Below are 442,238 nucleotides of genomic sequence, written 5' to 3'. Positions count from 1 at the left end.
TATGTTGAATAGCAGTGGTGATAATGGACATCCCTGCCGTGTTCCTGACCTTAGCAGAAAAGCTTTCAGTTTTTCTCCATTGAGAATGATATTTGCGGTGGGTTTTTCATAGATGGCTTTGATGATATTGAGGTATGTGCCCTCTATCCCTACACTTTGAAGAGTTTTGATCAGGAAGGGATGCTGTACTTTGTCAAATGCTTTTTCAGCATCTATTGAGAGTATCATATGGTTCTTGTTCTTTCTTTTATTGATGTGTTGTATCACATTGACTGATTTGCGGATGTTGAACCAACCTTGCAGCCCTGGAATAAATCCCACTTGGTCGTGGTGAATAATCTTTTTAATGTACTGTTGAATCCTATTGGCTAGTATTTTGTTGAGTATTTTCGCATCTGTGTTCATCAAGGATATCGGTCTATAGCTCCTTTTTTGGTGGGATCCTTGTCTGGTTTTGGGATCAAGGTGATGCTGGTCTCATAAAATGAGTTTGGAAGTTTTCCTTCCATTTCTATTTTTTGGAACAGTTTCAGGAGAATAGGAATGAGTTCTTCTTTAAATGTTTGGTAGAATTCCCCCGGGAAGCCGTCTGTCCCTGGGCTTTTGTTTGTTTGGAGATTTTTAATGACTGTTTCAATCTCCTTACTGGTTATGGGTCTGTTCAGGCTTTCTATTTCTTCCTGGTTCAGTTGTGGTAGTTTGTATGTTTCTAGGAATGCATCCATTTCTTCCAGATTGTCAAATTTATTGGCATAGAGTTGCTCATAGTATGTTCTTATAATAGTTTGTATTTCTTTGGTGTTAGTTGTGATCTCTCCTCTTTCATTCATGATTTTATTTATTTGGGTCCTTTCTCTTTTCTTTTTGATAAGTCGGGCCAGGGGTTTATCAATTTTATTAATTCTTTCAAAGAACCAGCTCCTAGTTTCGTTGATTTGTTCTATTGTTTTTTTGGTTTCTATTTCATTGATTTCTGCTCTGATCTTTATGATTTCTCTTCTCCTGCTGGGCTTAGGGTTTCTTTCTTGTTCTTTCTCCAGCTCCTTTAGGTGTAGGGTTAGGTTGTGTACCTGAGACCTTTCTTGTTTCTTGAGAAAGGCTTGTACCGCTATATATTTTCCTCTCAGGACTGCCTTTGTTGTGTCCCACAGATTTTGAACCGTTGTATTTTCATTATCATTTGTTTCCATGATTTTTTTCAATTCTTCTTTAATTTCCCGGTTGACCCATTCATTCTTTAGAAGGATGCTGTTTAGTCTCCATGTATTTGGGTTCTTTCCAAACTTCCTTTTGTGGTTGAGTTCTAGCTTTAGAGCATTGTGGTCTGAAAATATGCAGGGAATGATCCCAATCTTTTGATACCAGTTGAGTCCTGATTTAGGACTGAGGATGTGATCTATTCTGGAGAATGTTCCATGTGCACTAGAGAAGAATGTGTATTCTGTTGCTTTGGGATGAAATATTCTGAATATATCTGTGATGTCCATCTGGTCCAGTGTGTCATTTAAGGCCTTTATTTCCTTGCTGATCTTTTGCTTGGATGATCTGTCCATTTCAGTGAGGGGAGTGTTAAAGTCCCCTACTATTATTGTATTATTGTTGATGTGTTTCTTTGATTTTGTTATTAATTGGTTTATATAGTTGGCTGCTCCCACATTAGCGGCATAGGTATTTAAAATTGTTAGATCTTCTTGTTGGACAGACCCTTTGAGTATGATATAGTGTCCTTCCTCATCTCTTATTATAGTCTTTGGCTTAAAATCTAATTGATCTGATATAAGGATTGCCACTCCTGCTTTCTTCTGATGTCCATTAGCATGGTAAATTCTTTTCCACCCCCTCACTTTAAATCTGGAGGTGTCTTCTTCCCAGTGTTTTCTATTTTGATAAATCCAGTACCTCGTACTTCTCATCTTTATTTATCTTTAACAACATTTGTCTCAATTGATCATTCCTTCTTTGAAATGCATTCATCTTTGGCTTTAAGAAACCCCATACTACCGGTTTTTTTTTCCCAATTTATTTGTAACTTTTCAAATCTCCTTAACTCATTCCTTATCATCATTTTTACGTCATATCACTGAAAAGTCACAGGTCTTTGTATTTATATTTCTCTGTCCACATTCACTCCTGTGGTATGTCATCCATTCTCATATCATCCATGTGCTCTCACGTCTCAAATCTATATTTCTAATTATCAAAGTATAATTCTCAAAAATATAAAAATATAATTCTATAAATTGTGAACATACATCAGAATGTCATTTAATCTATTACTGATTAAATCAGCAGAGTTATGAAGTGGATTTTATATTGTTACAGATGTTACAAAGAAGAAAACATTTATACAATGTTAGAAATAATTTTGCCCAATAATACAGTGGGTTGCCTTCTGAAAAAATGAGATGCCTCATACCAGAAGTGTTTAAGCAAAGTACTGGAAGACAGTTTACCAAGAGTTTTTCCAAGAATTTTTATTTTATTTATTTCTTTATTTATTTAGTAAGAGGTAGGTTTAGATAATGAGAGCTGGTTGAGTTTCCTGGAAAGCAGAATCTGAGATGGAATTTTAGAGTGCAGCATATATCTTAACAAGTGAGTTTGGGACTAATAATTGTACAAGGAGGTAACAGAGTAAGATTGAACATAAGGGAGAAGTCAAACTGTGATACAGGTCCAATGACAGTCTTGACAGGCACATGCCAAGAGGGATTCTGGCTCTTGAATGACACTTTAGTGCTATCCGAAGTTGGCCCTGAGTAGCCACAGTTTATACTGCACATCAATCATCATTAGATATGGACATCTTGGAAAGGAATATCTTGGGCAAGATAGATCTCCATGGCTGAGGCAGTCTGTGAATGGAGCTGATGGCTAAAAGCTCTCTACTGACAGCATTTCCAGTAACTGGGTAATAAGCCCTTTATTGGAAAAAAATTTGGGTGCCTCATCATAGTGTTCACTACAGTAAACTATGAAGTCTAACCCAGTGCCAAGATTCTTTTTATATGCAACTATTTTAATAAAACATTGTATGTTCTAATTCAAGTTGAATTATGATGACTTCCAAACTTCCAAGCATGCAATATCATACATAGTTTAAGTGGACTCAATCCATGATGAAAGAAAGAAACTATGCTTTAGTAAATGTGTCAATCATTTATTTATAGAAGCAAATTTTTATAATATATGTCACAAATCTACATGATAATCCCAAGTGCCAGATTTTACTTTTGACTAGCTGAGCAAGCTAAAATATTCATAAATTCACATGGAGCCAGATGGCTTCCCACTGAATATGCATTTGAATGATTCCTGTGCATTATTTATTCCAAGAAGTACACAAAATACACCATCATCATAGTAAGGACTTCTAATGTTTGTTTCAGAAAGGAATCAAGAAATAACAGGTGTCTAATGCTAACCATATTTTGGGTTGAGCTTTGAGTCCATGTGTATTTGAAAATTACCAAGATAAAATAAATATAGTTACTTCCCAATAGTCTCTGAAATATTAGAAATCTGAAATAAGGAGTTTTAAACAGGAATAGCTAGTAGAGCGCTTGAGTGGCTCAGTTGTTAAGCATCTGCCTTTAGCTCAGGTCATGATCCCAGGGTCCTGGGATAGAGCCCCACATCAGGCTCCCTGTTCCATGGGAAGCCTGCTTCTACCTCTCTCACTCCCCCTGCTTGTGTTCCTTCTCTGGCTATCTGCCTCTCTGTCAAATAAAATCTTAAAAAAAAAAAAAAAAAGAAAGAAAGAAAAAGAAACAAAAAACAAAACAATAATAGCTGGCATTGGTAAAGAAGAGAGCTAAACTTTATGAATTGTTTTTTAAAAACTAATTTGCTAGGTCTCTAAAACTTCAAATGTATAACACAATAAAACTGTTGCCATTTTTATTAAGTTGATCCGTATTTTTTGAGGGTGCATATATTTTGTTTTTCTTTTCAGGTTGAAATTCCATATGTGAATTAGACATAAAAACATAATTTAATCATTGTTTCTTAAAAATATTTTGGGAAAGATGAAATGAGAATTTTCTTATTTTTTTTTCTTATTTTTCAATTCAGAGTATTTTTTTCATTGAAATCTTCTTTTCTCTTTTTAGAGCTTCCTGTTCTGTAGAGATACATTTTTCATTGTTATTTCTCTCTCATTCTTGCTCTTTTTCCTTTTAAATATGGTAAACAAGCACAGTTGTTTTATAAACTGTATTTGATAGTTCTCCTATCAGAAATCAGTGAGGATCTGCTTCTGAACCTGATTTTTCAGCTCATGTTGCCATGCTTTCTTGTATGTCTGATTAACTTTGATTATTTGCTGCTCATTGTCCTTGGTAAAGTATCTGCACGAGTTCTCTATGGCCTAAAATGAAAGGACCTTCCTCAAACATTGGCATTTGCTTCTGTCAGGAGACTGGAGAGGCATTACCAGTTGAGAACAGTTTTATAGAAATTCACCTTAGGTTTGTAGCCTACCAGGCTTTGCATATCCAGAGGGCAAACCTGTAGTGAGTGTATTTATGGCCATAATTTCTCAGGGATCTTGTTTTACTTACTTTTTAATTTCTCCTGCTTTGCTTAATACCAAAGGAACCTATTATACCATTCCTTTAGTCTGGAGTAAAGAATGACAGATTTACTTCTAGTTGATCCATAATCTGAAGAATAAAGAAGTTTTGGGGGAAGTTCTGCTTAATATGTCCAAGATCCCATCTAAGAATCTCCAATCCATGGGTGCCTTGGGAGACCTTCTGATTCTTTGGAACCTAAGAGCAAATGTGTGTTTTTCCAACTTACACAAGACAAAAATTTATTCCACATTCCAGTTATATTTTTGGGTTCAAGATTTTCCCTAAAATGACTATGTTTGCTCTTATATTATTTTACTTCATCAATATTTTTAATATTTAGCATCTAAATATCAGTCTTCTATTATCATTTATATGATGCATAAATTTTGTCTTTATTCTGTTGACATATTATTAAATTTTTTGCTAGCAATGTTGTATTTTTATCAGTGGCATACCAGGGCATGGTATGTTAGCAGAGGGGAGGGTACCAGTAGATGGTATATCTTATAATGAATGTTATGGTCATTCATGGAATGTAATGAACAAGGAAATGCTAAATTTGGGGAGAGAAAAAAAAATCAGGATAAGGTAAACATCTAGAGCCTAATCCCTTTAAAGTCCACATTAAAGAAGCCATATAACAAGGTAGACAACCCAACACCTAGCATAATGCCTGCTATAGAGATAAACCACTTTAAATCTGTTACAGAGGAAGCCAAAATATGCATAAGAGGAGAAGTGAGTTGGGGAAATTGGAGGGGGAGACGAACCATGAGAGACTGTGGACTCTGAGAAACTGAGAAACTGAGGGTTTTGGAGGGGAGGGGGGGTTGGAGGTTGGGTGAGCCTGGTATTATGGAGGGCACGTATTGCATGGAGCACTGGGTGTGGTGCATAAACAATGAATCCTGGAACACTGAAAAGAAATTAAAAAAACAAAAATTTAGAAAAAAAGAATTATTTACCTACACACAGCCCCATTTTCTATTCATTTGCTCTGTTTTATTTTATTTGTAACCATGATTACTGCTTGGATTTATTTATCTGTTAATTTGTTTTGCTCTTTTTCCTTCACTGGAATTGAACACAGCCACCAGCAGGCACCTTTTCTGTCTGGTTCACCACTTCAACACCTCATATAAGGCTCATCATATAGAATTTCAATAAATATTTGTTGAAGAGATTAAAAAATATGCATAAGCAGACAAAAGGTTTTGTTCAGTGTATGTGCCTTGAAATAGGAAATGGGTATATATTTCTTCAGGGATAAGATTATTGTTTATAACAAATAATATAGACCACTTCTCTAACTTCAAATTATCAAATATATATTGAATGCTAATTATGTGTCAGGGCCTTTTCTAGATAGTAGGGCATTTTTCATTGCTCTCAGGGTTTTTTAGTCTAGCAAATGACAAGGCAGGGGAAAAAAAAGTAATGGTAGTAACTTGTAACTAGAGCTATAATAAACAAACTGCCAGGTGTCCTGAAGGGCAGTCAGCATAAGGGACTAACAAAAGGTACATGATCAGGACAGGCCTCTCAAGAAAGTAAAATTTATACCAGGATCTGAAGGAATAATAAAAATTGACATGCTTATGGGGTTTTTTGTTTGTTTTTGAGGTGGACAGAAGGAGAAAGAGTAAACAGTGGAAATAGCATTAGTGAAGATTGATAGGAGAGGCTCTAAAAGAAGCCCGGTCTGAAGTGTAGTGTGTGTAAGAAGGAGCTGCTTGGGGAAACACCCAAAGTTTAGGTTAATTTATAGTCCTTCATAAAAATTTTCATGTACCTTTCATAAATTAAGGAGAGTCAATTATCCCAGAGAGTAGAGAAGGTAGTATAGTTATGTGTGTATGTGTGTGTGTGTATGTGTGTGTGCGTGTGTGTGTGAGAGAGAGAGAGAGAGAGAGAGAAGTGGGGGTAATTGTTCCAGTATTTGGCTACCAAATGACAAAGTTGACTTTTTGACAGTAAGGAGTAAGAAAGCAAACAAATTTTTTTTAAATAAAAAAATAAAAATCCAATGTCTTCCCACAGATCACTTCTTAGTAAAACACTATAAATTAAGGGAGGGTGGTGGTCCATGTGATAACTTTGCCTAACCGTAAGTAGTGCACAAAGAACAACACTGTAGAACTGAAATGAGAGAACTGGAAAAGAGGAAGCTCACAAGCATATTAACATAATATGGATATTTCACAGAAGTTTATTTACTCTGAACTTCAAAAAATAGATTTCAAAACTTTAGTGTTTAATCCTATATTTTATATTCTCTTTAAACACATATTTCTGGGAAATGTTTTTGTTTAGACATGAATAGCTACCTTTTGTCTTTACAAGACTTTATCATCATCTGTGCTGAACTAAAAATTCAGTATGCAGGTGGCTTTTTTATTGATATAGAAATGACACCACATACAACATTATTATATCAATCTGATTTAAAGAGCAAAAAGAATGTGTTTATGTAGTTAGCTACACTGCATAAACCTTTTCTTTCATGGCTCTTGGTAGAAAAAATAACAGTAACAACAAAAATACTTACATAAATGCATATTTTATAGCCCATAATCAGACATTAGCTAAAGCAATGAAATCATCTTCAAAGTTTTCCAGTGAATAAAAACAGAACATAATTTTCTAGTTAAGCATAAAGCTCAACACAGGGCAAAGTATAAAAATTGGACAGTGTTTTAGTTTGGTTCCTAGCTCTACTGTTAACTCATTGTGATCTGCATTAAGCCAAAAGTCAAGATATACAAACACTAGGGGCCACTGGTCCGTGTGAGTCTGGAATGGATTGATAAAATTTTACTAGAAAGCCTTTTTCTTTTTTCTTTTTTTTTTTAAAGATTTTTATTTATTTATTTGACAGAGAGAGAAAGGGTGCACAAGCAGGGGGAGAGCAGGCAGAGGGAGAGAAAGAAGCAGACTCCCCACTAAGCAAAGAACCCTGACATGACTCCATGGCAGGGCTCAATCCCAGGACCCTGGGATCATGACACAAGCCAAAGGACTGAGCCTCCCAGGGACCCCTGGAAAGCCTTTGTCAAATTAAAACAAAAGCAAACAAATAAAACACCTTCTAAATGGATGATAATATGCTGCCTATTTAATTATAATATCTAGGAAAATTTAATGGATTAAAGGAGCACTTAGAAAATATGTTCAGTCATTCCCTTTAGCTAGGATAAATATATTTCATAACCCCTTACTGCATATCCGAGAAAAACTTTTTTTCTATGATCTTTCTTCTATAATAATGAGGTAGGTGTCCTGCATTGAACACTGCATTTCAAATGTAATTTCAGTAGACTTACGTTAAAAACTTTTATGATCCTCTTTGTAACATGATGCTTCTGTCTAAACCACTCACTTTCCTTAGTATGTTTCTTGACATAATATACCATGAGTTCATATATAATTTGCATAGTCCTCTCACTGATAGAATACTACTACTTCCCCAAGTGCTTCTCTCCTCTGATAATTACGGGGTTTTTTTAGTTTTTCCAAGCAATGTTGGTTTGCTTTTTTATTCCTTTTGAAACTCTTGCTATTTTTACTCCTTCTGTTTCCTCCTGTTGCCGCCACTTTATGTGATTTGTTTGCCATTTGCTATTTATGACTTTTCCTAACTTAATCTCATCAATTATTTGTCTCAAAAAAAAAAAGAATCCAAGTTGAAGTTTAAGTTACTTTGATCTCATCAGTTTTGTTTAATTTGTTTTATTGTATAAGCAATAATAGATATTTTAATGAACACTATCTTAATAATTTCTCTGAATCCTCTAAAGTGATATGATTTAAATTGTGTTCAAGTTCTCATTTTATCATATGTTCAAACTTAAAATAGTCATTTCTGTTCCAAGATTTTTAAAGCTTCTCAAGCAGCAAGACCTATTTCAAGTCATGCCATGCCCAAAAAACTTCTACAGCCAGCCCAGTGTAACCCTTTCCTTTTCTGAAGTTGTATAGTATGTGGTTTTCTGCACCATCCATTTGACAGCATCAGAATCTACTTTGTAGAGTCAGTTTGTTTTATTTTCCTGCTGTTATTGGACCAGATAGATAGGTAGATATGTATATATGTGTGATAGATATAATATATATACATATATAGTGTACCTATGTATGTAATGTATGCATACTTATGTATATATACTATTTACACACATATGGAATTGTACATACTGGCCAAATAAAAAGGTACTTGGTCATCAGAAAGGAACAGGTATAACAGCTGCCTCTAATAACTTTAAAAGATGCAGCCCCAATATATTATCTTTAGATGTTTTTGCAGATTAATGCAGGTCCAGACTCAGTAGAAGAAATGAGAATTATGGAATAGTTCAAAGAGAGATAGTGTGGTCTTTAGAGGATCTATAGATAACTATTGTGATTAGCTAACAAGTTAACTACTATGTACCTAAATAAGTTGGTTTTCAGCATCATGGGAAATGAAAGTTTCAGAGAGATGATGATAGAATTAATTTGTTAAACCTCAATTGATGGCATGCATTTATCTCTTATTCCGATATGCCTAAAACCCTCACAAATTCCAAATGCCTTGTGACCCTTCCCCACAGACTCCATCACTTCTCTGGCTGCATATATGAATAGTAAAAAAGGGAACAAGTTTAGGTTACTATTTGTTTAATCAGATCCAGACCTCAACTTGGGCAACTCTGGGCAGCAGTTAGGAAATGGTAATTATATAGTAAGCCAACTTTAGCAATTAGACTCGAGATTTGGAATTTAACTCCAGTATATTCTGCCATGACTTAATAAACCTAGGCATCAGAGACACCCAAGTTAGAAGTGTCTGCATCAATTATTTTAGCTCTCAAAAGGTGTTGATCTTAAATGGTAGGGTTTGTACTGTGGGGAAATTGGGGAATCCTTGGGGAGGAAGGAGGTGCTTCTAACAGCTTCTACCACGTTGTAATTCCAAACATGAATCTCTTCTATTGAGGACAGTTTTTAAAGGAGGACAGTTTTTAAAGGTTTTTAAACTTAGCTAAGTCTAGTTCACATTTTTTCACATTGGCATAGACCTCAGGTGACCATAATTATGGAGTCAAGAGGCAAATCAGAGAACTAGATAGAGTGAGAACATCAAGGAAAAGGTGGTCTAAATAGTTTATGGAATTATAAAGGCTCCTCAGAGGTGCTAATATCTCAGTTGAATTCTTAATATGATTTTTCATGAGTGGTATGGGCAAAAACAGTAGAGGCAGTCACTCTCCATATTACCAGACTAGGGAAACTACAATACACACTTACTTTAAATGCAGTTAAATGCAATGTTAACTTCTGAAAATGACTCTCCATGAAAACAAATTATCTTGAAATTCGCAACAATTATGGTCTACTCTTGATAATCCATTTTAAGAAAAGGAGTAAAATTGTAAAGAAATCATGTAATTTGTTCATAAATTCTAATTGAAATCATTAATTTTTATATATTTTAAGTGTGTGTGTGTGTGTGTATATATATATATATATACACACTTAGATTATTAAATTTGAATATCAAGTGGGAAGGGTATATTATTTGGATACCAGTAAAATAAGACACAAACTTATTATGACATATATTGACTATATAAAATTGGAAACTTGTGTTTATTATCAAAAGTGTGCTGACATTAGGATGTACTCCAATATTACTTTGCTATAACAAGTCCCCTAATAATTATCTTCAGGGAGAATAACGTCTACAACAAGAAATCAAAGCTGTGTGGCCCTATAAACTGTGCTTTCCATTGATTCACCCCACCAAATGGATTAATCCATTAACAGAACTGTGAGTAAAAATTAACTTTTTATTTTATTTTTTATAGATTTTATGTATTTATTTGAGAGAGAGAGCAGAATGAGAAACAGAATATGAGTGAGAATTAGGGGCAGAAGCAGAAGGAGAAGCAGACTCCCTGCTGAGCAGGGAGCCCTTAGTAGGGTTCCAGGGATCATGACCTGAGCTGAAGGCAGACCCTTAACTGACTGAGAAGCCCAAGTGCCCCCAAATTGACTCTTTTGTATCCCCAACAGTTTCACACTAATTTAACCATAGCAATCCTTTTTAATTTTTCTTCAGGACATTCAAGATTATATGTACATGAAATTTCAGCTGTGAAGTGACCCAGTCTAGTTCCACAACTAGGGTATAAAATGGATAGAAAATGTTAAGTTGAGTCAGTGTAAGTTCTAATTGGTGGGATGCTGAGCTGGGCTATGTGAACAGAAGGGGGATCATGAACTTCTGAGTACATGCCAAAGACTGATGCCATTTTTGGCACTGTATGATTTAGGACTGCAGGAGGATGGCATGAAAGTGTATAGCATGATAACTCTTATCACCATTCTTCCACTAAGAAGATACAGGACAAGATATAATAAGAAATAATGATTAACTGTGCTTGGACAGACTACTTACTGAGATTGTTTCTGCTTAGAGAGACTAAGCAAAGAACTGGTCATATGGAATCACTCTGCTGGCTTTCTAACAACCACATGTTTTTTAAATCCACTTTTTGAACCTGCAAGTAATTTGCTCAACCTACATTAAATTAGCTTTCTGTTCATTTTTTAGGAATAGCCCCAAGTGGATAATTCGTAAGTAACAAGAAAACTCAATGTAAGTAGAACTGTATTTGTTTCCCTCTTCCACTTTTTATTCTTTGTTTATTTGTTTGATTTTCAGAAGAGATCAGGTGCATTCAGAGTGGTATGGCCAGAGATTATTTGTTTGACTTTTAAATGACAAATCTCAGGCATGGAAGTGTTATGCCTAAAGACAATGATTTATTAATGGAACTATTAATTATAACATAGTGTTATTTTCTTATCAGGCCAGTTGACTCAGGAAGGGAGAAAGAAGGATAAAAGGAAAGTAGAAATGGCTTGTGTCATGAAGTTTATATTATTCTGATGGTTTTAATTATATTTTTTTTCTAAGTGGAATCTAGGCTTTATTATATGTACCTTCTCATTACCAATCATTTATATATCTATCATAGGACAAATGTTTTATTGAAATTGCCTGTTTATGTGTCTCTCCCTGGCCCCCATTATACCATGTACTTTGGACTACATGGTATAATACATGCTTACTGAGCAAATAGATGAATCAATCCACCAATAAAGAGTAGAATGGACAATTGAAAGAAGCCCCATCAATTTGGAAAAAAAAGTTTTAGCCAGTGACAGAGATGTGACTCATTTCTGTTTATTTAGATTCTTTAATAAACTTTACTTCATGTTTACCCCAACAAAGGAAGGCAAAGGAAAAATTAAGATTTTTGCATTTATAGTCATAGTATATAGGAAACAAAAATAGCAATATACTTTTTTTCTTTCTTTAATATACCCTCACATCTTGGGATACTGAGAACACCTGTTTAAATTACTGCAAATTTGATTTTTTACCTTTACTTTCATTCTTATATATTGTCAAGTCCTATTCATTTTAAAGAATTAATTGAAATATTACCTCAGTAATGTTCAGATTCATAATGGTAATTTATAGCTCCATCCAACATACTTCAGGTATTCTAGTGGAAAAGAAAGGAAACTTGTTTAATAAGAATCTTATAAATTATACTTCTTTAAATGTGGAAATTTATGCTTAAAAGGAAATTGATCAAATAATTTTTAATTGAATAATTTTATCTTAGACAATACACAAATTTCCTTTAGAAGTTTGTGTTTAGGGTGCCTGAGTGGCTCAGTTGGTTAAATGACTCGTTTCAGCTCAGGTCATGGTCTGGGGTCCAGGGATCAAGCCTCACAGCGGGCTCCTCCTGCTCTGCAGGGAACCTGCTTCTCCCTTTCCCTCTGCCTACCATTCCCCCTGCTTTCTCTCTTTCTGTCAAATAAATGAATAAAATATTTTTAAATAATTTGTTTTAATAGGAGGAATTTTATGTTTATTAAACACAAGGAAAAAGCCTAGATATATGCCAATTAGTAATTCTATGTTTAAAGCAATAATTCTCTTAATTGCTTACCAACCAGATATAATACATCAACAATCTAAGCTTCCCTAAACTTTGGGAACATATTAATAAGAACTCATATACAGTGAGAGAACAATTTAGGTTTTAAGTGTAAATGAACTCATATTCCTAAATTTGTTAAGAATTCTTCCAAGGGCATCAGTTTGATTTCATGGGATCCATGTCCCTTTATAATTTATCTGTTGGAATCATAAAGGTAGAAGTGTCAAGGTCAGTTTTTATATTTTTCATCTTGAGATCATCCTTTTAAATATTTATAAAGAGACTTGTATGAAATATAAATAGCAGATGCACAAGTGTAGATAGGATAAATAAATAATATGAACCCAAAATAAAGGAATTCAGAAAGAATGTAAATAGGCTTATTGAAAGAGTATTAGAACATATCTATGTATGTGCTGAAGTGGTATGATAAATCATTTGAAAAGATGGAGACATTAACATTATATTTAGGCAATTCAGTAGAACATGGAGATTGGTCAAAAAGGAATAGTTGAAGAACTAAGGTATTTACTAAATCTCCCCTGACATTTTGAATGAAAAAAAAGTATGAAAGAAAAATTTCTTACTATGAGTCATATATTCCTTTGAGAAGGCTTTTCCTTATAAGTTATAAATATTCCTTGACAAGCTCAAATGGTCTTGTTAAGAAATTACTATTTTAGGTCTTATTTATTTTATATTTTTCCTTAATTTTTAAAAATTGTTAGACTTTTCTACTAAAAGTTTTACATTTACAGAAAAATTGAACAGAAAGTACGGAAAGTTCACATATACTCTTTATTACCACCCTCCTCAGTCTCCTCTATTATTGGCATCTTAAATTATTGTGGTACTTTGGTTACCATTGATGAACCAATAATGATATGTTATTATTAACTAAAGTCCGTAGTTAACATTTGTGATTTATAGTTCTATGGGTTTTTCTAAATGCATAATGCCAAGTATTTACCATTACATTATCATACAGAATAATTTCACTACCTTAAAGAATTCTTGTTCTCCACCTATTGATTCCTCTCCCTTCCCTGTTCCTCCAACAACCACTGATCTTTTCAATGTCTTCATAGTTTTGCCTTTTCCAGAATGCCATATAGCCAAATCATCTATTGCCCTAGTGATTTCCATCTTCTTTTTTTTTCTTTACTACAGTGTTTTATTCTCTCTTCTCTTACATTCAATTCAAAGACACAAAAACCTTCAGATAAGTACGCAGTTCATTTTAAGCAACCTTAAAATGGTGCTCCTCAAAGTATGCCTCGGATAGCATTTACCTGAGTGATTAGAATCACTAAGCATTCATGTTGAAATTCAGATTCCTTGGCCCTAGTACTGATCTTACTGAATAAGAATTTCTAGGGATGTAACCCTATCTCTCTCTCTCTCTTTTTTTTTTTTTTTTTTTTTTTGCATAGCTCCTTAGGTGGCATCTACACCCACTAAAGTTTGAGAAGTTTACCATTTTTGTAATTAGGTTGTGTTTTTGATAATATATGAAATAGCATGCTTTTTGAACTTTTGGCAGTCCAGAACGGTGAAGAGTAGGATTCACTCTAGAGCATTTGGCCAACTCAACATAGAAAGAAGTAATTTTTACAGAAATATATTCAGTAGTGAGGAGAATATTTCCTGATTCCATGTGGATTCCCTCCTACATCCCTTAGGAAAGAAAAGTAAAAGATATTATCCTGGGTCATTTGCTTATTCCAGCCTTTTCTTCACCTTCCAGAAGGCATGCAGGAGGATTACTCCACTGCCCTTAACCCATGACCTAAACTCATATTCTTAGAAGTGGCTTGTAGATTTTGTTCCTTTGAAAGTAGAGAATTGTTATAGTTTAATAACATTAAATATTTTATGTATTGGGGTTACCATTTCCCAAATTTTTATGCTGTTATCCTACCTTTTTAGGGGGGAGGGGACAAAATTTATTGCTTCAGAGTATAACAAGATTCAGTTGAGTTGCTGATTGGATTTGTAAACTAATAGCACAAATTGTAGCTTTTGAAAATCAAAGCTTTCATTTGTAAGAACCAGCCTTTCTGAAAGAATAAAACTATTTTTGAAAATCAAAAGGAAAAGTCCTAAAAATTAATGCATCAAATTTGTATTATAAATAGGAAATTGAAAAATAATACAAAATAATCTAATAACTAGGTTTTCCTTCAATTGGTATAGGCAGTAAACATATACACATGCACACACATACTGGTGTAAGACTTGAGATAGAGAAAGAAAAAAAAGATCAGAAAAAATAGATTAGGTCTTCTTAAGGTCTGCAGTTCTGCTTCCCATATCTGACCCTCTGGATTCACAATATGGAAACCATGGATTGTTTTAGGGAAATCTGAAAGAAGGGCGAGCTTGTGCATTATTTCCCAAGGCTACACCACAAGTTTCTTAAAGAAGACTACCCAGTATGACGTTCAGGACTATACTAAATACTTGGTCTTCAATACCAAGCATTGAGGAAGTCAGGTGCCTAGGCCAATGAGCCTAAAGGCTGTCTGTCTGGGGACAGCAAAGACTATCTGACATGAGGAGATATGTGTCTCATAAGTGCTAAGGGAAAGCAGGTGCAACTGGCCTTCAAACAAGGAAAATGCAGAATGCATAGAACAAGTAACCAGAAGCCCCCACAGAATAACAAACAGCAAAAGCCTTGATTGCATATACTGATGAAGAGAGATAAGGAAAATTTTATCTGTGGGTGGATAGAGATGTCCTTGAAGTCAGATTATCTACTTCTCTAGCTATATCTGATAGGTATGGAAGCCCACTCTCCGGAGCATAGATTACCTTTGCTGAGAAAAAGGTGTGGGGAATCCTAAATTTACCTTAACATTTACTTCAAAAAGACAAACGATTTGAATATTAAACTATAATAAATGTGACATTCATACCTGTTACACTAAAACTATATCCTCTGGAGGTGAATTGCAAGATCAAAATCTATATCCTCTAGGTATAATTATATTATACAAAAGAAATACATAGTTAAAAATCAGATAACTTTTCTATGTTTTCCATTTTTCCTACATCATGCCCTGAGTTCATCTATATCAGTGGAAATACGCAGGCCAAGAGAAATGAACCCAATGAAGTAAATGGAAGGTGAATGAAAGAAGAATTATGGGAGACTTTAACAATAATAATATCTACCTTGAACTTCAGAAATATATAGACCCAGAATTGATTCCAGACTCGTCTGCCTATTAGCAAATCTGGATTTTCTCATCCATAATATAGGAATGATATATATACCCTGCAGAATCTTGCAACATATAAGGTATAAATGACAAAATGTATTTAAAGCACTCAGACTAGTATCTATCACACAAGAAGCGTTCAATTTTATTATTCACAATATTGTTCTCGTCATTGTTATTTTATGAATTGCCGTTTGTAGAATCAGTGTCTTAGATTTTATCTATGATTCTTATGGTGTTCAACATAATCAACACAGGTAAAATTTAATCATGGTCTATGTTGAGAATTTCTTCTTATAATTTTATACTTCTAATATAGGCAATACTTACACTTATTTCTATTAGTAGCATGTCAGAGGTATGGGTTCCCAGTATTTATATATAGAGAGGGGAATTCCATCACCAGTCACTCTTTTCCAACTGGCATTACTTTAACTCAGGGGAAACTGATTGGGAAGGAGCTCTATATAGTTTTAATAGCTGTTTGTGAACCTCAGATGTAACTGAACGACTTTCTAGATTTACCTATTAATTGTCTCATGAAGCTCTGCATGGATAGATAATCAGTTGATGGAGGTAAATAATCCTATTGAAACATTTGCTATTTATTTTTGATACAGCTGTTTTAAATAGACTGATTAGTTCCCTTTATGATTTCACCCTTGAAAGTACAAACTGTTTTGTTCTTTGTCATTGTTGCATGACATTCCATTTGGCAGTCAGCTTATTTTTAGTCAGACTATCAAAGTATTTTTCAACTGGACTGTCACTGCACTTGAACTTGGAATCTTGTAACCTGAGGAACTGCACTGGGAAAAAGAAGAAACTTCTAACAAATGGGAAATTATAAATCTAGACCAACCCAAACTTGCACTGGTAATTATTTTTATATCCTTAAATATAACATGGTTCAAATAGTAGTTATAGATAATTAACACATCATTGGAGTATCTGTTAATTTTTACATGGAGGAAATGACAATGTATTATATGAAACTGTTGAGAAGATTGTCTGAACTCAAATTATTTTTCTCTGCAAGATTTTTAAAGAAAACAGAAAATTTCTTACAAAAATATATTAGTTTTTAGGTAAAATGTTCCTAGGAATACTGCTGAATATAGAGATTTTAGAATTATATCTTAAATACCAAGTATTTGAAACCTAAAAACTTTTGTCTAGGAACTAGAGATTGATATAATTAAAATGCAATAAAATCAAATGAAATAAGGCAAATATATTCTTTTATGTAAATATATTATCCAGTATCAAATGGGTTCTTAATTACTACAATATGATTGCATTTTAGATATAAACATCTGTATTTTAAGCTCACAATCAGTAATTTAAATTAAGTATTGTAGAATTTAGAATAAAAAACTGAGTTTTAATTACTTGTATGTTATGATCTGTGTCTGCATTTTGCAAAGCACAGCTATGAATCAGTCCCATTTGTTTTTCTTTACTAGATGAATGGAAGAAGAAAGTCAGTGAATCTTATGTTATTATAATAGAAAGATTAGAAGATGACCTGCGGATCAAAGAAAAAGAACTTGCAGAACTAAGGCACATATTTAGGTAAAGTTCTCAGAGTTAATTTTTCTTGGTATAAGTATATTTATTAATTACCTTGTTTTAGATACATGTATATTTAAAAACACAACCCACAGAATCTCAGATGTTACCGGGCATGTTAGGCCTTAAAATATAAGGTTGGCCCTTCTTGACCATTCATATAGCCCTAAAATGCAAATATCTCCCTAAAAAATTGACTTACATGCTTCCATTGCTAAAGTTTAAAAAGAGAGGCATATAAGGGCTGACTTTTGAATACAAGCTGTTGCTGATCTGAATAATCTTTCCTGGAATTAGGTCTTTCTTGTAAGCCATGCCAGCAACAAAAAGCAAGATTTCTCTTCCCAAATAATAGTAGAATATTGGCCATGCTGTTCTTTTTGAACTACTAGGATAAGTCCAATTTTAACAAACCTTCTGTTCTCTTGACATTCAGAGGCTGTCCCTTAATGGAACTGAATATGATTCTTCCCCTGAACAATCATATAACACTGTGTAATACTGGCTTCAAGCTTTCAGTGGGTTTTGTTCATGATAACAAGAGAAAAATAATCTGGCATAGTGTCACAACCTTGGAAGACACAAAATGTTCAAAAAGAGGGGCAGGACCCTTCTATACACAAGCAACCTTCTGGAGAAATTGAATCTGGCATTGAAAAACTAGATGCATTTTGGAGGGTCAGTGTAAGTTAGCTGCCTGACTGAGGAAACTTCCATGCAGGCCAATCAGCCATGTTGACTTTTACCTGCGTTACTTATCTAATGTACTTGTGACAAAGAACTCCCTCTATTTTACTTGGAAAACAAGTGTGAAGCACTGACCAAATGACATATTTTTCACCTAAATTTCAGCTATAGTAAATATACAAAGTTCACGTAACTGGCAATTAAAGTTATCCATGTATAATATCGTTTATATGAAATTGTCTGTGGATTAATAAGGCTTTTTCAGGTAATTAATTTATAATTTAGGAAATAGTTGATCCTCTGTGTTAATTTGGCCCAAAATGATAAATCAGTATTGATACTCATGATGAGATATCCTGGGCTGACTTTTGCAAGTACTTGAACATGATCAGTTATGGGAAAACTTTTCAAATTCCTGTAGAGATTTGACTGACACTGGTATAATAGATTTATACATACATATTTATTTTGTTGGAGAAGAGATGCAAATGTAGAATTTAATCATAAATCCTATAGTTCTTATTGACTCAGATAAATATGCTGAATGAAATGTGGTTAAACTAAAGAGATTTTCCTCAACTTCAAGAACTCAAAAACTCATTTATTAATTTATTTTTTTAATTTAAGAAGTACTGTGCAGGTATGTCAAGGCTAATTTAAATAGACATCCTTTTAAGGATTAAGTTTAACAATAGGCTTGAGATATAGGTTTCTCTCATACTCCCTCAACAACAGACCATTGTTTTTAACAGCTTCTGCTATAGCTGATTTTTCCTACATTTCCACTACATGATTAATGTTACCTCCCTTTTACTAATTAGTATTAGGGTGAGAAGCAAGAAACAGTGTCAGGAAGAATATAGTTCAGAATTAATTGTGCTAACTATATTCAAGTTTTTATTCCAGACCCACCAAATACAAGACATTTGGTAATTCTCACCATGACTCTGTGTGATAAATATGAATTCTGATGGATGATAAACTAAGGACTAGAGACATAATATCTTATCAAGATCGTATGACTAGTAAGTGCTGGAACTCTAATTTGGTCAGCTGACTACTGAGAGAGGTCTTCCTACTAGTCAGATGACTACTGAGAGAGGTCTTCCTACTAGTACCATGGAAAGTCTAGAGGAGTCAAGAAGAAAAAATGTCTTGACCATTTTGTCTAAATTGAGTAGGAAAATTATGTCACTCAGTGTAATGGTTTTACAGTGATGCAAACATAGTTTTAAACCCAGTTTCTTTTATTTACAAACTATGTAACCTTGGATATGTTCGTTAATTTTGTTGAGCCTCCTTTGCATCTGTAAATGAGGTTAATAATAAGCTCACAGGTATTTGCAAAATAGTACTGAGGTGAGGGCCTAACACACAGTAGGCATGGAATAACTGGAAGTTTCTATTATCATGATTGGATAAATAGGGGTAGATAGAAAGACTGAAAACTTTATTATCTAGTAGAAGAAACAAATAGTTTTTTAAAAGTTAGAAAGTAAGAAAGTTAGGATTAAATGTTTTAATATGAAAATATTAAATGTTTTAATATGTTTTCAAAAGTAAAAATGTGAAATGTTAGAATAATTCAATATGATGCTAAAATTTGAAATCTAACTTTTAAAGATTGTGATCAAAAGGGATTTGGCGACAGTACTAGAAGGCTCGTCAAAATAGATATCAATTTTCCTAAGAATAATAGTAGGGCATTTTATGGAAAAGAGGACTGGCAGTCTGGTGCTGAAGCCATTGAGGAAGTGACAGAAATGTCCCATTAACCAAAAGTGATAATAATGAAGCTAAGGAGAAGATTATCCCCAGCTTAGAATCATGTTTCTCCAAGGGCTAAGAGCTGCCTACAGTAGAGTAACCAACAGTGCTTGATAAAATTTTAGATTCCATGGTTCCATTCCATATCAAATGAATCAGAATCTCTGGGGATGATTTCCAGAAACCTGAATTTTTAACAAACTCCTCAGATAATATTTTTGCATGCTAAAAATGATACTTCTAAAGTTTAAAAACTACTTCTAGAAAAATATTCAAGTTGCTGTGAAAACTCTGCCTGAAGTGATATTGGTGAAGGGTTAAGGAACATGAGAAGAGAAAGCAGGCAACTAGTATGGTCTACAGAGATTCAAGGGTGCAACAAACAAACAAACATAAACAGAGCACTCTGTCTGATTCCATTAAGACAGATAGCATCACTGGGAAAGAAAGTCAGTCATGCCGAGGGCAAAGTTCTGAGGATTTTTCTTTTCTCTAAAATAAAATGATGGGTGACAAGGAAAGAAAAGAATGGAGTGCTGAGAATATAAATTGTCTAACTCATTGATTCCCACACCAAAATTTTAAAGCATTTAGGAAGATGAAGCATAGCATTGTATGAGATTACATTTGAGAATCTAGGACATTTGGGGTATTACATAAATGTAGAGCCTTTTTCTTTCTCATCTTTATCCATGCCTTACATAATGTAAGGATTGTTTCTGTGATGAACAACTGTGTTATGCCTCATGACATCAGGCTTTCTCTAAACATATAAATAAGAGGAGAATGGTAAAGATGTCCAAAAAGAGGCATTTAACACCAGAGTCACAAGTGGAGGATCACTGGTATAAACACAGATTTGGGAGGTTTGGGGAGTTTTTATTGTTTTTGTTTGCTAACAAGTTCTTTATGGCATTCCAGTTAGATAATACATTCATTCATTAAAAGAGATTTTCCACATCATTGTCCACCAAGGCTTCTGTTAGCTCACATACGTGATCTCCTGGTATAGCTTTCATATACAATACAGTGTACAGGAACATAGTACTAAATTTTAAAAAGATAAAAAGAACTAAACCATTATGTTTCTTATGCCAATCTATAGCAGCTTTGGGATGAGAGTTTGCTAGGGTAAAGAAGGGGAAAGGAAATGGAATGTTCTCTCATCGTCCACAATAAAGTTGCATTCACTCATAAGTTTGGACATTTGTTGAGATAATAGATGAAAGATAGGAGGAGATGAAGAAAAAGAGAAGACAGAAGAAGGAAAGACAGAAGTGGTACATTGGAATACCATTGTCTGTATTTCCTCTTCTGTGCTTTCTCTAATCTTTTTGTTTATCAATGTAAATAGCATTTACTACATGGTGTTGTCTTTATCCATTTCCAAGTCTGTCTAACCACTAGTATATGTGTTCTCTAGTGGCAGCTTCTTTGTCTTATTTAGCTTTATTTATATTTGTGTTTATTTGTAATACCTATTTGTATAGCACTTGGAAAAAAAAACAACTTAGTGCTTGCCTTGTTCTAGGCATGCTACTAGATATTTTATTTTTTTTAAGATTTATTTATTTATTTATTTATTTATTTATTTATTTGATAGAGAGATCACAAGCTACTAAGTATTTTAATATGCATTAGCTCATATCGTCCTTACTGTATATATGTAAAGTGCTTTAGCACAATGACTGGCACATGGTAAATGCTCAAAAATTTTTGTTAAAAACAGATAATCATTGTTTTTGTTAGCAACCTTTGAGGTAGGCATTCATTGCACTTGCCATTTTATACCTAAAGAAAATGAAGTTAATCAAATTAAATTGGCTAGAACTAGGATAAACAACATGTATGATTATACTGGGATTGTATCGACTAGTATTTAATTTCAAAATGTGTAATCTCTGTGATCTTTGTTCTCAACCTGGGAGGGGGGGTAACAAATTATGGATTAAAATTATCCATGAAATATTTTCATTTTCTCTATACCATTCCACAATTTTGCTTTATCCTGTGTATTAGAACTATGCCTAGGGGTGGGAGTAGAAGACTATATTTTAGTTCCCCACCCCTACTCCTGGTGACACATGTACCCCACACTCAATGTTTGAAAAACACTCCATGGTGGCCCTCCACATGTAACTTTAAAAGCTTTTCAATTAAATTATTTTGTTTCAATATGTTTTTAAGTCATTAGAAATTTTAGAACTGTGCTCTTCTAATTTAATTGTCAGAGCTACTCTTCATCTGCTTAATCTGTAATATGAAATTTGAGGTCACTGAGGAGGTTGCAGAGAAGTTATATTGTTCCGATACCATAGTATTTCAGCAATAATCAAAATAATCCTATTTTTTCTCATTTTAAATATTATTTTCACATTGCATCATTATACCTTGGTTGATAATGGTAATATCCCACTTTGAAATTTATTAGGCTTGATAAATAAATAAAAATAGTCAGAAGAATGCTCTGTTCCACGAGCAAGCATTTGTAATATTTGCATGCTAAAAGTGTTCAGAGGAGGAGAGAAGAGAGAAGAAATATGCATGCCCTTCATGCTCATTTTCTCCCTGAAAAGTTCCTCTGGGCCCAGCTACAGTCCACCATACCTAGCCTCCAAATGAAATATCTTCCGAAATTCTACTTTTTCAAAGCTATAACCAATTATAAAATTTAGCTAATGTCAAATGAATAGCTCCAGAAATATGGCAGGCTGACCTTATCTAAAATAGTGAAATTCTGCATCAAGTTGAGAAGTAGAATATTAAGAGGGAACATGTCATCTTATAATATTAAAATAGTGTGAAAGTATTATTTGGCATGTTTGGTTAGTACATCATGCTAATTAGCAATGAAACAAAGCAAACCACCACAGCAACAGAAAGACAATTCACATTGTCCCAAGACTACCTACCTCTGTATTTCTTTTCTTGCTTGTCTAGGTAAAACTAGTTATGAATAAGAATTGTACAGTAATAGCTTATAAAATCCTTATGAAGCAGCTTGATCTCAATCTCTTTTTTTTCTTTCAGTCTCTCTCTCCCTCTAGCTTTGCTACCTCACTAGCTCTCACTATCTTTCCTCCTTTTATCCTTACTCTATATTCTTCCCTCTCATCCCATACTGCCTCTGTCTTCCCTTTCAACTTCTGATCTCCCTTCTCAAATGCAAGGCAAAACAATAAAATTGTTAAAATAATCAATATAATATTCAATATTAGTGCTTTATTAAGAATATTATAGTAGCTAATGTTTATAAAAAGTCTTGCAAGATCTAAGCCTCACAACAAATTATTATTGTCTCAATTTTATTATCCTTAGCTATTCTTGCTCTACCTGCAAACATTTCAGTAATTATTTATTGTATGATGAATGAATAAATATATTTCATGTTGTTAGTTTGCTGATTGGATCTCTGTGATGTTGGGCAAATATGTTTCTGGGTGTTTCCTGGATATATACCTTGCAAACAAATCTTATCGATGATTTTTTTGTTTCTGTTGTTTGGTGGGACAAGAATCAGAAACCACCACAAAGAACTACATAAGAATTTACGTGGGGAATGAGTTGAGAAGTACTGGAGATGACGGAGAAGTAGGGGCATGAGGAGCTTTCCTCCTCTCTTGAGGTCAGATCATTTGGAACACCCAGGAACTCAATCTGAGGATTAGAAGCAGAATTTCTATGGTTGGAGGAAGACAACATTGCAGGTGCAAGATGTATGGAAGTGAACTGCTGGAGAGGAAAGCTGCCAGGCTGCAAAGGGGAGGGAATACTTCTCACAGGAGAGAAAAGGGAGAGAGGAAGAGAGGGGTTGAGAGAGTGTGGTGTTGGGTTTGCACAAGAAGAAAACCTCTCAGACCACAGCCTGGTGAGTTGGGGGAACTGGGTGGTGCAAGTTTTTTACAAACATTGAATATAGCTCAGACTCTGAGCTTTTGGAAAGTTTGTGACTTTTGCGGGAGAGTTGCAGTAGCATGTGCTCCTGGAGAGTAGAACTTCTCTGGCCCAGGAGCTTGAACAAAGTGCAGTAGGGATCTCAGAGGTCTCACTGGGAGAAACTGTTCCCCTTCCTGGAGTACATTTTGAAGAAAGTTTATATCCTCTCCAAAGACAAAAGACACTGCAGGCACCAGCAAATGGCCTTTCATTGGCAGCAAACAAGTGTGCACAGAGGCCGGATAACCTGGTTGCTGCTTTTCATGTTGCCAAAGCATAGAATCAGCACACTGCACAGGTGAAAAAATCTTTTTTCTGGGACAAAGAGCACTAGTCAGAGAGCGGCAAGTCTTTAACCCAGAGGTTGAAGCTGACCGGAGTGGTGCCATTACTTTAAGATTTGGAGTTTTGAATCCCAAGGGCACCAGAGACAAATGCAAGACAGATGGGCCCCGGGCATGCTGTGACCCTCCCCTTTGCATGAGGGCTTCGGGAACAGCGGGGGTGTGAGAGCCCCCAGCTGGAGGACAGAGTGGTATGTTGCCATTTTACTCCCACTACCAATACAGCCAGGCAGCAGGGAACAACACAGCGGCCCCTAGGGGAGGTGGGAGCCGCTTTCGTCAAACACCACACCCCCTGTGCTTGGCAAATGCTTTTTTTTCTTTACTGGGTGGGTCAGGACTAACTGTGCCAACATAGCAGGCCTCTCCCAGAGAAGAACAACCCAGGCAGCATACCACAAACACCAAGTGTACTGATTATACAGTGCCTCACAGTGTCCCCTTCAGTTCTGATGGAAATAAGACCAGGATGTATTTTTTGTTTCTCTTGTTCTTTTTCTCTTTTCTTTTTTCCTTTTTTTTTATCCCCCCCCCCTTTGGAATCAGACTTACAGTTCTTTGCTTGTGAGTTTGTTTTTTCATTTCCTTTCTCTTTCTCTTGTGTTTTTTGTTTTATTTTGTTCTGTCTTGTTTTTTGGATTAGGATTCTTTTCTTTTGTTTTTCTTTACTTCCCCCCCTCTTTTTTTTCTTTGGAATCAGGCTTATAGTTTTTTTGATTGTCTGTTTGTTTTTTTCTTTTTCTTTTTTTTTTTTATTTTCTCTTATTTTAGGATGAGGCTCTTTTTTTCCCTCTTTCTTTCCAGGCTTCTTTCAACAAACAAATCAAAACACACCGACATGAAGGTCAAATAGTCCCCACTGCAAGCAAAGAAGATTTCTGCAAAGGACAGCTAGTGGGAAAAGACTAGCAGCAGCACTGTCTACAGAGACCTGGCAGGCCAGAAAGGATTGGCATGATATAGTCAAACTCTAAAGTGGGAAAAATATACAGCCAAAAATAATTAATCCAGCGGCTGTCATCCAGAATAGAAAGAGAGATAAAAAGGTTCTAAGACACAAACTGAAGGAGTTTGTGAACACTATACCAACCCTTAAGAAATATTAAAGGGGACTTTGAGCAGAGAGAGAGAGAGAGAGACCAAAAGTAACAAAGACTAGAAAGGAACAGAGACAATCTATTGGAACAGCAATGTTACAGGTAATACAAAGGCACTAAATTCATATCTTTCCATAATTACCCTGAATATAAATGGACTAACTGCTCTAACAAAGACAGGGTATCTGAATGAATAAAAAAGCAAGACCCATCAGTATGCTGTTTACAAAAAACTTATTTTAGACCCAAAGACACCTCCCGATAGAGAGGGGATGGAATACCATCTCTTATGCTAATAGACCTCAAAGGAAAGTTGGAGTAGCCATCCTTGTATCAGACTAGATTTTAAACCAAAGACTGTAATAAGAGATAAAGAAGGACACCTATATCATAATAAAAGGGTCTATCCAACAAAAAGATCTAACAACTGTAAATACTTTTGCCCCTAACTTGGGAGCACCAAATATATGCAAATCAATAAAAAACCTAAAGAAATGCATTGATAACAATTCAATAGTAGTAGGGGCCTTTAACCCCCTGTTCATAGCAATGGACAGATCATCTAAGCAGAAGATTAACAAGGAAAAAAGGACTTTGGATGGCACACTACACGAGATGGACTTAATAGATGTATTCAAAACATTTAAGCAGCAGAACATACATTCTTTTTGAGTGAACATGGAACATTCTCCAGTAGAGATCATGTACTGGGTCACAAATAAGGACTCAACCAGGTATAAAAAGACTGAGGTATATCTAGGTATAAAAAGATTCAGACCATAGTGCTATGAAATAAAGTCAACCACAAGAAAATATTTGGAAAGGCCACAAATACATGGAGGTTAAAGAATACCCTACTAAAGAATGAATGGTAGATGCCTGGGTGTCTCGGGTGGTTAAGTGTCTGCCTTCAGCTCAGGTCGTGACCAGGTACCTGGAATGGAGCCCTGAAATGGGGCTCCCTGCTCAGTGAGAATCATGCCTCTCCCTCTCTATCTGCCATTCCCCCTGCTTGTGCTCTCTTGCTCTCTCTCCAGTGCTCTTTTTCTCAAATAAATAAATAAAATCTTAAAAAAAAAATGAGTGGGCCATCCAAGAAATTAAAGAAGAAATTTAAAAAGATACATGGAAACAAAGAAAAATGAAAACACAACAGTTCAAAATCTTTGGGATACAGAAAAGGTGGTGTTAAGAGGGATGTATGTAGCAATATAGGCAATCTTCAAGAAGCAAGAAAAGTCTCAAATATGCAACCTAACCTTACACCTAAGGGAGCTAGAAAAAAACAGCAAATGAAGCCTATATTCAGCAGGAGAGGGGAAACAATAAAGATTAGAGCAGAAATCAATGATATAGAAATCAAATGAACAATAAAACAGATCAACAAAACTAGGAGCCAGTTCATTAAAGAATTAATAAGATTGATAAACCCCTAGCCAGACCTATCAAAAAGAAAAGAGAAAGGAACCAAATAAATAAAATCATGAATGAAAGAGGAGAGATCACAACAAATACCAAAGAAATACAATTATAATATTATAAGCAATTATATGCAAACAAATTAGGCACTCCAGAAAAATGGATAAATTCCTAAAAATGAATAAACTACCAAAATAAAAACAGGAAGAAATAGAAAATCTGAACATAAACAGCAAAGAAATTGAATCAAAGATCTCCCAACAAACAAGAGTCCAGGGCCAAGTGACTTCCCAGGGGAATTCTACTAGACATTTAAAGAATTACTACCTACTCTTCTGAAATGTCCAAAAAATAGAAATGGACGTAAAACTTCCAAACTCATTTTATGAGGCCAGAATTATCTTGATTCCAAAACTAGGCAAAGATCCCACTAATAAGGAGAATAACAGATCAATATCCCTGGTGAACACAGATGCAAAAATTCTCAAAAACATACTAGCTAATCAGATCCAACACTACATTAAAAGGATTATTCACCAGGAACAAGTAGGATTTATTCCTGGGCTTCAAGGGTGGTTCAACATCCACAAATCACTCAATGTGATATACCACATTAATAAAGGATAAGAACCATATGATCCTTTCGATAGATGCAGAAAAAGCATTTGACAAAATATAACATCTTTGTTTATAAAAACCCTCAACAAAGTAGGGATAGAGGGAACATACTTTAACATCCTAAAGACCATACATAAAGGCCCATAGCCAATATTATTCCCAAAGGAGAAAAATTGAGAGCTTTTCGCCTGAAGTCAGGAAAACAACAAGGATATCCATTCTCACCACTGCTGTTCAACATAGTACTGGAAGTCCTCACCTCAGCAATCAGACAGCAAAAAAGAAATAAAATGCATCCATATCAGCAAAGTAGAAGTCAGTCTTTCACTCTTCACAAATGGCAGGTTACTCTGGAAAACGCAAATAAACTAAAAAAAAAAATTGCTAGAACTGATACAGAAATTCAGCAAAGTTGCAGGATATAAAATCAACACACAGAAGTCCTTTGCATTTCTATACACCAACAATGAAGCAACAGAAAGAGAAATCAATGACTTGATCCCATTTACTATTGCACTAAAAACCACAAGACACCTAGGAATAAACCTAACTAAAGAGGTAAAAGATCTGTGCACTGAAAACGATAGAACTGTTATGAAATTAAGGAAGACCCAAATAAATGGGAAAACACTTCCTTCTCATGGATTTGAAGAATAAACATTCTTAAAATGTCTATAATGCCCAAAGCAATCTACACATTAAGTGCAATCTCTATCAAAATAACACCAACATTTTTCATAGAGCTAGAACAAGGAATTCTAAAATTTATATGGAATGAAAAAAGACCCCAAATAACCTAAGTAACATTGAGGAATAAAACCAAAGCTTGTGGCATCACAATTCTGGACTTCAAGCTGTATTACAAAGCTGTAATCATCAAGACAGTACGATACAGACACATTGATCAATGGAACAGAATAGAAAGCCCAGAAATTGACTCTCAATTCTGGTCAGTTGATCTTCAACAAAGCAGGAAAGAATATCCAGTGAGAGAAAGACAGTATCTTCAACAAATGGTGTTGGGAAAACTGGACAGCCATAGGCAGAACATTGAAACTGGATGACTTTCTTACACCATACACAAAAATAAATTCAAAATGGATGAAAGATTTATATGTAAGGCAGGAATCCATCAAAGGCTTAAGGAGAACACAGCGGCAACCTCTTTGATCTTGACTGCAGCAACTTCTTACTAGACACATCTCAGGAGGCAAGGGAAACAAAAACAAAAATAAATGATTGGGACTTCATAAAGAGGAAAAGCTTTTACACAATAAGAGAAATGGTCAAAAGGAAAAAAGAAAAAAAAAAGGCAGCAAACAGAATGAGAGAAGATATTTAGAAATGGCATATCAAATGAAGGACTAGTATCCAAAATCTATAAAGAATTTATCAAACTGAATATCCCAAAATAAAAAATCCAGTCAAGAAAAGGGCAGAAGACATGAACAGACATTCTCCAAAGAATACATATAAATGGCTAACAGATGCATGAAAAAAATGCTCGACAACACATAATCAGGAAATGCAAATCAACACCACTATGGGATACCACCTCACACCAGTCAGAATGGCTAAAATTAGCAATTTAGGAAACAACAGATGTGGGTAAGGATGTGGAGAAAGGAAACCCTCCTGCACTGTTGGTGGGAATGCAACTTGTGCAGCCACTCTGGGAAACAATATGGAGGTTCCTCAAGAAGTTAAAAATAGAGCTACCCTACAACCCAGCAATTTCACTACTAGGCATTTATCCAAAGAATACAAAAATAGTGATTCAAAGGGGCAGGTGCACCCCAATGTTTATAGCAATACTATCCATAGTAGCCAAAATATGGAAAGAGCGCAGGTGTCCATCGACTGATGAATAGCTATGTTACTCAGGCAGAAAAAAGAAATCTTGCCATTTGCAATTATGTGGATGGAATTAGAATGTATTATGCTCAGTGAAATGTCAGAGAGAGACAAATACCAAATGATTTCACTCGTGGAATTTAAGAAACAAAACAGATGAACATTGGAGAAGGGAAGGAAAATAAAATAAGATAAAAACAGAGAGGGAGACAATAAGAGACTTAACTACAGAGAACAAACTGACGATTTCTGGAGGAGAGGCGGGTGGGGGAAGGGGTAATTGGGTGGTGGGCTTTAAGGAGGGCATGTGATGTAATGGGACTTGAGGTAATGTAACTGAGGAATCACAAAATTCTACTCCTGAAATTAATTAATAATACACTGTATGTTAACTAACTTGAAGTTAAATAAAACAAAAAAAAATTACAATCAGCCATTTGAAACCTAAATTATCAATTTGGGAAACTAGATGATCTAAAACAAATCCTTTTCTTCTTTCCCTAAATTTCAGCAAATTAATTAATTTTAGAAAATGCATCTACCTATCAGAATATTTTGGATTGTGTATGTTATTTTTGGCCAACTGTTCAAATGTTACATTTTAATTAGTTTCCAATTGTGGTCATGTCAGATATTTTCTTGAAACGATGAGGTCATGAGAAAGAAGTATAATTGGATCATGAAACTGCATACTTTTCTGTATAAAAGGTAAAGGCTAAGAAAAGAGTTCATTATGCTACAAGAAAGAAAGTAACCTTTGGATACAAAACTACCATTTTTAATGATTAAGGACAGAATTTACTGTTAGAAATATATTCATAATAGTGACTTCATTTTAATTAGGAACTTCATCCATACCTCAGCAAGCACTACGAACTCATTAGGATATGTTAAGTTACAGTATGACATGGCAGGTGATGAAAAATGTAAGGGAAAATTAAAAAATAAATTGAGCTTAGGGTATTAGAATACGTAAGTGATGTTCAATTGACAGTGAATTTGACACACAGTTCCTTTAGAAGAGGCAAAAGAAGAGAATTTGAAATATCTCTCCTAGGAATGATTGCATTAAAACCTTGAATATTTTAATTACATGTTTCAAAACAGAAACATTTGACTAGAAGTTAATGGGAAGTGAGAATTAGGATTCAAATATAGCCCCAAAATAACTCATTAAAAAAATTACATTCCAGTTATTAAAGTTAAGATAAAAATTGTACTATTAAAATTGCACTTGACTGTCAAATATTGTGGGAGCCTATTCTCTGTTGATTCATTTTGTTGGCATTAATAGAAGTTGCATGAGTTCAAGGAGGATATAATTCAAGAGAAGAGCAAAATAACAGACAGTAGTTTTGAGCAAGGAGCTCTTTAAGACTATATACCAAGTCACATATGAATGGTCAAGTCTACTTTAAGATTCAGTGAGTTAAGAATTGAAGGTTGAACAAGAAGTCACTAATATAATTCATGCTTTCAATTTTACTTATGTAAACAATATTTATTCATTTAGGATTATTCTTATTTTAAATAAGGGAATAAACTTTAGTATCTTGTATTTTTTGTTTATTCAATGTTTACTTTCTTTGCAAAGCTGATCGGGGCATTAGAAATCAGGACTAATGCTGGAGTCAATTGTAGAATTCTATCTAGCATGCATTTATCTAGGACTAATGCACTTAAAGGATCCAGGACATATGAGTAGTTTTAAATCAAGTAGACTGTTGAGAACATGGTAAGGTGATTATTAAGAACAGAGGTGGGGCAACCAGTTGGTGTTCAGTAGGTGTTGTGCCAGACTGATCAAACGCATCATTTGATGATAATTGATAGATCATGGAATAAGAAAGCAATTAAATCTATCTTCTCATAAAACCTTTTAGTGCAACTTTTTTTTTTCCCCTTGGATTTTTAAGCTCTCCCCTTTTTTCCATTTTAGTTATTTTAATATCTCCAGTGTTGAAAATAACCTTCCCGTGATGCCCCTGGACTGACATTACAAAATTATGATTCTAGTAGTTGCTCTGAGTCACTGACAGATGCTAGGTGTCACAACGTCCAATTTGGTAGTCTTTTTAAAAGCACGTGAAAGCATGTGAAAACATTTTCTAGGAGCCTAGAAGAGAGTCACCATGAGCATAAAATACTTAACATCTATAGAACTGTCAAAATCAGGAAATTTTGCAGGTTATCAGATGTGAGAGATTGAAGAAGATCAAACTTGGTGGGAAAGTTGTGCTAAAATTCTCCCCTAAACTATGCAGGGGAAGTTTTATGCTCAGTGACCTTGTTAACAATAGTAATAATAATAAAATAACCATTTATTGAAAACATATGTGCTAGGTATTACAGTAAGCCCTAACCTCATGTATTCTTCACAATAATACAATCTCTATGCATTATTTTAATCATTTCATAACTGAAGAAATTACAGATTGAAGAGGTTTAATGACTTGTCCAAATTGGAGGGGAGGAAAAATAAAAAAACTACTTAAAAGGCAGAAGCAGGATAGGACTGCAATACAAGGACCTTGCTTTAAGGATTCCCTACACTGCTAAAATGATTTCCACTTTTAAAACATCAAAACATGGCAGGTATTGCTGTATAATATTAGAAATATGTTGAAAAACAAATTTTCTCAAGGGTTTATTACTTCAGAGGTGCTCCCAAGCCTTTTCTTTCAGCTTTTGCCATTAAGTTCATTATAGTTAACTCAAAAGCTACTTCCTTCCCTGTTCTTCTTTTAGGCTAAAGGTTATATATTTCTTTACATTTAACAGAAGCCTTCCCTTTCCTTCCCCACCCAATACTTTGTTTTCTGTCTTTTGATCTTATTGTGTGTTTTCATTGCTGGATAATGGAAGGACCAGTAAAGAAAAACCAATGCAGCTCAGGGTTTCTAAATCATTGTCAATCAACATCTTCAATGGCTAGTCACAGTTTCCTTTCCCTTTTTATTTATGGACACTGATTTACTGCAGACTTTAAGAGAAAAATCCCATCCACCTAGATTTAAAAGCAGAGTTCAGCTCTTCAGAAAACCTATGCTATTTGAAATCATAATCACCGAGAAGAACTCTGTGAATGCACTTGTAAGTGGGCTTCTGAGTGCACTTTGTTTAGTACTACCTATTAAGTTTAATATCTGCAAGACATCTGTAATACAATTGGGTTTAAGAGTTTAGAAGCCTGACTCAGGCAAAGGCTGCATATTTCCAAGAACCATGTTATTTTGTGCAGTTACTGCACATACCATAAAATAGGTATACCATTTACAATTAGGTTCATTTTAGATAGACATTTAAAACAGTAGTATTTTCATCAGAAATATTTTTTTAGCATCATTCATTGAACTGAGGGGGAAGTGCAGATAGGAGTGAGTTAAACTATTTTCCCCTAAATTCTTGTCTCCTTGATCTTTTATATTATTAACATTTGTAAGGATGACTCTGAGTTTATTGTACTTCTACATATAGCATTCCAAAGCAAGTTGAGGTATGTTTCTCAATATGAATAAGCGTGTCTGTGGACTTTGCAACTGGGAAGTTGAACATGCAAACCAAGAAGTTTATGAGTATGAGGATGTTCTAGAATATTCTATGAAAACAAACCACTGGAATTGCCATTGCTAATTAAAGTTTTCACCAAGACAGATCCTTCAATGTCTCTAGATTTAGAGGTTCTCTCTTTTTAGCAGCACCCTGGAAATAGCATCTCTTCTTTTCTATTTTAAATATTCCAATAGCTTTTGAAGTGCTTAACTGGGTGCCTTGAAGATAATGTCCTGAATTTATAGTACCTTCCAAGTGTAAGTACTTTACAAATGATGTGGAAGTCTCACTCACCAAAGACAATGCTATCTCACTCAAGCTGCTGGAGATTTAAATAGGCAGGAAGCCACTGGAAATTGACCTGGGAGGCCAAGGATGTGATCTTATTTCTACTGAAAAATGCCCTGGGAGTACCATCGAGGTCAAGAGGTCAAGCATTTTAGCTTTATATTCCTTTTCCAAGAGTACCTTTGGCTCTCTAGGGCCCTCCTGGGGCAAGGGTCTTTGTTCACACAAAGGCAAGGATTTTACTAATTGAATCACTAACACTACTCCTCTCCAGGGATTTTATCATAGTACCTGATCAGAGTTTAGACCTCTTTTATCTATGAAATCTGACCCCATCAAAGTACAAGGAAACTTTGCTTCAGGCAGAATTTGTAAAACAGCAGGGATTATATACCTTTCTCCAATCTCTTATCAAATGACACTTTTTTTTCTTTTTCAAGGGAATTTCTTGACTTTCTCCATAAATATGATGTGAACTTTTGAATGTGAATGAGTTTACTTTCAAATGTCTGTTTTCTATTTCTATTATACATAAATTTTATTTATTTTTTTAATTATACATAAATTTTAATTCATAAAATTCCTTGAAAAGTTCAAATTATACATAGAACACAAAACTACATAACGGTCCTTAATTTAAACTTGTCTCTCAAACTTTCATATTATGTTCTCTCTACTTTAAGTATTCTTTATATGGATGCATATTCAAAATTATTTTTCTAGGTACAACAAAATCCTAGAAAAGATATACTTCTGAATTTATAGTAACAGGTTTCCTTTCAAAATTTTTCAACTGAAAAATAATAAACTAAAAGGTAAAATCTTTGGTCATATGAAAAACTTTTTTTTTTCAGCTCTGATGATGCCTTCAATAAAGTCAACTTAAATTACCGCACAGAGAATGGGCTGTCTCTACTACATCTATGCTGCGTTTGTGGAGGTGAGTGCTTAAAACTCAGTGTTTTACAAACTAGTTATATGTAGCTATGGTCAATGATTTGAGCTGCTTAATAGTCTACAAGAGAATTCTATTCATGCTTAATTTTCTCTTTTGCTTTGTCCCTAAAACTCTGATAAACTTCAGTTGAAGCAGTAACTACCAGGCAGATATTCCAATGGATTTAGCTCTGAATTTAAGTTTCATTTTGTTTCTACCCTGAATCAAGTCACTTAATTTGCTTGAAAACTAAAAAAAAAAAAAAAAAAAAAAAAAAAACGGAATTCAGTATTGGGTGTGCCAGTGGGGGATTAGGTTAAATTCAGAAGCACTTAAAGCATTCCCTAAAATACAATCATGCAATCGCTTTACAATCTGCAGTAAAATATGTGTAAGGTAAGATAAATGCCAAAGATAAAATCTCAAAGTGCAGATTGATCAACGTGAAGATTTAGAGTTTAATTGGACTTGTATTTTGTTGGTTTTGTTCATTGATGTATCCCAAGCACTGGCATATAGTAGATACTTAATAAATTTATTAATGAATGATTAATATTTACTTTGTTAATACAAACTAGTATTCACTAAACTCGGGTTTTAAATAAAAAACACCAATGCAGAAACATCAACTCTAATCATATTTTTTAAGCATTCCTCCAAGAACTAAACAGACTCTATTTAACAGATCTTCCTCCCAAATTTAAACATGCATTTCCAACCTCGATTCCTTCTTCCAGATTTCTCTGATCTAAAGAAACTCTACTGCTAATAATGTTCTGAGGAATCCAGTGCAACTAGATTTTTATCTAAGATTTTTCACTGTTTATTGAAATGAATTTTCATGTTTTTATGTTTTAAAACCAACCAATAATGAGAGTACTACAGAAAAAGTGTAACAGAATGATTTAAATAAACACCACTGATACAAGGTTCTATGCATGTAATAGAAGTGTACAGTACTAAGGATGGCTGTCAATTAATAGAAAACTTTACAGATGGCCTTCAGAACAGCAGTCTGACATTTTTTAAAAGATTTCTTTTATTTATTTATTTATTTAAGAGAGAGAGAGAGAGAGAGAGAGAGAGAGAGAAAGAGCAAGAGCCCCAGCGTGTTTGTCCAGGGGGGAGGGAAATAAACAGACTCTGTGCTAAGCATGGAGCCCAAGGCATGACGATCCCAAGATCCTGAGATTATGACCTGAGCCAAAACCAAGAGTTAGACACTCACCACTCAACTGCCTGAGCCACCTGAGCCACCCAGGTGCCACAAGTCTGACATTTTCATACCTCGGTGTGAATTTATCATTAAGTCAAAGAGAGATTTGAAAGTCAATTTCTCTACTCCCACAACAATTTAACCTTTTTTCACTTTTCTCTTTAAGGCAACAAGTCACATATTAGAACCCTTATGTTAAAAGGGCTTCGCCCATCTCGACTAACAAGAAATGGATTTACAGCCTTGCACTTGGCAGTTTACAAGGTACAGTATTTTTGTTCCCATAATACTGTATTACAACTTAAGATGATGTGTATCTTCAGACTGCTGCTGCCCTTCCTCCCCTTCACCCTCCTCCTCTTTTTCTTCTCCTCCTCCTCTTCCTCCCTCTTCCTCCTATTCTTCTTTTTCCTCTTCTCCTTCTTGTTCTTCTTCTCTTCTTCCTCCTACTCCTACTCCTGCTTCTTCTTCTTCTTCTTCTTCTTCTTCTTCTTCTTCTTCTTCTTCTTCTTCCTGTGTGTGATGGGGAGTTGGCAAATTGGTAATCATGAAAAACATTCAGAGTGACTAGAGCATTATATTACTAGGGGAAGCTCTTTCTCTATATTGACCTGATATCATCTATATACCAGGTGCATACTCTGTAATATTTTCCATGTTTAACTCATTTAAGTCTCACAAGAAACTATAAGTGAATACCATTATTATCTCCAAGATTACATGGTTAGTTAATAGGTTAGCCAGGATTTGGGACCTGGCCTTCTGGTCCCTTTGCCAGAGCTTCTCACCAAGAGACCAAGTTGCCTCTGTGCAATAGAGGATAAGGTTGTCTTTGAGAATGAAAGAAGCACATTGAAGCTACATTTATTTTTCTGCACATTTACCTTAATTAAAAATATCTCTAGAGGCACGTGGGTGGCTCATTTAGTTAAGCATCTAACTCTTGATTTTGGCTCAGGTCACAATCTCAGGATCTTGAGATCGAGCCCTACATGGGGCTCTGCACTGGGTGTGGGGTCTGCTTAAGATTCTCTCTCTCCTTCTCCCTCTGCCCTCCCTCCACCACTCCTCACATGCGCACTCATGCAACACTCTGTCTCTCAAATAAGTATATAAAATCTTTTTTAAAAATACCTCTAGAGTTCCCTTTACTTTCCTTCTTTTATTTTTCCTACTTTTTCTTCAGTTTATTTCCTTGCATCAGTCCCTGTTCCACAGCTAATCTCAGTACTTGATCAGAAGGTAAATATAAAAGTGGATTGGAAAAACTGGGATATTCAGTATTGGGATAGATCCTGGAAATTGTCATAAATATAAATGTATAGGATATATAAAATAAATATAAACTGTTTCTTCTCTAATCATAATACTTTAATATATAATTTTACTTACTCTATACTTATGAGTTAAGTATTATACTAGGTTTTATATACATTATTTCTTTAACTATTAATATAACTTAGTAATACGCATAATAGCATTTTTTTAAAGAAAAGGAAACTGAAGGTTAAAGTTACATATCTAGTAAAGGTCAGAATAGTGATTGGGATCAAGTGCAGTTGGCTCATACTCTCAGACTCTCGTTATATTGCATATTTTGTTCTTTCTTAATTTTATATGAATCTGTGACAGGATTTTATTTTTATTTCAGTTTTGTTTATGCAGGAGTTGGGAGGGGGGGCAGCTGTTGCTCATATCAGGATCACTTCTCACTAGGTTCCCTCCCCAATCCTTTAGAGTTTATCATGGTGAGGGGAAAGAAGCCATATTCTCCCATGATTCAGATTCACATATTCCTGTGATTCATAGTGCAGATGCTCTAATAGTCATCCTTTTTTGAGCCCACCCAATGCCTAGTCATTTTTTTCCTGTGAGAAAGTGTCAGTTATGTGCTAACTTGTTTTTAATACCTCCTAATCATCCTGTGAAACTTGAATTGAGGCTGAGTTCAGGATATGGTAAGCAGAGTCTGATCTGGTTTTTCTGCTGACTAGCAGGAGATGAAAGTAGAAAAGCTCCAAAGAATAAGAAGCAACTTAAGGCAGTATATGAAGCCATGAATTCTGAATCTGACTGGGGGGTTCCCTTCTATATTAGTTTGTTTTCCTAATAATATGACACAACCATAGAAATGCATTTTGAATAATTTAGTGCTACAATCTTTACAGAATTTCTTCTACTTCTGTTTATCAAAACTAAATTTCCATATTTAGAATTGCATTTGCTCTATTTCTTCTCTTTTCATATATTTTATGGAAGGATATATGGACTAGATATTTTTTAGCAAGTTTAAACAAATTTAGAGTCTTAGGACATAAGGTAGGCAAAGATTTTGAAAAGGCTATAATAGAGTGCATGATTATTCTACTTATTCCTTAATAAAGGCAAAAACAAATTAATTTTACAATTTCCTTTAAAACACATTCATACTACCATTCATTTTACCATTCATTCTACCATTCATACTACCACTGCATTAAATCTAGTTCTAATTATCCATTCCCTAACCTGCCTAAGAAAAAGAAAATCCACTTACATCATCACAATACAATGATCAAAATCAGAAAATTTAATATTGATGCAATACTATAATCTATAGTCCAGATTCAAATTTGATTAGTTATCTTATTAGTGTCATTTATAAAAAGTTGTTTATATTTTTCTTGTTTAGAATTGATTCCAGAATCATTCATTTTTAGTTTTCTTGTCTCAGAATCTCTTTTATCTGAAAGAAATTTCCTTGCCTTTATTTCCTTTCCTTTCCTTTCCTACCTTGATTTTAATATTTTAGTTCACACAGAACAGTTAGTTACTTATGTATATTTATTTGGATTTTTATAAATATTTCAAGTGAACTTTATTTTTTCTTACCACTCACAAAATGCATAATCTGATTTTCACATCTTTTTATTGATCACATCAGCAGCTCATTTAATCATATACCCTGGCATGCTGGATCCAACTAAGAGCTGGGTAATTTTTACCAGTAGGGCAACTCTGCTTTCATTAATAATAATGGAACAGGTGTTCTGTTTTTTAATTCCATGTAGCTGGTTAACACTCATCTTATTTGTTTTGTTTGTTTTTTATTTGTTTTTGTTTAGTTTTTTTTTAAATAAGGGCTAGATTTATTGAGGTATAACTTATGTACAATAAAATTCACAATTTTAAGTGGGCAATTTGATGACTTTTAAAAATGTATATAGTCATGTACTGTCATCACAGTCATGATATAGGACTTTTTATCATATAAAAAATTTCCTTCATACCCTCTCTGTAGTTGATTTCTTCCTTTATCCCCCTGACCTCTGGAAAACATACATGTTTTCAATCAGTATAATTTTTCGCTTTCTAGAATTTACCTAAATGCAGTTCATTCAGTATGTTTTCTTTTATATATGGTTTCTGTCACTTAGCATAATAGTATTGTTGTATGTTCAGTAATTCATTTATTTTATGGTGGATCTATATTCCTTTCAATGTATATAGTACCATTTGTTCAACAATTTACTTGTTATGGACAGATGACTTTTTTCCATATTTTGACTGTTATAAAGCTGCTATTAATATTCATGTGCAGATCTTTTTTGAGTGTTTGTCTTTATTTCTCTTGGGAAATATGTAGGAATGTAATTGGTGGATCACATCATAAGTGCATGTTTATTTTATAAGAAATGCCAAGCCCTTTACCAAGTCGGTTCTATCATCTTCCATTTCCATTAGCAATGTGTTTGTTTCTAATGATTATGTTATACAGTCATGCCAACACTTGTCAATATTTTTTATTTTAACATTTCTATTGGATATATATTAATATATGGCTTAATTTGCATTTCTGTGGTGGCTACTGAAGTTGAATAGATTTTTATTTGCTTATTTATCACTTTTTTTTTTTGCTGTAGTGTCTTTTCAAATCTTTATCCCATTTTTAAATTTGGTTTATTGGGGACGCCTGGGTGGCTCAGTGGGTTAAGCCACTGTCTTCGGCTCAGGTCATGATCCCAGGGTCCTGGGATCGAGCCCCAAATCAGGCTCTCTGCTCAGCAGGGAGCCTGCTTCCTCCTCTCTCTCTGCCTGCCTCTCTGCCTGCTTGTCATCTTTCTCTGTCAAATAAATAAATAAAATCTTTAAAAAAAAATTTGGTTTATTGTTTTCCTGAATTATAAGAAAAGATGTGTTTTATGTATTTGGATATGGGTCCTTTGTTGGATATACATTTTGCAAAATTTTCCCATCTGTGGCTTGCCTTTTCATTTTCTTATGGCAAAACTTAATCGCTTTATTTCTTAACTGATTAGTGATTACATTATAGATCTTCAATAAACACATGCACTATTAATATCAGACTATTTCACTTTAAACATAACCATCCATAGTATGATTCCACCTTATCTTCACTCTTTATACTATTGTTGTCTTATACATTATATTTATATATGTTATAAATTCCAATATATTGTTAGAATTTTTGTGATAAATACTTCATATCCTTTAGAGAAAATATATTTAATTTTTAGCACATTGGTTATAATAAATCTATGTATGATTTTCTCTGTACAGTGCTTTTTAGAGTCCATTGAGCTTCATAAATCTGTAAGTTTATGCTTTCATCAATTTCAGAAATTTTTATCATTATTTTTTCAAACATGTATGTTAGAATGTTTGGTAATCTTCCACACTCTGTTTGTTTTCTTCTATATTTTTTCTCTCTGTTTTTAAATTTTGATTATTTCTAATTACTTGAATTCAAGTTCAAAAATGATTCCTCTGCGATCTCCCCTCTGATGATAATCTATTGAGAGTTATTCATTTCAGATACCATATTTTTCAGGTTTAGGATTTACCTTGATGTTAAAATATAATTTCAATTTCTTTTCTATGTTTACCCATCTGTTCCTTTGCTTTTCCATATTTTCCTTTAAATTCTTGAATCTGTCATTAATGACTGTTTTAAATTCCTTATCTGTTGTCTCTAATATCTGGATTACCCCATTGTTTATTTCTATTGAATGTTTTTTCTCTTGACTGTATATTACATTTTCCAGTTTTTTCATATTTTTAAATTTTTTATTGGATGTTAGACTTTATGTGTTATTTGTTACAATAAATCATCATGTTATCTTCCTTTAAAGATGTTGAGTTTTGTTTTGTTTTGTTTTTGGAAGGCAGTTACATTTCACCTAGTCAATTTTGATTTGATTTTTTGTGAGGTTGGGTCTATTTGAGTTTCAGACTTAGCCTAAAAGCATACCTCCTACTTTAGGATGTGGTCCTTACTCCTGAATATGGTTCTTACTCCAAAGGTGTGGATTTTTTATCTTACCTGATTGCCCAAGTCACTTAGTAAAGTCTCCATTAGGTTTCTGGAACTCCAAAATTTCCCATTACTCCATGATCTCTTCCATAATTACCATATACTTTCCAGCCATAAATCAGTGATCTTATCTACTAAAGAGTGTCTCTGTTTCTGCACAGTTCAACTCAAAAATCCATAGTGAATCTCTGTGCAGATGTCTATAGTCCTCTCTTTGTGTAGCTGCTTCTTCTGCTATAATTACCCTGTTAACAAATTGCAGTCATTTTATAATCCCAGAAACTTAATCTCGATTGTTAACTCATTATGATTGCCCTTTCACTTTCTCTTCTGTGACAGAGAAATATCTCAGGCAGAAAGTGAGAGCACTCATGGAATATTGTGGAGGCTTACCTTATGTCTTTCCCTTCTTCCAAAGATCACAGTCTTTTGTTCATATTCTTCAGTGACTTAAAACAGTTGTGTCATGTATTTTGTTCCATCTTATGTATTTTACTTGTCAGTGGGGGAAATCTGTACATGTTATTTAGTCTTGCCCCCATCTATTTTTAGATTACTTCCAAAATGATCTGCATAAGGCACAAATCTGTAATGTCAATGTTCTGTTTAAAAATTACTGTTGTTATTCCTTACCTGCATAATAAAATTCAGGCTCCTAAATAAAATATTCAAAATCCCTTAATTCACAACTTTGCTGGAATCACTTTTCAGGCTTTCTTATGGTCACTGCTCTTTCAACTCTAATGGTTTTCAAATTTAATATGCATAAGAATTATATGGTAACTACATGTTTAAAATGGATATTTCTCTCCACATCTCACTTCAATCAAATTTTGTACATACAGAATATGCTGGGAACCTAAAATTTTAACAAACAACCTAGGCAATTTTGATGTAAGCAGTTTTTTGATGTAAACTAAATGATAAGGATCATTGTTCAAGTCTTGCAACTCAAATTGTGGTAAGAAGACCAGAATCTCCTGCCTCAAATGAGAGATTTTTAGAAATGCAGAACCTCATTCCCTATCCTACCTCTAACCAAGAATGAGTTTTTGTTTTTTGTTCTTAATCCCAGCTGACAGTTTTACATACTAAAGTTTGTAAAGCACTGTTCTAGATTACTTCATTCTTTAGGACAAGCATTTTGCATACCCCAGTGTTTTTATTCTTATTATTTCTTCTGCTTAAATATATTTTGATTTCTTTACTTCTTAAGAGATTATTACATATTTGAAACCAAGATAAATTGAGCTCCCTCAAGGCTTCTTGAACTCCCAAGCAGATTTTATTGTACTCTCTTTGGGGTTTCAATTACAAATTCACATTGTTTTATATTACAGCACTTACAGTTATTTATTTGGGTACTTCATATGTTTTGTGAACTTGTAACATTGGGAGTAAGTCTTTTTCTTTAATTACTTAGTGTATAAGGACCTATAAAAGATCCTTGATAAATAGTCTTGAGAAATTAATGAGTATCCAAGCATTAGCACAAATAATACTTGATATTGATTGATATAATATAAAGACTGTCAGCTTAGAAGCTAGACTATTTATTTCCATATCTCAGTACTGAGACTTACTAACTATGCATCTTTAAACAAATTGCTCTCTCCCTCAGTCTCTGAAATGGAGGAAATAGAATAGCATATTTTATTGAGTGGTTTATAGTTTTAAAAAGGACAAACCATGCACAGTACTTAGTGAAATACCTAGCATGTAGCATGTATTTGGTTAAAAGTTAATTATCATTGTTGAACTTTCATTTCAAACAAATATTTATTGAAGAATTAATGTTCAGCCATTTAAAAAAAAGATCTTATTTACTTATTTATTAATTGGTTGATTTGAGAGAGAGAGAGAGAGAGAGCACACACATGCCAGCCCATGAGCATGGGGGCACAAGGGGAAGGAGAGGAAGAGACAGAATCCCAAGCAGATTCCATGCTGAGCACATAGCCCAACACAGCGCTTATCTTACAACCTGAGATCATAACCTGATCCAAAACCGAGTCAGAAGCTTAACGGACTGAACACTCAGGTTCCCCTAATGTTCAGCCATTTTATACCAAAAACAAACAAAAAGGATCACATCTTCTGGATTATAACATTCTAAAGAGATGAGAATATGTAATCCTAAAAACATCAAAGTAGTGAAGTCTACACTTAGATCAATGGATTCCAAGATTTTTATTATATGCTACATAAAATTATCTCCCTAAATGCATATATTTGTTCAAAATCATAATTATTAAAAAAATTATCAACAAATATTTCTAAGCAAAAATACACTCTCTGGCAGAGAGTGTTAAAATTTGTTGTTATAAATCAATATTTCATATATCCTCTTTGATAATATTAAAATATTTTTACAAACTTATTTTCAAATATGATTAACTATTCATTAATTTTATCTGGAAATTTGGCTTATAAAAATCTCAAATTACTAGAAAGAAAATGCCAGCTCTGCTATTTTCCTTCCCTTCTTCTTATATTAATGATATACATTTCTTCTGTGATTTTTCCTACAGGAATCTTTTAAAAATAATCTGACAATTTTTTAGAAATAAATTCAGTTAAAATTAGATATTAAAATCTATAAAGCCACTAAATTTAGCACACATGAGCAATAATGCATCTGTAGTTACTAAATGCTAAAGAAAAAAGTGAGAAGTAACTCTCAACTTCTCTCCATTTGGAATTATAAGTATTTATTTACCATACTTTGGGTATCATATATGACACATAACTAACTGATCCATTAACTGAGACCACCAGTACAAATTTTTGTGTGAAATATTAGTAAAATTTAATTTTTTTATAAATAAAGACAAATAGAATTTCTGATATTTTCTTTTTGTATTATTGAACACCAGGAAATGGAAGAAGGGTCAACAGAGATGATGAGATAAAAAAGTTCAAAAGCAAAGTTAGAGGTCTTACTTTGAGTACAGATACTCAGTCTAAGAGTGTTCTCTTTTTTCTTTCCTGTTTTCCAAATTTCAACAAAGTCAAGTATTCCTGTCACACCAACCTTTAATAAGTGATATCTTTTGCAGAGGTAAATTCAGAATTGTTTCAACAAGAGGAATGTAGGTGTGAACTTTCATGAGCAGTTATTTTTATACTGATTAATGGATCCTTTCATTGGAGATGTCTGTGATGCATGAGGCAGCTCTAGTCCATTAAACTTTAATGCCTGGAACTAAATATGTTTTATACTGAAGCTCTGTATACTCTCTTGCCCTAAAAGAAACCTTAATACTCTTTGAAGACTACAAAACTGCTTTTTTACCTTTTTACTTACTTGCACAAATAAGCTATAATAATTACTGGGCTGGGTAACTTGCATTGTAAAGATACTTAAGTAAGCACATTATTAAAATACATTCTTACATGTGCCTTTTTCCAGCCCGAGAAACCCAATCGTCATTCCAAACCAAGGTCTGGTCTTCCTTACAGCTTGAAGTGACATTTCAGGGACTATTAGACTCTTTGAGCTAGATAGGGTATTATAGAAAATAATTTAGCCCAGGTATGACATCTTGCAGGTGAAGGTAATGAGGTATTTCATGATTAAACATATTTGGAGATAAAATGGACTAAGATGTAAGATGAATGTTCTCACAGGTCAATCTTGGGAATGGCATTAATATTAATATATGAAATTATACTTGTAAGAATCTTGAGTTTACAAACATTATACATACATTATACAATTTGATCCTGTTGCAACCCTATAAATGGATACATCAGATATTAGATTCCCTTTTTACAGGTGAAGAACACATGGTCAGGGCTTACACATGAAAGACAAAAAATTGAGAGTAGAATATTAGGGGTGAAGGGTGACATTTTGTATTGAGAAAAGCATATGACTTAAAATCAGAAAGTCTAAGTTCAAATCCCAGTTTAGCTTTTATTTAAAAACATATTTGATGATGTGTTATGCCAGTTGAGTTCTCAAAAAGCAGGGTCTGAAAGGGATTTTGGAGTACAGGAGATTTATTTTTAAGTGACACCTGTGAAAGGGAAGGAAGGCAGTAGAATAGTCTGGGTAAGATGTCAGACCACAGTGCAGACTTACTAAAATCTTTACCAGCCCAATAGGAACTCCAGAGCAAAAATTGTCTATTATAGGACTAATGCTTGAGTGGCAATGGCTGGTTCTTTTACCAGTGATGGTTCTTTTACCATCAGCTTTCCCAGTCAAGGACTGGGGACCATGTTGGAAAGATCTCACCTCTACTGCTCCAGTGGATCCTTGAAAGAGCTAGCTAAGGGATGCTGCCAGCTAACCACATTCCCAGCACACTCTTCTTGAAGGGAAGTCTGAATAGCATATCTCTACATCTGCCAAACAATTGGAAATTCTCAGTATTTTATACCAAATGAAAAAGGGAAATTATTTTTCTCTATATGTAGTATAGCTCAATTGTGTAGATAATAATTAATAACAAAAATTATGTCAAGCATTATGCAAAATGCATTACATTATTTGATTTAATCCTCACAACAACTCTGAGATTAGTACTGTTATGATCTCCATTATAGGAAAAAAAAAAATGGCTTAAGAAGTTAGGGAACATGTCTCAAATGTAGGAAGTGGCCATTATATGCAAACACAAGTTTACTTTGCTGTGCTAGTCTGTGCTCTATCTAGTTTCATGAAGGTCCATACCTGAGAAAAAGAATGGAAGGAAATGTGCATAAATGATAATAGTGATTATATGGTGGTACTACAGGTTATAAATTGCTATTTATTCTTTTACTCTATTTTCTACATTTTCTGCCATGACATATTCTAGTTGTCTGTTGAAGCATAACAAATCACCCCAAACTTAGTCCTCTAATACAACAGTTATTTTATTATTCTTATGAATTCTCAGTTCAAGAATTCTGACAAGACACAGCAGGGATGGCTTGATTCTGCTCAATGGTATTTAGGGCCTCAGCTGAGAAGACATAAATGACTGGGATACTTCATAAACCAGGGAACTGGAATCCCCTGAAGGCTTCACATATCTGGTACTTGGGCTGGAATGACTGTAAGCCTGGCTGTAGCTGGGTCATTTAACTGGAAAGTTTGTAAATGATATGCAGCTTTTCTGTGAAACCTGGGACTCGTTATAGCCTGGCTGCCTCAAGGTAGTTAGACTTCTTACATGGTAGCTAATAGCTTCAAGAGTAAGTTTTCCAGAAAATAGAAGGAATATATGTTGCTTTTTATGACCTAGCCTTAGAGGAAACATAGTTTACTTCTACCACATTCTTTTGGTCAGAACACATCTATTTGAGAAGATTATAAATGAATTAGTGCCATGTTTTATAACCTCCAGAGGACATGTTTCCATAATCAGAAGAATGTAAATTTTAGACATTAAAAATTCCCAGTTTATTTTTTACTCTGAAATAAATTTAGCAAAACATACAAACAAACAAATAACCTGAGCAAGTGTTTGTTTGTGTGTGTGTATGTGTATTTAACTTATGAGATTTGGTGGTAGAGAATCTAAGCTCTCTGACAGTAATGGGTACTCATCTTGGCTTTATCTGTAGTAACAATCACAGAGCTAACAACAGGTAGGATATTAGATGCTGTGTTACAGTTTTATGCATAGAAGAAAATCGGACTTGCTAACATTACAAAAAGATTTTACCCATTTACATAAATCTTTAATGGTCTATTGTATCACAAATCCACTTTATCAAGGATTTGCTGGACAGATTTGTCCAAGCCTTACTCAACCACACATGGATTTTCTTTTGTTTAAAAATAAATAGCATACAAGAATTCCTGGGTGGCACAGTTGGTTAAACATTGGACTCTTGGACTCTTGGTTGGACACTTGGTTTTGTCTGAGGTCATGCTCTCAAGGTCATAAAATCAAGCCCCACCTCTGGCTCTGCACAAGTCAGAGTCTGCTTAAGACTCTCTCCCTCTCCGTCTGCCCTTTGCTCCACAACTCATCTCTCATAAATATATAAATCTTTAAAACTGTTCAACAAGAAGATCTAAAAATTTTAAATATCTATGCCCCTAACATGGGAGCAGCCAACTGTATAAACAAATTAATAGCAAAATCAAAAAACCACAACGACCATAATACAATAATAGTAGGTGATTTTAACACCCCCTGACTGAAATGGACAGATCATCTAAGCAAAAGATCCACAAGGAAATAAAGTTCTTAAATGACACACTGGACCAGATGGATATCACAGATATATTCAGAACATTCCATCCCAAAACAACAGAATGCACATTCTTCTCTAGTGCACATGGAACTTTCTCCAGAATAGATCACACTCTGGGTCACAGATCAGGTCTCAACAAGTTCCAAAAGACTGAGATCATTCCCTGCATATTTTCAGACCACAATGCTCTGAAGCTAGAACTCAATCACAAGAGGAAATTAAAGAAGAATTGAAAAAAAAATTCATGGAAACAAATGAAATGAAAACACAACTGTTCAAAATCTGTGGGACACAGCAAAGGCAGTCCTAAGAGGAAAAAATATAGCCATACAAGACTTTCTCAAGAAACAAGAAAGGTCTCAAGTACACAACCTAACCCTACACCAAATGGAGCTAGAAAAAGAACAGCAAAGAAAGCCTGACCCCAGCAGGAGAAGAGAAATAATAAAGATCAGAGCAGAAATCAATGAAATAGAAACCAAGAGAAGAGTAGAACAAATCAACAAAACTAGGAGCTGGTTCTTTGAAAGAATTAATAAGATTGATAAACCCCTGTGGCCAGACTTACCAAAAAGAAAAAAGAAAGGACGCAAGTAAATAATATCATGAATGAAAGAGGAGAGATCACAACCAACACCAAAGAAATACTAACAATTATTAAAACATACTATGAGCAACTCTACACCACCAAATTTGACAATCCGGAAGAAATGGATGCATTCCTAGAGACATATAAACTACCACAACTGAACCAGGAAGAAATAGAAAACCTGAACAGACCCATAACCAGTAAGGAGATTGAAACAGTCATCAAAAATCTCCAAACAAACAAAAGCCCAGGGCCAGACAGCTTTCCAGGGAAATTCTACTAAACACTTAAAGAAGAATTAATTCCTATTCTCCTGAAACTACTCCAAAAAATAGAAATGGAAGGAAAATTTCCAAACTCATTTTATGAGGCCAGCATCACCTTGATCCCAAAACCAGACAAAGACCCCATCAAAAAAGAGAATTGCAGACCAATATCCTTGATGAACACAAATGCGAAAATTCTCACCAAAATACTAGCCAATAGGATCCAACAGTACATAAAATGGATTACTCACCATGACCAAGTGGGATTTATTCCAGGTCTGCGAGGTTGGTTCAACATCTGCAAATCAATCAATGTGATAAAATACATTAATAAAAGAAAGAACAAGAACCATATGATACTCTAAATAGATGCTGAAAAAGCATTTGACAAAGTACAGCACCCCTTCCTCCTCAAAACTCTTCAAAGTGTAGGGATAGAGGGCACATACCTCAATATTATCAAAGCCATCAATGAAAAACCCACCGCAAATATCATTCTCAATGTAGAAAAACTGAGAGCTTTTCTGCTAAGGTCAGGAACACAGCAGGGATGTCCATCATCACCACTGCTATTCAACACAGTACTAGAAGTCCTAGTCTCAGCAATCAGACAACAAAAAGAAATTAAAGACATCCAAATCAGCAAAGAAGAACACAAAATACTCCACTCCAAATCTAATAGAACTTGTACAGGAATTCAGTAGGGTGTCAGCATATAAAATCAATGCACAGAAATCAGTTGCATTTCTCTACACCAACAACAAGACAGAAGAAAGAGAAATTAAGGGGTCAATCCCATTTACAATTGCACCCAAAACTCTAAGATACCTAGGAATAAACCTAACCAAAGAGGCTAAGAATCTATACTCAGAAAACTATAAAGTACCCATGAAAGAATTTGAGGAAGACACAAAGAAATGGAAAAATGTTCCATGCTCATGGATTGGAAGAACAAATATTGTGAAAATGTATATGCTACCTAAAGAAATCTACACCTTTAATGTAATCCCTATCAAAATCCCAACCATTTTTTTTCAAAGAAATGGAACAAATAATCCTAAAATTTATATGGAACCAGAAAAGACCTCGAATATCCAAAGGAATATTGAAAAAGAAAGCTAAAGTTGGAGACATCACAGTTCCGGACTTCAAGCTCTATTACAAAGCTGTCATCATCAAGACAGTATGATACTGGCACAAAAACAGACACACAGATCAATGGAACAGAATAGAGAGCCCAGAAATGGACCCTCAACTCTATGGTCAACTAATCTTCGACAAAGCAGGAAAGAATGTCCAATGGGAAAAAAACAGCCTCTTCAATAAATGGTGTTGGGAAAATTGGACAGCAACATGCAGAAAAATGAAATTGGACCATTTCCTTACACCACACACGAAAATAGACTCGAAAATGAATGAAGGACCTCAATGTGAGACAGGAATCTATCAAAATCCTTGAGGAGAATACAGGCAGCAACCTCTTCAACCTCAGCTGCAGCAACTTCTTCCCAGAAACATCACCAAAGGCAAGGGAAGCAAGGGCAAAAATGAACTATTGGGACTTCACCAAGATCAAAAGCTTTTGCACGGCATAGGAAACAGTCAACAAAACCAAAAGACACCTGACAGAATGGGAGAAGATATTGGCAAACGCCATATCAGATAAGGGAATAGTTTCCAAAAGCTCTAAATAACTTATCAAACTCAACACCCAAAGCACAAATAATCCAATCAAGAAATGGGTAGAGGACATGAGAAGATATTCTGCAAAGAAGACATCCAGATGGCCAACAGACACATGAAAAATGCTCCACATCACTCAGAATCAGGGAAATACAAATCAAAACCTCAATGAGATACCACTTCACATCAGTCAGAATGGCTCAAATTAACAAGTCAGGAAATAACAGATGCTGGCGAGGATGCAGAGAAAGGGGAACCCTCCTACACTGTTGGTGGGAATGCAAGCTAGAGCACCCACTCTGGAAAACAGCATGGAAGTTCCTCAAAAAGTTGAAATAGAGCTACCTTATGATCCAGCAAGTGCACTACTGGGTATTTACCCTAAAGATACAAACATAGTGATCCAAAGGGGCACGTGCCCCCAAATGTTTATAGCAGCAATGTCCACAATAGCCAAAGTATGGAAAGAACCTAGATGTCCATCAACAGATGAATATATATATAATGCAGCCACCAAAAGAAATGAAATCTTGCCATTTGCAATGACGCATATGCAACTAGAGGGTATTATGCTGAGTGAAATCAGTCAATCAGAGAATGACAATTATCATATGGTCTCCCTGATATGAGAAATTTGAGAGGCAGAGTGGGGGTTTTGGGGGGTAGGGAAGGCAAAAAATAAAACAAGATGGGACTGGAAGGGAGACAAACCATAAGAGACTCAATCTCACAAAACAAACTGAGGGTTGCTGGGGGGGCTATGGAGAAGGTCGTTGCATCATGGACATTGAGGAGGGTATGTGCTATGGTGAGTGCTGTGAAGTGCTGATGATTCATAGACCTGTACCCCTGGGGCAAATAATACATTATATTTTAATTAAAATAATTAATTTATACAAGAGAAAATCTCTTCTGAAAAATAAAACATTTTACTTCTTCCTTTCCAATTTAGATGTTTTTATTTCTTTATCTTGCCTATTCCAGCTAGAACTTCCAGTACTACATTGAATAAGAGTGGTGAAGGTGGCATCCTTCTCTTATTGCTGGTATTATAGGAAAATTTTTCAAAATTTCAAAATTGAGGTTGATGTTAGCTATAAATTTGTTATGCATGGACTTTATATGTTTAAATGTATTTCTTCTATATCCAAATTGTTAAGTTTTTATAATAAAATGATGTTGAATTTGTAAAAAATATCTTTAAAAGTAACTAATTAATTAATATTATACACATTAATGCATAACAGAGGCTTATTCATCCCACACTTTAGAAGGCTGCTGTGTGTTCCATTGAATACTTATGGTGTAAATTTGGCTAGATACTGCATAAGGGAAAACCTGTCAGTTCTCCAGAAGGCTATTCCCTATCCAATTCTTCAGGGTTGTTCTTTTAAAAAATTTGCCCTTAAATACTTGTTATATATTATAGAGTCCAAACAATTAGGAAGTTCAGCTTTGTCATATTTAAAATTTATCTATGTTATTTTATATGAATGTCTGCACCATATTGCTGACTTTTAAAATTATTCCATTAGAACTCAATACTTCAGTGGAGCAAGGGAAAAATATTTGGGGCTCATCATTTAAATGCAACAAAATACTGCAAAAGTACATCCTCTCTTTGATATTGGAACTAAGGAAAGATCAACTAAAGCACAATGGATCTTCCAATGTGAAGCATGATCTTTGGAGGTGAACAGACCAGAATTTATGTCTAGCTCCAACACTTCCAATCTCCTTAAGTTTCTACAAGTACTTTAAAATCTTTGAGTCTGACTACTATCAGCCATGGTAAGGGTAATAGTATTTTTCTTAGAGGTAAGTTGTGAATCTGGAATAGATGATGTCAGTAAAACATTTTATATGGCATTTAGTCCATAGTAAACAATTTTTAAGAAGCAATGCTTGTTTTGTTACGTTCTCTTTAGCATAGCTTGGGAAGGTAAAAGTTCTATCTTTATACTACCTAGTAAAAAATAATTTTAGGTCAATCGAAGGTCAATTTTAGAAATCTAAACAAGATATGAAAGAATAGTACTTCAGACTGACCTCACCATTTGACTATTCTGAAGAAATCATGACATACTTCCTCTTACATTCCACAAATTTTGGCCAAGTAAGAAAAAATATAGATAGTTGAGAAAAGGATGGATGTGCATTACTAGAATCTGTCTGATAAGTATTTCATATATTCCATTGTTTTATGTGTAATTATTTTAACATAGCCTAGTACAGAACTCATCATAAGGTAGACATTCATTAATAGATATTTGTCAATAGAGTATCCATCTCTCTGTGGATTTTACAAGTTCTTCATATATTAAATATACAAACCACTTGTAAGTGTTATATATTGTCAATAGTTCTCCAATTTGTCATTTATCTTATTGTACTTTTAATACTTTTATTTGATTAAGTTTATCATGTTTTTCTTCTATTTTAAAAAGCGATTTTGTGCTTACAAAGACTTTCTCCATTTCCCTGAATTTAAATGCCTACCCATCTGCAGGAGAAAATGTTTTAAGGTGATATCTTTTTATTTACCTCAGAGGCTTTAGCCCTTAACTGTCTTTAGTCCTCACCATTTAAAAATAATAGTTATTCATGATGTTAGAGTTAATTCCTGTGAATTACTTTTTTTTTTTTTCCTGGATGAAGCAGTACTGATAGACATTTCCTATTTCCAGTAATGCTTCAGAGTTTTCCTATGTTTTAATACTTTGACTAATTCAGGGAGTAACTAATGAAGCTGAGGACATGAAGTTGTAGGGAGAAGGTAAAGGCAAAGGAAAAACAGGAGTTAGATGATGGAGTCAACTCACTTTCTTATTTGGAAGTTTTCACTAAGGACCGAACTGAACCCCAGTCTTCTTTGTCCAATGACAATGAGTTTATTGAGCATTACTTTGCCAGGTACCTTCCAAGTATTCTGAATGTATTTCAAGTACTTTGAATGTATTATCACATCAGTTGTGAATGCATAGTTTGTATGTGTATCACATCAGGACATACAGTTACTTTCCCCTTTATTTATAACCAAGGAACTTAGTATAAAGGAGTTATGCAACTTGCTCCAGTTGACATAGTCATTAGCAGAGCTGGGGTTCTAACTTAGGGAGGTAATTCTAGTACCCACAGTCTTAACCCTAAGGATCTCATGTAAGGATCTCAAACTTCACATGTGAAAAATAAAATATTTTATTTCTACCTCAAAAACCACATCTTCCTGATTCTTCCCTAACTCATTATCATGTCATTCTCCTGCCAGCTATAGTACTTGGGAAAAATTCAAACACCAAATACCCTGACCTACAAGACCCTATAAGATCAGATGTCTTAGACCTCCTCTTGAACACTACTTTTCCTTTCTTTATTTTTAACTTTCTACAACACACTGGCTTTCAAACATACCAAGTTTATTTCCATCTTAGGAAATTATGTGTTTCACACTTAGCTGCTCCTTAATCTTCAGTGGCTATCCTTGAAATTGTGGCTTGGATTTCTTTTTTTTTTGCTATTTACCATTTATCTCAAAGTGTACCTTCTCAGAGAAGTAAAGCTTTCCCTGACTGCTTAATTTAAAGTAGCCATGTTATTATTTGCTAGTTTTCCTTCACAGTCATTGGTACTTTATAATACTGTATATAATATTTTTATATGCTTATTTATTTATTTTTATTTATTTTGGAGAGAAAGCATGTGCCTGGAGGGGGGGAGGGACAGAGGAACAGGGACAGGAGAGAGAGGGGAGAGAGAGAATCCCAAGCAGACTCCCCACTGAATGTGGAGCCTGATGAGGAGCTCAGTCCCAGGACCCTGAGATCATAATCTGAGCCAAAATGAAGACTTGGATGCTCAACTGACTGAGCTACCCACACACTGTCTTGTTTATTTTTTATTTTTTCTCTTTCCTCTGACATATACACAGTAAAAATATAAGTTCCATGAAGGCAGAAATTTAACTGTCTTATTCAGTGCCATGTTCTCCTGCTCAGAACAGTTTCACATGTCATATATGTTCAAGAAGTGTTTGTTAAGTGTATGAAAGGTTTATTGAAAAAGAGAATAATGTCATCAAAACTGTGTATAAAATAATTATTTAGTAGCAGAATGGAGGCTGGACTGCAGTAGGAAAAGGCTTAATCACAGAGACTAGTGAGAAGACTATAAAATGGAGGGTGATGTCAGAAATAAGAAAGTATAGGAAATACTAGTGAATTAGAACCAACAGAATTCTGAAACTGATTGAGTCAAAGGACTCAGTGATATTTAGAGTAAGAAAATGTCATTAATGTGTATAAGAACTAGGAGATGACAAATAACACTGGGAAAATTATGAATGGTATTTACAAGAGCAATTTTTAATTTTTAATTTGAGATGTTATCGATAGGCAGGCTGTATGGAATTTGGGATTTGGACTTAGAGGAATTTGGACTTAAAGTGAAGTTATCTGATTGTGTACAAATTGCCAAAGGTGGCTTTTGGAATGAGAAAGTGTCTTGAGGCTAAGTTCACTTTTTGAAGGCAGACAAAGAGAGGAGGCAAGAAGAAAGAGATCATCGGAATATAGAGAGAAGAAGGACTGACATTGGATTTGGTAAACAAGGTTGCCTTCTGAAACTGAATAGGTGATTTTAGGACAGTGGTGAGTCCTTCTGTCTTAGGTAGAAGATACTAGCATGGCAATTTCTCTCAATAATATAAGGCAAGCACAAAGGGAGAAGAGATGGTATGAGAAAGAGCAAACTTCAATGTGCAAGGAGCATAGTGAACTCAGTTGGGATTTATGTAAGATTTGGGTATACATAGTTAGAGATTACTAAAGAAATGAATCACAGCTGTCAGGAGTTATTATCAGTAACTTTTTATGGAGGCTGAGAAAATGAAGGCAAGGACAGAGATAAAATTAGCTTAGCTTTAGTGGGAAAAAAAAAAGAATGGAGAAAATGCAAGTCTATATCTGAACAGAAGGGGCCAATGGAATGCAGAGTATACAGAGGTAAAATTTAAATACAGAGGTAAATTTAAAATACAGGTATGCAAAGTAGAAAATTTGGAAACTATAACATTAATTTTGCTATTTAGAATTCTTTACCAAAGTTTTTTCACTTTTTTATAACTTCTTTTTTCAGTTACATGTAACAGGTTTAAGAAATCAACTTTTTTTTTTTTTTAATGAGTGGATTTTCTTAACCAACAGTATTTGAAATAATATGTTTATGGATAAGTACAATGGCCTATCTCATGAGGACTTGACTTTCTTGCCACAGAGTGTGTTTGAGACCTATTCAAGTATTAAAGAAGTTGTTGTTTGAATTCTTACTTTACTTAGAGAAAGGGTTAAACATGTAGATCTTTTTTTGTATTCCCTTCCAATTTTGGGCTTTTATGAATATGACCATCCATATCACTCTGACTTATAAAATAAAGTATATAATAGTAATTTTTTGTAGGCTAACTTAGAGAAATATTTACTTTTTATTTTGTTTTTTATTAACCATTTTGAAGGCCCTACCATGTACCAAGTTTAACTAAGTTAATGCATATGAAAGGTTAATTACATAATAAAAATTCAGTGAATGTAAATTGCGATTAATATTGTGAAAAGTTCCCTATCTCTCCAAAGACAGAAATACAATGCAAACAATAGTATGAGGAAAGTAAGCATCTCTTTGACGATTGCATAAATTATTCTAACTCAAAGGCCTAAATTCTACCTCAAACATCTTCGCTGTCAAAATGAGTCAAGTTAGGAAAGACACTACTGATTAATTATGTATAGGTTTATGACACTATGTGTCATTAATTATGTATAGGAGCCATGACACATATGTAGAGAAGAAGCAATTACTGAATTACCAGGAAATAGTCCACTGTAGTCAGTCCAATCATGCAGCTGCAAGAGAAAGCACATTTATTGGAGTGACCTACACATACGATTGAGTTGAGTTTGCAAGAGCCTCACCATAGGTAATGTCCTTTCTATCTTTCATGGTCAAGTGGTAGAGGATTGATTGAAACTGAATAGCCTTGTCATTTGTTCATACATTTCAACCATTTGAGAGCTGCTCTTTGCTGTCTCATGCGTTCTTATGCCAGAAATCACACTTAGGTTTTCTTTGAGCACCTAAACTGGCTGACAGTCAGCGAATCGATATATCCTGTTGCAGAGTGTCCAAACCTGCTATTAGTAGAAAAGTAACACTAAAGATGTGTTTCTTTACAGGGCAGTGCAGAATTGATCACTTCTCTACTTCACAGTGGAGCTGACATACAGCAGGTTGGGTATGGTGGCCTCACTGCCCTTCATATTGCTACAATAGCGGGTCATCTGGAGGTAAGTCTCACCTTGGTCACCTGTGAAAACAGACCTGACTCTTTTGATTCTTGATCTTAACTATTTTCAAAAGGTGCTTTTCAGATTCTAGAAGTTGATTTATTTTTTAGCTACTGAACACATACATTTATTTTGAGGACCAAGTTAAGCTATATAAATGTTCTTTTCATAGTCAGTTCAGGCTGTTTTGTAACAATTTAATCAAACATCAATTAATATAAAGATAGCTGTATACACACAGGCTTTATAGAAGTGATTAAAAGCATAGATTTTGGAGTCAGGCAATCACTTTTTGTGTTTACTTCAAACAAGTTACTGTCATTGCTTTTTTTCGTTTATGAAATATAAATTATAATAGGCTTATTTAATGATTAAATTAGAGAATCTATATAAAACACTTTTCAGATTGTCTCGTGGTTTAATAATGAAATATCATTCATTCACTTATGTATTATTTGATTTATCAAGCATCTGTTGTGCCACAATGTGTTGTTCTAGTTTTGAGGTGAGAGTAGTAAAAAATTAGACAAAACTCCATTTTCTTGGAATTTAGCTGTGGAGAATGAGATAGACAATAAAGAAAAGAAAACATATAATATCAGTTAGTAATATGTACTAGAAAAATAAAACAAGGTAAAATAAAGAGTGAAGAAGTGGACACCATTTAAAATAAACTACATAGTGAAACTATATATAAAATATATGTGATAACACATGCAAAGACCCTGTGACAGAAAAGAATTAGTTGTGTTTCAGGGACACAAGAAGCCAAAGTTATTAGTGTGGTATGAGCTAGAGATAAAGTGGTGAAGATGAGGTCAGGTGGATGTTTACAAACAAGATCACAAAGTGTTTTTAAAGACCATGGGAAAGACTCTGGATCTTATCTTAGATTTAATTACTAAAATATGAATTTCGTACATACAAAGCACTTTGTATTATTTATTTAATCTACTCACAAATCCTCATGAAATAGCTTTTAATGTCACTGCCATTTTGTAGATATAAAATCATGGCTCTTCTATAGCCATTGTCTTTACATATTGTAAAGCCATTGAGGAAAAGAGCCATGTCTGGAATCCTGGTCAGTTTACTCAAAATCCCATGATTTTCACACTGTATGTCATTTGTGATAACAGCAATATCTTTATTATTAAATAGTTATCTATTTCTCCCTTTTAGTCACGTTATAAGTTAAATTGTACTTTCTTCCCTAACACACACACATATATATATATATATATATGCCAACTGTGAGCAAGCAGAGCTACATATAAAATCATACATAAAACCTATAAAATGGGTGTGATCCACCTTCCTTAACAGCATCACTGTAAAGCACTCTTACATTCAATAAATATTAACATATCTCATTGAGAGCAAAATAATTTCCTTCATGCTGACATTTCCACATCTTACTAGGTCTTATTTCTCCCCCTAAATAGACCTTTTTGGTGCGATTCACTGTAAATATAAGTGAATCTGTGTTACATATAAAAGGGGAAATTTCTTTAGAATCACCTAAATACCAGTGTTTTTCAAAAAAGAGAACAACTGAGGCCAGTGATAAAGTAATGGAAGGTAACCATTAAAAAGTGTGGGTGGAAGAATTGTTGAGGTAGGCATTAAGTTCCAGTGAGATATATTCAATCTCTTAATGCTGGCGCGGTTGAGGAAGTGGGGGTGGTATGGCAGAATCCTTTTGTCTACTGCTGAGTTGATTACATTTGTGAGGGATAGAATTACAAGTTTCAAAAGCAAGGTGGTTAAGAGCTTGGTCTCTTCATCTCCTATTCAAATAGCTATTTTCTTGCTTTGTAAATCATGGTGTAGAAGGAAATATAATTCTACCACCCTTAGGGCAAACTTTACCAAAATTATTCCAGATAGGCTGCTACTCTTGTCTTGCCTTTCTTCGTGGATTCTCCAACTTCCTTTTTAGCTGTTGTTAACATTTAGTGACTTTTATTGTCAATCACTGCTGCTGCATAAAGCAGGTGTATATACATTAACCTTTATTCCCTTCTTATCTAATGAACTAATTAAGGTACAAATCAGATAATAAAAGAAAATGATACTCAAAAAACCTACAAGCATCATATTCAAATGCAGAATTTTTATCTTTGATTTATTTTTCCAAAGCTATTAATTGCAATACATATTCACTTTTAATATATTTTCTTTCCCCAATATTCATTTATTCATTTAATAAATATTTTTGAACCTCTACTTTTTCTATTAGCATAATGCTAGAATATAGGAATGATATAAGAAAATATGACATACTTTTTCCTTCTAAGGCATTATAGTGTAGCTGGACACACAAAATTAATACACAGGAAAAATCATAAACAATTCAAAAGTAAAATAGGAAGGACAGAAGGGGAAAGAGTCAAAGATCAGAGTGAGTATGGCAATTAGGAACAATTAGAAATGTGATAATTAAATAGCAAGAAATGGCAACACAAAATGAAAAGTGTTAAGAATTCACTGGGAATAGAGATCAACATGGACTGAAAGAGCTGGGGAAGGATTTATGAGAGAGGTTTTGAAGTTGGGCTGAACTTTAAAGAGTAGTGAGAACTAGACAGAGAAAAGAGGACTCATGTCCAGAAATGGTCAGGAGAATGAGTTGAACACATTTAGAGGAGAGTAAAAATAACGTTAGGTGAACAGATTGTGAAGAGTCCCTACACGTAAATTTGGTTATTAGGAATGGACCAGACAAAGGAAACTAAATAGAAGTCCAAGGAGTTTAATTTAATTCAATAAACAATTATTGTGTATGTTTTATAACACACATGCCTAATGGTGTGGTAGATAAAGAGATAAATAGAAGACAGAAATTCCTCCTCTTTAAAGACACTTACAGCCAATAGGATTTTTTTTCCAACAGGAAATGACAAGCCATTGAGACTTTTTGAACAAGATAATGACTGGAGATTTGATAAATAACATATTGAAGAGGATTTCTTTGAACAAAGTGTGTAGTACGGATTGCAGAGTGATGATATAATGATTAAACAGACAGAGATAGAAGATTGGGTAAAGGAATCAATTTGGAGGAGAAATCAATTTGCTCCAACATGTTGATCTACTGACAACATCCAAATTTTCAAGTGGAAATATTCATTAATCATTTATGATTAATACACAACATAACAACACACAATTAATACACAACTAGCATTCAACAGAGAAATTGAGATTTAGTATACGTTTTTGAAAATTATATGTGAAGAGGTGGTATTTGAAACCAGGATAGCTGAAAGTTATAAATTGGGTCTAATAGATAGCGAAGCACTGAGCCCCTATCCATAGAGACTTGCAGAATTACTGAACAGCCACTGAAGGACAAAGAAGCATTGGTTATAGTGGTGTGGGGAAAACAAGGAGATTTTGCTATCACAGTAATTAGGAGTGGAGAGAATTTCAGTAGATAAAGGATCCTGGATATCAAATGGTATAGAAAGGACAATGAGTACAATGGTATAAAATACATACAGTTTTTATTTAGATGCTTATTTCACTCCTATTTTTCACTCTTCATTAGCAGAGATGGTGGCAGTGCATCAGTGGGAGTTCCCTTTCATTAGTAGTCACTTTCTTTTATCGCCAACCTGTCTCTGTGCAACAATAACTGATGCTAAGTCTGACAGCCCTCTTTGTCTACACATATAAAATTCAGAACCTCCATTAGTGTCTCAAGTGTGTTTGTCTTCCCATAATTGTGAATTCTATTAAATAATTTTATAATAAAATTTACATTGACTAGGCAGCTGCCTCCTTCAATAATAGAAGAAAACATGTGCTGTGGATTCCTAGACACGGTGATTGCAATTTGAGACTCAGACTTAGGCTTACTGTCTTTGAAAAGGAAGCAAATGGTGCTTGTCCTGGGTCTTACTACTTCTCCCTGATTTATCCATCAAAAAAATACATGTGCATATGCTGCTTTATACAAGTCCCAAGATCCTGTTAGCAAACTACAAAAATGCATTAAACCCTTTTCTCCCCTTTGCATCCAGGAGACACATACGTCATATGCTCCCTCAACCATGAAAATGAAAAATATTAGCTAACATTTGGTAGTGCTTGATTATTCATGTGCATTTGTTATTTGGCTCTACTGTTAGATGGCTACCATTACACTTAGTTTATCAATGAAGAAACTAAGGATTAAAGAAATTAAATGACTCCCACAGGACCATTCAGACAATAAATAAATGAGATGAGTAGGACTCAAACCTACTCAAATCTGTAGTCTTGTAAATAAAAGAACAATTATTCCCTCTTGACTCTTGTATGTGTTGCTAAAACGGGCTTACAGCCATATGACACAGAAAATATATTCAGAAAACAAAGCATAAGCTGAGTATCTTACTATCTAAAGCCCAGACATTGTTACATATACAATTTAAGCAACATTAATTAATTCAAGAATAACTTTATATCGTTCTTAGTATATGGGCACCAGTACCCATGGGTGTATAATGCATGTATGTGGGCCATCACACACACACGTACACACACACACACACACACCCATAGTGTAAAACACTTTATGCTTAGTCAAATAACTTGTAAAAGCTGCTACACTTTGGTGTTTCATGCAGTAGTTTCTAAAGTTATCAGGAGACAATCAATTATCTGCAGCTGTAGACAACTGTTTGAATAGCAAGCAGAAAAGCATGTCTGGGATGACACAATATATAATGTATAGGGGCTGTGGAGTGTTTTATTTCTCACAGAAAGTCACAGTTTCATATACACTTTGTGCAGGTGAGAGTATTATTTTTATAGCTGAATTTATTCTATCCTACCTTATCCTTTTTTCAGATTGTAAACACTTATCCAAACACTGCTTCAGAAATGCTTCCCAGTTATTTTGGAATTTATTTCTGATTTCAAGGAAATGCAATTGATGTTGTTCCAGTTCATTCTTAACTAAATCATCTGAATGTTTTGGGAGAGAGTTTTGTTTACCATGAAGCTTCTGACTCTCCCTAAGTTATTTCTTTTAAAATGGCTTTAGTTTTCTCCCCAAAGGCACAAACAAGTGAATGCTCAGAATTATAAAATGTGGTCTGTCTGTCTCTCTCTCTCTCTTAAAGAGATAATGTGCTCAGGAATTTTAAAACTAAAAAGTATTGGATCTGCCTCCAGTCTAATGAACAGATAAGTCCCTTATGAACTCCATTCTGAATGAACCCTGAGTCATTTCACAGTGTGCAACACCATTGCCTTAACTCTGATGTTTCCCAAAATTTTGCAGGCAGAGAAACAAATCCTGTATGAACATCACAGGCCACTACAATTCAGGCACAGAAAGCACAGCAAGGGCCAAATATACCAGTTAATGCACATTATTATAAATAATTGTTTAAATATCACTCTAGTGAATGCCATGAATGATTGATAGGCATTCTAATTACCTTCCTTTTTTAAAGATCTTATTTAATGATTTCAGACAGAGAGAAAGAGAGAGTGAGAGAGAGAGCTTGAGTGGGGCGGGGGTGGGTGGGTTTAGGCAGAAGGAGAAGCAGAATCCCCGCTGAGCAGGGAGCTGACATGAGGCCAGATCCCAGGACCTGGGATCATGACCTGAGCTGAAGGCAGATGCTTAACAGACTGAGCCACCCAGGCATCCCTCTAATTAACATTCTTTGGCATGAACACTAAACTTGGTCTGAATAGTCATTTGCAGACTGTGATGCCAAAGTTTAATATACCTTCATATCAAATGGTTAAATCTGAAACTAAACCTTTATTATACACATAGTCTTGGAGAACTGAGACCTGATTTAGAAACACCACATCTCCTGTGGCATTCAAGAGTCATTTTCTCAGACGTCAAAACTAAGAAGCTGTATGTCCTAATTACTGAACGTGCTCAGTATTACAGAATACTGTTTATTAAAGGCAAGGATACAATCTCTTACTGCCTAGGCTTTTGGTCTAGAGACTAAGATCATAGATTATATATCATAATCAGTAATTTTATGGTTTCAGAAGCAGTACCTTAAGTGTGTATCAATTGTAAGATTGATAACAAGAGGACATTACCTTGAGTGTCACTTTTTTTGTACTCAAATCTTTGCCATGGGTTCAATTAACTATTATTAAACATTAAGTACTGCTTTTGGGGTGAGGTAAAAGAGCATAAGCAGGAAAAGCTTTATAGGCTAATAAAAATGTAAATGAAGTATTCATCAGCTTGCTACCATGGCAAATGATGAAAGAAACATTACCTGAGAAATTAGATTCAAAGATTATTGCTAATCAAATCAACCTGAAAGAGAATTATCTTTGTAAACATTCAGCATTTTGTGTGAATTTGCCTCTCTATGGCAACCCTTCTGTGCACTGATTTTGATTCCAATATCCAAGGTACTCCCTACATTCTTTTAAAAAAAGGATAGATAGATAAAGATAAGATAGATATTTATATATAAATCATGCTATGCAATGTATCAGCTAGGCAGAAATAATCTCTGTGCTAGGTATCTGTGACAGTTGATAAGAAACAGCTATAGATTTCAATGCATGTGCACTTAACCTTTTTTAATGCCATATTCCCTACCAGGAATTTGATGGCTGAGTTATGAGTCAAGCTTTCTAGAGCTTGCTTAAGTCATATCCCCAGAGTTTCAGAAACTCTAAGCCTCTACGACCCAGGATGGCAGGAAATTGCTACTCTTGTTCCCTCAATTAGGAATACATGGGAAAACCAATACTTTCTACCTGTTCTTTAATATAGTAATAAAGTAGAGGTGAGTACCAACTACTTTCTCTCAGGTATGATCCATTCTGAGACAGCATTTAGGGAGTAGAGCTCTTTAAGTATTTTATCTTTTCTAAACATTGTGTAAGCTATTCTCCCGAATGGCTGCTTTTGATGGATCTCCAAAGAACCTTTAGAAAATTTCTGAGGTATGAGTAGTGGGAGTGAGAGGCTAGAGTCCCCACGAGTGGCTCTCAACAGCTGCCCTCTGTCACAGCATCTCTCTTCTGAGGTATTCCTCAAAGGTAATTGACACCTCTGCCTCTTTTCACTTGTTCTTTCACAACTGAGTATCAGACTAATATAGCCATTATAAAGCATGGAACTATTAAGGAAGTCACACAAAGTTTTCTGGAGTTGCTTTAAGATGCAATTCAAGTGTAACTACTTAAAGTTATCTTTAATCTTTCTGCCTTTTACTTTTTTCTGTGCCCTGAAGCAGGCTACTAGCTCCCTCAGTTCTGGGGTGAGCTGTCTCATAATTACTGCAGATTTCCACATCTGAGAAAGATCCTGCCAAGAGTTAAAGAATCATTTTCATAATTCTCTCCTGAAAACCATACATTAAGCTATCCAGGAAATTGGGACGGGGGGAGGGATCCAAACTAAATAAGACAAAGGGCAATGGATGCAAATCTTTTGTCCAGAGCAATCAAAGATATTACTGGTAGTGGTCAATATGTCCCTTCATTCTGTGATTCATACTGTCATTATCTTACTCTATATTCATACCATCATTATCCTGCCGGACTTCCTGCAATAGCATTCTGACTTATAAGGCCTGTCTTCCAATCTTTTACAGTCTACTTTATCCTAAATTCTCTGAGATTTTGCCAGATTCTCTAACACATGGCTTTGGTCACTCCCCTGACCAAGAAACTTGCTGACTCCGAAACACACCCAGCAGGAGGTTAAGTGGTGATCCAGTTCTCCTACCTTTTCAGCCATGGGTGTTCATGCTTTTCATTTACAACACACACTCTAAATTAAAGGAACTATTATGCATTTATATTCCCTATGCTTTTTATCACACTACAGTCTCTTTATAGTTTGCCTCTCCCACCCATCCTCAAAGTTCAGCTGAAATGCCGCCTTCATGAAATTGCTAGATTCCTCTAGCTCGATGTGTTTTCACGTTTCTAATCACCAATAGTACTTTATCTATACCTTTCTCATAGCATTTGACACTGTTTGTTTTATAAGCATGGTTATTTTATTATGCCATTATATATTTTTCTTGAGCGTAAGAACTGCGTGTGAAAATCTTTATGTCTCTCACAGATTCCAGTGTTGTGCTTTTGCATATAGTAGGTTTCTAATAAATGTTTGTTGAATGACTAAATTAATGATTATTCAAGTGTTCTTTTACAAATCACACAGAATGAGGAAAATGATTTCTCCTCTCAGTAAATGCACAAGAGATTATAAAGATACCTTTAATAAAAGGAAAGTAGCTTAAAAAATCACAAGCAATTTTCATGAATAGCTTCATACAAATTTCTCTTATAAAATCTATAAAATGAAGTACACAGCCTATGTAAAAAATAAATGATTGTTTTGTTTTTAAATTATCTCTCTGCCCATTCAATACATCTTTTTAAGTTTTCATTTATTTATTTATTTTTATATGTTAATATTATCTTTATTATTTTAAGTTAAAACAAAATTTTTAAATAGTCGAATAGAGCTTGAACTTTCATTTTAAGCTAGAACTTTCATTTTCTTCTCCCAGCATCTGCCAAGTATTTGTGGATTTTTTCTAAGTTTTTTATTTTTTAAGTTTTTATTTATATTGCAGTTCATCAACATACAGTATAATAGTAGTTTCAAGTGTACAACTCAGTGATTCAGCACTTCCATACATCACCCTGTGCTCATCACAATAAGGGCCCTCCCATTTAAAATATAAAGGAGGAATTTCAACTCGATCTAATAAGGTTTGACCCCATCAAAAGAGAGTAACAGAGTTTAAATTTATTCTACTCCACAAAAAAGAAGTCCAACATACCCATAAGGGAGAATCATTAGTCTTTTAGATCTGCATGTCTCTCTCTATGACTGAGCTGAATTTTCCTAATCTCCATTCTAATCAGTAGTGTTGTCTCCAATCTCACATGTGAATTGTGCTCTCTGGCATAAAATCAGTTACTGACTCACAGTCCTGTGCTATTACGCAGCCTCAGCACTGATAGCTTGTGAGCCATTTATGAACTGTCAAGATAAATAAAGATCTTCAGATTATTTATATCTGCTATTTTCCCCAGTAAACTTATACTTAGAGAATTACTATATGTCTAATCCCTCTCCAACTTGATTTTATATCTTTTAGCCTAATTGGTTGCCAAACTGAATATACAACTTTCACATTGCTGATGCAAGAAGAGTGGAAATGTGTTGTTCCAATAATGAACGTGACCTGGTTTAGACGTTGGTACTCCCATTAGCAATTGTGATAATATAAATCATTGAAAATAAGTTGTGGAATTATAATATATTATAGTAAAAGCCTTAGATTTATTTTAGTGATGTCTTATTGTTTCTATTAAGTAGTTGCTTCTAGCTTTTCTGGGTATCCCCAGGAAAGTGAGAATCTCCTGTGAATCAGGCAAATTTAGTAATTTTCAGCTAATTAAACACTCTTTAGGCACTCCCTCATATTAAGATACTAGTATGGAGTTACAGAGATGTATGGGATGCATTCTTTGCTTGAGATACTTTGCCATTCCTCCCTACCGAGCAAGGAGCCCTATTTGGGACTTGATCCCAGGACCCTGGGATCATGGGTCACCAAATCTTTTAAATGAGAGTTTATTTGTTTTTCTAACATGAACATCTTTATTGTTTTATTTTAATTTAAATTCAAATGAGAGTTTAGATAAAATTTGTAATTGAACAAACCCAGTACCAGTACCAATATGTAAATAATAAATTTACCTTTGATAGGGTGCCTGGGTGGCTCAGTTGGTTGAACAACTAGCTCTTGATCTCAGCTTAGGTCATGGTTTCAGGGTCATGGGATCAGCACCATGATGGGCCCCATGCTCTGTGGGGAGTCTGTCCCTCTCCTTTGCTCCTTCCCCACTGCACATGTGCACATACTCACTCTCTCTAAAATAAGTAAATAAGTAAATAAATAAGTTTACCTTTGACGTACTGCTGTCAAAATAATGACGAAAACTTTGTGTTTTAGGCATTAAAATTTTTCATAGGTTATGACCTAGCAAACCACCTTCTAGAAATTTATGTTATAGAAATAATAGGAAATTGGATTGCAAGAATGCTCATGTAAAATAAATGAGAAAAAAATCTAAATGCCTGGAAATAAATATTGATTAAATCAAGCTGATCCATGGATATAATGGGATACTAAATAGTCATTAAACATGACATTGCACAAGTTTATACAGTTACAGAAAAGAAGCTCATGCAGACTTACAAAACAATGATGTTATTTAAGCTTCATTTTACATTTAAGATTTTTTTTTAGCTTAAATTATTAGTAGGCTGAATAAAAATATAACTTTACAAAATTGGCTACACAATTAATGACTAACACTTTAATCTCATTGCTACCCAAAGGTAAAGTAACTACTGTTCACATTTTGATGGATATTCTTTGAGACTTTCTCATGTGTATTTTTTTTCTTCAAAAATATAATCACACTAAATGCTTCTGAAGCCTTTTTCTTATTTAAAACATACTTGGGACAGCTTTCCAATTGTGCAACACATTCTTTTGTGAAACTATTTTTATTGAGAAAAGTATCATGCATATAAAAGGATATATATATATATATATGCACTATAAATATAGTATACTTACTTCATTTTATATATATATATATATATATATATATATATATATATATATAGGCTTCCTCATAAGAGCTTCTTGTGACTTTTTGTGACTCTCTCTCTAGATTTATGGTAACTATTCTCTTGCTTTCCTTGGTATATATATCTTTTTAATATCATGAATTATATTGTTTTGTTATTAACATTTTTATGTTCTTAAATATTATATATGGAAATACACATTTGTTGTGACTTTTTTTATTCGACATTAAATATGTAAGATCCATGTTAATTTGTGTAGCTGTGATTCACTCATTCTTCCACAATTTATTTATCCAGTTTATTCTTAATTAACATTTGAGTGATTTTAAATATTTTGATACTATAGACAATGTTGTATAATAATTTTGTATGTATTTCCTAGCATATTATCACAAGATATTCTCTAGGATATATATCTAAGATTAGAATAGCTAGGTTGTAGAGTATATGAATGTTGAAGGGGTTGATCTAGTTGACAGTCCCACCCAGTGTATAATTGGCTGTATGATTGTTTTCTTGCTTCATATCCTCACCAACATTATTATACTAAATGTGTTTTTTTCCCTCAAGCTGGTAGATATAGAATAGTATCATATTTTGGTTTTGATTTGTATTTATCAGCTTACTTACAATACGGAACATTTCTCAGATGTATGCGGCTCTCAGTTACCTTTTTTCGTGAGGTGCCTTTGTGTATTTTTCAATTGAATGGTTAGTCTGTTTTAATTGATTCACAGAAATTATTTTCAATGTATTATGAATACTAATTTTTTTTAGAAAGAGGGAAGGAGAGAGAGAGGGAGAGAGAGAGAGAGAAGTAGAGAGGGGCAAAGGGAGAAGAAGAGAGAGAATCTCATATGCAGTGCAGAGTTTGAGTTTGAATTTGCAGAACACTGAGATCATGCCCTGAGCTGAAATCAAGAGTTGGACACATAACCATCTGAGCCATCCAGGTGGCCCATGAACAGTAATTTTAAAATAATAATTATACACTTATAAAAAGCATATCATGAGCCAGGTAACGTTCTGAGCATATTGCATAAATTTTCTTGTTTCAGCTAAGGGATAAATATCATTATTAATTTTGTTTTATAAATTAGGAGATTGAGATACAGCAAGGTTAAATAACTTGACAAGGGTTATTTGTAGATCACAAAGCTAGTAAGTGAGTAAGTGATATTCTATCTTAGGTGGTATGACTATAGTCATCATCTTAATCACTCTTACTAAATTATTTCTCCTTTCTCCTTTATTATTATATATTCTTTTTTTAAAGATTTTATTTATTTATTTGACAGACAGAGATCACAAATAGGTAGAAAAGCAGGCAGAGAGAGAGGGAAGTAGGCTCCCTGCTGAGCAGAGAGCCCGATGTGGGGCTTGATCCCAGGACCCTGGGATCAGGGCCTGAGCCGAAGGGAGAGGCTTTAACCCACTGAGCCACCCAGGCACCCCTATTATTATGTATTCTACAAATATCTTCTAATTTATAGTTCTTGCTTTCACATATTGCTTAAGAATCTCTGGGGTTTTGTGAAAATATTTTCTTATATTATCTTTTTTAAAGTTTGGTTGTTCGTCTTTAATATTAAGTATTTTAACCATCTAAAATTGATTCCAGATTATGGTGTGAGGTATGGATCCTACTTAATTTTTTTCTATATTCAATTGTTTTGGCAACTGTTGTTGAAAAGCTTATTTTTTCCTTACTGGTCTATAATACCAACCCTTTCATATATCAAATATCTATTTAATTGTGAATCTGCTTCTAAGTCTTTATTCAGTTGATCTATTCAGTTGAATATTTAAGGAAAATTATCACAGAATTATCTTAATTACTGGCTATAGGAAAAGTCTTAGACAGTCTAAGTATTCACTTAACACACAAAGTTGCTCACAATATCCTTTTAATATTTTAAATTTTCCATTGCATCAATATTGCTATGTTCTTTTTCATTCCTGATACTGCTTATTTTGGTCTCATTTTACTTGTTACTGTTATCAGAAGTTTAGTAATTTTATAAGACTTTCCAAAGAACCAACCTTTAATTTTGTTGATTTTTTGTTTGTTTTATTTTTCATTGATTTTTGCTCTTACCTTTTCAATTTATTTTTTGTTTTTATTGACACATAATTGACACACAATATCCTATTGGTATGATACTGATACAAAAACAGACATATAGATCACAGGAATAAGAATGTATAAAGAACTTACAATTATACATTTTGGATATTAACCCCTTATTGGATGTATGATTTGCTTACATCTCCCATTCAATAATTTGCTTTTTCATTTTCATTTCATTTCATTCTGCCTTTTCATTTTGTTGATGACTTCCTGTACTGTGCTTTAATAAGTTTTTAGTTTGATGTAATTCCATTGTTTATTTTAGCTTTTATTTCACCTCCCTGAGAAGACTGGTCCAAAGAAATATTGCTAAGACCAATGGCACAGAACGTATTGCGTATGTTTTCTTTTAGGAGTCTTATGGTTTTACATCTTACATTTAAGTCTAATCCATTTTGAATTTGTTTTTATATATGGTATAAGATAGTGGTCCTGTTTTATTCTTTTGCATGTAGCTGTCCAGCTTTTCCAATACCATTTGTTGGAGAGATTAATTGACCATATATTTGTAGGCTTTTTTCTGGGTTCTCTGTCTTATTCCAGAGATCTATATGTCTGTTTTTGTGCCACTATCATATTGTTTTGGTTACTCCAACTTTGTAGTATGTTTTGCAGTCAGAGAGTATGATATCTTCAGCTTTGTTCTACTTTCAAGATTGCTTTGCTGTTTGGGGTGTTTTATGGTTCCATACAAATTTTAGAGTTCTTTGTTTTAGTTCTGTGAAAAATGTTGTTGGTATTTTGATAACTATTTCATTAAATCCATAGATCATTTTGGGTAGTATGGACATTTTAGTAATGTTAATTCTTATCTGTGAACATGGAATATCTTTTTGTTTATTCGTATTGTGTTCAGTTTCTTTCATCAGTGTCTTATAATTTTCAGAATACAAGTCCTTTACCTCCTCAGTTAAATTTATTCCCAAGTATTTAATTCTTTTTGATCCAGTTGTAAATGGGATGGTTTTATTTTCTTAAGATTTTATTTATTTATTTGAGAGAGAGACAGTGAGAGGGAGCACAAACTGGGTGGAGAGGGAGAAGCAGGCTCCCATTGAGCAAGGAACCCAACATTGGGCTCAATCCCAGGACCTGGGATCATGACCTGAGCCAAGGAGATGCTTAACCGACTAGACCACCAGACACCCAGAATTATTTTCTTAATTTCTTTCTTTCTTTTTAAAGAATTAATTAATTGAGAGAGAGAGAAAAAAACATGCATGTGCAGGGTTGGGGAAGAAGGAGAAAGAGAGAATCTTAAGCAGGCTTCAAACCCGTGAAGAGCTCAGTGGGGGAACTCGATCTCATAGCCCTGAAATCATTACCTGAGTCAAAATCAGGATTTGGACACATAACTGACTGACCCACCCGGTACTCCCAATTTCTTTTTCTGGTAGGTTGTTACTAGTGTATAGGAAAGCAGCTAATTTCTCCATGTTAATTTTGTGTCTTCTGACTTTACTAAATTTGTTTTTAAGTTTTAACAGTTTTTTGATGGAGTCCTTACTGGTTTCTAAATATAGTATCATGTTATCTGCAAATAGTGAGTTTTATTTCTTCCTTTCCAGTTTGGATGCCTTTTATATCTTTTTCTTGCCTGATTGCTCTGGGTAGGATGTCTAATACTATTTTGGAAAAAAGTGGCAAAAGTAGACATTCCTGTCTTGTTTCTGGTCTCAGAGGAAAAGTTCGCAGCTTTTCACCATAGAGTGTGATGTTAGGTGTGGGTTTGTCATATATGCTCTATATTACATTGATGTATGGTTTCTCTATTCTGACTTTCTTGAGGGTTTTTATCATCAATAGATGTAGAATTTTTTAGATGATTTTTCTGCATCTGTTGAAATGAGCATATGATTTTTATCCTTCTTTTTGTTAATGTGATATATCACATTGATTGATTTTCAGATGTTGAACCATTTTTGCATCCTGGAATAAATCCTGCTTAAATATGGTATTTGACCCCCTTTTTTTTTTTTTTGAAGATTTTATTTATTTATTTGACAGAGAGAGATCACAAGTAGGCAGAGAGGCAGGCAGAGAGAGAGGAGGAAGCAGGCTCCCTGCTGAGCAGAGAGCCTGATGCGGGACTCGATCTCAGGACTCTGAGATCATGACCTGAGCCGAAGGCAGCGGCTTAACCCACTGAGCCACCCAGGCGCCCCGGTATTTGACCCCTTTAATGGATTGTTGAATTTGCTTTTTGTTGAGGATTTTTGTACCTATGTTCATCAGGGAGATTGGTCCATAATTTTGTGGTGTCTTTGTCTTGTTTTTTTACCAGGGCATGGCTGACCTCATAAAGCATTCCTCCCTCTTTAACTGGAATAAGAGGGATAGGTTCTAACTGCTCTTACCTATCTTTTCTTATCCTCAAATTTGAGTTACTTTTTTTTTTTTTTTCCTAGTTTCTTAAGGTGGATACATGGCTTAATTATGCTTAGTGAAATAAGTCAATCAGAGAAAGACAACTATCATATCACATCATATCATATCAACGCCTGGGCTAATAATAAAAAATTTTAAAATTAAATAAATAAACAAATAAATAAATAACTTGTGGGTCAATAAAGGATTCAGAGTAGAAATAAGAAAGTAGTTTGAACTGAATATTAACGAAACATTACATATAGAAGCTTGAACAATATAGCCAAAATAGAACTTTGAAATATATACACATAATTAGGAAATTAATGCAAATAGCAATTCAAAGCTATCATCATCAGTTTGCAATTGATTAGGAAAAAAAGGCTAAAAATTAATGAGCTAAGCCATGTATCCACCTTTTTTAAAATTATCTTTTTTTCTTAACATATAATGTATTATTAGCTCCAGGGGTACAGTTCTGTGAATCACCAGGTTTACACACTTCACAGCACTCACCATAGCACATACCCTCCCCAATGTCCATAACCCCACCACCCTCTCCCTACACCCCCCCGCTCCCCTCAGTTTGTTTTGTGACATTAAGAATCTCTTATGGTTTGTTTCCTTCCCGATCCCATCTTGTTCCATTTATTCTTTTCCTACCCCTCAAACCCCCCACGTTGCATCTCCACTTCCTCATATCAGGGAGATCATATGATAGCTGTCTTTGTACAAATGACTTATTTCACTAAACATAATACCCTCTCGTTCCATCCATGTCATTGCAAATGGCAAGATTTCATTTCTTTTGATGGCTGCATAGTATTCCATTATATATATATATATCACTTCTTCTTTATCCATTCATCTGTTGATGGACATCTAGGTTCTCTCCATAGTGTGGCTATTGTGGACATTGCTGCTATAAATATTTGGGTGCATGTGCCCTTTCAGATCACTACGTTTGTATCTTTAGGGTAAATACCCAGTAGTGCACTTGCTAGGTCATAAGGTAGCTCTATTTTCAACTTTTTGAGGAACCTCCATGCTGTTTTCCAGAGTGGTTGCACCAGCTTGCATTCCCACCAGCAGTGTAGGAGGGTTCCCCTTTCTCTGCATCCTCGCCAGCATCTGTTATTTCCTGACTTGTTAATTTGAGCCATTCTGACTGGAGTGAGATGGTATCTCATTGTGGTTTTGATTTGTATTTCCCTGATGCTGAGTGATGTGGAGCATTTTTTTCATGTGTCTGTTGGCCATCTGGATGTCTTCTTTGCAGAATATCTGTTCATGTCCTCTACCCATTTCTTGATTGGATTATTTGTGCTTTGGGTGTTGAGTTCGATAAGTTATTTATAGATTTTGAATACTAGGCCTTTCTTTATCTGATATGGCATTTGCAAATATCTTCTCCCATTCTGTCAGTTCTCTTTCGGTTGTGTTGACTTTCCTATGCCATGCAAAAGCTTTTGATCTTGGTGAAGTTCCAATATTTCATTTTTTCCCTCACTTCCTTTGCCTTTGGTGATGTTTCTGGGAAGAAGTTGCTGAAGCTGAGGTTGAAGAGGTTGCTGCCTGTATTCTCCTCAAGGATTTTGAGGGATTCCTGTCTAACATTGAGGTCTTTCATCCATTTTGCGTCTATTTTCCTATGTGGTGTAAGAAAATGGTCCAGTTTTATTTTTCTGCATGTGGCTGTCCAATTTTCCCAATACCATTTGTTGAAGAGGCTGTCTTTTTCCCATTGGACATTCTTTCTTGCTTTGTCGAAGATTAGTTGACCATAGAGTTGAGGGTCTATTTGCAGGCTCTCTATTCTGTTCCATTGATTTATGTGTCTGTTTTTGTGCCAGTACCATACTGTCTTGATGATGACAGCTTTGTAATAGAGCTTGAAGTCCGGAATTGTGATACCACCAACTTTGGCATTCTTTTTCAATATTCCTTTGGCTATTCGAGGTCTTTTCTGGTTCCATATAAATTTTAGGATTATTTGTTCCATTTCTTTGAAAAAATGGTTGGGATTTTGATAGGGATTACATTAAAGGTGTAGATTGCTTTGGGTAGCATATACATTTTCACAATATTTGTTCTTCCAATCCATGAGCATGGAACAATTTCCATTTCTTTGTATCTTCCTCAAATTCTTTCACGAGTACTTTATAGTTTTCTGAGTATAGATTCTTTGCCTCTTTGGTTAGGTTTCTTCCTAGGTATCTTATAGTTTTAGGTGCAATTGTAAATGGGATTGACTCCTTAATTTCTCTTTCTTCTGTCTTGTTGGTGTAGAGAAATGCAACTGATTTCTGTGCATTGATTTTATATCCTGACACTTTACTGAATTCCTGTACATGTTCTAGTAGATTTGGAGTGGAGTCTTTTGGATTTTCCACATATAGCATCATATCATCTGCAAAGAGTGAGAGTTTGACTTCTTCTTTGCTGATTTGGATGTCTTTAATTTCTTTTTGCTGTCTTATTGCTAAGGCTAGGACTTCTAGTACTGTGTTGAATAGCAGTGGTGATGACGGATATTCCTGCTGTGTTCCTGACCTTAGAGGAAAAGCTCTCAGTTTTCCCCCATTGAGAATGATATTTTCAGTGGGTTTTTGATAGACGGCTTTGATAATATTGAGGTATGTGCCTTCTATCCCTACACTTTGAAGAGTTTTGATCAGGAAGGGATTCTGTACTTTGTCAAATGCTTTTTCAGCATCTATTGAGAATATCATATGGTTCTTGTTCTTTCTTTTAGTAATGTGTTGTATCACATTGATTGATTTGCAGATGTTGAACCAACCTTGCAGCCCTAGAATAAATCCCACTTGGTCATGGTGAATAATCCTTTTAATGTACTGTTGGATCCTATTGGCTAGTATTTTGGTGAGAATTTTCACATCTGTGTTCATCAAGGATACTGGTCTGTAGTTCTCTTTTTTGATGGGATCCTTGCCTGATTTGGGGATCAAGGTGATGCTGGCCTCATCAAATGAGTTTGGAAATTTTCCTTCCATTTCTATTTTTTGGAACAGTTTCAGAAGAATAGGAATTAATTCTTCTTTAAGTGTTCGGTAGAATTTCCCTGGGAAGCCATCTGGCCCAGGGCTTTTGTTTGTTTGGAGATTTTTGATGACTGTTTCAATCTCCTTACTGGTTATGGGTCTGTTCAGGTTTTCTATTTCTTCCTGGTTCAGTTGTGGTAGTTTATATGTCTCTAGGAATGCATCCATTTCTTCCGGATTGTCAAATTTGGTGGCGTAGAGTTGCTCATAGTATGTTCTTATAATTGTTAGTATTTCTTTGGTGTTGGTTGTGATCTCTCCTCTTTCATTCATGATTTTATTTACTTGGGTCCATTCTTTTTTCTTTTTGGTAAGTCTGGCCAGGGGTTTATCAATCTTATTAATTCTTTCAAAGAACCAGCTCCTAGTTTTGTTGATTTGTTCTACTCTTCTCTTGGTTTCTATTTCATTGATTTCTGCTCTGATCTTTATTATTTCTCTTCGCCTGCTGGGATTAGGCTTTCTTTTGCTGTTCTTTTTCTAGCTCCATTTGGTGTAGGGTTAGGTTGTGTACTTGAGACCTTTCTTGTTTCTTGAGAAAGGCTTATATGGCTATGTACTTTCCTCTCAGGACTGCCTTTGCTGTGTCCCACAGACTTTGAACTGTTGTGTTTTCTTTCATTGGTTTCCATGAATTTTTTCAATTCTTCTTTAATTTCCTGGTTGACACATTCATTCTTTAGTAGGATGCTCTTTAACCTCCATATATTTGACTTCTTAACAACTTTCCACTCATGATTGAATTATAGCTTCAGAGCATTGTGCTCTGAAAATATGCAGGGAATGATCCCAATCTTTAGATACCAGTTGAGACCTGATTTGTGACCCAGAATGTTATCTATTCTGGAGAAAGTTCCATGTGCACTAGAGAAAAATGTGTATTATGTTGCTTTGGGATGGAATGTTCTGAATTTATCTGTGATGTCTATCTGGTCCAGTGTGTCATTTAAGACCTTTATTTCTTTGTTGATCTTTTGTTTGGATGATCTGTCCTTTTCAGTGTGGGGAGTGTTAAAGTCACCTACTATTACTGTATTATTGTCAATGTGTTTCTTTGATTTTTCTATTAATTGGTTTATATACTTGGCTGCTCCCATGTTATGGACATAGATATTTAAAATTGTTATATCCTCTTGTTGGACAGACCCTTTGAGTATGATATAGTGTCCTTCTTCATCTCTTATTATAGTCTTTGGCTTAAAATCTTATTGATCTGATATAAGTTTTGCCACCCCAGCTTTCTTCTGATGTCCATTAGCATGGTAAATTGTTTTCCACCCCCTAACTTTAAATCTGGAGGTGTCTCAGGTCTAAAATGAGTTTCTTGTAGGCAGCATATTGATGGGTTTTGTTTTTTTATCCATTCTGATACCCTGTGTCTTTTGACAGGGGCATTCAGCCATTTACATTCAGGGTAACTCTTGAGAGATATGAATTTAGTGCCATTGTATTGCCTGTAAGGTGACTGTTACTGTATATGTCTCTGTTCCTTTCTGATCTACTACTTTTAGACTCTCTTTGCTTAGAGGACCCCTTTCAATATTTCCTGTAGAGCTGGTTTGGTGTTTGCAAATTCTTTCAGTTTTTGTTTGTCCTGGAAGCTTTTAATCTCTTCTTCTATTTTCAGTGATAGCCTAGCTGGATACCGTATTCTTGGCTGCATGTTTTTCTTATTTAATGCTCTGAATATATCATGCCAGTTTTTTCTGGCCTGCCAGGTCTCTGTGGATAAGTCAGCTGCCAATCTAATATTTTTACCATTGTATGTTACAGACTTCTTGCCCCAGGCTGCTTTCAGGATTTTTCTCTTTGTCACTAAGACTTGTAAATTTTACTATTAGATGATGGGGTGTGGACCTATTCTTATTGATTTTGAGGGGCGTTCTCTGCACCTCCTGGATTTTGATGCTTTTTCCCTTTGCCATATTAGGGAAATTCTCTCCAATATACCTTCTGCTCCCCTCTCTCTTTCTTCTTCTTCTGGAATCACAATTATTCTAATGTTGTTTTGTCTTATGGTATAACTTATCTCTCAAATTCTCCCCTTGTGGTCCAGTAGTTGTCTCTCTTTTGCTCAGCTTCTTTATTCTCTGTCATTTGGTCTTCTATATCACCAATTCTTTCTTCTGCCTCATTTATCCTAGCAGTAACAGCCTCTATTTTTTAATTGCACCTCATTAATAGCTTTTTTGATTTCAACTTGGTTAGATTTTAGTTCTTTTATTTCTCCAGAAAGGGCTTTTATTTCTTTGGACAGGGTTTCCTCTAATATCTTACAGCTCGACTAGAACCTTGAGAATCGTTATTCTGAACTCTAGATCTGACATATTACCAATATTCGTATTGATTCAGTCCCTAGCCTTCGGTATTGCCTCTTGTTCTTTTTTTTGTGGTGAGTTTTTCTGCCTTGTCATTTTGTCCAGATTAGAATATATGAAGGAGCAAATAAAATACTAAAAGGGTGGCAAAGAGCCCAGTAAAATGTGCTTTAACCAAATCAGAAGAGACCCCAAATCATGGGGGGGGGGGGTAAAAAGAAGTTCAGGAAAAAAAATTAATAAAATAAAACAAATAAAGAAAAGATTAAACAAGGAGATATATATATATATACATATATATATTAGACAGGTGACTAGAACAGGGTCACCCACTTAATTTTGGGAGTGTTTGATCTCTTAGAAAAAACTACCTCCCAAATTTTTAAAGAATTAAAAACATATATAAGGGTAAACACAATGAAGGGATGGGATATGAGTATAAAGATGAAAAAAAATTTTTTTTTAATTTCTAAAAAAGAAGTTGATAAAGTAAGTTGGTTGGGAGAATAAAGATAGAGATAGCGGAGAGAATTTGCATGGGCTGGAGACTAGAACGAGCCCAGTGCTAGATTTAGAGTGTATTTTGATCTATTAGAAAAAGTTGTACTCCAAATTTTTTAGAAGAAAAAACCCTATGTGTATACAAAAAATAAAGTTAGATACAATGAAGAATAAAATGTGACTATAACAATGCAGTTTCAAAAAAGATTTTTTTTTTAATGAAAGGTATTGTTAAGATAAACTAGTTAAAAAAACATTAAAAGAGGAAAGGGTAAAAGTTAAAAAACAATTTAGCAGAAGAGAAAAAAATACAATTAAAAAAATTAATTAACTTTGCAAGACTAAAGACATGGGGCAAAGCCATGAATTCCATGCTTTGCTTTCTCCTCTGGAATTCCACTGTTCTTCTTGGTAAGGGAACTTGGTCTTGGCTGGATTTCTTGTTGATCTTCTTGGGGAGTGGCCTGTTGTAGTGATTCTCAAGTGTCTTTGCCCCAGGCAGAATTGCACCACACTTACTGGGGCCAGGCTAAGTAATCCGCTGGGTTTCGCTTTCAGGAGCTTTTGTTCCCTTAACGCTTTCTGTCGAGTTCTGGAGCACAGGAATGAAAATGGCAGCCTCCCAATCTCTGGCCTGAAGGAGCCAAGGGCTCGGGGCCCCACTTCTCAGTGCACCCTTAGAGAAAAGCACTCAATCAGTCCCATCCCCCTGGCCTCCAGCTGCACTCCGAGCTCACCCAACCTGTGACCAAGCATCTCTGTCTCTGGCACACAGCTCTGCCTGGAGTCTCTGAACCCTGCAAATCCCTGAGCTCTTCTGGGGGGGGGGTGTCTCTCCGGTCTTGTGGGGACCCCATTCACAGAGCAGTGGCCTGTGTCACTGATTACAGTTCAAGGTAATCCGGAGTTGAGAGCTCACTCCTTGGCTCTGTCTCTGTAGCCAGCTTTCCCGCTTTGATACCTGCGAGCTCTGTGACACTCAGATACCCCTATCCTTCTGTGACCCTGCAGAACCTGGGGCCACGTTGTCCCCGCGTGGGCTTCACCCCAGTTTAGCCCAGTTTAGACCAATGTCCCTCATGGTGCAGACTTTTAAAAGTCCTGATTTTGTGCTCCATTGCTCCACCGCTTGCCAGGAGCTGGGCCCTACCCCTATGGTCTATCTTTCTGGAGCTTTGGATTCACTTCGCCGCTGGTCCTACCTTTCAGAAAGTGGTCAATTTTCTGTTTCTAGAATTGTTGCTCTTCTTCTCTTGGATCTCCTGTTGGATTTGTATGTGTTCGGAATGGTTTGATAAGCTATCTAGCTGATCTTCTGCTACCTGATGTTGTTTCAGCCTGCTACTTCTCTGCCATCTTGACTGCTCCCCCACAAGTTATTTAGAAGTAGGCTTCCAATTTTATAAATTTAGTATTTTTTATTTACCCTTTCTTATTGATTTTAAAGTTAATTCACAATGTGCTCAGAAAATGTTGTCATTGTTTCCCAGTATTTGAAATGTACGGAGTGTTGTTATATGGGCCAGTATATGATCAATTTTGTGAAAGTTCTATGTGTTCTTGAAGTGAATATGCATTCAGCTATTGTTTGTTAATGTATGGTGTATGTGCCAATTAGATCAAGTGTTTGGTCCTTCATCTCTTTTATATACCTCTGTGGGGGTTCTTTTGGCTTATGTTATCAACTAGGTGTTGAAAATCTACCATGACTATAGATCTGTTTCTTGTTTTAATTCTGTACATTTTTCCTAATATATTTTGATACTAAATATGCACAAGTATAACATGATTATAGTTTCCAGGGGAAATCAATCCTTTAATTACAGCAAATTAACCTTCTTTATCCCCAGCAATGCTTTACTTTACCCATCAAGTCAATTTTTCTCATAAAAATATATCAGTATCAATCTTTTTTGCTTAGAATTTATTGGGTATATCTTTTTCTATCCTTTTACTATAAGCCTTTATAAATGTTTTACTTTAGAGATGTCTCTTATAAATAGCATATAATTAAATTTTATTTTATCCTACCCAGAAATTCATCATTTTAAAGATTAATCCATTTGTATTGTATATTTAGATTTAAATCTACCAACATATTTTGAACTTTTGTTTATTCTGTCTTGTTTCATGCCAAAAATTAAGGGCCTGAATGTGGAAGTTCTATTCCTAGACACTTTATTCTATCCTGCTGTTCTGTTTGTTTGTTGTATATGAAAAGCACTCTGCTTTCATTGCTGAAACTTTATAATAAATTTTGATATTCAGGGGTATAAATGTGCTAATTTTTTTTGAAAGTACTATTTAAGTTTTCATTGACATTTTTGGCCTTTTACATCCTTTAAAAATTTTTAAATCAGACTGTCCATTTCTGCGGTATTACAACTATGGGTCTTTTTTTGTTCATTTATTTACTTCAATGCCATATTCAAAATAAGCCACATTCTATTCCTACATCAATCTCCAACTCCAGGATCTCATCAAATAAATCAGTTCAAGTGTAGATGAGAATTCTTGAGTTTGGTGCTTCTACTGTGATTTATCTCAGTTGGATTCATGTAAAATAAAGGAACAAATTGGGCTGACTGGGTGGCTCAGTGGGTTAAGCCTCTGCCTTCAGCTCAAGTCATGATCTCAGGGACCTGCGATCGAGTCCCGTATTGGGCTCTCTGCTAGGCAGGGAGCCTGCTTCCTCCTCCCTCTCTGTCTCTCTTTCTCTCTCTCTCTCTCTCTCTGCTTGCCTCTCTGCCTACTTGTGATCTCTCTCTGTCAAATAAATAAAATCTTCACAAAAAAATAATAAATAAAGGAAAAAGTTGTTTGCCTCCCACACACCCAGCATGCAGTGGTGAAGTAGGCATAGATAATCACAATAGATGTACCTATTCAAATAGTAGAAAAGGGACACACACACACACACAAAAAAAAAACAGATAATTTCATATTGGTGTCACAAAGACTCAGACACCACAATATGGTGAGGTAATACAAATAGTAATGAATGATTGTAGTGAGTTATGAAAGCTCTTGGACATTTATAAAATTTTGAAGGTAAACATTTTCAGGTAATAAATGGTCATGTGTGTGTATGTTGCATTTAAATATAAATGCACAATGGCAATTTGATTATTATAATATTTATCATGCTATATATTCTAATTTATCACTCCATTTTTTAAAATCATCTAAATTTTTAGAGGTGCCATATATCTAGAATAAATCAAGCCCTAGGTATTTGGATAAAGCAACCTCTACTGTAGCTTTCTCTCCTTTTAAGTTCTCAAATCATATTGTAGTTTTATATTTACCAAGTTTGGGCCATGAAAACTGGGGCTCTTCTCCCTTATACTGTACTGACCTTATATAGGGGACACATGAAAGAATAATACTAAGATCAGCAAAATAGTAGACATCTCATGGCCAGTAAAATTCTATGAAATATTTTAGGTGTTTTAATTTTAATTCTGAAGGGATCTGTCCATCTTGGCTTATAAGAGAATATCAGTGTCTCTTCTAAAAGTGCCATAAATAAGACAGCAAGTGGCAGATTTATTGTCGATCTATGTTTAATTTAAACTTGTTTTTGGAATATAGGAAAAGTGGTGAAAGGAAACTGACAGCTTTGAAAAGATATATGGTCTAAAACTGTACTACATCACTCATTTTAAATTAAGACAGTATTATTCTTTCTCAAAGATATCAGATGTGGAAAGAGACAGAGTGTGGCCCTGTTCTTTAGAGAGGCAAAACAGAAATAAAGAACCTCTTAAATTATTGATTTTGTGAAATATGTCAAATTATTTGTCACCATAAATGTAGCAGCCTCTAACCTGAGATGTGCTGACTTGTGTTGACCTTATGTATTTGGATGCTTGCTGGCTTTTGTACCTCATCACAGAACATTGAGGTGCATTTTATGTTTAGATAATTTATCAGTGTATATGTGTGTAATCCTATTTATCTTGCTATTTTACCATGTTCTTTGTGTGAGCCCAATGTTTTACAGTGATATATCAAATAAGTAGACTTCAGCAATTTCAAAAGAGTTTTTTTTGATACAGTAGATTTCTGTACCAGCAGTATGTCATCGGCTGAACTATTGGAAGTAAAATATAACACAGATTAAGGCCCTTATTCATGAAAACAACTTTTATTAAGTGTTTTCAATATGTCAGTCATTTTCTAAGCACTTTACATAGATTATCTCTTTATAGTCTCAGAATAACCCCGTAAGATAGATGGCATTATTATCCTCATGTAATAGATGAGTAGATTAAGTCACTCTGTTGTATATGGGAATATTCAGTGTAGGAGAAAGAGTATAACAAACACAATGGGACCTGGGAGGGAGACAAACCACAAGAGACTCTTAATCTCAGGAAATAAACTGAGGATGGCTGGGGGGTGGAGGGAGGGATGGGGTGGCTGGGTTATGGACACTGGGCAGGGTATGTGCAATGGTGAGTGCTGGGAATTGTGTAAGACTGATGATTCACAGACCTGTACCCCCAAAGCAAACAATACATTATATGTTAATTTAAAAAAAGAAAGAAAGAAAGAAAGAAATGTCATGGTATATGTGGGGAAATACAAGCTCTGCCTAAACTCTGAAGCTTAAAATAAAGGGATTTGGAAAGATGCTGGAGAGGGAAGCTATGACATTTTTATGGTGAGACTTGTATGTCATCTATGGAGTAGAAAGCCAATATTTTTCATATTGTATTAAATTGAATTATTTGCTGATATTGACATATAAATATACTAAGTTGAAGATGTACCAAATGACATAAAGAAAAATCTGGGACACCTGAGTGGCTCAGTCAGTTAGGCGTCTGCCTTTGTCTCAGGTCATGATCTCAGGTTCCTGATATGGAGCCAGTGTTGGGCTTTGTGCTCAGTGGGGAATCTGTTTCTCTCTCTCCCTCTACTGGTACCCCAGGCTCATGCACTCTTGTGCACACTCTCTCATTCTCTCTCAAATAAATAAATTCCTTTAAAAAATCTAATTCTTTTTCTTCACACCCTAAAAGTTTTCTGAATTTCTAACTAATTTTATAACTTGCAATTCTGTTTCCATTTTGAATTCACTCTTACCTATAGAACTATCTTCTTTGCCTTATCAAATCTTTGGACAGGATTAAATGGAATCTGTCACAATGTACCAGAAACAGAAACCTAAGCAACCCATTGGACATCTAGGGACATGGTAAGAAAGAGAAACATTTCTGAAAAGACTTGGCTAGAGATGAATTAAATCTAGAATGTGGGCCAAAAGATTTGATTTTTTTGTGTGAAAAATTGACTTTAAAAAGACCTAACACACTCACAAAATCATATTTCATAGTGTATTTAAATATCTATCACATATCAGCTTTTTAAGGGTTTTCTTTAACTATAACTCAGACCGACCCTCTGCCAGTGTTTGTTGCTGTTCTTGGTAGAAACTCCTTGAGTGGAATTATAGAATTATCATTTCAGTGTTAGAGGTGAAGACTGAAGCACATAAATTTGCCAGAGGGTGACTGAAGCACATAAATTTGCCAGAGGGCAAAGTCAAAGCTGCAAGAGCTCTTAGAGAAGAACATAGAGCACTGAAATCTTAAACTCAAAGCTTTGGTGTTCTAGGTTTAGTAAATACCATACTTCTACTAAGAGGCTGGAGTCAAATTGAGAATGATTATTCGTAACTCCTATTCTATTTTCTAGCAGACACCAGTCATGAGGCAGTATACCTATTGATTAAAAGTGTACATATGCTCTGGAGGCAAGAAAATTTAGGTTTGAATCTCAATTTTAATGTTTATTACTTAGTTGGCCTTGCATGGGGTGGGGCGATTATTTCTAACCCTAAATCTCTAACATCATGATAATTGGATTTACTTTTTATGTTGTTGTGAGAAATAAATGTAGCTGACGAGACTAGTATCATGACTGGTATTGATATATGCAGGTTCTGTGTCCTTTATTCATCATAAATATGCTGATAATGTGTGATTATACATTTCTTTGTAAATGTATACAGGAATTCTGGTAAAGATATGACTACCTATAAAATTCATACACATTCGCATTGTTTTGTCTTGTGTTTGGTAAGAATCTTTAACATGAGATCTATCCTCTTAAAATTTTTTGAAGCATAAAATACTGTATTGTTAACTATAGGCAATATGTTGTACAGCAGGTTTCCAGAATTTATAGCGTAACTGAAACTTTATACCCTTTAAACAACTCCCTACTTTCCCCATGAACAGCCCCCAGCAACTACTATTATCTTCTCTGCTTATAAAAGTTTGACTATTTTAGATATATGGGTGGAATCATGCAGTTATTTGTCCTTCTGTAATGCTTATATCACTTAGCATGATGTCCTCCATGTTCATGAATGTTGTTCCAAATGGCAAAATATTTTTAAGGCTAAATAATATTCTACTGTATTCATTACCACATTTTATCTATTCATTTCTTAATGGACACAGGTTGCTTTTATATTGACTATTGTAAATAATGCTGCAATGAACATGGGAGTGCTAATACCTGTTTGAGATAAGTCATATAGAGAAAGTCAATTATTTTATGGTTTCACTTATTTGTGGAATATAAGGAATAGCATGAAGGATGTTAGGAAAAGGAAGGGAAAAATGAAGGAGGAGTAATTGAAGTGGAAGGCTATGGACTCTAGGAAAAAAAACTGAGAGTTTTAGAAGGGAGGGAGGTGGGTGGATAGGTAGACCTGGTGATGGGGTATTAAGGAGGATTGCATGGAGAACTGGGTGTTATACACAAACAATGAGTCATGGAACACTACATCAAAAACTAATGATGTACTGTATGGTGACTAACAACACAGTAAAAATAATTAAATAAAGTGCACTCACGACAATTTAAAAAAAAGAGAGAGAGAGAGGAGAGAGAACCTGATTTCAGTTATTTTGAAACATCCAGAAGTGGTATTCCAGGATCATTTGGTATTTCCATTCTTAATGTCTTGAGGAATGTCCATAGTGTTTTGCGTAACTGCTGTACCATTTTATATTTCTGCCAACACTGTTTAGGGGTTCTAATTTTTTCACAACCTCACCAACACTTTTTTAACACTAGCTATTCTAGCAGGTGTGAGGTAACATCTCATTATGATTTTAATTTTCATTTCCCTAATAATTAATGATATTGTGCATATTTTCAGATTCATATTGACTATATGTATAGCCAGTACATATGTTGGAGAAATGTCTGTTCAAGTCCTTTGCCCATTTTTTTAATGGATTACTTGTTTTCTTTGCTATTAAGTTATAGGAGTTCTTTATATATTTTTGGAAATTATGGGGCACCTGGGTGGCTCAGCCATTAAGCATCTGCCTTTGGCTCAGTTCATGATTCCAGGGTCCTGGGATTGAGCCTCATCCTGGTCTCCCTACTCAACCTGGAGCCTGCTTCTCTCTCCTTCTCCCACTCCCCCTGCTTGTGTTCCTTCTCCAGCTATCTCTCTCTCTGTTAAATAAATAAATAAAATCTTTAAAAAAAAAAAAGGGAAATTAATCCCTGATCATATATATTGTTTGCAAATATTTTCTCCCATTCTGTAGGTTGCCTTTTCATTCTGTTGATTGTATCCTTTGCCATGCAAAAGCTTTTTAGTTTGTTACAGTCTCACTGTCTCTTTTTGCTTGTGTTGCCTGTGCTTTTGGTGTCATATTCAGGAAAGTCTGAGAAGTGCTGGATATGTCTATTACCTTGATTGTGGTGATGATACCATGTATTTACATATGCCTAAATTCATCAAGTTGTAAACTTTAAATATGTGCACTTCTTTGTATTTAAATTATTAGAACATAAAAATCAATAGCATCAGTCACATTTAATGCTCATATACAGAGAAGGTCTAATATAAGGGGATTCAAATTCATAGATCAGTTACAAGTCCTTGAAAAAGACTTGAGTGCAGGAAATTGACACATTTGTGTCCTAGGAGATGAAGCTTTTGGATGACCCTAGCATGGAAGAGATACTCACCAAAATCTATATTCTGTTCTCCTCCCTGGATGTTCAGGAAGACTGAATTTCCCAGTTTTGCTTGCAGTTTCATTTGGATTCAGAACTGAATACTCATTGGAAGTGGAGCACAGAATTTTCAAGTATGGTCTCCAAAAACCTCCATAGCTCCTCCTCCACACACTTTTCTTCTTTCTTGTTGACTGGAATGGAGCCAGCTCTTCAATAAAACATTAGGTGAAAATACCAGAAACTTCTAAACAACTGTGTGGAAGAAGGTTCCATGCCATCCTGTTTACCTAGTGATTATTAGTAAATGAACAAGTAAAGAACTTCTACTGGGTTTGAAACATAAATTTGTGCATCCATTTATTGCAGCAGTGACTATTAACATAATATATAGTTATTATTTATAATGATATGGTATATTATATGAGATATAATAAAATTATACTGAAATAGGATATCAAATATCCATTTGTGTGGGTCTTCATAGGAGAAGAAGGCATGGAAAGAGGATTGGGAAGTGGAAAAGAGAAAGCAGGGACTGTATCTCTGCATTGTTGTTAAGTCAGTTCTTCAACTTTGACATTGACTCTTAGGCTGATTGCAAATTAAAGGGAAAGCACTGTAGAAGCCTATTGCAGGACTCATAGGAAGCCTACTCACATTGACATTAGTCATCAGGATGTTCATTGGAGTATGCTTTCAGAATCAACACCAATAAAGAAGGGGAGGAAGCAAGACTGAGCTAGGCCAAAATCAGACAGTGTTGCAGTCTAAATAAAAGCTCACTCAGCCCCACAGAGAGCTCTGAAACTGGGATGACCTTTGAGAGTTTTCCAAGTTGGAATGAGAAGGTTGAGCTTTTATACTGGCAAAATAATCAGTCTTTAGATTCTAGTGGCAGGGCAGCTCTCATTCACCAAGGAAAATTCTAGAGAGGCAGATAGTTGAGGGCTATGTTGTTAGCCCAGCAGTATTCCTGGCAGCTCAGGTAATGCATTGTGCAGACCTTAGAAAGTCCTCGTATCTTAAGTGATCAGGACCCAAATTTAATTAGTTAATTTAAAAAAAATTAGTAAAAGAGAACTAATGTTAAAAATACACACTATAGGGCACCTGGGTGGCTCAGTGGGTTAGCCTGCTTCCTCCCCTTCTCTTTCTATTCCTGCCTCTCTGCCTACTTGTGATCTCTTGTCTGTCAAATAAATAAATAAATAAAGTATTTTTTAAAAATACATACCATAGGTGTATATAAAATAAAACATTTTATTTTAATTTGACATATAAATACACACTTATTCATCACACTTTAAATACGAGGCCAAAGCTTTTCTTTAAATGCAAGTCTCCAGGTTGATCTTCAGAAATGTCCTTCTTCCTTGTAATGGGTCAGACACAACTTATTATTGTAGTTTCTTTTGAATAAAGTAAGAATTTATAGCATATGCAAAGTATTCTGAATATAGACTACTGATAAATTGTTTACTACTTTTTTCTACTTATATTTCATTAATTTATATAGATATATAAATCATATACATAAAATAATAAGACAACTAAACTTATCAGTTTAGGGATGAAAAATGATTTTTGGAATGCATGGGGTTTAAATCAGAAGTGAAGTTCTGAAAAGATACCTACTAGCTTCAGATGTTTGAGCAATATATCACCAAGTCTCTGTTTTGCTACATTATAAGCAGTCAATTTCGGAGAGGCTAAATGAGCTCCCAGTGCAGGTCCTGCTGTGCAGATTTTTTTCAGCTTTCTTAAGGTATTATTGACAAATAAAAATGGTATATATTTAAGTAGCACAACATGATGTTTTGAATATACATTGTTAAATGATTACCATAGCCAAGCTAATTAACATATTCATCTCCTCTAATAGTTTCTTTCTTTGTGGGGAAAACACTTGAGATCTACTCTTTTAGCAAATTTCTAGTGTATAATACATTATTATTAACTATAGTCATCATGTTGTAACATTAGGTCTCCAAAACTTATTCATCCTCTAGCCAAGAGTTTTTAATCCTCTGAATGACATCTTCCTGTTTCTTCCAACCCCTCAACCCCTGTAACCACCACTCCACTCCCTGTTACATTGAGTTTGATTTTTTTTTAAGTCCATGTAAAAGTGAGATCATGCAGTATTTGTATTCCTGTGTCTGACTTAATTCACCTAACGTAGTGTCTTCTAAGTCCATCTATGTTGTCACAAACAGCAGGATTTCCTTTTCTTAAAAGGCTGGATAATGTTTCATTACATATGTAGATCACATTTCATATATCTGTTGAGCACTTAAGTTGCTTGGTTACTGTGAATAATGCTGCAGTGAACTGGGAGTGCAGATACCAGTTTGAGAGAGCAACTCTATTTCCTTTAGCTGTATACCCATCTGTGAGATTGCTGGATCCTATGATAGTTACATTTTTAATTTTATGAGGAAACTCCATACTGTTTTCTGTAATTGCTGTTCCAGTTTATATTTCCCACGAACAGCATACAAGGGTTCTCTTTTCTCTATATCCTTCCCAACACTTACTTTTTTGATTTTTGCTAATAACCATACTAACAGGCATGAAGTAATATCTCACTGTAATTTTGATCTGAGTTTTTTTCTTATTATTAGTGATGTTGAGCATCTTTTATACATATGTTGGCTATTTGTGTGTCTTTAAATTTTTTAAATATTTTGTTTATTTATTTGACAGAGAGAGAGATCACAAGTAGGCAGAGTGGCTGGCAGAGAGAGAGGTGGAAGCAGGCTCCCTATTGATCAAGCTGATGCAGGGCTTGATCCCAGGACCCTGAGATCATGACCTGGGCTAAAGACAGAGGCTTAACCCACTGAGCCACACAGGCACCCCTAGTTGTGTGTCTTCTTTTTTAAAATGTCTATTCAGGTCCTTTGTCTATGTTTATATTAACAAATTTAGATATTTTGCTATTTAGTTGTATGAGTTCTTTATGTATTTTAGATATTAATCCCTTAGTTTCATACAATCCCCTTCATTTATTTTTGTTTTGTTTTCTGTGCTTTTGGTATCACATCCAAAGAAAAAAGGGAAAAAATCATTACCAAGAGCATTGTCAAGGTGGTTTTCCCCTATGTTTTCATTTAGGAATTTTATGGTTTTCAGGTCTTACATTTAAGTCTTGAATACATTTTCAGTTGACTTTTGTGTGAGGTATAAAATAAGCATCCAGTTTCTTTCTTTGCATGTGGATATCAAGTTTTTTATTGAATTGTTAGTTTTAACATCATTTATTGAAGAGACTAGCCTTTCCACATTGTATATTTTTTTTTATATTTTATTTTATTTTTTTTTTTTTTTATTTCCAGCATAACAGTATTCATTATTTTTGCCTCCATCAGAAAGGTTCCACATTGTATATTTTTGACAACGTTGTCAAAGATTAGTTGAATACATATGCATGGGTTTATTTCTGGGCTCTTTATTCTGTTCCAGTGTTCTAAATATCTGTTTTTAAATTAGTACCATATGGTTTGATTTTTATCACTTTGTAATATAATTTGAAATCAGTAAGTGTGATGGCTCCAACTTTGTTCTTGCTGAAGATTGCTTTAGCTTCTGGATTTTTTTTTTTTTAATTCCAGTATAGTTAACATATAGTGTTGTATTAGTCTCAGGTGTACAATATAGTGATTCAGTAATTAAAAATCTGAATGGCTTCACAAATTTGTACATCATTCACAGCAGCATACTAATCTTTTTTTTATTACTATGTTCAGTTAGTCAATATTATAGTACATCATTAGTTTTTGATGTAGTGTTCAGTGATTCATTAGTTTCAAATAACACCCAGTGCTCATCACAGCATGTGCCCTCCTTGATACCCAACACCATGTTACTCCCCCTCCAACCCCCCCCAAAACCCTCAGTTTGTTTCCCAGGGTCCATAGCCTCTCATGGTTTGTCTCCCTCTCTGATTTCTACCCCTTTGGATTTCCCTCTCTTCCCCATGGTCCTCCGTGTTATTGCTTATGTTCTACATATGAATGAAACCAAATGTTACTTATCTTTCTCTGCTTGACTTACTTCACTCAGCATAATTCCCTCCTGTTCCATCCATGCCCATGCAGATGATAGCTATTCATCATTTCTGATGGCTGAATAATATTCCTTTGTATATATATACCACATCTTCTTTATCCATTCATCCATTGAAGGGCATCTCAGCTACTTCCACAGTTTGGCTGTTGTGGACATTGCTGCTAAGAACATTGGGGTGCATGTGCCCCTTCTTTTCACTACATCTGTATCTTTGGGGTAAATACCTAGTAGTGCAATTGCTGGGTCATAAGGTAGCTCTACTCTTACTTAACATCTTGAGGAATCTCTCCATGCTGTTTTCTAGAGCGGCTGTACCAGCTTGCATTCCCACCAACAGTGTAAGAGGAGACCCCTATCTCCACATCCTCATGAATATTTGTTGTTTCTTGTTTTGTTAATTTTTGCCATTCTTACTGGAGTAAGGTGTTATCTCATTGTGATTTTGATTTGCATTGATGGCTAGTGATGTTGAGCATTTTCTCATGTATGTTAGCCATTTGTATGTCTTCTTTAGAGAAGTGTCTGTTCGTGTCTTCTACCCATTGTATGACTAGGTTATTTGTTTTTTGAGTGTTGAGTTTGAGAAGTTCTTTATAGATCTTGGACATCGGCTCTTCAGCTGTAATGTCATTTGCAAATATCTTTTCCCATGCTGTGGTCTGAGAGGCAAGCTAATCTTCTCTGTATCATTCCAATTTTAGTTTATGTGCTGCGAAAGTGAGTACTATCTGGACTGTTTTGTGGTTTCCATATAAGGTTTTTTTTTTCTTTTTTATTTCTGTTCCTATTGGAATTTTGATAGGAATTACATTGAATATATATACTTAATTGAATAATATAAACATTGTAAGAATTTTAATTCTTCCAATCCATGATTAGGGGCTATATTTGCCTTTATTTGTATCTTCAGATTTTTAATTTTTTTTTAAAGATTTTATTTATTTATTTGTCAGAGAGAGAGAGAGCACAAGCAGGGAGAGGGAGAAGCAGACTCCCCATGGAGCAGGGAGCCTGATGGAGAACCCAATCTCAGGACCCTGGGATCATGACCTGAGCTGAAGGCAGACACTTACCCGACTGAGCCACCCAGGTGTCCCTGTATCTTCAGACTTTTATACAACCAAATTATGTATGTTGATTTTGTATTGAGCATCTCTATTAAATTTTTTTTCCTAACAGATTTTGATGGAATTTTAGGGTTTTCTAGATAAGATCATGTAATCTACAAGTAGAGACAAATTTTACTTTTCTCTCTGATTTGGAAGCCTTTTATTTTCTTGTTGAATTTCTCTGGCGGGACTTCTACTATTATCTTGAATAGAAGTGGTCATAGTAGGCATCATTGTCTTGTTCCTGATCATACAGAAAAAATTTTTTGCTTTTCACCATTGAGTATGATGTTAGGTGTAAACTTGTCATATATAGCCTTCATTATGTTGAGGTATATTCCCTCACTATCTAAATATTGAGAGATTTTATAAGGAAGGGACACTGATTTTATCAAATGCTTTTTTGGCATATGATCATATGGTTTGTCCTTTATTTTGTTAAAGTGGTGTATTGAATTCATGGATTTGTGTATGTTGAACATTCTTGCATCTATGTCATAAATCCCACTTGAGGGAGGTGGAGTCAAGAAGGCGGAGAAGTAGCAGGCTGAGACTACTTCAGGTAGCAGGAGGTCAGCTAGATAGCTTATCTAAAGATTGCAAACACCTACAAATCCAACGGGAGATCAAAGAGAAGAACAGCAATTCTAGAAACAGAAAATCAACCACTTTCTGAAAGGTAGGACTGGCGGAGAAGTGAATCCAAGGTGACAGGAAGCTAGACTGTGGGGGGAGGGGCAGGCTCCCAGCAAGCGGCGGAGCAACAGAGCACAAAATCAGGACTTTTAAAAGTCTGTTCCACTGAGGGACATTGCTCCAGAGGCTAGCCCGGGGTGAAGTCCATGAGGGTCAGCGTGGCCTCAGGTCCCACAGGGTCATAGAAGAATCAAGGGTGTCTGAGTGTCACAGAGCTTGCAGGTATTAGAACGGGGAAGCCGGCTACAGAGACAGAGCTGAAGAGTGAGCTCTCAGCTCAGGGTTACCTTAAACCCATCGCAGGCTCGGTGAGCTTGGAGCATGGCCGGAGGCCAGGGAGATGGGAGTAATTGGGTGCTATTTTCTGAGGATGTACTGAGGAGTGCAGCCCTGAGCTCTCAGCTCCTCTGGGCCAGAATTCAGTAAAGTGTCAGGATATAAAATCAATGCACAGAAATCAGTTGCATTTCTCTACACCAACAACAAGACAGAAGAAAGAGAAATTAAGGAGTCAATCCCATTTACAATTGCACCTAAAACTATAAGATACCTAGTAATAAACCTAACCAAAGAGGCCAAGAATCTATACTCAGAAAACTATAAAGTACTCATGAAAGAAATTGAGGAAGATACAAAGAAATGGAAAAATTTTCCATGCTCATGGATTGGAAGAACAAATATTGTGAAAATGTATATGATACCTAAAGCAATCTACACATTTAATGCAATCCCTATCAAAATCCCTACCATTTTTTTCAAAGAAATGGAACAAATAATCCTAAAATTTATATGGAACCAGAAAAGACCTCGAATAGCCAAAGGAATATTGAAAAAGAAAGCCGAAGTTGGTGGCATCACAATTCTGGACTTCAAGCTCTATTACAAAGCTGTCATCATCAAGACAGCATGGTACTGGCACAAAAACAGATACATAGATCAATGGAACAGAATAGAGAGCCCAGAAATGGACCCTCAACTCTATGGTCAACTAATCTTCAACAAAGCAGGAAAGAATGTCCAATGGAAAAAGGACAGCCTCTTCAATAAATGGTGTTGGGAAAATTGGACAGCCACATGCAGAAAAATGAAATTGGACCACTTCCTTACACCACACACAAAAATAGACTCAAAATGGATGAAGGACCTCAATGTGATAAAGGAATCCATCAAAATCCTTGAGGAGAACACAGGCAGCGATCTCTTCAACCTCAGTCGCAGCAACTTCTTCCTAGGAACATCACCAAAGGCAAGGGAAGCAAGGGAAAAAATGAACTATTGAGATTTTATCAAGATCAAAAGCTTTTGCACAGCAAAGGAAACAGTCAACAAAACCAAAAGACAACTGACAGAATGGGAGAAGATATTTGCAAATGACAAATCAGATAAAGGGCTAGTGTCCAAAATCTATAAAGAACTTAGCAAACTCAATACCCAAAGAACAAATAATCCAATCAAGAAATAGGCAGAGGACATGAACAGACATTTCTGCAAAGAAGACATCCAGATAGCCAACAGACACATGAAAAAGTGCTCCACATCACTCGGCATCAGAGAAATACAAATCAAAACCACAATGAGATACCACCTCACACCAGTCAGAATAGCTAAAATTAAGAAGTCAGGAAATGACAGATGCTGGCGAGGATGAGGAGAAAGGGGAACCCTCCTACACTGCTGGTGGGAATCCAAGCTGGTGCAACCACTCTGGAAAACAGCATGGAGGTTCCTCAAAATGTTGAAAATAGAACTACCCTATGACCCAACAATAGCACTACTGGGTATTTACCCTAAAGATACAAACGTGGTGATCTGAAGGGGCACATGCACCCGAATGTTTATAGCAGCAATGTCCACAATAGCCAAACTATGGAAAGAACCTAGATGTCCATCAACAGATGACTGGATAAAGAAGAGGTGGTATATATACACAATGGAATACTATGCGGCCATCCAAAGAAATGAAATCTTGCCATTTACGACGACATGGATGGAACTAGAGGGTATCTCTAGCTAAGCGAAATAAGTCAATTGGAGAAAGACAACTATCATATGATCTCCCTGATATGAGGAAGTGGAGTGCAACATGGGGAGGTTAAGGGGAAAGGAGAAGAATAAATGAAACAAGATGGGATAGGGAGGGAGACAAACCATAAGTGGCTCTTAATCTCACAAAACAAACTGAGGGTTGTTGGGGGGAGGGGGGTTGGGAGAAGAGGGGTGGGGTTATGGACATTAGGGAGGACATTAGGGAGGGTGAGTGCTGTCAAGTGTATAAACCTGGCAATTCACAGACCTGTACCCCTGGGGATAAAAATATATGTTTATAAAAAATAAAAAAATAAAAAATATATATATAAAAATAAAATTTAAAAAATCCCACTTGATCATGGTATATGATTATGTTAACATGCTATTGAATTAGGTTTGCTAGTGATTTTCTGAGGACTTTTGCATGTATATTCATCAGGGATATTGGGCTCTAATTTTCTTTTCTGTTAATGTTCTTATCTGGTTTGGGTATAATGGTAATTCTGGCCTCATAAAATTAGTTTGGCAGTCTTCCCTCTTTTGTTTTTTGGAAGGGTTTGAGGAGGATTGGTATTAATTCTTTGAATGTTCAGTAGAACTTACTAGTGAAGGTACCCAATCCTGGACTTTCATTTATTGGGAGGCTTTAATTACTGATTACATTTGCATTTCCTTTCCCATTATTGGTCTGTTCTGGTTTCTTTTTCTTCAATGTTCAGTCTTAGTTGGTTGCTTGTTCTTATGAATTTATCTATCTATCTAATTTATCTATCTAATTTATCTATTTATTTATCTATCCATTTTGTTGGTATGTAATTGTTCTCCTAATACTTTGTATTTCTATGGCATCAGTTATAATGTTTCCTCTTTCACTGCTGACTTTATTTATTTGTATCCTCAACCTTTTTTTTTTCAGAATTAGCCCAGCTAAAGATTTGCCAGCTTTATATATTTTTTAAAATGTATCTTTTTTTTTCAGTGTTCTAAGATTCATTGTTTATGCACCACACCCAGTGTTCCATGCAGTATGTGCTTTCCTTAATACCCACCACCAGTATCACCTATCCCCCAACCCACCTCCCCTCCAAAACCCTCATTTTGTTTCTCAGAGTCCACAGTCGTTTATACTTTGTCTCCCCCTCCCCTGATTTCCCCGAATTCACTTTTCCTTTCCTTCTCCTAATGTCCTCCATGCTATTCCTTATGCTCTACAAGTAAGTGAAACCATATGATAATTGACTCTCTCTGCTTGACTTATTTCACTCAGCATAATCTCTTCCAGTCCCATCCATGTTGATACAAAAGTTGGGTATTCATTCTTTCTGATGGAAGTGTAATGTTACATTGTATGTATGGACCATATCTTCTTTATCCATTCATCTGTTGAAGGACATCTCGGCTCTTTCCACAGTTTGGTGATTGTGGCCATTGCTGCTATAAACATTGGGTTACAGGTGGTCCTTCTTCTCACTATGTCTGTGTCTTTGGGGTAAATACCCAGTAGTGTAAATCTAGGGTCATAGTACAACTCTATTTTTAATTTTTTAAGGAAACTCCACACTGTTTTCCAAAGTGGCTACACCAACTTGCATTCCCACCAACAGTGTGGTTCCTCTTTCTCCACATCCTGTCCAATACTTGTTGTTTCCTGTCTTGTTAATTTTGGCCAGTCTAACTAGTGTAAGGTAGTATCTCAATGTGGTTTTGATTTGAATCTCCCTGTTGGCTAATGATGATGAACATTTTTTCATGTGTCTGTTAGCCATTTGTATGTCTTCTTTGGAGAAGTGTCTGTTCATGATCTCTGCTTATTTTTTGACGTGATTTTCTGTTGTTGGTTTTTTTAAAATTAATTTATTTATTTTCAGCATAACAGTATGATTTTCTGTTTTTTGAGTGTTGAGTTTGAGGAGTTTGAGGAGTTCTTTATAGATCTTGGATATCAGCCCTTTGTCTACAGTGCCATTTGTGAATATCTTCTCCCATTCTGTGGGTAATCTCTTTGTTTTGTTGACTGTTTCTTTTGCTGTGCAGAAGCTTTTCATCTTAATGAAGTCCCAAAAGTTCATTTTCACTTTTGTTTCCTTTGCCTTTGGAGACTTGTCTTGAAAGAAGTTGCTGTGGCCGATGTTGAAGAGGTTGCTGCCTATGTTCTTCTCTAGGATTTTGATAGATTCCTGCCTCACATTGAGGTCTTTTATCCATTTTGAGCTTATCTTGCATATGGTGTAAGAGAATGGCCAAGTTTTATTCTTTTACACATAGCTGTCCAATTTTCCCAGCACCATTTTTTGAAGAGACTGTCTTTTAAGAAACCACCCTTAGTCTCATAAATGTTCTCTGTTGTTTTTCTAGTCTCTATTTCATTTATTTCTATTCTGACATGTCTTATTGTCTACCTTTTGCCAACTGTGGGCTTTATTTATTGTTCTCTTTCTAGTTTCTTGAGGTATAAACTTAAGATTTTACTTAAGATCTTTCTTTTTTAATAGGCATCTTGTAATAACTGTCCACTTACGACTGCTTTGCTGCATTCCATAAGTTGCGGTATGATATAATTCCATTTTCATTGTTTTCGAGATGTTTCCCTTTTGATTTCTTCTTTGACTCTTTAATTGTTCAGAAATATGTTGTTTTATTTCCATATTTTTTTAGTTTTAGGAATTTTGGGGGGTTTTAATTCTGTTACTATTTTCTATTTTCTTACCATGTGGGCAGAACAGATATATGATTTCAGTCTTCTTAAAATTGTTAAGATTTATATTGTGACTTAACATATGAATTTTTTGGGAAAATGTTCCATGTGTGCTTGAGAAGAATATATTGTGCTGCTGTTGGGTGGAGTGTTCTGTGAATGTCAGGCCCATTTGGTCTAAAATGTATTTCAAGTACAATATTTCCTTATTGATTTTTGGTCTGGATGATCCACACATTGTTAAAAGTGGCATATTAAAGTCCTTCATTATTATTAAATATCTGTCTATTTCTCCCCTAAGAGCTGTTAACTTTTGTTTCATATATTTAGATGCTCCAATATTGGGTTCATATGCATTTATAATTATTTTATCCTCTCAGTGAATTAATACCTTTATCATTATATAATGATCTCCTTTTATTTTCTTGTTACAGGTTTGACATGAAATCTATTTTGTCTAATATAAGTATTGCTACTCTTCTTGCCTTTGATTTCTATTTGCATGGAATGCCTTTCTCCATCTCTTCACTTTCAGCCTATGTGTAAATCATAAACTCGGGTCTTGCTGTATTTTTTTTTTTTTTACTTAAGTGTTAATTTGTTTAGAGCACTTTTAGTTTTACAACAAAGTTGAGAGAAAGGTACAGAGACTTCCTATACACCCTCTGTCCCTAAAGATGCATATCCTCCCACATTTTCAGCATAACTAAACAGATTGGTACACTTTTTACAAAGGATGCACCTCCATTGACACATGATAATCATCCAAAGTCTGTAGTTTACCGTCAGAATTGCTTGTGGTATTAAAAATTCTATGGGTTTGGACAAATGTTTAATGAAATATATCCATCTTTACATCACATAAAGTATCTTCACTGACTTAAAAATCTTCTGTGGTCTGCATATTTATCTCTTTCCTACTTCCCACCCCTGAAAATCTTCAATCTTTTGTTTTCTGTATAGCTTTGCCTTTCCAAAATGTCATATATGTGGAATTATACAGTATATATTTTTCAGGATGGCTTCTTTCACTTAGCAATATGAGTTTAAGGTTCCTCCTTGTCTTCATAGCTTGATAGATCATTTTTATAACAGTGAATGATATGCCATTTTCTGTATGTAACATAGTTTATTATTTATCTACTGAAGGACATCTTGGTGGCTTCTAAGTTTGAGCAATTATAAATAAAGCTACTATAAACATCTGTGTGCCAGTTTTCACGTGAACATAAGTTTTCACTTCTTTGGATAAATAAGTGAGAAGTATGATTGCTGGATCATATAGCAAGAGTATGTTTAGTTAAAAAAAAAAAGAGTATTTTAGTTTTATAAGAAACTATCAAACTCTCTTCCAATATGGCTGTGCCATTTTGTATTCCCACCAACAATGCATAAGAGATCCTGTTGTTCCACATTCTTACTGGCATTTAGTGGGGGATTTTGGCCATTCTAATAGATGTATATTTATATCTCATTGTTGTTTTAATTTGCATTTTCTTGATATATGATTTGAAGCATTTTTTCTTTTTTTTTTTTTACATCTCTATATCTTCTTTGGTGAGTTGTTTATTATGGTCTTTAGCCCATTTTTTAATTTTTTAATTAAAAAAATTTGCTTAATTTATACTCAATTAACCAGCATATAGTACATCATTAGTTTCAGATGTAGAGTTCAATTATTCATCAGTGGTATATAACACCCAGTGCTCATGACACCACATGCCCTTCTAAATGATCATCACCTAGTTATTCCGTCCCCCCAATCATCTCCCCTCCAGCAGCCCTCAGTTTCTTTCCTATTGTTAAGAGTCTCTAATAACCCATTTTTAAATCAGTTGTTCATTTTCTTATTGTTGGGTTTTAAGAGTTTTTCTGTATTTTGGATAAAAGTCCTTTATCAGATCTGTCTTTTGCAGATACTTTCTCCTAGTCTCTAGATTGTTCTCTAATTCTCTTGATATTGCTTTCAATAGAACAGAAGTTTTTCATTTTAATGAAGTTCAGCTCATCAGTTATCTCTTTCATAAATCATGTATTTGGTGTTGTACCTAAAAAGGAACCACTATATTCAAGTTCATCTAGGTTTGTTCCTTGGTTTTCTTCTGAGAGTTTTATAGTTTTCTCATTACTTTTAGGTCATAGGTCCATTCTGAGTTAATTTTGTGAAGGATGTAAGGTTTATATCTAGATTTTCATTTGCATGTGGATGTCCATTTGTTCCAGCACCATGTGTTGAAGACATTTTTCTCCATACTATTGCCTTTGCCCCTTTGTCAAATATCAGTTGACTTTATTTATGTCTGTCTATTTCTGGTCTCCCGTTTATGTCCTGTTGATCTTTTTTTTGTTGTTAACATACTATCTTGATTACTGTAGCTTTATAGAAAGTCTTGAAGTTTAGTAGCATCAATATTACAACTTTGTTCTTCTTCAATATTGTGTTGGCTCTTCTGGATCTTTTGTCTCTTTATATAAACTTTAAAATCAGTCTGTCAATATCCAAAAAATAATTTGCTGGGATTTTTATGGGGATTGCATTAAATCTGTATAAAAAGTAAGGAAAAATGATATCTTGATTTTTAATCTGAACATGAAATATTTCTCCATTTACTTAGTTCTTCGATTTTGTCTTTGGATTTAATTTGCTCTTGTTTTTCTAGTTTCCTGACACAGAGTCTTGTTTCTTTTAATCATTCAGCCACTCAATGTTTTTTGAGTACAGAATTTAATCCATTTACATTAAACATAATTATTGACACATAGGGACTTATTATTGCCATTTTATTCATTGTTTTCTGGCTACTTTATAGTTCCTTGCTTTTTTTCTTCCTCTATTGTTGTATTCCTTTGATATTTAATTATTTTCTATAGTGGTATGCTTTAATTCCTTTCTCTTTATCTTATGTGTATCCACTACTACAGGAAACATCTTACAGTTTTTACTGTCTATTTAAAGTATTAACAGCTCTGGTTGCACACAAAAACTACTGTTTTACTCTCCTTCCCCTCACATTTTGTTTCTGGGATGGCACAATTTACTTTTTTTTATATTGAGTATCCATTAACAAATATTTGTAATTATAGTTATTTTTAATACTTTTATTTTTTAATCTTTATACTAAAGTTGAAATTGAATAACACACCACCATTGCAGTAATAGAGTGTTCTGAATTTGTGTATATACTTACTGTTACTAGTGAGGTTTTTTCTTTCATATGTTTTCATATTGCTAATTATTGTCCTTTTATTTCCACTTGAAGAACTCCTTTCAGCAATTACTTTCCTGCAAGTCTTGATGATGAGCTCCTTCAGCTTTTGTTTCTCAGGAAAAGCAGGAAAAATATCTCTCTTTCATTTCTGAAGGACAGGCATGCTGGGTAAATTATTCTTGGTTGACAGTTTTTGTTTTTGTTGTTTTGTTTTATTTTGTTTTACTTTGCTTTGCTTTGCTTTGCTTTCAGCACTTTGAATATATCCTCCCATTTTCTCCTAGTCTGTGGTTTCTGCTGAAAAATTCACTGATAGTCTGATGGGGGTTCTCTTGTATGAGATGAGATGAGTTTCTTTTCTCTTGCTGCTTTGTGTTTGAGTTTTGACAGTTTTATTGTAGTGTCTTTTTGTAAAGTCCTCTTTGTGTTGCAACTGTTTGAGGGCCACTGAACTTCCCATACCTAGATATCAGTATCTCTCCCCAGATTTGGGAAGTTTTCAGCATTACTTCCTTTAAATAACCTTTCTGTCCTCTCTCTCTCTTTCTCTTTCTCTCTCTCTTCCTTCTGGGATTCCCATAGTATGTGCATTTTTCTCTGATGATGTTTCATAAATCTTATAGTCTTTCTTCAGTCTGTTTCATTTATTCATCTTTTTGTTCCTCTAATTTGGTCTTTTCAAATAATCTCTCTCTTTTTTTTTTTTTTTAATGTTCACAGATTTTTCTCCTTGGTAAAATCTGCTGTGGATGCTATTTATTGCATTTTTCATTTCATTCATGGTGTTCTCTAGCTCCACAATGTCTGTTTGGTTCTTCTGTATAAATTCTCTCTTTTTTTGAAAGTTCTCATTTTGTTCATGTATAGTTTTCCCGATTTTGTTGAATTCTCTTGTAACTTGCTGAGGTCTTTAAAACAGTTCTTTTAATTCTTTATCAATTCATAGATCTCTATATCTTTGTAGTCAGTTACTGGAAAATCACTGTATTCCTTTGACATTGTCAAGTTTCCTTGATTTTGTTTTGTTTTGTTTTTCTTATAGCCTTGTATTGATGTGTGCATACTTAATGGGACAGTCACTTCTAGAATTTATTAACTGCTTTAAGTGGAAAAAGACCTTCATCCACAGGTGAGCATGAGGGTGCCAGCTGAGTGTCGTGTGCCAGTTCTAGCTCTGAGGAGTGCTTATCTGGACATTCTCCTCGTAGCTCTGTCAACTGTGGTCAGCACTGGTGAAGATTGTAGGAGTTTTAGCAGCCAAGTTTGTGGGTATCCATAGTGGCTATTGGATTCTTTGGTGAAAAGACTGCTGGGATTTTCTTGATCTCTTTTTCTCTGGGAGAATTTGTGGGCAAGGGCTCCTTTTTGATATCAGGTCTGGCTCATCACTGTACTAATAGTTGCAGTTGCACCCGTATCTGATGCATAGATACCTGAAAGACAGCCACAGAGCTAGGGTCTAGAACCTGGAGTCCATGGAGTGGTGGTAAAACTGAAGTCAAGGGTTCAGGCACACTTGGAACTCCAGGATCTGTGTCATGGACCTTCTCGGTGGCTCTGCCATCCTAGATGAGGGTGCTTGCAGAGTGCCTACAGGACTTGAGCTTAGAGAACGGGCATATGCCAAGCAACTGTGGCCCTGAGGTTTGAGGTACAGACATGCTCACTGTGGCTCTGGCTCTGGAGGTTGAGGTTCAGATGCTTATGGTGCTGCCACAGGTCTAGATTGCAGGCATGTGTAGGGCAGCTGTTGCTGTAGAGTCCCAGGCATGTCCACAGTTGGGGGAAGGGACAGCCCTAGTGCCAAGGTGGTACAACAGCAGTTCCTTCTGGGGTGGGAGTGGTGCATAGCAACATTTCCTTCTCCAGGTGTTTTCAGTGGCAGTGCTTGTTGGTTACCTTGGTGGCCAAAATTGCTAGTGTCCTTTGTGCAGCCCACCACTGAAGTCCACACCAGCAAGCATTATGTGTTCTCCACTGTGAAAGCCATGAGAGTCTGGGGCTGCCCTCAGCTTCTGTGACTTTTGAGATAATCAAAGCAAAGGTTACTGGGGTCCTCTGTGGTGCAGAACACTGGAGACCATGGTGTCATTCTCTGTATGGCTGATACTATTAGCTTTTGACTTTCTTTTCTCCTAACCATCTCTAGACATCTCAGCTATGCCAGTCTCCCCCAGCAATCCTATGTATGTGATTATTCTCCATTTTTTGTTTCATTATGTTGCTACAGTTTCTTAATTGAACTTTTGGATCCTCCTGGGGCTACTTTCCTTCATGGATAGCTCCTTAGATTTTGTGAGGTTTGTGTTTGTTTTTTGTTTGTTTTTTGTGTTTCTTTGAGGGGGAGTAGGGAGGCAGGAGGACAAGGTCTGTATCTCCTACTGAGTAGCTTCTAAAGAGATAGCTGACTACATGTGGCATCGTGAAAAATCAACTCTCCTTTCTAGCCCACACATATCTGCCATGCCTCCTATTTGAATTTTGTGACATGATCCTTCTTATTCACTTAGCTTCAATAATGGAGCACCTCCTTCTGGCTGAGAGGATAAAAGGTAGTCAAGTGGATGGAGAGTCGCTACCACCTTACTGTAATTTCTATTGTTACTTACAAAATAGGGCTAAACTTTAGATGAGTCTAAATCACTTGGTCCCCTGCTAAACATTGTATCCTTTGTGGATAGAGATTTCAAGTTGTAGAATAGCTTATTATTGGATAAATTCCTTTCTTTTCCCCATAATGAATAAGGTGCAAGATTCATGGTCTTTGAACTATGTTATACAGTAAACTTAGAGCTGTTTGATATTTGGAAACATAACTTTTAATCATTGTTCTTCTTTCACAAATGTGGAGCAATTTAAGAGTTAAACTGAATTATTCTAAGAAGTTTTCAGTTCTCATAACCAGATAAATTAATTCAGAAGTTGTAGGCTTCTAGCTATCAGGGAAAAAAATCTATCACAGACAGTGAAGACTTCTTTCTTTTTTTTTTTCTTTTTTTAAATTATTACTTAATTAGTTTCCCTCATAGTAAAAAAAAAAAAAAAAAAAAAGAAAGAAAGAAAGAAAGAAAAAAGAAGAAAAAAAGTCATTAGTCCATTATAAGTCCCCTTGGTTCCAGTGAACTCTAGGATTAGATATGTTACACCCCCTAGTTTTTCTATGAAAATAGTTAAAATATATTAACCCAGAAGAAAGTAATACCTAACACATGACAAAAGTAGATGCAAGCGCTTCCTTTCCATAATAAACTCCCAGGGTACATTTTATGAAGGTATCAAGGACAATAAATTCTTTTTAATGTAATTAGGAAATTTCTGTTATCTGGACCAAATTTGAGGTTTCTTTGTTCTTAGGATATTTTATCATGTAAATGGAAGTGAGTCTTGCCGTGGATCTGAAAATGAAATTTTGGTCTCTTTGTTCAAGTGTCTCCTCTGAATACTGAAATTTTGTGCACAGAAAATTCCCTGCTTCTTACATAAAGTCTTTGCTAAGTGACAAATACAATATATTTTGTGTAGGTATGTGTTGTGAAGTTTACAAGCTTTACCACATTCTGGCCTACTCATGAGTAATTGAAAGATAAACTATGAATCTTTGCCTTTCTAACTTTATAAAATTTAACAACCTTTGATAACCTCTGTGATTTCCATTTCATACTGTATGTGTTGAGATTGTATGAACTGTCTGTTTCTTAGCTCTTTTAAAAGAGGAACAGATTTTCTGAAGATACATGATTATTATATGTCTTGTATTGAAATTTACATATTTTTATTCATTCATTTATTATTTTTTTTAATTTATGAAGCATATGGCCATAAAAAGAAAGTCAGGAAGGAGATGTAAATACAGAAAACTTGTAGAAACTCTCTTTTATAGATTATTAAAAATAGGATAAATCACCATCAATTTCACTTATTGTAAATAGTCACCTGCCTAAGAGATCAGAAGTCAGAGTATTTCCACTTATATCCTTTAGTATTTCCACTTCTACATTTGGCTTTGTTCTTAAGGTTATGCCCAAGATTCCTCATCAAGCTTCTCAGGGATCCTCTATCCTAAGATATACATGTCCTACAGCATATGGCATTTTTTGGTTTGGGTTGAGGGAGACACATTTATGTAATATATAAAGCTATCACAGAATTTGTTGATGGACTTGCAATAGAGACAAGTCAAGGACAAATAAAACATCAGGAAAAAAGAACAAGATGTCTCCTACTGAGGTCATTTATGACTGGTCTTCCTATGATTGCAGGTTTATGGAAAGATGGTGATGAGGTCATACATTTTCAATCCAAATAAACGTAAGGAATTTAAATTATGTAAAGAGGACAGATTAGAATAAGAGATTGATTTCTGATTATTCCAGATTGTTTTCTAATTGGCAATATGTCCAAGCTAAGCCTTACCAATGGTATTATGGGGCAATTAGGGGGGAAAAAGGGGGTTTTCTCATTGGCTCATGCCGTTAAGTGTCTGCCTTCAGCTCAAGTCATGATACTGGGGTCCTGGGATGGAGCCCCACATTGGGCTCCCTGCTCAGCAGGGTGCTTCTACCTCTCCCTGCCCCCAGCTCGTGCTCTCTCTCTCTCTCTCTCTCTCTCTCTCTCTCAAATAAATAAAATTTTTAAAAAGAAAGGAAAAGAAACTATGTTATCTAGCCATTTTATTAGTCACTGATTTAAAATTTCAGATAGGAGAAATGGGAATCTTAAAGAAAATTAGAGTTGGGGATTATTTGTATATTTCCCAGCTTTGTTACTATCTCCTCTATTATTGTGCCTATTCTCCTTGTTTCAGTTTCTTGGCCTTTGCCTTCCTAGCTCATCCCATTGGACCACTCCAGAGAAGACTCAGTTCTGCTGCTTTAGGACTAACTAATCTGAATCTAAGCAGATAGTATTCAAACAGCCTCAGGCACATTTCACCTGGCCTCTTCCTATGAAACTGAGAATCTTTCTCCTCCTAGACCCTAGAACCTAGTATTTCTATAGCCTTTATATGATTAGAACTTCATTTGCCTTTCTCCTAGATAGATCTTATACAGCCTTCTAAGCAATATTCAATATAGGCATTATCTCTTTGGAAAAGTCACTCCCCCAATTCAGTGCCTCATCTTTGCCACATAACACTGGGTTTATCTCTAGCATACTTCTCTATGTTGATGTCACACTTATTTGTCTCTTACCTTAGTCAATAAATTCATTAAATCCAGGACAAGGCAACTGTGTTTATCTCCTAAGACAGAGTAGACATTAGGTACTTGTAAAGGAATGACTGGCTGACTCAATCTGAAATTGCCCTGGAGTTACAATTTCCTTACACCAGTTTTCAGGTCAGGTCTAGCTCTCAGTTTAGGCCCCTCCTTTCCTATCTCCACCTTGTCAAACTTCTTTCTGAGCCTCAGCCCTGGCTTCTAAAGCCTCATTGAGGTTAACTGATTGCCCAAGGGATAATAATCAGCCTGCTGGACTGTATTAGTGCACCAAGAACTACCAACTACTGAACTTTCTCACAAATTCAGCCCCAATGAATGAGTTGCTCATTGGAGCTAGACTTGCAAATGTAACACCAGGCATGATTTGGATCCCCTGCATCTCACTGCCTGTTCTATCTGGTAGAAGCTGCTCTCTTTACCCTGTTGACAGAGTTGATGCTCTAACCTAAGAGCCAAGGAAATGAATATTTATGGAGGATTTACTTTAGTCAGGTCTTTTACTTATTTTATTATTATGCCATTTAATTTAATCATCACATAGCTTTATTGAAGAAACTGGGGCTCAAAGTGATGAGCTAATTTGCACCAAATCACACAGCTATTAAGTATCAGAGTCTAAATTCTTACCCAAACTGGCTGACTTCAAAAACTGAGCTCTTAATCAATTTTCTGTATAGCTAAAGAGAAAGGACCTATGGAAAACTTCCTCAGAGAAGCTAACAGGAGAAACTCCATCGTTTGTATATTCTTTAGTATTTCCATTTATATCCTTTAGTATTTCCACTTCTACATTTGGCTTTGTTCTTAAGGTTATGCCCAAGATTCCTCATCAATGAGATAATTTTTTGGAAATTACACTTTCCATTATCTGTTTTTCATCTGTCCTTGGTGAAAGGCTATAGTGCTAAGGATGTATTTCAGAAGAACTATAAAAGCAAGAAAAATTTGTTTTTCAAAACTTTTTAATATAAATGTTTTTTGATCAATTCTGATTAGAGCTTAGTTTCTATAGCACTGAAAACACTTTTTTTTTTACTCAGTAACAAGAAAATTTTGTTAAAAATATTTACCAAAATGAAAATGTCACCTTTTTTTTTTTCCTTAGTCACCTGTTTCTATCTTATTTGTTGCTGTATCGTTTGCTTCAGCTACTATCTTTGGACCTAAAGATTCTTGTTTCCACCTATTGCTTGCTTCTTTGTTCAGAAATTTTTATATTATCAGTTTGCTTAAAGTTTTAATTTACTTGTATTAGCCATCTTAACTGATTATACAATTTTCAGGTCTCAACAACAAAATATGGAGGCTCTTGTTAAAGAAAAGTAAGGGATAACTTCAAGATAGCAACAGCAGACCCTTAAAACAAGCATGGCGCCAGTCTAAGTATGGAATCCTCTTTGACTGCATAGGTTGCAAATCATTGTTTGCCCTAGTTCTCATACAATTTCAGAACTATTACTGAAAATATTCTTCACAGGAAATTATCAAATTCACAACTAAATGAAGAACTGAGAGGGAAAAATTATATATATATATGTATATATATATATATATATATATATACACATACATACATATATGAAATATTTTCTGTTTTCCCTAATTTGATTAGAATTGAGGGTGGGGAGGAAAGTATTTAATTAAATAATAATAATAATGACACTCCACAGCCTCTGAAACTATAGGTTATATGTTGCTAGAGCTTTGGAAAATTATTTGTATTGTTCATAGTTTATACTTGAGAAATAGTTAAAGGAAATGAAAATTTGAAATTTGTGCTTTAGGTCTCTACCTCATTGCTTGTCGAATCTTGAAAGAATTATAAAATGCCTTCTACTAAACCTGCACTAATTGTGACCAAAACACAAGCATATTGAAGGATATTTCTGGAAAGAGGCAAAGTCATTGGAATTTCTCTGTTGTATGAATGCTGCATATACCCCATGATTTGCATACAAATTGTTCATGGAAAGAAATTAGGTTCTGTTTTGACTTAGTAATGGGAATTTGACACATAGAGAAAGAGAGCTCATAACAGCAATTTTGCAAGTAAAGGTTTCTTTAGAGAAGAAAAAGTAATCAAGAGATAGTGAAGACTCCATTATTGGCCTTGTTTAAATACTATTTCTGAGCGTCGTATTTTAAAACATTATATACTTTCAGCCCAGCAGAGAACCACTAGAGAATGAATAATGTATTTATTGTGTATTTAAAACTTATCAAGTATTGCCAAGCACAAAAAAATGTATTATTATTGCATATTTCAGTCCACCAATTAATGCCCACATTTATATAGTACAGTGTTAGTAAACTGGACTGAGACTTGAGGTAAATACTGTAGCTTTGGTTCTCTCAGTGTATTTTTGACAAATATGACCGAGTTTTAGTTTAGTTTTTTTTTCTTATTTTAAATTGGATTTATAAGGAAACAAGATAACTTGCCCCATTATTATTGCTTTCCTAGAGGCAATTTTGCAACTATGATTATAAATAAACTTCTATTATCAAGTCTTATTTCCCAAAAGACAAGGAAAAAAAATCCATCATTGGTTTTCCCTTGTGTGAGTTTCATAGTTTCTGGCAATATGCAGACCTTAAGAGTTCATGTTCCTTGTTTAGACTTTTTAAAGTTTATCTTGACTTTTGGAAGTTTTCTTTTGTTAGTCTACAAGTTTTTCTTCAAGAACATTTATAGCGTAGAAGACATAAAAGTTGACTCGGGAAAAGCAAATCAAGTTGGTAAATATTTATTGACCATTTATAGGCTAGTTGTGATAGAAATTGAAAAAAGTATAAAATATAGCTTTACATATCACCTGGGAGCTTGCAATCTGTTAAAGAAATAAAAATTGGAACATAATAATTTACATTCATTCTTTCACTCAACTATTCAACAAATATTTATTGAGGAACTAATAGAATTCAAGATCTGTGTTTGACACTGGTAATTTAATTGTGAGCAGAATTATATACAGTTCCTAGCCTCACAGAATTTACATCTAGTGAAAAGACAGGAAATCAAATAATCAGACAAACACACATAAAATTGCCACTGTGATAAGAGCTAGGAGGATACCAATGCTGTCATTTCTAAAACAGGATAATTTGGTCTCCCTTCTACTGTTTTCCCCTCAACCTGTTCTGACAAGGCAGCCCGAGTGAATCTTTTAAAATGTGTATCAGATTATGATACACCCAATCAGATCTGATCTACCCAGTCATATCTGATCTACCCACTCTGATCTACCCAAAAGGCCTCCTATGTAATTCAGAGGAAAAAATACTCATTTTCTACCTAACCATAATCCCCACTCTATTCTTATTCATTCTTTATCAACCTTGAATGCCTTGAACATAACAGGAATTCTCCTGTTTGGGGAGCTTTACACTGCTCTTCTGACTGTCTACATTGCTCTTAGTAACTATCTTATTTTCTTATCCTAAGATCCTGGTTCAAATGTAATTTTATCTGTAAGTTCTTCCCAGATCATCCTATTGTGAACTGAAACCTCAAATCTCCGATATTCTAATCTCTTCCCTCCTTTATTTTTTTCCAGCACTTATCATTATATAACAGCCTATTGTTTATTTACTTCACTGTACTGTTTTCTGTACTAAAACACCAGCTCAAAAAAGATGGATTTTTTGTTTTCTCTCCATTATCCTCAGTTCCTAGTACAGGGCCTACCTGGAACAAGGTAGACCCACAATTAATATTTGTTGAATGGATATCTCCATAGTCATGGAAGTTGGGAGAGAATCTCTGAGGAACTGATAATTTGGCTTAGAAGTCAAGGACCTAAGTAGATGTTAATAAGGTGAAGAGAGGAGAGCTAGGACGGCTGAGTAAGAGGACTGTAGGTTGGTCTTGTCCAAGGAACACAAGGAGATAACTATTAAATCATCCTAAATACCCCAGAAATCAGTCTGCAGACTAACAGAACAAACTCCACAACTGAAGGGGTAGAAGAAACCTCATCAAAGCGGCTAAGAAGGGCAAACACATGGTTTGGGGGAGAAAGGGATCAGAACTGCTGTGGAGGAGAGGGAGCTGCAGTCAGAGAAGCAAGAGAGAGCGAGAGACAGAGGACCACACGGGGGAACCCACAGGAAAACATTTCCCCAAAACTATTTGCTGGGGAAAAGAGAGGGGGCTGAGTTTTGTGAGTTCTTTTAGCCAGTGGGGCTTCAAGCCTGGAGTTGAAAATGTTGGTGCCTTTAGCTGGCCTGGAGCCCTGAGGGCTCTGCCCTGCTCCGGCAGAAAAGGCAGGCAAACACCCCAGTGACAGACAGCGTGGAAATAGCCATCTGAAGACTGCCTGTTGCACACTGCAGGGACATGATCTGCCCTTCTTGGAGGAGTTCCAGAGGCAATATTCCTGGAGACACCTCTCTGGGCACACAGGAGCCCACCTGCACCATTTCTCTCTCCGCCTCTCAGCAGAAACCAGCAGGAGGCAGTACTGCGCCAGCAGAGGTTGCCTCACTTGCTTCCACTGAATCCAGCTTCCCTGCATTCTGGTGAGACTGTCTTTCTGGGTCAAGCTCACCTCAGTCCCAGCACAGTGAGACCCTGGTCTTTTGGGTGAAGACCAGCACAGGCCCCTGTCCACATCACACCCCTAAAGCCTGGAGTTTAAAAAGTTGACATGTTTGGCTGGCATAGAAGCCACAGGACACCACGCCACTCCTGGTGAGGAGGCAGGCCCACAAACCAGGGCCGGATGGCCTGGAAACAGCAATCAGGAAAAGGTCTGGGACATACCTGGAGGAGATGATTTGTTCTTCTCAGAGAGCTTTCCTGAAAGGCAGCAGGCTCAGAGACTGCTCTCTGGTGACAAAGGAAGTAGCTGGTGCCATTTTCCTCCCTGTCAGCATCAATGCAGGGCCACCTGAGGCAGGCGATAAGAACACAGGGAGGGCACAGGTTCCCTAACCTGCCCAGGCCAAGCCCCACATCCTTGTGATTTGGTGGTTCTACCCTTCTCAGTCAAGCTTGCCTCAGTCCCAGTGTGGCAGGCCCCTTGCCCAGAAGAGCAGCAAGATCCCAGCACATACCTCAGCCACTGACTAGAGAGTTCTGTAGGGCTACAGTTCTAGTGCAAGTAGCATCAGGTCCCATTTCACAAGCAGAGCAGAGTACACCTAGTCAAAACTGGCCCCATTCCAGCCATGCACCAAACACTGACCACAGCAGGCCAGGGGAGCCTCTGCAGATGACCGACCTGAAGACTAGAGCAGCCGGACCACAGCAGCAGAGTGCGTGCAGCACATACCAAAATCACCCGTTCGAGTGCCAGACACGGGGCAGTAAATACCCTCTTCTTCATAAAGCCATTTCTCTCCAAAGTGGGAAGGAAACAGTCTTTTCTTGCACCCAGAAGAAGGCAGAGACTTAGACAAAATGCCGAGACGGAAGAATTCATCCCAAATGAAAGAACAAGATCAAGTCATGACCAGATACCTAAGTGAGACAAATAGAAGTAACATGCCTGATGGAGAATTGAAAGCAACAATCCTAAGGCTACTCACTGGGATTAAGAAAATAATAGAGGACTTGAGGAAGGCCCTTACCACAAAAATGAAAGAGTTAAAAAAAATTAATCATAAATAAAAATACAATAACTTAGATGAGAAACAGGCTTGATGCAATGAACACGAAGATGGAAGGAACAGATCTCTCCAATGACACTGGCAAGCCAGAAGGGAGTGTAATGATCTATTCAATATGCTGAATGGGAAGAAAACTCTGATTACAAGTGGTTAAGATTTTTTTTTTTGATGGTTGAGTAATATTCTTTTGTCTGTATATATCACATCTGCTTTGTAAATTCATTTGTCTATGGACATCTGGGCTCTCTCCAGGGTTTGTCTATCGTGGATGTTGCTTCTGTAGACACTGGGGTGCAGGTGCCCCTTTTGATATGTTTTATATGTTTGTATCAAACATATCTGTTTGATATGTTTGTATACTTTTGATACATATCCCTTTGATATGTTTGTATCCTTTGGGTAAATGCCTCGTGGTGCAGTTACTGGCTCATCAGGTTAGCTCAATTTTTCACTTTTTGAGGAACCTCCATATTGTTCTCCAGACAAATGTGGAAATTAAGAAACAAAACAGAGATCATAGGGGAAGGAAAGGAAAAATAAAATCAGATGAAAACAGGAAGACAAACCAGAAGAGACTCTTAACTATAGGAAACCAACTGAGGGTTGGGGGAGAGGTGTGGGGGATGAGATGGAGTAACTGGGTGATGGGCATTAAGTGGGGTACTTGATGGAATGAGCACTGGGTGCCATATGCAACTCAATGAATCACTAAACTCTACCTCTGAAACTAGTAATACACTATATGTTAATTAATTGAATTTAAATTAAAGAAAAATAAATGCAGCCAAGAAAAAAACCTGCAGCCAAGAAGGCTCTATCCAGAAAGGGCACCATTCAGAACCAAAGAAGAGATCAAGAATTTCCCAGACCAAAAAGCACTAAAGGAGTTAGTGACTACTAAACCAGATCTTATTAATTATTATTGTCAAATTGTGTTCTTCTGAGATATCACTTCCCATTCTATTCCTTTTTGGATGGTAATTATTTTCTGTTTTATAGAATGCATTTATTTTTCTGTTACCTAATAAAATTTTTCTCTATATTAAAAAAAGTAAAGAGAGGAAGAAGTATTAATAGTAGCAGTGATAGTAATAACAATGACTTTTAGTGCTATGAACTAGTTTACATACTAACTATGAATCCTTAAAATAACCCTCCAAAATATGTAAAATCACTATCTCTAGTTCACAAATGAGGGGTTGAGACGGAATTTTCAGGAGAGGAAATTGTATGTGTAAAAGCTTTCTGACTGTATAAAATATGGGGAGGAGACAGTAAAAAAGTGTGTGCCTGGAACTAAGAGAGATCTAGAGGATGTGGTGGGAAAAGAAAAGGTTAGGGGCCAGGTAACAATGGGAGTTATTTGCAGTGTGACAACATATTCCTGATGCCTCAGGAAAGTCCTGGTCTATGCCTTTGGCTTGATGTAATTAAGTATAATTAATTTTTATTCAAAATTTCCTAGGTTGGATGATAAACTGAGTTAAGGAGTTCTGTCTTCTAAGAGTAATGACAAGCTCTTAAGAAGTGGTAATGTGATCAGATTTTCATTCTGAGAAAATAACTTTGGTTGAAAAGTTAAACATAAACTAAATGAGAAGAATTTATGCAGGGAGATGTATTATGAGGCAATAATCTATAATGATTTCCTGGCTCTGAGTGGTATTAGTAAGTATGGAAACAAGAAGAGTTTCAAAATATTTAGAGAGTAAACTCAAATTATTTGGATAATGGGCTACATATGAGGGGGATTTACAAGAAGATGGTATGAACAAAAACTTACAGGTTTTCTGTGTAGCTCTCTTATCTTAGGTACTCTTTCTTATGAATTCTAGCTGCCTTGGCTTCTCCAGACTAGTATCTGTTACTGTATATTGGATGCAAGATGAAATCTTAAAGTAGCTTCTTTTAAAATGCATGTTTCTAGTATCAGTAATCTGGGGAAGATTATCTGTAATGAATTCTTTTTATGAGCCGCAATATGACTCTAAAGTTATCAGGATATTTAATCACATGTCTTGATAATTAGTTCAATGAGCCTAGAGGTATAAAGAGATTTCATGAAGCAAGTAAATTTTGATATAGATTTTAATAGTAGAATTTGGCAACTACATGTTCTATCCTAGGTACTGTTGAATGATCAAATATGTTTGCGAAATAAATGAATGAATTGATTGATCTTTTTATTCTTTAGCAAATTCCTACTTCAAGTCCCAAGTCTACATTTCTCCTCTATAACTTTCTCTTTCTTCCCCTGAGTCTGTAACTTGTACCTTCTTTCTTTTGTTGTGATACCCATGCTTTATCTCGATTAAATCCATAATTACCCTATATCATAACTACTTCATTTTGTTTCTTCCACAAACTTGTATATTGCTTTTGAGCAATTAATTTATCTTTGAGCCCCAGAACCCAGCAGAGTGCTTAGAATACCTAGATGTTTAAAAATATTTATTGATATGAACTGTCACTCCTCTTTTAATATTTACAAGTAGACAGTAATGTAGAAGTTAGTTCTGACCAGGATGTTTTCAGTGATGAACTGAGAGGCACAATAATATATTAGCTAACTATTGCTATGCAAAAAACTATCCCAAAACATTGTGGCTTAAAACAACAAACATTTATTATTTTGCAGTTTCTGTAGTTCAGGAATTTTAGGGCACCTTAGCTGGATTGCCTGATTTAGGGTCTTTCACAAGGTGTCAGGTGGGGCTCTAATTATCTAAAGGATCAAAAGGGAGCTAATCCACTTCCATACTCATTCACATAGATGTTGGCCAACTTAGATCCTTTCTGGCTGTTAGCCAGAGACATCAGTTCCTTCCCATGTGATCCTACGCATAGGAAAGCTCACAGTAAGACATCTGGCTCCCATTAGAGAAAGTGATGGAGAAATCTAGAGTAGGCAAATAAGATAAAATCAGTCTTTTTGTAATGTAATCTTGGAAGTGACATTCCATAAGCTTTGCTATATTCTTTTCGTGAGAAGTGAGCCACTAGGTCAAGCCCAAACTCAAGGGAACTACTTAACCTCATGTATAGCCAATACTACTTAAATTTTCTCCAAGACAGTAACAAAGAAACATAGAAATGGATTCATAGAGGGTTATATATTCTGTATAAAAGATATGGACTCTGTTAACCCAGGAAATTTGGCCAAACTCATGTTCTTTGGCCCAATTTTCTCCCAGGAGCAGAAGATCTAACAAGTAGATTTGTGGACAATTTTATTTTCCAGCATCTAGCAGCTCTTGTTTGTGGAACAATAATTTCCAGTATACATTCTCTGGATGTCTAAGGTTCCAGAGGTACCTCAGAGGTCACATAGGGAGAGAGGGAGAAGTGTTAGGGCCAAGCCCCTACTACACAGGGTGCCACCCAACCCAATTCTATCATGTTACTTATGCTGAATTCTGAGTTCATAAATACAAATATTTATAAATACTGTCTGAAATATCTGAAAAATGGGGACCCTAGAGTAATGGTTTCTGATCATGGCAGTATAGTGTAGTGTAGTATAGTGTGGTTAGGCCTGCAGGCTCTGAAACCATCTTTGTGTGCAGGTTCTGCCATTAGCTAGCCATGTGATGGGATTTAGAAAAGTCTGGGCTTGAGTTCCATCCACGGTTATCTCTTGGCCCTGTCTTTTACTGAAGCCAAAACTATTAGGGCAGACTGGATACGCTGCCTCTTTTATTTCCACGGTAGCCTTCTATTTTTAACCTCCCTGTATATATGTTAGTTTAATATAACCAGTGGAATGGTTTATGCATTTACCATCATTATGCCTACTGTTTTTGTCCTGATAATAGGTCTTTGACTAGATGATGTGTATTCTTTGTTTTCATAAACTCCTTCTCCAGAAAGAAATTTGTCTATAATTGATTTCTATACCTGTCAACGCTTAGTGTTTCATGATCAGTTAAACCATTTTTACAACTATGTGTTTACCAATTTCATTGTGTCATTTATTCTAAGTTATTGCAAACCAGCATTTTCAACTATATTGTTAAATAAAGGGCCTGTAGGTTGCAATTTATTATCCACATCTGCTGTTCTAATATGAATTAAGGTAGTATCTTACAGTTCATCTAATAGTGAGTTTTCTGGATTAATTAATGAGGAAGCTCACAAAGGGAAGCACTAAATATTTCATATATTGTGCCTGTAATAGGACTAACCCTTTAGCCTGAGACTTAATTGTTGATGTTGTCCTCTTTGTTTTTAAACTCCAGCTGTGGGAAATTAATCATTGATACATAATTTTTTAGGAGGATTCTTATTATTTATCCTTATCTAAGAGCCAAATCTTTATGTGTTCCTTCTTATGTTCTATCAGTTCTATCTATCTTCAAAGTATAATTTAGAACTTGATTTTTAAGAGGCACCTTGGTGGCACAATTGGTTAAACATCAGAAATTTTGGTTTCAGCTCAAGTCATAATCTCAGGGCTGTGATCTCAAGGTTATGATCTCAAGGTCCTGAGGTTGAGCCCTACCACTGGCTCTGCATGGAATCTGCTTCGTTTCTGTCTCCCTCTCTCTCTCTCTGCCTCTCCCCCCATCCCTCTCTCTCTCTTTCTCTGTCTCTATCTCGTATAAATAAATCTTTTTTTTTTAAGTTTATTTTTCAACTAGAGGCAAATCATTTGTTTTCAAAATGCTTTGGCAGAGCAGCCAAAGATGGAGGTACAGGTGACTTGGGCTGGAGAACAAAAGTTATGAGAAAACTGGTTGTCAGGTGCTACTTACCCTTCGTGGTCCTAACGTCCAGGGTGTCTGCAGTGTGGAGAGGAACGTCAGTGAGAGGAAGCCTAACTAGTACTACAATGTTCAAGTCTCCACAATCAGAAAATAGTGAAAAATGTTGGGCCTTTGGCAAGCTCTATAAGTAAATCTCATAAGAAAAAAAAGTTATGGGGGCGCCTGGGTGGCTCAGTTGGTTAAACAACTGCCTTCGGCTCAGGTCATGATCCTGGAGTGCCGGGATCGAGTCCCACATCAGGCTCCCAGCTCCACAAGGAGTCTGCTTCTCCCTCGGACCTTCTCTCCTCTCATCCTCTGTTTCACTGTTTCCTTCTCAAATAAATAAATAAATAAATAAAATCTTTTTAGAAAAGATTAAAAAAAGTAATTATGGGTTTTGAAATGTAAAGAACATGATATATTCATAACATAGTAAATGTTGAAAGCCTGTTTTCTCAGCCAGGGATTTTAAAATAAGACCATCACATAAAGATATGCTGATATATATATATATATATATATATATATATATATATATATATACACACACACACATATATATACACACATACACACACATATATATATATAAAAAAGAAAATAGCACAGCAAGATGATTATTAGATGGAAGGGTTAGAAAATGTCCCTCTTTTCTTAAAACTATCTCTTCCAGGGACTTCCTTAATAAGCATTCCTTTGTTATCTTTTTCTTTTTTAAATGACTTTTTCCTTTGCTGGCTCCTTTTCTTATCCCTTTTTAGCAGTAAATATCCCATAAATATCTCCTCTTACCTTACGGAAGTGATGTTATCTCCTGGCTTCAATTATTACTTTCATAAAATGATACACACCACTTGTATCTCCAGCCTTGACCTCACTGCTTCTCATTACTCTTCTTCATTCAACAGCTTTTCTACTTATGTTCTCATAATTTCCTGAGAAGTGATACATTTATATAATTGATGAATTCTTTTTTTATATATATGTATATAAGTTAATATATCCTTCAGCTCTATTTCTACAACTTAAGAATATGGAGCGTCCCTTTAATTTCTTTGATAATATTATCTTGTGGAATCATTTTCTAAGTAATTTTCAGACCAAATTTAATTTTAACCTGAGATAATAAGAGAAAGATCACATAAGAGAACCTCATTTCTGTGACAGCCTGAAGAAACTATTTTCCAATAAGTTTTTGTACTCAAATATTTAATTAGAGGTATGTCAGGTAAAGTCATTACAAAAATATTCAGTGAATGTTGTAAGTGAAAAACTCTGTGACTACATGGTAGAGAGTTCTCACCTAACATTTGTAGTGGATGTCAAGGATATATTTAAAAGTAGAAAATTTTACAGAGAATAGAGCATAAAGTCAAAAGAAGTTCTTATTCAATCTAAAGCAAATGCTACTATCTGAAATGTTTTCTAAGTAATACAAGCTTCAATACAAATGGGCAAGCACTTATTGGCATCTTTAATTAACATAGTTTTTGGTAGTTGTTTGAAAATTTGAGAATTATGTTCACATCTTGATTCAAGGATTGGCCTCAATCAAAACAGCTTGTGGTGTTGGATAAGAACAAAGTGAACTGCAAAGAAGAATTGGAAGAAACTGGCTATTACAAGTGATTAATCTGGGAGGCAGAACTGTAGGTAATGTTCCCACTTCCTAAATTCATGAAGTAGACAAAAGTTTTATCTTCATGCTCATCTCCCCTAAGAGGTTTCCTCTTTTAAAGTCATCACTTGTTAACAATTTCTCATCATCTCTCACCAGTCCTCTTATATGCCGTCATATGATTCTACCATCTTAATTATCTCTGAAAACCATTCTTCATTTCCAAGCCACTACTACTACCTCAGCTCATGTGATCCTTAGCTCTTTCTTTTTAACTTACTGTGGGCCCTTGCTAACTGATCACCCTGCTTCCAGTCTTGCTCCCTCTTCAATCCATTTGCTATACTATTACTAGAAGAGTCATTTTAAGATCCAAATCAGAATATACTTTACTACGACTTAAAATCTCTTGGTGAGTTCCTAAAAGGAAAAATTTTAAGAAAAATTCCAAACTTCCTTCTGTAGTACATAAGACTCTTTAAGATCCCTAATAAACAACTCCTACTTAAAATAAATGGGGAGGGTATGTGCTTTGGTGAGTGCTGTGAAGTGTGTAAACCTGGTGATTCACAGACCTGTACCCCTGGGGATAAAAACATATGTTTATAAAAAATAAAAAATTAAAAAAAAAATTTTGCTTCATTTGTTTTTCAGTCAACTGCAAACAGTTACATAGCCAGGATAATTCTTTTTTTTTTTTCATTTTGGAAAAATCTTTCTTTTTTAAATTGACACATAATGTACTATTGTTTTCAGAGGTATAGGTCTGTGATTCATCAGTCATATAATACCCCATGCTCATTACATCACATGCTGTTATTAATGTCCATCACCTAGTTACTGCAACCCTCTTCCCCTCCAGCAACCCTCAGTTTGTTTCCTATGATTAAGAGTCTCCTATGGTTTGTCTCCTGCTCTGGTTTCATCTTGTTTTATTTTTTCCTCTCTTCCCCTATGACCTCTGTTTTATTTCTTAAATTTCACATATCCGTGAGATCATATGATAATTGTCTTTCTCTGATAGACTTATTTTGCTTAACATAATACCCTCTAGTTCCATCCACGTCATTGCAAATGGCAGGATTTCAATTTTTGATGGCTAAGTGGTATTCAATTATATATACATGTATACATATATATGTATATATATGGAATATACACATATATATGTATATCTCACATCTTTATTTTTCAGATTTCATTTTTAATGGCTAAGTAGTATTCCATTACACACACACACACACACACACACACACACACGTATATATCTCACATCTTCTTTATCCATTCATCTGGGTTCTTTCCATAGTTTAGCTGTTGTGTACACTGCTATATAGGCAGGATTGTTCTTACTGATATACTGGCTATACGAACATCTCTGAAAATCTTTGAAGAGTAACATCTACAAAGAACTATATCTTCTGCAGGACTGATAAGATGGCAAGGAATTGCTAACTGGCCATAAATAATAACACACATAAGAAGTAAAACAGCATGGAATGGTATGGTGCTTTGGACCTCCATAGATCTGAATTTAAACTTTGGTGAATTTAAACTTTCCTTAAAAGCTGTATAATTCTGAGTTCCATTATTATTATTTTTAAGGTGGGGATATTGATAAAATTCCATGAGATTGCTATAAGCATTACCTGAAAGAGATATTCTATTTTGCCGATAGATATCCTCAAAGTACACATTGAAGAAATATTAGTTCCCTTTGCCTTCTAATGCTTCATTCACATTAATAACAATCAAACTATAAGTGACAGATCGATGTAGAGGACTCTATCACCTCAGGGAAAAAAGCAATGGGAAATAGAGTAGAAATATGTAACAGGATGAACAGTTGCCAAAGAAGGTAGATTTTCTGTTAGAGGAAGTCTGGAAAAAGCACATGCAACTGGAGACAGGTGAATGTGTGTGTGTGTGTGTGTGTGTGTGTGTGTGTAGTAGTAGTAGTAGCAGCAGCAGCAACAGTCATAGTAGATGGAATCAACCAGAGAATGTATACAGTAAAATAACTAATAGCTGCCACTTATTGAATACTTTTCATTACATACCAAGTATTGTGCTAATTGTTTTGCATGTATTAACTTAATACAAAAGAATTATAGCAGAAAAAGGAGATCGAAAAGAAGCACAAGGAAACACTTGTCAGTGAGGAAAAAGCAACACTTAAGAAACTCTTAAGAGTTGAACAGAGAGAGTCACCTCTGAGGAGGAATAATAATAAGTTGGCAGAAAGGTAGGGAGCAAACTCAAAGACTGCAATGTCAATCAACCTAAGGAAGAATAGGATGTTAAGGAACAGATAAATAACAAAATAAATATTAAAATAAGGAAAAAAACTAAAAAGTATCTGTTGGAATGGGCAATTAGGAGGCCTTTCATGTCATTTTCCACGGAAATTATGCTAAGGCGGTGAGGTCTGAAGCCAGGTTGTAGTGGGTTGAGGAATGAATAGGAGGTGAGGAAATGTGAACAAAAGGTAAACTGCTTTTAAGAGTATTGTCTATAAAGTTTAGGAGAGAGGGAATGGTTCAAGGGGACACAATTGAGAACCAGTTTTTGAAAGTTAGAAATGGAAATAATTGGAAAATATCAAATCTAAGTCAATTTGCATATTAATGTCTTTGGGATCATTTTGAATTCATGGGGCATAAACTTTAGAAAACATTTTCCTCTATTGTAAAGAATGCTGCTATAAACATAAGGGTGCATGTATCCTTTTGAATTAGTGTTTTTTTATTTTGGGGGTAAATATCCAGTAGAGCAATTACTGGATCATAGGGTATTTCTATTTTTAACTTTTTGTGGAAACTTAATACTGTTTTCCACAGTGACCGCACCAGTTTGCATTCCGGTAAACTGCGCAGTTTGTCGGAAAGCAAACTGGTGCAAGACATGGATGGAACTAGAGAGTATAATCCTAAACAAAATAACCAGTCAGAGAAAGACAAATATCATATGATTTCTCTCATACATGGAATTTAATAAACAAAACAAATGAACCAAGGGAAAGATTGAGAGACGGAGAGACAGAGAAACCAAGAAACAGACTCTTAACTAAAGAGAACAAACTAATGATTACCAAAGGAAAGGTGGGTGGGTGAATGGGTTAAATAGGTGATGGGGATTATAGGAAATAGGAGTGTACTTTTGATGTGTACTGAGTAATGTATAGGATTGTGCAATCACTATACAGTACACCTGAAACCAATATAGCACTGTACGTTAACTGAGAATTAACATAATTCTAAAATTTAAATTTAAAAAAATTCAAAATTTAAAAATTTTAAAAAATCATTTTTGTCTAAAGTTTTACTACTACAGATTTTCCCAAAAAAAGGCAATGTGTATTATCCTAGTGTAGTCTCATGGTTTTGCTCTCTGTAAATCTTAGTAGTAAGAGTTAAATAAATGTATACAGAAGAGAAAATTCTGGCTTTAAATAAACTATAAATCCTGAGGAAAACAGTAGTATATGCATACATTTGAAGAAGACAACAAGAAAGTCATTAAAATGATACATCACTTAAAGGAATGAAAATCTTAATTTAAAAGTATAGGTATTTATTGAACATCTACTAGGTAGAAGACACTATACCTAATGTTGGCAATTTCAACTGATATCGATTGACATTTTATCCCTCAAAATTTATTTTATTCTACTTCTCTCCCATGGGACATTTGGTTCCTCTTGATATGGCCTTTATTTTCTTCAGTGCTATTGATGACTTTCATAATATAAAGAATAGAGAGGGTGCTAAATGGTACCAAGTCATATAAGTTAAAGTCATATTATAGAAGTATTCAGCAAGCAAGAACAATAAGGGCCTTTGCTCTTATAGACATTACTTGTAGAATCTCTGGAATTTTAAATAATAAGATTTAACCATTTTTTAAAAATTTTTTATTTTTTATAAACATATATTTTTATCCCCAAAGATTTGACCATTTTAATTATGATTAAATTCCAGTGAAAAATTATTTTTGCTGAAGTCCCAAACTTACTACACTTCACTGGCACAAGTTTAGAACATGAAAAAAAAAGTTAAGAATTTTATATAATAGTGGTTTACCCACAGTGACTATTAAAAGGAAGATTAAGTTGTGAGGACAAATAGTATAAGCATCCAGAAATGTTCAATATGGGGAAGTATTTGTAGGAACTTCTCATGAAGAACATAAGCTTGACCTTGAGACTGGTTATGGCATGCAGAGAAAGAGAAAGGAGGCTTTCTAGGAAGAAAGAGCAGAATATATAAATATATGTTTAAATACACCTGAAAATTGGAGATACCCCAGTTGGATCTTTTGAAGAGTCAACTGGTAAATAAAAAATATCTGTAAAGTGTAATATATATAGTAATTCCTACTATCAAAATAAGGAACTCTGACTCATTTTCTATGCTTATGAAACAACTACTTAATGGGAAGCACTTTTGGGTGCTTATCTTTTGGTCAGTAAAAGGTACCTAGTTACCAGACTATATTTGAACACTGTTCCTTTGATCATAATAATAATAATAGTGACATATATGTCAGTTATACAAATCTAAATATAATACAGTTTATTTCCCTAAAGAATCTAAAGATTGGGACGCCTGGGTTGCTCAGTGGGTTAAAGCCTCTGCCTTCGGCTCAGGTCATAATCCCAGGGCCCTGGGATAGAGCCCCATATTGGGCTCTCTGCTCAGCAGGGAGCCTGCTTCTCTCTCTCTCTCTCTCTGCCTGCCTCTCTGCCTACTTGTGATCTCTGTCAAATAAATAAATAAAATCTTAAAAAAAAAAGAGTCTAGAGATTATAAAGATATCCTTTCTGTGATAACTTTTTTTCTACTCTACAATTTCACTAGTAGTTTTGTTAATATTTTCAAGGGAAAAAGGTCAAAACTATGTATTCTATCAAAAAATCTTAAGACAACAGATTTTGTGACTTACAAAAATCTTAATGAGATAATGTGTACATGTATAACTCTAATCACAGTTCCTGGCATGGAGCAGGCACTGCGGTTTGCAAAAGGTTAATTTAGTATGCTCAACCAATGGATAGTTGAACACTACATCTTAAACTAATGATGTACTATTTGTTGGCTAATTGAATTTTAAAAATAAATAAATGATCAATAAATGTTTGTTGAATTGAATTATTTAAAATTTCTATCATATAATTGTGTCCTGATTGTTAGTTTAATTCCCTTATAACTAATGGTGTGTGTGTGTGTGTATAATTTTTGTTAGAAATACAGTCCAATTCAACAATTATTTGGATGCCTATCATATACTTTGCAAAGTGGCAAATAATTCAGACCGTGACTTTATGAAGCTTCATATAGTAGAAAGAATGCGAGATTGCTTTACCGACTTTTTTAAGTTTTGGAGAAGGGAAGCATGGATTAAATGATAGATGTATGTTCCAGCTTACATGTTAATACAAGTGTATTTGTCTTAGCTACATGACAGTCATATTTGTACATCACAATACATTATATTCCCATAGATTGCTTAGATATACTCTCTCCATGATGACTCCAAAAGAAATAAAGATCAATAAATGCATTCTACTCATATAAGTAACATATGACATTATTCAAATAATTCCAATGTACATTGCTCTCAATGGTTAAATATTTCCTTGAGTTTTAAAACAAACTAAATAAAGCCTACTGTTCAATAATGACTCTGTGGTTTCATTAAGACTTACATATTTGACAGTTTCTAAGAAGGCCAGCACTTCATAATTAATGCTCAGCCAAAAGATTGACCTTCTGAGTGATTGGGTAAGTGCAGATTTAGGAGGAAAAAAGTTTGCTTTGGACCATTTATTGAAGCCTAAGAGCTGTTATCTTTTAGAATCAAAGTAAGTTCTGGAATCAAGCCTGAGAAATTGGCACTATATGTTAACATTTCAGAGTCCCTATTACAATAAAAATGCATGCTGTCTACTTTACTCTATGCTATATTTAAAATAAGGGAAATTGTAAAAAGCTTCATTTACTTGATCATTTGTGACCTTCTATAAAAGTTCCTAAGATTGAACTCCCAGGCATGTAAAGTCTAAGATACCAAATGTTTTATATAAATGGCTCTGATATTCATTCCAAGCTGGATCCATAGAGCTTCTACTGAAAGTTTCCTCTTAGTTAGTTCATTTACTTAAAGATTAGTGTTAATGAGATCAAGGTCACACAAAGGGCCTGATGGAAAATGTTTGAAGTCAAAGGGACCTAGATTTGAATTCCAGTTCTGCCTTTACTAGCTATAGGAACTCAAATAATTTATCTAGCCTCCTTGAGGCTCAGTTTCTTCACTTTTAAAATGGAAAAGTAAGTACTTATCTTTCTCTGTTTTGGGGTGAAACAGGACATTCCAGTTACCATTTATGCACTGAGTGCAGGGTGTGACACTCAATATGCCCTCAATAAATGTTAATGGTGTTTTTAATTTTTTTAAAATTTTTTATTAGAAAATCAACTCACATTATGTATTCTATGGATCACTTGTTAGCAATACTCAAAAACAGCAAAAATACTGTTCTGGGTGTATACAGAAGCCTATACATCTGTATACATAGATATAGAGACAGAGAGATAGTGCTAGAGATGATATAAATATATAGAGATATAGATGATATAGATATAAATATAGATTTTTTTAAGATTTATTTATTTTAGAGAAAGGGAGAAAGAAACCATGCATGTGTGCACACAAAGGGGCAGTGGCAGAGGGAGAAGAGAGAGAATCGCAAACAGTCTCCCTACTGAGTACAGAGCCCAACCTGGGGCTTGATTTCACAATCCTGAGATCATGACATGAGCTGAAATCAAGAGCCGACATAACCGACTGAGCCACTGAGGTTCCCCAAACCTGTTTATATTTTTGAAACCACCAGAACTTTCAGATGTCCTAACAAGAATTCCTTATCTTTTTAAATCGCTAGATTCTACTACTGAAATTAATATTATACTATATGTTAACCAACTTGAATTTAAAGAAGATCTCGGAGAAAAGAATTTTAAAAAACAATTTAAAATAATTTAAAAAAAATGTGTATCTTTCACTGAAAGAACGTTTCCAGCTGCTTTTGATCAATCTAATGAAAATTCATGATCCTTCGATCTTGTAAATGACCTTCTTGGGTAGCTAGACAATATAAATGAACAAAGGAGTAGCTACGTCTAAACTAGTTGAAAAGCCTGTAACATTAAACTCAGTCATTCTATTACCTCTAACGCATTGTCACTGATTGTATTTTATCTTCTGATTTTTGTTCACTATTAATCATCAAATCCATCAAAAACATAAGTTTGATTATTTTTCCTATTGTATGTGGAGTTTCTTTTGTAAGAATTTCAAATATCTTGCAACTGTAGATCTTGCTTTGTTAGTAGAAGTTTTTTCTCAAAGCCTTCAACTCAGTTTTATTGTGGCTCCAATATCAAGTGTGTTGAGCTTTAAATCACAACTTTATTCACAAGCTCTAAAAAGTCCCCTATTTTACTGCTGATCATGAATGGTATAAATATTTATTTAGAACAGTGATTTCATTTGAAAGACAGTTAGGAATAAAAATATGGGTGAAATCACTCTCCAAAATATTAAAATTTGGTATTTCTTATTAATTTTTGTTTCAAAATGGAAGATATTTTCCTGGTAATACAAGTCATGGTAAAAGTTATGAAATAAAAAAAGTGAAGTTCCTTTATAATCTCACCTTATATAGCTATTTACTATTAATGTTTTAGTATGTTTCCTTCCATTATTTAAAATTATTAATGTATATACGTAAGTATTATATATGTGTGTGTGTGTATATATATATATATATGAATGCATGTGCTTATTTAACTTAAAGGTATTTCATAGACCCCTTTCCAGGTTAATAAAAAAGTGATAGTTTTGAGAACATAATATTATTTCCACAAAGAACATTACATTTTTCTTTACTATTATAATGTTTCAATAAACTTCTTTGTACTTTAAAAAAAAAAAGAATTCCTTAACTTTGTATGACAATCAGTTGTAATGTTGATTGAATAACTTCTGAGAATAAGAATGCAAAACAACAGTTTTAGCTCATACATGCTCAATAAATTGTGTGTTGATACATGAATAAACGGATGATTGAATGAATAAACTATTTAAAACCATAGAGCACTCAGAAACAAAGCTTGAGGCAAGAGACTAAAGATTCTGTGCTGACACTGACTTGCTCCATGACCTTGAGAAATGTCCTACTTCCTCTCATTTTCAATTTCTTCCTTTTTCTCACTTCTGTTTCTTCATCTTTAAAAAAATAGGGGTTTGAAATGTAATGTCTGCCCATGGTCCCTCTCCAGTTCTGAAGGGCTATGATTCAAACAGGATAGGAAACTTTACTGAGGCAATTTGTTTATTTTAATAGAAGAGATGTTGGAACATAAGTCCTTGAGCTTTTAGATCCTATCTTCCTGTGTTGTCTCCTAAGCTTAACAGACTTTTGAAAATTTTCCCAAATGAATTATTTGACTACATGAAGAATAGATAATGCATTAAAATCCACAATAAAAAGGAGCACGTCTGAAGGAAATGATTCCAACCAATTTTCCAGAAAGTGAGACTTAGAAATAGGTCTTTGGGAGGAGAAGAAATTTGAAGGGTTAGCCAATTTGTTACAATGTATAATTTTCAAAGAAGATAATTGACCAATAGCTCCTTGTGTTTTTCAGTTGCTCATTTATTCATTATTTCATTCACTCATACATTCATTCATTCATTCACTCATCCACTCATTCATTCAACAAATGCTTATTGAATGATTGCTATTTGCATAGCAACAGGCCAGGTCAGGATTATAAAGATGAACCTGATGTACTTGTCCTTAAAGGATTTGTACTTTAGTATGGATGAGAAGGAATGCATATAATTATTCAGTTGTTATATATCGCATGAAAGAAAGTTACATGAAATTTATGTAGAAGAAAGATAATTTCAGCAAGTCCACTGACAGGGAAGGGAGGAAAATCAAAGAAATCTTGGAGAAGAAGGTATTTAGCTTGGGTTTAAATATCTGTAGTTCGGGCAAAAGATAATACCTGGCTGAGGAAATGATGTAAACAAAGACTCAAAGGAGCAGGAAATGTAATTGAGTAATTGAGTATATGAAAGAGAGTAATGTGAAATTCATTTTAAAAGTATACTGTCAGATTGAGAAGGCATTTGAAACCCACACTAAGGGGTCCAGTCTTCATTTTCTAGACAAAAACAAGTCTTCAGAGGTTTCAGAGAAGGGAGATGAAAGAAAACTGCTTCAGGATGGTGACTTCTGAACAAGCATTGTGCATGATGGTTGTAAAATGAATTTTGATAGGCAGATGCCCCAAATCAAGGTCTCAAATCAAGGTTTCAAATGCCTTCTCAATCTGACAGTATTCTTTTAAAATGAATTTCCCATTACTCTCTTTCATATACTCAATTACTCAATTACATTTCCTGCTCCTTTGAGTCTTTGTTTACATCATTTCCTCAGCCAGGTATTAACCCAGAGCTCTCTTTCTTATCCAGGCTGCTGATGTCCTGCTGCAACAGGGAGCTAATGTCAATGTTCAAGATGCAGTTTTTTTCACTCCATTGCACATTGCAGCATACTATGGACATGAACAGGTAAGTCTGACAGTAGTATTCCCAAAGGCTATGGGACCTTCCAGGCTTTTGTTGAGCTATCTGTTCTAGCCTCAAAGAAAGAATATTTAAGATATCTTTTGAATTATTTTTGCCATATTCTCATCACCTCCACCCTTAAGGAACTTATAGATCCTTAGAAATACTGCATCTTCCAAGTTACTCATTTTTACTGACTGTCTTAGTACCCAAGGGAGGCAGTGATGTAAGTATACAATCCCAGGAATCAGTCAGCCTGAATTCGAAAAATTCCTAGCTTTGTGACCATGTGTATGTTATGTCATTTCCCTGATCATCAGTTTCTTCATCTGCATAATAGAGAAAATATTAATAGTATCTAGCTCATAGGATTGCTGATATGATGAGATATTAATTTAAAGTGTTTGGCAAATGCTCAATAACTGTTACTATGATGATGCTAGTGACAGTAACAATAAAACAAATCATGAACACTGTCCCAGCAGGTTAAAAAAAAAAAAGTGTGTTTTAGAAACTGAGTTTCTTCTTTTCTACTGTCTTGGGATGTGGTATACTGCAAATATGTTCAGGTTTTCATTTTCAGAACTTATGTATATCCTAAAAGGGACTTTGCAGGTGTGATCAAATTAAGAATCTTGAGTTGGAGAGATTATCCTGGAATCATCTGGGTGGACCTGATATAATCACAAGGATCCTTTTACTAGGGAGCAGGAAACAGATGTGACAATAGAAGTGAGAAGTTAAAGTGATACAAGAAGGGGTCACGAGCTAAAGAATGTAAGCAACTAAAATCCCTTTTATGAAGATGGTTTCTAAAGCTAAGAAGGAAGCCCCTGCCCCTCCCAAAGCCAAAGCCAAAGCAAAGGCTTTGAAGGCCAAAAGAGTGGTGCTGAAAGGTGTCCACAATCACAAAAAAAGATCTACACGTCACCTACATTCTTTTTTTTTTTCATTTATTTATTTTCAGCATAACAGTATCATTATTTTTTCACTACACCCAGTGCTCTATGCAATCCGTGCCCTCTATAATGCCCACCACCTGGTACCCTGACCTCCCACCACCCCCGCCACTTCAAACCCCTCAGATTGTTTTTCAGAGTCCATAGTCTCTCATGATTCACCTCCCCTTCCAATTTACCCCAACCCCCTTCTCTCTAACTCCCCATGTCCTCCATGCTTTTGGTTATGCTCCACAAATAAGTGAAAACATGTGATAACTGACTCTCTCTGCTTGACTTATTTCACTCAGCATAATCTCTTCCAGTCCCGTCCATGTTGATACCAAAGTTGGGTATTCATCCTTTCTGATGGAGGCATAATACTCCATAGTGTATATGGACCACATCTTCCTTATCCATTCATCCTTTGAAGGGCATCTTGGTTCTTTCCACAGTTTGGTGACCATGGCCATTGCAGCTATAAACATTGGGGTACAGATGGCCCTTCTTTTCACTACATCTGTATCTTTGGGGTAAATACCCAGGAGTGCAATGGCAGGGTCATAGGAAAGTTCTATTTTTAATTTCTTGAGGAATCTCCACACTGTTCTCCAAAGAGGCTGCACCAACTTGCATTCCCACCAACATTCTGACAACCCAAGACTCTGCATCTCGGAAGGAAGCCCAAATACCCTCAGAAAAGCACCCCCAGGAGAAAGGAGCCTGATCACTATGCCATCATCAAGTTCCCCCTGACTACTGAGTCAGCCATGAAGAAAATAGGAGACAACAACATGCTTGTGTTCATTGTGGATATCAAGGCCAACAAGCACCAGATCAAACAGGCTGTGATGAAGCTCTATGACATTGACATGGCCAAGGTCAACACCTTGATCAGACCTGGTGGAAAGAAGAAGTCATATGTTCAACTGGCCCTTGATTATGATGCTTTTGGTGTTGCCAACAAAATTGGGATCATCTAAACTGAGTTCAGCTGGCTAAATCTAAACAGTTGTTTTCATCATAAAAAAAGAAAAAAAAAAGGATGTATGCAACCTATAGAAGCTGAAAAAGTAAGGAAATGAAAGCCTCCAAAGAGACTGCAGCCTGCCAATACCTTGATTTTAGATTTCTAACCTCCAGAGCTTTAAGAGAATAACCTGTGCTACTTGAATCCAATAATTTTGTGGCAGTTTACAACAATGAGAAACTAATACATGGACTAACCTAGACAATTATTTTTATAAATCACCATATGGCTTTAAATATAATTTGATTTAAATACATAATTATTTATAAAATAATTAATTATCCAATATCAAGCATGTTGTAATAAAGTAATACTATATAGAGAGAATGTTTTAACTGGAAAGTGTGTCTTCATTCAATGAGTAGTTTTACTTGACCTTCACGACATCCTGATGAACTTAATAAGTTACAGTATGAGTAATCTTATACCCTGGGATAAGCCTTTTATGTGGATTATTCTTTTTGGTAATTTTTCCAAAATCCTAAAATTAGTTGTTATTTGCATCTTCCTGTCGATGAGATACATGAACTCACTTAGGTCAGGTGGCATGCCAGAGTCACACAGCTGGTTAGAAGAGCTTAAATATATATTCATGCCTGTCTGATCCCAAAGTCCAAAGTTATTTGTTGTACTTAAGAGCTGCTGCTGCTGCTTCTTCCATCAGTGAAACAAATAAAAAAGTCCAGGAAATTTGCTTAAATTCAAAGCCAGGTGCTCTAACTCCAAAGTCCATTGATTTTGTAAATTTGTAACAACTTTATTGAGATATACTTCATCAATTTAAATTGTACAACTCAGTGATTTTTAGTATATTCAAAATGTACAACCATCACGACAATTAATTGAACAAAGTTATTACCCACAGAAGCAACGTTGTGCACATTAGCTCTTCCAACTTCTTCCCCACCTCTCTCTTCTGCCTGAAGAAAATACTAATATACTTTCCATTTCTATAGATTTACCTGTTCTGGAGACCTCCTATACATGGAGTCATGCAACATATGGTCCTTTGTGACTGACTTCTTTCACTTAGCATAGTGTTTTTAAGTCTCATTAACTTTATAACATGTATCAGTACCTCCTTGCTTTTTAGTGTAGAGTACTACTTTGTTGTATGAATATGCCACATTTATTTATTCATTCATCAATTGATGGATGTGGATTTTTTTTCCCACTTTTTGGCTATTTTGAATAATGCTGCCTTGAACATTCAGGTTTGTTTGTTTGTTTGTTTGTTTGTTTTAATTCAAGTATAATTAACATATACTGTTATGTTCCTTTCAGGTGTATGATATAATGATTCAACAATTCTATACATTTCTCAATGCTTATCAAAATAAGTGTACTCTTAATCCCCTTTATCTATTTCACCCATTCCTTCCCTACCTCATGTACAAGTTTTGATACACACATCTGTTTGCATTTCTCTTGGGTACTTCTAGGGGTGGAATTGATGTCTTATATGGTAACACCATGTTTAACATCTTATGGAATGGCCAAACTTTTTCAAAGAGGTAGATGCCTAATGATTTAAAAACCACATTATGTTCAGGAAAAAAAAAGCTTACATAACATAGGCCCAGGACAAAGTAAGTCCATTGATTTTTAACCTTAACATATTGAAAGACAAAATTTTTGTGTGCGACTTTCAAACATCGCCATTTATCTAGCCTTAAGAAACCAAATAGAACTAAATAAAACAGAAATGAACATGTAATTTGATAATTAAAACTTAACTGTTCTTTTGAAATCCTTTTTTCACTCTTCCTCACTTTATATCTCTAGATCTCTAGTCTTACTCAAGTATGGAGTAAAATTATACCTTTTTGCCTTTTAGAGGTCATGCCATTGTACTGCCTGAGGATTCCAAGTTAAAAAATCAAACTTACTTGTGTCGCTGTGCTCTTCTAGTCATTGTGCCTTTATTTCTTTGCTAGCTAGCATATGCTTGGACACTCTCAGATCCGTGAAGCGTGACCTATAGCTAGGAAAGATTTCTCATTTCATTTGATGTGCTGCTCAGAGTGCACTGGAGTGTACTGGAGAGCTGGGCACTGAAAATGCTTCAGAAAGTACAGGGTCGAAAAGCTCAGATGATGAAAAAATTCCATACTTTTCTGACTTTAGGCACAGACTGGATGTACACAATGCATGTTATTTGTAGAGTCATCCTCTTTGGTGATTAACCTCCTCACCCACTGAAACATAAAGAGCTTCTGTGCATGTTGGGTGGAGAGCTAAATTTGTTTACTTTCCCTGAATATATAGTCACAGTCTTATAAAATTATGCTAAAATGTGGATGGCCTTTTTATGATAAGGGACTCACTTTCTGTGTGTGAAGACAGCACATAAGTAATTTATGGATGCTATTGTCATTTGCTAAAATATGCTGACAGGAGAATGGTACATTCAATATATAAATGTGCCTAATGTTCCATGTTCCTTGCCATTTGTTTATTTACTTGTTTTTAAGTGGAAGAGTAGATGTTTTGTACCAAGAGCAATATTTCCTAGCTATATAATAATAGTGCTTAATAGACAATCGATTTCAAAGATAGTTTAAAGCTGTCCATTATAAAGTCACATAACCAGAATTTATGGAGTCTTTGTAAGTGGAAATATCTGCTTAGGAATGCACAGCTCTTGAGACTAACTTTTACTGTTCCAATTTTTTCTGAATTAAGTATTGGCCTGCCCATTAGCTAACAAATAAATGGATAAAATATGCATGTTCCACATTGGTGCTACCACTTCTGCTAACATTTTATTGAGTGCCAGACACTTTTCTAAGTGTTTTACATGTGATAACTTATTTAATCCTTGTAACAACCCTATGAAGTGGAGCTATTGTGATTCCCATCTTAGTAATGAAGAAACTGAAGTTTTGAAAGGTCAAATAATTTTTAAAGGTGATAAAGTCTAACTTCAGTACCCTTGTTCTCTACCTACCATACTCAAGATGAAGTTTCCCACATCCCACACAGCTAATTTTTGCCTAGAATTTCCACCAAATATGTACCATATAGTTGAGATGTTTATTTGCTACCACATAGAAATTCAAAATAGTTTTAGAGTTTGAATTCGCTTTTATGCTAACACCTCAGTGGTCATGAGGTCAGTTGAGGGTTCCTCCCATAAGAGTTATTTTGATGGCACAAATTCATTCTTACTTACCTCTCAGTATCGTCGTATTGACTTTTGAAATAGCCAGAGGAGACAATGTCAAATTTAGAGAAGTTATCTGGAAGGTTATAAGTGAATAGGTAAATAATTTAAAGAAATCTTGTAAATTATCTGAAACAATCCCTGGAAGACTCCTAAGTTGTTTAATACTTCATCTTTCTGTCCCTTTGAATGTGGATCTCAGCTAATTGAGGAAGATGCTGCAAGCAAGTGCATCTATCTCCCCTTTACTCACAAATCCAGAAAAGAACCCAGAACTCTAGTAGCAAGATAACCATCTGTAACCCATTATGCATGGAGTTGCTGTGAAAATCAAGAAGCAAGTAAACACTGCTGTCTCTGGCCAGAAAAAGACTTTGGAAAAGATGGTTCAGGGAAGATTATGGGTGACTCTAGGGAAAATTATTTATGCACAATGAAGAACTAACCCTGAAATTGCTCTGATTTTAGACTTCTTTTTTTTTTTTTTAAAGATTTTATTTATTTATTTGACAGAGAGAGAGATCACAAATAGGCAGAGAGACAGACAGAGAGAGAGATGAGGAGAAGCAGGCTCCCTGCTGAGCAGAGAGCCCCATGCGGGACTCGATCCCAGGCCCCTGGGATCATGACCTGAGCCGAAGTCAGAGGCTTAACCCACTGAGCCACCCAGGCGCCCCAGATTTTAGACTTCTTGTTACGTGATGGAATAATAAATTATTTGTTGCTTAGGCCAATTGAGTTAGGATTTTCTGTTATTTTCTGGTAAAAATAATCTAAGACAAAGCTTTAATGATATGTCTTCTTTCATATTTTTTGAAAGCTTTGCATTATCGTTTGACTTTGGTACTAATTTTAAATGAATGGATTCTTTAGGTAACTCGCCTTCTTTTGAAATTTGGTGCTGATGTAAATGTAAGTGGTGAAGTTGGAGACAGGCCCCTCCACCTAGCATCTGCAAAAGGATTCTTTAATATAACAAAACTCTTGATGGAAGAAGGCAGCAAAGCAGATGGTAAGATTATATGTTTAGAAGACATTTGCTTTTTTTTTTTTACTTTATGTGTATTTTTTATTTGCACTTTCCTTATTTATTAGAGAATACTCTTGAAGCTGATTAATTGCATATACTAATTTATTCCATAAATTATAACTTATTATTTTAATGTAATAACTAAATCTATATGTCAATCATTTTATATACATTTTAGTTCAACTCTTAACATATTAGATGCTTCAATAAAAGTAAGTGGTTCCATTAGATAAATCATTCTCATTTTGCTATTTTTCACTAATCCTGTTTTTAATTGAGGTAAAATTTCGTATAGCAAAATTCTCAAATCTTAAGTAAATGTTGACTTAAGTGAATATTTACTATCCATGGAAAACCACCCAGATCAAGATATTGAATATTTTCATTTGGAAAATTGAACTCTGGAACATTCATTTGTGCCCTCTTCTCAGTAAATATCTTTAACCACAAAAGTTAATCAATATTCTGGCTTCTATTGCCATAGGTTAGTTTTTTTTCTGTTCTTGGAGTTCAATACAATTTAGTATTGCCTTCTTTTGACTGATAGTATTATTGTAGCTTTTATCCATGTTTTTGCACGAATCATAATTTGTCTTTTTTATTGCTAAAGTTGTATGAATATTCCTCAATTTGATTATCCATCATCCTCCCAATGAATGCTTGAATGTTTCTAGTGTTTGGCTTTTATGAATGTGTAGATGCCAGAAACATTCAATTCCTTTATGTGAACATGTATACTAATCTCCCTTGGGGTGAATATATATATGTATGTGTGTGTGTGTGTGTGTGTGTGTGTGTGTCTGTGTGTGTGTATATATATATATATATATATACACATATATATTTGCTATATGCATATGTTTTACTTTATAGGAAATTAGAAACAGTTTTCTTAAGTGTTTGTACTATTTTTACTCCCGCAGCAATGTATGAGAGTTCCAGTTGCTCCCTGTATCCTCCCCAATATTTGATATTACAATTATTTTTAGTGAAACAGCATTACAGTGTGATCAGGCTGAGAGAAAAAAAAAAAAAGCTTTAGGACATACAGAAAGATTTTAGGATATGGTTAATAGAATAGAATTTCCCACAACTTTTAATTTTCTTAATTATAAGATGAATTTTGGAAAATCAATTAAAAGTAGAATGTTGAAAAAAGTTATTTCTTCCTCTTTCTTTTTCTCTTCCTTACAAACTTTATTTTCTGACACGAATTCACTCAGAGTTACATCTTGTCATTAAATTCTCTCAGGCACATCCAACATTCTTCCATTGACCCCCAAGAGACCTAATTAAAAACCCAGCTGTAAGAGCTGCTAGCCTTTGCAGCAGAAACTATGCACATTTACAAAAGGACAAGGTTGTCAAAGCTCTCAAATGCCAGTGCCTTGGTCCAAAATTGAGATCAATATTCAGTTAATAAAACTAATCAATGTTTTCACCTACACATAAGGAAAAGGTAAAGCCTTCCAGAGATACATATGGGAAGAGGCTTAGGCAGTTTCCATGTCGGAAAAAGGGCCATTTTACTTTCTGAAGTTTGAGAGACATAGTTGGTGTCATTTTCTATGAGCCAGTATGCAGTAACTGAGGTATTTTTGTCTATAGCATTATCATAAATAAACTGTGTTGACAGGATACAAGAAATACTGTTCCTTAGATTTTGTTTAAGCAGTCTCTTTGATTTTGTTGGTTTACAATAGGCAAAGGTACACCTGTATGAACCACTGAGCACATAATTGTGTTTTTGAAACTGCCTCGCTCTTCCAGAGGGCCAGAAAGAGCTCACTTTTTTTTCCTTTTATTATCGATGCCAACCTCAGCTTTTTATTCCTCTGTGCAACTCCAAAGCTCAGTGGTGTCAAAATGAGTATCATTGATCAGCATGTCTTCAGGATCAAAGTTCTCTTCTACAAAAGGCATTGAAATGTATACTGCACCTGTCTTCCCCCTACATGCCAGCATCATATGATGTAATTTTCAACCCTTTCTTTCTGATTCACATAAGCTCTACATGCTTTCTACTCAATCATTTAAAATATCAAGAGACAGCATGACTCAGAATTTTATGTATTTTTATTTCCTTCTAATACACACTTGATATTTAAGTTCCTTTTGTACTTCAACCAATTGCAAAGAATAAACCAGATCTGTTGTGCTACTGGACACCATACTAGATTTATTATCAGCTAGTTCATTTATTCCAAAGTGTAGCTAAGCCTCCAGATGATTTATTTTAGATCTGACCCTTGCCTGTGGTAAATGGACATAGGAGGAAGAGTGAATTAATGACCCCAAAAGGGACACAATTCAAAATCTGGTATTTACAGTATGTCTCCATGGTAACAGAATGTCACAAATGAAAATAAATTTAGCCTATAAAATTAGCCAAAATGTAATTCTGAAAGCAACCTCTTCAGTTAAGCATGTTTGGGAGGCTGACCTATTCAGTCACATATGTTTCAAGTCTCTAGTCTTCTTTGTACCACATAGAAAAATGAAAAAGGAGAAATGTAATGCTTATTGGATGAGATTGAAAAGGTAAATATTGCTGGACCCCATAAGAAGAAAGTAGTGATCGAGCCTTCATAACTTATCATTTTAATAAAGTTAAAAATGGAAAATTTTAAATTCAGGATTTATTAATTTTTTGTCATCTGACTAGTAAGAACTACAGTTCCTTTTACATAGAACTGGATATTATATAAAGTCACAAAAATTTCTAAGACTTAGCCAGGAAGAGAAAGTATTTTATTTCTAAAACTCTATCTTGTCAGAGCGACTACAAAGATTTGTTATTGAAAATGTATTTAAGACACACTTGGAAGTTGTTTTAGAAAGCTAATGGGAAGTACATAACATTGCTGGGTTACTGTGGGAATTTTTACTTAATCATTTTTTTTTTAAAGATTTTATTTATTTATTTGAGAGTGAGAGAAAGCAAAGAAGGGGGAGGATCAGAGACAGACGCAGACTCCCCGCTGAGCAGGGGCCCTATGCGGGACTCTATCCCAGGACTCCAGGATCATGATGTGAGCTGAAGGCAGTTGCTTAACCAACTGGACCACCCAGGCGTCCTACTTTATCTTTAAGATCAATAAGCAGAGATAAGCAAGTAGTATCCATCCACTCACCCATTCGCTTAATCTTTCTTTCAAAAGACATTACTGAACACAAACGCTTTTCAAAGCAGAGGACTAGGCACTAAATACTCTCCTAAGAATGACTTACATCTATTTCTTTGATTGAAATTCTTCTTTATTTAACTCTCAGTAAAATGCGAAATTAGAGCAAATAGAATACCATTCATATATTCAGTTTCCCTCAGAGAAGATATAATAATATATACATTTTTTTGGTCACTACACATTAATCCAAGACAAATCTAAGTAGAATACAATGGCTGAAGCAGAAATAGAGATGTGTATATATAACTTTATGTCTGATCCAGATCTCACCTGGCTTGTCCCTTCAGTTGGTATTTATATCTTCTTTGATGAGAAGAATGTCTAGGCCACTGCAGGTAATTCACCAAATAGATAATCTACTTTGAAGTTTATTGACTGGAGCAGAAAAAAATAATGTTGGGTGGGGCCAGGGAGAGCCAAAGGCAAGCTATGAATTAATGGAAGATTGTGCTGCATTCTGCTTTACAATGTTCCCTCTGGACCTCAAGAACTCTTACGTGACCTCCAGTTGCCCTGGACTCCCTACTGTTCTAAAGCATTCACTCATAGTATTGACTTTCCCTAGCTTCCAACAGAATGTGAACAAAGGAGAAGTATCATAAAAAGAAAGATAATCAAAATAACCAGGAACATTCTTCTGAAGGAAGGATGTCCTTCTTAGCCACTCATTAATAAAAAAGATTCAAAGATTTATTTTTCAATAACAGCCTTGGGAGGAAAAGTTCAATGACTTTGTTAAAGATTTCCCTTTGGCTTAGATCTTGCAGAACAATAAAATAAAAATCATTGTCTACAAATATAGCAGTGACAAGGCCTGTGTTCATTAAATGTTAAGTGATGGTTGTAACAACAGTAATAATAAACTACTTGTGCATTTTTCAAAATTAACTATTACCTTCCCTTTTTTTCCTTTCCTACATATCTCTTATTTATTTTTCTTCAATTCTTTTGATTCTATGAAAAATTCTTATTATAGATACATATAAGAATGAGAATAAGTGGGTTTGTTAAAGACTGCTATTTTCTATTTAGAAATTAACAAACCAATCAAATACAATAAATAACTATAGAGCAGATATTTCAATTATTTTAGTTTTAAAAATTAAGCACTAAAGCAGATCCAGAATTTAGCATCTTGGTGTTCAGTTATTACTTCTGGCCTAAAATTATTGAATATTCAATGAGATTGCAGGTTATTTGAGGGTATAGATTCTATATATTTATAGCATATTTTCCTTAACATTTAGCAGGTTTCTAGGAGGGAAATTAGGAGAAAAGAAGAATAGACACTTTCATTAAATGTCTAATATGTGGCAGGCACCATGCTAGGTACTTTCTGGTCACGATCTCGTTTGATCTTTTCAGCATCCCTGCAACAGTACTGTTATTATATCCATTGTAATTAATAATTAATCAGTATCTCCAACACTTAGCCAAGTGCTTGGCATACAATGATCATTTTATACTTGTTGAGGAATGAGTATGTATCAATCAGGTGTTCTTAATCTTTAAGCATTGGAAACTAACTCTTGCTAATTTAAGCAGAAAAGGAATATATTAAAGGATATCAGTCAGAGCACAGAGTCTTCCCCAGGACAGGATGGAAAGCCAGGTTTGGAATTCGCACAGTGAGGATCAATGTCCATAATCACAGCCCAAAAGGAGTCCTTTGAAAACACATTGCTACTGCTAGGCTCACATGCCTACACTTGTTCTTCTGGCACCAACCATGTAGGGCACTGAGTCTGTGAGTGGAATCACTACCACTGGAAGCTGGATGGAGCTACATTGCCAAGATAGATTAGGTTCTGCTTTTTTGTGTCTCGTCAGCTCTGATGTCAGAGTCTAACATAATGTGTTGATTGGAGATAAGTGTCCAAACCAGGGTGCTGTTGAAAGTGAAGGAGCCACTATGAAAAACTATGCTAGGATAAAGCCTAAACAGGGAGATGTGGCCACTCTCTGCCAGTCCTGTACTCTCACTGCAAAGGAAGCTTGGAGTGCATATTTTCAGCTCCTATGATTAAACATGGTCTTGGCCTCTAGTCAGTAGTCTTGGTATAGGGAATTCCCCAAATGTCCAAAGGGGTCATGAGGCTGGCTGAGCCAAGGAGAGGACAGATACCCACTACTGAGGGAACAACTGGATGTTAAATAACTGTCTAAGGAAATATAATTAATGAGGTCTGCCTCACTCTAGAGCTTGTATTTTCATTATGCCATGCTGTTTATCCTGTAGTATGATAATTCTCAGTCAAGGGTGCACTCCTAAATAATGTTGTAAACATACACGGTGCTAGACCCCGCCCTGACCTGTTGAACCAAAATATCTGGGAATGGTGCTTTAGCCAGGAACTGTAATTTTTTACATCTTACAGGAGAAGAAAAAAAATCAATTTAGAAGGAGATCTTTGTGGAAATAAGGCCATGAGGATCTTTTGGATGCTTATTAGTTTCCTGAACTATTCCACTGTGCAAGGTAGATTTGATTAGATGCATTCCATAGAATTTATGGAAGCTAGAAGAAAGCCTGTTTAATGTGGCAATGGGCAATAGAACAGAATTATAACTTTTTAAATTGGATGCACTTAATTTCCTTTATTATTATCATTAATTGGCAATTTCCAGGAGTCTCTCAGGCACTAAGAAAAGTTCTTGACACAACACATGAGAAACCTGAGACACCGAGGACTCCAGATAACATCCTTTTCTTTTCTTGTTGATGACAGTGAATGCCCAGGACAATGAAGACCATGTCCCACTCCATTTCTGTTCTCGCTTTGGACACCATGATATAGTGAAGTTCCTGCTCCAGAGTGATAGCGAAGTTCAGCCACATGTTGTTAATATCTATGGAGATACCCCTTTGCACCTGTGAGTAATATAAACCGTTCCATGTGTCCTTCAGCGGGACCACATGTACCTTCTTACTATTATCAAGATATTTTATTTTACTCTAGGGCATGCTACAATGGCAAATTTGACGTTGCCAAGGAAATCATTCAAATATCAGGAACTGAAAGCCTGACTAAAGAAAACATCTTCAGTGAAACAGCTTTCCACAGGTAAAAGAATGTTTGAGTTCAATAGCCACTACGGGTAGCTGGTACCCTTAGGCACCTGAAGTTGTGTACAAAAAGGGAGAATGGATAGTGACAGATGTTGCAATCAGAGAGCAAGAGCAGAGGGTGGGCAGAGGACAAGAAGTCCAGGCTAGATGCACGGAAGAAAAGGTAGAGGCAGATGCTGCAGTCAGTACAACAGATGGGGGCTGGAACCAGATGCTGCATTCCTGGCAGCAGCCACAAAGACAGGGTCTGATGTTGTCAAGGCAACAGGCATATCAACATCTGTAAGCATATTGCTTCTATTCCACTTCACTCTGTAGAAAGCTGCCAAAAGGGGCAGTGCCCATAATCCTCCTCCGACAAGAATCTCATTACCAGAATTCATCAGCATCAAATGTGACACATTTTTCCTTACCACTTATACCTTATGTGCAAATGTATCTACCTATCTAAGACATCCATCTGTCAGCCTGTAAAAGCCTAGTCAGGGTGGCCACTGAGATACCTAAGAAGGCATTAACTCCTTTCTAGGAATGCATGAGAGTCCTTTAAAGTGTGCTATAGAGAAGGAAGAAAAAGTCTGCTAAAAATTCAGAACCATAGCTCCCTAAAATATCCAAAAGTAAGGCAGATGTCTTATAAAATTTGAAACCTTCATTTTTAACAATGAGTTACTATTTTGCTATAAAAATAAAAACATAGTACTTTGAATTTAATAAATCCTGACTATAAGATCATTTACCTACACATTATAAATTTCTTGGCTTGTTTGCAACTTCTAAAAAATGTATTTGAGACTAATATGTTATTTACATAGTGTTTGTATTATACTGGTGACTAATAGAAATGAGGAGACTTTTTTTTCATACTGAAGTAGTATTAAGCTTATGTTTCCTGATAAGGCATCAGTCTGCCCAATATGGCTTAGATGCTCGGATTTTTATCAGGAAAAAAAAAACGTAAAAAAACAAAACAAAACAAACAAACAAACAAAAAACCAGCCAAAAGGGAGTTGAAGAAAACTACCATTTATGCAGTAGTGAATATATGCCAGATGATTTGCACCCATTATCTCCTTTAGTCCTTATAACCATTTAATGAAGTAGGATTTATTATTCCTCTTTTGAAGATGAGAAACTGGGGCACAGAGAAGCTAAGTAACTTGCCAAAGAGTCTAGGACTAAGAAATCACGTATTAAATACCCACCTGATTCCAAATTCTGTGCTTTTTATATATCTTCATGTTCTAGTACCAAAATATTTTGTCTGTGTTCTACATGCTCTGTAATAGAACAGATGCAAGAACTTTTTAGATCATGCTTTCAGTCAAAATGGGTCAGTGGAATTTCGCCCCAAGGGGATAATTGGCAGAACTGATATAAATGGTTACGGGTGTCCTTTTTCCCCATCAGGTCATGCTTGTTAAGGCTGACACCTCAGGCTAGTTTTCAAATCATTTTGCTACTCTGTGCACATAAATTGGAACCAACTATAATCAAAGGATGATTGTCACCTCCAGAACAGTCTATATGACTAGTTTAGTGAAGTGAGTTGAAAGTATATATCCAGTCGTTTTATTTTGTATAAGCCTGTGGCTACTAGGAATAACATATTAATATTTTATTCTATTCACTTAAGCACATATTTATAAAAGAAACTCCTTTTACATTAGGAGTTCACTCTGGTTCTGAAATTTTTATGTAAAAGTTACAATGCCTTGCACTCAATAGAAAGCACTGAATACATTTCTGTTATCATTTTCATATGTATATATTCATGTACACATATATATGTGCACACACATATATGTGTGTGCATAAATATGTATATATATACATATATATATTCAGAACTCATTAATTCCTGTAAATGGTTGCTTTGAAAAGAATCAATGAGGCAGTTCCGACAATGGAACATTAAGAGTGTTCCCTCCTTAAAGCAACTCTGTTGTAAGGTATCAAGGTAATCAGAGACGTAGCCATTATCATAACACAATATGATAAGTGCCATAAGTCTAAAATGACAAAGAAAGAGTAGAGATGGCAATGAACTCAGCCTTTGGTTCATGAGACTTCATAGATGAAACAACAGTTTAGCTAGATGAATAATATATTTCTTTAAGGAAAATAATGACATTTTATTAAAGAAAAAAGATTGCCAAGGTCACCCCAAGAAGTGGAAATATTAAGACCCAATGAACTACCTATTCTAAAACCAAGTTTGGAAGGAAAAACACACTGTTTATCTGTATTGTTCTACAAAATTCAGTACTTCACTTCCAAAATACATGACACTGGTCATGTGTGAGTTTTTCCCACACCAAAAAACTCTCCAATTTTCTGTAAGTATGTGTCTCCAATTTTCCGTAAGCATGTGTCCTACAATTCAATTCAATTCTGATACCATCTACCAGGAGTTAGTATTAGACCCCACAGGCTAATGGCTCAGTCCCACAAACTGCCCCCTGCCATTTCAGATGCCAATCACAAGTCCAGGTGTCACCTAAGTCTCTCAGGACCCTTCTGAGTTCCCCCATTCCATTGTCCTGCAGAATGCCTAGGTCTTTTTTTTTTTTTTTTTAAAGCATCTTTTTTTTTTTTTTAAGATTTTATTTATTTATTTGACAGAGAGAGAACACAAGTAGGCAGAGAGGCAGGCAGAGAGAGAGGAGGAAGCAGGCTCCCTGCTGAGCAGAGAGCCCGATGTGGGACTCGATCCCAGGACCCTGAGATCATGACCTGAGCCGAAGGCAGCGGCTTAACCCAGTGAGCCACCCAGGCACCCGAATGCCTAGGTCTTGTAGCTAAAAATGCATGAAAGTCCTGCAATACTTTTCCTCCTTTTATGAAAAAGAATATCATGGAAAATATTTAATAATCAGATACTCGAAATTTTATACAACTTCTTATCTTGAAAGACCAGATTTGGGAATCTCAGGATTATATTGCTATATGTGCTTATATTTTATCACTTCCTCTCCTCTCTCATTTCCTCCTTCTCCCTACTCTGTCTTTCTAGCACTCTTATAAACACACTAGGATCTGGAATTGCCTGGGTGAATCAGAGCTGTATCCATTTTTTAGGGTTGCTATAACAAAATACAACAGATTGGATGGCTTGAACCCCAGAAATTGATTTTCTCACAGTTCTGGAGACTAGAAGTCCAAGATCTTGATGTCAGCAGATTTGGTTTCTTCTGAGGCCTCTCTCCTAGGCTAATAAATAGCCACATTTTTGTTTTGTCTTCACATGATTGTCCCTTTGTGTCATCTGTGTACTAATCTTCCCTTTTTATAAGGACAATAGTCATGTTGGAATAGGGCCCATCCCAATGATTTCATTTTAATTGAAATACTTCTTTAAATCATACTCCTTTAAATACAATCACATTGTGAAATTGTAAGAGGGCTTGAACACATTAATTTGTGGGGCACACAATTCAACTCATAACAGAAGTCTTTTCCTTTTGCTTTATTTTTGCAGTGCTTGTACCTATGGCAAGAGCATTGACCTGGTTAAATTTCTACTTGATCAAAATGTCATAAGCATCAACCACCAAGGAAGGGACGGGCACACAGGTCAGACTTTGGTGAAACATCACTAGTTTTCAATACATATAAATGCTCAAGAATAGTGGGGAATAGAAGAATAGATGACATTGTCAACCCTAATGAGGAAGAACGTTTGATTATTTTATCACTGACATCTTTTAGAATTGATGGTGCATGGTGACAATAAAAAGCAGACTGACTTTTGATCAGTTTCTTTATTGCAGTAAATTATCTACAGTTGATGCATCTATTATGCCCCATACCAGGAACAAACTGACCACACTGCCTGTTTTTCTTGCTGCTCAAGAAAAACACTGGCTTTGGGTCTTAGTTCTTATACAGAGATGCCAACATTTGTTCTTGGTAATTTCAGTGCATGTAGAAATACTAAAAATTGAGCTAAACATAAGGCAACCTCTCTAGATCAACTAGAATAGGATACTTCTTTTGCTTAAAGTATGTTGTGTTTGCTCAATATAGAATTAATTCTTTATCAAAGACATCTATCTTTGCTTCGTATCTCTGGCAACAATGCTATGATATGGTAATAGTTGTCTTTTGAAAATTTGGGTTCAGTTTTCCTCTTTTCTCCTTTCATACTTTCATTCTATTGTAGGATTGCACTCTGCTTGCTACCATGGTCACATTCGCCTGGTTCAGTTCTTACTGGATAATGGAGCTGATATGAATCTGGTAGCTTGTGATCCCAGCAGGTCTAGTGGTGAAAAAGATGAACAGACATGTTTGATGTGGGCTTATGAAAAAGGTATATTTTTCATCATTGCCTCTCCATAATGATGCATTGAACTGTATGCATAGATTCTGTCAATGCATTAATAATTATTATACACTCCCATTTCCTCTTCAGATTATATTTGAGTCTTTGGGAACTTGATCAAAGAGTCAATAAACCACTTCTAGGGAAGGTAACTCTAGGGCTGCAGATGAGCTGAAGGCATTCTTGATACCAGCACTTTGAAAATAGAATGAGCTACAACAATCCTAGGTAATAGAAAAACAAAATTGTGGTATGTAATAATAGTTACTTTCTTAGTATACATAGAGCTAGACTCTGTCTCTTACACGGGGGAATTTTCATGTGGATTCAAATTAAATAAATATGAAGAAAGGGAATATTTGTTACATCTGACCTTGCTAACAATGCCTAAACTAGAAAAAGTCAGGGAACCAATGATTAGTGCCTATGTGTAAACTTACGTGAGCTCAAAGTAATGAAACTTTGGACTTTGATATGAGAACACCTGGGTTTAAATCAAGCTGTGTTCTTTGATCTTGGGCAAGTCATCTATCCTTGCTGAATTTCAGTTTCTTCTGAAAGAATGAGAATAATAGCGTCTCCTACTTACAAGATTATAAAGATTAAATGAGATAATATATGCACATTGATTACAGCACTGGCTGGCACATGGTAAGTACTAATAATTGGTACTTAAGTACTGGTAACAGTGGTCATGGTAGTAGTTCAGAAATAGAGATGATCAATAATGAGGTCTACATTTTAAGGAGAGGAAACTGGAAATAATCAAAGGGGAAATAGCACTTCATCATTGTTTTAAGATATAGTATACCTCATCATCAAGCTTTACATATATGCATAAGCTCCTATGGAGTTTAAATTTTCAAGTGAAATGGAAAAGTATACATTGTCATTGAAATCAGAGGGTTACAAGTAAATACTGTAAAATATATCAAACTTTGCTGCCTGTCTGTTGCTGTCTTATTAGGATGTTTAAACTATCTAAAGAAGTGTTCTGTTTTTATTTTTTTTTTTTTTCATTTTTTTTTAATTTATTTCCAGCATAACAGTATTCATTATTTTTGCACCACACCCCGTGCTCCATGCAATCCGTGCCCTCTATAATACCCACCACCTGGTACCCCAACCTCCCACCCCCCGTCCCTTCAAAACCCTCAGATTGTTTTTCAGAGTCCATAGTCTCTCATGGTTCACCTCCCCTTCCAATTTCCCCCAACTCCCTTCTCCACTCTAAGTCCCCATGTCCTCCATGCTATTTGTTATGCTCCACAAATAAGTGAAACCATATGATAATTGACTCTCTCTGCTTGACTTATTTCATTCAGCATAATCTCTTCCAGTCCTGTCCATGTTGCTACAAAAGTTGGGTATTCATCCTTTCTGATGGAGGCATAATACTCTATCCCCAGGGGTACAGGTCTGTGAATCACCAGGTTTACACACTTCACAGCACTCACCAAAGCACATACCCTCCCCAATGTCCATAATCCCACCCCCTTCTCCCAAACCCCCTCCCCCCAGCAACCCTCAGTTTGTTTTGTGAGATTAAAAGGCACTAGTGTTCTGTTTTTAAATGCTAGAGTCTTAGATGTCCATACTAAAAAAATGTGGAAGATTTCTTAGGCTACCTATTTGATCTAAAAGATTTTCTGCCTGAAGTGAGACATGAAATTTTTTTTGTTTTATTTTAATGGCTTTTAATTTTATTAAAAGTGTGTCATGGTGCAAACAGTTTTGAGGCTTTTTTAAAGCTCAATATTACATTGTTGTGTATAGTTGCAGGTTTTTTAACTTTAATCAAATTTTTTTTTATAAATTAATTTATTTTCAGAAAAACAGTATTCATTATTTTTTCACCACACCCAGTGCTCCATGCAATCCGTGCCCTCTCTAATACCCACAACCCGGTACCCCAACCTTCCACCCTCCCGCCACTTCAAACCCCTCAGATTGTTTTTTGGAGTCCATAGCCTCTCATGGTTCATCTCCCCTTCCAATTTCTCCCAACTCCCTTCTCCTCTCTAAGACCCCTTGTCCTCCGTGATATTTGTTATGCTCCACAAATAAGTGAAACCATATGATAGTTGACTCTCTCTGCTTGACTTATTTCACTCAGCATAATCTCTTCCAGTCCCGTCCATGTTGCTACAAAAGTTGGGTATTCGTCCTTTCTGATGGAGGCATAATACTCCATAGTGAGACACGAAATTTTATCAATTAAAAGAGAGATGGAGTTCGATAGCTAAAAAAGGCAAGTTGTAAGCACATAGAGAGAAAGAATAATATAGATCTGAAGACTGCTAGTGAGAAAATGATTATAGGACTTACTTTAATAGAGACATGTGAACAGACATGGTAAAGTAAGGAATGAGTTGGATGTAGCCCTATTATGTTATATGTTCTTTTTTGAATATTGTGTAAATACATATGTGCATGCACACACATTTGCATATTACATTGCTCGATGATTTGTCACAAACTGAACTCACATCCAACATCTAGCATCCAGATGAAGAAACTGAATATGGCCAGCACCCAAAAACTACACTTACATTCTCTTCCAGTCATTCCCCAGAGAGGGTCCCACTGCCTTCTTGGAGTACAGATTAGCTTTGCCTCTCTCTGTACTTTGTACAAGTGCAATGTCATGGTATATACATTTTTGAGTCTGGCTTCTTTTGGCCAACAATTTGTGAGATTCACTCATATTATTTTAGGTAGTTGTATATTGTTCATTCCCATTGTATAGCATACTATTTTGTTATTGTATCACTATTCATTCTACTGCTTGGGGGCATTTGGATAATTTTCAGTTGAGGACTATAAGAATACTTTTGCTATTAACATTCACGTGCATGACTTTTGATGAATATCTGGATGCATTTCTGTTAGTATAAGGACTTTCCAATTTGTACAAAATAAATTCCAGGTAGTTCTGCATTTGAATATCAGTTGAAGAATCTTACATATTCTGAAGCCTCAGGAGGGCTTACTAAGTTCTACTTACCCATCACATTGCATTTATTCATGTGAATCTCAGACAGTGTCTCCCAAGAAACTTGAGTTTCAGAGAAAGACTGTTTACAAGCATTAGTCTTCCGGAAGACAGCTCAGATATAGCTGCTGTAGCTAGCTCTTCACAGGGGTTGGCTTTGTTTGTTTTTAGTTGACTGAGAGTGATGGTTGAAAACTGGCTTTAGTTTTACTTTTTATGGAATTCCACACTTTAAGAAACAATGAATCATTGTATAGTTTCCCAAGATTTTCTACCAAATGACAACAACAAAAATCTTTTGGCTTAGAGGATTTACCCACTGGTCTCTGCAACATCTGCCATACTTGTCACCCTTATTTGTTCAACTAATGTGCTGGGCATCAGTGTTGTATTTCATTATTACTATGAATTTTAACAAATTGAATGTCAGTACTCAAGAGACAGATGGATGCTTTGCATATGTTCTAGAGCAGAACATGTCAAAACCAACAAAATGAAATTGTTGCTATTTTCTCTTGCTAGAAAAATGTTGCATTGTTTTCATGTTTCAGGAGAGATTGAAATATTGAAATATTGTCAACAGTGCACTGTCCCTGTTTTCTTTAAATAAAGAAATGCTTTCCTTTCTCCCTCAAAGAGGGATTCCCCAAATTAACTGAGGTGGCATACGAAGGATTTTCCTGAGCAGCTTAGAGATGGAGTTGAGGAAACACTAAAACTTCATTTGAAGTTCCTTCTTTATAAGATAGAGATGTTATAGAAATGGTCCAATCATGGTTATCTGTACCTTGTTCTCTCCTTGGAGTGATAAACCAGAAGGGAGCCTTATAGCCAGGGTCTGTCTGTTTAAAAAGGAGTACTGGGGCACCTGGGTGGCTCAGTGTGTTAAGCCTTTGCCTTCGGCTCAGGTCATGATCTCAGCGTCCTGGGATTGAGCCCCGCATCAGGCTTTCTGGTCAGTGGGGAGCCTGCTTCCCTCTCTCTCTGCCTGCCTCTCTGCCTACTTGTGATCTCTCTGTCAAATAAATAAATAAAATCTTAAACAAAAAAAAAAGAGTACTTTTGGAAGTGCCAAATTTAAATAGCTTATCCTAGTCTACCAACTCTTTCTTTCTTTCTTTCTTTCTTTCTTTCTTTCTTTCTTTCTTTCTTTCTTTCTTTCTTTCTTTCTTTCTCTACCCTCTTAAAGGAAAATGGGAATTTTTCTCAATAGCGCCCATCTCGGGCACCTGGGTGGCTCAGTGGGTTAAGCCGCTGCCTTCGGCTCAGGTCATGATCTCAGGGTCCTGGGATCGAGTTCCGCATGGGGCTCTCTGCTCAGCAGGGAGCTTGCTTCCTCCTCTCTCTCTCTGCCTGCCTCTCTGCCTACTTGGGATCTCTCTCTGTCAAATAAATAAATAAAATCTTAAAAAAAAAATAGCGCCCATCTCCATTCTTCTAAGGCAAACTTTTCACCTGTTACAAAGTTTTTAGCTTACCCTCTGATGTTCTGATATAGCACATTCAGTTCAGAGATGCTTTAGAGTTTTGTAAGAGTTACCAGCTTTCTTTTGGAAACTCAGAAAAGAGTTTACTCACTATGGCTCCCTGAAGGATTAAATATAAAGAACAATTTCCATTTACATAGCCCTTTTAACCTAAAGATATCAAAATCAATCTTGGAAATAATTTTCCTGGTGACCTTGATTCTACACAGAAACCTATTGGTTAAGTTTCAATATTTCCCTGCTAGACTATTCAGAACTCTAATTTTACAATATTTAGAGTGTTTCCCTTCCTCAACTTGGCTACCCCCCACCCCCCGCCTTGTTTTCTACTATTCCATCTGAGAGTAGCGATAGCTGTCTCACTCACTTGGATTTGTTCTGCCCTTTCCCTGGGGTACAAAGGACTTGTATGAATCAATTTAAATTGGCCAGAAGAAATAGCCAGCAACCTGCTTATGTTCAAATCCTCTGCCCTAATCACCAGTATGGAAAACCCATTGAAAAGACCTACACATAATCTCGCATCCATTGCATTAAAGATGAAACTGCCGAATTGAAAAGATCTCAGCCAATTAGAATTGAACACATAGCTCAATAGTGTGTCTGGCAGTTAGATTTGAAAAGGCTGCCTTTGACAAAGAAAAGCACTTCTTTATGTCAGGCTGTTTAGGGTCAGAAAATAACCCGAATCAGAAACAGAACTTAAAACTTCTTATTTGCTTCAGTACTGACACCAGTTAAAGTAATTTACAGAGGTTCCAATCCCAATACCTAATTACGCAGAATACAATATTTGTATACATCAGAACGACTGTAATTCACAGTGACAGGGAGCTGCAGTTGGAGAATTAGTGAGTAAGTGAGCAAAAACAATAAAAATCAAGGTTCCTGTACCATGATATATACTTTGTTCATTCCTTTTGACAAGTGTAGTATGGTGTGAATTATTTATAGTCAACATACTATAGTGTATTCTCTAAAAGTAATAAAGTCTTACAGTTGTGAGTTTCTACAGTTTTCAACCAGTAAAAAAATAACTAAAAGATAAGAGTTGGGGAGGAGTTGAAGGAAGAAGAGGCGAACTCATTAAATTTTTGATAAACCTCCATCAATGGATAATAAATTCCCAAACTTCTTTATATTGAATCCTTACCTACTGAGAGTCTAGTTACATAGTTTAGTGAACCTCAGTTAGTGTGCTAGAGTGAATTCGGTCGGGGTAGAAGAAGGAATAAATGAAAGATTTAGATGGTATTTCAAAATCTATGTGCAATTTTGTGTGTGCTGGTTACATTCTACATGTTTAGTTACTCTCTCCTCTAAAAAGTAAGCAAATGGAATAGTACCAACTCTCATTAGAATGGTCAGAACTTTCATTTTTGTAGGGGGGTAACACATTTACACACAGTAAAATATTTTTGAAACTTAGTAACTATATTAAAACCTACACACACTGAATTCTACACCTAAAACCAATATTGCACTGTATGTTAACTAACTAGAATTTAAACAAAGATTTGAAACTAAAAAAACAAAAAACCCATACATTAAAATGGATAGTAGAAAAAACTTACATTCATTAAATGCCTATTACACATGCATATAAATGTATGTATAATTAAATTATCCACATAACTCTTTAAAATGGTATTGCCTTTCTATTACAGATTAAAAATTTGAGACTTCAATCTGCCAAGTCACACTTGCCCAAACAGCACAGCTCTTAAGTGGAGAGCAGGCACCAAACAGAGTTCTGTCTTATTGCAGAATTTAAGCTCTTACCACCTCACCTGAGAATCAGATCTCAGTTCAAATTCCATCCTAATCATATAATGACTTTGGGCAAGTCATTTAACCTCCCTAAGCCTTAATCTTCAGACTTAAAATGAAGAGCAGGATTAAAATGAGGAGCAGGATTTCTCTCTCTCAAATAAATAAAGTTAAATAAATAAACAAATAAATAAATGTCTGGAACATAACAGATTCTCGGTAAAAATAATGGTATCCATTATTATTAACTTTATCAAAAAGGTTCAAGCAAGCTTCACATAAATTCCAAATTTCAGTCTTTCCTAATTTACATGTTTTAGTGTAGAATGAGAAATATGACATATTGATATATTAGAATGATGGAAATCTCCTATAAACTCTCTAATGAAGAGTTTATATCCCTGCCAAACACCACCGGAAAAACCTGGAATATATAAAACCATGTGTTGTTATGAGGCTGGGTGGCTCAGTTGGTTAAGCATCTGACTCTTGGTTTTGGCTCAGGTCCTATCTCATGGGTCATGAGAGCGAGCACGTATGTCGGGCTCCACACTCAATGGGAGCTGCTTGACTATTCTCTTCCTTTGCCCTTTCCCCCGGTCTCTGTCCCTCTTTCAAATAAATATATAAATCTTTAAAACAAACCAAAAAAAAAAAGTGCTGTTTTGTTGTATTTATATTTCTTATGAATCAAGTAATACCATATATTTTAAAACCTCAGGATTGAAGCAAGGTTAAGGAGGTTTTGAAAGTCACTAATCAAATATTTAAAAAGCAATTTAAAACCATTATTCTAATTTGTATAGTACCATACAAATATGTAAAATAATATTTTAAAATTCAACACAAATTTGCAAGTCTCTTCACAATAGCAGGGTTTTCCCCCTCAGTTATGGACAAGTGTCAGAAATTGTGACTGTGTTTTCAAACCACCACACGGACTGACATGGTAGATCTTTTTACTTGGATATCTGAGGAGTGTGTAAAACTCAGCAAGTCCAAAATTGAACTTAATATCTTTTTTGTTCTCATCAGTCAGTTTCTCCTACCATATCTCTTATTCATTCTGTCAATTTAATGGCATTACCATCCACTTAGTCACTGAAGTCAGAGATCTGGATTGATGCTTGGTGACTTTTTTTTTTTTTAATTTTGTATTTCTTTTCAGTGTAACAGTATTCATTGTTTTTTGTGCCACACCCAGTTCTCCATGCAGTACATGCCCTCCCTAATACCCACCACCTTGTTCCCCCAACCTCCCACCCCCCCCCCGCCTCTTCAGAACCCTCAGACTGTTTTTCAGAGTCCATAGTCTCTCATGGTTCACCTCCCCTTCCAATTTCCCTCAACTCCCTTTTCCTCTCCATCTCCCCATGTCCTCCATTCTATTTGTTATGCTCCACAAATAAGTGAAACCATATGATAATTGACTCTCTCTGCTTGACTTCTTTCACTCAGCATAATCTCTTCCAGTCCCATCTATGTTGCTACAAAAATTGGATATTCATCCTTTCTGATGGAGGCATAAGATGCTTGGTGACTTTTTTTCCCTCTATCTCTCTTTCCAAAAGTTCTCATCATTTTGCCTCATGGGTACTTAATCCATCCTTTCTTTTTTTACTTTTACTGTTACTGTTTTAGTTTATAACCTTATCTTTAACCTGATCCATTTTAATAGCTTCATAACTACTCTTCATTTTTTTCTTTTCTATTTTTTTCTTCAGCTTCTTTGATTTTGTTTTCTAACTGTAGTTTTGAAGAAGTATTCAAGGTGTAAATAGGGCCATAGCATTTCCCAGCTTAACATCTTTCACTGGCACACTATTACTTATTGAAAAAGTTCCAATGTATTATCATGGCATACCCTGTGCCCATGCCCTGTGCCCTTCCTACCTCTTAAACCTCATATCCAGTCACTGTCATGTGAATGACCCCACATTCTGCAATCATCATTAAATCCACTACATTGCTAACACTCAGTGGGCGTTCTCTCTGTGCCAGGCATATTCTAAATACTTCATACGTATTAACCTATCATCTGTGCACAATTACCCTGTGAAACAGTATCTATTCACATGATAGTAATACAAATATACTCCTTCTTCTCCATGTGTATCAATGTATTCCATGTTTCCAAGCCTTTTCTCATACAGTCTTCTCTATCTCGACACCCCTCCTTCTCCCTTACCCACTCCACTCTCAATTTCTGATTTCTACTTAGCTTTCAAAACTCAGTTTACAGATAGTCTCTTCCTGAAAGTCTTCCCTGATGTTCCAGGCTAGCATACATGTCCTTTCTTTATGTTTATTATACCATATGTGCAACTCTATCTCTGTATTTACCATTGCATATTGAAACACTCTGCCCCTTACCAGATTATAAACTTTTTGAGAACAAACATTTGAGCTATTAATTTTTTGTCTTCCAAAAAGCTAATTCAAAGACTGATTCCTAATAGGTGCTCAATACTTGTTTATTGAAGTGAATTAGAGAATGAGCAAATATCCCAGTCATAGCATTCAATTTCCTGTCTCACTAATAGCATCTAGTTCATCATAATATGGTAGATGTTCCCAAGAATGCCACTTACTGCTCTTCTGTTGTCTCCAGAGATATTTCTTTAAATACTGTGGGTTTCTTATTAACTACACAGTTCTAATACTTAAATTTTAATAGGCAGATGATTTTAAAATAAGTTCTAAATAAAACTCCTCTTTCTATGCATTGCAACTGTGAAATATTTCCCTCTGAGTCTTATGTTCCCTTTTTGCTTAATCAACTCATATTCATCTTTCAAATTTAGCTGAAAAGATAGTTCCTTAAGGAACTCTTTCCTGACCCCTCTAGCTTCCTGTAAAACAGTGCTATTATGAATAGCACATTCACAGCATCCTCTACCTTTTCCTTCCTAGAACTAGGCTAAATAAAATTTTAGCGCTTGTATCATTATTTTTTTCTTTTATTTTAGAAAGCATTCATTATAAGATTAAGGGCATTTATATTTCAACATTATATTTCTCATACCTGGTTTCAGTCATTTATTCAAAAAAAAATTATTACAAACCTAATATGTGGTAGACACTCTGCTAGGAACTGAGGTAAAACAGTGAGTTAGACATACAAATTTTCCCTGTTCTTAGGGAGTTTGTATTTCTAGCAGAAGAGGTGGGTCATGAGCAAGAAAACAAATAGAAACTATCAGGAAAAAAAAAACTCTCACGAATAAAACAAAAAGGAAAAACAACACTGTAAAAAGTTTAAGGTAAAAAGTTTAAGGACACTATTTAAAATTGAGAAATCATGAAGGGCTTCCCTGGGAAAATGTTACTTGAGCTGATCTCTAATGGGAAAAGAAAAGCCAAATGGGAAGGAGAGAAAAGAGGGAAAGAAGAATGCTAAATAACTTGGTTTATATAGAGTTCTTTTGGCAAAAACGTTAACAATTGTGGGTTCTTTTCTCAAGGTGAAGAAGGACTGGTGGCATTCTTGTTTGGTTCTGGTGATTTGGTGATTAACAGGCAAGAATATGGGGGAAGAGGGATGTGTGTACCCTTTCTTTTTTTTTAATTAAATTAATTTATTTATTTTCAGAAAAACAATATTCATTATTTTTCCACCACACCCAGTGCTCCATGCAATCTGTGCCCTCTATAATACCCACCACCTGGTACCCCAACCTCCCACCCCCTCGCCACTTCAAACCCCTCAGATTGTTTTTCAGAGTCCATAGTCTCTCATGGTTCACCTCCCCTTCCAATTTACCCCAACTCCCTTCTCCTCTCTAAGACCCCTTGTCCTCCATGATATTTGTTATGCTCCACAAATAAGTGAAACCATATGATAGTTGACTCTCTCTGCTTGACTTATTTCACTCAGCATAATCTCTTCCAGTCCCGTCCATGTTGCTACAAAAGTTGGGTATTCGTCCTTTCTGATGGAGGCATAATACTCCATAGTGTATATGGACCACATCTTCCTTATCCAGTCATCCGTTGAAGGGCATCTTGGTCCTTTCCACAGTTTGGCGACCGTGGCCATTGCTGCTATAAACATTGGGGTACAGATGGCCCTACTTTTCATGACATCTGTATCTTTGGGGTAAATACCCAGGAGTGCAATGGCAGGGTCATAGGGAAGTTGTGTTTTTAATTTCTTGAGGAATCTCCACACTGTTCTCCAAAGAGGTTGTACCAACTTGCATTCCCACCAACAGTGGAAGAGGGTTCCCCTTTCTCCACATCCTCTCCAACACATGTTGTTTCCTGTTTAGTTAATTTTGGCCATTCTAACTGGTGTAAAGTGATATCTCAATGTGGTTTTAATTTGAATCTCCCTGAGGGCTAGGGATGATGAACATTTTCTCATGTGTCTGATAGCCATTTGTATGTCTTTATTGGAGAAGTGTCTGTTCATATCTTCTGCCCATTTTTTGATGTTTGCCTGTTTCGTGTGTGTTAAGTTCGAGGAGTTCATTATAGATCCTGGATATCAACCTTTTGTCTGTACTGTCATTTGCAAATATCTTCTCCCATTCTGTGGGTTGCCTCTTTGTTTTTTTGACTGTTTCCTTTGCTGTGTAGAAGCTTTTGATTTTGATGAAGTCCCAAAAGTTTATTTTCACTTTTGTTTCCTTTGCCTTTGGAGACATATCTTGAAAGAAGTTGCTGTGGCTGATATCAAAGAGATTACTGCCTATGTTCTCCTCTAGGATTCTGATGGATTCCTGTCTCACGTTGAGGTCTTTTATCCATTTTGAGTTTATCTTTGTGTATGGTGTAAGAGAATGGTCGAGTTTCATTCTTCTACTTATAGCTGTCCAGTTTTCCCAGCACCATTTATTGAAGAGACTGACTTTTTTTCACTGTATATTTTTTCCTGTTTTGTCGAAGATTAATTGACCATAGAGCTAAGGGTCCATATCTGGGCTCTCTACTCTGTTCCACTGGTCTATGTGTCTGTTTTTATGTCAGTACCATGCTGTCTTGGTGATCACAGCTTTGTAATAGAGCTTGAAATCAGGTAACGTGATGCCCCCAGCTTTATTTTTGTTTACCCTTTCTTATGAAACTATCTTTTGGATTTAAATGATGAGAAGATATAGCAAGTCTTGAATTTTTCTTGTCTCTTATTTAAATGATAATGTGTGGGCCAAGTTTGGCAGAAGGAAGAACAAACATCAAAGTGATTCCACTTTTCAGTGCATTTGGAAAGTGAGTTTTTAGAATGATAAGAAGGGGAGATAGCAAAATATTGAGCCAAGTCTTGGCTGTATAATTGCTGTGAAAGCTTCCTCCTTTAGTATGTACAAAGAAGGCCTGAGACTGCTACTTTAATAACCTAGGCATTTTGAACATGTGAGGTCAATAGGAATTCCTTGGCTTATATAATCAAGACCTAATCCCTATGTTTTCTACCTTAGACCCAGAGGGCCTCAGACTCACAATGTCAGGGAGATGATCTTAGTACTAGAGTCATTTACTTTTAACCTTCAGACCTAGTAATTAAAATAATTTTCATAACAAGTTTTCTTCTGCTATTAAAATAATTTTTCATAGCAGTAAACAGCATTCATTGTTCCTAAGACAAAATTGTAGGGTCAGAGAGATATCCTTACAGGAATATAGTAAAATGTGTCCTTTTCCTTCTTGAATAATTTTGAATCCTCTGTTGTATATATGACCATGATATACATACTAAACTGTCTATGTAACAGCCCTTTGGATGGATTGTAGCCTTAAAAAACAATCTAGGTTATAAAATAAAGATGTGCAGAAAGTTAAAAGCAAAGAGGTTTGTGGTTGGGAGGAATCACTCCAAGTATAAGGAAAGGAAAAGAAGAAGATGATGAACTAAAGGGAAAGCATGGAATTTGAGTAATACAGACAGACTTGAAGGGTGGAATGCAGGAAATGAAAGACACTCCAAGCTGGCAAAACCTCCATGGGCTCTAATCAGTAATCCTCTGAAAGTGCAAAGCATTATTATAACTGCATTAGGCTAATAACATAGCAACCTCCTGTTTTGGGTGAAATACTTGGATGTAGATAGTAAATTCTTAGATATGGGAAAACATTTTATTTAATTAGTGGAAGTTTGATTATCTCTGGATGTGTTCCATTAGAGTGCCTTGGTTATCTGGGTATATCCATTATCAGAAGTTAGCCTTAGCAAGTCCATTGAGTGAGTTCCACCAAGGCATTTTTCTGCTTAACTCCTTGTGACCAAGTATCAGGGAACTGGGCCTTAGTGGTTTTCAGGTTTCTTTGCATACACTTTGGTAGTTTGTCAGAACAATGATAGCAGTGAAGAATTTCCCGTACGTGTGCGCCTCAGCCCACAGTTAGCAGGAGGTGGGAAATCAGGCGGAGATGCCTTCCAGAGCCAAGGGGCCTCTTGGCATTTCCCTGGCAGCCTCGTGCTTATCATCAGCCAGAACTCAGGCACTCATTAGGCTCTTGATGAAAAGCATCCCAAAGAAAATGCCAGCAAATTGTGCCACTGTGCTGGCAGGAAATTAAAACTGCTCAGAGCAAGTGGAGCCAAGAGAGCTGTTGAAATGAAAGGTAACATCAAGGGTGTGATCACTGACTTACACAGACCGTCAGGATTCAAGATGCGGCTTTCTGCTTCACTAGGGAAAGCAGGAGGCCCTCTCCTCTGGCAGCCACAGTCAGCCCAACAGAGAGGCTGAGACAGGCAGGGAGGTGGACTTTGTGATTTAAGTAAACTTTGTTATGCTTGGGTAAATGTGTGGGGTTTAAGTTATTTTATTTTTCCCAAAGGAGAAACAGAAATAAGAAATTTTGTGTTGTTTTGTTTTGTTTTCTGGTCCCAAATGCTTAAAGACCAAATTTAGTAGAAAAACAACTCAAAGCACCATAGGTCCTATTAAACTGGGGGCAGACAAACCTCAGAACCTATGAATCTACCAGCAGGACAGATGAAGGGGTATTTTAATTTCAGAGAACTTTTTGTTGGTGATGTTACTTTTATCCTGAGACTAAAATAGCCATCAGCAATGAGGAAGAAAGGGAGGTGCTCAATGGAAGGCAGCACCAACATGCAAACAGAGGACACTGATATTTTCATCACACTAGGGGCAGTCGGCAGAGTAATGTCCCCCTACAGATGTCCAGGTCCAGTCCCCAGCAGCTTATGAGTATGCTGCCTTACATGGGAAAGGGGAATTAAGACTGCTAATTAGAAGACTTTTTGAGAAAGATTATCCTGGATTATCCCAGTGGGCCCAAAATCATAGCAGGGGTCTTTAAATGTGGAAGAGGGAGGCAGAAGCAGAGGTCAGAGTGATATGGAGTGAAAAGGATTCAGCCAGCCATTGATAGCTTTGAAAATATAAAAGGGGACAACAGCCAAGAAATGTTAGTGGCCTCTTGAGCCTGGAAAAACACAAGGAAGTGGATGTTCCTCTGGTGCCTCTAGAAAGGAGTACGAACACCTTGACTTTAGCCCATTGAGAACTATTTTGGACTTCTGACTTCTAGAACTATAATAAAGTATTGTTTAAGTCACTAAGTTTGCAGTAATTAACCACAACAACAATAGAAATGGAATATATTAGTATTTAGAAAAATTTATGTGATGTTCCATAAAAGACTTTTCAAGTTCATTTATAATTCTTCAGGCAAAATAGTAAGGCAAGAAAGCAGTGAAAATATCTGAAAGGCATATTTACATGTTAGAATTGTAGGCACATGCATTATCTCACTTAATCTTTACAACAGCCTTAGAATGACATACCATAGCTCTAATCTGTAAATAGGATCTTTCTTAAGAGTAAAACAAATCGTGTCCTTCAACTAATTAAAGTGTTTCTCCATCTCACCTACATTAAAATCCAAATTTCTTATCTTAAACTCCAAAGTGCCACATCCATAGTATCAAAGTATGGACTCCTAATCAGCATCACCTGGGGCTTTGTTAGAAAAGCAACTCTCAGGTTCCACTATAGACCTTCAGTCAGAATCTCTGGGGGTAGTGCTCAGGAATCTGTGGTTTAACACGTGCTCCATCAATGAAACTAGAAGCTGGTTCTTTGAAAGAATTAACAAAATTGATAATCCCCTAGCCAGACTTATCACAGAGAGAGAGATAAAGAGAGAGAGAAAGACCCAAATAAATAAAATCATTAATGAAAGAAGAGAGATCACAACCAACAGCAAAGAAATACAAACAATTATAAGAGAATATTTTGAGCAATTATATGCCAACAAATTAGACAATCTGGAAAAAATGGATAAATGTTTAGAAACACGTAAATTACCAAAACAGAAATAGGAAGAAAGAGAAAATCTGAACAGACCCACCAGCAAAGACATTGAATCAGCAATCAAAAATCTCCCAACAAACAAAATTTCAGGGCTGGATGGCTTTCCAGGGGAATTCTAACAAACAATTAAAGAAGAATTAATGCCTGTTCTTCTGAAACTGTTCTAAAAAAATAGAAATGGAAGGAAAACTTCTAAACTCATTCTATGAGGCCAGTATTACCTTCATTCCAAAACCAGGAAAGGACTCCACTAAAAAAGGAGAATTGTAGGCCGATATGCCTGAAGAACATACATCCAAAATGTCTCAACAAGATTACTAACTAAATGGATCCAACAGTACATTGAAAGATTATTTACCATAACCGAGTGGGATTTATTCCTAGGCTGTAGGGGTGGTTCAGCATCCACAAATCAATCAATGTAATATGCCACATTAATAATAAAAAAAAAGGGGTAAGAAATATATGTTCCTCTCTTTAGATGCAGAAAAGGCATTTGACAAAATACAGTACCCTTTCTTGATAAAAAAAAAAACCCTCAACACAGTAGGAATAGAAGGAACACACCTCAACATCATGAATGCCATACCAAAAAAAGACCCATAGTTATGGTCATCCTCAATGTGGAAAATCTGAGAGCTTTTCAAGAAGAGAGGAATGTCGACTCTCACCACTGTTGTTCAACATAGTACTGGAAGTCCTAGCCTCAGCAATCAGACAATAAGAAGAAATAAAGGCATACAGATTGGCAAGGAAGGAGTCAAACTTTCACTCTTTGCAGATTACGTGATATTCTATGTGGAAAATCTGAAAGACCACCAAAAAATTGCGAGAATTCAGCAAAGTCACAGGATATAAAATCAATGCACAGAAATCTGTTACATTTCTATATACCAATAATGAAGCAGAGGAAAGAGAAATAAAGGAATTGATCCCATTTTCAACTACACAAAAAACTGCAAGATAGGAATAAACCTAACGAAAGACGTAAAAATTCTGTACTCTGAAAACTATAAAACACTGATGAAAGAAATTGAGGAAGACACGAAGAAATGGAAAAACTTTCGATGCTCATGAATTGGAAGAACAAAGTTTTGTTAACATCTCTATATTACCCAAAACAATGTACAGATTCAATGCATCCCCTATCAAAATAACACCAGCATTTTCACAGAACTAGAACGAAGAATTCTAAAATCTATATGGAACCAGAAAAGACCCCAGAGAATCAAAGGAACACTGAATAAGAAAACCAAACTGGAGTCATCACAATCCCAGACTTCAAGCTGTATTACAAAGCTATAATCATCAAGTAGTGTGGTAATGGCACAAAAACAGACTCATAGATCAATAGAATAGAATTGAAAACCCAGAAATGGACCCACAACTATATGGTCAACAATCTTAAGCAAAGCAGGAAAGAATGTCCAATGAAAAAAAAAAAAAAAAACAAAAAACAGTGTCTTCAACAAATGGTGTTGAGAAAACTGAATAGCCACATGCATAACAAAGAAATTGGACCACTTCTTATACCATACACAAAAATAAATTCCGAATGGATGAATGACCTAAGTGTGAGACAGGAATCCTAGAGGAGAACAATGGCAGCAACATCTTTTAACTTGCTGCAGCAACTTCTTGCTGGAAAGAAGGCAAGGGAAACAAAAAACAAAACAAACAAAACAAAACAAGAGAACTATCGGGACTTCATCAGGATAAAAAGCTTCTGCACAGCAAAGGAAACAATCAACACAACTAAAAGACAGCCAGTGGAAGGGGAGAAGATATTTGTAAACAGCATATTGGATAAAGGGTTAATATCCAAAATCAATAAAGAACTTACCAAACTCAAACCCCAAATAAAAAAATCCAGTCAAGAAATGGGTGGAAGATGTGAACAGACATTTCTCCAAGGAAGACATATAAATGGCTAGCAAACATATGAAAAAATGTTCAACATCAGTTATCATAAGGGATATACAAATCAAAACCACTATGAGATACCACCTTGCAGCGGTCAGAATGGCTGAAATTAACAATTCGGGAAACAACAGATGTTGGTAAGGATGCAGAGAGAGGGGAACCCTCTTCCACTGTTGGTAGGAATGCAAACTGGTACAACCGCTCTGGAAAACTGAATGGAGGTTCCTCAGAAAGTTAAAAATCGAGTTTCCCTATGATCCAGCAATTGCACTACTGGGTCTTCATACAAAGGATACAAAAATAGTGATTTGAAGGGACATATGCATACTGATGTTTATAGCATCATTATCAATACTAGCCAAATTATGGAAAGAGCCCAGATATCCATCAACTGAAGAATGGATAAAGATGTGGTGTATATATATAAAATGGAATATTACTCAGCCATCAAAAAGAACAAAATCTTCCCATTTGCAATGATGATGTGAAGTGAAATAAGTCAGTCAGAGAAAGACAAATACCATATGATTCCACACGTGTGTTTATTTAAGAAAATAAACAGAGAAACATAAGGGAGGGGAAGGAAAAATAAAAGAAGATAAAAACAGAGAGGGAGGCAAACTATAAAACACTCTTAACTATAGGGAACAAACTGAGGGTTGCTGGAGGGGAGAGAGTGAGGGGATGGGCTAAATGTGTGATGGGCATTAAGGAGTGCACTTGTGTTGAACACTGGGATATATTTAAGTGATGAATCACTAAATTCTACCTCTGAAACTAATACTACACTATATGTTAACTAACTTGAATTTAAATAAAACATTTAAAGAAAATAAATAATACGTGTTCTTGGTGATTCTTATACACACTACAAAGTTTGTGAAGCACTTCTGCACATGATATGTGCCTATCTATTTCTCCACCCAGCTCTGGAACCACTCTCATCCTTGCTTGTGATATTCCAACCACACTGGCCACCTTTCATTTCTGAAGCTGTCATATTTCCTCCCATCTTGGAACCTTTACATCATCTGTTCCTTCTGCCTAATAGGCTCTTCTTTAATTTTAATTTTTTTTATTATTTATTAGACAGAGAGCATAAGCAGGGAGCAGCAGGCAGAAAGAGAAGGAGAAATAGGCTCCCCACTGAGCAGGGAGCCCAACATTGGGGCCCCATTCCAGGACTCCTAGATCATGACCTGAGCCAAAGATAGATGCTTAACCAACTGAGCCTGTATTAGGCTCTTTAGAAATGTGCTTGTTGGCTCATGTCATTTGGGTCTTGAGGTTTCCCTGATTGTGAGCACAGGAGAGTACAAAGAGAAAGGTCCTAATAGGACAAGCTCCTCATTATTTCATCATAACCCGTGTCTGCGATTTGAGAAAATTACAGATCAACCAGTCATGAATTGAAATCTGTGGATAAGAAAATGGGCACTAGTTGTTAACTCTGTAGATTTAAGTTTTGCTACAAATTTTAGCAATTTTCATCACAATGTTATTGTTGATTTTCTTAAAAGAAACTGGTATTGGGATATAACATTTGGAAAAGCTTTTAATCTAGTTTTTTTTTTTTAAGATTTTTTTTTTTTTTTTTGACAGAAAGAGATCACAAGTAGGCAGAGAGGCAGGCAGAGAGAGAGGAAGGGAAGCAGGCTCACTGCTGAGCAGAGAGCCTGATGTGGGGCTCGATCCCAGGACCCCGGGATCACGACCTGAGCCGAAGGCAGAGGCTTAACCCACTGAGCCACCCAGGCGGCCCTTAATCTAGTTTTTAATCTAATTTTTAATCTAATTCTCCATCTCATGATCTTGCATGCTCTATTAATTTTCATTCTTTTTTTTTGAAGGGGCGATTTGATAAACAGGCATAACTATCAGCATATACACTATACATTAGGTGTATTCTGAACAAGTGTTAACTATGAACCCTCTGGGATGGATAAGCACATATGATTTTTCAATTGCTAAAATTTGCCATTTTTACAATGAGTTCTATTGCATTTCACAAGTCTCTTGGCAGGGTCTTTAAGGCTGACTTTGTTTTTCTCTTGTATAAATTAGCTTCGATAGATTATTTTTATAGTTAAAACATAAAATAGTATCAAAAAGTTTAGTTCTGAGGCACCTGGGTGGCTCAGTGGGTTAATGCCTCTGCCTTCAGCTCAGGTCATGATCCCACGGTCCTGAGATCAAGCCCCGCACCGCATCGGGCTCTCTGCTCAGCAGGGAGCCTGCTTCCCTCTCTCTCTGCCTGCCTCTCTGCCTACTTGTGAGCTCTGTCTGTCAAATAAATAAATAAAATATTTTAAAAAAAACATTTAGTTCTATTAAAAATCATGGGTCTACTCAGAAGAGCATTTAGCATTTTTTAATTTTTCACAATATGTTACCTACTGTAGTAGACGCCCTAATTTGGGTGGTGTTATATGATAGAAATTTATCAGTTGTGTAGAAGTCCAGTGAGGGTATTTCTGGTCAGTGCATAGCTTTTTCCCATCCCTTAGCGCCTTAAAACCTTCTGTATCCAGCCAGCAAAAAGGAAGAGCAGAGAAGGCTCACCTTGCTCTTAAACCCCAGAGCTGGAAGTGGCATTGCTTTTGCTTATGCCTTGGTGAGAATTTGTCTCAAGGCCACATCTGCTTGCAAGGGCAATAGGAAAACTGTCCCTGAGTAAACAGACATTCTCAGTGGCAAAATCACCCCATGAATGGGGAGTACAAATATTTGTAGGAAGACAGCTATCTCCTGCCACAAAAACCTATGTTAATTATCTTTGTGCCATGTTATGCTGCAGTTGTCAACCAAATGCATCGTTCAAAGAAAATACATCCCTCTCTCCTGGTTACCATATGTGCTTTTTACCCTTTTAATGGTACCCTTAGCACCTCATATTTCCTCATTTAGAAATTCTCATTTATATTCAACTACACTAAGCTTCTTAAGGATAGGACCATAGTCACCTTGTTCTTTGTACCTCTACTATCCAATATAGTGCTTAACACAGTGCTACACATGTAGTAGAGTCTCAGTGAATTATTTTGAATAAATGAATGAGTAGGTGAATGAATGAATGAAAGTACTGAATTCATATTACAATATATTATCCCTCAAGACATATCATATATTTCAAACCACCTCTAATCACTTTTGAGTTGTATTATGAGCTGAAGAAATCAAACAAAAATTAAGACCCTTTGTCCTTTTTGTCTTTCCATGAAGGACACGATGCAATTGTCACACTCCTGAAGCATTATAAGAGACCGCAGGATGAATTGCCCTGTAATGAATATTCTCAGCCTGGAGGAGGTATCCCTTTCTTAATAAGTGTTTGTTGTTATTACAATATTGTGCCTGAAGGTAAACCTTTATTTCTATTACTATTATTCTAAGGCTAGGGATGAGGACATGTCAGATTGGCTTTATTTTAAGAAAACTTATGTCTGGATGAGGCTGAAAATAAAGAAGCCTTCACTTAAGCTGTTTTCTAACTCATGAATCTGCAGTCCCTTCAGGTTTAGCATTCCCTGGACTAGATGTTTATGAGGCCTATGCATGACCAGGAAGGCCCGGGTGAGCTGAGAGCAGTCGTTTTCCATTTCAGTAATCTATTAAGGCAGGCCAGAAAATACTCATACCCAGACACAAATTAAATCTGCCAGAGTCTACTACACCTTGTTTTGTTTTTATTATTATTTTTAATCTTTTTATGTACTCTCTAAATAAACACTTGCTATACAGTTTCAGTATCCAGAAAAAGACCTGGGTTAAAACTATATTCTCACTTGGTTTTCTAAGCAAATTTCTTTTGTCACCTGCTTCTTTTGGATAATGCTTTATGTTTATGTAGAAAAAAAAGCTACTTTCAACTCTATAATATAATTTGATTTCTAGATGGCTCCTATGTGTCTCTTCCATCCCCCCTGGGGAAGATTAAAAGCATGACAAAAGGTATTTTAATATAAGACAGTTGTTATATTTTATTACAAAGGATAACTATTGCCTCAAGTATGATAACTTTCTGTTTTGTTTTACGCACTATAAATGATGACTACTTTGCATGCAGAACCAATATTATCAACAAACCGTTCTTTCCATGATTAACCTTACCCGCTGTACTCTTTTGCACATGCTTTCTTGGGTCATGAAGGTATAGTGGTGAAAATTTCCCCACTAATAAAGAAAGATCAAATTTTTTAGACATTTGTATTTTTAATGAAGTCTAAATTACAAATATTAATATCTCTAAGGAGAATTGGGAATAAGTTTGCCATAGGAAAATAAATTTTTAAAAATAAGTTATTTTCCAAAAGATCCCAAATAAGTAATGCTTTGGGGAATTTTTGAGTGTGTGCAGCACACAGAAATTAATACCATTGAATCAGGAAAATTAATATATATTATACACACACATATATGATTCAACTATAAATTCATATTTAACTTTAGAATTTTCAGCTTTTAAAAATTATTTTTGGTGTGAGATGTTTCATCTGAATGATTCATGCTCTTGTTTTTTTACATCTAATTGGCATCCCTTTGAGATTTGGCTTATGGATATTTGGCTAAGCCCATTGTGATAGGTTGCAGGGATTGACCAGATAACGCTTGTTATCATGATGTGCTATGAACTGTACTCCAGGGTTGCTGTGTCACACAGACAAGCTAGTTATTGATCAGATTAGAAATAAACACTTAGCCCTGATAACAAAGGTCAGGGAACAGAGACAGAAACTAACATGTTTTTAATGCAAAGGGATAGAGATCATTTGTGATAAGGTTTTATTATCTCCAAGTAGTCAATTGTATTTGGAAAATTAAATGTTACTAGGAAATGACATTTTTGGTAAAGTATAGATGTGTATCATGTGTACACATCTATGTGTGTTTTTGTCTTAAAAAATAAAATAACAATTCCTATTTGCAGAGAAAGCAGATGTTCTCCTCCTAAGGGCTGGATTGCCTTCACATTTCCATCTTCAGCTCTCTGAAATTGAGTTCCATGAGATTATCGGCTCAGGTAACCTACGAAAACACTAGTCTGTTTAGTTTCATGAGCTCAAGATAATATGTGTTTATTCATTTCTCTTAAACAATTTTAGGTTCTTTTGGGAAAGTATATAAAGGACGATGCAGGAATAAAATAGTGGCGATAAAACGGTAAGCAAACAAAGAAAATTTAGCATCAGACAGGAGTTGTGAACTTTTAGACGCATATGCACGCAAGCCCCTTGTTTTGATCCATCTATTGGCTGAGGATTTCCTGTTCCTGCCATTTCCAGTTATCGAGCCAACACCTACTGCTCCAAATCAGATGTGGATATGTTTTGCCGAGAGGTGTCCATTCTCTGCCGGCTCAATCATCCTTGTGTAATTCAGTTTGTGGGTGCTTGCTTGAATGATCCCAGCCAGTTTGCCATCGTCACTCAGTACATATCAGGGGGTTCTCTGTTCTCCCTCCTTCACGAACAGAAGAGGTATGGTTCTCTTGTTCTGACTTACCATTTTACATGTCTTGGGAATTATCCTTGCAGTACTTCAGAGGCTTTCCTCTTGGATAAGCCTTTACTTTCTGAAATCTCTGAGTGCTAGGCAATGTGGCATTTTAAAGGTGGCTAATAATTTATGCCCAATAATTATGTTTTAGTGAATAGAAATACTTCTGTGCTTTCTTAACAGGAATTCAGTTGGGGATAACAAATTCAAGGAATTTAAATTAGCAACTGAAGCTTATAATAATTAGGCTAAATATGACATACTAATAAAGCAGATATATGTAAGCTGAGAATAAAATAATTACCAAGGGTCACAGCATTTATTTTTTAAAGTTTTAAAAAAGAATAGCCTTGCACTAATCTAATTTATTTCACATCCTAGATATATGCATGCAATAATTAGAGTGTGGTTTCACTCAGTTTTTAGAGTAGAATCCATTCTATGTTATTATAAAAAAATTAAGTATAACATTATAAATATTATAAAATCAAGAGGAATATTTTAAATATGAGGGTTTGGTATCTGAATTGATTTATAATTAAGCATGATCTGAGTTAGAAGTTATTTTTTCCAGACTTTTTTTTTTAATTTTTAGGATAATCGTCAATAAAGCAAAAAAGACTGAAAGATACACAGAATAACAAATCATGCACTCCACTGGTATTTTTTAGAAAGACGTGTTATTGGCTTTGACCACTTCATCCTCACTAAATCTTTTTTTTAAATTCTAGGATTCTTGATTTGCAGTCTAAATTAATTATTGCAGTAGATGTTGCCAAAGGTATGGAGTACCTTCACAACCTGACACAGCCAATTATACACCGTGACTTAAACAGGTATTTCCCCCCCTAAATAATGAACATAGAATTGTGTAACTGACTAGGAATCTAAGATAGAATTCAGTGTATCTTCACTGAAGATACAGTGTAACTACACTTAGATATATTGCAAATCAGGGTTTTCAACTATGTGGGTTAGGCAATAGACTACTACTTTAAGGCTAAGCTATATAAAGTTTTGTCATTGTCTTTTACAGAAATAGAAAGCTATATAACTGCCTCTCGGGGATCTTTCAAGAGAGTGATGGCTGTAAGATTCACCAGCTAGCTAGTTCTCAAGTCAATAAAGTCAGATCCAGAATTTAGATCAATGACTATTATAGCATGTCAGGTCTCATACAAAGTCAGGTATTGCAGGAGGTCCTGATTTATTTATTTTTTTTAAGATTTTTTATTTATTTAACACAGAGAGAGAGAGATCACAAGTAGGCAAAGAGAGGGGAAGCAGGCTTTCCGCTGAGCAGAGAGCCCGATGCGGGGCTCGATCCCAGGACCCTGAGATCATGACGTGAGTTGAAGGCAGAGGCTTAACCCACTGAGCCACCCAGGTGCCCCAGGAGGTCCTGATTTAAATTACCTGAAACACCATTTTTGTACTACTGTTTTGGTATTTTTCTAATGGTAAATTCAGCCAAAACACAGCAGCTCATTTACCTAGTTTTCATGTGAAGATGTTTTCATGTAGGTTAGACTTGAAACAAATAATTATAGTGTACCAGGGGGTGAAACCCCAAGGATTTAAAAACAAAAAAAATTTAAACAGTGAAAGCTTTCTCTAAGCAAAATCTTACAAGAAGGCCAATACACAAAATGTAGCAGCTTTAATCGAAGGCAGAATGCAGGGTACAAAAATCTGTTCACTTACCATTTTCTAATGCCAAGGAGAGAGATCCTTACAACACCTCTATGGAATCCCAAATGTGTTATGGAGAATAGCCAGACAACCTCTGATCTAGTTTATGAAATAAGTCAGATTACTGAAAGTCAATTAAATTTCATTTCATAATTATCAATAACATTCATATAGAACCCGTATATAATCTTATGTATAAAGTCCACAATTCTGAATCTCCTAAAAAGTAATTACTCCATTCAGCCTTTTGTTCAACAACTATTTGGGTATCTACCATGTTTAAAGCCTTTATACTTGGCATATTAGAGCTTACAAAGTGGAGCTACCAGAGACTCCCTTCCCAAGGAGCTTTCATAGTTCTAATGGAAGAGAAAAATACTTGCCTAAGTATGTGGTAGGTATAAAGTAATAAGTTTTCTAAGAGAGATGTTTAAAAATCCTATAAAATTTTAGAAAGAAGAATATTAATTACTTCTGAGGAGTTTAGAAACATCTTCATGGAAGAAGGGACATTTGAGCTTGGCATGAAAGGATGGATAGAATCTGGAAGGGTAACCTAGGCTTAGGGAAGACGTTAAGAAGATAGAGATTAGGAAGTTAAAGGCATAGCTAGGAACAATGAATAGTTTCACTTTAGTGGATGAAGTGTATATGAATGTATGTAGTGTTCGTAATGTAGGAAACAAAAGACGGGGGAAAAAATTCAAAAAGATAAGTTGGCATAAGAGCACAGAAACCAGCGAATCGTAGACTTACGGTAATTTAGACTTTGTTCTGTAAGAAAGAAGTAGGCACTGAAGTGGTGGAGGTAAGAATCACAAATTCAGAATTGTAGTGTGGGATGATTAATCCAGCATCTTTGTAAAAGATTGACTTGATGGGGAAGTCAAGAAACCAGTGAAGCAGTTGTTGCAGTAATCTAAATGAGAAGTAATAAAAAGCGGAATTTCACTAGTGGCAGTGGAAATGAAAGGGAGAGACAGATATGAAAGATAGGAGAAAGAAAATAAATTAGATATGAGGGTGGTTGAAACTTAGATATTGGAAGTAAATATGTATGGGATTCAATCCATTTAAAATTATTATTTTTCACACAAAAGTCATTTCTTTGCTGTTATTAAGGTTTTTTCTTACCTCTCTTTTTAAAGCATTTATGTTAATAAACATTTTTTCTTTGAGTTTCAGTAACAGTACTTAGGAAATAGATTTAGGTGATAAATTAGCATAATAGAAACTGGTGATTTGTGAGTTTTGGAAGTGTTATTTTGTCATCCCAACCATTTTGCATGTGGTACTAAAACAAATGAGTGATCACTGAAGGTTTTGTTTAGCTGTAACTCCTCAATTATGGGGCAAATGAATGTGTGTTCTGTTGCCCTGTAAGGACAAGTTGTTACCATCAGGTTATAAAACAGGGCCAAATATATAAATGTTGATTAAAAGTAGAAATAGAACATTTACTATATAACAGATTTATTTATATTTGCCATTTTTTTCTGTTTCTAATCTAACCTAAATGCTTTAAATTGTACCAAAACATATTCAGATTTGACAAAATATGGTTTCATAAGTGTCTGCAGTATAATAGGTCCGAAACTATTACATTTATTATTTATGAACTCTTTTTTAACTAATCTTTAGTCTGGCAAAAATAAAACATTGAGTTTTTCAGGTTAATGTGGATATAGCATTATATATTTCTCAAAAGAGTTAAGTCCTTCTGGACTTATTACACTGTTTGGGTACATAGACCATATACTGTGAAACAATTTCTTTCCCATGTAAGGTAGAAAATGACTAAGGACCAAAATGATTAAGCAGCAATTTTCAAAGGATTTCAAGTAAGTCAAAGATCAAAGTAGAGTGGAAAGCTTCCTGGAGGATATAGAGCTAAAGCTAGACTTTGAAGAACAGGTATGTGTCTTCCCTCGGTGTTCTCACAGCAGATTAACCCTTGCATATCTACAATGTTCATGGAGCCCCACTGAAAGACAGAAAGGGAAAGATGCACATCAGAATGAGGAACTTGGACATGTTTGCATTTTTGCATTGAAATGACCTGTATACATTTTTCTTTCTCCCACTAATCTGGGCCTGTCAGGGCTTCTGGAGCAGAGATCCTGCTCTCTTTCTCTCAGAGATGTTTGATCAGTGCATTTTTAACTGAACCAAATTCTTGGAACATTTCTGTGAATATCATTTCAAGAAAGCAATAGCCTAGTTTGTCCAAGTATGGCTGCTTTTAGGTAGAGTCCGACGTACTTTGCCCAATACTTTTTATGGTTTAAAGCAAAGGGGCTGTTTGAGCTTATTGATCAGCTTACAGATGAGGGGACACTCTATCTTTGGTTCTGTGGTTGTTGATTTATATGAGTGAGAGGAAAGAACTCTCTGCCTTTCTATTGGCAAGCTTCTTACCATACAGGTCTGAAAGTTAATTTTGATCTTTAAATATTTACTAAGGAAAAGTTGAAGGGCTGAATAAGGAAGGGATTCTTTCCAATGATGATGATGAGAACGATAACACCTACCATTGATTTACCACTCACAACATGAAAGGAGGTCTGCTAAGCCCTTCCTATGTGCTCTAATTTAATCTCATAATAATTCTATAGTATAGCTATTGTTATCTCCATTTTCCTGATATGGAAACTATGCCCAAAGTCACATTCTTAACTTACAATGTTCTTAACATTATATCATGCTGTCTCGACAACAACAGCAGCAAAACCAAGTCAGAACACAGAGATAAAGGAGGCTGATGATATTGGATTAGCATCAGACATTTACCAACTTTGTTCTTTGTGCTTCGGTCCTTAAACGCAATTCCTGTGATGCAAATCATTTCTCATATGATCTTCTTGTGTTCCTGTGTTCCTGCTTTATTTCTTCTTTTACAACCCATGTTCTGCTAGAATGGAATAGAAACTGCATATGAAGCACACAGATATATTTCCCTTGCTCTGTAGTGTTTAAATGTTTTTTAAACATTTTTTCCAAAGACTTATTTATTTATTTGTTTATTTATTTATTTATTTGGGCGGGGGGATGGAGGGTTCAGAGGGAGAAAGAGAATCTCAAGCAGACTCCCTGCTGAGTGTGGAGAATGTGAAACTCAATTCCAGGACCCTGAGATCATGTCCTGAACTGAAATCAAGAGCCGGCTGCTTAACTCACTGAGCCACCCAGGTGCCCCTGGCTTTATGTAGTATGTATATAGCTTTATAAAGGAATGCACTTTCCAATTTGTTGTAGACCCCACTACCTACCAACTTACCAACTTACACTTGGCCCAATTTATATATTCATTTTGCAGCACTGGAGCTTGCAAAGCATGGTTTATAGCTAAAGGCTTTAAAGCTTGTTACTGAATACAAACAGCTCTCTGTGTTCCCTTGGAAAAGTATGTTTTCCAAATTGTTTGACATTGAAACCAAACATCACTGCAAACATATATGGATCAAATGAATGGCCTTTTCCCTGGATAAGTATATAGTAGAACAACACTCTATGCAATGGAATAGTGGTACTTCCATCACAGAGTGGCCATTGCTCTCCCATGAGATACTTATATGAAAGCATTTTATAAACTGTGAAGCACTATACAAATGACAGTTGTTATCCCTATTAATCCCTCACTTGTCCCCTTATATGTCAGGATGGAAAAATACTCCACAATATTCTCATGCATACCAATATTTCTTTTTATATAACTTTATATTACTTTTTAAGTAATTAATGGAGGTCTAGATCTACATCTAAGAACAATTACTGTTGGTTTTGAGTGTCAGCTTCTTTGGGTGAAATAAAGGAAAATAATTAATGACAAGTTAAAAACAGCCAATTTACTGATGACAAATGACAAATACCATAAAATGACAATGTTGGTAAGGGGTGTAAGAATTTTAATTTTGAAGATGACATTTAATTCAGTCAGTGAAGATTTCAAAAAAGTATCAAAGAAAAAATATTCAAAAAAAATTTTAATTGTTTTTCAATTGATGTATGCATTTATCTTTCAATTGACTATAAATACAAAAGTTTGACATTTGAAAAAAGCAAATACAAATAAGCAAATGAGGTTTTATTTCTAATTAGTGAATTTTTAGGTACAGCTGTGTTCCTCAGTTCTCATAAATTAAAGAGTCCACTCTTAGATGTGCCTTTCATTTGTGACTTTTCCAGTAAGTGGCTATTCAGATAAAGTTTAATATTTACTGGCAAATACCATATTGCAAAGAATTCTGAATACCTAAGTGCAAACCAGTTGATTACAATGCAATAATTATTTAGGTCTTGAAAGAACCCACTGAAACTCATGAAATCCTTCATAACGCTACTTATGTAATTCTCTATTATTAAGCCACTCATACGTGGCACCCAAAATTTTGTCAAAATTTTCTCCTCCATTTCCACTTTAAAAGTAAATAAATTTATAAATTAACATAAATACTTGAGTGCTTGATATAAGCCAGAGTCTGTGCTATGCCTGGGGATACAGCTGAGAATTATAGCCCATAGCACTTTTTCTAGAAGAGACTGGAGTCTAATGAAGTATTTTCCCAAATTTCCCAATCATAAGCACCATCTGGGGACCCCCATTTAAAAAAAAAAAGAAAGAAAACAAAACAAAACACAGATTCAAAGACACACATTGAGAATGTCCTATATTGGGCCTAAGAACTTAAACTTTTAAACAAGACTGCCAGCTAATTCTTATGACCAAAAAAGAAAAGGAAATACTGTTCTAGCAGTTTTCTCAACCCTGGCTGCACATTAGAAACTATGGGAGAACTTAAAAAAAAAAAAATCCTGATGCTACTTACCTCAGAATTTACAGGGACAGGGCCCAGGTATCATATTTTTAGAGAGCATTCCTCATGATTCCAATATGCAGGCAACAGTGAGAGCAACCTTCAAGTATTAATGCCAATTATTCTATTTGCCATACAATCTCATCCTTCTCTGCTGCCAGAGAGTAGTGGAAATATTGAGGAATTAAGTCATGTAGAATTATAATTTTTTAAATTTTATTTATTTATTTGAGAGAGAATGAGAGAGAGAGAGCACGAAATGGGGGAGGGTCAGTGGGAGGAGCAAACCCCCCACTGAGCAGGGCACCCAATGCGGGACTCAATCCTGGGACTCTAGGATCACGACCTGAGCCAAAGGCAGTTGCTTAATGAACTGAGACACCCAGGCACCCCAGAATTATAAATGTTTGAGAATCATTGCCCAAAATACAAAATTCATTCATTTGTTCATCATTCATTCATTCATCCATTAAATAATGAATGCAAAAGACTGAGATCCATAGGCCCACAATACCTCCAGCTTAGAATAGGTCCCAAATCCAGTATTTTTCATGGAAGTTGTGCTATGTATACATAAGGCTCTCTAGAACATGTAATTTATAATTCATGATTGATACTTGAAACAGTATCAGTAAATTTTGTATACAGCTAAAACAAAAGTATAAGTTTCAATATTGGACGATTGCAGTGCCCACAGGTCAAAAGGGTGTTCAAGACTATAAACTCTGGAAGAATACCTAACTACATGTAATAAATCAGTACACATATAGAATGATAAAGACAGGGGCACCTGTGTGGCTCAGTGGGTTAAGCCTCTGCCTTCGGCGCAGGTCATGATCTCAGGGACCTGGGATGGAGCCCCACATCAGGCTCTCTGCTCGGCAGGGAGCCTGCTTCCCCCCTCTCTCTCTCTCTGCCGTTCTGCCTACTGTAATCTCTACCTGTCAAATAAATCAATAAAATCTTTAAAAAATAAAAAAGAAAGATAAAGACATATAAACTGTATATGTGTATTATATATCAATTTATATTTAAGCCTACATTTTCCATGTTTTTGTGATGCTTCCAGCCTTTCTCAACTGGACTTCTGAAAAATTAAGTCTATGGAAAATGATTTGAGGGACAATTGTCTTAATTCTCCCAAAGAAGAGACATAGCTCTACCATTTGGAATGCATAAAAGAGAAGTTTATTCATTACCTACAATGAATGCCTTAGGACTTAGGGCCCTTGGGTTTTAGGCGTGCTTGTAGTTCTGAAATGGTTTTGTCCAAAACTGTACTGTGACTTCAGATTTCCAATTAATCTTTTAAAATGTTCTCTGTGAACTTTATTACGTTTTAAGTAATGGGGAGGGGAACTAAGCCATTCATTTTTCCAAGATGAAATCTATATTTGTTAGTGTAGGTTATTTGCTACAATAATAGACCCCAAATTGGATAATGGTCCAAAAGCAATAGAAGTTTGTATCTTCACTATGCAAATAGGTTATTGGTGTGGCCCTTATCCATGAAGTTATCCAAGACCCAAATTAAACATGGGCTTGCAGGGTCTCCTTGGGGGTCATCTCCATTCAACTGAGAATAAATGGGATGAGAATATGTAAGATATGCATGAAATGTTTCATAGGCCAGACATGAGAGTGTCATACATCGCTTTGAGTCACATCTTGTTGGCTAGAGCTCCCTCATATAGAAATGCCTCTTACTGCAGCAGGGAGTGGGTAATACAGTCTAGCTGTATGCCCAGAAGAAGAAACAAGTTTTCATGGCTAGCTAACATTCTGTGCTACATTCACCCTATTTACACTAGTGATAACAGTTACTAGGATTTAGGTAAAGATAATAATTGAGAAGTCTGATCTACGTTTGCTTGAATCAATTGTGTAATACAATGTTAATCACATACTAAATGTCTTTTATAAATACACGTTCACAATTTATATACTAATACTACTAATTGGGAAATGTAGTGAAAGCTTTTTAATAAAGCATACTATACATGAATTAATTTTGAAATGATTATTTTCATTTACTATTGTTGATTACATTAAAGATATGAAAATAGCTTTGGGAGTATGGGGACATATGTCCCTGAATCAAAACATGGCTCAAGAGCAAAACATGTTTTGTAATGAGATAAAAGAGTATGAGCTAGACTATATAAATTCAAAACATAAGTTACAGTACCATGTTTTCTATATCAATTAAAACACACATATACACACATTTTTCTTTAAGAGTGAAAATTAAAACACAGAAGAACTATGATCACTCCAGTAGGAGAACCTTGTTGTACTATACCCAGCAGAAGGCATTCCTCAAAAATTTAGTTCTACAAATTGCTGTAATTGTATGCATGAGCGCCATTCAAGTGTTGATGTTCAGGCCTGTTCCATTTCCATTTCTGACATGCTTGGTCTCCATTTTAAGTCAGTCTGTCTGTATTCAACTCCCTAAATTTTCAGATGAAGTTCCAGGAACTCTCAAGTTCCAACCTATTATTTAAATAGAAAATCACCATCCAGCTTGTCCTCATCTTCTCTGAATGTAGCTTCATCCCTGCCTCTCACCTGATTCTCACAGTTCCCAGAGGCAATGTCCCAAACATTCCCATCACATTTCATTTTGGTTGAGGTTCCTCATCCTGCATTAAAGTAGCAGGTCCCTCCCTCTTCCCTGCTGCACTACTAAAATGTCCTCAAGTCCTGAGCTGTCCTCTCTTTGTACTCCAATGGAAATAGCTGAAGTTTCCTCCCAGGGCCAGTTAAAATGTTCTTCCTTTCTCAGCTGCCTGCATTAGAACGTCTCATTTAATTTTGGCTGCATCCACGAATTCTAAAAATAGTGCTCTTACTTAACACCCCATTAAGTAAATTCCCTGAGACACATACTCTCTTTAAATTAAAACAGGTATATTTAAGTCAGAGAAAAACTCATTCATTCTGCTCACACTATCATATTGTTCACACAAACCTGGTGAACCCTGCCATCTCTCACTTCCAGCAGGAACTTTGCCTCAGTGGTCCCAGTCAGATAAATCCCTGAATCTCTTATTTTAGATGTGGGTTCTAAACCACTGTATGCTATTTGAAACACTACACAAGATTATGTGTGTGTGTACAAAATAAATGTATCTGTGTGTATAAGAGCACAGGAAGTCGGGGTTGACTGAAAACAGGAATTCCGTGATTCCAGAAGTCACTTTCGAATTGACATAAAAATATTACTACTCCGCCCTTGAACCTGGCCTCGGGATTTCTTCTTCCAGAGCATTTCATGATGAAGTCATTTATTCTGTAATACAACAAGCCATACCCTGAGAAATCCCAAAGCCAGGTAGAGAGCTGTGCTTTTCCTCACCCCAGAGCTGAACTTAGAAGAGTAGTAGTGATGCCCCTTCTTGATCCTCTAAAACCTTTCAAAATCTTCCCTGTGACTGGTGGTGACCTTACTGGCCTGCAATTTTGTAGTGTTACTTGTTCCTTATACTGCCATGTTCCATTCTTGAGGGATACGGCCTATATAAAGTCAGCTTTTGAAAATATCAACAAAGGCTTTGCTCTGTCAGCTTCGTTTCTTCTCTGCTCTCATTTCTTGGGAGGCACTGTGAGTGGCCTCTTGGCACCTTGTCGATTTCCTGAGCAGCTAACCTTTCAATAATGATATTAATGCTGCCCTGTGGTTATCTGTGCATTTCTCAGTTCATCATTTTCAACCCTTGCTTGCTGAGATTCATTTACATTGTTGTATTCTTAAGATTCTGGAATTTAATTGAGTGCAACCTAACTAGGGACCCAGAGCCAGAATTTCTAGCTAATAAGGGAGAAACAGTCTTAATAGGTGGGTATTTCTTTTGTCATTGATTGAATTTCCAATAGCTATACCTTGAATCTCACCGAGGAAAAGAAATACAGATAATTGTGAACTTTCTTCTCTTGTTTAACATTTTTTATTTCAAAATTCTACCTATCACTCTTGGGAGGAAACAACTTTTCAGCTAAGGTCAGTATTCTCCTGAGACTGCAGCATGGATGGCTCTGGGAATCTGTGTTGGTGTGGCCTGCTGGAAAGCTGGTGGAAGGCTGGTGGATGAACCAACTGAGAGCCAAGGCTATGGAGCCAGACCATGCAGTTGCACATACCACTTCTGTCACATCTTAACTGTGTCCATGGACAATTTGTTTAAAAACCAGTTTTCTAATATATAAGATGATAATGTTACCTATTTTATTGGGTTCAAATGAGAAAATACTTTAGCCATTATTGTGGTTTTTCTTCTTTATCTTCCTGAAAGTATATTTTCACTACTTAATATTCTTTTTTTATTAACATATAATGTATTATTTGTTTCAGGGGTACAGGTCTGTGAATCATCAGGCTTACATAATTCACAGCACTCACCATAGCACATACCCTCCTCAATGTCCATAACCCAGCCACCCTATCCCTCCCCCCACCACCTACCAGCAGCCCTCAGTTTGTTACCTGAGATTAAGAGTCTCTTATGGTTTGTCTCCCTTCCCAGTCCCATCTTGTTTCATTTTTTCCCTCCCTTCCCCCCATGACCCCCAACCTAACTCTCAAATTCCTCATGTCAGAGAGATTGTATGATAATTGTCTTTCTCTCGTTGACTTATTTCACTTAGCATAATAACCTCTAGTTCCATCCACGTCATTGCAGTTTTGATGGCTGCATACTATTCCATTGTATATATATATATATATATATATATATATATATATACACCTCTTCTTCTTTATCCATTCATCTGTTGTTGGACATCTAGGTTCTTTCCATAGTTTGGCTATTGTGGACATTGCTGCTATAAACTTTCGGGTGCACAAGCCCCATTGGATCACTACATTTGTATCTTTAGGGTAAATACCCAGTAGTGTGATTGCTGGGTCATAGGGTAGCTCTATTTTCAACTTTTTGAGGAAACTCCATGCTGTTTTCCAGAGTGGATGCACCAGCCTGCATTCCCACCAACAGTGTAGGAGGTTTCCCCTTTTCTCTGCATCCTCGTCAACATCTCTCATTTCCTGACTTGTTAATTTTAGCCATTCTGACTGGTGTGAAGCAGTATCTCATTATGATTTTGATTTGTATTTCCCTGAATCTGAGTGATGTTGAGCATTTTTACATGCGTCTGTTGGCCATTTGAATGTCTTCTTTGCCGAAATGTCAGAGGATGTCTTCTGCCCTTTTCTTGATTGGATTATTTGTTCTGTGGGTGTTTAGTTTGATAAGTTCTCTATAAATTTTGGATACTAGCCCTTTATCTAATATGTCATTTGCAAATATCTTCTCCCATTCTGTTGGTTGTCTTTTGGTTTCCTTGGCTGTTTCCTTTGCTGTGCAAATCTTTTGATCTTGATGGAAGTCCCAGTAGTTCATTTTTGTCCTTGCTTCTGTTACCTTTGGCAGTGTTTCTAGGAAGAAGTTGCTGAGGCTGACTGTGTTCTCCTCAAGGAGTTTGATGGGTTCATGTCTCACATTGAGATCTTTCATCAATTTTGAGTCTATTTTTGTGTGTGGTGTAAGGAAATGGTCCAGTTTCATTCTTCTACATGTGGCTGTCCAATTTTTCCAACACCATTTGAAGAGACTGTCTTTTTTCCATTGGACATTCTTTCCTGCTTTGTTGAAGATTAGTTGACCATAAAGTTGAGCGTCCATTTCTGGGCTCTCTATTTTGTTCCATTGATCTATGTGTCTGTTTTTGTGCCAGTCTCATACTGTCTTGATGATTACAACTTTATAATAGAGCTTGAAGTCTGGAATTGTGATGTCACCATCTTTGGTTTTCTTTTTCAACGTTCCTCTGGCTACTTGGGTTCTTTTTTGGTTCCATATAATTTTTAGAATTATTTGTTCCATTTCTTTGAAAAAAGTTGGTGGTATTTTGACAGGGACTGCATTAAATGTGTAGATTGCTCTAGGTAGCATAGACATTTTCACAATATTTGTTCTTCCAATCCAGGAGAATGGAACCTTTTTCCATTTCTTTGCATCTTCCTCAATTTCATTCATGAGTACTTTATGGTTTTCTGAGTACAGATTCTTAGCCTCTTTGGTTAGGTTTATTCCTAGGAGTGTTACGTTTTTGGGTGCAATTGTAAGTGGGATCAACTCCTTAATTTTTCTTTCTTCTGTCTTGTTGCTGGTGTAAAGAAATGCAACTGATTTCTGTGCATTGATTTTATATCCTGACACTTTACTGAATTCCTGTACAAGTTCTAGCAGTTTTGGAGTGGAGTCTTTTGGGTTTTCCACATATAACATCATATCGTCTGCAAAGAGTGATAGTTTGACTTCTTTGCTGATTTGGATGCCTTAATTTATTTTTGTTGTCTGATTGCTGAGGCTAGGACTTCTAGTACTGTGTTGAATAGCAGTAGTGATGACAGACATCCCTGCTGTGTTCCTGACCTTAGAGGAAAAGCTCTCAGTTTTTCTGCATTGAGAATGATATTTGCAGTGGGTTTTTCATAGATGGCTTTGATAATATTGAGGTATGTGCCCTCTATCCCTACACTTTGAAGAGTTTTGATCAGGAAGGGATGCCACACTTTGTCAAATACTTTTTCAGCATCTATTGAGAGTATCATATGGTTCTTGTTCTTTCTTTTATTAATGTATTGTATCACATTGATTGATTTGAGGCTGTTGAACCAAACTTGCAGCCCTGGAATAAATCCCACTTGGTCGTGGTGAATAATCCTTTTAATGTACTGTTGGATCCTATTGGCTAGTATTTTGGTGAGAATTTTCACATCTGTGTTCATCAGGGATATTGGTCTGTACTTCTCTTTTTTGATGGGATCCTTGCCTGGTTTTGGGATCAAGGTGATGCTGGCTTCATAAAATGAGTTCATATGTTTTCCTTCCACTTCTATTTTTCAGAACAGTTTCAGGAGAACAGGTATTAATTCTTCTTTAAGTGTTTGGTAGAATTCCCCTGAAAAGCCATCTGGCCCCGGGCTCTTGTTTGTTGGGAGATTTCTGATTACTGCTTCAATTTCCTTATTCATTATGGGTCAGGTTTTCTATTTCTTCCTTATTCAGTTTTGGTAGTTTATATGTCTCCACGAATGTATCCATTTCTTCCAGATTGTCTAATTTGCTGGTGTATAGTTGCTCTTAATAGGTTTTTATAATTATATTTCTTTGGTGTTGGTTCTGATCTTTCCTCTTTCATTCATGATTTTATTTACTTGGGTTCTTTCTCTTTTCTTTTTGGTAAGTCCGGCCAGGGGTTTATCAATCTTATTAATTCTTTCAAAGAACCAGCTCCTATTTTTATTGATCTGTTCTTCTGTTCTTTGGTTTCTACTTCATTGATTTCTGCTCTGATCTTTATTATTTCTCTTCTCCTTTTGGGTTTAGGTTTTATTTGCTGTCCTTTATTCAGCTTCTTTAGGTATAAGGTTAGGTTTATACTTGAGACCTTTCTTGTTTCTTGAGAAAGGCTTGTATTGCTATATACTTTCCTCTTAGGAACACCTTTGCTGTGTCCCAAAGATTTTGAACAGTTGTGTTTTCATTTTCATTTGTTTCCATGAATATTTTTAAATTATTCTTTAATTTCCTGATTGATCCATTCATTCTTTAGTAGGATGCTCTTTAGCCTCCATGTACTTCAGTTCTTTCCAACTTTCCTCTTGTGGTTGAGTCCTAGTTTCAAAGCATTGTGGTCTGAGAATATGCAGGAAATGATCCCAATCTTTTGGTCTTGATTTGGGACTCAGGTTGTGATCTATTCTGGAGAATGTTCCATGTGCACTAGAGAAGAATGTGTATTCTGTTGCTTTGGGATGGAATGTTCTGAATATATATTCTGAATATAAGAGCCACACCCTTGATGTGGTCATCTCTGTCATTAAAGCCTTTATTTCCTTGTTGATCTTTTGCTTAGATGATCTGTCCATTTCAGTGAGGGGGTTGTTAAAGTCCCCTATTACTATTGTATTATTGTTGATGTGGTTTGTTGTTGTTGTTGTTGTTATTAATTCATTTATATAATTGGCTGTTCCCATGTTAGGAGCATAGATATTTAAAACTGTTAGATCTTCTTGTTGGACAGACCCTTTAATTATGATATAGCTTCCTTCCTCATCTCTTATGACAGTCTTTGGCTTAAAATCTAATTTATCTGATATAAGGATTGCCACCCCAGCTTTCTTTTGATGTTCATTAGTAAGGTAAATTGTTTTCCACCCCCTCACTTTAAATCTGGAGGTGTCTTTGGGTCAAAAATGAGTTTCTTGCAGACAGCATAGATGTCTTAGACCCCATAGATGGGTCTTATTTTTTATCTATGCTGATACCCTGTGTCTTTTGATTGAGGCATGTAGCCATTTACATTCAGGGTAACTATTGAAAGATATGAATTTAGTTCCAATGTATTGCCTGTAAGGTGACTGTTACTGTATATTATCTCTGTTCCTTTCTGGTCTATTACTTTTAGGCTCTCCCTTTGCTTAGAGGACCCCTTTGAATATTTCCTGTAGGGTGTTTGCAAATTCTTTTTGTTTGCAGATCTCTTTTTTGTTTGACCTAGAAGCTTTTTCTCTCTCCTATATTCAATGACAGCCTAGGTGAATGTAGTATTCTTGGCTGCATATTTTTCTCTTTTAGTGCTCTATATGTCATGCCAGTTCTTTCTGGCCTGACAGGTCTCTGTGGATAGGTCTGCTGCCAATCTAATATTTCTACCATTGTATGTTACAGACCTCTTGTGCCGAGCTGCTTTCAGGACTTTCTCTATGTCACTGAGACTTGTAATTTATACTCTTAGATGATGGGGTGTTGACCTATTTTTATTGATTTTGAGGGGTGTTCTCTGTGCCTCCTAGATTTTGATGCTTGTTCCCTTGGCCAAATTAGGGAAATTCTCTGATATTTGTTCCAATATACCTTGTGGCCCTCTCTCTCTCTTCTTCTTCTGGGATCCCAATTATTCTAATATTGTTTCATCTTATGGTATCATTTATCTTTCAAATTCTACCCTCATGATCCAGTAGTTATTTATCTCTCTTTTTCTCAGTTTCTCTACTGTCCATCATTTGGTCTTCTATATCACTAATTCTCTCTTCTGCCTCATTTATCCTAGCAGTAAGAGCCTCCATTTTTTATTGCATCTCATTAATAGCTTTTTTAATTTCAACTTGGTTAGATTTTTAGCTCTTTTATTTCTCCAGAAAGGGATTTTATTTCTCCAAAAAGGGATTCTCTAGTATCTCCCATGCTTTTTTTTAATCCCAGCTAACACCTTGATAATCGTCGTTCTGAACTAGTTCTGACATCTTACTAAATTCTGTATTGATTGGGTCCCTAGCTATTGGTACTTCCTTTTGTTCTTTTGTTTTGAGGTTAGTTTTTCTGCCTTGTCATTTTATCCAGATAAGAATAGATGAAGAGAGAACAAAATACTAAAAGGATAGCAATGAACCCAAAAAAATACACACTAACCAAATTGGAAGAGAACCAAAACTGGGGCGAGAGAAAGGAGAAAATATATATATATAATTTATAATATTTATTTATATTTTATATTTATTTATTTATCTATATTTTTATTACACACACACACACACACATTAGACTGGTGAATAGAACAGAGCCCCACACTTGATTTTGGTTGTGTTTTGGTCTATTAGAAGAAATTGCCTCCCAAAATTTTCAAGAAAGAAAAACTTATGTATATACAAAAATAAGGGTAAACATGATGAAGGGATGCAATATGACTATAAAAATGAAAATTTTAAATGATTCTTAAAAAGGAATTGATAGGATAAGAAATTGGTTAAAAAAAGAAAAAAAAGGAGGAAAGATGTGATCAGGTTGAGACTAAAATAAATTCATGCACTAGATTTAGGGTATATTTTGATCTGTTAGAAGAAACTGTAGCCCAAAATTTTAAAGAAAGAAAAGCTTATATGTATACAAAAAACAAGGTTAAATACAATGAAAGGATAGAACATGACTACAACAATAAAAATTTAAAAAGGTTTTTAAAAAAAATGCATTGATAAGATAAAACAGTTTAAAAAGGTTAAAATAAGAAAGAGGAAAATAAATAAAATAGAATAAGAAAAAAATAAAATTTAAAAATTTTAACTTTGAAAGAATAATCATGGGGAAAAAAGCTGTGAATTCAATGTGGGGCTGGGCTAAGTAATCTCCTCAATTTTGCTCTCTGTAGCTTTTGTTCCCTGAACTATTTCCATATAGCTTTCTGGGACAGGAACAAAAATTGTGGCCTACCAATCTCTAGCCCCCATAATAGCTGAGAGCTTGGGGCGCCCCTTCTCAGTGTGCCCTCAGAGAAAAGCAGTCAATCCCTCCTGTCTCCCTGGTCTCCATCTGCACTCCATGCTCACCTGGCCTGTGACCAAGCATTTCTATCTCTGGCGCATGTCCCTGTTTGGAGTCTCCAAACCCAGCAGATTGCTGCAATGTGTTCTAATGCCACTCCTCCCAGAGGAGAAAGGAGGGGTTTCTCCCCAGACCTGCTACTTGTGGGGTCCCTGCTCAAAGAGCAGTGGCCCAGCTGTGCCACGGATCTTGGTTTAAGGTAATCCCGAGCTGAGAACCCATTCCTTGGCTCCATCTCTGCAGCTGGTTTCCCTGTTTCAATACCTGGGAGCTCTGCCACACTCAGGCACCCCTGGTCCTTCTGTGACCCCACAGGTCCTGAGAGCACACTGTCCCTGTGAGGGTTCCCCCCACTCCTACTCTGCTTAGCCTCTGGAGTGATGGCCCTCAGTTGGGCAGACTTCTAAAAGTTCTGATTTTGTGCTCGCTGTTCTACCACTCTACTGGTAGCCGGCCCCTCCTCCTGAGGTCCATCTTCCCAAATACTGTCTCAGATTCACTTCACACATCACTTCCTACCTTCCAGAAAGTGGTCAATTTTCTGTTCCTAGAGTTGCTGCTATTCTTCTCGTCAGTCTCCTGTTGAGTTTGCAGGTGTTCAGAATGGCTTGATAACTATCCATCTGAACTCCTGGGACCAGATGAACTTTAAGTCTTCTTCTCCTCTGCCATCTTGCTCAACAATAGACTACTTAATATTCTTTTTTTTTAATATATTTATTTTTTTCAGCGTAACAGTATTCATTGTTTTTGCACCACAGCCAGTGCTCCATGCAATCCATGCCCTCTCTAATGCCCACCACCTGGTCCCCCCAACCTCCCACCCCCTTGCCCCTTCAAAACCCTCAGATTGTTTTTCAGAGTGATTCACCTCCCCTTCCAATTTCCCCCAACTCCCTTCTCCTCTCTATCTCCCCTTGTCCTCAATGCTATTTGTTATGCTCCACAAATAAGTAAAACCATATGATAATTGACTCTCTCTGCTTGACTTATTTCACTCAGCATAATCTCTTCCAGTCCCATCCATGTTGCTACAAAAGTTGGGTATTCATCCTTTCTGATGGAGGCATAATACTCCCTAGTGTATATGGACAACATCTTCCTTATCCATTTGTCTGTTAAAGGGCATCTTGGTTCTTTCCACAGTTTGGCGACCATGGCCATTGCTGCTATAAACATTGGGGTACAGATGGCCCTTCTTTTCACTACATCTGTGTCTTTGGGATAAATACCCAGTGACTACTTAATATTCTTAATGCTGAAGTTTATTTATTGACTTGAATGTTCCTAAAGGCCTGTCCCTCCGTTTGATTGTATTACTACAGACTTTGCTTGTAATATCTCAGATGGCTAATTTCTTCTTGTCATGAAGATCTAGGAGATAAGTGGATTGCTTGACTATGGATCTCTCACTATATATAAAGAGGGACCAGGGAATTCTAATCCTACATCACTGCCTTCATTGAGAACTCTGTATCCCTTCATGGGTCTGTCTTGCAACAGGGATTCTGTATGACATTTCCATTAGGTAGATGTGGATCAGAAACAATATGGATAAAAACACAGCTGAGTATTGGGTTATTTAATTATCCAAGACCCTTCCTGGCAATTCTTCTTCCCATAGCTCATTCACAAATCTTACCCATACAATTTAAATGCCAGCCATTCAGCCACATAACAATCATTTGTTGGTGAATATAATGGCAGAGAAGGGGAACCCTCATCAGAGGCACATCCCAGGGATCATGCCAGGCAAAAAAGTCCAGTAGGAGAGCCCTGGATCTGTAGAGCACTTGCAGGCATCCATATAGTGAGGTAGCTTTTCTTCTTTATGCCCAATGAGCTCAGCCAATGACTCAATTCAGCAATTATCCTTTTCAGTCTAAAGACTAGGGGAGGATATTTTCAAAATTAACAGTAAAATGGTTGCTCCTGCCCTTCCTTCAATAGAGAAAAGGAAGAATTCATCCCATCACATCTTTTTTGCTTTCTTAATTCACAGGAGAAAATCATTTTTCTCATTTCTATCCCCATTCTTTCTGTGACACTGTTGCTATGTCACTTGACTTCTTTCTGCCTCAGGTTTCTCATTTGCAAGTGGAGATAATGATGTCTAACATCTACCTGTTCACTGAGATATCCTTGCAATTAATAGGGGTGTCAGGACAATGTTACATGGAGAACACTAGAGAAAGATTCTACAAGAGAAATCCATGTATCATTTTTATTAATCACATGAAACTGAGTTGCCAGAAATCTTAGAGTAAGAATCATTTTGTATCCAGGTGCTGGATCTGTACACTTTGTAGGGTAGTCTGGATTATCTTCTTCCAACTCAAGTTGAACATTGTCACAGTTCCTAAATGGTGTGGAGAACAACATACTCCTTTTCCAAAAGGCTTAATATTACCTTGACACAGCAAGAAGAAAAGAGCATGCAAGTCCCACAGAATGATTAGAACTCTTTAATCTTGGAGGGATGGTCTTTGTATCAATTATATTTTAAGCCTTGTGTGTGATGAACTGTATTCTCAGTCACTAAACCCTCATTTACTGGCTTTAACAATCTGCAGAAAGTTAGTGAAAAGCAATGCCTGGTTCATAGATGAAATAGTGTTAGAGCATTGATGATGTCTGGCTTCTTTTCTTTGGGGAGGGAAATCCCCTTCTAAATTCTTAAAATAGCAGTTGGCTTTCATTAAGTCTATTCAGAGTTAAGGGTCTGAGGATCTTGAGTGACCCTTTCTTTGGGAATGGGGCACATTTTAATAGGCTTTTTCCTGTCTGCGGTTTCTGAAAGATTTAGCCTCTGGCAGTCTCCTGAATTGCTGGGATTTGTAAAGGAAAGGATTGATTACATGCTTCTAATTCTTTCTCTTTCTTTAATTTTTTTTCCCCCATCTCAAACAAAGAAGGAGAAAGATGTTCTGGGTCTCCCTCTATTGAAATATAGTTGGCCTTAAGGGCAGATATTTTAGCATTGAACTTTTATTAACTTCTTCTGGGTTTGACAAAGTTTCTTCTTTGCTGCTTCCTAAATATGAGGCTAAAAAGCAGTTATTTGCCAAGCTTGTTTCCTAGCACTTTAAGCAGTAAACAGAAAACAAAGTTTACTTTTTGTGTGTGTGTGTGTCTTTCTCAATTGAATTGCATCTGAAGTCTCTATCTGAAAAGATAAATTTAATACAGACCTTAACATATGCTGTTCACTCTGATGGGAACATTTACCCCTGCCCTACCTTCTTTCTTGTCTTCCCATCATTGTTCCTTCTCTCCCTTCCTCTAGCATCAATTTTCTCCTGGATAATTTATACTCCTTCCTCCAGAAAGCCCTCTTAAATAGTCCCACAGACTACCTAGCTCTTGCTTATCTCAGGGTAGATAGCACTCTATGAAAATTAGTCATGTATTTGCATGTATTCCCTGCTACACCTTAAGCTTAACTAGGACAGAGGCTCTTGGTTTTGTACACTTATATTCCCTTATACTTAGTGCAGTGACTGGGTCCTAATAAAAATTCAATTAATATTTGTCAAATGTATGAATTAATTAATAACATTTGAAGGAATATAAAAGCATCATTAATATTTCCTTGTGCCAGGTATTGAGCTCAATGCTTCATAAGCATTAGCTTAATAAATACTCATAACTCTCCATGCTATCTTTTTTAAGCAGATAAAGACAAAAAGGCTTAAAGAGATTAAGCAATTGTGATACAGATGGTAAGTGACAGACTAGGGTTATTACCCATATTTTGCAGTTAACTAGATCCATAGTTATCTAAAACATAGGGATGTTTAGTCATTTAGTCCCACAGACCAGGAGCAGCTCTAATTAAATAACAAAGCAGTATTTATTAGATTGCCTTACCAAGGAAGGCATATATTATAGAATTCATAGCAGAATTTAAAAGGTAGTTTTCACTTAATATTGAAAAATTCAGTGGCATTTAGTAATATAAAAGCTACTTTTTTTCTTTTTTCTTTTTTTGCTCAAGACTGCTGTTCTACAAGTCGCTTACCTAGCTGTTTTGTGCTGTAATTCTTTGTATGCTAGTCACTAAAGCCTGTCCAAAAACACAGTGAAGACAGTGAGAAAAAAAAGATATGATCAGTTGTTTGACTGCTCTGATTTTCTAATTTACTCAGGTGAAAAGTTAGCCAAACAAACTGATTTTGCAATGTAGACATAGCCCAAGACTATCTGATGATTCTTTGGAAAAAAATATAATCCCCTGAAATTCTAATGATTTCTAGTCACTACTGACTATGTAGATTTGAACCAATACCTGCTTTTTCTGAATTGATTGATTTTCCTTCTCACAGGCAACATTTTTATTTTCTAACCTGCAGCATTTCTGTGCCTGACTAGAATATTTTTGCATTTGATTAATGCTTTCATTTGACTTTCAATGAGGTCTCAAAACAGTTTGGCTTGTCACAGTCAAATTATTTAAATATCCTCTGAAAAGAGTATGTGGGAACTAAAATCAGATTCATGTGAACCTGAAAAACCAGTGGTGACATTCCCTGAACTTGTTATATTTTTATGTCTAAATTAATCATTTCACAATTTTGCTTTATGTTGATGATAAGCTTCTTAAATACAGTGATTATTTGATGCCTTAATGGAAAATTTTTAATTTTTAGCTGACCCAGAAGTTGGGGTCCTCTCTGGCAAGGATTTATGTTTTTGTTTTTGTTTTGTTTTTAATATACTTTGTGGTTTCAGCAGCACAAATGTATTATGCCTTCTATTTATATATTTTTTTTCAAAGTTCCTTTGGTTTCTTTAATACAAATATCTAAGCCATCCTTTCATTTTCATTTCATTTTCATTCCAGCTACTTTTCATTCTTAATTGAATGGAATTTTCACAACCATGTTTTCAAATACGGTCAACATTTTCTATCTCTGTTCAGCTTATGCCATGTGAAAGAAAACACACATAAAATCATATATACCATAAGATCTCATTTATATACAATTTTAGAAAATGCAAAGTAATCTCTAGCATCAAAATTCAGACCAGTGGTTTCCTAGGGCTGGGCTAAGAGAGGAATGAATTGCAAAGGGAGTTAAGAATCTTGTTGGGGTGACAGAAATACTTTGTATCTTGATTCCACAGAAGTATATGTCCACAAGTTAGCTGTCCACAAATGTTAGCATTTAGTCAAAGGACCCTAGACATTTACAGGAAAGGAGATGAGAAAGAATCTTTGAGACTCTACACTTACGCTCTATTCACTCTTGCTGGTAATGGTCTTAATGCGTACAGTATTCAGTGCTGGGATCTACTCCTCAGCCAGATGTGAAAGTGTGTACCTTGAATGGCAAAGAAAAGGCCCAGGTTGTTTATATATCATCAGAAAACTGGTGGGTTGGAGACATTAGACATCAAAAATTGCAAACTAGCGAGCACAACATCTGAAACAAAAAAAGCTACCGTAATATCACCAAGTTGATTAAAAGCAGTGTGCTGCTAGATATGCAGCATGAAACTGTGGATCATGAGGATGCAGCTATCTTCTAGATGTCGTTCACAGGAGGAAATCTATGGAATCTAATGAACATTGATGCTGTGACTCAGAAAAGATACAATGAATTAATTAATTTATAATCAAGATCACAGAAGTGAGATAGCATAAACAACACAACTCATGTGCCAGAAATACAAAATTAGATTCCCTCTTCAAAATGAGAATTGTAGAGCATCTCTATATACATCTCAACAGATGAGACGTATATAACTGGTCAAATAACTGGTCTGTGGAAAATGTTCCCCTTGAACTTTGGTCAAAGGCCAGTTTAGCCCAAATTCCGAAAATTGGATCGGACAATCCAAATTTAGTTGGCAGAAGGAAATGAGCAATGTACAGCCTTTGACAATGAACAACACAGTGAAGGTATTTGTGATAGAGTTATTTTTTTTTCTTGATGACTGTAAATGATTCAGAAAGGCATAGATCAGCTGGTTTTCATTTGAGCAGTGACTTATTTTTCTAAATTTACCTGAATACTAAGCCTTTGTACTTATTGTTAGGGCAAGGCAGTTTTAGCCATTTCAGAGAGCCACTTTTTACTGATAAATGGTAAAATTTCTATAGAAAAGCTACCCAGTATATGTCATCTATATGTATTCTTTTAATCTAGCAGACACATTTAACAAATAGTTTTTGCTGCAAAAACAAACAAGCACTGAAGGAAGGTGGATTCTCTTGCTCAATAATCTTTTACCTCCTTTGTTTAGATATCTCCACAATTGAAGATTACAAATACCTTATATTTGTTTCTATTTTGCTTCATATTTTTCAGAATATCTTAAGGAAAATTATGTTTGTTTGTTTGTTTGTTCTTACAGGAGTGAGAACTATGGAGAGTATACTCTAGCTGAAAGAAACAAAAAAGAGCAAATAAATTAACCAAATTTAAAATTTTGTTTTGAGCATTTGATGAACAAAGTGCTGTTATAGTCATAGATTGACCAAATGCTTGTATAATCAGAAAGTTTACAAAACTTTATACATAAGAAGTTTTCACTTCGGAGGTGAACTCTCAGAACTGGAATTTGTTACAAAAAAGAAAACTGTTGAGACTTCTAGAACTGAAGCTCTTCTCCCAAAAGTTTGGCTTGGCTTGTCTACACTAGTTTTCAGTATCATTTCTTATAAAATAAGTTTCTCTAGGCTTTGGTTAACAATACAGCAACTAAGAATTGCTATATCAGTTTTAAGAGTCATGGTAGTATAAAAGAGAATGCATCCCAGGAATGGCAAAAAGACTGTGTGCTCTCTCTCTCTCTCTCTTTTTTAAATATTTTATTTATTTATTTGACTGACAGAGATCATAAGAAAGCAGAGAGGCAGGCAGAGAGAGAGGGGGAAGCAGGCTCCCCGCAGAGCAGAGAGCCCAATGCAGGGCTCTATCCCAGGACCTTGAGATCATGACCTGAGCCAAAGGCAGAGGCTTAACCCACTGAGCCACCTAGGCACCCCAAGACTTGTGATTTCAAGTCAGAAATATTAAGGCTTAATCCAAGCCCTGCTACTCCATAATGCTGTAATGGTTGACAAATTATTTCTAAATAATTATTTTCTTCATTTATAAAATAGGAATGATATCTACCTCATAGCAGTGTCTGGCATATAGTAGACATTCAATAAATGTTAGTTCTTTGTCTCTTCACCTAAAATGGCTCCAGGACCATTTGAAACATACTTACATATATGTTATCAAAGTTCCAACTCTCCTATCTTTGCTGCAAATAAGGGTTGCAAAGAGTAATTCAAAGGAAAAATGCTTAGTAATTATTTCTCTGCCTTCCCATTCTCCCACTCAACAAAAATTCTTCATCCTGATGATAATGTGCTTTCTTTAATTCACTAATTATCCTGAGAAAGAAAAAGAAAAAGAGAGAAGAAGAGGAGGAAGAAGAAAACATGCAGAAAGAATGGCACCGCAAAGAAAGTAGTAGCCCAAAGGTCAATAGTAAAAACATACCTTCTAACAGTCAGAGCCTCTCAAGTAATCTCCCTCTCCTCTCCTCCCCTCTCTTCTCTTCTGAGATATCAGTCCTTGCCTTAACTTAGCAACCTGAGATCTGGTTAGGTAAAAAGGAAATATTGTATCACAGAAAATCATTTATACATAGATAATTAAAAATTGACACTATTCTACTTTTGTAATTTTTTTTAAATCATAGCTTAGTTCTTCTGACTTTCTGGGGAAAAAAAAGAATGAGGGAGATGGTTCTCATATTTCAGGGTATTTTATGATTTTATTTTGACCCTTGGAAAATCTACCATCATATCATAAGCACAGAATCCCATTCTATACTTCCACATTGCCCTGGGACACATCTCTCAGGGATGTCTGTCTGTCTCCAGTCTTTCAAGTGGGATAACCACTAGAAATCTAGGAAAGTGCAAGAGCTATCCTTCTTGCTAGGAATTCTTATTTACTGTCTATCATATCTGCATGCTACCTGCAGCAGGCAGTTAATGCAAACTTTAACCTTCCTCAAAGCACCCATAACTCTGTGTGTACATTGTTGGTTGGAGAGTATATGCTGTATTTCACTGTTAGCTAACAGGCAAGGGGATGGACTGCAGACTCAGAACATCATTAGATAAATGATCATCATTTATCATTAGATAAATGTAAAAAACAATAACAACAAACAAACATACAAACATGCAGAAAGAATGGCACCGTTATGTTATAGAGAGTGACTCAATACAGGAGCATTTGACATAGGTTGGGAGAAAGTTAAAACAGTTCAGATCAGAAGTAATAAGGGTCTGAACTGAGACAGTAGCAATGAGAAAGTAACAGAATGTAAGGATTATAGACTATGGTAGAGGTGAAATTGACTGGATCTGGTAACTAGTCCAAATCAAAAGTAAAGAAGAAAAAAGGATTGAAAAATACCAAGATTTCAGTCAGGGTAAATGGTGATACACGCAACAAGATGCAAAGATCGAAACTGACTTCAACCATGTGTGTTTGAAACACTAGTGAAGTAATCATGTTTACTTTATGGGAAATTGTGAGGAGTATGGAATAGGGCATTTAGAAAATCCCTGAATATTACTTTCCTTTGGACACGTTCTCTAATCCACCTGTCCTCTTAGATGAGGCTAGGTATTTCCTTTCTGTTCTGTAAAAGCACTTTCTTCCTTCCTAACACTTACTTCTGTTTAATCAGAATTGCCTTTTTCATTTTGTCACCTCAGATAGACTATAGGTTTAGTGAGGGCAGTGCTTATGACCATTCTGCTTACCTTAGTACTATTAAACTAAGCATAAATCCTAATAAATAATAAATGCTCAAAACCTTTTTTTTGAATGACTAGTAGTGCCTTGGAATCTTTGGAAGTTATGAAGCACTAATTGTTTATTTCAAAGAAGTGACAGCAATGGCTCTGGGATTAATTGACTTTATATATAGAGTCCCAACAGAAGCAGCAGTGGGAGGAACTGCTGATACAGGATGAGAAGCTTTTAGAGAAAGGAGAAAAGAATAGTCACAAGGATAAGGGAAAAAGGGTGGAATTAGAAGTAACATGTCAGAAATATCAGGCACCTCAAAAAGTCCAGGATGTCTAGGGAGAAAACAACAATACCAGCAGAGACCTTTGAAAAGTAATGGACAGTGGAGAGCATGAGCCGAGCAAAAATAGAGGATGTCCATGATTACTTCAAAACTAAATAGAACAAGTTTAAGAAGAATGAGGAGGGCTTTGCAATGAGCCCTATAACCGCTGGATTCTTTAATTCAGTGTTTACCTAAAAGGATATGTTTCAGAATTCTAGTACCTCCTACTTTTAAAGATAGAGAAAATACATTAGAAGTTCTGTAATGATTGTTCAATTTCAATGACATATTCCACCACCTTCTTTGCCAATTTACAACTTACTTATTAACATTCCAAGGGAAATATTCCTTGAGATACATTTTGAGATATGCTGCTCTGATTCTGTATCTAGAAACACATTTATATTCTCTAATTTTAAAGGTGTAGTAGTGGGTACTGTCCCTGTTTGTCAGAAATCTTCCTGATCCAGATGACTGTCGAGGTGATATGTTTTTTGAGTTCCATCGAAGTGCATCTTATAGTGAGAACATTATACATTGACTTTCCTTTATTCAACCAACACTTACTGTATACCTACTGTGTACCAGGTACGATGCTCAGTGCTGACGATACAAGACTAAACAACATGGCAAAGGTTCCTCCTGCTCTTGTGAAGCATACAGATTAGATGTGCGTGAGGGGAGCTAAGACAAATAAGCAAAATAATTTTGGATAATTAAAAATGTGCTATAAAATGTGTAGTTGTGATGACCAAGTGAAAAATCCCTGAATTGGAATGAAGTATACATGACATGCATATATATCATACACACACACACACACACACACACACACACAGAGGAAGAAGATCAGGGTGACTGACGCATACTGTATACTAGAGTGACAGAAGATAAAATCTCAGTTGAACAAGAACCAGTTCATATATGGCACACGGACCACTTGGGAGTTCAAATTCTATTTTGAATGTGATAGTAAGCCACTGAGGTGTTCAAGCAGGAGAGAAACATGATCTGATTTATTTATTTATTCATTCAACAAATATTTACAGAGCATATACTATGTGCCAGTTCTTTGGCACTGGAGATACTACGGTTACCAAAACAGATCCTGTCTTTATGAAGACTATGTCTTAGTTAGTAAATGCTTTTAACATAGACTATTCTAAATGTAATGGAGAGAATGAGCTAATATGGGGCAGGAGTAGAAGCAGAGAGAGCAGTCAAGAGTCTGTGATGGGTTCCAGGAGAGGAATGAAAGTGAACCAGGCTAGAATGCTTACAGTGAGATGGAGAGAAGTCAGTAGCTTTGATATTTTTTATAGGTACAGTCTGTTAGGTTGTGGCTGGATACCTTTGAGAGATGATGGAAAAAGAAAACCTCAATAGACACAGATGCCATTTTTTTTTTTTGAGATGTTTTTTGGAAAACAGCTTTCGGGAAACAGAAATCAAGAGATCTTTTGTGGCCATTTTAAATATGAGCAGCCTATTTAAGAAAAGACATTAAGAAGTTGCACCTGTTGTGATGAGCACTTGGTGTTAAACGCAGCTGATGAACCACTGAACACTACACCAAAAACTAGATATGTATTATATGTTGGCTAACAGAATTTAAATAGAAAAAAGAAGTCTGTTGCAAATGAAAATCTAAAGCTCAGGAAACCATCAGTTCAACTATGAGTTAGATGCAGTTTTTATTCCATTTTACCATTAAGGAAATTGAAGCACAGAGACATTAAATAACTAGCCTCAGAGTTACTGACAGTGCTGGGATTTGAACCTAGACTGAACCGAGGCTGACTCCAGGACTGAGTCTTTACTACTTCACTGTGCTGCTTTTCTAAAACCTTAGGGGGCATATGAGAGGCAGGGGAGTGAAGATAAATTTTTCAAGAGGTTTTGAAGAGGGAAAGGGGGAAACTGGATTGTAACTAGAGGGATCTGTGGGCCAGGGAATGCTTTTAAAGATGGGTCTTACTAGAGCATGTGTGCATGCTGATGGAATAATCTGGTAAGAGGAAAAAATTGATGTTGCAGGTTAGAAGCATCAAATTGTATGAACAAAGTCCTTGCACTTGGCTCAGGGCCTGGCAGCAGTCAGGACTCAGTATGAGTCTGCTGAATTACAATAAGTTTCTTAAACCTGACAACTAAAAGAAGTGGGATTTAACCCCAATCTCTGAATCCTCTGTACTTCTCAGGCCACTAGACCGTGCTGTCTCATAGCCCTTAGTCTAGTCTAGTTCTCATCTAAAAAGTCATTTCCCTCTGGTTCTATGACTAGCCCCACTGTTTTAGATGCAGAAGCCCCTGATTCAATTTCTTGCAGGAATGGATTCTCCACAAATAAGGATAATCCTCCATTTCATGTTTACTCACTTGGTTGACTTCCTCTATTCCACACTCTTTCCACAACAGGCTTTGCAGTTTCTGTTTTCTGAGACATTCAAATAAATGTGAGTTGGTATTAAGTCCAAGTACATCCTGAAATGCATAATTTTCCCCCTTTATCATTTTTGAAACAAATGGAAAAATTACAAAGGAATGACATTAATGAGATGTTTAATTTGAGGCTTTAATTTTGCAAATGTTGGGAAGCATAATTAAGATTCAGGCAGAACATAAGGGTCTTCAGGAATACAAAACAAACTATATTTTGCATCTAGAATTTTGGGAACATTTTCTGCTCAAACACAAACCTCTTATAGCTGTGTTCCTTTGTTCCACAAGCACCCTGGGCACTGTGAAGAAACAAAACATGTAGTCCTCACAAAGGTGGCAAATAAATAATCAGCATGGCTGTTATTGTGACAATTAGCAGAAAACAATGTGCTGGGGAGGGGTTGAGGTGAAGGTGAAAGGGAGTGGGCACTGGTTTTATATTTCCTTTATTCTCAGAATCGCAGGGCAAGCTTCATTTTCATTCCAGATGATATCTCAGGTAATTAAAACAGTGAGGAGAAAAAGGAATAATGAATTAGAAGGGGATACAGATAGGGTGATAAAGGTTTCTGGGAAAAGGTAAGCAAGAAAAGCATTTGAAAGCTTAAGAAAAAAAAAATCACATATTATTGAAAACAAAAAACAAAAACAAAACCTTACACAGCCACAGTTTATCTGTCAAAAAGGAGGAAGAAAAGAAAGTGAGTTTAAACGGTAGAGAGAGAGCTGCTGGTTTTCAAGTATCTGAAATGGCTATTTCACACCTAGAAATAGAAATTAATTTCCCAGACAATCTCTATCTCTTAGACTGTGTCTAAACACAGAAGTCATTTTGAACAAAAAAGTAAGGTGAGTCAGGTAACAAATACTCATAAAATTGCTATTTCTACTTCTGTTGGAATAGTATTATACACAGTAAAAACAGTAAAAGTATATTGATTGATTTGTGAATTCATTTCATTATTAGGTTGAACCATATGAAGTTGTCCTTCTTTGGTTAAAATGGTTGCAAATCACCAATATCATGTAATTCAAGGTGATATCATTAAACTAATGGAGAAAATTTCTCTTGTGTTTGAAATCAATCGATATATATTTACCAAACATGGGGTATAAATTCAGGACTGGAGCAGATGTTGTAAATCAGTGAACACAAAGATTCTGAATATGACAATTTGTTTGGTTTGAAAGGTTTTGCAGACCTCAAGGGATGCTATTAGATGTTTAGAGTCTATCAAGGGAGAGAATGCATAACCAAGCTGGTCTAAAGTCAATAACACTTTATGCATAACCAAGCTGGTCTAAAGTCAATAACACTTTTTTTCTGTATTTTATTTATTATAGTAGTATTGCATATATTTGAAAAATAACAACATATGTATAAATAGTATATATGTGCATATACACACACACACATATATACGTGTGTGTAGTACATATATATTTTATCTCTAGACAAAGCTTAGTGCAAATTTAGATTGTTAAAAACTATACTAGACAGGACTTTTAAAGTTGCAAGTGGCAGGAAAACCACTCAAACTGGCCCAAGAAAAACAGAAAAAGATCTTCACTTACATAACTGAAAAGTTCAGCAGATGTGTTTTAAAACACAGCTAGGTCTAAGATTCCAAATGATACCATCAAAGCTTGGTCTTTCTCCATCTCTAGGCTTTTTCTCTTTTTAATTTTATTATTCACTTGGTTTTTATTCTCCAACTGGTGGTCACTGTTGCAGTGCGATGAGGTCTTCTACTTTCACATTACCAACACTGTCCTGGAATTGTGTATTAAAATTCCTAAGCTTATCACTAAGATAGAATGTGATGTTCTGATTGGCTAGATAATTCATAAACCACTCCTAGAATCTTAAATCTACACGAACCTTGTGAAATAAGTGAGGAGGGGGACTCCCCATAGAAAATAAAGAAGTATGAGTATACGCTGAACCAGCAAAAATAACAGTTTGCCAACTGTGTAATCCCATGAAATAACCATTGTCATCCGGAGAACCACGGCACATGGATAGGATAGCACTGCTGTAAAGATTATACAATGAAAGATATGTATCCTCACCTTGTTCTTACAACTTATTATTGGCTTATTCATTTATTCAGCAAGAACTGAGAGTCTTCTGCAAATGATTTTTTTTGTACTAGGGGATTCAAATTTAACTAAGACATAGCTTCCACCCTCCAGGAGCTCCAAACCTAATGGGAAAACAAAATTGCCGAGTGATAAACCAAGTACTACGAAAGTACAGAGGAAAATGTAACCAACTGTACAAAGAATGTTAAAGAGATCAGAGGCACAATGATACTTGAACGAGGACTTAATGGAGTAAGAATTTTCAGCCAGAGTGAAAAAATAAAAAATAAAAACAGCAATGACTAAAATACCGAAATAATTACTGCTGTTGAGCTGATAGAGGAAACTCATGAGGGAGTTTCTCATGAGCTGATAGAGGAAACTCATACCACAGGCATAAACACCAATAGGGTGAGGGGGGTAGGCCCAGTTTAAAGTTTAGAGAAAAATTCTATGCAACATTTCAGAGCACTGTTTGAGAGCGTTTGATTCTCAAGAGCTATTTAGTAAGCGGTGATACAATTAAAAAGGAAGAAAAAGAAAGAGTCCACCAATGACTTTAGGTGAGAGAGAAAGGAATGGGAAGAAATTCAGATTATTGCAGTGATGTCTTTGGGAGCAGAGAAATGAACAATTTCTACATCTTGGTTTATAAGGAAAAAGAAGACATCAGAAATATTTTGTATGATTCTTACAATCCAAAGAGACCTAACCTTTGTAGCACCTAGAAGTAGGATGTCAAGAATATTAAATAAGTTTTAGAGTCTTAAATTCAAGGTTCATTTTCTTACTTTTCAAAATTAACAATGAGCCTTATTCTAAAAGGCAGTTTTTAGGTAGCTATTATGTACTGGCAAGGGGAATGAGTGAGCATAGCCTCTGTAAGTTTTTTTCTTCTATATAGATAATAGATTTGATAAAAACATGGGTATATTTCTTTCTATAACTCATTCAAATCCATATGTATACATACATATTACACACTGAATGTCAAATTTGGGTGATTCTCCAGGTCACAGCAATTTTAATACTTTATACATTTCTTTGTGATGAGCTTAAGAAAAGGTCTTTTGAATGCATTCACAGTGGGAAGAAAGATTTTTTAAAAACTTTATTTATCAATTTTGGTACTTAACTATATAATTCAGCCCTTTGTTATTCACAAGTGGTATTGAATCTTTAATAACACTATCAATGAAAAGGCATGTACCTGTCTGCATTTTGTAACAAAAAGGAAAATATATAAATAGCTTGCCATTGTTTGGTAAATTCTACTGCTCAGTTATGGGGAAGCTAAATAATCCATAGTCCATGTGAACAAGTTAGAAAAGAGCCTTTAATGAGCTACAAAGGGAAGTATTTTCAGAGTACTATCCTCATTTTCATAAATGTTGCTGGAGAGGCAATTGCTCAAATATAATTCTCCCATTAGGAGGTTAAGAGAGATAATAACAGCTTAACACAGAAGGAAATAACAAAAGAAATAAGATGTCAAATATGATCAGATATGTCTTTGCCATATAAATTCAAACAATAAAATTGCTATATAATTATTTCAAAACTCTGCTTACTTTATTTTTCAATATTAAATTCTTCAAGCAAGGGTCTGCCAATATCTCTGGGCTTTGGATCACCCATAGTATTTGCATCAGGAGGGGAGATCATTATTTTAAGAGGGGAAAAAGGCAATTTCAGATCTATGCTTATTATTGCCATCCTAAATGATATTCATAGAAATGATACAAAGTTTAGAGCTGTATATGTGGAACATCAAATGAAAAACTCTAGTTGGAATAATATGAGTAGTTTCATCCTTCATATTTTTAAAATTTATTTCTTTGTTTTTCAATAGCTAACTTTTGTTCCATCATAAAGTTATCCAAGTGTAGATAAATGAAAGTAGCATTCAGTCAAATGACCTGACTGCTTATATCAACTCTTGACAGTAATTATGTGACTCTTGGAAATGATGGAGTGGTGCAGTAATAAGATGATATTTCAGTAGACAACCCAGGAGGCCTAAAGCCTGCGTTGATGGTGAATATACTGCTCTTCCTTTAGAAGTCCTTGAGGAAAATTAATGTACAGAGAACTATGACAAAGTAAGGAATGGTAAGGAATTATTCATTCAGAATTTGGACCCAAAACCCACTGAAAAATTGGTTTCTGTTCCGTACCTTATGGAAGACTCGTTTTGTTTTTTTTTTCCCCTTATTCTAGAGATACACTAGAGTCTTGACCAATTGCAGGTAAGATGCAAAGTAAGACCTCTAACCATTCCTGTTCCTAACCATTAGGTTAGGCCTCTAATCATTCCCCGTTCCTGATGTAGAATACCATGAATTAGTCTTCCCTGTTTTTTTTAAATTTTATATATGTAGATTCATAGACACTTTTATATCTGGCTTTTTATGCTTACATTCTTTTTGTGAATCCATCCATTTAAAACACTCTATAGTATTCCATTCAGCAAATACATTTATTTTTCCATTTTACTACTGATGGATATTTGAGCTATTTTCATAGTAAGAATGTCTTCCTCTGAACATTCCTTACATGTCTTTTGGTGGTCAAACATATGCACTTCTGTTGCTTGTTTATTTAGAAATGGCACAGAAAGATTCTCAAAGAGGGAAATTAATTCCCCAGTTTTGGGCTCATCTTGGTAGGTTTTCTTCTCCTGATATGTTCCTTAATTCTGCACTCTTTTTTAGCTGTTCTGTGCTTTAAAATAATTTTTTTTAACATTTTCTTTAGTTTCTTGCAGAATGAGGTTCAATTTGCCATTACCAAAACTGGAACTCTCAAGGCACACCCTCTTTACTGATTTTAACTTATCAACATCAAGTTTCAGGTTCAATTCCATGTAGAAAATATGATTATATTTTGTTCTGAATTTTCTTAGTTCAGAAGTAGCATTTATTTTTCTTCTCTTCTGTATTACCATCAAATTTGGATACCACATTGTTAACTCAATTAAGCATGGCTGAACATATAGTAGGATTCAATAAACATTTGATCAGTAGATTCAAAACAACATCAAGTTGCCACAAGGAAGAAAGAACATATTACTGGCTATAGCTACCAAAACATCTATATGAAAAGCGAAAATAAATTAGTGGCTTTGTTTATACAATGCCAAATATTTAGATTTGGGGAGATTCCCAAATAATCTACTAGGTTTTCATTCTTATATGAATCTTTGGCATCATGTGCACAACCACATGGAAACTGTGTTCCTTGTTAAGAATTTTTCTACATAGTTAATGAGGAACATAGTTTGAAGACTTAGCTGAAGTCCATGCTAATCACATTACCATGGATAATGAAGAGTAAGCTGAGTGTTTGTTTTTAAAGTTCTACTTCCTGTGCTTCATTTTGCCTACATACTGTTCTCATTACCATCGTTTGAGTAAGGAATTAAAACTTCTCAATCTTCTTTATGTGTTTTCTGCTTAGAAATGTATGTCAGTGAAAAACCTGCTCCCCACACTAATTTCCTACTATTTGAGTTAGATCAACTACTTCCAACCTATGCTTAAACCTCAGCTCTGGTTCTAAGTCAGAATATTTCGATGAGGATTATAATAAAATAATGCATCTCATGTAGGAACAAGAGGTAATGCATATCAGAATCACCTGGAAAGACTTTATTAAATAAGAATTCTTGTTCCCATTTCTTTTATCATTCCTAAGGATGTATCAAAATCTACCCCTCCCATCATCCACTAGCCTATTGACTTACCACCTTAGGAAATACCGGTTCAGTAGAGCAGTCTTATTTCCTTTTGTTTCCCTATGACTACTGCTCTGTCTCTCTATGCCTGTTCAATTCCGTCTGGATTCGTAACTTAACTTTTCATATCCAGTGTCTCTTAGCTTTGTACCTTCTTCCCAGCAACTTGATCTCTTAGATAATTGACACTGCTTGCTAAAATCTAAGTTCCCCATCTAAAACTTTGTGTTTCTAACAAGTTCCTAGGTGAGACTGATGCTTCTGGTTTGGGAATCATACACTGAGAACCACTAACTGATGGTGATCCCCCAGACTTTGGATTCATTCTACCTAAGTTCAGTTCCCTATGTTTTATCCCCTATCTGAATCTCCAGTGTTATTAGTTCTAATTCTTATATGTATTTATAACTACTCTTCCCCTACTAACTGAATTCCTGGTTCTGACTCTGGTTTTTTCAAACCCTAAAGAACGAGAGTTCTGTTAACTGATTTGATTGATTGAATGATTAATTAGTTCATTTATTCATTCCATCATTCATTACATATTTAATGCCTTGTATGTGATAGTCATTGTCTAAGCAAAGTGAAAAAGGTCCATTCGGTATTATTAAGGAGCTTATAGTTTAAGAAAGAGAGATCGAGTAAGCTGATAATGCCAATACAATAACACTAAGTATAATGATAGTGTTAAGCGCTGGATTCCATAAAAATGCAAAGATGAGAGATCTAGCCCTGACTACATGTGGGCAGAGAAGGTTTGTAGAAAGAGAAGGTGCCTAAGTTGAGCCCTGAATTACGAGTTGGGTTATCCCACTGATGAATAAAGACAAGGCACTCAGAGAAGCTGGAGTGTACACAAATAGCTGTGAAGAACATAAGGATCTCAGTGTGATTGATGAAAGGTGAAGAGATACAGGTCTTTAAAGTATATGAGGCTGAAGAATTAAGCAAGAACCAAAATATACAGGATTATTTAGGCTAACCAAATGAGTATTGGAACTATGAGGAATCACTGAAAGATTGTAAGCAAATGACTGGGATCCTCTGTATATCTTTAGAATTGGAAAGTGGTAAATAACACTACTCACAGAGAAACAGGCAATGATCTAAGCTAGAGATAATAAAATAAACCAAAATATTGAAAGTCAATAGACATAGAACTATAGACATTTTTACAAACTGTTTATGAAATGATATTTATACAACTTCATGGTATAGAAGATAAAACTGCCTAGGATCCTAGGCAGATCTAACTGGCACACCAAGAGGAAAAATTTAAGAGGCTAGTTAGACAAAAGAATGAGGGTTAAAAAAGATATTTTCCAGGAGTGGAAAGTAAGATACATGATTTCTTATGATCAACTATTGGGTTCCCTGTAAACATCTTTGAGTTTATTAGAATAAGTCAACTGAGGTAGTGTTATTCCCCATGATTTTAAAAACATCAGCAGAGTACTAATCTGAAATTTTTACATCTGAATGTTGACCTTTTACTTACATGAACACTTTCATATTTAGTTCTATTTGTGTATTAGTTTTTGATAACTGGTTGCTGCTGTATACATTACTACAAATTTAGCAACTTAAAACAATATAAACTTATTGCCTGTTCTAAAGTTAAAAATTGGGTTGGCTTGGCTGATTTTCTTGGCAAATACCACCTTCACCCCCAAATGGGTATTGGTCAGCCAGGCTCTTACTGGAAGGCTCTGAGAAGAACCCATTTCCAAAGTCATTTACGTTGTCAGCTGATTCAGTTTTGTGGTTGGAAGGGCTGAAGTTCCTGTTTACTTGCTGGCTATCAGTTGGGAGCTTCTCTTGGGCCCTAGAGATGTCTCTCAAGTCCTAGCATGTTTGCCGTTACATCTCAGAGCCAGCAAGTTGTCACATTGAATCCTTTTCATGCTTGGGATCTCTCTGATTTCTTCTGCCACATCTCTTCTGCCTCCAGAACTAAGAAAGTTCTGTGATTTAGGGCTCAGGCGATTCTATGGTCTGTAACCTTAGTTACATCTACAAAGTCCTTTTTGTCACATATAATTAACATATTCATAGAATGGGGACATCTTGGGCTGTGATTCTGCCTACCACAATTCATATTAAGGTTTTCCATTTACTAAGATAAATAAAAATTATAGTCTAGTGTGAATGGCCTATGCCATTTACCACTGTCATAGAGAATGTTTCTGTTTCTCCCCTATTAGCACAAAGAACCTCCATGAATAGCCCACATCAAGTTAACTGCTAAAAGATTTGTTCCTTGCTGCTTTCTTTCTCCTCCTCTTCCATCACTCCACTTGTCAAACTAGAGTCTTTAGTATAAGTTAAAATATATTTCTGTCAAAACTATCTACAATAAATCAGTTGTTGATCTGAGCTCTTCTTAAGCTAATGAACACACAGGATTAGCATGTACATTTGAAGGCATAACGGTACAGCAAAAGCCAAAGTTAATGGAAGAAGCATTGAAGATTATGGGGCGCCTGGGTGGCTCAGTGGGTTAAGCCTCTGCCTTCGGCTCAGATCATGATCCCAGAGTCCTGGGATCGAGCCCCACATTGGGCTCTCTGCTCAGCAGGGAGCCTGCTTCCTCCTCTCTCTTCTGCCTGCCTCTGCCTGCTTGTGATTTCTGTCTGTCAAATAAATAAGTAAAATCTTTAAAAAAAAAAAAAAAAAGAATCAGTGAAGATTAGTTTGCTCACAGTTTTGCCATCCCCTCCCCATTGAAAGTCGATACTGCATGAAAAATAATTCAACTATTGATGATGTGGTTAATATACACTAGAAAGTCTTCCAGGAGGCTTCATATTTGCATTAACTGGGAACTCCTTGAAAGATGTAATTGTATAATATCTTTTACTGCAACTATGCTGCTTTGCCTTCTAGCAGAGAGTTCTAATATATAATAAGATACATGGAAATGTGATTCTGATACCTAATGTGAAAAGGAAATGTGATGGCAGATATCAATAGGACATTAAATTAGTATTAATTCCTACTAAAATTTTGTTCAGGGAACCATTTTTTTAGGCCTTATGATTAAAGATTTGTCTTTTTGCTTTGGCATAATTGCAAGTTTTGTTGTGTTGTTTTTCTAAAAATACATATTGGAGTAGAGTTTAGGCTTGGATAGTTATGTTTCTTCCTCAAGACTTACACAAATTCTTCATTCTGAAATACTTGAATTATCACAAGTTATTTTCTTTTAGTGTCATAGAAAAGATGGAATCACAGCCATATTGGTGATTTGGAAGAATTCAGCAAGGCAAATGATTATCAGAATATTGTTCCTAACTTTTTTGGCCTTTTCCTAGTTCTTTTTGTTTTAATTTCTGGAAAAGAAGAAACCCATTATCTATGAGCCCAAACCTTGTGATATAAGAGACAGAGACACATGTAGGATGTTAGGGAGAAGAAAAGTGCTATGCCCAAAATTTAAAAATAATAAAAATAATGATTTAAAATTTTTTTCAAAATTGTTCTTTAAATATAGAGAATATTACAATCTAAGTGGAGATGATACCTTCTGATACCAGACAGCTATCCGGTCTCTAATCTCTCTTCCTTCCCTTACTAGAAATTGTACAGGAGGTACAAGATAAACCTATCTTTAGCTCCCAGCCACAGAAGATGTTAGGGCTTGTGCTTCTCTAGATCTGCTATATGCTGATGTAAGGAGACATCACTTACAATGCCCAAATAAGACAAAAAGTAGACTATTTCTCTGCAGGTATATATGCTCATGTTTTTCTCTCTCACTTATCCTCATAGATCACCCTCATAAATGTCAACTATTTTACTCTCTGCTTCAGCCAGTGCTTTGTACCACCATTACCAACCCAACTGGCAACGCAATAACCATTCTTCTCTGGGAGATCTCCAGGTTCCTAGAAAATCCTCCTCTACCACTCGAACAACAAGATGTTTTTCTCTCAAACTCACCACATAGAGCTAGAAATAAGAATCTTACACCTCATAACAACCACTCAATCTTACTTCCTACCAAAAAGTTTTACAAATATATGAGTGGGGTTTTCCGTGCTAAACTGATGACTATTTTAAAGTGTGGCTCACCTTTCTTATGCAGTACTGGCTTTAGAAAGGATGAGAGTGATCACTGAAACTCCTTTACCTCTGCCACATAGACCAGACTAAGTTTTCCATCTTTTTCACCCTCACTTTCTTACTGCATAAAAACTGAAATTAATATCACCATCTTCACATTGTCCCTATAAAAAAACAAATGAAGATATGTTTCTAAAATACCTTCCATACTGCCAAATGTGTAGCAGGTATATACCAAATATTAGTTTTGCTTTAATTCTCTCTTTGTTGTTTTTGTCAGGCTTGCATTCTTATTTTCTCAGTTATTCTCTCTGGGCAGTCTACATCTATGTGACAAATTTTATCCTCTCACAAATCAAGGTCAGGAAAGATAGACACCCTAATTTTGAATTCCCTATTAATCAAGTTAACTCAAGTTAGCCACAAGTCATAGGCCTAGAGGGTTAAATCTTTCTTTTTTAATGTGTCATGATAAACAAATCGAAAGTCAGTGATTCAAATCCAAATGCAACATGGTGTTATATTTTTGAAGTCATTCAGACTAAGGAATAGTTTGAAATTCAACTTGACAGCTTCATACCCCAAGTCTGTAGAAGACATTTTGTGGTATTGTACTTTTTGTAGAAAACTTGTTTCAATTCATCACACATACCCCTTAATTAAAAAAAAAAATCTCTTCATTATATATAAATGTAGAAGACTTCAAGAAATATGACACTTACCTAATGCCTCCAAATAGCCAAAAGAACAAACTGTCTTCTCAGTACCAGAATTAGCTACTACTTCAATGTAAAGAAAATTACATTGGCTTAACACCCTGCAATTTTTAAATATTTTTCCATCCATTATTCATTTGATCTTCTCAATGGCTTATAAGACAGTCAGGAAAGACACATCACAAATTTGCATACCAGGAAGTTGAGGCTAAGAGATGTTATATTGCTTACACAAAATCGTGTAACTAGTCCAGAAACCAGTGTTCAAACCCAAGTCTGGCTAAGGACAGAGCTCAAGCTCCTCACCATTATGACCAGGAGACACCCATAAGACTTTTTATTCAAAATTCAGTGCTCTTTGCTCTGATATTGCAATTTTTGGTCATTATTTTTAAGTATGAGGAAGAGTTCTTTATTGTTTTGGTTTTATTTGAGGTTCTATGCATAACACTTTGTATTATATATGCATAACACTTTCTATAATACGTAACTATTTTATTTCATATTCCTGCTTACATTTATATAGATTTTGCAAGTAATTCTTATTATTCTTTTGTTATTGGCACATAGATAAGTTAGTGTATTCTGAAAGCCAGTAGATGAAGTTGTACCAACATTCCAACTGAGTCAGTGATTCCTAGATAATCTAGGAAACACAGGTTTTATGTAAATACCTCAACCCCTGACTTGGGCTAAAGATGCCTATGCAAAAAGGTAGAGTAAGAATAATTTATTTTTATTGACTTTGTTTATTTTTTGTTTGTTTCAGTTTTTTATTTAAATTCCAGTTAGTCCAGGGTGCCTGGGTAGCCAGTCAGTCAGGCATCTGACTCTTGATTTTGGCTCAGGTCATGATCTCAGGGTCCTGAGATCAAGTCCTACATTGGGCTTCACCCTCAGGACAGAGTCTCCTTGGAATTTCCTCTCTCCCTCTCCATTTTTCCCTTCCCCCTCCACTTTCTCTCTTTCTCAAATAAACAAATAAAATCTTAAATATATACTTACACGTGTGTCTGTGTGTCTGTGTCTGTGTGTGTGTATTTTTTTAATTCCAATTAGTCAGAGAGGTTGCTGTCTGTATTCTCCTCTAGGATTTTGATGGTTTCCTGTCTGACATTTAGGTCTTTCATCCATTTGGAATTTATTTTTGTGTACAGTGTAAGAAAGAGGTCCAGTTTCATTCTCCTACATGTGCCTGTTCAGTTTTCTGAACACCATTTGTTGAAGACACTGTCTTTTCTCCATTGGATATTCTTTCCTGCTTTGCTGAAGATTGGTTAGCCATATAGTTGTTGGTTCATTTCTGGGTTTTCTATTCTGTTTCTGTGCCAGTACCATACTATTTTGATCACTACAGCTTTGTATTATAATTTGGAAGTCTGGAATTGTGATGTCTCCAGCTCTGCTCTTCTTTTTCCATATTGCTTTGGCTATTTGGAGTCTTTTATGGTTCCATACAAATTTTAGTATTGTTTGTTCTAGCTCTGTGAAAAGTGCTGGTGGTATTTTGATAGGGAGTGCATTAAATGTGTATATTGCCTTGGATAGTATAGACATTTTAACAGAATGTGTTCTTCCAACCCATGAGCATGGGGTATTTTTCCATTTCTTTGTGTCCTCTTCATTTTCTTTCATCAGTGTTTTACAGTTTTCAGAGTACAGATATTTTACCTCTTTGGTGAGGTTAGGCTTATTCCTAGGTATTTTATGGTTTTTGGTATAAATTGTAAATAGAATTGATTCCTTGATTTCTCTTTCTGCTACTTCATTAGTGGTATAGGAATAATTTAAAGCTTAAATGAAAGAACAATTTTGTTTTAAAATAACTCTTGTTTGATGAAGATGCTAATGGGATTCTACATGATTAATTCTGATAAAATATGGTTAGAAAATCTAGGCTACTAATCACATCAATAAAGTCTATTTCTATTTTTCAGTTGTATATTTCCATTTATAGAAACTTACCTTAAATATAAAATTAAAGTAACTATTAACTCCAATTTCTTATTTTTTAAATGTAGAACTTAAGCTTCCCAGAGATTTTATTAATTTCCCCAAAATCATACAGCTAGTTGATGGTAAAAGCATATTAGAACTCTAACTCTGACTCTTAATCTAGTATTCTTTCCACTACTACAGATTCCCTTAATTTTTGGATCTCCAATATTTCCTGAGAAAATAAAAGTTGTGTCTCCTAAGAAATAGGAAAACACATTTAGTTTCTAACCGAATGAGAAATTCGTATTTTTAATCTGCATTTGCAATTTACCTCAAGTTCTACTACAGTTCTTTCATGATCCTGGTTTCAGACCTTCTCCTATATTTCTCTTAAGAGCTTACAAGTTGTAAAATTAAGCCATGAAAGACCAGAAATAAACTTGACATCTAAGGCAAGAAAGGGGGGGGAAAAAAGCCTAGCATTCCTTCCAAGAAATGGTAGTATAATAGCCAAAGATGATGAGATAACTGTCAGAAGCCAATAGGGATCTTAAATTGAGATTTATTCTTTGAAGGCCTGACTATACTCTTACGGTGCTCTGAAAATCAGTAGTGTCTTATGAGTTATCACAGCCTGAGACTTACATTGAATGATCTCACCAAGACTTTCAAACAGGCTGATTTCTTTCAGTGCTCACTCATGTCCTATGGTGATTAAGAGATTGTTGAAAAGTAAAGGTTTCTCTCCTTGACAAATGGTTGGTTATTGTGGAAGGAATTTTTTTGTCTTTATGTAGTTATACCTTAGAGCATACATTGCATGCTAGGTTTCAGGGCTGAAAAAGTACTAATGGCCTTCCACATTTCAATTTTATACCATAAAATTGAAGTTGCTAACAAAATGCATAGCACCACTAACTCTCTCAGCTCCTAGGCTTTTATGATATCTATATTCTGTAGGTTTTTATATTTGAAGATTTCTCAATGAAGGATAATAGTGTGACCGTTCCATTAAATAATAAGCATGGCTGTAAGGTCCCTGAATAGGTAAGGTTCTATTTAAATGCTAATTATCATCATTATAAACCATTTGGGATGCAACTGAGTGTGGATACCCTGAGATAAAATCTTTTTATCTAAAACAGAGGATAATAACCGTAGGTAAAACTTCTTGGCTCTTGTAGGTATCAACCTGAGACAACCCACAATTAGAAATTCACTTCGTACAAATGCAGCAAAAAGGAGTATAATGAGTAGGTCAAATAGGTAACAAACTATGTGATGTGCACTGAATAAGGAATCTCCCCTCACCCCATCTATACACACACACACCATCCTGTTCAGAAATGATGGCTTTAAAGAACTGTGACTGCTCCCTGCCATTCTGCCAATGCATGTATTCACTAAACCTTTCTAGATTGCCTACTGTGTATCTTTCAGTGAAGGGATAGAAAGGTAAATAAAAAATAATTCTGTTCTCAAGAAGATAGAGTAGATGAAAAAGAGATAGTCAAAAGGAGGAAGAGAAAAACATAAGAGATACAGATAAAGGACAGGAGGAGTGGACATGGGAGAAAAAGAATTAGAGAAGGAATATTTGAATCTGCCCTTAAAGGATGGACAGACAGAATCTGGGCACACAGAGATATGAAGAATAGGTATTCCAGGCTGAAGAAATTAGGTAAATTAGAAAACTGTTTCCTAATAATGTCCAAATACCTCTTGAATATATACCTATTAATTGATGGCAAGTCATTAGGTTCAATGATAAGATAGGTAGATGAGTCAAGGAGGCTGGTGCCTTCAGCAAGTTTCACAGATAAGCTTCTGGCAAAAGCTGGGGACCCCGAGCTATCTATTTCTTCTTTGATTCCCTATACCATACTCATCAGTCTGAATTTCTACCTTGATTATCTCATTGCAATAGTTTTTTTCTAGGTGATCCCATGACTTTAATAATAATCTCAAATCTTTATCTTTGACACAGACCTCTCCCCTGTACTCTAGACCTAAATATTCAAATATCTATTTGGCTTTCTCACTTGGATACTAAAGGAGCCTCCAACTCAAAATATCCAGCACCAAATTTGCAATCATAGCATCATTCTCATCCAATGTGTCTTTCTCAGAAGTGGTACCACCATTTTTCCAGATTCACATTTTAGAGTCATCCTATGTAATTCCTAGTCTCCTCTTCCTAATCCAATTATACCAAGTCTTTCTATTGTAACTCGGAGATACCTTCCAAATTTACCCACTATCCTTTACCCCTTTTCTATCCTTTTAGTTTGAGCTATGAATACTCTCCCTTAGTTGTGGAAATAGTCACTAATAGCCCTCCAATTAACAGTGATGTCAGATTAATGATGCCACCTTTATTGATTGATTGGCTAAGCCATTCACTTATTTATTCTTTTATTCATATAGTAACCATTTATTTAAGTATTTATTGAATGTTTACCGTATGTCAGGCATTGTAGGAGCAAAAAATAAGACAGCCTCTTCTGAAAAGTATAAAAGTAGTAAGTAGATAGGTTGGTTACATTCATAATTGTATGGGGCACAGTGGAAAATCCTAGATCTTAATATAAAACAATCACTGTAAGATGTGATTTATTTAACTTTTTAGCTTTCTCCCAATATGGAAACACAACACGTTTCACTACGTAAAATACATATCATACCTCTTCATAAACAATTCCAAGCTATATTAAGAAAGTTATAGTTTCTAAAATAGTGGTAATCAATTATAAAGGAGTGGTCACAGGAAAGCCACATATTCTTCCTAAATTTCAAGAGTTTTATAACGTCTTATGTGTTAGTGTTCAAAAAATTAACTGATCCCCTCTGACAAAATTTCTTTAATGCATGTATCAATGCATTTAATACATGTATCATTACTTTTACTGTACCTAAAAAAAAAATTGAACTTTCACAGAAGTAAATTGCAGGCTCTTTAAGTTCAGTATGAAGAATGTTGAGAGATCTAATTTGAATGTAAGGAAGTGCCAAAAAAAATTATGTTTATAGCAAGGTACTATATTACACTTGGTGTTTTAGTGTGTATCCAAATTATTGTACATTTTAGTTTTATTTCCAAAGATTGCTCAAGGTGCTTTAATTATGAAGAGAATAGGAAATATAAAGTTAGAACAATATACAGATTTCACTGAAATCAGTTGCAATTAGTTCTTTCAGCTGCATGATGGTAGGGGACTTAAGGCTGGTATATTTATTTTGGTATATTTATTTTGGTAAAATATATTTATATCTATATTTATATATACATTTATATTTATAAGGCTGGTATATTTATTTTGCATTTAGAATACTGTAAGTTACATATTGTGTGTTGGATTTCATAACAGTGGGCACATGCTTTTCAATGGTTATTTGCTGTGTGGTAGTAGTGTAGGAGTTTTATGCAAGTTTTAGGTTCATAAAACCTACTGTAAAAATTTTGAATTAATGGATCATTGAGTGTATTGAGAGTAATGGTTTTAGAATTGAGCTCTCATTTTATTACTATCTCACTTATAGCATCTAAGTTAACCACTTATTAAAAGTTCCTTGAAGTTTTTGTTTAAAAGTGTTCTAACCATACATAATAATCTATGTTGTTTATTTTATAACAACTTTGACTATATAGTTCCAAGTGTACTTGTGCCTTTTTTCTAAAATTTATATTTTAACATTATGATATAAGAATCTAGTAGCAGATTCATTTTAAAGAATAAAATATGCATGGAGTTTTGTATGAAAAAATGATAGCAGTGAAAGAAATATATGCCCACTTGATCTAGCATATTAATCTTAACCTTTCTTCCAGTTGTACTTTAGATTGTTATTCTGCTCCTGAACCTATGTCCAATAATGGGCGAATAAATTCTGAATGACGTTGAGGCATTTTACATTGTTCTGTGTCTATTACTATTCCACAGTGCCCATTTTTAAATATCTGTATATAGAAATTAAATTTAGTTTAAAAATATTGATTGCTTCCTATAGGACAAATGCTATGTTAGTGCAAAGGATCTAAGCTGAATAATACATTTGTTCTGTTATTATGGAATTCTTAGCCTTGCAAGGAAGACAAAGAAGCAAATCAACAGCTTCAAGAGACATCTAACTAGTCAGGAAATTCAGTCAGCTGTCCCCAGAGTATATGTTCGGGATTGGACTGTTTCTCACTATGTGCAACTCTGCCACCCTGATCCCAATGACTCTTCTCTCTCACCTGGACCATCACAATACATCTCTAATTCATCTTTTTCTTTCCATTCTTGCTCCCTCTAACCCTTCATTCTGTTTTCAACAAAGCAGCAGAAGTCATTTTTTTAAAAAAGCTGATCATGTTACTCCTATTCTCAAAATGTTCCAATGGTTCTGTAGCTCATTTGCAAAAGAAGTCAAAACACAATCACTTAAAAGGCCCTACTTCAGCTGATCCCTGCTAACTCTCTGACATGCATTCCTATTAGTCTCCTGGTTTACTCTGGTCCAGTCACAATGGCCGCCTTGCTGTTCCTTTAACACTCCAAGTATGCTCAACTTCAGACCTTTGCACTTGCTGTTCCACTTGCCGGGAATGTTCTTCCCCATCTGTCCACGTGGCTGGCCTCCTCACTCCTTCCATTCTCAGGTATCACTTCATCAGTGAGGCCGTTCCTGACCATCTTACAACAAGTAGCAACTCTTACCCTTGCAGATTCTCCTGTTTTCCTTACTCGGCTATATTTTCTACACTTCCCTTTTCACTCTCTGACAAAACATTTATTCAAATGGTTTGTTAATGTTCATTGTCTTGTCCTCTGTATGTATATTCATGAGTGTCTATTGCTTAATACAGTCTTTTTTTTTTTTTAATTTTTCCTCTCCCTCTTTCACTCTTTTTGCTTGTTAGGATTTTTTGCTTTTTGGGGTGTGTGTGTGTGTGTGTGTGTGTGTGTGTGTAATTTAATCGTACAAATATCCATTTATACAGTAAGAAAAAACCTCCCCATCTCCATCTCCTCCCAGGCACCATGAGGCCCCACCAGAACACCCACTCAGCTTGCTTGCTGTCCAGGTGGAGGGGGAAGCAATGGCTGCTCCAACATTCACCCAAGGAGATGAAGGAAAAGCAAGGCAGTGGGGTGGGAAATCAGCTTGCATTTCTGAGCCCTCACAACCCCACAATCCTTTCCTGCTAGGGCTCCGATCGAACTTGGAGAGCCCATCTTGGCCACCCTCAAGCCACATGACCTGTCTTGGTGAGCTTCTAGGATGAGGTTGAAGTTACAGACTGGGAGTGCCTGGGTGGCTCAGTCTAAGTGTCTGCTTTCAGCTCAGGTTGTGATCCCAGGGTCCTGGGAAAGGGCTCTATGTCAGGCTCCTTGCTCAGTGGGAGTCTGCTTCTCCCTCTCCCTCGGCCCTTTTCCTTTTCCACGCTTTCTCTCTCTTCTTAAATAAATAAAATCTCTTAAGAAATTTAAAAAAAAAAAACCCTTCCTGTAAAAATCTCTCATTTAATACTGGTCTTAACTATAGTCACATTTATTATCATACTTATATTAAACTTTACTGCTTTCTAGTTTCTATAGTCTTTCTACTTTACTGATTTTTTTTGTCATTTCCTTGTGTCTTTTGTATATAGACTAAATATTCTTTATTTTTATTTTGTCTTCTGTGATTTGAGCAATATACATTCTGTTCTTGGTTCTGGATTATGGCCATCTTTACATTTTTATAAACCTCATTGGACCTTTTTTCTCTGCTCATTATGAGGGAAACAGGATCCCTAGCTTTGACCATGCTATGACTACTGATGTATAGCCATCTCCAGTTTTCTTTTCAAGAGAAACTATGCTTTAGGTGGTTGGTATAAGGAGTTCTATAGACAGAGGAACACAAAAAAATCGTCCATGTGGAAAGGGGGAAACTTTGAGCATAGCCCAGGCTCAGCCTGGTCCCAGACTCCTCCTAGGAGTCTCAGCTCTGAAATCTTTGGCAAAAACAGCTGTGCATTAGAATCACAGTTGCTCTTCACACAGCAGCATGTCTGGTTCTCAAATGTTCAAATATGGCACATAATTGAGGACTGAGAGAGTATTTTTCCTGCTTTGACATGAAGCAAAGCACAGCACTGGAATTTCAAGACCAGAGGAATTCGGAGAGCGGAGTCTTTTCTTCAGTTCATGGATGTGCAGCGACCTCTGGTGATAATCACCTTGGATGTCATGGTGGGTACCACCAAAAGAGACCGTGGTGGGTCTTGTAAGGCCTGTGCTGATGAGACAGTAGAAATGAAACAGAGACTGTTGAACTGCCATAAAGCAACTGAAAAGAAGTATCTGTGAGACTGTATGTGAAATAGGAGTTCTGAGCATCCTAAAAATTATTGGAGTAGGTTTTTCCAGGAGACAGAGACCTTAAATTAGTAGGGGTGGTTGCGGAAAGATAACTTATGTAAGTCCAAGAATCATATCAGAACTTTGGACTCCCTTGAATGAAAGCAAGGACTTTAATATGCTTTTATTTCCCACTCCTTAATATTTTATAATATGATCTAGAATTAGATACATGGAATTTTATTAATACATTTTTCTTATTCTTATTAAAGATCTTATCTTTCAAGAATAATTTTCACTCTTGCAATATAATTTTGCAATATCACCACTCTCGCTTGAAAGAAACCTATGTACTTTGCTGGTAGTAATGTTCTCTGGAGTTCTATTATAAAATAATTTCTTCATTTCTATCTTTTTATTTTCCATTCATTTCTTCTAGAGTGTATCTTTGTGTAAGACCCCATGATGTATGTGTAATGTGAACCCTTGACTATCTTGATAATTTCCACTCATTACTTTTAGATATTAATAAAAGCTTGGCTTGGTTGTCTCTAACTTTTTTACTCTCCACTGAACCTCAGAAGCTTATAGATAACTGCTTACTGGTTATCTCCACTTGAATGTTTAAAATATATCTCAGGTTATATCAGGTAATGTAACTGCATCAGTGTGAAATTTCAGGGCCATAAAAAATGGCATTGTGGCTATAAAAGATATTATTTTAGTCCTTGGGAGATACATAATTCTAGTTCTTAGGAGATGCATAAAAGATGGAGGGCCATCTTTCCTTTGTGATATCAGATACAGTATTAGACGCTGTGGTAGTTATGAAAATATGCCTCCCACCCTGATCGTTTCTGTTTTGAGGAACATAACTGAGTGCCCCAGTTGCTTCTCTTCTTGATCTACCCCCATGTTCAAGACAGGGATACATTTCCCATAGGTGTCTCCCAGCCATGACTCTGAACAATCAGGGTATTAATGAAAGCCCATTCCTACAAGGAATGAACTTGTTTAACGGGTAACTTTGGTTCAAGGACTTCCCACCAGCCAACACATTCTTAGAACTATGTCGCCTTTTGGAACACTTTCTCCCCAATCCTCCCTCTTTCTTCACAGGAGTCTTCAAGCTCACCCTTCCTTCTCTTGCTTCTTTCTTCCTCCACTTTTCTCTCTCAAAGTTCACCCTTCTGGCTGGCTAACGGGCAGTTACTTTTACAGCCCCCATGTATACTCCTGTCTCAGAGTCTTGCACCTTACAATTCCTTCTCTCTGGGACACTGTGTCAGGCATCATTCTGGTTCACACTTGGACTTTCTTCAAGCCTCTGCTCAAAGATTGTGTTTTCAGAGAAGACTTCTTGAACTACTTATGAAAACTAGAACCCCCATCTCCATATTCCCTTTCCACTTTACTGTGTTTTGTGTCTTTTTCTTGAATTTATCACTATATGATATGGGTATTTGTTAGTTTGTTGTGTATATTTCCCCCTTGAATGTAAGTCTCATGAGAGAAACAAGTTTTTTCTGCTTTGCCTACTGCTATATCCTCAGTGACTCTAACAGTGCTTAGCATATAGTACCCTCTCAATAAATAATTGTTCAGTAAATGAGTGGGAACACAATGGTTTAGTTAAAACACTGCTCCACCCCCAAATGCTACAACTATTACTCTATTGTCTTCTGTCATGCAAAGACTCCAAGGAAAAACCTAGAGTAAACATGGTTTTTATCCCTTTGTTTAACTTAGTTTCTTTCTTGGATGCTTGTAGGATATCTTCAATCATTAAAATTTTTTTATAATTTCCCAATAGATGTGGCTGAATGGTCCCATATAATAGGTAAGTGATATACATGAAGGAAAATTTGAGAGCCTTCTCCTAGTTCCTCCTTGGTTTCTGGATTGCTCTGTTTCAGAGTTCTGTCTTGAGTTAGCAGAGAATTATTTTCCTATCTAATCCATCTATATTAGTTTCCTATAGCTGCCATGACAAATTATCCCTCAGGATAATTTGCAATCAGAATCATCCAACAGGAGTTGATTCCCTTATAGCTCTGGAGGCTAGAAGTCCAAAATTAAGGTGTCAACGGAGCTTCATTCTCTCTAGAGGCTTTAGAGGAAATTCTATGCCTGGCTTCTTCTACTTCTGGTGGTTCTTGGCCACATCATTCCAATTTCTGCCTCTGTCTGCATATCACCTTCTCCTGTGTATGTCCCTATCTCCTTCTCTTCTCTCTGTTACAAAGACACTAGCCACTGGATTAAAGGCCTACCCAGATCATCCAGAATAATCTCATCTTGAGATTTTTAATCATATCTACAAAACCCTTATATTCCACGTAAGATAATATTCACAAGGTGTGAAGATTAGAAGATGGACATATCTTTTTGAGGCCACCATTCAAACCACTATGTTATCCATGCTGCAATTAAGGTTGTTTTCTTCAATAAAGATTAGCAAATCACACACAGATACACACACACAGATTACCAAATCACTGATTTGTGCTATCGGATGTTATATATATACCACAGTGCTCCTGTAAATCTGTAAGTATATGTATTTGTAATGTGTGCGTGAATATATGTATGTGTGTTTTGTGTTTTTTGTGGAATTTTTTTGCTATTTCAAAAGGAAGCTCAAGAGTCTCCAACAACTTGTGTCTCCAATTTAGATATTCAGGGTGTGTATTAAATGACACAGTCAATTATTTCTCAGGCAAAATTTCCCCTAGTTTTCTGCTATCAGCTAGAAAATGTTGATATAATAAGTGTTATATATTTTGATATGCTGTATAGAATATTATCAAAGTAGTATAACAAATATAAATGGATGGCAAAAGCTAAGTATTATTTAATTTATTTATTAAATACACATTTCTGGAATGACTGCTATATGTCAGGCACAACATTAAGTATAGAGATAAGTAAGACTATGTATTGTACTCAAAGACTTTACAGTATTTTAGAAGGATATAACATAATATAAATGGCCATACATCAAAAGAGAAAATAATAAATATCCAAAGAGAGAATGAAATCAAGAGGCATAAGAGTCAGGAAGAAAGACAAAAGACAAAAATTTTAGGAGAGATATGCATTTAAAAAATTGATAGACTTTTTTTTTTTTTAAAGAACAATGTTAGGGTCAAAGAAAATTTGAGAGGAAGGTACAGAGATTTTCCATATAACTTTCTTTCCCAACACAAGCATAGCACCCCCATATATATTGTCAACATCCCCCTCCCAGAGTGGCATATTTAGAAAGTTAATAAACCTATAGTACACATCATATCATCTGGAGTCCATAGTTTACATTATGGTTTACTCTTGGTGTTATACATTCTATGGAGTTGAACAAATTTATCATGACACGTGTCTATCATTACAGCATTGTGCAGAGTGGTTTTACTGCCCTCAAAATCTTCTAAGCTCTATCCATCCCTCCTTTCTTCTCCCACTAATCCTGGAAACCACTGAGCTTTTTACTGGTTCCATAGTTTTGTCTTTTCCAGAATGTCATCTAGTTGGACTTACACAGTATGCAGCCTTTTCAGACTGGCTTATTTCACTTAGTAATATGCAGTAAGTTCCCTCCATGTCATTTTATGGCTTGATAGCTCATTTCCTTTTGGCACTGAGATTATCCCATTGTCTGGATGCACCAAAGTTTATTTATCCATACAACTACTGAAGAGTATCTTGGTTGCTTCCAAGTTTGAGTAATTGTGAATAAAGCGTCTATAAATATCCATGTGCGGATTTTTGTGTGGACATAATTTTCAACTCCTTTGGGTAAATACTAAGGAGCATGATTACTGGATCTTTTGGTAAGAGTCATGTTTCCTTTTGTATGAAACTGCCAAACTGTTTCCCAAAGTGGCTGTCCCATTTTTGCGTTCTCACCAGCAGTGAAGGAGACTTCCCATTGCTCCACATCTCACTAGTATTTGGTGTTGAGATGTTCATTTTGGTCCTTTATCACATATGTATGAAATGATTGAATAAATACATTTGCATAAATTTTCATGCCTGTGTAACTAACTACCAGAGGTAGAAATCTCTCTAAGTATAAGCCAGAAATTATGTGGAAGAAATCCTAATACATTTGGAGAAGGAAAACTGCAAGTAAACATTTGCTAGATGTTTTCTATGTTTAAATTTATACATTAAAAACTGCTGTTTGAAAATCAGCATTTCAGATTTCACATGATCCATTCTATGCATCCAATTGCTCAAACAAAAGGAGAAAAGAACAAGAAAGAATTCTAGCAAGACTGCCCGCGGCAGGTGCTGAAATTTGCTTCCACGCACTGTCTTTCTTGACTTTCACTTTGCTTTTGAGGATAGGTACAGGGCTTGAGAAATATTTCAAAGAAGTTTTCTGGCCAGCTATGTTTTGCCAAGCTGTCGTAGCTTTCTCAAAGCTTTCAAAATTATCAAATACCAACATATATCTCCCACACTATTACTTTATCAGGAAAGGACACTGAAAATAGCATCACAACTTTCCGAATTCTTTATCATGTCATAAAGCAGCTGTAGTCAAACTGCAGTACCTCCACTCAAGCTGTAACAAGGCAATGTCGGCATTAAGATGTAACGTTCCACAGATGCCAGTTGTAACAATAGCTGTAATAAGTGTCAGAGGAAGCATTATCACATGCTACCTCTTTCAAGTTGGCAATGTGACTTTTATCAATCTTTGAAAGTAATGGTTCGACTTCGAATTTCATGCCACTTTAAAGGGGGAAAATGGCTTGTTCTTCCTTGTCCTGTCCAGAATTTTAATTAGTTTTGCTCTTTTCTTATCTTTTGCATATTTTACCTCCATCCATAGTCATCATCAGATACCCATTAACTTCTAGGTAGGGAGAAATTACTGGGATTTTCTTTAGAGTTCCTATGACATTTGAATGTTCTTCCTGATATTTGACAACCTCTACAACGCTGCCAGCATGGATAATATCTATTGAATATCCAGTGTGTTAAAAAAAAAAAAAAAGAAGAAAGAAAAAGAAAAAGAAAAAGCCACCAACTTCTAATTCCTGAAGCTTCAAAGACATGAACGGGATGGTTCATGCATTTAAGGTGCTTATAGCTGAGTGGAGGATACAAAAGTACACACAAGTGACAAAGAGTTACATTTAATAGTGTTTTGCAAATCACTGAGGTCTTACAGACTTACTGTTTAATATCTACCATAACCCGACAAGACAATTCTTTTTTTTTTTTTTTAAGATTTTTATTTATTTGTTAGAGAGGGAGAGAGAGAGAGAGATACAGAGTGCAAGCACAGGCAGACAGAGTGGCAGGCTAGAGGCAGAGGGAGAAGCAAGGAGCCCGATGCGGGACTCGATCCCAGGACACTGGGATCATGACCTGAGCCTAAGGCAGCCGCTCAACCAACTGAGCCACCCAGGCGTCCCCCAACAAGACAACTCTTAAAGATAAGAGAATTTAAGGCAACAGATTAAGAAATAAATCATTTGAGTGTTTCAAAAAGACACTAGGCAGAGTCTGGGCTCTATGGAGTCTATTGTTTCTCTGAATCTCCTGTTCTTTCTACTATACTATAGCTTGTAAGAGTTTAAACCAGAAAGAACGATGGTTGTAAAATGAGGAAATTGGTAGAGACTTCACTAGGAGACGTAACTTAGTCTGATTATTAAGAACAAGAGGAATGACATAACCTGACAAGCTGACAAGAGTAAGGACACAAGCCATGTCATAGCAGTGGGCATTTGCTGGATCTTGTCAGGCCCACTGTGTAGATGACCACTGCCAGTATTCTGACATCCTCCTGATCACAAAACTCTCCATGTAGCAACCTTCTAGAAGTTTTCCCAGTTGGGCAGAATCTGAAAAACTGAGAGTAACATGCAAGTCAGGGAAGAAACAAGAGCACTGAATTTCTTTGTCTTTTAAATTTTTTCAGTGTAATGGCTTCTTCTAAGAACCGACTCCGCCTAAGAAAGGGCTTTTAAGCTTGAGGGCCAAATTAACCATTTTGAGATATGTAATTATTTATGATCTCTGGAAACATAAAGGGTAAATGTGTCTTCTAGCAGACCTAATGCCTTAAGGTGATTTCTACGTAAGGTTATTTGTTCTTTTGCTCAATATTTAGAATTGGTCACACATCCCCATTTACATGTCATAAAGTGAAGATATGGGGCGCCTGGGTGACTCAGTCATTAAGCATCTGCCTTTGGCTCAGGTCATGATCCTGGGGTCCTGGGATCAAGCTCTGCATCAGGCTCCCTGCTTGGTGGTGGGAAGCCTGCTTCTCCCTCTCCCACTGCCCCTGTTTGTGTTCCTCTCTCGCTGTGTCTCTCTGTCAAATAAATAAACAAAAATTGAAAAAAGGAAAAAAGGTAAAACAAAGTGAAGATATATATGTATTATCATTTATTATTATGAGGAATATATCATTTGTTTGAACTGTCATCCTCAGTCTTTCTTTTAAGAAATCAACTAATTCTCTGATGCTGGCACTTCCTTTTCTTTATTTCTTTATTGAGAAAACACTATGTGTCAGGAGCATAAAGTATGAATGTTTTCACAAGTATTATTTATTTAATCTTTATTTTAAAAACTCAAAATCCTGAATAAGAGGAATTTGAAGTTCGGTAAATTAATACCTTCCACCAAAGTCACTCACTAGGCTTAATGGCAGAACTGATATTTGAACCAAATTTCCCTTATTCTTTCCAAATTCCACCCACACTCGTTAACCAACTTTCAGCATCTTCTAGAGACCAGACACGTTTGCATTTGTTTCTTTAACTCAAAGAAACCTGTGTGTGGGTAACATTTACAACTGTTGTTTCCATCGTTATAGAGTTAAACAGAAAAACTACACACAAATCAAAACCAAACGCCCTCCCCCCCAAAAAAGTCAAAACCAAAAAAAAAAAAAAAAAAAAAGTACTAAATTCTTTAGGAACAAAATGTTCTGCAGTACTGGGTAAGTGCAGAATACAAAGTATCCACAACTTGTTAGATCACTTACAGACTTCTTTAGAATACTAATCATCTGTCATTTCCATGTTGCATGCAAATTCTGGGTAGCTGTTGGTAAGCAAGAATAAAATCACCTAGTATCTTTTCTGGCTTTGTTTCATCTGGTAGACTCCTGAGTAACCCAGTCACATAAAGCTGACATCCTGAAATATGCATGTTGTTGAACTATTTAGTCACATATCACATTTTCTATTAACACATTCTCATTAGATTTCTAAACATCATGGAGGCAGTTCATGCTTCAGCTTAGCTCCTCCTTCAGATCCCATAGGTCCCCTCCCCCACCACCCCCACGCTCCCACCCTTTCTGTCTCCTTCATTTGGTCCTGTTCTCGTCCCTCTCTGTGTTCTGCCTTTTCTTCTTAGTCACTATTTTTTGTGCTTTGTTGCACTTACTTTTTTTTTTTAACTTACAGACTTCACTATTTTAATACTTGTCTTCCTTGCTTCCATTAAAAAACAATATTCAAAACAAATGTTCCCAAATTAAGGCAACAGATGAGAAATTTGGTCTATACTTTCCAATTTAAGTTTTCTTAAACTGCTCTGTATGGTGACTGTCAAAGCATGTGTGGAGGACAGTCAATGAATTTTGAAGCCAACTACATGTGGATTCTGATCATAATTCTGACACTTTCACCAAATGGGTGGCCTTGGGAAAATTATTTTAAGCTTCTCAGCCTCAATTCCTCAGGTGTAAGGTGAAACATTAATATCACCATATAAGGCTATAGCAGAGACCAAATGAGATGAGGAAATCAAAGTACCTAGATATGTTACCTTAGGGAAATTACTTAACCTTTCTCCTATTCCATTTATATTCAAAATTATATAATAATTATATCTACCTCATGGGGTTGTGTGACATTGTTAACCATAATTGACTAACATACATTGCTTAGAACCATGTCTTGTACATAGTGATATATGTGTTAATTATTATTATTACCTAATACCTAACACCATGCCTAGCATTGAAAGATCTCCTGTAGGTAATACTTTCTACAAATGGGTTACTAACAAACATTTTTTTAGATTACTGACTTGTCAAAAGGGAAGAAGAGCTCAGTGCATAGAAAGCATAACTGGGACGATGTAGAACATGCTAGAAAAGCTGAACAAGTAGAACATAGTGACTGAAGGGGTTAAAGGATAAGGAGGAATCAAGGATGATTCTCTGGTTCTTGTTTGGGTAACTTGATTCATGGTGATATCCTGCACTACAAGAGGAGAAGCAAGTTTGGTCAGGAAGAAGGAAGACTTGAGGCTAGATGGCTCAAGGATTAAAGAGTCCATGGCATTGAGCAGCACAGATGTTCGTGTTGGAAAAAAGAGTGGAAGGAAAAAAGGTGAGACTAGTCAATTGAATAGGGGCTGGTCAGTAAAGTAGTAGAAGAAGTAAGTGTAAGAAAAACCCTCAAGAATGTTGACTATGAAGGGAAGGAGAACAATAGAATGTTGCGCAGAGGATTACCATGAAAAAAGCAGGGTGTTCTGTCAGTAGCTATATTAATTATTCACAACCATGATGTTCCTTAAGCTGCTGTAATTTGCCACGTCCTAGAGAGCAAAGGATTAAAAAACTGGTTTAAGAATAGTTTTGCACTATTTGGGGAAATAGGAGATATGCAGAAAAAGAAAAAAAAATAGTGTATACTAAGTACCAAATGTGTGGAACTGAAAATTGTATTACTGGTATTCAGTCTCAGATTTATTGGTGCAGGCTTGTATATTTGGGTAAGATTTCAAAAAGGAGGCAAGATTTCAAATTGTTCTTGAAAAAAGGCTAGGATTTAGGTGGCCAGGTAAAGCATGGGGGAAGGGGTAAATGGGGTGAATAGCGCTTCTGACTTCTGCATGGCAGTCAGTGATTAGAGGAGTAGAGTGAAAAGTGTTTATTCAGCTCATTTCCTTATCTTTCCTGGAAAGGTAGGTTTGTTCTAAAGCTTTTTATGTCCTGCGTAATATCTAGCAGTGTGGTGGATGCCAAATAAATATCATCCAAATATTTGTTGAGTAAATGCTGATTATATAGGTAGCTGACAGATAAGAATTTGCCTGGAGTAAGACTAAAGTGCGAAAATTAATATATTAAGTCTCAGATAATTTATTCAGAGTCACAAATTTGGACCTTTATAGGAAATATGAAGCAATAGTTTGGCCTGAGTAACTACAGAATTCATTCTATGGAATCTAGGAAAAGTTACAGCTGAATATAATCTCTCCATAAAATCCCCCCCATTGTTCCCAGTTGTTCTTGCCCTTTATTCCTTCAGTGTCAGAAGAAATTTTAATTCAATAAGAGTTTATTGATCACCAATTATTTCCCTGGTTCCTGGGTCTCACCCTTGTGGAACTTACAATCTTATTGGAGACAAGCACTGGAAAAGCTCATCTAAGAAGAAATCACTGGACAGGGTATTGAAAAATGGGGATATTTATTTAGAGGAAATTGGAAGAGAATTCAGACTTGGAGAAGACAGCATGAACAAAGGGAAGCAGAAGGGGAGGTAGGAGCTGATGGTATTGTGGGGACGGTCACACAGCAATGACAAAGGGTTAGAACTAAAATAGCCCTAAACTGTCATGGTTGATAACTTATATTTCTATGACTAATATTTCTATCCCACAGGGATAGACTATCTAGTGCCTAAAAAAAAAAAATACCCTACAGTTCCTCTTCTCAACAACTGAAGAGAAGCTGAATGGTTCAGTGAGTTTTTAAAAAATAGAACTGTTCGTTTCTTTTGAATTTTCAAAGTGTCCCTGATGGAAGGCATGTGGGACTAAGTACATTTTTAACCTGGACTTTTGCACAGATATGGGCATTTAGTCTTCCCGTGCTAAGAAGAGATAGAGATAGTATAGTAAAAGCCATTGCTTCCGATTAGTTCAGTAGGTAAACGGTTTCTTTCCTGAGTTACTTACACATCCCTGCCTCCCAAAAGGGTGCGAACAAATTCCCCTGAAGCCATCCTTTTTAAACATTCATTGGTGGCTCAGATTAGGAGACACTCCTTTAGAGGTCGAGCTCAGCAGGAGCACAGCCTCTGCTTGTCAGAGATAGAGCCGCCTGGCCTGCTCTCACCAAGTTACCCAGGTCCGGAGCTGCTCTACTTCATTCATGAAACCTTCTTTGTTGATAAAGCCCAGCTCTTCTCTCGGCCGTTCTTAAGCACATCCCTCCTCTGCTCAACACACGTGCACCTGCTTCGTGTTCTTGAAACAGGAAATTGGCACACAAAAGATCAAGGGTTTTGCTGCCACACCTAACTCAAAAGATTCTTCTTGTACGTGTCTTTATATGTTTATGTTCTTATTCTCTCTTCTCTCCAGCCTTGTTTCTTTATCCCCATTAGTGTCCAGGATTTAATTTCATCCTGCAGAGACAGAGGGTTAAAACAGATCTTGTGCATCTGAGTGTTTGTGCTCAGAAGGCATGTGGTCACAGAAATACAGTTTTGGATCTGATTTCTTAAGCATCGGTGTGAAGAGTCCTAGCACGCTTTTCAGTGGGAGTCGTTGGTGCCCTTAGCATCCATATAACACACTTAACAGAGGCTAGAGACATGCTTAGATCCTCAGAGAGCAGGGAAAAGGAAGTAAGTGAGGCAGCACAAAGAACAGCTATTAGTCAGGGGCTGAATCAGGTAATCTTGGCAAAAACAAAAAAAAAAAAAAAAAAACAAGCTCTTCAAATTCTTCCTTTATAGCATTCAGATTTTGCAGTTTGCATACCTAAGATGCCTCATCCTCATAAGATTATACCCTGTTAAATGGACATAAGCGAAACTGTAGCCATACCTAGAAACAGCAGTTGTGCTAGCTTGTTGATTCTCGGATACTAACTCGTCGAAATCTCACAATCAATAGCATGAGTGTGTGTCGTTCGATTTATTCAGTCATTATCACTCTTCCACTTGCATTTCATGGTGTTGAGCAAATAGTAAGTGAAGAGTATGGAGGTTTTTTCACCTTACTCTCAATAAATGGGTTTAACAACAATACAAATCTTATAATCCACCTCTTCAATCCCACTGGCAATGGGACAAATCCAATAGCTTTAGAGGTAAGCCTTCAAATATACTTCTACTGACAGACTGAAGTTTGTTTTAGAAAAAGTCAAGGTTCTACAATCCTTTGCATTCATTGAAGTGTTCTGTTTCCATGGTTTCCAAGAGTTCACTGAAATTAGGCTTTCAGTGTTTAGAAGTTAATGATACGGGGCTTTGGTAAATTTCTTCTCTCTTACCTGTATTATGTTCAAGATCTGTATATTGCTATTCCTGAATTAGTTTGGGGGTCTATTTTGCTGTCAATGTGGGTTTTTTCCCAATGTGCCTTTTCATAAGAACCAATGGTAGATACAAACTACCTTAAATCAGTATGATAAAGCTCGACTAGGGTTGCTTCCTGGCAGCATTAAAAATAAAATTACAGTTTTCCCTGTCAGTGAAGAACTAGCTTCACAGGGATTAATAGGGAAACCTAGGCTTGGGATTCTCTGGCCTTTGTCAAGGAGGAGTGCCCTCTGATGAAATAAAATCCAAAAGATAGAGTTCCAGTGGCCTCACTTTTCTGGCAGAAAAAACAACAACAACAAAATCTTCTGGATATGGTGGGAGTCGCGGATCAGTTTATGTTGGGCCCAAAGGTACACAGATGCCCAGAATATTAGGTGGAGGCTTTATTAGGCTATGAAGCAAAGTACATGATTCCCAATGTTACCATACAGTTGTTAACCAGTTTCTGTGTGCTGCCCGAATTGTGAGGGACCTTAGAGTGGTTGCTGAGGGTCCAGTCACCACATAACATATGTAATAAGGAAAGACCAACAAGGTCTCTGAACCTAAATGTGTTGTCTCCATTGTCTAGGGCTCCAATCCAGGATCCCCAGCAGTCACCCCTCATGAAAATACTGAGTTTTTGATGTGTTTTTTTGTTCCCTATGATGTAAGAAGCAGGGATAAAAATGTAAAATCAGTGGAAGAAAAATATCAGGGGGCGCCTGGGTGGCTCAGTGGGTTAAGCCTCTGCCTTCAGCTCAGGTCATGATCTCAGGGTCCTGGGATCGAGTTCCACATCGGGCTCTCTGCTCGGAAAGGAGCCTGCTTCCTCCTCTCTCTCTGCCTGCTTCTCTGCCTACGTGTAACCTCTGTCAAATAAATAAATAAAATTAAAAAAAAAAAGAAGAAGAAGAAGAAAAATGTCAGAAAGAAAGAAAAGGAGGGAAGGAGGAAGGAGGCAGGAAGGAGGGCGAAGGTATGCTTCTGTGACTGCACCGAGATGATCTACATGACTTGGAAGTATTTTTTTTAGGAAAAGGCACAGAGCTCCAAAGTTAGTACAGGTGAGTTGCACTGCATTTCAAGGATCTAGGAAGCACCTTACATTATACTTGAAACAAATTGGAAGCAGCTCAGAGTACAGGGGTTCCATATGGAGAGGTACAGAGCCACATTTTGTTAGTGGCAAAGGTTTAGGAAGGGTTTTTAAGGGGAACTTAATAGGATAGAACAGTGTAGTTGCCTCTGCTGAAAGTCAAGAATGTGGTAACTCCCCAGAGGGAGGTCTGGAGCAGAGAGTTCTGGGCCATCAAGTAGTACCACCAGCGAAATGTGGCAACAGGCAGATCTGGGACTCCTCAGCATCAGGTCTGAATGATTGCTTGTCAGGCAGATGTGTTTGTAAACTAATGACTTTCACAGTGTGATGAGATTCAAAATGAAGCCTAATTGCTTCCACTGATTTAACCCTTGGAATGCTTCCAGGCATGCCGATAGCCATGTGTCTTTAATCATGTAAGTTAATCACCTTCAGGCATTTATCAGAAAACAGTGGCTTATAGCAAGTCTGGAGAGCATTGCTGTTGCATTATTAGGTTTACACTTCTGAGGCTGTCATCTCTTCAAATAAGGACACTGAGAGGTTGGCCACGGTGCCCTTAAACTAGTGTTTGTTAGTAGCAACGGACACAGTCAATTACATGGCTCTATAATTCAGAAAAAAAATGAATTAATATTTATGTGGATTTTTTTAAGTGGCTTAAAAAAAAACACTTAATGGTACCAGAGTGAGAGTAGCAAGTCACCTTGATCCTTCTAAGGCCATCATGAACTCCAGTCTGGCTCTGGAGGTAAGTCAGAATTGGAAAATGGTCTAATAATCAGGCCAGTCTGATTAATAGTGACAATTAGTATTGGACTATAGTGCATAACCAACTGATTATGAATCATTTAAGCACTTTAGGTAAATTTTCAATATAGGCAATTAAAATGAAAAGACTCATGATGCTTACATAATGACTTCATTAAATTAACTCAGTTCTGAGGTTGGAGTAAAAAAAAAAAAAAAAAAAAAAAAAGTCAGAACCAGCAGAATTTAACTTCCATTCACTTTTGTATAAACGAAAACTAGAGAAGATACTTAAAAGATATAAATACATACACACACACCACACTGAAAACAGCTTATTCTTTTCTGAAAGTGAACTGTGTTACTATGGAAGAAAGAACTGAAGGTCAGAGCAGGCATTGTATTCGCATTGGATGAAGTAAATCTTGCCTTCAGTTATATTTTGTATTCTCCTAAGTGCATACATTGTTAAGGTTAAAAGAACTTTATTGTGGAGTCATCTGTAAGGGACAGACATTTCAAAGATTCAAATAGTCAGTTCTGTTACATAAACAATTGACCCAAATCATTTGCTTCATGATAAGAGATAAAGCGAAAGCCAACTCCAAATACTGCGCTTTCAATGCAGTCAGGGGAACAAAGATTCCTTTGGGTGAAATGCAGTCATTCAATCAAAGTAGCAACAGTTTTATAGAATTAGACAATGGGAATGGAAGGAGAAGAGACTCTCTAGGGCTAAGAGTGAGTTGAAACACTCCATAGTGAAGTCAGCTTCTCCTGTGGGTTTTGATTCGGAAAGTCATACTGTTTCCAAGACTCATCACTTGATTCCTACCCAGTACAGGGCTTTATCATTTACAAAGGGCATTGCTTGTAAGTTACAAACACTCTGTAAGCTAGGTCTTCCATATTTTAATAATAACCAATACCTATTTAGCACTTCAGAATTTACAAAGCTCCATGTGTGATCTCTTTTTTTAACATTTTATTTATTTGAGAGAGAGTGAACTAGAGAAAGAAGGAGTTGGGGGGGGTAGAGAGGGAGAAGCAGACTCCCCACTGAGCAGGGAGCCCAATGGGGAACTCCATCCCAGGACTCTGGGATCATGACCTGAGCCAAAGGCAGACGTTTAATTGACTAAGCCACCCAAGTGCCCCTCCATGTATGTGTGATCTCTGGTTCTTCATTCCTCTCACAAGTTTTAAAGACGAGAAAGGAAGATTCAAAAAGTTGAAATTGTTTTTTGTCCAAATTCACGGGACTAGTAACAGCAAAAACCAGGTATTCTGACTCTGGGTCCTTTTCCTACATACTCCCTTCTCTTCATCCTATTTCTTAAGACCTTCTTTTTTACCTTAATGATATTTTCCAGAATTAATTCTCACAGTCACTATATTCTTTTCTAGGTCTCTGACTGTAAAAGCCACTTTACAGTCTACCTATTGTATGATAATGTTTCCTCCTTTCAGTTTGCATTTCATTCCCAATCAGATTGTCATCTCTTTGAAAGCAAACACTGTGGTTTCTATCACAGAATGAGGCCTTCTAAGCAAGAAGGGTAAATCTGCGCAGAAATCCACATTGGTGACATCCATTCCAGCATACCGTTTCTCCTGTAAGGCATGATCACCAAAGACTACAATAAAACCCTTTGAGCTACTGGCGCTGCATGGTTGACTTGGCACACTCATCGGCTAAGCTGCTTGCTTCAGAGCTTGAGCCTCACTTCACACAACAAAATTTCAAGTCCACAAATAGCACAGACTATTAGAATCACACTTGTTTAGATGAAATCAAAATGTTAGATCCAGAAATGCCAAAAATTACTGTAAGTATGAAGAACTTATTGATGTTTATCTCTCGAACTTTCTTGTTTTTTTTTTAATTATGTTATGTTAGTCACCATACAGCACATCATTAGTTTGTGATGTAGTGTTCCATGATTCATCATTTGCATGTAAGGCCCCATGCGCCATGCAATACATTCCCTCCTTAATACCCATCACCAGGCTCACCCATTCCCCCCAACCCCCTTCCTTCTAAAACTCTCCGTTTGTTTCCCAGAGTCTGTAGTCTCTCATGGTTCGTCTCCCAGTCCGATTTCTCCCCCTTCATTTTTCCCTTCTCTGTTGTCCTCCAGGCTGTTCCTTATGTTCCACAAATAAGGGAAACCATATGATAATTGACTTTCTCTGTTTGACTTATTTCACTTAGCATAACCTCCTCCAGTCCCATCCAAGCTGATGCAAAAGTTGGGTAATTATCCTTTCTGATAGCTGAGTAATATTCCATTGTGTATATGGACCACATCTTCTTTATCCATTTGTCTATTGAAGGGCATCTTGGCTCTTTCCACAGTTTGGCTATTGTGGACATTGCTGTATGAACACTGGGGTGCATATGGCCCTTCTTTTCAATGCATCCATATCTTTGGGGTAAATACCCAGTAGTACAATTGCTGGGTCATAGGGTAGCTCTATTTTTTATTTTTTTGGGGAACCTCCACACTGTTTTCTGAAGTGGCTGCACCAATTTGCTTTCCCACCAACAGTGTAAGAGGGTGAACTTCCTTGTATGGTTACCAAACCTCCTGCCATATGGAAATCATTCCTCAGCATCATGGCACCCTTAAAGATGTTTTCAGAGTTTTAGCATCAAGTGTGTGTGTGTGTGTTGCAGATGTGTACACTTGTGTATATTAAAACATCTGTTCACCATTGTCCTCCTTCCTTCCACTGTAACTCTCTCTTCTCATCTACAGCTCCTTATTTCTCAGTCCTTTTCCCCCAGATAATAGGATTTGGGCTAAAGGGCTAGTTCAATCAATCACTGAGAGGTTTATTTATCTATCAAATTCAAATCAAAAGGGTCTGACTCACAGGGATATTTTCACCAAATGCTATATATGTGAAGATACTCTGTAAAGCGTCATGTGTAACAGAAAACGGTCTCCCCCCAGAATTTCATATAGAAGCAAATTGATAAAGTGAACCTCCCAGGTGGTCTCCTAGGGAAGAAAAAAATCTTAGAATTCTCATCATCTTATTTCCTTTCACTCTTCTGATCCTGATGACACTCTTTGTGTGCCTAGCTGGATTCCCAGGTCAGATTGCAGATGTCCCGTTCACAGGGATTGTGCTTCATTCATCAACATATGACCTATTAACCACACTCTACCAGGGAAGAAGGTTAATCTTTGCCTGCTGTGTCTTGGTGGATCAGAGGTGTATTCGATTTATTTCCATGTAGCTTGTTGACTTCATTCTCATTATCTTATAGTCATATACATTGAACACAGAAATTTTTAGCACTAGCTGTCAGATCTTTCTTCACTCAAGCAGACTTTCTGTAATTTCTGTCTAGACAGCAAGCTGAAGAGTCCTGGCTCCTCAAGGCCTATCTGGATGATGTGCGAGTCAGCTTCCCCTTAAAAAGTGTAAACTATGGAGCCTTAAAATTGAATGCTGCCTCCATTTCTTACTAGCTCTGATACTGGCCATCTTATGTAACCACTGTGATCCTCAGTTATCCATCCGCAGAATAGATATGCTAATACCAACCACATAGTGGCTCCATGAGGAATGGAAGAATCATGAAAACACCAGTGCTTTCCTACAGAAGGCTCTCACGCAATACTTACTCCCTTTTTTCTTTACTGCTACCCTCTCTGTTACTGCCCTACAACTTTCACTATTCTCACTCGTCTCAAAACTTGCCATTCAGGACAAATCTCAGTAATTAAACTCTTGAAGTTACCACTAATAATAATTGTACCATTTCTATTGTCTTAACTGACTTCAGCTCTAAGCTCCTCCCCTCCCCTAGGTATCCTCAACCCTGATGCTGATGACTCTCTGACCACCCCACAAGGGCCAGCACAGAGCCTTAGTTAGTGCTGTCACTGATCAGCACAGATTCTCTCAGCTTCACCCCTGCCTATCTCTCTCCATATACTTCACTCCGGGTAATAGGAACCATGACTCAGCAGTAACTAATAAAATGAATGGCTGAATCTTAGAGGTAGTTCTTAAAGTTAGTTTCCATGGTTACTGAGTGGTTAGAGAAGGAATGGGCAAATCCAAAAGACAATCTTGAAGTAAATAGAAAATTTTATTTTGTTCCAGCACTTCCGAAAGTTCTGCAGTATTATTTTCATAGTATCCTTTTTGACATTTGGTCCCATTTGCTGGTATGAACTCAGATCACCTTATGTTCCTAAACTGTCATTTCATCCTTTGTTTTGTGTAATTTACTACTGTGTGTTAAGAACACAGGAGTTCTGTCTCCTTGTATCAGGCCTAGAACTCCCTTCCACTTCCATCTTTCCTTGTAAGAATCCAACACCACCTCTACTAAATTTTCCTCCATTACTCTACAGCACGTACTCCAATTAGGAAGTATATCTTCCTATCTCCTATAATTCCTGATAGAAACTATAAGTATCCCTAACTCTAGACCTTTCTAAGATCATCCTCCAACTTAGACTTCTTTTCTCCCGTTATCTTCGGCCCCATTTCCTCCTCACTACGTCTGCTCACAAACTCTTTGCCTGTCTCGTTTACCAATGTGTATCCCAGAATATAGAAAATTTCTTGATACATGACCAACATTCAGCCAATTTATATTTATAGACTTACAGAGTTTCCCTCAAGTCCCACTTCAAAAATAATTTCTTTTTTTAACCTACACTATTTTCTTTGAATTCTTACATAAGCCACATTCATTTTTATTTTTATCAGCTGATTTTAAGTTCCTTGAAGATGAAATTCATAACTTGCCTCATGTTGCATCTCTCAGAGTATCTTGATAATATGAGGAAATTAAATATCATCTTGGAGGAAAGGTTCATAACCTAAAACAAGAATGATTCATAAAATGCATTTCTCACCTACCGTTTTCTAGTCTCTATTCTAAGATCTGAGAGAGTAACCTTCATGAACTAGAGTCTTTGTCTTCACTGTTACTAGTTACCTGTGTAATCTCCACTGATACACTCAAATTCTCTGAGTTTTGGACTCTTCTAGGAACTAAGAGGGTTATACTAAGTTCTAATGTCTCTTCCCATCGTAGGATTCTGTGAATTCTAAATATTTATCAGTAGATTGATGAATGGTTTTTGAAAAGTATTCATGACTATTTTCTATTTCTTTTGATTTATTTGTTCAACAGATGTTTATTGAATGCTCCAAGGTAATGTGTATGCTAAAAACACCAGAGGTACAGCAGTGAACATAATCCATGCATCCTGAGGTATCCTGCTTCTCATACCATGATGCCCTGGATGTCCCAGTGTCCTAATTCACTTAAATTTCTTTGATAAAAGGGCAAAATTTTGCTAAACCCTCCACCCCAATTCCAGCTAGCTCTTATTAACATAAAATATTTACTTTGGGAGAAATTTAAGCAAACAAATAAATAAGTATTCCATACAGATGTAACTTCTCTGGGGGTTCTCAGATCTGCGATTTTAAGCTAATGCCTGGATGACTACTATGATGGAAAAAGTGAAAATTTAACCAGTTGTTCTGGGAGGCTTTCCCTATATTGAACTAGAGCAGCAGCTCCATTTACAAATCTGTTTTACATCTTGAAATGATACTCCTAAAAATATTTTTTTTAATAACCACTGTTCTGGGTAACTAATTGGAATTAAAACAAAATAACAGGAAGCTATACATATAAATGTGTGATAATTGGGACTCCCTACTTGGTATGTATTTTAATGATATCTTTAAAATGAAACACCCATTATCTTTTGATAGGCCAAGGGATGTGGGATTGAAATTCCCATAAATCCTTCAACGAATCTAGTGGTACAACATTAGATGCATTTTTCTTGTTGTACTTGAACTTCCAGAGAGCTCCTGATGCTATCAAGTTCTTTATCATGACAGTCATCACATGTAGCAACTGATAAATTTGTGGTTAAAAAGAACATTTCAGGGTTTTGTTTTGACATCCTTGATTACTTCTACACTGGGTTTTTCCAAACAAAGTGACTTTAAACACATTCTGGATTTTTGGTAGTTGAGAGAGGATTAAGTCTCTATCACAGAACTAAAATTCACTAATAATACTAGGGAAGTACAAAAGTAACTTTCTTATAAAGCTCCAGTCAACACCAAAAAACATCTGTGTAAAGGATTCAATGCCTTATTTGGGACTTACTCAGGCCTAGAAAATTAGGTTCATAACCTCTTTATATTGATCATGGAGCAAAACAACTAAGGATAGAGGCAATAAAACATGGGATAGCCTATAGACACTAAAAAAAAAAAAAAAGAAAAGAAAAAAAAATCCAGTGAAGGATCTCCTAATTCTGAAATGACTTATTTGCAAGCCAAATGTGAAATGAGCATGAAGAAAGGCATTCAGTAAGAAGCACTCAAAGATATGCTCGTCTGTAAGATACCCCACAACTCATTTCACCAACATGTGTGAGGAACGATCTTTTTTGGTCTTTCCCAGTCTTGATTCTTGATTTACTTTTTGAAAAGGAAGGACATTCTTAATCTAGCTTGAATTATGGTTTGGAAAGACTTTGATGACCTTTATACATTTTCTTCCCTAAAACCTTAAAAGGTAGTATAGCTAGTATCAGGTTTAAAAACGTTCCTTCTTTCTGGAATTATAGCTAGAAGATATTGACCAAGACATTTTCCACAAAGGGTCCTTTTACTGTGTTCTTGTTGGGCTCTGACTTGAACTGTCCTTATGCCTAGGGTTCCAGCAAGCTGGTTCTCTAGCTCTGACTCTCATACGCTCACAGATGCCTTTGACGGTGTCTGTTACAATTGTATTAGCAACTGAACCTCAAAGATTTGAAAAACTGATCTTCAGCTAATGGGACTTTTTGACAAATTTAGAAGATATACTCAAAGTTGGATACTGCGTGTGCTTTCCAAGTTAGATATAAAATGATTTTGTATATATTCCTTTTGAATTAGCAAAATTAGGAAAATCAGACTCACTAACTTAAGATCGCTGGTCATCTGTTGGAGCTTCTTTATCATCTGGGCAAACACATATCATTCTCTTCCTTAAGATTCAGAAATTCAGAAATTCAGATTCAGAAATAATAAAGTCTACTGAAAGTTGTTTTTTGTTTTGTTTTGTTTTGTTTTTTTATAGTCACAATATTCTTCTCTGTGAGGACGGGCATGCTGTGGTGGCAGATTTTGGAGGTGAGATTTCCATGAATAATACCCCAAATGACATCAGTCTCTTTCTTCCTTCCTAGTTGGTGCCTAATATTATCTGATGAATCTGAAAATGGATTTCACACTGACAGCTATGCTTCTCTAAGTCATTCAAATTTCAGTGACCCTGATTCTCAAAAGTATATTGTTTATTTTCAGTTTTTCCCCTTTGATATCCCCGACTAAAAAAAAAAGGAAGTGAGCATTTAAATAAGGTAGAGGCTCTTGGGGTTTCAAAATTTTATCTGTGATTTTAACCTTGTTTTTAAAGATATTTCCTTTGACATGAATTTGTGTTCTCTCTCCCTCAGAATCAAGATTTCTACAGTCTCTAGACGAAGACAACATGACAAAACAACCCGGGGTTTGCTGCTGCTTGTGTTCCCTATAATTATGAAACAATTAAAATGTGTAAACTCAGCATGAGACGAAGTGAGAGGAAAGCAGCTCTAACTGGAAGCATTGTCATCGTCCCAGGGGCAGGATAATGTTTTATGTTTTTATTTTCAGTGAGCCCTCAAAAGAACTCTTTCAAGGCTCTACCAGAAAAATAGATTAGATATATATTTGGGAAAGGCTATGGGCAAAGTAATACACAACCTGTTTAAAATATAACTTAAAAAAGTACATGGCAGGCATAGTTAATTGGTTCTCAGTTTTAGATCTTCTTTATTAAGCAGTGGAGTGAATGTTTAATCAGTAACTAACTATAGAATCTGTAGTTAACCAGCATCTATTAACAACTTTTTTAGACTTTAACATCATAAGGCAATATGTCACATAACCAAACATTAATATTTAAGTAAAATATGTTATAACATCTGAAGCAAGCATAATTGTACTCAAAATGCCTGCTATTCAATTCCTTACCTGCTCTCTCCTTTGCTCCCTCCCACCCCCCAAAAGTAACTTCTCTTTCTAGACCACCTCCGTTATTTAATTACCCATGTTTGAGGTAATTTTCATTCCTTCCTTCCCTGCTTCCACTGACTTTACTTGCTTTTTCTGTCTGTTTGCATGCTTGTTTTAAGTTCAACCCAACTTCTCATTTTCCACCTCAGTGCAGGTCTTCATCTCTCTTCTGAACTAGAAGTAGGATTCTAACTCCAGTATTCTCTTCCAGTTCATTCTTTGCAACATCAGCCAAGTATTGGGTTCTGTCAGTTCACTTCCTCTTATAAATCATCAAAGATACCCACTACCCAGGGCACCTGAGTAGCTCAGTCAGTTAAGCATCCGTCTTGATTTCAGCTGAGACCGTGATCTCAGGGTCCCAGGATCGAGCCCCACATCGTGCTCCATACTCAATGGATATCTTCTCTCCTTCTTCCTCTGGGCACCCCCACTCCCTGTGCATGCATGCTCTTTCTCTCCCTCTCTCACACACATAAATAAATAAATATATATGGAGATTATATAGATATAGATCCATATATATATCTCTACTACCCACAGGCCAAATCCAAATTCATTATCTAGCAGCCTTCTGTCCTCCCCCGTCTGGCTCAGAGCCACTCTGTGACCCCTTCTCCCACAGTAAGTTCTCTCAGATCCCTCCTGGTCATTCCACAAACATGCCATTCACCTTCGCAGCCCCGTGACTCTCCTAGTGTGGTATTCTCTACCTGGATAGCTTTCTACTCCACCCCACCTCAAAGCAGTCTACTCATCTCGTAAGACTCAGGAAATTATATCCATTTTAAGTGACTTCCCTTCCATAACATCCTCTCCCCATTGCCTCCTCCCCATGTACTCTTCTGTCCGTGCTTTTGTGCATTTTGCACTACTAATTTAAACTCTTATTTATTCAGTCTACAAACATTTATTGAGGGCCTGCCCTGTATCAGGCATTGTGCAAAAGATGAGAAATGCAAAATGTGAAGAAGAGTTTAGTCCTTGATCTCAAGGAGCTCATTTTCTAATGTGGAAAACATGGTAATAAGCAGAAAGATTGAAAGCAGTGTGGAAATTTTGTGGTAAATAAGGTGTGACAAAGCATCATGGGAGCTCAGGTGGGATGAATGGGAATAAATTAGCTGTAGGGAAAACAGAAAGGAGTGGCAGGTAGAATGAACAACAGTATGAGCAAAGTCACAGGGGAGAATAAGAAATATCAGACTTCCTGGGGGAACGTCAAATAGGTTGGCATTGTTGGCATGCACTGTGAGAGGAAGAGAGAGCGAAAGATGAATTAGAGCAGAAGGCAGGAACCACATCACAAACCGTGTCGTATTGTAAGCAGGATTATGCATGCTGGTTTCCCCAATTAGACTTCACTCATTCATCCAACAAATATCTGTGGGCTCTTTACTAGAGGCCAGATATTCTTCTAGGAACTGGGGATATTACAGTAAACAAATTAATTTTCTTATTCCTATGGAGCTAATATTCTACTAAAAAGAGATAGACACTGAACAAATTAACAGAATATATATTGTTAAGAGACAATGTTGTGAAGAGACAAGTGTTATGAAGAAAAAGCAAAGCACAGGACATGAATGGAGAGTAGTAGGGTGCCATTTAGATAGGGCAAGAAGGAAAGATAACATTTGATGAGAGACCTGACCAGCAGTCACCCATGTGGGGGGAAGAGGAATACAGAGTAAGTGCAAAGGCCCTGAGGCAGAAAAATTCTCTGTGTGTTCAAGAAGAGACTGACTGGAGTGGAGTAAGCAAGAGGAGAATGGTAAGATATGAGGTAAGGGAGGTAGAAAAGAATGAGTCCTCCTTTTGACAGGACACACAGACCTGGGACATAGAGATAGCTAAATCAGTAGTTCTCAACCCCAGCTGCACACTGGAATCACTTAAAGAACTTGTTTAAAAAGTATGCCACTTGAATCTAACCCCAAGAAATTCTGATTTCATTGGCCTGGGGTTGATCTTAAGTGCCTGTATCTTTTAAAAGTTTCCCCAGGTGATTCTCAAATACATCCAGACTGGCTAAATAAATTTCTGTGGAAAAAATTGAATTGAATGTCACCAACAACAAGTAATTTTTTTATCCTAGCAGTGTAGTCTTTAAGCACAGCACTACTCTAGATTAATTTTGAAGACTATTTTGTTTCCTACTAGTTATGTGGCCTTGTGTAAGTTGGCTAATTACTCTATTACTCCCCTGTGGAAAAATGGGCACATTGTATGCCTACTTCCACTTATGCAATGTTGTGTCACAATGCATAATCTGCTACGTAAGTGGAGGTTATTTGAAATGTGAAAGCTCATGTGAAAGAATTGCATATAAGTACCATAATCGGAATAGAGATATTCTTGGAATGCTGTAATTATGCCTGATTTCAAAATAAGGTAGACACTTCAAAAGAATTATCAACAGCCAGCTCTGCATAGAATTTCGGGAAGAGCAATAAAAGGATACTGGTTTCCTTTAGTGAAAATTCAAAGAAGATGTTTGGTGAACTTCATTGATAAGGTTATGACTCCATGGGATTTTAGACCTGAAAGGGCTTGCCTCCTTTGTTTTGCCCTTGAGGAATCTGAGGTCCAGGAAGCTTATGAGATTTTTCCAGAGCTGCCCAAACAGGCAGTGGTAGAGCTAGAACTGGAATTTTCATCTCCTGACTCAAAACCTAGTGCTCTTTCCCCTAAACCACAAATAAACCAAAATTATGCATTTGCATCCATCCCGGAATGGAAACTTATATTTAAAACCAAAAAATATATAACTGCAAGTGAAAAAGAATGTAAATAATGCCATCAAAACATGAATATGAAACTTGGTACAGAGAAAATTATAACAGTTTATAGACTTTGGTCCTGGAATACTTATTGCGCAAACCACATTCAGAAATAACACAACTGGACCAACAAAGGCGATATGACAGATGTGATCCTGCCAGTAAGATATCTGCTTTGTAGGAGTATTCTGGGTGCCCCCCTAAGGTCCTTTCTCTCCTCAGTCATGAAGGCACTGTTTAAGGGTCTAATTTAGTGACTTCCTAAATTACAACCTGAAGATCTAAAGGAGGGAAGGTGCCTCCCACGTGTGTGATTCACCACCAGGGAGGCATAGAGTTCTTGGATGAATCGTGATTGGCTTTTCAGAAGCCTGTATAGTTTCTAGGGGTAAGATGCTCAGAAGTAAACAGAAAATGCTGCTGCTGTGATCATCATTTTATAAAACGCAGAATTACTTGATGATTAATATTGTTGCAATATTTTTGGAAGAATTATGAATCTCATGATCTTCCAATGATTTAAAAAAATGCTCTTCGCAAAAATGAGCAACAATAGAAAACCTACTGTTTATGTATAAACACACCAGTTTATTGCACAGTATAGGGCAATCAATGTTATTTTATGTTTATATCTTTTGAGAACAATGCGAGACCACTTAAATCCTTACTAAGAAAAACAGTGTTCTACAATGGGATAACTAAACATTTGGTAAATGACTTGTGAATGTTTCTGGACACACAGAACCTCCGCTGGATGGCTCCTGAGGTGTTCACTCAGTGCACACGCTACACCATCAAAGCTGACGTCTTCAGCTATGCTCTGTGTCTATGGGAACTCCTCACCGGTGAAATTCCATTCGCTCATCTCAAGCCAGGTAAGACATCCTGCCAAGTTTCTCTGTTTTCCAGAGTTCTGTGCATTTTCATGACTTCAAGAAACACTTATTTCCAAAAAGTAATACTCTTGGTGGGTTGGCAAGGTGAGAAGTAAGTAAACTTCAATTTGGTGTTTTGTTTTGTTTTAAAAAATTGTATTTATTTATTTGAGAAAGAGAGATAGCGAGAGAGAAAGAGCACAAGTAATGGGGAGAGGGATAAGCAGACTCCCCACTGAGCCAGGAGCCGGAGGCAGGGTTCAATCCCAGGACCCTGAGACCGACCGTGACCTGAGCCAAAGGCAGACACTTAACTGACTGAGTCACCCAGGTGCCCCTCAATTTGTTTTAAAGCGTGTGCCAATAATGTAGACACTGTAATATCTATTTTTTTTGAGATTAGATTCTGATGCTTCTTTTTAGTGTGTATATAAGGGTGAGCTGAAAGTAGCAACACATAAAAATAAACTCTCGGGACTGTTTTCTGCTTGTCTCACATTATAGAAGGGAATTGCTTTTCCTGGTAATTTTGTATTACATAAATGGATACCTTCCAAAAATGGGGCTTTGTGAGTGAGCCTAATTTTGGGTGATAAGATGCATTAGACTCTGTGTACATGTAGACTGTAGAGGTATGCAGTCTAATCACATGAAAAATATACACATACTTGAGGTTTAAGGTAAATTTTATTTGCATCTGCTCTTCATTTTATTTGATTTTATGTCTTGTCATTCTACTTACTTTCTTGTATTCACCATGCGACTGGAAATTTGTCCCCAGCAATCACTCATCTGATTTATGGCTTTACAGGTTTGCCTTTTCCAGTATGTCCTATAAATGAAATCTTGTTGTTGATTTTTAGTAATTCATTCTTTTTTTGTCCCTGAGTAATATTCCCTTGTGTGGATATATCTCAATTTAATTATGGATTCACAAGCTGATGATTATTTGAATTATTCTTACTTTGGGACTACTATGAATAAGATAGGTAAAGCCATTTAGGTCTCTGTGTGGATGGTTTTATTACTCTTGAATAAATATGTAAGAGATAATTACCAGATCTTATGAAAAGAGTTTTTCTAAGGCGTTTGTACCATTATGGATTCCCACCAGCAGTGGATTAGAATTCCGGTTGCTACACATCCTTGCCAGGACTTTTTTGTCACCTGTTTAAAATAAAATATTAGCCATTTAAGTAGGTATCTAATGGTATGCTGTTGTAGTATTATTTTATAATTCTCTGACAACTAATGATGTTGATGATCTTTTCACATGTTTATGTGTGTTCGTGCCTCCTCCCTTGGTGAAGTGTTTGTTCACATTGCCTTATTATTCACTTGTAAGAGTTCTTAGATTCTAGGTAGAAGTCTTTCATCTGCTGTGCATTTTGAAAGTGTTTTTCTCTAGTCTGTGGCTTGCCTTTTCATAGTCCTAGCAATGTCTTGAAAGAAGTTTTTAGTTTCAATGAAGTCTACCTTATCAAAGTTTTAAATCACATTTTTTGTATCCTTTCTAAAATATGGTTGCATCAATAAGGCCAAAAGATTTCCTCCTATGTTTTCTTAAAGAACTCTTAGAGGTTTAGGCTTTATATTTATAAAATATATTGGTCTTTTTTTTTAATGGCACAGGTATGAACTTTTGTTATTCTTTTGCTAATTTATTTGTTTTTTGGGCACCTGGGTGGCTCAGTCAGTTAAGCATCTGCCTTTGGCTCATGTCATGATCCTAGAGTCCCAGCATCAGTGGGAAGCCTGCTTCTCTCTCTCTCTCTGTGGCTCCTAGTGTTTGCGCTACCCTCTCCCCTCAAATGAATAAAAATCTTTTAAAAATTTATCATAAAAAATGTATTTGTTTTTTAATATGGATATTTAATTTTCCAGCATAGTTTGTTGAAAAAACTTTCCTTTCTCCTTTAAATTATTTTGGTAGTATTGTCAAAAATTAATTGCCCATATATATATTTATTTTTGAACTCTGTTCTATTGATATATGTCTACCCTTAGAACTCTAAGAGTATTCTAAGAACTATGCCTTACCTTAGAACTCTGTTCTATTGATATATGTCTACCCTTACTCTAATAGCATATTATATTGTCAGGTTACATTTAAGTCTTGAAATCAGGTTAGATGAACCTTCCAACTATGTTCTCCTTTATAGAAATCGCTTTGGCTCTTCTAGACTTTTTGCTTTTCTATGTAAATTTTAGAATCAGCTTGTTTATTTCTACCAAAAAAAAAAAAAAGCCCACTGAAATTTGGGGTGGATTACACTGAGTTTATATAGATCAATTTAGGAAGAATTGGCAATGTAAGCATACTGAATCTTCCAATCAGTCCCCATGGTGTAGCTCTCCCTTCAGTTAGGTCTTCTTTAATTTCTGTCATCAGTGTGTTTGTAGTTTTTAGCATACAAACCTTGCACATTTTTTTAGACATCTCTATGCATTTTGTATTTGATACTATTGTACATGTTATCCTTTAAAATTTCAATGTCCAATGGTTCTTTGTTAGAAGAGAGATATAATTAATTTTTAAATATCAACCTAGAACTCTACATATTTGCTAAATTTACTTATCCATTCAAGTACCTTTTTTCTACATTGTTTGGGATTTTCCACATAGATGATTTTGTGATCTGTAAATAAAGACCTTCTTCCTTTTCAATCTGTATATTTTTTTGTATCTTTTTTCTTAACTTCTTGCACAAAGACTAGTGAACAACAATGAACAAAAAACAGAAGTGATAAGATATATACCTCAAATCTAACTCCTAAAAATTTCACCCGCCACCATGCTAGTCAAAGCTGCTGTCTTTATCACTGTAACTGATGCCACTTGACTTCTCTCCCTTCTTCTGCCCCACTTCCTTTGAGACATTTTTGCTCACTTACTGTCATATGACCCTAATTAATTTTTAGATCTTAGCTTAAATATCACTTCTTCCCAAAACATCTTCCTTAATTCTCTAATATTGAGTTAATCCAATCTCCTCCATGCCCCCAAGTCATCGTTTATTATACTATTTATCATATTTTACTCATACAGTTTTGGAATTTTTTCTACTCCATTATCCTCTGCTAATTACACATGAATATTTTGGAGAGATAAAGATCCTTTCTGTCAGGAACCACCCAGAAATATTTACCCTTTAAAGAGAGAATATTATATAATAAAACAGTTAAAAGCCTTGCCTAAGAATAACTGGATTCCAATATCCCAGATATTAGAACTTACCGTACTTTATCCGAAAGAGAATTTATGATAGATGTTGAATTTTTTAAAGTTGGACAGTGACCGTGCATCAAGAAATGAGACTCCTTATATCATTGCAGTGGTTAGGCAATCTAGCATATGTTCCACAATAAATTGTGTGAAGCATCAGATTCAATATAAGCTACATATTAGCCACTTACGAAGAGGAACAAATCCATGACTACAGTGTTTGACAACATTATCAGTTATGGTAGTAGCAACATTCCACATGGCTCTTCCTTCTGGATTTAGTAGTAGTACCCTATCTCCTGAGAGAAATACAAAAGTGGAACACAAATACTGGCACTGACTCTTATGCAAGGAATGAGTATACCTGGAGAAGAACATGAAGTTAGAGTCTCTTTTGCGTAGGCCATGTTCAAATTAACCTTATAATCTCAGGTTTAGAAAGAACCAAAAAGCCATCATATCTGGCATTCTATGGATCACCTGAGACCAGATGCCCAAAGGGTCGGGGAATTGGGCAGATGCTGGACCCAGGACAGTATGATGGACAGGAAGTCACGTGCTCTGACTCTAGGGGACAGCCGCTACCCAGCTCTAGCCGAACAGTGCCATGCAGAAGTGTAGGGATCACTGCTCACTATTACCATATAAATGAATTTCTGTGTGTGTTTGTGTAGAAATCTAAAGGTTTGGGGTGCCTGGGTGGCTCATTCAATTAAGCATCCGACTCTTGATTTCAGCTCAGGTCCTGAGCTCTGGGAGATGGAGCCCCATGTTGGGCTCTGAGTTGGGTATAGAGACTGCTCAAGGTTCTCTCTCTCCCCTGTGCCTCCATGTTCACACACTCTCTCTCCCTCTGTCTCTCTCAAAGAAGGAAAGAAAGAGAAAGGAAGAAAAAGAAAAGAAGAAAACTGAATGTTGGCAATTAATTCAGTTTTTAAGAAAGCATTTTTCAGGGTAACACCATATGGGCTAAGAGAATCGGCATAATGTGTAAGAACATGAGCCTTGTAACTGTATGCAAGCTACTTAACCTAGCTGAACTTCACTGTATTTTTAAAATGGGCATAATAATGGGCCTACCTCAAAAGACTGGAATGGTGACTAGGAACTGGAAGCACTCAATAAATATTAGCTACTATTATTATTTTTAGGCTATTGTTGAGGGCTCCTCTGCCTGGGAACTGTGCTAGAGTTAAGAGGAAAACAGGGAGGAATAGGGCATTACTCAGGCCGTCATAGTAAAGAGCAGAGGTTAAGTCTCAACTAGAGAGAAGCAGAGTACTGAAGATGCTCCCTGGAGGAGTCTCCTGCCCAGACTGTGCAAAAGGGGGAGAGGATATCAGAGAAGGAATCTAAGAGGAGGTGATAACTGAACTGCAAAAAGATGAAAACTAATTAAATAGATAAATAGTGGGGAGGTAGAGAAGAAGTTGCAACAGAAAGCAGTATGAGCAAGGTGCAGAGGCATGAGAGATGTACAAATAATTCAGTAAGGATGAATCAGAGAATACAAGGAAACCCATCACAAGACACATGCTGTAAATGTAAACCTAGAGCCAGGTGGTGAAGGGCCTGTGTGTTCGCAGTGAAAGTCGCTGCAGGAGTTTAAGCAGGGCAATAGTACAACACTAGTATTATTTTTGAATGCTCTCTCTTGCTACAAAGCTAATTCTGGATTGAAGAGGCTTGAAACCCAGGGCAAGAAGACCAGGTACTCCAGATAAGAATGTATAAGACCTTAATTAGGGGAGTGGCTTTAGAAGAGAAAGGAGAGGCTGGTTGTGGGAAATTTGAATGGGACTTGCTGGTGGGCCAAGGTGAGAGCACAAGGGAGAGGGAGGAGTCAGGGTTAACTTCAGGCTTCTGGCTGAGCCAGCAGAAGATGATGGATCCAGGAAGAGAGCAGATTTGTGAGAGAAGTGACAAGATTAGAGAGAGAAGGAGCCAAGGTGTGAAGCCAAGCAGAGAGAGAAGAACCAGGCAAGATGAAAAAGGAGCTGGTATGACCTGGCAAACAAGAGCTGTCCTGCATTCATTTCAGAGAAAGAAACCAACACCTGCTTCCCAGATTTTACGTCTCCCCCGGGTCTGTCTCCTCTGATATATCATGACAAAGTAAAGAAGAAATCTAGGATAAATTAATCCATCGATATGTATCTCATCCAATCCCATTCCCTTATAATGAGGTACCAAATTTTGTGGATCACTTTCAGATTATAGTTTGAGGCCAAAGAAAAAGCCTCTTGTTTTCCTTTGTTTTCCTCTGTGATGCCAGCTGGTTCACAAGGAGACTCAACTCTGTGTCCTGGGATTCCTTTAATGCCAAGCTATATCGAAGTCTCGGATGTGACAGCAAATTAAGAACATCTGCCAATTCATTCTAGCCAGATTTCGGTGAGACTTTATATTGAGGTTTTAACTCAGGTTTGCAAGCTGTAATATAGGGGCCAAATATGGCTTGCAATTTTTTTTTTTTTGTCTCACATATGATTGTAAAAAATAAGAATTTAAGTACATTTAGGGACACAGTTATATCACAGGATCCCATATTTGTAGCAATTTGTGTTTGCTACCCCTGTTTAAATATTAGATGTTCTTCTCCATATATGATTAAAATCCTAAAGCATCCTAAATATAATAACCTTAAAAGGCATAAGCACTTGATGATGGGGACTATGTTTTCACATGTGTTAGGAAAATAGGAAAATAGGAGTGAGCCAAAGTTCTGAAATCCTGTGTTTGCTGTGCTAATCTTTATCAGTTTATCACTGAAAAGAGTAGAGCCAGCCAATCACTACAGAGATCACTGGAAAGATCAAATCAGTCCAATGGATGGTGATATTTCTATGAACATAGCTGATATTAACATTCCAATACTTTATTACACTGACAAAGATTGCAATGAGAATAGACATTGGTGCAAATTAATCTATTCTTCTGACAGTCTGTAATGAGAATGGGATGTGGTTTAAAAAATTAAGCCATTCTTAGTGCAATCTCAAGATTGCAATCTCGTGGTCTCTCTCAGATGCTATATGCTCTGGTGATACATCATTGAGAAGTGTCAGTTTAACAAAGAATGTGTCTTAGCGCTTGCTGGGAGAGTGGTCCGTATTTGCTTTGTTTCACCAATGCCCAACCCATAAAAACAACAAGGTAGAATCAATTGTGTTTTTTAAAACACACATACACACAATCAAAACTGAAAAAAAAAATTCTTGTAGTTTATGTTCATCAAAGCTTACAAGTAAAATGTTTTTTTATATGGATGCTTGGACTTATTTTTATAAAACATAAGAGTGATAGTTTAATTTAGGAATTCAGAATCTAGTACCAATTTATCCATAAGCAATATAGCTAATTAAATTTGCCACGAAGAGCTGCGTGGTCCTCCTCTCCACAGTGGCCATATTGCATTATGAGCCAGGGCTGGTGACAGATGAGATGGTTTGTAGCCCTGTAATTTGCAGTAACTCAGTGCAACCTTTTACTGGGTATTCAGACTCCCAGAAAACCTCAAAAGGAACTATGATTTCTGATCTAAACAGAACAGAAGATATACAGTGTTTTAGATATCTAGTTCTCTAGATTCAGAGTAAAAGGGATCGGTGAAACCCTTAGCTCTGTAGATGATAATAATTACAGCAACAATAGCTAACACTTATTGAGAACCAACAATGTGCCAGATGCTCTCTGTACACTATCTCCCTTAATTCTAACAATAACCTGTGGTTTAGGTTCTATTAGGATAAGATATATGCTCAACATCACACACCTGTAAGAGGGACAGTCAAGACGTAAGTGCATGGCTCCTTGTCCCCAAACCCCATGCTTATCACCATCACACGATGTCCTCAAGGCTTCATCGTACATGTACAAAAATTAATACTCACAGAGGCAAATTAGCTTAATTAGGATCGCTCACAGAGTTAAAAGCAAAATCAGACTGGAAATTAGGCCCCCACATCACATTTCCTTGTTAAAGGAATTTCTTTCTTTTCTTTTTTTATTTTATATTTTTATTTATTTATTTGAGAGAGTGAGACATAAGAGAGCTCATGGGAGAAAGCGAGAGCACAAGCAGGTGGGAAGTGGTAGAGGGAGAAGCAGCCTCCCTGCCAAACAGGGACCCGGATGTGGGACTCAAGCCTAAGGACCCCAGGATCATGACCCTAGCCCAAGGCAGATGCCAGCTGACTGAGCTACCCAGGTGCCCCAAGGCCATTTATTAATGGTGATACTGTTTCAATTTATAGAAGCTCCCTCCCCAAATGTTCTGATAAAAAGATAAAAGTATGAACTAAATTTGCCACCAGATCTCAATCATTTACCTAATTGTGTCATAATTTAAATATTAAATAATTTAAATATTAAACTAAGCATATTCATTCTATGGTGTTTCTTAGTGACTAGGCATTGTGCTTTGTCCTAAAGACATAATAATGAGCAAGATAGCAATTGTCATTAATCCATAATCCTTATTTATTTGTACAATAAATGTTTACTGAGTCATCTATACCATGACCTCTTTTATCTCCAGTGAAATCGTATTTTGAGCGGCCTCATTTATTGATTCGTTTGGTGCATATCAGTTGGGTGGCTACTGATTAGCTGTCATCGTGCTAAACACGGGAGATACAATGGTGAAAAGATACAATTCCTGAGCTCAAGGAGCTTGTGATTTACAGAGGCAAGCAAATAAATAGGCAATTAAGTATAATATAATACCATATTATACTACAATAGCACCTTGTGCTATGGGAGTACATAGGAAGGGCACCCAGAGACAGTTCATTAAGCTAAGACCTAAGGGACACTAAATATAATGTAAGAAAAGAGGATACGTACAAGAACATTTCAGGGAAAAAGGATCACCTTTCCAAATTTGTGATTGAATCATAAAAAGAAGTGAAAAGTCCAGTAATTCATCTCTTTAAAAATTATTCATTCATTTACCAAAGTTTATGGAAAAGCCTAACACTTCTTTTGTTAGCTTATTATTGCCCACATGGAATGTTCAGTACATTTGTTCATGAGAATAAGTGAGTGAAGGTTATCACATGCCGGACAGAATGCCTGTTGATGATCTCTAGTCATATCCCTTTTTTCTTGATAAAGTATTGATAAGCAATAAAGAACTTAAATCCACAAATCAAGACCATGGTTATATAAACTTTTGAGGCTGACACACAAAATCTTGTTTAATTTAAGCCTCATTCAGGATGAGAGTGAGAAAAAGCTATGCTCTAAAATTGTGCAGTCCACTATGGAAGCTACGAGACACACGTGGCTACTTAAATTTAAATTTATATGAACTGAAACTGAAGTAAAATTTCAGTTATTCAGTCACACCTTTTTAGTGCTTAATAGCGACATTTTAAGTGCTTAATAGGCATATGCTACCATGTTGAACACTGCAGAACATTTCCATCATTGTAAAAAGATCTATTAGATAGTCCTACTCTAGTGCTAGATTACAAGTTTTGCTCAATCATTGATAATCATCACAGTGCTGAGAAAATGGTAGGTGCTCAATAAATAGTTATTGATATTTTTAAATTTACCCTTATTCTCTTTTAATAGCAAAGTTTCACTTGTAAAAGTAGAAACCAACATGTACATAAATCATTTAACATATTTTATGTAGCAATCAAGGTAAAAAATTTGATGAATGGGCTGACAGTCTCTTTCCTGAATCTGGAGTACCAGAAAATTTCCCAGCTGTTGCTGTAACATGGCCACTTAGGCAAGACTGATAAAGTAATCTCAGAGGTGACAAATCTCAATTCCATGACCCCTCATGTTGCATTGCCCACTTTCTGGTGGAGGTGCTAATGAGTGGTATCACTGCCAAGAGTGCACAAAGCAAAAAGGAGAAGGAGATGCCAAGGCCTTGCAGAATCTGCTTTGAATAATGAAGAATTAAGTATCGTTCATCTTAAACTGATTTTCCAGACACAGTGCCAAGAAGCAAACAGGTATCTTTATAGACTTGATATCAGAGTCTAAAAGGGTTTCAGAGGAGACATTTGGCACCTGCATCTGAGTTTAACTCACTTTATGAATAGTCCCTCCCCACCCATTAGGATATGTATAATTAGTTTAAATGTGTTCACTACACTGGCTTATGTGCTTATAGCTGTACCAGCTCAACAATATCCAAATGGTCATAAGGTGAAAAAGTAGAGTTTAAAGATCAGTGATTATTAAGCATTAGTTAATTTGTTTGCTTATTTATTTACCTCATGCCAAAAAGAATTAAAAATCGTCAAGAGTAGCCAATGGGAGAAACCTAACACACCTAGTTTTTTGTGACACAGAAGACACATTTTATAAGTGACATTTCATTTGCTAAATATGTGGGGTTTTTTTTTAAAGATTCTTATTCATTTATTTGACAGAGAGAGAGATCACAAGTAGGCAGAGTGGCAGGCTGGGGGTGTGGGGGAGCAGGCTCCCCACCCAGCTGAGAGCCCGATGCAGGGCTCCATCCCAGGACCCTGAGATCATGACCTGAGCCAAAGGCAGAGGCTCAACTCACTGAGCCACCCAGGCGCCCCCTAAATATGTTTTGACCAGTCTTTTGTTTCTTTGTTTTCTTAGTGTCAGCAAATATAACTGTAGCTAATAGTGGCTAGAAAAGTTTGACAAATGTGACAATGCAAATATTCTACAAATGGCATTGAAAACAAGAGTAGAAATGGAATTCCTGACTCTGCCCTCAACTTGGAACAATTGTACAATTAGAACTGCTGTTGTAAGGAAGGAAATATTAAAATACCAGACAGGCAAAGAAAATGAACTTAAAATTTTAAATACAAATAACCAATAAATATTTAGGAAAATATTAAGCCTCACTATTCATCAAAGAACAAAATTTAAACAAGAAATGAGCTGATACACTTGCCTCTCATATTAAGAAAATCTTTTACAAAATGAGAAAGCCTAATACTGGTGTAGATGTAATGAAAAGTCTCTCACACATTGGCCACTGAGAGTGTAAATTAATACAACTCTTGAGAAAAACAGTGTATCAGTATGTGTCAAAAGTCTTCAGCTATGCCCTTTGGCAGGTTAATCTTACCCCTCAAAATATCATAAATATCATAAAATATCATAAATATCAAAATATCATAAATAAAGTTTCAGTCTGTGAAACTGGGAAAGTCATACTGAAGATGATTACTTTGAAGTGTTTATACCCAAATTTGAACATCCTAAAATTGAGGAATGATTAAGTAAATCATACAGAATATAGAGTCGTTAAAAATACATTAACCTGAAGTTTAATAACTTGGAAAAATGTTGATATTTAGGGGAAAAATATTACATAATCATATATTGGATTGGGCATGAGCTCAATGATAGAAAGAGTATATAAGAATACTCAAAATATTTTAACAACTGTCCTTTCTGAATAAGATTTTATTCTAATTATGTTTCTAAAATTCCAAAGAAAACAGGTATAAATGTTACATTTGTCAAAATTAGGTAGTAATTCCGACTGATCCATAAAGCAAAATGTTGATTAACTTACATATAATTTCACTAAATTAGTAAATCTATAAACAGAAGTGAATTGGAGCAAACTTTAGTGTAAGAGAGGCAGTAGTTATAGGTCATATCACAAATGTTGTTAAGGTACAGACAGATGTTGATGACATCACAACCTGGAAGAGAGGAAGTCAACATCCTGGGACTTTAGCCTCCCACCAGTGCAGAGCAATTTTAGGAGGAATAAAAAGAGCTTCAGGTGTTGTTTACAAAGTATTTTCAGTGTGAAGTGGTTGAAGAGAGAGTGGAATCTGGAACAAGAGGTTATACCAGTTACTAATTATATTTAATTTTTTCACAAATTAAAAACTAGTTACATACACACACACACACACAGAAATACCTACTTTGAATGATTGTTAGGAGGTTTGAAAAAGCTTATGTATGTATCTACCATGCTGCCTGATACAAAATATGTTTAATGAAAGTACCTATGAACTTGGTTTCCAAGAGAGTTACAGAAATCACTGGTTGCAGAGCAGGAAAATGTGCAACAGTCAGGATTCCACAGCGAAGCCCCAAGCATCACCACACCGTAATGGGGAGTTTCAGATGAGCAATATTCAGAAATCCAAGCAGACAGGTAACACTAGGGAGTTGAGTCAACGAGTGGTATTAGCTAAAATGATGGATTTGAGGTATCTTACAAAGTTTAGCAAATAGTAACTACTTTATAAATATTAAATCTTAAAATCCCAACATTCTTATAACCAGTAATGGTATTTAAGCTTAAAAAATCATCTATTTTGCCCAAGTTAAAGGGGTGCTTTCTGAATTGCAAAGTTCCGCGGCACCCCACGTCTTGCTAAGTACAGGATAAGCTCTTTAGCCTGGATTTATGACATTGTATATCGTCTGGTCCAGTTTGCCTTTCAGTCCTTACTTCCTATAACAGTATGTGTGTACCCTTCAGACACACACCCCAAACTGCTTGCTCTCTGTATGTTCTTTTGCATGCTTCTTTGATACTCTTTGTGTTCCCTCCGCTCCCAATTTGTTGAATGAGCGAAAAACTGAATGAATGGACAATTATAAAGATAAACTGACAGTATCAAATTATCCAACATTTTGTTTAAGCATTAAAAAAAAAAAAAACCTGCATAGAGCTATCTTTGAGTCTCTGCTAATGTTGCACAGATTGATTTTTGATGACTTTTTGTTTGTCTGTTCATATGCTTCTTGGGGCAAGTATGTGGGTTTCAGAACTGACATGTTCGTTTGGTTCCTAGCGGCTGCTGCAGCAGACATGGCTTACCACCACATCAGACCTCCCATTGGCTATTCCATCCCCAAGCCCATATCATCTCTGCTCATGCGAGGGTGGAACGCATGTCCTGAAGTGAGTAATTCTTATTTCCTCTTAGAAAATGTGTTATGGTCAAAATCTGTCACAAATAGTGTAACTCCAAAGTCTACTTTTAGTGTGTATTTTAAGACTGTCAAGGCAGGAAGACTGATTTGCCTTCTGCTCTTTAGTCTCTAATTGCCTCAAAAGTCTGAGTATCTCATCTTTCTTTGCTGCTGCTCTCTGATTTTGAAATGTTTCTCACAACTGATTAGCAAAAGAGAGACCAGGGTATGACAGATGAGTCACAGCCTCATCTCAGCTGCAATTTTATTAACTACACTTGAACCATACTTAGTCATTTTCTGAAGAAAGAAGTTTGGCACAAGACGGATTTGTGTTGGCTTTTCACCATGAGGCAGACCTTTAGCGGAGACTCCGTGACAAGTGGTCTTTAGTAGCACTGGCTCAAGCAGGAGGCCAGAGACCAAGTCCTAGTCCTTCCCTAATTCTTTAAGCAGTAATGTGATAAAGTAGTTAGGAACACAGATGGAGGGTTCGAGACTATGGAAGGAATCAATAAAGGAGGATATGTAAACAGAGAAAAAAATTAAATATGATCATAGATCTAAGAATATTAAGGGCTACACTCCTATAATCCCAGCATGAAATCTCAGACCACTTGTTTACAAGACAGGATTCTTCTTATCTGTACCAGACATTTTGAGAATGACAAACGAGGAGACTCCTCAACTTCTCTCTTGATAATACTGTTTAGCACGGTGTCTGAGACTCTCCCTGCCAGCATGTTTTGTTGTCTATTGAAATCCTTGGGTTTTAACGTCAGCCCACATTGATTCTTCTGCCCTGAGTAGAGGGAATTAGTTCACATTAGTTCACAAAAGTGTAGCTATTGTTAACTCAGGAAGTACCTCACCAAGGGAGAAATAGAATAAACCCCAGTCTAGATTTTGGAAGGAGAAAGCCAAGTTCCCCACTTCTTTTTTCTAAAGGTAAAACCCAGACCGAGTCATTACCCAACTGCGCAAACATACATGGAGACTCTTAAGAAGAAAAATAAAGATTACTATGGCATGCGGATTGAGTAACCTCAAAAGAAGTAATCTCTTCTCCTGACCATTCTGCTTCGCAGATTATGTATTTATTGGTGTTGAATCTTTTCTCACTACCAGAAAGCAGGGATTTTTTGTTTAGTTTTGTTTGTGGCTGCAACCTCAGCACCTAGAACCATCTCTAGTAGATGTTCAAAAATATTTGTTGAGTATATCAGTGAGCACCACTATTGCTTATCAAAGCCTCCAACACCCTCATCTGAATTGCAGTGTCCAAAAAATAATTTGTCTTGAAAATTATATGGCTTAAAATAGTTTGGGAAAAGCTTTCCTTGCTGATTCAATATGAACCTCAGGCATATTTTCTAGGAATAAGTATGTCAAAAAAGCTAATCTGAAATTTCCTTTTCTCTTTAGTGTATATAACATAAAGTATAACAAAAAATGTAAAGTAAAATTTTAAAAAACTGTCAAGGGTATCCCTTTTGCTTTTATTAATGGACTCTTCATGTTTATGATTATAAATTGGGAATATATGGAAGTTTTCATTTGAAGATAAAAGCAAGTCATTAGCAACTTCTAAAAGTATTTTTGGGGAGGTAGAATGGATGTCACAAATAACACATTAGGAAATAAGAGAACCAGATCAGGGCTAAAGGAGGGTATGCTTAAAGTTAAAGAAAAAAAAAAATTACTAAGAACCCAAAACTCAAGTGTTTAGTGGAAAAGTTTCATTGGTAAGCAGCAAAACCAATCAGTCCAGGGCCTGGGCTCTGAGAATGCAGTTCAGGGAGAAGGATGGGGGAAAGGCATAGTAGGAAGCAAAGTCTCTGACTAGCCAGCTGTGTCTGGGCTTGCCAGTCAGGTGGGCCCTGGCTTGGCTGTGGTTTCCATCTCAGCATCATGAAGTTGAGCTGCTGGATGTGATGTGCCTGAAACATCATCGCCGTGCCCATCTCAATAGCGTCTTCACTGTGTGAGCAGGCTCAGTGGTGAGGAAAAGGGAAATGGTGGGCTAGTTCTTGTTCTTTCCTTCAACAATGACTTATGGAGTCTCTACACAGCCCCACGAACAAGTGCTGGGGATTCAGTGGAGACCTATGCTCCAGGAGCCTCAGTAAGGTCTAGTAGCCAAATGGAGACAAATTGAATAAACAAATGATTTTATAGTTATAAGCCAGACTGAGGAAAACAAGAGTAGATGAGAATGCATACTAAAGGAATTGGCAAGTACAGGACAAAGAGATAATATAGGTCAGGAAAGGCTTCCTGGAAGAAGAGACACTTGAGCTGAGGTCACAAGCATAAACAGGAGTTTGCTGAATGAAGGGGTTTGGTGAGAGAGAAAAACAGTCCAAGCAAAGAGAAGGTGTGCAAATTCACTGGGAGAAAGGACACAAGGGAGAGGCTTATTAGGCATGGGAAGCTTGTGGCGACTGAGGGGTTAGCTCTCCATACCATCATTTGAAATAAGTTCATCTTTAGATATGAGACCCTAACACCATGCTCTCCTGGTCCTTGCTCTCTAGGTTATCAACTTCATTACTCATTCTTTCTTTCGTATTTGTCTTTGCTTCACTCCTTGAACTTGAACCATATTATTATCTCCTATATATGTCTTCTTAGTCAAGACCTACAAAGACAGAAGAGGACAGTGAGAAAAGCAGATATGAAATCCCCGGCAACTATATTTTTGTCCCTAAAGAGTTGCAGAAATATGATAAAAGTAATTGTTTTTTGAAAATTCAGCTGAACTTGGCATGAAAAGATTTGATAACTTACTCAGAGAATTGCATGTGGTTCCTATAGTGAGACAGGCACTGAATTATCTTCTAGTATGATTGGGGTAGTTGAGCATTGTTTCTTAACATGTGGGCTGCATATTACATACTCCAGTTTACCCGGAAAATTTTGTTAAAACGAAGATTCTGGGGCCCTATTCTAAAGCTCCTGCATCAAAATGTCTAGGATGGAGCCTGGGACTTTGCATTTAACAAGCACCTCAGTCGGATCTGTGCCCAGTAAAGGCAGAGAACCAGCGGGCTGAAACAGGAGCAAAAGACACTGAAGTCTGAGCGTGCGCTGAGCTGCTGTTGCATTAATCCAGTTGATTACAAGACAAAGACTACAGTGGTTACCATGGGGATTCAGGAGCAAGGGCAAACTTGAGAACTACTTCAAAGCAAACAACATCCTAAGGAGGTGAAAGACTGGATTTAGGAAATGGCAAAGAGGAAGGAGCCCAGGAGAGCTGTCATCATCACCACCTTCTGAGAATTAGCCAGTGACCAGAGTACTCCTTAGGCTCTTAGGTATCAGGGATATTGCTGGCAGTGGGAGAAAAAGCCAAGTGCTCTGCTTTAAGGTGAAGGTGGTTTTTGTTTTTTGGTTTTGGGATTTTTTTTAAATAATAATAGAAAAAGGAAAAAAGAAAGATAGCTACCAAGAGATTTAAAAAAACCTAACCTGGTCTACAAAGCTAAGGAAACTGTCAATTAGAATAAAGTGATTGTGCAAGAAGTTGGCGTAGATGCTCTTCTCACCTTAAAGGCGCTTAACCGAATGAAGTGGGATCAGGGGAGGCAGACAGATGGCATAGGAGCTAAGCTCAGGCAGAGAGGCTGAACAAAAATAGAGGGGAGAGGAGTTGGAGTTAAAAGCAAGGAAATTTTGAATCCAAGGAGAAAACAGAAAGAAGAGAGGGAATAAGGTTAGAGAGTTTCAAAATAAGAAAGTTACATCATTTGCTGGCAATTCTGAATAGGAAAGAAAACAGAAGATAGGCAGAGCATGTAAGCAGAATTTACATTGTTCTATAGTCTTTTAGGCTATACAAATATTGCAGGAAGCATATATAAAGATCCTGTTATATAAAACTATATTAGAGACTACATAAATATATAAAATATGTAAAAATATATTAGATATAGATAGAAGAAGAGAAAGTACTACCTTTTTCCCAGGAAAGGTAAAATGTAATATTCTATACCATGAAGGTATGCTTTCAATGTTTTACTAGGATATCAAAAATAAAATTGTTTGAATATACCTCTATCTTTCCAATAAATGTGGCTTTGAATGAGAGAAGCTTATTCTACTATTGCTTTTAAATCTCATATTTATAAGGACATTTAATTCCTGTGCACCAGGAGGAATACTCACACCAAACAATAGTGACATGCTAAACTCAAGAGATCAAGCCTTGAAAGCTTACATACTAATAGGTTATTTAGTTTTCAAAATCTTAAGTTAATAACAATTGGCAATAAAGCTTGTTAAAATTCCCTTTGTTCAGGATCCATTGTGTTGATCTTGAAGCTCCATTTGTTCTTCTAAAATGATTGAAGCTGAGATCGCCACCTAGTGGATTTAGAGGATTTTACAGGTTTTACAGAACTAGCTTACATCCCCTGGAAATCCTTAATTTTTTTTTTTTTTTTCTCTTAGAGAAATAATAGGTTTTAAAAACTCTACTTAAGATCTAGGATAATTGTCAACATAACAGTTGCAAATGGTTGAAATATAGGAATATGCATATCAGCTAGACTACAGTTAACAAACAAAGCTCAATTTTTATTTTCATACCATAATTAGGAAAACAGATCAGGCACAAATATGAATATATAATCATCTATGTAGAAAGCAATATTGTAATACCACTAATTGAGATGTGTATAGTAATTTCCATAAAATAAACATCAAGTGTAAATCTGTTCAAGTACTTTTTTCTTCTTTAATCTTTCATTTGCTTAAGGCTTTTTTTTTTTTTTTTTTTGATGTTTGCTTTCTTTCTCAGAACTAGGCAAAACTTTTCTTTCCCATTTTTCTATTTCTCAGAGACGCAAATTCATTTAAATGTGTCAAACCTATCTTGTGGCTCCATCTTTGATTTTTGCATTCTATGCAGTCATGTACTTTTACTTCATTGACAACCAAGAGTTCCTGAGGACTTTTCCTCCAAAAGAATGCATTTGGAATGCCTGCAAAGACTAGGGGGTGTTTGTGTGTCCTTTTGAAGAAAGCTAAAATAGAAAATGATGATTAGTTGAGTTCTGCCTCTAAAGGTGAGGGATTAGCACAATCAGCAGATGGCGGATACAGTGTAGGTTTTGGAGCGGAGCTTCCAGTCTCATTTATTCTTCAAGGAATTAGAGGCACCTTATTTCTCGTCTCAAAACTCATGTCTTTTAACTCTGGTGAAGAGGAAAGCACTAGATGTGTCTGCACTGCCACTGCACCTCCTTTATGAGCTCTGTCATCTTTATCTGGTTGAATATTTTGAACTTCTCCGAAATCTTGCAAATTACAGTTAATTCTGAGATCTATTTCACTACGAGGACTATTTTCAGCTTCCGGGGAACATGTGATACTCAAATCCTTAGCTGTAATAGTAGCCTCAGCAGAGCTTGAATCATACAACATATGTTTTTCACTTTTTCCATTTTCCCAAGTTTGCTGCATTTCTTTTCTACTACCTTTTAAGGTCAACTGTGCAGTCCTAATTAATGTACTAGAATCTGCCTTGTTTCCATCCAACATTTTATTCTCTTCTTTCCCTAATATTTTTATCCCTAGTATTTCAGTGCCATCATCTCTGGGCAATGCCTTTGTGCTATCAGTTTCTTTTTTGTCACTGTTGGTTGGATTCCAAATGGCTTGAGTACTAAGAGAAGTACTGATATCTTTGGGAATCTCTGTTCTATTTTGGTATGGAATAGCATTTTTCTTCATCGAAGTTAGGTCGCCTGTGGCTTGTGTCTCAGAGGAAATGAGAGCAGAATCATCAGTTTCTCTTTGGGGGGGTTTTATTCCTACATCATTTCCCTCATCCATGATACAACGTTCCACAATTTGATGTGATATATTCCATTTGGTCATCAACATTTTTTCCTCATTTCCAAGTTGTGTGTGACTTAAGTGTTGCTCTCCATGTTTCAAGGTTTCATTTTGATTTAAGGTATGTTCTTTATTGGTGTCCATTTTGTGGCCATCTACAAATTGTGTTTGATTCCCCAGGGACAAAGAAAACTGATTTGGCTCAATGATCTTGGATTTGTCCTGCTCCCTGTGCTCAGTGGGCTCTGTTGCCCCTTGGTCAGTAGACCCCCTGGAAATGCTGGGGGATAAAACATCACTTTCTGTATTTTCCCAAGTAGCTGGTAAATACTCGGGTACTTCCAATGCAAGGGGAGTTGCACCTTCCACTTGCTCATTTGAAAATTGAGAGCTTGCCTGCCTGTGTTCAGCTATGACGGGTGCGGGTAGAGGCAGTGCTGATGCATTGCTATCAGGAATGAGGCCATTAGGGTGACAGTTGCCTTCCCTGGACCTCTGGGTGACTACAGGTAAGTCATTAGCACTGAGCGGAGGAGTCTTTTTAGTGTCTTGTTGGTAATACGGGGTCTGCTTTGGAGCATGTTTGAGAGGAATGCTCTTTGAAGTGAGTTTATCACAGTTGTTGTTACTCACTGGCTGTTGGGGAAAATCTGCAGAGGACACAAGGTTTATATCAGCTTCTTTCTGAGAAGCTTTAGGTAATTTATGCGGCGGTAACAATACCTGTTTGCATTTCTTTGGGAGTTCTGACAATGATTTTTCTGGATGGACTTTGACTTTTCTGAATGGGTGTGAGTTTAATTTTATCCTTGAATTTTGTTTTTTAATTTTCCCTTTGAGGTCAGATTGACTGGTTCTCTTCTTTTTCGGAATCTGTGGATCAGCAGACCGTTTTCCTCTTTTGTTTCTCTCCTGAGGATTGCCACATTTTTTGAGATCCAACTTGGTCAGGGGGCTACTTTGAGTTTTCTGCTGTTTCCAGTGGGTTGATGTTTTAGACGACATCACCAGATGATTTTTTTCTACTAAATCAGGATCACAGAAGCTAACCTTCTTAGGGGAATATGTTTTCTTGATTTTTGTTGATAACCTTGATAACTCTGTGCTGTCCTCCCTCATAAGGAATTTCTCTATTGCGCTGTTAATTTGGATCTGCTCTTTCTTGGCCTTTGAATGTTCTTGACGATTTGGCTTCTTTTCTTTCACGTAATCTTGAAATTGATCACAGGGCACATACTTACAGATAAGAGAACTGTTTGGCTGAAAATAGCTAGGCCTGCTCCATTTTAACGGTCCACAAGGATCATCATATTTTGATCTATGTTTTTGTAAGATCTGTTGTACACAGTGTTCCTCAGGCTCACAAGGCTGGGATGATGAACCTATAATAAAATGTCTCTGCCTGTGAGGTTGTAAGCCACTGTCTTTTTTTTCTACTGGAGGCTGCCATGATTCATTTGTTAAATGCTTTTCAAGACTTTCTCTTGCCAACACTGAAGCGGATGTTGCATATCTCCTCCTGAATGTGTCATTGTTGATATCTGCTGAACAATAAATGCAGAAATTTAGCACTGAGCAGAGTTTTATTACCCCAACCGAACAGATGCTTAGAAACCTTATGAAAGGTGCAAAAAATGATTCCTCTGATGATGGCAATTCTTGGATACTTCCTAATTTTTAACCAAACCCACAAAAGACTTTGGGGAGTTTACAAAGCTACCCTTTACGGCCCCATTTTAATAGTTGCAATGCTGAATTAAAAGTTCAGAATTAGAAATAAAAACATTCATAGTTGTAAATCTTTACATTAGTTGTTGGTTAGGTTAGCTTTAAATATGAATAATATCTAAGCTCTTTTCAAATGGCCATTACAATAGTTTTCTGCATTAATTTCCCAGTTAGAACTAAATATTAGGAAGAACATGATACTGTATTGGGTAGTGTTTAGGTTTCAAGCACAAGATACCTTCAACAACAAAAAAGAAATAATTGTGATACTACTACTGGCTTCATCAAAGCAGAGGCCATACCTGTTTAATTTCCCATCACTTAATATAGGATTAATTAAATATTTTTTAAATGAATGAGTATTCTGGAATATGGTCTGGTCTGTATTGCAGGAATCTCTGTGAATTTTAAATGATACATGTTAATATGATATTAATGATACCTGTTAAATAATAATAATAACAAAAATAATAGTAATATTTACCATTAATTAAGCATCTACTAAGAGCCAGGCACTGTGCTAAATACAGTACCTTCATTATCTCATTTAATATTCTCAAGAGATCTGATCCACTGGACAAGTCCTGTTGTCCTATCACTTTCATAGACGAAGAAAGATGCTTAGAGAGGTGAAATGCTTCTACCCATCACATTTCCACATGTCCATATTGGCAGAACTTGACCCAGGTCTGTCTGATACTAAACCCTATCCTCTTAAGTACAATGCATGTTAGGTTTAAAATAACATCTTCTCACTTGTCTTCTGAAGTTGTTTGTTTTATCCAAAGGAAGAAAGGAGTATTACTGTTCAGAGATCGAAAGGAAGACGTGAGCTAGTCTTCACACTAGCATCTGACTCTTAAGATTTGCCTTCAATTTTCTGGGGGACCTTGGGGAAGCTACTTACTCAATGGGTATCAAGAGATAAGACTTAGATGGGAATTTTATGTGGATATAAAATTATTCTGGGGAAAGAATTTTAGCTTTTATCAGATTCCAAGAGAGTTCTGTGACTCAAAGATAAATATTCAGAACTATCAGACTAGATCATCTCTAAATCTTCCCTACTCCTGAAATACTGTGATTCTGTGTTTCCAAGTTTGGAGACATAATCAGAGTGACATTGACTCTTACTGACTTCTCTTCAAAAGCAAACATGGCCTTGGTTGTTTTCTCCTCCAATACCTATTCATTCCATCTCCAGTACAATGCCTGACATGTAGCAGAATTTCAAGTTTTTCTCAAAAGTAAATGTATTGATTTGACAAGCAACTGTGTTCTCTGTGTGAAACAAGGGACTGGGTTTTAAATGGTTAAGAGACAACATTCCCTTCAGTAAAAGGGTTTCCCAGAAAAGTTAAGGCATTGGACAAAGCTAAACATCTGCCTGAAGTGTGGCTCTATTGAAAGGGTAAGTGTTTATTTCTTTCTAAAATAAAGCCAGTCTGATCTGGTTTCTATGACAGACTTTTTTTTTTTTTTTTTTTTTAAACTTTGGCTACTCCTCTCTTGAGTCAAATCATCAGACCCTAGAAACTAGTAAGAACTGGAGTCGGGGGAATGCAACGGCCTGCCTTATGCCACACATGAAATAACATACAGTTTCATTCTTTTCCAGTTGTCCCCAAATCCATCTTAAGGGCCATATCCTGACAGTGAGAATTTCTTGGTGCTGTACCTCCACCATTCATATTCTGAGAGAAAGCTCTGCTCATTGTAAACCAATTCGAATAAATGACAGGAACCTCTTTACAGAAAAGCTGTCAAAGTTTTCACTGCTGAGCCTGAAAGCATCACCTTACTATTCAGGAAGGAAAAGGAAGACATTTAATTCATTGCCTCCACCTAAATATTGACATTGCCCATGTACAGTGGGTAGATGTCATGGCCAGATTCACTTGGCTCCCAACATGGGACGATGAATTAAGTCCTGACTTTCCCTGGACTGGAAAGTTATCATCCTTGACAGCTCAGCAAGCAAAGTGTGTGTCTTGACATCATTCCTGAAATGAATCACTAGCATTAGAAGGCCCATTCTTCTAACATGTCATGCTCTGAGAAGGTTGCTTACTGCAGAATTGGCATTAGAGCTCGAAGGATGTCGGAATAGAAGCCGATACTCAGCCTCCCATAAATCTTAACAGCATATTGCTATTTAAAAGCCTGCTTTTCTTTAAAAAAAAAAAAAAGAAGAAGAAGAAGAAGAAGAAGAGGAGGAGGAGGAGGAGGAGAAGAAAAAGAAACTTGTTAGATGTTGGGTCACAAACTCACTTTCCAACAGGCATAAGATATACTTACTCTCAGCTCCTGAGGGTGGGAGAGTCCTCATCTACACCTTACCCCAAACACACACGCGCGCGCGCACACACACACAGATCTAGTATCTTTAGAAGAAGGACAGACTGGTACGACACAATGATTTTTATAGCATTCTACTTTTAAGGAAATTATGTCTTTTGGAGGAATTTAAACAGTGGGATCCTCTGAAACAAGGCAACTCACCTATTGTTCTTGTTACATGCTGTGGCAAAGTTGGAGGTTGGACTTCCCCAGGCTCATGATTCCTTAGCTCTTTAGCTCTCTTTGGACAATGTCTTGTAAGTAAGCCTGCTTCATTAAAAGCTGCCATATTCCCAGGAGGCTCTGAACATCCTGACTGCAGCAATCTGCCACCAAAGCAGAAGAAAGTGCTGTCTGCCCCATGGTCTTTACCTTTCAGGTTTCTAAATGATCCGTCAGGGGCTGTGGACTCAGAGGCCAGTGCTGCTTCATGGCTGTTTTCCTGTAAAAGTGGCATTTCCTTTCTGGACCCCACAATGGACATGACCTTTATCTCGTTTTCCTGAGTTAAGTGGCAGTTACAGTATCCCTTAGCGTGGTAATTTCTTGCCTCATGAGCACACAGGGATTCATCGAAGGTTCTGCAACAAAGGTTTTCTGATGTGTGTTCATTTGCTCTGCCTTGTTGGAGTTTCCAGTTAAATACAACTAAACCTAGGCAAGTGAGACCAACAGCTCCTGTGACAAATAGAGAGACCATTAAAAGATAACATCAAAGGAAGAAACATATAAATCACCAAATGTGAAATCCGCAAATATCAAGGTTAATGGTTTAAAGGGCATCAGAATGGGTGGGAAGTCTATCACCATGAAGAAAAATACCAGTGCAGACAGAGGCTGTTTAATCAACATTGTTCTGTCTGTTAATTTGGAGCTCTCTTTGTAGCCTATTAAAAATTATAAGAAAAATACCATCTGGAATGCCTTAGGTTAAAAAAAGGAGTTTTTTTCATGGACTGAGATTCATTCAAGATAAAATCATTCTTGCATTAACATCTTCTGCCTGTAGGAAACCAAATTTCCTATTTCTTATTAGGAAATAGTAGACTACATTTAGTACATACCCTGAAATTCCCATATATCATTGTTGTATTTTGTTGTATTTTTGTATTTTTTGTTGTATTTTTTTCATCCCTAAGATTCACCCCCTACCTCAGAAAAAGTCATTGACTTCTGATTAGCATAAAGGCCAAATCCCTGGACATCCAAGTCTCAACGCAATCTGGCTGTAACCTCCCTCCTTTGTCTAATTTTTCATTTTTCATTATTTAAACACTGTGTTTCAAACTCTTCAGTTCACTAGTCTTAAGGTACTTCTAAGGTTTTTTGTATGCCCCTCGCATACACAAGGGGCATACACAAGGTTTTGTGACTCTTGCAGTTTTTTCCCTTATCTCTGTTTATTTGAATTTTTTTCTAAATTTATTTATCCTTTAAAAACTAAATCTGTACCTCTGAATTTCTCGATACCTTTGCTGTTTTTTCCATCTTGCAAAGATCACTCCCTTCTATGAACTCCCACAAAATCATGACTGACATCTAATCTCAGACTGTCTGGAACTGTCCATTCATGTTCTACGTATGTATAACTTACCCTCTGAATAAACCTGCAAAGGTAGTGTTTCTCAAACACACACGGAGTCTCACCTGTTTCTACTTCACCGTTTTCCATCTTGACAAAAGGCATGCTCAACTGCCTAGATGTTCAAACCAAAGTCTCTAGAGTTATACCCCACTTCCCTCTCTCTCCCAGTCATTTCCTTTCTTCTTAGCCCTTATAACAGTATAAAATTACTGTGTTTGCTTACTTGCTTGCCCGTTCACTGTCTGTCTTCCCCTGCTAGAATTAAGTGCTGAGAGAAAATGGACCTTTACAGTCTTGTTCGACATTTTATCTCCAGTACCCTCAACTCTCACATAGGCTTACCAGAATGTTTATTGAATATTCTTAAGTAAACAGAAGGGATTCTGTTTATGAGTTTTCGTAATGAAAAGCACTGAGTGGTCTAACTTTACAAATCTCCAAAATGGTGATGGGGTAGACAGGGTGTCAGTATCAACTAAGTTAGGAGCTCTGTTTTCTAAGTCCAGCTCTGACCACAAATTGCTGTGTGACCTTAGGCAAGTCAGTTCCCCTGGAGAACTCAGTTTCCTGACTCTGGAAATGAGGACAGTGAAAGAGATGAGGTCAACATTTTAGACTTTTTGATTGATTGCACCATGCCTGGTTCCCTCTACTGCAGACAATTTAATGAAAACATGATATTTTTTGAACTTGAAAGAAAAGAAAAGTATCAGGCCATGATTTCTTCATTTTTCTGTTAAAGATGAAGATTAACCAAAGTGAATAGCAGCCTCTGGTAAAAACCATCAAGCTTTAGGTAGTTTACCAGATCTTGAGGTCTTATAAGCCCCACTTTAATTTTTTTGTGATAGTATATTCTTAGTACTATAACATTTTGACATAACTTAATCTCTATTAAAGACACAACAGTTTTTTTAAAAGCAATAGCAAAACTTAGATCAGACACTTTATTGCCTAGAGCTACGGTAATTCCAAAAAAGACTTTTGGCTTTAAAATATTAAAAACATATGAAAATAATAAAATTTTAGAAACACTCCATATGTCTTACAGGGAGTAAGTAACACATAGTAAACTTCGATCATAGGTTCAGTGAATCATCATTGTGGCTTATGGTTATGATTCCTACTGCTGTTGTTTCATTTTGATATTCCCTATTAGGTCCTAGAAGACTCAGCTGTTGGGTGTGGGAGGAGAGAAAGTCCATACTATCACTTGATATGGCTGATGCAGTTACTAAGCCAAATAATAAAGAAAAGAAAGATCTAAATTTTCTTAAACACATGCATCAGCCATTGAAATGAGAGTAGGCATAATCTGATTATAGGGTGAAGTTTTCCCTCTAATTGCATCTAAATGGCAAGGATCTACTCACTCTCCTGCTGTTGATGCTAGAAGGGTGTGTGCATCGCATTGCTCAGGTATGGTCACTTTCTATCAGTGCAGAGAGCAAAAAGCAGCAAATGAAGCTTGTAGGCAGGCTGAACATGCTATTAAGAAGATAGTTGAATTTTCATTGCCATGGGCATTGTTGCTATTTTTAAAAAGTGTTCTAACAATCTTTCTGAGTTGGAAAAACAACAACAACAAAAAGCAAAATTTAATGATAAGTCCTTGCTGGAAATGTTACAGCTTCATGAAATCTTTCTCCTTTCATCAACCAATTCACAGAATGGGAGGTTTTAAGATATTAGAGTATGATGCCAAACAACCACTTATTAGTTTTAAATTCACTGAATTTGATTTTTTATATTCTCTGGAATTTTGATGATTTTTCTACAGCCAAAGAAAGAAAGGGATTCAAGGGTCAAATTATAGTTCTAAGTCTTTTCCCCACAATCGACAGTTATAGATTATTAATTACATTTTTACTTCAGAGGGACTAGAATCTTAATAGAATAAATTGTATAGTAGGAATTTTTAAAGACAAATATTTCCTAAAAACATTTTTAACAATCACTCAGAGAGATACCTAATGATAATTTCACACATTATAACTTGTGTATAATCATACTTATAACTCATCAGAATTTGTCCATGCATAATAAGCTTCCTATTATTTTGACAAAACCTTTGAATCTTCCAGAATTTATATCCATTTCTATAGTAATGTAATTTGGTAGTAAATTTTTCCTGAAAATAGATACAGAAAATACCTAGAAGATATTGAAAATTAGTCTATTGTAATATTTCCAAAATGATGCCCTACAAAACACGAATTTAATGAAATCCTCTGTGAAAAAAGAGTTAATGATTAAGTAAATTTAAGAAACATTCCACATTGTATCTTCCTCTTAATGATCATAATGCTCATTAGAAATTAGAAAAATGCTGCAGTAAAGAAACCTACATCACTTTGTTTAATCCACCATTACCCAAATCTCTTTGAACCTCACAACATGTTGTTTACATGTGCATCTGTGTATGTTTTTATTGGAATATCTATTAATTATTCTGTAGAACTAGCACTTGAGTTCTACTATTCTAGTACATTTAAAGTAAAATTCCCTGCCCTGTTGCTTTTGTCTTTTATGGTAAATTATTTCTTAACACACATAATTACTGACATGGTTACATAGTTTTTGAAATAATTTATCTTTCTGGGAGGATTTAAATTCACTTCCAAGTGAATCAGATTACCGCTGATGGTAGTTCCATTGTTTAGACCTGACACTGGTGCCCATCTATTCTGATTAAAAGTGTAACTGTCAGGAGTTAAAAATCTGATGTTCAAGTTTCGCTGGAAACCTGCTATGGAACAATTATTTATAGCACATATTCAAAATACATCAGTTCAGTCCTGGATGTCATTTGCAAACCTCTGGTGTTCTCGCTTTGGGGCACTCCCCCCACCCCCCACACACACCTCATCACCATGGTTACCCACAAGTGCAAAGGATTTCACCACGCACTGCAAGCATAGGGGGGAAACACACATCCAGGTAGATAACTCAAGAAATCTCATGTATATTTGGTCTTTGACTAATGATATTAAGTATCACTTTATATCATTCACCCAGTGAGAGGTAACAATAGTTGATGTATAGTTAAGAGATGTTTAAACTACCTTAGAAAAATTAAAGAGTTGAAAATTATCTTCTCTTTAGTCAGTCCGGGGAGGTATGGGCCAAGTTTATGAATGAGTTGATAAACAGAAATCTCACAAGAATTCAAAACCCCCAAATAGGTGGAAAGCAAGGCACAGAGAGGTTAAATAACTTCCCCAAGGTCACAGAGCAAGTAAGAGGGCAGTCAGGATTCAAACCTGGGTGATCTAACTGCAGAGCTCATACACTAAATGTTTGTGCTGTACAAGCACTCTAGAGCAGGATGCATGTGATTTCCATATTACCAACTCCTCGTGCACCTGGTTAAGCCCACTGATTCTTACTATACCACAGAGGGGCACATGGACGAGAGCACCTTGAAGAAAGAGACAATGTCTCATCACTTTTTAATCCCTATTTCTAGTGTTTTAATGAATGTCCCAGTGTTTCGTGGCAAATGGAAGATTGATAAAATGTAGATACTATTCCTGCATTACAGACAAGAAAACTGAATCTGAATGGTAAGGTGACTAACTCGGAATTACAGTGGTTATTATACTAAGACTAGAGTTCTTGAATTCTGGTCCAAGACCCTTTCCTCTGTTACACAGCTTCTCTGCAACAGGAAATTCTTACAACCTGTTCCAGGTCAATCAACATCCTCCCACATCTACTGACAACCTCTCCCTTCCACAAGTCCTGGAAAATTTCCCCAAATCGCCTGGGAAAGGCATCATTCAGTGTATTTTAAGAGCATGGAAATGAGCTGGGCACACTTCTCCCCGGCATACCTGCAAAGCCAAGGACAGTCAGCAGAGCCACATCCTGCCCCGGGAGGAGGGGACTTCTGTTCTTTAAAACCAGAGTGAAGTTGGAGACCTTGGAGTCACAGTTGGTCTCAGACAGCTTTAGCACACTCTTTGCGGTGGCCACAGCCGCGGCAGATGGCTGACAACTTAGGTCCTGGGCATTCCGGAGCATGCGAGCCGGAGACTTAACATAGTTTCTTAAAAACCGGGCAAGGGGGTAGAGATCACAAGAGCAGCTCCACTGGTTCTTATCTAAACTCAGAAGGATTAGCTGCTTCAGTGGAGTGAAAACATCTGGCATGTGGGCCAACCTATTTCGAGAAAGGTCCACTTCCTGTAGTTGAGGAAAGGGCTGGAAAGCATCTTTCCCAATGTAGGAAATAAAATTGTTAGATAAATCCAGATGCCTAAGACGGTGCAGCTTCACGCCTCCGAAGGAAGTGCCTGTCAGGTTAGTGATCTGATTCCCATCCAGGTGGAGCCGGGTCAGGCCCTTGGTGTTCCGGAACCAGGACCCCCGCAGGGTATGCAGAGCATTATTGCTAAGCACGAGCACCTGCAGACCGTGAAGCTCGCTGAAGGTGAGATCAGTAAGCGAAGAGCTGGATATTTGGTTGTGCTCCAGCAACAGTGTCCGCAACTCTGAGAGGCCATGCAAGGCATCTTCCCGAACGTCCGCGATGCCATTTCTGCTCAAGGAGAGCAAGGCAAGATTAAACAAGAGGGAGAGATTTGTGCTCTCTATGGCGGAGAGGTATCCATCAGTGATGATTAAAACCTTCGTGGTCGCAGGGGCTGCTGTGGGGAAGAAAAGCACAAACTAGCAGCAAGATACACACAAGCGGGAGGGGAGTGCAGTGGCGAGCAAAGATACTCAGTGCCCTCTGAACAATCTTACCACCTGGGTAAGAAAAACAAACAAAATGAAAAAAATTCCCTGATTTCTCGGTTTAAGGGGAAGCTGGCTCTTTATCAGAATGATGGATTTTTATGTTCTTTGTTTCTATGACATGTTTATTTGAGAAACATAAACCCATCTGTTCCTTTCGATGTCAAAGTTAATTCACTGTTTGGAATTATCACCATCAATTTTTGTTTTTGGTTTTGGTTTTGGTTTTATTTTTGGTTTTGTTTTTGAAAGTGGCATTTTAGGCTTCCTCTCTGTGAGGCTGTGTACTGACCCACTCCAGGCCTGCCAGCCCAAGACAGATTTATCCATGAGCCACGCATGTGTCTAAGTTTCATGGCCAGTTTTCCACGAGCAGTGTATATTTATGCTGTGAACTCAGTCATCTTTTCTCTCAAACCTAAAGGTAGAAGTTGGGTGGGAGGAGTGAGAAGGAGTGTTGGTTTCTGCTTTTTAGCTCCAGGCTAAAAGTTGGCAACTCAGTGAGGATCTCTATTCTCTCCAGACGACCTGAGGATCTGTCAGTGGGGTTCTCATTATAGTCTGGGCCATCTTGGCCTCCACTCTAATATCTGTTCCCTCCAATGAAGTACATCATGTGATGACAGGTGGTACTCAGGGCTTCCAACTGTTAAATCCCTTCACCATAATCACCTCAGAGCTATCACTGCTCTGTCATTAGAAATCAAAGCGTTTTAACTCAATAAAGATGTATTATAATCAGGAGTTATTGTAACACATCTTTATCATGCTAAAATTGTTTTGACTGCAAATGACAGTGCCATAAAGATGGAAGAGTCCATTGTCCCTGGGAGGTCTACAGGTGATATTAGAACAATCAACCAGGGGGGAAGCAAATCACAATTCCCTTATGAAATTCAGACTGTACTGCTGAAACAAAGAGATTTCAAAAATGTGAAAAAAGGATTTTCATGGTGTCTTCTTTTGGAAGAATTGCTCCCATCTCTATAGCACAAACGAGCTCAAACTGTGGTCTTTTTCTGTATAGTATTTATTGCTGATTATTTGAACTCTATTAATTCTGGCCAGTTTAGCATTTTGTTTCTCTCAGTATTGTTTTTGATATGGGTTAAGGGAGTTTTATTTTTATGGATCCCCAGTTCTCTAGGGATTTGTCGACTCTGAGGGAAGAGGCTATTGATTCTGTCAATTACTTCTTGTCTAGGAATAAACCCGAGCTCCACTCACAAGTCATCCATTTACTACTCTGTGTTTATGAAATTTAACTTCGGGAATGTGGCATTCCGTAAATGAGAAGGAAGATATAGAGGTGCTGCAATGTTTCTTACAGACTTCAGCTATCTCTAATCAGGGAAAAAAAAAAAAAAAAAAGTAGTGAAGTCAGGAAATCTATTTGAGAGGGTAGGAGTTTAGTGTTTAAGTGTTTTCAATACTAATTGGAAACAGTGTACAACCAACTATCCTTGAAACTGTCTCTCTCCTGTCAGGGATGACGATAACTTCTATCTCTTAATTTTCATTGAGTCATAGGATTTTAGAAATGAAATTGTCTTCTTTCACTCCATCTTAACTCAGACTTGTTTCTGAAAATTTTCCATTGCCAGAGCTTATAACTTGTTTATCTTCTCTTGGATATCAGGATGTAAATCACATTCTCCTCAAATTTGTTAATAAGGTGTCTTATTAAATTGTTGACTTAAGCAAGCAATATGTAATGAATACAGGCAGTGTATCTTGTTAGCATTTCTACAGCTCATTTACCACCAATAAAAAAAGACTAGACTTTCAAAATTAGATGCACTTTGATAATAATCTGTTTTGCTAGTACATCACTTAATCTTACTAATGCTGAACAATTGCAGTTCAGGTTTCTGATGCATTGATATTTTTCCCAGCAAATGATAGGGCTCAAAACTGCACGAAGGATGGACAAAAATATAATTAAAGTGATTTATTTTTTTCTATTATTAAAAAATGTGTGTGGCTGCATGAAATGGTAGTATTCTTCTGTAATAGCAAAATATCGCAGCTACCTCTGAAGGTAACTAACGTCTTGCCATAGTTTTGGTTGAGACCACCAGAAACAGGAAGATAATGTGACCAGTCTCTCCTCACTGAGAAAGGCTTGCCCTTTGAAAGTTTACCTCTATCAGGCTGAGCCGAGAGAGCACTCAGCACAATGCAAGCCTCGGCAGCAAATTCGCCAGATACACTTAACACTGCTTTTTAGAGCTATTGGTTTTATTACCTACTATATAGTTTAGCTGTTGACAGAGGGTTACATCTCTGGTGCAAACCACGCATGACGCAGGACAAGCTGCCACCAGCCTCAGCACGATGGCAAAGAGCATGAGCCATCCACCTGAAAGGAGAGGACAAGGCACATCGTGACGTTGGCATTTATTACCATGATTTCAGTATGTTCAGCACATGAGGCATTTGGGTGATCTCTGCTATGTAATGAGCCACCCTGGGTTCTCACAAGATGCCAGGTGAATAGCTAGAATTCTTAATTCGTATATAATTTAAACCAAACTTCTAAAGCATTTGACCATAAATTTAGAGAGCTCATATGCAGGGCACACCCCTTAGAATAGTTTATTTAAAAACTAAGTTACTCTGCAAAATACTGTACAGCTTATTGAGCTTCTGCACATACATGATCTTATTTAGTTCTTTTAATTCTGCAATGCAATTGGAGGCTGAAAGGCTGTAGTTCAGAATGGCTCATAAACCACCTTAAGTCACATAGCTATTTGGTATTTGACCTCACATCTTTTGACTCTCTCTCCAGCGTTCTTTCTAGTTTGCAGAAGTTAATCTCAGGCACTGCATCTTACATAAACACCAGCAAAGTATTCTCTACAGATTTAGATGCCATACTTAGAGAGGGAGTCTGGAGGAGCACCAAGATCATAAGCCCTACCTCGCTTTGAATTCAGCTCTGCTATTTACTGACTAAGGTGTCTTAGGTAAATTATTCATTTTCTCTTATTTTTTTGCCTTTTCGTTTTTAAAATGGAAATAACAGATGCCTATATTATAGAGTATGTTGTAAAAATTCAATGGAATGCTCTGTTTAAGAAATGTTAGATTTTACCATGATTTTTATGCTTTTTCAGCCCTCCAATGAAATGTTAACATCCTTTGGATATAATATTCCAAAAAGGCTATGTATTTATAATGTATTACATGATTGATTTAGGGGGGGAAAGAAAACCTGAAGCACATTGTAATAAAAACGCTCTACCTATATAATAACATAGTTTGAGAATTAATTAAAATGTAAATAAAACATAAAATCATGAATTCTGTCCTTCGTTCAACCCTCTGTACTGAATGCTTTCTGTAGGCCGAACACTGCTACAGGCACTGGGGATAGAGTAGTGACAACGATAAATCCCTGCCCTCATGGGCAACAAAAATCAATATGGAGATATCTGTTAAGTCATGTGGTAATAAGTGCTACGGAATAAATGAAGTAAGAAAGGGAGCAGACAGCACTAGCTTGGGGGTTCTAAAACGTGGTGAACAAGGAAAACCTCTCTGACAAAGTAACATTTAAGCAAAGATCTGGAGAAGGTGAAGGCACTGGTCAGTCCAGGTGGAGAGAAAGGCAAATGCAAAAGTCCCTGAGAGCACGGTGTGCTTGGCCTGCGGCGGTTAGCCTGCCCACAGACGCGGCAGGAGGGGAGCATCAGGCAGTAGGGAGGGCAGGCTATGTGCAAGCCTTACGGGATGGAATGGAAGGGTGTTGCTTTGTATCCAAATCAGATGAGCCTCCGAGGGGGCTTTTATGAGTGGTATTACTTAATCTGTAGTGCATTTTTAAATGATGATTTTAGGGGCACCTGGGTGGCTCAGTCGGTTCAACATCTGTCTTCGGCTCAGGTCATGATCCCAAGGTCCTGGTTTGGAGCCCTGCATCATCAGGCTCCCTGCTCAGCAGCAGGTCTGCTTCTTCCTCTTCCTCTGCCACTCCCCCTGCTTATGCACTCTCTCACTCTCTCTCTCTCTGTAAAATAAATTAATAAAATATTTTAAATAAATAAAAAAAACAAAATGAGTATCTTGGCTACTGTGTTGGTTACTATAGTTTGAAATCAGGGAGCATAAAACTGGAGTTTTAGCCTTTTTTAAGACTGCTTTGGCTATTCAAAGTCTTTTGTGGTTTCATACAAATATTAGGATTCTCTGTTCTGTTTTTATGGAATATGTCTTTAGAATTTTGGTAGGGATTGCATGAATCTGTAGATTGCTTTAGGTAGTATGGACATTTTAATAATACGAACTCTTCCAATCCATGAGCATAGAAATTTTTCCATTTACCTGTTTTTGTTTTTGTTTTTTTCAATTTCTTTCATCAGTGTCTTACGGCTTTCAGTGTACAGATCTTTTGCCTCCTTAGTCAGATTTATTCCTGGGTATTTAATTCTTTTTGATGTAATTATAAATAGTATTGTTTTCCTAATTTATTTTCCTGACAGTCATTATTAGTATATAGAAATGTAACAGATTTTTGTGTATTTGGTTTTGTATCCATAACTTCACTGGATTTATTAATTTCAACAATTTTTTGGTGACGTCTGAAGGGTTTCCTATATATAATATCACAATATCTGCAAATAGTTTTACTCCTTCCTTTCTAATTCGGATGTTTTATTTCTTTTTCTTGCCTAATTGACCCTGGCTAGGGTTTCTAATACTATGTTGAATAAAAGTGGCAAGAGGGGGCATTCTTGTCTTATTCCTGAACTTAGAGGAAAAGCATTGAGCTTAAAGGAAAAGCATTGAGCATGTAGGTTGGCTACCATGTTGGGAATACTTTTGATAGAGAAAGAACAGAAGTGGCAAAAGTAATTATAAGGCAATTATAATAATTCAAAAAGGAGAAGATGGTGGTTTAGATGAAAAAGAGAGGTAGATTATGGACAACTTTTTTATTATCATGATGCAATTTAATATAACAAATTTGAGCTCAAACAAGCTGTCCTGTACAATGGAACATGCTAGGTATACAGAAGTAAATAAACCATTGCTTACTCTCAAAGCACTTTCTACATAGTGGCATAAACATGTAAATGCCTAGTTATAGCCCAACGAAGAATTAAATACATCTAAAGAGAGCTGCAAACTTATTTTGTGGAACCACTTGAACACGTTAAGAAGGGTGTATCTTGTGGATTGAGCCTTGAGGGCAGAGGATTTCTATAGGTAGAGAGTAAGAGTTAGATAATTCTAATCTGAGAAAATAGTAAGAACAACGCCCCGCATCAGGCAAAAATCTAATCTCAGTTCACTTCTTTAAACCTACCTGAGCTGCTTGGAGTCCATTCCCTGCATATGTGCTCCAGAGACCAGCCAAAGATTTAAACAGAGTTTGTATGCAGATTCTGGGGCTCCCTTTCTTAGACTCTATTCTTCCAGGGTCTCCCCTCATTTTCTAGTGCCTATGCATGGTAAGCAGGATTCTACGATGGCCCCAACATCCCTGACCCCTGGTATACATGCCAAGGATAATCCTCTCCCCTTGAATACGGGAAGAACCGACAAATATTATTAAATATGATTACTCCTATAATTATGTTACCTCATATGGCAAAAGGAAAATTTCCCTGGGTAGGCCTGATCTAATCAGATGGGCTCTTTAAAAGCAGAGAATATTTCTCCAGTTGGTCACAGAGGAAGAAGAGAAACATGTCCTTGCTGCCCAGGATGAAAGCAAATGGCCATGTTGTGAACTACTTATAGGAACCATGTGGCAAGAAACTGTGAGCACTTTCCAGAAGCTGAGAGTCATCCCTAAACAACTATTGGCAAGAAAACAGGAACTTGAGTCAGACAACCACAAGGAAATGAATTCTTCCAAAAACCAGAGAGCTTAAAAGAGGCCTTGAGCCTCAGAGGACAATCACAGTGCTAGCTGACACTTTGATTTTAGTCTGGTGAGACCCTGAGCAAAGGACCCAGTTAATTTACACTCACTTCCTGACCCATGGAAGCTGTGAGATAATAAATGGGTGTTGCTTTAAATTATTAAATCTGTGATATTTTGTTAAAAACCATAGCTAATATATTCTGATTGCCCTGAATTTTGTCATCTGGTTCTTTAAGCAAACCTGTAGGCTTTCATAAGAATTTTAATTGTTCCCTAAGATGTGGTTGGGACCTGCCCTTAGGGTAAATTTTGCTATAAATAAATAAATAAATGTGAAACTGACTCCATGCCCTTCCTGTCGTCCAAGTGACTCCCCTCCAGAAGCTACTGGCTTTTGTTCCTTCTCTACTGCCTTTAGGTAGCCGTCTTTTGCATTTTGTCCAGAGCTTACAGTTGTCTGGGAAAGATTGATCCACTATAAATGCTACCTGTCCATTCAGATTCTGGGTGCCTTCTGCAGACAGAATGCATATGATTTGCTGGTGGATTAAAAGCAAGAGTATGACAAAGAGAGAAGTCAGAGATGAGTCTTCGTTTTTTTGGCCTCTATAAGTGAAAGGATGGAGTTGCCATTTACTGAAACAGGGAAGACTATAAATATGAAAAATTGCATATGTGAGTTTAGAGTTTAAGAGAGTGTACTGGGCTAGATATAGATATTTGGGAGTTGTTTTTTTAAAACCATGAGACAGAATTAAACCCTCAAAAAATTAACTCTAAAGAGAGATGAGAAGAAACCGAAAGCTTGAGTCCTGGTACATTACAGAATTTAAAGATGAAAAGGAAAAGTGAAACTAATAGAGGAGACTGAGGAGGAACAAATGAGAGAGGAGAAAATTAGTGAGAAGTAGTGACCTCAAATCCAATTAAAGATGTTTCAGGCACAAAGGAATGATTATTTGCATTTAATGCAGTGCCAAGGAAGATGAACTTTCCATAGAAATGTGAGTGGAGGCAAATTCTGTGGATTTAAACACTGGTGGATGGTCGGTGTAGTAGTGGGAATCAGAAGTTTGAGGGATGAGAAGGTCTGAAATAAGCATCTGGCGTGCGAAAGAGTGAGTGAACCAAAAATGTGTAATAGGCTCTCTAGGCAGTACTGAGGGTCTACCTCAGGTTAGGGGGACATGGTTTTGAAGTGAAGACTGGTCAGGATGGATTTAATCAAGATTGGGAATTTTTTTTTTTTTTTTACGATTTTACTTATTTGAGAGAGAGAGTGTGTGTGAGAGAGAGCATGAGAGGGGAGAAGATCAGAGGGAGACGCAGACCCCCCCTGGTGCCCGGAGCCCGATATGGGACTCAATCCCCGGACTTAGGGATCATGACCTGAGCTGAAGGCAATTGCTTAACCAACTGAGCTATCCAGGCATCCTGGGAATTTTTTTTTTCCAGTAGTGTACAAAATGCATGATAAGGCAAGGTAACTGAGGCTGTGTGGAAGAGAGTGATTATGATTGCTAATAAAATGTAAGCTAAGTAAGGGAGGAAACAAGGTGAGTAAATGACAGTGAAGAGATAGTAAGATGAACAGGCAAACCATAAGAGACTTAACTATAGAGGACAAAACGAGGGTTGATAGAGGGATGTGGGTGGGGGGTGGGCTAAACGGTAAGGGGCATTAAGGAGGACACTTGTGATGAGCATTGGGTGATAAGCCACTAAATTCTACTCCTGAAACCAACATTACACTATATGTTACCTAAGTAGAATTTAAATAAGAACTTGAAACAAAAAGAAGAAAGAAAAGATGGTAAGATGAACAAAAAAATAAGGGAGATAGATTAGATGATAGGTAGGTAAGTAGATAGATAGATGCAGGCATATGTACCTACATAGAACAATATTAGCATAAACATGGTTTTTAAGGCAGAGTGATAGATACATGGAGGTTTATTAAATTGTTCTCTAATCCTTTAGGGTATATTTTAAAACGTTCACAATATAAAGTTGGGTTTTTTTAAGTGGCAAGATGGTTTGTGTGGTTAAAGATTGTTGGAGTCAGGGTTCCAGAAGAAGTAAGCTAGAAAGGCACCTGGGTGGCTCAGTCAGTTAAGCATCTGCCTTCCACTCAGTCATGATCTCGGGGTCCCGGCATTGAGCCCCACATCGGAACCTGCTTCTCCCTGTTCCCCCTGCTCATGTTCTCTCTCTCTCAATCTCTCTCTCTTTCAAATAAATAAATAAAATCTTTTAAAAAATGAAAAAAATTGAAAATGAGTAATCTAGAAAGAAAGTAGAGCCTAGATAGTGATCTGATGGAAACTGACAGGATAAAAACTTGGAAGGGTTGCAGACCTTGTTAGTAACTGGTCTAGGATAGGACACAGAAGCTGAGTGACTAGAAGAAGGTGGAGTGTAAGGTCAAGACAGAAGAGGAGACAAAGGAACCTAGAGGTCAGGCCATTCTGATGATTAGTTGCATGGATAATAAAAGCACTAAGTAATGTTAGCATGACAGGGAGCCAAACACTAAAGCCTTCAAAGAATGATGGACAGTGGCTGGTGTAATAGCTTCATAAACTGGTGGTTTTTAGAAGAGAGGCCATTTGGAAACAATAAGGAAGACCCAGAGCTCCACTCACCCCATCACCACCCCCACCGACTTAGGGGCACCAGGAATACGCAAGAAAAAAAACAGCTTTCACTTGAGAGGGCTCTGGGAAAGCAGTGTCCTCAGGGGAGGGCTAGATATTAAGGGAGAAATTGTTCTACTAAGAATCTAAATTAGGTGGTTACTGCGCCTGAATGTTAAATTGGGCTATCCACCTCCTGGCAGTAAAAGTTTCATAAAGGAGAAATGATAGGTTATATAGTCCCTAGGATCTGACAAAAGGAGGTATATAATCTCTTCCAAAAAGAACAACATTTTCTAAAATCCCCAGTACTTTTTCCATAGATCCATAATCATCTTTATATCCTGAGCAATTAGAACGAAGTTTGGAATGTAATCAGAATACAATAAATGTTTGTTTAACTAAACTCATCAGACACAGAAGTTCATAATGAACAATGTCTTTAATGGAAGCTTTTGAATATAAAAAGCTTATCTTAACCCCTAAAATAGGGCATAGTCATAAGGTTTCTATTGATCTTAGTTTTGAATCTGAGATGACATTTTCAATATGAAGCTAATTACAAAATTTGCTTTAGCAGTTCCTTTCCTACAGACACATTGTGCAGTATATTACAAGGCGCTGAGATAGTTAACAGTTTTTAGTATTCACTTTTATTCTTTCATTTTGAAGAGAAAAACCTGCCATTTAAAAGCATGCAAAGCTAATTAAAGCTTTTCCACTATTTCATTATCTGAATGTAGTTGCAAATTCTGACTTAAAAGTCTTATCAGAAGAAGACTCAACATCCCTCCCTGAACAGCAAATGAACATTCAATTAACACTTCAATACAAGTGTATTTTAAATAAAAATATACTTTATTGTTAATCTCATTCTTTACAAATGCAAATACCCAATTTTAAAATCCAAAGAGTTGCCTCCCTTTTATTCTTTGGGGGAAAAAAGTCTTTTCTTTATTTACAGGGAAGACCCGAATTTTCTGAAGTCGTTACCAAGTTAGAAGAGTGTCTTTGCAACATTGAGGTAAGAACTTTAGCTTCTGAAATATGTCTTAAAAAAAAAATCTTGAATATCCAAGGGGATAGGGGAATAGGCAAGTGGTACTCATAGAAAGTAGGTATGAAGGTCCATAACTCCATTCATATATTTACCCTGTTCATTAAGCTTCTAAGATGGACTGACGGAATCTATAGGGACAAAGGCAAATTCAGCATGAATTGGGGCCTTACAGCACATAATCAGTCAGGCAAATGGGCACAGGCAAGCCCAGCTTGAAAAAATTAATTTGTAAAAGTTCGAAAATACAGCAAATATGTTAGAAGGTAATTACGTAAATCAACTTTTTTCTATACAAAAGTTCCTACCTACAGTGAAATGTAAGTTAAAATATTAAGCCATTGTCTATGCTCAATAAGAAAGGGAAATTATCACTAAAATTAGTGCATAAATTAATTGGGATGCATTGCTTTTATACCACACATGTGTTGCATGAAGTGATATATGTTGGTAATCAGCCTAATGGAATTTTCTTCCCTTAATATCAAGGAGCTGTTTGCTTTAATTTTCTCTCTAATTGCTTTAATTTTCTATACACCTGGTCAGGAGATAGTACTTGAAAATAAGCAAGGAAGCTAACACATGAGCACTAATTCAAAAATAATAATATATTCCCAATGCAAATGAGTGCTGCAAGAGACAGGAGTGGACATCACATATATAGGCTTAAAAACACACATGCATATGATGGGAAGGAGCAAAACAGGGGAAATAGCATCAACAGCATCAATCCCAAAATGGAACCATCCATTTTTTTCCCCTAAAACAACAACAACAATAGCAACAAAATCTCAACTTATAGTCACTAGAACCCAATTTATTGGGAACGGGTTCCAGGTCTTCAGCGGCAGTCTGCAGCAAATGGCTGTTTCCTAACTCTGAAACGGAACTTCTAAAAAGGAAGTCTTTTTTTGTAGGAGGCAGCTTCAGTCTTTGGACATCAAACGTCCATTCCCTTCTCTTCAGTCCTGAAACATGCAAAGCAGAGAAAAGTAGTAGTATATAGGGTGGGGCTTTAGCAGCCCCTACCAACAAGGGCATCTGCCAGAGGCCTTGCATGTTGAGAGACACTTAAGGCTTAAGTTCCAAGTGTCCTCGCACTTTGAACCTTTGTGTTTCACAGGGAAAAGCTGCTCCAAGCCTGGGGATATAGCCAATTAGATGAGGAAAGTGGATTCCAGAAACAGAGACAATGGTAGGATCTCCTAAACTAGTATGGCTTCTTATACTGACCAAGCCTCTTAGCACAATCTCCACCAGTACAGAAGATAAATAATTTTATAGACAAAGAGAACTTGCCAGACTGGGCTGCACCAAATAATAGCACAGAATCAACTTTAAAGGGCTTGATTTGTGGAATTCCGTGTCTTGGAAGATGAAATGATAGGGCATGTCGAACAAGAATAAATGGTAACATCACATACCAGAGTCAAAGAAACAATAGAAAGAATGTCAAATGGTGGAGATATGGTTTAGGAGGATCATGCATGTCTGTGGATTATAAGCTCTTAGGGAGTTAGAATGTGAAGTAGCTGTTTTGCTACAAAATAAAAGATGGGTATCATTCCTCTCTCTTCTGAGATGGCCAAACAAAATAGTACCCAGTGATGTCCTTTTAAAGGGATGATCATAACTGGAACACATATTTTAGGGAAGACAGATCAGAATGATGAATGGATTGAAAATCATGGGTGTGAGAACCAATTAAAGGAACCAGAGATGCTTGTCCCAGAGAAAAGAAAATTAGGATGAGCCTGAGAGCTATTTTTTAAACATCTGAAAAATGATCATATGGCAAAGGGATTGGCCTGTTCTCTATGGGCCAACAGATGGAAATGAAGCGCAACTACGATTTGGTTTTTTTAAAAGAAAGAAGTGTCTAATTGTCAGAGCTGTCCTAAGATAAATGAGCAGATCTGGAGGCAGTGAGGTCCTCATCACTCGAGACTCCCCATCAGCTTGCATAGCTAACTTGAAAAGGAGGCACAGAAGAGATTCAATCATTGAAGAGTTTGAAGGTTCATTTCAACACTGACAACACATGATTCTCAGAGCTTCACTTAGTAATATCTTGGCTACTGTGAAGAGCCTAGCATTTACATATATTTTATTTTTAAACCAAAATCTACTGCCGACATGTTTTATGAAATTATAATGTCAAAGCACTAGTGTGCTCAGTTAGGTTAGGTAAACAGCAAGGTCGTCAGAAATTCAAGAAAACTACTCTCCTATTTTTTTTTCTTTTCTGTCTCATTTTCTTCATTCTCTTCTATTTTCTAGCTACACTTAACTATTTGTAACTATTTTTAAAAATTCTCCCCCAACAACTCTCTTTAGTCCTCATGCTTGCCAGACATTAAAGCATCCTTCATTTTATAAAATGGATGTATTCTTGGAAACATGTGTAAATTCATTTTACGTAAGGAAATAATTTCATATAAAGGGGATAATTTTAAGCTACAGTTTAAAGGAACTCTGCCATGAATCTCATCACCATAGTGAAAAATGTCATCTTTCAACCATTAAATAATCACCTTCTAAATATCCGTGTTATGAATCTGATTTGAGCATACCATGTATTCTGAAAGATGGTGTAAGTTGAATGGGCCAGCTCTCAGGCTAGAACTAGGTCAAAAAAGTAAATTAAGCTAGCCATGTGTTGTCATCAGAGGCCAATAGGAAAAGCCGGAAGCAAACTGAGATGAATACAAATTGAAATATGAGAAATCCTAGAATAGAAAGTTAAAAGAAATCCATATTCTATTCTGTGCCTTAAGCCTGTCGGATTTATGAAAGGATTGAAACTACCCCTTCTTCACTCAGATGATGTCTCCTGCATCAAGTAACAGTAGCGGATCTCTCTCACCTTCTGCTTCTTCTGACTGCCTGGTGAGCCGGGGTGGGCCTGGCCAGAGCCACGTGGCAGCTTTAAGAAGTCGTTTTGAATTGGAATATGCTCTGAATGCGAGATCCTGTGCTGCCTGGTTCCAAAGGTGAGTGGCAATCTAAACAACAGTCTCATGGTCCAGTTAACCAGAACCCATCAAGATCTTCACCTGATTTGGTTAGTGTTAATGAGGGATTTACCATCTCTATGGCAAACTTTGAAGTAAGAGTTTTTAGCCCATTTTTCATATAATATTCTATTAATGTTATAGTACTGAAAAATAGAAAGTATATTATTTATTTATTTAAGATGTCTAAGTTTCAAGTAACAGTAGTTACCTCTAGCTTAATACGGAACTGTCTAACTACAGCAACTAAAGGAATTTACTGAAAGCATTTTGGGGTTATCTTATGGCATCCAAGGAAGGATTCCTTGTGTAGGAACCAAGACATAGCTTTGAGGATCTGAACACCACAAGAGTTCAGCATACCGAGGCTGACCCTATGACCCAGCAATTCCACTCCTAGTTACATACCCCAAAGAACGGTAAACAGGTACTCAAACAAATACTTGTACTCAAATATTTGTAGTAGCCCTATTCAAAATTGCCAAAAGGTGGAAACAACCCAAATATCCATTAACAGATAAGCAGATAAACAAAGTGTGGTATGCACATAATAAAACATTCTTCAGTCATAAAAAGGAATGACATACTGATACATGCTTCAACATGGATGAACCTAGAAAATATGCCTTCAGTTGGAAGAAGCCATGCACAGAGATTATATGTTATATGATCCTCTTTATACGGATACCCAGAATAAGTGGGTAAGTCAGTTCAGGCTGCCATAACAACTGGATGGTTTAAAGAACAGAAATTTATTTTCTCACTCTGGAGGCTGATAATCTGAGATCAGGATGCCGGCATGGTCAGGCTCCTGTGGGGACATACCGATGCCCGTCTTCCTGGCTTACAGATGGCCCCTTTCTCACTGTGTTCTCACATGGCAAAGAGAGTTCTGCAATCTCTTCACCTTTTTATAAAGGCATCTGTCCTGTGAGATCAGGGCTTCAGCCTAACCTCATCTAACCTTAATGGTCTCCTTAAAGGCCCTATCTCCAATACAGTCACATAGGGTTTAGTGCTTCAACATACGGATTTAGTGGGAGGAGGACACAACTCAGTCCATAAAAGGTAATATGTAAATCCAGTAAAAAAAATTTTTTTTAATTAAAAAATAAAAATAAAGCAGACTGGTAGTTGCCAGAAGCTACGGAGAGAGAGAAATTAGGACTAACATCTTAATGCATACAGGGTTTTATTTTGGGATCATAAAACTATTTTGGAACTAGAGAGAGGTGGCTGTAAAACACTGTGAATGTACTAAAGGCCACTGAATTGTTCACTTTAATATGATTAATTGCATGTTATGTGAACTTTACCTCAAAAAAAAAAAAAAAAGAGTGAAAAAGAGGAAAAAAAAAAAAAGCAAAGGAGCAAGTCAGAAAAAAGAAAAGAAAAAAAACATTCTTCCATAGTGAACTCTACTATTTACATGCCCCAGTTCCCAACAGACAGTCTCTTTGTCTCTCAGCTTAACTGTAAAGTTTCAAGGAGAGATATATCAGTTAGGTAATGCTATAATAATTCTCTATAAAATCCATGCCAGATATATCAATTATGTAATGCCATAATAATTCTGTATAAAATCCATACTAGAATCCAAGAACATACATTCTTAAGTATTTTTTTCTTGCTCATGTATCTCTGAGCTGGTTGTAGGTGGCTTGACTGAGCACAGGTTTTATCCAGTGTCTATCCCACATGTCTTTCCCTGTCTTTGGCACAGCAGCTACTTGAGACATGTTCTTCTCATGGACAAAGGCTAGGAACTCAAGAGGACAGGCCCAACTTCACATGTCCATTTAATTCCTGTGTTCAAGTTGCACCCCATGGCATTCCATGGGCACGTCACATAGCTGAGTCTAATATCCAATAGGGAGAGAAAATATATTTACTCAACCTCTAGTGGAAGGAACTACAAAGTCACTTGGCAAAGGCCATAGACATGTGAATATCTATGAATAATGAATTAGTAGTAAAAACAGTGTGCTCTGAGAGAGAATGCGATTGGCCCTTTTTGGGATCAAATGGCCACCCCTGGTCTTAGCAAGTGTGGCTGCCATGGCAGTGGGGTCATATTTCATTAATATAAACATGGCAGCCAGGTACCCCTATTCTGGATGGGGAATGGAAAAGGCAGTCACTTGTGAGCTGGATGGATACTATAGAAAGTATATACTGCAAACCATGGACATCTGGAAAATCTGGCTTAAAATCTCTGTGCTTTCACATGAGCTCCAGAGCATTTGCAAGCTGCTATCCATGTGTACTCTTACACACACATAAATGCCTCTACACTCACTCACACATTCCATCATCGCAGTAAGAATTTGTATCCTGAAAGTGGTGAAAGATGATCTGGAGTGAGCAAGGATCTTACACCATACACAAATTGCTGATGTTGGTCTCTTAGCTATAGTTATTACATTCTTAGTCTAACAAAAGAGTTGCAGCTGCTGCTCTGAAGAGATGGGAATCTAAATCATGAAGCCTTTAATCTACCGAATGTCATAAAATTAAGTATCAGTGGATTTGATTGATAACCAGGCAAAGTGGACACAATTCTTTATCAGATTCCAGTCTCTTACATAATTTCCTAAGAGGCTCATAGGCCAAGATTAGATTAGGTTCAGTCACAGCATCGTCTCCTGGTTCCATCTGTTCTTCTCATTCTTTACTTGTGGTTTTAAAATTCATCGTCTGAACAGACAGATTTTGATATTTCCAAAGCACAGTCACTTGCAGTTTGTCTACTTTGAAGCAGAAGTTAAGAGCGTGAGCTGTGGAACCATATAGACCTGAGGTTCAATCTCAGCTTTACCATTTACCAGCCCAATGACCTTGCACCAGTACTTAAAGTTTTATACATAAGATAGAGATAATAATACTAGCTTCAGGATTGCTGTTGAGAGAGGCAGTATTGTCACGGGAGTGAGTGATTGATTAAAAGATGCCAGGAGACCCAAGCAAAAGCTATAAGTTGCAGTAATGTAGGTAAGTCATACACCTTACAACACATAGACAGCTGCACAGCATGGGAGACACAGCCGCACTCCCAATAGGCCCTTCAAGAACCCAGAGAAATAAACCGTTGCTCATAAAACTGCCCAAATGGGGTGGGAAAAACCCATGAGGTCTTTGAGGTGTTTCTTTTGATAGTCTCCTAAGGTTTCTTATAGCTTTCTGGCCCTTCACAGCTGTTGGAGAACTCTGCTAAATCTTCATCTCTCTACTTGGTTCAGATTTCTCTTAATAATGTAGGACATCCTGAGTATTTGCTGTTAGGGTGCATAGAAGTTTTGTTTATTGGTTGTACTATCCCTCTAGCAAGTTCAGTCTCTGGACTGCTTGAAATCAACTCCAGAAATAGATAAAGCATTTAGCTAAGCTGTAAGATGTACTAAGATAGGAATCGTGTGTGTTTTATTCATAACCACATCCCTAGTATCTAGCAGTATGGTTGGCATAAAGTCGATATGTAATAAACATTTGTTTCATAGATAAAGATTTGAAATAAATGGACTCAAAAAATCATAATTATTATTAATTTGGAACATAATGCATGAAAGAGCTTTAACTAATTTTGGTATGCTTTCCATGTATATACCTATCATTATTGAGTGCCTACTACATGCTGGGTGCTATTTCAGACCCTTTGAGTAGTCATCTAAGTAAGGCTCGGGAAGTGGGTATTCCAATTTTTATAGATGAGGAAACTGAGCCTCAGGAAGGAGAAGTAACTTTACTAAGTTTGTGGAGGCAGAGCTGGAGTTCTCACCCAAGACTCTTCTATGCTTTCTGAATTTCTCTGCCACCAAGAGGTGGCACTTTTCAGAAGCTTGATATATTTTGCCAATACTTGTATTTGCTGGACTTCTTCCAGCTTCTTCTGGAAGCCAGTCAGGGAAGGAATTCAGCGACTTCTCCTCCGCCTGCTTTTTTAGCTTTTATTCTGAAAGACAGAGCAAGTGAGACCAGAGATCGATAGGTTCTTAAGGTCAAAGAGCCTGAGGAAACAGGAACCGATGGAGTGCCTCCAGCAGGGCCACAAGTTCAACAGCCTGGAAGACAGTAGCTTGAAACTTTGGCCGCACATGAGAATCACCTGGGGAACTCTTACAAATACCAATGCCCAGGGCCAATTACACCCAAACCTATGTGGGAGGGGGCACCCAGACATCAGAAGCTTTTAAAGCTTCCCAGATGAAGAAAAAAAAAAAAAAAAAAGAAACAAAAAACTATAAAAATGAGGTTTCTGAGATGATTGCAACATTCCCTCAAGTATGAGAAGCAGGCGAGAAGGGAACCCTGCCATGCTAACCCTCCCTCACTTTGGGGGGAGGAGAGGCAACCAGTAGGATACACGGAAGAGGAAAGTGAGGGCAGAGGTGACACAGCAGTTGTGACCAAAGGACACCATTTTGAAGGTTAATTACCTGTGGGGTCTCTCCCTGAAGTCTTTGCAATGTGCTAGTAACTGCTGATCTGAGGAGCATTCTAACTTGTTAAAATCACACAAGGTGTAATTTTTAGCCTGGTATCATGCTTTTCAAATACAGGTAGAGGATTTGGCCTGTGGTCCCGACTAATGCACTCTCCCAATTCTGGGCCTCTCAGCCCTCCACAACTTCTTAAAAATGGTACATTTATTTTTCAGTTTTGGGTTAGGAAGTTCACAGCCTGTAGTTTTATAACGCATGATTTGATGGGGGTTTTGGTTGTTGTTTATTTGCATATTTGTTTTTTAATGATTATTGTTTTCCTTTATAAAACACAGGTGAAGGTGGGAAAACTGTCAGATTACTTTCTTGGCAGGTCATAGGGACCTACCAGTTCCCACTAAAACCACAAACTGTTGCAATCTGAGATGGAGGAAGGTGCTCCTGAAGGGCTGCCTCTTTTAAAATATTTTATGTCTCTAGATATATTTGGAAAAGTAAGCATGTGGCACTTGCCCCTCCCACTGGGTATGAAATCTCTCCCATCTCTTACATGGATTACATCATGCAAATTTAGAAATGACAGAGTGATACACAACCTTTCAGATGCGAAAACCAATTAGTGTTTGTGTGGGGCTGGGCTCTGAGAATAGACTGCTCTGACCTAGTTAGCCGTCCAGGAGAGGAGAACCAGAGATCCAGGGACTGCAACTGTAAAACAGATACATTTGGAATTAATTTCTCACATTACGAAAGGGTCCATCAAAGGGTTCCTTTAAATAGGAAGTTTGCCTAGAACACTTGCAATGCAGTTCAACTTAAAAAAGTTGAATGTAAGTTATAAAATTTTAATTTACATTCAGTTTTTCCGGAATGCAGGATTTGTGGGTGATGACAGCGCCCTGAAACTGATGTTCCTAGGGGGTGTGGAAAGAAAGGGGAGCAGGGAGGCGTTTGTGGCCATTTGCCAGCTGGGAGTAGAATGTTTATCAAGTAGGAGCAGTCGTGTCTCCTCATCACCAAAGGCCAGTACTTCCCTTTTTAATCTACCACCTCTCCTACTGCAACTTCCCTCAGGCTCCATAAACGCCCTCTCTTTCCTTATCTTCCTCTCCTGTTTCTATCTCTTCCCAGCTCACCACAATCAGCAGTCTCAACAAGGACGTTATGACCACTTTAAGCTCTTCCTACCTTGCTTCTCTCCTCTAAATGAGTTTTCTTATGATTTCATACAAATCTGTGGCTCCAGCCTCTCTCTCACACACACAAACACACGTTACACACACACACACACACACACACACACACACGCACAGTTAACCCCCAGTCCGTTTGTCCCACATGACTGCTCTGCTTTTGTTTTAACTTCTCTCCCATCATGACCTTAATTCACTTAACCATCTTCCACTGCCAGCAACTAACCTTCCTTCTGTAGAACTCCAATTATGTCAGCACCCTACTTTTAAACCACCAGTAGGGGCGCCTGGGTGGCTCAGTGGGTTAAACCTCTGCCTTCGGCTTGGTTCCTGAACCCCAGGTCCTGGGATGGAGCCCCACATGGGTTCTCTGCTCAGCGGGGAGCCTGCTTTCCCCTCTCTGCCTGCCTCTCTGCCTACTTGTGATCTCTGTCTGTCAAATAAATAAACAGAATTTAAAAAAAAAAATAAGTAAAAAATAAAATAAGGGGCGCCTGGGTGGCTCAGTGGGTTAAGCTGCTGCCTTTGGCTCAGGTCATGATCTCAGGGTCCTGGGATCGAGTCCCACATCGGGCTCTTTGCTCAGCAGGGAGCCTGCTTCCCTCTCTCTCTCTCTCTCTCTCTCTCTGCCTACCTCTCTGCCTACTTGAGATCTCTCTCTGTCAAAAATAAATAAAATCTTTTAAAAAAATAAATAAATAAATAAAAATAAATAAAAAATAAAATAAAATAAAACCACCAGTAATGCTCCATTACCTTTGAAATTAAGTGAAATCATGTCCTCCTGCAACCCCAAATGGTCAATGGTACATTTTCCAGTCATACCTCCCACTGAGCATTATATGTCCCAGTCATCCTAAGCAGAGAGAAGCTGTCATTTCTTCTCTTCTCTTCTTGAATGAGTACTGAACTTTCTATAGTGTTTTGGACAGTCCCACAAAATAAAGAATTATCCTGCACAAAATAGCAGTAGCATCCCTGGTAATGCATGCTATAGACAGATTAGAATTTCTACTGTATCCCATACATTCCTGTGTTTAATATACAGTTACCCTGTTCCTGTATCCTATATTTTTTTTAACATTGTCACCTTATCCAGTCTTGCCAAAATATTAGTAAGCCTTCAGTAATAGCTCAGTCAGCTCAATCATATCATAAGGGAGCCTTTTCTGGGGCTACCTGGTCCCCACCTGTGCCTTACCAAAGGCCATGGCATTTTGTGGCACTTTATGTGCTTACATTATTTTGTCTTATAACTATTTATTTTTAGCTCATAACTACTTCAGGGACAGAAATTATCTTCTCTTTTGTTTTTATTCAGGTGTCTACAATATCTCATTTATAACTTAACTGTATGCGGTAAATACTAAATATATTTATTTATAATAAATTAGAGGATTCATTAGTTGGGCTACAAATGCCATGCTTTGTATTTCTGCATTTTAAGTGAGTAAAACTCCAGCACTCAGAGTTTTTGACCTCTGCATTCCTATCAAGTTCAGATATGTTCTTATCCAAAATAATGAACCACCAGATAATTCAGACTTCTTTCCACACCACTCTTTCACCTTTAGAGCTTTAGATGTCTACCTGTTTCTTTTTAAAGAAGAATGGAGGTACCTGAACTATGTGAGGACAGAAGTGACTGATAACATTCATTCCCAGTATGTTATTAAAAAAGAGAGAGAAAGAGAGACATAAAGAGATTGCCTTCTGTTGAGCAGTTAGGAGAGGCATCAACGAAGAAGAGGCAGATGATGGAAATGTGGTCCAGGTATAAAGAGAACAGGATGAACAAACATGAAATAATGATTGCAAACTTTCTTTTCCTTCTTTGCAAATAAATAAATAAATATCTACAAAGGCATCCCTTCCCCAACTGATGTATAATAGTAGTTCTTTTACTCATCAAGGATCTACATTTAGATAGATCTGTTTTCAGTTTTTATACTCTGTTCCATTGGAATATTTGTTTATCCCTATGTCAGTAATACAGAATTTTAATTACAGTAGCATTTTTAAAGTCTTGATATCTGGTAGGGTTTGTGTCATCTTGGCTATTCTTGATCTTTCTTGGCTTCACTCATACAGATTTTATAATCAGCTTGCATTTTCTACACACACAAAAAAGAAGATTTTGATTATAGATTTTTTCAAGTTTGTTTTTTTTTTTTTTTTTTAGTAATCTCCATACTCCGTGTGGGGCTCAAACTTATGACCCTGAGATCAAGAGTCTCATACTCTTCTGACTGAGCCAGCCTGGCGCCCCAGAGTATAGATATTTTAAACCTATAGATCAATATGGGAAGATCTGACATCTTTATGATATTGGGTTTCCCCTCCCATGAGCTTAGTGGATTTTTGCATTTATTTAAATGTTGTTTAATATCCGTTGGGGCTAATGTAGAGTATGAACTCAGCCATAATACCTGTTGCTAAAATGTAACACAGAAGCTGCAGTGGACGAAGGAAAGTTTCAGATAATGGGGTGGGTCTTTGGAAGGCCAAAGCCTTCATGACCACTCTGCCCTTGGAATGTGGTGGGGAGTTTTTAAATTTTCTTAGCCCAAACAGCCGTCCTGCCCTGTGATCTAAGAGATGGATGCATTGTCCCTTAGGCTATGTTTAGCAGAACTCTTAGAATAGGCAGATTAGCATATCATATCTTTCCCATAAACAGAGCTTCCCAGTTTTAGTAAGACCGCCTGTCACACTTAAGTGCCTGAGAAACAGTGATATCCTGAAGGACTAATAAATGACCAAACAAGAGTGAAGGGTCTTCGACTCTGAGCATTGACCCCCGTGACGTCTCCTCTCTTTCACAGCAAAGTTTGCAGTAATCTCTCATCCGTCGGTACAAGGATTTCTGGCCATTGCCAGCAAGTATCTTTAAGTTAGATTTCACAGTCTTCTCTGTAAGTTTCTTATATACCTTTTGTTGTATTGATTGTTACATTCATTGATTGCTGAAATAATTTGAATTCATTGGCACCATATTATTTTATTCTCTGTAGTTTTTCTTTTTTCTCACCCTTTTTTGTATTTGGTGTTTTTTTTTTTTTGGATTCTTTGAATATGCACTCTTTTTCTTTTTTTTTCATTTTTAAAAACTTGTATTTTTTTATTTAAATTCAATTTAATTAACAGATAGTATTATTCGTTTCAGAGGTAATTTAGTGATTCATCAGGTGCATATAACACCCAGTGCTCATTACATCAAGTGCCCTCCTTAATACCCATCACCCAGTTACCCCGTCCCCTGACCTACTCCCCTCCAGCAACCCTTAATTTGTTTCCTAGAGTTAAGGGTCTTTTATGGTTTGTCTCCTTCTGTTTTCATCTTATTTTTCATTCTCTTCCCCTATGTTCATCTGTTTTGTTTCTTAAATTCCTCATATGAGTGAAATCATGTGATATATGTCTTTCCATGACTGACTTATTTCACTTAGCATAATACCTCTAGCTCCATTCCCATCATTGCAAATGGCAAGATTACACGCTTTTTGATGGCCAAGTATGTGAGTGTGTGTGTGTAACACATCTTCTTTATCCATTCATCTGTTAATGGACATCTGTACTTTTTCCATAGTTTGGCTATTGTGGACATTGCTGCTATAAACATTGGAGTGCATGTGCCCCCTTTGAATCACTGTTTTTATCCTTTGGATAAATACCTAGTAGTACAGTTGCTCAGTTGTAGGGTAGCTTTATATTTAACTTTTTGAGGAACCTCCATACAGTCTTCCAGAGTGCCTGTACTAGTCTGCATTCCCACCAACAGTGAAAGAGGGTTCTGCTTCCTCCACATCCTCATCAACACCTGTTGTTTCCTGAGGTGTTAATTTCAGCCTGAATATGCACTCCGTTTTTCTATTCTTGGTGAGTGCCTAGAAACCTTAACATATTTAACTTAACAAATTCTTTATTTAATCCATTTGTTAATAAAACAGAAGATCTCCCAAACTAAAGGTTTTAGAGCATTTTAGTTGCAAATCATTCTCTCCTGAATTATATGATATTTCTGTCATTATTTTAATTTCATCATGATTTTTTTAATTCTACATCTTAGATATTATTTTATTGTTTTATCTAGCTATGGTTCATTTAGACTTACTCTTATTAACAGCTTCATTATTAATTGCACTTATATTTCACACCTTCCTCCTAGATCATTTTCCTTTTCCTCAAATACATCTTTAAAAATTCCTTTCACATGACTCTGTTAGAAGTAAACATGTGAAAAAACACCCTTATTCTCCCTCCTTTTTAAAAGATACTTTAGTGAATATGGGATTTGAGGTGTTTAACTTTTCACATATACCTTCAAGGTGCATTTGACATGTTTCTGACTTTCCTTGTTGCTCTTAAACTTTCACCTATGGATCTAATTATTTATTTTATTTCTACTCTACCCTTTATAACTGCTGTTAGCACTTCTCTTTGTCTTTGGTAGCCTACATTTAACTATGTGGTATATAGTTTTAATGGATTTAATTTATCTTGCTTTGAATTTCTTGGGTGTCTAGCATCTGAGAATTGGCACCTTTTATATATTCTAGATAATCCCTCACCACTACCTCTTATAATATTTCTGCAGCCCATCTTCTCTATTTTTCCCTTGTGGAACTCTAAAAGTATTTTAGATCTTCTCACTCTGCTTTCCACATTTCTCAATCTCTTCATATATATTTCCCACCATTTACTTTTTCTATGATGCCTTCTGGTAATTTCTTCAAATCTGTCTTCTAGTTCACATATTCTCTTGGTAACTGGATCTAATATGTTGTTCTGTTCATTACATTTCTATTTCAACTTATTTCTAATTTCTGTTCCATATCTAGAAAATGTGTGTGCAACAGTCTGAAAGCCTCATGTTTCTTCCACATACTCTTAATTGATTATTTTCTTTCTTCAAACACATTTATTTTATATTCTGTATCTGAAGGTCTGTAATTTCTAATCTTTGTAGTCTTTATATATCTAATTATGTAGTTCATTGTTTCTGCTGATTCTTGCTTCTGAATCATCACATGTTTAAAGATTTGTGTTCTTTTTGTGAGGTCAGGTCCTTGGAACTTTATCTCTGCAAATTTTTTTGGTGCTTTATTTGGTGTAGGTTACTTCACAGAAGCTTTGTGTGTGCTCTCACTAATCATATAGGTACACTAACCCCACAGGACCCCTTCAGAACTTCCACTTGGAGTTTTCCATAAAATACATGCAGTGGTATTTTCTATTTTAAAACTTGGATCTTTGTGGACTGTGGATGTGACTTCTGAGTGTATATATTTCATTTTTTCACTTTTTTTTCATTTTTTTCATTTTACCTGGAGCCAAGGACAAAACAGACACTAACCCTCTTCATCTTTTTATGTAGAGAGATTTTATTTTTCCTGGTTCACTCTGGGATTGTCCTTTGCAGATTTTAGCTTGACAGCAGTGTTTCTTGCCTGACCTCCCACCTTGCTTGAACCCAGGCTGTGTTTCCCACTGCGTGGTTCAACAAAAGTCAGGCTTTAGGCCAACAGGAATCAGTATCTTCACAGCACTTACATCGACCTGGAATCATAATTTTAGCCAATCATTTACTTCTTCATTGGTGTCTGCACTAACTGTAAATATCATGAGAGCATAAACTTCTTTTCTTCTTTTTCATGCTTTCTCTCCAATACTTATAACAGTGTCTGGCACATGGTAGTTTGTGGAATGAATGAATGGCCATGACAGGCCCTCACAAACATTAATGCTGTTCAGTCTTCACCACAATCTTGTGAAGTAGGACTCGTGGTTTCCATTTTTCAGGCAAAACAAACTGAGACTCCAATGATTTAAATAATCTGTATGAAGCTACATAGTGGGAAAATGGTAGTTGATAGTTGAACCTGGGCCTGCTGGTAGTTTCCCTTACACCACGATGTCTCTGGAGGCTCAGCCTGACCAGAATGTTTGAACCATCTGTAGGAGGCAGGAACTTGTATCCTCTGGTTTGGGCTTTGAGAATCTGCAGAGAGCTGCCTACCTATGAAGTTCTGCCAGCTCCACTGGAACCTAGAGCCCTCTCAGTCTGCAGCCAATACAACCTTTGACTGCAGGGAAATTGTCCCTTCTCACTCTGACTACCTCTGATCCTGGCCAGTTTACTTCAGTTTATGCCTGCTTGTGACAGTCCTTTATAACCAGCTGCCTGCACTGATAGAGAAGTAGCCTGAACACAGTGAACTCCATATCTGCTACACATGCACCAGCTTGCCATGGCCTAACCCTGCCCTCTCTGTCTTCTTTAATCATGTCTCTGGGAACCAGCTTGACTCCCTGGCCACATTTTAAAAGCCACACAAACCAATCAGTACATATAAAAAGATAAACTCTTCCCTTCTAGACAACATGGGACCAGTTTTGAGGATAACTCTACTTTAGTATGATTCCTTTATTGAATTAAATACATTGTAAATCTAGGCCTCCTTTTTTTCCCCCCATTTCTTCATTAAATATATTCTCTAGGACAGTAGCCAGTTGCATTCACTATATTTTAAGTAATTTGTAGCTGACAGTTTAGAGCAAAAAATAACCTAATGATGAGGATTTTAAGAATTTTTTAACCCTGGAAATGAAAATAAACACAGCCCTTTCTCACTCATAAATACAACCTTCCAGCTGATGCCACATGGAAAGAATCTTAAGATTTATAAATGTAAGGAGACAATAGAAAGATAGCATCTTTGGTTCCTGAACTGCCTCCCTACTCACTAAAGATTGTTGATTAAAATATGACATTTAAAGGATTTACAGAAGACCTCAGTGTGTATCAGAGCATCACAGTAGTATGTAACTCTCACTTCAGCAATGTCTTCTGAGCTTATAGGAAGTGTTGCCTTACGAACTCGCTCGGCAAGTTCTATGGGCCTCACTCACCTTTTTTGTATAATGAGAAGAGTAAAACGTTGCTTGCCTAATCTAGGGACAAGAAAACTCTCTTTTTCAGGATAGTTATCACCTCTGGGATGTGTAATTTTAGTGACATTCACTCGCTGAAGGTCAGTTATCAAGCTTTTTTAAGGGTCTTCACTGAAAAAACATAAAAGTCAAAGGAGGGCAGCTAGAATCTAAGCAAGTGCCATAATGCCTGTCAGTTGCCTTTTATCTCTTTCTTTTTAAGCTCCAATTTTTTTTGAGGTGCCTATAAATCTTTCTAATTAACAAAATCAGAAAATTTCTTAATGCCATAAGGTATGGCGTTGAGAGAGAAAAATACACAGTTGATCACACTGATATTAGGGTGTGAAAGTACTTGGCACACCTCATTATGTCCCCAAATGTCATCTAATAAGGAGAAGAGATTAAAGAGAGTGGAGAGGGGTCTTGGGGGGAGTTAAAACTTCTTCCACGAAGGGCTGAACAACTAGCATAGCTATCTGTTTCTATTTATATACCTCTCCACCACAACCCAGGTGCCATACCCAGAAAGCAACTCAGTGAAATAAGCCAACAATTCCCATATGCACACGTACACACAAAAAGTAGAAAGAAAGCTATAAATTGATTGCTAGCGGCCCCTGCATTTTATGCTGCTGATATCCTACAAATCATCAGAACTGGAAATAGTCTGCGCTGAATTGGGATAGAGCTCTGTGTAAGAACTTCCCTTTAGCCCCCTGCGAACTGCAGAGCAGTCAGTCTTACGAAAGGTTCTTTTCTAGCTGCCTTGCTCTCTAGCGCCGCCTAGCAACCAGTTGACAAACCACACGTGGGGCCTCCAGCCCTTCTGACTGCTGTACTGAGAGAGAAGCTTCGAGATTTCACACTGAACACAGGCTGGATTCAGCTGCAGAGTTTGGAGCGTGTGAAAAAAATGTCATCCCTTTCCTTCAATTCCTTGCCTTTCAAAAGCACCCTCAGTTGGAAACAGACATTTTCCATGAAAAATGTAAAATCATCATCATCATCATCATCATCATCATCATCCAACAGAATACTCCGTTCAGAAGACGAAGTGATGAAAAATGGGAAATTAATAAAAGTGAAAATACGAGAAGAGCCCTAGGTGTGTAAAATTGGCACCTTTTTGTAAGTTTTAAGGACCTGAATGTATTGTCAGGCATAACAGATTTACATGAGAAGAGTGAGCCAGTGACATATTTAGGTGGCAAGAGGCACTTGAGAGAGGATGAGCGGAGGCTCTCGGGCTCTCCGTGTGGCTCCTCTAATGCTGATTTTCATGTTCTTTTCTGTCCTTCAGCCGGGCTTGTTAGCAATCGAAAAACGGGCTCCCCTGTCACCCAAAAGGTGAGCCGGGAGTGCATTTCCCTCTTCAAGTGTTTTGTAATCCTAATTAACTAATTCCCGGCCAAGGGAAGAGAACCTGCAAAGATTCGCCAGAGGCAAAGTGCTAAATAAACGCAGACAGATTTCTCCGTTTTCAATTAGATGAAATGACATAGTGGCACAGCAAATAGCCTGACTTTCTAACGATCAGAGTTTTATGAGGGTTTTTATTTTATTTTATTATTATTATTATTTTTTTAATTCCTGGAAATGAAAAGAAAGCCTGGGCCTTTCTCCATTCATAACCAAAACCAGAACCGAGGGCCCAGGCCCACTCTTGGTACATCAAAGGCCACGGATCCTGCCTTGGGCGGTGACATTTGTGTATGACCAAAAGCAAGACTTGGTCCAAAAGTGCTGCTTTTGAGACTCCTTCTGCGCTACTGAAGTGTCTGACAGGACCCAGCACGGAGACCAGAGTGAACCCCCGGCCTAATTAAATCTGTACAGGCGGCACTGAGCGCGGTTCCGCAGCCCCGACTCCAGCCCCGGCCCCGCCCGGCTCCCTCCCGACTCCAGTGTTTGCGCCGTGAATCTCTTGCCAGCATGGCAACTGTTGCTATGTTTGCAGTAATAAGAAGTGGGTGATGCCGGTGCCTCTGTAATGATTCAGATACAAGAGCAATGATTTCTAAATAGATTTCTGAAGCAGCTCTCACAAAGGCTCTGCACCGCTTAACGGGTTTAACTCCTCATAGAGGTTTTTTTCTCTTCTTTTCATGTTCTGCACCTCCCATGCGGACTAATTCTAACCCTCACATAATGCAAAAAATGGCAACATGCTTCCTTTTCCTTTCCTGGTATGTGGAACAGAAAGGGTGTTTGTTTTGTTTTGTTTCATTTTTGTTTTGTTTTTTTTGTTTGTTTTTTTTGTTGTTTTGTTTTTTTGTTTTGTTAAAGAAGACGTTTCAGGAGTTATTGTTTCTTATTTATCTCCTTGGCAACTATGAGATTGAGTTTCACTTGGTGTGTAGGTAAGCTGTTAAAACAAACTGAAAAAATCGTGGATCCAGACAAAAGAAAATTCCTGTGTTAATCAAAATGGAATGAAAAATCTCTGTCATTAATATTCGTGATATTAGCTGAGCACCTTCTATTAATGAGCAGATGTTTTAAAGACCTCAATTGCAAAGAAGTACGAAAAATTCACTAGCGGGTATGTTTATCTTTCCGAAGCCTCTTCCAAAGAGACAGAAAAAAAAAAAAAAAAGGAGGAAGGAAGGAAGAATATTTTGAATATTCTTGGCCTCCATCAGGCACCAATTTGCTAGCCAGTGTCAAGTACCCCACCCCACCCCCTTACTTAAAACTGGCTGCTAACACAACCTAGGCCCTTGGGGAGATAATAACTGAGATCAGGCCATGTTCATTGACGGCAACATTAACTTGGTCAAAAAAGGGAAAGAGAAGGCATTTGATGTGTTTGGGTTATTTACTATGTTCCAGACACTGCTGTGTATTTTTTCTTCACCACTCGTATCACTGACTTATCACAGCTCTTCTACAAGGTAGGGATTATTTATCAGTATTCTGCAAATGGGACAACTAGAGCACAGGAAGGATAGAGAGCCTCCCCAGGCTTTGCAACCAGTAAACAGCAGGGCCAACACTGAGCCTAGATCAGTCCAACGCCAAAGCCCAGGACCTCTTGACTACTTGCTGAGCTGTGGCAGTGTGAGACGGAGAGCTGCCCTCAATACTAATCAGCTGTGTGGCATGGACAAGTCCCTTCCTGACCTGGGTTTTAGGGTTCTCCTCTATTCTAAGGCATGTGAACTTGATCCTTGCTACTCAGGGTGTTAGCCCACATACCAGCAGCAGGGGCCTATTAGAAGTTCAGCTCCCAGGCCCCACGGGGATCTACTGAATCACAACCTGCACTGTGACATGACTTGTGAATGTGCATTAAAATTTAAGAAGCACAGGACTTACCAGTCTCTGAGAACCCTTCTCGCTCTGGTTTATTGGGAATGTTATCCCCCTTATCACTCTATTTGTGAATCTAACTCCTCCAAGGTTGTGTCGTCTCTCCTTCCAGGCTTTCCTAATGCCAACTTTATGCTTGATGAAAAGATTTTCCTCTCTTTTAACCAAAGTTTCTTACCTTAATTCTTACCACTTTCTACTTAGTATCATGCCTGTCCTGTGTAAGTCCCTTGAGAGGCAGAACCATCCGTATGAAATAATGTTATACCTGTAATACCAACCGGCATAATACATTATGCTAAACAAATATGTTGAAAGAAATGTTAAGTAAATCAATACCTGAATTTAGTTATAGATATCATGTAGTGCTCTGATTGTAAGGTCCCCATATTGTTCATTATGAATATTTCAAGGCAAGCGCATGCCAAAAGTTCTTTAAATATGGATCCAAAGAAGCCCAAGCTCACACTGGTCTTAGGAGACGGAACCCAAGGAATACAAAAGCACTAATTCAAAAGGATACATTCACCCTAAGTTTATTGTGGCATTATTTACAATAACCAAGATATAGAAGCAGTCCAAGTATCCATTGATAGGTGAATGGAGATACACACACACACACACACACACACGTATATATATACGTGTGTGTGTGTGTGTGTGTATATATGTGTGTGTGTGTATGTATGTATATATGTGTGTGTGTGTGTGTATACACACATACATACATACATATATTATTCGGCCATAAAAAATGAAATCTTGTCATTTGCAATAACATGGATGGAGCTAGAGCATATAAGCAAAATAAGTCAGAGAAAGAAAAATACCATATGATTGCACTCATGCATGGAATTTAAGAAACAAATGAGCAAAGGGAAAAAAAAAAAAGATCTAAACCAAGAAACAGACTCTTAATCATAAAGAACAAACTGATGGTTACCAAAAGGAGGTGGGCAGGGAGACGGATTAAATGAGTGATGGGGATTAAGGAGTGCATTTGTTGTGATGAGCACGGGGTGTTGTTGTATGGATGTGTTGAATCACTATATTGTACATCTGAAGCTAATATAACACTGTATGTTAATTATACTGGAATTACAATAAAAAAAAACTTTAAAAATAAATAAAAAATAAAGTAGATGTAGGGGGTCAGTGTGTACTAGCATGTTTTTCTGTTCCATACCTTTTTAGCAAGAAATCAAAAGCCTTCTGGGAATACTGACCGTGAGTTAAGGGTTAGAACCTGACCCAGGACAGGTGTCCTAGAGAAGAGCTGCTCAGGAGGAAGGGGATGACTTAATAACACAAGAGGAAGCTGGTGTGCTACACTGGAAAGCCCATGTACTTTAGGTGCCAAAAGTACCTACCTGTGTTCAAATCCCAGTTCCGCCTCCTAAGAACAGTGTGAACTTGGGCCCAAGTTTGCTGTAGGTGTCGTGATATTACTTTGTCTGGTTTTTGCAAGGACTGGAGAAAATACATATAAAACAGTTAATATTATCCCTGGGAAGTTTGTGTTGTTTTTGTTTTAAACTAGACACAATTTCCACTATTTTAGAGTCCTACCCAGAGATAGATAAATACCTTTCTGAGGCTGAGAAAGTCTGTATCTGCCTGGAACTCAGAATCCTAATTCAGACACACTGCTCTCCTTTTTATCACTTATTCTCTTTGAGATAGTAGGACATTCCTTTTTCTCATTAAATACCAGCTTTACCCATAAATTTCTCATAGCTTTTCCTCACCTATCTCCACTGCTTGTTTGTCAAATTCAATAATGTTGGCCATTCCCTAATCAGGTTGCCATTTGGATTAAAGTCAGGGTTTCTGGATATTTTCTATCCAGCAGCTATTTACATGAAAATGACAGAAATCAGGGGAAATTACTTTCAAGGATTTTAAATTTTTTTTTGCAAGCCTTGAAAAGAAAACCATAGTTAATTGTGAATGTGCCTGATAAATGCTAGAGTACTACATGAAAATGGAAAAGATTTAAAATGCTTGCAAAACAACAAATCTAAATATACTGTTTTTACCCAAATAAACATTTTCCATTCTATTAAAAAATAATCCTTTATTGTTCAAGGAAGGATGAGGCTTACACTCTTTTCTTCAATGCTATTTTACCAAATCAGCCCAGAAAAGAAAAATAGAATCATAAACTAAATAAAATTGATGACAAAACACCATATGAAGATGTCGTTGTTGTTTTTAACTGAAGACATATGTTAAGGCATAGAATATTTGACTATGGAATGTACCTGTGAACTACTTTCTGATATTAAGTGATCTGAAGTTCATATTTTTAAGTTTTCTGCCACATGTATGTTCTTTGGCTATTTTTCTTTCTTTTTTTTTTTTAAGATTTTATTTATTTATTTGGCAGAGAGAGAGATATAGTGAGAGAGAGAACACAAGCGGGGCAGTGGGAGAGAAAGAGGCAGACTCCCCACTAGGCAGGGAGCCCAGATGTGGCTGGATCCCAGGACCCTAGGATCATGACCTGAGCCAAAGGCAGTAGCTTAAGGACTAAGCCACCCAGGCACCCCTATTTTTCTTTCTTTTTTAAAATGCGGACAGTTCTGAGTTTAAAGACTACTTAGAAAATTTAAACCACATTATTCACCTCCAAATTTTTACTTACTGAGTTCTTTAGCACAAAGGACATTAAATTCCCTTCCTTTTTTCTTATGTCTAAATGGAAGGAGGAATACTATCAAGATTCTTGTATTTTTTTTTTTCAGTTACTGCCCATTGAATTAGGCTAGCAACTTGCCCTGTAATTTGTCCTCAAGTACAAAGATCTGTGTGTTACATTTATTTAAATAAATTCCTCTTTATCTTAGGGAAACATATAGGAACTTGAACAGTATACAAAGTTTAATTGAATATGGCTAGATTTGGAAAGTTCATGGAATTAACTAACTATCTCACAAAAATGTGTTGGGCTCCTAGTGGTACATGGAACTGTGTCTGGCCCTATCCAGAAAGCCCCCAGTATTTTGATAGCTAGTCTTATATAAATACTATTGGCGAATTGAATACATTGCCTTTTGTTCTTTCCTCCCTTTTTGTCTTTCCCATTTTTTCTTTAAAGATTGCCAATATTTTACATATAGATGAGAAAAGCCTGATGTAGGCATCATGTTCCCTCACTCGTCCAGACCCTTCATTTATTCTGTTGCTACTGCTGATTTATTGCTCTTTCTTTAGGTTGTTCCACTGGAGATGTATTCATCTAGTATATATTAAGCATCTACTATGTGCCAGATCCTTTGTCAATATTGGGAATATAAAGATGGATAACATCTCTCCTTGGCTCTGATAGAATGTAGTCTAGTGAGGAGGTCAGAGGAGCAAATGGGAAGATAAGTACTGAGCCAGGAGTAAGATGCTCTGGCATCTGGGGAGGGTCAAAGGAAGCTTCCTGAAGACAATGCTGCCTAACTTGAATCTGGGAGAATTCGCCGAACAGAGAAGGGAAGAAAAGGTGTCTTAGGGAAAGAAAGTATCGGGACCAAGGTAGAGAGGTGGGAACCGGAGTGATACGTTTGGGGAAGAGCAGAGAGTGAGATGTGACATAGCAGAAGAGAGGAATAAAGATTTAAAATGGACAGAAATAGAAATAAGTGTATGGAGACAAGTGAGGCCCCATTCCTTCTCTCAGTGAACAGGCACTAAGACCTCAGACTCTCCATGCAGACAGCGAGCATGTGAGGCTCTTAATGGGACTGGATACAGCAACCAGTCGTCTTTGTTGAAATCACAGTGGGGCACGAGTCTAAATTTCAAGCGAATGAACAAGCGTGATTTCTGCAGTTGTGTTTAGAATGGGTCAGCAAAAAGACTCAGGTGGGTAGAGAAAATGTAGTGATACAGATGAGACAGGAGTGACACAGACACACTAGAGGTTCACCGTGAACCCAAGAACAGCCTCTGGAACTGTGCCAACCAGGCAGCATTGCAGGGGTTGTTCTTGACACTCAGCTAATCTCACACTGATGACACCATCCACATGATTGTGTTTGTGAGGCTGTCTCTTTAAAAGGAAAAGAGAAATAAAGATGTAAGGTTCTAGGTGGAAGGGAAGGGAAGAAGGAAGGAAGGAAGGAAAAAGAAAAAGAGAAAGAAATTACCCAAAGGTTTCACAGCCTGTAGTTTGCTAATCTCTAGATGGAAAGGTGAATGATAAAACCGAGACCTACTGGGTTAACTGCCCAGCATCTCAGCCATATGCCTTATTCCTCTTTATATGCATCTCCACTCCCACACCACTCCCATCTGCCTTCATCCTGAGTGCCTAGAATAGCATCGAGCACATGGTAGTTCCTCATCAGAAGTTCATTGATGACAGAACCGATACCTACCACTGACAGGGTGCTATTTATACTGTTCTGTCTTCCCTGTAGGGAGCTTCGTACCATGTTTTTCAAAATGGGCACTCTGCTATGGCGTGCCTCACTCCACTTGGAAAACTTCCCTCTCAACAAGCATATGACTGGGCAGACCATGCAACTACGCAGAGCTGGCTTTTTCTGCCTTTGCCCAGGAAAAAGGCTTACCACGGAAAACCACAGAGGATTTTTGCCATCTCCTAAGCATCCCTCATGACAAGACACTTAGAAAACACTCCTGACTCTATAAAGCTGATGCTAGTTTGGGATGGTTAACAGAGGCTTTGTCAAAGGATTTTGTCATTACGTCAACGGAGCACCCAAGTTGCTCAGTCAGTGCTGTTCGGGGGGCCGGGGATCACAGCAGAAGTGGCTGAAAGGAGGAATTGGTTGTGGACAAAGAAATGGCATGAGCCCCAGGGCTGCACGTGCTTTTCCAGGTCATTCACTCGGCAGACATTTACTGAGCACTTACAGTGGAATCTGGAAATGTACGTGACTGAGACTCCATCCCTTCCCTTAATGAACAAACTGGTTTTTGGTTTTTTAGGTTTTTTTAAATTTTATTTATTTATTTGACAGAGAGAGAGAGATCACAAGTAGGCAGTGGGGGGGGGGGGCAGGGAAGCAGGCTCCCCACTGAGCAGAGAGCCCGATGTGGGGCTCGATCCCAGGACCCTGAGATCATGACCTGAGCCGAAGGCAGAGGCTTAACCCACTGAGCCACCCAGGTGCCCCAATGAACAAATTGTTTTAATCCAGTGTGCTTAGTGCTCTAATCAGAGTGAGTCCTTGGACAGACAGAGATACAAGGGCACTGCTAGGAGTTGGGGATCTGGTGGTGACTCCCTGGCAACGTTCGCTCTGGAGGGAGGATTCGTTCCACAGACACATCCCTCCTCAGAATCTTCCACATCTGCAGAGAATTTGCTCTCACTATGAGTTATTCCTTTTCTGTCCTCCCTTCTTTCTTTTTCTTCCCCTCTCTTTCTCTCTAAACCAGACCTAAGCAAGTCTACATTATCCGGAAGCAGCTGGTGCTACAATGTGGGAGTGTTAAATGTTTAACATCTTGTCACTTGTGAAACTGATGGAGTCATCCTTTTTGTTTCAGAGTTTCATGTTTAGGGGTTGAAAAGCTAGATTGATGAGCATTACCAGAGAGAAATATTTTTTGAGAAGTTAGTGAAGCTGATGACACGTTACTTTACAGTTTAGTGAAATTCAGCAAATCTAATTCTATTATCCTGTCAAAGTTTCACAAAAGGGAGACCTGAAAGCATATTTAAGATGAATCTTTAAAGATTTCAGAAGCCACAGCCACATCTGCAAAAATCAGATGCATCTGGTGCTGACAGACCTTTGTTTTTTTTATAGACTAAAGGGAGTAAATAATCCTTCAACAACTAATTAAGTTTAAATAAAGTTATCTTGGTGATTCAGTGCCTGCCTTTTCTCCCTTAAAAAGACTGTCAAGCAGTAAACCATAACCACATTTTTTTTTTTAATTGAAAGACTTCACATAGCCAGATTTACCCGGGCATGCCAAAATGGAAGCTTCCTTGATGAATCATAGAACAGAGTACTGAAATAGAGATTTTATAGAGCATTTAAAGCCAGATCATTTAGGCCCTTGTTTATTTTCACAATCAAGTATGAGACATGGTCTAATAAATGCATTCTTACCAAAATGTCAGGAGTAATTGTTTTTAAAACATTTACCCGCAACTCTACATTTTTTTAGAGGTTCACAAACTGACAAGCTGAAAAGGCTTTATGATCCTTTCACCAATTGGTACAACTGTATGTGTACTTGTACTGAAATGCTCATTATTAAGTCCAAAAGAAACATTGATGTAAAGGTTTGTTCTAATAGAAAGTGCTTTTTTCCCCCTCCCTGCTATTTAATAAGCATTCATTACAGGAGGAAATTCTCATCAAGTTTATTGAGAATTAACTATGTACCATATTATATTATCTAATTTAATATTCCTAGCTACCTGCAAGGTAGATGTTTTTACTTTGAAGATGGCAGAACTGGTCAAAACAGAAATTAGGCCCTGAAATAGTAAGTAGGGAGGTTGGGGTTGACTCCAGTCTGACTAACCAGAAAGCCCATGTGTGTTCTTTCCAGGACAGCATAGGAAATTGTTTGGAATGCACGATGAAAACAAGGTCAAGGCTATGGCTTCAAATGTGAGGGGATGCCATGGATTGAATTGTGTCCCCCAGAAAGACAGGTCAATGTCCTAATCCCCCAGTACCTCAAACCATGACCTTATTTGGAAATAGGCTTCTTACAGATGCAATAAGTTGAGGTCATACTGGAGCAGGGTGGACCCTTGTTCCATTACGAGTTGTGTTCTTCTAAGACGAGGAGAGAGAGAATGCTATGTGAAGACAATGGTAACAGAGGTGATAGCACCTACAAGGCAGCAACATGGAGAATGACATCACGTCACCAAAAGTTAGAGACCGTCAGGGAAAAGGTTCTCCCTCAGAGCTTTCGGAGGGAACCAACTTTGATTTTGGACTTCCAGCCTCCAGAACTGTAAGAGAGTAAGTTTCTGTTGTTTTAAGGTATCCAGTTTCAGAATTTTGTTACAGCAGCCCTAGGAAATGAACACACGGGATAAAAGAGGTTTACTGAGCCTAGGAACAAAACCAGCCAGAGACTTGATGTTAGGCTGATGCCCTGGGTGAGAAAGAGCAGTCCACTTGTTATTTCCCTTCATCCTTTGTTGTTGTACAGAAAAACCACACCATATCTAATTTGAGATATAAAAGACATTTTCTGGGGTGCCTTCTCAGAAAGAAAAAAAATATGTAACTAACCAAAGTTATAGTTAAATTCTAATATTTTGTACTACCCATACATGTCACAAGGACGCTGGGAGACGATGTGCTCTCTGAGGTCTCACTGGGGGGTCTCTTTGATGGTTGCTGTTGGCAACCAGTTCTACAGGAGGCACAAGTGAAGACCTAATTAAGGCAGGAGTCATGAAGAAATTGCAGGTAATTGAGGTCAAACACAACTGAGGTCGGGCAGGTGACTGACATCCGATTTAGTCAAACTAAGGAGATCAAGGTTTGACTCAGACAGAGACAACAGGTGAGGCCTGGAGACTGATCACTGATGGAAATAATTAAAAGCGGGATCTGACAAGGACATTCAAGCTAGGTCAAACAATAAGTGTGATGGAATCTAAGGTAAGTCTGAGGTTTTCATCTTCAGAAACCTAGTCCTCCTCAGCTGGCTCCTATTTTGGACTGGAGATCTTCAGTTGTTGAAAGGTCTGTAGTACCCATGCCGGCCTAATGCCCCGAAGAGCCAGTTTACCTCCTTTATTCCCAAAAAATGCTGATATCTGACTCAGTCAAGAAGGAGAAGTTTGCCTTTTGTGGAGAATGTGAATAGAGAATAGTACTTAAGAGCCTCACTAGGGAGGTGGGGGAAGAGAGATAGATCATCCACTTCCTGATAAAGTCATCCTCCAGGGATCTTCCAGCGGAAATTGTGCTGAGAATGTGAATCTGAAGAGTAAATCACTTATATCTATAATTTTATTGATCATAACTTAGGTATTTCAAGATTTTTTAAAACCTGGCCATTTCTTTTTGTTCTGAAATTTCCCATGAGCCAGGAAAAAAATTAGCGAATGTTGAAGACTAGTCAATGAATGCTGCTATCCACTCATTCATTCATCTGTTCGAGCACTACTTACTAGAATAGGGAGAGGGTTCCAAATTTCCAGACGTTTTGCTAATGCTGAAAACAAAGGCAAAAATAAGAAATGGCTCCTGATTGAAGATCAGGAGTCTAGTCAGTACAATGCGGTAAATGCCTGTACTTGAGATAGTGAGGCCATCTACTGTGGGGCTTGTGTGAGGGTACTGTGACCAAGAAATTCATTGGGTTGGGGCCTATCCATATAAGGCCGAACTCAACAGGCCCTGAGACTGGAGAAGCAGACCATGTCTGCTGCTAGGACCTGCGCCATGGCATCTCTGCAGTAGATAGCATTGTCTTAAAGGAGGGCCATTTCCACAACTTTGCTGTGGCCTGGAGAGGGAAAGGAGCTGTCTAGTGGCAGAGGAGATCAGTTATAATATTGACAGAATTAGGCTTTGGTTAAGATCTGGCTAGGACTGAAAGAGAAATGAGGAGTTGTGGAGAAAGTTACAGTTTAACCATGGTAACATGATATCTACTTCCTATGTGGAGGAGGCATTGAATATTCCCATCACTAATACAAACATTTTATTTCTGCAGAAGTAGTAATGGATGTGCTCTCCTACATCCACATTTTCCCCAACCCTTACTATGATAGCTTAAGGCAGCTTATTTTTGGTATTTTCCAGTGTTTACATTCTACATAGAGGCATGTCCTTATTGACAATTCACACAAATGATCCAGTAATTACTAACCACATGGCAGACAATATTTTCTCTAGCATCCTCTACCCAAATGTGACAGAAGCCTAAAAGAAGTTTTTATAATGCATTTCCCATGAGCAGAATTGAGGAAACACTGATAAAAATTCCAAATAAAACAGAAACATCATTGTCCCCAGTCTCCCGATCTGTTGATGGAGATTATTTACGGTTTGTCCCCCTTTTGACAAATACGATTCATTATTATCTATTAGAGGAATCACCTTCAACACCTGTGAGAACTTTCCATGTGCAATTTATCTGTAGGGATAATTCTTTTGAAGGAGGTTAATGACATTAAACCCATTTTACAGATGGGAATAAAAGCGACAGGTTTATCATGATCAGGTCAGATAGTAAATCAATGCCTCATTAACATTCGTTAGAATTTTCACTGCATTCAATTTCAAATTAAGCTCCTTCCCTAAGGCACTTAATTATTATCAAGAACTTTCTGGCATTCACTCATCACTGATTCATATGTCAAACAGTTGAGCCCACATATGTGCTAGTGGCGTAAGACTTGCCCGGAACGGTGAGTGGATCAACTGAGCCAGACTATGGGAAGTAGTTCAGGATCAGTGCGGAGGTAGCCTTTAATAACAGTACTTAGTAATGGTGATATTTGTCAAGGGCTCCATATGTGTAGGCACCATGTTATACATTATATATGATCTGTGTATAACTCATAGTAGCAATCTCAGACCTCTGTTTTTAAAATGAGGAATTTGAGACCTAGGTAGCAACTTGGGTAAGGAATATAGCTAGTTAGCCAAAAGGGGATTTGAGACTAAGCCATCTGAAGCCAGAGTTCATGGTCTTAATCACTAAGCCAATGTTTCTCAAATTTACTATGCATCAGAATCACCTGGAAGGCTTCTTAAAGCATAGACCGCTGGGCCTCCTCCCAGAGGTGTGATGCAGGGTTAAAAATTTGCATTTCCAACCAGTTCCCAGAGGATGCTGAGGCTGATGATTCAGATACCACACTTTGAGAACCACTGCTCTAAGCGATACTTAATGTAATCATCTTTGACTGTGCTCAGCATATACTAGGCAGCCATTCAAAGTTTTCAAGCAAGTGGTGACCTAGTCAGAGTTCTTGCTCAGCAACGATGAATCTGACAGCTATGTGTAGGGTGCTAGAGGGCAGGTGACAGCCCAAGAGTGAGAGTAAGGAGAAACAGAGTGGGCAGTAGATCCTGGGAAATACTGGCCTGGTGGAGGGGACACAGAAGGTTTGCTGATTGAGGACAAAGGGGCCATTAGAGGTGACCCTCTACGCTTTAGTCAGGGTGGCTAGAGGAATTATCCAGCCCTTCAATAGGAATTGAAAGGATAGAAGGGAATTCTGCCTTCTTATTTACGTATCTCCCGCTTCCACATAGCATCCTGCTTTTTGTTCCCTTTATTTATTGTTTCTGTGTATGATATTTCCACGGCATTTTCCTTCTTCCTCTTTACCTACAGGACCAGTATAACCTAAGGGCAGTTGTAGACTCTTGGTCTTTTCTAAGATGTTGTTCTTATCCCTAGAGGACCTCTGATTCTCCTACTCGCACATCAACTTCTCCTGTGTAGCTCTGCACCAGGGTCTTAGTGAATTCTACTAATCATGACTAAGCTTTTGGTTTCTGTGTTTTATCAGAAGCCCATCTGGGAAACCTACTGTCAGTTACTTACCAACGTAAATGGTATTCAAAATAATATCTGATTTTTAAGTTCAAAATTATGGTATTGGGTTTTTTGGTTTCACATTTTGCTTTTATGTAATTTCTTTTCCATGAGTAAAGGATGCATTTTTAAAACACCATTTACAAATATGCATCCTGAGAAAGCATTTAGTCTTCAATTTAAAACAAATTACCTTACCTTAAAAGTGCAACTTTTAAAAGTCCTCAGATTGATTTTTGTAAACTAAATTACAGGGAAGCTAGAGTAATAGAAAACTTCTAAGAATCTCTTTATTAAGTAAATAGTTTTACAAAACAGTTCCACCGAATGTATCTTTTAAAGAAACTTCTGTTTTATACATGAATTTTCTCAAAGTGAGGACAGGTATCCACAATGAGAATACATTATGGCTGAAATAAACCAAAGATTTTAAAAAAAATAAAATAAAATAAATAAAAAACCAAAGTTTAACATTTATGATGTTCACCATTCTGAATTGTATTTCTCATCTATGCCTGGATTATGAATGAGTTTTTTTCCCCAAAAAAATTGACTGAACTAGGTTCAGAGTGGGTCTTTAGTATGAAAATGTAAATGCATGTCATTTAAATACACACAGAATTCATGTGACCTTGCCTCCTGCTTTTCTTAAAAATTTGAGACCACCTCCATGACTGCCACCAAGTTTCCTCCTTGACCCCTATAAACTTCTTTAAAAGCTTCATGAATCTTCTTCTGTTTATCTGCGGGTAGAGAAATGGTGCTTCTTTTCTGTGTCTAGCCTTTCCCTTTCTCCCAGGTCTTGCCCCATCGTCCTTGTACTGATCACTTCTATGCCTCGGGCTCTTTCTTCCTCAGTCTCTGCTTATCTCCATCCGCCTTCTCTCTCACCTCTGTCTTCTGACATCAAAAGTTATGTCTTACAACTTTAAAAAGGAACAACGTTATTGTTGTGCCTCATTTTAAATACACTGATAGCAAAAGAGAGAAGGAAGATAGAAGGGAGCCCTGGAACATAGTGAGAGGTAGGGAGTCTTGGTCCCCTATGGGGTGACACAGAGAGGAGACCTCTTTGAAATGTAACATGTTTAAGCAGCTGTGAGGGAACTTGAAGTCAGACTAACAGAAAGCAGGGCAGCCCCTCACTAAACTTAGACCTAGAAGTTCCATGTGACATTGATTCATCTTGGGGTACTTGCTTGAGGCTTCAATTCACTCAGTTGGGAATAGTGGGACATGGGAGCAGAAGTAAAAAGGAGCTTGAATAGAGCCATGTTCCCTAGGGCAGGGTTGGAGTCCTATCTCTGAGAACACAGATCCAATTCTCTGTGCTCTGAGTACCCAGAACAGACAGTATTTCTCCTTTGGGCCAGAGCTCTACAACCAGCTTTAGCCCCAGGACATTTTTAGAGGATGTCCTCTCCCTGTCACCAGGGGGGTTTGCAGAGGTGGAACTGTGACATATATGGAGCCTGTTACAATGCTGATAAGGGGCACATTCATGCAGTCCCACCGGCTGGGTCCACATTCTGGCAAAGCCATTTCTTATGCATAATGTTGGCCAAACTAACTAACCTCTTCCTATTTGCTTCCTTATCTATAAAACAAGGAAAATAATAGTACTCACTTCATGATTATTATGAAAATTAAGTGAAACAATGTCCATAAACCTAAAACATCTGGTACATAGTTATTGCTCAGTAAATGTTAGGTATTATATGAAATAGATATTACAGCACAAGAAATTCCTACCTAATCATATACATGCATGTACACACACAGACACACAAACACATGCACATATTCTACATTAAAGCCTCTGTTTTTTGTAAAGCTTTTTTAATTTCTTTCCTTTCTTCCTTCTTTCGCCTAGCAAATAACTGGTAAAGACCCCCTGTCCTCCAGGCATGGGAGATATGGTGATCAACAAGGTGGACCCAATCCCTGCCCTCACAGAGCAGTTGAACAGACCATTTTCAGCAAAACATTCTAAACTTTATGATAAGAGGGGCACAGAGTCAAAAAGGCAAATATGAATGAATAAATTGTATATGGATGTTTCTAGTTATTTCTATGTAAATATTAAGTGTTTTGATCCTGAAAATAAGTAGAAATTTCTCTAAAACCTGTGCTGGTCTCTTTAATGCCATTTGCGCTATGAATCATCACCACTCAGAAGCCGAGAGTGTTTGTGGGTCTGCACCTAACTGTTGCTAATTGTCTAAACAGGTAGCTGGGATCCAGGTAGAGCAAAAAATCCAGATGAAGGAGATATATCGATATCCCTCCAAAGACAGACCATAGGAAGTAATGACTATCTGCCTTAGTTCCCACCCTTCTCACTTTTCCTACTCTCTCATGCTGAGATTCATTGGCCAGGGATTTTTTTTTTTTTTAAATCTGGTTCAGGCTCTATTGGAAGCTGAACATAGCTGAATGAATCAGGGCCAGACACAAATAGTAGACTGTGGACTCCGGGGCTTCAAAGAAAGGCATTTAGGGCAGTTCTGTGCTTGGAGCTGCTGCTTGCACTTGCTAAGAGCCGGAATCCAAAGGAGGCAGCCTCTGCACCATGCCCGTAAATAAAGGAAATGTGTGCCTAGCATTCCTCTGGGAACGTGGGGCAGCTCAGATTACCATTCCCCAGACTCGGTTTCCTTTCAGTGGGGCGTCTTCCGTTAAGAGGTAGACGGAGGGGGTACACCTCCAGAGTGGTGCCTGGGGGATATTTGTAGTGGGCATTGCATGATTCATTCTCCCAACACGGTATAGAAGACTTACTCCTGAGGATATATCTTTAAAAAACAGCATGAAAAAGAGGGGATCCGACTTTGCCCCACATATTCCAAAAATGTAAAGCAGTTGTTTGCTAAGTCTTTAAAGTGTGTGTATGTGTGCGTGTGCGTGCGTGTGTTTGTGCACACATAGTACCCAAGGAAGCAACCCCAGGATAACATTCATTTTCTGGTTGGATTATTTATTATGGAATCAAATGTGGATTAAAATTGGTGTTTTTTTCAGGTTCAAAATCTGCTGTCTTTTTACCTTAGCCCCTGACTTTAGTGGAAACGTTGTCTATTTGCCTATAGAGAGAATTCAGGATGAGACTGTGAATACCTAAAACTCAGTTTTGCAGGATTCAAATCATCAACAGGCTCACAACAGAGGCCCAAATTTCTAACACCGAGCCCAAATATCCACTAGGAATTGAAAAATCCAAATTACTAATGAGAGGCAAGAAGCCCACACATTCACTTCACTCCAGCAGATCGCAGGACTTCCTGTCCTGTGTCAACACTGTGGAGCATTGCATGTGTGTCCCGAGTCTTCTCCTCCCTGTTACTGGCCCCGTTACTCACCTCAGGCGAAGGAGCTGAGCTTTCTGCTCTTTAGTGTCTTCACAAAAAGTAATGACGGCGTTAATAATAATATCTGTCCCTCGTGATTGCCACAAAGGTTAAATGAGATTTTAAACATAGATGAAATAGGTGTTCTAACACTTAATGATTTTTAAAAAGTGCTTTTAGAAACATTATCCTAATTGATCCTTCTGTGAAACATCTGGCTTTGTTAAAAGTCACGTATCACAGAATTGTGAGTGTGATGTTTGTGTTTTGCTGTTCCCTGGATTGTGTATCTAAGAGAAGGAGGCAATTCTCCCAAGCCCCAGGTAAAGCACAGGTAAATGTGGAGCTCCTGCTTTCACTAGAGAAGTGCTTTTGCAAACTTTGGCATTTGGCCACAGCCGTATTATGGCCAGGTTGAGTTTTTTTTTTTTTTTTTCTGCAATGCCCACAAAGTCTCCAGTGAATTCTTCTCTGTGAAAAGTCTTGAAAGCACACAGTGTGATAATTGATACCAGATAGTATTTGGAAGTATTCAGAGGAGCCTATTGGGTATTTTAGTAGCCCGATCTGTGCCCCGTTCTGGTTTTGGAAATCTGCAGAGAGGTGCCTCTGTGGGCCTGCCTAGAGTAGACAGGTTTGGCCCTTCCAGGAGGGCGGGGTATGTTGCAGTCTCCCTGCACCTGGTACTATGTGGACCCCAGGGCTGCTGCCTAGTGCCATTGGCTGTGGCCAGACCTGAAGTAGGGCCAGCTGGTGACTAACTGCAGGGACTCCCCAAACCCTCTCCTATTTAAAAATTGTACCAGAAAATACATCAGCAAAAAGCCACATAAATGTCTCCAGAAAGAAACTTCGTAAGCGATTTTCTATTTTTCTCACTTCTGAGGGCTGTAGACATTCTTTAACTCATTCATTCATTTAGCAAATATTTATTCAGAACCTACACTTGTAGGTTCTGCAATACAGCATCAAATAAAACAGACAAAACAATCCCTTCCCTCATGGCGCTTTTATTCTAGTGAGGAAGGAGGGTGACTTTTTTTTTTTTTAAAGAAAATTATGAAATATAGTAAAGCAGGGTGACGGACAGAAAGCACAGAAAGAGATGTGATTTGCAATTTTCTTTTTTTAATTTTTTTTTAAGATTTTATTTCTTTATTTGACAGAGACAGAGAGATCACAAGTAGGCAGAGAGGCAGTCCAAGAGAGAGGGGGAAGCAGGCTCCCCACTGAGCAGAGAGCCTGATGTGGGGCTCGATCCCAGGACCCTGAAATCATGACCTGAGCCGAAGGCAGAGGCTTTAACCCACTGAGCCACCCAGGTACCCCGTGATTTGCAATTTTCAACAGAAAGATCAGGGAAGACCTCAGCCAGAAGATAACATGTGAGCAAAGATGTGAACAGAGTGAATTTGAAAACCATAGGCCTCTAGAGAAGAGCATTCCAGCTTGTGGGAACAGTAAGTGCAAATTCCCTGAGGTGAGATCATATCTGTGAATTCCAAGAGCAGCCAGGAGACCAAAAGGAGCAAAACAACCCTAGGGAAGAGTAATAGGAGACAAAGTAGTGAAGGCGGCCAGATCATGAAGAAGGCACAGGCCATTGGGAGGACTTGGGCATTTCCTGAGACTGAGACACCTGCCTCCACAGGCAGCTGAGCAGAGAAGTCACGTGATCACGCCGCTTTTTAAAAGGAACACCCTACCCCGTGTACTTTATGGCACTGAAAGGAGTGGTAGTCAATTCCTTCCTTCCTTTAAATTTACTTTCCTCTCATTCAATTATGTAATAATTATTACGTAGCTTATTACTTATTTTACTTAATTACTAAGTAATTATTACTTAGCTTAGGCTGTGGGTTGGGCACTGGGGAAGACTGATAAGTGGGGGAAAAGCAACGATGATCAATTTAATGGAGCCCATACTAGGGAGGGCAGCTACGCAAGCGCTGGGGAGCAGGAGTGAAAGCAAGGCATGGGGGAGGGTTACGTAACTTGGTCACAAGCCACAGCTTGGCAGTGGTGGTGCCAGAACTAGAAACCTTACGCTCCTGACCACTCAGACAGCCTGCCTGGAGCACTGGGGCTGAGACAGGAGGCCAGGGACATGACCAGGAGTTCAGGTCCATTAGATTCATTTATTAAATATGATTCATTTATTAAGTATGGTGCATACTCTGCACCAGGCCCCAGATGCCAGGGCCACAGAGGTAACGAACAGAACACGGCTCTCATTCCGAAAGCGGGTGCTCTGGAGTGCCCCGTATCAAGGTTTCATAAATACCAACATAAAACTAACCCTGGAGGTCTAGCTATGCAGCCAGTCACAGGACACTTCTTACAGAAGCCACAGTGGTGTTCCTGCCAAAACAGAAGGCAGGAGCAGTGGTGGGCTCAGCAGGAAATGTCAAACCCTGGGTTGCCCCAGGATTCAAAGAAGCTTCACAGCACATCACACCAGAGTAGGGTAAGAGCCCCCGCGTTACTGGCAGGAGAAGAGCTTTTCAATAAAGAACAAGGCACCCTAGCAACATAATACCATTTTGTTATTCAGGGTCTGACAGCAAAGAATACACAGAGGAGGCAGGGAAAGCTTTGGTGTTGTATGATGAGGCAAAGGTCCCAGAGGGTTAGTATACATTCACTTAAAACAAAAACCAAAAAAAAAAAAAAAAAAAAATTGCTTGTAATTTTGTAACCTCCTTAGGGTGTTTCAAATGGTTTGTGAAGATCAATGTTCTACATGTTCAAAGAGTTAAGGGAGTTTTCAAATCTTTCCATTCAGGCTGGCCTGTCATAAAGAACAAAGGAACATGGAATTTCTTGCAGGGATCTGAATCCATACAACAGAGCCTGGAGATGTTCAATCAACAGAGATGGCCTTTGAACTTTTCTCAATCCAAAAGGGGAAACGAATATGTACTGCTCTGTAGGCACCTCTCTACTTGCCACTTTTATCTTCCGTCAATAAAATTGGTTTTGTAATTTCTACTTATGTAGCCACCCAGGGGCCATTATTATAAAATAGTGGTTAAAAGCTTGGGCTCCGACGGGCCCGAGTTCAAATTCAAGTTCGACTACTTATAAGCTGTGTGACCTGAGGCAAGTTAGTTGAGCTCTCCAAGTCTCACGCGTCTTACCTACAGGATGAAAATAAGAATATCACCTCCTTCATACTGTTGCAGTGAGCGTTAAATGAATGTGATTCATACAAATCTGATATATGGTAAACACAGAATGAATGTATACTCTATTTCTTTTCTGTTTTGCCATTAGCACATCTATTTCCATCTTGATTATTCCTCTTCTAAGAGGAACTACTAAAATGAAAGATGAGTGGAGATCCTACCTCATTGGGATCGCACTCTTTGGCCCAAAGGTGGAAGACGGCTTAGAGAAGCATCACATAGAGGGTTGATGTGTTGCTCCAACGGACGCATTGATAAACTATGCCCCACGGACCAAATCTAACTCTCTGCCTGTTTTTGTAAAGTTTTTCTGAACACAGCCACACTCATTTGTTTACATATTGTCTATATCTGCTTTTGTTCTGCAATAGCAGAGTTGAACAGTTGCAACAGAGACCCTATGATCTGCAAATTCTAAAATATTTACTATCTTCCCCTTTACAGGAAAATGTATCTGACCCTTGTTCTAGCAACTTAAAAAATCCAAATTTTTTTCAAGTCACGTAGCTCTGAAACTGAATACATTGGAAACGTATCTCTCCAATGGAAAAATAATAAGGCTACCTTCAAGAAGTCAGCCCGTTTACTTATCCTGGTCAATCCCAGAGGACACAAAGATTCATAAAGCAGCATCCCCAGTCCACTTGCTGGTCAGATGAATATGCACTGTGAGGCAGGTTCTGCCGATGGTGAGAGCCAGTGCCTCGAGCAACACTGAGGCCACTGCCTCTTTTCCATATGGCCCTCACCTCTATCCCAGAAGCCAGAAGTTTGAAGAGAGACTCTCCATGGTGTTTCATTTCATTTGCGTATCTGTAAGACTACTGAAAACCACTGAATGTATGAGGATACCCTAACAAAGAATCACTCGCAGATTTCTCTGGCAAAGACATGGAGGGTGGAATAGGTTGGACAAGAAAGAGGAGTAAGGAGCCTTCTGCAGAGGTCACTGTTCCAATGCATGTAACAGGGGGATGCAGCTCATTCTTGGGCAGTGGTTGAAGAAATGGCAGGAGCTGATAAAAATAAGCACGAGTATAGTTGCAGGGGAGGAATCACCATTCATTCATTTAGTACATATTTATTGGATACCTAGTTCATGACAATTAGTTTAAGGCACTGGAGATCGAGACACAGTAGTACATGAGACAAACCAGTCCCTGTGGTCATGAAACTTGCCCTCCAGCTGGAAGAGGCAGGCCATCTTAGTTTGGGCTCCTCCAAAAAAAAGACCATGAGACAAGGATTTGTGTGAATCCTCCCCCCCGCACCCCCCACCTGAGATGTGATCTCAAGCACAGTGAAGGAAAGAAAGGTAAATAAGGGGGTACGTTAATGAGTAAATCACTGCCATGAGCAGCTAAGGCTTCATTTCATGTTGTGTCCTCTGAGGGTATAGGCCATGGCTCAGAATTCTCCCAACAAAGAGCAAGGATGATAGAGGATTTATCTACCAACTCTTGTTCCTCCCTGGTGGAGTCTCAGTAAGGTGGGCAGGAAGGAGAATTAGCTATGCATCCCCACCTTTAAGGACAGACACAGGAATCCATAAGCAGGTATAGAAAATTCTAAAGGTGACTACCCAAATAGATCAAGGCAGAGTACTACATCTGGCTACACAGGTGACAAACAATGAACAAATACTCAAGAAAATGAGATGGTGGTAATTACTATGCAGGCAGTTAGAACAGGTTAATAAGATACAGAGTCAGAGTGACTGGAAGGCTAGTTTAGATGGGCTGGTTAGAATGATGAAAACAAGGAATGGCCTGGGGAATAGCATGCAGCAGGGGGAAAAATCAAGGGCAGAGTTCATCAGACAGGAAAAAGAGGAGAAATCAAATCCTCTGTTGTAGCTACAGCACAGGAGGCAGGCGGGAGTATTATGGAGTGAAGTCCACTGAGGGCTGACGCCAAACCACGAAGGCTTCATCAGCCAGAACAGGGCATGAGAATGTTGTTCTGCATGCGTTGGGTAGTCCCTGAGGGATTTTGAACAGGAACATGACATAAACTGATGAACATTTTTAAAAGTTCATCCTCGTTACTCCTCTTCCCTTCCCCTTTCTTACAAAAGCCATTAGATAGGACAGGATAGATAGGGCTGAGCAAGGTTGACATCTTCACGAGATGTGGAACAGGATGTCTGAATCCAAGTAGGGTACAGAGAACGTCTTTGTGGTTGATGAGAGTGGTGGGTGACACCTGCCTGGCCTGAGGTGTCAGAGGTAGAGCTGGAGGAAGGAAGGTTTTCCACGAGGGTTTTGGTCTACCCAGCCAAGATAATAGAGCCCAGGTATTGTGAGGAAGGCATCCTTGGAGGGAGAAACCTGATATGGAGGTCAGAGTCTGAGCCTGGGAAGGAGGACATCCGTGAGACATGTCAGTGAAGCAGTGACCCCACATGAAGTGTCAGATCCCATGCACAATGGGAAGAATGTTCACGCAGGGAGGTGATGGCCACAGTGGTTCTGGCAGATTGAGAAGGGTGTCAGTTACAAGAAGGTTCCTGGTGTGGGGAGGTTGGAGCATGAGGGTGGTGAAGAGGGTAAGAGTGTAAGGAGGGCATCACACGGGGCACAGCTCTATACTGAGAGCCCTAGGTAAGAGAGGAAGGAGGTAAGGAGGTAAGCCCTAGGTAAGGAGGGCTCCTACTGGAGCCCAAGGTAAGAGAGGAAGCACCAGCTTGGGGCAGATCAGGGGGAAATAGCCCAGAGTGGGGTGTCAGAACCCAAGAGGGGAAGGAAAGCAGCCACACGGAAGCAACAGTGGAACCCATGTGGGGTAAAGGAAGATGTCCAGATATGTGTTGAGGGTGGGGGTGTGAAAGCACCCAGAGATTTGTACATTTGGGAACAATGATCAAACAAGTAAATATATTAATGATAATGGGGACCAGGTTTCTCACTGTCTGAATGGACACTGTAATGTTAGATTGGTTGCAGATAAAGGTATGAATGTATGATTTGAGGGTGGCAGGAGAGGTCTCAATGTATTTACCCAAGGATGTATATACACGCATGTTCTTCACCTCTACCTGCTCAGTGAGAGGCTCTGGGAGCAGCAACACTTCAGCAAGGAACACACCAAGCACCCAGATCTTGATTTCTAAATACTATTCTCCACAAAAAGGGAAGAGGGTACTTCGGGAAAACGACAGATTCCAAGGCTGGGACAAGGAATGCACAAAGTAAGCCTGGAACGTCTGGTGCCAGAAAGTAAAGAGATACTCAAAGATGAGTCTATATCAAAGGACAGCTTAAAGAGGCTCCTGCTTGCCAACTATAAGATAATTTAAGCAGCAAAATAATGACAGTAACATTATAATCCATTGAATAAAATAGTAACTTTAAATCCATACTGATATAAATAAGTGAAGATATTGAAATTTGGTTGAGATATGGAATATTTATATAATCTCAAAGTAACTCCCCACAAAATACTTATTAATTAAAAGAAGAGTCATTTTGTAATAGTGGGTCCTCTCAGACACCACCTTAACCAAGTAATGAAAATTAAGAACACAATAATGGGTCAAATGACAATGTGACAGGTTACAATGAAGAGAACACAGCATCATTTTTGTGATGCTTCTCGCCAAAAATACATAATTTTAATTTAATCATTAGTAAGCCTCAGACAAACCAAACTCAAGGATATTCTGCAAAATAACTGGCTTGTTCAAAAATATTCAGGGTCATGAAACTCAAAGACTGAGAAACTGTCTCCAGTTGAAAGAAATCAAAGAAACAGAACAACTAAATGCAGTGTGTGACTCTGAATCTGATCCTTTTGCTGGAAGGAACATTATTGAGACAATCCACAAGTCTTGAATGGCATCTGAGAGTAGATGAAATCAGAAGATTAGGTTAGGCTATATAGAAGAATGTCTTTATTTTAGAAGCATACTAAGGTGTTTGGGAAATGATAGGCATCAGATTGGCAACTTACTCTCAAAAGGTTCAGGATTTTTTTTAAAAAGTACCACTGTTGCAACCTTCCTTCATTTTGAGATTGTTTCAAAATGAAAGTTAAAATTTTATATATTCACTTTAGCCATTTGATTTCCTAGGTCTTTGCACATGCCCCAACCTATACCTATCCCAGAAGTCCCCTCCCCTCGAGAACCCTTGCTTGTCCTGCATTTCCTCTGTGAAGGGAGGGTACCCTGTGCAGGATGTACTGTGTCCCCGGGCACTGAAGTTTACCTGTACATGTCTATATTTCTGTTTACCCCAAAGGGTAGAGTCCATGTCCATCACACTCATATCTGCGTTCTTAGCACTCAACACAGCACCTGGAATTGGGCTTAATAATTTACCACAGAGAAGGAGAGAGACAAAGTTATAGGTATAAAATTGGAATCTTGGGGCACCTGGGTGGCTCAGTGGGTTAAAGCCTCTGCCTTTGGCTCAGGTCATGATCCCAGAGTCCTGGGATGGAGCCCTGCATCGGGCTCTCTGCTCAGCAGGGAGCCTGCTTCCATCTCTTTCTCTCTGCCTGCCTCTCTGCCTTCTTGTCATCTCTGTCAAATAAATAAATAAAATCTTTAAAATAAAATAAAATAAAATTGGAATCTTTTCTAGAGCTAACTGAGTTAAGAAAAGCAGGTTGTTTATGTGCTGCCTGGCCTGTGTTGGAATTACAGCTGTGTGATCCTGAACCAGACTTAGACTCCTTTCCCACACATGTAAAATGGGTTGTAAGATGGAGCAAATGTAGTAAGATTTGCAAGGCATCTAGCAGAGTCCTTGACACTTAGCAGGTAGGCAACAAATTTTTGTTTCCCATTTCTCCTGAAAAATAGGAATAAAAATTATCAAAGAAGACTAGAAGTACAGAATTTCAGGTTATCTCTTGACTTCACAATAGCCCTGATATATGAACTTGGGTAAGTCATTTCACTTCACAAAGCTTCGACTTCCTTCTTGGTAAAATGGGAGGCAGGAAAATGCAAGAGCGAGAGGTGAGCTTTATGACCATCATGCTCCCAAGATCTTCTAGTTCTAAAATTTCAAGTACTTCCCCTCTTTTGGGGTAAGAGTAAGTACAGAAGGTGAAGGGTAAGTGAGTTTTTACTGTATTTAAAGGGTGGTCCTTAGTTGTAGCAGTCAAGGCATGCGAAGTGCCCCTCCTACTGGATTACACAGTTCCTCATTTATACCTGCTAAAAATATAGGTAAATTGAGAGGCTGTGGTATTGTTAGGTACTGTTGAGCACATTAAAAATTTATGAGCCATCAAGGAACTAGCACACAGTTTCAATTTTTGCTGCATTTTCCCTTACTCATAATTCTTTCCCTAATTGCTTTTTCCCTTAAAAATGGGGGAGCCGAGACCTTGGATATTTGCCTAATGGCTCAAACAGAGCCATGACCCATTGCCAAGTCTTTCAGGCCTTTTATAGCCTGGGGACATTTGCCACTGAAAGAAAGCTGATGGGTTTGATTTTCCTGAAAGAGATATTTTGCACTGACCTCTGGCCCCATTAAATACTTTGGCCATTGCCCATTCACTGTAATGGGAGCAATAAATTTGTTTTAATTTAGGACGTTATCAAGTAGGGAATATTGACAAAGACAAAATAACATTCTGAAAACAGCCAGGATGAAATCATGAATAAATAAATATTTTGAACTTAGCTGATAAATTAACAAATGCTTATTCATAAGAGTCTGACTGGACTATTCCAAAGTTAGGCCAAAGGTGATCCCATTTCTAATAGAAATGTCGTCTTTCTCTTTCGACCAGTGAAAAGGTGGGCTGCATAGACATTGCAAGGCATAGAAAGGCATTTATCCATTGTGACAGATCTGTTTTAAATAGATCTGTTTGTTTTCAGCTAAATGCCAAAAGGAACAGCCAGATGACTCTAGCAGCCTTTTCTATGGCAAAACATTTATTTTCCTTGTGTAAACACCTTTATTAGGGATCTCAGCAGGCTGTTTCTCTACCTTTTCTTTCTATTAGTCCCTTAGATTAGCATCAAAGAACTGAAATTCTTGTTAGATGTTACCTGTACGTGTTTCATTTTGAGTGAAAGAAATTACTTTTAACTTGGGTACATTCCTCTTGAGGAAGGGGATAAAGGTGCATATGCCATCAATCCCCTCACTAATATTCTTTCATAAGTAACATGATTATGACAGATGGCAAAAAAAAAAAAAAAGTCCTAACAAACCACAAAGCATATTTGCAAAGCTGTGAGGTCTTAAATGGTGTTGGCTTTGCAAAGTCCAAATGACTAAATCTTCTAGGTTACCAGTAGCCTGAGGGCATCTTTAGCTGCATAAAAACTAATTGGACCAACTTGAATGGAAGAAAATTGTGCCTGAAGTCTTTAATCACACTAGTAACCTAATGGTTTCCTGTTCAACATAGCCAGGGCAGTGTTTAGGAAGATGAATCCATGCATGCGGCTTAGAAAACCTTGCACAAGATCAGACAGTTGTGGGGAGGCATAAGCATCTCCTTTAGCAAGTTTATTGTGTGTGTCTCAAATTTTGGCACAGGGACAGGTAAGCCATTGTTGGAGAGGGGAAAGTAAAAAATGTTTTAAAAGATCTAACTAGGGGTGCCTGGGTGGCTCAGTGGGTTAAGCCGCTGCCTTCGGCTCAGGTCATGATCTCAGGGTCCTGGGATCGAGCCCCGCATTGGGCTCTCTGCTCAGCAGGGAGCCTGCTTCCTCCTGTCTCTCTGCCTGCCTCTCTGCCTACTTGTGACCTCTCTCTGTCAAATAAATAAATAAAATCTTTAAAAAAAAAAAAAAAAGATCTAACTAAGCAGGACACGAGAAAGCTGATGCTTTCTTGCATCATAGGTTTCCTATGATGATGAAAGGTATTTCTCTATGAGGAATAAAGATGTCATGTTCATCTTTGTATGCCAAGAATCCAAAACTCTAACCCATGATGAATTCGGGGAGCTCCCCAAATGGTAACAGACCAACAGCTTGACATGGGCTGCTATTAAATGTAGCATGCTTTACAAGAAAGGGCATGGGCTGGAAGTCTGAAGACCTTTTGTTCAAGTTGTGGTTCCACCTCTTGCTGGCTCTGTGAGTTACTGCAGGTTGTTGAAACTTGGAGCCTGGTATAGGATAGAGGTAAAGTTAATGCCTTCCCAGATACCTCATGGGGGGGTGATAAAAATGCTCTAAGCTAATCAGTATAAAAGTATGTGCCAACCACAAAGCCCTCTACAAACCTAGGAAATCATATTCTGTCATCATGGTAGAACTTACTGTTCCGTGTCTCTTTGTTCTTATTTAGTTGTTTCAATTTGCTTTCAAGCCATGTGGACTCTATTCACTTGCTATAATTCACCAAATCAAAGTCCCCAGCTCTGCAAAAACCACATTTGGAAGAATGTCATAAAGATGGTTTCTTTTGGACTGGGTGCCCACCTGATGTCTCCTTTGGAATGTAATTCAGTCAGAGGCAGTCATGGCACTAGCAGATATTCTGAGAATTCATGAAATCCCACAGCCAAAACCATGATCCATTGCTCCAATACCAAAAGCATTTGGCAGACTATAGTTTGGAAGCCACAGTCCTGGCTGCTTTTGAGGCTCTGAATGGGGCCATTTGAACTCGCTGTGGTTCTGCCCACTCCCACTCTGAAGAGAAGGCACCCGAGTTCCCTGGATCTCTTTAGATCGTCTTTTTCTTATTTCCTCACAGGCTTTGCTTCACAATATACCTTCCTGGAGTAAGAGATGACAGAGTGATTTGGAGTTTTTCTCCACCTCTCAGGCACTGCAACACGAAGAGTCTACAGATTTATCTTCTATAAAAACTTCTGTGAAGCAGCTCAGGGGTTTTTAGCACCAGCCTTATACAACCTGTCATTCAAATCCTTAATGATGGGTTTATGTGAAAGCGATTTCTCCACACTTTCCATTTGCTTCATCTTAGATGGCAGTGTGGTTCTTCCTTTGAACTAGACCACGAAAAGAGCTGGTTCCTTCCGGCAAATATCAGGGTTCAGTGACTATTTGAAATGAAATGTCTATAGACAAAATGCTGCAAACACCACCTCGAGTAGGAGCAGTAATGAGTAGCTAAGTATGCCGCAGCACGTGTGTGGAAATCGGCCGTTCGGTCCTGGCCAAATGGCAGACACTTCAGATAAGGAAGATAAAAATCTTCTGCCTAAGTGGGAAATGCAATCTCATCTGCCTTTCCAACATATGAAAACCAGTTTCACAAAGTCTGCATGGTTCATGACTACCTTCCAAAGAACCATGGAACGTAAGAAGTGGAGGGACCCGGAATGTCACATCATTCGGATCCCTCTGTAGCCCCCACAACCATGAGGTACCTCAGCCATATCTCAAAAACTTCCAGAGATGGGACAGTGTCCCCTTCTAGAAAAACTCAATCTGTTTGGGTGAAGTTCTAACTTTAGGAAATGTGATACTGTGTTTTAACTCTTCCCATTGTCTTGGGCTCAGCCTTTACCCTGAAGATGGAGAATGCCACCTACCTGAAGTCTGTGTCAGTTCTTCACTTATTCAACCAGGGACAAGTCAATCTAACCACTTGTCATTTGGCACCCATCTCCCCTTCTTACCTCCAAGCAATCAGGAGAAACTCTGTCCAGTATCTGCGGGAATCCAGATGTATGTTCTTGCGTATGGGTTCCCCTTTAAATTTATCCTCAACAAAAAGATAAAGCAAATCTAACACCGTGTCTTTTTTTTTCTTTCTTCTTACTAAGCCCATGGTAGCTTCTAGTAATCAGTGCTTTTTTTTTTTTAAGTGTACAGGAAAACTCTGTTTTAATATTTTTTTCTGGATTTTAGCCTAGAATGTACGTTAATCCACTAGTTTAGTTTATAGACTCTGCCTTCCTCCTGCTCTGAAGAATTGAAGCTATATTTGGATATATTCTATCATCTAGCACTTTCCTCACTTTTCATAGCTCTTCTGTAATCTTATATATATATTGATTGACTTGGGTTTGGATAATACTTTTTGCTTAATGTGTTAGTCATGAATGTCATTATCTCTGCATTCCTTTCAGCCAACATAGCCTCCTAGTTTAGAATGTTCTTGTCTTTGCTCATGGTGTGTAAGTCCATTCTCAGACCACGTGACTGACTATAAACATGCTAGCTCGTGCCTACAAACCATGGTCTGACTGGCATGCACATACAAAAATGCAGATCACACATTTTGGGGTTGAGTATGAATTGGCCTATTTAGTTAACCATCTACTAGGTAGTCTATACACACAAAGCTTGGATTGAAAAGCAGGAAATATTTTTTGAATTTTAGTTCTGCTCTTCATTTTAGATAAATTATTCATCCTCTGGTGTGCCTTTGTAAGAGACAATGGCTGATGATTGTGTTTATCTTTACATATACATCACAGAGCTAATTTGAACTATTTAGCCTAAAACGACTGAAACCTTTTTTAGTACTTAAATAAGAAATGTCGATATAATGGGGTTGTGTGCAAAACTAACATAAAGATTCTGTTATTCTCTTTAAAGGAGAAAACATCACTACATTCCCATTAAACATATGCATGAAATTACCCATATAATATTCTATATCATTCATATATATGCCTATATATGACATACAGCACCCTTTTAGCATAAAGAAGGCTACCTAGATGATTAGTAATATTGAAACACTGCAAAACTGAGTGTTTTTCTTACCTGCCATTAGTTCACAATTACTTTCCTGGGGCAGCGACATCACTGGACACGTCAATTTTCACTGACCACAACTTCAGCAAACACAGGTCCTGCTAGTGTGTCCCTTATACTCTGGGCTTCTTTGAAACTCCTGCTGAAGTCTGGGTGCACATGGGTTGAGGACAACTAGTTCCATTGATCAGGGTCTGGTTTCTCCTGCTTTGTTTGACCTGGGCGTGCCTGGTCTCCATCTGTCTGTCATCCTAGAACAGTGTCCAGAGCCAGCCCATGTGGTATTTCTTGGTCAGGAAGGTTAAGTCCCCTGGCATGAATTGCATTCAGCAACTGAATAAATAAGACAGCTTAGGATGGGTTTTTATTCCTAGGAAACCAGATAGCCTTTTTGATGATAAAATATTTATTCCCCATTATCTTGTTGTTGCCAAGACTACTATGGACAGTACATTTCTTAAAAGGAGCTAGATTGCTAAAGAGGCTTTAGTAGGTAAATTTTAGGGTATCAGCAGGTCTGTTTTATTTTGAAAAATGTCTTATATGACATTTGATTGCCCAGAACTGAGTGTGGTTTGCCACTTAATGTTGATTCAGCTAATACCATGTCCCACATGAAGTCAATACTTTTTCTTCTTTTTAATCATTGTTTTCCCTTAAAAAAGAACTTCACTTTATCTCTTAAGAAAGTGAGGCCAAATATGTCGTCATTTTAAGGCAAAGTAAATTAAACAGTGCATTTATATTAGAGTTTAGAAAAATCTAACTTCTTCAAACAAACATTTTGTAATAACTTTATTTTATACACTTTAATTATTTTAATTATTTACAAAGTACCAGCTAAGCACTGTGGGAGATCCAACAATGTCAGGCAGGACCTCTGACCTCCAGGAATATTCTGTTTAGTGGGGTTCACTAGCATACAAATACAGATGGTGCTACACCAAGGCAGCTTCTGATAAGCACTGTGGCATAAATAGAAGTACTAGAAGGTATGAAATCCTGGATGGGATTTCCAAGAAGACTGAGGAAATGTTGCCTTCGAGTTGGACCTTTCTAAATAATAAAAGTAGGTAACATGTATTGTTTCTTAAATTCTAGCACTTTTCAAAGTATTTTAAACTTATTATTTCTTTAGTTCTCGTGATTAACCTTATACGCCAAGTTTTGTTATGATTCCCATCTTATGGTTGTATAAACTGACGTGAACATAAGAGAGACCACAAGTATATAATTCACTGACAGGTATGATTCACTGTGAGGGTGAAGGTTTCCTTGGCTTCAGGTTTCGAGTCTGAAGAGCTAAAAAGGAAGCAACCCCATTAACCAGTATGATAAAAGAGTAGAAGTTGGAGAGAGAAGCACTAATTAGGGCCAGGAACCAGGAAGAAATTCCTATTTGAATAGTAGATAGGCATGCAGGCTTTGGAATCTAAAAGCCTTGGGTTCCACCCTTAGCTGAGCCAATTACCAAACCTGAGTAACAAGTTACTTAATGGCTCCAGCCTCAGTTTTCTCACCTGTAAAATGGCAGAAATGATTTGGTAGTGATAAGAATCAAGGGAGATGAGAGAGGTAAATGCTTACTACAAGGAATCATGAAATAAATATTATCATCACTATCTCTTATAGTTACCATTGTAACAACAGCAATATAATAATAACAATATCTCTTGCCATTGGTTTCTTGATATTGATTATTACTAAGATAATAATGTTCTGGTGATTGGTTCCTTTTGAGTAAGGCTTATAATGATATTAATTCAGAATTTAGAATCAACACTCCTTTGTATTAAATTTAATCATCAAAACAAACTGAAATTATTTATGTATTTTTCCCATTTTACAGATAAATACACTGAGGCTGAGAATACGTGGCATGCCCTTTGTAGCCTCCCTGGAAGAGGCAGGACTCACACCCAGATCTGACTTACTCTAAATAACTCTGAACTCTCTCCCAACTAGTCACTTGTAGCATTAAAAACACCTTCGGAGAAAAAAACAAAACAAAACAACTTTGGAGGGGCACCTGGGTGGCTCACTGAGTTAAGCCTCTGCCTTAGGCTCAGGTCATGATCTCAGGGTCCTGGGATCAAGCCCTGCATCAGGCTCTGTGCTCAGCAGGGAGCCTGCTTCTCCCCCTCTCTCTCCTTGCCTCTGCCTACTTGTGATCTCTCTCTCTCTGTCAAATAAATAAAATCTTGAAGACAAAACAAAACAAAACAAAACAAACCTTTGGGGGTGCCTGGGTGGCTCAGTGAGTTAAGCCGCTGCCTTCGGCTCAGGTCATAATCTCAGGGTTCTGGAATCGAGCCCCGCATTGGGCTCTCTGCTCAGCAGGGAGCCTGCTTCTCTCTCTGTCTCCGCCTGCCTCTCTGCCTACTTGTGATCTCTCTCTCTGTCAAATAAATAAGTAAAATCTTAAAAACAACAACAACAACAAAAAACCTTTGTATCATTTTGTCAGTTTTCTGGGATCTATGCTGAGTGAATAAATTGTGTTTTATAAAAATGTTATTAGCAAACCATCACCATAGTTTTCATAGTATGAAAACATATGTCTCTTGGAATTTTCTAGTGCTGGACAGTGTTCCTCTCAAGGTCTGTCTTTGGAGGAGATGAAGAGAGGTCTCCAGTTCTCCCCCGTTGACAAATATGGTAAGTCTATAGATGATTCAGATCGATTAAGGGACCTGCCCCTGAGAAGGTGATAACAAGATAAAGATTTTGATAACAAGAAAAGATTTTGTTTTATATAATAACGAGAAATAACAGATGATTTACAGATACTTTATTGTAAAAGTACAAACTTTGATCTTGTCTTATATAACTCTGCATTCATCTTTGAGTTTAGTGATGTGTGTGCATTAAGTGTGTATTTGTGTATGTATATCAGTGTGAGTCCACGTGGAAGAAGATAAAACTCTCCTCATGAAAACAGTCGCCGGCGTCTTGTGATATTCCAAAACCTAGTTGCCACCTTACTGAGCTCCCTGCCTCTAAGCCCCACATGGCTGGTATGTCTGGAGGAGAAAAACAAGACAGGAGTCTCCACAATTCCATCATATGCCAGGAGCTCTTCCCCTTTAGAAAGTACCCAAGGGTAAAAGGTAAACCCAGCCATCTCCTCCAAATCTAGAGAGGAGGTGAAGTTATCATTGATGGTATCCATTTTGCACAGGATTACTTTAGAAGGAATTGATACTTTAGAAGGAATTAACTCTTTGAAATAGTTAACGCAGCTCTCTGCAGGCCCCTGGAAGCCAGAGGATGGGTAATCGCCCTCATCACCAGCTGCCATATTAATGTGCGAGGCCTGTAATGTCCTTTTTCCAACCTCTAAGCCTGAGAGGCTCTATATTTAATTGGAATTTTAGCACAATGGGCTCATTTATTCATGGGAACTTTCCTTGACAATATGGAGGACTGAAAAAAATGTACGTCAGTTAAAGAGATCAGATTTTTTACAAGAACTGGGTTTGGGGAGGAATAAATTGGATGATGTGTTCCCGGTTCTCTGATTTAGATGGCCATAGACCCAGGAAGCCCTCAGCTTTGGGATCCTCACCAATGCACCTTGTTTGCTGAGTATTATTACCTAAGGCATAAGAAAGCCTTTACGAAATGAAGGGAAAAAAAATTGTTCTGGATGGATGCAGACAAACTACTTGGGAACATTAAAGAGAGGAAACTTTGTGCTCTGACTCCCAGGACGTGTCCAGAATGTAGCCGAGTGCTTTTTATCATCAGCTTTACAACATAATTGGCCAGTCTAGTAACAGGGGAAAATGTGCTCTAAGTGTCACATCATCACATTTTTCATAGAGATAATATCGTTTTTTTCAAACCTTCACAGATGTGACCACACAACCACAAAATATAGGGCACCCTTTGAAATGCGTGCTTTGACCAGAAGTCTTCCCTTTCATGGTGGAGGAAATATTTCAAGATGAAGCATTTCATTAACGATCTGTTTCTTAAAGGAGTAAGACTTTGAGCAGAATTCCTTAAGATGGAGAAGACAGAAGAGATGCAGAAATGCAGAAGCCGGGTTTTCCCCCGCATGTGTGTACTGGGGTGGAAGAAAACATTAGGGGATTTGGATGGAGCAAGAGCTCCAACAGACAAAGGAGACAGATATACTGTCTCCCCCTAGGAACATCCTGCTGTACAAGAAAGAACCTTTAATTGCTCCCCATTTTCATCGCATAAGCTAGTTGCGGTAAAACAGCTACTTCAGGAACTGTTTCTTTCTCTCTGCCCCCAAAGAGCAGGGCTAGAGAATGAAGTTAAGATTACACACTGAGCAATTCTCTCTGTACTTGAGGCTTTTCACCCTCAAGCAACAAAACGTGCAGACGTGGTTCAGTCTTTTCCTAGAGCCTGCAGTCAAATTTCACTCGGGTCCCTCTTCAGCGGAACAGCCCCCCAAGTACCTGTCATCCAACTCTGGCAATGACGCATCGATAAAAAAAAAAGTCAGCACCCACGCCCCGCTGACTCCGCCACCCATCCCGGAAAGAGCCGCCCCATACTGAGGAACAAGCACCCCCAGTGAGATTTCCCCTGCAACGGGAAGGGGCGTGGCATAGCCTCACACGCAGGTAACACCGCATGTGGCCCAGGAGAAAGCTGATGATAAAAGGATCACGAGCTTATCAAAACGTCTATCTGTGCCTGGAATGAAGGTGCAGTTTCAGGCGGGACCAGAGGAAATATTTTGCTTTAGGATGGAGATTTTATGTAAGTCCACCCAAAATCAGGATTCAGTGATGTGTATCCCGACCCTGCCTCCTCTCTTCTCAGCTCCCCCACCACACACACACACACACACACACACACACACACACACACACCCTCCTCCTCTCTGGCCCGGGCCAGCCCCCCCACTGGAGGGGAGCTAGAGGAGGACACGTCAGCTGCAGCTCCCCGCATGTCCATTCAGGAGAGTGTGTGTGCTGCCTAACAGATTAGCCAGAGAGCCTTCCTATGAAAATAAATAAACCTATCCAACTGCATATTGCTAGATGCCTTGACAAAAATGTAGATGGCTGAGTCGGTTCTGAAAACTCAGCTATCAAAGGGGAGCAGAAGCAGCATTAGCTGTTGACAAATGTGCCTGTTTTCACAGAAGCAAAGAACGAGCGGCTTCCTTACTTGCCGTGGAAAAGGAATGGCTTCCCGGTACAAGTCCTGTGTCCTCTCCGGGCAGCGGCCTGGTCCTGAGCCACAGGTTGCGTTCTCTGGACACAGCAGAGGCCCGCACTTCAATGAGCATCAAATACCACTGGTATTTGGGCCTAAACTTTGAGGTCCACTTAAAAACCAGGCCCTCAGGAAGGAAAAACAAAAATCAAACCTAACCAAAGGCAACCTGCTGTAGAGAGTGGCTCTTTCCTTCTGCCCTGTACTTAGCTCTACCTTCTTTTTATCACCGCCATTTGCCCAACACTCACGGTGTCACATACTGTAGGGATGGTCTCGTCTATGCTACCAACCTTATGAATTAATGTCCTATTTACAAATGAAGACACCGAGGCCTACAAAGGTTAAGTGGACAAAAACCACAGAACCCGTAAATCATGGAGCCAGGGTTCAAAGCCAGATTTGCCTGACGCAGAAGCCCAGGCTTCCAGCCGTAGCAATACACCACCTTCTTGGACTGACCCCCTTCCTGACTCCAGACGTGGCCAGCTTGGGTCCCCATCACACACCCCTCATTTGGGTTCCCCTGGTCTCAGCTCTCTGTTTGCATTTTAAATTTTGCCTTTGTTTTACAACTGCTTGCCACCAACTCCTGCCCAGACCCTGAGCCCAGGAGCCGGGAGAAGCTGCCTGGCAGCTGTGTGGTGCACTGGGTGAGGCTGGTTAGGAAAAAAATGGCAAGACGGGCCACAAGCCGGTAAGTAACAGCTGAACTTCTATTCCGTTGCAGGCTACGTGTCTGATCCCATGAGTCCGATGCATTTTCATTCTTGCCCGAATAGTGGCAGCTTTGAGGACAGCGGCTGACAGCATTCCGCGGATACCTAAGGAGAGTTTTCCCCCAAACTGACAGCAACAGCTCCAACCGTGGCAGGCTTGCTTCCAATTATAATATTTTTACCCTCTAAGGTTTCCTTAAATTGGCTTGTTTATTCTGGTCCTATTTAATTCCCTACCACAAGTTGGGCTTTGGATTTGTGGCTAAGCAGTGAAATGCAAAAGAACCGAGACAGAATGTATCTAAAGAATTGGTTTGAATTTTGTAACTGAAAGAACAAATTTATATCGTTACTTAGAGATGGGGCCTAAGTCTGTGGTGGGCACTTAACAATTGTTATGTTTTCCTAGACTGAATTATCTAAACTTGAGTTTGGGAACTGTGGGTTTGATTTTTTTAGAATATTGTTCATTTTCTTATGTTATTATGTTACCACTAGTGTCTGGCTCTGTGATTAAAGATTGTTGGCACACAAAATGGATTCAGAAGTGTATCTCATTCCAACAAGACATCTTCTGAGTATACCTCCTTTAAGACATATCGGTAACGACCTTCAGATCAAGATGCTTGCAAAATACTGCACTTAGTTATTTAGCCTCCTTTCTGTATCTTAGCAAGTGCTCTGTGCTTTATTTGGGCATCTTGTTGCCCAAGGCATACCTCCCAAGGTATTGTGGATGCTCTTGGTATAGGTATGACACTACTCTACAAATACAAACCCGTTGTCCATACCGGAGTCTAGCACAGTGCATGGGAAGGATATCTGAGGTACCAGTGGCCTGCAAAAAAAGAGACATCGGGGGGCACCTGGCTGGCTCCATCCGTAAAGTCCATGACTCTTGATATCAGGATCAAGTGCACAGTGAGATGTTTAAGAGCTTCCTGGCCTCTACTCCCAGACGCCAGTAACAGCTCCCTGAAAAAGCCACCAGACACTTCTAGATGTCCCCGGGGGGGGGGGGGGGGGGGACAAAACTGCCCCAGGTTGAGAACCACTGCTCGAAACCATCAGAGGACAACTGGGGGCTTGAACAGCCACGGAAGGAATATACAGCCTGGTTTTGACTGTATTTAGGCAAATCTGCTTTCTTCTCCTGAGTATCGTGGGCTCATACACATATGGAACTAAATGGGAAAAGTGCTGATGGCCCCTTTCGTGTCTGAGGTGAGCTCCTCCATCCTCCCCTCTCCTCCTACCGCTTAGAGATTATGTCTCTTGAGGGCAGTTTCTATCAGAACAGCAACCGCACCTCTAAAACCCTTCTGAGAGTTATCTTATGACCTGTGGTTGCAAAGTTGAAAGTCCTTGGCTTGGGGAAAGCCAAGTGCCAGTCCAGTAGAAGTTAAAACCATGACACTTCCCTTTAGAGTTACTCCTTTTTAGCCTCCAGCCTCTTCATTTCCCCACCAAATTATTCTGGAATCATAGGTGCTCTTTCCTGCCTAGCAAGTTGCCAAGGGTCTTTCTGATAAGCAGGAACAAGGAGCCTCAAGTGGCCATCCAGGCATAAAGCCTTCTGGTAAGGGGCTGCCTGAAGACCACCCATTCTATGGTTCTTTCTCTAGTCCTCCATTCTGGCTACTTTAGGCAATGAACCAGCACCTAGCTGGAGTTCTTCAGACCTTAATCCTTTCATGAGCTGAGTTGAAATACTGTAGACAGTTAAAAGAAATTTAAAATAAGTAAGTAAATAACCAGTTTTAACTAAAAGATTGACAGTAGGTGTAATGCTGATCATATATATAGCCAGGACAGTGCTGGGGGTAAACCAGGTGTCCTCCCGGATTCCCATGGAATGGAGGTCCTATCCAGAGAAAGGACAGTTTGTTTCTGAAATACCTCTTTTAGAAGGGGATTTTCTAGAACAAATGTGTGAAGCTCCCTTTCTTTGTTTCCTTTAATTAACCACCTCCTCTCTCTACAATGTATCTCTTTAGGTTACTGCTTCCCTCTGCCTCTTGTCTTGTCAAGGATCTGCAAATAATGAGACTAATGTGTCTTGATTCCTGAGAAGGGGAACCTTTTCACAGATGCCAGCCTGTAGCTCACAAACCCACTTCATTATTGCACCTTTAATGGGACCCAAGGATCATCTTGGAGATTGTCTTGAGATCATGAGGTTGTGTGTGTGTGTCTATGTGTCTTTTCTCCTCGCTGAAAAATGTCTCACTAATTGCTTTCTTTTTCTGCTGATAAAAATGAACTTCTGTGATCATGTTTTCGCATGCTTAGCACATTAATTTTTTTCTATGTGCATGCGGCTCTGAGCTCGCTTCGAAGATGTTCAATTAGCTATAATTGTAAGCCAAATTACAGCAGCACCAGGAGAGAGTTATTCCAACAGAGTGATTATTTGGGTTAAATTATTTCCAAAGCTGACATTTTGCTGGGACAGAGGGAAAAAATGGGTGCTGGAGGTAGGAAAAAAGGCTAGTGCTAGAGAATCCATCTGAAATGAAGGACCTGATTCCTTCCTCTCCCTCTCTTGTTCCTTGTCTTAATTTCCTTTCCTTCTTCTTTCCTCCCTTCTCCTTTCTTCCTTTCTTCCTTGTCTCCCTCAAACAATAACCACCAGCTTTGGAGTTACTCAGACTTTCTACAGTAATTTTGTGACCATAGGCAAGACAACCTATCTGAGCTCCAGTTTATTATCTGTAAGATGGTAATAATAACATTTCTCTTGAAGAGGTACTATAAGAATTACAAATAATATAAAGTTCATTGTATAGTTCCTGGCCCACAATAGCAGATACTGTACATGTTGTTGTTGTGTATTGTTACTGTTCGATCACCATGCAACCAAAGAGCTATATGAGGAGAGAGGAGGGCATGTGAAGAGTGGAGATTTTTTTCTCTAATGTGAAAATTGGCATCATTGTCCCTAAAACCCCGCTTTTGTGAACAATGAGCTTTTGAGCTTACACTTCTGAGGCAGTGTGAGCCACGATCCAGCAACCTTAGGACTGGCTCATTTCGGGATGTCTTTTTTTTTTTTTTTTTTTTTTTTTTTTTTTTTTTTTTATTTTATCGGGATGTCTTTTTATACCTGAAATCAAATCAGAAGAGAAATCAAATCCTTTAAATCAAATACAAGAGCCAAGAAGCATCCCCCAACAAAGGAGATGTTAAGTAGAAATAGCAAGAAAACCCACGTATTGAGCACCTATTATGTGGCAGGAAGAGTTTCAGAGGATTTAAAATGCAATTATTGTCGCTTAGTTCTCCAAACAACTCCGGAAAGGGAGAATTTTTTTCTTGCTTGCTCAAGTAGATAATGAATCCAAGCTAGTATAGAATGGAACCAGGTTTCAAAACTAGGTTTGCCTGGCACTAGTACTTATGATCTGTTCACCACACAGGACTGCCTCTATTGTGTAGAGGAAAAGGATTAAAAATAGCCAGTGTTCACAATCCAGAATCATGGTAAGAGCCAACGAATCTGCTGTTCTGCAGTCCCGAGGAAAATTTGGGAATTAGCCCAGGAGAAGTTTCAGGGACTAGAAAAACAAACCTTTCCTGATTGCTGCGGCTCATTATTGCAAAGTAAAACCAAAAATATAATCATCATCATTTTCTCTGTTTTAATTATGGAAAAGAAGGGGCTGGAATAATCTCAAGGCTCAAAAAATACACATTGTTATTTTCTAGGCAGAATGAACCAGAAATGATTGACAGAAGCCAGACTCTCACCGTGATAAGCAGGAACAAAAAAGTTAGGAGGGCAAAGCACAGCAATTAGGGAAGCCAAGGAGTCTCACATTTTCCTCTCCTCATTAGCACACTGGGTAGGGAAAGCAAGGAGAGATAGTGGAACCATTACCAGTAGGATCTGAATGCCTCCTTCCTTCCTAGTTTTGTGGTACGTGCAGTTACTCAAGCAGGCAGACCAAAGAGCTCCTTCTGATCAGTTCCCTTCCATCTTTCAAGAGCCACGAGGGCAAAGAGGAGCCATTGGACACCGGCAGTCCCTTCCCCAGGATCAGCTGAAGACTCAGCTGGCATAGTAACAGACTGTGGTCGGAGACTGTCAGCTCAATTAGCAGTGTATGCGAAACATGATGGAGAAGCAAAGTTCCTCTCCCTCCTTGGACATCCTACCTTTTATGAGGCTTACTAGAAATAAAAAGAGCAGGGGTTGCACATTTCTCCTCAGGCCAGAGATCCCAGGCAGCCCAGCAGCTGACCTAGTGGCAGGGTGCTAATTAAATTAGGCTTCTTGAATTAAAACACTGCCACGGGTGCCAAGACCCGCTGATGAGGACACGTCTCCAAAGCGCTCTCAGTCGAGCTTTATGTTTAATTAGTGAGATAAAAAGAATATTATCTCAAATATCTGTCTTTTAAGCAATGGGCTCATATGCAGGAAAAAGGTATCTTTGCCATCTTTAAAAAAAGGTTTTGCAGTTCACTAATTTCACTAACCTCCATCACTTCTTTTATCTCAACTGATCAGTAAATGGTAAGAGTCCAGCAAGACCATGAAATGCAATAAAAATAATTTGAATGCAGGTTTGCCCTTCAGTTTTCTACTCATAATAATTGATGGTCTGCTTAACACCACTTCAAAAATTAATCCACAGTGAAGAATATCGGGTTCTTCTTTCAGGGCTTTTCTTTTCTTTTCTTTTTTTTTCCCTTTCCAGAAATTCAAATTAGTCTAAGGGAAAAAAAAAAAATCAATGTCAAGATTGAGGATAATTTGAATAATCAGAATAAAAATGAATGGGACACTAGCTGACGTGTGTTTATCCTACACCAAGTAGGAAACGGTAGGAAGCAGAATAGCATCAAGCAGTTCTTGAGTGACAGCCCATGTCGAGATTACTAGAGGATTTATTAAAATACAGATTTCTGGGCCTCCGTTGGAGGGTTTTAGACTCAGAAGGTTTGGAGTGGGGCCCAAGAATGTGCATTTCTGGCAAAACTCCCAGGAGTTGCTGCTGCCGCTGCCGGTCCTGGGACCACACTTTGAGAGGCGCCGGCAGAGTGGTTCGGGGTGTGAGCTTTCGAATCAGACTTGGGTTCTGTTTTTTGTTCTGTTCTGGTTTTTGACCCCTCATTATGGGACCTCTCGTGGGCCAGTTAGTTCGTGTCTCTGATCCTCCAATTCCCCATGTGTAAAGTGGATATAGTGATTCTTACCTCACAGAGAAGATTAAGAAAAACAGTGCATGGAGAGCACATATCCCCATGCCAGGCACATGATAAATGTTCCATAACAATTGGCCATGCTTGATGTAACATGACTGAGAGAGGAATGAAGCAAGCACCAAGGGCTAATCATTTATTTCCTAGATACTAATGAAAGGATCTTGGCTGGGAAAATTGAAGTGTTTATAAGACAGCCCTAAGGTCAGGTTAAAAAGGTAACAAAGAAGAAAGGTAACAAAAAAAGAAAGCAAGAATAACACAAAAGGCACAATGTGGATAAAATTATAACCAGATTTGCAATGCAGTTAAATTAAACATAAACACTTAATTACGAGTGTCTCTGAGGACCAAGTCTTAGACACACACACCTCTCCATTGACATTTCAGATCTTCTTGGCCTACCTATGCCATTTACCCCATTTACCAGTGAGCCACCCACCATCAAGTTCCTGTGGGAAACCTGACCACCCCATACCTCCTGTGGGGGCAGGAGGCTCCGGACTGCCCCACAACTCCCAGATCACTGCTGTGAACCTCCCTCATTGCCTGGGGAGCGATGCCTTCTGTCTTTAGGCCTTTGCAACTCAAGCTGGCTATTAACCCACACTTGTGCACCTGTGGAGGAAACCTTTGACCAAAGGGAGGTCAGAGCCAGGAAATACATTCTTCTCCTTTCTCCACCACAATCCCTTGTCCTGAGGCACAGTCCTTCTTAGTGCTTCAGAAGACAACTTGGTGAGTGGCCCTTGGCACCCAGCAGTATCCAGCTCAATACCATACTGTAGGGCAGGCTCTCCCTCCTTTCCTCCTCATTCCTGCTTCTTGCCTCATTTCTGCTTCCAGGGATTGATTTACTCTAGAAGGAAGCGGCTTATGGGCTTTTGCCCAGGGTCTGCTTTCCGGTAAAACCAAACTATGACAGATAATATGCAAATGATTTGAATTTTGACCACTAGTTCCTCCTTAGTAAGGAGTGGTTTGTAGAAAGAAGGAATAGGTAGTTGAAGAATAATTCAATTAGTGTAAGATTGAATTCACCAATGACCGAGGAGTTCAGGACACTGCCAGGCTAAGATCACCCTTTTAGCCTTGTTTCTTTCAGCGCCATTTGAGTATCCTGTTGTCCCTACTGTTAAAAGATAAAGTGAGGCATATTAAAAATGTCGAGAGTTTCTTTGAGGGAAAATCTATTCCAATAGGGCAGCACCAAACCAGAGATGGTTAGGAACCCTCCACTGACAGGAAATGGGAGCAAGACTTTTATAGAAAAGACACTGAAGCAAAGCAAGGAAATTATTGGGTTGGCTACCGCTTTAAGCTGCTGCCTTATTTGGAAAAGCTTAGTTGGCTGTTTGTGATTGATTGTTCTTGGGGTTTGATTTCTGAACCTTGAGACCGTGGATAGGCTTGGGTTTTGGTTTACTTACACAAGGTGCTGAGTATTAGAACCATGTCAGGCTCATGGCCTCTTTTTGTAATTAACCTAACACCGTTTTCACTCTGGTTCGGTCTGTTGCATGTGAGACGTTGTACTGAGCTGTGTGATCAGTCCCTGTGTAAGTACCGACCCGCGGCACAAGTAGTCCTAGTACCTTCGGCCCGTTGCCCTAGATTTCTGTAAGCTGATCTTTTCCCTCTTCCTTTTCCATTCTTGTTCTTTCTCTCATTCCACAGATCCGCTTACTCATTTTCCTACTTTATTAGTGTGTTTCCGTTTAGCCATCTCATCATCTCTGGTCTTTATTTTACTCCCTTGTGTTCAGTGTCTTTCTGCAACCCAGAAGCGACTTTTTACCTGCCTTTCAGGAAGGTCTATCATTTGCATAAAAATGACTGGCTTCCGGGCGTTACCAAGAGACACTAACTTCCAGACAAAGTCTGTCTCTGTGGTACTTCTCATTCTTATAGTGTAAGCCGGCCTCACCCCCAGGGAGGTCTAATGACCGAAATGCCTTTGTATTGCTTTGGTTTTTATCAACACTGGTTAAATATGATCTTCATGTACCTTTTAGTACCAGTCCCAAAAGGATAAGGGAACAAACCCTCAAGTTTTGTCATCATAGAGCCCCACCTACTACAGTCTAGGTCTGCCCTGGTTTCAGGAATTGCCTGCCCATGCTTCAAGCCAGGCTTCTTCACCAAGAGAACAAGGAAACTGAATTAATTCATTAACAAGGGTTGGGCTGGATTGGAAAGGCACCAAATTAAAGGTAGAGAAGAGGACGAAAAGCAATAGCATATGGACATAAGATTGTTAGTCTAGGGGCACCTGGGTGGCTCAGTGGGTTAAAGCCTCTGCCTTTGGCTCGGGTCATGATCCCAGGGTCCTGGGATCGAGCCCTACATTGGGCTCTCTGCTCAGTGGGGAGCCTGCTTCCTCCTCTCTCTGACTGCCTCTCTGCCTACTTGTAATCTCTGTCTGTCAAATAAATAAATAAAATCTTTAAAAAAAAAAATGATTGTTAGTCTACTGCTCTGCAGAGCCCCAGATCTCTAAAAGTTTTTTTGGCTTCCACATATTCACCAAAAATCTTCCACTTTCTAGAATACAAAGTCAGTGCATTTGGGGGGCAAGTTCAACCGGTCAAATGTATGCAAAGCAAGCACATTTTTTAAAAATTCTAATAATTAAAATAATTGGCTAGCTAAGAAAAGACTGTCCTAGTTAATTGGTCTCCACTGAAGAAACATTAGGCTTTAGGGGAAATGCATGTTTAATAGAAGTAATAAGTTATTAATACAAATGGAAATTCTGCAAAACGTAAAATAGTGGTGGAGAATGTTCAAGCTGCTTGCTAAAGCTAAATCAGTTTGTTCCTTTTTCCCACCCTATCCATTAAGCTGTTAATTGATTTAAAATATTAATACAGCTCAAGAATCACAGAGAGACACCTCCTTATTTGCAATTTTCCTATCAAATGTCTTACTACTGTATCGAAAATGATTCCTCCCTCTTACGATAAGCACACACTGCAATCCATCAGAAACACAACAAACAGAAGTGTTTATAAATGCTCACAAATGTTGTTTATGTTCTTAACCTGGTTAAAAACAGGCCCTCCCTTACCCCCTTATAACTTTAAACAATCTGCCGTAAAAGGCATGTTTCCTCTATTTTGGTAGACTCCACAGAGTTCATTTTTCCCATGGTGCGAATTTGTAGTGTTTATTTGTAAACATAGCATTAATAACTATCAACATAACATCTGAAGGGAGCCATTACTTGGGTCTCCAAGAAGAGGACCGGTTTTCTAAACCCTCATGCAGGGGCTTGTCACCCTGCAAGGTCACTCAGGGATCTCGTAGCCAGCAAATGATGTTTGCGATCCCGAGTTAGGGCTCCAGCCCACGATACGTTTGGAGAACTAGGATAAACCATGAGTGGCCACAAAGAGTCCTCTTTTCCCACTCTGTTAAGGCCTGGTGGGAGACAGGCACAACCTCTTCCTTTACACCCCTTTGCCTCTAGGCCTTACTCGAGTTTCCAGTCTGCTATATTTTTAACTTTTTATTTTAGATAATGGTCAGTTCACAGGAATTTGCAAAAATTGAGTACAGGGAGGTCCTGTATAATCTTCACCTAGCTTCCTCCAGTGGAACATCTTATACTTAACTGTAGGACTGATTCAAAACCCAGAAATTGACATTGACCTTCCCCCCTCTTTTTAGGGGCCTGGTACTCACTTCTAAATAGAAAGAGGCTGGAGCCCTTATTCCACCAGCCTCAGTGGACAAACTAGAAGAGAGTGACAACAATTGACAAATGAGGTGTTCAGAAGATAGAATATGTAAATATGTAAATACTTGCTTTCCTAAAGTTTCATACAACCTAGTTGTTTCCATGACCCACATATGAACTCTTCCTTGGAGTTGAAATATGGGAAGAAATACCACCAACAAGATCATTACTATTTTAAGTGCCACTAAACAGAGCGCTGCACCGTTAAATACCAATAACAAATGCACTGCAATTTTAAAATCTCTTCCTAACCATTTTAAGACGGTTGTGTTAAACCATCGTTTAAGAAGTTTTAGCTGTTGAAAGTTTAGTCTCAACTGCTGGTGCCTTCATAGTCAATCCAAACCTTATTTGGGGGAACTTGTGCCTATGAATATTTGAAAAAATATTGTTTATTAGGCACCTTTACTCTTACTTTATAATTAAATGATGTAATTACTTTGAAGACTCAATGCCTACAGTTTTCCTGCTACAATACAAGTCGATCCTGCATAAAATTTAATTTGGGGGGCACTTGGGTGGCTCAGTTGGTTAAAGTGTCTGCCTTCAGCTTAGGTCATGATCCTGGGATCCTGGAATTGAGCCCCACATCGGGCACCCTGCTCAGCAGAGAGCCTGCTTCTCCCCCCGCTTCTGCCTGCTACTTTCTCCTCTCTCTTTGTCAAAGGAATAAATAAAATCTTAAAAAAAAAACTTAGGGGCTCCTGGGTGGCCCAGTCGTTAAGCATCTGCCTTCAGCTCAGGTCATGATCCCAAGGTCCCCGCACTGGGTCCCTGCTTCTCCCTCTCCCACTGCCCCTGTTTGTATTCCCTCTCTCATTATGTCTCTCTCTGTGTCAAATAAATAAACAAACAAATAAATAAATAAATAAAATCTTAAAAAAAAAAAAACTTATTTTTTTACTTTACTGCTAAACCTGCAAGGACTAAGGAAACTCTTTTTATAAATGTAGACTAGGGGCGCCTTGGTGGCTCAGCCCTTTAAGCACCTGCCTTCTACTCAGGGTCCTGGGATCGAGCCCCACATTGGGCTCCCTGCTCAGTGGGGAGCCCGTTTCTCCCTCTCTTCTGCTGCTCTCTCATGCTCTCTCCGGCTCTGCAAATAAATAAAATCTTAAAAAAAAAAAAAACAATTAAAAAGTGAGCTAAAACCATCAGCGATCTGGGTAAGCACAAGGGAAGAGCAAGTTTGCCCTGAGAGCGATGGAATATTAGAACTGAAATTGGAGATTAAGCCTGGAGTCCACTCGAGGGGAAAATTTATTGAAGACTGGCACATTGAACTGGACCCCGAGAGAATTATTCACAAATTAAGATTAACTCAATATTCACCAACAAATGAGAAACAGACCATTATGAATGAAAGTCAGCAGAAATAACAATCTGTAGATCCAGACTGCCAGGGATGCTCACTATTAGAAGACTCTATTTCATAATAGAAAATAACTACACATAAAATACTTAAATTTTTAAAACAAAATGACATGAATTAGGAAAAACTTAGCTAACAGCATGTGATCATTGAAAATGAACAGGTAAATTTGGATTAAAGACTAAATACAACTTTAAGGACAAAATTGTAGAAAGCACAAACTCAGTGATGCATTAAGCAGAAGATTAGACAGATAAATAAAAGAATTGGCAGGCAGCTCTGAAGAGACAACACAGAATGCCACACTTAGGAACAGAAAAGTTGAAAAATTTCAGAGCTTTTGGCTCCTCCATAAAATAGGAATTAAAAGACTTGCCCTATTTTCTTCTGTTTGCTACTAGGTTCTACTTCATGAGAACAATGCAAGGTCTGTGTGATAATGTCCCGTAAGTGCAAATTATTACATACCAGCAAGGTATAATCCAGACTCCCTCTGTCTCTTTCTATCTCTTTCTCTCAGTCTACCCTTACCTGATTTTTCTCTTCATTGGTTTTCTTCAAACCATTCTTGTTTATATTGTACCCTGATTTCCCGGGACATAATAACTTTTGGGAGGCAGGGTGATCTATCCCTTGCCCAATCCGTTAGGATCAGCTGAAGCACTTGTTCCTTCAGGTGTGGACTGGACAAGTGTGGAGCTCTTTATCATACTGATTAGAGGTGCTCAGAGTACTGGGGATCCGTTGGCTTGGGTGGCTCGGGGTGCACAACCATCTCACATGGAATCTCAGGAGATACATAGGCTAGAAATGGCCATGAGTTCCCCTCTCTCGGTTGCAAGATGCCACTTAATATGTAATGGCTGACCAGAAGCTAACCCAGTCACAAATGCTCCCAGACTCAGGTTCACAGGTCTTACAGTTTGCAAAGGAGGTTACGACCTGAAAACAGCAGCATCTAATGATTGAAGGAGAAACATTCTCCTCTGGAAGGGGCCTCCGTGATGAAGGGGAGGACATTTATAAGCATCTTGGAGCCTAAGAGAGTAGAACTCAAATATGTCCTCCCAGATGACAGAGAAATGATCCCAGAATCATTCTTGTTTTTTTTTAATTTTTATTTTAATTCTAGATAACCAAGAATATTTTATTAATTTCCAGTGTACAATAGAGAGACTCCATTCTTCCGTACATCACCTGGGCAGCTCACCACGACCAGCATTATTATTGTAACTGTGGCGGTACTGTATTTTGGAAGCCCTCATCTCCACGCGGAGGGCAGGTTATGATGTTGCAGCTAAGACTCTGAAGCAGTGATTCTCTACCCTAGCTGCATGGAAAGCTTTAGAAAGCACTGGTCTTGGGTCTACTCCCTGGTGGTGCTAATGGTCGGGGGGTGCAGCCTGGCATCCGGACTTTTTGAAGCTTCCCAGTAGATCCTAATGTGCAGCCCAAGCTAAGAACCTTTGAGAACAGGGATCCTCACACTTCTGTGCACATCTGTTATCCCCTGCCTGGCAGGCTTTCTAGAACACAGTTTGAACTGCACATTCTCAAGAGTCTGGTCCCCAGGCCAGCAACATCAAGATCGTATGGGGACTTGTTAGAAATGCAAACTATCATGTGCCCTGCAAACTGAATGGGAAACTCTAGCAAATTCTAATTTAATCAGCCCTTCAGGAGATTCTAATGCAAGATAAATGTTGAGAATTCCTACTGCAGATAGAACCATTTCCTTCTGGGTTCAATCCTAACTGGGACACTTCCTAGCTCTGTGACTTGAATATGTCACTTCACTTCACCTTTTTGTGTCTCAGTCTCAACATCTATAAAATGGGGCTAATAGTACCTTCCTCACAGCGTTATGAGGCTTAATGAGCAAAAGAATAAAATTAGTAAAATAGTATAAAAGCAAAATGTGCGAAGCTGTATTAAACCTGTTAAATTAGGTTTCTGAAATCATATTGACAGACTACTTTTTCAAATCAGGAGTTATTCAGACTTGAAGTCTCTGGTGAAAACCGTTGACTACATGTATTAATCACCAGTGGAGGTTTTTTTTTAAGTCCTGATGCCTAACTCTTACCCTCAGAGATTTAAAGAATTTCCTCAGGAGAATTCTTATGTGCAGCTAAAATGGAAAACCAGAGATTTAGATTTGAGTTTGTTAAGCCAATTTGTATATGCTTACAAAGGTGGTAATTTGCTGAATTCTACTATGGAATTCTGTGCTAAGTAGGCAGCCACTAACATTATGACTAGTTCAGTGGGGAGAGTGTTCATTCTCAGAGACTTTCTTTAAATTAATTCATGACCTGTGTGTGTGTTGGGGGGTGGTGTGTGTGTATTAAGAAAACTAGTATGTGGGATTTCTGCTGTCTCTAACTATAAACACTTGCATTGTCAGTAGGGGTTACAAACAGGTAATGGCAAACCTTAGAGACATCTATAATCCAAACAACCAAAATATTTCACCTGCACTGCATCTGAAAACTTGCATTTCAGTGTCTGCAAAAGCAAGAACTAAGTTAGCGATCCTAAGAACGAAACAAAAACAACCCACCAAGTGTGAGAGAATGAATTTGATTAGAAATTAGGATTTTTGCTTCTCTAAAAAGAAAATCTGACAAGCAGCAGCACTGTCAAGCGAAATAGGCTGTAGACCAAAAGCAAGATTTCTAATCCTGTCTCATCCCCTAACCCACGTGGAGCCCGTTCCTCAAACCTCCTGGGCCACTGCTTTCTCAGCCTGGTATCTACAAAGGAAATGGTAGAGTCTTCAATCTCCAGTGTCCCTATTACCTCCAAAGTTTTATGGAAATGTCATTTTCTCTTCAGTCAACAAATTCAGATACTTCCTGTATCTTATCAACTAAATGCGGACTTAAACATTTTCAGGACCCCCTATAACAACATTATTTTCACCTGTTTTCATTCATGTAGTCATTCATCGACCAGGTATTTATTGAGCATGTGCCGTGTGTGCCAGACCATGTTCTTGGCACAGCGAATTGAACGGGTGCCAGAACAGAGCACGTTTCATCTCTCCTGGAGCTGACATTCTATTGCAGAACCAGTCAGCCCGTGTTACATGAAGTGTGACTGTCAGAACTCTCCAGCTCCTTTTTCCTTCTTCACAGCATCTCATGTTTGCACCCTAACAGATGTACCAGAGAAGACGGTGAAGGAGGCGATGGATGGCCTGAAAGCCCGGCTAAGATTTAATAATAGTCTTAAAAAGAGCGCGCCTTGCTGGCTCATTGATTTAGCGTCTGCCTTTGGCTCGCGTTGTGATCACAGGGACCTGGGATCAAGTCCCACGTAGCTCCCTGCTCAGCGGGGAGTCTTCTCCCTCTTCCCCTCCACCTGCGTGTGCTCTTTCACTCTGTCTCTCAAATAAATAAAATTATGAAAAAAGAGAGAGAGAGATTGTAATCATTCATTCCACCGAAGGGATTAAAGGGCAATTTGTTCCTCACACCAGTCCTTTCCAAACTTTTAAGAGTAAGGAGTATTTTTGAAAACTAACATGTCTGCGGCATATAGGAGATGAGGATTAGTCAACAGAGTCACAGAACTACTTACCTGATTGCTTTTTGGCACAGGTTACAAAATACAGACCCCAGGCCAAAGCTGGTACTTCACCTTTCTTCTGTAAATTAAGTTTTATTGGAACACAACCCACTCATTTAAATATTGTCTTGGGCTGCTTTTGCCCTCAAGTGGCAAGATTGACTAGTTGTGACTCTATGTCCCATAAAACCTAAAATGTGTGGTATCTGCTCCTTTATAGAAAGACTTTGCTGACCCCTGCCCTCTAGCATGGAGTTGCTCTTCGAGTACCACTGTTGACTGCCTGTGTTCTTGGACACACTCCAAGGGCTCTCCTCCTTCCCTGGAAACAGCCAGATGCTGTGTTAGGACTCTATTTTTTCCTTGTAGCAACCCCAAGCTGCATGACCCACTCATTTATTTTTCCGACAGACGACCACTTTAGTAGTATGTAGCCAGAACAAACTTTATACATTAATCAACATTCTAGCAACTCATTTATGACAGCTGCCATGCCTTGCAGCTTGAGAAACAGCAGCCACGGGCTATTCACCTGGTCCATTACACCAGTGCTTTTCAAGTATTTTTGCTCACATAACACCGAGTGAGCATTAAAAAGCTGTCAGAACCCCCATACACATTTTTTTCATTGACATCTACAAATTTTCGTGTAAGTTTAAATAGTAGTTGCAGATGTAATTTGTAGCATGTTATAGAATGGAATGTTTTAAGATAAAACAGTTCCGTCTCTTTCCTAACTGTGTCCAAAGAAATCAAAATGCTATCACAACTTCATATTAGCTTTATCCATGTACTGGATCCTGTGGGGTGCCAACACATTACCCCCTTCGGAGTCAACGCATTGATTCCCCAGCCGTCTGGGGTGGGGTCTGCGGCGGGCTCTTGTCTGAGTCTCTTTAGGGGAGGTGCTTTTGACTGAAGAGAGCAACCTAGTCAAAGGTTAGGTAGGCTCTCTCCTGGGGAAACAGCCAACAACAGGGACTGGCCCACCGTGGGAAGTCAGAGACCTGGCCCCTCTGCCCTAAGAGCTGCTCCCAAGCTCCCCAAGTGATGGGCTACAGACTTAGGGGTAAGGACATCAAGGTCCATCTTCTCTCCCTACCCATTTAGTTTCCCTCACTCTCCCATAGTAATATTCCCAAGGCCACACGTCCCAGTAAACTTTCTGTATATAGACCTCTGTTCTTGGTTTCTTAAGGAGCTTGACCTAAGATAGCCATTTTCAAAAGTACATGACTGAGTTCTTCTTTAGCATTAGGAAATCTCACGTTTGTTTTTTTTTTTTAATTTCCATTCCACTTTGCCCCAGATTTTTATCTGACTGTAGTGTATTTGTATGTTTGAAAGGTTTTTTTTATTGCCTTTTCATACTTCTCTGTAACTAAATTGTTATATAAAGTAAAATTTGGGGCACCTGGGTGTCTCAACTGGTTAAGCGTCTGCTCAGGTCATGTCTCCAGGGTCCTGGGATCAAGCCTAGCATCAGGCTCCCTGCTCAGTGGGGAGCCTGCTTCTCCCTCTCCCTTTGCCTCTCCCCATGCTTGTGCTTGCTCTCTCTCTCTCCCTCTCTCTGTCAAATGAATAAATACAATCTCTAAAAATTTTAATAAAAAATAAAATTTAAACATCTTTTAAAATTTTCAGTATAATAAACACACAGTGTTATATTAATTTCAGGTATATAATATAGTGATTCAACAACTCTATACATTACCCAGTGCTCATCATAAGTCTACTCTTAATCCTATCAGCTATTTCTCCCATTCCCCTACCCCACCTCCCTTCTGGTAACCATCAGTTTGTTCTCCACAGTTAAGAGTCTGGTTTTTTTTGGTTGATTTAAAGTTTTCTTATGAACATAAGTTTCTATATACAAAATTTCTTCTGGATGAAGCTATCATTACAACAAGGAGTAATATGCATTTGGCCAAAACGACATACATGTATTATAAGTTTTGATAACCGTTATCTGTAAAAAGCAAGAGCAGAAATGTATCTCTTAAAAGGGTGACTTCTATTTTTAGTTTGTATATGTATGAACAAATATTATTTACTGCTAAATGAGAGTGTTGAACATCAGTTCTATTCCATCTTGCTTTATTTGTAATGATGTACAAAGGTAGTATTTATGCATGTCACGTAAGTAAATCGATGGGAATAGAAGTGGTTTGAAGTGTTGAAGTTTGAAGTACTGTACTGCAGTTGTCATCTCTGACCTCCTTGTGATTTACCAAAAGGCACAGACTGATAAAATACCAAAAATTATTTTACTGTCTTGTCCGCTGACAACTCAATCAAGTCCTCCTTTAGTTTTCTTGAAAACAAAGAACTGAAAACCACTTGTCTTGCAGAAGGATTGGTTAACCAGTCATCGAGGTCATTCCTGTGCTCCATACCTACACCATATTTCACATTGTTCATCATGTGTGACATCTCGGAGGAAACACAGTAAGTCGGTAAATGAAGAGTTGACACCTATTATTAAGAGAGAAAGAGAGACTGGCAAAAGGGAGGACCTTGAGTGCAACTAGTTTCAGGTCCATTTCATGATATAAGTGCATATGATGGTTGAACACCTGCAAAGTAGCCTTGCTAGTGAATCCCTTGAAAAGCTTCATTTCCCCTCAGGGATACACCCACACCAGCTTGAAGATATCTACATCACCTTAGTACCAAGCTCCTGAACAAGTACGAGATTTCTCCTACACTTTTTTCCTTAACACCACCTTAGTTATAAGTAGATATTTAATGAAGACCAGGAAGGATCTGACAAAGGAGGTAGAGAGCTTGTTCTTAAATAGACTTTGGCACAAGACTCTCTGTCCCAGGAATCTTCTGTGTACTCTATTTTCCCTATGAAAAATGGAGGCATCACATCATCACAAAGTATTGTAAGGGTTGCACAGATTATGAAACAAGATAAAACTTCTGGAAGGAATTTCAAAAGGAATGTGTATTCTCAATACCCAGCATTTTAGCTGACAGAATTTATATTACCTGTCATAGTTTTCCTATCATAGGGCATGGTATTAGGAGGAAGGAAAAAACAAAGAACAAAAAAAGAACGGTGAGCTTGAGAGTGACTTTGAAGGAATTCTAGCTATATTTATTCCCTGTTCCTTTGTACCTCTTGTTGCTGACCATGTTGACAGGGAGATTTTTTTAAATGACACAATCAGGTACGTATAGAGGACTAGAAGGAAATATTGCCCAAGGTCAGAAGTGGCCTTTCCTGGGCTGTCCTTGAAGCTAGTGGAATATTTCACTTATTAGATGAATCTCTAAGGCTTTCTTTTCTTTTCCCAAGCAATCATTTTCCAAGGGCAATATTTGTGGCAAAATTACTGATTTAGAAGTATGATGGAACTCAACTTTAAATTTATAACACAAGAATTTATAAAGCCACAGAAAAGGCTCAACTTAAAAAGATTTTTACAGGGGCACTTGGGCAGCTCAGTTGGTTAAATATCTACCTTTGGCTCGGGTCATGATCCCAGGGTCCTGGGATCAAACCCCTTATCAGTCTCCTTGTTTGGTGGAGAGTACTTCTCTCCCTCTTCCTGCTTATTTTCTTTCTCTCCCTCTCAACTAAATAACATCTTTAAAATAAATAAATAAATAAACAAATTTCAAATAGCCTAATTCTGCCTACCTTTACTTTGGTTGTCTAGTTTTCTCTTGAATTATTTAAATAATTTACCTTATTCTTTGATTAGCTGTAAATATAACTCCCTTCTTTCTGATACAGTATATATTAATGAGATCTGTTATTTCCCCTTCTAAACCACCCCAATGCACCTTTCTTTCAAAAAAAAAAAAAAGATTTTATTTATTTGACAGAGAGAGAGAAAGCAAGAGCACAAGCAGGGGGAGCAGCAGAGGGAAAGGGAGATGCAGGCTCCCCACTGAGCAGGGAGCCAAATGCGGGCTTGGTCCCAGTACCCCAGTATCATGACCTGAGCCGAAGGCAGACGCTTAACCAACTGAGCCACCCAGGCACCCCTAAATGCATCTTTCAAAAGAAGTTTCCTTCCTTACACCTGTGGCCAGGTGTAAGAGGTACAAGAGACAGGGAATATATAGCTGGAATCTCTTGAAGTCCCCCTTAAACTCACCCTCCCTTCCTTTCTTTGCAAGTCTTTTCCTTCCTCCGACCAGCAAATGAAAACATTTAGAAGTGCACATACAGTATCTTGCTATGTATTTACGATACCTCTTCCTAGAAGATAATGTGTGAGATGAAGAACATCAGAGTTTGGGGTCTGAAGACCTGAGACTGAACATGATTTTAGACAAACCACTTAACTTTATTGAGCTTGTATTTACTTGTTTAGGAAATGGTAGTAACTTTCCTCTCTGGCATTACCCCATGTATGGGAAAGACATGTATGAATGCAGACGTGTTTTCAGACAGTCGATATAAACAACCTGTGAGACAAATTTTCTCTGCTTTATAGAGTTTAAATTCATAAGGAAAGGACAAAGAAAATAATCTCAAAGTCTAGTCTTATTTTTAAAGAATCATTCACATGTCTTATTTGTAAATGTATGTTTTTTTTATGCTTTTAATAATGAAACTGAGGGGAAAATCAGTTCAGCTGAACATACAAATAGTTTTATCAACATAGTATTTGCAGAGAAAGAAATTCATTTAATCGAAATATCACAACACTGAATTTCACACTTAAACCCACATGCAGATTGTAGGATTATGTTACAGAATGTTTTGATCGAATGTGTTAAATATAAAAATAATTCAATGCAATTTCCATTTAGCACATTGTACAAAAGTCATTCTTCAATAGAATTAACAAGTTTACAATCTTTCTTATAAGGTGCTATGTATTCAAAGTGCTCTGTAGCATTGAGGTTGAGATTAGGAAACAAATACTGGAGAGTTCCTCAGTAACGCAGCTCAGTAATAAATGAAATCGGATATACTGTAGATGAAACCCACCCATTAATCCTAAAACAGACCATGGCGATCCGTGGTGCGCTGTGAGAGGCACTCATTCTTGGTGTGGGGTGGGGCTGGACGATGTCATAAACACATCATTATGGTCCTAATAAAAATAAGCTTCAAGTTGAATCCATCACTTTTATAGTGAGTACCCTTTCCTAGAGAAAAGGAGAAAAACAGAGGCACAGAAAACGAAAGAGGCAGAGAAAGTTCACAATGCTTCTGCAGTCCATTTTCCTCCTGAGATTAATCCTCAGTACAACCCAGAGTCCACAATAGCAGTTCCAGACTTTAGAGTCCATCAGAATTACCTGGAGGGCTTATTAAACACCCACTGCAAGGCCCCAGCCACAGCGTTTCCAATTTAATAGGTGTGAAAGGAGGGTGGGAATTAGTATTCTTGGAACAGTTCCAGGTGATGCTGATATCTTCATCAAGGGACCACATTTTTGAGAACCACAGGTTATATCTTGGATCAAGGGCTCCTTTATTAAAATGAAACATACCTAAAAAGACAACATGCCTGCTCCCTAGGGACATAGAGTGTAGGGCATTCTGCCTAGATTGTATGATTTAAGGCACCAGCCCTCAATTTTAGCTACATAATAGTAGTAAGAGAATAGAACAGTAGTAGAGTAGAATCAACTGAATTTAAAAAAACAAAAAACAACAACAACAAAAAAAACACTTGATGCCTACACCCATCTAAAAGTAATTAAACCCACATCTCCAGGGAAGGGGGCCAGGGGTTGAATCATTCACGGAAGTGCTCCGCACAAGTCTAATGAGTAGTCCAGCTGGAGAATCGCTGCTTTAGGAGATTTTGTACATCTCCTCATGGGAGAAAATATGGCCAAACATATGTGCCTTTTAGGGTACTGGTATAGGAACAAAGGCGTCTTCAAGGAAATCATAATCCCCAGTAGGCACACGGATGCACAACTATTTCTAGTAATATCAAGGGGTAATTTAGAAAGTGATTCTGACTGTTGATTTACAATGCCCCGCAAGGTTAGTTCACAGGTTTGAAATAACAGCACTCGGGCAGGTGAGCAGCACACTAATCTAATCCAAGTTTCTTTTCCATCAAATGATATCACCCAAAGAATCCAGAGTCTAGAATGTTGGTGTGTGTACTGATGTGCCATATTTACCTGCTATAATTATTGTTACTCATTTCAGTCAGCTTAATTATTTACTACTCTGATTTACATTTGAATGGACCTATAAATAAGGCCCCCAGGGACAAAATGCTACCAGCAGTTAAGTCTATCTCAGAAAGCAAAACTACAGAAACACAAACAAACAAACAAACAAAAACCAAAGGGCATTTTGAAATAAGATTGCCGCTTTACTCTTCTAGCATAAATAAGATGAATAAATAAGTGTAGTAAATCAACATGCCATAGAATCCCTTTCTGGAAGGATTTACAGGGCTGGAGCAATTTTTAGTACTGAGTGTACACGAAGGACCTTTAGAGCTCATTTTCACAAACCAAGTCATTAAAGCCCCAAGCCACAGACTTTAAATAAAATTCTAATGTATGAAACCGGAACTAATATTTGATTATAAATAAAAAGGAGTTTAAACAAACCCCAGATGTGAGGACTGGGCCTTTCAGGTGATCTTTGGTAAAAGTCAAACATTTGAAAGCTATCAATTGGATTTGAATAGAGACACATTAGCTATGTTAAATACATAACAGCCTCACAGTCTTCCATTAGAAACTGCGGCCCCTAAGGAGGGTCCTACAGAAGGATCCAGTTAATTTTAAGGTGTTTTCTGTGCTACTGACCAACACTGCTGGACTGGGAACCGGCTTAGACAAGCAAAATGATTTAAAAAAAAAAAAAGAGGTAAAAATCCAAAGTCAAAGTGAGATGCTTGGGTGAATCTTTCTCCAGTCTTAAGTCTTCCAGAAGACATCTTTCAAACATCCTGAAAAATAATAAAAAGGACAGAACGATGTGTAAAATCTCTCAGGATAGTAGAAACTGGGCACTGAGAATAAGACGGCATCAGGGAAATAGCAGGAATACAGGAAATGCTAAAAATAATTTTAGCCTTTAGTTACAATCTGCAATATTTTACATATATTTTTATAATGTGTATATATTTTTCATATTTTATAATTTATGCTCTATGTATATTAAACTTCACAAAAACTGCAGAAATGAAGGCATACAGCCCATTTAAAGGCAAGTAATCACAGCCATCCTTTTAAACACTCAAAGGGAAATGAATTTGGGAATAGAGTTTGATTCTTCTTGTCTGTGGTGCGTCCCTGTGGCCCATTCTCTTTAATTCATCTCCAGGACCCTGGAAAGGAGACATGGGTTTCACCTCCTCAGAGAAATGTGCTTGCAGAGCAGAGAACATGACTCGGGGGTACAAAAGGGGTAGAAGTGGGTGCCTGTGTGCACGTTGGTGCCGTCACATTGGTCTTCTCCAGCTCCTGTCCTCAGGGGCTGGGGGCTAAGCAGTATAGCCTTGAGAATTGACACTGCTGGGTACAGGTGTATGCAGGGACAGATGAAGGTTTGAGCTTGACCAAAGGGGAGGGATTCTCAGGTGGGGAATCTGTTAAATCCTGCAAACAGAGCGGGCTTAAACTCACCTTCTGCCCCAAAGTCTCTTAGGCCTTCATGTTGTTCAAGGAGGCATCTGCGTTTGCACGTTCTCTTTTTCTCTCTGCACTGTAAGCTCTCGGCTCTCTTGGCTTTCCGTGTAATCAGGTTTTACAGGGAGCGTTTGCAGGCCCTGTAGACTGTCTCTCCTAGGCTCTGACTCTCTCCCTCGGGACACTCCTGGGCTGAATTCTTGAGCTGCACCCAACTCCTGCCCGTCTTCACAGCTCCCCGGGCCAGCCTCCTCTCCCACGGGCTCTGCCTGCTGCATGGTTTCAACTCCCCGGCCCTCTGGATCCTGCCCTAGCTGTGGGGCCTTCCCTCCCGGGTCTGAAGGTTCTTGTGGAGCCCCCACCTCAGCCTCTGGTACCCAAGTCCCTGGCACCTCCTCCCTGCTCGGAGCTCTTTCCTCTGCCACCACCTTCTCAGCAGCTGCTGGTTTCCCTAGTAACCCCTCCACTTCGTGCCAAGTTTCCTTGCCAGCAACATCTGATGGGGAGGAGGCTTTATTTGCCTCTGTTTTCCCCTCAGCTGTCTTCAAATCTGCCAACACCTCTCTCTGCTCTGCAGCCGTTCCTGCAGCGTCGTCTTCTTGGTGGAGAACTTCCTCAGCCACCACGGCTCCAACTTGCCAGGTCCCATCCCCCTCTGTGTCCCCGTGCCTCCTCACTCCTGTCACCGGAGTGCACTCTTTATCTGCCTCCTCATCCATAGCTTCTTCACTCAGCTTTTGTGCCATCGTGGAATCTTCCTCAGAAACATCTTGGGTCATCGCTGTGACCCCTGCTCCTTGCTGCCCTTGCAAAGACCCTTCTTCATCCCCCGCTTCCAGTCCCGAGAGGCCATCTTGATCCTTGGCTGCCTGCTCCTGGGCCTCACCCGTGGCTGTGATCTCTGCCTCTGGCGCTTGCCCCTTTCCTGCCTGTTCAGTTTCAGGAGCTTCTAACATACCCTTCCCCTCAGGGCCTGGCCCTTGGTCCTGCCCCGAGGGAGCCCCATTCTCCCTGGGGAGCAGCTCAGCTCTGCCTTTGGGCTCTGGGTCCTGGGGTTCTCTCAGTCTTTCCCCTCCTTCTTCTTTGCTCAGAGCACTTGTGTTTTCCAGTGACCCCTCATATCCAGGTGACCCCTCAAACATGGTCTCCACCCTTTCTCTTAGTGAATCTCCTCCTTGCAGCCCTACGTCTTCAGTCAACTCCAACCCCGCGATGGGGGCTTCACCCTCCGCATCACACTCCATTTCATTCTGGGAGACTTGTGTCTCTTCCTCAGATCTCACTTCCTTCGAGGTTTCCTGCCGTTCCCCTTTAAACTTTTGCTCACCCTGCCCTGCATTTGCCCCTGTCACCTCTTCCCTCTCAGATTCAGTTTCCTCCAGAGAGGATTCTGGCCTCTCAGCTTTCTTCCTTTCTTCTGCTACACTTAATGCCCCGGGTAGCATTTCTTTCCTGTCATCTTCTTTATTAGATTCCGCCTCCGTCCCAACCTCCTCCCTTTCCGCATCTTCCAGGGTGGTCTCCGAAAGCCCCATCCGGGCTGCCTCAGCCTTCTCCGAAGTTGAGGAGCTCAAGACTGTCCCTGGTCCCATGGCTGCCTTCCTCTCTTCGGCTGGTTCTTCTCCCCCAAGCATTGCCTCTGCTGAACCACCTTCTCTCTCAGAGGCAGCATCTCCCTCGGCTCCCAGGTCCTCTAGGTCTGCAGATGTTTGCTCTTCCCTAGTCACCACCTCAGGCTTTCCAGACCCTGCTGAGCTCACAGCCTCCGCTCTCTCAGCCTCTCTCTCCTCTGCCTCCCTCAGGGTTTCGGCCTCCTGCATACGCTCTGAGTCCAGAGCTGCGTCACTTGCATGCACTGTTTTCTGGGAGCCCCACTCCCCCTCAGCAGCTGCCTTCTCAGTCTCCAGCACTGTTGGCAACAAGGCTGCCTCTTCAAGAGCCTCATCTTCATTCACACCTCCAGAGGCTCTGGTGGCTTCTATCCCTCTAGGGCTTAACTTCTCTTCCCCTTCAGCTTCTGCCTCAGCCCCACTCGCTCTGCTCTGAGGGAGCTCTCTTTCCTCTGTAAATTGTTCTATTAATGCCGGCTGCTCTGCTGTTGGCTTCCCCTCCCCCAAGGGAACCTCATCAACCCTTGCTTTTTCCCACGTTGCTGCCTCCCCTTTCTCTTCCGTTGTGTCAGCATCCCGGTGCTGGGGAAGTTCACCTTCCTTCGCTGCCTCTTTCTTCTCCAGTGTATACACGTCTGATACACCTTGGTTGGATTCTGTGTGTGAGCTGAGTGTTGCCCTTTTCTCCAACATGAAATTCCTGTGTGGTGCTATGAAATAGGGTTAGAAAACATGGTTACTTTAACCAGAGTGCCCAGGGAGGAGATATTCTATATAACCATATATGTGATATAGATAATATCTAGAAGCTATTGATCTTACATATTAACCATTTCCTCGATCCTATGATGCCATTGACTGTAACATGCACCATGATTTAATAATGGCTCTTCATGATGAAAATAAGTGCTATCGGTTTAATGGACACATTGATATTTAAGGAAAACTGAACATCAGAAATGTTGAAAACAAATAAGATCTCCATATCTTGGGACGCCTGGGTGGCTCAGTTGGTTAAGCAGCTGCCTTCGGCTCAGGTCATGATCCCAGGGTCTTGGGATCGAGTCCCACATCGGGCTCCTTGCTCGGCAGGGAGCCTGCTTCTCCCTCTGCCTCTGCCTGCCTCTCTGTCTGCCTGTGGCTCGCTCGCGCTCTATCCCTCTGTCTCTGAAAAATAAATAAAATCTTAAAAAAAAAAAAAAAAGATCTCCATATCTTAGAGTGGTCTCCTCCCCCTTCTCTCTCTCTCTCTCAATCTTTCATATAACACACACACCGCCTACTTTTATTTGAAATATTAGGACTTGCAGAAAAATTATGGAATAAAAAACCAGTATTTCATCTTCTTAGAAATCACTTTGCCCTAGAGCATCATAATATGTGTGTCCTTGGCTTGTGTTTCTTGTATTCATGTGGGCATTCGGCAGCACAATCACAATACAGTGTGAGCTGATTATTATCCCCTATATTACTCTCACGTTTTAAAGCTACTATATCTAGATTTAGTCATCAAATAACTTTCTAGCTCAAGGTAAGGCTTTTACTAAAGACACCAATTTGTATTATAGGTCAGGATACCTCCCTGCCTACGTTCAGAAACTGTTTTGCCTTTGGCAAAACAGGATCACAGAACAAGGCAGGACTTTGTAGTCTGGGACAAATTTCAACATAAATAACCTTCTTGAAGTATTTCATAAGTTCTCATCTATAATTCCCTGGCAAATCTGGCTGTACTAGCCATCATACTTCAATAAATCTAAGTTCAATATGTTTCTTAAAGGCTTCAAATGCGTTTCTTGTTATTTAAAAAATACATGCGTTTCTGTTGAAATGACCCATCCAAAATTAATAAAAGGATGTCATGCCAAATACCCAAAGCATTTACATTTTCTAAATGCAGAATAATACTTAGGGAGATAGGAAATTCTAAAATGGTCATCTTAATAATTTTGCTATCACTCTACTCTTTCTCACTTATAGAAGACACTAGACCAGATGCTAGAAGTTATCATACCCGTGTGCCAACCTCTAAATTATAAAGTAAGCAAATGCGTCTTCCTTGTATTTTTTATTGCTTGTCTTTTTGGCCAGCCATCTAACCCCCACACCCCACCTAGTTACCAAGGATCTACCAGAAACCTAAAGCCCTGCTCTTATTATCTCTTCATCCCTGTTCTGATACTCCATCCAGGACTATCTGATCATTCCATTTCCCCTCCTAACACAAAACACAACTGCTCTTTGTTGCATTCTCTTGGCCTTTTGCCAGCTAGCAACAATAAACCATTTTGAAGTAAGGTGGCAATAGCTGATCCTACATTTCCCTCAAAAAGTATATTTGGAAGGTAACTTTTGGAGACTTCTTTCAAAGTAGTAACAGAAATTTCAGGTCTACCAATAGGATAGTGTTGACTTTAATAGGTGGTCCTCAGCACATCATAGCAGTTACTTACTAAATTGTAGCTGTGAGTTGCTAGAGGGAAATATTGAGCCAAATGTTCATTCAGAGAACATGTAGCCAACTCACTTGAAAGAATTTTATTTCATTTTTCATATTTCACTTCAGCCATCCATTGTATCTCATTACGATTATTGGATTTAAAACAAATTAAATTAAAACAATGTGTATCAAGTCTCTTTAATAGTATATCTGTTGCTATTCAAATTCTCACATGAAAGTATATTAAAAAGTCAGTTATGAAAAACATTTAAATAAAGTCCTCTGTTTTGTAAGCTGGTCTTTAAATTTATGGATTAAAAAACATTAAGGAAAACGGGAATAAAACTGTCTGCCACCATATAATAATATACTATGCCTAAATTCTAGGAGAGAAAGGGCTAATGGCATCCAGCTGAGCTATTATATGAACATGCACATCATAGGGAAGTCAGACATGACATTCCTGAAGTAAGGGAGAAAGAGTAACTGAAATCCTTCTAAGAAGTATGAGTATGAAACATGACATGGTTTTTGACAGTAACCTCATGGGCTTTTGGGAAAAAATATATATATATATAAGACAGCAAGCGATATTCAGAAATGGAGACAATTTGATTTTGTGAAATGAATGTGTACTTAGGGGTCAGACAGAACTGGACAAGAATGCCAGCTCTGCCACTTACTATCCATATCCACTTGGGAAACAAGTTCAACAAACACTTCTCTAAGCCTTCATTCTTCTATCCAAAAAATGGGAGCAGAAATGCTTGACTCACAGAATCCTTATAATGGTTAACCATAAAATGCTTTGCAGGGTTTCTGGCACACAGAAAGCCCTATCAAGTCTTCCTTCCATACTTCCTTTCCTGCTTATGATAAATTATATTTTCTTGTTTGAATCAGATTTGATCAATAACAACTACTGTGCCTGCCCTGCAGAATGTTTGGGAGGTATACCAGAACTCCTCTAGTGGAATGCTCATCATACAAGATTTGGATTCCCTAAGCAGTTAGGGTCCTCCTCCTGTAACTCATCTACTTCATGTTCAAGTGCCACCTGGCCCTCTCCACATTCCCCAGGGGTAACTGGAGCTCAGGGAACCAGTGTGAGTGCAAATATTCTGGCTACTATTTGTTGTGAGTAATAAAGTCCTTTTTTTCTGACACAAGAGTCTTGCATCTTCTGCTCACACCATGAAACTGTGGCTGGCAAACATGTTTGCTTAAAAATAGAGTAAAATCTCAAACACCTCATAGTGCTTAATGACTGTCTTTAAAAATTAGAGGTACTGTGACCATATGATAAATAAAATGAATAACACTACCCCCCCCCCATATACACATACATATATTCAAGTCAGTACGGTTTTTAAAAGTCCTCTACTAAATACGGGGAAACCTGATTTCAAGGACACAGAGTGTTTGACCCGATGGATATGAGTCATGGTCTGTTGAATCACTCTAATTGGCAATCTTGCAGCTGGAATACTCATCACCAAGAGCCAGGTCATATGCTGATTTCCCCTAATTTAAAAAAATAAGGAGTTCAAATAAACCACTGTGAAATGTACCTTGGCCCTCTCTGTCTCCAGTGCACCAGTTGGGCAAATCCTCCTACCTGGTCACCTAACAGGGAGGCTGACTACGAAAATAAGACTGATCTGACCAACCTTTCTTTTATACTTTAATGTCCTTTTTCCCCCTCCAATCTAGGCACTAATGTATTCAAAAAAGAACAAGAACATTCATATCTGATGTCAGCTTTAAAGCTCCCCTTAAGGCCTCTCAGCCACCTCCTGCCGTCAAATTCATTAGTGGAAAGAAAATAAAGGTGGAAGAAGGAGGAAACAAGGGTTGGGGGGGTGGTGAAAGATGAAAATGGGGCTGTCATTCGCAGAGGCTTTCTAAAGGTCTTTCCTAGGTAATGATGTGCCCTCACCTGCACCTGTGTCATTCTCCAGCTTCCTCGAGTGCTTCTCCTCGTCTGTGCTGCTAACACCAGACTCGGTGTCATAGTGCCGGTGGCTGCCAGTTTCCACAGCCTCAGCGACAGTCTGTCCAACTGATTGGAGATCACAGGAAATATCAAAAGGCATAAAAACAGGTCATGGGAACATTGCTGAACTCTTTCACATCCTTTCAGCAAGTGGGGTTAATTTTAAAGTATTCACATTAAAATGTGACCTTTTCTTTTTTAAAATCTATGAAGATTAAATCGCTTCCAAGCCATGATTTCAAAAAGGAAAACACAATGGCAGATCATGAAGTAAAGAAATCCATGCAAAGAAATACTGAAAAGAGACAATAGCCAGAAGCAGTGACAGATCAGCCAAATGCACATGCAATGAAATGATGGAAAACAAGGTTTAGTTGCATTTTCCTTTCTAGAAACATATGTCATGGCTTTTATAACACCAGTCATCATGGCTTTTTGAAATTTCTAAGACTATCAGAGATGACTGTACTATGAGCATTTCATACATTAGTAGATTTTAGTGATTTGACCTCAATACTCACTCCAGGTGGACACAGCGAGAAAAGCTAGTGTATGGTTCCTATATATTCGACAGTAAAAGCTGTTGTAGAAATTCCTGTTCTCTGCAGCTGATAACCAGCCATGAAACTTCAGAAACACAATGACCTAAGTTCAAGTCCCATACTCCATACCAAGCATGTCATCTCCAGGAAGTTCTTTGACCCAAGCTTAAGCCTCAGTTTACCCATCTGTCAAAAAAAGTTACCTACTCAATGGTTATTGGAAGGATTAAATAAAGAAATATATGTAGTACAGGCTTATCTTTACTTATAAGGAGGTGCTTAAGCACTTAATAAATAATAGCTATGATGATGATGAGCATGTTGATTATAAGTATTACCAACCAATCCGGCATGATTCTAGGCAACACTGTAATATCAATTAAATTTGTCTTTAATTTCTGACATGTCCCTGTCCACATCCCTTACCTATTATCCAATGATCCCTGTGCCTAAATCCCAAACACCTACCATTGTGCCACCTTCTGGTGAATTAAAGCTCACTCGAATAACCCTAGACCAAGATCTGCCCTCCCAGATAAGAACATGTCCCCAAAATACATTCTCCTTCCTCCCTCCCACCCCCCGTCTGCCTTCCTTCCTGCCTTCCCTCCTTCCTTCCTTCCCTTCTTTCTTTTTTTCTCTCTTTCCTCTCACATATTTTGGTTCAATTGATCCAAAAACTGTACTTTGAGAAAAACAGAACTAAAATGTGGTCTCTTGCGCACTTTAAGGTGAACTGCTAAAGGGTAATTGGTTACTTATTGATTCATCTGTGTTTAGAAGCAAATAGTAAAATGTCTGCCTCATGTGGCTTTTGGGGACAAGAATGGAATGACTTAACTTTATTAATATTAAGAGAATAAACATGGAAATGAAAAGAGGTATATCATATAGTCCAAATTCTGTTTTAAATAATTGTTTAACATCAACTTTCCTCATTCATCTGATAACCAAATAAAAAAGATTTTTATAATAATAGTTTAGAGATGACATCAACTCATGACAATTTGATTATAGTAGGGTTTGTTATCAAACAAACCTTTATTTTAGGAACTTGTGAACTTTGCACATATAATTAAATATCATCTTGCCCACTATAATAATATTAACAGTATTAACCAATGAGTTTAAACATGCAATGTTTTAGGTCCTTGTGTATAATAAATCTGCTTAGCTAATTGAGCAATAGTAATTCCAAAAATGGTAGGACAGTGGAATGGGAGCAAGACTGATTTCACAACAATGATTTGAAGTTTTGTTTCATCAGAGCCTACGAGGTACCTGGATTTTTTCCCCCGGTAGCCATAGACTATAAATAAGTATGGTTTATCATATGAATATCAAATCCTTATGTTATACACCTAAAATAATATACATCAATTATACCTTAATAAATTTTTAATGAAAAATGGTTTATCATCATCATAATAATAATAATTAAAATAAACAATTAGCAGCTATTGAACCAAAGACTATTCTAAGAAGCCAAACGATACTAGCATAATTTGAAAATTACAACTCACTCAGAATGGACAGTGAAGCATGTAGTCCCTCTGTCTCAGGACTGTCCTCACCACCTGGCCACGTCTCCTGGCTTGCCCCTGGAGGGTTAGGCTTTGGAAGTAGATGAGAAGGCTTTTGGAAGTAGATATAGAGTTAGGTGTTGCCTGCTTCAGATTCAGCAAGAATGGGACCCTGGCCTGAGCATCAAGGACTTATGAGGTGTGAGACCAGAAAAGTCCTCCCTTGGTCATTTTTTTTCCTCAGATGTTCTGAAACTAAAACTTAAAAGCAAGAACTTAGCCAGGGTCTAACCTTCAGGGTTTCCACCTTGAGGAAATGAGGACCGTGCCTGCTGAGCCCGGAGCCAGCACTGTAATACATCACTTTGTGTTCTTAACTACTTAGCCCTTGACCCCCTGAGGCTCCTCGCCTTCCGTCTCTGTAAAGATGACCATTAAAAGCAAAGGAAACTGTTCTCACAGCCTTCAAAGCAAAGTGGAAGAGGCTTGCTCCGAGAATTCTTAGAAAAGCGCTTTTCCACTCAAATAGTATAGAATATTTTAAGATGTTTTTTAAAATACCAAAATATTATTATCTGATATTAGCTTTTTTATTATGAAAACAAACATATTTTAAAATAATATATACAGTACTCTCTCAAAATAGGGAAATAGTACATATCCTTATTTAAAGCTTTATAAGATTATAAGGTATAAAAAAGAAAACAAAAGTTATCCTAGTTTCACCACTCAGAACTACTAGTTAACATTTGGGTGGATCTCTATGTATCTTTTTTACTCTCCTCTTAGTATAGATAGCATTTTTTAAATTTAGCAATATATTGTGACTATTTCCACATATCATTAAATAAAAAAAGATTCCTCAGTAACTACATAAAAGTTCTAATAGATTTTTACTAAAATGTGGTTAACCAGTTGTCTGATGTTGAATATTGAGTTATTTCCATTTGTGTGTGGGTGTATGTGTGATTATAAAGTTATTTTAAATACCACTTACAATCATTTTTGTATTTTTTTCTGACTATTCCCTTAGGGCAAATTCCTGGAATTGGAATTGCTGGCTCAAAGAGCATATTTTTAGAAGCTTTTGATATATGTTTTTATATGTTCTTCAGAAAAAGGAGGTATCAACAAACGATTTCACCTGTAATGAGGGAAGGCTGTATGACCCTGCACATTGCCAACAATGTCACAATTTGCACCAATTCTTTCTATAATTTTGTAATTGAAAACTGGTGGCAAGGATGTCATTTTCAATATTAGTAGGCAAGCTTTCTATAATCATTCCCGCTTCTCCACTTGTTTTGAAACAAAACAAACTGGATCCCATCTCAAAACACACTAATAACGCTGAGCAACTCACTAACAGAAGAAAGGTTTAAAGAGGAAACTTTTCATCTGAATTTTAAGGATGTAAGAAGCTATAAAGGAAGAGTAAGATCTATCCAAGTTTATCCCAAGTTCCCCATGACCTTGAATACCCTGCGTGTGATTCGATCATTCTTTGTGTAGCCAATCAATTACCTTCCTAGCAAGACACCATGACAGACTTTGTGACTAACACCCTCTACCTACGCAGTGAAGATGCGCCTGCTCTTACCTCCGGCTCAGCAACACCACCCACACAAACCCAGGACTAATTACAAACTCAAGTCCACAGCTGTTCAGAGATAACAGCTGCAGAGAGCTAATATCTATCCTCCATGCAGTACAGAATAGTAGAGAATCATCTTTCTGCAACTTTCAGATCACGTCATTTGCATGTTCAAACCATTCTATCTTAGAATGCAATCCTCCCGATGGCATACACGTTTCTTTCTCTGCCTCATCTTCCACCACTTTCTGGTTCATCTGTTTGTTTGCATCTGTCACACCAGCCTCCCTTCCGGAAGCTTCACTCAGCAAGGATGCTCCCTGTTTAGAGTTTAGAGTCCTCGAGTTTGCTCTTCTTTCTGCTTCCTGTGGGCTTTCTCCAGCTGGCAGGGTACCTCTGCCCTGTAATTCCTGCTGGTCTCTGCTCAAATGTCCCCTCATCAGAAAGGCCGTCCCTAAAATCCACCCCTTCCTAGAACCATTACTCTGTCCTCTTACCCTGATTGGTTTTTCTTCTACACTTAGTCCAGAATACCCCAGTACTTTAGACGTCAGCTCACAACACATGACGATCAGACTGCATATGGCTTTACATTACTTAGGTTTAGAAAGCTGGCCAAGCATGCTGATGTCCTCTCATTCACGTATAAAAGCATAAAATGCCTGCTGCCATATACATTTTACAGTATACTTTATAATATTCTACTCAACATTTTATTTATATTTGTAATGTATAAATTATATTACTTCCCAAATTAATCTACCTAAATTGTTCCACTAGTAGAACACAGAGCAAAGATCATGTCACAGTGCATTAAGACAGCTTAAACTGAAGATAACAGAGAAAAATAAACACATTAAAATAACACTATGCCCTATCATCCTGAATTGCCTCCCAAGGACATTGTCCCATTGTAGCTGGCAATTATAATCTTTTACTTTACCCACTTCACTGGATGCAACACATCTTTTATATCAATTCACCTGATTTGTTGGTGGACTGGACAATGCCCAATTAAGTGAGACATATAAAATAGAAAGAAAAATATCACCTTATGTTATCAATCTGAAAGGTACAAAGGTACTGACTATAGAACTTAACTACTTTATCCACGGCTATGATCTTAAGTGAAAACAATTCAGATAAAGTTGTATTCGTTGGGACACTATAAAACATCATTAACTGATTGTAATTTTGTAGCCCACACACCTGTTCCTAACATAATCACAGTTCATAATTCAGCACCAAACAAATATGAGAGATAATCTTCTATACATTATCTTGGTCCCCATTTTGACCTAAGGTTCTAATCAGAGATCTAAATAATCTCGGTCCCCATTTTGACCTAAGGTTCTAATCAGAGATCTAAATAAAATAATACACATTTCACTCTTTACCATGCCTTCTGATTGAATGCAGCATGGTCAGCTACATGACCTTCCTCTCAAGCATTAACTCTGGTTCCGTCCCTCTCACCTGATCCATCTAACAGAAAACTCCATTAAGAAAGAGGAACTAGTCATAACCTCTTTGCTTGGCATCAGGCAAGTCAAGACCTAGTTTACTTTATCTGAAATTTTCTTAGAAATATTTATTCATATAAGGGACTCTGAGACTATTTCTGACCTCTCTTTATCTATTATTTTAAACATTTACACATTTACTGTATCATTTCCTTAAATATATTTAAAAACATCAGCACTCAAGAGTTATAATCTATGCCTTCTTGGTTTTTGATAGCATTAATCTTTCTGCATCATTCTGAATATTTTCCATTTTTTAAAAATCCATTAATGTTTCATTTTCCACTGTACTTTCTTCCCCTCTGCCTCTAGGCCTCCATAACCCAGAAATTTTGTTCTTTTGTGGAAGATGGGCCATAGAACAAATCTACCGGTTCTTGCACAGAAGGCAACATATTTTTAAGAAAATTTGCAAAGTTATAAAATACTAATGCAATAAGTAGAATACTATATAGTGAATAAGAATAAAATATAGTTATATGTGCTAACATGAAAAGGTATTGAAGACATGGTATTAAGTGAAAAAAAAGCAAGTGGTAAAACAAAATGTATCATGTTTCCATCTATCTATAAAAAGAATGTATGTATATATATGTAATATATGAATATATTTTTATATATGTATAGAGAGAAATTTCTCTGGAATCAGGTCTAAAAAAAATATTTTCTGCAGATATGACACTGTTGCATGGGAAAGAGTAGAGGTGGGACAAGGAGGACCAGCTTTCTTTTCATTCTCTCTGTTTTGTATTGTTTAAACTTTTCAACCAATCCTTTGTAAGAAAAAAATTTTATCAAGAGCCTTAATATGTGATCTAGAAATGATACTCTTAGGAACCTAACCTAAGAAAATAATTATAGATTTTAAATTACCTTAGGTCATAAGATATTAGAGTTCTATTAATAATAGTGAAAATAGGGAAAAATATAAATATCAATAATAGGGGAATGGTTACCTTATTCGAAAACCACAGAATGGGATGACACACAGATATTGAAGATTACATAATAACAAAAAATGTTTATGGTATAACAATAAGGATAAAAAGCAGGATATAACATTTTATAAAAATTATGACAACATGACTTTGTAAGCCCTAAGTTTAGAAATCAAAAAACTGACCACATATTGAAGGTGATTTTTGTGTGAGCGCTAAACCTATGGGTAATTTTTTAAAAATCTACTCTTCTCTATATTCTGACTGTTATTTCATGTTATGTCATAAGCAGTTAATGAAAAATAAACACTGACAAAGAGACCTGCTACATTTATTAAAGCTTAAGAAAGATAAAAAGTCACAAACCTTGCCATCTAGTGTCAAACCTGCCTTAATAAAAAGATAACAAAATGCTTTAGAATTATAGATGTTATCAAGTCAAGAACACAGACTTCCCATAATATGTAAGAAAAATGATAAACCTACACACTTTTCATTTCACACATTCAGAAAAAACCCTCCTCACTTTCTTCCAAGTGGCACGATCCTAGTCCAATGTTTCTGCTATTCCATCATCACCTAAATACAACCTACACTACATTTATCTTGCTTTATGAAAAGATGTCTAGGTACACAAGGCCAGGTACACAATCTAGTTTTCTGAAGTGGAAGTTAAAGAAATAACAATGTCACTGTTCCTACTGAACTTCAACATCTCTACCTTTTGAGGGCAGCAACTTGCCCAGTTGTACAAATTTCCTCGATGGTACATTATACATTCTAGAACTGAACAATGAAATCCATGATCAAAGACCTGAATTATTTTGTAAGAAGTTTTCAAATATATTTTAATGAGGATCTTTACTCATGTATGGAAAAACCTCTTTGAAAATCTCAGAGGTCTTTAATCCCAGGGGAGAAGTTGGCAAACTTCTTCTATAAAGGACCAGAGAATGCATTCTTAGGGCTTTGTGAGCTATCAGGAGGTTTCTGCTGCAACTACTTAATTCTGTCCTTGCAATGCAAGAGCAGCCATTATTAATATGTAAGCCAGTGAGCATAGCTCTGTTTCAATAAAACTTTATTTTCTGACACTGAAATTTGAATTTAATTTTTTTTGTGTCACCACTTATTATTCTTTTGATTTTTTTCAAACCATCAAAAGACTTTAAAAACAGAACATTTTTAAAACATTCTTAATGCAGAAGGAGAAAAAAAGGCAGTAGACCAGATGGGGCCTGTGGATTGAAGTTTGTCAAGCTGTATATTCTAGAGTTATTTGAATTTGCTACACCCCACTATCTGGAATGCTTTCATCTTCCTCTGTTTGATCTTAAAAATCGTATCTAACGTTTAAAGCCTTCCTCAAAAAAATCCTTCACAAAAACATTCAAGGTGTACTTAACCAAATGGGACTTTCCCTTTCTTTTGAAACACCATAGCATTTGTACCTTCTCTGGCTTTATGAATGATTACTGACCTTTGTCCAATTATTGGTGTGCCACGCCTTCCCCTTAACATGTGATGGGAGGCACCCTCTCTTACACATTTCTTATTGACCATGGTGCCCTGTACATGGTAGAAGGTGAATAATACTGATAATTGAAAGATAACTATTCAACATCCTCAATTCCTAGATGTAGGCCCCAGTGGTTTAATAACAGCTTTTAAGGTCCTAAAAAAAAAAAAAAAAGTTAGAGACATTAAAATATTCATAAGCTTTAAAACAGATGATTTTAGTAATATTAAAATGTGAAAACAGATTTAGCTTGGAATTGAGAAGAATGCCCACCATTTTGGCAGGGAAGACAGATGAGAGAGAACAGGGGAAGGAAAGGAGTGACAGAACCAAACATCTGGCAGGTATGATCCAGCTGTCCACAGGACACAACTTGGTCCTTTAACTGTACCCTAAAATCAAGGAAGGCATCAGATCTTCCATATCTTGAAAGTCCTGGGACCTGATTATGGTGGGACACTCTTCACTCTTCCCATTCAAAAGGAACTGTCCTGCATACTCACCCAGGGACCACTAGGTCAGGAAGTCACTCAGTTTCAGAGAAGAACTCAAAGTAAAGTTTGGAGTTTTCTATGAAACTGTCATATTTTTATCTAAGTTTAAATTCCTATTGCACAGATACAATAGAAAAATCTTTAAAAACCAGAGCCATTCTGCTTGAATTCAAATCCTAAGAATGCTTCTTAGGAGCTATATAATCTTCACAATTTACTTAACCTCTCTGAGCCACAATTTTGTCACCTGTGAGAAAAAGACATGATAATAAGAGAACCTAACTCAGGGGATACTGGGCAGTTGTAGGGAGTAGATGAGTTAATGTAAGTAAGTGTTTAGAACTGGCACATTGTGAGCACCTACCAATGTCAGCTGTGTGTGTGTGTGTGTGTGTGTGTGTGTGTGTGTGTGTGTGTAGAAAGTACATATATATATAGCTAAGAAGAAATAGTATTTCTAAATAGTACCTCTAAAAAGCCACACATACCCTTGCCTTCAGACATATAATGTGTTTTATTTGATTCTTGAGATAGAATTAACACAAGAAGGAATTTACAGAAAATAGGAAACAAGCTATATAAGATTTATCAACTTTTAAAATGCAATAGAAGGGACACAGCAAGCTGAAACTACATGTATGATTATGTGATGAAGAGAGGAATAAGAAAAAAATTGAATGCCTCTGGCATTATCACAATCGTATTTCCCAAGCTTTGGCAGAAATGCAAGGACCAAATAGCTTCCATGCATGGAACAATGGCAGGTCAACTCAATGGCCATACTTACCATCTTTTTCCACCCTACTGGGACCTGCCTTTTTGTCCTCCACCTTAGCAGTGCTTCCTTCCCAAAGCTCACTCTTATCCTTTTCTTTTTCTTCTGTGGAAAGATGTTCCCTGGACTTCTCAGATAAGCCCTCGGCAATCACTTGCGTTCCTTTCTCTGTTTCTTCTTCAAGAACATTCTCCAAGTGTTCCTCTATGGGCAGAGGCTTGGTCTCTACATCCGCTGTTATAATTTCTTGGTCTTCGATTTCCACTTCTAAATAATCCTCAATTGGAAGTTGGGATTTTCCTGGCTCATCACTTTCACTCAGCTCCTGGGAAGATGAACTCCTGGCCCTTCTGTTCGGACTGTTTCCAGTGTGGGCTCCTCCATCTCCCAGAGCAGACTCGTCACTGCAACTAGAACATGGGTGACTTCTGGAGGAGGAGGATGAAGCAGTCTTTATATCTAAAAAATTAAAATGACATCATTGTTCTTCCATAAAACAACTGGATTAATTGTGGGAATTAGGTTAATAACAATTATACTAAATTTTTTAAAATATAGGTTCATAGATTTACCGTTTTCACATATATTGCACATAGCTGTCAAGATAAAGAAAAACCTATGCAATCTGAGTCTCCGGAAGTTTTTCTTTCTTAAAAAAATATTATTTATTTATTTACTTGAGAGAGAATGAGAGTGAGCGAGCATGAGCCAGAGGAAGGAACAGAGGGAGAGGAAGAAGCAGACTCCCCACTGAGCAGGGAGTCAAAGTGGGGCTTCATCCCAGGACCCCAAGATCATGACCTGAGTCAAAGGCAGTCGCTAAACTGACTGAACCATTTAGGCAGCTGTCTAGAGGTTTTCAATAGGAAATCACATTTAGCTAAAAACCAACTGTATGTATGTATGTATGTATGTATTTTTGAAAGACATTTTATTGGAAAGTCTTTGTATCTATTTCATTGTAGAAGAAACTGAATACTCTTACTTGTTCAGTAAGAGTGCTTATTCATTATCATGTTGACTAGCCACAGTATTCTCTGTGCAAAAAACTTAAATTTTTATCTACTGTAATACCAACCTTATCCAGCTAGCAATGTGTACTAGAAAGATCAATGCATTCAGATAATACCAAGACACTTGAAAGATATTCTGAAGGGATGCTTGTGTGTACGTGTGTGTGCATGTGTGGGGTGTGTGTGTGTGTGTGTGTGTATGTGTGGAGGAGGACATGTTGTCTTATTCCAGGTTTCCCCAAAGCAGACGCTGAGGTCAGGGTTCATGTGATATGTTAAGGATACGCTCCAGGAGAAACTCTTGCAGATGTAGGTGAAGCAGGGCAGGGAAGGCAAGAGGTCAATCAAGGGAGCTCTTTCAAGCAACATCTCAACCTCAGCTGATCCCACAGGGACCTCTGAGGTCTAAATTATATTAGAATTGTTCCTCTCTTGAGGAAGGAGTCGGGCTTTCATACTCTGCTCCAGTCAGAGGTGACTACCACCTCCTACCGCCCCCCACCCCCAAGGGAAGGTAAACACCTTGGCTTTTCCAGACTCTTTGTCTGGGCAAGTGAAGCAGCTCCGAAGCCCAGGGCTGTCCTCTGAAGGAGGAAGAGGGTTGCCACAGCTGGGAGATGGGACATGGAATCAGTCAGAGGGCTTCTAGAAGATGGAGGCCGTGTGCTGACGGGGTGCTACCGATACATCGACTAGATTGACTAAAACTGGAAATGGTTTCGTACTTACTACCCACAAGCCCTTTCAAAAATCTCCAAGAAAGCCACACACACACTGAATCTCTGGAAGGAAGACGTGCAGCCTGAAAGTCACGGCGTATGCTGGGGCCAGAGAAATACAAACTTGCTTCTGAGTTTTTCACCAACAGATCTGTGTTTACAGTAGTTTTTTATAGACTATATTTTCAAATGAAATAGCCTACACTTAAATGCTGCTTAGCTTTGTTGTTTTCTCTGCTCTGTGTGCTCCTTACTCTTTTCTGTTCTTTATTTCTGTTTGGCAGCTACACAGATGGCTGTAGCAGCTGATACAGACTTTAAGGGAAGAAATACCTGTCTTTCCTCTTATCCTTTCCCTTCACACCCTCCAGCCCAAATGACTCTCCATGACAGGGCTTAGAATTTTAAGTATAGTCACAGACACTTATCAGAGTTTCCACAAAGATTTGAGAGATGCTACACGGCAGTAAAGAAACAAACTCTAAAAAGCCTTTAAGCAACAGAACCCCTTCAGTACGATTCCATTTGTTCTTATCTCCCAACCGCTTTGACAGGCACCAGATGACCACTGTTTCTCAAAGGAACGCATACCTTAACCACTCATTCTTTATCTCCATTTTATAAAATCTGCCTCTCAGTAGGGAACACAGCAGATCAAGGACGGTTGTTCTCTATCTCATTTGTACCACTTCAGAAATTTAAGGGACGATGATCTCACCCTCTCTTAAGCATCTCACTTTTTTTTTTTTAAAGAAAAACAACTCATATCTGCTAGTTGTTCAATCAATAGCTCTCATTAATTGCACAATTAGCTAGAAGGCAATATTATACTTGCTCTGTACTCCCCCAAATATTCAAATCTATCCTCTTTAATATTGATTTCATGACTCACTTTTGTCTCTGAGAGTGTTCACATAATAAGAAAAATGAGCATTCCTCTACCTTTCTTTCATAGCTCCTATTAATTGTGTTACTTTATTTCAAAAGGCTGAAACACACTCTGGTTCATTTTGAGTCAGTCCCTTGGAGAAGAAAGATCAGGAGAATGAACGGCCTTCAAGAGGCAAGGGTACCTGACCTCTCATATAAACTCATTTCAGTTTTCCAATTTCTCTCTAACCTTGCTGTGCAATTTAGTTTCATTTCTTTCTCTCATTTTCATGCAGACACTGGGGCAAGCCTTTGCCTACAAATAAAAGCTCAAAATGTTTCAGGGCCACGGAATGGGATTTTCATCACTAATTTTATTTATTGTCTTAGAAATGAAGGAAGTTTTGATATAGAAATTTTTGTCTAAAAGAACATTTTACACGAAAGAACTCTGAGGGCACATACTTCATGTTTTTTGTCAGTATGGGGGAAAAAATTATCTTGAAGGTATGTTAGTAAGCAAAGCTGGCTCCCACCCAATTCTGTTTGTCTCTGCATGGCTCCCTTTAGGTACTGAAGCTAAAAGCATCTGTTCTTGATCTTTATGGTAAAGAAATGATGTGCACTGGTTGGTGCGGCACCTTGAGTCCATGCCCTGTGAGGCATTTCTGACTTTCCACCCTGCATTCAGTCAGGCTCCAAACCCTTCACTGTCTTCTCTCTTCGTGTCACTGATAACTGTTCCTTTTTTTTTTGCATGACTACTATTTCACACAACATGAGACTGAGAGAAAATAATATGTTCCTCTGTAAGATGAAACTAGGTGCTTCAATCATGACGTGGCTGGTGACTAGCTTTGACTTTGGCTCTTCCACAAACCCCCCTAAGCCTCTGTTTTCTTGACTGTAAAATGGGGCTAATTCTCTCTGTAAGTCTCTCTGTAAGTCTCTGTAAGTCTGCAGAAATTACATGACACAAAATAAAATAATGATTTTTTTATGAATTCCAGTCTTTCCCCCTCTATGGAGTCATACACGTTAAGTATAGTCTAATGCATTTCTTTCTTGTGATTTCACCCTGTGCATTATATGAAGAAAAGTAATTGCAGTAACCATTTGCTGAGGAAAAGTAAATAAATAAAAACATGATCATGATTATGTATGCACTTACTGCAAACCAGACTTGGAGGTAAGCACTCCATAAATATCTCATTTAATCCCATGGGATAGCTATCTTCTTTTTCTAGATCTAGAAAGTAAGGGGAGCACCTGGATGGCTCAGTTGGTAAGCATTCAACTCTTGGTTTCGTCTCAGGTCATCATCTCAGGGTGATGAGATCGAGTCCCACTTAAAGCTCCTCACCCATCGCAGAGTCAACCTGAGATTCTCTGCCTCTTTCTCTCCACCTGCCCCTTTCCCCTCCGCTCACACTCGTTCTCTCTCTCTCAAATAAATTAATTAAATTAATTTAATTTTAAAAGAATGTAAGGCCCAGAGAAGTTAAATAATACCCAATGCCCACTAGCTATAAAGTAGCAAGTTTTGTAAAACATATTTTTTGTAATGACTCACTATAGTAAAACCAAGACTACTCTACTTGCCAAAAGGCCTTCAAACAGAGAGCACCCACTGTCACAGACCTACTATCGCTTCTCTTAACTAACTTCCACCCCAGGATGACAAATGGAAAATAGTCCTCTTATGTGTCAGGCAACGTGCTAGGTTTTAAGGACACAGTAGAGAAAAAAGCAGGCCAGGACCCTGCTTCCACAGAGATTACACACTCTAGCCAGACACTGCTTCCTTTTGCACAAGCACAATAGATCAACTGTACGTGTTCCCTCAGGTGTTTGTTCATTCTCCTCACAGTGACCATGGACAGCTCTCTCAGGAGCTGCTGTTACACTCCTCACTGCTATCAGCAGCTTTATTATCTGTTTTGAACAAACTGTAAGCCCTGATCTTTGTTTTGAATCATTTCTCATCTCCTAGCATAGAGCATGGTTTTACTATAGTTTAAATTCACCGTTTTCTTCATTAGTACCCTGATTTTAACTACTTTGTTTTGGGTTCACTAGCTTGAGGCCCCATGGACACTTTAAGTGCAAACTCAGTACAAATATGTAAATTCAGTCAAAAACAACTAGCTTTCAACACAACCCAATGGATCTTATACCCATCCAAACTAATATAGACTGCATCTCTCTCCCATTCTTTGGTCTGAGGGTTCACAACAAAATCTGCGTACATGCTGCTCCTATGGTCTTCAAATTGGCTGTGACACACGAATTTACACGTCCTACTATTACTCATATAAATAGTCCTATCTTGATTATACACAGGAGCTCATAAAAATCAGTTTTTATATTATATTAGATACTGTGGTTTAGTCAATATTTTAATGTACAATAATGCCTAATTAGACAAGTGCTCCATACTCATAAATATTGTAGACTGAATGTATGTTTAATAAAAATAAAGGTAGAAATCATTAAATTCTAACTATAAACGGTAACTAGTTATTTGTCTTAAGGGAGATCATATGTCCTCACACCGATAATTCATGACTCAATTCATCAATGAGACAAATGTACACATTACTTTGTAAGAATAAATATCTACAGGTAAATGCAGTTCTAGCAGGAGGAGATGAAAAAATTGAAAAAGCTTAAAACTTTCCCCATGACTACCTTTATCTGCACTTTTTTAAACATTAAAATGAATACTTAAAATCCTAAGAATATAATCAAATCCTGTGTCACACTGTGCTGCCTAAGTCCTTTTACATTTATCCACCAAGATTAAGATTTTATTGGGTAGCCCAATAATACCTTTGTTGTATACAAGGCAAATTCAAAACTGTAGAGAAGAACCTCAGAGGAAAGTGTTTTATGTGGACAAAAATGATTCTGTATTTAAAAGTCATGGCTTCCTACTTCAGTAATCAAAACGTGAATAGATTGAGGAATTCTGACTTTTCAGAAAAATTAAAATTTGACAATCATGCAAAAAAACCCAAAATCAGACATATTGATGCTAACCAGAAGGCCATCTACAGGCTTCCCCTAGTCCTCTCTGTTCAAGGAAAAGTCAAGTTACACTGACATCCACCGAATGTGTTTTCATAGCACCTATGATTTCGGCATGGAAGGAGCAGTCTCCCCTCATGTGCTTCTCATCATTAGTCAGGCCAGGAAATGAAGAGCGAGATTCCTGAAGTCAATAAGTAAATAGAATATTTTTGTGACTCTGGAATTTTAAAAGTCTATAAGTTTCTTCAATATAAATATATGCTGATTATAGGGAAAATGGAAAAGGGAAATATTATCTTTATTACTTCAAAAACCATTTGCTTAATTCTTATATTCTATTCTTTGCAATTCTGGGAAGAGATTCTCTCTTTCTCTCTCTCTCTCTCTGAAATCTTTCTCATAAGAAGCTATTGATTCTTGGGGCGCCTGGGTGGCTCAGTGGGTTAAAGCCTCTGCCTTCAGCCCAGGTCATGATCTCAGGGTCCTGGGATCGAGCCCCGCATCGGGCTCTCTGCTCAGCGAGGAGCCTGCTTCCCCCGTCTCTGTCTCTGCCTGCCTCTCTGCCTACTTGTGATCTCTGTCAAATAAATAAATAAAATCTTAAAAAAAAAAAAAAGAAGCTATTGATTCTTTACCTCTTACTCAGAAGCATTATCATCCAAACTGTCCGTGAAAGCATAAAAGTATATTCTCAGTGACATGACGCTTTTCCCCTCAACCTTATAACATTCATCGATGACAATATATTTTCAGCTAGTGACTTAGTGCCTGGGGTTGCCAACACAAATGCAGAGAAAAGGAAGCTGTCGTTCTTTTTAAACGATGGAAAGTCTTACACGTCATGCCTAAACCAGGGTCTCTTCGTGGCTCTCGTTCCCTGGGGCTCATCACTCATGGCTACTCAGCGCAGAGCGTTCATCAAGGCGGGCCCACGCCATTGTGAGCCGGCACTTTAAATGGGGCTGACTTGTCACCAGAGTGACAGCCTGGGCAATTGTTTGCCCTCTGGGAACAGGTGCAGGCAGGTTCAAATGAAACACGTCCAAATACTAACAGCAAGATTCTTAATCATGTCAGTAAAAAGGATGAACTGGTGTCTCAGACTCAGTGGTCACAATATGCCTCTTACTCTTCTGAAGATGAAATGCTGTCTTTCTTTTTAATAGAGTGTTCCAAGGAACCCACTGTGTCATTATCATTTTTAATACATGCTACTTTGTTTGCTGGATGAAATCTCTAATTCAGATACTCTGCATGCTAAAAGGAATGTTTCTGAATAACACGAGGCCAGGTTATCAAAATCAAGGGATGGGAAATAAAAGAGCTGGGAGGTAGAGGAAAGAAAGAGTAATAAGCATGAGATTTTATTTCAAAATGATGGCAAAGTTTTAATGTAAATACCAAAAATGCAAAAGAGCTCTTAATAATATCATTATTGAAGCAACAAAATAAAATAGTTGGCAAATTTAATTTCTGGCTCTTAAATTTCCCATTTGCGGGCTAGATTTTATATGTTCTAGTAGATTTCACTATGTACCTCTTCAAAAATATTATATATTCTCTACCCAATAATGCAGCTAACTATATACAATCTTTTCCAATAAAATTCTAAGGTGCTTTTATTCGTGGCGAATAAAAGCATCTTAGTGTTCTTGGTGTTAAAACAATCAAGTAATTGCATAATATTTACAAAATGTCTTTGAGGAAATCACCTCTGTGAAGAGTAACAAAGACAACATACAGTCCTGGTTTTCAGAGTGTAACAATTTTGTGTTATTAACTTGTGTAATTAATTTGATGGGTAAAATTTACCATATGAAACAATAAGAGACAATGAATAAGAGAATAATGAATTACTGAATGATAGTGTTATAAACTAAGGAGCTCAGTGAAAGCTCCAAGGTAGGACAGGGTCACAGAGGAGGGGCCTCAGCTGGAACTGAGCTCAATGCCTGGGAGTGGACAGGGAAGTCCATCCACGGAGGAGAAAGGTCAATTGGAGTAAAAGTAGGAAATGTCCATTTTTATGTCCTTTCTTCAAAAATAAAACGAACAAACAAAAAAGACTCTAGAGAAGAAGATGAAGAGCTCAAGTGCCTCTAAAATGTAGTCTTGAGGAAGGAGAATGCTTTGGGGGTGGGGGGAATTTGCTTTACTTTCAGATAAAGAGATATTTTCTCATTTGGAATATTATTATATTGTTTCTCCAAAATCCAGGCTCTGATGTTGGGTAATGTTTTTATGTCTTGGTTCCACTGCTTTCTGGTTCTATGAGTTCCTTGGAATCCCACCATATCCAAGTTTATGTATTTATAAAATAGAGATAAAAAAGTACCTGCTTTTCAAGACTGTTTGAGGTAAATCAGATAATTCATATAAAATATTTAACACAGTACTTAGTACAGAGTCTTAATAAACAATACCTTCTGGATCCCTTTCCAAACATAGGATTCCAATTATTTATATGTAAGCAGTATTCAGTGTTAAAGCTTACCTATTCTGTCAGTTATTCAATAATCACAGGTCTAAGTGATTAAAGCTTTCCCTCCAAGGAAGATCCAAGTACTGCCTACATCCCTCTCTGTTTGAACATAAAAATTTATTCTGTTTTAGAAAAAATCCATCTGAACCTATGAAAATAAGATGATTACGTATCACAAAAATAATCCCAGATGACCAAATATTAAAAGAATGTGCTGAATCTTCATGAAATCAACACTTGTTAATTCCCCACCATTACTGAAGAAATGAAAAACTGAGTCCCTGTGTTTTGAACCAGTTATATTTACAAGCAAACACGTTTAGTTCTTTTCCAGGTTTAAGTCACTCATATAATTTATTCAAAATTTGATTCATGTGATATCACTTTTCCATAGAATTCTTTCACTTTCTCTATGCCATATTGGAATATAAACTTAAATCCAATATTCACATTCAAATTGAGAAAAACCTTATATATTAAGCATGCCTGGAAACAGAAAATGCAAGTTTTAAGAGAATTAGAGAAATGGCCTAGTTTAGACTTTATAAAAAATGTTTCAATGCCTGGCCATTAATTTGAGTGGGTCTTTCAACTATAATAAAAGTGACAGCAAATTTTGTTTTTGAGTTTAGTAATAGCGAACATCATTCTAAATTCCATGGTGCTTTACTCTTTGCTTTGACTGTCAGGAAACTCAGGATTAAATTTTTAGTTCAAGCTTAGTGATGGTCCTACCTATGGCTCCCAGTAAAATTATCTTCTCTTTTACTCTAAACAGTTTCTGTATTTTATTGCCTTTATGTGTGTGCATGAAATTTTAGAATAGGTTTGCTTAAATTATTTCTTGAAGAGAGCATAACTAAAATATTTGCTCTTATGATTACTTGGTTACTGAATTTACTCTTATTTTATATTATCCCAATATACTACTCTAATTCAAAATTCTGAATTTTATACAATAAAAAATGTTGAGAGGAGGAAAGAATGGGGGAAATGGACAGTAATTTAAAAAGTTGTTATAGGGGCGCCTGGGTGGCTCATTCAGTTGGGCATCTACCTTTGGCTCAGGTCATGAACCCAGGGTTCTGGGATGGAGCTCCGCATTCCTGCTCTGAGGGGAGTCTGTTTCTCCCTCTCCCTCTGCCCACCTCTACCCCTAATTGTGTGCCACCCCCCGTCAAATAAATAATTAAATCTTTAAAAAAAAAAAAAAAAAGTCCTTGTAATGTGACCTCATTCTCCAGCCCAAAGCAAACTACAAAGACATACATATCTATACCTAGTAAATACTCCCAATGTACCAGAAGAGATCTCAGATTAACTAAGAATCACATAACTTTGGTCAAACCCTTTTATGGGACAGCAGGAAATTGCTTCCTTCTTTGATTGAACATTATTTCAGGAAACTAAGTTCTTTTAAAAAGTCTTAAAATGCTTGAAATATGCCTCAGATGATAAGGGCAACTTTCTCTACCTGAAAACCTTTCTATATTTTCTCCATGAACATTCAAAGTCACTTTTGGCTTGCAGACTGGGAGAGAGCTGCCTTTACCAAGAGAGATAATCCTTCCATGAAACTAAGATGCCAGCACCCTGTGTACAAAGTAAGTGAAGACAAAAAAGTGAACTTGGGCAAGAATCTCAAACTTTCCCTTTACTGAATGGAAGATACTTTTCATTTTTCCAAGGGTATAAAATGGTATGCACACACATGCATGCACATGGGTATGTGTGTGTGTGTGTGTGTGTCTATATATGTATGTAAGAGGGGATACTTTGGGATTTAGAAAAAAAAAAAAAAAGGAGTAACTTTCTAAGTAAACAGAAGGCATGTCACTACTAGCTTTACTGAAGACTGGTGAAAAATGCCAGCAAACTAAGGAAAGAAGGGATTAAGGAGTGACCCCATAAATTAGGTATTTATGGAAGACTGATCACCATCCCTGGTTAGGGATCCAGGCTCTAAATGCTCCCTTAAAAAAGGATCATCCCATTAAAGGTAAAGGAAAGTAGTGAGCGCACTTGGTGAACAGCTCATGTCCCATGACCTGGGTAACAGCTTGCCTTGTTTATCCTCCTCCAACTCACTGTCAGAGCACCCATCACCTTCATCTTTTACATTGTCGTCAGCATCTGCTGCCTTTTGTGACGAGGTTTCACTCTCCTTTTCCGGGTCTAATTGGTCTTTTTCATCATCTGAGGGTGACTTAGATGTCCCAGTCATTTGGTCATCAGCCTGTCCTTCTTCATTAGCTTTCTCATCTTGTTTTTCCTCATCTACTTCAAAATCTTCTTCATATTCTGAGGGGGAGAAAAATCACACTGTAAGAAGGAAAATAGAATCTCTGATACTTAACCCATTTTACTTTAATGAGAACTTTGACTCCACTACCCTCTCTTCTCTGGGCCTTTCTTTGCTTCTTTTTCACACAATTACTGAACATGGAAAACCAACAGCAAGTGATCAAAGATTAAAATCAGTTACATACACAAGAGCACAAAGGCAGTAAAGTTCCAAATAACGAGTCTAAAACCTAATGAAAGTTCATTTACAAATGGACATCATCATCTACAATAACCAAAATGGAAAAGAGAAGAACTTGATAGAAAACAATAAATTAGAAATAAATTAAAAATGAAGAGAACAGGATTATAATAATGAAAGTTAATTTGGAGACCCAGTGAGGTCATATTTCATATGAAGAATGGTCAAAATATTTGGATATCAAGTTAATGAATAGTGAAGTGGAAAAATTCAATTAATCAAGTCCAAAGGCCCTGAGAAGTAATACTGTGAATAGCACATTCTTTGAGAACCAAATGGACATCAAAAAAAAGGATTATGAGGGATTCTATACCTAGACCAGAACCCAAATCATATGCATTATTCATCCCTATAGTCAAGGAAATAATTACATTCCAAGAATAAAAAATTCTCATAAAATAGAACATTCCTGTCACAGCCACTAATTTGCTTCATTCCCAACAGAAGTGCAACAAATCCGTACCAGAAAAAGGAAATTGTCACATCAGATAAACTCCAGCTGTCCCTTGTGGTTATAATTTTTCACCTTTCATATTTAATTGTTCCCCTTTTTCCTCCACCCAAAACTAAGAATCTTGAAATGACAACATGCCAAGGATAGAGAGCGCAAAGATTTCATGCAGAACCAATTAAGCAAATAAACAATTATCTCTAAAATAAAATTTGTAGGGAAAATAAAACTTTCCCTATTTTGTGTATTTAGAAATGCATGCCCTGTGCATGTGAAGAAAGCTCTGCTAATGCAGGGGTTGTATGAGGGCGATGTAAGGGGAAAGTGAAATCAGAAACTGTAACGAAGAAAGGCAAACAAAGAGAATTCGTCACAAGGAGGTTTTCCTGAAAGAGATTCAATATGGGGAATGTGAAAGGTGAAATATTATCAGCAAAACAAAATTATAAATAAGAAGATGAAAAAGTGTGGTTTATATCATATGAAACAAACAGGAAATACTAATAAAAACCAGTATTTTTCTCCAACTATTTCAGGCCAAATGATAGGATAGTTCTCACTTAACCCAGTCACTGTCAATCAATAAATCTTTCATGAGACCCTTTAATGTAGAAAAGGTAAAATTGCAAGGTAAGAGACACGACAATAACACAACCCCTGCCACCAAGGAATCCCCAATTTTTGTGGAGGAAATGAGATGCAAGTACAGAAGAGATATGGGACTCATAGTTGTTTTTATACATGGTCCTCTGGACACTGAGTGTTCTTGCTATGGGTTTTCACACAGGACTCCTGACTAATTATGTGAAATAGTGTCAAATGGTTGGAATGGAATAAAAAAAAAAAGGGCAGAAAATCATTTGGAGATCATGGAAGACTTCACGAAAGGAGGAGTTTAGGTTAGCCACAGAACACACGTGTGCACGGGCACACCCAGTCACTACAGAGAAACACATGCATCTGTTACTTTACAGATACTTGCTGCTGGTCACAGGATAAGCAGGGGCCAAAAAAACATGAGTGACCTGCTATAATTCCATCAACAGTGTCACATAGTGGTGACGTATGAGGGTTTTAGAGGCAGGCCGACATGTGCCCAAGTCCACGTGAAAACACTTGCTAAGTGTGTGACCTTACACAATCTGCACATCTTCAAGGTTCCGTTTCTTCATTCGTGACATGGTAGTGCCTGCCTCACAAAGCAGTGGTGACTATTAAAGCAAGAAGCCCTGTAACAAGGGTGCACTGTTGGCTTCATCAGAGAAGCATCTGCCTTTGGCTCAGGTCATGATCTTGGGGTCCTGGGGTCAAGCCCCATGTCAGGCTCCCTGCTCGGTGGAGAGCCTGCTTCTCCTTCTCCCCCCAACTTGGGTGCTCTCCTTCTCTCTCAAATAAATTAAGTCTTTTTAAAAATGTAATGGAGGCCCCTGATTAAAACTGGAGAAGTACAAGTGTCCACAATTAAGACACAATTACACTTATATTATTGAAGCAGAGCATAAAATTGAAGTAACATGTAGTGAACCAGAAGAACAGTCCGCACATCCTCTTTTGCAGGAGCTTCTGTGCTTTCTCTCAAAGTACGAAATTCCAGGCTGCCCTTGTTTGCTCTACCCACCGCGGTCATCGCACGTATCACCCCTCCATTCACCAAGAGCATGTGATCAGCACAAGAGCTCAGAGCCACCTCCTTTGTGGTATCTTCTCCATACGGGTGAGCTGGCGGCATGCTTTCTGGATCCCTTTTCATAATTTCTTCTGTTTCTCCTATCTCATCTTCCTTCTTCCAAGGAATTTAATTAGCTTGTTGTTTACCATCCCCACTAATGAGGAAGGGAGTTGATGTGAGGTCAACATCAATCCAGCTGCAACCCTTTCTCACTGACCTCCACTCAAGTTTCTGGCTGCCCTTTCCCATCAGTGGATGCCTCTCCTTCAGAGAGCTGAAGCCTGGTTGCCTCTGTTTCTCCTCCTCCCCCTCACACTCCTCCTCCTCCTTCTTTCCTTTTTAAAATTCATTAACTAGCCAACCCAGAAGAAAGATCTCGGGGAAAGCTATAGCATAGGCATAACACTGGCCATGTTGGTTTAAGGAAAAAAAAAAAGAAGAAGAATATTAATCCTCTCCTGAGCATGGCTTTAATAAACCTACACATCTTGAAAGTTAAAACACATAAAAACATGTCTGATTTGTTCATCTCTGTGCTACTGCTATTGCCATAGATAGTTTTAAATCCTCAGTCTAAGATAATAAAGACTAGAACGGATCACAGAGAGAGATAAACTGGGTCAGTGTTACAAGGGAAATCTTTTTTAAGATGATCACATTCTTTCAGTAATAAACAAAGTCCAGTGCTATAATAGCTTTGTAAGTCTTCTCTCGAGTTTCTGAAACCCTTGGGCACCAGGAAGATGACATGAGAAGGAGGAACCTAGGATCTGCCCCTTTCCCAATGCCGGTTCTTCCACAGGTCATCCCAGCCCACGGCTAATGCTCCTCTAATCCCAGCGCTGTCTCCTTGCTGTAAGTGGGACACACCGGTGGCTCTCCCTTTCTGACTCTGGTTACCACAACCAGGTAACATTGAGGACAGCTTGTGCAGAATAGGAGGTTGTACAGTGTGGGAAGTCTGGGTGTGGGAATTAGACAAGCCTGCATATTGGAGTGTGGCAGAGTATGTGGGCCCAGAATATGCCACTTTGGCATCAGAGTTATATTGAGCTGAAGGCAACTGAGAAATAGCAGGTTCAAGAAGAGCTCTCTGCCCTCTGCCTATTTGCCTAAAAGCAGGACATGAACTTGTGAAGGTGTCTCCCTTCTCCCTTTTATCCAGGAAGGACAGAAGTTAATCAAAGGAGACAACTCTACACCCTTATCAGTCCAGAAAAAAGCCCCCGAGGAATCAGCATTAAAAACCTCACTGAAAACAGCCTTTATCTAGCATTAATTTTGCCATATATTGCTTTCCCATAATTTGCTGCCCCAGAAACTCAGTGCTTTATCTTTGTCTTGTCACTTCTAAAAGCTTATTGTTCTTTTGCTAAGATGCTATTACATAAGCCCAAGGTCTAACCACCCCCTTGAGTTCCTCAGCACTGAGTGCTCCTGGGTGTATGTCTGAAGCACATGCTAAGACAGTTCTGTCTGTTTCTCCTGTTTCAATCTCTTTTGTCAGTCTCATTCACAAGGACCCAGCCAAAGAACCTAAATGCGTCCAAGAAAAAGCTTTCCTCTCCTACAGTGTAAATCGTAGTTCTGCTGCTTTCTGTTTCTCTGTCTGAGCTTCAGTTTCCTAGCCCACAAAATGGAGGGATAATATGTACCCCAATGAAAGGTAAGGATAAAATTAAGTAGTGTGTGTGTGGGGGAGCCTGGGTGGCTCAGTGAGTTAAGCATCAGACTCTTGATTGCGATTCAATTCATGATCTCAGGGTCATAAGACTGAGCCCAGTGTGGGGCTCTGTACTGGGCATAGAGCCTGCTTAGGATTCTCTCTCTCTCCCTCTGCCCTCTCCTGCCCACAACCCCCCACACACCCTCTCTCTCTAACAAAAGAAGACAAAACAAGACAAAAAAAGCGTGTGGAAAACTCTGGCCCAGTGCTCAGTGCCCGGCACTTTCATTATTGTTATTATCACTACTCTACATATGAGAGTGTGTGTGTGTGTGTGTGTGTGTGTGTGTGTGTGTGTGAGAGAGAGAGAGAGAGAGAGAGAGAGGGAGGGAGGGAGAGAGGGAGAGAGAGAAAGAGAGAGAAGAAGGAATGTAGGGAGGGAGGGAGGGGAGGAAGAAGAGGAGAACAAGAGAGAATAACAAGGAAGGCAGACAGATCTGCTCTAGGACCCTGAGCCTATGTCAACTGTTTTTACTTATGGCATATTCCTATTACTATATAAGCATATTGTGCCTACCGAATCCCAAGCATCAATTTCACCAAAGCAAGTATATTCAAATACTAAAGAAAAAAAAAAAAAAGTAAAATTCTCTTTGGTCAACCAAGTCTCTCTGTGCAGAAGTGAATAGAGCTTCTGGCTCATGCAGACAGAAATTCCCCTCCTGCGCCTGCAAACACCTTCCCCTCTCCCGAATGAGGCCTGCCCTCCTCTGAGGTGGGTGACACAGACTCCATGCAAACCAGAGAGGGAATGTGGTCAGGGATACCTCCGTGTAACAGAGCTGCCTGAACACTGTAATGGTGGGTTTTGTTGCACATTTCCACAAGGGCGTTTTAAAGACTGAAGCAAAACAACAATAACAACAACAAAAGAACTCTGTAGAATCCATTACCGTATTTAAATATATTTTCCTGGGCATCCTCCCAAGCTTCTTGTCCTGGTTTTTCTTTAAGTTCCATTTCTTCCACAGCTGTCCTCACTTCCACAATCCCTGTTTTTTCTTCTTGAGCTGAAAAAATGACTGAAGTGGCTTTGTTCCCCTCCATCTCACTCCTTCTTGGTATCATGTGCCCTCTGCCCTTCCTCAGTTTCCCCTCACCCTTCTTCAGTTCTTCTCTTTTCTCAATACTCTTCTCTTTCCTGGGTTTTGGTGAAGTTGGATTTTTGTCAAGGCCCATTGCAATAATGCACCTATGAAAAAAATAGATACACATAAGGTACTTATTAACTTTTATATATAACACAATGGAACCTCTAAGCTTTTTAAATCACTTCTTTCTTATTCCAGTAAGAATATTATAAGACATATTTTATTATAATACACATAGTTCATTAGAATAAGCTATTTTCTCATTCATACCAAAGTTTTGTAAATGAACACAACTATTAACAACTTTACCCACAGTAATAAAAAAGAAAACATCTTAACAATTAAGAACAGTTGTCTCAAACTAAAACTTGTGCCTTTAAAGCATGTGTTTAGCCTTATTACAGAGTCCAATAAGCGTATCATTCAAGTTCTTAAATGAGAATTATGTGATAAAAGAACGTTCAGGTATATAAACAGGGAAGCTGAGATAAAAATAATCAGAAGAAAGGTGCCATTCAGTCTCAGATAATTTGTTATTCCAACAACACAACAACAAAAGACTTATATACAAGGTGGACTCTAAATAAATATGATTGATTTTTTAAGAAACATATACACTCAAATGTTGTTGTGTCCTTTAAGTAAACACCTCGTAGAGCTTGCATGCTTATTTTAATAGAACTGTCATCACTGTTTTTAGAATGGCCTTTTGAAGCCTGTACAACAATCTTTTGGTGACTTTTCCTGGCAATAAGCTTTTATTCTTTGGAGATGGCAACAATTTGTAGAGGTCATGAAGTCATTCCAAGTCAAATCTGGTGAAACAAGCAGGTGATCTGAATGCATTAAGACATTAAAAAATACTTTAAAGATCAGTTATAACAAAGTAACATGAATAAATCCTTCGGTAGCTTTTTTCCTTATCTCTCAAGTTAATATTGAAATAAAAACTCCAATGATGATAACACTACAGACGTTAATGAAAATATGATTATGATCATAGTAAGGTTATTGAGCATTCCCTCTGTGCCAAGGTCTTTGCTGGGTACTGTATATCCATTATCTTTCAGGATTCATTACTCTACCCAGGATGATACATTAAGAACTATCACCACAATTGACAAATGAGGAAACTGAGGCTGGCAGGCCTCCATGACTTGCCCAAGCTCACTGAGCAGGTTAGGGATGGCGCTGGACCCTGGGTCAGGATTGCTAGATTCCATCCCCTCACAATGAGGTACAAAGATATTGTTAGATTACAGGTGTAGCCCTTCCAGAAGGACGGCCCCACAAGACAGATGTTATACTGCAGGGCTTCCCACCAGGGAAAGTGTTCACACTCCACCAGAAACGAGCACAATCTGGAGAAGTTTGCACCAAGGCCTAGAGGTGATCTGGGACCTGAGAAAGCTGCCTGGCAATTGTCAACCTCCCCCAGCCTCCTCCTCTAGAACCACCTGGGTCTCCTTCCCTACAGGACTTACTGGAAAACAGAATCAATAGAGTGCACAGGTGAAAACGTATCCAAATGTAGTCAAGATGTGTCCATCCAGGAAGAACAGAAATAATATGTAAAATATGAAAACCGCCTCCGCGTGAATCAGATCCAATGGTAACTTCTTGAGCTAAAGATGTCACTGAATATCAGCCATCCCCAGTCTAGAAGCAGCATAGGAATCAATTCTCCCAGCTTATGAGAACTTAGTTATATCACTTATCTTTTCAATATCTCCCCATAAAATAAAGCTAAAAGGATTTGCACTCAAAGTAACTATCAGGCTGTAAAAAATGAGATAATAAGAATACACTTACCTCCCCCATATTAAGCATGATAAATGTTTCTTGCCTGTAATGATGATGTACTTAGCACACTGCTTTCTGTGGAATCAAGGTGTCATGAATCTTCACAATATGATGACTAGCATTGCCTTCTGTTCAAGCTGTTCTTCCCTTATCAATGGCAACACCAAATCTATGGATTTGGAGCATCTGATCTGCTGTTACTTTTAGTTTATGTTGTGACTACATGGAGGCTTTGATGCCTCCCTCCCGCATGCACAGACTTTTTATTGCCCATCTGCTCAGGGGAATTGGACGAACAAAGTGAACAACATCTGGGCTTTCCTCGTCACTGACTACCTATTTGACTTCTGAGTGTAATTGGAGGTGTTGATTCTGATTACCGAAGCTCAGTGCAGCCTGCATTCCACTTGGCTAGGCAATTCTTCCTCCTGTGCCTCACTCTAGCAGCTGAAAACAACTACCTCGACTGAGGGAGGGGTATAAGCATGGAACCTCCCCACTTGGACATGACCACTGCTGAGCCTGCCTTGTTTTCTGAAGACCTTAAACAGGTAATGCCTAATCATTTTGAGAACTAGAACTCCCTACTGTTGTTTTAAAGAATTCCCTCCTCATAACCAAAGTTCCGGAGCCAGTATTTTTTAAACCAATCAAAATTAATTTCATTTTTAACAAATTAGAGGCATTCATGTACACCCCTTAAAATAATTAGAAGTATTATGGTGGATGTCACCGCCCCAAAGAGGTTATATAATATTATAAGTGAATTATATTATATTTTATAAATATTTATATTTGTATTATATAAATAAAATATTTTTTAAAAGATAACAGACCTAACAATCCTTATTCTTTAATATCACAACCATTTTGTTTTTATTATTTGAAAAGGTCAAAGAAGCCAGAGGGAATAAAATGAAATCAAATAAAAAATTGTACCTAGACTAATAAGTGTTAAATAGGAAAGTAGATGTCATCAATCAGATTTTAGTACTGACGATAAAACCTTCATAGAAAGTGTTTATAACCAAACTCTTACAGCTTGGATTTATACAGCAACTCTCAAAGAGTACAATGTGTTTGTGCACGGATGACTGTATATAGCTCATTAGCTTTCCTGGGAGTCAAACACAAATTTGTTAAATGACTTGCCCGTAGTATGGAGAAAGCATATTTGAGTTGGAACAGGAAAACAGCCTCAGGTGGGCCCTCTGTACACCTGGGCTCTACTATTCACTGTCCCACTGGCTGGATGACTCTTTCTCATGTTTTCTACCCACTAAAACCTCCAGTGCCTTCTTCCTTAAGCCTTAACCTCGGCTGACAAATTCTTGTTTGACAGAAAATATAGAAACAATCAGCAGAGAACTTGCAGTTGATCTCAACACACCCATCTTGTTAACTCCTTTACTTGTTATTTGAATTTCCCCCAGTAGAATGGGCTCCTCATGGGCAGAACTTTGGTTGTTTCACTCCTGTTTTCTGGCTTGGCCAGAAAACTCAATTCTCCATGACTACTTTTAGAAAAAAAAAAAGAAAGAAAGAAAGAAAGAAAACACTCCTACAAGCAGGTGTCCTCATTTCAAACAGAATGTCCAGTATGAAAGTTGACAAGCAACAGTCAAAATTGACCCTTTACCATGCATTTCGTTATGCCTGAGATTAAAACTAGGGGCATGAGAACAAGAACTGGGCACACCACGATGCAAACACGACCTGTCATTACCCAACCATGTAAGACAGACGCTTGGCACGTGCTTTGGACTCCCAAACCAGTTCGTAAGAAGAATGAGAATAAAATGCCCTCTCTCCTTCACTTCAGAAACAGAACTTAAAGCAGTGTGAGGAAAGGGAAAGCGAGAGAAACAGAATTTGGAACACCAACAGCTTTTATCCCCTTTATAGAATATATCTGGAAATCTAACTTCTATCTAATAATTTCAAACACAACACACCCGGTTATAATAAGCAACCTTTAACTTAGATATTTTAGGCTCATCTACACTGATATCTTTGTTAACAAACTGTGCTGAGAAATGCATCAGTAGAAGCATAAAAAGAAAAAAACAGCAAAACTTGCCCTCTACCAAAGGACATTTGTTTCCATACTTGTAGCAAGGAGATGATCTCTCCACGCACACAAACCCAAAGTAGCCTCGTTTGCCTCCAAGTCTGGAACCTTTTCGATGCTTATATTCACAGCAGGAGCTTAACCTGTTCACCTGCATCCCATTCAGGAAAAAGGTGAGACTGAAGGGGAAACCATGGTGCCTTTTGGAAATAAACTGAAAGGTCTCTGGAATTAAAAAAGTAAATACATCAGTGAAAGCAACTAACATCGGACTAATATGTTCAAAATGACATTTTTCTATTAGATAAGTACAATATTATGCTCTAGATCACCTTTTTAATTTGAGGACAATTTTAAGTCATAAAAACACATGCTGTTACTTTTATTTACAATAAATACCCCAAGGCATTATAAAACTCTGATTTTTAATAAAATAATAACATTATATGAGCTCTTATTATGGCCAGATGTTATGCCTGATTATTTTGGGTGTATTATTTCTCAACAAACACATGATGTGAGAATATTATTATCACTACTTTCTATATATAGAAATTGAAGTTCAAGGGAACTCAATAATTTATCCAAGATCATATGGTAAGAGGACAGTGTTGGAGTCCAAATATCTCTCTAGATTCCATCTTGCTATTTAGCTACTGATAATGTATAAGGCAAAAGGCTACTGTGAGCTCAGTAATGCATTTAAATAAATGTGTGTATTTAACTATGACTTGAACCAGCCTGATACATATATGGATGATGTAGAATTATTTCATCTCAAATCCATTCTCAGTTCTGCCTGGATTTGGGTCTCCTCATTCCCCCACCCACCCAAAAGTCCTATCAATAAGTTAAGAACCACTGCTTGTAGTTAATAACTTTTATCATCCCAAGTCTTTATAATGCACTTTGGAAAGATCTCACCCTAGAGATCCCAAATTCTAGGTCTAAGAAAACCCTATGCTACAGAGCAACTCAGAAACCACCTTTTCATGACTCTTCTAATGTCTCTTCCTACAAAACAGTTCTCCCTGGACTTTTCCACTTGCACTAGTGATGGAGTTGATCACTTCATCTCTCTGCTCCGTATACCTTTCTTGTTGCTGTTATTATAATTGTTGAAAAATATGGCTATACCAGGGCTTCTCAAACTTTAGTGTGCATCAGAATACCCTGAGAGGCTTATTGTAACAGTCTGCTGGGCTTCCCCCCAGAGTTTCTGATTCACTAGAGCCCAAGAATTTGCATTTCTATTAAGTTGCCAAGTGATGCTTGATCTTCTGGTCCAGGGACCCCAATGTGATAAGCCGGATGTAGATGTCTACTGTCCTGTGTGTTTGTGAAATCCATGAGAGCTGGAACTAGTCTGACTCATCTTTGTTCCCCCAGGTCGCAGGACAATGGCATAGAAAACCCCCAAGAACTAATTAATGAATTATTATTTTAACCTGTTTCACAGTCATCTACAAATGCTATGTTCATACCACACTCTGCCCCCCCAAAACTGTCTAAATCAGTTGCAACTTGTACTGAAGAATAGAATTACTGGAAAGCTAATTCCATCATTTATATGTTAGTGTTATGATATACAATTAAACACGCAAGGGAAGAGAATTTTGAAAAGTTAGCATCTGGGGAAACTAAGATACAACACCTACAAAAATCCTCTTGTTTTAATGATATATGGGCTCCTAAGTGTTGACTAGAAAGCAAGTTTGACTGCTTTGTTTCCAGAAACTTGAAAGGGACATTCATCTCCTATGATCTATTCTGCTGCAGTATCACACCTGCAAAGTACCTGAGGTCCCAGCCCAGGAAGGGTGTGCAGCTAAGGAAATGCTAAGGATGGGCCCAGGAGGTAGACTTCTCACTTTCATCACGTAGTCATGTGGGTAGAGAGTGCCTCCCCTGTTATTTCGTTTCTTTCTCTTTTTTTCAAACTTACTGAACAAGAATTGACACCCTCTGCTTTTCTTCCCTTGTTATTTCTTTTTAAATTTTACATTTTAAAATTAAGTGACACTTTCCAACCCTGACTTAATGGTGTTTGCATGGATTAATGAAAAGCATATATAGACCAGAAGTCAGAAGATTTGAGTCCGTGTCCTAGTTCTTCACTTGTAAGTTGAGTGTCCCTTGGTAAGTCATTGAACTGTTGCATTTCAGAATTCTCATCTATAAAATGAGGATGGCCATGGGAGTGGGTGGAGGAGTTGGGTGGAGGCAGCAATCCAGTCTATCCACTTCGCTGAGCAGCCCTACGGATTATATACTGTACAGTGTTCGAAGACATTCTACGTTATTTGTAAAATGCGATTATTCATTTTTGACTGGCAGTCGCTTGCACTGTTTTAGGCACTAAAGAGGAACTAAAATACTGAAAAAAAGATCAAATATGGTGTCCTGACTCAAGAAGTTATAATTTAGTAGGAGAGACAAAAATAATATGACAGATTCCTGGAGTGAGGTCTCCACATCCTCTCCCCTTAAATTTTGTCTCTAAAAATGGACCAAAGACTTAAAACAAACCGAATAGCAGTTATTCATCAAAAATTCCTGAACTTTTGATAAGAACAGAGGGAATCTGAGACATTCTTGCCTGGGGCTACTCCCATCCCCCTCCCCGGCCAGCATTTCACCAGCCAGCGGCATTCTAAAAGGGAAGGGCAGGCCATAAATAACCAGCAGCTTCCCTGTCAGTGGGGCCTGACTTCATCTGGAGCAGAAAACAAAAAAGCCTTGGCCAGGGGCACTACCAGTAACAAGGAACAATCTTGGAGGCAAGCTAATGTGGAAGGTCAGAGATCCTGCTAGCTGAGACTGTCCTTGTAATTAGGGCAAGCAGCAGGCCAGTGGACTAGCCAGAAACTTAACAGGGAGATACAGGCCATAAGGCAATTACAGACACACAGATAAGCTCTCCACACATTCCCCAGCTGATGGGAAGTGGCATGGATTGGAGTAGGCCCAACTTATTCACACATCGCTCGCCTACCAGGAGCTTGCACCCACAAACAAAGAAAACACAAGAAAGCCTGGTGGAAAATAAAAGTTAAAGCGGACTTGAAAACTGTCTGAACTTTGGATGAACTCCTGAACCTGTTGCATTGGGTTAAATATTGCTCTCTAAAAATCCATGACCACCCAGAACCTCAGAATGTGACCTTATCCAGAAATAGGGTCTTTGCAGATACAACTAGTGAAGGATCAAGATGAAATCATTTTGTCAAACAAATTCAGTGACTGATGTCCTTACAGGAAGAGGACAGGACACACAGAGACACACAGGGAAGAATGACATGTGAGGACAGAGGACACAGAGGTGGGAACAATGGGCTGCAAGCCAGGGAATGCCAGGGGTTGCTGGGAATCACCAGAAGTTGGATGAGGCAAGGGAAGATTCTCTCCTAGCGCGATTAGATAGAGGATGGCCCTTCTAATGATACCTGATTTTAGATGCCTGGCCTCCAGAGCCTTGAGAGAATTAAATTACTGTTGTTTGAAGCCACCTGTTCTGGGTATTTATTACATTAGCCCCAGGAAATGAAAACCCCCACACACAGATCCAGGATACAAGGTGGCGGCTGTCCTTCATTCAAAGTCTTCTGACTTGGTACTGGGTCAAAGTGTTTGAACACGACCTCTGACAAATCACTGGATGATTGATAACCTATGAAAACACAGAGACGACCTGAGGAGGCCTGCCTAAAAAATAAAAAGAGATAAAACCTGAGCAGAGATATTTTACTGGCTGTCTACCAAGGAGTGGGGAGGGCATGGATTTCAAGGATTTCAGAGAAGTTACTAAACAGACAACAACCAAAAGAGGGAGAACAATAACCAACTAACCTACCAGAGGGACACGTCAGAATCTAGACTCCACAGTTGCTGTAATACATGATCGAAAACGTCGAGTTTTCAACAACAACAACAAAATCAAAAGACATGTATGTAAGAAGCAGAAAAGTGTGGCCCATATTCAGGGGGAGAAAAAAGCTATCGAATCCACTCACAGGCACCTGCTCAAGAGAAATGACCAGATGTCTACACAAAACCTTGTATCTGTATATTTATCACAGCATGACTTACAATGGTCCCAAATTAGAAACAGACCAAACGTGCATGTTGCGAGTAGAATACATTCGGTGCTGTACGAAGAGAGCAACCATTGATGAATGCTGGGACTAGATGGCTCTCTGAAACATCAGGCTACAGGAAGGAAGCAAGACACGAATGCTGTCTATTGTATGATTTCATTTATGCGAAATGTCCAGAAAAGATGTATCTGTAGAGACTGGAAGCAGAGCAGTGGCTGCCTGAGGCTAGCTACAAAAAAAAAAAAAGGGTTCTTCTGCCAGGGGGCACAAGGGAACTTTCTGAAGTGAGAGAGATTCTAAAACTGGTTTGTGCTAGTGGCTACACAACCCTCTAAGATGCTTAAAGATCAGTGCATTGTACACTCACAATGGGTGAACTGTGGAATATAAGTTATAGGTCAATGAGCTATTTTTAAAAACTCAAAACTAGGGGCACCTGGGTGGCTCAGTGGGTTAAAGCCTCTGCCTTTGGCTCAGGTCATGATCCCAGAGTCCTGGGATCTAGCCCCTCATTGGGCTCTCTGCTCAGCGGGGAGCCTGATTCCCCCTCTCCCTCTGCCTGCCTCTTTGCCTATTTGTGATCTCTCTCTCTGTCAAATAAATAAATAAAATCTAAAAAAAATTAAAAAATAATAAAAAAATAAAAACTATACTACTAAATACTAAAGCTATTTTTATAAAAACTAAAAACTCAATATATATAACAAGCAAAAGATCAACAAAAAACAGTTACTGTAAGTCACGGGGTAATGAAATGCTTGGGGTTTCAGGGGAGACTGAGTGCCCCAGCCATGGAGAGAGGGATGAACCACAGCAGAAGTCAGCTGAGAAAGTTTCATAGCCTCAATGTGAATCTTAAGAGATGGATAAAATTTGAATTTAAAATCCTATCTTGAATTTAAAATCCTTTGTCCTACTGCAGACAAAGAAATAGCTCTCCAAAAGACAAGATAACACTCGGTGGGTGGGGAAAAGAGTGAAGCAGTTGGTTTGTGAGGGAGTAATGAGGAATGCGCAAATCCGTGCAAAGGATCAGGTTATGAAAATACAGGAAAATGGGGCAGAGAAGGAAGGGATTTTACGAAGGTCAGGGAAAAGAAAATTCATGTTGCTCTTTGTATCCGCATGAACCCAGGAGGCCAAGGTTTGCCTCGTTTGAAAGAATGAACATGGTAAGTAAAAATGCCCACAGAGAACTATACTCTCTACAAGTAGTAGAAATACTCAGTGACTTCCTAGGTGTACATAATAAACCATCAATATGTGGCTTGATGGCTACAATCAGACTGTAGGACATCAGTGAATTACTACGGGAATAAAAGATGCACTTGCCACATTCCTAAATAATTAATTTTATTGTTATTTCTCATCCAAAAGCAAGACAAATTAACAAATGCCATACTTTTAATTAGTTTACTGCTCCAAGCAGAACGTTAAACGCCTTTTTTTTTTTAAACAGAAATCTTCTAAAAACCTATTCACATTTCACTGAATCGTGCACAGCTTTGATTTGTAAAACGGGCAGATTCTTTTCAGACCAGCTAAATTGCTAAGATTGCTGAACCACAAGTCAACTCTGAGCCACAACTTTGAAACTTTTCAATTTTCAACAATTACTTTCCTGGCAATGAAAGGGCAAGCTGAGACAAAATTATTATGTGAAGAGGATTCAATTATTTAACTCCCCATTCCATCCTGTTAACTGAAGTCTGTCCAGTGACACAACAGAAGTCAGTCCCAGGATCAACAGGTATGCAAAACAACACAGTCAAGGAACACTCTGCCTTGCTCTTTCTTTGGTTTTGCACTTTACCGCAGAGTACATGTGGTCTCTCTGAAAACCATTCAGCTAGCTAAGCCTTGTTCTTGTTTCATTTGTATGGACCATGTTCTCCAGCAGGCAGATAGACATATATGCATTGTCTTGAAGAAAGCATGATCCCAGACCCAGGAAAAGTTTCATTATGTTCATTCTGATTGTAGACTATAGCTAATTTCAGCAATTCTTCTAAATTAATTCCTGAAAGTTACACTTTCAAAAATTAAGTGTGTCTATGGCACTATCATTAGGGGTTTCATAACTCTCATATTAGGAAAATGTAAGAAACCCTTTGCCACTAAGAATAGCTAATTGAGCAAGAGTCCTGCACCTACTCAGCCATCTAGGACCTGCTCTGACCAGACCCCAAGCTTTGCATCTGAACTTAGGAAGCCATCGTACCCCTGGAATTCTCTCATTTTCCTCATTTACAATACAGCAGAAATGAACTCTCAAATGCTATGACAAAATGGCAGGGTAAATTACATTTCAGCCACGTACATAAAATGGGGAAAAATAGTTTCTGGCATTATTAAGCATTATTTTTTATAAATAAGTTTTATAAATCTTCATAAAGTTAAAACTAACATTCAAATGTTTACTCTTTCTTATATTGGAAAATTTTAAATATTTAATCCCTAAATCTGTCCAGTTTCTTTTTAAAAACTTGAAATTTTTAGAATTAACCGTCACTGTTTTTGATTGATGAAAGAAATCAGAAAAGCCAAAAGTAACAATTTGCATTCTTGCCCCCAACTCCTAAGACTCCCTAAACTTGTATCAAGATTGCCCAAATATAAATATTTCTTTTACTTAGTAAAAATGTAATTACATTCTAAACAGAGTTTCTTAAGCAAGGAAATAACAAATATAATCCTGTAACAACTTGTCCTTTCCACCGCTATTCCACACAACTAAATACTGATGAAAACCACTTCAGTACAATAAGTGAAGCCCTATATTGGATATAAAAATTATCTTCTGCTAAGAAACATGGATTTATGATCAAACGAAGGCAGAAATGTACTAAAATCCATCTAGTCAAATTCTGCACCAAGTTATTTAGGTGTGATTCACCCTGAAGTTTATTGGATTTGTGATTTTATCTCAACATTTTTCTAAAGAACAAATTGCCAATCTGGTATTTTTCCTGTAGAATAATGTATGATATAATTCACTATGGCAGGGCAAATAGTTAACTTGTAATTTGGGGGACAGTTTATTCGTGCAACATTTTAATGATCATATATCTCTATCCCCAAATTAATCTGTTACCAGGTTAAATCACTCCAAATTCCTTCTTCCACAATCTGCAAGAGTAATTGCTGCTTCAGTTTCAATCATGGAGCAGTAAATCTAGATTTACTTTGAGGCAGCTGGTTTATAAGTCCCTGGATATGCATAATTTCATAGAGTGATTGAAGTCATTTTGGTAGGAGATCAACAATAGTTTATCTATAGCATCAACTTAAAGCAAATTAAAAAATTCATATTTTATGTGTACCTTTTTCTAGTAGTTTGCCTTTGTAGACACAAAGGTTTTCCCCACCACAATGCTGTTGATAAACTTTTATTTCATCCCGGAAGTCTGGTTGATCATGAGACAGGTGCACAGTTTTCCCCAAATAGATCATTGTAATAGCTGCATTACTATGTGGTGGTGTTTTATGAATCTTTCTTGAATCCTAGAATCAACAAAAGAAGAGCGCTTATTAATTACTTTCTAATCAGAGAGAAATGATATGGTAATAATAGGAGGAGTAGAAAAGGCTCTTCTCTAGCAATAAAACCTTGATAAAATGTCAATTTTCCCAGTGTACAACAAGTCAAGCCAGTTACCAAAGAAATCTAACAATTTATATGCATTTTGGCTTTGTATTTTTAGTATAAATGCCAGCAATCTGGACAAAATTTGTCACTTTTTATTCTACTTGTGTTTGTGTGTGTGTGTGTGTGTGTGTCTGTGTGTGTGTCTGTGTGTGTGTCTGTGTCTGTGCGTGCACTTTACATACAACAAAAATACCAGTGACACTAAGAGGAAACTGCTCTTGGTTCTTTCAGCTTTTTCTCAGATAAAAATTCAAATCAAATTAATTAAATATTGGTGACATAATTTTGTTCTAATTTGAATTGATTTTGTGATTTAGCAACTGTTTTTGCAATTGAGTGCTTTATCTTCACACTTCAGCAATAACAATGTATCCTTCCCAAACTTCCTCTATCTGAGACAGGGATGACACAGGTTCGATTCCTTCTAGGGTCACTCTGAGGATTAGAGACCTGTGTTATATGCCTGGGACTATTCATCTTTACAAGAAGCATTCATTCAGTGAAAAATCAGCATTATTAATATTATTTCTCATATCGAGCAGTAAACCCAACAACAGCAACAACAAAACCCCATTCTATGGTGTCCACACATTTATTTATAAAATAAACAATAAATTGATACGCCAGAGATGAAAAGAAATGTCTTCTGCCTGGTATCCTCATTTATATTCTGAAGTATTTTCACAAGAGTGCATGAGCAAAGTGTTTAACCTCCAGGAGGAAGATGAGGAAAGAAGCAGGAAAAGGAAGAAAAGGATGCTGGTTGAGAGACTTTCAAGAGAGCCTAGTAAGAATACTGTCAGCTTGACAATTATACAGAGGCCGGGCAATACATTTAATCTACTTCACTTTTCTAAAAATCAATTTTCAACTAAATGAAAAATGTGAAGAGACCAACTTTCAGTGAATTCAAAGCAATTATTTGCGTTTGATTTCACTGAATTATGGATGCCTCGGAAACATGCATTTTTTTCCAAATAACAAAGCTGCAACAGAAATTTCTGAAGGAACTACTAAAATATTTCCATCTTCAAACCCATCCTCTTCCACTTCGGAGGATTTTTTTTTCTCATTCAATTCCATTTCTCTGAAGCAAAAACCAGAGGAAGTAAATCTGATTAAATGAAATTCTGCAAATGACAGTCTATAAAGTGTAAATGGGGAAGGACGTCCAATCTTTAAAATTTAAGTAAACTGTCTTGCCTATGGCAAACAGAGCTCCCAAATAGAGAGGTAATCAACAAAAATAATTCAAGGACATCAGTAGCTATAAAGGTAAATCAACAAACTGGATAATTCTTTGCAGAGACATCTCCCTGAGTCACAGTTGAAAGCGAAGGGATGATGGCAGGCCTGCTCCAAGTTGCAAAGCCACGTCGAGTTTGCTCTTGCTTGGGTGGCTATGCAGCCGTAACACGCATTTCTGGGGCCCAGTCCACCATCACCGGCCTATGGCAAATCCGGCTCCCACAGAACATTTAATGATAGGACGGATTAAATAAGAGCACCTCCTTTTTGTTAAGCAATACTTTCCAAAGTGGCATGAATGCGGAGGTAGCTCTGTGAACTTCTGGGAGATAAGCTCTATCTAAATGCAAGGCCAGAGTGAGACGAGGGTGGAGGCAAGGCCTGCCTCAGATGTACAAAATGAGAAAGGAGAAGCTGAAATGGTTAAAAGGAAAATAAAGGAAATGACAGCCCTTCACCTTTTCATTTACTCTTAATCATTTTTTTTTTCTTCTAAAGCATGTACCTGACAGCAACATCTCTTTTCTCTTGGGTCTAGTTACTTCCTTCTTTTTAAAAATATTCCCCAATTATTGCCACTATGTAACCTTTTCTGGATTCTAACAGGAGGCCTGAGTGACAGCTCATGATTAAATACATGCACTAGGAAATGAACAATTGTTTCTTTCAGTAGACTAAATTGCCTCTATACTTACCATATTCCAAGGTTATAAAGGACCCAGACTGATGAAACTTTAGCAAGCTTTCACGGCCCTTTCTGCCATCCTCAAGCAAAATATCAAAACCTCCCATGAAAATTCCATTTCAGGAACCGGAGCAGGGGCTCATGCCCACGCACGACTAAAGCTTATCTTCCTTCCTTTCTGCACCACTTCCTTACGACTTTCCTTCTCATTTCTTTTCAGATATCTCAGGCAAGCACAATCTGAGCTGACAAACAAATAGCAAGCTCATTGGGTGGTTAACTGGCCAGCGATTACGTATTTGCAATACCTACCATTCGATTAATACACTAAATTGTCACTCGGATTTTTTTTTTTTTTTTAATCTGTGCTAAGGCCTGAGTTGGGGAGGAGAGGTGGATTAAAGAGACCAAAAGGGTGTCAAAGGGCTTATTCTTACTGATAGCGCTAGGCGGTAATTCCTCTTCATCCACTTAGCCAAGCCCTGATGAACTCCGGGCGCCACGGAGTCTTACCTAGACCTCTGCAATAAATCTCTAGTTAATAGGGCGGCCATGGAATTTAATCATCCAAACTGGGAGACATAGTGAAAAAGATATTATTAATAATTATGCTAGGAGAAAAAAACAAAAGCCCACGAATTTGAACTGTTTTAGGAAAGCTGGGATGTATAGTCACTCTACTAACTCGTCTCCCCACTTCTAGCCTCATATCTCCGCAGAGTGAACTATATCACTAAATAGATCATGTGACTCTCCTGTTTAAGGTCTTCCAACAATCCCCAATATCCATGGGATAAGGTTCAACCTTCCTTAATTAACGAAAAATATCTTATATTTTCAACACCTCCTATCTGTCAACTATTTGCAATTTCTTTTGATACATTTAAAGGTCCAGCAGCTGCACTAATTGGAGTGCCGCAAACACTTCCCAGGTGTTTTTAATCTCCCAACCCATAGAACTCTCTAAGTCACATGGCCTTGAAACCGTTGCCTTGTATTCCTCTCCCTCTCGGTAGATGAGAGCAGTGTCTCACTGATCTTTATGCCCCCGGTGTCTCGCCAGTGCTGACACCTAGCAAGGGCCTAGTAAAATTGATCCGACTGGACACAGACGTGGAACAATTAGGGATTCCACAGTCTGTCCTTTGCTGAGACAGAAGCTGCAGTAAGTTGACCCCGCCCTACATCAGAAGCTTTCCGCATTTATAGGAACTCTATAGGTACCACAACATGAAAACTGATTCACAGTGCCCTGTTAAACAACACCTCTGACAAAGATTGATGAAAAGCCTGTATAAGGAACAGCAGGCAGACCCCGTGCTGACTCTGATTCAGGCCGCAGGGGGAGCAAATTCCGAAATAAGCCAGAGGAAGAGCGCTCCAGCGTTCGTATCCTGAGGCTTCGGGAAGCAGCTGGTTGTAACAGAAACTGCTCACTCTAGTCACTTGGTTCCTCTCTTTCTCTTCTTTTTCATGCTGGTTTTTCCTTGTTCACTCCTCCTCCTTCCTTTGCTTTTCCTATGCTTCCTCTTTTCACTCTCCTCTTGCCCATTTTTCTGACCACCCTGTAACCCGTGTCTCATGCTTATTCTGGCATGTCCCCAAATGCCTCCATCCTCCTGGAGGTACTGGAACTCCAGGTTTTGAGGATGATGAGTGGACCCAGGAGCCTTCCCTTCCTCATCTCCCGAAGAAGAATGAATTCAGTAAGTCAGCTAAGAGGTAGAAATTATCCAGCTGCATTTTGCTTTTGTTAAGATCTGAAAAGCTTACGAGGTCTGCCCTTAAACTCCAAGGGCTACAGACCTCCAGAAGCATCTTTGGTTCTTTCTCCCTTCTATTGTTTAATTCTGCAATGCCAGCTGCTAAGATATTTTAACTGCTGAATTGACATTTAAACCATTTTTCAAGTCCTTTCTACTAATGTAGTTACTAAACTGCAATGTTAATTTTAAGCAAAAACATTATTGAAAGGAAAGTGCCTGAAATAAATCAAACCTATATGAGATATGTTGAATTACCTTATATTAAAATCATGCTGATGCTTTCCTTTTTCATTCTCAAATCTCAGTCTACTAGTGAGGAAAACAAGTAAAAAATACCAATAATACATTGACTAAAATGGAAATTTTTAAAAAATGTTTTAAAGTAAAGTCAAACAAAAGAAATGTGCAATCTCTCTAGCAAAACTAACATTTGTAGGCTCTATTGGTTGTTGAAGAAAAAGGATCTATGTCTGGAAGGCAAAATTTATTTCCAAATATTTACATAAATAGTATAATTAAGAGTTTAATTTTTTGTATGGATAATAAAATAATATCTGTTTGTGAACACAGTACTAATAAACACTTGATTAAATATAAGTAAAATCAAATGTCTGCCCTCAACAAGCTTCATAATCTGGGAGTAGAAGTAACAAATAATAAAAGTACATGAATATTGATACTAAGAAGAACAGAGTGAAGGGCATAAGTAAGAAAATCCTTCTGAAGAAAGGAAGAGAAGGGATCCTATTACAACATACAGAAATCACTACAGAACATAAAGCCTCTGACAGAGGCTGGGAAAAGTGGATTCGAACACATCCTTCTATCTCGGGTGCCCACAGGCAATTCACAGAGAGAGAGCATCTGGCATTGAGGAAACACCTGACTGATTGTGATTAATATCTCCGGGGATTTGAGAGAAACAAGTTTTTTATAGATAAATTCCATATAATTTGGGTTTGAGGATTACAAATGCAGGCTCTAGGATTACAAATGCGTGTGTATTTAGTCTGTCACTAACTAGTTATGTGACCTTGGCCAGCCAGTTAACCTTACTTGCCTCAGTTTCCTCATCTTTAATATGGAGACATTATTTTATCTCTTTCTGGAGTTTATCGTGTGTATTAAAGGAGGAAATGTATGCAACGCATGGAGCAAAACTCCCAGCACATGCTGAAAGTTCACTAAATAGAAGGTAGAACCATTGCTGTCAACACGGCATATAAACTTTTTATTGTATTAAAAGCCAACAAAGGTAATTGAATAGGAAAAAATATATAGACGATTTAAAAATGAGTGAATAGCCTGCCGAAAGTAGAAATAAAAAAATTCACAGATCAGAGGTGTGGAAGTGGTGGACCAACCAGCTGAGGGTCCAGGGAGTAGTTGAGTTTGCCTTGGATGGGAGTGGAAAGCTGGTGAAAGACCCCCTCTCCCCTTGCTAAAGGCTTGTTTAAGTAACCTGATGTCCCCACAGCACCACCTCTCCCCTTGCTGAAGGCTTGATTGTTCCCATAGTCGAATGACAACATATATCCTGCACAAGCAGGATGTCTGTGATCACCCGGTCTGTCAAAAAAAAAGACAAATAAAAAGTAAAATGTAACTGGGACTTTCCAGAGTGCTGACCCAAGGAACCACCAGAACGCCCTGACCCCAATGCCCAATCATGCCTGAATCAAATTAATCAATTAGACTCCTGTAACCATGCATATCTGCTTCTGTAGGATCGCTTCCCGCCACCACCTCCCACCAGAACAAACCGTTGTGTCCTTGCCTTAAACCCAGTGCCTGACAATGCTTGATTTAAATTTACCAATCAGATTCCTGTAACCAAGCATCTGCTTCTGTAAGCTGGCTTCCCGCCACCCCAACCCTGCCCTATATAATCTGCTCCCCAACCTAGCCCGGCGCGCTCAGCCCACAAAGGCTGATGCGTCCGCAGGCGCCTGTGTAACCAATAAACCTCTTGCAACTTGCATCCAGTGGAGGCTTGGTGTCTGCTTCTTGGGTGCGGATCGAGGGTCTTTCACTGGAAAGGACTCAAAATCTGAAAGTCTTGAATGCCCATATCTAACCATGTCTTTGTATTCTGAAGTTTTGACATCTGGGGCCTTACTGACCCCGAGGGAAACTACGCCTCCCAGACTAACTAATTCCTAGAGATGGTAAATGACTTGCCTGGGAGAGTGCCTTTCATGGACAAACTAACCCATCAAAAGCTTATCCACCCTCCCCTACCTCTGCTATCTGGCTTTTAAACTCTGGGCCAATGTTCCCTTGCCCTAAGCACCCTGGATCAAGCAGCAGACACCTCCGAGAGAGCCTCCACACTCCAACACCTGCCAAAATTATCATACTATTCAATCCTGAACCTGCTTACCTTGTCTTTCCTGTTCCTTCTCTCAGAAACCACAACGAAAGCTCTTGCCCACGTTTCCCTCCCACTTCTCCAGTCTCCTGACCAACTCTGGTGCCTTGAGGTGGCCCCGTGTGACATGTGCGATGGATAATTTTATCTTTCGTGGTAGCTGGGCCACAATGCCCACATGTGGTCAAACATTCTGGATAGAACCCTGACCAATATACAGGGCATGTCCCTCCCGGGAATTGTAAGTGACAAACTGTTTTTTCAGTGGTAATCATCTCTTGATCTATAGGTCTCAACATACCTGAATAATAATAAAACCTGCATTTTAAAAGAACCAGGCAAATATATACCTGCTTTCTTTAGGAAAGGAGCCAGTGAAGGTCTTAAGCAGCAGGGAGCATGTTGGGAGCTCTTCTCTCAAGCTTCGTTTAACTTCGTTACGTAGAATCTGTCAATACTGAGATGGACTTTGCTTGCTCTTGTTTACCTTTTCTTCCTTTGACCCTCTGCTCCCCGATTCCATCTGCTAACTTCCTACTCATCTTTCAAAGCCCATTTCAAATGTCATCTTCTCTCCAAAGCGCTCTTCAATCTCCTCAAAGCTAGCATTTCCTTTCTCTGCGTTCTCATTGTGCTTTATTTATACCACCATGAGTGTACTCACCTCAATGTGTCATGGTTAGTTGTAGATATTTCTGGCTCCCGGGCTAAACTGCAATCTTTCTGAGACTAAGGATTTGGCTTTACTCATCTTGGTAACCTCAGCACCTAGCACAGTGCTTGTCATAATCAATAAAAGCTAAATTGAGCTATTTGTCGAATTAAAGGCAGAACATTAAGCCCATAGATGACTGCAACAGCCCTGTAAAGATTGAGGTAGCAAGCCCCTGACCTGGGGATATAGCACTGAGAAAGGAAAAGGACTGTCAGATACATGAGCCCATGTCCCCATGCTAGAGCTGTGCAGTCTGAGACAGCAGCCGCTTACCCTGTTGGCTGGGGGGCATTGGAAAGGGGGCTCATTTGAATGAGATGTGCCATAAATATAAAATGTTTACTGAATTTCAAAGACGTAGTATGAAAAAAATATTGTTCGATACTCATTAAAACTCACACTGATTACATGTTGAAATGACAGTATGTTGACTATACTTGATGAAACAAAGTATGTTAATAAAATTACTTTCTCAGGTTTCTTTTTACATTTTTTAGAGTAGTTAGTAGAAAATTAAAGTTGCATATGTGACTTGCATTATATTTTTATTGGATACTCTATCTGGAAGATTCAGCAATTAACTGATGTGGGATGCAGATAGAAGGAAGCCTAGGTTTTGAGCCTAGATTTTGAAATTTTTATTGAGGAAAAGGTCTTGCTTTATGAGATACAAGGTACCTGAATGGAGAAGTGGGCTTCACCATGTCAAATTTGAGGGGCAGGAGACCCTACCAATCAGACACCAGCGATTCCATAGAGCTCTTGAGGGGGTCTGAGGGGTGGGGCGGGGCCTTGACTAGATATAGGAGAAGCCCAGCCTTGTTCATTCCTGAAGAAGCTTGATTACACAAAACAAATAAAAAATAGAAACCAACTTTGTTTTGTTTTTTAAATTAATTACCATAATGGTTAAGTAGTTTCTTATTTGAAAGCCTATCTTTTTATATTCATAAATATTATTTATAGGACCATCCCCATTTTAACAGGCTGCTGTATAGAACAGGTAACCAACAATACTGTGTGAGGACAAAATCTGGATATGTGATGGAAAACCTCAGAGCAAAATCTAAGAAGTCGCATGGATTCTGTAAAGAAGTATAAAAGCTCTGCTAGTCCTGGAACAAGAGGAAACAAAGCAACAGGGCACACTGGCGACTTGTTGGGCTGTGGGATGTACTACACCTTGTCATTTGGTTCCAAGGACCATCCCCTAGAGACACACAACACAGAAGACAGAGACTATGTTCTGCACATTCCTAGGGGAACAGGGGCTGGGTCACCAGCAAGCCATATCTCTTTGTCTTTTCCCTCTTTTAAGAGTATTTGGAGGATGTTTTGAGGATGATAGTCATAAAATGAGTGAATTTAATGTGTAAATTACATGCTACCTAAATACATTTAAAGGCTGAAGCTTAAATTCAAAGACATTAAAAGGCTGAAAGTAAAAGAATATATATATAATATATATGTTTTTAAAGACTGCATATTAAATGCTAATCTAAAGAAAATTAGTACCATGACACAACGGAGATTTTAAGGCCAAAGGAATGTGATAAAGAGGATCATTTTTTTAATCATAAAGAATCACCTCATCAGTAAGATAGAGGAATCCTAAAGCTAAGATCATACAGCCAGGTAGTCTCAATATTTACAAAGCAGAATTTGACATAATTACAAGGAGAAATGGACAGATCTATGATTACAGAGAATGAATTATCTCTAGAACTCAGGAACTGAGAAAGCAGATAAATTAGAATGCTAAGCATGTGAAAACAGGAATGACATAATTAACATTTCTTATCTATTGGGCATTTGTAGAACTCTACTCCCAACACTGAGAGGCTCATTTTCTTTACAAACACTGAACATATATTAGCCCACAAAGAAGTCTCTACAAATACCCAAGAATCAAAATTCTACAGAGCCAGATGCTTTTGAAAAGTAATATTCGGTGAACACAAAAGAAGTTTTTAGAATTTAAAAAAGGCACCAGAAGAAAAAACTCAGTAGAATGTGTGGAAGATAAAACTGAAGAAATCTCCAGCAAGTAGAACAAAAGGGCTAAGAAGTAGAAAATAGGAGAGAAAAAGATAAGAATATTAGAGCATTAGTGTAGTTGTTCTCTCATTCCCCAAACAGAATAGAAGTTTGGAAACAAAACAAAAGGCCAAATCAGGCTAAAACCTTGTGATTCAGAAAGACAGACACGTTAAGGTCTTTCGAAGCCAGGATGCCAGCTGACACCATGCTGTGTTGCTAACTTCGGGGGTGCTCGGTGGAAGCTGGCTCTTGTGCCTGTCTGCGGCACTCATCCTGACCACAGGCTGGAGAAGTCACTGTTCTCTCTGTGAGGAGCTATGGAAACCCATTCCCCTGACCATATTTCTACCTGGTGTCCCATGGCCACACTGGTCCTCACCAAGACCTGACTAGATGCCCTGACCCTGGTGAGCCCCCATTTTCCTAGAAAACCCTCATGACTTGCCCTCTCTGACTTCTCCAGAAGAGGCTCTTAAAACTGTCAAGGAACCAAATTCAAACTCTGACCCAAAGGTTCCATTCACCTTATTTCTCCTGTAAATATTATTTATTACAATGTTAGATTTGAGCTTATGTCTGAAGTTTCATGCCTATAAATGATAGAGTTTCAAAGAAAAACAGGACTCAGTTAACACAGAAGTCAGTAGGATGGTTGTTCTGTGGAGAAAGCAGGAGATGTGATGGGGCAGGAAATGGGGGCTCAGGCTATGCAGCAGAGCTCTACTTCATTAGGAAATAATGATGTGTACATGGCTGTTTGCTTGAGTACTAATTTTTTTTTAAGATTTTATTTATTTATTTGAGAGAGAGCATGAGCAGCGGCAGGCAGAGGGAGAAGCAGGCTCCCCGCTGAGCAGGGAGCCCAACACAAGACTCAATCCCAGGACCCTGAGGTCATAACCTGAGGTGAAGGCAAACACTTAATCTACTGAGCCATCCAGGGGCCCCGCACATATAGATTTAATAGGTTCTTATGGTTTAGGAGATATTTAAACCGTTTTGTTTTTTTTTTTAAAGTATGACTGGGTAGAGTTTATCCCAGTAATAGACTTTTAACATCAGAAAATCTAATGCTGCCAGCATGTGAATATGGTGAGGAAATCACTGTGTTTGCTACATAGAGGCCGCATCCTTCGAAAGCACACGTTTCCTGGCTTAGTGAAGGGAAACCAACACCAGCATGTAGAGTTCAGAAGTTAGTAGCTGTGGTAGATTTTATTATTGCTCCAAATGGTCACTGCCCCACTCTGTGAGAGGATGATACTTCTTACTCATTTGTTGTCATGCTTTGGCAACGTTATTCAAGTACACGTGATATGTTTCACGCTGAGTAGAATCTTAGAAACATTCCACGGTTCTGTTGTCCATGAAGGCAGCATGCCCCAGACAGGGTCTCTTCCTCCAATCTGAGTCCCCGAATTGCAGCAGACCAACACCAGATGATAATGGGAACAAGCAATAAACCTTGCTCTTCCCTTGTACGGCCATTGCCCAAGCACCAGCAGCCAAAATGAAGCTCAATCCTTTTGTGACTTCTGACAAGAGCAAGAACCGTGAGTGACATTTTAATGCACCTTCCCACGTTCACAGGAAGATCACATATTCCCCTCTTTCCAAAGAGCTGAGACTGAAGTACGGCATTGGATTCATGCCCCTCTGAAAAGGGGATGAAGTACGGGTTGTATAGGGCACTACAAAGGTCAGCAAACTGGCAAAGTCGTCCAGGTTGACAGAGAGAAATGGGCCATCACGCTGAAGGAGTGCAGTGAGAGAAGGCACAGCTCAGCCTAGGGGGTCATCCCTAGGCTGAACTTGGACAAAGACCACAAAAAGATCCCTGAATGTAAGGCCAAATCTTGCCAAGTAGGAAAGGAGAGAGGACAAATAGAAGGAAGAAACGAGGAGATGAAGCAGTAAAGTGATCTTATATACAATTTTAAAGGAAAACTGTTTAAAAGAAAGAAACCTTTGCCATTGTCAGCTGAGTTGCCCAGGGTTGGTTGTTAGATGAAGCTACAGTCAACTACACTGCAAAGAACTTCGCAGTAAGAGAAGAAAAGAGGAATCCAGGCCTGTGAAGAGAGGATCCTGTCACTCTGGGCAAAGCCTGGAGATGCTGAGTGACAGTGATGAGTGTTACAGGGAGGAGGAAAATCCAAGTCAGAGAGGAGAATGATGGGCAGTGGAAAAAAGTGAAATCGAGCACACAGCGTGGAAGTGGCCTCAGACATGAGGGAACACAGTGTTTTGTCCGAAATCACAACAAAGGAAGAAAACTGGTGAAAATGAAATTGAAAGGAGACAACTGGAGCAAGTGTATAGAAGACAGGCCCAGTGTTTGAGGTCCTTGATGAGGAGAGCTGCTGGGGCAGAGATATGGACAAGGGGGAAGTAAGGCAGGTTGGAGTGAGGCAGGTTGACAGGAACCAGTATGGGTCTGTGCCCCTCCATACCACACTCCCTGATTCTCAGTGAAACTCAGACTTCCTAACCACTAATAATCACAGCAGTTACACCTAATTACTATTACTATTATTTTTATAAATATTATAAAGTATATATTTTATAAATATATAAAAATTATATATATAAATTATATATATTAAATATATAAATTATAAATTACTATTATTTTACACAATAAAAGCTAAGGGATCTTCTGCTTTCATACTAGCCCCTATCTATATAAAGTCTAACTGACCATAGGACTATTTTCTTTGGCATTTTGAGAAAATGAGTACAACAAGCTACAATATTTTCAAAGAACATTGAAAGAAAGTATTTTCTAAATATTAGAATAATATTTCCCAAATTCTAAATATTAGAATAATAATTTCCCAAAAATCATTAAAAGGAACTTTAATAAGATATTTTATATGGCATGTTAAGTTTTGGGGTATATTTAAGTTCCTGAATTTTCACAAATTAAATGTCAAAATGCTTCTCAGAACATGTGATTGAATAGGCAAACTGAAGGAAATAAATAATTTAGAAATAAATATTTAGAAATTATTCTAAATAATTTAGAAATTTAGTATAAATTTGACCACAAGATTTAGTGGATTTTTTATTAATAGCGCTAAATTAATTACTGAACTGAGCTACTAAAATATTTGATTTCAGATTCATCCACGCTTACAATTACACTTATAAAATTATTATATTTATATAAAGACATTTTGCATTTGATTTCAGTAGATTCATTTGTATGGCACATCTAGAAATTTAATAGCACAAGGTAATCTATGCTCAATTAATAAAAGAAAACTTGATTACATATTCACCCTGGTAAAGAGGGGATCTAAGCCATTTGGAGCAGTGGTTGGACGGAATCTTCTCCTTCTCCATGATTCAAGTCTATTTTCCCTCATGATTCTTCCACTGGGGGGAGGAGGTGGAGGAGGAATAGGCATCATGTAATTGTTAATGTTTGGAAGTTGATAGCGATACACTCCCTGTGAATTGTCCATGGAGTTCTTGAACTTCATCACTGCCTTCTTGCCCTGTAATCACATTTCATGACATAACAACCAGTGAAACAGTAGTAGTGACCAATGCAACCCAAAATTAAAGACAAGACTGTATGATTTACATTGCATGTAAATACAACTGATAATAATAAGCAAACTCAAAACACTTCATTTTTTTAATTGAAAATTGCCATTTTGTAGTATCCACAGCAAGTTCAATTTTCATGACTTCCTAACCTTATTGAAGTATATTTTTATGTCAGATACACAGTGATGACATTGTTATAGTACTTTGGGATTTTTCTTCAATAATACATTAAATCCATTAAATCTTTAACAATTTAAAATCAAGGAGGTGGAAGAATTGTACTTTGAGGCAGGGTTGGATAGTTCACTTAACAATGGAGTGTTAGTTCTTTTCTTACATTGATTTCACCCATCCAGGGGTTATAATATTCCTTGATAATATAATGGCAAGGAACCAAATGCGGACTCTGACCCAAAGACTCTATTCAGCTTATTTTTTCCTACATACTCAACTTGTAGGAATAAACCCTACCAAAATAACTGTACAATATGTTGATGTAAATGTGTAAAAGGATGCACACACACACACACACACACACACACACACAACAAATTCAGTTGAATGATTGAAAGGAGAATATTTAACTAATTTTTTTTTATGTCTTTGTAATAGATTCTCACCAGGCTTCAAAAAGAATACTATGAATCTATTCATCCTGACATTAAAAGGTCTATGCGATGTGATCACACAATTCTTTTAAGTGAATTTGTATGTGGATTTTGATAAAATCAGGGATGACTGGAAGACTTTGAACTAAGGGTTGCCTTTGGGATTTGGATTATTGGGAGATACCATTTTCCATCTTACATATCTTTGTATTATTTGAAAAAAAAATGTATCTCTGTATTAATCAAAAATTAAAAAGCACCAAAGGTGTAATCAATCATCATATCACATTTTTCAAATATATTTGAATCTTGGTATTTTCATAAATTGGTCATTTTTGTGCATCTGAGGTAGCTTTCCAAACTTGAAGTCATCTTTAATCACTTTTACCCATGTTATACCAATTTATTTGGTACGTTTCTTTTCAGCCAATTTATTCTTTGAGATGCTTAAATAGAATGAAAAGTTATTTTAAGAAATGGGAGTCATTCTTCAAATATTGCTCAATGCTAATAAGTAAAAGCAAGATAAATAAGGGCACATATAAGCTATATTTTGATCAAAAACAACACTTACGTGAACAGAGAGGGATTTAAACAGATATTCAACAATGAATTTAGAATTGTTAAAATAGGTGATATTGCAGGAGCTATTTATGTTCTCATTTTTCTCTTCTTACACTTTCCAATTTTTCTGTGATGATGTGCATTGATATTATAACAACAAATATAAATTAAGTGAAAATAAGAAGAATAAAATCAATGAATCCAGAACTTTGGGGACTTGGAGATTTTTTTAAATTATTATTTCTAAGTAGTTATCAGTCAGTTGTATGCCTTATTTGGAAATGGCTTAATAAATTTTTTTTTAATTACCATGCCATTCCTTACCTTGCTTTTTTAGCCCACAGTGTCTTGGACATCTTTCCATGCGAGTAAAAATAAGTTTACCTTATATTTTTTGTTTAACATACTTTAATAAACTATAATGTTTCTAAACAACATCCTATTAAATTGTTAGGTATCTTCAATTATTCACTATTACAAATGCTATAATACTGAGCATTCTTGAATCTATTCTTCTTCACATATCTATATATTCCTAAAATAAATTCCTATATGTAAAAATTCTTGAGCATTTAAAATATTGGTACATATTCCCACACTGCCTTAACAAATAGTCATACTAATTTCTATACTTACCAATAGTGTATGAGAAACTCTTATCATAACGATAATTATTATGAATTAAGTCACAATTTTCACTCAATTGCATCTTACCTCACTCTGTTTTTGACCAGATTGCTTTTGTCTAAATTGAAGACCTTTACTCCTGATACTTAGAAACTTGCTTATGTCTGTTGTCCCTTTCAACAATTCTCACATTCATAACTTTTACATTTTAAGAAAACAATAAGAATTTGGTGGGTACTCACTACATACTCAGCACTCATAAAGACTACTACTTCTTTAGAAATTTGTCTGATTTACATTAAATCATCTTCATCATCAACACCATGGAAAAATAACATGTCTTCTGACAGCGTAGTTATACAGCATTGCAGCATAAGCTCCAGTAAGTTAAGAGACTTCTGTAGGCCTTGATAACTGATATAGCACTAATGCCTAGAGCAGGACCTAGCCCATAGTAAGTGCCCAATAAATATTTCCTGAATGAAAAGTGTATGTTTAGCTAGTTTAAATTAACATGGAATTAAACTCAATCTTGTCAGCCTAAGAAAGTCACCATTAAGTGCCTATCCCTCAATTACTCATACCCCAAAACTTATAAACAGGAAAATAAAAGGCCCTATGAAGATTTAACAAATAAATTCATCCAATGGCTCAGAGCAGAACTGGAAAATCAGCTGAAGAAAAAAAAAAATCTCTCCCTAGCTAGCAGAACTTGAATATTACTTGATTAGTACTTTTTACATATCTAATAGGAAAAAGAATCTATCAAAGTATAGGAGCTTAGAAAAAATAATAAAATCACCTTGACAAATGTGGAATGTACCCATCCAAGCACTATCTAGGGGAGAGAAAATCCCACCCATTGGATTTTAAATATTTCTAGTCCTAATGGCAAAGTTATCCCTGAAAGACACAGGGAGTTAGCCAAAGACCTTTGAGTTTTCTGGTACCTTTGGCAAGCCCATTCCTAAGATGAGATAGGTACATCAACCCATTTTAACCTGATTCCATTCCCCTATATACCCTCATTCTGATTCCATGCTCACTAGGCAACCCTCTCATTGTGATCTGGCTTCTCACAGAGGTCTGTCTATAGTAGGATAATGGACTGCTTCTACAGCTTTGATTATTTGATATCTGGTGAATTAAGGGCGTTTATGATTTGGCTGCTGATTTTGGTTTACTATGGGGAGACAGATGAGCTTGTTCTGTGTTATTCTTGTTAACTTGAGGCAATGTCTCAGGACATATCTGTTCCTGGACACTAGCTGAAATAGGAAATCTCCAGGCTTTCAATGTGGACCCCAGATCCTAGAGTGCCAGCCTAACTGACTTATGCCCCAAAAGCTTCTGCCTAGACTTAAGAACTACTCCTTAGACAAAGTGCTACCACTGTTGATTTAATTTTTCCTTCTTTCTAGGAAATACTGTTTAATTAACTAAAATAAGGTTTGTGAAAAGTGCTTCATAACCTGAAAAGCATATTAAGTGGATAAAATATTAGTTATTATTTGTAGTTATATTATACTTTTATAATAAAACATGATCATTTATTTGTCAGGATTAATTTCTTAGTATCCAGGTTATCTGTCAGTTCTAGATAAAAATATCTTAATTAAAAAAAAATCTTAATCTGATATGTCTTAGGTTTCCTAATAAGAAATGGAACTAAATTCACCCATTTGAACACAGTAGTAATTGTTCTCACGACACAGGTTTCTTCTTAAGCTGGCAAATGTTTCTTCTTCATGTTAGAAATACAAACGATACCCTCCCTAATTACTGAATGTCTTAATTATTTGTCCCTGTTTGAGTAACTTGTATTTTATGTTTACCATGTTTCCCTCTGGTGCGCTCTTAAAATAAGTTAAAATTACCAGAGACATAACCTTGAAAAGGAAGCAAAGTTAAGCTCCTATGTATGATAAATTCACCATATTTTAAAGAGGGACATACTTTTTCTTCTATATCCAACCTTCTCCAGAGTCAAACTTGAAGCAATTTCATACACTGACGGTAAAGTAAGTCAGCATGCAAATGCAAACCTATTCTTGGAAAGTTTCATTTTCTAGGTTCCATGCATGTAAAATTTAGAATCAGTCAACACTGGGTCTGTTCTGATAGAAGTCATATAAGAAGTTTCTCTTTGTTTTTCATATAACTGTTCAAATTAATGAAAGATAACCTTATATTATTATAAGGTTATTTGTGTTATTAAGGAAAATGAGTAAGGAATAGATTTATAATAATATAAATTTATTTATTATTTATAATAATATAAATCTATTCCTTACTCATTTTCCTTAATAACACAAATTATAGGCCTTCCGGTTAAAGTAAAATATAATTAAACAGAAGTACCTAGTAAATGCTTAATAAGTGCATAATATAAATTTCACTGAGTAGATTAATTGAATCTTGCATCTTAAAACTTGTGATAATCTAATATTCCCATGAAGAATAAAAAGATATTTCTTGAAGAAGTAACATTTACCCCAATGGGAAATGGAGCTTCATTTTCCAGCAATGAGGTTTTCGATCTGGATCCCGAAGTTATCTTTGGAACAGTTCCCACCACAGGATTACTGGGAAGAGGCTTTAATCGAATTGGAGGTTGCATATTTCCTGGGGCAGTGTATGGTCGAGGGGCTGTCTAGACAATTAGGGGAAAAAATTCCATTTAAATTAGTATCTTGACATGTTTCCAGAACCAATTAATAACCCAACAAATTGCCTAGAGTAATTAATGATGCCTTTTTACTGAACAGATTAAACTTTAATTATGTCCTTCCATTATACATAGCCTTATGACCCAAAGTATTTGTTAAAACATATGGCGTGGAAGTCCTCTACATAACTAAATGCCACAATTATAGAGTATTCTAGACAAAGGAAATGTTCTCTGTTAGGTTCCCGTATTTAATACATTTTGTAAACTTGCTGACAATACCTAATTTATTCAGTGCATAAAATGGGTTTGCTCAATCAAATGTTACCTTGAATAATGTTCCTATTTTCGAGATTTAAAGGAGTATGATTGGAATGGACTCATTTCCGTTTAAATGTTTTCAACATAAACTACTGTAAGTTCTTTACATCTTCAAAATTGTGAAGTAAAAGCAGACAATATGATTCAAAAAGAAGGGAGGTGATGCTTAACTATAATGCATTACCACTTTTTCAACTTCTCCCTTGAAATGCCAGGAAAGTAAAAACGAGAACCAGTAACTGGCAATTGGAAAACACTGTGTGAAAATGGAGATGTTTTCCAGGCTGGATAGTTTCCATTTGCTCTTCTTCTCTGCCTTCTCTGCCCTGCTCTGCCATCTGGGAGTAATTTCTTCATGGGCTACACCTACTACTCTCCGATGTTGGTTGGACTTGGCCAGTAAAGGCACTGGCAGGAGATCAGAAGACAAGAGGCAAGTGGTTGAGGTCTTAACTCTCCTGAACCATTCCCACCAAGGCTGTGATGGGCCAGCTGGGTCTCTCTACCTAATCCAGAGCTCCTGTCAGGCCGTCCTCTCCTAGCTTATAAGGACTGCCTGCTGGTGCTGGGACCCAGTCCTTCCCTCTCCCTCTCTGGCCTAGGTGCTATGCTTCCCAGGGTGCTGACCCCAACATACTTAACATCCCCAGTGGGTTTTCCTTAACCCTGCTGACACCTTTGTAAGTAGTTCCTTTATTAAACTCTTCCTAATTACCCTATTTGTGTGAGCCATCTGTTTCCTGCTGAGACCCTGACTGATGCATTTTCCAATCAAGAATGTACTGCAGAGAATACCAAAAGGACCAGTATGGAGCATTAGAAATGCTGTTTGTGGCACTGACAGAACACTGTAAGTTTAGTATAAAGATCAGCAATGTTTAGAAAAGAAAAAAACAAAAACCAAAAAACAAGTCTCTGGGCCTTGTTGCTCTATTATGACAAAAAAGTTGGAAACCTGTTAAGAATAATTCATGTATATTTGGGTTAGAAGGATGGTGTATAAATGACTCATGAACAGTGCATAATGCACTGAGTCAAGAGCAGTAAACAACAAATATTCAACTCTGGAAATGCATTGTGTAATCCAAAAAAAATGATGAGAGGGCAGCTCCTACCACCAAAAATTGATCTGAGTGCCGTCTTGACAAGCATGTCATATGTTGCCAAATGTCTGATTTTGTTAAGTCAACATTCATTGGATTCCAACTATATGCAGTATGAGAAAATTGAAAAGTAAATTTTAACATCTATTGGCAACACATGACAATTAGTGCCAAATAAACTACACAAATACTGCCAAAGAGACAATAACAACAATAACAGAATATCTAAAACCTAACAGAACTTAGAATTAAATGTTATTTGGAATAAACCAACAAGGCTAGGAAAAATTCAAGTTTTCACAAAAGCATCTTATCCAAATGTATAAGCAAGGGAAGAAAATGGCTGAGCAGAGAAGAAAAATGATAAATTTAAGTATCTAGGTAGGTAGAAAGCCAGTTGTGAGACAGACATGGGAAGGGTAGCAGAAATAATATTCCCCAATATCTGTTCTTCTTTCCTCACTAGTAACAGAATTTTTTTTATCAGGGAACATGGCTATCATAAATAAAGACTACATTTCCTAGCATCTCTTGCAACTCTGTACAGATATATGCCTCAGTTTCGGTCAATAAGATGTGAGCAGAAGTGATATAGGAAACCTCCAGATCATGCCTTTACAAGAAGTGTGCCATCACTTTCCCTTTACCCACTTCCCTGTGGCTGAACTATCCACACAGCAATCTGCCATCTTGGCTTATGTAAATGAAGGCAACACACTAAATTTGGCAGATTAAGGACAAATTAGGAGTTTGAGCTTTTGATGACTTCATAGAGTAGAGATGAGCACACCAGCTGAGATTCACCTAAGCGTGTTGGGAAGGGGGGGAGGGCAACTTTATGTTTAAGTCATTGTTATTTTGGGTCTCTGCATGCAAACCTATTTCATGACCAATACAGAAAGCCAAGTGGATTGACTAAGGCAACATTTGATTTAAAGAAACAGGACAGAAGAATACATGAGCCAAAAGGCAAAATGTCTTAAAACCCACAAAGATAAATCCAACTAGAGGTTTCTGAACAAGAGAATCAGATCACCCAAAAGAATTCTTTTGAACTCTGTGAAACAAATAATGCCTAAGACTCTCTCTTGTCAAGTACTTCAACTGAACACAAGCATGCTGAAAATCTAATGTAAGAATTTAAGAAAGCAGGTTACTATAAACTAGAACATGATCTATTGGCTTCTGTGCTCTAAATTTTATTTCCCACATTTGCATACAAATATCATTCAGTTAGATGAATATGGCAGTCAAATGTTTAACTGATTATATTTCTATCTAAAAACAAATTTGCATCATTCAACTAACAGCTGTGAGCTACAAATTGTTGTAGTTCACATCAGAAGCCACCTTAAATTTGCTATATTTTAAACTGTTTGCAATATATTTTCTTGGAATAAATATGGCACTGTAGCTTAACATTTTCAAAACTGTACCAGAATGTGAATTGAAATTGACTACCTGGTGATTACCCAGCTTAGCTGAGCATTTCTAATTCTTACTAGACGATCTCTGGGGGTGAATTTTCCAAGCTTGTGCAGAATGAGTTGAATGGCTTTCCACAGTTTTAATGGGCATGGTGCAGCTAAAAGCCTATCTGCTACTCTGAAGGTTTAGGTTCAATTAGTGACCAAGTGCAATAACTATTCACTGGATGTTTTCCTTCTTTTTTCAAGAAAGTTAAAAGAAAAATCAACTGCAATATCCCAAGAGGATTATTATCTCCATCTCCAAGGCACTTGCTCGTCAGGAGTCAAATTTAAAGGATATGTATCCAGGCTGAGAGAAAGAAAATGAAGATTTGAATTTCTGTAAAATGGGAACCACAGTTCCAAGATCACAATAGGTATCCTTTACGGTGCAGAAGCACCCTAGGGGGTGACCAAGTGAAGAATCGTGGTTTACCAGACAGAAAGGCTTCTGAAGTGCTGGTGTCAGTGTTTCCTGTAATTTTAAAATTACTTTCTCACTCCTGCCACATTAAGATCTCCTGGATGTATCATAAACTACTTATTGAGGGTGTTCAGCTGGAAAATTGAAAAGAAAGCCTTTCAAGGGTTTTTCCTCTCTGAAACAGGTGGGAAGATAGAAAACAGCACTTGATTGTTTCTTTTGTTTCAACCAGTTTAAGCTTTTGAGAGCCTAGTGAATTTGCCATCCAAAAAAAAAATCATTATTTGTGTACGTCTACATTTAAATGAAGCTTGGAAATATGGTAACAACAAAGGGAAAATGGTTGCTTTTCATAACTTGAGCTGTTCATCGGGAAATGTCAAAACATATTTACCTTTGAGAAATGTCAAAGCTTAACACTATACGAGATGAACCTACTTCAACAATCTGTGAAAGCTTTGCAATTTCTCCCTAAATATTGTGCAATCCAAAAAAAGTTCATGTTAACAAGGAAATATATTAGGCCACACAAAGCAAGAATAAAGATATGATCAAGCAATTCACTTACAACTTAAACCATCAACCTCCAGCAAATATTTTCCAAATCTTTTCCTGTACCTATAGTTTCAAGCTACCTCATCTTCCTTCAAATTAATCCCATCTCTATATTATAAATGAATCAAACTGGGATGAAACGTTGGTTTGGGCAATTTCTTTAAATAGAATCTCTGCACATTTAACTATGTTTACTTTAGAGTATTTGCCCATGATTTTGATAAAAGAAACACAAATATAAGTATCTGGCCCGACAGGCTATATGGTATGATTGAGTTTGTGTGCATAAAATAAGTTTGACAGGTAAGGTGAGAGTGGAGGGAACAGCGAGGACAAAGTCCAGAGGTCAGAAAACACAGGACATATGTGGAATGACTAGTGGTTCAATCTTGCTGCATTGTAGAGTGCTAAAGGGTAATCATGAGGGGAAATATTGGGTTGGCTAAATTGAGGTCGTATGGCTTAGGGTCTAAAATGTCAGGTGAAAAAGTCTAGGTTTTTCTAAAAAATGGCACAGAGCCAGTGAAGGCATGTGGGTATGTAAGTAACAAGTAATCTGCACTTTAAAGAAACTACTCTAGCTCTAACAAGCAAAATGGATTTGACAAGGGTGATACTGATTAAAAGTGAGGCATTCAATAAAGACAGTTGAACAGATAGAAGACCACATTGGCATTCAGTAGGATTCACAGAATTATACAGAAAAGCACTCAGAGAGAATTCCTTCTGAGAGTAATTAGAAATTATATATTATTTAGTCAGAATGGTACATGATAGAGTATTTAACATGACTCACCAGTGTTCCTGGACTGGAATGTCCTTCATCAACCAGGACACTATGGCCACGGTTAGTTTTCGGGCCAGCTGGGGGGTGGGGAGACAGGACTGGCATGTTATTTTCTATAGACCATCTTGTGGATTCTCCCTAGAATAAGAAAGTGATTGAACAAATTGATGCATAATTAGCAATGAAGGTTATGTTATTGCCTGACGGTTAAGAGATACTGTATTACTAAAGAAGTCCTTTCTCATTACTTTTAAAAGTGTTCCTCCTGAGGTCTATCATGACAGAAAAAGTTTCCATAGCTGTAGTGGTGCATTGGGTGTGATAATGAGAGGCAGGAATTTCAGTCTGCTATATTGGAAGAAACAGCTGTACCCAAAGAAACAGCTATGGATACAGTGGATTTTAGCAACAATATTTATTTATTTATTTATTTATTTTTTAAGATTTTATTTATTTATTTGAGAGAGAAACAGTGAGAGAGAGCATGAGCGAGGAGAAGGTCAGAGAGCGAAGCAGACTCCCCATGGAGCTGGGAGCCTGATGCGGGACTCGATCCCGGGACTCCGGGATCATGACCTGAGCCGAAGGCAGTCGTCCAACCAACTGAGCCACCCAGGCGTCCCAGCAACAATATTTATGAATCCGCTCTAAGCAGATCACTACAAGAAGCATGGTGTTCCTCACAACTTTGGTCACTAAGGACTACCAGAAACTATTACTTTTCTACCTTAAAAAAATAATGAAATCATGCCCCAAGCAAAAGGGTTGCATATTATATGAGGAACTTAAACCACAGGTCTTTCACCAAATGCAGCTACAAAGTGAAAATTGTTATGAATAAAAATCATATAGGGAGGAACTGGATTGTCTCTCATGAATTTCTGCCAGTGTTTTAACATGTTCACATGCTTAGTTAGCGCGTCCGCCAACCAGGGTGAAAGTGAATCCCACACATCTTCCGGCAGCGTTTGTCACTATTTCCAGGGACCATTTTTCTTCATCAACATTCCAGCAGTAAGTTAGAGAATGTATAACTCAATCCTTGATGTAGGATAATATTGGCAAAGTTGAATTAACCAGAAATCTCTACACACCAACTTTTCTGATCTTTTTTTTTTTTTAATTTTTATTTATTTATTTGACAGAGATCACAAGTAGGCAGAGAGGCAGGCAGAGAGAGAGGGGAAGCAGGCTCACTGTCGAGCAGAGAGCCCGATGCAGGACTCAATCCCAGGACCCTGAGATCATGACCTGAGCTGAGGGCAGAGGCTTAACCCACTGAGCCAGCCAGGCGTCCCCAACTTTTCTGATCTTGAAAAAATGACCTATCTGCTGTTATTTAACAATACTTTTGTAACAAGAGCCTCTTTTAATCATGACGGAATAGGCAGATTTGAGTCTACTAGGCAAAAGGGAAAAATTACCACCTTATATGTGGCAACGTATTCTCCAGAAGGTTTACAAATATTCCTTAGTTTGTGAAATGTATCTTGGGCCCCACATTTGTGACACGACACAGAAAATGAAGAATTACCTGACCATTCAAATGGCTCAGGAAATTGAATAAAACTGCCAACCTCAAATGAAATCTTTCAGACATGCTTAATTGAACCTCTCAACCCGATTCAAATGTATATGCTTCATAAGTTGACTGCAAAGAAGGGTTATCAAATATAAAAATAAAAATAAAAACAAATAAGGAGATTTTAAATGCCTTGTAACAGAACGTCTAAATCTTAGGCTTTTGTTTGCCAAGGTAGATCTTTCCTACTGTATTCAAGGGTCACCTCTGCATGAAAATGTGCCACGGGATAATTCTGAGAATACCATTTTCCATCACATTGGCAACATCACCATCTATTTTCAGTTTTTTCAGACACAAAACAAAAATCCTTCGGTCTCTGATACATATCAGTCAAGAAAAGACAAAAAGAAAATTTCAAACTTGAAAAGGATGTTTCCGTGTTTGCTTTGAAAGCTTTGTACTTCACAAAGTTGCAGAAGAAGCCCCTATTTTGCCATGAGCTTTGTCCCTATTTTGGGGGCCAAGATAGAGTCTTGGTGAAACTATCACCGGACTTCAGCCAAGAGTACTCAAAAGTAAAGTGCCTCAAAAAGCATCAATAGTGGTGTCACTAACTTTTAAAATCATAAAATAATATTATGAAGTAAAAGAATTATGTAGCTCCTTACCTTAAATCTCTGAATTCGCTCCTTCCTAGCTAAGGTCTCCAGTTTTCTTTTTATTTCAAGCTGATGATAACGCTAAGCACAAGGGAAAGAAGAGAGGAGAGAATCATGTTAATTACAGCAAAGTTTTTTTTTTTTTTAGAGGAAAATAATCTCACCAGCTGACTCTGTTCCCCAATTACCCCCTCCCCCACCTGGTCACTGAGATGGAGAAGAATCACCTGTGTAAGTATGCAAGTGGGAATATAAATTGGTACAACTCTTTGGAAAGCCGATTCCTAATATAAAGCAGTGAAAAGTGTCCCTACCCTTTCACCAACACATTTCACTTTCAAACCTAGGAGGAAATCGAAATTAAAAGAAAACATATCTGTGTTATACACAAAGATGTTACCTGAAAGGAATTTTTTCTTCAAAGTAAAAATTCAGAAGCAGTATAAATCTTAAAGAGGATGGTTAACACTTGTGCACATCTGTATACCAGGATAGAATATAATCATTAAGATAAGATTCATAAAGATTTTGTAAAGAAAAAATGGAAAATACATGTCATGAGGGAAAAATGTAAAATATGGAATTGCACAGAAATACAATTTAATTGATCAAGTTCAAACTGTGGGGCTGCCCCCATGCCAGGAAGGGGCATCATGTGGGCGTCATCTCTTCTTGAACAGTGCTAATTGCTAAGCGGTCTCATTGCATGAGTGCAGAAACGGAGGCAGAGGACCAGGAACTTGCTCCAGGTCACACATCTGGTCAGTGGTAAAACTGTCATCTGGGGCTCAGTCTGCTGGACGCTAACTTCCTGTTTCTTTGCTCTTATATATTTACTTTTCTTAAGACTCTGGCCCCACATGTTGAGCATGTTTTTATGAATGCATAAATGTGAACAGAGACTAAAAGGAAATGGATGTCAACAGCAGTTCTCCCTGAGAGGAAGGATTCTCTGAAGTTATTTGCCTTTGTGTCCATTCTTGAGTTTTCCTAATTTTCTGCAATATATTAATTATATAATTTAAAAATAAACCTCATGTAAAAGTAAGCTGCTTACAATACTATTTGAAATCATTCAGACACATTTGAGGGCATTTGAACTGTTTTTTCTGTGTCCTTGATCCCCTCGTGCCGCCCGTGGGACGCTGCAGGCTCGATCTTTCCCTAGCGAGTATCATCAGCCCTCTCCAGACACTTCCCTTCCCTCTCTCCCTCACCTTTCTTCTCTCACCCTCGGATCACCACACCTCATTACGTTCACTACCAGCCATTTTCCATTGTCCATTTATTTCCAAATCTGCAGCCCTCTCTCTCAACCTCACCCGGCCTCACCAAGGCCACCAACGTCTTTGTTTCTCGGTCACACCAAATTCCTTCTTTTCCCCAGCCCTTCTGGGTTTCACCCTTCGGCAGCTTGTGAGAGCCTGCCGGCTCTCTGTGGGGTCTGGTTTTCCACCAGGCGACAGAGCTCCCTCCTAGCCCTGCCGCGTTCCCTGAGCTCCCAGCCTCCCCTCCACCCGCGCGGCCGTCCCTGAGCTCCGTCGAGCGCGCGCGCCACCTGCCGCGCTAGCGCCCCCCAGCGGTGCTCTGGCTCCTTCTCCCCAGCCTTCCTCGTTCAGTCAGTGTCAATCTTTCTTCCGGTTCACGTCTCCTCTCATCTGGGAGAGCTGCCTCTCCCCAGCGTCTCCACGTCTGCTGTTAGCCCTCACCCTTCGGCAACAGCTTCCTAATTGACCTCCCACCTCCAATCTTTTCCAGCTCATTAATCCATCTCCCGCATTTTTAGCAACATCATCTTTCTAACACGGCTCTGCTCATTTACTTCACGCCCCTGCTGAAAAAACATCTCATCGCCTCATCACCTACACTCCAAACCTCGCTGGGGACTCAAGGCCCTCCAGAAACCCGGCCCCGGCCTACTGAAGAGTGTCGCTTCCTGCGGCTCTTTCAACCAGCCCACTGTGTGGTCTGGCCTCAGCGAGCTTTCTGGCCCAGCCACGGTGTCCTCTCTTCTCTTACCTCAGGCCTGCGGTCCTCAGTCTCTCCAGTGCCTTTCTCAGGCTTTCCTGTGGTGCCTCATTTAGCCTTCCAGGTCCAGTTCAAACAGCAAGACCTCTGTTCAGCCTCCTCTGACTCTCACAGAGGCAAGTCATCATCCCCATCTTCCTCGAGCCCGGTTGGTTTTTCCTCGCTCCTAGCATGTGATCGCTTTTCACAATAGTTTTTTATTTTGTTTTTTGGGGTTTTTTTGGCTTTGGATTTTTTTTGTTTTTACATCTCAAGGCTACATCACATAACTTCATACTGGCACATGGTAAGCCTACAGTTAATGACTGACGTTTCTTGTATGCATGAATACATGAATATTAATATATAACAGCATTAGTAAACAGCATCGGCATAAATTAAATGTGAGATGTGACAATTTAGAGACACATATTCCATTTGTTAAGTATATTAATATATTGTATATCACAATTATATATTACATTTTATAAAATTATATATTACATATTAACACTTATCTAAGGTATCTATTCCAAACTTTAAGAATGTATGAAGACTCTGAAATAATAACATACTTAACAGTTATGATGTGTCAATTACATGAAAATTTGGAAAACTAAACTTCAAAGATCAAAGCTAATACTGAACTTGGTATCTATTGGTTAAATTTGAAACTAGGTATAGATTAATTTACTGTACTATTCTTTTAACACTAGTTGCAGAATTCCAACTAATACTCTTATAAGCAAGTAATTTGGGGACCATAAACAATGATCCCACATAATTCATGCACATGATATAAAACATAAAATGAATTCCTAAATTAACAGATCATATCTTATCTGAATGCAACACTTGCTCAGTATAATGGTAGCATAATAATAAATATTTTAAGTGGCACTACACTTAGTATTGGTTTACTGGTGATTCTACAGTTGTTCATAAATGTTTACTGCACTCACAGGTCAATGCTTTCACCAGCCAAGTTTTCTGATTTACTGCTGCATGGCCAAGCCAAGAAGTGACATGCTTTTTCATGGAGATTAAAATGGTGTTGATGCTTGAAACTATAAGTTCCATGGAGCAAGGCTAAAATAATTTATCAAGTTAGCTAGATATCCTACTAAAAATGCCATGTCAGACTTGAAAAAAAGTTGTTGATGCTTAGTTTATGAATCTACGCTGACCAACGTGGCCTAAAGTAGGAGGGACAGCAGATGTTTCAATGCTTCTTCCCTGAAATTTAGCATACGGCTCAGCTTCAGAGCCTTAAAAGAATAACAAATCTGAAATAATTCATGGCAGTGGAATTACTGATATTTAAACAGATGTCACTTTTTTTTTTTTTTAGCAAATGGAAATTGAGGTACAGATGGTGAGGGCCGGTATGTTTTTGAGTAGCCATTATGGATTAAAAATCTACACTTGTTAAATTAAATACCACAAAATATATACTGATGTCCATATTTTTCCCTAACTGAAAGGGAGAAAAGCTTAGTCTCTTGGCACTTTGCTACCTAGAGAGAAGAGTATTTCTCAGGGAACCTTGTTCCATTCCTTTTCCATGAAATACAGGAGGAATTCCTCTGCTTCTGGGTACAGGAGTGTTATTAATTGTCATATTAGAAAGTATCTATTATAAAGAAAATGTGATTGGGCGCCTGGGTGGCTCAGTGGGTTAAGCCGCTGCCTTCGGCTCAGGTCATGATCTCAGGGTCCTGGGATCGAGTCCCACATCGGGCTCTCTGCTCAGCAGGGAGTCTGCTTCCTCCTCTCTCTCTCTCTGCCTGCCTCTCTGCCGACTTGTGATCTCTCTCTGTCAGATAAATAAATAAAATCTTAAAAAAAAAAAAAAAAGAAAATGTGATTACTTTACCTCCATATCAAGAACCTTATGGAAAATAGCCTGAGCTAGGCACTCCCGGATATATTTTTGGTGATCCTTCTTCATGATATTTAGTTTGTATTCTTTTTCAGAAAGTATCCTTCCACTTCTTGTGATCTGACATGAATAAATAAAACAGACATGGAAATACAAAGCAGAAAATATACTGTTCGTTACCAAAAAGGGAGCGAGAGAGCGACAGAGTGAGTGGCAGTGTCTTCTAAGCATAAGAGAGTATACCACTATAGTTGATAAATGTTCACTTTTAATGAATATTTCATAAAGAAAAAAATCAGTCTCATATACCCATCATTGAGAAAACACACACAGGTGGTGCACTTGACGTTTAAAACAAGGTTTTCATTAGAGTTACAATGTCTTCTTGATGGAACCCAGGTGTTCCTTTCATTTCTTTCTTTCCTTTTTTTTTAACACATTGGGAAGAGGAGGTGTGGTGGCACCTTGAAACAATGAATAGGAGCAGTGATCACAGGACTGATGATCTTACAGGAAATGACTCTGAAGGGCAAAACATGTAAGCTACAGAGGTGCTCATCAGTTTGTTTTAAAAATAATTGGTTTCATTATTTTCACACAGCTTTCTCTCCTTCCACTGTCCAACCCAGAATGTAATTTAATTTGTCATGATTCAGATTTTTTTCAGATTATTCAGGGCTGCAGATGTAAAATATTCCAGACTGATTTCAACTGGCATCATTGAAAATGCCAGAAGTCATAGTTTCTGCTTTTTATTTACTTGTTTTTCTTTTCTCTTACTCCTTTCCTAAGGGCCTATTTAGTATTATGTTTCTGTATCTTCTGTAAACAGAAGGTGCTATCCTTTCTGAATTGTTCATCTTCTCCCTTTCCACTTAATTATGCTCTGCTCCTTCAGGTCTAATCCAAGGCCACATACTTCTTAATTTTGGATAACTAGCTTTATAACACTGTTGGTTCAATGTATTGGAGCTCAGAGACCAAGGAGATTTGTGTTACAAGTGATTGGATACTGATGATCTTTTTTTTATATAGCTCCCCCCCACCCCAGTGGAAGAAAGGGGTATGGTTCTAAAAAGTGTTTCCAATCACAAATAACTCAGTTAGTCTTTGAAATGTGTTGTCTGTCCATGGGATATCATGCTATTTGTTTCCAACAGAGAAAAAATGTTGAGAACATCTTGTACTGTGGCCCCCTCCCCATTTAATAGGTGCCCTCGTCCTCTCCCCTCTGAGAGATCTGATTTCCCCAACTAGACTGGAAGCCGCTACAAGGCCAGAAGCCTGCATCCGAATCAGAAAACAAGTTGAAAAACAGATTGGTGGGCCTCGGCCCACAGCTTCCGACTCAATAAGTCTGGGGTGGGGCTCTAAAATTTGCATTTTCTAACAGGTTCCCAAATGATGCTGGACACTGCTGAGTCAGGAACTATATTTGAACCACAGTATTAGAGAAGTCTTCCTTATGTGAGCTGTCATGCGCATAACCAATGTTCAAAAAATGCGCGTTAATGTGTTGATGAGTACATACTAAGTCCTTCCCATTTATACATAAACCTCGCAGATTGTTATCCAAAGAATTAATGTTAATAGTGACCACAATAGTTGCTTATGACACATCTCTTACTGCCACAGCAATCCTGAGGGCTGGGTAGCATTGTCTTCATTTAACAACTGAGGAAGCTGGAGTGAAGAAAGTGAGCTGCATGAATTGTTCCAGAGTCTCTGACTTGTAAATGGCAGAGCCAGGTTTCAGCCAGGTCTGTCGGATAACAAAGCCCGAGAGACAAAAAGCAAGCTCTCTGGAGACCTACCCAGCCAGAGTGCCAAGCACATAACAACAATTAGAAACACAATGCGTATCCTTTCAACACCATGGCAACAAGGGTTAAGGAAATTCATTGTGTTTTGAAAAGGTAAACAGCTAAAATCCTTACTCACACTTTCTATATCCACACCCACTTCTTTCAGTGGACAACTATAGTATTTTTTAAAGGTTTTCACATTAAGAACATTTATAGAAATGGAAATCTTGTGGAAATGATAGTTTTGGAGCTAAGGAAGGACACGAAAGTTACCAATAAACCACCCAGGAAAGGAAACAGGTTTTTAAAATTCAAGGGGAAATTTTGAACTCTTCATGTCTTCCACACGATATTCTGTGATTATTAAAAATAACATTTTTTTTTTCCTGAAGACAGTAAAGTATTCTCTATGCTTAATCCCTAACAGTTTCTGGCTCATACGATATGTTCAATAAATACGTGTTGAATAAATGAATGAATAAACAAACAAGTAAAATATGCTATTGGAAGCTCTTAGGGTTTTTCCTCAATAATTTATAAGTAGCCTTAGCGGTCATTGTGACCGCTCTTCCTATCTTTTGAAACACAGCTTCAAAAAGATAAATCAGAGTTCTGGAAAGAAGTAACTTTTCTAAAATGAAGGAGTGAGGGGAATGTTGTCCCTAATTAGCTCAAAGAAGAAACCAGAAAAGGGAGAGAGAACTACTGCATTTAATGAAACAAGAGGGCAGGTAGGAAGTAAGCCAAATCTTACCAGGCCTGATCTTAGGAGATGCCGCCTTATCCTGGTGTTGTTGAAATATCCAGTCAGGTGTTTATCAGTAAGACTATTATATGCTGCCAGCAATCTGGAAGAGAAAAATGAAACCATTAAGGTTTTTGAAGTGTTGCCTGATAGCCTAGTGATTCTTGACTTTCTCATCCCCAAACTGTGCATAATCATTCACTCCAGACAGCTAGTCATTCATGTATGTGTTCAATAAACAGGTAGTGAGGACTTACAGTTTTCCAGGTTTTATGATAAGAACTGAGAGACAGTCTTGACATTGTTTATTTTACAGACAAGTATGGAAATCAGACATGAACAATTATATTGGGTGTGAAAAATCCAACAATAGAAATATGCAAAACTCATGGGGACACAGAGAAGGAGATGATCAACTCCAGTTGTCAAGAAAGTCTTCTCAGATTGCATGGAGCACTGGGTGTGGTGAAAAAATAATGAATACTGTTTTTCTGAAAATAAATAAATTGAAAAAATTTAAAAAAAAATTCTAAAAAATAAAAAAAGAAAAAAAAAAAGTCTTCTCAGAGGAAGCATGATGGGAAATCTGGAGTTCCTTCCAAGGACTCTTCAGCCCCTACCCTAAATTCCAGCAGCAAACTTAAAGGTACTTCCTCAACATATTCTTCCATATCTTCAGGACACAATGCCGACATCACTGCCAAGGCCTCTCTCTCTGACCTGTTAGCTAGTGGATAGGATCAGAGATTCACAATCATGTCTTCTCCCAGCAAATATTCCCCAGTGCAAACTGGATGTTCTGTGTTACCTTCCACCCCCTCTCCCTAAAACCTTGAGGTACACTACATATCATATCAAGATTGGAAGGGCAGGATCTTGTGTTATTCTTAGTATCCCTTTGGAAGTATTTATTGTGTACCCAAATAATGATGTGTTCAATAGGGGAAAACACAATTTTGTTTAGGTCTCGTTCCTACTGGTATAAACTTCTAAGTTTAAGTTCAACAGCCTAGAAGTCTTAACTTCCATATTTATATCTAAAGCTATGTCTCTATATCTCACACAATTTCAAGAATTCCACATCCAGAACTCCTCCCCTCCCCCACAAAATTCATAGATTACTTTTGATTTTTTAGGGTCTTTTATTTTAAAGTTAAAGGAAAACAAATTTGTTCCTTGATTACATCTTGTATCTTGGAAGGTGGTCACTCTGAGTCTACAATCAAAGTTTGAAGCTATTTTTTTTAAGATTTTACTTATTTATTTGATACAGAGAGAGAGATAGACAGCAAGAGAGGGAACACAAGCACAGGGAGTGAGAGAGGGAGAAGCAGGCTTCCCATTGAGCAGAGAGCCCGATACGGGGCTCGATCCCAGGACCCTGGGATCATGACCTGAGCCGAAGGCTGACACGTAACCTTCTGAGCCACCCAGGTGGCCCTGAAGCTATTTTTTCAAAGTTTTAGCTTACCCTCCACTGATTATCATTACCTTACAAAAGCATATGCACCTACATTTACATGTGTATATCCAGGTAGGCACGTGTTCATCCATATACGTAAATATGAGTGTAGGTACATACATGTATATATAGAGAGAGAGTTGAAGACAGAGACAGGTAGAGAGAAAGAGGCAAAGAGGGAGAATTCACAAGCCTAAACATATCCCTAAAATAAGGCTGTCTTTAAAAAAATGTATACCCTATTACCTGCAGCAGATTTACAGTCTGTACATGTGACGAGCACTTAATCCTTAACTTATTTGGAGGCCACAGCAGGGACGCATATGATACAGTCAAGTAAATGTCATTAGTGACAATTTTATTTAGCTGCCTTAATTACATAGAGATGGTATTGGTGACCTTTTCCTGCCTCTTTTCTCCTTAACGCCCATCTTAGGAAAGTTATATGCTGTCAAATGGTAAGGAAAGTTTAATTTTGTCCACAAAAGACACTGAAAGCAGTTACAAAGCTCAGAAGCCAAGATGCCACATGAGAAGCCATTATTTCACAGGGTTTATGTAAAAAGACAACCTGAGGGCTTCTGTAATGCACATACGAAACCAGCCCCAGATAATGCTTTGAAACCATCTTTTAAATGAACTGTCTTGGTGTCCTATAGTTCATCAAAGGTTTCCTGTCTCCAAAAGGTCAACACTGTATCCCTTACCCTTTCTGAATCTCAGAATATCTTTTCAGCAACTCTTATCAGAAAGGTGAGCAGGTGTCTCTCGGTCCTAACAATCATGATTCCACAGTTCACAGATTCTTAAGATAAATTATTAGACAGATATCATATATAGTCTTTTGTCTGTATTTCAGGCTCTAGTTTAAAAAAAAAATCAATAGTTTTGGAATAGCTGTGAGTGCTAAAACCCTGATTAAATGAAATAGGGTCAAAAAGTTAGGATAACATGAACTTTAACTTCCCAACTGGCTGAAAAGAATCCCCTTTTTTCAATTCAGAATTTGTAACTTTTTCAATATTTAGGTCCTAAGAATAATGCTTAGCCAGCTTTGGCGGCACCTCATCCTAATTCTGCCCCCTCAGGCTCATACTAAATGAGTATGTGTCCATGTCATTCCTCCAGTCTTAACTGAAAGGTCCAGTGGAGTTGAAACCTGTGAACACATCAGCTTTCTCACCTTTAAAGACTGAAAGTCCCTGGTTGGGATGCTATTTGTAAAACAACTCTTTCCATGACTATCATATATCTGGCCTTGGCAGAAAATTTGAAAAATAACTAGCTGGGTTCATCCAGGGTCACTGATTTCTTTTTCAGCAGTGCCTAATTTTTTTTTTAACTGAAACTTTAGAGTGACAAACTGTTTGTTAACAAGAAATTGTACTAAAGTGAATTATATACAGAGTTAGTAAAACAGTTGTTAAGGACTGAATGTTTGCTTCCCCCTAAAATTCGTATGTTAAAATCCTAAACCACCGTGTGATGTATTAGGAGGTGGTGGGCTTCCAAAGTAATAGGATTAGAGTGTGGAGCCCTTATGAATGAGATTGGTGCCCTTACAAAAAAAAACCCCAGAGAGTGCCCTTGACCCTTTCACCATATGAGGAGACAGCAAGAAAACAACCCAGTTTGAACCAGGATGCAGCTCTCACAAGACACTGAATCTGTGGGCACATAGATCTTGGACGTCCCAGCCTCTAGAACTGCAAGAAATAAATTTCTGTTGTTTAAGCCACCCAGTCTATGGTAGTCCATCCCAGGAGACTGATGAGACTACATTAGCAGTCAAAGCAAACATTTCTATTGTATCCATGCAAATGTCACCCTTGTTCAGACCATGAAGCCTCCACAGGGAGATGGTAGGAATCCTGTGTCTCAGCCACAACCGTGGTCTGTCGGCTCTGCTTCTCTTCCCGTGTGCTTGGTATGGGTTTGTGGCCTCCCTTTGCACTTGCTCAATTACAAGAGCTTTACTCACCTGGCCACAAATTTCGATTAGTAGAGCTTTTCTGATGTTTCTGCCTTTGTCCTCTCTAGTCACTGCCACTGTTCCCCCAACATACACACCCTTTTCTTTTCTCTCTTGCCCTCAGCAGAGCCCTGGGCCAGATGAGGTCACCTCACCCGAGGTGATTGTGTTGCACCTGCAGCACTCCACTCCCTTTGTAAGTCACTCTCTGCATCTCTGGTCAAAGCTGGACTTCTGGTCGTGCTACCCTGTCCCATGATCCTCCCTGCTGTGGTCCATAAGATCAACAACTGCGCTGATCACAGCAATTACCAGGCCACTGTGACTATATCATTCAAAGGCCATGCTGTTCACACCAAGTCCCACAGCTAAATGCCAAGACAGGCCTAACTCATTAGCTTCTTTATCTGATGGACAAGCCTATTTACCCATTCTCTGGTCACCGGGTGAAGAACAACCCACTATCTGGCTCAATGCACCAGGGAAGATGGTCCCCCAGGAAACAGAGCGACCCTGATAAACACCCCACATTCCTGCGGTGTAGGGATTAGAGGAGCAGGCTGCTGAGTCACTGGGAGTGCTGCCTTCCCAGCTGCAGTCCTTCAACACTTAACCCTGGAACCCCTGCCTCCCACTGTGTAGAATATAGAAGTGGAGCTCTGAAGTAATAAAGTCGGTGGTTCCTATCAATCCCTCCATCTGCCCCCAAAGAGAAAAAAAAACCCATCTGAAAAGACAAGCACTATAATATTATTAATCACAAGCATTTATTGAGCACTGACTATTTTCAGGGCATTCCATAAGATACCAGTGATTCAGAGATGGCACAGACACTGCACCCAGAGTTCCCAGTCTAGTATACAAGGGGGAAGTATACATACACATACAGTGTGTGTGTGTGTGTGTGTGTGTGCGCGCACGTGGGCATACTTTATTTCCTCCTGTGTTATAGATCGTTTCATTCACAAATAGATAATGCATATTTAAGTGTCTCCATGTCAGTTTCTGTGCCCTAAGTTGGGCAAGAAGTATAAACTCCCATCCCATTAGAAGATTACAAAGCCCCTCCACATACACAGAGTCATGTGATTTCTTTTAGGCCCATGGAATGAAAGCTAGTACAGCGCTCCCATCTTCCTGAAATGGAAAATCTCTAAAACAAGATTATCATTTAACCTGAGCCAGTCATAGAAAAGCCTGACGAAGGTAACACTTCTTCATATACCACAGTGATAGAAGAATTTCTTCTGGCCTCAGCGATCTGGAACCTAAGCCCTCTCCCAGCACTGCCTCTCCCCATATTGTCTACCTTTGAAGGGAGAGACAGATGTCGTGGTCAAGACTCCAGCTCCAGTTCAATCCTGGCCTCATCATTACTGGTTCCGTAAGTGGGAGCAAGTGACTTACTATACCTTGGTTGTTTTACCTTCCACAAGACACTAGAACATGAACAAGATGCGGCCAAGTTCTTCGCCACTTTATAACTAGGATCGCTTTTCCTCCAGTTTCCAATAACACGTTTCTCAGTTTTAACTCGGACCTCATTGGAATGACCTTTACCATCCATATTTCTGCTAACATTCTGTACACGATTATCTATGTGTTCTCTAAGATGAAGGAAGCTTTTTCTCCATCTCCCTTTTATTTTTTGAGCTCTCACCAGAATTACAGGAAAATTCCTTCATAAGAAAATACTTGCAAACCATATGTCTGATACGGAGTTAATATCCAAAATATATAAGGACCTCATACAACTCAAAAGTAAGCATAATAACTATAACAACAATCCAGTTAAAAATGAGGAGAAGACCTGAAAAGACATTTTTTCCAAAAAAAAAAAAAGAAAGAAAAATACAAATAGCCAACAAGTATGTGAAGTGATATTCAGTTTATCATCAAGGAAATGGATATCAAAACCACAATGAGATAATCACTTCACATCTGTTAAGATGGCAATTCTCCAAAAGATAAGAGATTTTAAGTGTTGGTGAGAAGGGAGAGATGAGGGAACCTTTGTACATTATTGGTGGGAGTGTAAATTGGTACACTATGGAAAATCGTATAGACGTTTCTCAAAAAATTAAAAATAGAATTCCCATAAGATCCAGCAATCCCATTTCTGGAAATACTTCCAAAAGAAATGAAATCATGATCTTGAAAAGATATCTGCACCCCCAAGTTCACTACAGCATTATTCATAATAGCCAACCCATGGAAACAATCTAAGTGTCCATCAATGTATAAAAGATACGGAAAATATGGTGAATACACACACACACACACACACACACACACACACACATACACACACACACACAGGACTATTATTCCACATTAAAGAAAGGAAATCCTGCCATTTGCAATAACATGAATATATTTTAGGGCATTATTCTAAGGTAATTCAGAGAAAGAAAAATACTGTGCCATCTCACTTGTATGTGGATATTTTTAAAATGAACTAATAGAAATACTGAATGATGGTTGCCAGGGATTGCATGTAGGAGGAATGAAGAGATATTGGTAAGAGGGTACAAATTTCCAGTTACAAGATGCATAAGTTCTGGGGATCTAATGTACATCATGGTGAATACAGTTAACAATGTTTTATCATATACCTGAAAGTTGCTTAGAAATTATATATTTTTTTAAAAAGTAATTATGCCAGATGATGAATGTGTTAAAGAAACTTATTGTGGTAAACATTTTGCAATATCAACATCTATCAAATCATCACATTGTACACCTTAGACTTACACCATATTATATGTCAATTATAGCTCAATAAAGCTGGAAAAAACCTTTTGCACCTCAAAACTTTTCCAGTCACTACTCCATTATCAATTCCAAACCTGCTTCCACATTTTTAGGTATTTTTGTTATAGCAGCATTCCACTTCTTGGAACCATTTTCTGAGTCTGTTCAGACTCTGTCACAAAATGAACTGGGTGACTTAACCAACAGATATTTATTTGCCAGTTCTGAGGGCTGGAAGTCTGAGGTCAATGTACCAGCACGGTCAGACTCCTGGTGAGGCCCTCTTCCTGGATGGTGAACAGCCATCTGGTCTTTGTATTCTCACGTGGCACGGAGCAGACAGAAAGGCAAGCTCTTTCTCGCCTCTTCTTACACGGGCACTAATCCCATCATGAGGGCTCCATCCTCATGACCTACCTCCCAAAAGCCCCAGCTCCAAATACCATTGCACTGGAGATTATGGTTTCAGCATATGAATCTGAGGAGGATACAAGCCTGTGGTCCAGAACAGAAAGTACAATTGTCTCTTTTGTCTTTTGTGGATTAGGAACACAAAGCTTAGTTTAAGTCACTTGCTAAAGATTATATAACCTAAAACTTGCTCCTTATAATATTTGCCAAGTCACAGTGGAACACCACTCACCAGGGCTTGCTAAGGTGGGGACCAGGATGTTAAGTATGATGACAGAAAAATAAGAATCATGAAATCGTCACAGAAAAATGTAATTCCATAAATTCCCTGGTACAGAAATAGAAAAATTTTAAATGAAAATACTTACAAATGAAATTAATACATAACTTCATTTGTAATTTGCCATATCATTAGCATAAAAACAATATTCTGAAATCTTTAAATTATCTTATTCTCTAATATATATTTCTGCAACCTGCTTTATGATGCAAATTTCCCTAGCAAACTTGTTAAGAGAGAATATAAAGAATAATTTTGACACAACCGGTTTTATTTAGATCAAATTGTGATTTTTGCCTATCTGAATTAATGAAGCTTGTACTAGTTTATTACTGCCACTGTACGAAAGTACCACAACTTAGTAGCTTAACACGAATTTATTGCCTTCTACTTCTGGAGGTCCAAAGTTCAAAATGGGTCTCACTAGACTAGAGTCAAGGTGTCATCAGGACTACATTCCTTCTGGAGCCTCTAAAGAAGGATATTTTCCACATTCTAGAGGCTCCCCCCATTTTATTTTAGGGTCAGCTGATTAGCAACCTTAATTCCATGTGCAAACTTAATTTTCCCTTGCCATGTAAATTTCACATGTTCTGAAGACTAAGACAGGGATGGACTTCTTTGAGGGGCATTCATTATTCTGCCTATCACAAGGCTTTTCCTATATGCCAGATGCCAGGCAGCAGAAACACTAGATGCTGAATGTTATGGCAATAATATATACACTGTCCGATGACCACGTCCAGTGATGCCAGTGACCCTCACTTTCAAAAGGGACACTTCCCAGATGGAGGAAGACAGTTCTTGGCACCATACCAGGATGTGCAAAATAAATTGGAGCCTAAATTTTGATGTGCCAAATATGAGCACTAAGACAAAAGAACAGGAGGGACACTAAGGAGCCAATATATTCAAACAATAGATTTTTCTCATAAGGATAACAATAGAAGGATAACTTCTTTAGGTAAATGTAATATGTGAAAAGACAGTTTAGCCCATAGGATGTAATTGCACTTGTGTCAAACATCAATTAATCGGCACTTAACAAATTTCATGAAATTCAAATAATGATTATATGAAACACTAAGAAAGAAGAAAATTTTGCCAATTACATTATAGCATGCCATTGATGTAAGCACAGATGATTTTAGTAATGTTAAAATGTGAAAGAATCTTCTTAATATTGATGTAATAGGTCACTGTGTATGCTTAATTACTGCACATATATAAATAAATCTGGGGTAGAGGAAAGAATATGGCAGGATCCCTACCATTAAAAACCTGAAAATGAGGTTAGAGAGAAGGATTTTCCACATAAAACAATTAGAAAGCTTGCAAAACTATATTTTAAAAGTAATAACTGTGGAGTATTGGGCTGACTCATACTGGCTCTAATGAGATAACCGTTAAGATTTTCAAAAGTTTTGCAAGCCATTGTTAGCATGAAATTGGCCATCGTGGGAGTATTTACACCACAGAAATTAACAAACACTATAAATCTAGGCTTTTTTCTTTCTGAAAAGCCAGTTTACCAGCACACCACTAATTTCAAAAATAAGTAGCAAGATATATCACAGGAGCTATTAAATAAAATGATTGATTACATGAGTCAACATACAGAAGTATGCCTTACACAGTTTTATCCAGAAATTCATCTTCTATATGCAATATTTGACCAAAGGGGCTCATATACTCCTTCAATCATTTCCTATCCCCAACAAAAAGAACATGAGGACTCTAGCAAACACATTGACATTTTCAGCAGCATTTCAATCAAGAAATTTTATGCAAGATATCTCTTTATATTGCCACAAACGGAAAGGTTCAACTCACCTACAAATCTGGAAAAACTGATTACATCATTTTATGCTCAACAAAATCAAATAAGACTTAGGTGAATGAGCACAGTTTTATTGCTAGAGACAAGAGCCTAATCGAGAGGTGCTTTGCATTTCAGAGGTCACTAAATCTGCAATCTGTGGAGTTTGATAATGTTCTAGGAGGGCCTACATCTAAACTCCACTGCCAAGGCAGGCTTCTAGCAATGACAACCAGATAAAATGTTTCTGCAACTCACTTATCAAGTCTTTGTACTGGGAAAGCAAGTTAAACAAATCATAGGATATTGTGGTTTGATTGCCATTTTGCTACAATTCACAAGCAATAGAGCTCTAACTCTTGACCCATTTGACTTTCTCACTGTCCATCAAAAAGATTTGTAAGAATCTACAGAATTGCAGCTCTATGAGGAAACACATCACACTCAAGCCAACCAACTAAAACTAAGATTTTTGCATCTCAGAAAGATTCTTAGCAAAGAAGTTAATAAAATCTAAATGGGAACAACTTCTCCAAACAAAATAACTGAAAGCAGCACAAATAACCAGACAAATAAAGAAAAAAATAAACTGTGTAGCCTCCCATCACTGAAAACTGCATCTCTGTCATTTAAGAGTGAGAAAATTTAACACCAGACACCTTAACTCTTAATAGGTGCAATGATTTTCCTGTAGCTATTAAAGGCAAATAAATCTATATCAAATAGTTCAGCCCAAAATAAATTTTATGAGATTAAAAAAAAAAAAAAAGCATGAGACCTAGGGCTAGAAAGCTTGCAGTCAAATTCTTAATTCTACCCCTTACAAGATGCATGACCCTGGTGAATTCAATTTTCTTTTTGCAATTATCACCATGAAGTCAAATGCTGTGACTGCTTCCTGAAGTGGATGATCTAAGTTTACTGGTCTGGAAATGTATTTACCTGGAGCCACGGGATTATAGAAATGACCACATGAGGTCTAGTCAACTCTACTATTTTACATTCAGGACACTGAGGTTATAAAAGGAGGCACAGCTCATCAGTAAACTCACGTCCAAAGAATCAAAAAGAAGATGCCAGGATGTCACAGGAATTCCCCTAGAATTGTAGCTGTCCCTGTCCTTGGGCCCTTGTGTTGCTACCTTGCACCAGAATTTCTTTCATCATGTTTGATCACTCCCTTTAGACTCATGTAAGATCCCTCCATGTATCCATCCCTCTCACAAGTTGTACGGTGATGCCATATCTACAGTAAACACTTCAATACTTGCCGAATGAATGAGATTATAAATCAGTTCATGGAAACAAAATACATTCGTCCAATTCCTTGACATACAACCTTAAAAAAAAAAAAAATCAATGTGTAAGGATCGTAACCTCTCTTCTGCTTCAGGATAATAACTGAAAGTAGTTTATGCCAAAAGAGGTTCAAAAGCATGTTTTACATATTTTGGCTTTTTTAAAAAAATTCAGAACCCTCAGTGTGGATGATCATGCTGACAATGTTAGTTTTGTTGTTTTGTTTTTGTCAAATAAATGCTTTGCAATATGCTACAAAATTGCATTGAAAGGAAATTTCCTAGGGAGGCAGGAAAAAAAGAAAAACCTTTTGAGGAAACTTGAAGAAAGACCAATACAGAAGAGTAATTGACATAAGGGTCAATTATTTTCCCAACCTTTATAAGAAAACTCTTTGCCAATGAAAATTAGACCATGAGTCTCTGCTGCCTGCCACTTTATAGAGGGTGATTGAACTAATATTATATAAATGATATTATATTACATTCTTCATTCTTTTTATTTGTATCCAAACCTGCCAGATCTCAGCAATTATGCTAAATATTGATTTACAATTTCATTCAGCTTATTCCAATGAAGCAGACAGATGAGAACCATAATATTATTTTATTTATAGCCTTAATATGATGGTTTGAAGTGACTAGTAAAAACAAAACTAGTCTCCAACTGTGCTGATTACTGGCGAGATAGTTTTGCAGTGTTCACAGATGAGGCAATAAGAAACTAGTGCATGGGAAGTCAGTAGGCCTGGGACTCCCCAAGGTGGACAGTTCCCAAAAGAAGCTCTTCTCTGGAGACTTAAGAATTTCAGTTCTTTGGAGAAAAAAAAATAAATTGTGGACACTTAAAGAAATATGCATTAATGGAAAAATAACATGCAAACCAAGGGAGATAAGGATGCTGTTTGGAGAAAAGGTGACAGGAGGGAAAGTTCTAGGAACCAATAATTTTCATCACTAGTATTTATAGATCACTAACATTTTTGTAGTGCACACAGTAAACACTCTACTAACATGAGCTATGTACTTTAATTCTCAAAACGACCCTGCAAAGTACTATTATCCACCCTCTTCACGGAAGAGTAAACTAAAATAATAGAGTGCTTAGATGAGCAGCTCATAACTAGTTAAAGGCAGATCCACCATTCAAATCAGCGACTGCTCTGCTTGAACCACTAAGCTGAACTGTGTTCTACAAGGTCCCGTCAACAGTCCTGAGGTGCTCAGCCTAAAGAAGAGAAAGCATATGGTGGACAGATAAGTGAATGGTTGACCTATGAAAGATGCTAAGAAGGCAGGAGCATCCCAAATAATGAGGGAAAGTACAGGAGGGCAGTTTGGCTTAATAAAAGGAACAGTTGTTTAAAAGTCAAAGGAGTGGCCTGTAAGATGGTATGCCCAACAGGCCTGGGACTGGCCAGTTTTCTAGTAGCCATGGAGGGTTTTAAGCAGGGAAACAGCATGACTAAATTATTCTACCACCAGTATCCTTGAGGAGGCAGAGTATGGAAGCTGAGAGTTTCACCTCTCGAGTCCAATTTCCTCAGTTTGACTCTTAACTATCTAACTATATCAGCTACTGAGTAGACTAGCAATGAGGGGCAAGGTACTTAACTTCCCCGTGCTTTCTATTTTCCTCTGAAAATGGAAATAATAAGAGTGCTGTTTTTGAAAATCATTGAGAGCATTAAATGAGTCAATACTAAAAACTAGCAAATTGCTTATCATATACTAAATGCTCAGTGGATTTTGGAAGTTACCATAGAGTTGATGTACTTTAAGAATTAGATGCTAAAGATTTAATGATGTGTTAACTAACATTTCATAAAACATACATATATGAAACCTTCATACTGTGCATACTGTGTCAATTACATCTCCATAAAGCTGGAAAAATTAAACAAGAAAAAAACAAAAAAGACTTAAGCAACATATGCTTTGCATGAAGATCAAGATAGACACACAATAGCTGTCACTCACTGAGTCTCTAATATGTGCCAATATTCCTGCAAGGAAGGTATTTATTAGCCCAATTTTTGAAAAAGGAAAGTGAGGCACAGGAAAATTAACTTTCCTAAGTCCCCATAAGGCACAACTGAGATTCAAACCTATGTCTATCTGACCCCAACAATATTCTTCTTCCTACTGTAGCATGTTCATCTCATATTTTTTTAATGAAACATTGATTTTCTCTGTGGAATATCATTCCTTTTCACTTAGAAGGACACGCAAAAAAAATAAGATGACTTTCAGACAGTTCCAATCTTTCCGAGACTTCAAGTCCTTGTTTGTGGCTCCCTTTGAAATGCTCTAACCTTCCATCCACACTCCCCCCAACATTTTCTACCTTTCCTTGGACCTTGTCTCGCAACTTGCTTCTTGACCTCCTCTGCTGCCTGAAATAGGACTTGGGGATCTGATTCCTTCCCCATGCTCTTGCATTCCGTCCTGAAACTTCAGCGACTGTTCTGTGGGCTTTTCTTCTTCTGTGGGCTAATCTCTTCACCAAGAACTGGAACTTCAATACCCCTCTACATATAGAATGCAGCCTCAGGTCAGCCTCATTCACTCCCTAAGTCCATTTCCTATTCTGGAAGATTCCTGTCTGGACAAACTCTAAGTGTCAAGTTTGACTGAGAGGAAAACAAAATTCATAGGAAAGAAAAATTTAACACTGATAACCTCATATAAATCCCTACAAATTATGGTGAAAGAGCCATTTGCTGGTAGTTTGAGAGATCCCAAGCTACTGATTTCAAGGGGATTGCTTATGTCAGCAATTACTGAGCCAAGTGCAGGGTATAGTCCTGAAGTACATGGAGGACCAAAATATGTAGAGAGGTATGGTCTCTACCCTCAAGACGTTTGTAGTTATGAGGGAAACATAAAGACGACTGGAATGCTCCAAGGGAATTCCCTTCCTTACTTGTTGGTGTAACTTTAAAAATAGTACTGTCTTAGAAACAGCCTTTCAAACAATATAGCTTTGTCAGTATAGCTTTAAAAGTAAGATAGGCATAGGAAAATGGAGAAAAAATAAAATGACAAAAAAACCCTACTATGATTATCAATGGGAGGATGTCAAGCAGTTTTTCTTTTTTCTTTTCTTTTTTGCTCAAAGTAGAAATTTTTCAAAACACAGATAAGGAAGAAAATAAAAACAACTTGTATCCCTAGTACCCGGAGACTCACTGAGATCTCCTCCAAGTTTATTATTCTAATTTACAGCAGATTATTTTTATTTGAATCTAAACAACAGAAACAAGATTATTGTAAACATCTTGAAGCAAGCTATGAAGAAAGACAACTTCTTAATATGAGAGCCACATAATATTCACAAATATAAAATATTACAATCCATGGCATATAGAGAATGTCAGATTAACTGCTACCATAAAACACTATGATTCAATTCAATTTAAAATCCTTAGTTTTTAATGCTGTTTCATAACTACTATGTGCAATTTATATTGTCTGTTTAGTTCCCTGCTGTTTTTCCCTTGTTTCAATATTTTGCCCTAAGAATTTTCATTAATTTATAAATGTTTATTACTATTATAAGAAAATAATAACAGTCACAGAAAAATGGATCACCAGCTTAAAATGTACAATTTTCTAGCCCAACTAGTGTAAGACGCTGAGAGGTGGGGAGTAATTTGATTACGAATCAGACTAAGAAGAAAAGTTCAATACTTAACCAGTAGAGATCATTGACTTATTATCTTAATTACTTCTTCTCACTAGCGCTTTAATCATATTTTCTGTTTGCTTTGAGTTTTATCTCCCTTTTCAACTTTTGGCTTCCAATCTCCACTCTTCATGAGACTCGTTTTGTTAAATCATTTCCAATGACTACATTTCTCATAAAGGCCATCTTTAGCTTTTGCAGGACCACATAATAAAGAGCATCAGCAGTGACAAACAGGTTGTATTAGTGCTGGAGGGATGCCATAATGAAGTATCACAGACTGGGGCTTAAACAACAGTTTATTGTCCACAGTTCTGGAGAGTAGATGTCCAAGATCAAGGTCTCAACAGGATTGGTGTCTTCTGAAAGCAATGAGGAAAAATCTGTTCTACGCCTGTCCCTTGAGCTTGCAGATGGCCATTTTCCCTCTCTATCTTCACATGGTCTTCTTTCTGTATGTATGTCTATGTCCTAACATCCCCTTCTTATAATGACACCAGTCATATTAGATGAATGACCCACTGACCTCATTTAACCATAATTACATCTTAAGGATCATATCTTAAAATACAGCCACATCTGAGGCACTGGGAGTTAGCATAGCAAATGTAAATTTGGGTGTGGTTACAATTCAGCCCAAAACACAAGCACAGTGAAAAAGATGACCAACTGAACGATGTAACATGGATTTAGATAGAAACGAGGAATGTATTTCTTGAGTTCACAGAAACCCACACTTTGACTTCAAATTATCTGCGTCGGCAAACAGAAAAGGGTCATTGATGATCCATCCAAAAGGGAGACAGATACCTTCTCTACCCCACCACCTCCATGTAGGTAGTTTGGACAGATGTAGAGAGGATAATGAAGCTCTCCAAAGAGATCCCCCAGAGCCCTGGGCAGGAAAAGAAATTATACCTCTCAGTCATCTGCCCGTAGACCAAAAAAAGAGTTAACCATATGAAAGAAACCAGTAGACAAGAAGAGTAAGGGTCAGAAGAGACCCTCAAGAGAATGAGAAGTCATTAAGGAAGTCTGACCCGTACATCTACACTAAAATGTTCTTCACTTCTAAAGCATGTGTCCTGTGGCTCACTATAAAAGCAATGTTTTGACAAAGACTCTCAAGAAAACTCTAATCCTAATATTGACAGAATCTCGGTAAGGCATGATTTTACAAGCTGCATCTACTGAACTTGTAACATCTTTTTCTCTTTTCTCTGGAAAAGACATTAATCCAGAAATGCAAGCTCTCATGTGAATTACTTTAATCTAAATATATTTTCTAATATAACAACCTGCAGCAATGCTGTTTTCAATGAAGGATGTGTTCCCTAATTGGAATTCCTGGAAGAAGACAGTTGTGTAGAGCTTCTAGCTAGTAAAAAAAAAAAAAAAAAAAAAAAAAATGGCTTCTGAGTGGTTAGAAACCAGAGGTATAGTGGAATCCTACCTAACGTTTGGGTTGTAGTTAGCACAAGATGCAAATGTATTATATTGTCAAAAATATTCTTAAAAATTATGAGCTTAATCCAAAAAGTATGATACTCATGGTTTTGTGTATGCCGCACCACTCAGTAATTCTTTGTATGCATAAGTTTCAGAACCATGGAGGTAGGTCAAAGCAAGGAACTAAAGAAAAATCAAAATGCAGTGTCTACACACTCAAATAAGTCACCTTAGAGGGCGTTGCCCAAGTCTTATTCAGTGCAACCAGGAACAGCAATTGATCACTCAAACCAAAAATTAATTTAATAAGGTAACTATATATAAATGTATATATAAATACATTTACCTTAAGTAGTTTATCTGAAAGCATAAAAGTCTGTCAGTTCACTATATTTATTTGTGTTTGTGGTGCCAAGGGTTTTATTTTGACTGTGACTCAGCTGATGGTCCTCTTCCCTTATCCTTTCAAAAAATATAATTCATATTTATAATGTATCATTTGGGACTTCAAGTTTAGGGAAAGGTGACAAAGATGCTTGCAGATCTTTATGAATTTTGAATCCTAGATATTTTTTCCTCTTTTACAAATTTTACCGCCACTTAATTTAATAGTTTACTTTAAACTATTGAACATTTATGGAATCATTCCAAAGCCTACACTATTTTCAACTATTTGTGGGGGGAACTGAGTAATTCATTGGCAGGAAAGATCCAATAATTCAATCTGCATACTACTTCTCTCGGTTTGTGCCAAAATTATTAATTAAAGTTAAAAAGATTATTTAGTACTATCTTCCAGAATCTGAAATTTTCATTGAAAATGATATCTCTGGAAACTTAGAGTCTTGAAAATATATAAACACCTAGGCCCAGATTATTTGAGGCTGATTTTAGGTTTGAAAATTGGGTCACAGAAGTTTTATTTTCTCATCTCCCTGAAAAACTTTTTGTAGTTAATAATAATCAAAGTAAGTTGGGGAAGTCTCCACTTTTCACGGTTAGAGATACCTTTCTTCAGCAGAGATTGCGAGAAAGGATGTGGGATGCTACAGAAGAATGCATCTGACAGTACCCTGTTCTCTATACAAGAAGTGTACATACTGGGATATGCACATTGCTTGGATACCTAAAGACTTTCCTAATGGAACCCGGGCAAGGGTAGTTTTAGGGGAATTAATTTCTAGACCCTCTAGTTTCTTCAGTGCTAGCCTAAAACTTATCTGACTGAAAATGCTCTTCCACATCATAATGATCTATAACCCCCTTCCCTTTTATAATCATCTTTCCATTTTTACAAAAGAAGGGCACACCTCTCACCACCCAGTGTCTTATCAGGGTGCACTGAATTTAGGAGGATACCTGGAAAATAAAAGGGGCAACCTAAATTGCACAGATGTTAACACAAGTGCCCTCCTGACTGGGCAACACATACTATCGCAAGTAAACTCCAACCCTTTGCTTTCAATACAATTGAAGGATCTCATTGAAAGATCCCTGAAAACACTTTTTTTTTTTTAAGATTCTATTTATTTATTTGACAGACAGAAATCACAAGTAGGCAGAGAAGCAGGCAGAGAAACAGGAGGAAGCAGGCTCCCTGCTGAGCAGAGAGCTCATCCCAGGACCCTGGGATCATGACCTGAGCTGAAGGCAGACAGAGGCTTTAACCCACGGAGCCACCCAGGCGCCCCTAAAACACTTTTTGACGATAGATCACTATGTGATTTTTGGTCTATAACTCTGAAGGAATTCAAAGAACCGAGTGATGTATAAACAAATACCTCTCCAATTCCATCTATGTATGTGCACAGGTTTGTTAAGCAAAGGGGTAAGAGAAGACATCCCAACTATAACAAAAAGAGCAGACTCTAATAGATGATCAGAGAAGTCAAGACAAATGAACACACTCAATTCACCTCTTTTAATCAGAAAGAATTTATTTCTGATGTTAAATGGTTAATATGTAACAAGAGAGTGAGTAGAAACTACCCAATTTGAATTTAAGTATTTAATGACTTCAAGTCTGATTTCCTGTGTGACAGAGATAATTTTGGTAGTAGGAGCGAGTGGTGAGCAACGAAGAGACTAGAAAGTTGCTACAGCCATACAAAGCAGTACACTTTGGTAAGAAGGCAGAGACGCCACAATTTTAAATCTAGTCAGCATTCATCACCACACATAGGTACAAATTGTGTGTGTGTATAAGAATGTTTAAGATCTACTCTTCTAGTAACTTTCAAATTTAAAAAAAAAAAAAGAGTATTATTAGCTGTAATGATTCATCGACTGGAAGATTGTACCTTTGACTCCCGTCACTCCCATCGCCCCCACCTTCCCTCCACCCGTCCCCTGTCTCTGTATCTATTAGTTCTTTTGTTGTTGCTGCTTTAGACTTCCCATAGAAGTGAGATCATGTAAGTATTTGTGTTGGTCATTTTGTGGGACATACAAATATTGAATTATTATATCATACACCTGAAACTAATGTTATATGTTAATTATACCACAATTTTTAAAAGTACCCTGTTGAACCAACCAAACAAAAAAAGGCCCAGACAAACTGCAATGGACATTCCATTTGTAAATGACATGGTGGGCTTATAATTTTTTGTCACTTTTGGATATATATATCCACTATCTAAAAATTGACAATTTCATTCCCAGCAGTTTTCCCCCTGCCTTTGATGACGAAGGACTGAGTTACCAGCGAGTACTAGGGAGGTGTTAATTCTTTCTATACCATACTTCTGTATACAATGGTCCCCAACTTACAATGGTTTGGCTTATAATTTTTTGACTACAATTGTACAAAAGCAATGAGCACCCAGGAGAAACCATTCTGAATTCTGATATTTTGCTAGGCCAGTGATATGTGGTATGATGCACTCTGGTGGTGCTGGGCGGTGGCAGCTCCCAGTCAGCCATAGAGTCACAAGGATACACAACTGATACCCTTAAACCATTCCGTATGTACCCGGATAGCCATTCTGTTTTTCACCTTCAGTACAGCATTCAATAGATTGCATGAGATATTTACCACTTTATTATACAATAGGCTTCGTGTGAGATGATTTTGCCCCAATCTATAGGCTAACGTAAGTGTTCTGAGTACATTGAAAGTAGGCAAGGCTAAGCTACGATGTTCAGCAGGTTTGGTGAATTAAGTGCGTTTTGGACTTACATTACAAGGGGTTTATTGGATCATAACCCCGTCATAAGTGGGAGCAGATCTGCACTCCGTCAGTACAGAAACACTTGTTTACATTTAAAAGATATACATTAATAAGTCTAAACAAACAAAAAAAAAGTGTGTCCAAACCTTGGAGCAATCTTTCCAAGCATACATCTTCTGCATTTTTATCTTGTCATAAACCATAATGCTCCCCATTCTTCCAATTCCTCAAAGCAAATTTACAGACGAGTGTGACTATCTCTACTTAGAGCCATGCTTATCTGTCACACAGGGAATCAACTTCACATGGATTCAGTGACGATCCTTTGAAGGAGTTAGAAGAGCCGTATCATTTTATCCTCATGCATGACTGAGGGGTATAAAATCCCCATTCTACCTCCAGGACTAGTGCGCAACCCACAAACACACGCGCGCACACACCAATAGCAACCCAGGGTGAGATTTAGCGAACTAGAGGGACTATGAGCTGAAATTTTCCACTCTGAGACGACTGCATTAGAGATGGCAGTGCCAGGAGCGGTGTTTTATAGTTGACTTCCCCCAAATTACAATGCAGCTCAGATTCAAAGTCTCTATTATAATCTTTGGCAGAAGTTTTTAAGACCACTTTTGTTTACTCCAAACTGTTTCTGAACCAAGTCAGCACTGGCCCTTTGCAATTTTTACATCAAGTGTTTCAAGCTGTAATTAAGTAAGCAGTGGCACTCAAAGGAAGCACCAAGAGAAAGCATCAGGGCGTCACTTACTGATTGGTGGAATTTTAGGGATTTGAAATTTCTGTTTTATTGTACCACTGCACTTCATTACCATTTATCCTTAAAATGTAATAAGTACAAACTGCTTCAGCAATGATGGAAAAGCTTTCTCAGCTTTAATGAAACCTTTTATTTGCTACTGAAACTTTTATTATTTCCAAATGGTGGCATAGTCAAGAAAAAGAATCACTACTTATATTGACGAAAAACTTCAGCAATTTGAATAATTTTGTTCGTGGATGAATTTTAAGGCATTTAGAGTTTGTTATTCTTGTGTTTATTGTTTTCATTTACTTTTGATGAACTAAAACCAAAAAAATACACATATACCCACTATTACAAAATAATTTTCTAATTATATATCAAAATGCCAGATAGTTATGTACAGGAATCACTTGTCAGATGTTGGTCTGATCTGGATAAGAATTTCTATGCATCTAGGGCTCCAACACATCTCAGCTACTGGCCATGAGATGCAAAGTTGTGTAACTGTTCAGTGCACAGGCAATGAAACTGGATGGCCTGGTTTTGCTTTCCAGCCCTGACACCTGCCTACCTGTGAGACCTTTCAAAATTTTCAGACCTCAGTTTCCTTCCCTGTGAGAATGAGGGTGACTAGAATCTGCCTCATTAAATGGGTGGGGAAATTAAATGAGGTATTTCATGTAAAATATTATTCTATGACATGGCACTTGGTAAACACTTGTTCAGCTTATGGTACAAATGTTCAGCTCTAATACGCTTTTCCTTTGTGAATATATCCACCTCTAGACCGGAGGCAGTGTCAGAACACACCATTCATTCAACAAACATTAACTGAGCTTTACTTTATGCAGAACATTGTCCTAGGTGAAGGAGACACAAAGATTAATAAGACATAGTGCCTACTCTCCAGGAGTTTACAATTTTAGTGCAAAATTAGTGTTGCCATCTTAGTATCTTTCTTGAAGAGTACCATGAAGCATACTTTTTCCCTAGATCATAAATTTTCCTTTTTTCCAATGTGTTGGAACTAATGGAGCTTCAGAAAAATTTCACTTCAGTTTCTGAAATCTTAATCATGCACAATTTAATAAGCAGCTACAGGTTTTTCCACATTTTAAAATGGATGATTAAATGGTCTAATAAGATTCTAACTTAGCCAAAAACTTGAAAAACATAGGAAGACAACCATGACTGACACATTCATTTTCCCGTATGTGGACATACTGCAAACAGCAGCTGCAGAAAAATAGTGCCATTTACATCCCACATGACCCACGGCTAACTAAAATTGCACAGGAGTTCAGCCTCAAAGTGGCAAAGGACCTAAACTAAATTCAATTTGAGATAAAATGAGAAGAAGCTTGTTTAGTCGTAGCTACACTGCTTTCCAAAAAGAGTTCTGAAATTGACTTCCAACATGGCACCTTGTATACCTCCAGTTTTTCAAACATTCTGTTTATGTCATTACACTCAGAATTCATTAAAAAATAAAAATCTTTAAGTTCGACTATCAATCCTAAACACAACGACTAATGTGGCATTTTAGACATCACAAACCCCAAATGATCTTAAATATGTTGTCCTCTACTAATTTGCTGCTCTTGAAAATGTGCAATAAATCCAATTAAAAAGGAAAACATTTTTAAATTAGTTGCAAGATCAACTAGGATATTATCTGCTTACTAGATGTATCATAATAAAAAACCATCTAATATGCATTACATTGTTTAATTCGGGAGGAAATTGGATATTCTCCCTTCCAACAAAAGGACAGAGACTTTTTTTTTTTTAAACAACATCCAATAATGACTGTGTTAACTTTCTAGAATAGATTGAATAATTGCCAAATACATCTTCTGAGGAGTCACCCTGCCCAAAGTAACAGGAGATCATGTGTAAACATAGGAGGGCACAATTCCTTCCTTCTCTCCTTCCTCTCCAGTATCACACCACCTTCCCTAGTCAAAATACTTTCAAAGATTCCCCCATGACACTGAAATAAGGGGCCCCCTTCACAGTAAAACCTCCCTCGACATTAAATCAACTCACACCTCATTTCTCTGCAAGAGGCCACAGTGAAAATTTCTCTCTCAGTCCCAAATCTCCAAACGAATGCATATTTTGGTGACCTCTACTTTTGCATTCAAACGCACATGTCCCACACCACAGGATCTTTTTGATCCCAGCTAACGTCCCTGCGTAATGTATGCGTTTTGCACATCCATTTTTTAATCCTTCCAGAGTGAAAATTTCAAAGAGGAGAACGTCGGTGAAAGAAGCGAGGAAAGGGAGGGAGGAGATGGGAAGCCTGGGATTTCTGCCATCTTCAGTGCAACCCAGAATTCCTATTATTTGTTTCTTCTTCCCCAGCCCTCCCTCTCGCTTCCCCTCTAGCCCCTTTCTCCGCTGCAGGAGGGAGGAGGAGGGGCCGCTGGCTGAAGCCGCCACCTGCCGCGGGGTGGAAAAGCTCCAGTTGTCACTTACCCAGCCGGGTGAGAATGGCTCATTTTTGCAGGATCCCTTTTGGACCCCGCGGCAGGTGCGGAGGTTGGGTGCGCGGAGACCCGTGCGCGCTGGCGCAGCGACCCTTGCGCTCGCCCGGTGACTCCGCACTGCGGCCGCCCGAGCTCCGGGCACCTGAGCTGGGCCGCCGCCGCCCCAGAGCTGCCCCGTAGCCTCCCGGGCCCCCACCCGCTGGCGGTATCCACAGCCTCGCGGTTGCTAAGGGAGGAGGGAAGGCGAGCGCGGAGGTTCTGGAGAGCCCCAAGCGCTGCTGGAACGGAGCCTGGGGAAGCTGGAAGTGAAGCTCAGCTTCCAGCCCCTTTTTCTGGGCCCTAATGTGGGAGGAAACTCAGGCCCCTGATCTGTTGCCCTGGGCACGCGTTCCCCAGGCACCTGTAATCTGAAACACACACACACACACACACACACACACACACACACACGCACACCTATTTAGGCTGGTGCGCTTCCTGCTAGGCCCTGGGGAAGCAAGGGCTGGGTTAGGTAATCATAATCAAAGTCCAGAGCTGCCACTGTGATGCATGGGTTTCCAGTTGTAAAACAGTCCCTGGATTCCAAGTTCAAGGGAAAGAAAGAGGTCTTTCTCAATCTGTTTTGGGTTTTGATTTTGATTCAGATCTCGAAAGCATGGCAATAACTTCATTTCCTCTTTGGAAAAATCTCCATCCTTGTTCCTACTGAGGTCCCCACTCCCAGCTGGGCAGTGCCCATAGTTCTGAAGTCCAGAAGGTGGGATGATGCAGTTTCTCAGGGAAGGGTGTTAAAATGGAACCTGCATTCGAATCCAGCACAGAGAAGGCAGGCCTTCCATGAAAAAGCCTAGATTTACATGACAGGGCCTTGGTGTGGAGGAAGCCTAAAACACTGAACTTAGATGACACTACCCCGAGTCCTATTTTGCTTTGTCACGTTGTTTTTTGAGGACTTGATCTCTGGCCTCAGGTTCCTCGTGTGTAAGGGACAGGTTGGACACATCTGTGGTGACTGAGCCCTCCATGGATCTCTACTCTAGCTCAATCACACTTACAGGGGCACTGGACATCAATTCACTAACAGCATTCTGCTCTCCCACACATCATAAAGAACCACTGGGTATGTCAGAGTCAGTTTCCTTCACATGATATTCAAGGTCCCTCATCCCTGGACCCCTGCATCTCTCCTCAGGCCCACTGTGACCATTTTCTCCCCCTCTGCTATCCTAAACTAGCAAAACCAGATCTCGCACTATCTGTGAATGGAACATACTTCCCTTGACCACTTGACAAACTTCTATGCATCTTTCAACCTTAGCTTGCCCCCCTTTTTCTTGGATGTCCCCAGGTGTGCTGGGGTCTCCCAC

At 37.5% G+C, this 442,238-nt stretch overlaps 3 protein-coding genes and 1 pseudogene across 4 annotated transcripts; 2 read left to right on the top strand and 2 right to left on the bottom strand.

The window, feature by feature from the left end:
* The first annotated feature begins 10,294 nt into the window (after window positions 1-10,294).
* On the top strand, window positions 10,295-325,657 carry LOC116566999 (serine/threonine-protein kinase TNNI3K-like). Its single transcript, XM_032301742.1, has 27 exons — window positions 10,295-10,386; window positions 11,173-11,217; window positions 16,527-16,683; window positions 17,274-17,382; window positions 33,796-33,881; window positions 35,261-35,358; window positions 55,372-55,482; window positions 125,039-125,137; window positions 131,142-131,280; window positions 137,216-137,360; window positions 137,447-137,551; window positions 141,038-141,132; window positions 141,722-141,871; window positions 161,569-161,655; window positions 162,241-162,297; window positions 163,274-163,366; window positions 163,449-163,506; window positions 163,629-163,823; window positions 164,574-164,678; window positions 231,431-231,483; window positions 231,810-231,862; window positions 235,936-236,068; window positions 248,078-248,187; window positions 273,917-273,976; window positions 276,833-277,002; window positions 322,184-322,263; window positions 325,541-325,657. Exons 3-27 carry the CDS (start codon window positions 16,644-16,646, stop codon window positions 325,615-325,617), a joined length of 2,508 nt encoding a protein of 835 aa, XP_032157633.1. The 5' UTR covers window positions 10,295-10,386; window positions 11,173-11,217; window positions 16,527-16,643; the 3' UTR covers window positions 325,618-325,657.
* Window positions 252,980-268,310, bottom strand: LRRC53 (leucine rich repeat containing 53). The gene is made up of 5 exons (XM_032301741.1): window positions 268,290-268,310; window positions 266,687-266,800; window positions 263,532-264,347; window positions 258,273-258,788; window positions 252,980-255,583 (listed from the first exon to the last, which is right to left on the bottom strand). The coding sequence occupies exons 2-5, from the start codon at window positions 266,787-266,789 to the stop codon at window positions 253,347-253,349; spliced, it is 3,672 nt and encodes a 1,223-aa protein (XP_032157632.1). The 5' UTR covers window positions 266,790-266,800; window positions 268,290-268,310; the 3' UTR covers window positions 252,980-253,346.
* Window positions 325,658-343,734: 18,077 nt separating the features above from the next.
* Window positions 343,735-441,234, bottom strand: ERICH3 (glutamate rich 3). 2 transcript variants are annotated; one of them, XM_032302005.1, is made up of 15 exons: window positions 440,861-441,234; window positions 419,320-419,413; window positions 416,755-416,880; window positions 412,881-412,952; window positions 410,697-410,825; window positions 405,855-406,013; window positions 401,288-401,506; window positions 388,853-389,033; window positions 381,471-381,657; window positions 377,361-377,659; window positions 372,141-372,377; window positions 361,972-362,418; window positions 352,995-353,117; window positions 347,003-349,325; window positions 343,735-346,323 (listed from the first exon to the last, which is right to left on the bottom strand). In XM_032302005.1, exons 1-14 carry the CDS (start codon window positions 440,881-440,883, stop codon window positions 347,038-347,040), a joined length of 4,584 nt encoding a protein of 1,527 aa, XP_032157896.1. In that variant the 5' UTR covers window positions 440,884-441,234; the 3' UTR covers window positions 343,735-346,323; window positions 347,003-347,037. The 2 variants fall into 2 exon arrangements, with proteins under 2 accessions (XP_032157896.1, XP_032157897.1); XM_032302006.1 differs by lacking the exons at window positions 416,755-416,880; window positions 419,320-419,413; window positions 440,861-441,234 and adding an exon at window positions 414,194-415,308 and having other exon boundaries at window positions 343,736-346,323.
* On the top strand, window positions 399,514-399,920 carry LOC116567125 (annotated as a pseudogene).
* Window positions 441,235-442,238: the final 1,004 nt, after the last annotated feature.

This window comes from Mustela erminea, chromosome 10 (assembly GCF_009829155.1).
Source record: "Mustela erminea isolate mMusErm1 chromosome 10, mMusErm1.Pri, whole genome shotgun sequence".
NCBI classification, from domain to species: Eukaryota; Metazoa; Chordata; class Mammalia; order Carnivora; family Mustelidae; genus Mustela; species Mustela erminea.
This window is presented reverse-complemented; position numbering and strand designations above follow the sequence as displayed.

What these genes read in the sequence shown, in the direction of transcription:
- LRRC53 (XM_032301741.1), bottom strand. Translation starts at nt 266,789, where the DNA reads ATGCTCTTTGCCATCGTGCTGAGGCTGGTGGCAGCTTGTCCTGCGTCA. An exon ending in ACAGCTAAACTATATAGTAG is followed by an intron (nt 264,348 to 266,686) that starts GTAATAAAACCA and finishes TCTTCCCCACAG; the next exon opens with CAGCCCCTGCGACCACGAAG. An exon ending in GCATGTAACAAGAACAATAG is followed by an intron (nt 255,584 to 258,272) that starts GTGAGTTGCCTT and finishes ATTGTTCAGCAG; the next exon opens with ATATCAACAATGACACATTC.
- LOC116566999 (XM_032301742.1), top strand. Translation starts at nt 16,644, where the DNA reads ATGGGAAATTATAAATCTAGACCAACCCAAACTTGCACTG. An exon ending in AGAAGGCAGCAAAGCAGATG is followed by an intron (nt 131,281 to 137,215) that starts GTAAGATTATAT and finishes TGTTGATGACAG; the next exon opens with TGAATGCCCAGGACAATGAA. An exon ending in AGTGTCTTTGCAACATTGAG is followed by an intron (nt 273,977 to 276,832) that starts GTAAGAACTTTA and finishes TTCTTCACTCAG; the next exon opens with ATGATGTCTCCTGCATCAAG.
- ERICH3 (XM_032302005.1), bottom strand. Translation starts at nt 440,883, where the DNA reads ATGAGCCATTCTCACCCGGCTGG. An exon ending in ATCTCCTAAGATCAGGCCTG is followed by an intron (nt 416,881 to 419,319) that starts GTAAGATTTGGC and finishes TATTCATGTCAG; the next exon opens with ATCACAAGAAGTGGAAGGAT. An exon ending in AAGCTCCATTTCCCATTGGG is followed by an intron (nt 401,507 to 405,854) that starts GTAAATGTTACT and finishes ATGTGATTACAG; the next exon opens with GGCAAGAAGGCAGTGATGAA.